Here is a 507,596-nt window from a genome sequence, read left to right as displayed (position 1 = left end):
AATCTTTTTTCCATAGGTCATGCATTTGGGGTGAATTTTCCCCCTAAGCCAACCAAGAAACCTACACAAATTACCCTAGCCTCCCTGCACCTTTTGTGGGTTAGATTGAAATTCTCTGACTCAGGTCATCTGTCTCCAGTGAGCTCTCTGCTGGTTCTAGTTAGTCCCTGTCTCTTCTTGGCTGGGACATGCTTAAGGTGCATCTCCTCCCCCAGTCATGTCAGTATTCAGTATTCAGTATTATACGAGTATAATTGCTCAAGTGAAGTAGCCAAGCCCCAAAGTTATCAGGTTGTATGCAGGGAAAGCAGACATTGTTGAAACAGCACTCTGTGCATTAGTTGTAACACTGTGTGTGATAAACTTCACCAGGTGTTCCTGATGTGAACACCACTACCCTAATTGAACCATCCCTTCTTGAGCCAGCCACCTTGTACAACCTGTGAGCTGTCTTCCAGATAATTTTTCAGCCTAAAGATGTAAAAATGTTTTGCAAATCACTTGCATGATGATGAGGTAGGTCGTGTGGAGTTGGGGAACTACTCCCTCAGCAAACCTATGAACAAAGGAAACTGTAGCAGCATCAGAGCAGTTGACAGGGACAGAGGACAGAAAGAATTGGCAGAGACCTAACACAGAAGGCTCTTCAAAGAAGGGATTTGAATATCAAATATGGACAAGAGACTCAGGAAACTGATGAAACTCTCAAGTGTTCTTATAAAAATATGTCTCTTTGTCTTCCTTTTTTTGAATGTAAAATGAAGACATGCTGTGTATCATCTAATATCATCAAACAGCAAATGCCAAAAAATTGACTTGTTCTTTTTTAGACCAAGAAGGAATGTACAATCACATCTCCACATCCACTTTATGAAATAGATAACATACATTTTGTGATTCTTGGCTTTCTTTGACAATGAAGCTTCAATCTGACCCCTTGTTTCCCCACAAAGGATATTGTAGATGAGTGCAGCTGGGAGTGGAACGGGAGGTCCAAGGCAGGTTCAGATACAAAATGCAGATACAAAATGCTCAGTCCCCTTAGGTGGCTGAAGCCTCAAAGATGAAGCAAATGAACAAATTGCACCCTACATTCTAACCGTGGTATTCAAAGAAGCCCTGTTATGCTACTAAAAAGAAAGAGGGGTTCATGAGAAAAGTCTGTGACTGGAATTTATAAGGGGAACAAGGTTTGCTTTGTTAAGGAGGGATCCCTTCACTCAAAGAAGCAAAGAAAGTTCTGAGAGAACCTCAGATGTGGGGGGGCCCTACAAGAAGGAGTAATACAGTAGCCACATACTTCAGAGATTCGATGCAAGACAAGAACATTTTGGTCTCCACCTGGTGCATCCATTGTGAATGCCGAGTGCCTCTGGATAGTTCACTATGGATCTCCAGGAGTCCAGGGACAAGGAATCCAGTCCTTGGCCCACAGGGAGCTCTTCAGACAGGAGGCTGGATGGAGCTGGCTGGCAAGATAAGAGGAAGAGCCTATCAGGATGTGTTTCTGCTATGTGAAAATGGGAAAAGTCAAAATCACAATAAATCCAGTTTAAAGAGCAGACTGATTTTTAATAGCACTTCCGGAATCAGGCACATTCTGTGAATGAGGAGCGGAGCAGAGGAAGTTGACTTTCTAGGTAGAAAAACCGCTGAAGAAAGCAGAAGTAGGGAACAAAATAGGTGAGTTAGCACCAGATTGCTCTAGGTGGTTTTCTCTGTACTGTTAAAGCAAAGGTATTTGCTAACAGGCCAGGTAAAACTGACTTGTTTGGAGAGTTAGCTAGCTCCTTTCCCCCTCTTTCTTCTCCTCCCTCTTCTCCTATCTCTCCACTTCGCTCTCTGCTCTCCCTCCTCCTCCCCTCTCTTCTGTCTCCTTCTCCCTTTCTCCCTCCCTGTTTCCTCCTTCACTTTCTCTCTCCTAGTTTCTGGGAAGTTCGGATACACAGCAAGATTTGGTGACATGGAACTTAAGCATAAGTGACTTCGTTTTTTATTTGGTCTGTTGCAGCAGCTTATTCCAAATCAGTGGCCTCCTGTAAGTTTTTTGTAACAAAACCAAAAGGGAATGAATTCCCATGGCCCAAGTGAGAGTCAGAGTTATCAGAGAGCTAGCAGCTGGGGGAGGAAGTTCCAGCAGAGAATGACCAAGTTTTGTAGAGAGTGTCATCAGGCGCTGTTTGGGAAACCTCTGTGGTGGGAAGAGGAGAGGGCATCTTCAAGTCCCATTCAGATGTCCTACAAAGAGATGACTTAGAATGCAGAGGTCACTCAGGCAGAAGCCATAAACTGCACATCAGAGTCCAGCTCTTTATTTCTCAGGGCATCCTGAAGGAAGCTGGTGGGGAGACACGGTGGGGAGAAGAGGCAGGCATGTGAGGTGAAATAAAGTGAAAGATACATGATGCTCCTTTTTCCAACAGAGGGCAGGGAGATGGACAGAAAGAAGAAATTGTGAGCCTGATGTGAGATTCAAGTTTGGATTTAGATTGGACATTACAATCATCTCCAGAGATAGCTATTCTGACATCTGAAAGTGATGGATGTCATGGCACCAGACTGTATAAGTCAACAAAGTACAGGAAAGGAGAACCAGGCAGAGCCCACTTGAAGACACAGTGGGAGAAAAATATATACTGAATCCCACTGAGATCAGATGGCTCCATCAAATGGAATCTTGAGTGTGAAGAGGAGTGATACTCCACTTCGCAATGGAGAGGTCCCATATCCCATACCTGAGAAGGAGCTCCTAGAGAAATTCACACTATTGAAAACAAGAGGGAGTGGGCATTTATAACACAGTGTCAAGTCAAGAAAGCCCAGATCCGTGAGTTCGATCCCCGGTACCGATGAAAAGGAAAAAGATAAAAAAAAAAAAAAAAAAAGAAAGCCCAGAGCAGCGCATGAACAGAGGAGACAGCTAATGGGATGCCAGGGCCAAGGAAAGCCTCCAAGAGGGGCACATCTTAAATACATTGTAAGGAGAAGCAAGAGGATGAGTACACATCACAACAGTGGCCAGAGGTGCACCTGTCAAGGCCAGGCCTTGAGATGAAGACAGAATGACCAGGCCTACATGCCTCCCCAGGGAATAAGCAACAGACTGGTGAGGCCAGGTGAGGGAGTAGAGTGGCATGGAGATCATTGCTGAGAGACAGAGAATGTGAAAGAAGGAGGAAGAGGAGCCTGGGAAGTATTAATGAGTGGATTTCAGTGGCACTGACCATACAAGTAGATTTGGCCTGGATGCCAGGAGCCCTGTGAGAGGACTAGAGTTTGTGCGGTGGAGCCATCACCCACACGGGATTATGAACCCTATGGGTATGTCGGATCACCCAGAACAAGTGCGTAGCAGGAAGGAAGAGTCTTTGGGTATGCACAGCTCAGATTGGAATGCATTTGAAGGCATCAGTACATGTTCTAGTGATACAGGGGAAATAATGTAACTCTTGATCAGTTAGGTGTTAGATAAGCCAAGTTTATGTTCTCCAAAATCGAAGAATGAATTTTAAGGAACAATGGAGGTTAAGAGTAGGAAATATTTATTGAGAGAGATAATCTGGAGAGACAAGAGGAGTCCCAAAAGTGGGCTTTCAAGGAACCCACTTCTTAAAGGAAGTTTTTAATAAGCTTCTCAAAGAAGTTTATTAAAGTTATTGGTACATTTGAGATATATATAATGACAGCAGTCATTATAGGGAATTTTTATCTTTACATATTATATCTTGATTTTTTTTCCTATTCCTCTATCTTTTCTTCAACCCTCTTTTCAAGGAAGTTTTGTAGAGCAAAATCACAAGGCAGGTACAATGTGGGTCAAGGCTAGGCTCAACCAACAAGATTATAAGTATTGCTATGTAGGTAATATTGATCCAACATGGAAGCAGGTCACCTAGCAGGTGTACTTGGAAAGAACATGGACCTTTTTAGGAAAGAATGTATTGGGAAGTCCTGGCCCCCACCTGGGCAACTGACATCTATCTAGACTTTACTGGACCTCATGAGTATAATCTTCAATTTGTTAGTTATCCATGGGGAGGCACGTAGGCCTGGTCATTCTGTCTTATCTTCAGGCCTAGCCTTTGACACATTGCCTCCAGCCACAGCTGTGATGTGTCCTTGTTCTCTGCACTGACTCTCTTGAGGGCCCAACCCTATCTGACTGCCTAGAATATTTCTATCTCACTTAGCTGTCTATTGTAGTAGGACCTTGGGCAGATAAGCTCACAAAGAATACAGCCAGGTAAAGGAGGCCCTTGAGATTAGATGTTTCAGGTCCTTTACCATTGACTGCAGTGCAGATTCCAATGGAGCCTCAGACTCTTTGGCCCATGGTTGATACATCCCCACTTGGATCCAACAGACATGACAGCCTGTCTTGTGTCTTCATAAGCCCAGAGCAGAGGGCAAGGAAACTAAGTGTGAATGCAGAAAGACGATTAGTGGAGGGCCAGAGAAGCTGAACTGTGTTGCCTTCCTGATGGGCAGAGTAGGTGATCATTAATAAAAGCAATTCATGGTTTCATGGTATTGTATCAATATTTCATTTAATTCTCACAAGCCAACTGGGTCTTGGTTCCATCTGGGTATACCTGCCAGGAGGATTCACATGTATTGCATTTATTGTGTACTTCATTTCTATTATCATTACATTGAAATGTGTGACGAAATAATTATATAACTCACCATAGTGCAGAGTTAGTGGGAGCAACTAGTCAGTCTCATCTGGATGTGATGGGAGACAGTGACACCCAAAATGTGTTGCTGCTGTCCAGTCTATTCCATAATCTCATTTTGGTTGCTGTCACTGCAGAAAACCCTGCTTCACAGAGCTAGGATGTTGGAAATGGAAGCAGGTTTTTCAGTGTTTTTGTGGCCCTCTCAGGCTATTCCACCTTCACTTTAGTCCAGAAAGTATGGAAATTTGAAGCTGGCTTTAATATGCTTTGAAGGCTGCCATCATTTGTGGTCTTAAGAAGTTGATCTTCTAGCCCAGCTTGTTCACAAATGAGTTGCAGATCCATTCCCTCCCAGCTTGGGGACTTTTCATGGTTGGGACATAGGTAGTCATGCACCAGCAGAGAGAAAGCCCTGGCTTCCTTTCTTTCAAATTCCCTGCTAATGTTCAAAACATTTAAAAAATCTCAGTGTTTCCTCATTGCCCTCGGAATCCCAGCAGGGCTTTCAATGTGGCTGCTATGCCAACTCGAACACAGTTGTCATTTTTCCCTTAAGTGACAGGTTGTGTTCATTGAGCAGGTTGAATATGTCACACAAGAAGGCAGTTTCATGACCCATTCTGTGCCACTGAAACGTGCTACTACTAGTGGTGACTTGTTTTTCTACAAGAAATGTCTGGAGCGCTCTGGCCAGTGATCCACCTTTAGAAAACCACCTCACTGGGGAAGATGTCTCCTCGGAGAGCTGCATGAACAGACCTGAATGAAGAGAGTACATGTGGTGATAATTTTAGTTGCACCCTGCAATTGTTGCTAAATTTAGGTGATGTTTTCTACTAGTCAGCATTTCTTATGGACGACACAGTGCACTGACTCACATCCAGAAGTGACCTCTTTGACCTGAGTAGGAAACCCAGAAAGTCTTCAAGCTATGGAGCAGCCCCATTCATTCATATACCAACACGAAATACCTGATTCAGTTTTCCTGATATGTAATCATTCAAAGACTCCAACAGTTTTCCAGCTATGGTATTTGTTGACCACAGAAGTACACATCACATGCCCTTAAGTGTGTTCTCATGAGGGACACGTATCTGCCTCACAGGATGGCACATGACACTGTGGTGGGACTGCACACCAGAGGGCAGACTATATGGTGACAGGAAGCTGGAGGGAGTCAGGGCTAGATTTGCTCTTTACAACAACTTGCTCTCACACACTAACAGGCGTCCTGCCAGGAAATGCATTAACTCCTCCCCAAGGTGATGTATGCATTGACCTAACCACCTTCCATGAGGCCCACCTTTTCAGTCCCAGCACCTCCACCTCATCACATTAGAGCACAATTCCAGTGGGTGGGCCACTGGGGACATGCTCAGACCACACCCACACAATAGCAAAGCCCTCTGCATGTTATGGTGCCCTGGAAATGTGCCTTTGGATCCTGACATATACAGTAAAAACAAGCATAGGTGCATTTTGCATTTCCTGAGCTCCTAGAGGACACGCGTCATTGTGAGTGTATCAGACTCCAAATCCCGTTAGCTGAAACCCCTACCCAGCCCTGGGCTGGAGTCAGTGCCTCCCAGGGTCTACCTGGATGGTGTCAATAGTTCTTCCTCTCACTAACGCCACACATGAACCTACGTAGATTTGGGTTTCTTTCATTTTAATTTTGGAAGAAAAGAAAAAATATGCAAGGAATGGGCCCAGTTGTATTATCAGACTGATTATTTGATTCCTGCCAAATTCTAAGTCTCATGAGAGGCAAAGAGGAGAAACTTGGTAAAAATGAGGCCAGAGATTTCCCTTTTTATAAACACAACTTGAAAAAATGCAAGCCAGCTGAGCTGGCAGAATCTTTGCCTGCCTCAAAAGCTAATTAAAGACATTACAACTTGAGTCTCCTGTGAATGGACTGGAAAGAAAGTGAATGGATAAAAGCTGAGTGGAACTGAACTTTCTTTGCTTACACAGTTCACTAGAAACCAAGTGCCTTTACAGAAAAGAGGCTTTGTTTGGAAGACAGGTCCAGGAGTAGCAAAAAACTTACACCACAAAGCTCCACAGGTATCCTGGATTGAAAGTTGGTTTCCCTGGCCTGCAATCCTGGGGCAGATGTTAAGGCTGGCCTGACATTTCCGAGAAGGTTCTTGAACAGCAAGATTTTGTTTTTTAAAATTGTGGCACTGGGGCATAAGCACCTGCCTTGTAAGCAGGTGGTCGTGAGTTCAATCCCCAGTACTGATAAAAAGTTAAAAAAAAAGTTGTGGCACTAATCATCCAAAGTACACTGCGATGGTTGTCCAGGAAGCCTCACGCCAACAATATGGAGTTAGCAGAGCTCTGTTTCATGATTTAAGTGCTGTTGTCAATCATTATGTTCTCTGGCAATTTCCTCTCAGCAATGTACACCACCTCACCCATGCTTTTAAAAGATTAAAACTCATCAAGCCTGGCCGCCATGATCTATATTTGATATCTAACCCATGCAATATTGTTATTTTCCCTCACCCATACATAAATCTTGAACAAGCAGCTTCAGGAAGGGCAGTACCTTTCCAATCAGCAGAAGGAAATTGTTGCCATGGTCCTCAGTTACAAGAAACTTAATTAAAGAGATACCAATTATCTGACCATGGTGGTACATTCCTGTAATGCCACCACTCAGGAAGCTGAGGCAGGAGGATCACATATTTGAGGCCAGCCCAAGCAACTCAGTCCCTATCTTGAAAAAAAAAAAAGATCAAGCTCTAGAAACATTAACAATTCAAGGCAGGATAGAAGTACCAAGAAAGGAAGGACAGAGGAGCTTGGGAAACTTAACAAAGGGCATGTGAGACAAGCTCTCCTACTTCTATAGGATATTGAATTCTTGTACAGAAGGGAGAATTTGGAGCTACAAGAAGAAAAATCTTAGCTCATCAACAAAAAGAATTTCAGACTGGTAAACCTACCTAGCAAGGCTGCCAAGGCCTGTAAACAGACCACATAATTTCTGCTTGGAAAGAGGGAGAGGATTTTTTACACTGAGAAAACTGAACACCTCTCAGACTGGTTTGGGCTCTGACATGGTGCCCAGGTATGACTCAATGTGGAACTCCTCTCCTGGAGCAGCTGTGCTGGGCTGAAAGGGACGGGCAGCCTCCCTCCCATACCGTCCCCGCACACTGCAGAGGTGTCTGTGGTGACACAGACTTAAAGACCCAGTATAGATGTGTCCACGCTATACTTCAAGTTTGTGTATTTCACTGACTATAAATCCTACCTTTAAAAACTCTAGATAGTGCTATGAAATACGAAAGGTATGGATATATTCAATTCACTTAAACTAAAACATAAGATGAATTGATGGTCAACAAGATGTGGTAAAATGTGGCAAAACGCTAATTCTAGAATCTAGGGGTAGATAGACAGGTATTCACTGTACAGGTTTTTGCGTTTCTATAGGCTGCAAAAAATTATAACAAGGCAGTAGGGAGGAAATGTATACAGCCCTGACTGCCAAGGTGAATAAATGGCTTTAAGCTTTTGCGGAGCTCCATCCATAAACTATAATCTAGGTTTACTGATTTCTCATATCCTCCTGAGCACTTCAGATGCACTGTCTCATAGGTTTGGCCCTCGTTGCCTCCAGCCACCAGAGTGTCTGGATTGGCTATTCCCAGCCAACTGAGCCCCAAAACAACAACCCTGCCTCCCGTTGCCACCCTGCCAACACTGCTAGATCATGCCATACCTGGCACAAAACATTTGCTGTTGCCATGGAGGTGGTTACTCCAGGATCCCTCACTACTACCCACTCACTCTCCAACCCTGAGAGGTCAATAAAAGCCTGTCAATAAAAACCCTACTTGAGAAACTTGAATCAGACACTCCTCAGAGTTATTCCAGGGGAGGCTTGCCTGAAACCCTAAAAGTGGCCTGGTTGTATTCTTGTACTGGGTAGTCACTGTTTTCCTAACTATTCATTTATTCTTGCAACCATCTGTGAAGCAAGTGCCATCATCTTCACTTTGTAGTGGGGACCCAGAGGCACAGGAAACATGAGACATTTGCTCAGAGTCAGGATATGAACCAGGTCCAACTGACTCCAAGACCCAAGGCCATGAACCCCACAGAACACTGGCTCACAGGCCAGTCTGACCCTGTCTCTGGCCCTGGAAGGAAAGTACTTCATATTTGGGGAGAATGGGGAAGGGAGAGGGGAACACCCACCAGCTAATTCTTCCCTCCAGCAAGACTCATGTGCTTTTGTTTCTTTAATTTCTACTGGTATAGTCACCTGAACTGTCACTTGGAAATTTTACTCTGGTTTCATCTTTTTTTTTCTATTTTAAACAAGTTTATTTAAAGAACAGGACACTTGAGTTGAAGGAAAAAACCTAGTATTCTTTTAAAGAACAATTTATCTTTACTTAAGATAGATTGTCCTACATGTAACAGCTACATATGTAAAAGTTATAAAACTGTCCTCGCTTTTACAAGGATAAATGGCAGACATTAAAACTCTCTAATTAAATGAGGTCTGCAAGGATTTTTCACATTGTTTCTTTGTTAAACACTAACAGCAAAATAACTTGCTGGAATATAAAGTGCCGAATAAGCATGCCCCATGCAGAGAAAGAGTAATATTTCTCATCCCATCTCCATCTGATGTTGATCAAAACATACCATTGTAATTTAGTATTTTTAAAACACAGCATTCTGCACACATATACCAATTAATTCAGATGCAGTAAAGGGATGGGCAAGGGAACAGCAAAAGAATAGCAAAACTGTGCTCTGGGTTAGTCGGATGTAGCAGAACCTCTGGCACTTTCCTAATTAAGACTGTTCTTGTCTGTAGGCATCGAGTTCTGGAGCAACACAGCAACTCGCTTTTAGATAGACACTTCCTGGCAGCTGCTAGAGCCCATTAGTCACATCTTTACCTGGGCAAGACCGACTGCATCTCACCAAATTGGTGAGACTGGTGTGTCTCTGTGAGCAGCCCTGTTCGCAACAGGCTTCCATGTGTTTGCCATGAAGTGCTCCAGTCACTTAGTGAGTATATGACTTATGAAAAGCACACGCCTAATTGAGTCTTCAAGATGGTTTTCCACTCCTCCAGAGTTTGTAAAAAGAAAAATAATCATTAAAAATAAACTATTATAACCTCTGCTTATGTCACTCCTAAGTCCCTAAAACTTCTGAGGTTTGAAGCCTTCGCAGTGCTCCTGAGGGCTGGACAGGTAGTCCTGGGTGTTATTTCTGAAGATGATCTAGGAATCACAGTTCAGGCCTAGATGCCTCACAGCTCTCCCTGAGGCCATGGAAGGACCTTTGCTTGTTGAGACTTCTATAGTCATTTCCCCTTTCCTCTGTCTTTCAAAAGGAAATGAGGAGGCTGCCTCCCAAATCTAGAGACAAGAAATCAAAGCCCAACTGGGTGCTTTCCGGCTCCTACCCCAACAGTTCTCTGTCCTAAAATAAAGAACAGGAAGAGAAACAATTTCAAAGGAGTTCAGGGTTTCCACCATGAGGAAACAATAAATATTTAAGGAGACAGAAATAATCATTACTGATTTGACCATTATACACTGTGTATTCATCAAATTGCCATACCATATGCTGCAAATATGCACAATTACATGTCAATTAATTTTCTTTTTAAGTTGTTATAAAAGAACTTTAGAAATCAGGAAGCAGAAGAGAATCCCTCAAGGCTGAACCCTGGGTCTTCCTTCGAGCTGGACTTCAAGATACTATAGAAGCAAGGCCGGATCCAAATGCCAGGCAGGGACCCTGAGCCCAGGAGTTCAAGCAGGGGCACTGTTCCAGGTTCACCACACTAAGGCCCTAGGACTTCAGTGGCCCCCATAACAGTTCTAGGATATGGGGGCCTAATGTGCCTTCCCTGGGAGGCCACACTGCGCCTGGCCCTGCACGTTCCAAGCCAAGGCAGTGTGGGATCAGGCAATAAAGGACTTCCACATGCAGGAAGGAATCTTAGGGATATTCAGTCCAGCACCCTTTCTCTTTGTAAAAATTATGGTAACTACATAACATAAAATGTACCATTTTAACTATTTTTACTTCAGCAGAGTTAAGTTCATTCATGGAGATACGCAACTATCCTTACCGATTTTTCAGAACTTTTTCAACAACCCACATTTTGTACCCATTAAACAATCTAATTGCTTTATGATAGTAAAGAAATCAAGAGAGGAAAGTGGCTGACTTTTTCTAGACCCACATTTCCAGAAGAATGCTGGTAAATGAGGGTGTGTCAAAAACAGCACGCAAAATGTGGGTGGCCCTTGATCTTCTCCCCTTACAAATGGAAGGATTTGGGGACAGGGGATTCAGGACAACATGGATGCTATTGTCTTCAAGGACTTTAAGCTGTCATGTGGGAAAGAGATTCACCCACCTGGCTTTCAAGGGCAAAACCAAGCTGGAGGACACAAAAGGCAGCCAGGTCCTTTTGCCTGGAAATAGAAAGCGTGTTAATGGCTCAGCTGCAGCAGCTGGTGGTGAGTCAGTGGCTGCCGGCCTTAAGGAGCAGAGCCACCAGCCACAGAGCCAGGTGCCCTTTTCAACTCTGAGGCTCTGCAGAAAGCATGGGGAGATGTTGACCGAGGCTCACAGGCCTCCTGACTTCCCCAGCTCCCCTCACACAGTCCTGGGTAATGCCGACAATGTGCAGAACAGATGCATACACACTCTCCAAATGCTGGGTACTGACTGCCAGGAGACCCCCCCTAGTGGGTGCACCAACAAGTTTTTAAAAATGAAACAAACTTGAACAAAAGACATCAGAGGATGTCATGCAGAATAAAAGTAAAAGTAAATATGTATTTTTAAGAAATATTTTGGTTTATTTTAAACACATACACAAGATCGATGCTGATGAGTATCTTATTGTGGGTTTTTTTTTTTTTTTTTTTTACTTTAGAAGTTTAAAGTCACTGCTTAATGTGAACCATGAAATAGACAGGTCTACATTTTTATTATTGGGTCACAAGTTGCTAGAGAGGCCAGGATGGGTCCAAGCTCCACCAGGCTGGATGCCCTGACCACTTGCCTTCCTGGTCTGCTCACATGTGCTGCATAGCAGCTGAGCCTGGCAGAGAGCACCCCCTGCACAGGCAGAAAAGTATGTCTGACTTTCTATAGTGTCCCCTTCTTATTAAAGAACTGTTGCAAAAATGCATTTTAGTCCCAAGAAAGAAAGCAGGAGCAGAAAGCGAGCATATATATAACCCCTCCATGCACCAGGCATGCACATAACCCACAGAACTGTGTGCAACGATCTCACTCTAATTCCTTAAATCGGGAGGACTTGCTGTCCCAGGGACATGACCTGGCACATGTGCAGGTCAGGTGGCCCTGGAGGCAGTAATGGTAAGAAAATTACTGAGTTCTTGAAAGGCTTTTGTGAGAACAGAAAATGATGGAATACAACCACACAAGGGCATGTCTTTAGTAAGACTGAGGTAATTACACATATAATAATATATATGTGGTATTTTCAAAACTAATGCATGGTCCTGCCATTTTTATGATGCTTCCCCCCTCAGTGTGGGTATTTTGTCTGTCCAACAGCCCTTCTAGAATCCCAGCATCTACCTTTCTTTTCTTCCCATGGACAGCCTCCCTGTCCTGCTGCCCATGCCCCATGGCTCTAGTGGAACTGTCAATCACATCACCTTGTTCTTTCCTTTGGCTTCAAAGATGCTCCATGGAGAAGGCACAGACTCAAGCTGGCCAATCAGGGGCTCCCTCTGGGACCCCTTCATTATCTATAAGATAATGAAGCAATAACTCAGTCTTTTCTATGGGATTGCTAAGCTTGAAGTCATAAGTTAGAGCTGTCTTTGGTTCCATTCCCCTCCAACAGCATGGAAGAAGATTACTGGCTAAGGGAGAGTGTTGGGAGCCGCGTCTGTGATAGCTCGCCTTGCGCGGCGGACGTGCGGCCTGTGGTAAAGAGCAAAGCCTGAGGTAGATTACCCCTCCCATCGAATATGTTAGTTTCCTGCTTACCGCGTAAACAACCCGCTCAACAATATAGTCTGCCTGGCAACTGATGATGTTAGCCAATCAGCTTGCCTTGCTTACTTTAACATGATTGGACACTGTACCCGTATATATACCGGCGCCACCCCTGGGCGGAAGTAGAAGCCAGGTAGAAGCCCAAAAGTAAAAGCCCAAAAGGAGCCGCGGAGAGCGGACCGGTAGAGGCTTTGGGGCAGACTGAAGCACAAAAGGAGCCGCGGGGAGCGGACCAGAGGAGGCTTCAGCTGGGAGAACCCAGGGCAGGCTGTACGGAGAAGGAAAATAAAAAGAAAAGGTTGTCCACTACCAGACTTTGTCGTGTGTCCTTCCTGCCGGCCGGGAGCGGACATCGACATTTGGAGGCCCGCCCGGGGACTGATCACCCCCGAGACGTGGAAGTGGACAACGCTCCAGTACAGAGCTGCGAGACAGGTGAGTTGGGGATAAGCCTGGGCTCTGGGTGGCGTGCACCTACAGGGCTTTTAGACTCCCCTCAGGCTCACGCGTAAGTGGCGGATTCCTTGGGCCTCACGCGGTGAGTAACATATTAAAAAATGGGAAACATGCTAGGTAGTAACATTAAGAGCGAGGGTGGTTGTGGAGAAAGCTCTCAAGAGCTTACAAAAGTACGCAGGGTATCTGAGCAGGCCCAGTCGGGGAGCTCCCGAGAGGGGTCCGTCAAGGAGAACAAAGATGCTAAGGAGAAGGACGGGGCTCTAGCCTCGGAGTCGTCTGACTCCGAGGACGAGGGAAAGTTGAATGGCAAGGAGGCCAAAGAGACCAGCTGTCAGGAGCCTAAGTCGCTCAATAAGGAGTCGCAGGGTTCTTTTCCAGCGTTGCCCCGCGAATTGCGCTCTGCTCAACCTGGTCTGCGGAGGAGTAGAGAGCTCCTGAGCGCTCCCCGGCGCGAGAGGGAGGCGAAGCCTTCCGCCCCACCTTGGGGGCCGTTTCCGGAGGCGATTCCTCGCCACGAGGCGGCCGCCTGGGAGCTCCCTCCCCTTTCGCCAGAACAGGAAGTGATGCACGGGCCCCCATTTTCCGCCCAATCACGGCCGCTGTCTTATGCTCCGCCGCCGGCGGGTCGGTATTTTTACAGGCGGCTTTGGCAGGGGGGACGCTTGTCTCATGAGGTACATCCACCTGGGATAGATAGTGGCCCCTACGGGATATTTCCTGTACAAGTAGCTATGGGCCAGGGACGCAATGCATGGGAGCCTTTTGAGATAAAGCAGATTAGAGAACTTAAAAATGCAGTTACAACCTTTGGGCCGACTACGCCTTACACCATTGCCATGCTGGAGAATCTGTCTTCTGGGCCCCTCACCCCCGCGGACTGGATTCAGCTGGCAAAGGCGTGTCAGCCCTCGGGTAGTTACCTGGATTGGCGAGCCTGGTACGCAGAGTTCTCTGCAGAGCAGGCTGAGAGAAACGCCAATCGGGGAAACCGGGGGTGGAACAAGGAAATGCTTATGGGAGAAGGTCGGCACGCTGATGACCAGACCCAGTTCCCCGGCGCTGTCTATGAACAAATCAATGCCATAGGGCTCCGCGCCTGGAAGCAGGTAAGCGGTGCCGGAACAGCCTCCTTGTGTCTTTCAAAAATAATTCAGGGTACCACAGAGCCATTTGTTGACTTTGTGGCCCGAATGCAAGATGCTGCCGATAAGATATTTTCTGATCCGGGAGTGGCTCAACCGCTGGTAAGACAGCTGATTTTTGAGCAATGTACAAAGGAGTGCAAGGCAGCGATAGCTCCTCATAAGAACAAGGACCTCAACGCCTGGATTAGGATATGCAGAGAGATAGGGGGGCCGCTCTCCAACTCGGGAGTGGCTGCTCTCCTGGCCGCGGCTGTACAGCAGAGGGGACCTCGCGGGTTAGAAGGGGAATGTAAGGCTAAAGGGTGTTTTGCCTGCGGGGAGCCAGGACACATTAAACGTCATTGCCCAAACAATGCAGATGCTAGGCCTCGTCCTAGGAATGAAGAACCATATGTTTGTGGGCGATGCAAGAGGGGATCACACAAAGCTGAGGAGTGTAGGTCGGTCTTTGATGCTCAGGGCAACCGTATTTGTGGACAAGATGCTAGAGAGCCAAAAAACGGCCAGAGGGGGCCCCCTTCACAGGCGGGCCCCCGCCCCAGAGACAGGACAGCTCAGGATGGCAGCCTTCAACAAGGGCCACCCCTGGGTCAGCAGGTGTGGACCTCAGTGTCGCCTCCAGACTTATACAGAAGGTCACCATTAGGACGGATGGCGTTAGGACCCTAAATGACATGCAAAAACTATTGGGAGACATTAATTGGATTAGGCCATATTTACATATACCAAATTCAGATCTCAAACCCCTGTTCGACCTTCTGAAGGGAGACCCAGATATAGCCTCCCACAGGAGGCTCACTCCTGAGGCAAGAGCTGCCTTACAGAGAGTGGAGGAAGCCTTAGGTGGGGCTACCTTACACAGAATTGAACCAGGGCGACCCTTTGATGTCTGTTTGCTACAGACTAGTCTACAGCCTACAGCGGTGATTTGGCAGAAAGGACCATTACTGTGGATACACCCTAAGGTCTCACCTGCAAAAGTCATAGAGCATTACCCGGAGGCAGTCGCTTCATTGGCCCTTGAAGCGCATGATAGAGCTGTCCAACATTTTGGCTCAGGACCACAAGCCATCCGAGTACCCTATACCGCCAGCCAGATCAAGACCCTGGCTGCCTGCATAGATACTTGGGCCATTCTGAGATGTGTTTTCCATGGGGATATAAACAATCAATACCCTAAAGACCCTATCTTGTCATTTGTCACTCAGCACCCTATAATTTTTCCAAAGGTTACTGCCTCTGAGCCATTAGTCCCAGCAACTACAATATACACAGATGGCTCCAAGACGGGGATAGGCGCCTATGTGATCCTAGGCAAGCCCCCGGTTACCATACAATTTAAACCAGATCAGCCTCAGGTGGTGGAACTGCAGATCGTTAAAATGATTCTTGAACGGTTCTCAGAAGCCATTAATATTGTCTCCGATTCTAGGTATGTGGTCAATGCTATGCAAGTGCTTGAGACTGCCGGTTTAATTAGATCCACTTCCACAGTGGCTGGACTGTTCCTGTCTATCCAGACATTGCTTCAGAACAGACACCATAAGGTCTTCACCACCCACATAAGAGCACATACATCCCTGCCAGGGCCTATGGCACAGGGGAATGCGGCTGCTGACACTGCCACTCGCCCGTTATGGATTTTTACCTTACTAACACCAATCGAGCGAGCCCGTGCCTTCCATGATAAGTTTCATGTTAATGCCAGGACACTAGCAAACCATTTCCATGTTTCTAGAGCAGATGCACGAGATATCGTGCGACTATGTGACTCCTGTGCCACATACAAACCTGCCATACCGATGGGAGTAAACCCTCGAGGTTTGATCCCTGGTGATGTTTGGCAGATGGACATCACACATATACAGGAGTTTGGGACTCTTAAATATGTTCATGTTTCCACAGACACCTGTTCTCACGTCATATTTGCAACAGCAGAAACAGGTGAAAAAGTGTCTAATGTGATCAATCATTGCCTGGCAGCTTGGGCCGCATGGGGCAAACCAAAAATATTAAAAACTGATAATGGACCAGCCTATATAGGCAAAGCCTTCAATGAGTTCTGCAAAATGATGGAGGTTCAATTAAAACATGGTATCCCATACAATCCCCAAGGTCAAGGAATCATTGAGAGGGCTCATAGAAGCCTCAAAGAAATTTTACAAAAACAAAAAGGGGGAGTAGGCCAAGGCCTGGCCCCAAAGGCACGATTATCCATGGCACTATTCACACACAATTTTTTAAATTTAAATAATGATAATCGCTCCCCAGCTGTGGAGCACTGCAACCCTTCCCCCAACCATAAAGGGTGGGTGAAGTGGAAAGATGTCCTGACAGGACAATGGATGGGCCCGGATCCAGTGGTCAGCTGGAACCGAGGCGCGGTTTGTGTTTTCCCACAGGAACCGGGACGAGAACCACTGTGGATACCGGAGAGACTGACACGGGCAACAAAGCCCTCGACTGAAGATCAGACCTGCCCTACTGGAGATCCATCACAGACCAACCAATAAGATGAATAGAAATAGCGGTAGCCCGAAATGGACAAGAAGATCCTCAGGCATATGCATGGCTTGCTCAATTGGCCCACGACCGAGTCTAGATATGGCGGGCATCCCTCATTCTCCTCCATAAGGTGACAATACACAGCAGGGTAGGTGAGTCAATGACGGGTAAGAGCGTGCCTCCCCAGCACGACTCGACCTAAGCCAGGCCCTACCCCATCCTGCACGTAAGCCGCTGGACTGTTAGATGCTGCCCAGGTCTAAATTTCTCTCCGAGGGGATTTCTTTACGGAGAGGAAATGAGTGCAAGCTTGTGTGCATCCAGGTTCCGTCCAGTTTGTGCCTGGCCCTAGAAAAAGGACGAGGGCCTCAGGGCCTTGGCAGACCATGGCATGGCCAACCAGGGTCTAAGCCAAGGACCTACGGTGGGCCTACACATAGGGCATAAGCCTCTGCACCCAGTCCAGGAAGGGCTACGATGCGCACATTCATAAAAAATAAAATAGGGGGAGATGTTGGGAGCCGCGTCTGTGATAGCTCGCCTTGCGCGGCGGACGTGCGGCCTGTGGTAAAGAGCAAAGCCTGAGGTAGATTACCCCTCCCATCGAATATGTTAGTTTCCTGCTTACCGCGTAAACAACCCGCTCAACAATATAGTCTGCCTGGCAACTGATGATGTTAGCCAATCAGCTTGCCTTGCTTACTTTAACATGATTGGACACTGTACCCGTATATATACCGGCGCCACCCCTGGGCGGAAGTAGAAGCCAGGTAGAAGCCCAAAAGTAAAAGCCCAAAAGGAGCCGCGGAGAGCGGACCGGTAGAGGCTTTGGGGCAGACTGAAGCACAAAAGGAGCCGCGGGGAGCGGACCAGAGGAGGCTTCAGATGGGAGAACCCAGGGCAGGCTGTACGGAGAAGGAAAATAAAAAGAAAAGGTTGTCCACTACCAGACTTTGTCGTGTGTCCTTCCTGCCGGCCGGGAGCGGACATCGACAGGAGAGAACAGGAAATTAAATATTAGAGCCACACTATTGGACCAGTTCTACTTTGTCCTCCCCAGTTATGTGAATAAGGAGGATGTGGCTTTGTATAGGGTTTTGTTTATTTTTTTGTCTTTTGCTTAAATAAAAAATCTGAGTTGAGTTTTGAAATTACCACTCAAGAGAGTTCCTTTAGTGTCTATATAATGGGATGGGTACAAAATGAAGAGTGAAAAAAAATCTATGTTTAAATCCTGGAGCCAGTCCTTATTAACTGTGATCAAGATATCTATGTTACTCACACCTTAATCTCTTTATCTGTACAATGGGAATAAGAATACGTATCTCTCAAGGTACTTATGAGATTGAAATGAACTAATTGTATGAAAATGTATAATGGTAAAATGTTGCCTAAATGTTAAAGACAGTTTCTAATCTAAGCATCTTTCTCTTTAAATAGAAGAAGAAGAAGAAGAAGAAGAAGAAGAAGAAGAAGAAGAAGAAGAAGAAGAAGAAGAAGAAGAGGAAGAAGTAAAGGTCTCTCCTATGCACTTTGCCAATCAATTTACTCCTCTCCCGCACCCCCTGAAACTACTGGTCTGACCTGTATGGCCACAGTGTTCAGGAAACCTTGATTTGAATCCCAGTGCATGACTGTAGACAAAATATCTAATTTTTTGAGCTACCGTGCTATCCTCAGTAAAATGGATTTTTAAAAAAATCCACCTTGGAAGGTTGTTGCTAAGTCTGCTACAGTCACACAAACTGAACAGTAAATATCTTTGACATGAGGTAGGCTAAGTAGCAAGCCATTTGTTTCTCTGTCATGAAATTATTAGCTAGGCAGTTAGCCTAAAGGAAAAAGAGACAAAGTGCATGCATGTTCGGGGCCCAAAATATTGTAATTCGCCAAGAACAATGAAGAAACAAAGACTTATTATCTAGTATATTTATAAGTTTTGTGATGTTCACATTCCTCTCCATCTCTGGCCATCAATCCTCTATGTCCCAACAAGGCACACAGCACCGTTGGTTGTTTGGGCTATCACTGGCGTATATCCCAGGGATAGCAGAAAGAAGAGTGTTCTGTATGGACCCCTCCTTGGTCTGAGACCTGATTTAGATTGAAATTTAGCTATCATAACTTTCTTTCCTAAGTTTCTTAAATGATCAGGGAACTCTGACCTCCTGAAAAAAGCATGGAAGGCACTTTGAGATAGAGAAATGTCAATAAGGACCATAATCACCATAGTTCTCTGAACCCCATGAGTAACGTGTGTGCATAAAAAATTGTCCCAACTCACACTTGGTATAGATGTGTTTGTGACACCATTCACTTTTTCCCTTGAAGGCATAACTCTTTCCAGGTCTGCTTCACAATAAAGTCTATCTATATGGCTCCCATCTGGACTGAATTCTTCCATTAAGGGCACAAAGAACTGAAGCCAAAGGCAGTGAGGAGCTAGTTCCTTGTTGCATCAGGACCCAGCTTCCTAGAGACAAATCCAGCCAGGATAGGTGCTGTGGGTTTGCATGTGCCTAACACTATTCTACTTTCTGTCAATCAGCCAACAGGGAAAAGGAAAGAACAAGGAAAGAGCCTGGCCTGGCCTCCCCAAGGGCTCTGGCTTGAGAATGGCAGCTTCCTGATTCACACTGCACTGGTGAAGGTATAGTCACGTGACTTACCTCAGCTTCAAAGCAGGCAGGAAAATGTAGTTCCCAGTCAGACAGCTATGTTCCAGCTACAACTCCAGAAAAAGGAAAACAGATTTTGGTGTACAGCCACTGTGTGAGAAGCAAATGAGATAATGCATGTTAAGGAATATTCTCTGAAACAAAGTAGTACTTATGTTTTAGTGGTTTTGATATTAATTCTCTCATACAATAGGAATAGGCCACAGAATGACTCTTTCTAGTCAAACAATGTTCAGATCTCATGGGCACAGTCTCCTAGCTTTCCTTGGCAGGTCTGGGCACATTTCTTAGCTCCGTATTCCTCACTGCCTGCTTCACCTGCCTAAAATTGGTGCTAGAAGGCTTCTTACAGTGACAGTCTTGAGAGACAGGCAATCAGTAAAGTCTACCTTTATCCCTTTACTTATAGAATGAGGTAAGGATAGAAAACAATTAAAAGGTGACCAATGAACATCAAATTGCTACATTTCCCAACTTAATTTTGGCCATACTACAAATTTACAAAGATGGGTGTGCAGACCCAAGGGGTTTTTTGTTTCTTGCTTTGTTTGAAACATTTTAACTCAGAAACTGACTCCCTGCAGCAGACTACTTGGAAGTCAGGCGTGTAGGCACATGGGTAAGAGAATAGCTGAGACTGATTGCTGGTAAGCTACCCAATGCCACTCACACTGCAGGCCTAACATTGCACTAACCATGGACTTTGCAACAAGAAACTAATGAAGTCTTTAATTACGACCTCCTAGTAATTTAGTCTCCTTAGGGAGCAGGACTCCTAATAAACATTCTGGCAGAGGCCATAAGCAAGGGGTGGGCTGTGCTGTGCCTGGGGGAGCTAGTGTCTGAGAGACCACCCACAGGGCTGAGCTGACAGAGCAGCCATTGCCCACAACCTCCCAAGATGGCTGCCACGGAGCCCACATCCTCCTGCCCTTTCTTGCCCCCTGTTGCAACCACCGGACCACCCAGACATACATGAAGCATTGGGGCTTGTTGAAGACAGCCTACCTGCACCTTGCTCATCCACAAGCTTCACCTGGTTTCCTATAGACCACTGATGCTGTACACAAGTAATTAACTCTTGAGTTCATTTACGACCTGCATTTGACATAATTTCTTCCATCCTACTTGTTACTTTCTGGCCATGACCAGTGCAAGCATTGCTTAGAAAAGAAAAAGAAATAGAAATGATTCTTTCTCCTACAGTGAATATGAAGAAAATGAGTGAGTTGAGAACACTTTTTTTAAGAGTGCATGCAAGGATTCAATGCAATCCCGACCAATATTCCAATAAAATCTCACAGAATTAGATAAAATAATCCTAAAATGCATCTGGAGCCAGAAGAGACCTAGAATAGCAAAGGCAATCCTGGGCAACAAAGGCAAGATAAGGGCATCAAAATCCCTGACTTGAAATTATATTATAATACTACCTTGATAAAAACAGCATGGTACTGACAAAAAAAAAAAAAAAAAAAAAAAAAAAAAGACCTGAAGACCAATGGAACAGAGTAGAAGATGCAGAAACAACTCCAGACACACACTAAGCTGCCACATCTTTGACAAAGGTACTAAATATATTCACTGGAAGAAAGATAGCCTCTTTAACAAACTGTGCTGGAAAAACTAGCTCTGCACATGCCAAAGATTAAAGTTGGACCCATATCTTTCACCATGAACTAAACTAAATTCAGAATGGATATAAGATCTGAATATTAAAACAATAAATCTACTGGAAGATAAAGTAGGTAAAACTCTTGAAGACATAACTGTAGGCAAAACTTTATGAACAAAGCCCAGTTGCACAGGAACTATCACAAAGAATCAACAACTGGGATCTTATCTTATTAAAAAGCTTTTGCACATCAAGAGAAACCACCAACAGAGTGAAGACACAACCCACAACGTGGGAGAAAATGTTTGCCAGTTGTAACTTAGATGAAGGATTACTATCGAGAACATATAAAGAACTAAAAAAAAAAAAAAAATCACTCCTCCCAGATTTAAAAACCAAATCTAAAAATGGGCATCTGAGATGAATACACACTTCTCAGATAAAAAATACATTGTTGTCATAAAATTATAAAAATATATAAATATAAAACTATATAAAATATATAAAAATTATAAAAATGTTCAACATCAATTGTCATTTAGGAAATGCAAATTAAAACAGCACTGAGATTCTACCTCACCCCAGAATGAATGGTTATTATCAAGAAATCAAACAATAACAATGCTGAGGGAAAATGGAACCCTCCTCCACTATTGGCAGGAATGCAGATGGGTGCAACCACTGTGGAAATCAGTGTGGAGATTCCTCAAAAAACTAGTACTAGAAGCTCCATTCAACCTAGCTATTCTTCTTCTGGGTATCTTCCTAAAAGAATTAAAAACATCATACCACAATGATATACCCAATTTCTAATAGCCAGATCTTGGAAACAACCTAAATGCCCATCAACTAAGGAATGGATAAAAAAGATGTGGTATTTTTATATCATGGAGTACTACTCATCCATAAGGAAGGATAAACTTGAGACTTTTATAGGTAAATGGATGCACCTGGAGACCACACTTATTAGTGAAATAAATCAGACACACATGCATAAACATGTGTCTCACTAGTGTGAAAAGCTGAAAGATGATTAAGATAGTTATATTACTGCTTTTTCTGAGTGCATTGAAAAGATTTGTGCTAGTATTGTTCAGATGATTAAATGCAGATATTTTGTACTCTGAGTAACTTATTTGAAGATAACAATATGTAATATATATACCATTGTTACTCTCAATTGTCATGTTTTGAAATTTTGAGTTTTTTTCTCTTTAAAATAAAATAAAAAGAAAAATTGAAAGAAAAGAAAACAGTGCATGTGAGACAGAGAAGTCTGTGTTTGGGGTAAAAGGGGACCAGCTAGGGCCATGTCCCCATTTTCAGTGTAAAGTACACACATTCTCCTGTCTGGGATAACATTCTTTTACTGAAAGGTTTAAAAAGTTGAAACTAGGTTGCTTTTATTTCTTTCTTTCTAGTGTGACTGCTCCAGAATATTTCTATCAATTTTTCACCTCATTTCACTTGCCCAGCCAACACTGAACTTACAAGGAACTCGATTAATTGTCATGTTCCTGACAAGGTTCAGATCTTCAGTTCAAGAAACCTGGATTCTAGTGCCAGCCACAGTATTTGGCCAACTCCATTGCCACCTTCTCAAGAATGGAGAGAATTGCTACCACATTCAAGGGGAGACAATCCAGAGAAAGCCATGTCATGTCATCTGAAAACCAAGACCCAGACAAAACTTGCTGTGGGTTTCCAAGGGAAAAATCCAAAGAAAGGAAGCCTGAGTTAGAAACTTAAACCCCTCTGGGTGGTGTCCATGGAAACTGGAAGAAACAAATGTAGCTGGCCAACCTTACCACAGGCCGCAGAGCTCGCCCAGCGCAAATCTGAGCTTGTAAAGTGCACTCAGAAACACCCTGCTAATCTGCGGGGGCACTTGCATACCTCTTAGCATTTTTACTTTGGTCTAGAGCTTCAGAATTCATCTAGTCTGTGATAAATGGCAGGAAAGATCCTGGGAAACAGATCAGTAGTAGAAAGTGGTTTGTATCAGTGTGATATTTACAGTCTGATCAAGGCTGGACTTGGCTAATCAACTTTTGAGAACATTTTTCTGAGCAAGTTCCTGTTTTACTGTTCATGAACTCACCTGCAATTGCCAGGTAGTATTCTGAGGCCACTCTACATCATGGGTAAAGGGAAGGAGATCAAAACCTCTGAGGACACAGCACATCAGTAGCAGAAAACGTTTCAGGTTTAAGGCAATCTGTAGAAGGCAATTTGTAGATTTTAGCAGCAATGAGCAGATTGTCTTCTCTTTCCCTGTTATAGGGAAACAGCACATAAGCTATCTTCAATCATGGTTTCTTGGGTCTTATAAATCAGTGAGTTCAAGTTAGAGGTTTATTTTAACATTTTCCCCTGGCTGCAGGGCTCCAAATCCTTATATTTTAGATATCATTTTAAAAGACAGCTTTTCTGGAAGTCTCTGGTCACCCACTCAGCCCTCCCTGAGGACCACCTCTCCCAGTGTCTTCCAGCACCCAAATCCATCAGCATAGCTTTATTACACTTTTCTTGTTGCCTTTTTATACTTGTGACACTTACAAGACTCGAAGTTCTTTCTGAGAGACCATTCTACCTTTAGCCCAGTGCTCCACACTCACTAGTGTCCTGTAGATGTGTCCTAAATGAATCAAGTGATGAGTGGTGATGAAGTTTCTAGGTCTTTCACAGAAACAGGAAAAAAAGAAAACTCTGACTCTTGTCTTCATAGATCATATCTACCCAAGTGCTCTACAACTGGGCTATATCCCCAGGCACTTAAAATTTTTGCTTTGAGACAAGGTCTCACTTACTGCCTAAGCAGCTTCCAAATTTGTGATCCTTGTGTCTTAGCCTCCCAAATAGCTGAGATTATAAGCATGCACCCCCACACTCTGCACTTATGGTTAAAAGGAAAACTATTTCCATGCACTTTAGAGCATCTACTCCTTGTTATTATTTTTGTTTTATTTTTATATCTTTAGGATTATTCTTACTATATGTACATCTCTTTCCATGTTGAATTGCATCAGCCTCAACAGTCTGATGACTGTGAACATTTTTAGTTAACTGTTAGCTGATGTTATTGGCAGCTGGGGTGAAGAGGTTTTGGGGTAGCAAAGGTGTAAGAAAAAAGCCTGAGGGTATAACAGGTAAAAGAATGGCCTGCAACATCTGTCGTATTTACATTTGTGAAACATATTTACATATCCAAAATGACAGATCCAGTGGATACTAATTTAACCAAAATGCTATCAATATTTGGAAGGGCGGGAAGTGGAGAGAAGGGATAGCTTTCTGGCACGCAGATAGAGCATGGGAGTTTTTAGTGAGTCAAAGGTAGCTCTTCCTTAGCAGAAAGTCAATAGATTAAATCTAACATTTTAAAGTTGGGACATTTCTCCATATTTTTTTTTTTTTTTGTCTTTTTCCTTTTTTTCAGTACCGGGGATCGAACTCATGACTGCCTGCTTGAAAGGCAGGCGCTTATGCCGCTGAGCTAAATCCCCAGCCCCCATTTCTCCATATTTTGACATGCATCATTTTCGTTCACTTCATAATGGTTAAAATAGTTTCTAACTTCCACTGTAATTTTTCTTTGATCCAGGTTTTTAAAAAAGCATAGTTCTTTCCATTCATATGGTTTCTCTAGAATGTTTTTGTCATTAATTGATTTTTATCTGCGGTGTGGTGAGGGCATATACTCTACAACTTCAGTCCCCAGAAATTTGTGGAGACTTGGTTTAAACACAGTGTATGATCATGTTTATATGTTCGCTTTAAAAACACATATACTCCGCAGTTATTGAATGCTGCCTCTTGTCTATCAAGTTATTTGCTAACTATGTTGCTGATATTATCTGATTTTGTCTGTTTATACTATCAATTGTTGAATGCGTAAAGGAAATGTGGTATTTATACATAATGAAGTACTATTCTCCATAAAGAAAGATAAACTTGAGCCATCTGTAGAAAAATAGATGCATCTTCAGACTATAATGTTAAGTGAAATAAGTGAGAAACAGAAGGTTAACTTCCTTCAATTTCTTTTATATTATAAAGTCAAAATATAAATAATTTTTAAAAATAAAAGTAAAAATAGGCAATAGAAACAAGGAGATCTTTTGTGAATGGAAAGTGGATCGAGAGACAGAGGAAGGAGAGAAGAGGGATGGGGAAGTGGAATGAGAAGAATTTAACTATGTTTAGGTATGTACCTGCTCCCTAAGATGAAAGAAAGCCTTATGGACTGCACATATGTACTCATTTTAAAAACGTATCACTGAAACACTATTGTCTGTTTTCTCATTTATTCTGTCAATTTTTGCTTTATTTTGAGTATATGTTTTGGGTGGATATGAATGTAGAATTGTCCTATCTTCTTAATAAAATGTATATCTTATCATTACTTCTGTAGGAAGATAGTAGGAAAATAGGAGATTTAGCTCAGCGGTATAAGCACCTGCCTTAGAAGCACGTGGTTGTGAGTTCAATTCCTGGTACCAAAAAAAAAAAAAAATTAGTAAAATAATACCCTTTTCTCTATATCGATATTCTAAAGTATTCCTTTAGCTATTTATTGACCTTTAACATTTCTGAATTCATATACAGATGGATAAAGTCATTTCTCTGATTTGATTTAAATTTTTTTTTACTTTGTTTTTATTTTAAAGAGAATGAGGGGTCTTGCACTTAAGACTTCACAGTAAGCTGCACCCCCAGATATTTTTTTATTTTGAGACAGGGTCTTGCTCAAACTTGAGATTCTCCTGCCTCAGTCTCCCAGAGTATATGAGTTATAGCATGCACCACCATACCCAGGTAGGAATTTTTAAGTTATTAATATTTCACTTTTGATATTCCTAATTTGAAAGTTATATAATTTTTTATAGGTAGTAAATGTATTCTTCATAAATCACATGATTGTTGTTTTACACCTCTTCCTGCACAATATAAGGGTCTCAGTATATTTTAATTCCATTTATTTCTTCTTAACTGTTAGCTGATGGTAATTATATATTTTAATTCTTGTCCTATTATAATTTGATGATATAAGCCAAAACAGTCCATTCTAAGTTGTTTCTGATGCATATGCCTTTTGAGAAATCTCTTTATCTCTGTCAAATTATAGTTAAACCTCATCTATTGAAGTTTTAATTTCTTGTTGTTTTCACGTCTAAACATTTCCCAGGCTAGGGGTGAGCCTCAGTGCAGAGTGCTTGCCTAATATGCATGAGGCCCTGGGTTCCATCCCAGTCCCTTTCTGTAAACTTAATTCATTATATTATTTTTTCTTCCTTTTTATATTTTCAGTTTTTGCCCAAGTTATAAACTCTTTTCATTATCCCCTTGAGCACAGAAGGCAGGAAGTCTCTACTAAGAGACTGATTATTTTTATTATGTGCCCATGTTGTATCTGCAACTTTGTTTGCAGAGTTAATTTTAGGTCCAGCATGGTCCAGAGAGGAGCATCTCCATCTGGATCAGCTTGGTCCAGTTTCAGAGAAGAATTTATTTGCATCTGAGCTTCAGTCTTCAATGCTTTTCTGATAGTTCACCTAATCCCTAGAGTATAAATTTGGGACCCTAATGGGGTTCACCAGACATCCCTGTGGTGTACTAGATTGAGTCCACAACTAAGTCTGCCCAGTAGCTCTCTTTAGCTTTAAGCTTCCCTTCCTTCAGAGACAGCATCCATTGGCCTGGGCTCCTTTACACATGGTTATGCAGGTACTTTTCATATCTATTCCTTTATTCTGATTTACCTCAGTGAGTTTAAATTGGACAGTCTATTGTTACTAAACTCTGCCTTTTTAAAAAGGAAGGAATGCAGAGTGTGGTGGTGCCCAAGTGTAATCCCAGCATTTGGGAGGCTGAGACAGGAGGACTGCTACAAGTTTGAGGACAGCTTGGTCTGCAAAGTAAGTCCAAAGCCAGCCTGAACTGCACAGCAAAACCCTGTTGCAACAACAAGATAAAACAGGAATCAACTTAACTATTTAACATCATTACATCAATAGGGTTAAAAATCCATATCCCAGTTCCAACGTGATTTATGTAGTTTTTATGCTAATATTAGACTATTACAACTCTTTCCTATATTAGAGTATGAGATGAAAACTGCCAAAATTACAGTCACAGTTTAGGAATTTGCAATTCTTTCCTGATGATACAGATGGATATAAAGAGTTCTTTATTTGCAGTCTTCACTTACAATTTTGTATTTAGTTTGAACATTTTTTACAGGATAAAATATGTTAGTGTAGAATTTCATATACTGTTTTAGTGGAAATCTAAAAATGGTTTTGGAATTGAAAAATCCAAACTTTGATCTTCTTTTCTATTCTTTGTTTCTAAGATTGTCCTTTATCATTCATTTTTAGCTTATTTCATTTTCACCAGAACCTCAGAAAATTCTCACTGCAAAGGGGCCAACATAATGGTCATAAAATAGAAGCAAAAGTAGATATTTAAAAAACAAAACCGACAACAGTATCTAAATTCCAAGTATCTAAATTCTGAGATGCCAAAGTTCAGTGAAATCATTCCAGGGTTAACATGTGTTGGAGCCTCAGGGATCTCTCGGGATTTAATAATTACTGAGTTCAGCATCTTGTGAAGTAAGATTTAAACCTGTTTTTATTGCTTGATATATTTTCCAATTAAACAATGCTACATGCTATGCTTCCTCATCACTGCTTCATTAAAATTGGATTAGAGTATGGGATTTCCATTTTTAAAAAAAATATTGAGCACTTTATATGTAGATTGGAGAATCTGGACCAGGCAAGTTAGCCTGATGCAAGCTTGGTGACTCTTTTGTGGAGGCAGACAATTTGGAAGACTCTGTCCTGTAGCTGATGTTCTTCTGCCACATAGGTTCGCCAGTAAGTGAGGGAGTGATGGACTATAGCTTCTAGAATGAACTCTGGCTGTAATTAGAGCACAGCGGCCCATAGAATTGCCAACTGGCCACAGACACAGGTCGTGCATTCATTGTCACATCTGCTTACTCATCCCATTCACAAAGTGGTATTTGTTGAGCACCTCCCGTGCTCCAGTCACTAGGACTAGAGCAATGAAAAGTTAGTCTTGGCCCTTGTCTTGTGGACCTATGCCCTAATGGAGGAGACATGATTGTATAGTGAAGAGTACATAAGTATATAAAATTATATATGTAAATGGAAAGTGCATTATAACTACAGGAGATGATTACAGGTTGTGCTGTTTTACCAAGAAAATAAAGAGGATGACGTGATAGAAAGTGACCAGGGAGGCCACTTTATACAAGGGAATAAGAAATGTCTAGGAAAATCAGTCTTAGCCTGAGGGATGAGCATCGGCTGGTGATGTAAAAAGATCTGACATGAGAGAAGTCCCAATGGAAGCAATGGCAGTGGATAGTGTCCCGGGCCACAGACGAGGCCATGTTAATGTGTAGAACAGATAAAAGTCAGAGAAAAGTTACACAGTGGGTGAGGAATCCACTCTTTAGTGGCTTACCTTGGTAAAGGTTATGAAAGAACATAGTTGTCAATAAATATTTTCTCAACAGGTGTGAGTGGAGTGATCCAATAATCCTCCCTGTAAGACCAATGAAAACTTGCTGTGACTGGTCTCTCATAACCTACAGAGGTTTGTGGCCTATGAGAAAGAAACCGAATCACTAAACTGACAGTCAGAACACCTAGAGTATGGGCCTCCTTTGTGTTTATGGTACAATGATGAAATTGACTCTGCCAACCTTTTCATAGGTTCTTACTGTCTGGATAAAAAAATGCACAATATAACATTTGTCAACAAGGAGAACTGCATGAACGTAAGAGTTTCTGGCACAATCCAGGCTTTATGCCTACTAAGCACAAGCTCTTCCACTGAGCTATAGCTCCAGCCCTGTAATCATCCTTTCAAACACAATTTGAGAGGCAATGAGCTGTCTGTGCATTCCACTGCAGGGAAAGTAGAAAAGATTCTGCCTGTCACCGGGTAGGGTTCTGGGAGGTTCCTGAGGCAGCGGTGGACAACCTAAACCTCCCTAGCCACATTATAGATTTGCAGGTTTGCTGACTCACATCATGGAGAAAGAATTTTTATGACCTGTCAATAAGAGGCATAAATGGGTTTAAAAGGCAAAATTTTAAAAGTTCCCGACAGAGAGGAGTTTTCTTTTGGAACTGGGAACATTTGTTTTTCTTAGAGGATGGAAACCTACGGAAAAGGTAACCCTCCAAAGGAGGTATGAGCCCAGTAGTAGTTTTTTTTTTTTTTTTAAGGATAGATAGTTTAAACAATCTTTGAATTTTCTGTCTATTCTACTATCTGAAGATCAAGTTCCTGTTCTTTATTTTTTAACTAAGTCAGTATATAGATTTACAATACCCTTAAAGAATTTGAGTATGATGGGTCTGAAAAAAAAAAAAGATGTCTAAATTAACCAAGGGAGTACAGATATGGATCGCCTAGGGTAACTTCAACTGTCTTAGAAATTGTAATCTTCTTTAAAATGTAATCTTTAGTTATGATCTTCTTTGTTTCTTTTCTACCTGACTTAATTTCTTCTGTCTTTCCCCATGCCCACCTACATGGCTATAGAAAGGGCAAAATGGGCTTGTAGATATGAACATGACATATGGAATGACGGCTCAGAAGCTGTGGTCCTACAGGGTCTCCTCCTCCCGGAAGCCTGGCTCAGTACCTTTCATTCAAAAATCGTTGCTTATGTCCTTCCTGGTCCCAGTTTGAAACTTACCCACCCAGTGACCCACATTCTCATGTTACTTCTCTACAAGGAAAAGAAGGATGGATCTATACCTTTCCCACCAGTTATATCACCCAGGTAAAATGCACCACTTTGCAGAAGGTCTAAGCAGTAACTTTAATGTGGGAAATATCATGGTAGAAGTTATCAGAAATACATACATTTTATACACACTCCTTTCTGGAATTTTAGTACTCCCATATCACATTAAGTAGATAGCTTCTGACTTCACACGTGACAGTGTTGTCAGTCCCAGCATTTTGGACAAAAGTCACCCAACATTCATTGCCAATGAACTTCCCTTCTCCTTTGGGTCTTACTGTAAAGTAGCCCTTTCCAGCCAGATCTCCCTGATTTATCTGCTGCCTTGATCCCCATCTAACCTAACACTTTGAGCAATTTTATCCTCCTTCCCTTTCTTACCAGCAGCCCCATAGCTAAGGAGATTCAAATCCCAGGACGGTTGTGGTTTCCACCTGTTTTCCTGGCATAATTCTTAGTAGCACTCTTTCATCTTTCTAATGCATGCTAATTTAGAAAATAAGATATATTCACTTACACTGAAGCTGAATGAGTTTGGGCAAGGCCAGAAAGCAGGTGTAAGGGGAGAATAGAGAAAGATGAAACATAAGCCGTTAAGGCAGAGTTAGGGAAGTACCAAGTGTTGATCTGTGCAGCTCTGCTCTCCTCAGACCTCAGAGATGGTGGGAATAAGGCAGCGCCAAAAGGGGCACCTGCTAGGCACAGGAAAGCAAGAGTTTCACAGGAGGGACGGGTGGAAAAAAGGGGAAGGAAATGAAGGGTGGTCTTAATCGGAGCCTAACACACTTTTTGTCATAAAGCAGTATGACTATGGGTGTGTCACACTCATATTTACTCTTTAGAATATTTCTATTGATGAATTATTAAATTTAATTTTATAAATTTTATTATACAATGATTGCTTGATAAGAAAATTCAAGTATTGCATTTTTAATATTTATTGTTTATAAAAAAGGATCAAAAATTTCAACATTGATTTTTGGTATACAAAGTCTGAAACACAACAACAGAAATAAGTCTCTCTATGAACTGCAATGAAAATATCAATAGCACTCTACAAAAATAGTCTTTGCTTCAATTATCACACCTAACAGTCTTCACACATGACAACAGCATGTTCCATACACACACATCACTTGTACTGGCAGCACATATGATTTGTTTCCTGGCATTTTTGTAGGACATACTTGATATGTGACTGGTCTTGCTGTTTTGGCAAGAGGTTCTATATTATGCAATGTGTGGTTAACAGGAATATAAAATACCCATAAGACAAAGCATTAAATTCTTCATATGTACTGTGCATTTAAAATAAAAATCAACATTTTCACATCAGTTGAGTACTTGCTTATAAAATTAAAAGATAACATCAGAAATAAATTCCTATATGAACTACAATGAAAATACCAGTAGCATTCTATAAAAAATCTTTATTTCAATTATTATACCTAAATAATGAGAAAATAAGATGTCAATAAAATATCAAATGTTTAATGAGTACTTAAAATTAACATTTTTGTGTCAGCTGTGTGCCTATTTACAAAACCTAAGAGATAATACCAGAAATAAAAACCTACATGAGCTACAATGTAAATGCCAGAAAAATCAAAAGAAAAACTTTTTAAAAAAACAAATCCTAGAGTGGTATATGATTATACCCTCTGTGATACTCCGGTAAACATCTGTTAGATGGAACCTCATGTGAGTGTAAATTCTGATTTGACACTTTTGCACACGTGCACTCACCTTGTTTTTCAATGTACCAAGTGGATAAAAGCAAAGACTGCTTCTTGTATCCCTCATGGAAAGGTATTGAGACCACAGCCAGCTACTATTCCACTAAAGTAAAAATTTACAGTAAAAAATAAGTGGTATGTTTGTGGGAGTCTCTACTATGCTTCAAGAGTTTTTAAGGGACCATCAAAAGTACACAGAAGCTCTGAATGTGGGGAAGAGCATTCTTGGTCTGAGATCCTCTTTTCTCGCTTTGTGACTCGGTTGTTTCTGCCAGTCCTTCAGGACTCACTCCATCCTGCATGCTTCCTGGATTGGATCTGCTACTTAGAGCAGGGTGCAGGAGCACAGGGTCTGGTTCCTTTGGTTACTCAGTGAGCTTGAAAAAGATGTCTAGATACTGATAGATAGGCTTTTCAGTTCCCAAAAAGAGCTCATCCAGATGGTCTGTAAGGCAAAATTACTTGTTCACTTATGCCTTAAAAGTTTTTGAAAAGCCACATTAATCCTTAGGAGTTTTGTATTGTTTAAAAGTTTTTCAGCTAAATGCAAAACATCATAAATATGGGTTAAAATGATTTTTTAAAAACATAGTTATATCATTTCTTAAAATGTATCCAAATAGCTATTTTGTATCTACCATCATCATTTTTAACACTGTATCAAGAAATTATTTTACACTGTTCCTTTTTTATTTTTAACTCATTTCATTGTATTTCTCCAAAAGAACTGTACTCCTGATTATATATCAGTGGAAAACAGCAAAAGCAACAAGAGCAAAAAGGGATGTGTGTGAAAGCATCCTCTTTCTCTCCCTTATTTGTATAACAGCTACCCAAGCCATGGTGGGTGTAGCACTCACACCCATAGTCCCAATATTGGGCCATGAATTAATCACAAACTCTAGACACCCGACTCTATGACTGAAGGAGGCTTTGGGGGGAAAATCTGGACACAAACCGTAGCATTCTGCCCCTGGCCATCCAAAGACTCCTGTACATCCTCTATGCAAAAGGCATTTTGTCCATCTCCAGGAGTTGCCAAAGTCCTAGCAGTGTCAGCATTGCTGAAAAGTCCTGGTCCCAAGTCTTCTCCAAGGTGGAAAGCAAACTGTTAACTGTGAGCTCCTGTACAAATGAAAAGAAAGTTAAACACTTCCAGCATTCAATGGCACAAGATAAACTTTACCATTCCAAAAGGTGCAAACAGAGGTATTCAAAGAATTGGGACTAAAACAAGTCCAAAATCCAGCAAGGCAGACATTACGTCCTATAGTTTCATGTGGAACAACTCAAACATCTGTGATACATCATGAGCTCCAAAAGGCTGTGTGACTCCACCCCTAATTGCTGTTTCTGCACAGGAGGACTAAGTCCTCTGCACTCCCTGCCAGCCACTGCAGTCCTCCACATCCACCACTCCCCTCTACTGCTGCATCTCTCCACAGAGGCCTCTGGGGTCGGATTCACCAGCCATCACTGTCACTGTAACCATGTATTCCCAGGTTTGAAGAGCTCCTTTCACACAGTGAGTCTGTCTCAGGGAGAAGATACCACCAGCTACCACCTTCTTTGTTGAAGTTTTTCTTTTTACTCTCTCTGTATGCTTCAGATTCTTCCTGGTCTCAGGGGACCCACTTTCTTCCTTCTTGTCTTCCTCACAATGCTGTATCCCAGCGTCTGTATGGTGGCTCTCAGAATAGCTGTTTTCTCTGTTGCTTACTGCTCTACTATCTTCCTGGAAGACTTTGAAAGGAATTTTCTTATCACAATATCATTCATTTCTCAAAAGTTCTCAGTTATACATAAAAAATAATCTTAGTAACCCATTATCAAAAATAATTTTTAATCTCCTTCCAGTTGACAACTCAATTGGTCTTGCTTGCAACTGCTTTTTGCAAGAATCAAACTTGCAAAATAATTTATTTCCCAGTCTTTAAAGTTGCTTTCTTTGTCAGGACCAATGCCAATATTTTGAATTGTTCTTTTGTTTGATCTTAAGGAAGTCTTTGCAACCTAGGGAAACACATCAGAATAAAATGCAAGACATGCAAATTTCTGACTTGTCTTTGGGGAGAAGAAGAAATGAGAAAGTAGGGGCTGGGGATTTAGCTTAGCAGCATAAGCATCTGCCTTGCAAGCAGGTGGTTTGTGAGTTCGATCCCTGGTACCGATTAAAAAAAAAGAAAAATAAATGAGAAAGTAGACCCAACTTGGCAGAGTGCTTTCCTAGACAAATTAGTTTTAGGCAAGAGCTCTTGCAGACATTTTATACCAGGAAACTGATGATTTCCTTAACCTCCTTGCCTAACCCATAAACATGGGCCCTGGAAGAAAATCTTCTTGAATTCTCAGGACTACTGTAGCTCAGACAGAAGATCCAGCTCTAATATTTGAAAGTTCAATATCTAAAAGTCTTGTTAAATAAAAATATCTGCTAGAAATTTCCTATAAGTAATTAAGTGTTACACTCACCTGGCAAGAAAGTGTGAGATGGCAGACATGTACATACATATACCTCTCAGCCAGTCCACTTTTACATATTTATTGATACTTGTATATCAACATATAGTATATTTATTGAATGTGAACTTCCACTCCCTTCTGACATACCCTTCTCTCTTGCCTTCCAATTTCCACACAGAGTGGAGATCAAAAATTCCTTGTATGATTGCAAAGATACTCATATATATTAGCACAATTATGAGTAGATACCTACTTCTGCCTCCTTTGGAAATTGCAATTGTGCACAAGCCCTACACTTTTTATTGTTGTTTTGTTTAAAATTTCCATTGTAGATTTTTTCTATGTCATTATACAAAGAATACCCTCATCCTTTCTTGGACAGCACAATATTCTGTTGAATATTATGCATAATTCACATGGACTTTTAAGTTGTTTGTAATCATTTCTATTTTTTAAATTTTATTTTAAAGAGGGTAAATTTAAACACAACCAAACAGAACATAAAAAAGCAATGTAAGAGACATAGATTTCAAAGCAAGACAACCAGACAGCTTCACTATCTATCATACTGTCTCTTGTTTTCTTCCAAATAGTTGTCCATATCTTCACATACAGTGAATTCATGTGAAACAACATAATATAAAACTGATCCAAACAGGATGATGAAGGCATTTTAGGTCTTCAAGATCAGACAATAAGGAAGTTAACAATGGCTGTCATAGTGTCTCCCATTCTTTTCAAAATAGTTGTCCACACCTTCATGTGTGTTGAAATTAAACATAACAAAACAGACTAAAATCACTCTGAACAAGAATAATAGTACTTCTGGATTTCACATCATGATGCTACAGAATCAGCACTAGGTACTGTAGTGTCTCTTTCTCTTCAAAGTAGTTGTTCATTTCATCATGCATCATATAATCAGCTCTCATAAACTGTTTATAAGTTCTACATATGCATGAGTCTCTATATGCATATCTATCCTTTCTGTATTAGAGGGAAAAACAAAACAAAGCAAGACAAAAAACCCACAAATTTCTACATAAATATGAAATGAAAAATTCATATAAAACCAAAATACAAGGTGATGTACAATGGTTACTATGATGTCTCTTGTTATCTTCAATAGAATTGTCTATATCATCAGGCATAGTATAATTGAACATAGCAGTACATAACAATATTAATAAAAACAAGACATTAGAGACATTAAAAGCATTCAAAAGCAGGTAATAGTCAAATCAGAGTAGGTATTGTAGTTAATCTTGTCATCTTCAATGTAATTGCCTATACTCTCAGACTTGATACTATCAATCATAACAGATTCAAATAAAATCAGTCAATACAAAACAGCAATCTAACAAACCAGATTCAAATAAGATCAGTCAAAATAAGACAGTGTAAGTTATACAGGGCTTCAGATTAAGTTATTAGGAAATTAAGGATGGTTACTGTAATATATCCTGCTATTTTTGGGATAGCTGTCTGTGCCCTCAAATCTAGTACAAGTAGACAAACTGGAACAGAATATAATCCATCTAAACAGAGTGGTGAGAATAATGTGGATTTTAAATCCTAATACTCTATTAACAATATCCTCGGCCTTCCTTTTCTAGATAATTCTTCCCCTTTCACTCCCACAGGGTGCACTGCACATTTTGGGTCCAATAACTCCCTAAGTTTTTAGATTGGAGGGGAAACCTGCTATTTATCTGGTTCTGAGCTTCTCACTCCTGGGCTTGATCTCAAGTTGTATTCCTTTACCTACAAAAGCCTCAAAGTTTTCCTTCATTAGAGCTGAATAGTTCTCTACTGCACAAAAATATCCTGTCTTTCCAACCTATCTGCAGCTGCTAGACGAGTTGCCCCTATTTCTTTCTGGTTTCCTGTCGCATAGAGCATTGCTTTCTCATATTTGACTTCTGGCCCATAAACCTTCTTTCAGGTTAATTGTATTTCCTGTACAGAACATCTCGATGGACCCTATCTCCTGTCTACTCTGCCTGTGTTTCTTTTTGTTAGTGTATCAAGGCCATCTAAGGTAGAGATTATAGCCAACCTTCTCTGCCTCATTTCTGTTATGGTATTTTTATGCCATTGGTTGTCTACTTTTCTCCTTCATCCCACCATCTGTCCCATTTATCGAAGCCTCTCTGACACTGTTCCTGAAATCTTGGTATTTTTTTCTCTCTCTCTCTCTCAAATGTCCTTCAGTATTTTTTGTAGGATTGGATTGGTGATTATGAACTCCTCCAGTTCCTCTTTGTTATGGAAGCATCTTGTTTCTCCATTAATTTTGAGAGACAATTTTTCAGGGTACATCAGTCTGGGTTGGAGGTTATTTTCTTTCAGGGCTTAGAATACTTTGTTCCAAGCTCTTCTTGTTTTGATAGTTTGTGTCAGGAAATCTGTCATGATTTTGATGGGTTTTCCTTTATAGGTGATCTGTTTCTTTTCTCTGGCCACTTTTAATATTATGTTCTTGTGATGAATTTCTGGGATCTTGATTATTATTTGTCTGGGTATAGCTCTGTTTTGGTTGTAGGTGGCTGGAGTTCTGTATGCCTCATACATCTCAATATCATTTCCTTTTCATATGCTTGGGAAGTTTTCCTTAGTTATTCCTGTGAATTGACTTTGTATTTCCTTTATGATTACCCCTGCTTCTTCATGCACGTTTTTTATTCTTAAATTATAGATCCTTATGTGACAGCTCAGACGTGGATTGCAGCAGGTGCACTAGCAGGCTGCATATGAGAGCCTCTTCATAACTAAGACTGCCAAAGTAGAAGCAATCATCCTGTAAAAAACAACTACCCTCTCTAGCAATGAGTTTTTCAGACTTTACAAAACTACAACTGAGATAATAAAACCATTCAGACTTCCGGGAGAACATGGTGGATAGATAACAGCAGCTATGGAGGCTCTCTCAGTTAGCCAGCTTAGAATCCAGGAATGGTGCAGTGTGAGGAGTCCTAAGCAAGAAGAGATATACCCTGCTGACCCAGGAATGAACTAAGCTGAGAGAAACCAACTTGAAATGCAATCCCAGTGCTATAACCAGAACAGATAAAATCTCAGCACTAAAGCTGGAACCTGTGCCTCTGGAAATGGCAATTTGAATTTCCTGCCACTGCTGCTGTGTATGAATCAGCACAGCAGGGACAGAGAGGCAAAATCTCTGAGAGCAGAAATGGGCAAACAGAGTTGAGCGTGGGACTAGCGGGGAGCCTTGCATCAACCTGCGGTGAGTGAGAGGAATGGGGGCCCCTCCAAAGATAAGGAGGCTCCAACAGAGGACATTCTGGGACTGGGCAGACTAGCCAGAACAGGACACTGCAGTGACTTCAGTCACATATTCCTCTATCAAGTGGGATTGGTGGGGAGCACTTGGCCTTGGTGATGCTGCGGGACTAAGACCCAATAGGCTAGCCCAAACGAGGTTCCAGCACCTGGAGGTGCACCCTAGCAGTGAAGCCTTCAGTAGGTTGACCTGGAGGAGCGGGCCCAGCAGAGGCTGCCCAGGTCTGTGTCTCCCTAGTACACTGCAGTGGGCGGGAACACCTCACCGGTGCAATTCAAACAAACTGTAACTGACAAAGAAAGAAACTGGGCCTCCTATATATGCTTGTATGGTAGGAACAAAAAGTATGGAAAGAGGGAGCAACAAGAAAGGGTCCTTGGCCCCCAATCCTTGAGAACACTGATCCAGGAAAGGTAAATGCAAAGGAGAATGAGGACAGAAAACATGCAATATCAGACACGGCACCAATAGACATAAAGTGATATTTGCGGAGCCTCATAGACAAGTTCAAAAGTGAAGTATTTAATGAAGTAAAGCAAGATATAAGTAAATAGTTAGAGAAATGCTAAGCACTGCCCAAGAAAAAACAGATGGTAGAATGGAAGAACAGAAAAAAGGGGGAGAATTGTTTGATGGAGAAAATAGAGAAAACATAGAATACGTGAAGCAGGTTCAAAGAGATTACCGGGAAACTAAAAACTCTATTGAAAGCTGGCATAACAGCTTGAAAGAAACTAAGGATAGATTATCTGAACTGAATGACAGATTTGTAATGTGGGAGCATGAAATGAAAAACTTCTTAAAAATAACAAGGAACCAAACAGCAATAATATAAAGGCTTGAAGATGATAAGAGGATCTATAACTTAAGAATTAAGAATGTAAAAGAAGTAGGGACACAAACAAATGAACTACAAAGGCTATTCACAGAAATAATCCAAGAGAATTTCCATAATTTAGCAAATGGTAAAGATACTCAGATATATGAGGCATACATGACCCAGCCACCTGCAACCCAAACAGAGCTACACCCAGGCATATAATAATCAAAATTCCAGAAATCCAGTATAAGAACAGAATATTAAAAGCTGTCAGAGACAAGAAACAGATCACTTACAAGGGAACACCCATCAGAATTACAGCAGACTTCTTGGCACAAACCATCAAATCATGAAGAGTGTGGGGGGGAATAATTCAAGCTTTGAAAGATAATAACCTCCAGCCAAGATTGATATATCCTGCACAGTTGCCCCTAGAAATTGATGGAAAAACAAGGTGCTTCCAGGATAAAGAGGAACTAGGGGAATATGCAACCACCAATTCAACTCTACAGAGAATACTGCAGGATAGTCTAAAAAAGGAAAAATACAAAGATTCCAGAAACAGTGGCAAAGAGGCCACAATGAATGAAGCAGAAAGCAAAATCAAGAAGACAAACTGACAACTAATGACAGAAAAAGAGCTCAACAGAAATGAGGCAGAAAAGGTTGGATGGTAGGAACAGCTATTTTGGAGAAAACAAGACATTGTAATAGCTAGTGGTGATTTAATATCATCTTGTTTTGAAGTCCTATCAAGCTTTGGTTCTTCTGTCTCCATTGGTCTTAACATGTTGTATTGTATTGTATTTTCTTATACTTGATAATATAAACAAAAACTTTTATAGACAAGGAGATTATACAGAAACCATTGTTCATTTTCTGTTAGTTGATTCTAAATACCCTGTAATACTGTCATTCCCTTGAATGGTCTTACATTGTCTTGATATGTTTGATGCTACAGTATACAAAGTTATACTCAAAGATTTCAAGGAAAGAGACACTATGGTAACTACTTTTATGTCGGGATATCTTATGGTGAAACACTATTTTGCTTAAATGGTTATGTTCTGACCTGTGCTGTTTTGTTGTTATGTCCTCTTTTATCTGAATCTCCTTTTTTATTTTTATCTTTTTAGTTAAGGGAAAAACTAAAAAATAGCAGGATATATTATAGAAACCCACTTTGGTTTCCTGTTAACTTGATTTGAAACCCTGTATTGCTTTCACCATCATGTTTTGACTGATTTTCCTCTATTCTGCTTTGCTTGATAGTACCAAGTTCTAAAGTATAGGCAACAACTATGAAGACAATAAGATTCATTATGACACCCATTCTGGTTTGACTATTGTCTTCTTTTGAAGTCCTGTAATGTCTCCAATGTTTTGGTTTTATTGGTTTTTTCTTTACTGTTTTGTTTAATTTTGTTATAACTGATGATATAGGCAATTCTTTTTGGGATAGCAGGAGGCATTGTGGTAACCATTGTTGATCACCTTGTATTCTGTTTTTAACTTATGTACTATGTCCATCCTTTTTATTTAACTGACACTGTTTTGTTATGTCACATTTGGTTTTATTCTCTTCAAAAACAGTGGTGGGAACTGTGGGAGTAATAGAACCCAGAATGTGTAGTTGTCATTGTACAGAAGAGAGGAAAGGAAAGTGCCATGGAGGATGTAACTGCATGTATTTTTGGGTGTGTAAGATAGATAATCATGTTTCTGAGTTTTGTTGAATCATTAAACAGAGCTGTTTGCAGTCTCACTGTTTGAATGTCCACTTTATATGCTTTAATTTTGTAACTTGAACAACTATTTCTAAGATGACAGTGTGTAATCTATTAACTAGTGATTTCCTACTGTTTATTTTTTCTGAAATTCTGTGTAACTTGTACCATTTTTGTTTTTTTTTTCTTTTTCTCCTTAAATAAAATTTTTAAAAACTTATAGATCCTCTTGTCATCTTCTAGCCTTTGTATTGTTACTCCCTGTTTCCTTGTTACTTTAAAGAGATCTTTCCTTTCATGATCACACATTGCAAACTTATCTTTAAGGTTTATTAATCTATCTCTAGTTTATTTCAGGCAATTTTCCCAGCTTTCAATGCAGTTTTTAATTTACTGGTAACCTCTCTGAATTCTCTTTCATGTATTCTTCATTGAACATTTTTCTCCTTTTTTTGTGTTCCTCCATTCTTCTGTCTGTGTCTTCTTGGGAGGTGCTTAGCAGTTCTTTTATTAATCATCTTATATCTTGCTTTACTTGTATTAATATTTCATTTATGAGTTCATCTTTAATGTCCTGAAGATATCTCTTTATGTCAGCTGATACCATGTCCAATATTGCATGTTTGGTGTCCTCAATCTCTTCTGTATTTATGTCTCCTGGACCAACATTTCCTGGATTGGGGGTTGAAGGCTTTTTCTTATTTCTTCTCTTGTCATGTTTCTGGTTTCTTCCATACAGGTGTATGGTGGAGGTCCCAGTCCCTTTCCTTATTGGTTATGGTTCTTCTGAAGCATGCTGGCTAGGGATTTCGGCCCTCTCCAGTTTGCTGTTGGTCTTTGAGGTGCAATCAGGGGTGGTATAGGCTGGCTCCTCCCCTCTGAGCCAGTCAACTACTGGGGGCTTTCACCATGTTAGTGTGTGCTGCCCAGATGAAACTGGTTTGGGACAACTTCAGGGACAATTTCACACCTGGCTACTGGGTCCTAGACAGGGGCATGACCCAGCCCAAGCAGATCCCACCAATCTGCTTTGAGCAGGGAGCAACCAACTGAAGTCACTGCCATTCCTTGTTCAGGTCTGTCCTGCCCAATTCCAATATGTCATCCATTTGGTCTACCTTTCCTTTTGGGAGGGTCAAATTCTGAGCACTCACTCCTGGGCTTAATCTCAAGTTGTATTCCTTTACCTACAAAAGCCTCAAGGTTTAGTGCAGGTCTCCAAACCAGCTCTGTTCTCTGTTGGGCTCGCCAACACCTGACTTCAGCACGGCAGGGCTCTGGCAGCAAAAGTGCCACAACCACGAGTCTGAGTGGCTCCAGTGAAAGTGCTGTGACTGTGAATTTCAGTGGCTCTGATCGTAGTACTGTGACTGTGAGTTTGACCAGTTCCTTTCCCTTTAGTTTGTTTCTGGGTCGAGAAGATCCATTTCCCTCCATCTGGTCTTCTTCAGGATGTTTTACTCTGGTATCTGAACTATTTCTCTCAAGGAGGCTCTGTATTTTGCTCCATCTTTACCTCTGCCCATCAATCATTTCTATTTTAAAAATACTGTGATAAATATATTGTACATCATCCAGTTTGAATTTATGTGAGTGTATTTGTTGGGAAGCTTATAAAAGTGGACTGAGGAAGGAGGAGCTCATGTATGTATTACTTTGATGATTTATTAATAAGTTTCTTATGCTCCTAGGAGGATGTGCCAGTTTGTTCTGCAAGCAGCAAGACAGGAGGGTACCTGTATTAGTTATCTATAGCTGCATGACAAGTCTCCCACAAACTTAGTGGCTAGCTTCAAATAATAGTTGCTTCTAGCCTTTTATAGATTCTGTGGATTCAGACACAGTGCAATTTAACTGGGATGTTTTGGTTTTCCATCTCTCAAAAGGTTGTTTTCAGCTACTTGCTCCAGTTGGATCATTTTGAAGAATCTTCATCCACACATCAGGGACAGGACTGAGAATGGCTGAATCACCAGGCAGTGGCCTAATTCAGATCACTGAGCTGCCCGTTAAAAGAATTACCAGATGAATCAGCTGCAAGGGATGAGGACCTAGAGAGAGGGAGCTTCGTTTTGGTGGGAATCATTACAGCTCTACTGTACAGACAGTGGGTAGGCTGTACATTCTAGCCTTCATGGCTCTCAGTTTCATGAATGATGGGTATGATTTGTTTGTATGTTTCAAAAAACTTTCCAAAGTGTAATTGAATTATTCTTTTGGAACTACATTTTTCTATAAGTGAGATGAGGATCTTTTGAATGTTTGCTTCCTGTTTGGCTATCTCCACAGCTTTTTCTTATTCTTCTATTGGTTTATAGGTTTTTTTTTCCTATAAGAAGTGTGTGTGTGTATATGGTGTGTAGAAAAAGAAAACTTAGCCTTTTCTGTGAAGTGAACTATAAATATTTTTTATAGTTTACTATTTACCTTTGACTTTGCTTATGGTAGTTATTCCATGTGAAAAATATTATTTCTGTGTAGTTAAATTTTATATTGCCATATTTCGTTCCACTCTGTGTGTGTGTGTGGTGTGCTTATATATTGCGTGTATTTGATTTAGTTGGATTTTCAAATTTTTACTGTAGATATGTTTAGTATTAATTTTACCTTATGGTGTGAGGTAGAGATTTAAATATTCTTTTTGCCAAGTGGCTATTCAGTTCACTTGAAATGTCACTTTTTCATCCTTATCACACCAAATTTCCAAATCTGTATTTAAATGTACTACTTCCACTGATTTATGTACATTGATAGTGCCACAATGGTGGTAAGTACTGCAGCTTGTGGTGTATCATCTGAAAAGATTATTTTCCTTTATTATTTTTATAATTTTGTTGGCTATTCTTTTTGGCATATTTCCCCACAAAAACAATGTGTTAAGTTGATTGTGTGGTATTATTACTGGTCATTATATATGATAAGGATGGATAAGTGAGCCTCAATGGGGTATTTGTGCTTTTCCTGAACATAAAAGAAGAAAATAGGTAACCTGTAATTCTAGAAAGAAGCCTTTCATTAGGAAGGAGAAACTTCATTCTTAAATATTCTGTGAACTTGATCCAAGCTGTAAAAATTCTTGAAGAGAAATGATTCAAATTGGTAAAGACTAATGAGAAAAAGTCTAACTTTATATAGGTCATTATCCTTTATTTTAATAATTTAGATTTGGGCTGGGAGTGTAGCCCGTAGTAGAATGCTTACCAATCTGTGTGAGATCCTGAGTTTGACACCAGTCCTTTCCCTTACCATGCAAAAAACAAAATTGAATTCCAAATCTCTCAAGGTAGTTTCTTTAATGTTTAAGAATCACTCAGATTGTTCATTTGTGGCACTACTTCCATATAATTTTCCATGTTTTCCTAAAGGAATGATAAAGGAGTAGTGAGTGGGTTTATTTATTAAAAGTTTTATTCTTCAATATTGTGTTAGGTTCTTCCAAATTTTCCAACAAAACATTAAATTTGATAAAAATCTTGAACAGTCACCTTTTTGTTACTTTTCCACTTTAGTTTCAGGGTGGTAAACATTAACATTTCTATGTTCTGACTAATGTGAAATAATATAGTCATCACAGGAGTTGGCTTTTATTGGAACTTTCCCCAGTGGAGGGATTAATGGCACTGACTATTGTCCATTTCCCATTTTCTTGGGAAATTCAGAGATCCTGCAGTCTCTTGTAGTATAGACCTATAAAATGCCTAGAATCTGTAGAAGTTTCACTATTATTCTTTAGTAATGGGTCTCAAAATCTGAGGTTTTTTTTTTTATCAAGGGGAAACCCAAAGTGCCAAAGATCAAGTAAAGCAGAAATAAAAAACAAACAAAAACTGAAAATATTAAGACTTGCAGCGAACTGAATTGTAGCTCCAAAAATAGATACCAGGTCTCACCCCCAGAACCTATGATCATGATCTTATTTGAAAATAGGGTCTTAGTGGTTGTCATTAAACTAAGGTTCTAGAAATGAGATTACCACATACTTAGAGCACAGAGGCACTGACCTATAATCCCATGAGACAGGAAGATCATGAGTTTGAGGCCAGCCTGCACAGTTTAAAAGACCCTGCCTCACAGAGAGAGAGAGAGTAGATTTCACACACCAAGACACCCACACCCATGAAAGGAGAGACTGGAGTGTTGTGTCCACAAGCCAAGGAGCAGTAAAGATTGCCAGACAAACATCAATAAAGAGGAAGGAAAGGAGAGAAGGAAGGAAGGAAGGAAGGAAGGAAGGAAGGAAGGAAGGAAGGAAAGAAGGAAGGAAAGAAGGAAGGAAGGAAAGAAAAAAGACAGAAACAAAAGATAGAGAAGAATCATGGAATGTGTTCTTCCTGAGAGCCTCCTAAAGAGACAACTCTGTGACACTATGTGTGTTTTAGACCTTCAGCCTGAAAATCTGTAAGAACAACTTTCCATTGTTTGAAGGCACTGGTTTGTGGTAAGCTGTTATAAAAGCCACAGACCCTTATCCATCAAGAGAAACTGAATGGCAAAGCTTTTGTTCTCAGAGTCCAGAAAAACTGTAAAGTAGAAAAAACCAAACCGAATCACACAAACAAAACTCCACCAACTTCCCCTTCCCTCAGTTCTCTGTTATTCTGACTCCCCACCCCTACATCCAGATTCAACAATAAACCAAGGGTGTATCCAGATTTATCCTTTGTGAAGCTATTCCCTCCAAGTTTCAAAGTCCCTTTCATTCCTTCAAATATTTCCCTGTTCAAGACCTCCTCCAGTGATCTGAATTATGCAGGAAAAAACAACTTGTCCACAGCATGATGGAAATCAATAATGTGAGGTGTTGACCCTTTAAGAATATTCATAGTTTTAAAGCAGTTGGAAAGAGGTTTGCCAAAAAGGAATTTTCTCTCTGATGGAATCTCTGGAATGAGCAAATGGATGGGATGAATAATTTCATATGGTCTCTTCTCCCACTCTCAAACCTCCCTGACATCCCTCCTTACCTCTTCCCCCCGAACCCTGGTTTCTGTGGTCCTACCCTCTGTACATGTCATTCTGAGCCACATACGATTGGCCTAGAGCTTAAGAACAGAGGGGAGCTATGCAGAAACTGCTTTGAAGGAAAGAAAATATTGCATGATGATCATATGTGAGCATTACTGAAACATAATTGCACAGCAAAATGCAAAATGAAAATTCAAGGTTCCTTATTCAAATTTACTGGAAATTTCAAGAAAGCAATGATAAAGCACTGAGCTAACCCCTAGAGGGCTATGTGCCACTATATACTAGGATGTATATCCATGGCGTTGTTCTGAGTGTGGCTACCAAATGCTGTTAATATGAACTGTGGAGAAGATTCATCTTCTTTGATTCCCAGGACTCTAAAGAGGAAGAGGGAAAGGAAGCAAGGAAAAGAGAGGAAGTGAAAGAGAGAAAGTGAAAGAGAGAGAGAGAGTGAAAGAAGAGAAGAAATATAGAAACAAAACCAAATTTTCTATCTTTGTCATTTTCTCATCACTGGGACAAAATACCCAACATCCAAAACTTAAAAGAAGAGATGTTCATTTTGGCTCATTGTCAGCTGATTCCAAGGCAATCAGGGTATGGAAGGATCTGGGCAGAGGAAAATTGGTCACATCACAATGGCCATGAAATAGAGAGTGAAGAGAAAAGCTGGGGAGGGAAATGCACCCTTCTCGATTATGATACCAATGACCTGCTTCTTTTGACTAGGACATTCTGGCATGAATTCAACAGCACACTCAGACATGAACTCAACTGTCAATTAATTCACTAATAAATATAGTGCCTTCATGATCCAATCAACTTCCAAACACATGAGGCTTTGGAGGGGACACCCTAGATCTAAACCATAACATTCCTCTCCTGCCCCTAGAGATTCATGTCTGTCTCTTTATACAGAAAGCACTTAAATTATCTTTGAGTCACCAAAGTATTATCAGTTCTAGCATTACTGAAAGTCTAAGTCCAATATCTCCTCTGAGACACAAATCAATCTCTTAGTCATAAGCCCTTGTAAGACTAAAGAGAGAAAGTTAAATACTTCTTCTTTTTTTATTTAAGGAGAAAAAGGAAAAAAAAAACAGAAAAAGGGTACAAGTAATACAAGATTTAAAAAATAAACAGTAAGAAATCTCTAGTTAATAGATTACATAGTCTCATCTTAGAAATAGTTGTTCAAGTTACAAATTTGAAGCATATAAAGTGGACTTTCAAACAGTGAGAGCGCAAATAGTTTTGTTCAATGATCCAAAAAACACTCAGTAATATGGTTATCTGTCTTATACACCCAAACATATATGCAGCTATAACCTTTAGAGCACTTTCTTTTCTTTTGTACAATGACAATTACACATTTTGGGTTTTATTACTCCCACAGTTCTTATTACTTTTTTTGAAGAGGGTAAAACCAAATGCAACATATCAGAATAGAGTCAGTCAAATCAAAAGGATGGACATAATAGATAATGTAAAAACAAAATATAAGGTGATCAACAATGGTTACCATACTGCCTCTTGCTATTTTAAGAAGAATTGGCAGTTATAATAAAATTGAACTAAATAGTAAAGAATAAAACCAAAGCATTGGAGACATTACAGGATTTTAAAAGAAAATAATAGTCAACCGGAATGGGTGTCATAATGATTCTTATTGTCTTCACAGTTATGCCTATACTTTCAAACTTGGTACTATCAAGCAAAGTAGAATAGAAGAAAATCAGTCAAAACAAGATGGTGAGGGCAATACAGGATTTTAAATCAAGTTAGTAGGAAATCAAAGTAGGTTACTATAATGTATCTTGCTATTTTTTATTTATTTTTCCCTTAATTAAACAATATAAAAAGAAAAAAGTAAATAATTCAAAAAAAGGGGATTGAGATAAAAGAGGGCATAACAACAGAACAGCTCAGGTCAAATCACAACCACCTGAGCAAAATAGTGTTTCACCACAAGATATCGTGACATAAAAATAGTTACCATAGTGTCTCTTTCCCTGAAATCCTTGAGTACAACTTCGTACACTGTAGCACCAAACACACCAAGACACTATAAAACCATTCAAGAGAATGACATCATTACAGGGTATTTAGGACCAATTAACAGAAAATGAACAATGGTCTCCATTGTCTATAAAAGTTTTTGCTTATATTATCATATATAATAAAATCCAATAAGATATAGCCTTTTAAGTCAGATGAAGACAGAAGAATACAAGTTTGATGGGACTTCAAAACAAGATGATACCAAATCAGCACTAGCTACTGTGATGTCCCATCCTCTCCAAAACAGCTGTTCCTACCTTCTGATTTTCTCTGCCTCATTTCTGTTGAGCTCTTTTTCTGTCATTTGTTGTCAGTTTGTCTTCTTCATTTCATTTTCTGCTCCATTCATTGTGGCCTCTCTGCCACTATTTCTGGAATCTTGGTATTTTCCTTTTTTAGACTATCCTGCAGTATTCTCTGTAGAGTTGAATTGGTGGTTGCAAATTCCCCTAGTTCTTCTTTATCTTGGAAGCACCTTGTTTTTCCATCAATTTCTAGGGACAGTTGTGCAGGATATATCAATCTTGGCTGGAGGTTGTTATCTTTCAAAGCTTGAATTATTTCCCCCCACACTCTTCATGATTTGATGGTTTGTGCCAAGAAGTCTGCTGTAATTCTGATGGGTGTTCCCTTGTAAGTGAACTGTTTCTTGTCTCTGACGGCTTTTAATATTCTGTTTTTATATTGGATTTCTGGAATTTTGATTACTATATGCCTGGGTGTAGCTCTGTTTGGGTTGTAGGTGGCTGGAGTCCTGTATGCCTCATATATCTGAGTATCTTTACCATTTGCCAAATTAGGAAAATTCTCTTGGATTATTTCTGTGAATAGCTTTTGTAGTCCATTTGTTTGTGTCCCTACTTCTCTTATGTTCTTAATTCTTAAATTATAGATCTTCTTATCATCTTCTAGCTTTTGTATTGTTGCTGTTTGTTTTTTTGCTATTTTTAAGAAGTTTTTCATTTCATGCTCCCATATTACAATTCTGCCCTCCAGTTCAGATAATCTATCCTTAGTTTCTTTCAAGCTGTTATGCCAGCTTTCCATAGAGTTTTTAGTTTCCCGGTAATCTCTTTGAACCTGCTTCATGTATTCTATGTTTTCTCTATTTTCCCCATCAAACAATTCTCCCCTTTTTTTTCTGTTCTTACATTCCACCATCTGTTTTTTCTTGGGCGGTGTTTAGCATTTCTCTAACTATTCTGCTTATGTCTTGCTTCAGGTCATTAATAACTTCATTCTTGAACTCGTCTATGAGGCTCTGGCAATAGCACTTTATGTCTATTGGTGCTGTGTCTGCTATTGCATGTTTCTCAGGATTGGGTTCAAGGACCCTTTCTTGTTGCTCCCTCTTCCCATATTCTTTGTTCCTTATATATAAGCATATATAGGAGATCCAGCTTCCTTCCCTGTCAGCCACAGTCTGTTTGAATTGCGCTGGTTAGGTGTTCCCGCCCACCGCTGCACCAGGGAGACACAGACCTGAGCAGTCTATGCCGGGCCCGCCCCTCCAGGTCAACCTACCGAAGGCTTCACCACTAGGGTGCACCTCCAGGCACTGGGACCTGGGTTGGGCTAGCCTACTGGATCTCAGCCAGCGATGTCTTACAGGCCAGGAACTCCCCACCAATTCCGCTTGGAAGGGGATATGTGACCGAAGTCACTACAGCATCTCATTCTGGGAAGTCTGCTCAGTCCCAATATGTTCTCCACTGAAGCCTTCTCTATGGAAGGGTCCCGATTCGCTCACTCACCACAGGATGATGCAGGGCACCCGGCCAGCCCCACTTCCAACTCCCTTCAATACTTCCCACTCTCCGAGCTTTTGTGCCTCTCTCCCCACTGTGCCAATCGGGATGCAACAATGGCTGCAGGAAATTCAGATCACAGTTTCCAGTGGCGCGAGGTCTGGCTTCCATGCTGAGACCTTATCTGTTCCTGCTGTATCACTGGGATTGTGTTTCTAGTTGGTTTCTCTTAATTTAGTTCATTCCTGGGTTGGCAAAGAATATCCCCCCTTGCCTAGGTCTTCCTGACTGGCACGATTCCTGGATTTCAAGTGCAGTTTCTCAGAGAGCCTCTGAGGCTGCTGCTGTTTATCCACCATGTTCTTCCAGACTCCAAGAAAGTTAAATACTTCTAACATAGAATGGTACAGGGTAAAAATCCCCAGTCAATCAAAGAGAAATAGGGAAATAAAAAGAAATGAGACCAAAGCAAGAGTGAGACTCAGTACTATAAACATTAAACCTTGTATCTCCATGTCTAGTGATCAGCACAAGTTTTGGCAAGATTTGAGCTCAAATTGGCTTGGGTATACATATCCTTATGGTGTTGCTGGTTGTAGCTCTTGCGATCTCTCTACCTTTGCTCATTACCTTTGCTCACTACCTTTGATTTTCCTAAGTAGATAATCCACATTCCTGGCATTTCTATCTTCCTAGAGCCTCCTCTTCACTCCTGTCAACTTTACTCTCACAGCTTCACACACTGCCCTCTCAGGACACACTACCTGACATTTTAGGTGTTCTGAAATCTGGGTGGAAGCCTCCTTGACTCCACAACTCTTACATTTAACATGCCCATAAGACCAGTATCATATATATAATGCCAAGGTCTGCCACCAGCTCATGTAGTAGACAGACTCCTTAGATCATGGCTGCAGAAACTTTGAAGTACCGGGATGATTAGGCACAATGAACTAAACCCTGGGTAATCAATTCTCAGGCAACCTTTCTTGAGTAGACCACAGTGAGTGCTCTTTCTTCAAAACAAAGCTATAAAGTTTTCTACCTTTGAGACTGCAATGTGTGGGGTCTTGCAGATTTCTGAGATGCTTCCATCTTTCCTATTGTCCTGATGGAAAGTACTTAGCTTTTTATTATGCTAATCTTTTCAGCAAGCAAAGTCTCCTGAGTTCCAACTTTATAGGCCTCAACTTTATAGGCACTTTCTTTCTGGTGACCAGCAAAATTTTTCAAATCATTCAGCCCTGCTGTTTGGACCCAATTCTCATGTTAGATATGGTTAAAAGTAGCCAGCAGTACCTTGTCCTAGCCTGAATGGTAGGCCGCCTTAGTATTACCTCTGCAAGATTAGTCAACAGCTCTTAATCTTAGTCTTCTACAAAGTCTCAAGATATGAGGCAGACCATCTTCTTTGATCCTCAGCATTGCAAAGAGGAAGTGGGAAAGGAAAATAGAGGGAGAGAGAGAGAGAGAGACTAGTGGAAATGTAGATAATGTTTCTACCAGACTATAACACAAATGGCCTCTGGTCCAATTGCCAATGAAATTTTTGTCCCCAACTGAAACCTCCTGAACCTGGTGTTTATAGTTTGCATTTCTAGCAGTATTTTGGTTTTCTAAGCTCTGATTAGAATCTCATCAAACTTGGTTTATAGCATTCTACATATTCTCTAGACAGCATCTTCAAACCTTTCCAAATTCCTTCCATGAACCATTTCCAAAGGCCTATAAGCAATCTCATTCTTGGTACTAAAATTTTCTTAGCCACTCTCTCATTATTGGGACAAAATGCTCAACATCCACAATTTAATGGAGGAAACATTTATTTTGGTTCATGTTTCAGTCTATGGTTGGCTGGCTCCAAGGCAGAAACAAGATGGGAGAATGGCATAGGCACAGGAAAACTGCTCACTTGATGGCAGCCAGGAAGCAGAGAAGAAAAAGAAGCACTGCAGAGGAGGTGTATCCTTCCCGGTCATGACCCTAGAGACCCATCTCTAATCAAGCCCTACCTCTCAACAGCAAGTCAGCTATGAATTCAGCTTTGAACTCTCCCATTGATGATTATAGCACCCTTATAATCCAATTACCTTCCAAATGCATGAGGCTTGATGAGGCAGACATCACAGATTTAAACCATAACATCTGAGGGTTGGAGTCTGCTGAAACAAACTAGAAATAGTTTAACGGGAAAAAATGCATATAAATTTATATTAATGTACACATTCAGAGAAGCCAGGCAAAATATGACTCTGAAAGAATTAAGTAATTCTTTTCATTAGGGAGAGGAAAATGGGGGCTACAGGTACTTTTAAAGAGATTATTTTGAACTATTAAAGTATAATTTGGTATAAGAGTTTTGGTATAATCTTTCACTTCACAGAAATACCACAATACTTGGTTTTAGATCTATATTACTTCAGTTAGGGTTATATGTGCCCTATGATCCCTGAAAAGGATATTTTCTAATTTAAGGTGATTTTATGTTTTTTATCCTTTTATATTTATCACCTCTTCGTTCCAGCCAAATATTCTTCTCATATCTCCACCAAAAGCAATCCTGCAGAAGGCCAGTTGTCTCATTTCACTGTTTAAATGGCTCAGTGAAATCTTCCATCAAGTCCAATGGTATGGGTTTGGTTCATTTGGTAAATTAAAAAACCCAAATTGGCCATTTTCCAATACATTCTACATGCCACACCATGAAAGTCAAGGCCAAGCCTTTCCCAGGAAACTCCAAAATGAACAGTGATTCTTAACCCTTCCCACCAAAGTTTAGAAAAAAAAATTCCAATCCAATTTGCTCATGCATGGTCTCCCGATAGGGAGAGCAAAGGGCAGTCATGGAAGCTAGTTTGGTTCATTTATTCATCTCAACAAATACTTACTGAGCTCCTTCTATGTGCCAGATAGATAGTGCTCTGGGCTCTGTGGCTATAGCCCTGATTGGACTGCTGGTATGGCAGTAAAAGGTTCAGGGCACCAGTAAATTATACCATAGAATATGGTGGAAAACCTACAGCCAGTGTATTGTTTTTCTTTGAAGACAAAAGATGTTAATGTATGAGTTATTTCTTTCTAAACTAAAAATTTCAGTATTCAGGTTTAATTGTAGTGTCAGCACTTTGCCATAAATAAATGGGTTTATGGTTATGGATTAGACGATTGTCTCTAAAAGTTTGCCATCACTGCTACAGATGGATAAAAATCAACCCAGAGAGAAATACAATCATAAACCCTTCTAGCAAGAATGTAGTCACTGATACTCCCTGTGCTCAGTGCACCCTACTGTAAGCACCCTGCTAAGTAAATATCACCAATGGCAGGCAACTGTTTCTCAAGAAAGACTATCCTACTTCCCCTTAGGCAGCAAATAGAAATGTGGCAAATGGAGAACCAGGACCCATGTGGCCAAACTCAGTAGAACTGTTTTCAGGGAATGCTGTTTCCAGTTTTTCTGGCACGAGGTCAATCAGGTTTTTGATAGGATGGCCTATAAAGGAAACCAAGTGGGGAGATATAAGAGACAGCAGCCACTGAGCCTGCTGCTGCTGAGAGCCTTTTCCCCAGCCCACTCTGCAGCTTCAGGGCATACTTTTCTTCTTACCTTAAACCGTCCTGTACTCATCTTCAGAGCATATTTCTTTTCATAACTTTAAAAGATGTAAAACCTTGCTCCCTTTTTTGCTTGTTTTGACCAAGTCTTTGTTAAGGACAACAAGAACCTAGGCTCTACAGAAGGAACCCACAGCACCCCAGACCCCCAGTAACACCCTTAGTCCCAATTTTCTCTCTGAGAGCTACACAGCACCATGATACTATAGGGACTGTTTTGTTTCAAGACCACATTAGAAGATGACCACCATGTTTGTTACTGTTCCCACTGGGCATGGGGACCAGTGTAAGTGGCCAGCCTAGTCTGAGCCCATCCATGCTGAGGTTAAGAAATGCCTGGACTTTTCTGGAAACTGCTGAGACATGTCTACCACAAACACCAGAAGAGCCTCTGAAGGCTGAACAAGAATCCATTCAGAGAACAGAGGAAGAGTGAGGTGATCAGCTTGGTAATTCCAATATCTGATCACTGGAAAAGGGACAGAATTGAGTGGAAGTCCAGATCACACATACAGAATTTAGAAATGTATGTGTGTTTGTGTGTGTGTGTGCGTGTGGAAAAAGATTTAGACAAAATGTTAATATTTTTCTGAGAGGTGAGATTATAGGAGCTGTAATGTGTTCTTTATATTTGTTGGTATTTTTTTAACATTTTCTGTAATGAATATATAGAACATAGAATGAAATTTTATTTGTAAAAGTTACTTAGAAACTGACTGGCTTTTTTCCACAGTGATTGACCTACCTACCTGCTTCTTCCTAAGAAGAAACTCTTACATAATAAACAATGTTCAAATTGCATTATAGAAACACTTTCTGCCTTTTTAAAAAAAATTTACTCCTCCCTCCACTTCAAGTGTATAAAGAAAACACCTGGCACCAGATCCATAAAGATACTTTAAAATGGCTTAACGGCTTTTTTTTTAAAGCAAGCAAACAACAGATCTTCATTAGTATCTCAATAGTTTTATAAAATAAAGTAAACCACCAATAGAAATTCATTTTCCTTAAAGGTTTATAAAAGGCCTCCCAGGGAGGGCTTGAGGTAAGGATATTAGGGCCAAATTTCTGGACAAGTTACTTACTGCTTCTTAACACAATCATATTCGATGAAAATTGCTTTTCAAATGTTTGAGAGGTTTTTAGAACTGATCAAAGACATCTACACATGTCAGAATTACCATCTAGAGAACTTAGATTATCATTACAGGATTTAAGGGTTTCCCTAAATGAGTCTGAATTATATTTTGTGACCAAAGGTTAAATAATGCACAGGATAAGATTTACAGTAAGAATCTTAATGTTTTCAAAACTATACTTTCTGTTTTAACTCTGTTGGAGAGGTGACCATCAGAATTTGCTTCTTTTTAACCTGATGGAAATTATATGAGCATATTGTTTTTGATCTCATTGCTGGGTTTACGGTGGTAGGGTGACAACATGCACACTAAATAGATTTTAAGAGCAGGTCTTTTTTTAAAAATTTTATTTAAAAGGAAAAAGAGAAAAACACAAAACAAAACAAAGCAGTGTAAGGGTACACGTAATACAGAACTACAAAAAAAAAAAAACAGTAAGAAATCACCTGTTAATAGATTACATATTATAATCTTAGAAATAGTTGCTCAAATCACAGTATCAAAGAATACAAAGTGGACATTCAAACAGAGAGACTGCAAACAGCTGTGTTCAATGATCCAAAAACATTAATATAATATAGTCAGGTATTTAACACCCCTAAACACACTTGCTGTTTTAAGAGCAGGTCTTAAGAGCCCTGATTCCAGATGAGTATGGGATGGATGGGTCTTCTTGGAGACAAAGCAAGAAAGGGTCAGAAGTGCACTTGACTCAGACTCAATGACTCTCCTTGCACTTTGAAGAAAGTGTGATTTGATGTAGTAGAAGTAAGTATTTCAAAACCAAAGTAGAGAGGAGAGAATTGGAAGGATGATTACTCAAGATTTGTGATTTTATGATCCAGGTTAGCTTTATATAATGAAGACTTCTTCACAGTTCCTATGGAAATAACTGATTTAAGCACAACACACGGAGAAGATGTTACTTCTAGAAGGAAGTACACGTTGAGACTCCCTCTCATCTTAGAAGAAAGATAACTTTAAAGAAGAAGAAATTTAAAAGTTGCTCCTTTAGGTTTTATGGTAAAATATTTAAGACTCTTTAAACCTAAATGAATCTTGTGTTGTAGCCCAGCTTGTGACCTAGTGTTCATTTTTCTACTATTACACAGAACTTTGTGTGATTTGGGCTATTCTTACCAGCCGCACGGTTCAGTGTTCAGGAGCTCAGACTTTAGGACCACATTACTTCAGTTCAAGCCCTATTCTCACCACTTCCCAGTCATTTAAACTTGAACAGGTCCCTTGGTCTCCCTGAATCTTGGTTTTCTACATCTACAAAGAAGAAATAATTGCTCTACCTATTCAATTGGTGTGTAGGTTAAAAAATATCCATACACATAAAGCATGAGGATAGTACTTAGCAGACTCTATAAATGACATGTAAGCAATTCAGCTTTTCTCTCAAAAATTTATAAAAAATAAGGGTAATTATCATTATTGTTGTGGCTGTCATAATTGCAGCTTAAAGAAGTGAATATTTTCTCTGAGTTTTCTTTTTTTAAATTTTATTTTAAGAGATTAAGACAAAAGAGGACAAAACAAAGCAGAACAGAACATTGTAAGCAACACAGCACTTCACCACAAGACAACCAGATATTAACAGTAGCTACCATAATGTCTCTTTCTTTGAAACAGTTGAGCATACCTTCACATACAATAGTATCAAACATAATAAAATAGTATAAAACCATTCAAAAGAATGAAAGCATAGAGGACTGCAAAACCAGATAACAGGAAATGAACATTGGCTACTGTAATATCTTATTTTCCTCAAAAAAGTTGTCCATACCAACACATATAATAAAATCAAATAAAACACAACAGGATAGAACCAATCAAAACAGAAGAACAAAAGCATTAAGGACTTCAAAACAAGATGATAGGAAATCAGCAATGGCTACCATAATGTCTCGTTTTCTTCAAAATAGTTGTTCATACCATCACACATAATAAAATTAAATAAAACAGAATAAAACCATTCTCACTAATGAATGAAAACATTCTAAGGCTTAAAAGCAACGTAATGGGGAATCATGATTAACATAAAATCTTATGTATTCTTACCATTTCTTACACTAGGGAAATTATACAGTATTTATACATGTGAGTTTGTTTTGCTTATGAGTATGGTTTTAAGTTGCATCCATTTATTTATAAATATATCAGTGTGATCATTCTTTATAGCTGAGTAGTACTCCATTGTATAAAATACCACATCTTTTTTATCCATTCCTCAGTTGATGGACACTTAGGTTGTTTCCAGGATCTGGCTATTACAAATTATGCTGCTATAAACATGGGTGTACATATATCCCTGTGGTATGATGTTTCCAGTTCTTCTAGGAATATGCCTAGAAGTGGAATAGCTGAGTCAAATGGGACTTCCAATCCCAGGTTTCTGAGGAATCTCCACACTGACATCCACAGTGGTTGCACCAGTCAACACTCCCACAAACAGTGCAGGAGAGTTCCTTTTTCCCCACAGCCTCTCCAGCATTTGTTCTTGGTAATTTTCTTGATTCTGGCCATTCTTTCAGGAGTGAGATGAAATCTCAGTGTTGTTTTAATTTGCATTTCTCGAATGACTAAAGATAATGAACATTTTTTCATGTATTTATTTGCATTTGTATTTCTTCATCTGAGAACTGTGTATTCATCTCAGATGCTCATTTTTGGATTGGGTCTTTGAATTTTGGGAGTCTGACCTTTTTTAATCCTTTATATGTTCTAGACAGAAGTCCTTTGTCTGAGGGACAGTTTACTAGGATTTTTTCCATTTGTGGGCTTTCTTTTCACTATGCTGGAGATTTCTTTCGACATGCAGAAACTCTTTAATAAGATGTGATCCCAGTTACTGATTCTGGGAAGTATTTCCATGTGGTTTGATTCCTGTTCTCTACCTACCCCTATGTCTTCAAGATTTTTACCCAATTTGTCTTCCAACAGATTTAGTGTTTCTGCTTTAATAGTTAGATCTTTGATCCATTTAGATTTTAGTTTAGCACATGGTGATAAGCATGGGTCTAGTTTTACTTTTTGGCATATGGAAAGCTAGTTTTTCCAGCACCATTTATTAAAGAAACTGTCATTCTTCCAGTGAACATTTTTCACCCCTTTATCAAAGATAAGGTGGTTGAGTGTGTTTGTAGTTGTGGTTGTATCTTCTCATCTGTTCTATTGATCTTCAGATCTGTTTTTATTCCAGTACTATGGTGATTTTACTACAGTAGCTTCGTAGTATAACTTCAAGTCAGAGATTGTGATGCCTCCTGCCTTGCCTTTGGTGCTTAGAATTGGTCTCTTCTGGTTCCAGATGAACTTTAGGAGTGATTTCTCTAGATCTATGAGGTATGTTAGTGGTATTTTCACTGGGATTGCATTGAATCTGTATAACAGTTTTGGAAAAATGGTCATTTTCACAATATTTATTCTTCCTATCTATGAACAGGGGATATCTTTCCATTTTCTGAGGTCTTCTTCGATTTCTTTTTCAGGGTATTATAATTTTCCCTGTATAGATCTTTTATTTCTTTTGTAAGATTAATTCCTAAGTATTTCATTGTTTTGGATGCATGTGAATCGTATGGTTTCTCTTATTTCTCTCTCAGTGACTTTGTTATTAGTGTATAGGAATGCTATTGATTTTTGAGTATTGACTTTGTATCCAGCTACATTACTGAATTTATTTATTATATCTAGGAGTCTTTCAATGGAGTTTTAGGGGTCTTCTATGTAGAGTATCATGTCATCTGCATGTAATGATTATTTAACTTCCTCTTTTCCTATCTTTACTCATTTTATTTTCTCTCTTGTCTAATTGCTCTGGCTAGTAACTATGTTGAATAGGAGTGGTGATAAGGGACCTCCTTATCTTGTGCCTGATTTTAAGGTAGAGGCTTTCAGTTTTTGGCCATTTAATGAGGCTGGCTGTTTGTTTGTTGTAGATGGCCTTTATCATATTGGAGTAAAGACCATTTATTTCAATTTTCTGTAAGGTTTTTATCATGAATGTGTGTTGGGCCTTATCAAAAGCTTTTTCTGTATCTATAGAAATGATCATGTGATTCTTACTCTTGGCTCTATTGATATGGTGGATTACATTTATTGATTTATGTATATTGAACCATCCCTGTATGCCTGGGATGAATCTCACTTGATCACGGTGTATAATCTTCTTGATGATTTGCTGCATCCTGTTTGCTGATATTTTATTGAGGATTTTTGCATCTATGTTCATTAGGGAGATTGGCCTGTAGTTCTCTTTTTTAGTTGGGTCTTTCTCAGGTTTTGATACTAGAGTAATATTTGCTTCCAGGAACGACTGAGGAAGAACTGCTTCCCTTTTGATTTCATTGAAGAGTTAGAGGAGTGTCAACATTAAGTTTTCTTCGTATTTCTTGTAGAATTCCACAGTGAATCCGTTTGGGCCTGGCCTCTTCTTTGTAGGTAAGGACTTAGCTACATTTTCAATTTCATGAATAGAAATTGAGTTATTCAGCAGTTCTTGATCCAGCTTTGGTACTTCATATGTTTCTAGGAATCTGTGCATTTCTTCTGTGTTATCAAATCTCTGAGAGTAGAGGTTTTCGAAATAGGTATTGATGATCTTCTGTATTTCCACAAAGTCTGTAGTGATTTCACATTTTTCATTCCTTATTGCATGAATTTGAGCTTTTTCTTTCCTTTTTTAAAATTTTTCCTTTTTCTTTCCCTTGGTTAGGGGCTTATCAATTTTATTTATTTTTTCAAAGAACCAACTCTCCGATTCATTGATTCTTTGTTTTCTTAGTCTCTATTGCATTAATTTCTGCTCTGATTTTTATAATTTCCTCCCTTCTTTGGCTTTGGGCTTGACTTGCTCTTCTTTTTCTAGATGTTTGAGATGTAGCTTCAGGTTATTTATTTGTATTCATTCTGTTTTCCTGATATGGGAACTCAGTGCAGTAAATTTTCCTCTGAGGACCGCTTTCATTGCATCCCACAGATTCTGTTAAGTTGTATTTGTATTTTTGTTTGCTTGCAGGTATTGTTAATTTCTTCTTTAATTTTCCCTGTCACCCACTGATTGCTCAAGAGTGTATTATTCAATTTCCTTGTGTTTGTTTGGTTTTTGCAATTTCTTTTATCATTAATTTCTAGTTTCATGGTGCTATGCTCTGATAATGTGCATGAAATAATTTCAACTCTTTGGCATTTACTTAAATATGTTGTGTGGGCTAGTATATGGTCTATTTTAGAGAAAATCCCATGTACTGCTGAGAAGAATGTATATTCTGATGTTGTTGGATGGAACACTCTGTGTACATCCATTTGTTCACAGGTGTGATTCAGTTCTGTTATTTTTTTGCTGGATTTTCTGTCTGGTTGATCTGTCCCATCATGTCAATGGTGTGTTTAGGTCTTCTGTTATAATTGTGTTATTGCTTATTTGATTTTTAATTTCTGTTAATACTTGTTTTGTAAAGCTGGGTGCTCTGGAATTTGGTTCATATATATTTAAGATTGTTATCTCTTCCTCTTGAAGTTTTACCACAACTAGTATGTAGCGACCTTCTTTATCTCTTTGGATCATTCACCTTGAAGTTCACATTGTCTTCAAACAGAATAGCTACCCCCACTTTTTTTGGATTCCTGTTGCATGAAGTATTGTTTTCCATACTTTGACTTTCAGTCTATGAGTTTCTTTTTGGGTTAGATGGGTTTCTTGTATACAGCATATGGCTGGATGCTGTTTCTTGATCCATTCTGCCAGTCTGTTTCTTTTAATTGGTGAATTGAGACCATTTTCATTAATGGTTATAATTATTATATATTGGTTTATTGTTGACATGTTATCTTTCTGCTGTTGTATCTTTACCTTTTCATTGTGTTTAATTGTCTGCCTTGCTTAGTGGTTTTTTCCTATGTGTTAGAATGTCTTTCAGTAGTTTTGCAGGGTTGGCTTGGTGATCATGAAGTTCTTCAGCTGTTCTTTGTCATAGAAGTATCTTGTTTCTCCATCCATTTTGAAGGACAGTTTTGCAGGGTACATTAGTCTGGGTTGGAAATCATTTTCCTTTACAATCTGAAATACTTCACTCCATGCTCTTCTTGATTTCATTATTTGTGCTGAGAAGTTTTCTGTGATTCTGATAGGTTTTCATTTATAGGGAATCTGTGTTTTCTCTCTAACAGCTTTTAATATTCTATTCTTTTGTTGGATTTTTGGGATGGTGATTATTATATGTCTGGGTGTAGTTTTATTTTGTTTATGGCTATTTGGAGTTCTATATGTTTCACTGATCCTAATACCAGTTTCCAATCTCATGTTTGGGATATTTTTAGCTATTACTTCTCTAAATATCCTCTTGACATCCTTTATATTGTCCCCTTCTTTTTCATTTATCCTTATCAACCTACTGTTGTTTTCCTTTGCATCATCTTGCAGCTGTTAAATTGTTATTTCCTGATTCCTTGTTATTTTTAAAAGACCTTTCCTTCCTGATTACTAGCTGCAATCTTGTCTTCAAGGTCTGAAATTCTATCTTCACTTTGTTGAGGTGGTTTTGACAACTTTCTGTATATCTCTTTGAATCTGCTTCATGTATTCTGTTTATTTCTTATATGGTGTATCCAGAGATTCTATCTTTTTGTTTTGTTACTCTAATTTTTTTTAACTGTATCTTCTTTAGATGTGTTCAGCATTTCTTTCATTACTTTTATCATTTCTTCTCTTACCTGGCAGAGTATTTCTAATTTGAGTTCCTTTATAGCCTCCCCAAGTTGCTTCTTTATTCAGTTGCTATCATTTCAGGCATTTAAGGTGTATGGCTTATATTTTCTTCTATGTACATGGCTCCCAGGCTTTCTTGGGATGAGCTGGAGATTTTATTTATTTATTTATTTATTTATTTATTTATTTATTTATTTTGGTACCAGGGATTGAACTCATGACTGTGCGCTTGCAAGGCAGGTGCTTATGCCGCTGAGCTAAATCCCCAGCCCCTGGGCTGAAGGTTTGACATTGCATTTTGATCTTTCATCTTGTTATTTTCCTATATTTCTGTGTGTTGAGCGATGTTTCATAACTTCCCCTGGGCATGTTGGAAATTGCCTCCTATGCCCTCAGCTCCTAGGACTGAATAGATGTGAGTGTAACCCAGTCATCCCCACAGGACCTCCTGTGCCACTTCTGGTGTTCAAGGAAGCTGGGCGGGCTCCTGAGCACTGTGGATGGTGGTCCAAAGGTCTCTCCTGGTTAGTGCCATTGCACTGGAACTCACCTCACAGTGTTCTCGGTTCCTGGAATTGAATGAAGGTTGCTGGGCGTGGTCTAGTCAGGCCATCGAAACCTCTGGAGCCTATTCCAGTGTTTCAGGAAGGAGACTTGACTCCTTCCCTTGACTCCTCCTGGGTGGACACTTAACCACTGGCAGTGATGGTCTAACTCTCCCCAGGCCAGCACCAGCCTGCTGGAACACACCTTGCATGGCCTCAGCTCCCCAGATTCTTCCCTGAGTTTTCTAATTTATTATCATACAGAAACCCTGATATAATAGAGAATGAAATTCCATCTTTAAAAGTCATACAAATATATTTTTCTACACAGATTTTTGGAGTTGATTTTTCAAATGTTACAGATATATTTTCTTTAAATGATTTTTTCTGGTGCTGGGAATTGAACCCAGGGCCTGATGCAAGCTAGACACTGAAACTTTGTGACTTTTGTACATGGAGAAAGAAAATGTAGATTCTTTTTTTTAAGATAATAAGGCAGTGAAGTTAAGTGAGATTTGATCTAAACCTGATATAGAAATAATAGCACTTCCTGTAATCTTGAGTCATCTTCCAGCTCACTCTGGTGTCCTGTTTACCTTTGTTTCCTGCAGCTGTCTATTGGTGTTGGGCTCTGGGAAATCACCTCCTAACAATAACAATTTGCTCTTCCTGATCTAGTGAAGATAACTTTCCCTGGTGAGATCTAAATGCCAGTTTCTTTCTTCTTCTCTCTCTCTTTTGTTTCATTCATTTTTGTATTTTTTTTCTTTAATTTTCTTTTTGACCTGCTTTTCTTTCCAAATCATAGTTTCACACTCAACTTGGTAGCACATATACCAAACTGTAGTTTCCCTTGACTCCTCCTGGAGTTTAATGTGGATTCTTTCTTTTCTCCTCCATTCTCTCCTCAATAATTGCTTAGGATGTCCCACTTCCCAAATCCTTGTGCTTTTCGGCTCTTTGGAAACTCTGCTTTTATCTGCCCTGTGCCTGCGATCAACACAAAGCACGCCAGCTGGAGTTGGTGCTGGTGACCAGGCAGCCCCAGTACTGCCATCTCCTCTCTATGAAAGTTTACTTTTCTGGTTGAGTGCCTTTTACTATAGAGCATGTTAAGGGCCTTTACTGATTGAAGAAGGTGCACCCTGGAACTCCAAGATTTCCTTTTCCTCTCCAGTTTTGGCCAAGGGCTCCGAATGGGACCCAAGAAGAACTGGCACAGAAATTTAAAACCAAGTGTCTGCTTACCTGTCCCAGATATGCTGGAAACTGTAAGACAGTGCCCACCCATAGCTGGGGACATATCTGACTCTGCCAATGGAGAAGACCACACCAAAGTCAAGGCCCTGGGAGGGCCTCTTCCAGGTCCCCAGTCTGAGTGCATAAAAATCTAGGACTGAGTCCCTCTAACAGCGACAACCAGACAGACTTGTCTTTAGTTCCTGTTCATGCAAAGGGTATTTACAGGCTGTCCCCAAATCTCTCTGTGTACACCAGGGGTTAGGGAGAAGTTGTAGTCTATTTCTGCTATAGCGTGACACCAGTCACAGATCAGAGCAGAGGCTCAAACTTTTCTAGCCTAGCTGGGCTTCTCGAAAGCTCCACCCTGTCAGCTACTCCTTCTATTAAGCCACCCCAGGGTCACTGTTGATCTCAGGGTGTCTCCTTTCATACTGGAAGCTGCTGATGAGTGTGAAATCCAGCAGCAGCCCTGAAAGGCCTAGGATAAAGATTAAGGCACACTGCTGTGGAGCCAGCCCTGCCTCAGGCTTTCTCAAGGGCAGGGTTTCTAGATCTAGAAGAACTCAAAAAGCACTGCCCACAGCCAAAAGTCCCCAAAGAGTGTGCATCTCCCATTCAGAGAATGGAATGGAGCCTTGGGTCTCAGACCCAGAGGGAGGCCTCACACAACCTTTTTTTCCCCCTTTGGTGCCATAAATCAAACTCAGGACCTTGTGCTTGTCAGGCAGAGGCTTGTTTCACTGAGCTATAGCCCTAGCCAGTCTCACCTAATCTTGCAGAGCTCTCGAATTTGTGTGCTCAGACCAAGTCTCCCTTCTGGAGCACACCTTGTGTGAAGCTTGCCCTACCCACAATCCCTGCTCCCTGTCAGGGCAAGCAGCCCTCTGGTGGCCCACTAGACTATGGCTGGGCTCTAGCCCAGTCACTGGTCAATTAGAGCCAAGGCCCTCCCATTTGGATTTAGGTACACAGAGAGACTGATCTAGCTACATGGGCTAGCTACTGTGGGGTCTGGGTTGTAGGAGGAAACTTAAAACCCAGGAAGCTCAGTTCCTACAGTCACAGTCAGTGAGGCACAGCCAGAGGAAGAAGCCAGTGTTTACATCTGCTGCATCCTCCCCAAGCTGAGTCTGGGAAGGCACTGCTGGCAGGTGGGGAGTGATGGGATGTGACCATGGAGACTTCCATAGAACAGCCAAGGAAGTAGTGCTCGGCAGGGCCAGCTCACCAGTCAGAGAGTCCAGTTCTGGCAGGAGCAGCCAGCCCTCTTCCCTGCCAGGCCCCCACCCCCCGCCCCGTTAAAGCCTGTGTGGCCGGCACTCTCTCCTACATTGCACAGCATTTCGGTGCTTGAGTTTGTTTCCCTAGCCCCCGCCATCGGGAGGCTGCCTCATCTTTGTGTTACAGAAGAGGAGACTGAGGCACAAGCAGGACACAGGATTTCTCTGTGAGCTCGTGACTGGTAAGCCACATTGCTGACGCCCAGACCTGGCTGTCTAGGCTCCCGGATCATGCTGTCTTGCACCTGTCTGAGGGTCCTCTAAAGTCCGTTCCCTGCCCAGCTGCCAGCGAGCAGCAGGGCAATCTGGTAAATATTTATTGGATTAAGACTCTAGCTCCTTCCTGTCATTCACGGCAGGAAGGAAGATGGAAAATGGGGAGCTGGCGAGGGCAGGGAGCTGAATGGCAAGAGGAGAGCCGCAGCAGACCAGCCCCCCTGCACTCCAGGCTGCCAGGCCCTAGCAATGTTCCCCGTGAGGCTCAGGATCTCCAGCGCACAAACCCATGGGCACTAAGCTTTTTTCATTCCTGCTGCTGCGTGGGGACAGCCCCATGCGATGAGGCCCCGCCTATAACCCCTTGAGGTGGTGGTTGGAAGGCAGAGTGGGTGCTGCCTCCACACTGGGAGACAATGGGCAGACTCCTCCTGGGTAAACAAGCATTGGTGTGTGAAAACCCTCTCAAGTTTGGGTCACAAATCGTCACCAGGTGGCAGTTCCCAGTGTTCTCCCCAGGTGGTTACAGCTGTGCCCCTGCTGAAAACAGTAGGCTGTAGGGTCTCGCACAGTGCACTAGCTGTGTGACTTGAGCAAGTTACTCACCCTTTCTGATCAGATTTCTCACCTATAGAATGAAATTAATGCAGTCATCTTCTATAGTGGTTGGAAGGACGAGGGTATTTTAGGTACAGTGGTTCACACGGGGCTTTACACATTTTCATTGATGATTGTTAAATTTCACTACTGGAATTCCTCCTCCTGCTCAAGTACTAACCAGCTATCACAGTGGGGAGCATACTTATTACGGTAATCAGGTCTTTCTGGGAAAAAGTCATTCCTACCTTGATATAGCTCCAAAGCGTTGCTTTTCTCTTGTCACAATAACAAAAGGCATAAGCACAAAGTGTTGGGGTTGTCTAGCGTGAGGTTTGTTCATGTGTGTGTGGTAGTCAGCTGACCGGCTCTGTGGGGCCACCACACACATGTCCCCATCTGCCATCTGCAGCCTGGATATCAGTGCTCAGCCCTGTGGGTCTCTCTTCTTCCTGGGGTGCCCTGGGTGGGTCCTGATGGCAGTGTGGAGGAGCCTGAGGTGCCCACAGGACCCTGCAAGCACTATTCCACCCTACTTGGGCACTGTGGCTAACATCCCTCTGGCCCAGCTATGCAGTCACATGACTGAGACCAGGTTTGAGGCCTGGGAAAGTGAACTCTTTGTGTGTGTTTTGAGACAAGCTCTTGCTGAGTCGCCCACACTAGTCCTAAACTCGCAATCCTCCTGCCTCAGTCTTCTGAGTAGCAGGGATTGTAGATGTGTATCCCTGTGGCTGACTTGGGTCACCTCTTTAGTGACAGAAACTGAAATGAGTGACATGGCAGAGGATGTTGGGTGAGAGAAACACTGTGAATGCTATGCTTGTCCTGGCCTTGCTGGTATTAGGCTCTCTTCACAGAGCAGATGACCCTTGAAAACAACCCCAGCAGCCTGATGACCTGCAAAGTCACAGCTGCTTCCCATACAAACACTACAAAGCTTAGTACCACCAAGTTTTGGTTTGTCTTGGCCTTTTAGGCCAGTGTTAAGGGAGACTTCTTCCAGAGGATTCTCTCCTTTCTGTCTTGTGAGTAGGAGTGTAACTGTTACTTCTTTCTGTCTGTATTTCCAAGTGTGTCTGCATCACTCCCACTCACAGTAGGGAACCTATTTCCACAGCAGCGTCTCCTGTCATCCACTTGGGTCCCTACCAGGGACAAAGCTGTGAAACTTTTCAGACTCTGGTGATTCTCTTCCCTGTGCCTCTTACTGTTCGCTTGAAGGGAATGCCCCTCTGCTATTCTTTGGAACTAAAATGTTCCCCCAAAGCCTCATGTGCTTTTAGGCAGGACTCTGGGAAGGTGATTGGAATGTGGGAGTGCTGTAACTGCCATCAAGGGGTAGGGTCTGAAGGGCAGCAGTGAGTCACTGGGAAAATGACCTGGAAGAGGATATCTATCTTTCTGGCCTGTCTTCACGCTCTGCTTTTCTGGCTGCCATGATGCGAGTAGCTTCCAACATTCTCCCACCATTCCTTTCCTGCCTCAGAGGCAGCCGACTACAGACTGAATGTATAAAACCCATGACCCAAAATAAACTGCTCTTCTTTTAAACTGTGGGTATCAGGTACTTTGCCCCAGCAGTCAGACAGCTTCTCATATGAATATAATGACCTAAAGGCTACAGTGGTCTTCCATAATAAATCGGCTCAAATATTCTCACATATTTGAACGTTCTAATCCCTCATCAACACTACACTAAGGCAATCTTAGTGTTTCTGCCTTATTCAGCTATATTATTTAGTGAAAAATAAACAGTCTCAGAAGGCTATATAATGTATGATTCTAATTACAAAATATTTTTGGAGTGGCAAACCTAGTGGTTGTCAGAGGATAGGAATGGTCTGTATTTGGGCAAGGGTAGAGAGGAGATGGTGGATGGGAGGGGATATGGTGACTATAAACTCAAAGGCATTCCCTGAGGCAGCTCCTTGATAGTGATGGAACAATTCCACACTGATTTTACGCATTGCTTAGTAATATAAAATGGCATAGGTTGAAATTTATGTCTGTACATGAATTTTTATAGTACGTCTATTCATAATTGCCAAAACTTGGATGTGACCAAGGTGCCCTTCAGTAGATGAATAAATAAGTAAATTGTGATACTACCAGACAATTAGTCTGGTAGTATCACAAGCTAGTCATAAAAGACATGGTGAAAACCTAAATGCATCTTACTAAGTAAAAGCAAATCTGAAAAGGTTACATACTGAAGGGTTTTGCTGAAGGGTTAACTATCCTTTACCCAAAATTCTTGAGACCAGTAAGAGTTTGGGATTTATTTTGGAATATTTGCATATACAAGAGACATTTTAGGGTGGGATCCCTGTCTTAACACTAGATTCTTTTGTTTTATATATGTCTTAGACACATAGCTTGAAAGTAACTTTACACTGTATATTAGTGAGTCTGCATTTTGACTGTGACCTTGTCACAAGAAATCAGGTGGAATTTTTACTTGTGATGTCATGTCTGTGCTCAGAGTTTTGGGAGAATTTTGGATTTTAGATTTTCAAATTAGGGATATTTTGGACATTCTGGAAAAGCAAAACTATACAGACAGTGAAAAGGCCATCTGTCAAGGGCTGGAGAAGGCAGATAAAGTGTGCCAGACCCTAACTCAGCAAAGGTGTCCTGTGTGGACCTGCTGTGGAGGACAGGATTCATTATGTTTATCCACGCTCATGGGATGCACAACTCCAGGGGCAAAGCCAGTGTTAAGTAAGCAAGCAAGTAAATAAGTAAATAAACACTCAAGTCTTTCTCAGTGTTGGAAATTGAACCCAGAGTCTTGTGCATGCTAGGTAAGTGTTCTACTACTGAGCTACATCCCAGCCCCGTGAAATTTATTTTTAAATTGCATAGACATTCTCTCTCTCTCTCTCTCTCTCTCTGCTCTCTGTCTCTGTCTCTGTCTCTCTCTCTCTCTCTCTCTCTCTCTCTCTCTCTCACACACACACACACACACACACACACACACACACACACACTAGTTTAAAAAAAAGATAGGACCTAAGTAAAATGTGTAGTTTAGTTAATAGTAATATTTCATTTCTTGGTCTTGATATTTGATACTATAACTTTAGGGTATGTTATGGCTGGGGGAAGCTAGAAGGAGGGTGCACAGAACTCTCAATACTATTTTTGTAGTTTCCTGTGGTTGTGTAATTATTTCAAAATACAAGGTTAAAATTTTTAACTCTTTAGAATTAATCTGAAATTAATTCTGTGTTTGGTATGAGGTGAGATTCTAAATTGATTTATATTCGCTTGGTTGACCAGTACTATATCTTGATTAATGCTTTTGTGCCTTTCTAATTTGTGGAGCTTCCTATGGGATTCGTTAAACTCTCCAACACTCTGCAGTCTCCTTCTAATTAACCTGACTGTGTTGTTCTGTGTATCCTTGGTCTTGTGCCAATAACACACTGATTTAATTATCATTCCTGGTAACACTAATGATTCATTATTTATCCTAACAATCATGAAGTGGTGGAGGACATAAAAGAAAATCTGTGTTTTCCAAGCACTTAGTATGACCAAGGCCCATTACTAAGATCTTCTCATAGCTTATGTCACTTAATGAAATGTGTGGAGAATTCAGGTAATCATTCTGTATCACAAACTAGCAAAGGAACTAGTTTGGGTCAAACCCAGTCCTATCAATTCCAAAGACTATTTTCAAGCTACTATCATATCCTATCTCTTCTTTAAAAAGTACTTCATCTCTTTATTCTTCCACTCCAACTTACAAAATCATTTAGTCTTGATATGAATAGAAAATACATACTTGATTTTGGTGGTTGGGTAGGATGAAATTTATAAATTAATTGTGAAAAGTTAACTATCTTTGCATTGTTTTTCATTGATTGGATATAAAAATTTTTATTACTCAGCTTTCTTTCCTCGCACTGACAAACAGGTATTTAGGCTTCTATTACAGACTGAGCCTGTCTAATTCAAAAATCCAGAATCTGAAATTTTTTGAGGATTGACATGATACTCAACAACTTTTGGATTTGTAATTTTTGGATTAGAGCTGCTCAGCCAATAAAGTTTATGGAAATCTGAAACACTGCTGACCCCAAGCATTTCAGATCAGAGATACTCAACCTGTATAAATAATGTGATAAATAACATCTTTATGCTTTTGGAGGGGTTCTGAGAATTGAATTCAGGACCTTGCATTTGCCAGGAAGGTGCTTATGACACTGAGATATATCTCCAGCCTTCTTACACATGTTGTATCTCACATGTATACAAGACTATACATTAAATTCCTTAGAGTGAAATTTCTGGACCTAAGTGTTGGTGCCATTATAATTTTGATAGATGTTTCCCAAATTGCCTTCCAGAAAGTAAAACAGATTTACACGAACACCATGCATAGGAAAATACCCATATTTCTCTCTGAGCCTCACAGGTGCCCACCTAACAAGTGGCAATAGTATTCTATTATACATACATTCTCTTCTAAAATGAACTGCAGATTTCCCCCTGGCCTGTCAACATTTCTTTTGACTTGTACAGAGGATTGATCTCCATTCTGACTTTTTCTTTTCTTCTAGTCAAGTTTGTCAGTTGTTTTTCATGGTTTCTGGCCCTTCCTTAAGTCTATACTAGATGACAAGAAGTGAAAATATTTATTTCTTCTAGTAATTGTATAGTTCTTTTAAATCTTTCAGTCGCTAGGGTTTTTATCTGAAGGTCTATCAACACTGTCTTTTAATTAAGCCATTTTTCTACTAACGTGAAGTGTCAACTGACTGTGCTAGAGTTCTGTTTGTATTTGAAATTATTTCTGGATCTTCAAGTCTGCTTCACTGAGCTCTATGACTATACATGTGTCAGCATCACACAATTTTCATATTATATTTTAATAATATACTTTATTATCTGAGAACAGTTTGTGCTCATTTTCTTTCCCAAAGTGATAACCTTTTTGGTTTTAACTGGGGTATACGACCCATGCTTGAGACCCGGACCTTCCTTTCTGTCCTCTCCAGCCAACATCCCAGCCCTCAGTCCTTAGTTCTCAGAGTCATTTCTCTCAGCCTCATCCTGCACTGCAGACGGTGAGCAGAACTGTAAGCCACTGGACAGTGTCCGTCCCTTCAGCAGGGCTTTCCTGAGAGCTCTGTCAATAATGTAATGCCTCTTCGGTCCAGTGGTATCCATCCTCCCATGGACCAGGCACAAGGCTTAAAGTATTTCTCTTGTTCCAGTTCTCAGAATAAGTTCTGAGGTTTGATGTTTTTCTCCAACTAATATCAAATAGCAGGCTTGTAATTTTCCCAAATTTAAAAGTATTTTCCCCTGGTTTCCTGGCTGGCTCAAACTTGTGAAAATATTCTCAATTTCAACTTTACTTCCTCTGACATTGTACAAGACAGTGTGTGGCAAAGTCTTAGAATATTAAATGTTTTTGACGTTTTCACTCTGACTTGCCAACTTCTCCTTCAATTCTTTTTCCTTCTTATAAAGACAAATTAGAAAACAGTCACTCTTTAACCTTTGGCTTTGCTATTTCTTTTCCCTTTGTGCTACCCAGTCCTATTTCCCTATCATTCTTCGCTATTGATTTTGGATGATTCAGTGTTTCCTTTTGTGCTTTGCAAAGCCACAATTTTGAGTAGATCTAGAAATGCTGGCAGCTTTTGGCAACATACTCAGTCTTGCTACTAAAGACATCAGAAATTGCCTTACAAATAGGTTTATTGTCTCTGCCTGTGTTTATGAAAATAAACACTGTTGACAGTCATTGGCAAAGATCTTCAAACTTGTCATCTGACAAGGCCTAAGTGACCTGTCAAATATCCTGCTGTGCCATTAACAGCAAATATGTATTCAACTTCACCTCCAAAACCTTGGCCATAGTGTGACAAAAGGACTTTGGATGGGGCATTGGGAGCCCTGAGTATCCAGTCAATGTCTGGCTGGACGGGGGTGGGGGGTCCTCCCTAGACTCTGGAGAGAAAAGCCGTTGAATAGTCCATAAGCATAGTTGTAGCATATAGATATTCTAGGTTTTCCTGAAATGGTAAGAGCCAGGGAGAATGAAGATTTTGAAGGTGACTTTATTATTTTACTTTTTTCTGCACAAATTTATTCCCCAGATTTTTACCCAATCTCTGGAGTATGTTTTATGAAAAGTTAGGTAGTCAAAGGGCAAATGGTAGGATAAAAATATTTAAGTCATCTCTAGGCTGGGTGAGCAGATGCTGAATAGTTGGATATGCAGGAAAGATAATGCTGAGGGATGAGATCAGGCAGCTTCATGGCCCCGGGGATGTCTCATGAAGAGGACCACAAGGAAGCCTGTGCCCAGGAGATGGCGAAGGTGCTCATTGCTGACCCAGTGGACCCTGCTGGCCACCTACCTAGTCAAGTGTTCTCTCAGTCTGAGGCCATGCCCATCAGGAAGGAGCCAGAACTATATGAAGTGCTCACTGACTCATGGAAAGTATGTGATACTCCAAGGTACAGGAAACTTATCATAGTAAGAAGTAAACCTTCTCATTGCTTTGTGGTCTTTTGGCTAAGATCAATTGGCAGCTTCCTTTGAGCTTGCCAATTGCTAATTGAAAACCAGAGATAGTGTTAACTTGAAAAAGGGTTTTCACTGTCTTGCACTGCAGACCTACTTTCCACATGCCTTTGAAATCATCAATAAATTCTGTGATTCTCATGAAAGGGGACTTTTAGTAGCAAGTATAAAATGGGCTCACCTGTGTGATGAGGCATGGGAAAAAAATAGATTGTTGACTTAGGGAGGACTGGATAGCTACAGATCTGGGAGCTGATTCACCTGCCAGTCAGGGAAACCCATCCAGAGCAAACCTTTCCTAGAGGGAAGAGAGAAACATCTTGTGGATACTCACCCATTTCATCCCAGGCTGAGAAACAGGGCTCACTCTGACTCATAAATGCCCAAATTTTCCTGGATTTTTAGTCTTTTGTTCAGCTATAATTACATATCTTTTGAAGTCATCTTAGTCTTGACTTTAATCTCACAGGTCACTGTCATGTGGGTGAGTCACCATGTATCAGGCCAGCCTTCTAGCCTCCAGCAGCTCTCCCTTGATCAAAGTGGCCCCATCTCATCCCTCTCTGGTTGAGGGCCTTCTGGGCTATGAGTGAGATCCAGGGGAGTGAAACAGGCCTCTGTGTCCTAAGGACAAGCACCTTTCCAGGCTGGGAGGACAACCCTTCCTCTATCACACGCCAATTCACTTTACTCAACTCTCTGCCTGCTGGAGAGATGACTCATGTTTACTCTTGGTGGAGTGTTTCAAATTCCATAATCTTATCACATTCATTTCAGCTTATCACCATGATTTTGATTTCACTTACTTTGAGTGCAAGAATATAGAAACATGACTTCTTGGATGTAATGTCTGTTCAGGGGGGAAAATCGTCTTCATTAATCTAATAATGGATATTTACTAGGGGTAAATAGGATTAAAGGATACTTACCAGGGGTGCATCCACACTAGCGGCACAGAGGATCTGAGCTCTGCCCAACTCAGTGTCCCAGCACAATCCATTAGGGGAACACCTGACCAGTCTCACAGGTCACAAAGGTAATGAGCCCAGCCCAACCCAGAACCCCAGAGCCACCCATCAGGGAGTGACCAGCCTAGCCAATGGGGCTTGGAGAATTTCAGCTCCATCCATCAGAGCACAAGACTCCAGCTCCATAGATCAGGGGTGTGGCCCAGCTAGCCACGTGGTGGGTCCTGAAGGTTCTGAACTCCTCCCAGCCAGGAGCAATGGAGTAGCTATTCTATTTGCAGACAATGTGAACTTCAAACCAAGAATGATCAAAAGAGATAAAGCAGGTCACTACACACTTGTTAGGGGAAAACATCAAGAGAAAATATATATGCACCAAATATGGGAGCACCCAACTATGTAAGACAAATCTTAATAGACAGGAAAATTCAAATAAACAATAATACAGTTATAACAGGGGACCTTAGCACCCCATTGTCACAGAGATAGGTCAACCAAATAAAAAATCAGCAAAGAAATAACAGAACCGAATTAAACTTGTGAACAAATGGACCTAGTAGATGTGTAACTAGTGTTCTACCCAATAACACCAGAATATACAGTCTTCTTAGCTACATAAAGGTCATTCTCTAAAATAGATCATATACTGGCCCACAGAACATGTTTAAGTAAATGCAAAGAAACTGAAATAATTCCATGCATATCATCTGACCATAATGCAATAAAATTGGAAATTAATGACAAGAACTCCATAAACATATAGAAATTAAATAACACTCTCCTAAACAACCAGTGGGTCACAGAGGAAATTAGAAAAGAAATTAAATAATATCTACAATTGAACAAAAATGCAAATACAAATTACCAGGACACAATGAAAGCAGTCCTCAGCGAAATTTATAGCACTAAACTCCCACATGAGGAAAAAGGAACAAACACAAATAAACAACCTAATGCTACACCTCAAACTTCTAGAAAAAGAAGAGCAAGTCAAGCCCAGAGCCAAAAGAAGGGAGGAAATTATAAAGATCAGAGCAGAAATTAATGCAATTGAAACTAATAAAACAGTATAAAGAATTAATAAATCAAAGAGTTGGTTCTTTGAAAGAATAAATAAAATTGATAAACCCCTAGCCAACCTGATCAAAAACAGGAAAGAAAAAACTCAAATCTGTGCAATAAGAAATAAAAAGGGTAAAATCACTACAGACTCTGTGGAAATACAGAATATCATCATACCTACTTTGAAAATCTTTACTCTTGGATATTCAATAACACAGAAGAAATGGACATATTCCTAGAAATGTATGAATTATCAAAACTGAATCAAGAAGATGTGAAACTGCTGAATAACCCAATTTCAGTTAATGAAGTTAAAAATGTAATTAGAATCTTACAAAAAAAAAAAAAAAAAGAAAAGAAAAGCCTAGGTCCTGATGGATTCACTGCTGAATTCTACAAGAAATTTAGGGAAGATTGAATGCCAACACTCCTCAGACTCTTCAATAAAATAGAAAAAGAAGCAAGTCCCCCTAACTCATTCCTAGAAGCAAGTATTACCCTACTACCAAAACCAGAGAAAGATCCAAGCAAAAAAGAAAATTATAGGCCAATCTCTCTAATGAACATAGATGCAGAAATCCTCAACAAAATATTGGCAAATAGAATGCAACAAGTCATTAAGAAGATTATGCACTATGATCAAATGGGATTCATCCCAGGAATGCAGGAGTGGTTCAACATATGCAAATCAATCAATGTAATACACCATATCAACAGAGCTAAAAGACAAGAATCTCATGATCATCTCAATAGATGCAGATAACATTTCCACGAAATCCAACACTCATTCATGATTTAAAAAACCCTACAGAAAATCAGAATAGATGATTTTTATCTCAGTCTGATAAAAGCCATATATGATAAAGCAACAGCCAACATCTTACTAAATGGATAAAAACTGAAAGTTTTTCGATCAAAAATCAGGAACAAGACAAGGATGTCCATTATCACCACTTCTATTCAATACAGTTCTGGAAACATTAGCCAGTAATTAGACAAGAGAGAGAAATAAAAGGAATAGGGGTAGGAAAGGAAGAAGTTAAATTATCATTATTTGCAGATATGATACTCTACACAGAAGACCCCTGAAAGTCCATTGAAAGACTTCTAGATGTAATAACCAAATTTGTAACGTAGCTGGATACAAGGTCAACATTCAAAAATCAATAGCACCCTAGCAGTGAAGCCTGCAGTAGGTTGACCTGGAGGGGCGGGCCCACCATAGCCTACCCAGGTCTGTGTCTCCCTGGTGCTGCTGCAGTGGGCAGGAACACCTAGCCGGCGCAATTCAAACAGGTTGGGGCCAACAGGGAAGGAAGCTGGGCCTCCTATACATGCTTAAATATAAGGAACAAAGAATATGGGAAGAGGGAGCAACAAGAAAGGGTCCTCGGCCCCCAATCCTGAGAAACATTCAATAGTAGACATGGCACCAATAAACATAAAGCGCTATCTCCAGAGCCTCATAGACGAGTTCAGGAATGAAGTTATTAATGTCCTGAAGCAAGACATAAGCAGAATAGCTAGAGAAATGCTAAGCACCGCCCAAGAAAAAACAGATGGTGAAATGGAAGAACAAAAAAAAAGGGGGGGGGGAATTGTTTCATGGAGAAGATAGATAAAACATAGAATACATAAAGCAGATTCAAAGAGATTACCAGGAAACTAAAAATTTTATCGAAAACTGGTATAACAGCTTGAAAGAAACTAAGGACAGATTATCTGAACTGGAGGGCAGAATTGTAATATGGGAGCATGAAATGAAAAACTTCTTAAAAATAACAAAAAGCAAACAGCAACAATACAAAAAGTAGAAGATGATAAGAGGATCTATAACTTAAGAATTAAGAACATAAGAGAAGAAGTGGGGACACAAACAAATGGACTACAAAAGCTATTCACAGAAATAATCCAAGAGAATTTCCCTAATTTGGCAAATGGTAAAGATACTCAGATATATGAGGCATATAGTACTCCAGCTACCTACAACCCAAACAGACCTACACCCAGGCATATAATAATCAAAATTCCAGAAATCCAACATAAAAACAGAATATTGAAAACCATCAGAGACAAGAAACAGACACTTACAAGGGAATACCCATCAAAATTACAGCAGACTTCTTGGCACAAACCATCAAATCACGAAGAGTGTGGGGGGAAATAATTCAAGCTTTGAAAGATAATAATCTCCAGCCAAGGTTGATATATCCTGCACAACTGTCCCTAGAAATTGATGGAAAAACAAGGTGCTTCCAGGATAAAGAGGAACTAGGGGAATTTGCAACCACTAATTCAACTCTACAGAGAATACTGCAGGATAGTCTAAAAAAGGAAAATACCAAGATGCCAGAAATAGTGGCAGAGAGGCCACAATGAATGGAGCAGAAAATGAAATGGAGAAGACAAACTGACAACAAACGACAGAAAAAGAGCTCAACAGAAATGAGGCAGAGAAGATTGGAAGGTGGGAACAGCAATTTTGGAGAGAACAAGACATCATAATAGCTAGTGCTGATTTAGTATCATCTTGTTTAGAAGTCCCATCAAACATGTATTTTTCTGTCTCCATTGGTCTTAAAAGGTTGTATCTTATTGGATTTTATTATATATGATAATATAAGCAAAAACTTTTATAGACAAGGAATTCATATAGAAACCATTGTTCATTTTCTGTCAATTAGTTCTAAATACCCTGTAATAATGTCATCCTCTTGAATGGTTTTATAGTGTCTTGATATGTTTGGTGCTACAGTATAAGTTATACTCAAAGATTTCAAGGAAAGAGACACTATCGTAACTACTGTTATGTTGTGATATCTTGTGAAACACTATTTTGCTTAAGTGGTTGTGATTTGACCTGTGCTGTTCTGTTGTTACGCCCTCTTTCATCTCAATCCCCCCCTTTTTAAAATTATTTACTTTTTTCTTTTTATTTTTTAATTAAGGTAGAAATAAATAAAAAATAGCAGGATACATTATAGTAACCTACTTTGATTTCCTACTAAGATTTATTTTAGATCCAGCAGTAAGATAGCTGAGTCAAATGGAATCTCTGATCCTAGCTTTCTAAAGAATCTCCACACTGATTTCCATAGTGGTTGCACCAGGCTACACTCCCACAAACAGTGGGTAACAGTTCCTTTTCCTCCACAACCCTTACACCCTTAATCACCTCTTCGTGATTTGATGGTTTGTGCCAAGAAGTCTGCTGTAATTTTGATGGGTATTCCCTTGTAAGTGTCTGTTTCTTGTCTCTGATGGTTTTCAATATTCTGTTTTTATGTTGGATTTCTGGAATTTTGATTATTATATGCCTGGGTGTAGGTCTGTTTGGGTTGTAGGTAGCTGGAGTACTAGGAAATTTTGAAATCCTGTATTGCCCTCACCGTCTTGTTTTGACTGTTTTTCCTCTATTCTGCTTTGCTTGATAGTACTAAGTTCGAAAGTATAGGCATAACTATGAAGACAATAAGAATCATTATGACACCCATTCCGGTTGACTATTAGTTTCTTTTAAAATCCTGTAATGTCTCCAATGCTTTGGTTTTATTCTTTACTGTTTAGTTCAATTTTATTATAACTGCCAATTCTTCTTAAAATAGCAAGAGGCAGTGTGGTAACCATTGTTGATCACCTTATATTTTGTTTTTACATTATCTATTATGTCCATCCTTTTGATTTGACTGACTCTGTTCTGATATGTTGCATTTGGTTTTACTCTCTTCAAAAAAAGTAATAAGGACTGTGGGAGTAATAAAACCCAAAATGTGTAATTGTCATTGTACAAAAGAAAAGAAAAGAAAGTGCTCTAAAGGTTATAACAGCATATATGTTTAAGTGTGTAAGATAGATAACCATATTACTGAATGTTTTTTGGATCATTGAACAAAACTGTTTGCACTCTCACTGTTTGAAAGTCCACTTTATATGCTTCAAATTTGTAATGTGAACAACTATTTTTAAGATGAGAATATGTAATCTATTAACTAGAGATTTCTTACTGTTTATTTTTTAAATTTTGTATTACTTGTACCCTTTTTCTGTTTTTTTCCTTATTCTCCTTAACTAAAAAAAAGTAACTTTGTAAATTCTATTTAAACTTATAAAGAATTTTTTAAAAATCAGGCCCTCAAAATTCAAGCATACAATCTAAAAATGGGCATCTGAGATGAATACATACTTCTCAGATGAAGAGATATAAATATATGAAAAAATGTTCAACATCAATGGTCATTCAGGAAATGCAAATTAAAACAACACTGAGATCGCATCTCACCCCAGAAAGAATGGCCAAGATTAAAAAATCAACCAATAGCAAATGCTGGATGGGTTGTGGAGGAAAAGGAACTGTTACCCACTGTTTGTGGGAGTGTAGCCTGGTGCAACCACTATGGAAATCAGTGTGGAGATTCTTTAGAAAGCTAGGATCAGAGATTCCATTTGACTCAGCTATCTTACTGCTGGACATTTTCCCAGAAGAATTAAAAACATCATACCACAATGATATATGGGCACCCATATTTATAGCAACACAATTTGTAATAGTCAAATTGTGGAAACAACCCAAGTGTCCAACAAACAAGGAATGGATAAAAAGATGTGATATTTTTATATAATAGAGTACTACTCAACTGTAAAGAAAGATTGCATTGAGACTTTTATAAGTAAATGGACATGGCTTGAAACCATACTCATAAGTGAAATAAATCAAACTCATGTGTTTAAATACTATATTGTCTCCCTAGTGCAAGAAACTGAAAAAGTACATATGATACAAAATCTATTATAAATACTGTGTAAGTGTAAGAAACTGCTCAAAAAGGAAAAGTAATTGGGATAGGGGAAAGGAGGAAAGAAGGAAGGGAAAAGGAAAAGACATAAATTTGTGTGTATATATACTTACATATGAGGCTAAAATGACTATACTATTAGCTACTGAAAAAGAAAAGTTAATACATGATTAGATCAATTTTACATGTTTATATCTGTTATTTTAAGCAACACTTTTGAAAGTAACAATGTGCAGTATTACAACCATTGTCAAATTCCTGTCATCTTGTTTTGTAAGTGTATACTGTTATTGTATTGGGTTTGCTGTTGTTGTTTATCTCTTTTCACTTTTCTATATCTTTTTTCTCTTAAATAGATAAAAAATTAATGGAAAAAAGGTATTGATCAAAATCCCACTGAGAATGAATAAATACAGTATGTGATAATGAATTTTTCAGTAATGAAAATGAATAAATCACAACTGCATGACATAAAATAAATAAATCTTAGAAACAATGCAGAGTGAAACAAATCAAGTGCTAAAATCTATCTAATAATTTTATAAAAAATAAGATGTAGTTAATGAACTAGATACGTAGATAGGTTAGTAACATTTGTGAACATGGAACGCTAATATGTATGTTAGTTTCTTGTGACTGCTGTACCAGATGACCACAGCCTTGGTGGCCTGAAACAAAAGATTAGCCAGGTGTGATGGCTCACACTTGTAAGCCCAGCGCTCAGAAGTTTGCAAGTTTAAGACCAGCTTGAAGCCAACTTGGGCTACACAGTGAGTTCAAGTCCAGTCTGGACTGCCTAGCGAGACCTTGTCCTAAAAAACCAAACCAAAAAACAAAAGAGTTATTATTTTCTCATAGTTCTGGAGGCCAGATATTTGAAACTGTTCCACTGTGTTAAAAATCGAAGTGTTGGCAGGGCTGTGGTTGCTCCCAAAGTCCTAGGAAAGAATGTGCTTCTTATTTCCTCCAGCTTCTTGTGGCCACCAGACCTTGGTCACTTCACTCTAACATCTGCCTCCACAGTCATGCTGCATTTTCTTCTGCAGTCAAATCTTCCCTGTCCCTTTTCATTGAGACACTGTCGAGTTTTGGATCCAGCTGGATAGCTCAGTAATTTCACTTACTTTACTGATGATACTGACTCGTGTGCTTTTGTTTTGGTAGATTCACACAGGTACATAGCTTATTTTGATAATTTTTACTGCCATTACCCTGCCTCTTCCCCTGGTTTCATATAGAAGTCAATTCGTATATTTTGTTCATATCCATTCTCTTGTTACTTATCCTTACTTCTTCTCTCTTTAACACCTATTCCCTTCCTCTTATCTAGTAATGGTCAAAATTTTTCATTCAGTCACATCTACAGTGTCTTCATCATGTACAGTAATATTCACAAGTCTAGGTATTAGAATGCATACATCTTGTGGGCTCATTATTTGGCCTGCTATTATGTATATAAATTGTGCACAGGCACACATGGTTTTCCTGGAATGGTAAATACTAATTTTGGGATCAGGGTGCAGGAACAGTCTTGGGCAGGTTTTCGAGAGTGATTAACATCTCTTCCTGCACCAAGCTTGGTCACTCCAAGTTGGTATCTTCAATCAGGGTGTATTTATACAATGCAAATGGACACGCACTGAAAAGCAGAGCTCTCCCCCGGAGAACTGGAATGTACTGTCAGAAGTGTGGCTGCTATGTTGGTAGGGAAGGCAGAGGGGGAATCACACTTTGTAATGCTCTAGTGTTAAAATTAGGTAGTATGTTAACAGTGTTTGTTTTAGTGTGCTTTGAATTTACATAGATTTTGTATACCCACATAATATTGATTTTTTTATTTAAAAGGGAAGTAAATTAGGCATGGTGGCATATACCTAATGTCCCACTACTCTGAGAGGCTAAGACAGAAGGCAGAATCACAAATTTGAGCATAGCTTGGGCAAGATCCTGGAAAAAAGAAAAAAAAAAATGAAAGGTTGTGGGGAGGAGGTGGTGCTGGGCCTATATTTAATCCCAGGAAGAAAAGAAAGAAAGAAAAAAAGATTACCAAGTGCAGTTGCTGGTGGAAAGTAGGATGATACTCTGGAAAGTAATATAGCAGTTTCTCAACTAAACACACTCTTGTTTTGTGATGTGTGATCACACTACATGATGAATATTTAAATTTTAAAAATTGATCACAATAAAGACACACTGCCATTCATGCCTTTCAACAAACTTTCTCCCTCTTTTGACACACTCATCCCATCGTTCTTGCCTCTTTCTGAAGCAGTTCTAAGAGTCCTCCTTTGTGTCTTCATGAGATCTGAACAAACATACACACAGAAAATACTGCTGCTGAATGTCATCCAATAGAAAGGGAGGTTTGTAGAAAGCTTACCTTGAGTTTTCATTCACCTTACCAGGCCTGGTAAAATGGAACTTCTGGCTCTTCTTCAAAGTCAAAATCACTACAAAAGGTAAATATTTTGAATTCATTGAGCACAAAGAGGCAGTATGACAGCACAACTAAAGACACTGTAGAGAGAGGATTTCTAGAGCCGCTTCAGAAATGGCAAGAATATGGGTAAGTGTGCTCAAAGAATGGGAGATTAATGTTGTGTCTTTTACTGTAATAAATCTTTTACAAATTTCAACTATCACCATGTTTTCCAATCACATTTCATATAAGCCAATACTTACATTATTGAAAATTTATCCTGAGTAAGTGAAAACTTGTATTTTCGTATAAAACCTGGACACAAAGCACACTACAGCTTTACTTAACAATAGCCCTAAAGTGAAAATAACCAAAATGGCCTTCCATGAGTGACTAATTAAAATGCTATTGTGCTTAGTTATTGATACAGGCAAAACATGAATGGACCTCAAAGATAGTATGTTGAGTGACAAGAGCCAATTTAAAAGGTCACATTATATGAATCTATATTGCCTTCATCAAATGACAAAATTATGGGGTGGGAGAGCAAATTAGTGGTTGACAGAGATTAGGGATAGTTGGGGAAGAAGAGCAGTAGGTATTACATTAAAGGAGCAGCCTGAGGAAGGTCTCAGTAGTGATGATTCTACCTCTTGGTTTGGCAGTATTTCAAAAATCAGGGGCTGGGGATTTAGCTCAGCGGCATAAGCGCCAGCCTTGAAAGCAGGCAGTCGTGAGTTCAATCCCTGGTACCGAAAAAAACAAAGCCAAAAAAAAACAAAACAAAACAAAAAAAAAATCATAAATCAGTACACATGTACAGTGTGTCAGTATCATTTTCGTGATCCTGATGTTACAGTCTAGTTTATAAGATGTCACCACTGGAGAAAAAACTGGAGGAAGGTGTGGAGGGCCTGTCTGTACCCTTTCTCCAGCTTCCTGGGAACCTTGAACGAAATGCACAAAAGTAAATTAAGTTAGAAACCTTAAACTTTTGAAAGAAAAAAAAGTGAAAAGCTATGATTGCTTTTATACCTTCCTTCAAACAATCTCATGTCTATGCTAACATACCTGATTTTCTCCAAATCATCCTTCAGAATAGGCTGTGTGACCAAACAGACCCCCGGTTGTTCCGCAGCAATCCCCGCCTCCTTGCTGGTGAGGCCTTTTCTCCTGAGAGCTGCACCCATCACATGAGTCTGTCCCCATCACACTGGCTGTGGGCTGTGTTCATGTAACTTTCATCTGGCTCCTGCTCGATGCCTTATCTGGAGCAGGCAAACATTCCCTCATCTTTTTGTCTCAATCATTTCATCAGGGTGGGGAACAGGCAAAAGGTTTCTTCTGAATTGTGACCTTCTAGATGTTTCTTCTCTGTGGGCTGCTTTCCTTCTCTGTCCCATTCTGTCGGGCTGACTCTGACCACCGGGCAGTAATTAAAAAATATTTTCCCACAAAAGCAGCCCACTGAAGTTCATAGACTTCTTTTCTCTTTCTGGTTGTTGTATTTCAGCTTTCCTTAGCCAGCTGATTAATAATAACTTTTGCTTCTATTCTCTCCCATTGAGTAAATTCCAGCAACAACCTGTGACAATCTCTGAACAGGCCAGAAAATTCCAACTTTGGTGAAATAATAGATAGAGTGGATGGGCAAGGGACTTGCTGGTCAAGGAATTCAGATCCTTTATCGCGAAGAATCACAGCACCTAGGCACAATACCTTGCAGCCTGGGCACTGCTCTGGAACCATACTTGGGACAAAGTGATTTTAGACTGTGACCTCTTCTCCCACTATTCTTCCCTTCCTTAAGATTCTTACTGGGAACTATGCTTGTTGGTGAGGTTTCTATTTCCTCTCTGTGTGTTTTCTTTCTTTTGGTAAAAGTAATTTATAAAAATGTTCATCTATATGCCAAAGTTGAAAGCAAGCTGCTGTATACTTCTGAAGGAGGACTGCACTCCTCCACATTACACTTCCGTCCTGAGCCCCAGAGTCTACAACCCGGCCTGAAGTCCTTTCACCATTTCTCCAATATTTGCCATATATACTTTTACTACAGACATCTTGATTTTAGAATATAAACATTTTCAGATGAAAAATAACTAAAACTGTCATTCTTTAAACCTTACACTTGACAGTTTGTCTGAGTGTAGTCTACATGACTTTGCCATGTTTAAGTTGGCTCTGCTCTACTGTTTCGTATTTCTGATTATTGCATTTGGGCTTTCCCTAACCAGCTGGTTGATAATAACTCTTGTTTCTATTCAAATAAGTCTGATGCCATCCTATTTTCTGCTCCTTGGATAGTGCTGCTTTGCTCTTTTTTCCCTACTTTTTTCTCTTTCTGGACACCTTTACAATCTTCCCTTAATTCACAGTGTAATCATAATATAAAGTGATGTGAATTGCTAAATCTTTTATATTTATTATTTGAGCACACAATGAGCATATTCAATCTGATAAATAATGTCATTATATGTTTTAAATTATTTTCTTTATTTAATAATTTCCTTCACTTAGGCTTTCCTTCACTTAGAGGCTGTTTTTCCCAGCCTCTCTTCCTTGAGCCACAGTACTCACCCACTTTTTTTTGGTAGTGCTTGGGGATCAAACCCAGGATCCCATACAGGATCCCAGTGCTCTACCACTGAATTATATTCCCTAGTTTGAATCAATATTATTCAGAGGTAGAACTTTCTGAACTGACCTCACTTTTTTTTATCTTTTGTATTCCTATTTTGTCTTTTTCATCAACTCTTTGAGATTTTTGTCTTCCAGTTTTCTATTGAATGTGTAATTTTGACTGTGATGGCTCAAATTTTCAAGGGTATTTTTGTGTCCTCTGATTATTCCTTCATAATATCTTATTCTTGTCTAATAGACACAGTATCTCTTTCCATTTCTTTAAGTATACTAGAGTTTAGTTTTTAATTTTACTCTACTACCTCTATTTCCTCTAAGTTCTTTTAAAATTTTTTCTTGTCTGCTTTGTTCAGTGTCTTATACATTGGCAAATTCCCTCAAATATCCTACTGATTTTCAGTTGACCATATTTAAGAGTGAGATATTAAACCATTCAATGAACAATATTCTTACAGGGCTTGTTAAGTAGTAGGGTCTGCTCTAGGTATGTTGCTTGCCATAATTTGTTTTATGTTGCTGTAAGAAAACACTTGAGATTGGAAACTTTACAAAGAAATACTTTCGGGACTTCCAGGAGAACATGGCGGACAGATAGCAGCAGCTACGGAGGCTCTCTGAAAGACCCAGCTTAGAATTCAGGAATGGTGCGGAGTAAGGAATCATAAGCAAGTGGAGATATGCCCTGCTGACCCAAGAACGAACTGGGCTGAGAGAAACCAACTGGGAATGCAATCCTGGTGCTATCACAGGAACAGAAAAGCCTCAGTGTGGAAGCTGAAGCCCACGCCATTGGAAGCTGCGATTTGGGTTTCCCGCCACCGCTGCTGCATCTATATCGGCTCAGCAGGGAGAGAGACACACAGAAGCTCTGAGAACGGGAATCGGTGAACGGAGTTGAAAGCAGGACGGGCGGGGAGCTGTGCATTGACTTGCGGTGAGTGAGAGAAACTGGGTCTCTTCGACGGTTTAGGAGACTCCAACAGAGGACATTCTGGGAATGGGCAGACTTGCGGGAACAGGGCGCTGCAGTGACTTCAGCCACATATCTCCCTCTCAAGCGGGATTGGTGAGAAGTGCCTAGCCTATGTGACACTGCTGGCTGAGACCCAGTAGGCTAGCACAACCCAGATCCCAGCGCCTGAAGGTGACCTGAGGGGTGGGCCCCACATAGGCTGCCTGGTCTGCAACTTCGTGGTGTGCTGCGGTGGGTGGGAACACCTAGCAGGCGCAATTCAATCAGACTGTGGCTGACAGGGAAGGAAGCTGGGCCTCCTATATACACTTGCATATATAAGGAACAAAGAATATGGGAAGAGGCAACAAGAAAGGGTCCTCGGCCCCCAATCCTGAGAAAGAGGCAATAGCAGACACAGCACCAATAGATATAAAGTGCTATCTCCAGAGCCTCATAGACAAGTTCAGGAATGAAGTTATTAATGACCTGAAGCTAGACATAAGCAGAATAGTTAGAGAAATGCTAAGCACCACCCAAGAAAAAACAGATGGTGGAATGGAAGAACAGAAAAAGAGGGGAGAATTGTTTGATGGAGAAAATAGAGAAAGGATAGAATATGTGAAGCAGGTTCAAAGAGATTACCAGGAAACTAAAAACTCTTTCGAAAACTGGCATAACAGCTTGAAAGAAACTAAGGACAGATTATATGAACTGGAGGGCAGATTTGTAATATGGGAGAATGAAATTAAAAATTTCTTTAAAATAACAAAGAAACAAACAGCAATAATACAAAGACTAGAAGATGATAAGAGGATCCATAACTTAAGAATTAAGAACATAAAAGAAGAAGTAGGGACACAAACAAATGAACTACAAAAGCTACTCACAGAAATAATCCAGGAGAATTTTCCTAATTTAGCAAAAGGTAAAGATACTCAGTTGTATGAAGCATACAGGACCCCAGCCACCTACAACCCAAACAGAGCAACACCCAGGCATATAATAATTAAAATTCCAGAAACCCAATATAAGAACAGAATATTAAAAGCCATCAGAGACAAGAAACAGATCACTTACAAGGGAACACCCATCAGAATTACAGCAGATTTCTCAGCACAAACCATCAAATCATGAAGAGCATGGGGGGAAATAATTCAAGCTTTGAAAGATAATAATCTCCAGCCAAGATTGATATATCCTGCACAACTATCCCTGGAAATTGATGGAAAAACAAGGTGCTTCCAGGATAAAGAGGAACTAGGGGAATATGCAACCACCAATTCAACTCTACAGAGAATACTGCAGGATATTCTAAAAAAGAAAAATACGAAGAATCCAGAAATAGTGGCAGAGAGGCCACAATGAATGGAGCAGAATACAAAATGAAGAAGACAAACTGACAACAAACAACAGAAAAAGAGATCAACAGAAATGAGGCAGAGAAGGTTGGATGGTAGGAACAGCTATTTTGGAGAAAACAAGACATCGTAATAGCTAGTGCTGATTTAATATCATCTTGTTTTGAAGTCTCATCAAGCTTTTGTTCTTCTGTCTCCATTGGTCTAAACAGGTTGTATCTTATTGGATTTTATTATGTATGATAGTATAAGCACTATAAAAGTATAAAACTTTTATAGACAAGGAGATTATACAGAAACCATTGTTCATTTTCTGTTAGTTGATTCTAAATACCCTGTAATAGTGTCATTCTCTTAAATGGTTTTACATTGTTTTGATATATTTGATGCTACAGTACATGAAGTTATACTCAAAGATTTCAAGGAAAGAGACAATATGGTAACCACTTTTATGTCGGGATTATCTTGTGGTGAAACACTATTTTGCTTAAATGGTTATGTTTTGATCTACACTGTTTTGCTGTTATGCCCTCTTTTATCTCAACCTCCACTTTATTATTTACTTTTTTATTTTTATCCTTTTAATTAAGGGAAAAATAAATAAAACATAGCAGGATATATTATAGTAACCCACTTTGACTTTCCATTATCTTGATTTAAAGCCCTGTATTGCTCTCACCATCTTGACTGATGTCCCTCTATTCTGTTTTGCTTGATAGTAGCAGGTTCGAAAGTTTAGGCAACAGCTGTGAAGATAGTGGGATTCATTATGACGCCCATTCTGGTTGACTATTATCTAGTTTTGAAGATCTATAATGTCTCCAATGTTTTGGTTTTGTCGGTTTTTTTCTTTACTGTTTTGTTCAATTTTATTATAACTGATGATATAGGCAATTCTATTAGAGATAGCAGGAGGCATTAGGGTAACCATTGTTGATCACCTTGTATTATGATTTTACATTATCTATTATGTCCACCCTTTTGATTTGACTGACTCTGTTCTGTTATGTCACATTTGGTTCTACTCTCTTCCAAAAAAGTAATAAGAACTGTGGGAGCAACAAAACCCAAAATGTGTAATTGTCATTGTACAAAAGAGAGAAAAAGAAAGTGCTCTAAACAATATAACTACATGTATATTTAAGTGTATAAGATAGATAATGATATCACTGAGTTTTGTTGGATCATTGAACAGAACTGTTTGCAGTCTCACTGTTGGAATGTCCAGTTTATAAGCTTTAATTTTGTAACTTGAACAATTATTTCTAAGATGACAATATGTAATCCATTAATTAGTGATTTCCTACTGTTTATTTTTTCTGTAAATCTGTATAACTTGTACCCTTTCTCTGCTTTTTTTCTTTTTCTCCTTAAATATAATTTAAAAAACAACAAAGAAATACTTTCTCAGGCCTAAGAGCTTGACACTGCTTTTGGCTTTGAGTTAGGGCCGCAGGATAGACAGCATTAGATGTCCGAAGTTCTTGCAAGAGACACACAAAAGGGAGGGGTCATGTGGTAAGAGATAAAGCAAGAGAGCAAGCTGAGAAAGTTGAGCTCACTTTATAACAATCTGTTCTCAAAGTAAATAAACCCAGTCCAGAGGGACCTAACCCTTTCCTGTGAGACTGTATTAATTCCTTTGAGGAGGTGGCCCCATGACCTAGTCATCTTCTACTAGATCCCACCTTTTACTAATTCAACCACTTCGCAGTACCATCACATTGAGGAAGACCCTCCCAGCATTTGAACCCTGGGGGAACAAACCTTCCAAACCAGCACTGTCCTTTTATCTATGGCAGTGTTAGGCTCTAAAGGTCTTTCTTTGGAATCTAAGTTTCTTTCACAGAAGATCCCACCTCTGTGTGTGCTATAATGCTGAAAGCCAGGTGAGGTGGAATGGAGGTACTCTCCATTTGTACTCAAAGTTTTACTTTCTCCCTATCTTTAATAGAGCCCCTCCCTTGCACCTCCCCTAAGACCTAAGATGTCCTCATATCCTGGAATAGACAGACTCTTATGTTTAAATTTCCCAGACAGTAACCATCTAATTTCTAGGAAGAGTTGGATAGAGTGTTGGAGTTTTAAGGGCAAAAGCTTGATGTCCATAATTTTCACTCAGTGCTTATTTTTACTTCTGTGATTGACCTTTATATTCCAAAATACCCAACATTCAAATTTGTAAGGTTTCTGGGTTTCTTTGGTGTGAACTGACTTTCTTCTCACAGATGCTTCCCTTTGTATATACTTGGATTTGTGCTTTCTCACCTCTGCTCACAACTCCTGCATACACTTCTAAAATATTTCTACCTCTGAGTGGCTGGTCTCCTTTTCTTTGGGGTGAGCATGCATATATTTGTTTTTACTAATGACTTTTCAGATAGGAGAGATAGAAATGCATGAATTTAGTGCACCATGTTTAGTTGAAAATCCTTAATATGAATTTCCCATGGGCTTAAAGAAAAATAGTGGCAATTTCCCACTGTCTTAATTCCAATTCTTGTGAACATTCTGGCAACCTTATAACACATTTAGGGGAAATTACTATTAGCATCCCATGGCTGTCTGATAATATCATTTCCTTAACTGTCCTACATGTTAAGGAAATGACAGAATTCTTTAAATAGTGAAATTTTGTTCAAAACCTTTTGGTTATTTTCCTCTTTTTATATGCATTTTGCCATAACTTTGTGTATGATTCATATTCCAAGCTTTCGTGTTAAAGGTGAGGTAAAAAAGTAAGCATTGTGTAATGTCATAACTTAGCAGTAGAAATCAAATCATATTTTGCATGCAAATTGGTTGTCTCATAAGAGTGAATGTTTCACTAAAAGCAAAAGAACAAGTTTCTTTACATGCACAAAAATGTACTCTCTGTCTCTTCAAAGAGCAATAAAATTTTCCAGCGTTAAAAGGACTTCAAATGTGCCATCCAACCACTCCTGCAGTAATTAGAGCACCTCCCACACACACCGTGGAAAACAGGAAACTGCTTGCACAACTCCAGGTATGGGGAACCTACTGCCCCTCTAGGCAACTATGTCACCTTTTGCTGTCTTGACTGTTCTTATTTTTTATCATCTATTATGTATTGAGTGCTGATTATATGCCTAGCTCTCTGCTAAGGGCTTTACAAACATCTCATTTAATCCTGACCACATAAGTGTTGTTAGTCTCACTTTGCAATTTGAAAAATTCAGAGAGCTCAGCCGCTCACTCATGATCCCCAGTGAAGTAGCAGGTGCACAGGTGAACAGTAGTTGGTCTGGATTCTCTGTTCCTTTTGTTTTTCTTTTTATCTAACTCATCATAAAGTTTCCACCTCTTTAGGAGTACAGGCAGAAAATCCAAACCTCTTTTCAACATGATCACCCTTCAGTTATTTCAAGATATATATCTGATGTCATTCTACTACAGGCTAAAGTTTTCTGAGGGAGGGGGTAGACAATGAATATCTGTTCTAAGGATATTTAATGTGCTTCTCTCTTTTCTTTCTTTCTTTCTTTCTTTCTTTCTTTCTTTCTCTCTTTCTTTCTTTTTTTCTTTTGAGACAGGATTTCACTATGCAGTTCAGGTTGGCCTTGAACTTACTTTGTAACCCAGGCTGGCCTCAAACTCATAGCGATCCTCCTGCTTCAGCCTCTTAAGTGCTCAGATTACAGGTGTGAACCACCACACCCAGCTTCCCTTCAGTTTCTAGGAAGCTTTTCCATCTGAGACCCTGGATCATCCTAGTGATTGGGCCTAAACTGGATCTTCTCAGTGTGTGATTGGAAGCAGCAGCCCAGGGACCTGGGCTTTGCCATGTGCTCTACTCTGAAAGGACATCCTTGGCCTACTTCTGGCACAGCTGTATATCAGCCACCCATGTCACCCCACTTCCAGTGGGGTTCCTTTGGGAGGAGGTTCAGCTGAGTCACTGGCCAGTTGTCATTATTCAATAAATGAGGTCTTAAATAGTCTTTCTTGTAGATGATTAAGGCAGTTTCAAATTATACCTTCACACTGAGCAAGTACCCAAATAAATCTCACTAGATAGCCTGGTTCTTGTGCTTAAGTAAGTTGATTTTACTGTGCCATTACCCAAATCTGCCTGATCATAATCCTAGGGGAGCTTATGTAAACTACAGAGTACTGAACTTCTAAAGCTTTAGTAAGTTTCCCTAAGGATCTCTCATCCATCACCCCAGTTGAAGCATTGTTTTGAGGCATTAATTGCCTGAAATTTCATTCCTCATATGTATTTAAAAATTGGAAGAGAAACAGAGCTCCATGAAGATCATAAGGGTTAATTTTATGCATCAACTTGACTGAGCCACAGTGCCTAAACATGTGGTGGTCAAATGTCATTCTGGATCTTTCTGTGGGGGTGTTTGGATGAGATTAACATTTAAACTTTGAATAAAGTAGAATGCAGTCCATAGTGTGGATGGGCCTGCTCCATTCAACTGAGGGCCTGTACAGAACAAAAGATTGACCTCCACTGAATAAGAATGAATCCTGCAGAACATGGCTTTGAACTTCAAGTGCAATGTCAGTTATCCCCTGCATCTCCAGCTTGAATGCCCACTTTACAGATTTTGACTTGCTAGTCCTCATAATTATTACTTTTTTTTCAAAGTGGCAAATCAAGCAAGAACTTTTCTGAACTCCTTTCTGTTTGGGTGGCTGACTGCTGTTTGGGAAATTGTTGAAATATTCAGTTATATCTCAGAGGAAAGCAGACAGTGTATTTGAGAAGAAAACTAGAAGAGTTGTACAAAGAAGGAACAAAGAAGTTAAAGGTCAACCAAAAGGATCCAACAACTTTGCCCTAATCTTGCTGTGATATCAGCTCGTGAGCAAATACTTCTGGAAAGCAGCAGTCGCAAAGACCAAGATCATTTTACCCTTTCCTTTTTACCTATACCTTTGGCAATGCTGAAGAGGACTGAACCCATGGTCTTGTGCATGCGAAGTGCACACTCTACCACAGAACTATACCTACAGCTCTAAGACTTATTTTTAATACTAGATTTGTTTGTAAGTCAAATTGAGATGTGATGGATAGTGAGAAAACTCCCTTTTAAAATGGAGTGTGTGAATATGAACTGTATATGTTTGCAAAATCCTTATGATAATTAAGATACAGAAGGCAAAATACCCTGAAGTCCCGTTAGTTGATTTTCTCCTCTGTTTCCAACTCCTAGCAACCACTGATTTATTTTTTGTCCGCACTATACAGTTTTAAATTTTCTCTAGAATTATACTAAATGGAATCACATTAAATGTAGCCTTTCATGTCTGCCTTCTTTTATTTAGTCTTGAGTTTCACCTAACACATGGTTGATGTGGATCAATAGTTTTTCCTTTGTATTGCTGAATAGCGTTCTACTGTTTGAATGTTTCAGTGTAGCCATGTAGATTGTTTCCATATTGGGGCTGTTCTGATTAGAGCTGATATGAACATTCCCATTCATGACACTGGCACAAATATACTTGCATTTGTCTTGGGTAAATACTCAGAAGTGAGATTGTTGTGTCATGTGCTAAATATGTACCTACTTTTGTAAGAAATTGACCAATTGTTTTTTAAGTGACTGGACCATTTTATATCAGCACTAACAAAGTAGTGTGGCTTTTTAAAAAAAAGAATTCAAGCTAGGTATGGTGGTACATGCCTACAATTCCAGCACTTGGGAGGCTGAGGCAGGAGGATCTGTGAGTTTGAGGTCAACTTTGGCCACAAAGAGTTGAAGACCAGCCTGAACTACATAGCAAGACCCTGTGTCAAAAAAACAAAACAAGACAAGACAAAATAAACAACAAACAAACAAAAAACCGAAACCAGAAAAAACAACAAAATAACATATAAAAAAGAATTCACTGCATACATATCTCTTTTTTTATAAAGGATTTTATTTAAAGACAAAAAAAAAGCAAAACAGAAAAAAGGGTAGAAGTAATACAGAATTTTAATAAAACAGTAAGAAATCACTAGTTGATAGATTACATATTGTCATCTTAGAAGTCGCTGTTCAAGTTACAAAATTAAAACATACAAAGTGAACATTTAAACAGTGAGAGTGCAAACAGTTCTGTTTAATGATCCAACAAAACTTCGTAATATGGTTATCTGTCTTACACACTTAAACATACATACAGTTGTATCCTTTGGAGCACTTTCTTTTCCTCTTTTTTTTATAATAACAATTACACATTTTAGGTTTTATTACTCCTATAGTTCTTATTACTTAGTTTGAAGAGAATAAAACCAAAAGTAACAAACCAAAATGGAACCAGTTAAAATAAGAATAGACATAGTATATGATGTAAAAACAAAATGCAAGGTGATCAACAATGGCTACTATAATGCCTCTTGCTATCTTCAAAAGAATCGCCCACATCTTAAAGAGGGTAAGATTAAACATACCAAAACAGAACAAAACAGATCATAAGGAAACAATGTTAAGAAACACTGATTTCAAAGCAAGTCCACTGGAGATCTTCACTGTCTTACTGTCTCTAGTTTTCTTCCAAATAGTTGTCCCCATCTTCACACACAGTGAATACATACTGAACATTATAGAACTAGTCTGATCATAACAGGGTGATGAAGGCTTTTTAGGTCTTCAAGACCTGACACTGGGGAAGTCAATAGTGACTGCCATAATGTCCCTCATTCTCTTCATAGTAGCTGTCCTTATCTTTACGTACGCTGAAATTGAACATGAGACTAGACTAATATCACTCTGAACAGTGAATAATAGTTTTGCTAGATTTTATATCATAATGTTACAGAATTAGCACTGGGTTTCTTAGTGTCTCTTCTTCTTCAGAGTATCTGTTTGTTACATTGTGCATTATATAATCTGTTCCTGTAAACTGTTTAGAAATTCTCCCCATGTGTGAATCTCTATATGTATATCTATCCTTTCTGTATTATAGGGAAAAACAGATCATAACAAGACAAAAAAATAAATTCTTAGAAAAACGTGGAATGAAAAAGACATATAAAACCACATTATTAGGTGATCTACAGTAGTTACTGTGCTTTCTCTTGTTATTTTCAGTAGAGTTGTCCACATCATCAGACATATAATAATTGAACATAGCATTACATAGCTATTTTAATAAAAACACAACTTTGAAGACATTGTAGGACTTCAAAAGCAGTTAATAATCAAACTGGAACGGGCATGTTATTACATCTTGTCATCTTCAGAGTGGTTGTTTCTACTCTTAGACTCAATATTATCAAGCATACCAAATTCAAATAAAATCAGTCAAGGCAAAATAGCAGTTTAACAAACCAGCTTCAAATAAGATCAGTCATAATAAGACAATGTAAGTAATACAGGGCTTCAGTTTAAGTTAATAGGAAATTAAGGATAGTTACCATGGTATAGCTTGCTATTTTGGGGATAGTTATTTGTGCCCTTCTCTAGTATGAGTGGACTGACCTGAACAAAATAAAATCAAACTAAGAAGAGTGATAAGATTACTGTGGCTTTTAAATCCTGATACACTATTAACAATGTCCTCTGCATTCCTTTTTTAGGTAATTTCTCACCTTTCCCTTTCTCAGGATGCTTTGTATATTTTGGGTCCCACTAACTCCTTTAGTTTTTAGATTTAGGGGGCAACCTGTTATCTCTCTGAGTGTTGCTGAACCTTTTTACCCCTGAGCTTGATCTTGAGCTATACTCTTTTACTTACTAAAGCCACAAGGTTTTCCTTCCTTCTAGCTTTGTAGTTCTATACTGTATAAAATTGTCATAACTTTCCAACCTGTCTGCAGCTGCTGGAGAGTTGTTCCTATTTCTCTCTGGTTCCCTGTCACTTAGAGCTTCATTTCTCATCTTTGACTTTCAGCTTATTAACCTTCTTTCAGGTTGAGTGTATTTCCTATTCAGAGCATCTCGATGGATCCTGCCTCCTAATCTACTCTGCCTGTGTTTCTTTTTGTTAGTTTATCTAGGCTATGTTAAAAATTATAGTCCACCTTCTCTGCCTCAACTCTACATTCTATTTTTCTTCTATTATTTGTCCATTTTCTCCTTCATTCCACTGTCCTCCTTGTTCATTGAGGCCTCTCTGCCACTGTTGCTGGAATCCTGGTATTTCTTTCTCTCTCTCTCTCTCTCTCTCTCCCCCCCCCTCTCAAATATCCTTCAGTATTTTCTGTAGAGCGGGGTTGGTGGCCATGAACTCCCACAGTTCCTCTTTGTCTTGGAAATATCTTGTTTCTCCATTAATTTTAAGAGAGAGATTTTCAGGGAACATTAATCTTGGTTGGCAGTTATTTTCTTTCAGGGCATGGACTATTTGCCCCCAGGCTCATCTCGATTTAATAGTTTGTGTTGATAAGTCTGTCGTTATTTTGATGATTTGCCCTTTGTACGTGATCTGCTTCTTTTCTCTGGCCACTTTTAATATTCTGTTCTTGTAGTAGATTTCTGGAATCTTGATTATTATATGTCTGGGTGTAGATCTGTTTTGGTTGTAGCTGGCTGGATTTCTGTATGCCTTATTTATCTGGATATCATTTCTTTTTCATATGCTTGGGAAGTTTTCCTTAATTATTTCTGTGAATAGTCTTTATAATTCGTTTGTGGTTACTCCTGCTTCTTCGCTTACATTTTTTATTCTTAAGTTATAGATCCTCTTGTCGTCTCCTAGCCTTAGAATTGTTATTTCTTGGTTCCTTGTTATTTTTAACAGGTCTTTTCTTTCATAATCACACATTGTAAATCTCTTCAAGTTTTGAAAGGCTAACTTTTGTTTCTGTCAAGGCATTTTGCCAGCTTTCAATGGAGTGTTTAGTTTCCTGGTAGTCTCTTGGATCTGTTTCATGTATTCTAGATTTTGTTTATATTCTTCACCAAAGGTTCCTCTTCCTTTTCTGGGTTCCTCCCTTCTTCCTTCTGTGCTTTCTTGAAAGGGGCTTAGCATTTCTTTAATTAACCTTTTTATTTCTTGTCTCACTTGGGTTAGAATTTCAGTTTTAAGTTCATCTGTGAAGTCACGAATGTATTTCTTTATGTCTGCTGATGTTGTGGCTAACATTGCATAAATGCTAGACTGGTTCTCTTCTGTATTTACCTCTCCTGGACTTGTTTTCCCAGGTCCAGTGACTGGAGGTTTTGTCTTATCTTTTGCTCTTGTGGTGTTTCTGGTTTCTTTCATATAGGTGTGTGGAGGAGGTCTCAGGCTTTCTCTGTATTGTTTACAGTTTTTCTAAAGCATGCTGCCTGGGGGCTTGTTGCTCTCTGCTCTCTCCAGTTTGCTGATATCTGAAGTGGCAGATAGGGATGGCGTGAGTTTGGCCCCTCCCCTCTGAGGCAGTCAACCTGCAAGTGCCTTCAGCACTTACACTGTGCTGTGGTGGATGTCACAGGGTCAGAACAATTTCATTCCTGGCTGTTGGTTCCCGACAAGCGGCATGGTTCAGCCCAAGCTGCTCCCACCAATCCTCTCTGGGCTAGGGGCAGTTGACTGACACCACTATGGTGCAGGGCTCTGCCCTACTCCAAGATGTCTTCCAGTCAGCCTCCCACGCTGCAGGACCCAATTTCCAATACTCATGGAGAGCCAATAAAATTCTCTACCTTGATTCCACTCCACACTGTGCCATGTCCTCCCACCAAGGGCCTGGGACTCACCAACTCCCATTATTGGCAGCCAAGGCTTCAGTGCACCCTTGAATCATCCAACTCAATGGCGTACCCAGCACAGTATGGAATGGGTCTCAGTGAGAGTGCACTTTTCCTCCTCCTGCACTTTTCCTTCCTCTTCTTAATTTTATTTTTCTTTTGGTTTCCTCCTGGAATAGTGAGTATCATTCTCCAATCATCTGGCCCTCTCCATGTTGTCAGATTCTAGCATCTGGGCTGTTTTCCCTGGAAAGGTTTTCTATCCAGCTTCCTAGCAAGCCACCAATTTTTTCACTGCATATATACCTACAACATTTTTATTTTATATTTTCAGGATGGTTATAGATAACCATTAAATAATTGAGATAAAATACATGAACCTCAATACAATACTGTATATAATTTGTGATCAACATGCTACTCTTGTATTTTTAATTACATTTTTGGAACAGTATTTGTGTCAGTAGGGTTTATCCAGATGAGAATATGAGTCAAGAATGTGACTAAGTTCTTCATGATTGCGTTTAGAATTCAGGAAACCCATAGAATGCTGAAAACGTTTTTTCTTTGACAGAAGATATTTAGAATTATTTGGAATGAACAATAAGCAAATCATTTATATCCTCCCTAAACTTTCTGACATAGTTTCTAATTTGTTAAACAACAGTAATTGTTAGCTTCTTCTTTCTCAGAGTTGATGTGAGATCAAAAGCAAGACTGAGCATTATAAACTATAAAGTATGGAGTACATATTTGCCATCCTTAAAAGTTTTAGAGGATGTACAACTTAGTAAGAAATTATAATGGTGCCCCTTTATAAACTTCACTTAATGTTTATTGGAAAAAATATGCTGGTAGTTGAGGAAAGTTGCAAAAGTATCTTTGATTAAAATATACGATGTAGCTTTTTCACCATAGAGTTGATGTGAGAACACAGGTGTCGTGAAAACCACCACCAAATTAAAGCCAAATGAGAAAGGAAAAGACTCCTATCAGCACTGTCATCATAGACAGTTGGATTTGGGCAGGTCCACCACTACTGCCATCTGACCTACAAATGCAGTGGCGCTGACAAAAGAGCCACTGAAAAATTTGAGAAGGAGGCTGCTGAGATAATGTAGGATTCCTTCAAGCACACTTAGGTCTTGCATACAACTAAAAGTTGAGTGTGAGTGTGGCATCACCAAAATCTGAGACCAGCATGTGCTATGTGACTAATTGGTGCCCCAGGACACGGAGACTATCGAAAACATGGGTATAGGCACATCTCAGGCTGACTGCTCTCCTGATTGTTACTTCTGGTGTAGGTGAATTCAAAGCTGGTGTCTCCAAGGATGGGTTGATGGGTAGATCCCTGAGCATGCCTCTCTGGCTTACACACTGGGTGTGAAACAATTCATTGTTGCTAATGAAATGGACTCCACTGAGCCATCCTACAGCCAAAAGAGATATGAGGAAGTGGCTAAGGAAGTCAGCAGCTACATTAAGGAAAGTGGCTACCACTCTGACACAGGGCTTTTGTGCTACTTTCTAGTTGGAACAGTGACAACATGCTGGAGCCAAATGCTAACATGCTTTGGTTCAAGGGATGGAAGTTCACTCATAAGGATGGCAGTGGGGCCACACTACTTCAAGCTTTGGATTGCATATCACCACTCACTCAACTGGCAAGCTATTGCAGCTGCCCCTCTAGGATGTGTATAAAATTGGTGGAATTAATACCATTCCTGTGAGCCAACTGAAGATGGTGTTCTCGAACCTGGCATGGTGGCCATCTTCACTCCAGTCACAACTGAAGCAAAGTATGTTGAAATGCACCATGAAGTTTTGAGTGAAGCTCTTCATGGGGTCAGTGTGGGCTTTGACATCAACAATGTGTCTATCAAAGATATTCCTTGTGGTGACACTGTGGTGACAGCAAAAATGATCTAGTGATGGAAGCAGCTGGTCTCACTGCTCAGGTGATTATCCTGAACCATCCAGGTCAGATTGAGCCTGGTTGTACCCTGTGCTGACTGTCACACAGTTCACATCACCTGTAGATTTGCTGATCTAAAAGAAAAGATTGATTGCCAGTCTGGTAAGAACCTGGAAGGAGGCCCCAAATTCTTGAAATCTGGCAGTGCTGTCTTTGTTGACAGGGTTCCAGGCAAGCCCATGTATACAGAGAGCTTCTCTGACTCTCCTCCTCTGGGTTGTCATGCTGTTCTCAATGTGAGACAGAGTTGCTGTGGTGTCATCAAAGCAGTGGACAAGGAGGCTGCTGGAACTGGCCAGGTCTCTAGGTCTTCCCAGAAGCTCAGAAACCTAAAAGAGTATTATTTGCAACACCTACCACCCCAGCCTGAATCAAAGGCAGAAGACAGTCTCAGAACTGTTTCTGCCAATTGTCCATTTAAGTTTAATAGTAAGAGACTGATTAATGATAACACTTAAAACCTTCAGAAGGATAGGATAATGCTTTGTGAACCATTGATTTGTGTGTGTGTGTGTGTGTGTGTGTGTGTGTGTGTGTGTCAGTTAGAAGTTATTAGTTTTTAAAAAATCAATACTTTTCAATGGAAACACCTGGACCTAATATCTGTCACAGGATTTTGAGATCTATTAAAATAAAATTTAATGAGAAAAAATAAAAGATGAAAAAGTAGATATTATTTGAATTCAGTTTGGTTTTTGTCAATTTTATATTAAATTTAATCCCCATTGTAAACTATTAAGGGGTAGAACCAGGTAGGACCTTTAAAAGGTGATTAGGTCTCTGTTCTCACAGATGAGCTAATCCTTTTTTGTGATTAGTGGGTTAATCTCCAGTGGGTCTTCTATGAAAGCCAGTTTGGCTAAGTTTCTCCAGCACTTCCTGTCATGTGATGCCCACACCAACCTACAACTCTGCCAGCAGAAAAGCCATCACCAAAGCCCACACCAACCATTCAACCTGGGACTAGAGCACAAACCAAAACAAAACACCAACTCTTTTCTTTAAAACATATCAGTCTGTTGCATTGTGTAACTAGTGAAAGAACAGACCAAGACAGACAGCAAACCAAACTACCGCAAAGATTCTAAAGCAGCACTAATGTATATCTAACATATAAAAGAATGCATGAGTTGACTTTCAGGAGAACATGGTGGATAGATAACAGCAGCTATGGAGGCTTTCTAAGATAATCAGCTTACATTCCAGGAATGGTGCACTGTGGGGAGTCCTAAGCAGGGGGAGATATACCCTGCTGACACAGGAACGAACTAAGCTGAGAGAAACTAACTGGAAATGCAATCCTGGTGCTACCACTGGAACAGCTAAAGTCTCAGTGCCGAAGTCAGAACCCATGCCTCTGGAAACGATGACTTGAATTTCCTGCCACTGCTGCTCATCTGAATCGGCACAGCAGGGATAGAGACGTGAAAGCACTGAGAGGGGGAATCGGTGAACCGAATTGAGAGCAGAGCCTGTGGGGAGCCCACAATTGACCTACAGTGAGTGAGAGGAATGGGGACCTTTCCATAGACTAGGAGACTCCAACAGAGGACATTCTGGGAACAGGCAGACAAGCCGGAACAGAATGCTGCAGTGACTTCAGTCACATATTCCCCTCTCAAGCGGCATTGTTAGGGAGAGCTTGACCTGGGTGATGCCGCAGACTAAGACCCAGTAGGGTAGCCCAAACCAGGTCCCTGCGCCTGGCACTGCACCCTAATGCAGTGAAGCCTTCAGCAGGTTGACTGACTTGGAGGGGCAGGTCCAGCATTGGCTGCCGAGGTCTGTGTCTCCCTAGTACACTGGCAGGAACACCTAGCCTGCACAATTCAAAAAAACTGTAACTGACAAAGAAAGAAACTGTGCCTCCTATATATGCTTGTATGGAAGGAACAAAAAGTATGGGAAGAGGGAGCAACAAGAAAGGTTCCTCAGTCTCCAATCCTGAGAACACTGATCCAGGAAAGGTAAACGCAAAGGAGAATGAGGACAGAAAACATGCAATATCAAGCATGCCACCAATACACATAAAGCAATATCTCCGGGACCTCATAGATGAGTTCAAAAGTGAAGTATTTAACCAAGTAAAACAAGATATAAGTAGAATAGTTAAAGAAATGCTAAGCACCTCCCAAGAAAAAACAGATGGTGGAATGGAAGAGCAGAAAAAAAGGGGAGAATTGTTTGATGGAGAAAATAGAGAAAACATAGAATACATGAAGCAGGTTCAAAGAGAATACCAGGAAACTAAAAACTCTATCGAAAGCTGGCATAACAGCTTGAAAGAAACCAAGGATAGATTATCTGAACTGGAGGACAGATTTGTGATGTGGGAGTATGAAAGGAAAAACTTCTTAAAAATAACAAGGAAACTAGCAGTAACAATACAAAGGCTGGAAGATGATAAGAGGTTCTATAACTTAAGAATTAAGAATGTAAAGGAAGAAGTAGAGACACAAACAAATGAACTACACAGGCTATTCACAGAAATAATCCAGGTGAATTTCCCTAATTTAGCAAAAGGTAAAGATACTCAGATGTATGAGGCATACAGGACCCTAGCCACCTATATCCCAAATGGAACTATACCCAGGCATATAATAATCAAAATTCCAGAAATCCAATATAAGAACAGAATATTAAAAGCCATCAGAGACAAGAAACAGATCATTTACAAGGGAACACCCATCAGAATTACAGCAGACTTCTTGGCACAAACCATCAAATCACGAAGAGTGTGGGGGGAAATAATTCAAGATTTGAAGGACAACCTCCAGCCAAGATTGATATATCCTGCACAACTGTCCCTAGAAATTGATGGAGAAACAAGGTGCTTCCAGGATAAAGAGGAACTAGGGGGATTTGCAACCACCACTTCAACTCTACAGAGAATACTGCAGGACATTCTAAAACAGAAAAATACCAAAATTCCATAAACAGTGGCAGAGAGGCCACAATGAATTGAGCAGAAAGTGAAATGAAGAAGACAAACTGACAACTAATGACAGAAAAAGAGCTCAACAGAAATGAGGCAGAGAAGGTTGGATGGTAGGAACAGCTATCTTGGAGAAAACAAGACATTTTAATAGCTAGTGCTGATTTAATATCATCTTGTTTTGAAGTCTCATCAAGCTTTTGTTCTTCTGTCTCCATTGGTCTTAACAGGTTGTATCTTGTTGGATTTTATTATATGTGATAATATAAACAAAAACTTTTATAGACAGGGAGACTATACAGAAACCATTGTTCATTTTCTGTTAGTTGGTTCTAAATACCCCGTAATACTGTCATTCTCTTGAATGATTTTACATTGTCTTGATATGTTTGATGCTACAGTGTATGAAGTTATACTCAAAGATTTCAAGGAAAGAGACACTATGCTAACTACTGTTATGTCAGGATATCTTATGGTGAAACACTATTTTGCTTAAATGGTTATGTTCTGACCTGTGCTGTTTTGTTGTTATGTCCTCTTTTATCTGAATCTCCTTTTTTATTATTTTTTTATTTTTATCTTTTTAATTAAGGGAAAAACTAAAAAATAGCAGGATATATTATAGAAACCCACTTTGGTTTCCTGTTAACTTGATTTGAAACCCTGTATTGCTTTCACCATCATGTTTTAACTGATTTTACTCTATTCTGTTTTGCTTGATAGTACTAAGTTTGACAGTACAGGCAACATCTGTGAAGACAATAACATTCACTATGATGCCCATTCTGGTTTGACTATTATCTTCTTTTTGAAGTCCTATAATGTCTCCAATGTTTGGTTTTATTGGTTTTGTTCTTTACAGTTTTGTTCAATTTTATTATAACTGATGATATAGGCAATTCTTTTTAAGATAGCAAGAGGCATTATGGTAACTACTATTGATCACTTTGTATTATGTTTTTACATTATGTACTATGTCCATCCTTTTGATTTGACTGACTCTGTTTTATTATGTCACATTTGGTTTTATTTTCTTCAAAAAAAAGTAATAAGAACTGTGGGAGTAATAAAACCCAAAATGTGTAATTGTCATTGTAAAAAAGAGAGGAAAAGAAAGTGCTCTAAAGGATATGACTGCTTGTATATTTAAGCATATAAGATAATCATATTACTGAGTTTTTGTTGAATCATTGAACAGAACTGTTTGCAGTCTCATTGTTTGAATGTCCACTTTATATGCTTTAATTTTGTAACTTGAACAACGATTTCTAAGATGACAATATGTAATCTATTAACTAGTGATTTCCTACTGTTTATTTTTTTTAAATTCTGTATAACTTGTACCCTCTTTCTGTTTTTTCTTTTTCTCCTTAAATAAAATAAAAAAAGAAAGTAAATACAGTGCTATATGGACAGTAATGAACTTATAAACATGTTCCTATTTGAGTTTAAAAAAAAAAGAATGTGCGGTGCTCTTCATGTGCTACAGAATGCCAACAAGCTGCACTGCCACAGTGATTTAGTAGCTATAGAAGAACAGCTTGCCTGCATATGCATTCAGACATCTGCTTTCAGTTGTGTACTTATATGCCACTTGAGTTTGAATAATCCCCCTCACATTCTTTTCTTTTCTTTTTTTTTTTTTTTTTTTTGGTACCAGGGATTGAACTCACAACCTTGCTTTTGCCAAGGAGGCACTTATGCCACTGAGCTAAACCCCCAGCCAGGCATTCTTTTTAAGACCTTAATAATTACATTTGAAAATCTTTTCTACAGAGCAGAATGCTTCACAGTACTACGAAAGTCTTAATAGAAATATAAATTATTTAACTCTCCACTGGAGCCATGTAGTAGAGCAAAATAAAAAGTGTAAAGAGTCATTTGGGAACAGAAGGCTTCTGTGTAATGAGAATGGAAAAGAATTACTTGTGCTTTCCATAGTTTGTGGGCAGTGTCAGTCAGCCTGTGCTGCTAAGCCACGTTCTCTGTCTCAGGACTTGGCACCTCAGGTCTTAGTCTTGCTTGTTTCTTGGAGGAAGTTTAAGTTCACCTCCACTTTGCAACAGAAAGTGGACAGATAAAAGGGCCTAGTCATGCTATCCCTCAGACTTATCGAGGTGATGCTGATTCCCAAGTATAGATCCTTATAGTTTTTGTATAAATTGATTTTCAAAAAAACAAAGGCTTACCATCTGTCATATATTGTTTTTAAACTCAGAAATAATGGAATCAAATTGTGCCTTTAATTTGCTGATGTGTAAGTACACTCATCTATTATTTTCCACATAGTTTTAGTGTCAAAATTCTGCCATTTACTGCATGCTCTGAAATTGTTATGTGTGACCACACACCTAGGACACACATTTCACCAGAACACAGCCCAAAATATCATAATTCACAAGCATTACTTAGCACCCTCTAAGGACAACCACTTTCACAAACACAATCGCATGCCACTTGCATGACAATTCTGTGAAATATCTACTTATATATATTTTTTATAGGTGTGAAAAGGTAATTAAATGACACATGGAAGTAACATGGTACCAAGAAGACCAAGCTGCTACACACAGATCCGAAACCCGCATTAATATAGAACATAGAAAGGTAGATACAAGAACTTCAAAATAGAAAAAAGTACCCAGAGGCTGAACTGTAGCTCAGTGGTAGAGCACTTGCCTAGTATGTGCCAGGTCTTGTGTTTCATCCCCAACACAAACAAACAACAGTTTTCACATATTAAAATCTAACAACAAGCTAAATTCATTGCAGTCATTTAGTAGCTGCGTAGTTACAACAGACTAGTTTGTCATTCTCCTGGTATGGTACATATATGTGAATATATGTTTATAGTAAAATAAATATATAATGGTTAAACACATACCTAAATAAAGATACATATGCACTGTATATTATATATAATGTATGCACATACCATATATATGATAAGTATATCTATTTATATATATGTATTTATTTTCATGGATGAGAAAACTAAAACAAAATGACAAAATAACTTACCCCAAATCTTTCAAAGTTATAAAGCAGGAAAAATAAGAGTTGAAATTCAAGTCCTGTTAGACTCTTGCTAGCCAGCAACAGATATATACTTCAAAGAACTAAGGAATGAAAACTCCAGAAATACCATATTTTGATGTTTGACTCCCGAGTCAATCTCAAAAGTGAGACATTCACTTCAAATGTCATTAATTTCCTTGATAACCTGTCATAGATGTGTAATCCTTAAATTTCTTAGTATATCTTGAATTTATTTCTAGTCCCCTGCTGGGATATTTCATGGGATAATAAGTTAAGTTTATGACTAGATGTGTAAACAGTATTGCTTTAATTTATTTACATAAAACATCTTTCAAACTCCTCCATGCTAGCTCTTGAATATAGTGGTACACATTCTTTCCCTAACCATACTCTTAGGATTTCACAAAATTTGCTCATATCATCTTAATTACCTAAGAGTATTTGATTTCTGAGTCTAAATCTGTCCTCATTAGCAAGCTTCTAGATTTCAGAAGTTAACCAAACACTGTGCAGATCAAAGAGAAGTCTAAGCCTGCTGTACCTGAGCTCTTCCATAGGCCTTCTTGTTGGACACTAGCTCTGTCTTCCTCCTACCTGTAGGTCTACCTCAGCATACCTGGTTCTTTCTGTCCACTCAAGAAACTGATAATCAAAAACAAAACAAAACAAAAAAATCCCCCCAAAACAAAAGCCTGACAATCCACCTAATTTAGGGTTATTTTTTTACCCCTTCTAACTTTATACTACTAATAAGTCATGATGTCCCCTACCATTCTACTGAGTGGTAGTGTATTCAGATCAGAAAGCCTTACATTAAGAAGAAAATTCTGAGAAGGATCAAGCAAAGAACTGGGGAGACTGGAAAAATGATCACTTAATTTGTCAGTCAAAACTGCTGTAGATAACACACATAGTAGGTGTTTTGATTGAGTTCTAAAATGCACCCCAAATTCTCACATATTCAGAGGTGATGATTGGATCATGGGGTCACTGTAGTCCTCAGTGGATTAACCCACAAATGAGTTCAGAGCTGATTGTTCTATCAGGAGATGGAGTCTTGTCAAATAAGATGGGTCATGGGGCATGACTTGGAAGGGTATATTCCTGTCCTCAACTCCTTTTGTCTCATTCTGCTTCCTGGCTGCCCGAGTCAAGCAGGTTTCTTCTGCCATGCATTTCCAAACATGTGATTTCTGCTGTGGAGCCCAATCAATTACGCAGAGACTAAGATACTCTGAATCATGAGTCAAAATAAACCTTTCCTCCTATATGTTGCAAATGTAGGTAGCTCCCAGTGACTGAAAAGCTGGCTCATACAGTAGGTATTAGAAGAATGTGCTGGACTCCAAACACAGGAATGAAGATCACTGAGGTGAAGTCCAGTGATCTATAATTAACTGCTTTCCCTTAGGACATTCTGATGCAAGTGATCAGAAACACTATGTGAAGCTGATGTGATCTGATGCGATCAAACCAGTTTCCTCGAGAAAGAGGCAGCTCAGTAATCTGAATCTTATGTCATTTCTGACCTCTTACTTAGAAGAAAGTCCTTAAACTTGTGAATAATCCGGGAGACTGTTATTGTTCTGAATAGTATAAAACAAAAAAGAAATCAAACTCAACCAACCAACTCCATATCTAGTCATATGAAGGCTGCCTGAGAGAATAGCAATGCTGTTCTACTTTCTTGCCAATGATTTGGAGAAAGCAATATAAATTGTTTTCCAAAAATCAGCAGAAAAAGATTATGATTAGTGATCTGTGGGTTTGCCTCTAGAAAATAAATAGAAAACTCTTGGTTTTTGACCTGACAGAGAAATGTACAACTGTCTCCATGCACAATCAGATAATCTCTAAAATGCCTTTTCCCAGTCTAACTCAATTCAGATAACTATGTTTGTCTGTGAGAAACCCTTAGAGAAAACATTCAAGCCCAGTGATCTCATGCTTGGATTTTGCAAAACAATATGTGCACAAGACCAGAATTTATATTATCATCCAATGTGTGCCATTCCCAAGTCCAGCCCCAGGAAGTTCTTCTTCAACAACATTTCTTTGCCATGTCTGAGTCACTGCCTAGGCCTGGATCCAGGGAAGCCTGCAGACCCTTGGCTGCCACACAGGCCACATAAGAAAGTAGTTCTACTCAATTTCTAGGAATGGGATTTTCTAAAATTATTTTACACTTATCTCACTCATTTTGCTATTCCAGATGTCTTTTAAAGAGGAGTTTAGAAGATGCAGTTTCATTTCCTCCCAAATAATTTAAATTTACTGTTGTGCCCAACTGAGAACATTAGCAATGGATTTAGCAGTGAAAATACCTGACAACCCCTGGAGACATAGACTAGCCTCAGGCCAATTTTTAGAGCTCTATTTGCTTCTAGGAGTGGGAATAGTCACTAACGTTTTGAGAGGAGGGGGACTTGGGAGGTGGCAAAAGTGGGGTAAATTGTTCTGGATTGTCTTTTTCCTTTGAACACATTTCACAGTGACCCTCCTTCCTGATTGAGTGCAACAGACAACATCTTTGTGATCAAAAAACGTTGACACCGTTTTTCTGATTGGTTTCCTCCATGGGGAGTTTGTGATGTCTTCCTGAGGAGAGTGGTGGGGAGTTTTACTCTGTGCTATGCGAGAAGGAGGAGGAAGAGGAAGAGGAGGGTGAGGAGGGGGAGGAGGGGGAGGAGGAAGAGGAGGAGACGTCAGCTGTCAGGCCTACTTAGAACAGTGTATTGGGGAAAATTTGCATCTACTGCAAGTGGGCACATCCAATCTGAGAGCTACAGAATGTCATTTCTAGGCCCAAGTGATCCATATACTGCCTGTTCCACATCCCTCTTTTAGTTTTGATATGAGATCTACAGTCCCACTGTTGGCAATTCATGTGAGTTGATATGGCTCCTCTTTGAGGGGTAAATAAGAGTAAATTGGGGCCTAGAATGCTCTTTCTATAGCTCCTATCGTCTTAATAATTGGTCCTGCAAAATTAAGTAATGCTTCTTGCAGGAAGCTTTTCAATTTTTGGATCATTGGCCTTCTGTACCCTCTCTGAGCTGAGTGCTTTGTTGTCAGCTCCTATTTATGGATTGTATTCACTGGTTTCCCTGAAGATGGGAATTGTGTAATCATTTGTTCATCTTTCATCTCCACTGGATCTGAAACCTGGTTTCAACTCCTTAAATACTGGTTGAATGAATCCCTGTGTCTTCTGACTATAAAATGATGAAGGTAATACTGTCCAGGTGTGTTTATGAACAGGAGATGAGCTAATGAAAATGCTGGTAAAATGTTAGTACCATGCAAATGGAAGTCATTATAACTTGCCATGAGGTGGGCGAGGGGCCCTGAAAAGGGGCATATCATCTTTGCTCACTTTGAATGTTTTCATGTGGCCAAATGTAAGCCACTCAGCTTAGCACTGCACACAGAGTTACAATCAAAGGGACTTTGTTCTGACATATCTAGATCTTTACCCTGCATAAGTATCAAAGAACATAACTCCAAAATTATGTTCCCAGAGCTTGTCATTTTATAGAATGAATAAGCACAAGTAGGAGAATTAGATACTAATGTTCACAGAATCTGTTTAGTAAGTAATTTGGTGGACAATTACACTAATTATTAAGGTTAAGAGTCTGAAGCAATAAAAAAAGTAAGAATTTGCTCACTACCTGTATAAACCATTAGCAGAGCTGAAGATTGTGGGGAATTGCAAAAGAGATGCCAATCATTTCCTCCCCACCCACATCCTTGCCTTACAGAACCTGCTTCTCTCAGTCTTGTCTTCCCACAGCTCTTTGAATATAGTTTGAAAGCTGCAGTTGGGACTCCTCACCTCAGAACAGCTATGCTGTTGAGATGGTCAGGGGTTTGTCAGAGACACTGAGAAGGAGTCTGCCTCTGTCAGTAATCTTTGACTGGGTCCTGGAAACATGAGCTGAGAGTTCAAATTGAGTCAGAGCTGTGGAACTCACGAAAACCAAAGCAAAAGACACAGAAGAGGCCACCATTTTACTAGGCCCCATCTGTGTGCAAAGGTCTACTTCAGAAAGAGTACTTCACACAAAATGTAGATGAAACATAATATAAATAGAAAGGATTGGAAAGTAATGCAGTTGTCTTTAATAAGTCAGGAAGAATAGAAAAGTAACCATGTTTACTTATGATGAGAGCTGGCATCTACAACAATGAATGAACAGCCAGGAAGAGGAATGATAGTCGCATCCTTGGGCTTCATGCTCCAAGGCTGCCTTCCCAGCTCCCAAAAGCAATTTGTGTGATAATATTGGTGGGACTCTTTGGGATGGTTCAAGTTGTTTGCCCTGGTGATGCTAGTGTCTTGCTATGTTAGATAAGTTCACATGAAAAACAGACTGCCCGAGGTACATTTCAATGTCTTGTGAATGGTGAAGAGGATTAGTGCACAGTGCTGTGGTGGAGGTGCTCACCCATTTGGTCGCAGCTGGAGCTACAAGGAAGAGGATTTCTGCAGAGTGAGGGTAACAGGAGTCTATAATTAATGGGTCATTTGTGCAGTGTTCACGGCAGAACCAACTGTTCCTCTTTGGAAACAGTATTTCTCCTTCACATAAAGAAGGTTTCATAGGGAAGTCAGGTCCCTGCCCCCATATAAACACAGACCCCAGGGGTGTCTTTGCAAGACCTAGATATGACACATCTTCATGCCAAAACCCAAAGACCTCCAATCTGAGGCTCTATCTTCATTATTTTCTTCAGGTTTCCTCTTTTATTTAAAAGCTGCTGGAACCTTTATTCTTATTTTTATCTTACTTTCCCTTCTTTATCTTTACTCTTTGTTCTTCATTTTCCAAATTTTCTTGTGTTTTACTTTTCTTTCAATGCCTCTTTCCCTTTTTTTAAAAAAAAAATGCTGTCTTTTTTATATCTTCCCATTTTCAAAATAGTCTGCTCTCCAAAATGTGCAGCCAGGAAGAAGGAAGAGAATCACTCATTTGCTGTGTATCTGCCTGGCTTGCTTTTTGACACAATTCTCAAGAGACACAGTATTTCAGGCCTCCCACAACTTAGAGTGATAAAGTCAAAATGCAAAAAGAGCTGTAATCCTAAGGCCAGATGCAGGGTGTTTGTTCTATAAGTACAAAGTTTAAGAGAGTTTGAATGTCAGCTTATCTCACATGCCCATTTGTGGTTCATTTAAATGATGTGTAAACTGAATTTATGGCTCTAATCTTGTACAGAGTGAACTCAGAATCTGCCTGAACATTTCTGGTTCATTTCCAAGTCTACACAGTTTCCAGTGATCACCTCCAGGCTCTTCACTGTGATCCAAGATTTTTTACTTGCCAAATTGAATATTATGTGGGGAGAATGGTGGTGCTGGTGGTTTTCTTTTTTGGCTACTTCTTTATTTGAATAAATCAAAAATAATCTCTCAAGTGTTCTTAGTCAGGAAGTAATCAAATCCATCTATCCTCTTTTATATCAAGTGCTCAATGGACATCTACCCCAAGCCAGGCACTATGCTTGATCCTGAGGACGCAGAAGTGGCAATCACGGAAACATCAACAGTGGCACTTGTGCCAAGGGTGCTCACAGTCTAACAAAATGTCTCATGAAGACAGTTGGCCATGGGAGAAGGGGTGACTCCTAGAAGTTCTATTGAAACTAATATCAAAGAAGAGGTTTGAATTATTCTGAATTTACACAGAAAACATTTTATTACATCCTCCCTGTGCCATTCTTGATTTTGTTAAATGTAAAACTATTTCCTCTTATTCTCAACAATGAAGAAGGACTTTTGCTCAGCATTCCCTTCATGAAAACTGCACATATTCTAGCCGACAGCTATGGAGCTAACCTATCCTATTCTCCCATCATACCATTTACCTCTTGAATGTCCTTTCCTTTAGGAGTTCTTACAGATCTTGTGCACATTTCTGAGCATCTAACTTTCTCCTTAGGAGGCTTCCTTGATTCTAGAGAGACTAAGCACACTCAGCTATGTCCTGAACAATAGTAGAAAGGGCTCAAAAAAGAGATTTTTTAATTTAGAGAGACAGGAGAAACATTACTATGTTCCATAAATTTAATATGCATCTTCTTTTGGAAAATGCAGTTGCTTGTTTGGATCACTAGGTTAAAGAAAGCAGAGATCACTAATAATACGTCTTTTATCAGCAGATCCTAGAGCCCAAATTATGCTGATTTTTACGCAGCATGAAAAGCAGGTTAGTAATTAGTCTCATGTAAATGAAAGGAGTCATCCTTAAGCAGTGCTGTTGTTACAGTTCTGTGTTAGGATGGCTTGGCCCAAGGAAGATGGCTGATTCCATGCACTGCAGCACTTACCAGGACCTGGAAACCTTCAGTGTCATAACTTAGCTTCCTTGATCTGGTTGAATACTCTTACCCATGACTTTTTGAGAAGCCCAATGATACAATAAGCCTAATGCTTTTATCTATTATAGCCTTTAGGTCTTGGAAGGCAGCTGATACACAAATCAAAACTTTCTATTTGCAAATCAAAAGTCAAAGCTTCTTATATAGTATCCTATAATATCCTGGCTTCCTGTATCCAATCCTAATGGAAAATAAGTTACATTTTTCCCTTTGTTGTATATTTCATACAGTGGTTCTTTTGTTCTTTCTGTTTCAACAACTTTACTGGCAATTCTCTGAAAACTTCTCATAAATGTGATCAGAACTCTTTAGAATGTATGGAATTCACTTTTGTGATTGCCTTTTGGAGGATGTAGGAAGAAATAGTGGATATAATCACTGCCAGTCACTCTAGGGCAGACTCAATAGTGACACTGACTTTGAGTACCACCTTTAGTTTGCCAAAAACTTGATAATGATACAACTTCCACTGTTGGACCACCACAGCATCTTTCCCAGAGTACTCTTCACTACTCTTAACCCATCCTGGGAAAGTGGTCTTAGTCCAGCCCTACTTGGTATGTTTGAAGTAGACTCAAGTTCATGTTGTATGCTCTCATACCTTCTACTTTCCACCCATATCTTATGCCTAGCACTGAGTCACGTTCTCAGCATATGGAAGGAAACTTAGTATTTGTGGACTACTATGTCTCTCCCCATCACAGCATTAACTGCATTTTAAAGTTGAATAACTTCATTGCTAGTCATTAGTTAATAACCTTGGACATTATATTTGTTCCTTTACCCTCTGTTCTTTATAGCACTGTAGTGTTACACGTGCACATTCTCACCCTTCCACTTTTCTACCTTTGCAAGATAAACCAGGGGATTCAACTGATTTGGCTTCAGCTTGCACATTACAGCTAACCTCTAAAAATCTATTGGTTGTTGAGTGTGGGTGCTGTACCAAAGAAGAATAACTGTAATGATTTGAAAAAGCAATTTAGGTCTACAATTTTATCCAACTGCAGAGTATAACAACATGAGGCTGCATTTTCTTGTGACTCAACACTGCAATGCTGCAGAAGTAAATATTAGCATCTAACTTTCTTCTGCTGAGTTTATGCACCAGGGAGATTTCTAAAAATACAGACTAATTCCACTTTTTCCACTATCTGTTTTGTGTGTGTGTGTGTTTGTCCTTTTTGAGGCAAGATTTCATTATGGTCTGGCTAGCCTTATACTACTTTATAGCCCAAGCCCAGGCTGGCCTTGAAAACTCAGTGATCCTCCTGGCTCAGCCTCTTAAGTGCTAGGATTATAGGTGTGTGCCACCACGCCTCATTTAAAATATATTTTTAAATTTGTGATAAAAATTCATGTAGCCAGGCACAGTAGCTCTTGCCTGTAATCCCAGCACTTACTAGGCTGAGGTAAGAAAATCCCGGCAAGTTTGAGGTCAGTTTAGGCTACAAAGTGAGTTCAAGGCCAACCTGAACTGCAGAGGGAGAAACAAAACAAAAACAGTCCATGAACGCATAGTTCACAATCTTAACTGTATTTTCATGTTTACAGTTCTGTGGCTCCCAGTACATCCACAAAGTTATTCAACCATTACCAGTATCTAAATTCAGAATATTTTTACCACACCAAATAAAAAGCAATTTTCCCCTTCCCCCAATCCCTGTTAACCACTAGTCTGTTTTCTGTCTTTACAGATTTGCTTATTCTGGATGTCTTACATAAAAGGATTCATACATTTGTGACCTTTTGTGGCTGGCTTCTTTCACTTAGCATCATATTTTCAGTGTCCATCTATATCATAGCATGTATCAGTACTTTATTCATATTTATGGCTTAGTGTTTCTTTGTAAAGAGAAATAACTTCTAAAATTCCATAGCACAGTAAGATAAATATGGTTGAGAATAACTATTTGACTATTTCAAAATAGCTAGGAGAGAGGCATTTGAATGGGCCTAACATAGGAAACTAATAATTATTTGAAATAATATGTTAATTATCCTGATTTAAATATTCTACATTGTATATATGTATTAAAATGTCACATAAAAGTGTTTTTAAAAACTTCCAGCTGATTCAAATATGCAGATAAGTTCAAGAGTCACTGGTACCAAGCGTCAAATACTTACTTTACTGAAATATTAAGCTTATAAGTTCTTACCTCTAACAAAATAATAACAATATTATTCTACTGTATGGATATACGACATTTGCCTTGAATACATGGCTTATTTCTACTTTTTGACTAACAACTAAAGCTGTCTTGAAAATTCATGTACAAGTTTTTGTTTAAGTACTTATTTTCAGTTCTCTTGGGTATGCAGTTAATGAGTGGAATCATCATATTTTAAGTGTTCTCCTACCATCTACTTTAACTTTTTGAGAAAAATATAACATTGTTTCTTAATCAACTATTGTATTTTAAATTTCCAAAGATAACATAGGAAGGCTCCAATTCTCTCCTTGTTATTTTTCTATTCATTATGTTTTTATTATAGCCACTGAGCTAGTGTGAAATGGTATCTTGTTAGATACCATTAGTGACTAATGATGTTGAGCATCTTGTCATGTACTTATTTGTATATTTGTATTTTTAGTTGAATATTTGTATATTTTAGTTGAAGGAATGTTTGTGTAGAGCCTTTGTTCATTTTAAAACTTTGAATTTTTGTCTTTTTTATTGAGTTATGCAAACTCTTGGGATGCTCTGAATACTAGACCTTTAGAAAATAAGTGAGTTGCAAGTATTTTCTTCCATTCTGGTGGGTCATCTTTTAAAACTTTATATTAGTATTTTAGGGGCACAAAAGTTTTTAATTCTGATTAAATCCAATTGATCTGTCTTTTGTTTCTTATGGTTTTGGTTCATATCTGAGAATCCATGGCCAAATCAAGATTATGGAGATCTACTTTCTTGTTTTATTTTGAGTTTTCTCTTTTATATTTGCATCTTTGTTCCCCTTTGAGTTCTTTGTTTTATATATTATGAGGTACAGAACCAGTTTACTCTTTTATTTGAGTTTCCTACAACTTGATCATGAGACATTGACTGAAGAGTGAGAGTTTGATCAGTGGATACTGGATCTATGCTGGATCTTTCTATGCAGAAAATTTATTTCATCACATGTTTCCTCAAGATTTAAATAAAATAAATGAAGCATTTAAAAACATTTCCTTATCATCCAATTGGCATACAGAATGTATGGTTACATTATTTTGTTAGAAAAATGGCCTATAATTAAGTCAAGGTTCTTCTTCAGGTTGGGCAATAAGCTGTGGAGTAAGAAATGGTGTGATTCTCCCTGTCACCACCTGAAATAGCACAAGATAATAACAGCACCAAAGCCACAATTTATATTTTGTAAAATCCTGTAAAACTATTGCTAATAATTTCTATGACGATTTGTGAGATTTTGGGTTTAGAAAATACAGTGAACTGAATTCATTAAAATTCATAAATACTACTAAGGGGTTTATTTTATTCTATTGGGAAACGAGGGAAATGAATATATTTTTCTCAAAGTGGTTTCATGAGCTCTTTCCTTGAAGAACAGTAATACACAAGCCATCCCTTCCATTAAAACATTAGCAGGATACTAGCACCACCAACCTTGGGCACTGGCCAGTTTCCTCTGCCTGCAATATCATTATGAGCTCTGGGAAGTGCTAGGGCTGGAGAAAGAGTAGCTATGCTTCTGGCCCATGGTCAGCATTAAAAAAAGCATCAGAATGATTTAACAATTTGTTTTCTAAGTTTGATATGTTTCTCCTGAATTAGTTTTGTGTTATCAATAAATATGGTCATTGCTTTTATCTTGTGAGGTCTCTGAGGTTAAAATGCATTTTCAACAGTTGTTTGTTTTTGAACAAGCATATCACATTTTTTTTCATACTATGCTGAAGTGGCTACTTTCTATCAGGTCAAAGAAAGTTCAGGTTTCTAAGGGAACTTTGTTCCATAGAATCCCATATTAGAAGACAGAGATGGTTTCTGATGTAACTTTATTTTTAGGATATGTTTATTGATTATTTTTTCATGTTCATTTTGATCCCATCAGCAATCAATAGATGCATTAAGGGGATTGTCTTAAAACATTGGGTAGATTCAAGAATCAATAATTCCATTAGGATTTGGGGGCCTTTTCTGGTTTGCAAAGGCACAAAGGTTTTTGAAGTAGTTTATAGAATTACAAAAGAATAATACTAAAAAAGTGACTTTATTTTCCATGTTATTTAATTCTGGGACTGACTGACTAATTGATACCTATCAACCATACCAGTTTAGAGCACTGATGCATTTCACACCTCTCTGTAATACATGAAAATAACACACTCAATTCTGGGGACCATGATATCCTCTGGAGAACTTTCCCCCCTGTTATTAGCAGACTTTTTCCATTGGACTGAAAATCAGCCAGTAAGATTTATTAGCACCAGTTAATGTTGGCACAGTTTTTAAGACAATACGTGGTATTTTCTAGTGACTGAAGTTCTGCCATTGGCATAGGTACCAAGCAGTTAGATTTAATTTTACATTCTGGTAGCAAAGGAAAGGATTTGATACTTACATTTCCAGGAGGGAAGCTCCAGCTTTAAGTAGCCCTTTCTATTCAGGAGAGAGAGTTATGTTACATTCACCTCACTCCCATAGGAATCAGGCTCGTTTCTATTTTCGGTGCTGGCACATTCTGCCACTCATCACCCAGCCTGAAACCCTGGACATAACATCTTTCTCCCTCACTGACCCCACTATTAGTGCCCCAAGCACACTGCCACCACTGCTTTTGCTCATCACCCTGGAAGAGAGGTCTTTCCATTCCTGGTCTTGATCCCACCCAATCTGTCTCCTCACACGCAGCCATAGCAGTCTTTCTAAAACAAGACCATGGCCTTTCTGAGACTCAAAACTCTTGATGATTCCTTGGGGTCCTCAGTTCAAACTTCTGGTGACTTGCAGATGTTTTTGTGGCCCCAATAACATCTACTTCCCCACAGTCTAAATTAATCTCTTCTCACCTCTCCTTTTGCCTCATCGTGTCCTCTGGCTTTAGTCTCTCTGATATCTCTGCACCTTGTTCATGAAGTTTACTTGGTACGAGAACCTTCTACCTCTTACCTTGTTAGCACATACCCCCCAAACAATGTCTTACTTCCCAGAAAACCTTCAGCACCATTCCTTTCCCAATACTTGTTTCCAGGGTTGATGGACACGTTGGCAGCTGTTCTTCAAACACAGCTGTTGTCTAGATTCTTCTTTCTCTCTTCAATAGTCCGGTTGCCTCTAGAGGATGCCCATTCTTTGCCCCGTGTGCAGCACAGTGCTCAATATTGAGTATGAAGTAAATATTATATATATACCAGTTATTTATATAAGTCTGGCCTTGTGTCAATCAAAATACATATTGAGCTGCATGGAGCCACAGCCACATCCTAGATTTTAAACTGCTTGAGAATGGAGGTTATGCTTAGTCACCCTCACACACAGTAAGTGACTAGCAAATATTTACCAAAGTTGTTCCTTTCTCCTTTTTTTCTTAAAACAACTTGAGATATATTTTATATGCCATAAAATTCACCCATTTGATGTGTATAGTTCAGGGCTTTTTAATACATTAAAAGAGACCATCATCATGCTCTAATTGTGGAGCATTTCCATCACCCTTCCCAAAGCAATCTGTACCATTAATAATCGTTTCCTATCCTCCATATCCTTGCAGTTCCATTCCAGCTCTAGGCAACTACTAGTGTATTTTTTACCTCTGTAGATTTGCCTATTCTGAACATTTATATAAATGAAATCATACAACATATATTCTTTTATGTCTGGCTTCTTTCCTTTGGGATAATGTTTTCAAAGTTCAGTCGTGTTGCAGTATGATTCAGAACACCATTCTTTTTTATGTGAATCATAGTCCATTATGGCATTTGATTTATTCATTTAACAGATGATGAACATTTGTGTTGTTTCTACTTTGGGCTACTATGAATGCTGCTGCTATGAATATTATGAATATGCTGTGAATATATGAATTTTTGTGTGTATGAGTTTTCTTTTTCTTAGATATATATGTTGGAGAAAAATTTCTGGGTAATATAGCATGAGTTATGATTTAAATATAGTGAATATTTACATTTTAAAAAATTATTATAGGGGCTGGGGATTTAGCTCAGCGGCATAAGCACCTGCCTTGTAAGCAGGCAGTCGTGAGTTCAATCCCCGGTACCGATAAAAAGGAAAAAGACAAAAAAAAAAATTATTATAGCAAAAGACACATTGTCTTTAGCTCTTCTCTCTCTCTCTCTCTCTCTCTCTCTCTCTCTCTCTCTCTCTCTCGTACTGGGGATCCTACCCACTGCTACGTCTTTGCAAGGCAGGTGCACGTGCTGCTGAACTAAATCCCCGGCCCCTAATTCTTCTTACTTCAAACATATTTATCCTCATGTTCTTGGCACTTTCTTAAGTAGTTCTGAAAGTCCTCTTTCAAGAGTGTCCTCCGTGTTCTGAGTGAATTAAAAACATTTACCTTTATAGTCATTCTGAGTTTAGGGAAGAGACAGACGTCACATGGTGCCAGATTCAATGAATAAAGTGGATGAGGACATGTCATAGTGTTTTTATTACCCAGCCTTTCCATTTAATGGCATTTGGCAGTAGAATTCAGGAAAGAAGAATTCCAGAACTGCTTCAGAAAATGGCAAATGCCAGATATAGTGACACATGCCTATAATTCCAGCACTTGGGAGGCTGAGGCAGGAGGATTGCTGAGAGTTTGGGGCAAGCCTGGGGTATATAAGTGAGTTCAAGGCCAGCCTACAACACATAGCAAGATACTATCTCAAAAAAAAAATGTGGCAATAATGATGGGATAATCGTGTTCAAAGCAAGTGGTGTATTTTTGAGAGAGATTAATGTGTCATTTGCTGTAATAAATTTTTTTTTTTTTTTTTTTTTTTGGTGCCGGAGATCGAACTCACGACCTTGCTTTTGCCAAGCAGGTGCTTACAATGCTGAGCTAAACCTCTTTCTTTTTGGATAAATTTCTTTTAAAATGTAAACATTTACTGTATATTTTGATCATGTCTCATTTCCATTTTGGCTTTTTGAGAAATTATCAGATTGTTACTCAAAGTAGCTACATCATTTGTATTTTAACCAACAAAGTATGAAGATGCCAATTTTTCTATATCTTCATCAACAGTTGGTATTATCTGTCTTCTTTTTTCTAACCATTCTAGTGTCTCTATTGTGCTATCTCTGTGATTTGGGTTTATGTTTTCCTGATGACTAATGATGCTGATTATCGTCTCAAGACAGAAAGCTAGACAATAGGGGAAAGATACTCTTGTGTCTTGTTATTTTATAACAGCTCTTTCTTGCTAACTAACCAGGTTCTTGGGAAAGCTACAAGAACTCTTTCTGAGGCCAGCCCCTCCAATGACATAATTACTTCATTCCAGGTCCCACCTCTTAAACCTTCCATCCCTTCCCATGACACCACAATGGGGACCATGCTTCTATCACATGAGCCTCTGGGAAACACACTTAAACCAAATCTAAACCATAAAGCAGATTTGAATTATTCTTGTTTCCAGAGAAAGCACTGGAAAAGAGAATATAAGAAAAAAGTTTTCTTCCTTGCAAGTGTGAGATCCTGAGTTGGATCCCTACTACCAAAAAGGGGAAAAATTCTTTGCAGGTAAGTTTGTCAGATTGGATATGAAGTGCTTATTTTGCTCTAGGTTAAGGTTAATCACCCTCTTTACAATGCAAGAAATAGCAGTAGTTTTCTCATTTAGCATCACAATTAAGACATGCTGAGTACTTCCCAAATTTCAGGTAGTTGCTGGAAAGAGTAAGAATGAAATCTTCTCTCTTAGAGGTTTCAAAAGCATCACTTGATTCATAATAGTAAGATAAAATTTTCAAAAGTGCAGTTACAGATCAGATGCACAACATTATTGTTATAAAGGGTCAAAGTGTGATTGGATGGTTATATAGCTGCCATGAAAACTACAAGACAGTGAATCTTTCCAGTTTTTTTGTGTTTTGTACCTCTTCTGAGAAAGGTTTGTAGACCAGGAAATGTCTGCAGGTAAAAGTTCAGGATAAAAATTTGGCTAATTGAATTTACCAATTATTGAGCGACTGAGGGTGTGATAGTTTACATATTTACTAAGAACTATTGCAACAAAAAATTCTCACCCCATGGAAATTTCCACCTCATGTCAAGGGTAAGGTCAATTAGATGGGGTCAGATGGATCTGTGTATGGCACTGGTGACATAATAGGAGGAAATAAACCGAGCCTCTTCTTAGGAGTCTCACATGAAGTCTAGTTTTGGAATTAGAGGCAGGAACCAGACTATTTTTATTTTAGGAAGAGTCAGTGGGTAAATTAAAACTACTACTTCAGGTGTAGAAGAAAGGAAGGCCAGGAGGTATACTATGGCAGAAACAGTATTCAGTTTTTATAGGAAGAGTACAAAAGCCCAAGTTCTGTGCATTTCTTATTTTATGACAGGCACAGTGAGTATTTTAAAGGCCATGTTTTCCCTTGGCTGAGCTGGAATGTGGACAGTGTCCTTAACATATCCATGAGGAATGGAGGAGTCTTCTACAGCTGACATTTTCCTTCTGAGGTGCTCATGCCCCTTCACATCTGACTTGCTGCTATTTTCCTCCCTGAGCTGTGGTACTGGAATACCCCACATGCCTGTTTATACTTCAGATACCTGTTCTCATTTGGAGATGTTTTTGCTAACCTCATTCAACAGACAGCCAAACACCATGGTGATGGGGTTTCAGAAAAAATAGGGAAATTTCTCTTTATTTACAGTTTTCACTTTTAATCCACAACTTAAAATCTATCCCTTTATAGCAGAAATTCAGAGATGATACTTTTAAATTCCTTGGTAACTGTTCACACTATTTTTGTGACCCCTCAAAAGTGAGATCTCACAGGGGTACTGATTTTATTCAGTAGAACATTTTAAGTCTTTGAGCTCAAAATTGCCTTTTCCACCCGTATGTGATAGTCCTAAAATTTTAGATGGCTTATTTGTATAATTACATGTATGGGACAAGACAATCAGAACAATAATTTTTAAGTCAATGACTTTTCACAGACTCTGTTGGTGAACTGCTATTCTGTAAGTTTCTTTGCAGAGGTGCTGGACTTTGATCATCCAATTTTTAAAATGTGGTCTTCAAAGGGCATTGATTTCCAGGTCTGTGTTTAGCACTGAAATTCTTTGAATCATGCACAGTTTTAGGAAATATAAATTATTCAAAGTGTATTGTGTTTGTGTGCACATAGGGGTGGGTTTTTATAAAGACAGGTAGGCAGTTTTAAATTAATCAGTATTCAGTATCTGATAATCATAAAATCATATCCTCTGCTTTTCTGTTGTAAATGCAAATTTTACATAAATGCCAGGCTGATTCATATTAGAAATACTAGAATACAAAGAGCTCATATGTGAAAATATCAGCCAGTGGACTGAGCTGCAGTGTCTAGATGTTCAGAGAACACAGCAACACAAACAGGCAAATCAGTTTGCAGGCACACATTTTAGCCTGGCACTGCTGTAATTTTATCTCATGACCTATGGCTCATAATAATTTTCTTCCATGGCCTCCTTGTCATTTGACCAAACTTTGCAAAAACCCTTTAATTTTCTCCTCACTTATCCTTCACAGTGTTTTTAAAAGCTAACTGAAGCACATGATAACAGCAGCAGTCACAATATTCCAAAATTATCTTTCCCCAGCACTACTAATCTACAGAACTTAGTAGGTACTATTTCCCTGAACTGTATGTTTTAACTTCTGTCCTTTTGTTGTCTTCTCTTTCTCATCTCTAATGTCTGTTCTGCTTCCTATTAAGTGTATTTTTCTGTCCTTCAGATCCAAATCTGGGGATATTTCCTTTGAATTTAGCTGTTAACCCAAATAGCTGCAAACATGGATCTGACAAATATACAGGTTTTTAAAAATTTTTTTTCTAGGTGACTCTCCTGTAATTTTGTATCACAAAGTATTAAATGGATGTAAAGATCTTAATCTACATGTACCAACAGATATTTAGTGGGCAAGACATTAGCAGAGCTACAAAGACATAAGGCTTAAATCCCAACCTTTAAAGAGATTACATTGATATCACTTCAAGCTATACACATATGAAACATACAGTACCCTAAATAATACACAGCATCTAGAGATGCCATGTTCAAAAACTCAAAGGCATGAGGTCACACACAGATGCATTTCTCTTTGCTTCTGAGGTACCCCTAGTGCACATATGGCCCTTGGCATCTACTAAGTGCTCAGCAGATGTGTGGAACGCAGTGCACTTCACAAGGGTGTTTCTGTAAGAGGAGCATGCATAACACAAAAGATCTCATTCATGACTGACGATAAAGAGGAAAAGAATACTAATAAAATGGAAGTAGTTGTGTCAGTTCATATGTGAGCATTCCCAGCACCACAATGTTTAGCATCAAGAAGTCACAGAAACTGCAAAACAAACAAACAAACAAACAAACAAAAAAACCACAGAATGAGTTGTGTCAAACATGTGGTGCTGAGCCTCTTGCCCAGTTCCCTACTTTCTCTGCTGAATCAGTTTGGGGATAAGCTCTAACTTGTGAGGGTTTATGTGGTGAGGGGGCAAAAAGAGGGTTCTCCTTTTATTTATTTTGAGTTCATCTTCTCAACTCAGCAGCCTCAAAAAGCGCTCCTTACAATCTTTTAAACAGTTAACCTTCAGTTTTTATAAAGGCAAAGCCCTATATTTATATTTACTGTAATATTTATGAGGAATTTAACATGGCTCATAAACTCTGCTAGTATGTTTTGGGGGGATGGTTGCTGCTTATGTTAGTGCTCTTGTTTCTGAGTCATTTATTCCTGTTTTCTCCACAAGTCCTGTTAATTCTGTAGTGTGATTTCTCAGCATGGGAAGAATACATACATCCTTTTACAGTAGAATGCAGCATTGCAAACTTCATTTTTCAATAAAGACAAGTAGGATTTGGCTGTGGGAGAGGATGTTCTGGAAAGAGCACCAGCTAGTTCCACACGAATACAGGCACAATCACCGGAACAGAGTGTCAGGCTCTGAGGTGAGGGTAAGGTAGGCTGCATCAATCATCCGATGGTACAACTCTGAAGGAATCTGGAATTTTTAGGGTAAATGCCTCAGACAGCTTCTGAAGCAGCCAGGGGTCTGCCACAGTGGTGTTTTAGAACCACGCACCTGTAGGCTTGTGCAGAGGGGTGCAAAGAAGCAAGACCAGAATAAATGAGGAGGGAAAAGGTCATAAAGTCAATGAGTTGAGAAAGCACGGGGCACCTAACACGACCGTGAAAACCAGGGACCCTACAGGCTGTGAAGAGGGGCCTCAAACTGACTTGCCGGTCTCCCTCCCTGAGACTAGTGCATAAAGGTGTGCCAGACAACAAATTGAGAAGCTGGAGGACAGAAAAGTTGGACAGGAAAAAGACAAAGTAGGCTTTGCTTGGCTGGCGTCCCCAGGTTTCCAACATAGAGCAACCGGCTGTGCCTCGCAGCCCTGGGACTGGTCCCTGGCCCGGGGAAGGAAAGGGGGAAGCGGAGGGGGCCTCTCTGGAGCTTTGCAGACTGGCTAGCGCCTGGCACAGACATCCGTGTCCTGAGCGGGGGAGACCTTCATGCTGTGGCATCTCAGTAAGGGACTCTCCGAGCAACCGAGGCGCCCAGTCCCTTTCTTCGTCGGGACAGTTCGGCGGGTGCGGCTCCGGCCGGGATCCGCTCTCCCGCTGCCAGTCGCAGGCCGGGAACCGAAGTCCTTCAGACGGGCGGGTCTGGGCTCGGACCCGGAAGCCCAGGCCCCGCTGTCCCTCCCAGCCGACCCCCGCGGGACCCCAGGGCGCGACCCCAGAGCCCGCCCTCCCTCAGGATCCCCGCCCAAGGGACGCCCCCCTTCCGAGGCCGGCCCTCGGCCGCCCCGCCCACCCAGGGCTCCGCCCCCTCCCGGCCCCGCCCCTTCCCCGGCTCCCCAGACCAGGACAGAGACGGCGACTGGGCGGCGGCGGCGCAGGGCGGGGCTGGCGGCTCAGCAGCCCCTGCCCCTCCTGCTAGTCCTGCCTGCTGCGGGTAGCCCGCCCTCTCCCCGGCTCCTCCTCCTGCTCCCGGGGCTGCGGGCGGCTGGAGAGCGGGAGCAGCGCGCGGTCTGCCGGAGCGCGGGGCGGACCGGGACGCGGCGGCGGTGAGGACGTAAGGGCTGCGGGGGGGAGCGGCGGGCTCTGAGGAGACTGCGGGGAGGGGGCGGCGGGCTCTGAGCAGAGGCTGAGGAGGGAGCGGGCGAGCCGGTTGGCGCGGGGGCGGCTCTGCCCGTTCCCAGCGGTGCCCCATCCCGGCGGCCGAGCGGTCCTGTCACCGCGTGTCCCCGCCGGCGCCGGCGCCGACGCGTCCCGAGCCGGCTGCGCTCCTGTGGCGGGAGGAGGCGGCCACGAGAGGCGACCCTGCCAGGGCGGGCTGGTTCCTGGGTGGGTTTTGCCTTTCTTTTCCCTTCTGTTTGGAGGCCCGGTATTCTTTGAACTGAGCAGAGCAAAAGCGTTTTTCTCAGTCTGTTCAGCTTCTTTGACTGTAGGAGGTCAGCAGTTTTGTGAAGTGCGCGAGCGAACTGCTTCGGGAGAGTCGCAGGAGCCTGAGGCAAACCCGTCCCCTATCCGCCCGCTTCCTGTGCCTGTGTGTCTGTGTAGGTGGCCGTTGGCGACCCTCGTGGAAAGTAGAACCAGTGTGTGGAGCCCACGATGCTAGAGAGGACGTCTGTGACCAGCACATTGCTTTGGCTTCACGCACGGGCAGAGGGGCTCCACCCTGCCTTTTTTGAGAAAAGATCAGATGCTCATTTCTTTGGTGGCTTTTCTAGGCACTCTTGATTCTCTTAAAAATTATTCCTTTTGAAATTTAAGAGATAGAGAACACCTGTTCGTGGGAAGACTAAAGATGAGGGAAGAGAAAATCCAAGATTACTTTTTTTTCCTTTATCAGACTGATAGGCTTTGTTATTAGTCTTGTTCAAAAATCTCATTCTGGTGAAATAGTATTTGAAGGATTTGAAGTAATACCAAATATAACACTATCTTATTATAGTATTTCCCGCTACATGGTCCCACAGAACAGACAGCCCCAACTGTGAATCTTTTATACTAGGGAGACGACATTGTGAGTTGGAGAGGAGGGTGAGCAGGGGACCTATTTGTCTTCAGATAGTCTAATTAGGAAGAATAATTACACTGCAAATGAACATCCATGATATAATTTGAGTCATGATATGTGAACCAGTAATTTGTTTATAGGAAGAAAGAAGGATATTTGTGGATTAGAGCAAAGTTTTGCCTTCTGGAAAAAGTAATGTACACTGTTTTATCCATGTATATGTGCTGAGATTCCATGAGGCCTGCTGAGAACCATGTGTGGATTTGAATTAAAGAGATTTTGCAATGTACAGGGCTTGGATAGTGTAGAGATGAAAAAGCCAAAGTAGTAGATGGTTGTGAAACAGTATACTAAAAACTACATAAATTACAGATATACTTTCGTGAACATCATATGCAGCTGGGGAGCTTCCTATACAAAATTGAAGAGATTCAAGTTCGGTGTGTTGAATTCCCAGATGTGCCATATATTACCTGAACCTTGGGCTAGTTACTGCTTTTAGCCTTAGTTTCTGTGTCTGTACAGATTAGGTCAAAGGATTGACTTCAGGATTAATTTATTGCTTTTGTAAAAGATTCAGGATGGTTCATCACACTGAGTAAGTCCTTAGAAAATGTTAATAACATTGTGAGTAGTTCAGATGCCAAGAGAAAATGGGGATACAAGGATACTTGATGACAGAGCGTGTGACTGAGTTGAATTGCACCCATGCCCATGCTAATCTACACCCAAGCATACATGGTCTTTCTAGAACTTGCAAACTGCATCCTTTTGGCTTTTCTTTTCTTTTGGCCTTTTCTGTGCCACCATTTCCAGGGAGGCTGTCATATAGGCTCTATGTGGGTCTGAGAGGATAGATGTGATTTACAATGCCAAGCCTGACTGCTCCTTCCGATGATAGATTCTTGTGTCCCAGCTCCCACCAAAGTAAATATCCAAGTTTTGTTTGAAAAAAAGAAAAACCAAAAACAACTGTAGTGCATTAGGGGACACATTAACATTTCTGTTAATTTTATTGGGAATCCTAAAATCACTATTTTACTCAATGCTTAGTATACTCAGAAAAATACAAATAGCATGTAGCTAATCTCCAAAAAACAACTTTAATGTAGGACTTGGGCTTAGTGAAAATCAGACATTTGTAGCAGAGCAATATTTCTTGAGCAGGGGAACTATGGTGCTATGGTTTGCTCCTTCTAATTTAGGCACATGTCTGTTCATTCATTCATTCATTCTTTCTGTCATCCAGCAGGGACCTAGCTCTGTTTTAGGCTGTAGTAGTACAGCAAAAGCCAAAAACAAGCCTCTGCTATTGCAGAGGAAAATTCTGGTGAGAGAAACAAGCTGTATGAGCGATAGGACCGCTATAAACCCTGGATACTCTCATTTTGACTGAAAAGAATCTGCATGGGGAGACCGGAATGCTGGTCTACTTTCAGTCTATGAGGCAGTTTCTTTTGAGGGAGATGATCTGGCTGGGAGGCATTACAGCAAGTCCAAAAGATCCTCCATAAAGATGAGAGGTTTATTTCTTTCTGTACACTTTATAAAAAGATATATCTATACATTGAATAATGCCTTAGTAGAACCACTAGCCAATGAGACAAATAACTACATGCAGTAAAAACAAATAGCAGTTTAAGACCTCTCAATTTTAGAAAGACAAGGAGTAAAAATAGGATCTGATTATCAAGTTCTAAAACCAGGGTATCGGTTCGCCTGGCTCTGAAACACTTGACTCTGTCATTGTAGGAAGTATGAGAAAACAGAGTAGATACTGCATTCCTCATGTGCCTTCAAGGTGGTGTTTTTTCCTTAAAAGTATGATAATACCTAATTCAATAATAATGCACAGATTTAGACTCTAGAAGACTTGAAAAGGTGCCAGTCAGGCACTGATGGTAGTTGCTTGGACTACAGTCTGGAGTGTATGCTGCAGTTCGAAGAGTATAGGGTGTTGGGTGCTAAGCTGAGCATCTGAAGCTCCCTTTGGGTGCTGTGAGGAAGGTGGATTTAGCAAGTGAATGTAGAGGTCACACTGCTTTAAAAGAACTCTGTGAACAAGGTGAGCTGGGCGATGGGATGCTGGGGGAGAAAATGAGCTGGGGAGCAGTGCCTTGATGTATATCTAGCGAGGTGACTGCACTGTCTGTTCATCTTCTTAGGGTGGGCCTTCCCAATAGGGAATCAGCTAGTATGTACGGGAGCTGATCGTACCTTTCCTGAGATAAACAGCTGTAGAAACTATAGTTGGGACAGATGATTAATGATTTCAGTTGAAATGAAAACTGACCTGTGAGCCTTCCAGTGAGCGAACTTCAGTTCAGCAGTGGATACAGAAGCAAGAAAAGAGGTTGGAGCTAGAGATGGAAGGAAGAAGTTTTTTTCAGAGCAATGGGAACTGGTTTCAGAAAAGCTTCCCTCTACTGCCTGGTTTGTGGAGATTTGCTGAATCATACTGGAGATAAGAGTCATTTGTGTGTTTGTGAATAAAAATTTTTCATTCTTCCTTTCAGTAGGCCTAACAGGATAATCAAGACCTTGACTTTGGCCTCAAAGGGCCAGGCGCCTATGGGTGTTTTTCTGCAGATATGGAAGAATCTGTCTCTGTTATTTTGGGCTGAAATAGTTAAAGGGATGAGTTTTAAAAGATAGTTAATCAAACTATCTTTTAAAACTCTTCACATGCTTTCCAAACTTTTGAGAGTTAATCATACTAACCATACTCCTTACATGGTTTCCTATACCTAGTTATGGTATTGGAATGAAAAACTTTGGGTATTTCAGTGGTTCATAAAGAATAATATTGAATATTATTGAAGTGACACTGGCAGTTGTAACAGTTCTTTCTTAATGCCATCTTTATAAGAAAAGGTTAAAGTAGATGTAGCCAGGTTGTCTGGCTTTTGGTTGCATAAGGATGACATGTTGAGGATTTATAGCCTAGGCTGATGTATGGAGCAAGAGTGTTATGTTAGAGCACTTTTAAGTCTCTCTCTGTTTGTAGGTTGAATCTCTGATTCTAAAAGGATTCGTCATGACCAGCAGCTTCATATTTCCAGTTCCTAAGTCTTCATTTCCACCTGCTCTGTACACTCTTTCTCCTCAACATGAACTTTCCTACTGCAGAGAGCACTGTGGACTCTTCTTGCCTCTGTACTAGGAGAACTTTTTATTTAAGTGATGGGATTTATTTACCACTTTGAGATTGTTAGGACTATTGTTTTTAATTTATGTTTCATTTATTTGTGGAATAATTCAAAGTGTGTTTAAGTAGACCTCAATGAATGCCTCTTGAATTGCATGCATACTATTTGAATTGTGCATAGCCATTGCTTTTGTTATTACTGTGAATTTATGGTAAGTCCAGTGGTAATGATTAATCCTTGTCGAGTCTGTGCCAGCATTGACATCTTATCTCACCCTTGCCTGCTTAGTGAGTTGGAGGGCATAGGCTAAAGTTTTAACTGGTTCTCTTAGATTTTGGGGTTATGGTAAATACATTTTTTCTTTATTTTCAATTTTTCAGGTTTTTTTTTTGTAAATAACATGTAATTTAAGATCAGAACAAAAGAGTTTGTGATTGATCTTTTTTTGCATAAAACAAAATTTTGATCACAACATTGCCTACTTACATCTGTGGAATATCCATTGTAAAACTGTCTATATCATTAGATAAAATTGAAGTTTTAACTCATAAACTTAGATGCAAATACTGAGAAAGCTACAGGTATGCAACAAGTAATTTGTATTGTGACCGAAAGCAAGTTTAGGACAACTTCCTCCAGAACAGGGAAAATTGCACTCCTTAGACAGGATATAAATATCATGTCATTTGAGAGTTGTTTCTGTTTAATTGAAAAGATGTTTTGAATTAAATAGTATACTGGCACATTTCCTTTTTAATTGTTTCAGGGTTCAACAGAATTTGACAAGCAGTGAGATCTTAAATATCTCTTCAGCAGAAACCTTACCACATACCCGGAAAATTTAGAGGGGCTCCTTTTCCTCTACTAATTCTATTGTTCAGGGTTTTCTTTCTTCCACACTGAGCTGTGTTCAGGGGCACCTGGAGTTCAAGCTTCCTTTCTCTTGGGCAGTCCGGGCTGAGTTTCACATGTTGTTTTCCAGTTTTGAGGCAGTTAGCCAATTGTTTAAGGGAGGCTTTAACTGCCATTGATAGTAGTGTCATTGGTAGTGCATGGCACACACTTATTAGGTACCAAATAACTTCTTAAAAATTAACTTTTTTCCTCTTACCCATAGAGATCAGATTTTCTGAAATGAAAAATAATAGGCTGGGTAGTTTGGGAATTAAAGCTTACTAGTAAGCAATATGTATAAATGACTACCATGTGTTTATTGAATGTACACTTAACAAACATGACTCACCACCTTAAAAATAATCTAAAATCACATCCTTTTTATTTAAATGGCCAGCAGTCTATTTCTAGAAGATGATTCTACATGGAGAAGTTATGTCTAAACAGATACTTACTCTTTCATTTGCTCATTCTTGTAGCAGTGTTTTCAGGGTTCTACTGTAGTGGAAGCTCATAATTTACAGACCTAATTACTGACTCTGCATGGATGCATGCTGTAGTAGGGAGTGTGGTATGCTCGCTTAAACATGGACTGTAAGTCATTTTTGATCTGAATCTGTTTGGTAAGTGGATGTGCTTAGATTGTCTTACCTGTTCATGTGTTTGCTCTCCCCTGCCCACCCCCAGCTTGTGCTTAGTTCTCTAGTTCCTTTGTTAATAAAGAAAGGGCAGCACCAGAAGACTCACAGATGAGGTGTAAAATGTATAAATTGTAATACAGTGTCAAAAAGAGCTGTGTAGAAGGGACAGTAATAGAGAAAAGGTCACACTGGGTAAGATCTCAAATGATGGTGGGGGTGGAAAGGGTGACAGGTTGTATATACACCCATGGGACCAGATGGCTGAGGCTGTTTTAGGATAGTCTGATTGGCCTGATGTGGGGGTACTGCTACTTTTCTTGATCTGCAAAGTAGAACCATCAACCTTAAGAGTATGCTAACTTTCTTGGTCAACAAAACATTCATGTTTTAAGATTCTTTTTTCAAACAAGAATTTTCATGAAGTTAGATTTGCTCTGGCTTAGATATGCATATTTGATTTTTAAAATCATTACCATAGGACTTCCTATTTCTTGTAAGTTTCAAGTTTCTCATGTATGGCATGTCTAGCTTGTCCAGATGATCTTGAATTCTGACTCTGTCCACCTCCATAACAGCCTTCCCTCTGGGCTGCATGGTATTCCTGGATACACTCTGCATTATCAGTCCTCTGAGTTGCTGCTCTGCTCAGCCTCCTATTGTCATTGCCACTAAGTCCTCTTAGTAACCGAGAGTGCATCAGCCTTTGCTGGCTGCCAGAGGTCAAATGGCTAGGGTCTGTGCCAAGATAGAGAGGAAGCTAATCATACTCGTGATCCCAACCTCATTAACATTGTGCTGGATCCAAAAGAGCCATCGTTCCCTGGCATTGTTTTAGACTTTGGATTTTCTCTACTGATTTATGGTCTCGGAGTTCATATTCCTGCCTTCTAAGGCAGGCACATGTAAGAACCTGATGAGAATGCAGGAGACATTCAGTACTTCCTCCTTTTAACTATAATTGAGCTTTAGATTGTCAGCTAGTACTCAGGCTTTGGGATGGTGATTTGGCTGAAGACAATCCCAGACTGACAAGGCTTGAGTGAAGAGGATAGGAAAAGGAGTTTGTGGGCTGACGTTCCATAGATGCAGTGAAAGCTTCACACTGCTATTCCCATTCCTTCAAGCAGTGCTTCTCCGACTTATGCACCATCATCACCTTGAACCTCATTAAAATGCAGCCTGTGGGGCCTGGAATTCTGCATTTTTTTTTTTAACTCTCCCGATGATGTTGATCCTGCTTATCATGTGGAGTACACTTTGAGGGGCAGGTCTTTCCAGTGAGTCTGACTGGGTATGCAATTAGGGAATAGCTGGATGGAAATCATAGTCTGTAAGGGCTAAACTTTGCCTTTGAGGTGCCTGTGGAGTCTGACTTGGAATTGGTTGCTACTTAAGCCCAGGTTCTGCTGGGATGAGACCCGGGGCCTCAGCTGTGGTATTACTTTAGGGCCCCTAAGGCCTGCTAAGTTGTACAGGAATATCTTGTGTTAAGCAGAATATGTGGTGCTTTTACTTGAAACGCAATAAAGTTATAGGGGAAAGGGTTTTAAATTTATTTTGTTTTTCTAAGTTTTAGTTAAATTGATTTTCTCCTGGCATGTTGGTTATATTGCCTAAGTTTAACTAGAAAAGACTAGACTAACTTCCTTCAATTTAATCCTGCATTTTCCCACATAGCTTATAACTTTGAAGTTATGTGATTATGAAGTTTTAAAAAAGTTGCCTATTGTTTCATTTGGAGCATTATTCTGAAACTTGCCTGATATTCTGCTATGTGTTGGCTGTACAGCTGCATTTCCCTGTTGCTCCCCTGTGATTCCAGCTTCTCATTTTGAAATGAGTCCTGGAAATGTTCATTTTAAAATGATCAGGCAGGTTCTAGAAAACCCATTTTGGAGAAATATCAGTCTATCTATCTGTCTGAGCCTGTTTTACTAGCCATGGCTGAGAAATACCTGTACCTGTTCACATCTTGGGTACATACGTATTAAGTTTGGAAGGACTGTTGTTGGATTTATTTCCTTTTTTATTTTTATTTTTTTTTGTCTCAACATGCTTTTGTCCTTACAGAGAAGCTCTTATTTTGGATGGAACCAAATCAGAGAGTCCTTTGTCAGCAGTATAAGAAGTTAGTTCCATGAAATCTTTATTTTTAGTTCTATAGACACTGTTTACTAAGTACTCTGGGGCATTCTCTGGGATATTGGGTTGTGAGTGGTGAGCCTCTCTAGAGAATCTTTAAGATCTTTTCCCTCCCTTCTCTCTACTTTGGCTGAGAATTTGGAGATAATGAGCAGATAATATATGACCAGAAAAAGGGCCCTATCTTTCAAAACTAGGCCAGGTTGGCCAAATGAATTGGGTAGTTAAAATATCAGCGTCCATATTATTGTAATGTCAGTATTGACTTGCACATCTACAGATTCAAGATCCATCTCAGCCACACCGTAAAGACAAAGTTTGGTTAAGAAACACACAAAGTGGGAATGGTCAGTATAGTTGGATTGGATTTGAGTGGCAGGAAGCTTAGGCAGGCAGGCCTAAGAGGGGCAGGCCAGAAGGTCTAGGAGCTACAGTGTATAAATGTAGGATGCAGCCCATAGAGAAACAGGTGGGGTTTCAGCAGCATTGCCTGCCGTGCACCGAAAGTCCTCACTGCCTCTGTATCATCGCTGCTGTGGCTGTCCTGAGGTCCTATAACTCAGCTGCCTGCATGGACTTGGGTTGAGGGCCAGCCCCTAGAGTGTATTGTCTTCATGATGTGTTGATCTAAATACTGTTTTGTGATTTGGATCCCATTTTACCTTTTTCTAAAGAAAAACGAGCTATAGAAATAAGCAAGGATGTGAGAATTTTCCTGTACATTACAGAAACATGTTTTTTTTTCAGAAGAGAGAAATGATAAAAATTCAAAGAGGGAGCTGAACTGGATTCATCTTAATTCTGAAATACTTTTTGGCTCCTGGGCCTCTGTGTCTTAGTAACCACAGAATTTGTTCCATACCCCAGAAGGAAACTTGACTCTGATAAAACCACATGGAGCCTCCCAGGATGGCCTCAATGTTTAATTTGTGGAGTGGTCAGGTTCTGTATCTAGGTAGGAGGGAAAACATCTAGAAGGAGAAGCATGTGTCCACTTTGCTTAGAGCTTGAATCCCCAAAACAACTATGGACAACATTGCTTGGGAAATACCCGCTTCTCCACATGCCATTCTATGAAAAGGGTAGGTTAGTCCTCTCTACCCCATTGGTCTGCAAGGCTACAAATTGTTCCAAGCCTCTACAAAACTACTTTTGTATATTTTCTTTACAACACATCTGTGCATGCGCACACATGCGCGCGTATACAATCACGGACTTCAAAGTCCTATACAGCACAGGGTTGGTGTTTTTTTGTAGGCTAGGCCAGCTCTGTAGTCTGGTTGTCCTTCATTTTGGCCTACTTCTGCTTACAGGCCTCAGCTTAGCTGTCACTTGCTAGGGAGTTTCCTTAATCTTTCTGGGATCAACTTGAGCACTGTCTCTTACTTTGCTTCATATCTTCATGGCTTGGCTGCCTATCAGCTGTATTGAGGTTATATCTGCGACCTGTGTACTCTATCCTTGTGGCCTGAGGACAGCGAACCCAATATGTGTCATTCATTTCTGGATCTCCAGATACACAGAAGGCTTTCAGTTATCTATGAGGTAGATGCTACAGTTAAGGAAAGTAGAGCATAGGTAAATTGACAAGTACTTGACTTATAGTTACCTTGCCACTGTGCTAAAACCAGGATCCTCACATCAGTCTGTTTAATCCAACTCCTTGGTTAGGTGGCACTGGCCAGGTTTTCTGCTCAAAGACCAGCGAGTCCCAGCCATGGTTTAAAGGTCTTTGCTGGTACCAGAAAAGGATGAGCCACTCAAAGTTAACTGACTTGCTTTTTTACTGGTTTTCAGGTACTTGGGAAACAGACTCTTGTGTACAATCAGCCTGTAGCCACTGCATTTCACTGGTAAGGGGTTGGTTCCTGGTTTGCTCATGCCTGGTGGGTTGTTCCAGAATGGTATGACAGTGCACCTTGATAAACAACCCAGGGTTGTCATTCATTAGAAAGAAAATCCTTACGCAGAGAATAACATCTCTGTTAGAAAAGGTAGAAAATGGTTCTCTGCCCTTGTTGTGTGTGACTTGGTGAAGATGTTTAGTTAGTTAGATTTCTCCTTCTGTTGGTCTCTTTATCATCCAACCCACTTTCCTCTAGCCCTGCATTTAGGCTAGTACTTTTCCTCATTTGAAATGCAGCCACAACTTTGCTTATTATTTAACAGATTGTCTGAATGAAAGGCTTTTTAGAGGATAGCGTTTCCAACCTATCTAGCAGAATAAATCACTGCTTTTCTGTGCTCATGTGGTCTGATGCCCTTGTCAAGGTAAGCTTTGCCTGCTTGTTTGTGTGCATCTTTCTCCTCTGGTTAGTGAGCACCTTATAATATCGTCTCTCATTCACTGTATTTCCCAACATGAAACAGATCTTCAATAAAGAAATGAATGTTCTGAGGGAAAAAATGCCCTAGTAAAATAAACTAAGGCACAGCTCCTCTCCCACCTCCCGCTGCCAATGATGATGTTACTAAACCAATTAAATGATTTGTAGGGTACCTTCTGCCTTCTGGATTAATTACTTGGCTCTTTACTCTCATTACCATATCTAATTGAAAATTTATCATAATATAGTTAATAGGAATTTGGATTTCAACCCATACTGAAAAGGATGAGAAGTCACAATTTTTTTTTATTTTATTGTGTTCTTCTAGAATAATGTCAGTGATACTAGAAGGCAACAGAGCGTGTACTAAATGGGAGCCCTCTTGGCTATTGTTGGAAAGATAAACATTGTCATCCAGACCTGGAAACCTCAGTCACCCCAGCCATTGGTGGGGAGACCATTGTAGCATTGAATATGTATGTAAATGTATAGGCAGTAAAGAAACAAACAATAAACTTTCCCCATGGGAAACCAAAAGGAAATTAAAAAAAAAGTTTCAGTGGCATGAGCATTTGTTTTAAAACATAGTTTAGACTTAGATGATTTTAGTAAAAAGCTTTGTATTAACACCTTTCAGTGTCCCCATACTTCTTAGTGTAGTGGGGCTTTGAGAGGTACAGTATCAGTTTAAACTGGTAACTACTTTGTCTGTGGATGGAAGAGACTCTCATAGAGCAATGGTTCAACTTAATGGAACATGACTTCTCTCACAGGTAATGTGTGGCTGAATTCACTAAAGCCCGAGGTAGTACTTAAGTTTAATCTGAATTCTTTCTTAGAGGAGAATGTAGCTGTATGTTTTTCTGCTGTCTTTACATTCTGTTTCTGCAACTGCATGTCCAGCCTTTCCAGTTGCTCTGGTGGGTGTGTGGAGCAGTGAATCAGGGAAAGAGATTTCTGTGTGTGCTTTCTACTAGTAGTGCCGGGTCAAAGAAAAAGTCACGTACCTGTAGATTCTTCTACTTGGTGCCAAGTCCTAACTGTAGGGCTTCCTAAAAGAAAACTTAGTGAACAGTAAGGCAGTAATAGAAATTTAACTCCCAGCTGACTGTCTTAATGGTTTTAAAATTTCCTGGGGCTTGGGTAAAATGAGAATTTCAGTTTTGCTGAGGAATTTCTATTCTGTTGAAGTAGTTTGTCTTTTGTACTTGAAAAATAAACTAAGAAAATAAACTGAAATGGGGGCTGGAGATTTAGTTCAGAGGCATAAGCACCTGCCTTGCGAGCGCGTGGTCGTGAGTTTGATCCCGGTACTGATCAAAAAAAACAAAACAAAACAAAAAAAGAAAATAAACTGAAATGAATACACTGGATGTTAAAATATGATTGGGTTTTGAGCATCTTTGGAATTTGAGATATTACTGATATTTGTGTCACACCTGCCCTGGAGAGGCTGCATGCAGGATATTTGTTGGGCCTAGTCTTCATCTTGCCCAGCACAGGAAATGATTAACTAATTCATTATGAGCAGTGAAGTCTAGGAGATGCTGGAGTCTTAGTGTGCTTCATGTTTTACAATACAGTTCTTACCAGCTTAGGGAAAAAAAAACAGGGAGGTAGGTCAAGACATCAAGTTTCGGGCTGGCCCTTTCCCTCTGGGGCTAACAAATAGGTGTACATAGGATACTTTACTGAGATCTCCCCAAGAAAAGTAGTATAGTTCCTGAGTTTCCTTAGAAATTTTTGATTTGTAATAACGTGTTTTGGACTTGTGGCATTGTGCCATTCTTTCATTATGTGAAATGTTTATTCTTTTTAAAGATGGGACTTGAGTGCTTTATCAGTTGAATTTGTGGATCAGTGTGTATGTTTTAGTATAGCTATTGTTTGTTTGTTTGGGACCTTGAATCGAACTCAGGACTTCATGGTTGCCAGGCAGGCACTGGGCCACTGAGCTATATCCCTAGCTCCAGTGCAGCTGTTTTATGCATTGTGATTGATCCAAAGACATTGTCCAATGTGGGTTCCTTATGTCCAGGGTAGACTCTTGGGAGCAAACAGAGTAATATCAAGTAATAGACGCAACAGCTGGTCAGTTGCTCTAAGTCTCTAGGGTTATTAGCATCTTGGGCTTTGATTGACAGTTCTTTTATTACTGAAATGCATGTACCAATACATGTACCAATAAATGGATAGATGGATAGATAAATGAATGGCATTCCTCTCAACCAAACTCCTTAGATGTTTGGATTTTCTGAGGTGAAGCTTGAACCTTCAGCTATAGTTCCTTAAAGAGGAAGCAAAGTCTCCAAGATACTCTTTCAAGTTCAATATGAAGCTGGTTTCTTTACTGATATCTCATTTGCTTTATTCCATTTCTAGATCACAATTCATGGATAATTTAGGAACCACTTTTTACTTGGATCAGGTAGCTTCTTATCAACTGTAATTTATTGACCAGTTTGTCTTATCTACTTTAGGGGTTGTGGAGTTGATTTGAAAGACTTACAGGTATTTGTTTCCAGAAAAAGTTGATTTTCATTGGGATGTTTTGAATTTTTTGCTTTGCAAAAGAAGTGGAGGTATTGTTTTAACTATCTCATGCCCTCTTTCAGTTAAGGACACTATTCTTTAGTGTTCTATTAGGATTATAGGTCCGAGTTGGATAGAGGTTCTTTGCTTAATAAAACTAGTTAATGAAAGTAACTTTTCAAAATAGGTAAAGGACAGTAAAAATTTTCTTCTCCCTTGTATTTTAATGGTGAAAAGTAGATTCTAAATTTTCCTTGATTCCTTTTCTCTGTGGATCATTTTCTTATGGAGCAGTTAACAAGTGCGCTTCTTAAAATACAAGGTCTTGATTGGCTACCTGTAGCCTTTGCTGAAGCTGACTTCCTAATGGGCGGCTGTGATGCCATCTCTCCTGCATCTCTTCTCTACTGGAGAACTCTTCTTCCCTTTATGGCTGCCATCTGAGTAAATAAATAAACAGTTGTAGTTCCCATTGCAACCTAGCAGGCTGGAGAAAACAGTTCTCATTTTCCTTATTCCTGGGTTCAAAGGACACTTAACATTTTATGGGAGTGATCAGCCCTCCCAGAGTGCAAGCCTGAGTGGGCCTGTGTGTTAGCCTGGTGGACAATTAACCACACATTCCTCCTCCTTTTGCCTTAGTCTTTCTGGCTGAGTTGACACTAATGCTCTGAGTGAGAAAGGGCTGTTTCTTCTTTGAGCAGAGCACCAGGCCTCAGTAGGGAAACATTTGATCTTGGTCAAAGGAGATGTCTCTGAAGCATGAAGATTGAACTGATTGTGACCCCACCCTAGGGGATGAAGGAGCTCCCTGTGGAGAGCAGACCAGGAGGAAGAAGCTGTCAATCACTAAACCCTTTGGTCTGTGGGCTCTCATATTCATTTAAAGGAGAAAGAATTGAGATTGAAAGCATTGAAGAATGCCTTAAATGAGAGGAACAGGGGGGTCATTTTATCTAATTTTGTGATTGTTACTGAAGAATAAAAGGGAAAGGAAATAGTTTCTTTAGCCTTTTTGAGATCTTTGTCATAGCACATGGCATTTGGGGAGGTGGCAGAGTCTCACAGGCTCTCTGTTTCCTTCCTGATAAACCTAGAGACCAAAGTTTCCATAGAGCCTGAGAGGGCTTGGGAGCCGCAGTATACTCTAGGGCACTATGGTCAGGAATGTATAGTTGCTCCTGTCGTGAGAGGCTAGTGGCCGAAAGTCCTTATGTATGACTGCCAGCTCCTCGAGATCATGATGTTAAATCTGAAAATAAAGAAATCCAGTAGGCAAGAGACCTCATTTAGATTTGGGATTCTTTCACCTCTGAGGAACACTTGCCAGTCATCTGTTGTTGATTTGATTTATTTGGAGCATGATGATCATCCGTTACATTCCTTTGAGCTGAGTGATGTGCAAAGCTTTAGAGCACATGGTGAATTAGCAGGAAAGTGAGACAGTGCCTTCTATTTGATGAGTGATGTTATATCTGTTCCTTTCTTGTTGAGTAGGCAGATTTCCTATACATATTCCTAGACAGAGAAGGGAGAGACAAAGAGAGATGATATGACTTACCAGGTCTCCCCGTAGTAAAGTAGTTCATCTAAATTTCACCTCTAGACTGCTGACTTTCAAATTAAGCTTTTTGGATCATCATTACGAAGAACAAAGTGAAAGGAGTGGAGGAAGCAGAGGGAGGAGAGCATAAAAAATTCTTCCAAGAAAGGAAAAAAGGTTAGATGCAGACAGTTTACTGCACCAACCACCAGCTGGCACCATTCCCCAAGGCAGCTTGGTTTCTTCCTGAAGAAGAGAGGAGTGACCAGAAGAAAGGGAGGGGAAACTCAAGAGATTGGGGATGAGTGGATGTGAAGGGCTGTTTGTGTGTCTGATCTGGGTTACCGGGGATAAGGACGAATGTGGCACCCACTGTTCATTGCCTTCATTTACACTCTTACTGTCCCAAACCCAGTTCCTTTGTCTCCTGAGTCTCTTCAGCTTTGTAAATTTCTGCTTAGTATTTGTGGATTTAGCTTAGAAAACAGGAGAACTTGTCTTGAGATGTGCTAATAAAAATCCTATTTACTATTAAGTGCACTTAATTATAGCTTAGATTTGTATAGCTCATATGCAAATTTGTGTTCTCCTTTGATTCAAGAACTATTTTCTCCCTTCAAGTTAACAATGGAGGCTATAGAGACCTCCCCTTCTGGTGGACCTGGTGTCCTTGGGAACTTCCAGAAGGTGAGATGACAGCCAAGTGTTTTCCTGAAATATTTGAGGGGAACTCCTGGGGGGAGGGGCAGTGAGGACAGGTCATCCTTTTTTTCAGTAATGCTTCTGCACATCCTGGAGAGTCATTGTTCTGCAGTCCGTAGGGGCAAGAGTCCTCTTGCTTTGGCTGTGTGTTGTCCCTTCATGACTGTGGCTAATCAGAAGTTGGCTGTATTTTAGTGTTTCTTAAAAGCTTTTCTTTTTGCTTTTTTCAGGAAGTTGAAGTGCAGTGTCAGAAATGCTGTGAGTTGATGAAGAAGAAATAAACAAACCTAGATGACATGTGAGGAAAGCTCCTTAACCTTGCCCTTGGCTTTCTATTGTTTGGATCTGAAGGGATCAGATTTCTTGTGTGTGGAGGGTCCTTATGCCAAAAAGCCTGAGATGTGCATGCCAGTGACTCTTCTAGATGAGGGTGCTACTTTGGCTAATAGACTTTGGAGTGGAAATATGTAGCTCAAGGTTAGCAGAATGGAGATAAATCACATGGTGACAGCCTGAACTATATGAATGTGGAATTAATATCTGTTCAGGAATGCAGAACATTCTAGAATGCTTCCATCCTCTCTTAATAGTGCAGAGACTAGAGAACAGGAAGGCTGGAAAGGACTCTGCAGAGCTTCTTGACCAAGTGTCTTATTTAAGACAGTGACTTGACTGAAGCCCCTTGAGGACTTTTGTACCTCTGGCCCCTAGTCTTAGGAAATTAATAAGCATTTTTTAGAATAAATGCTATAAAGGAAGATGTGACTTCTGACTGTAATCTTGTGTTCTGAGATATTTATAGGTTGCAAAATTGATAAGAAATGGTGCTAAGTAGCTTCTGTTTCTTCTACTTGGGGCTTTCTTATAGATTAGAAAATTGCAACCTAAGATGATCAAACTGGTTCCTTCCAAGTTGGTGAGGTTTTGGGGAAGACAGGTGTGCTCAGGCTTGAGGTGTGAGTGGGAGGCAGGGCTGCCACATTGATCTGCACAGTGGGTCCCTTTCCTGTTGGGTTCTGTGTAACTAGTGCCCTTGGAATGTAGGCAGTGGCCCAACAGCTCAGCCTTCTGGGAAGAATCAGGATGACTGTGGAATACGTAGATTTGAAGTTACCTTCTCCATAAGCTTACCCACCTTTTGTGCCATAGTTCGCTCCCTTTCAGAAGGATGTGCTATTTTGGAGCTCATCAGACTTTTTGTGGAAATCTGTGCCTGCACAAAATCTGCAGGTGTGACTGGCAGGGCCAGGTGTGTTGAACACTGCAGCAGCAGAAGATGGATGACATTCTCTGCAGGGTGTCCACCACAGTCCAAACCCACTTGGAGAATTGCAGCCCTGTTCTTGTGGCCTGCAGCCAAGGAAGCCAGGTCTTGCAGTGGGCTGTACTCAGTAACCCACAGTGGTAAACCCAGTGTGGTTAGAAGGCACACTGCTGATTTCAGTCTGGATGCTTACAACCTTGTTGTTTGTTTATTTCCTTTAATTTCCCAGTTAACTCACAGAATAAAGAGAGATGAGTAATGACAGTACAAAGGAGTTTTAAAATTTAGATTCATTTTAGGAGATTAATTCAAGATTAAATATTGCCAAATTGAACATGTAAAGTCAAGAAATTTTCTTTAAATTCACACATGTAAACTTCAGAAGACATTATTGATTGCTTCTTGGTAAGCTTCATACACTTCCTCCCATCCATTCTCCCATCCTGGCTTAGGAAGTGTCTCATCAAGTTGATCATCAGGCTTCACTCTGGGCTATGATGTTGAAGAGAGACAGTTCTTTCCCTTGGTACCTGCTGTAGTTTGGATCTGGAATGTTTCCAAAAGGCTTGTGTATTAGGACTTGGCCCCAACTTACGAACATTTAAGCAGTGGGACCTTATGGGAGCTCTTGCTTGGCTATGTGTTTCCTGTACAATCTACATCTGACATGGAGTGAAAACTCCAAAACTGAACCTAAAGAAACCTTTCCTCTTTTAAAGTTGCTTTATCTCAGATATTTGTTATAGCAACTGAAAGCAGCTCTGGAATTTCTTTATCATCTCTGCAGGGAGCACACAGTTCCTTCTGGAAATCCCTTTTGCCATTTGCCTTCTGCTGATGCACAGACTGTATGACCTGTCCTTCCTCCTTTTTCAGGAACTGGGTAGTGGACAGCTCTCCCTGTCAGTGAGAAGCCCAGCTGAAGCTGAGTCCTGATTGAGGACTACAGAAAGAGCCAATTGGGCTCTGATTCTGCTTTGCATCAGAGATCACAAGGCTTATTGATATAAAGCAGGCAGGCTTTATAGGAGGATGTTAGAGGTGGATCTGAGGATAAGATTTTATTTGATGAATATATAACCTCTTCAATTATTTTACTAAATGAAAAACATTTAAAAACTTATGTAATATTAGGCTTTTGGGAGGAGGATAATGTTTGGAAGACCATGCTTCTCTGCTCTATTTTGCCACAGCAAAGGTGGGCTGGACTTGACAGGATGTGTGGTAGGGAGACCCAGCCTTAAAACTCTGGTCCCTATTCCACACTTCAGGTTCCATGTAACCTCAGGCAAGAGGGCTTGATCTCTTTATCTGTCAAATGGGAGTAATCATGTCTACTCTGTAGAATTGATAGGAGGATGTGGTTAACTAGTGGGCAACTTACATACCCAGCTGAACTGAATCAGCATGGTGCCATGTGTGGATGGTCCACCTGAAGATTGTTGCCAGTATCATAAAGAGAGAACTGGAGGAGAAGATGATTTGCTGTTGGTTCTTCTGGAGAAGCTTGTCATGCTGGTTTTCCTGATATGAACTTAATTGCTCTCATTGTAGGAACCTGGGTCCTTGCTGTCATTGAGGATGGTTGTGGTTCTTTTCAGGAAAACTTTAGTCTTTACCTTGAGCATTGTTTCCTGGCTCCATTGCAGATCCCTCAGACTGCAGGCACAGTTCCTTCACCCTCTTGTGCAGACTTTTTAGCTTCCACCACTGATCTTTGGGCTTTCCCAATGAAGATCCTTGATATAGACTTGCATGAGACATAGTCATGGGCTCTAGGTCTCCAGTTGAACTCATGGAGGGCATTGCCATGGGCTCTAGGTCTTCAGCTGAACTCATACAGGACATTGATGTGGGATTTAGGCCCTCAGCTGGATTTTTTGAGTCTCTGGTATGTGAACACATCTGCATTATTTTGCATTTGATTATTTGGGTGAATATTATAAAATGATCCTGTAAATTGTGTGTCCTGTATTAAACCTTTTCTCTTATAAACCCTGACTACAATGAAGGATTTAATGAGGCAACATATATATATAAGCCATAACTGGAATGTAGGAAGTGGTAAGCCAGTCTACTTTGAGCAGCTCAGTACATCCCTAAAAGTTTCTCCCAAATTATCCTTCTTCCTGTCCGAGGTGATTAGAGTAATTTGATGGTTGATGTTTTTGGACATGTAGCATATAAAGCCTTGTATTTTCCAGTACTAACATTTGAACTAGGTGAATATTGTACTAGGCAAGTGTTCCCATGGAGAACTTTTAAATATTGTGTCACTCTGTCCACAGCAGAGCTTGCTGTTGGAAGCTCCCTGCTGCCTCTGAACCTCACGTTTATTCTTGTTCCAGACCAGACAGGTTTTGGAAAATAGCATTTACTCCAGGGGTTTCTTTGCCTTTGTGATTAAGAGACTTCTAGAGTGTATATTTTGATATGAATTAAAATTAATGATCATTTACAAATTAGACTTGTGCTCAGATTTGTTAAAATATGTGTTTCTTAGGAGGAACACCTTCCAGGTGAGGGACATTCTTAGCAGCAATCTGCTTTGTAGAACAGTTAAGAGTCAACTTCCTGAGCTAAGATCTTAGTAAGCAAAGGGTAAATCAAAGCCTAAAAATTGTGTGCAAAGTGTTTATGTTTGTCCTGAGAAAGTAGCAATGTATCACATACCATTAATGGGCCTAGTGTGCTAACAGTGTTCACCAACCTAGCAATGTAATTTATTTCCCTTGGGGAGATGTGGTTTTATGTGCTATGTGTTGGTATCACTGAAACCTTATTTTAAGAGGAAAATAGCAACTAATGTTTGGAAATAGGAAATAGATTTACAAATATGTGGTGAAAGAAACTCAGTAAAAATGACTGTCAGGAGTTCCCCGACAGTGAATGTAAGATTTTATAAATGTTGTTTTCTGTTTAGTAGCTTGACAGCTTTTGATTTGTAAGTAGTAACCAGAGTATAATTACTACAAACAGGGCAGTGTGTGAGGGAGTACTTCACACAGGTAGCATCTGTGTTGTTCTGGGGACAGGTGGCAGAGGTCGGGGCATCTGTGTCATTGCTGCTATTGTTCTCTTGCTGGGAGATGACAGATGGAGGAGTCTGCACTGGAAAGTGGCTGTTAATCTGTAACTCTTGGTTTGCTTGCATTCATACATAAACATTTCAACTCATTATATTAAGAAACAAAGGGCAAGGGGCTGGGGATTTAGCTCAGCAGCATAAGCACCTGCCTTGCAAGCAGGCAGTTGTGAGTTCGATCCTCGGTACCGGTAAAAAAAAAAAAAAAAAAAAAAAAGAAACAAAAGGCAATAGCATATGAAAGCCACTCAGTCCTGAGTCCTTTAAAGTTGATTTCTCTCTCTCTCTCTCTCTCTCTCTCTCTCTCTCTCTCTCTCTCTGTGTTTAGTTAATTTCTGATGAGACTGGGTCACCTAAATTAAAAGTGACTTGGAACTGTAATGTTAAGGAATGGTTTAATGATGAGAATTGCAGTTTAAAATGAGGTATATTCATGGACCTGCAACATATGTGTGTTTGACTGATAGAAATTAAACTTTATGTGCTTGTTTCTAGAACAGAGAGAGAGAAATAACAATGAATATAATGTGGAGCTGCTTAGCAGTGTGTGTGCTTTAGAGCAGGCATATGGTACTTCGTAATGGGTAATTTTGTTGTGGGTGCTGTCCTGTGCTTTAGAAGATGTTTAGTAGAATCACTGCCCTACACTAATGATACGCCAATAGAACTTCCCTCTCCCTGTCAGTCAGGACAATTAAAAGTGTCTTCAGATAAGTGTGCCCTACTGAGGGGAAGAGAGCACAACTGCCCAGATTGAGAACCACTGCCCTGATGTGATCGTGATATGAGGTCCTTTGCAATCAGTTGTTCCCTTTGATGGTCTTGGTTTAGGTCTTCTATGTAGACTTTAAAGGGCAACTCCGAGCCTGTTCGTCTAACTTTCTGTCTTCAAGGATAGTAGTCTCAGTGAGATCCTAGAAATTCCCAAAGGCCAATACCATATAAGGGAGGTGATTGGGTCATTGACACAAATTCTGTCTTTGTTGACTCAGAATTTTTTAATAATAGTAGAGTTCATAATAGTAGAGCTAATTTTTAAACCCAAAGTCTATTTAATACCATTGTGTTGTGTTTCTGTTGTTTCTGACCAGTTTTCTGAAAAGTATTTCTGAATCTTTTGGAGGCCATTCTGAATGTGGATATTCAGTGCAAGTCTCAGGCAAATTATCAGGTTTTTGAATTTTTATAAAACAGTTTAACTGGAGAGGTTCCGGATTTTAACGTAAAACCTCTCTCCTTGAATCTGGATAAGTTTATCAATAGTGTAGAGTATGATAGAAGTTGGCCCATGTGACTTCTGAGGCTTTGTCATAGAAGGCTGTTTTTCCTTTGTTGGATGGACTACCATTCTACAAGTCTAAAGCTGCCATTTAGGAAGTCTGGATACTGCGTAAAGGCTTTCATGGCAAGACAGAATAAGACAGTCTCAGATGAACCCAATCTCTTATCTACCCTGACATGCAAGGAAATATACCTTGGATTGTCCAGCCTAGTCCTCCTGCTGAACGCTGCCCATGACCTCTGCATTGCCATGTGGAACAGAAGCATCACCCTGCTGCTCCTTGCCCAAGTGTAACTGAAATTTTCACCAAATGTGAGATGCTGGGCATATCTGTTTTAGTGAGTCACAGTGACACATACCTGTAATCTCAGATACTCCAGAGGCTGAGACAGGACGATCTCAAGTTTGAGCTAGCCTGGGCAACTTAGCAAGACTGTTTCTAAATAAATAAATAAAAATAATAATACAAAGGGTTGGGGATCCAGCCCAATGTTAGAGTACCCCTGGATTTAGTCCTCAATACTGAAAAATAGTGAAAAATACTGAAAAAAAAATTTACCCTTGGGGAATCAGTTTCTTCATCCATAGTCTACTGAAAAACTTATTCTTAGAAGCTTGAGAGGAGGTTGTGGGTCTTTCTGAAAAAATTTTTAAAAATACTTTATAACCATATACAAACTTTGTCCTATCTTTCCAACTTTTATGCTTCTGTGACATAGTTATTAAAATTTTAATTTTAGTAGATATCACTTAATGGCAACTAGTATGCACAACAAATAGTGTTGCTCTGCTTTAATCCAGAATTTAAGGTCAGACTGCTGCCTTAATCTTGTGCCTTATTCCAAATTATTGCTCCTGTGTCCCAAAGCAACTTTGGATCTCCCTGAAGTTCATGGTGTGAATGAGCTTTGCAATTGTTTTTCCAAGGTTATCATTCTTTTCTAAATTCAGAGCTCTAAATTGTAAGAGCTCTAAAAGATGTGCTTCTCAGAGATGAGTAATATCAAAGTGTAGATCATAAAGATTTCCCCCTGTGGAGGTGGAGGTGTATGTCTATATGCCTATTAGTCTACAGGATAAACTGTCCCTTCAGCTGTCAGTTAGAAGAGGAAAATTAGACGATTATTCAAATGCATCTCTTTCTTACAAGAGTATTGATAGTGCTATGTGTGGTGGGGCATACCTGTAATCCCAGCAATTGGGGGACTGAGGTAGAAAGATCATTGCAAGTTTGAGACCAGGTGGGCCACAAATAGCTCAATGCCAGCCTGAACTGCATAGGAAGATGCTGTCTAAAAAAAGAAAAGAGAGAGAGAAAAAGAAAAGAAAAGAAAAGAAAATAGTGCTGATAGCGTGTGTGTAAATGTGAAGTTAACTTTTAGGAAGTCCAAGAAATGGGGTAATTTGTCTTTGTAAGAATAATGCTGATAGATTAGCTCATGTCTCTTAATTTTAGGTTCTGAGACCTGCATAATAAGTTCTCCCAGAGGCCAGAATTTGCTTCAGAAAAGTCAGAATTAACAAAAACCATGGAAGGTTCTGCTTAATTAGGACAGCAGAATGGTAAGCTGCCTTGTATCAGGTTGATGCCAAAATGCTAAGAAGTCCAGTTTTTCAGGGGTGTGGACATTAGGTATGTTGCTGTTAATGTGGATGTCAATGAGAAGAGTCAGACTAATATCAGAAATGGTAGGCTATAATATTGCAAGCACATCCTCTTTCAAAAGTTATGGAGGACCAGCAATGAAAAACAGACATCTTGAGGGTGACTATTGGCATCACTCCTAGACTGACCCTCTTTTCCCATTTTTTTCTTTCTTTTCTGTATTACTGCACAGAGAGGGATTAAGGGAGATGAGCTAATCTATCAGTATGGTATTCTGAAATTTAGATGTGACTGCCTTGGAATTCTTACTATGCTTTTGCAGTTTTGGTAAAATGTCTTCAGAAGCAGTCCATAGTCAAGGTAGTTAGTTACAAAGGAAATCTGGGAAAGAGATTTAGATTTGTCACAGCACTGAGAGAATGGAGAGTAGAAGAATAGAGTGCAGCATGAAAGAAGAGTGAGAAAGATGAAGGGGGCAAGTGGAGAAGAGACAGAGCGACTATCTTGCATTCCTGGTCTTCAGAGCATGGATGTCATGGGCATGTTAAATCCTCAATGCTGGCACCATTTTTGCCAAGGTAAGCTCTGCTGTGTGGTCATCAAGGTGAATCATTTGTGGTACTAGATGGGGAAGAAGATAAAGGAATGTGGATGTTTTGTTGTTTGTTTGTTTGTTTGTGTTTTGGGGTTTTTTTTGTGTGTGTGCTCGTATATTTATTAACTTGATCTTCTTGGTTATTTCTTTTTAGGAGTGAAATAAGTGGTGTCAAAATAAAGGTTCTTTTTAGTCCTAGGACAGAGTTTTGAATCCATATTTGATTTTTAAAAATTTAGGCAATCTGAATTATTCTTAATTAGGCCAAATAAGCATTCTGGTCATGTTCCTCTCAAAAGGATAGGTTTGTCGATGGTAGATTGTCCCATAGGTCTTAACCTGTAATCTTGAGCTTAGGTATGAAAGTTAACAGATAAAGAATGTCTAGCATATATGGATTTGTTTAGAAAACAGGTTTCTACTAGTTGTTGAGTCCTGTGACTTTCTAAAAAGAATTGTATTATTTTAAAATCTCATTACCCATTTTGCAATGCAGGAAAAGGGAAGCAATCTTTTGTATGACTTTGCTTTGTCTCTCTCTTTTTTTCATCTTCCTGTGCTTGCAGTCAGATATCTCCTGTTTTATATTTTTGATGTCCTTTTGATTTGTTTTTCTCTTTGCTCTTGTGATTCTCTAGTGGGGAAAGCCTTGCTCCCTCCCTTTTCTTTCCTTCGCACTCCCTACTGATTCGAAATGAAGGTTGTCCTGCCCAGAGACCTTCAGGGGCTAGGGATCTTGAGTGTCTGCATTGGCATCACTCCTCAAATGTTAATTCTACCTCATAGTAGAGGGCAGTCCAATATGCTTCAGCAGAGTGAGGTGGAAAGACCATTGGGCTTCAGTTTATAAACTGTGACTAAGAGAGACTCAGCTAGTAGAGTCAAGTGGTTAAAAACTTGGTTTTGAGGGGCTGGGGATTTAGCTCAGCGGCATAAGTGCCTGCCTTGCAAGCAGGCAGTCGTGAGTTCGATCCCTGGTACCATAAAAATGAAAAAGACACAAAAAAAAAAAAAAAAAAAAAACCAACAAAAAACAAACAAACAAAAAACTTGGTTTTGGAATCAGAATGCTACTTTTAAAACAACTCCCATTATTTCATTTTAATAAAGTATTATCTGGAAGGATGCCAATGCCTTTTCTTCTCCCTGCTCTTAAATCTTTTGGTCTTTTTTCAATAAAGGAACTGTATTGATGCTTATCTTTTTAAATTTGTAGAGTCAACAAGGGCCACATTAGTATTTTAGATACAAATGTAACAAAATAATATGTAGAATATTTCTTAAAGACAAGATATGTTCAAAAGTTACAGTGTAGGGCCAAGGATTTAGCTCAGCAGCCTAAGTGCCTGCCTGGCAAGTATAAGGTTGTGAGTTCGATCCCCGGTACTACCAAAAAAAAAAAAAATTACAGTGTATGTTTAAAAAAATTATTACAGTAAAAGACACATTGATCCCCTCAAAATACTCTCTCTCACTTCAAACACAACGTATCCCATTCTTTTAAAGCAGTTCTACACATCTTTTCTCCTGAGTATCTTTACAGGGTATAAAAAAATACAGAGAATGCTGCTGCTGAGTGCCATCCAACAATGTGTCCTTATCTACCTTATTCACTTAGAACCTTGTAATTTCTGCTTCTTCCCCAAAGTACAAATGACCATGAAGGATAAATGTTTTGAATTAATTCAGGACATCAAGGTAGCCACAATGGCACAACTAAAGACTTACAAAAAAGGACTTCCAGAACTGTACCAGGAAGCAGAATGGATGATGGGATTAAGTGTGTGCCAAATGAAGGGGATTATTTAGAGAGTGACTAATGGCAATGTGTCTTTTACTATAATCCAAAAAATTTTTAAACATTCACCATATTTTTTGATCACATCATGATAGAAAATGAAATTGGTAAATATTACATGTGGTAATAGAGATAATAGTTCATATGCCTGATACTATGAGAAGCACTGAATCAGTGATTTAGAATTGCTTTTCTAATTCCAGGGGTGGAATTTAGAAATAAAAAAATTTTTTTTTGAAAGGAATATCTGCAGTAACCTTTATTTTATTTTATTTTTTGGTACTGGGAATCAAACTCACAACTAGCGTTTACCAGGCAGGCAATAAGTATGCTGCTGAGCTAAACCTTAGCCCCCTAGAAGTAGATTTAAAAAATTTTTTTTTCTATTTTAAAGAGAATAAAGTGAAACAAAGCAAAGCAAATCAAAACAGAACAATACAAGCTACACAGGACTTCACAACCAGACAACAGGACATCATCAGTGGCTACCATAATGTTCCTTGTTTTCTTTGAAATAGTTGACCATACCTTCACACACAATAATATCAAACATAATAAAATAGCATAAAACCATTCAAAAGAATGAAAGCATACAGGACTACAAAACCAGATAACAGGAAATGAACATTGGCTACTATAATATCTTATTTTCCTCAAAAAAGTTGTCCATACCCACACACATAATAAAATCAAATAAAATACAACAGGATAGATCCAGTCAAAACAGAAGAACAAAAGCATTATAGGACTTCAAAACAAGAAGATAGGAAATCAGCAATGGCTACCATAATGTCTCGTTTTCTTCAAAGTAGCTGTTCATACTATCACACATAAAAAATCAAATAAAACAGAATAAAACCAATTAAACAAATGAACGAAAGCATTATAAGACGTCAAAATAATAAGAAACCATGATTACCATAATATATCATACCATTATATTCAAAATAGCTGCCCCTACCATCTGACAGAGTAAAATCTAATAGAACAAGACAGAACGAAGGCAAATCTAATTGTGAAAATTATGAAAATAATACAAGAGCTCAAAACAAGGCAATAAGAAATTATCAGTAGTTTCCACCTTTCCCTCCCAAGTGTTTCCTCCCCTATCACTCTTATAATAACTATTTTTGCTTTTGGATTCCATTAACTCTTTCTGTTTCTTATGCTAGGGTTCATGTGTATGAGTTTAAACTGTTTCGCTCATGAACATGATCTCCAATTGTGTCCATTTACCTACCCTACAAGAGCCTCGAGATTATTCTACTTTATAGCTGGGTAGCTTTCTACTGCATGGAAATACCATATCTTTCTTATCCATTCTGCGGTTGATGGGCAGGTTACTCTTCCTTTTTTTCTGGTCTCCTGTCACATTGAGCAACTGTTTTCTCTCCTTTGATTTTCAGTCTATGAATTTCCTTTCCAGTTAAGTATGTTCCTTGTACACAGACTATCAATGGATCTTGAGTCTTGATCCACTCTCCCTGTGTTTCTTTTTATTGCTGAACTGAGGCCATTAATAGTTACATTGGTTTGTCTCTGCCTTGCTATCCTCCTGCTGTTGGCCCTCTACTTTTCCCCTTCATTTAGTTGCCTGTCTTGTTTGGTGATCCTCCTCTGCTGCTGTTCCTGGAAGCATAGTCATCTTTATCTCTCTCTAGAATATCCTTTAGTACTGCCTGTAGGGTTGGTTTGGTAGTCATGACTTCCTTCAATCTTTATCATGGAAGTATCTTGCTTTTCCATCAATTTTGAAAGATAGTTTTAGCAGGTTATATAACTGGTTTGGAAGTTGTTTTCTTTCAGAGTTTGAAACACTTCACTCCAAACTCTTCTTGACTTAATGGTTTGTGTTGATAAGTCTGCTGTGATTCTGATTGGTTTTCTTTTATAGATGATCTGTTTCTTTTTTCTAACAGTTTTTAATGTTCTGTTCTTGAATATTGAATTTCTGGGATCTTGATTATTATATATCTTGTTGTAGATTTACTTTGGTTATGGCTAGTTGAATTCTATATGCCTGTCAGTTCTATCTGCATGCCAGATCCATTTCCCACATTTGGGAAGTTTTCTGCTATTACTTTTGTAAATAGCCTTTTAATTTCATTTGTGTTGACCCCTACTTCACCAGTATGTATCATTCTTAAATTATGCTTCTTTGCATCATCTTGAAGCCACTGAATTGTTTCCTGATTCCTTTTTTTTTTTTTTTTAGCAGTACTGGGGATCAAACTCACGACCACATGCTTGCAAGGCAGGCACTTGAGCCGCTGAGCTAAATCGCCAGCCTCATTTTTTTTTTTTTTTTGATTCCTTGTTATTTTTAAAAGATCTTTCCTTGCACAATCAGTAGCTGCAATCCTATCTTCAAGATGTGAAAGTCTATCTTTGGTCTCTTTCAAGCGGTTTTGCCAGCTTTCGATTGACTTTTTAATTTCCTGGATGTCTCTTTGAATCTGTTTCATGCATTGTAATTTCTTTCTATATTTATTCAAGGTTTCCATCATTTTCCTATGCTCCTCTTTTTTTAAAATCTATATCTGCTTTAGATGTTTGTGCTTTCTTCTTTTACTTGAGACATTATTTCTGATTTGACTGCCTTTACAATCTCATGAAGTTGCTTCTTTTTTTTTTTTTTTTTTTTTTTTTTTTTTTTTTTTTTATCGGTACCAGGGATTAAACTCACAACCGCCTGCTTGCAAGGCAGGTGCTTATGCAGCTGAGCTAAATCCCCAGCCCCTATGAAGTTGCTTCTTTACTTCTGTTGCTATCCTTTCAGAGATTTCAGGTGTGTGACTTCCATTTTCTTCCATGACTGTATCTCCTAGACTTGTTCTATGTGGGCTGGAGGTCTGAGATTGCCTTTCGCTCCTTCATCTTGACGTTCTTCTGGATTCCTCCCAACAAGCTGGCTGTGGGGCCCCAGGTACTTCCCACATTGGCTGCCCCTCTGTGGTGTAGGGGAATGGGACAGGTACCTGAGTTCCTCTAACCCCAGGTTATAGGGAGGTAGCAGGGTGTGGAGCAGGTTTCTTCAGACCCATCTAGCTACACTGGGGCTTCCCTGATGATCAGGAGTACGTGGAGGTGGGGATGCTTCTCTCAGCCTGTATGTATACACTGGGACTCCTGCGGTGATAACAGGCACACAGGGGTGTGTTGTCTGATTCCACTAGTGGTCATGGCTGCCTGAAGGAATCAAGGGCCTCCATTGGTAGCCTCTAGGTACATGGACCTTACTTTGCTGTGTGTCTCTGCTTCTGCTGGCCGCCCTTAGGAAAGGGCCTTCCGGTGGCAGTGCCCAGCAGGCAGAGTCAGATCTGCTGGCTCTCTCTGCCCGCGCTGGCTAGAAGTAAATTTTTATCTTTAAAATGAGGGAACTTTGCCTAGAGACTCAGATATTCACCATATGGGTAAAAAATGCCCTTTCTTGCCATCTCTTGCACTATAGCATCCAGATGATAAGAGTTCTTTTGAGAGCTCTAGCCGGAGGAGGTAGGTAGAGTTTTTAGTAAGTTTGCTAAGGGTCCAGGTAAAAATGGTTTTGATTCTTCTGCAAGTGCTGAGACAAACCAGGCCAGGGTTTATTAGGACATTGAAAGTGACCAGACCAGATTGAGGGCCAAGACTCTCCTGGCATATTTCACTTACAGAACCTTTTAAAACACACAATAGACTCTAATATCTACTAACATTTCTAACAGCACTGACATTTCTAACAGCAGTGAGCAAGCATTATTTCTAAGGCAATAAGCCTTAGAAATATTGGGGATACTGTTGTGACCCAATGTTGTGTCAACTATTAGGGATACTGTTGTGACCAAGGAAAGAAAGAGTTATGCAGTGGCATTTGCTTAAGGTATCCAGGGAGGATGCTGATCAGGGCTTTTTACCACACAGTTATTTATTTCTTCCTGTTATTCTTCTGATAATCTTTGATGTGGATATTAATACCCACACCCTTCCCTGCATTTGTTACCTGATAAAACTGAGTCATAGGTTGGACAACTTCCCCAATATCCTACAACTACTAAGTAGTGAAATTGGATTTCCATTAATCTCAGTCAGCTCTGTTTGGTTTAAAGTCTGTTTTAAAACACCACTTTGACTAGACTTGCTCACAGCTAGCAGGTTGCAGAGTAGAAATACGAATTTTTTTCTTACCATGTCATGCTGTGAAAAGGCTGGAAAAATTTCCTTCTTGGTCTCTTTCACCCTCTTCTCAAGGGTGAAAGGGTTTGCCCTTGGATTTATGAAGTAGAAAAATGAGTACATGTTTCAGATCTGTCATGATCTTATAAAACTGGTTACATTCATTTCTCATGTGAGAAACTTACCCATGGTATGAGAGAGAAGTAAGCCCACTATAGAGGCAGAAGGCTGGTAAAGAAGGCATGACCTATGCCCATCAGGGGGAACCCAGGAATTTTCATTTTTTGCACAAGTAAATGCATCAGCTTCTGTGCACAACTGCCATTCCACAGGATCGCCCATCCTTTTGTGGTTTGTTTGCCAGGTGTGTACTTGATGGAGCCCACTAGGCACAGAGGCTGGTAAATCTTGCTGTCTTTTGGCTACTCATGGTTCCTTCAGTGTACATTATGAAGAATGACCCTTGGCTCAACCCTATGTAATTAAGGGATCATAGTTACCCACCCCAAAGGCTTTCTTGGTATGAGACCAGTGCTGCTGTAAAGCCAAGTCCCACTTTCAAGACAGCTTCTGCCACCAGGCCCTTTGGCCATTGCTTCTTCTCAGAGAGATAACTCTGGGTATTGGGGAAGCAGAGGCAGCATTTGTATAAAGTAAATGTTCCACAGGTTGGCGTTTGAATGATTATTAGCTTACTTTTCTAGCCAAATTATTTTTGTTGCTGTTAAAAATTAATTTTAATAATTGCTTTGGATCAAGCTGTTAAACAGTTGAGCAAGTTTTCATGCCCAATGAACTTTTATAGTAAACTCTTCTCTCTTTATAGGGTTATTATGAGGATTATATTTGTAAAGCAGTCTAACTGCTTATAGGAAGGCTCTGGATAAATAGTAGTCATATTTTCAGTGTTTTGGAGGACAGATTGTACAATGACATTCCAGTCCTGAAAGATAGAAATCATACTGTACTGTTACTAATTTGTTTTAGTTGCTATTTTCCTATTTTTAATTTCTGAATGGAAATTTATGCAAAAGACTGGTGTGATTCTTATATTTCCTTAAAATTATTCAACTTGTTAAAAGAAATATCTTTAATTTGTGGAGAAATGTTTTCCATAGTATTGGAGTTTGAATAGGAAGTGGCATGTAGATAGAAGAAAATGCTCCACTGTCAGTCAATAGCTAACTTTACATTAACTGGTAACATAATGTGGTTCTCTCTTATAAAATCACCTTTTTCTATGTTTTGTTTTGTTTTTTGGAATACAAAAAGCATCAAAAATAATCATAGGTGTTTTGTTGTTTTAGAAGAAAATTCATTCCCTAGAAAGGACCACTTTATCCTGCAAAGGACTATGGCATTTTAGTGAGTGAGGCACACAAGCTTGTGTGCAACTTCAGAGAGCTGACTTGTACCCCTGCAAGGAAATGGAATTTGACTCCTCTTTGTGGCCTCAGGGTGCTCTGAGTTTTAACAACAGATTTTCAGTGAAATTTATAGTTTGAGCTCCCATAGGATTCATTATATGTACATACAGCAGCTGTCAAGATTATTAAAAATGTAAATTAGACTGCAAATGAGCCTGTATTCAATCTCATAATATTTTGTAGCCTTTTCTTATCACATGTAGGATAAAAGACAAATTTTTTGTTTACAGTCACTTGACTCAGTGTAATCTATCTGGTCCTGACTGCTTCAGGCTCCTATTTTCAACATAAATATTCAGGGCTTACTCTTCTCCTCCCTTGCTCTTTTTTCTGGTCCTCACCTACCATGCTCTTGGCCCCTCAGGGCCAGCACCTGTGGCTGTTTTCTCTGCCTGGAAAGTTTTTGCTCCAGGCCTGTCTCAGGGAGTGGAAGAACCAACTTAATGTTACTTCCTAGGCTCCTCTTAGGCTCCAGCAGCTCAATTGCTGAGAAGGGAGGGCAGAAGGCTCAGGAGCCTGATTAGTGCTTTTTACCGTCTGCCAGAATGAGAGACTACGGATGGGCAGAGTTTGAGACCCAGACCTCGGTTTATGTTGAAAGCCTTCTCCTGTCCATCAGCCCACAGGGATAGTGTAGTGCTCTGCACTGTCAGGCTGCACAGGCACAGCTTCCTAATGCTTGCCAGTCTATGTGTGCAACTTTGGGCAGGGCGCCTGAGAGCTCTCAGGTACCACCGTCCTGTGCTTAACTAGCCAGCTTGTTCTGTTAGTTTTAGACTAGTGTCTTAGAAGAATTTATATTTTCTCCATTTTGTTTGGTCATAGCAATTAATGAACTTTTTTTTTTATTGATACAGCAGTGAAGTCCTAACTGAATTGGAGCTCTGCTACTCTCTCTGCTCTTGGTTTTTGAAGGAGAAACACTCATGCTCTAATGTCCAGGCAGTGTGACTTTTGTTCCTTGTTGGGCTAGTCATGTCTTCTCTTTACAGTTCCTCTGTGTGGCCAAAACCACATTTTCAGCATGGATTAAGAATTATTCAAGATAGGAGAGACAGGTGAGGGCTGGGAAAAGGGAACAGGAAGAGGGAGGAATTCAGTAACCAGGCAGCTCTTTCCTTACTGCTTGAATTGTTTTAATAGATTTAAAGTGATAGGTCTGTGGAGGGGGAAGAGGAGGAAGGACTGGCGGCGATATCCGAGTCACGGCACCATCTGACAGGTCTGTGGAGGGGGAAGAGGAGGAAGGACTGGCGGCGGTGGCTGAAAAGATAAGAAGTATAAAATATAAGTAACCTTTATTTCGGGAATGCGGGGAGAGACACCCCCGGGGCGCAGCATTTCCCCCCCCCCCCCCCCCCCCGGCCGATGAGCTCTCCCTGGAACACGTGGAGTGAGGCACATATGTAGCCTGGGCCTGGGGTGGAACCTAGGGGGTATTAGGGATGCACAGGTAGCCCATTGGTCTTAGTTTGGCGCCAGAGATAGGTTTCTAAGAGTGGGGGTATAGGGTTACAGGTAAATCTCTAGGGGCAGGGGAGGCAGGAGCTCCCTAATTCCAGCTGAGGCTTTTTCTGACTATAGTGTCCTGTCTGGGCCAGCAACCCTTTCATAAAGGATCTTCTATACCAGAACCATTATTGATAGTGGGCTTTTCCCTGCACTGTGTATGTGTATTTAGCTTAATGGTCATTTTACTTATTGTCTTATTTGCTGGTGTACTTAGTTTTGGAATATATGAGCATGTGCAAGAGGCCTTCTCTCCCTTTCCTCCAGATCCTATCCTCAGTGTAGAACACAGTTCTGGATCTGCATGGGACCCTTTGCCCCCGAATGGAATCTTGCCGGTGTTTGGTGGGCATACTCTGTAGTCTCCAAACTCAGTCTTTCCTACTGGCTTGCTGGCTGCTTCTATGGAAAATGGAATAGGTTCAAGGCATCTTGGCTTTTCTGTCCTCTCATTTCCCTCTGTGATGTTTCATTCAACAGCTATTTCTTCCTCAGACTGGGCCCTATGTCAAATATCAAGGTGCCAACTGGCATTTTTGTCGAAGCCTGTTAATGTCCCTAATGGAATCCCAGTGTCTCCCCAGTGGCTCTTCCTGTGGTGAGACACAGAAGCTGAGCATCAGGCTATATATGATACATGGTGGTAGATTGTCATTTTCTGAATAAAGAATGACTGTCAATTCTCTTTATAAAAATTGTTTTTTTAAAAAGTATATCAATTACTTTTTTCTGCAAAATGAAGGGAACTTAATTTTGTGGATTCTTTCTGTTAAAAAAAACAAGTACTTTGTAGAAAGTTCATACCTAAATGTACAAGTAAATTACAAACCATGCCTTTCTAGATGTAATTGTTGCCCATATTTTGAGGGTTTTTGTGCACATTTATGTATATTTACAGTCTTAGATTTGAGATGTTATAAAATTGTTTCTTTACGATAGATTGTGGCAGTCTTATGTCATAAATTTGGAAACAGCGCCCTGATATCCGAAGAATATTTCATTATATGGATGTGCTATAATTTGTTTAGCTGGTCTCTTATAGGTGGGATTTTTTCCCAGTTACGAAAATAGACCATTAACTGTCTTTGCATTGTATTTGTCTAATTATTGCATGAAATAAAAGGGTTAAAACTACAGTCAGAGCATGACCATTTTAAATATTTGTGCAGACTGACAAACTACTTGCAGAAATGAATACTATTTTTTAAAAAATAAAAATTTCCTGGTTTATTGTTTGTGTCTATATAGATCATTTCATGGGTTTCATTAAAATTAAAATTCTAGTTCTTTCTTTCAAAATATCCTTTAAATTTCCTGTTTAAAGAACATAATAGTTGCCAGTATGAAGCTTCATAAATTCTATCACTGCATAAATAAGAAGCAGGTTGAACAATATACAAAATATTTGTACTTATGGTTTCTTTCATAAACAGAATGTCCAACACCTAAGTTTATGTTATTGACCCTTACAAATGAGAGAAGTGACTAAATTTGTCAACAAATATAGAGAAATTACAGAATACAAATGCGTGATACCTTCAGAAGGACGAATACAAAAGAAAGGAACTGCTTTCATTGTACATGTGGTGATGCCACTTATCCTCCAAATAAATACTTGTCAGTTACTCTAAGGTGGCAAGAATTACTAAAATTCTTCACGTGACTTCAAATGATTTCCATGATGAACAAAGTCTACTGATTTTCCTTGATGTTGTTTTTTCTGATACATTTTAAGTGATTAAATATTTCAAACTTCTTAGGTACTCCTTTCTTTTTTCAAATAAGAGTGCAGGTAACTAATTGGAGGGGAAATTTAATGGTTAATTTTATTGCTTCAGTATCTAAAAACCAAAATTTTGTGTCCTGTTACATTTTTCCCTTATATGATCCTAGTATGCATCTTTTCTTGACTTTGATTTTTAAGTAATTGTCCTGTGGAGTTGTGTAATTAAAACTGCACTTTATCAATCTGTTTTGGACAGTCTTGTCATGTTCCATATTTTCATGTTTATTTCTAAAATTTTACTAAAGAAACCTTTTTGGCAGTAAATGTGTAGCAAATACTCTTTTGTAACTTGATAGGAATTTTAAAAAATAATGCTAAGTTCTTACTTGAAGTTGTGATCTTCAAGCGTTGTTGTTAAGGAAGCAATGCTTTCATGACCATCTCTGATTTTTCTAGAATGTTTTCTTGGGGCATTTCAATCTGCAAGATTCTGCCTCATCAATGTGATTAATGACCTGTTGTCTCACTTCTTTGAACTTTATCTCGTTGATCTTATTCCTCTATCCTCTGGTGTCATCTGACACTTTTCACCCATTCACTGGTTCATTGCTTATCTTTCTTTTACATTTTGCATTCATCTAATGATAAGGCTATCATGTATCTTCTTTAAAAGCTTTTTTAGTGTTTGTTCTGCTGCCCAGTGCTATCTTTGTCTGGACATTATACAGATCAACCACAGATAGATTGCAATAGCAATCAAGATCTAGATAACTATATGGGAGAAAACCCACCAGTAATCATTGTATAGAATGGGAGAGTTTTTTGGTATTTTATCTCCTCATCAGGTAACATCTTCTTAAGGAGACAGACTTTTCATATTAGACTTTGATTGAAAAGATAGGTCAGCAACTAGAAGGAAATGATAGGATAACTAATAGAGAGGTCAGTGTAGGATAAAATGAGAGTACAAGGTGGGAATCAGCTGCATGCAAGAAGTTAAGATAGACCATAGAAATATTTGGAAGGTTTTCAGGGTAGATATGGAAACTTTTAATGTAATTTGACTGAGACTTATTTTTATGTCCTTTGTTCATATGTCAGAATGACAAAATATATATTTATGGGAGAAAGTACACCAGAACTTTGGGTGTGACTACAAGGAAAGACAGGCCTGTTGTGGGGCTGTATCTTTGTATACCCAGTCTGCTGGCTACAGGGATTTCTAAGGGAGGATGTTGCATAAAGGACTTGCCCACCTGGTCAGCCAAACACCAGGGTTCCTGTAGTTAGGTACTGAGTGATAACTTATCTGTTTTGTTTTTGTTTCTCAGAAAATTGCTGGATTTCCCAGGGTTTGTGTTTGCTCATGGTGAGTTGTATGGAAATGCTCCTTTCAGAACATGGAGGTACCTCTAATGAACTGGTCAGTAGTACTATTTAATAACTCTCAATCATAGTGCAGTAAGTGGTATATAATTCGTGACTTTTTTAGCCACTGGGGAATCATTTAGTAATTATTATTTCATTGCCATTTAATAAATTTCTGTCTTGTACATTAAATAGCACTGAGCAAGTCATTCACTGCCTGGTCCCCAGTGTCATAAATAAGTTAATATTGCTTCTAGGGATGGAAGCAAATGGTCACTTAGGCATTAGGAAAGTAAAGGCGCAATGAAGTCTTTCAAAGAGGTCCCAGATTTTTTAATTTAATGGATAAGTTTTGATTTGTTTCAGTAATCTTTAGCAACTGGCATGGGGTTGTTAACTTTTTAATTTTATCAAGTTTTGTTTCCCTAGGAAACCTGACTCAGAAGTACTTTGCCTAGGACAGAATGGTTGTTTGATAAATAGCAGTTGAGTTGTGTGGAGCTATGCATTTTAGGACAGAAGTTTTGCTGGTGATATCTGTTTAATTTTATTATTTCATTAGACTTTGTACTGGAATGTTACTTTCATCAAATGTGTTTTTGAATGTAGCTGGCTGAAGAAATATCACTTTATATACAAGGATAAAATGTAATACTTGAAAACTTTGGAAGGATCCCAGACAAGATTGTGACTGTCAGGGTATTAAGGGGGTGGGGATTGGGGTATTTTTTTTTTTTTTAGAAAAAGGAATAAAAAGGAACAATAAAATGAAACAAAGCAAAGCCACTGTGAGAACCTGAAACTGGATTTAAAAAAAAAAAAAAAAGACAGTAGGGAATCTGTCATAATTACTATATTGCATATTGTTATCCTCTAAATAGTTGCTTAGGCTACTGGCTTTAGGCTTGCAAATCAATCAAAGCACAGTCAATACAAGCTTTAGGTTGTTTCTTTACTTCAGTTGCTATCATCTCAGCTCGTATTCCTTTAAATCAGCCAGTTGCTGGGATAGGGAGTTGTTCTTCTCTCCCTGCCCATGTACTGGCTAGCTTATAATGGGGGGCAGCAGGGTGTGGCTTCCATCTTGGCTTTCCAGGGTATTAGTTTTATCTGTTGACAGTACCATGGAGAGATGATTAATTTTTGGATTACATTAAATTCTGAGGAATTTTAGGATTATGGATGATTAATACAAATATAATTAATCTGCAGGTTCTTGTGTCTTGATTCCTGAGTTAAATTTTTTGACAGATCAGAGAGAAAGTGGATCAGTATAATGATTTAATTAAAATTGATACTTTCAAGTAGAAACATAAAGACACTGCCTTTTGTGCGATTTCTGTGATTTAGGCCATCTAAGAAGCCAGCTCTGTGTATTCTAAGGTGACCAATTGGAATTTTCCTGTTCAGGTGGTGACATGGTCATGGAAGCGATAATGATGAAATAAAGGTCCTAGAAATCCTAGTACATATTTTGAAGGATGATGAAAGAAATTACAGACAGTTTGTGGTCCATAAGACAGATTCCTGGGATAACAGATGCTCCTTTCATACTATCCATTTCTCAGAATTGGGTCATCTTGGTCTGAGATTGAGCAATTTGTCAGTGCTTATTTTGCTTCTAATGCCTGCTAGCATTTGATTGTCAGGATAACTTATAGAATGTTTGATTTTAGACATTCAAAGAAAGTAGAACAATTAATTGTAACATTTTCAGTAAACTGCTCGTCCTAATAATGTTGGAAATATAATTTATACCCTAGCTATGCCATGGCTTCTGTACCTAGTTTTAGAAGCTCAGTACAGTGGGTTATATACAAAGTGTATAGTGCAGCTGGACAGTTTTTCCTTATGTAAATGAATGGAAATTTCTTATTGTATTTTTTAATAGAACAAAATTTAAAACATGGATTTTCAGGTACACTATTTTATACAATAAATTGTCAAAGTACAAGTACATATCACATTGGGGTCACCAAAAAAAATAAATAAATAAAAATCTTTAAAAAAGTACAAGTACATATTTCTCAGACATGAAGTAGAGTACATTTTGTTGGAAAACTCACCATGTCTGTAATCCTGGTAGCTTAGTGCTATGGTTTAATAGAAAGGATTTTAAAAGCCCATAAATACGGAGAAATGAGCAGACTGATATAGAATTCTGTACCTTTTTATTCTTCCCAGGATATTGTTGTTTTTATTGTAAGACCAATTTTCATGAAATCTTAGAGCAGGTATTTTAATAACACAAATTGGAGAAATTAATTTCAGTTATCAGGACTTGCATGTGATGCCATCAGTACAACACCTAATAACATGTCTATTTTTATTCTCTGTTTTGATTTTTTTATAGTTTTGTTTTCCAGGTGCTTTACAACAGTACAATAGTGGACTATAGCAGAGATTCAATTTCCATTTCTGTTTTGCTCTTGATTTTGACATGTACCCGTGGAATTGTTTTATGTTTTATTTTCTTCAATCTGATTTTATTGGTACATTTTAGGTCTACATAATGATCACATTCATCATAGGAAATTTGTATCTGTACATGTTATAACTAAGGGGGGCAGAAGAATGTTTTATGGTTTTAAGTAGGGAGTACATATGATGGAATTTACTTAGGTTTTTTTTTTTCTTTTTCCTTTTTGAGACAAGGTTTATACTAGTTTACATTTCTACCAACAATGTAGGAATGTTACTTTTTCACTGCAGTCTTGCCAGCATTTGTTATTTTTTAACTTCTTGATGATTGCCATTTTTCTTGGTATAGTATGAGATGGCATCTTAGCATTGTTTTAATTTGCATATCTCTAATGGCCAGAGATATTGAATATTTTTTTCATATAATTGCAGGTCATTTGTATTTCCTTCTTTGAGAAGTGTTTGTTCATTTCATTCACACATTTCTTAACTGGGTCTTTTATTTTAGAAGGTCTAATTTTTTTGAGAAGGGAGGTGGGAAGGAAAGGGAAAGAGATTAAAAATGAATCACACTGTATTATGTACATGTATCTGTTTCCCAAAATGATTGTAAGCTGCATGTCCTGCAAATATGGTACTAATAAAATAAATTATTCTTAAAGAATATACTTCTTTCTTTGAGTGAGTCAACCTAACTCCCAGGGGTCTTTCATCATCAATATTAATTATGTACAAACCTAAGAATAACTCCCATTGTCAGTGAGAACTTACCCTGGGCAGAGGAATTCAATGACTGATCCATGAGTGATTCCTGGTGCTCTCTGCCCCAGGACCTGCCACAACTGTGGCTTTGTGGATATATGGGAAGAATCATCTCAGCTTAGTAAATCTCAAGGCAAAACAAATCACCATTGAAGAAAAGACATTTGTTCTGTTACCTTACCCTGGCAGAGAAGTCAAGGGTCCAAATATTTATCATTCTCACTGACACCTCATTTCTCCTTTCATCAGCAGACCCAATTTGGGCTGGCATTGTTCTACTTAATTGTATTTTCAAGTGTTTCCTTTGGGGCTTCCCTTCCTCTTGTTCCTTGATCTTCTAGACTTGAATGCCCTTCTGGCCTGCAGGGTCATCGCCTGGGGATAAGTGGCAAACTGGCTGATCAACTGTTGGGCAGTTTTAAATGTGATTTCCTTTTACTTTCTAGTTTTTTTTTTTTTTGAAGTTTCAGTTAACTTTTTCTTTAATGGCTAATTTGAGTTTTGACACAGGGCAAAATTAAATGTTGACCTGGTCATCTGCTATTTCTGTTCCATTATGGAAATTATTTTGTCAGCCAGAACATGTAATTTAGTTAGTAACATCCTTTACAGGATTTGGTTAGTAGTGTTTCTCTGAGAGTGTAAGTGAATTGTCTACTTGCATTTATTAGTCATTTGTCTCTGTCTGAGAGCTTAATGATTTGGATTTTGAAAATTAGAAAGTAGAGAAATTGGGCTGGGGATGTAGCTCAGCGTCACAGCACTTGCCTGGCAAATGTAAGACCCTGAGTTCAATTCCTGTTACCAAAAGAAAAAAGAAAAGAAAAAAAAGTAGAGAAATTATTTTTTGACCGTGGTTGTTATCTTACCCTATCTTGTTATTACCCAGCCTCAGATTGATGGCTTATGGACCCAGTCTCCCTCTGAAGCTTTGGTGTGGCTATGTATTGGGAGAATAATATGACATAACAGAGCTTTTGTTAGAACTGGTATTTAGTTTACCCATTTAATAAGAATATGCCTGTAATTTTTTTACTTAAGACTCAAACTGGAAAACCTTATTTTGAAAATTTTCAAACTGTTTAAGAACTCAGTAAGTACTTTAGTCTTTCAAAGTAATTTTTTTACACAAACAAGTTTCTCCTGTTTCCCTGAGGAACAGTTCTTTCTGATGAGTATGTTGCTTGTTCATTGTTAATCTACATGAGACATTAACTGCTATAAAAATAATTAAAATTTGGTAACATTTTCAGGCAAGGCAGGAAGTTTGATGTTTGTTATTCATTTAATTATTGACATAGCAAGCAGGGCATACATGCAGACATAATAGGCTGTCATGGTTTATGTCTGTGGCCTCCTGGACTTATGTATTTGCATTGTGCATTTGTGATTGGTTCATTGTCTAGCGCTTGGATTGGAGGTGTGAGTGCTACACTGGCCTAGGGGTGGAGCCAGGATGCAATGTAATGGCAGGAAGAAGGTGTGTCTCACTCTCAGCTGGTTTCAGCCTTGCTGTTTGCAGCTGCCATGAACTGCGGGCCCACCATGCCAGCCTGCCTTGGAGCCAACTGAGTATGGACTTGAAACCTCCAAAAACTGTAAGAAATAAACCTTTCGTTTCCCAACTTGATGCATCAGGTATTTTGTCTCAGCAATGAGTAAAGAGTAACTAAGACATAGGCTCTCTGTTAATAAGGTTCTATGTGGTAGAAGTAAAGTTTATCCTACCTTTTAATTTTGTTTTTCTTTTTCCATTTTTCTGTGTTACTCAAGTGGGCCTCAAACTTCTGGGCCTGAGTGATCTTTTTGCCTGTAGATGTAGCCTCCTGTACCCCATTTACTTTTAGCTTTTTAATCTTGTTTAACTTGCTATCTCTAGGGATCATGGAAGTCTCAAACAAAATCCAAGTTACCTTATTTGAGAAAATAAAACTGTATTCATAACACTAGAGAGATGCTGTATAACAGATAAGAGTGGTATGGTGCCAAGAAGGGGGTACTCTTGTATTTGAAAGATTTGCATGAATGTAATAATGTTGGCTGTGAAAATAAGATAATACATCTCTATATTTTGTGGTTGAATGTTATTTGAAATATAATATGGAAGAAAATAATTAATGAAGCTACTGATTAGACATGCATGGATTATCCATGCTTCTCATTTGAGAACACTTGAAAAGCAATATCCTGGAAATTCTCTCAAATGCCTTCTCTGCCAGAAGCAATGTTAGGCCTGTTTGGTTGAATAAGTTCAGTCATTTTACTGTAAACAGACTCTCATTGTAAGGTTGCCTTAACCTAGAAGGTTCCAGATTGTGTCTTCTTGTTATACTCAACCTGTCTAGGTCATTTTTTTTTTTTTCAAAACAGAAACTTGTTTTGTTTAACAAGTAGCTACATACAAGCAATGTAGTAAGTAGTTATGCCCTAATAACTTAATTTCCATTTGAAAAAATAATCCATATAAATTTGAAACAAACATAATTTCAAGTATAGATATAAGTTGGAAATAATAATTTAAATTTTTCATTGTAAAATGTTAAAGCTGACTTCATTCTTGAATGGTCATTATCATTTACCAGTGGTATATATGTGTGTAGACACCAAGTAAGTCCTTAAACCTTGGAGTCGGGTTGGACTTTTCACTCTTGTTTCCTACTCCATGATGGTTTCCAAATGGTAGTTGGTTTTTATCATAGCAATCACAAAAAAAAACCCTACTTTCATAAAGAGATGTCATCAAATAGCAATGCAATTTTTCTGTGAATTAACTTGGAATACAAGTTTGTATATTATCCAGCACTTCACTTGTTTTCCTTAAAAAAAAAAAATAGTATTTCTCCAAGTTCCTATGAGTTTGTTGTGACTCTCTAGGGCATGTGGCACATGTGGAAACTCTGGTCTTAAACAGTAGGTGCTCTCTTTGACTAAGTCAAGGTTGCCTTGAGGGACCTATGTATTTGAGCGTATGTGTGTGTGTGTATGTGTACACGCACGCTTATTTTTAAAAATTTATTGGTATATTTTAGGTGTATGTAATAATTACATTCATTGTAGGGAATCTGTACCTATACATGATACAACTTGATTCTTTTTTTTTCCCATTCCCCTACCCTCCCTTCAACCCCTCTTCCTTTCCCTATTAGTAAAAGCTTTGTTTTCATTTTTCCTTTTTCTCATAACTTTTTATCTTTTCCCTTCCTTTCTTTCTCCCTCTATTTTCCTTTAGTTTATGCATGATGAAACATATGAGTGTAGTATTAATCTTTGGTATGTGGAAAGCCAGCTTTTCCAGCACCATTTATTAAAGAGGCTATCTTTCACCTAGTGATAGCACCTTTGTCAAAGATAAGGTAGCTAGGTATGTCTGGGGTTGTTTTTACCTTCTGTTCCATTGGTCCTTGGCTTTTTTTTTTTTTTTTTTAATCATAGTAGCTTTGTAATATACTTTCAAGGCATGGATTCTGATGCCCTCTGTCTTGTCTTGATTGCCTAGTATAACAATTTTGGAAATATGTCCATTTTTACTGTATTGGTTTTCCCTACCCATAAGCAAGGGATGTCTTTCATTTTCTGATACCCATTTCAATCTCTTTTTTCAGAGTACTGTAGTTTTTAATGTAGAGTTCTTTTTACTTATTTTTGTAGATTGATTTCTAGATATTTCATTTCTTTGGATCCTATTATGAAAGTATTATTTCCCTAATTTTCTCTCAGTTAATCATGTATAGGAAGGCTGTTTTTTTTTTTTTTTTTTTTTTTTTTGTACCAGAGATTGAATTCATGACCTTGTGCTTGCCAGGCAGGTGCTTATGCTGCTGAGCTATTTCCCCAGCCGAAGTTATTGATTTTTGAGTGTTGACTTTGTATCTAGATGTGCTACTGAATTTGGTTATTCAATCTAGAAGTCTTTTGATGGAGTTTTTTGGGGTCTTCTATGTAGAGTGTCATGTCATCTGCAAATAATGATAATTTGACTTTTTTCTTTGTTACCCTTATTCCTTTCTCTTGTCTAATTGCTCTGGCTAAAGTTGAACTATGTTGAGTAAAGAGTGGAGACAGTGGATATCCTTGTCTGATTCCTGATTTTAGAGTGAAAAAGTTTTCAGCTTTTGTCCATTCAGTGTGATGTTGGCTGTTGGTTTGTCATAGATGACTTTTATCAGATTGACATAATGACCATCTGTCTTAGTTACTTTTTACTCATTGCTGAGACAAAATACCTGATGCACCAAATTGGGAAAGGAAAATTTTCTTACAGTTTTTGGAGGTTTCAGTCCATGCTCAGTTGGCTCCAAGGCAGGCTGGCATGGCGGGGCCTGCAGTTCATGGCAGCTGCAAACAGCAAGGCCAAAACTGGCAAAAGAGCAAGACACACCTTCTTCCTGTCATTACATCACATCCTGGCTCCACCCCTATGTGGGTGTAGCACTGACACCATCAATCCAAGCACTAGACAATGAACCAATCACAAATGCACAGTGCAAACTCATGAGGCCTGGGGACCACAGACATAAACCATGACACTATCTATTCCAATTTTTGTAGGTTTTTTTTAAAATCATGAATGAGAGCTGGACTTTGTCAGAAGCTTTTTCTGCATCTATTGAGATGATCTTACGATTTTTGTCCTTGGTTTTGGTGATATAGTATATTACATTTATTGATTTGCACATGTTAAACCATCCCTGCATCCCTGATCATGGTATATAATCTTCTTGATTATTTGTTACTCTGTTTGTCATGTCTTATTGAGGAGTTTTGCACTTATGTTCTTTAGAGAGATTGGCCTATAGTCCTATTTCTTAGTTGGGTTATTTTGTGGTTTTGGTATCAGAGTAATGCTTGCTTCCAAGAATGACTTTGGGAGTATTGTACTTCCCTTTCAGTTTCATTAAAGAGTTTGAGAACTAGTGGCATTAGTTTCCTTAGTGAATCCGTCAGAGCGTGGGCTTTTCTTTTTTGGTAACTTTTTAATACATCTTCAATTTCATCAAATGACATTGCTTTACTTAGAAATTTTGTATCTTCTTGACTTAGCTTTGATAATTCATACATATTTAGGAATGTGTATTTTTTCTCTATATTCCATCTTATTAGAATATGAATTCTCAAAATAGGTATAGATGATCTTCTGAATTTCTGCAAGATTTGTTGTGACTTTACCCTTTACATTCCTACTTGCATGAATTTGAGCCTTTTGTTTCCTGTTTTTGATAAAGTTGGTTAAAGTTTTATTGATTTTATTTAATCTTTCAAAGAACCAATTCTTTGATTCACGATTCTTTGTATTGTTTTCTTAGAGACTATTTCATTGATTTTTGCTCTGATCTTAATAATTTCCTCCCTTTTATGAACTTTGGGCTTAACTTACTCTTCTTTTTCTAGAAGCTTGAGGTTTAACCTTAAATTGTTTATTTGTGCTTACTCTGTTTCCCTGATTTGCTGCTGTAAGTTTCACTGCTAAAAGCAGTTCCTGTAGGACTGCTTTCATTATGTCACATACATTCTGGTATATTGTATTAACATTATCATTTGTAGAAACTAATTTATTCTTTAATTTTATCAGTGACTCATTGGTTGTTCAGGAGGGCGTTAATTTCCACATATTTATGAAGTTCTTGTGGTTTATTTTGCCATTGATTTCCAATTTCATTGTGCTATGGTTTGATAATATGCCTGGGATAATTTCAGTTTCTTTGCATTTACTTTAAGCATGTTCTATGAGCTGGAATGTGGTCTGCTTTGGAGAATGTCCCATGTGCAACTGACAAGAATGTATGTTCTGATGTTGTGGGGTCAAACAATCTGTAGACATCTACTATGTCATTTGCTCAAAACTTTGGTTCAGTTCTAGTATTTCACTGTTTTTTTTTTTTTTTTGGTCTAGTTGATCTATTTGTTATAGTGGGGTATTAACATTCCCCAATATAATTTTATTAGTGCTTATGTAATTTTTCTTGTCTGTTAATATTTGTTTTATGTAGTTGGGTACACTGGTATTTGCTGCATATATATTTATGACTTACTGCTTCCTTCTGGATTGCTCCCTTTACAAGGATGTAATGACCTTCTTGGTCTCTCTTATTCAGTCTTGATTTGAAATCCACTTTGTCTACAAACAGATAGCTACCCCTGCTTTTTTCCAGGTTCCTGTTGCATGGAGTATTGTTTTCCATCTTTTGAATTTCAATCTATGAATTTCTTTTTGAGTTAAATGTATTTCTTGTGTGCAGCATATTGTTGGATCTTGTTTCTTGATTCATTCTGCCAGTCTGTTTCTTTTAACTAATGAATTGAGGCCTTGTTATTTTCCTGTTGTTGACTCCCCCTTTTATCTCCCCCTGTTTAATTTTTTGCCTTGCCTGGTGGATTTCTTCTGTTGGGGTTGATGGAGTTGTAGTCCTTGTTATCTCTTTCTAGAATATCCTTCAGAACATTTTGGAGTGCTATTTGTTATTCATGAATTTCCTCATGTGCTCTTTGTCATGGAAATAACTTATTCCTCCATCAATTTTAATAGATAATTTTACAGAGTACATTAATCTGAGTTGAAGGTTATTTTCCTTTAGAGCTTGAAATACTTCTTTCCTGTCTTTTCTTGACTTTCCTATGTTGGGCAGTCATGGCTTCTATCATTTTCCTGAGCTCCTCTTTTTTTTTTTTTTTTCTTTTTGTAAGTTGTATCTGCTCTTGGGTCAGTAAGCATGCCTTTCACTAAAGTTACCATTTCAGTAGTTGCCTGAGAAATTATTTTTGGTTTGATTTTTTTTTTCCCCCCCCTAAGGCCTCTTTCATTTGCTTTGTTGTTACCACTCCAGAGTGTCCAGGTGGGTAGCTTTCAGATGGTTCCTACTCATTGCTCCCTGGGTTTGCTTTTGTTGAACTGGAAGTCTGGGGTTGCATCTTGTTTAAATGTCTTCTCATTTTCTGGTTTTGTTTTTAGCTTAATTTCTGGGTTGATGCTTGTAAACTGCCTGTAGTGAGTAGCTTTATTGCCAGTATTTAGAACCTTTAGGCCATTACTACTTGTCAGAGGTATCTTCCAGGTACAGCTGGCTTTTCCATTTTGAATTTATTACAAGGTGTTACCTCTTCAATCTGTTAGGGGAGGAGAAGTTGCTGCCAAGTTGGCCCTGACCCTGTTTCTTTGGCACTGGTCTATAGTACTTTTTATGACTCTTTGGTAATCTCAGCCTTGACAGACCAGGAAGAACTACTGGTTAGAACAATTGTGTCCTTTTAGCTAAAGTGGTACAATATAATAATAGCCATAAAAATAGCATTAAACACTATCTAGAAAATGACTAACAGGTTAATTTGCCACCTTTAACCATATGAACTAGATTTGTGGTTATATAACAAAATCTAGAAAATTGTGTGCAGTAAATTAAGCCCTCAGTATAGCTGTTGTACCCTCAGGGGAGAAAATTTAGAAGGCATTGGGGGAAAAATAGAAAAAAGGAAAGAGATTAGAAGTAAGGCTAGAAGATAAAGGCAGATCTCACAGACTTTGGGAAACTGGTGCAGAAGATGGTGAAAAGGAAGAGGAGGAAATTAGAACAAAAACAGAACAACATAAACCAACTAGAAGCTATGTTCACACTCATAAAAACAAGAAAAAACAATGAGCAAAAAACAGAAAAACAAAAAGAAACCAGAAAAAAAAAAAAAAAACCTAAAGAGAAAGAAAATACAGAAGACAAAAAAAAAATTTTTTTTTTAAATGTCCGCTTCAAGGTTTTTCTCTGCTGCCACTGGTTCACAATGTGGGCAGAATCCAGATCCATGTCAGTCAACCTCAACAAGCCTGCAGCAGCTCCACTGGGCTGAGAAGAGATAATCCCAGGAGGTTTGCACCTCTCTTTACACTGAAGGTCAGGCTGGTCCCTGGCTGTGAGGCTGAAACCAGACCCCTTCAACCTGCAACAGAATCTGTTTCTCCTATGTACTCAGTTGAGAGCCACTAAGTGGAGCCAGCAGCTGCTCAGGGCCCTGAGCTCACTTGGCTCCCCTCCAGCATGGCTCCCTACCAGTTGTGCACACACTCTCTCATTCTGTCACCAGGGAGTGAACTCAGGACCTCACCTTGCCAGGCAGCTATGCCACTGAGCTATATCCCTTTCCCTATTTGCCTTTTCTTGTGGTACGTCCCACCAGGACAACTCACTGGTATTGCACTTAGCTGCCATCTGTATCACTCGTGTGCTTCTGTGTTTGCCAGCAGTCACAGAGCAACTGCACCCCTGCTCTCCCCACAGTGAGTCCTCAGGGAGAAAGACAACCTACTTCCCCCTTCTTTCTTCCTCTCATGACTGCCTGTGAGCTTTAGTTCTCCTTCAGATTCTTCCTGAGTCTCTGGGACCCATTTCCCTCCTTGTTTTCTTCATGTTGTTACATTTCAGTGTTTGACTCCCAATTCTTAGAGAGGTTTTTTCCTCAACTGCTTACCACTCTGCCATTTTCCTCTCAGTGCCTTCAATGTGTTATTAAAAAGATGATTTTTGTTACTGTTTACTGCTTTGTGTTCATTAAGTTTTAAGGTATACAAAAAAAAAAAAATCTTTCTTGGCTGTGTACCCTGGAAACACATGCATTATGTCAGGGATGAGTGTGTGGGTCTGTTTTGTAACAAGCTTGTGTAGTGTTGCTAATGCATATGAAGACTGAATCCACTGAATTCAGTTACAGATCTTTTGAGTTGAGGGAACTAAATCTCTTCCTATTTCTAGAATGTACGATAATGCCCTTTTTTGATGTATTCACTGAATGCTGTTGAACCTGCTTATTGTCTCTTACTTCATTTATCTCTCCTTCCCAGCTCTTCTTGTCTTTTGTATCTTACATAGAAGAGCAAATAGGAAGAACTAGGGCTTAGAGATTTCTGCATTCCCAGGCCTCTTGCCCAGAGCCTGCCTTGGTCTACCATACTAATTCCCTGTTTTGTGGCACAGACCTTTACATAGTATGAAATCAGTCTACTGTGTGAGACTCTTGGCTGCATTTGTCTCCATATTTTCTTGCTTCTGCCCCACACAAAGTGATGTTAAAAAACTGTAGGACTGGGAGAAACTGGGAGACTTAGATTATTATCTACTGCAGTGCCCATTGTAGAGCTTCCTGTGGAAACGCAAGGGAAGAAAGGTGACATGGCTGAGGCCACTACCTGGTAGTGCAAGGCCAGTGCAAGGCTGCAATGGGGTTGTTTTCTCTTGGCCCCTGATCCCAGTGTTGCCCCTTCACTCTCTTTGATCTCTGGGGTTGCTCCAGATCATCTGTGGTTTTCTTCCAAGCCCCACAGGTGATTAAGCTATGGGAACAATGGCTGAGAACCCCACTTGACAATTTGCTTTGTCCACAGAGTTATCATTTGTGTGTTTAATACGCACATTGGTTTAGTCAATGATTACAAATTGAATTCTTTTCTAAATATTTAATTTAGTTTCATGTTAATTTATATGCTGTGGAACGTCAGCAATTTAAGAGTCACTTAGGTTTTTGGCTTAATGGAAAGAAAGAATAAACAGGAGGTGAAACCATCAACATTATCCTAAAAGGAAAAAATAGTATTTTCTGTTTTATTTATAACATCAGATTGTGGTGTGTTCAGCTTTGGAAGAATAGCTTTGCTCAGATTCTCTCTAGGGTTTCTACCTTGAGTCTGGGATGATTGGGCTTTACCTTTGGGCAGAGTTAGAGAGGCACATACCACCTTTATACAAAGATGTTTTGGAATAATTAAATGAGAGTCACAAGGGCTGCCCATAAATGGTCAATCATTTTTATCATATATCTCTGTAATATTTCAGGTGTATTTTAGAAGAGTTAAGATAGATTTAGGTTGAAGAAAACTGGGCACTGTGACACTTAGGACAAATATTGCTGTAATTTTTTGATGCAAGGGCATCGCTTACTCAGATGTTTACTCATTCATTCATCTGTCACTGTAAGCTGACACTGTTTGTTCAACAGAGAGGTGACATGTCCAAGAGGTAACTTGCATCCATATCTTACACTTCTGAGGGGCATGGCACTGTGTTGTTTTGAACAGGCTTGTGTTTCCTAGAAATTCAGCCCTTTGAAATAAGAACCTTTCCCCTTCTGTCTTTCTTCCAAAGTAACCTTGTAGCTGTATATCTTTTCATTGTTATAGACAACAATATTGGGAAGGATTAAATGTATAGTTGGGATATCATAGGAAGGTATTTAATAATTCATTGTAACTTTTACAATTATAATCTGTCTCTTCAGTTCAGAACAGTGGGGGTAGAGAGCTTCATTTTTTTTAACTAGTGAAAGAGTGTTTCAACTTTTGTATCAACAAATTAGTCTTGAATCCACATTAAAACGAATATTACTTAACGTCATTATTGTTTCATTTATATTTCCTTTTTCTCAGAATCTCCTACCAGAAGTGCTGTCTAAAAAAGAAAAACCCTCATAGTTTCTCCTGGTGTGTCCTAAACACTCAGGAATGCTTGTTATGCCTCCTGTCACTGAGCCATTGTCTACCACCATGGAAAGGGCAGTGTATCCCCTCTTCGAATGAGGGTTGTCTGTAAGCACTGATGTGGCGTAAACTGTGTTTGACCTGGTGCTTCGGATTCAAGCCAGTAGGTGACTCATTATTTCAGATGTTTGGTTTGTGCTATTAGAGTTGAAGCATTCTGTAAGAAAAATAGAAAAGCCTGTTGTAAAAATATAATCTGTCTCCAGGAAGAAGAATCCTAAGTCCTGAGTGGAGGCAGGATGTCTGCTTATAGCTAGTCTAACTTGATGATTTACCTTAGATCATGGAAAATATCCATCAGTACTTGTTTATATGGTATTTCTAATTATTTTTAAAATTTCAAATGTAAGTTCAAACAATACCAGGTAGAAAATTTGCTCTCTGGTCCCTGAGATATGGCAGGTTACCCTAGGGCTAAGCTGTGTTCATAGGAGAGGGGGAGGGAGTAACACAGGGCTGGCACCACCTGCAGGGCTGGCATCATTAGCTCACTTCTCTCGGAAGCTGGAATATGACAAGCAATTTATATTCTTTCATTGGAGGCTGTCCATTCTGTATGTGATTTAGTCATTATGGAATGTTTAGCTTTCTAGAACCAAACAAAGACTATTATAAAAATGTCAATTTTTAAATTATCTTTAACTTTTAGGTTATGTTTTTAAATAAATCATTCTGCTAACCTATAAAGATGTCCCTTTTTTCTTTCTTGCATGTTGGTTCTTATGTATCCCAGGGGAACACCTAGGGAATGCATACCCAAACTGTGCAAAAACTGCTCAAGATTTGTAGGGATCTGGATCAACCCACTATAGCACTGTACTTGAATCTTATAACTATGATAACTTATTATAGAATTATGATTAATTTGTTAGATGGTGAGTATATGTCAGATGGTTATTTGAGAGCTTTCACCTGGGTGAATAATAGGTTTTTTCTAGTATGTGAACTAGGAGGTTATTTAATCTTCATAAATACAGCAGACAGTGCATATAATAGATACAGTGGATAGCTAGTGCTCAGAGAGTGTATTGAACATGCCCAAGGCCACACAATCACTAAGTAGAAGAGTTAATATCTTACCTAAGTGGACCTAATTGAAGAATGGCTTTACAAAGCTTTGTTGTCTCTTCTCTTAAAAGCAAAGGGGAAGAGTGGTCCTCAAGTTTTTTGTATCTCTCTCCTCATCCAGTGATCTATAAAAAGCCATTCTTGCAGAGAAGCAAGGTTACATTATGTTTTTTTTTTAATTTTATTTTTTGTCTTTTTCTTTTAATCGGTACTGAGGATCGAACTCGCGACTGCCTGCTTGCAAGGCAGGCGCTTATGCCATTGAGCTAAATCCCCAGCCCCCAAGGTTACATTATGTTTAAGGCCAGGATGAAGGCATTGCTGTCACACTTACTAACTCAGAAATTGTTGGCAAATTCCTTAACCTTTTTATGTCTTTTTGTTCTTTCAAACCCGGTGACATGAGGTCTCCACCAACCTCTGTCTTCTTTCACTTACTTTGCAGAACACTTGATTAACAAAGCTGTTATCACAAAGGGATGTCTTATTTAATAATTGCCAGAAAGAAAGTATAAAAGCAGCAGGGGAGAGATGGTGACATTAGGGACCTCAGGGCAGAAAGGACTATGCATTCCCAGTGCTTTGGTCTAGAAATTTACTTTGACTTTGCCTTTGCAATCCTCTGTTCCTGCCTCAGCTGATCTGTTTTGCCTTTCCAAGATGATTTCATTGAAAAGCAGTGACAAATTATGACTTGTCTTTTCTAATAGAACCTTAACAGATAGTTTATTCCCAAATGTAAATATTTTAGTAAGCCTTTTGTTTAATGACTCATTAATTTGACGAGGAAAATGTCCTAATAAAGATAAAGAAAATATAAACTGTTTCAAAAACTGTAGAGGGAAAAATGTTGGGGCACTTAAGGTCAACTACTTCCTCTCTTCTTTGAATTTCATTTGTTGTTTGGTCATGGGAACAGACAAATTGGTCAGTTGGGGGTTAGGTCTTTATCTCTCTTCTGCATACTTCGGCACACATACCACATCATTGGGGATTTTTTTCCCTGAGTTTCTTTTGTATAGACAGGGACTGTGTATGGGGAGATTTCATAAAAATAGTATATAAGATTTCCTTTTGCTACCACAAACTAGTACATAAAATGTGTCAGTAGTTTGGTACTGACATATAGTTGGTTAGCTTTTAACCAACTAAGAAATGTTACAAACCTCTAGGTATAAAGTATCAGAGACTGCTGAACAGAAGCAGAGTTTGAGAGAGTAGGAAACATATATGGCCAAAAATCTATGATTATATAAAACAATCTGTATTATCCATTTATATAAAAATCATGTAGAGATATATAACTATTATTGTACATAATTTTGGTAAGGCTAGATGTTTTAGCACAAATGATATAACTTTCTAGGATTTTCTTTAGTGTTTAATGAAGTATAAATTTATATAAAATGCTTTTTGTAACAAGAGGGTAACAGTGTATTCAGTTTTTTTTTTTTTTTTTTTTTTTGAGATAGGCTTTCATTGTATAGTTCAGGCTGGCCTCAAACTTGCAGCTGTCCTCCTGCCTCAGCCTCCCAAGCTCTGGGATTATAGGCATGTGCTACCACGCCCATAGTGTATTGACTTTTATTAAATACAGTTATAACATTATAGATATTTTGGAAAACAATAATCCTACAATTTTGAGCTTAAATTTTAAGAGGCAGTGGTGGACCTAGGAAGACCCAATTCTATTTCTATTACAAACTTAATTTTTAGCATTCCTTAGTTGTAAACAATATATAAAATCAAAGGGAAAATTGATTTCAATGTAGTTAATAAAATAGGAAGAGGCATGGTAAATTGATGTGAGGTGGTAGATACAGTATCAAGAATAGAATTTCATTTTGTTTATGTCATCAGTCAGTTAAGGTTTTTGTCTAAGTATGTATCTGATCTTTTGTCAAGTAGGAAATAAGTGATCAAAGGTAACTTTACGGGGCTGGGGATTTAGCTCAGTAGCATAAGTGCCTGCCTTGCATGCAGGTAGTCGTGAGTTTGATCCCCGGTACCGGTAAAAAGGAAAGACCAAAAAAAAAAAAAAAAAAAAAAAAGCAAACAAAGGTAACTTTACTGCAACGTTTCTCTAAACCATTGCTCATCACTTTTTTACTTACTTGACTGGATCTTCCTGGACCAGAAAAGAAAAGAAAAAACCAAGAGGAAAAAAGAGCTGTAACAAGGCACAAGCTCTGGGAAAGCCACGTGTGTGAGAATGTTGCATTTGTACAGTGATGCCTGGATGTCATAGCAGACAAGATAAGATGTTTGATAATGTTCTAAATATATGTTAGTTCAACATTCTTAAAATGACGTCAGCTAGCAAAATGTCTTCTATAGATATGGTCTTGCCTGTGACCCAGATCATATTCTGAAATGTCTTCCTGCAGAGGCCAGGTGACTTCTACGCCCCATAACTACTACTAGTAATTGCCAAAAAAGCCAGCCCCTAGAGCAGTGAGAGCTGCATGGGGGCCATGTTTGCAGATAATGAACCATTTTTGTCCTGTTTTCAGTAGATGAGGTAAACCAGAACTAGTGTGAGATCTCAAGGAGCATGGTATGTTCAAGGAGGCAGGTGTGAGCTGTCATTTGTGGTGCTCAGGCTGCGTGCATGCCAGATGTGCCATTGATCCTCTACTTACTTGTTAGTGCCGGGACAGATTGAGAAGGGACAAGAGAAAGGAGAAAGGATGCTAAAGGCAGGTGCCATTTGAGCTGAACCTTAATATAACCTTCTAAGTTTTTATGAAAATCCTTGTTATCCCTCCACTTATATCCAGTTGGAAACAGGGTACAATGGAAAGCAGTGCCTGAACCACTCCAGCCTGACGTTGAACCCTGGCTACCATCTGATGGCCGTTTGGCTTTTCTGAATTTCATGTGAAAAGAGAATACTACAGTCCACCACATGTGTTGGTTGTCAAGATTCAATGAGTACTTATTAGTCCCTGCTCTTCCTTAGCACACTAAGGTTGAATGGATTGAAAACCAAGGGTAGTTTATTTTAAAAAGTACCTGATGAAACCAGGGCTAACTATGGATAATGAGGGTAATATTAGGTGCCATTTATTGCACCAGGCCTCATTGTAAGTAGTTTCCATTCCTTCCCTCAAGCCTGACGGTAATTATATTGGATACTATCATTTCATCTTCATTTTACAGATGAGAGTCACAAGGCCACAATGGTTAAAGTTTTCAGTATCCCTGCTTTGCTGACTCCAGAATTCTTTAACTGTCAGCATGGAGCTGTTGAAAAGGATAACAAGGGTGACAACAATAATAGTACTTTAAGTTTATGTAGAGCTTCATCCTTGGAAGAGCTCTTCTGTATATATTGTTACATGCATCACAAGGAAAAGCACATGGTGACTAGAAACTGGATTAAAAACTGAAGTTTCCAGAGGGGAAGTTACATTACTTGCCCAGGGTTACTAACTCATTTGCCAGTGGCTAAGTTGGAACAAGAACTTTCCCCACTTCCCAAAATCTTCAAGAAGTGGTTACAATTACATTTTTTTCTTTCTTTTCTTTCTTTCTTTCTTTATTTTTTTTTTTAATGGAACAGACTCAAGTTACTTGTGTGGCTCACAGTCAATGTCATGCTAGTGACTCCTGATTAGAAAGGGCAGATCCAGCCTGGAAACCACACAGCTTCTAGGTGACCCAAGTGAAAGCTCTGGACTACTAGAGTTGAGATATGTCCTCTTGTCTCCTTCTGTGATTCTGGAATCACCATGGGTAAGAGAAATGTAGGGACCCTCACTTGCCCATGAAGTGTCTCTCCACAGGTGGCTTAAGGTGGTCACACTAGAAAGAAAGCTGCTTAGGTTTTGCCAGGCCTTATGTGGTAGGAATGATACAGAGGACCGAGGCTGCCTTCTTCCAATGCTAGTTAGCTCCCTGGAAATTGAAGCACAATGTTTAAGAAAGCATGAGAGATGAGAAACCAAGTAGGATTTGACTAACAGCCTCTGGCGATTCTGTGGTGTTTTACCTTTTTGGCCAGCGATCCAGTTACAGATGCCTGTGATTATGGCCTTTGCAAACAATTGTCAGAGAAATTCATAAGGTTTCCAAAGGCTGCAGAAGAGCAGATGTGGATTAAATTTCAGGCACAGTTACTCATAATGGCTTTCATGTGGGCAGGGAGCATTTGGGATTCAGGCCTGACTCTCTCTATTCATCCAGGAGGTGTGGGATACAGAGATTGCAAAGATTAGTCTTTTCTGTGGATCTTTTCCTGCTCTTTCATTTATTCTTGGCCTACAGACATTTTAAAATGGCAAAATTCTTCCAGACTGGTTCACTTGCAATGTTTGCTTTGGTCATTGTCTGCACTATTTAGTAAAAAGCATCTAATTGGCTTTTTTGCTAAAACCATCCATCCACATATGAGCAAATAGACTGTGAAAAAGGTGAGTCTTAATGACCAACTTTAATTGACTGAGAGACTTTTAATTTAATTTTGGCATTACTAGAAAAGTTCAAGGTATTTGGGCTCTCCTTGTTCAGTACCTGCTTCTTACAATTAATATGATGAGAATTTTAGATTATATAAGAAATACCTTTATTATATTGCTAATAATGAAGGACCAAATTGAAAGGAGTACTTGTGATAATCCAACAATTGCTTGTTATTTCAGCAACAGCGGCTGGATTTTTCCCCACTACAAATAAAGAAATAAACCTACTGAATTTAAAAATCCATTAGAATTTGGGCAGCAAAAAGGATTTAAAAGAATATTCCATGATACAGTAAAGAGGATATTCATGATACAGTAAAGAGTATTCTACCCTTCTCTAGAGATTTTCAAGTAATAGTTGCTAGAAAACATAACTTATGTAAATAAGCAAAAGACCCTAAGTTGAAAATGGGGCAGAATTTAAGGATGGCCTTTTTTTCCCCTAATAAAATTTGAAAATTTCTTCTGCGGTTTACTTTAATGTGTGTGCCTGCTCTATGAGTGAATAAAATGGCTCTCTGTGTATGTTTACATGCATATACCAGCTTTGTATGGGACCACTGTTGGGATACCCAAACCACTCTGTGTGGTAATACTGGTGAAAAACTCCATTGCTTGAGAGTGTGTAGGTTTCTGTGATGACCGTAACAAAGGGGAGAGAAAGGAGCAGAGGATGGGATGTCTGTGGTTGTACAGCACCTGTGTGATGACCCAGTATGCCTGGGCTCCTGCTATTATGTCTGTGAAATAAATTGTTCCTGTTTTCCACACAGTGCTTTTGAGAAGCCAGAGGGAATAGCATTGCTTTGACAGTGAGATAACATGGAATTAAAGGGTGATGTGAAAATGTGTATGGATGGCCTTATCATGATAAAAGTATCTCTGTGTTGGAGATGAGAAAGGTGCTCCTGGAGGTTAGAGTAACTTGCACAGGGGACCAAAAATGAAATGCTGGGTTCTGCGCTAGGCAGTATATTATGATTATGTTCCCAAATTGCAAAGGGTGGAAGTGATACTTAAGAATTTGAATTTGGTGATGCCCCTCACCCTCAAGTCCTCTAGAAAAAGTGACACACTATGCATCAAAAAATAGCCTTGTCACACTTCCTACATTAAATTGGCCTTTTAGACTACAAGGAGAAAATTTGAGAAGAACCTTAGCCACTTATTAGCTCTGACTTTGGTCATGCTTTTGCGTCAATCCTGCCCTCAGGCTCTGGTTTCCATTTTTAAAATGGAATTAATAGTCTATCTCATAAAATTGTGTGACTGTTCCATGAGGTATGTATCAATTTCTTAGTACCCAGCAAGGGGCCAGTCAATGATTGAGATGAGTTGGAGGACACTGGTGATGATGATGATTCTCTGTTACTCCTAAGGTTTTCAGTGCTCTTGAGGTTTTAGTTACAGAAGATTCTGTTGTCTGTGACTCATGTCTGGCTGGTTGACTTCCAGGCTAAACACTCTCTCTTGACCCTCCCAAGCTTACAACACCATAATAGCTTCCTGGGGTATAGTCTCCATGACTAACAGCTTTCGAACATCTCTCTCATCGTGTGTTTTCTATTTATGCCACAGTTCAGACTTTCATTATTCTTCTACCCCCTCAAATAGTGGAGGCAGCTGGACCTAGGGTTTGTGGTGACTAGCTGCCTTCTGAAGGCCATTGGTACTTAAGAGTCGGTCGGTTAAGAGCTAATCCTTTAAATAATCCTTTAAAGATTTATGAGCCCTTTTATCCCTAGCAGAACCAAGTGCATCACTTAACTAGGGTCCCAGAAACAGGTAGAGGATAAGAGCACCTGCTGTGCTGAAGTCAGATTCATCTCTTGTTTTCATAGTACATCGGGGTACTTTGCAGCTGTGTTGTTGCTCTGTTCCTTTTGGTCTTTTTTGAGAAGTTGTGTATGTTAGTTGGCTTTTCTTCCTCATGTACCTCATGTAGAGGAACTGAAAAATTCATAGGAGGCTTCTATTATAACTTTATTTTAGCTGAAATTTTATGAAAATACTAAACTGGCCAGCTCACCCTTTTCCTAATGAAGTCCTTAAAATGTCATCCTCATGTTTAATGTCCTTCTAATCAGCTGCTTTCCAAGAGTTCAGAGTCATCATTGAGGCCAGATGGTTTCAACCTGGACTAAGATTAAAGATCCCTTAGTCTTAAGTAAAATCACTTAAAAAATCATTACTTCTTGGCTAGTGAAACTTTGGGATAGAAACAAAACAATTCCCTTATTTAAATTCTAGAGCTCCAGTTCATGCAAAATAGTCCAGGAGAAAGAACGTAGCCAGTTTTGTTTTGTCTTTTTGGCTTTTTGACAACAGGGCCTCACCATGCAGTTCAGGGTAGCTTTGAGTTCTCTTTGTAGCCCAGGATGGTCTTGAACTTACAGCATTCCTTCTTCCTCAGCCTTCTGAGTGCTTGGATTAGAGACGTGCACCACCACACTTAGTGAACATAGCCAGTCTTAATTGAGCTAGATGAAGATATAAACAATAAGTTGCATTTATTTATTTATTTGTTTGTTTACTGAAGCATTTTGATTGTCATTCATGTATGTGAGGCATCTCCAGAGGCTTGCTTGAGTTTTCTTCACCTAATGATCTCATTAAAGCCCTTAATTAGATATAGTAAACTACAATATAAGTGAAAACAATACATATAATATTAAGGAACACTTTTTCTGGACTTCTACCAGTCTACTCCATCCACAGTACAATATAAATTGAGCACTTACAATGGGCATTGCAATAGATGTATCTTTCTACCTGATTTATTCATGAATCTGAGAAGATTCCAGCTATGGCCCAGGTTTTGCTGTTTTGGCTGCAAGGAAATGGGTATATCAGTGGTGGTGAACCTCTGGCATGCATGCCGCAGCAGGCACACAGAGGTTGGTACGTGAGCCAAGTCATCCCCCAGATGAGCTGTGGATATTCAGGTTTAGTCAGAATGTGGTACTTGGTGATAAATAAGTGGCTTTTAGGTTGTAATTTGGGCATTTGGCCTCTAAAAGCTTCATCATCACTGAGCTAGATTGTAATAAACAGCAACAGTACCAAACCTGAGTCATTATGTAGGCCATAGGAATGTCTTTTACTTTGGTTATAGCAATTTTCATTTTCTTTCTTTTGCAAAATCAGATTTCTGAATGTAGAGGAGTTAAGTTACCTTTTTGTACTGAGTTGAGCTTAATCTTCACTGTTATACTGAATGTGTTTCCCTAAGGGACCTGCTGGAACCACAGCTTTTGGTGAGAAGGAACTTCCTCCCTTGCCATTGGGCTGTAATTTCTATACTACTTATATGTATTGTTGAGGGATTACATGATCCCTTTGGCTTATTATAGGACAGGAGACTAGAACCAAGCTTCCTGTCAGGAATCCAGACTTACAGATGGAGTGAAGTGGGATAGTTGCAGAAACCTTGTACAAATGACTTCTGGAAGACATCCCCCAGGAAAATCATCTTGCCCCTTGATCTCTTGTTAGAGGAAAGCAAGTGTGTCCAAGCAGGGGCCCTCTTGAGATGAGAAGTCTATGGAACACATATGACTGAAGTGTGTACATGCCTAAATCCTTCCTAAAGATGGGTATATGTGACTGTTTGAATTGCAGTTGCCAAAACCTCTATATCAGAATCTCCCTTCTTACAAAAAAAGAAAACTATCAAGTGAACCCTGATTGTAGGTGTCCAGATCCAAATCTCCTCAAATGGCCTCTTCCAGACAGAGCTTGGACCCTATCTCATGTAGAATTAATTGGCAAAAGTGGTTCTCACTCTTTTTTCTCCTTGTCCATGAAGTTGCAGTTCTTTGTTTTTTCTCTCTCCGCCTCCCCTACCCCCCAAAAATCTATAATACTAATTTTATTATTCTCATGATTAACATCTTATTTTTGTCAGAGTGACAGTTTGCTGGCATAGCCCATCTTTACATTGACCCTCTAAGCAGGTGAAGTGCAAATGACTGCCAGAAAATGGAGCATTAGTCAGTACTTCTGCATCTGTCCAAGTTCTTGAGAAACTATCTGAATGCAATTATCTTGGTGTTTTCTAGTTGAGGTCCAGCCAGCATCTATACTTGTCTTTTTTTCCCAAAGGGCAAGACAAGGAAAGAGAAAAAGAAGAATTCAGAGAATTAAAAGCAGAGTTTTCATTAGGATAACATTTGACATTGGGTAAACATCTCTTATGAATTTCATTGAAAAATTCCAGGAGGGATAAGGGCATAATCTTCAGAAGACTTGTTCAAGGAGTATTGTGTGTAAAGTTCACCTTTAAAAGAGATGAAGGCTCAATATGATATTGCTTGTGGAACTCTTTAAAATCAGAAAGGAAGTGGATACCCAAACCCTCAAATTTCTTTTTTTTACTTGGACTGTGTGGAAAACTTTAAAAAGATTTTTCCCAATGACTAGGAAATATTTCCACATAAGTGTCTTTCCTAGATGTGGTAGAGTTGTTTCTTGAACTTGAACCCTTGAACTGTGAATGTGGACTTCTGCAAGCTTGGCTTAGAACCACAGGCCTGTCTCAAGGAAGGACAGCACATTTCCCATGGATCTATGGTTTAGTGCATCTGCAGCCTATTTCTTGGTTGTTCATTTTGTATTATTCCAGTTGCTAGTTTCAGGAAACTTTCTCTTCCCTCTACCAGGAGGTCAAGTGGTAAATGAATGCCTGTTTCTCTGGGAAATGTCTTCCAGAAATCATTTAGGTACAAGGTTTTGACACTATTCCAGGCCACTCCATCTGGAAGTCTAGGTTCCTTTTTATAAGAGTTGAGCTCTTGTTTAACATTAAAAAAATCGAGAGAAATAGTTCCCTTTGACCCTGAGGAAAATTAAACCACAAGTCAAGCTACCAATGGAAATTGTAGAATTTCTGTCCTGGAGATCTTCAAAAGTAGAACATAAAAATTAGGTCATTTAAGTAAGTCAGCTTGGAGGCTGACCAAAATGTCCTTTTACAGCGTTCCAAGTTTCTAAAACAGCTCATGTTAATGTTCATATATCATTAGGGCATAAGGAAAATCAGTCCTTTGTACATTATCCTTTGACTCCTAAAATATTTTCCATTTCCCATGTGTGGAAACAGCTGTGTCTTTCATTTGCATTGTGTAGTAATGTTTGTGGAAATTAGGAGAGAGTAGGAAGGAGGAGGTGAGAGGAGCTGTCATCTTCAAAAGTGACATTTAATCTTTTTAGAGGACGACACTGAGAGAACACGTGCCTTGGACAGAGCTGACTTGACTTCCCTCCCAAATTGTACCTCAGGCAACATAATGCCTGTATAAGCAGATGCGTGTAACCCCAGTACTCCTGGAGGCTGAGGCAGGAGCATCCTAAGTCTTAGCTGAGACTAGGAAACTTGGCAAGACTTTCTCAAAATGAAACATCAAAAGGTCTGGGGTGTAGCTTAGTGGAAAAAGCCCTGGGTTTGATCCCCAGCACCACAAACCAAACCAAAGCAAAACAAAACAAAATGTACTTTGGCTTAGGGAAACGTTTTCTATAAAGAACTATTGCATTTTGAGTAGTCAAATTTGCAGACTTTGAATGGTCTAAAAGTTGCAAAATGTTGTTTAGTTCGATTATTGGAAATCAATAACTTTAACAAGTTAAGACTATCTGGAGCAAGTTTTAAAAATTATTTTGTTTCAGTATCACCCTAGAATGATATAAATCAAAATGTAGAAGGAAAGGTTCTAGTGAAATGCCAAACCACAGTGAACATAGTTCTTGATGACTTGCTGAACTGCCAGTGTCCCAAGGGCCATCCCTTTCCTTCTGAAAATTGCATCCAGCTCTTACGCCTATCACAAGTGCCCAGCAGGCTTGCGTCTCCAATACTGGGAGAGGAACCCAGTCAAGGACTGCAAGCACTTATGAAAAGGACTAGACTTTATTACAAGTGGGAGAAATTGAAAGTTGTGAAAGGTGTTTGATAAACAGGAGAGCAAGAGGCGGAACTAGATTTTTACTGTCTGTTTTTGCAGATAGTTTGTGAGAACTCTAATTTCTTCCATCCATGTTTGAGCAAAAACTTAGGATTTAAGTTAGAAGGTTAAATATTCACTGTGACGCTGTTTCTGGAAATTGTTCAGTCAATACAATATGCATGGCAAGCTATCACCACAACCTAGAAACTGAAATGTGTTACTGTCCCTTCATTTTTATTCTTATTTTATTTATTTGTTTTATTTTCCTGGACAGGAAGAATACAGGAGAGAATTTTAAGCTATATACTATGTGTTTTAGTGTTGTTTCCCCCACCCTTGTTTCATTTTAAAAAGACATTCATTAAAATAAGACCTTGTGTTTTTAGTTCCTTTTCTCTTTTAACTTTCTTTTTATTTGAAGTTCATTCTGCCATGTGGTAGTTTTCAAGAGATTTACTTATTTACAGTGAGCCCTCTCTCAAATGAAATCATGTGATTAACCCCAATGCTGTATATGAAACAACAGCCACTGCCCCAAGGGTCCCCTTTCTCTTTTGGCCTGTGGTCCCCAAGGCACATCTGAACACCCTGTAAGGAACCTGATTTGTAGGACTAAAAGGACTGCTTTCTTTTTTCTGTCCTGCCACCAAGATTTTTTCTCACCTCATTTCTATTTTCTCTGTCTTTTTTTTTCTCCCTTTTTTATGAGATGATGAGTGTACCAGGGGTTCTGAGTTAGAGTGGGGTGTGTGGGGACCTAGGAGCACACATTGAGAGCAGAGTGCTGGTGACTGAAAGAAACCTCTATTTTAGCCCATATGGCCTCTAGTGCCTGCAGGGAAAGCTCAGGAACCAAAACCAATGCATCAGCCAAATTGTCTCTGAAGCAAATGTTTTCCAAAGGTTTCAGTGAGGTATCTTAACCCTCTAGCGTGGAATCCTGTGGAGAAAGGGATTTAAAACAATTGTAGGTTGTTTATCATTGATTGTAACTGAATTTCCTGGTAAGTGGTTAGCTATTAATAAGTAAAGTAGTATTTCTTTTCTTTTTTTTTTTTTTTTTTGTCTTTTTCCTTTTTATCGGTACCAGGGATCGAACTCACAACTGCCTGCTTGCAAGGCAGGCACTTATGCCACTGAGCTAAATCTCCAGCCCCCAGTAAAGTAGTATTTCTTTACTACAGAGAATTATACCCCATCATTCTTTTGTCATTGTTGTTTGTAGGGAAATATATTGAGTGCTAGTTCAAGTGTTTACAATAAGTTAATGCATTTTGTCAAAGGACAGATGGTGAAGCTAAGGTCAGGGTTCAGCTGCCATGTGGACAGGTTAGCTGAGTGGAGCTCTGGAGCCAGACTGAACTTTTTACCCTGACTCACATGTGTCCTGTAGGTCACAGGGAGGGGTTAGGAGAGCATGGAAGGACATCTGAACTCAGCTTTTCCTCCTGGGACCACTCAGAGCCTTTGCCATGGTACAGGAGGGCTTGATCACTTCATCTTAGTATATTGGTGGTAGTGGTGACAGTAGGCTGTCTACATCCTTAGTAGCTGAAAGAAAAACCTGAAATACTTCCTCTGAATCACGATCCATTGTCAGTGGGTCTTCTCAGTCCAGAGGCAAACTTCCTCTCCAAGGTTAGAACAGAGATGATTGCAATAATGCTTCACAGTTCTTGATGTGAACACTGTCTTCTTTTCTGGGAGAATGACTGACATTAAAAGAGAAATTTGTTTCTGTTTTAACTTTACTGTTCTTTGCTGGTCATTCTAGTTTCTTCTTCTCTTTTTTTTTTGGTTTCAGGAATTGAACTCAGGACCTCACACTTGCCAGATAGGCGCTACACCACTGAGTTAAATCCCTGGCCCCTGGTTTCTTCCTTTAAAACTATCCTATTGCAATTAAAATTTGAAACACTTCATTTTCCTCTGTGAAAGACTAGCACACAGGAATATTGGGCAAAAAAAATAATGATTCCACCACACAGAATTACCTTAGAGAACGATTCTGTATGAATAGATTTTTACTATTAAACCTGAGAGTTTCCCTTGTTTGTTTTTATAAACAACAATTAATGTATGAGGCCTCAGCAAGATTTCATCTTTGCCAGGGAGCAAATGGGTTTGTTTGTTTGTTTGTTTGTTTATTTTTTCTGGGAGTAGGAAAGACAAGCAGTCTGAGGAAAAGTATATCCAGTTTTTTTTTTAATGAGAAAAGTATTTTGTTTCTCTTACACACAATTCAAACATTGCAGAATTCTAAGGCTTACCTATCTTAGAATCTCTTAACCAACCTACTTCCACTGGAACCATCTTTCAAATATTTTTGAGCCAAATGTGAAAATGGACACAAAAATTAGAATTTTTAAATTGAGATTTTTAAAAAGTAGAATTAATTTGTTCTAAATCAGTGGCTACCAAAGTGTATGTTTTGTTGGTGAATTTTTTTCTTCAAAATTTTAAGTGGAATTGTAATAGAAAAAACAAAGGTAAATGAAGAGACATGCTGGTAGTGCTGGTGAAGTGCTGTGCTCACTTTTTCCTTGGCTTTACCCAGTGTACTTCCCTTTCCAGGAAGAGATGTTTTGGAGAGGTTCTGCCATAGGACCCCCACTGCTGTGCCATGGTGCAGTGGTTTCAGTGTTGGACCTTAGCCTTCTCAATTGACTCTTCTCGGCAGGGTATATATCATGACCTGTATTTCCCAAAGTTGATTAAGTTTGGTTATTTTTAGTTAACTTATAATTGGTTGCAAACTTAAAAGCTAACCACCTCAGCCAAACTAGTATTTTGTTTTCTGTCTTGAAATTGGACCTTTACATTTAACTTGTTCTCTGAGTTTAGCACCAGTGCAACATTTGCTGCAGCTTTTTAGTCTGTCCCAGGAAGTTCTCATGGGCTTGAGTTTGAATCTGTAACAGCAAACAGCATTTGTGTCTACCATAACAGGAAGTCTTGTCATGGACCTTGTAGGAATGAAGTTTTCCTTTTTTATCTCATTCTGGAAAATTGAATTCTGCCTGTTTTCTTTTTCCCTCTATGTGACAAAAAGTAATAGTGTTACTTCACACTGTTAATAATGTTGAAGTATCTGTTAATTTCAGAGCCTACCCAAGAAAAATGTAGCCTCCTGTAAACATATGTGCCCAAATGATTATCATTTAGCAATAAAAATGGTCTTTCTTTGTATTTACTAAACACAATGTGTAGCTGTGTGGATAAGCCTCGAAGATTTAGAGATCAGGTATTTCACATACCTGACTTCTTTTAATACATACATCCTTACATGATAAATGCTGCTATTTTTCACTGTTCAGTAGCCAGCTCTTCTGTTACTTGAAATAATTTTCTGGAATAATCTCACCATTACCTGTGGTTTCTGTCAACTCCCACGTGTTGATAATTGCCCCTCTAAACTCCTACGTTGCAGACCAATTTTTTCTGGAATTCTCTCTGGGTGTTGGCCCAACCAGGTACCTTAAATTTTTTTTTTTTTTTAGTACTGAGGATCGAACTCCCAACCACCTTGCTTGCAAGGCAGGTGCTTATGCCGCTGAGCTAAATCCCCAGCCCAGGTACCTTAAATTTATAAAGCTTTCTTCTTTGGTCAAGACATTATCATCTACTTACATGTATTCATCAACTGGTACTTACTGAGACTTGATTTTTTTCTTAGATGTTATTCCACATAGGAAGAATCTATACAGCACAGGCCAAAACACATGAAACTTGCTGTTCTGATAGGCAAGCTACTAACTTGTAAAATAATATCAGTATAGATATCTGTCTATCTAGGTGTTAGCTAATCTCTCTGTGTGAAAGGCATCAGGCCCTGGTCAGAGCCCAAGAGGAAGATAAAGTGGTTGAGTGCACAGTTAGTGGCTCCTCTGGCAGTTAGGGTGGTCAGGGAAGGAAGTGACACTTTACTGAAGGAATGAGACAAGCCATGTGAGTATTTATGATTTTCAGAGTCCTGCCTTTCCCAGCCAAGGACTGAGTTAGGCTCATTTTTATAATGACTGTAGTCACAGTTTATTAATGTTGACAATCACATGGCTTGATAGATTTGACACAGGAAGTCAAATAAGCACATAGTTATTACTCATTTATATATGGTGTGATCAAAAAGTACAGTGAACATTAAAATTATTACAGTAAAAGACACAGTACCGTGAATTCCCTTCAAAATACTCTCCCTCACTTCAAACACACTTATTCCATATTTTCACCACTTTTTGGAGCAGTTCCGGAAATCCTCTCTCATGAGTGTGTTTAGTTGTGCTATCATGACTAGTTCGATGTCCTGAATCAAATTAAAACAGTTTCCTTTCACAGTCATTTTGACTTTGGGGAAAGAACCAGAAGTTATATAGTGCCAGACTTGTTGAATAAGTGAATGAGGACACACCATAGTGTTTCCTTCGGATGGCAGCATTCCTTGTGATTTTGATCAGACTTCATAAAGACAGTGATGAAAGAGAACTTCCATAGCTGCTAGAGAGTAATAGGAATGATGGTAGAGTGTATTTGAACCAAGAGGGGAAATATTCCGAGGAGGATAGTGGTAGTGTGTCCTTTTCACTTACTAATATAAGCATTCACCGTATATTTGGATCATGTATGATAGTGCTGTGCCCAGAATGTGCACAAGCTTCTGATTATCATATGGTAGGAGGAAGGAGGACAGAGCTGTACCCAGAGAGTTCACCACCAGGATAAACCTCTGCAGTAAGAATCCAACAAAGCTGCCTAAGCTCTAAGGAGGCTCAATGAAAGCTGGTTTTCAAGTAAGTCTTGAGGAAAGTCTATCCTCTGGAGTAGGAAGGGAACAGGCAAAACAGTTACAGGGGCAGTTGCCCTGGCTCTTAAAACTGGTATGTGGAGAACACAGCATCAGATTTGGGGTCAAAGCAGCCCCAAATGAAGGGGAGCACAATGCAAATATTATGATGGGAGCAATCAAGAAAGGGTGCATATGGGCTGGGACAGATGTGTTCCAGGACAATTCCATCCCCCTCAAATTGGATGTTGAGCTTGGGAAGGGAAAGATGGGAGAAATAACTACAGAGTTTTTCACCTTCCTTGCTCCCTGAGGCCTTCTTCAGTGCCTTTCTTCCCCCATGTTTCCCTTGTTCCTTGTCCTTTTCTAATCATAAAGACAGTCACAGCAGGATTCATGGTCTGAGAGCTGCTATTGAAGCCTCTGCCATTTTGTCTGGGAAATCAGGCATCTACACATTATGGAAAACAACTCTGCTCGGTTGTGCTGCTTACAAAGGATCTGGCCAGGAGGCCTGCATATTTGAAAGAAAGGGTAATTCTTGGCCTTTGCTTCTGACCCTGGGCAGAAATGTGGCTATCTTGAGGGAAGGGTGGGAGGATATGCTGTGGTTTTACCAGATAAAGGGGTAACCATAGCCTGGGTTGTAAAAGGGATGAGATAAATGTGCCATCTCTAGGAAGCTCTGCTGTTTCACATGTGCAGCCTTGGCATTACACTTCTTGATTTTAGCATATGCCTTCATTTTCTTTGAGAGAACCCTCCCTTCTACATTTGATCTGAAAGTCTATAAATACAGCATTCAGTGGTACAGGCTCTGTCAAATGTATTCATTTGTATTCCTTAATGCTAAATCTGTTTTCTCTGTAATGTGCATGTTCCCATTGAAGTGAGCAGAGTTGTTGTAGGACGTTTCAGGAGTGAGTAGCAACCTACCACGTTGTCTTCCTTCTTAAGGGGTAACAGGTCTTCTTTCATTTTCCTTGTAGTATACAACTGTGTTACATGGATCTCATTACTGTACTCCAATGCCAAGGGTGTTTTGAGGGTTTATTCCTATTAACAAACTATGCTGAACATTATTGATTGAAAGCAGTGTCATAAGCTTTACAAAAATATTTTGTGAAGTCTTGGCTAGTCCCACAGGTCCTGGAGGTTTGGAACTCTGCCCAGCCAGGCGCAAGGCCCCAGAGCTATACTCCAGGGTTGTATACTGGCTAACTGTATGGGTCCTAGTGGATCCAAACTCCACTTAGCCAGGTACAGGGCCCCAGTGCCATACTGTAGAGGTATGTTCCGGCTAGCCACATGGGCCATGGAGAATCCTAGCTCTGCCTAGCTTATTGTCCCAGCATAATCCATTGGGAGAACACCAAGCCAGCTGCACTGGTCTCAGAGGTACTGAGCCCTGCCCAGCCCAGACATCCAGAACCTCCATCTGGGAGTGACCAGCCTAGCAGATGAATCCTGGAGTTTCAGGCTCCACCCATCCCAGCACAAGGCCCCAGAACATAGTTCAGGGGTGCATCCTGGCAAGCCATGCAGGTATCACAGGATCTGAGCTATGTCCAGCCTAGCATCCCAGTGCAATCCATCAGGAGGGTGCCTGGCCAGCTGCACAGGTCCAGAGGAAAATGATAAAACAAAAGAGCAAGATGCAGTCTCAAACCCCCAGCCCACTGAGAACAAACCTAGAAGGCACTGAAATGGAAGACATTGGAAACTGCACAACTGAACTTTCTGAAATGATAGGAACTAAAGTAAAGAAACAACTCCATGAAGCTATTGAGGAAATCAAATCAGAAATAATCTCCCAGGTAAAAAAAGAAATAATAAACATTATAAAAGAAATGTTAGGTGAGGAACATAAGAAGATGATGGAAATCTTGAATAACAATATGACATAATTAGAATGCATGAAACAGATTCAAAGAGTTATTAAGGAAATTAAAAAGTCCATTGAAAGCTTGCAAAAATGCTTGAATGAAGCTGAAGATAGACTCGCAGACCTTGAAGACAGGATGGAAATTAATGATCATGAGGGGAAAGACCTTTGAAAAATAACAAGGAATCAGGAAACAATTCAACAGCTGCAAAAGATGCAATGACAAACAATATAAGATTGGTAGGTGTCAATGAAAAAATTAGAAGTCAACACAAATGACATAAAAAGACTGTATACAGAACTAATAGAAAAATTTTGAAGCATGGGAAAAGAATCTGATATGCAGATAAATGAGGCATATAGAACCTCAATTAATCATAACCAAAATAGATCTTCACCCAGACATATAATAATTAAGATTCTAGAAATTCATCACAAGAACAGAATAATAAATGCTGTCACCGAAAAAAAATGGATCACCTATGAAGGAAAAACAATCAGAATCATGGCAAATTTTTCAATACAAATCATTAAGTCAAAAAGAGCTCAAAGTATTTCAAGTCCTGAAAGAAAAAAACTTCCAACTCAGATTGATATGTCCTGCAAAAATATCTTTCAAAACCGATGGAGAAATAAGGTATTTCCATGACAAAGAACAAAAGTTCATGATCACCAAACTAACACAACAAAGACTACTGAAAAATACTCTAGAAAGAGATGGAGACAACTTTAATTCTAAGAACAACAGCAGAAAGAAACCATCAAGCAGGGAAAACTATTAAACAGAAAAAGTAGGGAATTAACAACAGAAAAATAACATGACTAAGATAAGTCAGTATGTATCAGTTATAACCATCAATGTAAATGGACTGAACTCACCAATCAAAAGAAACAGACTCACAGAATGGATTAAAAAACAAAATCCAACAATATGCTGTATGTAAGAAACACATTTAACTTAAAAGGAAATTCATAGACTAAAAGTCAAAGGATGGAAAATAATACTCCATGTGACAGGAACACAGAAAGGAGTGGGTGTAGCTGTTCTGTTTGCAGACAATGTGAACTTCAAGAATGATGAAAAGAGATAAAGCAGGTCACTACATACCTTGTTAGGGGAAAACTTCAAAAGGAAAAGATTACAGTTATAATATATATGTGCCAAATATGGGAGCACCAAACTATGTAAGACAAATATTAATAGACATGAAAAACCAAATAAGCAATAATACAATTATAACAGGAGACTTTAACACCTTATTGTAAAAAAAGACAGATCAACCAGACAAAAAAGCAGCAAAGAAATACAGAAAGGAATCAAACTTGTGAACAACAGGACCTAGTAGATATGTAGAGTGTTCTATCCAATAACGTCAGAATACACATTCTGCTCAGTTGCATATCAGTCAGTCTCTGAAATAGACCATATACTTGCCCAAAGAACATGCTTAAGTAAATGTAAAGGAATTGAAATAATTCCATGCATATTATCTGACAATAGCACATTAAAATTGAAAGTTAATACAAAAGAAGCCACAAGAACCCCATAAACACATAGAAGTTAAATAACACTCTCCTAAACAACCAATGGGTCACAGAAGAAATTAAACAGCATCTAAAATCGAGTGAAAATATAATTACAACTTACTAGACCTGTGAGATACAATGAAAACAGTCCTCAGGGAAATTTATAAAAGTAAATTCCTACATCAGGAAAATGGAACAAACACAAATAAATAACTTAATGTTACACCTCAAACCTCTAGAAAAAGAAGAGCAAGTCAAGCTCAATGCCCAAAGAAAAGAGGAAATTATAAAGGTCAGAGCAGAAATTAAAGCAATTGAGACTAAGAAAGCAATACAAAAAATAAATAAATCAAACGGTTCTTTGGGAGAATAAATAAAATTGATAAACCCCAGCCAACCTGATCAAAAAAAGGAAAGAAAAAAAAAATCAAATCCATGCAATAAGAAATGAAAAGGGTAAAATCCCTATAAACCCTGTGGAGATACAGAAGATCATCAGTACTTAACTTTGAACTAATCGGTTCGATAACACAGAAGAAATAGATACCTAAAAACATATGAATTAAAGAAGATGTAAAACTACTGAATAACCCAATTTCAGTTAATGAAATTGAAATGTAATTAGAACTTTACCAACAAAGAAAAGCCTAGGTCCTGATGGATTCTCTGCTAAAATCTACAAGAAATTTAGGGAAGACTTAATTCCAACACTCCTCAAACTCTTCAATAAAATAGAAAAGGAAGCAAGTCTCCCTAACTCATTCCTGGAAGTAAATATTGCCCTAATACTAAAACCAGAAAAAGATCCAACCAGAAAATAAGAACTAGTTCTGGGAAAACATGGCAGATAGATAACAGCAGCTACGGAGGCTCTCTGAGATACCCAGCTTAGAATCCAAGACTGGTGTGGTATGAGGAGTCCTAAGCAAAGGGAGATATACCCTGCCAACCTAGTACTGAAATAAGCTGAGAAAAACGAACTGGAAATGCAATCCCGGTGCTATAACTGGAACAGATAAAATCTCAGCATGGAAGCTGGAACCTGCGCCTCTGGAAATCACGATTTGAATTTCCTGCCGCCGCTGCTGCTGCGTCTGAATCAGCACAGCAGGGACAGAGAGGTGAAACCTCTGAGAGCAGAAATTGGCGAACAGAGTTGAGAGTGGGACTGGTGGGGAACCATGCATCGACCTGCGGTGAGTGAGAGGAATGGGGACCCCTGCATAGATAAGGAGGCTCCAACAGAGGACATTCTGGGACTGGGCAGACTAGCCAGAACAGGACACTGCAATGACTTCAGTCACATATTCCCCTCTCAAGTGGGATTGGTGGGGAGCGCTTGGCCTGGGTGATGCCGCTGACTAAGACCCAGTAGGCTAGCCCAAACGAGGTTCCAGCACCTGGTGGTGCACCCTAGCAGTGAAGCCTTCAGTAGGTTGACCTGGAGGGGTGGGCCCAGCAGAAGCTGCCCAGGTCTGTGTCTCCCTAGTACACTGCAGTGGGCGGGAACACCTAGCCGGTGCAATTCAAACTGTAACAGACAAAGAAACTGGGTCTCCTATATACGCTTGTATGGAAGGAACAAAAAGTATGGGAAGAGGGAGCAACAAGAAAGGGTCCTCAGCCCCCAATCCTGAGAACACTGATCCAGGAAAGGTAAATGCAAAGGAGAATGAGGACAGAAAACATCAGACACGGCACCAATAGACATAAAACGATATCTCCAGAGCCTCATAGATGAGTTCAAAAGTGAAGTATTTAACGAAATAAAGCAAGATATAAGTAGAATAGTTAGAGAAATGCTAAGCACCACCCAAGAAAAAACAGATGGTGGAATGGAAGAACAGGAAAAGGGAGAATTGTTTGATGGAGAAAATAGAGAAAACATAGAATACGTGAACCAGGTTCAAAGAGATTACCAGGAAACTAAAAACTCTATCGAAAGCTGGCATAACAACTTGAAAGAAACTAAGGATAGAGTATCTGAACTGGAGGGCAGATTTGTAATGTGGGAACATGAAATCAAAAACTTAAAAATAACAAGGAAACTAGCAGTAACAATACAAAGGTTAGAAGATGATAAGAGGTTCTATAACTTAAGAATTAAGAATGTAAAAGAAGTAGAGACACAAACAAATGAACTACACAGGATATTCACAGAAATAATCCAGGAGAATTTCCCTAATTTAGCAAAAGGTAAAGATACTCGGATGTATGAGGCATACAGGACCCAGCCACCTACAATCCAAACGGAACTATACCCAGGCATATAATAATCAAAATTCCAGAAATCCAATATAAGAGCAGAATATTAAAAGCTGTCAGAGACAAGAAACAGATCATTTACAAGGGAACACCCATCAGAATTACAGCAGACTTCTTGGCACAAACCATCAAATCACGAAGAGTGTGGGGAGAAATAATTCAAGCTTTGAAAGACAATAACCTCCAGCCAAGATTGATATATCCTGCACAACTGTCTCTAGAAATTGATGGAGAAACAAGGTGCTTCCAGGATAAAGAGGAACTAGGGGAATTTGCCACCACCAGTTCTACTCTATGGAGAATACTGCAGGATATTCTAAAAAAAAGAAAAATACCAAGATTCCAGAAACAGTGGCAGAGAGGCCATAATGAATGAAGCAGAAAGTGAAATGAAGAAGACAAACTGACAACTAATGACAGAAGAAGAGCTCAACAACAACATCCTTTTGATTTGACTGACTCTGTTTTGTTATGTCACGTTTAGTTTTATTGTCTCAAAAAAAGTAATAAGAACTGTGGGAGTAATAAATACAGATTTAATGCAGTTTCAACCAGCATGCCATTAGTGTACCTCACAGATCTAGAGAAATCATTCCTAAAATTTATCTGAAACCAGAGGAGGTCTATTATTGCAAAGGCAATTCAGGGCAATAAAGGCAAGGCAGGAGGCAATCACAGTCCCTGACTTGAAATTGTATTACAAAGTTACTGTCTAAAATCATCATGGTACTGGAATAAAAACAGACCTGAAAATCAGTGGAATAGATTAGAAGATACATCCACAACTATAAACACTCAACCATGTTATTTTTGATGTAGGAAAGAAACTTAATCACTGGAAGAAAGATAGTCTGTTTAAAAATGGTACTGGAAAAACTGGCTTTCTGTATGCCAAAAACTAAAACTAGACTCGTTTCTATCATCGTGCACTAAACGAAAGTCAAAATCAAACAAAGATTTAAATATTAAAACAAATACTACATCTGCTGGACATCAAGTCGGTACAAATTTTGAAGACGTAAGGATAGGCAGAGAGTTCATGAACAAAAATGAAACTGCATTGGAAATAATTCCCAGAATCAACAAGTGAGATCTTGTCTTATTACAAAGTTTTTACAGGCAAAAGAAATCTCCAAGAGAGTGAAAAGAAAACCACGAATTGGGAAAAAATATTAGCCAACTGTCCTTCAGACAAAGGACTTCTATCTAGAACATATAAAGAATAAAAAAAAATAGGCCCCCAAAATTCAAAGACCCAATCCAAATCTGGGCATCTGAGATTAATATATAACTCTCAGATGAAGAAAAACAAATGGAAAATATATTTAAAAACTTTCAACATCAATGGTCATTTGAAAAATGCAAATAAAAACAATGCTGAGATTCCATTTTACTCCAGTAAAAATGGCCAAGATAAAAAATCACTCATAACAAATGCTGGATGGCTTTGGGGAAAAAGGAACCCTGCTCCTCTATTGGTGGGAGTGTAGACTGTAGACGGGATGCAACCACTGTGGAAATCAGTGTGGAGTTTCCTGAAAAAGCTAGGATTAGTGGTCTCATTTGATCCAGTTCTGGGCATTTTCCCAGAAGAATTGAAAACGTCATACCACAGTGATATATGTATACCCATGTTTATAGCAGCACAATTTGAAATAGCCAAATATTGGAAACAATGCAAATGCCCATCAACTGAGAAATGGATAAAAAAGATGTAATATTCTTATACAATGGAGTACTACTCAACTATAAAGAAGGATTGCATTGACGCTTTTATAGGTAAATGGCCGTGATTTGAGACCATACTAAGTGAAATAAATCGAACTCACATGTGTGAATATCATATATCTCTCTATTGTAAGCAAGTGAAATGTAAATAAGATCCAAAATCTATAATAAATATTTTGAAAGCGTAAAAATGCTACTCAAAGGGGAAAAATAAGTAGAATAAGGGAAAAATAGATGGGGTAGGGGAAAAACAGAAAATGGAAAAGGAAAAAGAAATTTGTATTTATGTGTGTGTGTGTGTGTGTGTGTGTGTGTGTGTGTGTATTCTATACGTAGCTAAGATGACTATAGTACTAATTCTATACTACTAATTCTGTTAGTTCTTGGAAAAGAACAGTTAAAACACTCTTAGAATTAAATCAGTTTTCTGTGTCTATATCTGGTAATTTAAGCAACTCTTGAATAACAGTATGCAATATAACAACCATTGTTAAATTCCTATCATCTTGTTTTGAAAGCTTATAGTGTGATTGTCTTAGGGTTTTTGGTTGTTGTTTGTGTCTTTTGCTTTTTGTTTTCTTTTATGTGTTCTATTTTATATTTTGTTTTTTAAAAAATTATAATTATTTTGTGAAAGGTTCTTTTTGCTTTGTTATCATATAGACTTAAAAAAATACATTTCTTAAAATATTTTTCCTGAAAGATATTAAAGCTGATTCACAGTCTTGATGCAGTTAGTGTTGGAAATGACTTTATTCCTCCTGATTCATTCAAAGGCTGCCCTGACAGAAAAGAACACAGGGTTTCTGCACTTTGGACTATGCAACTGCAGATCTTCTCCTTTGGCTCTTCCTTACCTGCTTATCTGATGTCAGAATTTTAGAAAGGCTTAAAGATTTTGATCATAACTAAAACTTCAGATACAAATACTCTTGAAAGAGAGAACAGTGACCCCTGTGCATTGTGTTGTATGATGGCCACCATAAGAGGGAAGTAAAGGAGGTCAAGGGAGGGAGAGGGTTACTGAGCCCTACTGCCTTGAAGGATAATTCATTTCATGGGAGGAATACACAATGCCTTGTTTGTCTTGGTTTCTCTTATCCTTGGCAGGGAGTAGGTGCCCCATGGATATTTTTTGACTGAAGGTGAACAGAGTAATGGACAAGTGATTCGTTTGTGCATACTTAAGACAATGAAAAAGGTAAATCTGCATGTCAGTAGTTGAAACTGCCCATTTCACCACGAGCATTCCCAGTTTCTTTGTTTCTTTCCCTTGTTTTCAAAAGAGTCTTAAAGGACAGGCATTTCACAAATGATGAATTAACTTGTCTTTGATGGTGCAACCCCCCTTCAGTAAGCTTCTCCTGTGAGAAGGTGACAGACTTCTACAGGCAAACATGCTGGTAACATAAGCAGCTGGATGGTCAGAAACTCTTGAAGATACATTACTGTTCTTGAAAAGCACTGTTTGGTTGAATAGTCTCATCTCTGGAATTTAAGGAGTTTATAATCAACTCCCAGCCTGGAAGCAAGGTCTTTATTTGCTGAATTAGATGGTTTGATTTGTTTGTGTCCTTAAACACCCTATTTAGAAAATGTTTTAATGAGCAAATATTCATTTCTAGTTTTAATCTTGGCATATTTTTCAGAAACATTAGTCTGTTCTTACTTAAAGTTTACATCTAAATTTGAAATGCGTACTGCTAAGAAATACGAGAGGGAGGGGGGCCTTGCCAGCACTTACAGTCCAGGGTCCTCACTGTGCTCACCTGCTTGCATGGCCTGCTTCCCAGGGGTGCCATGAATACCCATCTACCTGTAGCAGTCTATGTCTGCCCATCTTAAGTCACCTGGTCCTCACTGTGCTCACCTGCTTGCATGGCCTGCTTCCCAGGGGTGCCATGAATACCCATCTACCTGTAGCAGTCTATGTCTGTCCATCTTAAGTCACCTGCTCTTGAACAAGTAGTTGATGTCTTTGACAAGGTTTACGTATTGTTTGTGTTCAGCAGTATTCACAGTAATTTTCATCTTGCAAAATGACCACATATCTATATTCAGAGTTAGAAGAAAAGACAAGAATGTTAAGACATTGTCACCTGGAGGTTTGTCAGGTTTTTTAAGGAACTCTTAATTATATACATTTTCCCATCACCCTATCCAGCATCTGTATGTCTGTTGTAGGCAGGAGTTCATGGAGCCTGATTGAACAGACGCTGGTGTTCTGTAAACACACCCCTTGAGTTCCCCTGCATTGTGCAACATGTTACCCTTATGCTCCTTGGCTGCTGATTCATGTCTGCCTCCTCTTGTCTGTCTTCTCATCTTTTCATCCTGGAATTCCTGCTGTCGTCATTGCTTCATGATTTTTTCCACTCCTATTAATCTAGTATTTCTGTCTTTGCCACGGCCTGCTTTTTCTGATAGGAAATGTTTTTAATGCAATTATCCATTGTTTATTCAGTAAACATTTGTGAGCTGTCCTTTGCCATGTTATATACAAGGGACACAGAGAGGAGTAAGCTAGAATTATTTTTGTTCCTAAAGAACTTGTAGTTTTATGGATTAATAACTAAATAATGGATAACCTTTTTTTTTTTTTTGTCTTTTTCTTTTTTATTGGTACCAGGGATCGAACTCACGACCACACACTTGTAAGACAGGCGCATATGCCACTGAGCTAAATCCCCAGCCTTAATAACTACATAATGGGAAAGGAGTCACAATTATGTGAGTGAACATGATCTCAGCTCTGTGTAAATAATACCAGTAATGTCTTGATGTGCAAACATTGCATGTTAAAGTGCAGTATAATTCAGTCTGACTTGGTGGCAGACACACTGGTAAGCTATTCTGTTGTACCCAAATACCATATTTAAAGCTTACTTTGTACATAGGTCCAATGTTGATGTGGTAATGTTTGAATCAAGGAGTTTTTTCATCCTTAAGTGTAAAAGGAAGTTTTCATGATTACCAGCATATGACTTACAGTTCATGAGGTCTTTGGAAAGTTGAAATTGAGTCATTCACCATTGTGGCTGAGCAGCAGGGCAGGCAATTATAGAGGTTCAAATTCCCAGCATGTCACATGAGGGAACAGTCCAGCCCTTGGCAGCCTGCCACTTTCTGTACGTGGTAGACAGGTTCTTGAAATTTGACGCTCTCATGTCTTTGTTGAAAAAGTTTACAGGTTTCAGTAATCCTTCAATGATTGGACCCATTTCTCTTGTGAGACACAAGTGCAAGATTTTATTGACTAATTGTGAGAAAATATATTTCAGTGACTTTTTAAAAATAACTACCTGCTTGATCTTGAATCATAATTCATACTTTGGCTGTAGAAATAGGGCACTGCTCATTGTATTTATTATATTGCTGCTGACTGCCCTTAAAATATGGGTACACTACCTTAAGCATTTGAGCTATCAACGAAGCACACAGTAAAGTAGAATTTGGATAATTATTTCTTCAGTTGACTCATAAATAGAGCCTTAAAGAATATTCCTACTGAAATCATAATGAACCCTTCCATGAGGTAGAAAGGGTAACTTGTGAGAATAGTAGAACTCTTAAGAGGTTTTGTCATTCGCTAACCTCTTTTGGTATTCATCTCCATGCTTTAGGGCCCATCCCCTCCCTTACCCTTGATAATGGGTACAATGGTCAAAAGCATCATGTTTTGGATGTTGAAGAATTATCTAGCTGAAATGCTTTGGAAGTTAGAGTCTTAGAATGAGGTCCAACTTCTTGTATTTACTAATCATGTGATTCAGTTTAAGTTCTCAAATTCCTAGTCTGAAAGTTGGAAATAATAAATGATGTTTGTCTCTACTTTACCCTAGCTACTTTCTACTCACAGTGTAGACCAAATGAGAAAAATGAACTGGAAAGTGCCCTGAATGTGTGTAATGAATTGTCTCAGGTTTCAGGAAAGGGCTGTCTGTACTTGAAGATAGCTACTGAGATTTGTCCTTGTCTGGTTCTATGATCAAGAGCAGCTAACCCCCTAACTCTAACCCTAACCTTTTAGCCGCCTTGCCTTAGAGGAGTCTGGACTATGGTGGGGCAACTCAGTTTATTACAAAGCTTTTTTTTTTTTTTTTAATTAAACTGAATTGTATCCTTGTAACTTACACTCCTTGGTTCTAGTTTTACAGAGAAACTTAAAATGATCCCAACTGGGCTTTTCTGGTCTGAGAAATTTGTAACTGAGAAAGGGGTGTTACAACTCTTTTTCCTGTTTTCTGTAGCTCCATTCAGTGAGTGAGTGCTGGTACTTGTCATGTGGGTGCCACACTTAGGCACAAAAGGCAGCTATTGTTTCTCTTTTTGCCCTGTGGAAGTAGAAGCAGGGAGGCATATGTAGCTCAAATGGAGATGAATGGATAGTAGAAACTTTGTAACTCCATAATGTGCAAGAACACCATACTTTCAGTTGTATTTAGAATCCTTGGTGGAACAGAAAATGCTTGCATTTATTGGTCTGTAAAAATTTAAATGACCAAGCAAACTAGTAATATACAAAAGTAAAGGTGAAAAAAATGACAGATAATGAAGACAAGTATTTGTAGTTTTTATATGAACCTGTTTGTGTAGCAACCACGAAGTAAAAAGATAGAAAAATGACACCACCAAAGTATGTTAATGCCTTGGTTTGGGCTACACTTGGTGTACTTGCAGTTGCTGCATCCAAGTAGGATCCTGAAGTGTTATCTCAATGATGAAACACACTACACAAAACTCTACATAGATTCGTAGGCTCTAACCCCAAACCAAGCAAATGTAAAGGCAGCCATTTTCCTCAAAGTTGGATACCCTGGGTTCTGTTCTTGACCATCGGTACTGATTAGCAGTGTGACTTTGAGACAATGTCTGTACTTCTTAGAATGGCACTTTTCCTCACATTTAAAATGAGATTGAAATTCTCCCTCCTGCCTGCATTTATAGGTGTTAGGATCAACTATAAAGATATATATGAATTTGAATATTAACACTATTGTTGTGAGTCATGTAACTCTTGAAAAGTTCTTTAAACATCTCCGTACCTACTTCCTCATCTTTAAAATAGCAGTAGTATCTTCTTAGGGTTCTTGTGAGAAGTAAATGAGCTAATTTCTACAAAATATTTAAAACAGTACCTGACAGTTAATTCTAATAATTAACTATCTCTTTTGTGAGCTTTTGAAGGCTCTGTGTCTGACTATATCTTAAGTATTTTTTTGGAAGTAACATTTTTAAAGAATGAAACTAACACACTATTTACCAACGAAATCCAGTAACAGAATTAGCTTATTTATTCTTTCTGATCATTTTGATGGTTGCTATGCTAGAAAAAAGCTCCTCAGTTTTGTGTTATATTGATTTATTCTAGGAAATTCTTTTTACCCATCCATGTGAGCTCGGAAAGCTGTAGGTAGGAGTCAGTATACTATAGTGCCTTCTCTATTCTTTTGAGAGTCTTGGGATCTGACTTTGTCCAAAATTTTGTTTTTACTTTGTAAAAAGGAAAAAAAAATTAAACATTACCTTTGATTTTGAACAGTGCTAAGATTCAAGTATTTCTGTGACTCATTTAGCTTTTAGGAGTAATAGAATTTTGATCAGAAACTTCATTTATATCAGATTCATTTGTAATAACCTTAGTGGTTAAATTCATAGAAGGGATATCCAGGTAAAAATCCTGATCATGATTTCCCATCACTTCTCTAAAGAGGTAAATTTGTAGGAAATCCTTAGAAGTTAGGTAGCTAAATTAATTTCCAAATTAGCTTCCAAAGAAACATTTAAGGAAAAAAATCATAGCTTCCCTAGGCTATTGTAATAAAGGACTTTATGACTGTGGCATTCTTTAAGGTGTTTGTTTTTATAAGTGAAAGCCAATTACTATTATCTTCATATTTATCTCTAATCTAGAATGATTTCTTTAGACAGAGGGGTTTTTGGGGCCACCTACTGGGTTTTCAGAACTATTTGGATGTTAAAGTACTTCACTAACTCTAAATGTGGTTACTTGTAACTCATTTTTACAAATTTGTCAGTCACAGCTTGAAACTTTGACATGGAAAAAGGACATGTAGTCCTTTTCTATTTTCCTACTTATAGTAATTGAGATTGTTAATGTTTTCTGTTTGATCCACCTTATGTGTAATTAAACTTATATCTTGACTTATAATATTTTTAAGCTTTTTAGTTCTGTATATTTGCCCCTATACAATATTATAATCCTAAGTACCACTACCCTAATTATTTTGAAATGAAATTATTTTGATGTATGCAAAAGAAATAGCTAAGGATACCTGCTAGATGATTTTTTTTTTTTTGTAGAGAAAGTGCCAGGAGTGTCAGGTTTCTATTCCAGGAGATGAGTGGCATCTCCTGGAAGCTGGGGAGTGAAAGGCATGCTTTATCCGTAGCAGGGTGAAAATGATAGTATATGCAATAATCCTGAATCTGTATAGTGTGGGGAATACTCTTTTTTTTGTGTGTGCCAAGGATTGAACTCCCGACCATACACCTACAAGGCAGGCACTTATGCCGCTGAGCTAAATCCCCAGCCCTTTTTTTGACTTTTTTTAACATCAATTTTCTCATCTGTTAATGGAGATACTACTTGTCTGAAAAGATTGTAACACTTCAAACAGTCCAAAATGCATACTATATTTTCAGTAAATGGTAACTGTGATATTTTATACTAGAAATTTATTCCACTTAGATGTAATATTTCAAAGGTATTTCAGGCTTCTCTGTTTTATGAATGTACTAGTAGGTTTGTCATTTCTGAAGGTTACCTAAAAGACTTTGAAACAACCAAAACATATACTTAATTTTTGAATAAACAAATCATTAAATTAATTCTTTTCAATTTTTTTTTACTACTGTAGTCTTAGTGGTCATTTTTCCATTTCTTCAGATTTTGATATTTTTGTCAGCTTTAAATAAGTTAACAGAGTAACTGAAAAAGATACAAAGTGCCTCTAGGATAGTCTCCCTATTCATCAGTTCATACTTAATTCATTAATTTATTCCTGGATCAAGTCTTTTATGGTTGCTCATAACATAGTGTCATGGACACATATTTTCAAGTTAATCCCTTTGTGAGGGAAAAGGAAAAGATATATTTATGGTGCATCATGGGCTCCACATTCCTTGGCGTGTATGTGTGTGTGTGTGTGTGTGTGTGTGTGTGTGTGTGTGTGTGTGTCTGTCTGTCTGTCTGTCTCTGTCTCTGTTTTTCTGTCTCTCTTTCAGCTTATCAGCAATTTGGACCTTGTATCAGTATTTCCAGGAAGGAATATTCTTACTGTGTTCTAATGCAAATTGAACTGTTGGTCTGGGGTCCAATATTTAAAGAAACATTACATATTTTAATGAAACATAAAATTGGATGGTAAGTTGTCTTTTTTTTTTTTTTTAAACTAAACTTTTGTTCAATTTGCTTCTTCAGGTAGCATTTCTGAAGTTGTTCAGTGAGATTTCCCAGGATTCCTGCAGATAGAAATAGGTAAGTAAGTGAAATTAGATGCCCTCATTTTTGGATTGTTTGGGGACATCTGTGTGGGGGCCAACTTCTTGAGAAAGGCATAGTATTTCAGACTTTTGGACCTGCATGGTAGGCACTTGTCTTTCGGGTAGCAAACACTTTTTGGATGAATATGCATCACTGTTTTAAAAGATTTGCTGAAGCTTTGTACATAGTGTTGGAGTTAATGCTGTTATTTCTGTGCTTCGGTGCTGACATGCTTTTTTCTGTTCATATTTACGAACAAGTTTCAGAGATCTGTATAATGGACGCAGCAGACTTGAAGTTGTCTTTCATTTAGAGCTTGTTTGTGAACCATTGTTGTCATTCCTTTCAGAAAGAGAAAGTAGAAATGGCCAATTCAAATTACCCAGTTTTATTACTTGATGATAGCTCATGCAAAAGGATGAATAAAATAAGAGTTGGAAAAAGTTAACTACTAAGTGATTTATGATGAACTGATTAGATTTTAATTAATAAAGCTCACTTTTGGAAATTATTAGTAATAGGGGCTGAGTAATCACCTATAGTATACATTTAAGCCAATAAAGGCAGTGGCCAGTTAAATATTGCAATTGTCTCCAAAGTCTGATCTCCTCTGCTTCTCAAAAGGAGAGGTCTCTTTGGCCAAGTTCTCCATGCCCTTGTTGTAAACTCTGGGATGAGCTCAGACCAAGGAGCCAGGGTATGGTGTGGATTGTGGACCAACTTACTACCTTTTGGGGAATATCTGCCATACATCAGGGATGTATACAGAGTATTACACAGACACTGTCTAATCTGTAGAAAGGTTATCTTTTGGGGTTACAGGTTTAGGGAGAAAGAAAATATGTTTTCATGTTACATTTTGAGTTACTGACTTCTCAAGTGTTATTAAGTTATTCTCTCAATGAGTGCTGTTGAAGACCAGTCTTGTTCTTTAATGGGGACTGTAAACACTTATGAAGTTGAGCAGTGTTCTGTCTCATGGGAAAGCTAGGCCTGACCTGAGGTAGGTGCTGTCCTAAGCAGACCAATCAATGGCAGTTTATCAAACTGAAATAGTATTGAAATATCTGCTCCATATTTATTTAGTTGAGGTGGGAGAAGATGATTTTATAGTAATAAAGGTTTCTAAGAAAAAATACATACCTTTTCCATATTTTGAAAATAAGGGGTTTATTATAGTGATATTTCTGAAAAAAGTATTCTGAGATCTGCTAGAAGATGGCGAGGGTTCTTGATGCCCTGAAGTTTTACTTAATTAAGAATGTAAAACTGACAGTTCACTTATTGGATAACTTATAAGTATATCTGGAACAATGTGAGCATTCATGTATACTTTTTCTTTTTTCTTTTTCCTTTTTTTGACATAGCGTCTCACTGTGCAGTTTAGGCTAGCCTTGGACTCACTCACTGGCTGGTCTTGAACTTGCAATGATCCTCCTGCCTCAGCCTCCTAAGTGCTAGGTTTATAGGTGTGAGCCACCATGCCCAGTTACATATGTACTTTTTTAACAGTAAATTTTACAGTGGTTAAGCCAGATAAATTATTTCCAGTGAGAATTGGCATTATGATATACTTCACATGCCAAGTACATAGCCAGTCTTAAAGTGCTAGAATAGAAAAAAAAATATAAATTATGTAATAATTTATGTGGATTTCATGTCGAAGTTATTATATTTTCAGTATTTTGAGTTAGATAAGTTATATTAAAATTACTTTGTTTTTGCCCTCTTTATGGTTTTCGGGGTTGAACCTAAACCTTCATCATCCTAGGCAAGTGCTCTATCATTAAGCTCTATCCTCGGGCCTTTTAAAATTCTATTTCGTAAGAATTTGGCTACATTGCCAGGCTGAGTTCAGACTTTGATCTTCCTTCCTGAGCCTTCTGAGTGGCTAAAATTATATGCATGCACTACCATACCTAGCTCTTTTTTACTTTTTAAGGGTTGCTACTAAAAATTTTAAATAATACATGGGACTCACAGTGATACTTTCATCAGATAAGGAGGTCCTTCAAAAGAAGTAAGTAGTTTCCAATTTATTATGTAAAATGTTGTTTTCTACAGTAGTTTGTAAAGATTACAAAGGTTTTTTTTCTTTTAGGAAATTTGATCAAGGTCTACCAATTAACAAGTTTGAGGAATTTTAAAGAAATGTTCAGAACTGGAGCTGGAGTTGGGCATGGTGGTGTAGTCCTATAATCTCAGTGCTCTGGGAGGCTGCGGCAGCATGATCTCAAGTTCAAGCCCAGTCTGGATACCTTGGTGAAATCCTGTCTCTGCATAAATAAACAACAAATAAATAAAGGACCAGAGACATAGCTCAATGTGAAAAACCTTGAGTTCAATCCCCACTTTAAAAAAAAAAAGTCAAAATTGGAAAGCAAAAGCTTCTAACAGATATGTTCCCTAAGCCTGAAGTGAAAGAGTCTGGCTCAATTTTCCTGTGGTCCTTTGCCTCAGTAACCTATAAAAGTATAGAGCATAGAGTACTCTTAGCCTTCCACCTTACAGTTATCCTATAGGACATACTCTGAACACTTGTCATCTGCTTCTCTGATGATGGTTGCCTTTGGCATTTGATACAAAATCATGCCCTGGGTCACATTTTGCCATACTTTGCCACGTCAGTTTAGGAGCTGTTATCTAGGAGAGAATGACTTATTATGCCCAAAGGGAATCAGTGCTCTAATACAGCAGTACAGGTGATATGAAGACATACTCCCAATGAGATGATTGCTGACTAGATGCTTGTTACAAGTGCAGGAATGAAACATGCGAAATAATGCAGGTGAGGTCCACTTGGCAGTGGGTGTTTAATTCAGCATCTTACTAATCTGGGTTTGTATCCTGGTTGTATCCTTCCAAGGTAATGGTGCTGAGGTTACCTAGCCTCTCTGGTTCTGTCCTGTGTTGTGCCAATGAACAGCAGGCACTTTCCTTACTCAGCTCTTCTGTTATAAATAGTACTTGATCTACAGTGTGTACCTGCACTCCTTCAGGCCATGTTGTGGGGAAAATAGTGACATCTTCTCACTCCGGATTGAGCAGATGTATAAGTCTACCTGCCAGAGTTGCCAGGTATGTTCAGGAATTAATATGTGCAAATTAAATAAGAATCACTCTCAAATTTTATGGAGAATCATTAGCTAAAGAAATGCAGCTTTTACTTTTAATAGTTACATCAATGTTTTTAACTTGCAGTATCAAAAAACAGAATTCATTTAATACCATCAACTTGGAAGCACTTATTAGAAGTGAAGAAGTAATTAATCAGAGAGCTTACTAGAATTAATCAGAAGCACTTTTTAGAATTGAAGAAGTAATTAATCAGAGTAATTAATCTCTTGCTTTACTAAAGGTAAGTTGGATCAGATAAATGGTCTCTTGATAGGAAAATGATAGAGATAGTGATTTTCAAGATGTGATGAAAGCAAGCCAAAGTTGTTAAAGATATTAAAGAATTAAATTACATGCAGTTATTTCTTTTATTTTTGTTACCTCATATTGGCAACCTGTCTTTCTTCTGATAAGAAATCATAGTTATTGTAGAGACCTGGGGCTTTAGCCTATAGAGACATTTGCTTTCTATGGCAAGTTGCTTCCTTTGAGAGTCTGTAGACTTCATGTGTTCAGATCTGAACTTGCTGGTGTATCCATAGGGCCCAGTATAGTGTCTGACTCAGATGTTCAATGGGTATCCGTTGAATGGATGGTGAATAAGTGATGGTTAGATTGCAGACCAGGTCCTGCAACTTTTTGAAGAGACCCCTATATCAGTACATTGCAAGGCACCCAGCAAAATACCTGATATATTTTCATTTACAGTTGGGCAAGTGGAGGAGTAAATATGGACTTAAATATAACTTTCAATTTATATTGAAGTTTTGAGAGTATGATAATTTGGAAAGCTATGAAGGTTCTTTGAGGCAGAGAAATGAAATTGAGGTAAGGATCATGGGCATGTCTTTGTGTAGCTGGATTAACAATAGGAATATCAATTTGCACCAAATCCGGATTGATCAAAGGCCAAGAGACAAGGGTGGAACATGCCTGTGGCAAGAAACAGTGAGGCTAAGCGGGAGGCATGGGAGAGTAGGATGGGCAGGGCTGCAGTTGACTGAGGAAGTACAGTCCCAGGGAGGCAGGGCCTCTGTGGTTAGCTTTGGACAGGCACAGGAGCAGGGCTGCAGCATGTGGTAAGTGGGTTACCATAGGGAGCTTCAAGTGCAAGGAATAGATGTTAAAAGAATTCTCATGTCATGGCTCCAGTTCTTTTGAGAAAAGGAGTAGTTACCTATTCTAGGGAGAGGAGGAGAAGCTGGTTAAGAATATATTCACCCTTCATTGAAAGTAGCTATTCTTGGTGCAGTGTTGTGGCTTTTGTCTTTCCTCTGATGGATTGTTGCACAGAGAATTCTAGCCTTCCACTTGATGAGATGTGTTCACAGGGCCATTCTCAATCTGTTAGTGAAGGTGTAGTGGTTATTGTGTTCAGATGCTAAAGTCTGAAGAAGGCTCTCTAAAACCTCCAGATTTGGTTCCAGTGGCTATTACTGTTGTCATTCTGTCTATGAGAAATGTCATTCTGTCATGAGAAATGCTCATGATCCTCACATAGAATTACATTAATATTCTGCTTTTTAAATTGCTCCTTGAAAGGAAGATTAACAACTCAGCCAAATGAATATACATTAGCTGGTATGAACCTATCCTTTCATCATTATTGTAAAATGTACATATGCTTTTATATGAAACTTGTTACCATTGTAAGAGCTATAAACATTTTATTTAGTATTCTTTACGTTTTTTTAATGCCAAACTGCAGCAATCCCTTCTTGTCACTAAAGAAGGCAATAATATAACCTCAAAGTTCCTAGATCCTACTTCATAAATATGTACTTCATCTGCTCTTTGAAACTTCGGCATGACATCCTAATTGTCTTCTCCTGAAACTGCCTTCTCCTGAATTAAATATTGATTTAATTTGTTTTCCCTTTTGGATTAGTGAAGTCACCACAATAATACTTTATAATCTTTCCAGAACTCCCTGTGTTCTCATGGTGGGCAGAGCCAGTAGTTATACAGTGGTCCTGCCCTTTCAGTTACTCCCAGCCCCAGCATCCTGCAGCCTGGCCATTCACCGTGCATCCCAGGGCAAGGGTGCCAGGCAACCTGTATGTAAGGTCCGCTCAAGTCTCTCTCCTCTTTCTAGTACCATATGAGAATAGTCTGTGCAGAACTCTCAAGGCTGCTTCCCTAAGCTACGATGCACTTGGGAATTGATTTGATTTGATACATATTGTTCTCTGCACATAGCCAAATCATCATGGCTCAGGTCATCTCCTTCATCCTTGTGAAAAGCCCAGTGTGACTCTGTGAATGAGCTTCTTTCCTCTTGTTGCTTTACCACATTTCTCATTCCTTGCTTATTTTCAGACTGCACCCTGATGGCAGTTAAAATCCAGTCCATTTTCCTCTTGACATTTAGGGAGTGACTGTGGGTTGGAAAGACGCAGATACAATAGTGGTTAAGTGCTTTCATTTACTCCTAATCCTTATTCAAGATCAAGGACATCAGTTTAGCCACTTATCCTTATATCAGGTACATTTAAATTTATCCATATAGACACTGGCAAGTGTTTTGGTGAGAGGGGATTTATGGAGAACGTCACTGTGCCAAACCCCTTTCCTTAGGCATTGTGATATTCTGTGTTACATGTTTGTGTATTTACCTCATCTACACAACTTCAAGAGAGGATGGTTTTTCACCTGCCCAAGAGTCACACTTTAATCTTTCTTAGTGCTGCTCAACGTTGGTACCCTCCGGAAGCCATGTAGCTGCCCTCACATACTATTGTGACTGGATTAGAATCGCCTCAGATGTGTAAAGTATATGTGTCCCCTCAGTCAAAAAAACCTACATTCATATAGAAAAGTATAAACATGCAGGGAAGAAAATCTGTCATTTTAGGAGTTACCACTGTTTATCTGATGGCTAAATTTCTAGGAGTATTTCTTTTTGTACATTATTTTGACTTTATATTGTTACTTTTTTCTATTCTGAATCCTTCAGTCAATCAGTCAATCAGCCAATCTTTATTTACAGAAATAGTCAGTGGCTATGTTTGGCCCACAACCTATCATTTGCAGACCTGTGAGGTTACAGTTCATAAGGAGTTAGTTAGTGGAGAATGCAGAAGACAACTGCCATTAACTTCACCCTTTTCTTTGTGTTCCTTCTGGGTTGCAGCCTCCTTCCTTTTATCCTCTGGGGAATTTTTGGATTTTTATTATTAATAAAATCAAATGTTTTTCATAAACTAAGTAGCTCTTTGTAGTTTCCCTTTAGTGAATGTTTGTTTATTATCTCCCATTCAGGCATAATTGTCATTTTTTATAGTGATAATTGTGACATTTACAAGCTTGTTTCATTTTTCTAGATTTATTGGAATATATAACTTCACATGTAGTATCTGCTCAGTAACTGTAAATTTTATACAAAATTATACTACATTTGGGAGAAGGTCATTGCGGACATGTCAGAGACCACAGCTGGATGTTCTCATGTGCCTTCTTGGTTGTGTCTGCCACAAATGAAGCACACTGGCCCCACCTCACTCAGCCCTTGTGGGCACCTCGTGCTCACTTTCATCTGTGCTGATACTTTTAACTCCCTTGGCCTGTCCTGAAAAGACCAGTTAGAGCTCTTATTGTCAGAAGAAAGAATAAACATAAGCACTGGCTCAGAATAAAGTGTTCATTGTTCTCATGAAGGACTCTTTACCAATTTCTCCTCCCCAATAGGACTTTCAATCTGTCTTTGTCTGCCCCTTAACTATCATTACAGGTAGCCCTTGACCCATTCTTTCGCTTGTCTCTTTGCATGCTCTGACTTGCCCACTCCAGTGGCCACGGCTCTCTTCTAGGCTCCAGACCCATAAAGTAGCTGTTCCTTGGGTGTCTTTCCTTAATATCCCTTGGCACTTACAATACAACATGGCCTAAAATGAACCTTTTCCTCTTCTCTTCACCTGCATCCCTTTCCTTCTGCCTCATGTGTCCAGGTTTTACTTCCTAGATCAGTGAATGTATGATTGCCTAATTAGATATTCCTTACCAAGTGATAAATCAGTTTTCTGTAATATAAACCAAAATTATTTTATAAGGTATGCTATTTTAATGAAATTTATGAGTCATTTATAAATTTAACACTTATAGATTTAAAACCAAGTACAACTTGAATAATGTCAAGTGTGTGAGAGCCCCTGCACAATACTTCTTAGAGAGCTTTTGCTCCAAGGACTTGACGTTTTTCCTATGGGCCTTAATTATTTCCATATTCCAATATGTGTTATTTAGGATAATACTGGAATTATCTTTTATTAGCTAGTTTTTCACTTAGCTCCTCAGGAACTCAGGCAGGAAATAAAAATATTTTCGTAAGATTCTTTGAGGGAATAAAATTAACATTTTTGAGAATTAAAATGTGATGACATATCTCTTAAGGATTGGAAGACTTTATTAAGATAGCAAAGTGTACTTTCCTGGGGATAATTTTTTTGAAGTTACTGGATATATGATACTAGAAAGAATAAAAGGAAATTTAATATTATGGAAGCTAGAAATAGCTCTTGAAATCTAATCTGTTTTAAAACACATAAAACATACTAATTCCCAGAGATTTCATACAACTTGCTTTACTTCCCAAGGCTATGAAGCCTGCTATGATGCTGACACAGAAAGGCTTTTCATCACAGATGTACCATGACAGGGTTTGTTGGGGCATCCCTCTGGCCTGCCTTCCCTAACCTGTATCAAGTTAGTTTAGTTTTACACTTTTCTTAGGTTGGGTTCCTGGGAGCACATGCTACAGATTCTAAAGCAAGTAAGGAAACTGTAAGGAACATTTCCGAGACCTGTCTAAAACTTTCTAAAATGACACATGCCTTGATAACAAATGCTATGAGTATCAAACAGAACAACTGGATTGGCTAGGCTCGTTTTAGGGCTAATATTTCCTCAGTACTAATCATCTTGAAGTATAATGAGGCCCATAAGGAAATTATGGTATTTTTTCCAAGCACTCAGATCTAGAAGAAAACAAAACTGTTGGAAATGTGTGGCCAGCCAAGTCTGAACAGAGCTGCTTTTATTACATGGGGAAATTCCTGGGAAGGGAAGAAAGTAGAACCAAGCGCTGTTAGTAGATCTTAAAAAAAGGATCCTTCTGTGCTGTGTTCTTCCTGCTTCTCTCTGTTGTGGTAATACTAAAGCCTTGTTGACACATGGCACACATCCATTTTTGTCATTTGAGGGATGAGGGCATAAGATCTGTTGGGCGATTGGCATCTAGTCTCTTAGAGCTGTTGGTGTGATGTGTGATGCTCAGCCTGCAAAGAGAACAATGACCTGTCCGTTAACGTCTCCCAGTCTAGTCAAGAGTGGACAGAGAAATATTTGCTACGTAGTAAACTAATCATATTGAGAACAAAGAAAGGAGCAATAATTCTGCCATTTGGTTTGCTTTTTTTTTTTTTTTCCTTTTTATCGGTACCGGGGATCGAACTCATGACTGCCTGCTTGCAAGGCAGGTGCTTATGCCACTGAGCTAAACCTCCAGTCCCAATTCTGCCATTTGGGGCAGATGTCATTCCAGAACTGTGACATTTGAATTGGACTTGAAGATGACCAGCTTGGACTTGAAGGATGACAGGCAGAAATATATGTGAGTAGAGGTGATGAGGCACGAAAGTGTGATCAAGAGGAAGCAGTGAATGGTTTGGGGTGACTGGGAAGGCAGGAGAGATCAACTTGTAATGTTTGGAGGGCCTTTTCTGTATGCTTTCACTGTCTCTCTCATATAAATGTTAAAAAAATATGTACCATTTTTGACCAAACCACTTCTTTTGGCTCATATCCAAGTCCCAACCAGACATCTTGCTATTGTAGAGATAATTTAGGTGAATATTGATAAGTAGAATCAGAGAACCTGAATTTTTTTTTTCAGAGTCCTAAAAGTTTACATTGTGGAAATCAGTGTGGAGATTCCTAAAAAAACTAAGATTAGAGGTCTCATTCAATCCAGCTATGCCCCTTCCAGGTATTTTCCCAGAAGAATTGATAACATCATGCTATAGTGATATATGTGCACCCACGTTTATAGCAGCACAACTTATAATAGCTAAATGTTAGAAACCACCAAAATGCCATTAACTGCAGAATGAGTAAAAAAGATGTGGTCTTTTTATACAATGAAGTATTAGTTCATTGTATAAAAACAAAGAATAAACTTGAGGCTTTTATAGGTAAATGGACACAACTTGAGACCATACTCACTTACAAATACTGTATTGTCTCCCTAGTATTAAAAAAATCTGGAAGAGTAATCAAATCCCAAATGCACAATACATATTGTGAAAATGAAAAGGAAAGAAAGTGCTTAAAGGGAAAGAACAACTGGGATAGGAGACTAGAGAAAAGGGAGAAGGGAAAATTTGTATGTGTATGGATATACATATGTATATACACACAAGATAGGTAACTGTACTACTAATCTCTGTAAGTTCATCAAAAAGAAGATTTTGTGCTTTCATTGTTTGTTTGATCATTTTTATGCCTAAATCTTATAATCTGAACAACTACTTCTAAGATAGTGATATGTAATATATTAACTAGTTTTAATTTCCTATTGTTTAAAAATTCTGTATAATTTCTATCTTTTGTTTTGTGTTGGTTTAAAAAAAAAAAACAGGTCCTAACGGTTTAGCCTGTTGGTAATGACAACAACATTTTGTACCAAATAGTTGATTAGTGATGCAGTATGGCCTGCGAATGCATTGCCAAAGGGGAAACTGATATGCTTTTTGCAGATGGTCAATATTATACATAAAATGTATTACTTATCATCCACGTATCATGTATTTCCTGTTCTTCCAGCAAGCACCAAGTGTTCTCTATGTCTGGAAGTATTTAGCTATATTTAATAGTATAAAAATTGATTGTTCTTATATATTTTTTTCTAATTCTTTCTCCTCTCTGCAGTAATTGTCCCACAGCATTAGTGCTGGTGCCTTTTAGCCATCCTTGAGGGGCACACCTGCTCTTAGAATCTTTTGTACATTGGGAAAGGGAACAAAGTAATGTTAGTGTCAGGTTTCCCCCTAATTACATTATACAGCTAAAACCCTTCATTGTCTTTGCCTTTGTTTCTAATGGAATAGCTACTTTGGCATAGGGGAGAAAGCTCAACATGGTGTCCAAGTCCTGGGGCCATTGCTCAGAAACAGCTGAATATGACCCCCAAATCCTTCTCTAGGAACCCTGATGTAGGCAGTTCACTTAGAGTCTCACCAAATCTGGGTTTACTGAGCTCTTGCTACTTAAATTCAAGACTGCACATAAGAACTGGAGATGACACTAGGTAGTGCTGACATGAGACCCAGGCTTCCATTCCCTGTACTGCAAAAAGATAAAATAAAACAATAAACTGCACACAAGATTTTTTTGTTCCTGAGTTTTCATAGAGATTCTCCAAATGGTTTTTCTAAAAAAAACTCTTCAAAGCAGTCCTCTTATTTCTTAGGCTGACCAGTATACTCAGTTTCTTCTCCCTTAGGAATCTCTACTTCCTCTTTCGTCATTGTAGACTATTTTCTTTTCCCGTGGAATTCCCCATTCCTTTGTAGACTCACTTTTGTTCTGTCTTTTGAAATTACAACCAGGCTTCCAGGATGTGCTTCTCTAACGAATTCATGGCATAAGATAGACTTAAAAATACTTGACACCAGGGCTGGAAGGTAGGTCAGTGGTAGAATGCTTGGCTAATGTTGAAGACTCTGAGTTTGATCCCTAGCACTGCAAAAAGTCAGAAATTCTGACACCAAAAAAAGAAACGCGAGCTATTTGGAGTCTAGTTTAGCAAACTGGTCACTGACTGTTATGTATCTTTGGGTGAATCACTATCCCATAGCAAATGATATAAGAATGAGCAATTCTAATAAAGCTGTTCCAGCAGCCAGATGAAAATAGTTCCTTTTCTATATCCTTTGCCAATCATTCTCCCTAGTACAAGAGTGATTCCCAAGTAAATAGGGTATTATTTAGTCTTTCATTTACTATCAATATTCAGCATGCCTTCACTGTATACTGGCATGCTTCTCCATGTACCAGGTCATGGCCTCTGAATTTGAGGAGACTTCCCTTACTTGTTTTTGTCTTGTAACTACTCTCATCATCAGCCTAAATCTTGACTTGACTTGACCCTTCCCATGTGGTTTCATCCATTATCAGTACCATCATGGTCTCATGACCACAGTATTATCATTTTTCCCATATCATGCCTGTAGAAAGCTGCCAGTGAAGATTGAAGGATGTAGAAAGCCAGTTTGGAGAATGAAGGAACATATTCTGTTCAGTTGAGCAAAAAAATTAAATGAGAACATATTGGTGTTCAACAGAAAGCAAGAAGTATAGTGGTTGTTTTTAACACATATGGACCACTTGTGGAAAAAAAAGTTGGCTTCTGTTGATTTTTATGCCTGTCACTGAATTTTAAACTTGTGAAGTGTAATCAGCATGAGTATCTTAAGGTTCATTATGTAGGAATCAAGATTTCTGTTAGTACTCAAATTATTTTACCAAAACAAACAAACAAACAAAACTTTGTGCACACAACTTTTCTCCAAGGCCAATCAAGATGATTTTCATTGAAACATATTTTCATATGTAGTTACCCAAGAGGTAAGTAGTCTATAGTTTGATTACCCCATCCCAGGACTTGCCACACTGTATATAACTTCTATCTTTTAGAAGATATTTCAGAATCATGGAACCTTTCATCGGACGACAAAGTATGCTGAACTTTGCTAAGCCATTCTTTCCAAAAGGTGTTACTGTAAGTGGTCTTCTTCTGCTTTTATGAACTTAACTTATTTTTGATCAAACATCATTAAACAAGATTAATTTTCATTGCAGGACTATTCTGAGGCTTCAGTGTTAATAGTGTGCCAGGGCCCTTCAAGGGTTGGGTTCAGAATTTACTATTTGTTTTAGGATTCTTTTGGTCTCAGAGGGTCTGTGACTGTGTCCTAAAACTCATGTACTTTTGACACAGATAAGGGGCTTCTTTACAGTCAATGGTTACAAATTCTTTTTAGCTCTTCCCATCAAGGATTGGGGTCTTATTTACCCATCACCTGAGTCTGAGTTGGCCTTGTGACTTAGTTTTACCAATAGGTGTGACTGAAGTGTGGTGTAAGTTACAGAACATCAGACTCAAGGAGATCAGGCAGCTTCCGTTTTGATTCTCTTGAATCATGGCTGAAGACCTCCAAGGAAGGAAATCAGTCTGATGTGCAGGAGGCCAGCAGAACCTGTCCACCAGCAGCAGTCACTGCCAAACGTGCATATGGAACCCTCATGAGCTGGTGAACACAGGCATGTGCAAGCCCAGGTGACACCAACCAAGGAGCTGCCCAGCCAACCCAGGGATTGTTGCTGTCTGAAGCACTTCATTGCACCTCAGAGATTAATAGCTGCACCAGCTAAAGCACTAGCACCCAACAACTCTGAAGCTACACAGAAAAACGTATTCTCTAAAATCTAATTTGATAATTTTTAGGAGGGTTTTCTTGTTTAATTCTTAGACAGGAGTTTTCTGGAAAGTAGAAAGGGAATAGTTAAGATCATAATGTGTTGGTATGTGCTGAGCAACACCAGAAGATACCAGTTTACCTTAGTGTGAATGACCTGCAGGGTGGAACTTGTGCTGTCTCAGAAGGTTAGAGGGAATGATGGAGAAGGCCTGACTTTTCTACCTAGTCTCAGAGATGTCTTCCCAAAGACTGACAGCTACCTGTGAGGTCACTTAGGGCTTATTCTTACAGCTTAACTAGTAGGTTTAAGCAGACATACCTTCAGATATAGCCCATCTGCTCTGCTTACTGACCAGCCATGAATGTGAGACATTTCCAGTGTTCCAGGTTTAATTATTTGGGTTCTCAGGAGCAAACCTGATTAGCAGATGTTATAGGGGTCCTGTTCTCAGCAGGTGAGATATAGAGGTGTGAGAGGGCATAGGCAGGTACCTGACTAGTGAATACCTGCAGTGGAGCTGTAGATCCATACACAAGACCCCTGCTGTTCTTGTAACATCCCAAGGCCACATGGAGCCTTTGACATGAAGTTCAGGCTGCAGTTGGGAGGCCTTTGCTATAATTACATCCAGGCCTTTCTTTCGGACTGGAGGGTCATGGTAGCCAGTCTCCTCACTGCTGGCCATAGTGAGTTGGAAGAAGCAGGAGATCCAGGAATCATAGGAGCTGGATCTGGGAAAGACTCACTTGGTGCTGAAGCGTCTTCTTCCATCAGGAATACACTGTTCCCCCCAGGATACTCTGCAGCACTTTGTTATCTGTTTCGGAATGACTCAAGCTGGGAGTCTTCCAGCCCTTCCCTAGGGACTTTGCGTGGCCTTTTCTGAGGAGGAAATACTTTCCTCTCATTGGTTGGAATTTTTGTTATTTGGCTGTAGCCCCATCACTCCTGGCTGGTCTCCCTCAGACCACCCTGAACAAGTCCCCCCTCTATTTCTTGGATTCCCACACTTAAATCTATGTCATGCTTCTGCTGAGCAGCAATTAAACTGAGTAGGTGGAGCCTTCTTCCTAGTGTCTGCTTTCTAAAGCAATGACTTTTCCCAGCTGCTTCATTATTCTGATTCTCTGCTTGGAATTTTTCTCTAGTTCTCTTCTCCCTGTTACATTTCATTGTGTGGAAACTTCTGGTATATTGCAAACATCATATTGAATATTTATCCCATCATGATGTGGATGACATTTTTATTGAAAACTCTTTGGAATATTTATGTTTTGGACCAGCCTTTGCTTACATGTCGTTGCTTGGTAGGCACAAAGAGCTTTCAATAGATGATGACTCCTCCATAAGTTGATAATAATGACATCATGCATCAGTTCTACTCATTGACACAGCTGTATAAACACTGCAGTTCTATGACATTTGGGCGGGAGCAGTTGATGTCACTCAGTGAATAATTAATAAAAGGTAGAAAGTAAGGGTCTGTGCATCTGCATAGTTTGTAGCCTTTTACAACAGTCTAGGGTGTTTATGAAGCAGGAGGCTGTGATTTGTGGGTCTGCAACTTTGTCACTGATGAAGTAAGGAGATGATAAGCTTGAAGTTGCCATTAAGCCTCTTCCAGTGTATGCCACAAGACTGAAGTTGGAAGCAGGGTTTAAATTCCTGTTTTTCTAAGCATGTCCTGTAGCATTCGGTTCCTAGGTGTAAAAGGGGCTACATGTGAGTCACAGTTGAAAGAGGGGAGCTTCTTACCCTGTCTTTTTAAGTCATGTTGCTCTGCTTTTATCTGTTTCATATACAGAACTGGGTTGCTTGTCAGATTCTGTTTGATAAAAGGTATTCAGTGTTCAGAGTTTGCAAACTGCAGGTTCTGAGGACTGACTTCTAGTAAAAAGAAACAGAGAAAAACCTCTTCATCCCAGCAACTAATGATTGTTTCTGGGATCCACATAGATCAATCCATAGATGTCTGAAAACAGCAAAAAGCAAAGAACTAAACGAATAGATATTTCTGTGTGTAATTACAGTGTTAGGAAAGTCTTAGTCAATATAAACAGGACATGCAAATTGAGACAGTTAAGTGACAAGGGAAACAAGACGCCAGTTCTGGTCATAGTACAGGTGAGTCTGCCAAATGTTGTCCTCTTAAGTAAGTACTAGCATGCACTCCAGTTGAGATTAGTGTGAATTGTGTGATAAAAACTACAATTTATGGAAAGCTTTCCATGTGCTGGGCACCATATGTAGGGTACAGCATCATTCTAGGAAACAGAGGTATCCCCACGTCACACATGGGGAAACAGTGATTTGTCCAGTTCACATAGTTTATAAGGTTATGCAGTAGAGCATGTATTCCTTTGGCTAAATTTGATGTCCATAAATGCTCTGCTGCTATCACTCATTGCTGTTAATCCCTTTATATTCTCTCTCTCTCCTTCCCTCTCCCTCTCTCTCCTTCTGTCTCCCTCCTTCTTTCTCCCTCCCTCTCTTTCTCTCTCCCTTTCCCCCTTGCTGCCTTCTCTCTCTCTCTCTCTCTCTCTCTCTCTCTCTCTCTCTCTCTCTCTTCCCTCCCTCCCTCTCTCCCTTCCCTCCCTCTCTCTCTCTCCTCTAATGGTTTCACTAAGTGTAGCCCCTGAGGGTCACAGGTTTGAAAAACTATCTTGCCACAGTTAGAGATTAATGATCAGTTCATTGAAAGACAATGCTGTTGCTTTTCATTTGAAAAACTGAAACATAGTATTGCATATAAATGGTACTCATTGGTACAAAAAAGAATACAAGAAAGGGAGCCAGTGGTGTAACTTTGGCAATGTGTTCTAATGCCAAATTGACATATGCTGCTTTGAAATCATGAATGACTCAAGATGTATAGATGTTAGAACTCACTAGAACAGGTGACGTTGCCTAGATAGATGAGAGTTATGTTTTGTGTCCGAATGTGCTCCCAAAGCCTCATGCATACCTCCATGACTGCATGAGGCTTTGGGAGCACATTCGGACACAAAACATAACCCTCATTTGTGACTGATTCATGGTCCAATGCTGGGATTATGGGTGTGAGTGCTGCATCCACCCTAGAGAGAGTGGCCTACACACAATATAAGGACCAAAAGTCTTCTGTGTTGCTCCTCCCTTTTTGCTCTTGCTGCTTTGCCTGTTTCCCAGTACCGTGAATTGTTCCTCTGCCCCCTGCTACACTGCCTTGGAGCCAGCTGAGTATGGGCTGAAACCTCCACAAACCATGAGCTAAATCTTTCCTTCTTTAATTTTAGGCATTGAGTATTTTGTCTCAGCAATGAGAGAAAAATAACTAACATTAGTGAGAGTAGTCCATGTGTGGGTTTTAAGTTTTTAAATCTTGGGTATCTTTCTCAGATCTTAGCTTCTCCAATTATCTTCTGCATTGTTGCTTCATTAAAGGCCTGTAAGAAAGGATGGGTCTATTTGAGAGTCTACCTTGACTGATTTCTTGCCCTTCCAAATGTGCATGTATCTATTCTTGCCAGTAACTAGATGGTTCAAATGAGTATGCTGAAATTCTTGGTCAGTTGCCTCTGTTGGATCAAAGGACATCTGCTAAGGAGTGAATTGAGGTGTCCAGGTTTGTTTTTGTAGGTGCATTTGGAATAGCCGTGGCTATTTGAGAAACTTCACAGCACTTCCAGGGTGCCCACACGATCTGCCTCCACACATTGTGCCAAGTCTTTCAATGAAAAGAAAGCTTGCAGTGAGTTCCTCTCAGGAGCAAGTGAGGCTTTCTCGGGGAAATGTAAGGTGGGGTGGATGGTTGAGAAGTGTTCAGTAATCTCTTTTAAGCCACAGGGGGCCCATTTGCCTTGTACAAATTCATAAACAGTACCCTGGTAGCTGAAAAATGCTCATGTTCTTTCCCAAGTGCCTATCTCACCTTCTGAAAGTGACATTTTGTTGAAGGGTTGACCATACCAGATCTTTATGGAGAAACACATGCACAGGAAGTCACACTCTGTATCCTGCAGCAAATGCTGAGAACGTTGCTGAGCCAAGGGCCTTAGGTGTTCCTCCTGAAGGGGAGTGTGTTGGCTAAGGAATCGGGTGGGAAAGTTGCTAACACCTATGTAAGTTCTCATGGATGAGTCTGAGCTGGAGAATGGCTGTGTGTATGACGTGCCTTGAAACAAGTAACTTATTAGTGCTTTCCAAAACATCTGTCTCCAAGAGGCAGTTGAAATTCATGCAAGGTAGTGTTTCCATTCATTGTTCATGAGAAAGGAGAGTGAGTGGGAATGAGTGTTACACAGAACTGGAGGAAATGAGTCCACTCCCGCTTGGGATTATAATGCAGATGAATTCCATATTTTGGTTAGGGAATGTTTTCTTTGAAAAGGCAAGAAAGAAAATCTTAGCTGCTGACCTAGTTACTGGAAAGCAGAGTGAAATATGTTACGTGTCTACTGAAATGGCCACTTCAGTTAGTTGTTTTTGTTTGTGTATGTGTGTGTGTGCGTGTGCGCGTGCACACACACAGGCATATGTGTATGCACATGTAACAAGATGGGCTAGAATTTGCTGGCACTTTTCTGCCTTTGGCTTGATTTGCCTGCCAAGATGTCCAGACCATGCTGAAAGGCTGCTTTAGAACTGCTGTGGTCAGCAGAGCTGTGAATTCTTCACTGAATCAGCTCAGATCTATCACTTGAGAATTCAAATAAATACTATGTTTATCCTATTAACAAAAAACTTCAGTAGAGGTTTGTCTGAGTAAATTTTCACTATACAGTGGGTAGTTCTATAAGAAGCAGATGTCAGTTTAGGTTAGAGATTTTTATATGTCCACTACTGTCTCCTACTGTGTAAATCCAGAAGTAGTAAGGCTTATTTGTTTTTGTGCATTGTATTCAATATATGGAACCTGTGATGATTCAGAACTAAGGATCTGAGCTCTTTTACTTTCTGAAGTGTCATTTGGCTACAAACCAGCTATGTGTGGCAGATGCTATGCAAGGATCTAGTGTTGGGTAGGGAGACATACTCCACCTTATCTTCACAGAGTTTGCTGTCCACAATAGCCACATGTTGAAGCTCCTATAGCTTTGGGCTTAAAGTAAATTCATGATGCCTGGGAGCTGCTAAAGTAGGAAGCTCCCTTCTCACAGGTCAGGCCTTCTCATTTCTGTGACTGTGCCAGTTGTAGTTGGTGATTGTGCTTGGTGCCTCTCACACAAGCCAGGGAGGAGAGTGCTTGCTCTTCTGCCTTCCCACCTGGCACATGTGCCCCTGGAAGAGGATCAACCTCCAGCTTTTTAGACCCCTAAGTCCTTGCCTGGAATTGTGGGATTCAATCAAAGGTTCACACAGACTCCATAGCCCCTTTCCAAGCCACTTACCCTACCTTAGTTCATATGCAGCAATGATACTATGTCTTCCCTGATATTTTGTCCTGACTGTCGTGGTGTACAAGTCTCCCATCACCCTGAGTCCTCTAGGTGTGTGTACTGAAGATGACCTGACTAGGGAAGGAAAGCATTTATCAGCCTGTGGGCCTTCCTGTTCTAAGATTACTGGAACCATGCCCCAAGGACAGTCTTATCCACACTCTACCTCTGTGCTCTGCCCTCTAAGAGAGACAGCCTAGGAAGGGTGAGCAGACAGAGAGCACCCATGCAGGGTGACATGCATACCCTCTGTGGGCATGGCAGGCCTAGGGAGGTGCCCTACGGAGTGTTATCCAGGTGGGAGCCCCTATGGTGGTACAGTGCAGAGTGCTCATGGCAGTGCAGTGGCACAGATAAAAGACTACGGCAGGGGAGCAGTAGTTCAAAAGGAAAGCTTCCATGGGAGAAGCCTAGAGCTTGAAAGGCAAGTATAAGGCAGATCTGTGGAGATGAAGAGTGAAGAAGAGCATGCTGCAGTGTGGGATGAGCTCAACAGGAGCTGCATTCGGCTTGCAGGAGCTGCCCTGAGGCCAGCACCTCCTACAATACAAACAGCAACCATGGCTGAGAGGAGCCTACCAGGGGATCCCTGGAAGCCCTGAGAAGTGAATCCCAAGCATCTTTTGCTAGGATACTAGGCAGAGGGACAAGGACATGGATGTGGCAGCCCTCTGAGTGGAGTGTATGACTGTGCTCCTGACAAGGCGTGGCCTATTTCCCACTCAGAAGGCCCTAGAGCAAACAGCAGACCCTGAGGTAGTATGGTGCATGGTACAGGGTGCTGCCTTTCCTTCCTCAGGCAAATCAGAACCATCCTATAATGCTGGAGAATTTATTTTTGAAAGATGTGGAAGTAGTTGGACAAAAACTTAACAGTAGTGTTTTAAAATGAACTTAAAGGTCATAGATATTAAATTTCTGACTTCCTTCTGCTTTAAAGCAGACCCTTGTAGTAATTCAAATTCAAAGGATTGAAATGTTTTTTATACTTGAGAGGATTTTTTTTTTTTTTTTATGCCTAACCATTCTGGTCTACTCTCTGCCATTTGTGGGCCCGGTGAGTGCAGGGTATTGACTATCTTCCTTTAAGTAGGCACATAGGTGCTTATGGCCACCATAGTTTTGCCATGCAAGTCTGAACTGAGAGTCGTTTTGTGTGGGTTTGCAGCACAGTCTTTTATGGTTTTATTTTTTATGTTTTCCTTCTTTAGCATTACTGGATCTGCTGTCACAGGAAGGTTTGAGACCTGTTTTAGTAACTGGTTATTGGTTGTCAGGCTGGTTACATATCTCACTTGCTACAAGAGTGAGTAAGAGGGACCTTACTTCTTTGACTGGCGTAGCCAAGAGCCTTGGACAGAAGTGATGGGCCAAGTTATCCACACTATTGTTAGCCACACTATTGTTTACTATGATGTGGCTCTACACTGGAAACAGGGCCTTGGTAGCTTCCTTCACTGACTCCCATGTCCCAAGGCCACTCAGGAGTGGATGAGAAATTTCAGAAGTGCTTTGTAAGCCTTGGGGCCTTGGGGTGTGTTCATATTTTATTACCAGTGAACACTTGAGAGATGTTCTCTTTGTTCATTCCCTGAATCCCAGGTGCCTGAGACCCTCTCTACTCAGAGGCCTTGCTGGTTGAGAATCTGCCCTGGCAGTATGTTTACCTACAGGTAGGGCCAAAGGAATCTGACAGATATTTGGGGTGTTGGAGCTAACCACTCCTGGGCAGTATGTTAAACAGTTAATTAAGGGATGCACTTCCTGTAAGTGGGAAGTAAGGAGTTTTCTGTCCCTTTGTTTTTAAGTGCTATACTGATGTCATTTTCTACAGTGGAGACCACAGTCTCTGCCCAAACCCCCAGTTCTCTTGACAATGCTAGATGTCACGTTGAACCATCATGGGCACAGAAGCATCACTGATACTGGGGTTTCCTTGTTGCTAAAGGTCAAGTATGTTAGATGAAATCCTTCATGTCCCCTTAGCAAGGGAAGGGCTGCCAAACAGGTTGGTGTGGTTTGCATAGATGGACACATGACTCCCAGTCAGCCCTCAAGAGCTTCTTTAGTAAGGCTGTGTCTGCCTCTGTGGAAATGGAGCTGTTGACCAGGATCACAGTTGATACCATGAATTGTATAGCTAGCTGTGTTTTATTTTTAAAATTTACTTAATTGTACCTGTACATGGAGTGTCATAATTTATATATTTCAATGAAGAATGATCAAACCATGGTGCTTAGCATATCTCCTTAAATATGTATCATTTATTTACGTTGGAAACCTTGAACTCCTCTCTTTACACATAATATATATATATAATTACATAATAAATTGTAAGATGTCATTACCCTACTGTGCTGTGGGACGACAAGGCTTATTTCTCCTGTTTTTGCTTTAACTTCCCATTTGTGGGCAAAGCTGGTAACAGAAAGGCAGCACTAGCAGGATGATTGAATAGATGCCACAGACCACAGGTGAACAGAACTGTCCCAAACACCTCTACTACCACTCAGCTCAGAGACACTAAAGATGACCTTTGCAGTTCATCTTCCAAACAGTTCCTGCTGGTGGCCACTGGGCCCTCTGCATTCTAAAGATTGCAAACGTAAGCCTGTTGATGGTTCCTGAAAAGGACAGCTGAGGCCAGATCTGTGGCCTGTTGAGATCAGTGACACATTTCAGATCTTCAAGGAGGAACTTGCTTGGAAACCATTGTTTTGGAAAGACATGTCCTGTTTCTTCTGTCAGTTTTGCAGCATTGGCAGATAAAATGCTGCTGCCTAAAGATCATCTCTAGTCTCTTTTTAAGGAAACAAACAGTGACCCAATTCAGTCCCTTTTCATTTGTTACACAGTGCATGGCTCAAATGTACCCAAGATGATTAGAAGAGTTCCATTGCATAGTTTAGTCAACATAGAACATGTCTCTTAGCATGCAGGGAATGGAGAACAATAGGCATGGTATAGCCATGGTTTTGTGTTTGTTATATTGCTCAGCACTTCGGTGGTATAAAATAAATTCAATCAAGTAGGGTTTGTTTTATCTGAAAGAAGGAAATTGCTTTAGAGAGTGTTTTATACACATTATGCATTTTAAAAACCATTTATAACATACTGTGCTATGTAACCCACTTAGAGTTTTTCTGCAAAGTCACACAGCCTTTGTGAAATACTGAGAGAATATTAAATGCTAAATTGTGTAGTCCTGACCAAGTATACTTTGCAATCAGAGAAGGAAGAAATTTGTGTGGGCTGAAATTGAATTAAAAAGTGTATCTTAACTATCTTTGAAACAAGACAACTGAAAGTGCTAACTTCTTAATAATACACAGAGTGTGACTGGTTCTCGTACAAGTTGTATGTGGCTGTAAGGAAAATGCCAAGCATGGCTGTAGCAGCTGTGTGGGGCTTTAGGATTTATTCCACCAGCCCACAGCCTCAGATGTTATGTGGGGAGCCTGGCCAGAGACCCAGGCTGACTACAGGACCTCATTCCCTGCCCTAGGTGATGGCCTGGAATGTTGGATGGTTCTCAGTTTCAGTGGAGATGAGAGTATAGTGAAAGGTGATAGAAAAGATTATCTGTTGACAAATACCTTTTGAGCACCAACTGTGTATAATAGCAAAACCACCTTTACTGAGCACCTCCTATGTGCTAGACACTGTGCTAAGCACTGTACTTTTATTTCTCATAATAACTCAGTGAAGTAGTAACTTAAGTGCTATTCCTGATTTCACAGATAAGGGAAAAGATGGGCATGAAGGGATACCTTACTTCATTTGTGCTGCTGTAAACACTGGGTAATTTATAAAGAACATGAATGGGTTTCCTACAGTTCTGGGGGCTGGGATATACAAAATCTAGATGCTAGCATTGGTGCTAGCAGGAGCTGCTGTCTATTCCCAGCTAGTGCCTTGATGGTGCATCCTTACTTGGAGGAAGGGGGAAGGGTAAAGCCCTTTATAAGAGTACTAATCTATCAATGAGGGGAGAGCCCAAGTGCTGTAGTCAGTGCCCAAAGGCCACACTACTTGATACTGCTGCACTGGGACTCAGTGTTAACATTAGTTTTGGCAAGGATACCATCATTTAAATTATAGCAAGAGTCTAAGCATGTGCCCTGGGTTCTCAGTCTGTCATGAATGGCAGAACTGGGAAATGCACATGGCTGGCTCATACTCAGAAGAACTTTGATATAGGACCACTGAGTGATAGAAAGAGTGCGTGGTGTGTGGCTGCATACCTTAGGGTGGGGCTGTGTGAAGAGGTGATGGCAGCTCCTCCTGTGGAGGGGTCCTGTGGGGAAGGAGAGCTATGCTAGGACAGGTATGGTTGCTGACCTCAGAGTTGTGAAAGCAACTTAGTAAGTGGAAGTAATATTGCACAGGCAATTGTTGATATGGGGGACAACTATACTGTAGTATAGTTACAAATTTAGATTGACAGTAAGAATGAGTAGAACTGGCTGTGTGAGGTAGTAGGGAGTAGTAGAAATGGAGGATAAATGAATGTGCCTGTGCCTCGTCTAAAATCAGTAACCACTGCTTAACTGTAGCATGTGGAAATGTAGGCCCAAGATTGTCAAGTGTGCTGGTATTTTTGCACCAGAAACTTGGGTTTTTACTTGGTTTCCAGTCTTTAAATCTTTGATACTAAATTTTTAAAAAATTAATGGGCCAATTATTGTATGTGAGCTTCCAGTTTGTAACCTCTAGAGAAGTTTAAATAGAAATGAACCTGTAGACATTGGAAACCCCCAAGAACTGACCAAGATAGCAGGTACATTTCACTCTGTGGATCCACATGAGGTGACAGTCACCTGGAGAGCTTGCGAAATGTGAATCCAATTGAGGAGTTCCAGGGTGGGCCTGATGATGATTGAGAAAGAGTCTAAGGCAGCACCTAGGCACAGCTGGGAAAGTTTTATGATGAATAAGTGCCAGCTGCTGTGGACAGAAGACTGGGAAATGGGCTCACATGTTACCATTGCTGTGGTAAATGCTGTGTTTTGGTCATTTTCAGGGTTCCCATACAGGGCAAAATTGGTGAGAAGCTTTTAAACTTTACATTATTTTTATACACACTCCTTCATGTTAACAACAACAAAAAATAGGCCTCGTCTCATCTCTCTGTCATCTAGGAAAGGGGGGATTAGACTATTATTAAGCATTCGACTTGGGTGGGATTCAAAGAGTTAACTGATTAGCTCTTGCTTCTCTCTGTTTCAGGGTGAAAAATATGTCTTGCATATGTTGGTGTTCTGTTAACTTCCATGTGGCCTTGGCATCCCTTCACCATGGGATATGTGAGGGAGGGAAGGGTGAGTGCTAAGGAAATTGCTTTGAGCAGAAATCATCTTGTTTCCATTCACTAAGAGCTGTTCTTGGAGCCCTTCTCTGAGTCCTCTGCCTATGTTCAATGCCCTTGGAATTGTATGCTAGGAAACAATATGATCTTTCTAACTGAGCAAGTGGGAGGAGAGGGCCTGTGAACTGGGATGGTTGGCAGTTGACACCTAAAAGTAGATCTTCTTTCCTTATGAATAAATATTTTGGAGAGCAAAAAGCTTTGCATATTTTTAACCATTCTGGACTAATTTTGCCTTGGAAAGTTAAAGGGTATGGGGCTCAGTGGGTCCAGGCACAGGTTGGAATGCCAGCTGGACTGAAGTTGCCATGGTGAATGCACTCCTTGGAGAATACTTCATTAATCTCCAGGAGCAGAGGCAATCTCAGATCCAGGGCCAAAGTGTATGGGTAAGTGACCTGTGGGAGGAGAACAGTTCTGAGCAGTGCTTCTTAATCTTGAGTGTGCCTATGATACGAAAAGCAGCTACTGAGTCCAGGGCTCTAGCCTGAGATCTGAGTTTCTGGAATTCCCAAAAAGTTTATGTGTGACATGAATGCTGCTGGCTTAGAGAGTGCATTTCAAGTTGCAAGGGCAAGAACATATCCATGATCATCGGGGCTGTGATGAAGGGCAAAGGCAAGTAGGTGAGGAAGCTAGCCCACTTCGTTCATATTAAATTTGGCCTAGCTGAAAGAAGACAAGTGTTTATTAGTTGTGTCTTGTTGTATTGCTATTCTGATGGTGTTTTCCCTGCATAACCATAGTGACATTTTCATATAATATCAAGATTACGGGCGTTGTATATTATTTTTTTGGTAAACTAACTATGGTTGGACAGAATCTGAACAATTTAGATATAATGACTAACTCAGGAAGACATAAGATAGTCCTGGGCTAGTTCTTGTACAACCAAGTTTCTCGCAACAATGAAGACTTTACCAGAATCATAAGGGTGAAATCATAGTTTAGATATTGAAGATGTGAAGCAAAAAAGTACTTTCATGAGGAGTAGGTAGTTGGCCCTTTGTAGAAGAAAACATATCCTGAGAAGCCAGGGCTCGCAGGTGTCTTGAGAAAAGTAGATTTAGGAAAGTAAAGGCCAGCACTAGTGCTGGTTCCATAAGCTCTTGAATTTTATTCAGAGGTAGGGAGCAGACTCCATTTTGCTGCCTCTTGCTGATGGGTTGTGTCCGCACAGCAGAGATGGAGGGTGTTTACAGTGCTATCTGCAGTGTGGCCTCCTCCACATGACCACATTGACTGCTGTGCTGTTTTCAGAGCTTCACATGGTCTCCTTGACTAAATGTGGATAGATGCTGTGACTCAGTGATCTTCATAGAGGAAGAAGGGGCCTACATTTCCACAGGCCTCCTGCATTCCTTTTGATTCCTGCATCTCTGGGAGAATGCCTAAGTCTCCCCAAGGGAAGACTCATTGGTTTGTTTATACAGCTCTGAGACTTGAAGGCGCTAGCTTGTGATTTTGTGTCTTGTGGGTTCATGTCTAGTTTATTGTCACGTGGAGCATGTGGTCAAGTCTGTGAAGGAGCCTGAAGGAGCCTGTAGCTTGCCTGCCCCAGGTGTGAGGTGCTGTCATAGTGGAGTCCAGTGGTCAGTAGTAACAACTTGTCAGCACTGGTGCTGTGGCGTTCCATAGTTTCGCCAGCCACAGCCTTGCAGGGAGAAAGGACATAGCCTCCCCCACTTACCACATAGGGGCCAAAGCCTAGAAAGTCAGTGAAGGGGCAGGGCTGGGAGGGAACTGTTTGCAGGATGGGTCTCCTTTCCCCTGGCTCCACCTGCTTTGTGTGGCTGTGGTGGGGAAGGGGATCCTAGGTCCTCCTTGCTCCTCTTTATCCCTCCTCCTTACAGTGGGCACTGAAGTTTGCTTTTCCTTTTTTTTTTTTTTTTTTTTTCTTTTTTACCGTTACCGTGGATCGAACTCATGACCGCCTGCTTGCAAGGCAGGTGCTTATGCCGCTGAGCTAAATCCCCAGCCCCTGCAGTTTGCTTTTCCTTTGCAGAGCACTGGCAGAGGATCAGCAGCTGCAGGGAGTGGGGAAAGAAGGGGCTCACATCAGAGCAGGTTTCTAGGGTTTCCTTTGTGTTCCCCCTGTAGCTAGTTGCTCAAGTGAGCTGGGTGGGAGTCCAGGTCCTCACCCGCCTTGCCTACAGGCTCAGGACTATCTTTGTGCCCTTCTTGCTAACCTTTCTCTCTTCCAGGAATCCCTCCATTGGGTCTGGCCTCTGGTGTGTACCAGGGTGTAGATGAAGCCTCATTTCTTTTATGTAAGATCTGGAGAATGTAAGTGGAGTAGGAGCAGTTCTGGGACACTATAAAATGTGCTTTTCCTATGACATTGATAGCTTTTCTTCCTACATTCCACAAACTTGTTCAACTTGTAACAAAATGCCATGAAACCTTTAAAGTTCTGCCATGGTCTTCAGCAGAGAGTGAAACACAGTGCTCTAAAGGGCTGCAAAGCATAGGTTAAAGCACTGTGGAATTTGGGCAGTGTTCTTCTCTAAGCCCTGCCTGTCCTCACCTCTGCTCCTGAGTACAGCTTGACAGGAATCGGGAGTGTGGATAGAGCAGATTGAGGTTCAGTGAGAGGTAGTTTGTAGCATCATTTGCTTCTAATGACGAAGCACAGCCTGTTTGGGTGGAGGAGGCCCTGGCCTTTAAAAGGCAGCCTGGAATCCAAAGCCATTGCTTCCCCCTGAGCATTGAGAGCCATGCCAGTAATGTGGGACGTAGGGACAACGGACCCAACATCTGGAGCTCTGCATTTCTCTTCTGGTTCTGTCTTGAATCAGAGAATGGTCAGAAGAAGCAAACAGCACTAAGCAATGATGGGGTGAGTCAGTACCAGAAAAGGGTGAGAAGCTAGGATTTGGAATCACAGACTCATTAGTTGCATCTGTTAGGGCCCTCAACAGCTCATTTTCTGATGTATATCCTCATTGTGGAGGATTCAGCTGAGGTCCTGAAGGAACAAAGCAGTCTACCCAGGGACACAGAGCTAAAAGAGAAGCAGCTTCCTGGGCCTCAAATCAGGTTCTTTCTCCTCCCCGCCATGGTGACTGCTAAGACCTCTACCTCTATCTGGGGAGTTCCTGGTGGGTCCTAGCCCAGGGAGGCCACCTCTTCTGTCCTCTCAGCCTTTGGCCCCTGAGAGCGCCCTCCACTTTCCTCCTGGGTAAGTCTCCAGGGTATTGTGAAGCCAGGTCTCTGGTCCACAGAGAGCCCCAGCTCATACAATTCTGAGGCAAGGATCTGCTGCAGTGTTTCTATCTACCAGCATCCCTCATCCTATCATTGGCCTGGCTGTGCTGTTCATCTTCTTCCTGCTGGGGCTCCAGTGGAGCCTGTTCATCCAAGTGATCCAGGAAGGCCATGGGGGCCCATAGCCAGAGCTACAGGTATCTCTGTATCTGTCAGGTACAGGGTCTCTGCTCATTTGCTGTACTAATAGCCTCTCTTGCATCTTCTTTCTTTCTTAAAATATTGGCTTAAAATCTTGGCTAGGGCCTACAGGACTGAAGGAAAGGTTTAAAGATCTTTTAATAAAACAGCTTTGGTTCTGGAATGAAAAGAACCAATTTCAGGTGTTGATAAATGCTTGACAGACAGAGTTCTTTTGTTATCTTGAGGGCTGACCTGAAGATCAGGATTTTGCCAGATGGTTTATAACTTAACCCACGCAAGCAGGGAAAGATATAAATGATGCTTACTTTACTTTTCTCCTGCTATTAAAAAAAGGGCTTTGCCCTTGAAACAGGAACCTGTAGTTTAATCTCTGAAGTCTTTCCAGTCACTGAGGGCTTTCCCCCACTGCCTTTGTTCGGAGAGAATGGGAGGCTCTGTTTTTACTTACCTGTTCCCAGACACCCTATGCCTCCTTCCCTTATTTTGTATCCCCTAATATCAACAGGATACCTATAAGCTAATGCTTGCTGTCATTCCTTATAATTTCTTTTTATATATATTTGTCACAAGTCTTGCAAAGAATTGTACCAGGCAACATTTTGTTCATATGGTTTGAATTACTCTCCTGCCAAACAGAACAAAGCTTCATTTGTTTAAAAGTATCTGCAGTTAATGCCTCATTTTCAGTACTCCCCAGTATGTCTTAATGCAGAGGTGTTCCTCTTTTGTGTGGGAGCAGTATCAGGAATGAGAGAATCTTGGTTTTTGAAAAAACAACACTGACCTACATTAAGTTAGTTTTTGCTCCAAATAACAGCTCCATTTCATTGAAGATGATGGTTGTATCATTATGGTTAGCATTTTTGTATGTATAGTATTTCAGCTAAGAACTATATTTATCAGTTATTTAGAGAAATAGATGTTTTACAAATGGGAAGGGGAGCAAGAGTTGGGGGGGAGTAAAAAAGAATTGCAGTGTGTTGTGTACATATACCAGCTCCCAACGATGGATATAATTATTATGTACTGAAAACATGTACTAGTAAAAATTTTAAAAATTCAAAAAAGAACTGCATTCATCAGTTATTCACTGAACCCAGTTGTAATGCTTTAAGTAGATTAAGAATCTTACTGTTTCGGGCTATAGGAAATTGCAATAGATGGACCAAGGTGTCAGCTTCACAGTGTTATCGGAGACCCCCACTCCTTCTCTCTTTCCTCCGTAGTTTCATTGTGGATTTTTAAATTAATTGCCAATTTTAAAGAATATTGCATTTTGAAATATGTACTAGATTAATGCATTTTTTTGTACCTCCTTAAATTTTGTGCCCCAGCCAAAGGCCAAGTGTTAGCCACAGGTTCTCTTGACAAGGAAGAATGGCTGGGTGAGTACCTAGCTGTCTGCCAACGGCATGTCACCCACTCCTTACCCAAGTCTTTATGCTTTGTCAGTTGTGGAATGAATAAACTTATAATTGAGGGGATACCATTCATAAGCCAGGAACTTAATGGCTTTAAAGCCAGGGCTTTATTCTCAGCACTTGATAACTGAGCAGAAACAACGTTGGTTCTTCCAGTGTACACGTGCAGTCCTGTGTTCACGTAGTAATCCCCCAGTCTAAAGAACCACAGGCTCAGCAGACCTTAGCAGATGCTGTTGATCTGTGAGTAAATAGTCTCACTGCATAATGGAACCTTACTGGGAAGGAAATAAACAAATACATCATGTTGTGTGGGTCTGAGGGCAGGGATGGAGTTCTTCTATACATGTCTTCCATTTATAGACAACCCTCTCAAAGTGAATGTTTGAGTTAACTCAACTTCTTGTGAACTTTTTTAGGGGCTTCTTAGTGGCTACGCCCTCCTAAAAATAAGCATTGAAGAAACCATGGTAAGCCCACATATGTAGGTGAAATCAAAGAGTTAATAGTATGACTTGATTAGTAGAGGCATGTGTAGTTTTTTTTCCCCACAACTTTGAACAGTCACCTAACATCTTACAGAAATTTACACTTTAAATGTCAAATTTTTCTAAGTGGTTTTTTCTAAAACTATGATTTTGGCAAAGCTTTCCTAATAGTATTTGGCTATAAATTGGAGTGCCCACGAGTAATTATATTAAAAAAAAACATTCCTAGTTTCTCTCATGTCTTAACCTCATGCGTCAAAATGGTATTCCCATAATCTGTTGTGCTGAGAGCTACTTGAAAAATCTTTTTCTGGTTTCCAGATATTTTATCTTTGGGTAGATCGTACAATTTTTAAAAAACAAATTGCTAATTGTTAATATCCAAATAAAAACAAAAATTCTTCTGGAAGAGCTGTTACATTCAAGGGCCTCATTTTTGAAAGGATTTTCAAAAAACATTTTGTGGCTGTGATTCATACCCTGATGCTTTTGTAGATTCTTGCATTGCATAAACCTTGATTCAGTCTGTCAGATGATCTCCTTCGTAGCACTCCATGGTGTTACAGAAATTCACTGATTTAGTTCCCAAATCCTTTCATCTTTTTCCTTGCATAGTGCTCTCAGTGTTTAAAGCAGTGAGCATGTTTTCACCCAGCAATCTGCCAGTCTCATTGCACACAGCTTGGCTCCATCCCACACTAATTGTAGTCACCTGCTAGCTGTAGCACACCTGCAGGAAGCAGTCTGTAGCTTCCTGCTTCAGGGACAAGTACTGACATGGTGACACAGGTCCCCAGCAAGAGCCCTATTTGGTTCTTATGAAGACACCTGCTATAGAATTCCAGGGGTTGAGAAAGGCAGACTTAATTTTAAAGAATGAGGGTGCCTTTGAGAGGGCTCTGCAATGAATGTCTGGTTAATTGTTTCAATTGGAGGGTGGTTTTAGAGACATTGTCATTGTTGGCATTAAACTGGTTAAAACAGAAGTATCTTTGTTGCAGTACTGATCAGCATGTTTTAAATGAGGACACTCTGGCATCTTGGATGTTAGAGGAAATGTTTTGTATTTCTTGTTATAGTTAAATTTTGGTCAGTGGAGCAGTCTCTCCATTTGTGAATCTTGATAGCAGATAAATGGCAATATACTTGTTAGGTGCAGTTGTTACGGTGCCTGGCATTGCAGCAGGCATTGTAAATGTTTTTCTGCAACAACATATAGACATGGCAATAGGTTAGTGTGAGTGAGGTTAAAGGACAGCTGTAGAATGTGAAGTAGGCAATGCATAAGCATGGCTGAGCTTGGCCATTGGGATTTTTAACTAGAAGGTGCTTTAAGCAACAAGTCCACAAGCAGGTAAAGTTCGGTGATTAAAAACCCATGAGAAATGTGTTGCTTTGAACATTTCAGTATCATTTGCTCTTATTGAGAACAGTTACCCTAAGGAGAAACTCTAAATTTTAGGCAGGTGGAGAGTGGTTTAGGGATTGAAACTTCTTGGCAACTGTCAGGTTCAAAAAAATGAAGAAAGGGGGATTGTTGGAACTGAGAAATAAGAGAAATGAAGAGCAGAAGCTAATGACCCTTGGATATTTTTCTCCATTGACCAGGGCTCATGTATCTTGTGTTCCCTATAATTCACAGAGGAAGTTCTCATCCTGCAGTTTAGTGAGCATGATCTGCATAGACAAGGGTCAGGGAGGAGTACAGGAGGTGTGACCAGTTTTGCCAGTTGAATCCTGTTGTTCAGTTTCCCTTTCAATGAAACTAGAAGCTGTTGTGATATTAACATTTGACAACTTTGAAATGTTTTTCTTCTTTTCCATGTGAATAAAGTAAAGGCTAAAACCCATCTTTTCTTGACTCCTCTAGAAGTGCAGTGAAACAAGTATTCTAAACTTGTTTTCAAGCAGAAGACTTTGCCTGCAAAACATGCAGACACTAGGTGATCAGGTAAAATGACAGGACCAGATTTCTGATTCTTTTGAGTTAAAAAATCATCACAAGTGGTGGGGTAGATTGTGTCACCCCAAGAGTCATGCTACTGTTCACCAGCCTTCTGCATGTCTAGTGCTTACTCATGTGACTCCTCGTTTAAACCTTTAAAAAAAGTGATGTCAGCAGCATAAACAGCTTCCTGGGAGCTCAATCTTCAGTTTCCCTTCCTAATTTCCAGTCTTAAGTGAGTTAAAAACACAGTAACCAAGTGCATTTGTTTTTATGTCTCCAAGGTGTCTGGCTCCATCCAAGGCAAGAGCAGAGCTGCTGTTCCTTAGACTCAGCCTTGCCATGAGCACACTGTGGAAATGGTGATTTAACTGTGATGCCAGGGGAGCTGGGGATTTAGCTCAGCCGCATAAGCACCTGCCTTGTAAAGCAGGCAGTCATGAGTTCCCAATAAAAAGGAAAAAGAAAAAAAAAAAAAAAAAAAAAAAAAACCTGTGGTGGCAGGGAGGTAACAGCCATTGTCAGCAGGGCCACGTTTTTCCAGATTAATTTGAACATAAATTTAATGTTCATACTTCTACAATTTATCAGAATGGTTTAAGGTACTTTAAATAAACTATATGCCTGTTTGTCAAATTTCTAACCTCCTCTACCATTGTATAGTTCATTTACATAAAGGCTTTACTTTGTTGTGCTGCACTTATGGGTGTTTTCTATTTTGTGAAAATTACCCTGGAAAGTAACTGCCATTATAATGTCTTTGATTCCATGTTGGGGTCACATGGAGGGCACTGTGTGACCTTCCTTGAGGAAAGAATGGAAGGCTGTCTTGTTTTCCTCATTTGATTCTTAGAACGCATTCAGCTGACAGCAACAGAATAGTGTATCAGTGTAAAAAAAAAACCACTCTCTGCCAGCGGGTTTTGTGTGGGCACCACTTGGCTCAGAGGATTATAGTTGAGTGGGTGCATTGTTGTATGTTAATGGGTGTTCTCTCCAACAGCAAGCACAAGCCCACTGTCTTTCTGGGTTATTATTTTACTTTAGTGTGGAAAGAGAAATATGGTGCATTTGAAGGATATAATGGACAACCACATGTCAAGGTATAAGACAAGTCAGAAAAACGATAGTAAACAGGGTGTTTCACCAAATATTTCCAGGTTTTGTCTCAAAAAGATCTTTTACTGTATTTTGAGTGATAGACTTATTTGGTGTTGCATTCTGTGTGCATTAGATAGAAGTTCAAGATAATTGTTTCTAATTGTTTATTTCAGATTTGGCTTCTGGGTAAAGTCACTGAGTACTCTAAGCTCTTGAAGGTATAGGTGCTGATGAATGTATCGTGTTCGTGGTTGGATGGCCCTGTGGGCCAGGACAATGGCTCGGGGACCTTTCTCAGTTCCCACCGAGATGTGAGGGGCAGCCAGTGAGGGGGACCTGTGTTTGGTGCCAGTCAGCAGACACTAAGGAGGCCCTGCCACTTCCTCAGCAGGCCCAGCTGTATATGCAGTAAGAAACCAGGACAACTCTGGCCAGAGAGATGTGCAGTGTTCCCTGTTACTTCTTGACATTTGGTTATGTTGCTTTTCCTTGTGGCACATTATGAGTGCCCTCCTTATCTTTCAGTGACCGTCTTTAACTATTTAGATTTCCAAGATCCAGCCTAGTTATTTTAACTTGCAGCATTGAGTACCTTTATTTTGCCCTGGACTTCACTCTGAGTTACATCTGCAACCCTTAGTTTTTTTGCAAGTTGCCTAGGTTTGCCTTAAACTTGTGATCCCCTGTCTCAGTCTCCCAGAGTGCTGGGATTATAGGCATGCACCACTGTATCTGGCTGTGAGTAGTTATTTTTTTCACTGTGTGGTTCAGGCTGACCTTGAGCTCATTTTGTGTAGCCCAGGTTGGCCTCAAACTTGCAGCAGTCCTTCTGCCTCAGCCTACCCAGTACTGGGATTACAGATATGTACCACCATGCCCAGTCCTCTGAGTACTTCTTATAAGGTAGGAATTTTGATCTTTTCCTCTTTGTGTTAAGATATTCTCCTTGGTCTATACCTATTTTCCCATTTCATTTTTCCCCTTTATTCCTATTTCTTTTGTCCTCAAAAGAGTAAAACAACTTGATTTCCATTAAGGTTAATATTAACACGTGTTTGTGTTTTTAACATACTCGCTAGGAATGTACTGTGTAGACAGGAGCTTCATAGACATTTCTCTGTCAGTGACCAGATGATGCCTACCCATTTGTGACCTCCAGAGTCATGGGTCTTAACTTTGCTCTTAACCATTTTCATTGCTGCTGCTTATTAAACGCTTACTATGAGCCAGCTCTGCGTAAAGCATTCATCTGTATCTTGTATCTTACCAACCTTATGAAGTCAGTGTAGTACCTCCATTTCCAACTGGGGAAATTGAGGCGCAGAGAGGTTGGTTATTTGCCCCACTTTATTTTGCTAGTGTGCAGCATGGCCAGATCTTGACACTTATCCCACTCCAGAGACTGTGTCTTAGCCATAAGCGCATAGTTTCTACAGTAAAATTTTCCCCTAGGGGCATTTGTTAATGTCTGAAGACTGACTTTTTAGGTATAGCTGGGAGCATGGCTCCAACATGGAATTGTAAGAAGTTAGGAGTACTGCTAAGCATCCTGAGCTCACAGGACAAGTCCCCACAGCAAGGAGTTACCCAGCACTGAGTGATAAAAGTGCCATGGATAAGAAACACTGTTAGTAGATATGTAGCAGAGCATCTGTATTTAGTAGTTGAGTATCATCCAAGTGATGTTCTGAAACTGTAACTATTTCCAGAAATGTTCCTTATTTGCAGAGTTGTAAAAATTATTTTAAAATTAGTAGGGAGAAAAGACAATGTTACTGTGTACAAGGAGAGACTATCTCATAAAATTTCTAACTTTTGAGATTCAGAGGAATCCCAATAACTCTCTGTTGTGATATTGGAACAGCATGTCATTTGGATAATTATGCTAGACATTTTCCCTCTGTTTCCCATTGAGAAGCTGCATATACATAAATTCTTTGTTAGATGTCAGCAGGAAATCCTAGAATTGTGAAATGTGGTGTCTTGGCCGTGCTTGGGTCCCATGAGTAGGCTCAACTCATAGGGCCCCAGAGGATGTGTGCCTGAAACCCCTGTGAGCAGCCCAAGGGAGGCTGCAAGGCCAGGGGCAGAACCAGGGTGACTGAGCCACAACTGCACTTTCCTGAGAATGAGGCTGGATGCAGATTTTGTGTAAAGGGTTTCTTGTAGTCTTAATTACAACCTTCTGTTTTTGTGTTCTAGTCATGTGCTTGGCTCTTCTGCTTTCCCAGTTGGAGAACTTTAAGTCTTCTTGTTTGTCTGAACTCTGGAAGAGAAAATGTAGACATCTGTGCTTTGTCCTATGTGTTTCCTTCCCTGCAGCCCCGATCAGCCCTGCAGCACCCACACCATGGTGGGCTTCCCACTCTTCCTTATCTCAGCCTTGTCCTAACTGCCTGTTCATTGTGCCAGCTACTTAAGTAAAGTGCTCCCTGGCACTTTTTGGTCTTTTATTTGGACACTTGGCATCATTCTTGACTCCTTACCCTGTCAACATTAGAACTTTAGTGGGCAGTTAGTCTGTGAACCTTATTGTCCCTCCTAAACAGTTCTTAAAGCCCACCACTCCACTGCAGTAACTCAAACTCTTAGCCTTCCTTATCTGAACCATGGCAGGCATATTCTGGCCCTCCTGGATGCCCCAAGGCTTGCCTCTCCATACTGGCCTGCACAGCCTCTTGGCAGTCTTGCTGGCTTAGTGGCTCAAGAGCCCCTGGGATCAGATGTGATCCCTAGATCCCCATGGTATCTGTGTATACCTGGATGTGCACACATGGGTATACACTTGTGAACACATGGATACACTTGCAACATGTTTTCTTCTTCCCTTTTCTGGAATAACATTTGCAGGCATTTTAGAAGGGACAGATATGCTTGGATTAAGTATCATTCAACTGCTATATGTGGTATGTGGTTGTGCACTCCTGTGAGCGCAGCTGGGAAGCTGAGGGAGCAGTATTGCTGCAAATTTGAGGCTAGCCTGGCTTACATAATGAATTCAAGGCCAGCCTGAGCTTCATAGTGAGACCTCATCTCAAAAATAAATAAATACCACGCACCCTTTCATCTTCCTTTTCTATACACACACATTAATCAGTGTTGTGCTCAGAACCTAAGCAGTTAGTATGGCTCAGTCTTTTTGACGTCTTAACCACCCATTAACTTGCCAGATTTTGTGTTTCAATAAAGCATGACCATGGTTTGCTCAGAATTCTCATCTCTCACCACTGCCCCTGCATTAGCTCCCCAAGTTCTCAGGGACCTAGTAGGGGCCCTCATTGGCCTCAGTCTTGTAATTATACCTACAGCCATAGTTGCAACTTCCATGACAGTTTCTCACAGGCAGAGGAGCCTGTATATCCCCCACCTCTTTCCCTGCCACATTATTCTGCATCCCTTGCACATTTGCAGCCTTACTGAGAAGTTGGGTTCTAGCAGCACCTGTCTTGCCGTGGTTCAGTCAGAGTGGGCTGCAGATGCTCAGATGACACCAAGATCCAACAGGACAAATGAATATGGTATGAGAAGCTGTACTATGAGAGGCTGCTTTTTAAGTGCTTTAGTTTTAATAGAAACTTAATGAGCATATTTCTTAAGAAGGGTGAGATTTAATGAGATAAGAGGAAAATTCAAATAGGGGATCTAGGAAAAAAAACTAAATCTACATTTGCAAAATTGATACTGTTTCATTCTTTGCTTCAGAAATCCATGGCCTCTGTCCTATGTTGGAGTCACGGCCCTTCATTCTCAAGGTGTGCACAGCAAACCAGTGAGTGCTCACCATTCATTTATCAAGTATTGTCCTCCATGCATAGCTAGCCTCTATGCATAGGCTGTCTGAGTTTTTAATCCCTGTCCATATCACAAAGGCCTAACATGGCCTAACACAGGCTTTTTATGAGTAGCCACCACTGTTAAAGGATAGATCAAAGCAAAAGTTGGGAAGGTGAGAGGAATAAAACTGGAATATTTGTGAGTGTCCCTGTTGTTGACATAGCTTTCTTCTCACAGCCTATGTTTTCAGTCCACTTCTTGATTTAGGATGTCTATGACTGACTTCCAAATAATTTGTCTCACAAGAATCTTTTACCCCTGCCCTTTACTATCTGTGATTACCATTGTAATCAGATCAATTTCACTGAACCTTATAAAATATTGCCTTCAACAGAATGCATCCAGTAGTATGTATACAAAATTTAACATATCCATGATCTCACTGGTAAAGCTGAATAAAATTGAAAATCAGTTTAAATTAATGTCGTCAGCAGCCTCATCAACAAAATGTTGGGTTGAGGGGTTGAAGTTTTAAACATCATTTGAATAATTTGGTTGATTATAACAAAAGAAGACATTTTTATTACAATCATTAATAAAAATATCAGAAATGTGTGCCTCTAGATCAGAGAGAACTGTACTGCTTAACTTTAATTTAACCTAAAAGAGCATATTACTGGTTCCACAAACACATCCCTTACTTTTTTACTGTAAAATATTACTTTAGCAAAATAGTAGCTGGCTGCACATCTCTGTAGCTGTGCCTGAGGAATACAAGAAGTAATCATTGTGTGTGTTCATTCATTTGGTACAACAAAAGGCAAGATGTGTGCACTTGTGTAAAAGTACCAAACCAGGATTTACACCTATGTGATGCTTCATCTAACAGGTTTACATACGTTTACCTGAGCATCATGAGGGTATAATATACCCATGCCAACCTAGAATTTGTTTTTTAAAAAGGATTCTTTTGGTTTTTCTGGTAGAAGTAATCCAGTTCAGTAGAATGGCATATGAAAAACCAGATTTGCAAGTTTTGTAGAAGGTCAAAAGTGAATCATCAGATTACTCATGATGGATGATGAGGATGAACCATTATGGTAAAATACATGATTTCATAACAGAAGAGTAGTGTGGGTGGATGAGGAGGAAGAGAAGGATGATAATGATGATCATGATCATGACAACTTTGATGTCGGCCATGTGAGCCAAAGAACCGTTAGACCTTCCAAGTCCTGTGGCCAAAGATGCTTTGTGTTTATAAGTCCCTGAAGCTGCTGCAGCTGTCTGTGGTACATGCCTTCCCTTGAACAGTGCTTATCTCTCTAAAGCTTCAGTTAAATGTTATTTGAATCCTAAATATCTAGGGAGTTCCTCCAACTAATAAATGAAAATTTAAAGTTGTTTATTGCTTTGGATTTGGCATTCTCACTAGGGAAAGTCAAAGGTGCTGGGTAGCCTGAGCTCTAGCTGTGAGATCATTGAGTTGTGCAATTTTAATAAACAGGTGTGGATGCATCTTATGAATCAATTTTGCTGGTTTTTTCAGATGTTTAAAAATAAGAACTTAAAAGTGTGTTTATGTGTATTCCTAATCACCCAAGGATGTGACATTTTTCAATATGTAATGAAATTACACAGGGCCTGTCTGTGATTATCTACCTTGCATATTTTGTTCTTTATTGCACATGTACTCAGTACGCACAAACTTAGGCCATTTCCACACATCTCTTAGAGCTTGATGATTCTCCAGAAGCAGGGACACACAAGACAGAGCAGACACAGGCTGCGGGTTGTGTCTCTGGCTGTGAAAAGCCAGCATCTACATACATGAGATCATTCAAAACTGTGACCTTTCCATGGTGCTTCTAGAAGTGGGAATGTAGTTGATGGTAGACTTCGGCCCTTTGGTTTAAATCATTCCAGAAACCTTTACATTCCACTACTGCTTAGAAACAGAAGTGACCTCAGTGAGATTATCAAAAGTTTAGATTTTCTTGAGTAAATACTACTATTGTCTTGGCTTTTAGGTAAATTCTGACTCAGGGTGTTGGTGTTGATGTGTCTTACATCACTAAGACCAGTTCTCTGATACCAGTCTTAGGTGAGTAATTAGAAACTCACTGAGGCTGAAAGATCCCTCTGCTGATAGTGTTATATGTAAACTCACCTAAGGCAGGTGGCTTTCGATGTGCTTAGAATGGGATCCTGGGTGAAGCTCGCAACTGGTACTATGAGGTGCTTTCTCTCTTCTTTTCTTTTGTTTTCCTTTTTTTGAGCTGCTCTTGCCTCTGTATCCTCAAAGTTGTGGAGCTGGTATTTAGATGCAAGGTCCCTCCCTTGGCCACTCTAGAAGAAGCTTCTGTTGTGCTTCCCTTTGTATCTGTCACTTCCTTCCCTGTGCTGGGACCTGGCCACTGAGACCAGCGTACACATGAGCTACAGGTGTTTTGTCACCAGCACTTCTGGAGCAGGGATCAGGGCCGGGTGGGTGGCAAGGGCAGAAAATCTTCTTTGCCATTTTTAAACTACCTGCATATGTTTCCAGATTAACATTGTCTAATGCAATTTTGAGTTCATAAAATGCCACAGCAATGTTTTGTAAGAACTCAGTTCAAATTAAAAATATATTTACAGAGCTGGGGAGCCTTGTGAATGGGTGTGAGATTCTCACAGAGGACTGGTCCCTCCGCCCGACTCCCTGCCCCATTTTCTCCTCGATCCCTAAACAGCTGTTTTTCCAGAAGCATTCTGAGTGCATGATGGAAGTGACCGGGAAATGTACTGTGTTCTTATGCTCTTATGCTCACTAGACGTAGACTCCCTAGTGGCAGCCCAACTGCAGTTGCAGGAGGTGACTGGGGCCCAAGGCAGTGCTAAGGAGAACCACAGTGGGAGATGGGGAAAATAGAGGCCAGCCTTAGCTGCTCCTGGTGAGTGTGACTCAGGGAAGAGCCCCAGGTGTGCCTGATGTGTGAAAGAGTTCCTCAGGCTGGGCGCTGTGAGGCACTTCTGATGCCCTTAGTTATTCAAAACACAATTCCTTTCTTTCCTAATACATCATTTATTAACCTTAAACACATTAAGAGCAAAACCAAACATGTATTTCATTTATTTTTTGGAGTATTGAAAACTGAGCCCAGCATCTTCTTACTAACCATCTCCTTTTCTTGAAACATCGTCTTGTTAAGTTGCCCAGGCTGAGTTTGAACTTGTACTCTTTTTACCTCAGCCTCCCAGTACTGGGATTATACCACAATGCCTGATTTAAAAGTAAACTTTTATTGTAGTACTCTATACAATTGAATTGTATAGTGTACATTCTGAGATAGTTGGCCAAGCTTTAGTGAGTCACACTAGATCATCTTCATTAGTGTTTAAATTAAAAAATTCCTTACCATGTGTGCAAGAGAGGGTAGGGGCATAGAATTTAATGTGATAGTACAGAGAGGCAGTACCCAGGTATGATGGTCCACACTTGTAATTCCAGATACTTAGGAGACTGAGGCTGAAAGATTGCAAGTTCTTGGTCAGCCTGCGAAACTTAACAAAACTTTGTCTCAAAATAAAATTTTAAAAGGCTGTGGATGTAACTGAGTGGTAGAGCATTTACCTAGCATATGGGGGGCCCTGGGTTGAGTCTCCAGTAGAGAGAGAGACAGGAGAACACAGGCACTCCTGGCCCAGCCAGGGGTCAGCCTCCAGTCCTTGGAGGAGGTAACTTGTGCTATGATCCTAGCACACAGTACTGAAAAATAGCAGAGACTGCTTTGCATTTCTGTGGAGGCATGGCTGTGTCTCTGCCTTCTGCTGTCAAGGACAGCTGCTGGAGGGCTCCGTCTGGGATCGTTCAGAAGTCATAGGAGAGAGGAAGGGGCGTTCATGTGCTGCTGCTGAGAAGTGGCATGTACTTCTCTACCAAACTAGAAGGGCTGAAACAAGTCCTAGGGTTGGGCTTGATGTCTGGGGGGCAGAAAAATACAGTCATCCAGCCAAGGATGGGAGCTCTCCCAGCCACTTCCTTCCTTCCACTTTCTGGAGCTCTGTGGGGTTGTGTGAGAGACTCAGATGTAACAGATGACCTAATTCTCTCCATTTACCTGCTATGGGATTTGGAAAGCTTCTGGCAGGGAACCTGGCTGGTGGCAGTGTAATTTGGGAACAAGCAGTGGTTTTTTTCTGTCTCTGGAGAGAGGAAAGAGGAAGCCGGTAGTTGCTATGAGAATAAGTGTTGGTGTCCCTGAATACTGAGAGGTGCCCAGCTATTCATGGCTTATAAGGGTCATGGATCTTCACAGCTAAGTCACTGGAACCGGGGACACTTGGAACTTTCCCTCTGCTGTACCAGGGAATTCATGAAGAGGGAGGTTATGTGTCTTGATTTTTATTTGTAATTTCTTTGATTTCCACCCTTCTGACTTTTTGCCATTATAAATACTCTGCTTTCTTATTGATCCCAAAAAAACTCACTCCCTCACTTTGAAGCCTTGTATTTTGGCTGATATCACAGGATTCATTATAAACTTGAAAGCTGCCTTTGTTAAAAATTATGTAAAGCAGCAACATCAAAAAGTAACTTGTGAGATTCAGGTTTTCATTTCATTTGAACAAACCACAAAAGCTGTTGACTCACAGTGTGCATAGGCTCCTCAAGCATGGTGCCCTGGCTAAACTGGCTCTGGTGTCCGCTTGGAAGATAGTTTGTTCAGTCCTGTGTGATGGTCACAGAGGGACAGACACATAATGAAAGAGTTCTAGGGGCCAGGGATATAGCTCAGTGGCATAGCACCTGCCTGGCAGGCGCGAGGTCCTGAATTTGAGTGCCAGTACCAAAAGAGAAAACAAACAAACAAACAAACAAACAAAAAAACCAGTTCTAGTTCTAGATGAGGATATTGGTAGAAGAGGGATAAATAGAAAATGTATAAGTGGGATTCAGAAATCTGAACACATGAGCCATTTAGAAAACAGGGTTAGACAAGTGGTCCTTTCTCTGGTAGTGGTTATTCCAGAGCCAGAGTGGGAAATGGCCCCTCTGCCCAACTGACCTGCCCAACTTTCTGGCATCTTTCTTCTTGTTGTCCTTCTGTGGTGGCACAAACTTAGGGACACTGCAGCCTCACTAGGATGTCCAACAGAAAGGAAGTGTTTAGAACAACTCCAGAAGCAGGGTTTCTCAGGAGACTTTAGTCACCTGAGTGGATAATTCTGAGCATCACTATAGTTAGCAGTGTCCTTGATCATGAGTTATAAGTGGTACACATAGCCTCGTGCAAATGCCTCCTGACACTGCCAGGCATCTACCCCTGTGCAATGCAGAATGGGGACAAAATCAACCTAGTTGAGAACCACAGCATCAGCATCTTCCCAGCAGATGCAGAGATGGGCAGAAGAGAGGGGCTTGTTACAGATGCTAAGGCAAGACTATAAGAAAAATGGAAGTGTTAAGTTTGCTGAGGCTGTAACTCAGAGAATAATGTACACACTATTGCACCTGTCCCTTTCTCTTCCACACATCAGATATCTGCTTCTGTGGTCAGTGTGTTTTATGACATCGGTTGATCCTGTTCATGCATCTTCATGAGCAATGGGGGCATCTCCACCCTTAGTCTTTCCAGTAAACATTGCTTACACTATGCACTATGACTCTAGTTTTGAGAAATCCTTCACTAAGAAGCTTCTGAAGGACTGCCCAGAAGTATGAGTCTTCAGTCTCTCACCTACCATGGCTGGGCGTGTACATGAGGCTGTTATTAAATTGTGACCTTTCTGGTTACATCAGCTTTTTTCTCTATAACCTAGTTCTAAGCAAATTTTGAGGGGAGAAACTACAGTTTTTGAGGTTGTAGCTGCCTCTCAGGTTAGCAGATTCTCCTATGTTATATATAAAACATGGCTCCATTCAAAGAAATGCAGCACACATATCTGAGAAAATTCCACTCTAGCTTCTAGGATGGCACCTTAGAACAGAGCTTCTCATCTCTGTGTCAGAATCCACAGGGGTTGTCAGTATAGAAGCTGACCCAACCAGCCTTCTACCCACTCCCACAGATGACAATTCTGGTCTGGGGAGAATCTTGGCCATGGGATTATTTCTATATGTATGCATACATGCATGCACACACACATACACACACGTGCATATATCAAATTATTCAGAATCTCAGGTGTAGTCCTGGTAATACCACTCCAAGGATGCAGCATCACCTGTGGCAGCTTTCACTGGAAATGTTTAAGCCAAATCTGAGCCTGCCTTTTGTGTTAACTCATTTCTGTGAAGCAGACCAGAGAGAAACATATGACCTCATGAGGAAATAGACAGGTCCAGTTGCTGGATATTCTGTAAAATAAGTAATCTAGTATCTTCCCATCTAACAAAATGGGAAAGGGAGGGCAGGGGTTTAGCTCAGTGGCATAAGTACCTGTCTCACAAGATTGAGGTCCTTTGATCCCTGATACCAAACAGAAAAGGACGGGGGAGGGCAGGAATAGTTTAGAAGGGGAAGATTGCTATTGTACTGAAACTAGCCAGATGGAATGTCTGAGTCTTGATTGAGTCACGGTTTTAAGAAAACAATTACTATAAAAATGGGTGGGGTGGAAACATCTGAGTATGTTAGAAATAAAGGGATTGGGCTGGGAATTTAGCGCAGTGGCATAAGCACCTGCCTGGCAAGCACGAGGTTGAGAGTTCAATCCCCAATACCACCAAAAAAGAAATAAAGGCATTATTGTATTAATTTTATTGTATGTAGGAAAATATCCTTAATTTTAGAACATGTATGCTAAAGCATTTAGAGAAGAAGTATTAAGGCATGTGTGACTCATTTTCAAATTGTTCAAAAAAATGCATGCTGTGGGCAAGTCAGGTTTGGGGAGATGTTGATGGATGTTGAGCCTTGGTGCTGGATATATGGATGCTCACTGTCTATTTTCAGCAACTAATATCTGTGTTTGAAATTTTCACAGTGGGGTTGAAAACCAGAAAGCACTGCCCTGGCCCCTTCGGTTTCCCTCATCCTTCTGGGCAGAGGTGTCCCCTGCCTCTGAGTCTTTCTCGGTAATCTTGTCAGCAGTCCTAGCTAGTTCTGACTTCTATATGTTCCTCCCTCCAACAGCAGGAGCTGCCAAAGAGGGAACCCTTTGACCAGAGCAACAGACCTTGACTCAGCTCTGCTTAGCACCTTACTGCATATGCTTTTGAGGCTTTGTGAAGAACTTAGCCAGTGTACAGACTGCTGTAGATCAGCCTCTTACAGATGGCAGCTTCCTCTCTGTTCTCACTATGGTATTATAGTAGTTTTTAGCATGACTCTCACTTGTCTTTTTTAAAAAATTACTTGCTAAAAGGCTTTATTTTGTGGACCTCTGTGGCAGTCGTAGCATTACTTGCAGAACATCAGAGGGCCAGACGGTTTACCCACAGTCATCAGGGGTATAATGGCAAGGTAAGATATCTCAGAGGGATGTATATTTAGTGGCCATTATGTGAAATGGCAGTGATGGCCTGGCTTATGGTGAGCCACAGAATTAAAGTGACTAGCAGGGGTACCCTACTGAGGAACATTGGGCCTAGTGTCTTATAGTTACCAGGGATTGAGAATCAAGATCTGTTTTCTCTTTGATGGGGATGCTGTCTTAGCAGGTGCCTGCCTGATATGTCATAGAGCACAGACTGCTCTTGAAGCCCCTGATGCATTTCCAGACTTTTCCTTATCCTACTACCCCGAGTACTTTGCTATGGAAAGGTGCCCTAGCCCTGAGAAGCTTCAGTGTTAGTCATTCACACTTGTGTGTCATGACTAACTGACTGCAGCAGTTAGCTGGTGTGCTAGAGAGACCAAAGCACTTTATCTCTCAGTTTAAAATAGGAGTGGAGAGAGGCCTCATCCCACCCATTCTGGAGTGGGCATGACAATTTGGAAAGGGGAGTTTTTTGGATGGAGAAGGAACTCTACTTTCTGAGCTTATGCATGTGGGCTCTTAAATAATGCTACCCTGACTTTGTCATGGACTCACTGAGCCCAGGTGCCCCATTTTCCCTGCTTTTGAACATTCACAGGTTTTCTCTTCAGAAATTGCAGCCTGATTCCACCCCTGACTCTGAGTAGAGCTTGCTGGCCAGGCCAGTGGATACTGAAACAAACACATAAAATAGAAGTCACTGAGAGGTTATGACAGAGTCCTGCAGTTGAGCAAGGGATGAATATGCATGCATCTTCAGTGTCAAATTGCTGTTAAACAGAAGAGGGGTAGAGGTGGACCTGGAGACGTAATAGCAAATTCACTTGCTAATCATGGGGAGGCTTTGTAAAAGCCCCAGCTTCTCCTGAAAGTCTGAGTTTTCACCTATTGGTTGATGCGTTCATGAACCTGTGGGCAAATAAGCCTTTCAGGCCTGTGGGGAGCTTCCATATTCTTATTTCCCTGGTACCGATAAAAATGAAAAAAAAGAATGATGATTTTTCAATACAAATTATCTGCTCTGAAGCTCTTTGGTATTGGTAACATTTTTAAAAAAGGCTTTTCTTTTTGGTAATATTTGGGAAAGGCGTAGACGGAGGAAGGGCCAATAGGATATGTGTTCTGGTTAGTGCTAATCTATTTTGTTTAATCAGTTGGGCTTGACAAGTGAATTACTGAGGAAACAGAAAGACCATGGCTTGCCAGCGAAGCCCACTAGGGAAGCTTAGACACAGGGACTAACATTAGCCATCTCTGTGTGCAGTGGCCAAGTCTCTGACCTGCACTGTTCCCGTTCTCACCTGACCACTGTCACTAATATCAGGGAAAGCTGTTGAAGGAAGGGGTCTTTTTGAGTCATTACTATGCCAGTTTATTCCTTACACCTCTCTTTTGTGATAAGGGCATACTGGCCCCGTGTTCACGGCAGCTAAGGGAGCTCTGAGAAGTTACACATGCAACTGGCCAGGTGGTGGAATGATGGCCCCAGCGTTCTCAGTGGAACACCCACCTCACCCAAGTGGGGCACCTCACCCGGTTCTCAGCTTTTAACATATTGTGTGACAACTAAGTGCCATGTTTCCAGAATTATGCTCCCATAGCAACTTGTGTAATGACAGGTTACGAGGAGTTTTAAACACATCACCTTTTATGAAACAGCAGAGTCACTGCTCCGTGGACACTAGCCAGAGGCAGAGCACTGCTGTGTGTAGACAAACAGGACCTGAAGATTGGGTTCTGTGCTTCTGCTCTCACCCTGCCACAGCATGCCAAGGACTCTTCCTAGTCCTCTGGCAGCTGACCTGACCTTGGTTAGGAAGAGCAAATTGCTGCAGGCAGAGCCGCATGTCCAGCGGCCACCTGGGAGCTACTCACTTCTGTCTGACCTTGGGAGGGGTCAGAAGGGGCTACAGAGCTGCACTGCTAGTCCCACCCCCAGGGCTCAGTCTGCTGAAGGGGCAGTCTCCTCCTAATGAAGGCATTTGTCTAGGAATAGAATGCCCCCTCTGTGAAAGCAGAAACAATGGGCATGTTGAGCTGCAGACCTGGAGGAACTGAAGCTAGGTCAAAGGCACAAGTGATGAACTGGGACAATTCAAGGGATACATTCACCGTGGCCAGTCTGTGTCACTCAGCTGTAGTGATACTTGTATAGTTAATGGTCGTTAAGACCTGCTTTGAATAATTTTTCCAAATCAGAAGCTCACATTTTGGAGACAGGGTCTCACTGTGTAGCTCAGGCCGACTTTGAACTCACCACCCTCCCTCAGCCTCAGGAGCACCACCACGCCTGGCTGGGGACTCTTCGAAGTGTTTGCCCTTTTTTGAGTTTTAATTAGTATAAGTTATTTTGTCTAAAGTAACGTGAGAAATGGATGAAAACAAGTGTAGGAAGCAACGTTTTCTTTTCATGGGAGCGTCTCCTGTTACCTATCTCACCAATCTGCTAGCAATCCATTTTCAGCAGTAAAAGCTAGGTATTGTTACTCTCCATGTTGAGCAAAAGGTTTTGGAGTCAGTTTTCCAGAACATCAGCCAAAGCCTGCAGACTGTGGCGGGCGTCACCGAGGTCCACCCGACCCTGCCCCACCGCCTTTTCTAATCAGGTCCTGTGGTAGAGGCACCGCCCTTTGTTGTGGGCTCACGCTGCTCGGGTCGGCCACACTTGGGTTCCGAGTGTAGTCTGGGAGAAAGGGAAAGTTACCCCAGCCGGCGCCCACCGACTGCTACGGGTGCTGGCCAGGACCTGGAGCACTGGACAAATGGCCTAGAGACCAGGGGGCGTCGCGCAGGGTGGGGGTGGCATGGCGGGCTGTGGGCGGGGCCTGCCTGTGGGCGGGGCCGCGAGCGCTCAAGGACCTGCTTTCTCCTTTGCCCTAGGTGAGGCTGCTGCAGCCGGACGACCAGACCACAACCCATGTCACAGCATTGATGCTGCCCGCCTGGGACCGCGCTGCTGCCACCGGCCACTGGAGTGAATGACCGTGCCACAACTTTCTTCCTAGGCCGCCAGCGCCGCCTCTCGCTCCACCGGCCGGCTGTTTCAATTAACCCCTGGATTCCTGCCTTAAACTTCAATATGTGTCATGTCATTGTCACCTGCCGTTCAATGCTCTGGACCCTCTTGAGTATTGTGGTAGCCTTTGCGGAGCTAATCGCCTTCATGAGCGCAGACTGGCTGATAGGGAAGGCCAAGAGCCGTGGTGGCAGCGGGGCTGAGCCAACTGCCGGAGGCGCCCCTGAGCCCCCGCACCCTACGCTGGGCATCTATGCACGCTGCATCCGCAATCCCGGCTTGCAGCACGTCCCTCGTGAGACGCTCTGTGGGCCCTATGCTGAGAGCTTTGGCGAGATCGCCAGCGGCTTCTGGCAGGCCACCGCGATCTTCCTGGCCATGGGGATCTTCATCCTCTGCGTGGTGGCCCTGGTGTCAGTCTTCACCATGTGCGTGCAGAGCATCATGAAGAAGAGCATCTTCAATGTTTGCGGGCTCCTTCAGGGAATCGCGGGTAAGTGGGAGCAGGGAGGATGCAGGGCTTTTCTCCCAGCCTTCTACTCCAGGCAGCAAGTGTCTGTGGTCGGCCACATGGGTCCCTTTTCTGTGTAGCGCACTCCTGCTCAGTGCGAAGATCTCGCTTTTCTCCACTCTTTCTTGCCTTTTTCTGTCTCCTGCCCTTGCCTTTTGCTTCCCCCTAAATTAAAGCACACTTCCAAGTGGGCACATCCCCTACAGAACCTTAGCCTGCAGGGTGCTGAGAAGGAATGTGAGTGGGGCTCAGCCCAGCAGGGCATCAAGCCCCACCCCTGCCCCCTTGAGTTCAGTTTGGCCCCTGACCCCTGAAGAGAGACTGAAGGAATTTGTATTGGCTGCTCTGTTAATGATGCTCTGTTTAAATTGTGTCTTCTGGAGGCTGACAGTGTTCTGTGCACGCATAGAAAATGCAAGCTACTCTTACACTTTCTGGGAACTTCTTACTCCTGAACTTGTTAGACAGGAGTAGAGAGAAAGTGCGACCTGTTTGTGGTGATTCCAGAGAGCAGGCTGTGACCTGTAGGAAGAGACCAAGTCCCCACTATTCTTCCTGGAATTCTCCCAAAGGTTGAGAGATGGATAGCAGAGGATAGCAGTCTGCTCTCCACTGAGTTGGAGGACCTCCTAAAAGTAGAATAGGTTTCATTTCTTCAAGGAGAAAAAAGTATTCACTTTTCCCTAAATCAAGGTGTTTAGTAATCTCAAACCTAACGAGAGGGACAGTAATCCACCTATAGCCCTAAATGAAGAACACAGGTGGCTCCTCCTCAGGGAACGGGAGCACAGAGAGAGCCTCAGGCTCCCACCAGTGAAGATATGGATTCATCTGGGCTTGGAAGAAACAGAGCCCAGATGAATGAGCTCTCCTCTGCCTTGCATCATTAAACGCTTGTGCTCAGCAGGGTTGCCTTCTACATAAACAGATCAAATAGCAAATCCCCATCCCCCCACCCCTGCTCCCAACAGCTGATAAGATAAAGTTTTCTGCTCCTCAACTCTTAGGGGCCCCTGTGTGGCTGTTATGCATTTGAAAGGATTGGGGTGGCCTGAGGACAAGGTGCCAAGATAGATGACCGAGGACCTGCTCTATTTGCTTTTATGGGCCATGTACCCCTTCCGGACACCAGAACCCCTCTTAAACTCTCCATTCCAAAGCAAGTCGTGGGCCCTCTTTATCTGCTTGAATTAGCCATGCCCTGAATGATCAAGGCAGTCAGTCATAAGCATTCAGGGAATCTGGGAGACCAGGATTCCCTTTTCAGTTTTGTCACCAACTAGCAGTTCCACTTGAGATAAATGTAACCCCTCTCTGGACTTCAGGCATTCCATCTTCTGAACAGTTGGGAGATTGAAAACTAAGACCTTAACTTAGTTTTTTTGTCTTAGATTTCTGATTCTGTGAAGCTTATTGATTCGCTTCTAAAATCTGAGGTATATGCCCTTAAGTTTGGCATTTCACTTTCCCGAAATGTTAAATAAGGATTTTAGTACTGGTTCATCTTTTTCTTTTTAAAGAAATATTCCTACTTTTTTTCCTCAGACATAGTGTCTCTCACTTAAGATAGACACTTTTAAGATAGCATCTGTCTTAAAACTTTTGTGATGTGTTACAAGAGGCTTTTGAAAAGCAAAAAAATAAATGTTGCTAAGTGAAGGCAGCACACGGTTTATTTGTCCCCTTGCAGACCCCAGGTTGACTAGCCAGGAGGGGTTTATTTTCCCTGGCTGGGTTGAACTTGCACCTCCTCTGCAACTCCTTTCTGGGTTCCTCGGTTATGTCTGGCTTACTCGCCTGGAAGGCCTGTGGTGAGGATCTACCCTCTAGCTGCCTTATGGCTGTTTACAACAGGGCATAGGATAGGTTAGGCCCCAACACCAAATTTGTCTTGCAGTTGATGAGAGACACAAGGCATCCTTTAGTTCTTTTAGTTCTAAAGACTGTTCACACAGTTTTTAATAAGGTTTGGACCAGTGAATCGCGTCTCCAAGAATGTGGGTCTGACATCTTTTTGTGCTGTTTCCTGTTCACATAAGTGACAAGCCCATTCATTTCTGTGCAGACACTTGATGCATGTGTCTTAGCTACTCACACATTCTGGTGAGTTTTCCTGGGTTTCTTCTCTGCATAATGCCCCTGGGAAAAACAGTTAAGGGGAAAGAAGTAAGCGCACATCCCCCGGGACTACTCTGCCAGTCCTCTTTCTCTTCCGGAAGTCTGAGTTTTGTGAAGAAACTGTTGACTTTTTCCCTCCCCTGTTACTTAGGCAGCCTCTCAAAAATTCTGAAATTACTCACAATTTTAAAGTGGCAGGAGCCAAAGGTTCCTGTCTAGTCACCCTGTTTTATAGGGGTGATCGGCCCCCAATGCTGAGTACTGAAACCCAGGAAAGCAGTTCCTTCTCCTCACCTGGCCCAGCCACCAGCACAAGAAGAGAGGAAACCATGAGAAAGAGGGACCTGCATCGGTCACATGCTCTGGGGACACATCTGCCACAGGGTTCTTTTCCCCTGCAGTTTTACAGCAGGCAGTTGAAGCAATGTGAACAGCAGCCCTCCTCCTAGATGGGCAGCTGAGGAAGTGACTGGGCCAGTGGCACATAGCTGACCCGCTTTCTCTCTGGGGCTGCAGCAGCACCTTGTCGGCCTGGCCTCAGTTAAGGACTTGCATCTGTAGCACCGCTGTGCGCTCCCACTTTCCCCCATCTATTCAGTGTTGAGACAAAAATGGTTAGAAGGCTGTTGCCAGAACAGCATAGGATTCTTCAGAAGTACTGCTGGACTGACTTTATTCTTAGAACTTGCATCTTGGCAAAAGGAATGTTTTATAAAATATAACTGAATGCAAAATGATGCTGTATGTATTCCTTTGCCACATCTATAATTTTGAAGAATATATAGGTCACAACTTATGCAGCCTTCATTTTCTGTAAAAAATGTAAGTCACTAAAATCTTGATGTTTTCATTTTAGAAGCTGGGTGTGAAAGAATCTGCCATTTCAATGGAAACCTTTACCTGTTCACTTTAAACACACCTCCACTAACTGTAAGTTAACTTAGGTGGCAGATGTGCCTGTAGTTAAGGCCTTGCCTGATGACGAGCACCAAGATGCACTTTCTGAGTACTGTTGCATGGCCTGTGGCATTCAACACACTCTCAACAGGAATTCAGTTGAACCCTCACCTTAAAATGGCTGTGAAGCATGGCCTCACTTTTCCCACTTACAAAATGGGCATACTACTACTACAAACCTCAGAATTATTTTGAAGATTAGATAATGTGTTGGTCTGCTTTTCTGGTCCTGGAACAAAATATCCAACACCCACATCTTAAAGGAGGACAGCTTTATTTTGTTTCACAAATGAGTGGGTTTAGTTTAGCCCATGGTCTGCTAGCTCCAAGGTAGAACCCACAGGGCATAATGGCATGGCAAGGAAGGGTGTTCGCTGCATGGCAGCCAGGAAGCAAAGAAGGCCAGAGCTGAGGAAGAGAATACACCCTTGCAGGTTACACCTCAGTGACTACTCTGCCAACCAACACCCCCCCAATCTGAGACTTGTGGGGACATGTTAGATCTAAACCATAACAGATAAGGCTTAAGCATACTGCTTGGTATGCAGTAACAACAGCTATAAGATAGCTACTAACATATTTCTGTGTTGGAAGGTTTTAGTGTATTTTTTTTATGTTTCCCAGAGTTGCTAATCGGTGGAGCAGGAATATTGTTTGTACCCTTTAGATTGGTCCATGTCCTGTTCACATCGTGAACTCACTGTACAGGGCCAGGGTTGAGGGTACAGATCAGTCCTGGGCTTTGGCATGACCAGCTGTGTCCTTGTATTTTTTATTTGTTTGTCTTGTGTTTTTAATACAAAGCAGAAGATGGCAGCCGCATCAGTAGGAAAACAAACTTTATCCTTCCTTCCCTTTCCTTGGCATGTATTTCTCCATATCTGTTCTTTCTGTAGCAGCTTCTGCAGTGGAGTCTTTTTTTTTTTTTTTTTTTAATCGGTACCGGGGATCGAACTCATGACTGCCTGCTTGCAAGGCAGGTGCTTATGCCACTGAGATAAATCCCCAGCCCCAAGTGGAGTCTTGATTGCAGGTGGCTTTTCAGACTTCCCTAGGAACATAAATCACCAGCCTTCCCTTGGTGAGAGCTGGTTCAAGACTTGGCAGAGCCAGAACTGCACATGGGTTTGTATCCCTTTGGGATTCATTACAAAAGCTGGATAATCAGCCAGCAAGGCTGTTTTTTGCCAACTGTCTTCCTTAGGTTGTGACCTGGATGTCATCCACAGTGAAACTGTAGAATGCAAAGATCCAGGTTTTCCATGATAACAAGTGGTTTGTTTCTGGAAATGCATGTAGGGCTGTCTGTCTGTGGACTCCCCAGGGACTCAGGCTTGGGACAGAGCCATTAGAATGAGGTTAGATTTGCTCACTCTGGCTGGCTGGGACTGTCCCACTGGATTTGCCATAAGACCTGGCCGGCTGCCTGCTGTCCTGCAGTCCTCCCTCATGTGCTCCTTTCCATCTTGTTGGCGCTCATACTGGCTGCTCCCTGTGGTCCTCTGTCTGCATGGGTCTCAGTCCAAGAGGATCACCTTGCCTCAGCCAGCTGCCCCAGCAGTCTGAGCAGATGGATTGCTGTGGGCTGAACTCTGCCTTTGCAGAGCTGGAATGATGCTGTGGGCATGGGAATGGCACTTCTTGGAGTAGCCAAGGACCTGGTGTGTGCACAGCTTTCTTGGAAGTGAGCAAAATGGCTGGGGTGAAGGAAGACAGGATGAAAAAGAAGCAAAAGAGGAGGCAAGGCAAGTGGAGGGTTTTGCCTTTGCTGCTTATAGAATTGCTTTTGTCATAAATCGGTGTGCTGAAATATGAGTGGGCCTGCACAGCACTGACCAGGGTCACTCTCCAGGGCTAGTGTTTCCAGTGCTTTTATTCACAGGTGAAAAATCTGAGCATCAAGATAATGACCACAGCCCAACCTAGTGCCAGCTCTGTCTGCACTAATCTTCTCCCCATCCATTTACTCCCAGCCCAGAGAGACTAGAACAACCATTGAAGAGGAGAAAAATGAAGAAGGGAACTTGGGAACAAAGGAGATCCCACCCATAGTTTTACACCTGGAAAATTCAAGTTTTCTCTGAGAAGGTAGTGTGTGATGCCAGTAGCCCAGCTTCAGAAAGGCCTCAGGGTAGAGAGGGTGCCTGCTTTTCCATCTTGAAGAACAGGGGATGTCTACACAGACAGAGCCTCCACCTGAAGTCAAGCCAGCAACCCTGTGTCTGAATCTACTTAATTCCCTGGGTGTGACACACTAATTCATCGGCTTTTCGTAACCCCTTGTAAAAAGTAAAGAATGTACAAATGCCACAATAAGGCAAGCCAGATTTAAATGCCAATTCAAGGAGCTATTATGGGATGCTTACCTTGGGCAAATATTTGTAGCCTGGCCTAAATTACCTGAGTTTCTGCTCCCTAGCTGTATTAGAGTTATCATTTCACGATACCCTGAGAGGTTTAAAAAAGCATGTTGATGGAACGAAGAACGCAGTCTTATTACTAGATTAAAAACTACATTGTAAAGGAAAGTAAATCCAGCAGGCATTAATTTGATTAAATCTGAAACATAAGATCAGTTTTTAAAGAATCAGTTGTAAGGTCTAGAAGGAAATTGCAAATGTTCTAAAAAGTCAGATACAGTAATTGATAATAAAATGTGGGAAGTAGCTTGCTACGGTAACCACTTAATTGGTGACATAAAGTATCAGGAAGCCAGGGGTGATCTATGTTTAAATTATTTTAACAAGTAACCACATAAGCACAGCTCTGAATATTTACATGAGTATTTCAGGACTCTGAAGAGCTTTAAGGCATGGATGATACGCTTCTAACCTGTGAAGCCACTGTGGAGAGAACTGCACCTCCTGTGAAACACTGTGCACTATAGCATGGTCATTGAACTTCATTTATTATATATGGCTTCCCAAGAGGTTTATGAGTAGAACAGCAATAATTCTAATCTAAAAATAAAAACACATGTATTGAGAAAATGAGGCCAGTATTATTATACTATTACAGTATTATGTGTCTCCAACTCTAATTTCAAATAATAATGCAGAGTGACTGTGTATTCAAAGTGGAAGAACCAACCTAGGGACTCATTGTTTAAATGATGGTACCTACTTTGTTGTAGGATTTAACATAATAATGCTAAATCATTACATATCCAGAGACCTCAGAAGGCAAGACGTTTACTTACTGTCTGCAAATTCATAGCACACTAACCAATTAAAATATCTTTTAGTGTACTACATGCTACACTAAATTTATTTTGACAGTTTATTCTGAATTATCAAAAAGAACTGTCTTTCATAATACTGCATGTCAGTTGAATAATTTATGAAGAAAATATCTCCCAAGTTTCCCTAGCTGCTCATTAGCATTTTAACAACCACTTCTCTGAATGTATACTGCCATTGCATCTTGAGGCTGCACTAGGGCAATTTTTGAGTGAAGTGCAAAGTGCCGGTGAGGTGTGGCTGGGAAGGATCCATGGGGGATCAGCGAAGTGAAACTGCTCATCTTGCAAACTATATCTCAATCAAAGGCATCAGATCACTTCCGATAGCTGTTAATGTGGAGTAATTATTACAAACTTCCTCTGGAGGCCTTGTATCTGAGGCATTTTATGATAATCATGCTCCAACTATCCCCAGAGCATTCTGCTTATGCTGCTCTGTCCTGTCCATCCCCCACCCGAGACCGTATTTTTCTTGCTAGTTACAAGGCTACAGGACAGGTTTTAGTAGAAATTGGACATCCTACTACATCCTCCGGGGAGATGGCAGCAGCACTGATAATAATTTAAAAAAATTATTAATACTTGCTGATATCCACCAGCTCCTTTTCCTTCTTTCCCCTCAGAAAGTCTTGCTGGTTATAAAGCTGTGCCCTTACTGTTAATCACACATTAAGTCGATGTGGTACCATCTGCCCTGCAGAGAATCCAGTCATCAGTGTGATAGTGGCGAACTCCTCTGACTTATGCCTCCTCATCTGGTCCTAGAACGGTTACCACATGTCAGGTTGGGCACTGGTCCAGCATGTCTGTAAACTTACAGCTTTAACAGAAGTCTGCAACTTGATTCCAAGGAGACAAAGTCAGAAGGAACCCCTAGCCCTTGACCTTGGTGCTTATACAGTAACTCACAGGCTCCTCAGAAACGTTCCCCATCTGTCACAGCACGGCTCCTCCACCAGAAGTTGCTGCGTTTGAACAGGTGTATATGGTGCATTTACTTCTTTTGCCAGTTTTGTTTGAATTATTGGTCATTACTGCTAGTAACACTTCTACCAGTCCACAGCAAAAAAATAAAATTAAATTAAAAAGCAAGATTTCATACAACTAAATATATGTAATTTAAAGAACTGTTGCATTCTTTACTTTGTGTTAAAATATTCTTGGCAGGGTGACATCTGCCTGTAATCCAGCACTCTGGGAGACTGAGACAGGAGGATCACAGATTTAAACTCCATCTGGGCAGCTTAGGAAGACTGTCTCAAAATAAAAAGGCCTGGAAATGAAGCTCAGTGTGACGGCCCTGGATTCAATCCCTACCACTACAAAACTTTCTGAAATGATGAAAAAAAAAAAATGGTTATTTTGCGTGTCCTCAATGTTAGCAATATAAAAAGATTGACCTCCCATAGATGGCTGATCAGTTAATAATTTGATTTAAAATTTTCAGCCACAAAATTTCTTATAAATTATATGACAGACCTCTCTTCTGTGTCACTGTGAGACAGTGGAGGAAGGGACCCTCCTTGAGCCCTATCTTGGTGATGGAGTGTTGTTCTGCAGTGTCTCTGGAGTCCCTAAACATGAGGCACACACAGTCTATGCCATGTGCTTTGGGCTGAGAACCTCAGTGGCCCCTTAGTGGCGGGGAGCAGAGGTGGCTCATGCAGTGTGCCCTCTTCATGGTCTGTGTAGGTCCTGGCTGGCAGCCTTGGGACACTAAGAGAAAACCCCACAGGTAGCTAATAGAAATGCTCACAGAAAACTTCAGCCATCATTTATTATTAAGAAGGGTCAGCATGCAGGTCATTGCTGACTAGCAGGCATCTGCGACGCCTACCACTCTGCGCCTGCGGGATGAGACCTGGAGGTGTGTCCCTAACATGCCATGCCTCTACTAGAAGCAGAAAGCCTGAGGCCCTCTGTTCAGGTAACTCTTAGGAGTCGAGAAAGGAGGGGGCTTTTTCCTGTGTTCACAGTGCTGGCACCTGCTGGTGGTGGGCCCATTCTCCAGCTCGCCCCTGGAGCCCACTCTTCTCCTGAAAATGGCTGTGGCCTCAGCCTGCCTGCCTCTGCTTTCCTCACATTCCTCTGCTTTTCCTGCACTCCTGCAGCTTTCTCCCTGTCCAGCCTGGTCAGAAACTGTTTCAGAGCTGTGCTGCTAAGGGAAGGTAGGTGTCCAGATACCTGAAAGGCAGCTGACTGTCACCATCTTTCCTGAGTGCCTGCCAACAAAGAACCACTTCTGGGTGAGGAAAGTTTATGGTGCAAGCAGTAAAGGAAAAAGCCAGGTCATGGTTTGGTCTTGTCTTGAATTTCAGTTCAGTGACACTATGACTGCTGTTCTGATGGCCAAAGCTATCAACTAGGATTCTTTTTATTGACTGAAGCCTTTCCTCCAACTGTTTCAAACACTTGACAAAAACCTCCCACAATGGGTTCACTTAAACATGTAATTATACTACTCTAGTTTTTCATTCATGCATTCAGTCAATAAATACTACACATAGACATTGTTCAGACAGCTGGGACACCAAAGGCTGATAAAGTCCTCAAGGTCATATTTCAGCTAGTGAGGATAGTAAGTTACACAGCACGCTCACAGTAACAGCTGTGATCAGTGCTGGGTCTCACAGTAGTTTAACTATCTTTTGTTCCTGTCTTTTAAAGCTTTCCTTTGCAAAAAAGCCTCATCAATGTGTACTCTTTAATCAGGACTTTTCCAAAGAGGAAGCAGAGATACAATGCCCAGACCTCACCCACTCAACTACTGCCACAACAGGAGTGGCCTGGTGACCTCACTGGCAAGCAGGGCACATGGCCTCATCTGTATATGTCATGGTGATCAGCAGAGACACTTGGCAGCAAGCAGTGAGACCATAACAGTTATGTCATGGGAGTAGGGTACAGAATACTGGAGGCAGCCCAGGTACTCTGCCCTTCCTCAGACCACAGAGCCATGGCTCGGACTCAGTTGTGTTCCTGACACCCATAGCCCTGCAGCCCAAGTTGCTCACTGTTATCTCTTAGACCTGAGTATCACCTGAGACCATGCTGGCATTTTGCTTTGAACCTGAAGGTTTGATGAGAAGTCCTGGGTGAGAGCCTGCTATCTGGGTTGAGGGCAGTAAGAAGGAAGTAGCTCCAACATGATTTGTACCTGGTCTTTTCCCGTCTGTAACAAATGTTGTGAAGAACCAGAAGGGTTCTGTGACACCTTTTCCTAGAGTGCCATGGTTTTCCCACAGGCACTGGGAACACAGTGATAAGGCACAGCTCCCGCCTGTTTGAGTCACACCCAAACCACACGAGCAGGTTCCCCAGAGAGACACAGACCATTCCGGCGCTGGCTGAGGAAACGCTGGGAGATGAACATGACTGAGGTAGCAGAGCAGGGGGTGGCATGGAAAGCCAGTGCCTGGTGCCAGTCAGTGTCAGTAGGGCTGTCTGTGAGGCATCGAACTGCCTGCAGCCTGAGGTAGTCTCTGAAGGGTAGTCCTGGTGTCTTTCACCAGTAAGGCTGGATATGCCCTAAGCTGATCCACTGGTTAGCAGACACTGGTGTCTGACTTTCTGGGTGCAATGTTGCGGAAGGCTGTTAGCGAGAGGGAAAGAAATGTCCTGTGAGGTCATGAAAATGTTACCTTTTCACAGGGACACAACGCTTCCCCTCTAGGCTCTTTCAGAAATTCAGTAGTAGGAAAAGGTACAATTAGGAGAGTCACTGACAAGTGTTTCTGACCAGGATTCATTCTGACATCCAGTAAATACTGTTTGTCTCTAGCAGTGGGAGCTGGACATGGAGAGCGTCCTGTAACCTGTCCACAGGTGCCCACTACCTGCTCCCTGAGAAACATGGGAGTCCATCCATTTTGGTGAAAGGAAAGATTTAGTCAAAGCTAAATTCAAAAGATTCCAAATCTCAACCATATGTTGATTAGGTGTTTAGGGGCGATGAGAACACCTAGAGACAGTAGACAAGATCTGCAGGCTATTCTGGGGTGCTCTCTTCCCCATGGACACAAACCCTAACCAAGTCTCTTGGGGCCAGCATGTGTGAGTTCCTGTTCTACCCATTCCTCTGGTCCATCCCAGCTGAGGAGGTGTGGCAGTTTACTCTCAGCCTGAGAAGCTAGAGAGGTAGCCTATCTAATAAAAGAGAAATAGCCCAGTGTTTAAAGGTCTCTTTTATTCTTTTGGTTACACTATAGCCCTCTTTACCAATATCTGTGCCACCGTGTAACAGGAGAGAGTTCAGCAAACTGCATCATTGGCTTCCACTTATTTTCTAGCTTTCATCTTAGGAAATGTGACAACAATCATACCAACTTTCTGTAAGGTGTCAGCTACATAATACCAACAAAAAGTAATTGTAGTCCGCCCTTACACCCCGCAAGAGTAAGCATTCCCCTCTAGGACACCATTCTGTCAGCATAGCATGCACAGTCTCTGGGCACTGAGGGCTTTTTCCCACAGAGGTTCCATTGTCCTGGGCCACTGGACACTGATGTCATTCTTTCTACAGTTCTTCCCCCTCCTAACTAAGCAGGTCGAGAAGCAAGCAGATGTGCATGGCCTGTGCTTTACCAGTCTGGTGGCTCAGATGAATGGCTGTGTCTCCCTGCTCTGGGACTCTGGAGGGGAGGAGAGTGTTGCCTGCGAGGGTACATGAATCACCAGACCTTCTGGAATTCCCTGCTATAAGAGCTGTGTCTAAATGCTTGAGGAAATGTTTTTAATAATTAAAAAAATTTTACTATCAATTTCTAGGGACTAGGGATTGAACAAGGCCTCAAACATGCTACCACATGGTCTACCACTTTGCTGCATCACCCACTGGTCCTTTTCTGTTATTTTTGAATGCAGTCTCACTAAGCTGCCTGTGCTGCCCTTGAACTTCGATCATCCTGCTTCAGCCTCCTATGTAGCTACAATTACAAGTGTATGCCACATCTGGCTATTTTTCCCACTTACTGAAGAGCTGCTGTTGTATCTGTCAGACCTACTTCCTGTGTTTTCATAGCACAGTCTGGTACAGAGCACTCTGGTGAGTGCTGGGAGCAGAGGCCACCATCAGGGCAGTGTGCTGCACAGCAAGTGCCACTTCCTGCACTGGCAGTCAAGGAGTGGGTAAGGCTCCTCCAGTCTGTCCAACCAGCTGGCCTGGGGCAGCATGTGGGCGCTCCGCCCTGAGCCTGGCTGCCCCACAGCCTGGCTTTTCTCACCCTGTGTGACTCTGCAGTGGGCTCTCACTGCCACTGAGGCTTGGACAGACTCAAGCACGGCTCCCTGCTGTCCGCATTCACAGGCCAGTAGCAGTCCATGGGTTTACAGTGGCCTGTGGTACCTGAAGAATCATGCCTGTACCAGGAGGGAAGGGAATGCCTAAGGGAAAGATGTGCTCCTGCCCGGACTCCACCCTGCAGCTGGGGTCTGAGGCTACTGAAGTAGGGAGCCACCTGCTTCCTCCAGGATCCAGCACAACCATATTCAGGTGATTTCCTGTGTCCTGCAACCTGCCAGCATTTAGCATGGTGGCAGGGCCAGTATGTGACAGCAAACTTGTGCTTCGCCTTCTGTTCCTGGTATACTAAACTGCATTTTTTACACTGAAGCCTCGTAAAAATTTTTTATGCAAGTGAAACATGCAGTCAATATTTAATCAAAACTACTACATGTGAACATTTTGGTCATTTTTGGCACTGGGGATTGAGCTCTTGATCTTGTGCTTGCCAGGCAGGCGCTGGGCCGCTGACAATAACCCAGGTCCACTTTGGTCTTTTGAAGGGAAGCACAGTGCCCTTGCTCCAGGTCTGCATGGTGAGCGTCTTCTCCCACAGAGGGGCAGAGTCCTGTGCAGGGACATGTGCTGAGAGGCCTGGCACTGTCCCTGGGGACCAGAGAGCTGCCACTCAGACCTTGAGGGAGGACAGATCTTACTCTGTGCACCCTAAGGCCCTGTGGAGAACAGGGCAGCATGCCAGCAAGACCACAATTAAGTCATTCTAGAACTCTGCTGCACAAACCTCTGTTCAAAGTTCTTCTATGGTGGCCAATATGCCTGCTGCTCCACTCTGCCCCACCCCCTGAGCAGGTCTGCTGGACATAGTGGTAACTCCTGTAATCCTAGCCACTCAGGCTGAGGCACAGAGATTGCAAGGGAGGAAAGGGCTGGGCTGGGGCTCAGTGGCAGGGGTCTTTTCATCTCCCTTGGGTTCAGTTGCACTGCTTATTAGTGGGGAGAGGACACTGATGGTTGTGCTCACACATCAGAGCAGTCTGTGAAATGCTTTATTGTGACTAGGTTGTTGATCTCCTTTCCAGTTTTGTTACAAGTGCAGCAAATACTTTGGGCTTTAAAATCCATCATGGGACTTAAAGATTAGTCTATTCTTACAGGTGAGGAATCAGACAGGCAAGCTTTTCTGAGGTTACCCAGCTCAGGGAAAGATACTGGATGCCAGCCTGACTACTCCAAGGGCAGAGGTACTGACTGACCGAAGCACCTCATAACTTAGTCTGTTGCTGGCTATGTCCTTGCCTCATGTGAGCTTTCCTGCTGCTCAGGTCTAGCTTCTGACTTGAATCCAGACCCCAAGACTGCTGGTTGGTGGGGGGCCCCCTTCCACCCAACCCCTGCAACTCCCTTGTCACCTCCCTATGCTGTCCAGAAAGCAGTCTGGGGCTGTGGGTGGCAACAAGACTGCCTCTGTGGTTGCCCATCTGCAGACAGCACAGTCCCTTGAGGGTTCCTAAGTGGGACAGCAGATAAAGTGGCAACCGTCAGGCCCAAAGACTGCTTAGGCAGAATTGCCCAGCCAGGCAAGAGGAGTATCCTAGACAAAGATGATCATGAAAGCTGTGATCTGTGTCATGCAGTGCTGTCCCCAGTCTTCCTTCAGACCTGTGTCACATCTGTGTTTGTGCTTGCAGGACAGGGAAGTTGCTAAGTGGCTTGGAAGTTATGGGGTAGTAAACTCAGACAATTTCTGTCAAGGAAAGAAACAGACTGCAAGCCAAGATTTGCAAGAATGAATTTCTATTCCAACGTATCAGAAAAATAGGAGTTTTGAGTTATGATTTAGCAAGCTTGTCATTTTTCAAAGTTTTTTCTTGCTACACAGGAAAAATAGCATCTTTCTTTGATGCATCATGCAGATGAACTAAAGGCCTTTAATAAATTCTACTGGTGATTGGTTGGATGAGATTTGGGATTGAGGACTGGCTTTCGCACTTTAACATTCAGGTCTGCTAGGGATTGGACTGGGGTTGGGGCTGAGGCAGGTGAGCGTTCGCTGCCAGGTTGGACACACACTGGCGACACCTATGCATGCAAATCTTACACTGTAATTTTGGTTGCCTCTCCTCAGACCTGGCAGAGGAAAGAGCTAATTGCTGTGTTCCTAGTTATTCAAGAGCTGTCAGACTCTGAAGAGAAGGAAGGATTGTCTCTTATCTGCAAATGCACAGATCTCTGCATAAAATTTGTTGTCAGAAATTTTAGCAGACACTTCTCATGGCTGTATTTGAAGCACTGGCAGGTTAAGTCTGGCCCCCTGCCAGGCACATGTCTCATATTAACCAGGTTGCATTCTGTGAGGGTTCCCTTGGGCCAGTGCACAAAAAGCCAGATAGTAAATATTTTGAGTTTTGCAGGCCACATGTCTGTAGCAGCTACTCAGCTCTGCTAGTCTAGCATAAAAGTAGTCTGTAAAGAATGGGCACTATGTTTCAATAAATCAAACCACATTTGGCCTGAGGGTCTTGGTTTGCCAGCCTCTTTGCCTTAGACCCAGGTGGCAGTGCTCACAGCACTATGGCCCTGTGCAGATCGTCTGCTTTCTTACAAGAGGAATCATTCATGCAGTCACACTGCAACACATAGCCAGGTGGCTGAAAATATTTCTAAATGGCACTTCTTGCTCAGGTCAGATGAGCTGCAAAAAATGGTGCCTAGCACTTTCTACCGTGGAACAGATGCAGCAGTCACAGCACATCAGAGCGAGTGAGTGCTATGGGCTGTAGAGCTGTAGGCCTTCATTGTTTGCTCTTCTGTCCCACAGGCCTATTCCTTATCCTTGGTCTCATCCTCTACCCTGCCGGCTGGGGCTGCCAGAAAGCTGTAGACTACTGTGGACACTATGCATCTGCCTACAAGCCCGGAGACTGCTCTTTAGGCTGGGCCTTTTACACTGCCATTGGGGGCACGGTGCTTACCTTCATCTGTGCTGTGTTCTCCGCACAAGCAGAAATTGCAACATCCAGTGACAAAGTACAAGAAGAAATCGAGGAAGGGAAAAACCTTATCTGCCTCCTTTAGTATGGAAAGAGACATTGATGCCATTTTTTCTTTTGTAATCTTGTGAAACAGCCCACACCATATGAATCAAGTGGAAAAATAGCCTTCACCTACCAAAGCCACATTCCACAGCCCAGGCCTTTACAGGACCAGTGAGAGGCAACAGCTAAGCAGTTACTGGACACAGGTCACAGTGCAAGTGATAAGGGTGGAACGCAATCATCATGTGACAACCCTGACTGCCGTTGTGGGTCCAATCAGACCCCATCTTCCCAGGGCTCCATGAAGGATAAAGATCGGAATCATGAAGGCACTCTCTGGCAGCAGACGACATGCAGTTGGCCGCTAGCCTGACAAGCTGTTTTAGGGCTGAAGAGGAAGTTTCTGGCCCACAGCTGCACGTCAGAGTGCATCTCTGCCTTGGGATGAGGTCTCAAGTTGGCATTTTGATTTTTTTCCCTAGTTCTTTCATGTTGTTGCAGTTGGAAACTGAAAGGAAGATCACAAACTTAGAGGGGATAGGATATATGCTGCAGACCAAAGGGGTCCTCTAAAACAGTGTGGGGCATACTCTAGGCTGAATTTCAGAGCACAGTGAATCACTGAACTGTTGCTGCAAACCATTAGAAATGTGTAAGGGGAGACTAAGTGCCTGTACAATCACACTCAAATGACAGCTCGGACCCTGGCCAGGGGGAGATTGTTTTCCTCTTCCAATGGGTGGGCTAGTGCTCATGCAGGCCTGGTCACCTCTTCTCCTGGGACTAAGGCTGTGCCCTGACTGCCAGAGAAAACCTGTTTCCTTCTTCCAGGGACTTGGGTTCCACACCAGCTGTGGCACAGGCAGGTGCTTATAAGGAGGAACTGCCAAATCTGCGCCCTGGGAGACCTTTACACACACACACACACACACACACACACACACACACACACACACACACACACCAGCAGCAGCAGCAGCAGCAGCAGCAGCAGAAGATTCTTTGCAAGAAAAAGGAGCTAGTGATGGCAGTTAAGCTTCTCTAGTCACTGGCTGATCCTGAGCGAATCCTGAGCGAAGATTGAAATAACATTAAGCTGCTGCCACTGAACAGCAGCACCTGCCTATACCTGTTTACAGAAACAATGAAACACCACTATTACAAAGGCTTGAGAAAAAAAGAAAAGGTTTTAGGACTTTTAATGTAGTTTCCATCAGTTACCAATACAGTTCATCTGGGCAGGTGGTAAGGAGGATGAGCAGAGCAGCAGAACCACAGCCTGCCTTAACGTGTGTCAGGTACAGCAGAGGGAGGAGCACCCTCACATCTGAATCCTGGCCAGTGTCTGGAAGGATTAAGATTGGAGTCTCTTTGGGTTTATGAATCTGCTCACAGAGGGCTTTATTTTGAAAGTATAACAGGTCCTAAGCACCTTGTACTGGCAAGGTATTGTGTGCTAAGTACCACCAGGTATTCAAACCAAAGTTATGACTTTGTACCAGTGAAGAATGTCAAAGTTGTGTGAGTCTAGAATCGTGCTTTGCAGGAATGGAATGGGCAGACTGATGTTTTCATTTCATTCTGTTTGGCTGTTGGTCTATACTAGAAACCATCTTATCTCACAGATGAAAGGCCAAGCACAAAACAGGAGCACATCTTTTGAAACAAGAGTCAAATCTTCTGACTTTTTTTCAGAGCAAGAAGGGTTAACAGGTACCCTTCTACGACATGTAGGTAAAGATGTGGGAAGTGCGAACAACCATCTCTAACCTCCTGAAATAGGCCACGGGAGCCTGTGGTAAGAGTCCTGGGCCAGAAAGTGCTTTATAACATCTAATCAAGCCCTTCTGCCAGCCAGGTAACTACTTTCAAACCTGAGCAGTATTTTTCATTCAAAGCAATTTCCTATATCAGACAAATCTTGATAAAATTTTTTCTTAAATTTCTTATCAAAAGATTAACCTCTATAAGATAGAGAACCCATTTTACAATCTCAGCCTCCTTGCAGGGACAAGTTGTGAGCCCAGAGGACCTTATGTATCTATCACCAGCTACTCAGCTAAAGTGACAGAACTCTCTGAGGTCACCCTGTCACAGTGAACCCATCAACAGCAATCCCAAGTGAAAATGGGACTTCTCAGCCAGAGCAAGTCACGTGACAATGTTCTTTTCATTAATTTGAATGATATAGAAGACTAAAAAAAAAGGCACATAGCCAAACCACTAAAAACTACCTGAAAACTAAGAGGGAGAGCAAGTCTGCTGCTTCTAGGAAGGGCAGCATTGCCTCCCTGGGATAAACGATCGATTGCAATGCTAATTGGGACCAAAGCTCTTCTGCATGCCTCTTTAAAAACCACTCACCGACCCACACTTGCTTTCTGGTAAGCAGGCCTCTTGCTGCTCCCAGGAAAAGCTTATTTATTTTGGCTACATTTGTGCTTTAAAGTTTCATGATGGCCTGGGCATCTCAAAGCACTCTAAAGCAGAAATGTTTGCCTCAGAACCTGGATTCTTTAAACCTGTGTGCTAATTCAACAGAGTAACAATTACGTGAGGGTTTCTGTGTAGTTTTCAAACATCTGTGGTGTAATGATCCTTGTTAAACATGTATTCCATAAAGTGCCATAGTCTTTTGTTTAATGTGTAGCTTATTTAAATATGTATATAATACATACACAAGTTTTGTGAAAGATGTGCAATAACAAAGGTGTATGTATGTTTTCTTTCTTTTGGAAACTGGACAGGAGTCAAAATAGGGATGTTTTCTGTTTTGGCAAAGGAAAGTTACACATTTTTGCCTTCGCGGCTTAGTCATTAGCTCACAACAATTTTAATGCTACATGAAACTTATGTGAAGGAAGGACTAGTATGAAATTGTTTTTTGCTAGGTCTAAATTATAATACTATTTATGTGAAGTTAAGCCAGCAAGCCAGGTCCAGTTAATGAGTCCTCCGTGTGAAATGTGAAGCTACGTGTTGCCTTTTCTGTTAGTGTGACAATCAGTTGCTAGAACCTAGTCACCAGGTGCTGCTCCTTAGTGTGCTTTCCTGGACCCTGTCAATGCTAGACCACTGAAGAAGGGCTGACCACATGCCTTCTTAGCCTAAGTCTGGCTTTGGACAGACCTCTGTGCAATAACGCCTGGCCCCAGGAATCCTTGCCTGCCTGTCTGGGGGTAGCAGTGATGTCCCATGGGCCAAGAGTCAGAGACGGCTGGGTTTCTTCTATGACTGTGGTGAAACTCTTAAGGACGAGGGAGTCATCAGGTGCTCTGGAGGAAATCAGCACCACTTGACATTCACTTGAGCCAAACAAAAACTGTATTACAGTGATAGACTCAATTTGAGCCCTCAAATGTGTAATTAACCCATTATACAGTAAACTAATATGTTGTCTAGCTTTGATGAAGTTCCTGTGCCTATGTATTTTTAACAGTGTGCTCCCTTCCTCTCAGATTTGAATTAAACCAGATTTTATAAACTCAAGTCTGAGAATACTGGCTTCAATCTGATGTGTACTGTGTGATGCAGGAAACACCTACCAATCAAAACCAAAACACTTACTGAGACAGTAATAACAAGAAAGATACTCAGGCATTTTCAACTATTCTATTACTAATAACGTACATGTCATATCCCTACTACAGGTTTTTTTTTTCTAAATTTTGAAGAGAACACCACCAAATGAGACAAAACAAAATAGTCAATCAAAACAAAAGGATCAACATGTTATGTGACTCAAAAACAAAATATAAGGAGATCAATAATGGTTACTGTAATGCTTCTTGTTATCTTCAAAAGAGTTGCCCATATCATCAGGCATAATAAAATTGAGCAAAACAGTACAAAATAAAATCAATAAAGACAAAACATTGGCAACATAGGGCTTCAAAAAAAGATAACAATCAAACCAGAATGGGTATCATAGTGTATCTTACTGTTTTTAAAGTAGTTACCTGTACCATCAGACTTGATACTATCAAACAAAACAGAATCTAATAAAATCAGTCAAAACAAAAGTGAAAGCAATACAAGGCTTCACATCAAGCTAATAAGAAATCAAAAATGGTTACCATAATATATCCTGCTATTTGTGTAATACCTATCCATGCCATCAAATCTAATATAAGCAGACAAACTGAAACAGAATGAAACCAAACTAAACAGAACAGTGAAAACAATATGGGTTCAAATCATAATAGATTAACAATGGCCACTGCCTTCTCTTTTTAGACAATTCCTCCCCTTTCACTTTCACAGTTTGTATTGTACATTTTGGATTCCACTAACTCCTTTAGTTTTTATATTAGGGAGGCAACCTACTATTTCACCTACGTGATTATGAACCTTTCTACCCTGAGCAAGATCTCAACTTACTACAGGTTTTTAACTTCTAAATAACAGTTCTTCCTTGAGAAAGCATTAACATTATAAATAAGGGGGAAAACTTATTACACAAACATCTTAAATATGAAAAAGCTCTATACAAATATGAAAAAGCTCTAAAATATTTTACATTTGTGACTGGGAAAAATTTACCTAATAGACATTCACTTCTAACCAAGTAGCCAGGCGTGGTGGCCTGTAATTCCAAGAGTTAGGAGGCTAAGGCAGGAACATTGTACAAGTTCAAGGCCAGCCTGAACTACCAAGCAAGATCCTGTCTCAGGAGAAATAAAAGCCAATCACGTGGAGCTATTCACATTTACCCTTCCTACAAAGTAATCCTGCCTATAGGAAGCCCCACCTATAGTAGTAAGATTACTCATCTGTAAACTCAAAGATGACACCAAATACTCTCTTCATAATCTCAGCCAATTCTACATCTCATGAGCACTTACTTCTTGGTAGAATAAACAAAAATGGCTATTTGTTCACTGGTCCAGGGCTTATGGCAGCTCAAAGTACATTTACACTTTGATTTCTAAATGTACAGGACTTCTGACATGTTTCTAATAGAAATCAAAGTTTTAAAGGCTGGCAAACTAGAATCTCAACAGCCCAAGCAGAATTGGAAATTTTCCATAGCTTCTTCAGGTATTATTTGATGTTTTGCAAAGGTATCCCCAAAGGAATGGGCCTTAGAGCTCAGCAGGACTAAGAGCTTCCCAGGGCCTCCAAACTGTAGCTTTTCACTGGCAGCCGAGCTGTGGGCAGCTTCCCATGACTGTTCTTCCTGGAACAGGCACTCAACTTAGGCCTGGATTCCCTTGATCAGCAAAACTCACTGAAGGGGATGATCTCTTTTCTCCTTGGCATTTCTCTTACATGACCATTAGCTGAGTATTGCAGGAGGAGAAAGGCATCAGCACAAACACTCCAGAGCAGCAAGATCACTAACCAGCTTCACAGCAGAGGCCTCACAAGCAGCTCAGTCATCTGATGCTGATTCCGCTGCTGCCACTACCACCTTGTTTCCTGCAACTTCCTCTGCTTACCCTGGAGTTCTGTGAAATAATCCTTCAACAAGTGCACTACTAATTTTGCTTAGGTATACGGCATACAGATGTAAAGCACAAAGCCACACGGGAAAGCAAAGTCAATCAAATAATATATAGCTATTAGCAGCTCTGGCTTTTTACAGCTAAATATCCTGAAGAACCCAACAGCTCCACCTAATCCATCCCACAAGGTCCTTGGCTGGGGAAACCATGTAATTTATTCACAGGAGACACAAGCCCAAGTTTAGATGTGGTGGTAAAGACAATGTGGGCTGAACTAGGAGTGTTACAGCGAATGGATGAACAGCAGTGGGGAAAGAGAAGAGAGTCTAGGGTGACTGCCAAGTGTTACAATCACCTGGTAAGGAGTCCAAAAGGAGCAGGGACAGTGGTGAGTGGGAAGGTGCAGTTCCGGCTGCTGCCAGACACATCCCGCATACAGACTAGAGAAGACCAGGCTGACACTGGTACCACGGGGCACACATCTGTGTTGATTCGGGTGTGAGTAGACAAAGAGAAGCTGCATGTCTGGTTACTGTGCACTGCACAATCACTGCAGTGAGCGCTTTGTATACCTAGCTTATTCACCAAGACCCTATAGGGTAGGAGCTACTATCTTCATTTACAGACAAGCAACTGTCACTTAAGGAACAGCTACGGTTAAGTCATTTAAGTCTGGGATAGAAAGCTAGCAAGTTGCAGAGTACATATACAGGCTGCATAGCAAACACCCATACTGTTCCCTTCTACCTAGAATGACGAGCAAGGGGCGAAACAGCTAATGCAGCCAATGCCTCAGTGTCAAACAGTGCCTTCCAGTGTGACTCCAGGAAAACATCGTAAGAGTACAACTAATGAAAACATAGCTCAGGGCCTGGGGATTTAGCTCAGCGGCATAAGCGCCTGCCTTGCAGGCAGTCATGAGTTCGATCCCCGGTACCAATAAAAAGGAAAAAGATAAAAACAAACAAACAAAAAATACAGCTCTCCTTTTCCAGATAAAAACACAGCACTATTTTTCATATTTTTGTTTGTGTCACACAGGGGATTGAACCTAGGGCCTTCACACTGATCTACACCCTAGCCTTTTTTTTTTTTCACAAAGTTGTTAACTTACCCAAACTGGGCCCCAACTTGTGATCCTCCTGCCTCAGCCCCACAAAGTGCTGGGATTACAGGATATGCCACCACACTTCATTTTTCAAATTTCTTAAGATGATAACATTATTTTCAATTCATAAATCATGATTCAGTTCAATCCTGACAACATACTAAAAACTCAACAGGTCCATGACAGCAAAAAGAGATGATGGGCTCTGATAATTTTTATTATTTTCTTAGTATAAATAATCTCATCTAGAGTAAGCAGCTAGTTTGTCACATGAGAAGCACATTTAACTTAATTAAGGATTTGTCCTCCACAAAAGTTTCTCCAAATACCCAAATGCCCAAGATTACTCAGCATACAGCCTTTGAGCTGAAGATTTCAAATACACATGCAGCCATTTTTTCGTGGTTACCGGTTCTTTTTCCTTGTGTTTATAATCCCCGCAGAATGAAAAGGTAGAAGCGGAAGAATGAAGAGATGTGGCAGAAGCAGCCCTTCAGTTTGGGGTCTGGTTTTCTTGCTGCCTTTGCCCCGCTCTTTACCACCCTTGCTCACATAGTGGGGCTGACTTCCCAGTCAGCTATGAAAGCAAGGCTACTCACAGAAACTGTTTCCTAGACCCGGTAACTCATTTAGTGTAGTATACAGTAAATCCTCAATACCAGAAGAAAACTAAGACAGTTCTCTCTCTTCCTAGGTTATTACTTAGGACTGCTTTGAGAAATTACATTTTGTGAAGGGTAATATAACCTGTCATCAAAACCAATCCAGTCTTACCTGGAGTGACTTAGTAGACTGGCTACCTGAGGCCACCATTTCTTTTTCCATATAAACTACTCAGTTAATCACTTTACCTTAGAACTGTCAGGAAGTAGACTTCTCTACAGATACTGGATAATACTATTTAGCAAAACTATACAGGCAGACAAACAGAGACATACCAACACTGAATGAACTCACAAGAATGGGAAACCAGACCTCATTGTCCAAAATACTGGTATAAAATACTACCCAAAAGGATCATCCAGTATTGGTGAGGGTGTGAACAGACTTGTACATAGCAGATGGAGGCCAAAATTGGAAGTAATTTGGCAATCTACACTAAAGGTCTTGTTAAAAACATGGTACCAGTGATCCAGCAATTTATCCTGAGGAAAGGACTAGAAGCTTGGGCCCAAAATTCAGTGACTATGTATTCCTTGATAATCATTTATAATAATCTAAATGTAAGGGAGTAAGATCATTTTATGATAGCTGTATAGCTACTAAGTATTACAGAAATACATTCAGAAATATAGGAACTGAAAAAGATAAACCACTGTATTAAAATGCTCCAATGAAAGTAGCAAGAAAAAATTCAGGACAGGTCACAAAGAAAAGATGGTAAGAATGTTATAAGGATAACAATCAGGAATAAGATGGGCAAGAGGGCCTCAAACTGTTAAGATCTTTTTCGTGTCCCTCTGCACGTCTGCTTCATTCTTCATTCTTGATGCAGACCAGCTTTCTTCATAATTCCTTTTCCATGGCAGAATACGGCCACTCCGTGGGTTCCAAGTCTGAAAGAGGACAGTTCTAGACCCCACTATTCCACATGGAAAGCCAACAAAGGCCGGGCTGAATGCACACACTCTCTGGCCTGATGACATCTAGACCAGTGTGGTCTTCAGGGGCGCAAGGAAATAGGGCCTGAAAGAGGTGAGCCAACATCACCAAAGGACCTACTATGAGGAGATAGAGAGCAGTGTCATTTCTTAGTTTTAGGATGAAAGTTGTCTTCCTACAGAAAACAAAAATATGAACCAGACTTCAACAGAAGTTTCACATACAATTATGTGCAATTTTATCTGTCTTTTACACACAAAATGGCACACTCACTGCACTGCCACCTGCGTTTCCTTGCCAGCTGAAAACATGAACAGTGCTAATAAAAATTCTACAGGTTGAAGGTTTGTCTACCCCATACCATAAAGTAAAAATATAATGTGAAATCCACAGGAAGGGTGAGAAAACAGCAGATCTTTTTCTATTTCTTTAGGACAGTGGTGGCCAACCTATAGAACACATATTATTTGTTTCACTTTTAAGATAAAAGATGTTGATGTATGACTAGTTTTTCCTAAACTAAAACCTCAGTATTTGGGTTTAGTTGCAGTGTTAGCACTCTGCAATAAATGGGTTGGGGGTTGGAGTTTAGGAAGATATTTCTCAAAGGTTTACCATCACTGCCTTAGGGTCTTTCAATCAGAGCTATCTACTTAAAGATCAGTGACACTGTGAATACAACCTATATGCTTTGTAAAATGTTCCCTAAAATTCTAGTAGAAATCCTTCATTTCTCATAATGAGATTTAACTGTTAGTTTAAGAAAAATTCTAATGTTTTAAAACATGATTCTACTATAATTAAATTACTACAGTATTGGAAAATTTATCAAAGTGAGGTCTTTACGATTTTTAACCATCCAGTTTTTACATTAACCATTCTTATATTTCCTCTAAAGGTTTAATCACATGGAATCAACAAATTCCTCTAAATGTTCTCCTTAAGGAAAAAAATGGAGAGATATGTAGTAAAATGGTCATACTAATTCTAAATGACATATAGCAGGGAAACATATTCAAAATGTACTAAATTCTATAAATAGTCATGCTAAACACAAATTTAACCAATACAGAAGACTCTGATGTCAGCATTTCAGCAGTGAGTACAGAAACACTATGCCATTACAAATCATTTAGAGAAACCGCCAATAAACCTAACCACATAAATCTCCATGAAATGCAAATATACTTTACCTCAATATGAATTACAGTAAATGAATGGTAAAAAATTCAAACTCACCTTTTTTAGTTAACACTCAGAAAATAAATGAAAAATCCTACTTTATTCCAATATACATTTCTCAAAATAAGATACACTGTGAACATGATTTTAGATTATGCTTTTATATCTTCTTAGTGGGCAAAATATTTAGTGTGGGTGAAGCTCATGTTGTACTACCTATAACACTCTAATTGCAACAGATAAAAATTTTCATTTTATGTTGATTTTTAACTCAATCTTTTATATTCTATTTAGCAATGACAAAATTATTTTTTAAACTTCTAGATACATGAAACCAACAGCATAATTTTTGCATCTGAACTGCTAATATAGTGTTAAAAAATTATGCTGACAAACATCCAATAAACAGTATTTTATTTATGACACTCTGCATTAATACAATAAATATACAAAACTTCCAAATCACTGAAAACATGCAACATCAGAGGACAGATGGAAGGCATTGGAACAGAACCATGACAGTCACTATGACAACAGTGCAGTATACTCACCTACAAAATATACAAACATCCCCAGGTCAAGAACCAAGACCCAGTTTTACAAACTACTGAGCAAGGATTTTTCCAGTATTCAAACCTTAGCTTGAAATAGAACAGCCATGATTTAATAATGCAAACTGAAAGGTGTCACGTATGCCTATGATATGAAGACTATTTTGTGATTGTGGTAAAACATAATTTTAGTATTAAGTATGAAACACTGACAAATGCCAATCTTTTGCTGTGTAAAAATGTAACTGTTTACTGATTATTGTTAAGAAAATAGTGAATACGAGAATTTAAAGCTGCTTTCATACCTATCAATCTTTAGGCATTGTCATCATTTTAATGCAACTTACGTTTTTAAAAAACAATTTTTCCTCTCAGACTTGTTTTAACCTAGGTAAATCTAAAGGTTTTTTTTTTTCTCTATTCACACAGAAAAAGATACTGTGGGTTGTAATAATTCTTCACTTTTGATAATGTTTGGAGATTTCTACATAACAGAAACACTGCAATTTTAAAGTAAAGAATATCAGTATTTTTCAAAAGTCTTCAATAAATCTTTTGCTATTTATTATGTTTTTCTTTTAGCAGAGGAAAACAAAACATAGACCTGGAATATAGTGATGGGTATGATGCTCTTGTTACATTTTGAGGTTAATGTTTTGAATATTTATAAAACCCACATTCAATAAAAAAAAGTTTTCACTTACACTACAGGATCCAAAGAACCAGAGCTGGTGAGGTGGGTGAGAATGCAGGTAAAGATTATCACTGATCAGAAATATTTATAAAACACCTTACTTCATACTCTGAATCCTATTTTCTTCAGCATAAAAGAAATACCTTCCAACTATATTATTCAATAAAGTCCCAAATAATCCAAACATAAACACGGTCTGTATGATCCGTGTCTCTGGGCAGCACACAGAGCTTCCTCATAAACAGTAAGAACGTGGCATCTCATCAAGCATGAAACTTACTTTAACTCCAGATTGGGGAAGGAGAATAAAAAGTGATGTATTCTCATTTATGCCCACTTGGTTTTTTTTTAAAAAACATTTTCGGTCACAAATAATATAACCCAATATATATATCATCCTTGCTTAAAATCAAGCTGAGTAAAGCACTACCTATGCGTCTACAATCAAAAGTTATCTAAAGGATTTCAAAACACAGGAGCATGATTTAGAAATGCTTTTGAGTCATTTAATGAATATTAAAAATGACTCAAAGTTTAAATCCATGTATACCCTAAGAATAAAGTTCTGTGCTCTATAGTAATGATTTCAATGTGTTTATGTTCATAGTTAATGCTTTTAATTCTATATGTACTTTCTTTTTGGTGCAATGTTTTGATTTTTTCTATTGGTAAACAATTTAAATGTGTTTAGTCTATCCCAAAAAGTAAAACATGTAGGTGCATCAGGGATTCTAGTATATTAGAAGTTTTAAAGGTCTTTTTATTTTTAATGCCACTAAAATGAGAAGCTAAAATAAAAATTCCTTAAATACTGTATATTCTTTTTAGACAAGGATTAAGTTAGCCTTTAATACTTCTGTCAAAAATTACACGCACACACACACATCCCAAAAATAAGTTGCCAAACACAATCTCAGTTCAATTAAAAAGAGTACTCACAAGAATATACCAGAGTTTCCATACAGTAAAATTTTACTGTATGAACACTGAATATTAGAAATAAAATAAAAGGAATTATTATTACTACATTCTATTGCATTGACGAACTACCTTCTCTTTTGGATAATGCACTGCATAATATATTAAAGTCTCATACTGTACTGCAATAAATTTTTATTTAAAAGAAACTATTACAGAAAATCACTTCTATGATCCATAAACAACTCTGAATCCTACAACTATACGCAGTACAGAACCCAAAACTAATTCTTTTAAGTTAAGCAACATGTTGCCATGCAAGACCAGAGACTGTTATCAAAATATCAGCTACCATTAAAAAGGAATAAAAGATGACAAAATATACATCATCTACCACAAAGCACACAGGCTCTCACTGGTGATGAAACTGCTAGAAAAGCAAGTCAATTTAAACTTTGTGTCTCTCCTGGCCTATTTCTTTCAAAATAAATAAGGAAAAAGAGAATGTTTTCTCGTGTCACCCTTACCTTTAAAGAATCTTGAGAGAACTACCCAGTTAGTGCTAAGAGCTCTTCAGATTTTAAGTACATTTCAGCAAGTCACCATAAAACAATTTGTTAAACACCATTCTCCAAAAATATGGAGAATATATTTATTTAGCATGTAATATTTTTTCTGCCGGGGCACTGAAATATGAAAAAACTATTTGGTAAAATAAGATCAAGTTTTTCTGCTTTTAGCCCATGCACATGTGAACAGGAAATACCCATGCTGTGTGTACTGTGTTTCCAACATAAAAACAGCTGCAGAATACAGTAACTGGAGAGAATGGTACCGTCAGAAGGGAACGACATGCTGTGGAGGCCTCTAGAGCTGGTTACCCTTGAAGGCACTTGTTGCTGCACTCGTTGCCGCTGTGGAAGCTGCATTTGCAGCTGCAGTCTGGACAGTCTTGTTGGACATCACACCTGTCGCAAACTCCTGTTGGGCCTTCTCAAAACTAGCACCCGTTGTACGATACAGTCCATGTACCTGCAGAGGCACAAAAATGGTTCAAGCAGTGGGTGGTGATCAGCACAACAGTTTCAGCATCCTTCATCTTAACACTACTCAGAGAAAGAAAGACTGAATTCTAGTTATGATTCCTAGAATTAAAAACATTAGGCAGCATATGCATGCATTTGTATTTAAATACTCTCCTAATACTGGTTTTTCATTTTCTTCCCCAAGCTGAAAAGATAATTATGTCAATTCAAGTCAAAAATACAGAACAACCCTTAACCAGCTGCAAAAAGCTGTTTCCCTCTGTGCTTCACTAAGACATTACAGCATTATAACAGCATAATTTAAATGTATCAAGGGGAAATCTCATTTTAATTTACTATCCCAGACAACTCGACACCTTATTCATTTCCATGCTGGCTGCATTCACAGCACTAACCCTATCCAAATGTAATGGTATCACTTATCATTTCCTTAGCCAAGTACTGTTTATATTCTTAGAACATACTGCTGGTATCCACTCTGTATGTTATTTACCCTTTTTCTGATCAAGTTCTGAAGGATTTATGAAGAAATGCTATGGGGAACTGTCTATACAGATTTATTACTCAAATCTTGGAGAATATTTTCACGAGTAAGTTTCAAATATTTTCTACCACCATAAGCTACATAATCAATTATGAAGCCTATCAATACATAATATGACTCACCCAATTTAACACAAATTTAAAAAAGGAAAAAAGTACATTATAACATTTATTAATTACACACCCACAAACTATACAGTATGCACCTGGGGACAAGTGAATCAGTAATTGTGCTGTGATTGGCCCTAAATTAGAAGCCACACTGGAATGTAACGAAAGCAGGTTTGGAGAAGGGCTGAGTGTACCCAGTCAGTGTTTTTCCTCACCCTTTACTCTCCAATTCAGACAGAAACTGCTGCCAGACTGTGGGATGAATGCGGAGTAAGGAAAGGTAGAACAGGCTGAAGGCTCTCATGTCACTCTGGAATACTGTGGAGTAGTTTCAGGCAAGCAGAAAGTAGACAGGAGAATTTAGGGTAAATATTCATTCTACCAATGTCTAAACACCTGCACACCTACTTCAGGTTTGCCACAGCAAGCAGGGAAAACATTTGGTATGGAGCTCAGAAGAAACACAGACCACAGGCACAAACATGGAAATCACTGGTATACATTAGGGGCTAAATGTCTATGTCCTCCCTCCCCAAATTCTCATGTCAAAATGCTAATAATCCCCGATATGATGATGGTAAGAGGTGGGTCTTTGGGAGGCAATCAAGTCATAAAATGAAACCTTATGCATAGAATTATAACAGACCCCAGAGAGTTCTTCTGGCTCTTCCACCATGTAAGGATACAGAAAATGGCAATGTCCCAACCAAATGCCCAATCTGCCAATACTTCAATTGTGGATTTCCCATCCCCAGAATAGTAAGAAATAAAATATTTGCTCCTTAAGCAACTCAAACCATTGTGTATTTGTTCCCAAACCCATAGGGACACTAACACATTGTCTAAATGGTAGCTGAAATCTTGATATACATTAAACCATCTTCAGAGAATACACAGTAGAAAGTGACTAAAGTCAAATACAAAAAACCTCTTAAAACCCCAATTCTGTGTGTGTGTGTGTGTGTGTGTGTGTGTGTGTGTGTGTGTACCAGGGATTGAATTCAGGATCCTGCACTTGCCAGAAAGGCACTTATGCCTCTGAGCTATATCCCCGGGTAAACCAGTATTTTGTAAAATACCCCAAATAAGCAGCAACTCTTACAAAAAGAATGAGAATTGACCAGTTTTTCCCATGTGCATTCTTCCAAGTCAACATGGTGCTGGACAGTGCCTCCCTTCAGCACTAACTTCCATGTTCTTCTCACAAATCTGAAACTTGAACCTCTCGCTTTTTGCACATGTGCCAATGCTCCCCCAGTCAGCTGCCAATATGTCATTCTGTCCACCACTTCAACTCTACCACGTCAAAACCAAATAAAAGCACATGGTTTTGTCTTCCTCAGAAGGTGCTTGCGGTCTCTTCGGCAGCCCTCCTGTGCCCACAATAAAGGCGTCTTCTCTTTCTCTGTTTTCTCTCATGTCAGAGGACCAAACAGATGATGGTATGACTCAAGTGGAGAAGACTGTGTGACTTCCAAGGTTGCCCCTGGTTTGAGTCCCCTTCCCCTATGGACCTTTCCTCCTCCTTTTCCTCTTCTCTCCACCTCTGCCATTGCTGTTACTGGTCTCCATCCACCACTGGCCACTTCAATCCTCACAGTTCCACACAGGTGAGCCAACTCTTGCTTTGTGGTTCCTTCTTTGTAAACCACAGTGGCATGTCAGGACAGCCCCCACTTTTTTTCTCTTGTCCTACTGGACCTCGCCCTCTGGAGCTACCCCCAACCCACCAGTAATAACTGCCAGGCCTGGTGTGGGACTCTCATTCTCTCTTGCATGTGCTTTTCACTGGGGTGATGACTCCTTCAGGGAGTGTGATTCAGCACGTTTGCCTGTTGGCTCACTTTCAATTCAGTCACCATGGGCAATGTTCTTCTCATCCTGCAAAACACATTCCTCTCAGCTGCTTGTTGTGCCACTTAGATGCACTCAACCTATAAGGGGTATCCCTGCCATCTTGTCTTTTATTGTCAAACCACATGGCCAGCCTACTCTTTAGACAATAACCATCAATGGCCACCAGAGAGCACTCTTGACTTGGATATCCTCTAGGACCTCAAAAATTTTAACTACTGTAATAGCAAATGGTTTGAGATCCCATACACTCAGGCCTTTTTTGCACTCCAGGCATGTCCTAACCAACTTTGGGCCTGTATGACTCACTCTATGGCACTCAACCTCCTCCTCCTGAAGCCCCCATGCCGATCCTGTAGATGCCCTAGATGATGTCCCATTAGCACTTGCCCTCCGCCCTATCGCCAAGACCCATCCTCTCCTCCTCTTCGTTCACTGCCTCTCACCTCTGCTTCCATCTCCTCTTCATCTTTGCCTTTCTTATCTCTTCCTGCCACTTCCTTCTTTGTTCTGGAGTACCTCTCACCCAATCCCCCTTCTCTTACCCCACCTATTATGCTTGGTCTCACTCTGCGCAAGCACCGCCCCTGGCCTCCTCTTCTGCCCATCCTCTATCCATACTTTCTCCCTTGCCCTTCATTGGCCCTGTTCTGCCTGCATCTGTCCTTTCTCTTGGCAAGGGGGCAGGTGCTGAAGGGCTGGTATATGTCCCTTTTTCCATTTCTAATCTCACTCATATTTCCACCCATGTAGGTTGCTCTGACACTGACCCTTTTACCTTTATCAAACAGCTTAAATGTGTCTGTCAATCATGTGATTTGACCTATAAAGCTATCCGTCTTATTTTTATCATCCATTCTCTCTCTGGCATAAAAGGTGAACCTCTGGCAGCCTGCACAGGCACCAGCTTGACAAAAGGCACAAATTAGACTGTGATCATCCCATTGGGGTCACTGCCGTTCCCAACTCGGATCCTCCATGGGATGATCAATGTAATGTGGATAGCCCTACCATACAGCTTAAATGTTGGAATGTATCCTGATATGCCTCCGCAAAAGTGCCTGAAATCAACTTAATGACCACAGATTCATGAATTAACTCAAAGACAGGACACAAACCCCACAGAATTTATGTCTAATCTGATGGATGCTTTTATCAAATTTACAGATGTCAGGCCTGACTCACATGAGGGGGTCATTCTCCTTAATTCATACTTTTATCTGTCAGGTAGCCCCACATATCAGACTAAAATTTCAACAGTCTGCCCTTGGCCCTCATGCCTCTCATAGTGAACTGTTAGATGTGGCATTAAGTATCTTTAATATAAAAAGACTCAACAGAAACAGGAGAATCTTACACAACTTAAACTCCAAGCTAAACTCCAGGGCTAATATTTGCTTGTGGCACTCGGGGCTTAATGCAAGTCACAACCTGTGAGCCCAAGACCCAAACCCCTCCGGAACCACGCTTCAAGTGCAACAAGGAAGGACAGAGGGCACAAGCATGCCCAGATCCGAGGCTACCACTGGTGCCCTGCCCTATCTGCAAGCTGGAGGGGTCACTGGAAGACTGACTGTCCTCTCTGCCAGAGAGTGGGTAAACCATCAACTTCCACCCTCACAGGATTCTATGCCACTGTTTCCTTCAGATTCATTGCTGACTAACTTGCTCAGATTTGCTGCTGACAACTAAAGGAACTCAGGGTCTATTGCCCCCACCAAGGTGACTCTCTTAAACCCCTGAGTCTCACTGGACTGACATAAGGCCACATTTAGTGTTTTACCTGAATACTTGGGCCGATGCTGGTGGTCCACTGTCTCTGTAGTGGGGGTTGACAGCCAACTATTGCAACCTCTTCAGAAGGAACTTGTGTCTTGAAGGTTTCAGACTCTCTTTTCACACATAACTTTCTTGTTTATCCCAACCTGCCCTACTCCTCTGCTAGGTAGAGACCTTCTCCTAAAACTCAATTGGCTTTTACCTTCTCCCTACCTATAACCTTCATTCTCCACACTCATTCAACTTGTGTCAAGGTTTCAGAGTCCCCTCTGCTCCACTCCCTTGTTGATCCTGCTGTTTGGGACACTTGCAATCCCACTCATCCAACTCATGCCTCTCTGATACTTATTCGTCTCAAGGATTCCTCTATTTTTCCTTTGGTCCCACAATATCCCATTGCCCCAAACACCAATAGGGTCTTAAGCAATACTCTTCTGCTTATTAATGAATGAGTTTCTCAGAATCACACACTTTCCATACAACACGCCAATTCTTCCTGTCCGCAAACCCAGTGGGACCCACTGTTTAGTTCAAGACCTTACAGCCATAAATAATGCTGTCATGCCTATACACCACCAGTTCCAAACCACTACACTATGCTTCCCCATATTCCCTTTTCTACTACTCATTTCACGATCCTGGACCTCCAAGATTCCTTCTTCACTATTCCCTTATACTCAAGATTGTCAAGACCTCTTTGCATTTACATGGACAGACCCGGACATCCTCAGATCCCAGCAGCTCACCAGGATAGTGCTACCTTGGGGATTCAGGAACAGTTTTACTTCTTCAGTCAGGCATTAGCTACTGACCTCATAGCTATTAACCTCAAACCCAGTACTCTCCTCCTTCAGCATGTTGATGACCTCTTACACTCTCCCAATCATGCTATGGCTATTCAACATACAGCTATTCTTCTCAACCTTCTCTCTAATTGTAGCTCAGGCTAAGTGGACCTCAGGTAACCTCACATTCCACATTCCCTGATGCTCACTGGCCTGTGTTAAAGATCTACATGGTGATACAATACTTACGACCAATAATCCTAGATTCTATTTCTGTCCAGAAAACCCACATGATTCATCCTGTTATGATGCCTATTACTACCACTGCCCTTACTGGGGATATGACTCCATAGGCTCAACTGAACATGGAGTTTGGACTAATAATGATAAACATATATTAACACTACCTGGATGGAAAATACACCTGGACTCAGATGTTAACATGTCACTCAGGGACCCACAAACCTTCCCAGTATTCACAAAAGGCCAAATATGGTAGTTTCAGCTACACCACATACCCACCTCTTACAAAAACTACATGTTCTTAAACTCAGCTGGTGGCTGGGGTGAGTTCATGCACCATCCCAAACCCCGGAAGACTTTAAGATCATCACTCCCAGAGCTCAAGGACCCACCCAGATCACAGCCACACTAGGCTGCACTCCACAGGTTTCTAGCCTGCCCAGGCCACACCCAGAGACCTTCTTTCAACTGGGATACTCAGCTGGTGGCTGGGGTGAGTCCGCGTGCCATCCTGAACCCTGGGAGACTTTAAGATCATCGCTCCCAGTGCTCCAGGACTTGCTCAGCTACCAGCCACACTAGACTAGCGTTGGGAGGTTTTGTGGACCAACTATATTGTGCCCAGTGACCTTCTTCAATTATGGGACTTAAGTGCAGGTGGACTGAGCTCCAGGGCATTGGTCTTTGCCCGGGGAGAGCTTTCGCCCATCATCCACAGTGGTTAGGTGCCTGCCCAGCTACCTGGAACACTGAAGGTGGCACAGGAAGGCCTGAGGGTCAGCAACCTCCATTCAGGGCATAGGAGACGATTTCCAACACATCCAGGGGAAGCCTTGGAATAACACTTGAAACACAGAGATATAGGAAAATCACAAAACAAAAGACCAAAATGCAATCTCAAACCTCCAGCCCATCCCAAGAAACTTTAGGAGCCATGTACATAGAAGAAAATATATGCCATATACCTAAAATACCTGAAATAATTGCAACTGAAATAAAGAAGCAACTCCAGGAAGCTTTAAAGGAATTCAAACTAGAAATAATCTCTCAGGTAAAAGAAGAAATGATAAAGTAATGAAAGAGATGCTGAACACATCTAAAGAAGACACAGTTAAAAAGTTAGAGGAACAAAAGAAAAAGGTAGAATCCCTGGATGAACAATTTAAGAAACAAACAGAATACATGAAGCAGATTCAAAGAGATACACAGGAAATCAAAAATCAACTCAGCAAAGAATACTGAAAGATATTCTAGATACATATAAGGAAAAAACACTACGCAAGGTAGAAAACTAAACAGAATGGAAAGATAAAGATGGAACAGCAGAAAAATAACATGTCAACAATAAGCCAAAGTTGTAAAAACCAACTCAATGAAAGTGAAGATAGAATTTCAGACCTTGAAGGCAAGACTGCAGCTAGTTAACAGGAAAGGAAAGCTCTTTTAAAAATAACAAGGAACCAGGAACTAACAATTCAACAGCTGCACGATGATTGAAAGAAAAACAATGTAAGATCAATAGGGATAAATGAAAAAGGGAACAACACAAATATCGAGAGGCTATTCACAGAAGTAATAGCTGAAAATTTCCCAAACATGAGAACAGAAACTGACATTAGGATTAGTGAACCATATAGAACTCCAAATACCCATAACCAAAATAAAACTACACCTAAACATGTAATAATCACCATCCAAAAAATTAAACATAAAGAATAGAATATCAAAAGCTGTCAGAGAGAAAAGACAGATCATCTATAAAGGAAAGCCTATCAGAATCATAGCAGACTTCTCAACACAATGAAGTCAAGAAGAGCATGAAGTATTTCAGATCCTAAAGGAAAATGATTTTCAGCCTAGACTGATGTACCCTGAAAAACTGTCCTTCAAAATGGATACAGAAATAATATACTTGCATGACAAAGAACAGCTGAAGAACTTCATGAACATCAAGCCAACTCAGCAAAGAATACTGAAAGACATTCTAGATACACATAAGGAAAAAAACACCACGCAAGGTAGAAAACTAAACAGAATGGAAAGATAAAGATGGAACAGCAGAAAAATAACATGTCAACAATAAGCCAATATATGACAGTTATAACCATTAATGTAAATGGTCTCAATTCACCAACTAAACAAAACAGACTGACAGAATGGATCAAGAAACAACATCCAAACATATGCTGTCTGCAAGAAACCCATCTAACCCAAAAGGAAACTCACAGACTGAAAGGCAAAGGATGGAAAACAATACTTCATGCAACAGGAACCAAAAAAAAAAAAAAAAAAAAAAAAAGCAGGGGTAGCTATTCTGTTTGCAGATAATGTGAACTTCAAACCAAGATTGATCCTAAGAGAAAAACAAGGTCATTACATACTGGTTAGGAAAAAACTTAAAGATATATATACATAACTATCGTAAATATATATGTACCAAATTCCAGAGCACCCAGTTATATAAAGCAAGTATTTATAGAAATGAAAAATCAAATTAGCAATAACACAATTTAACAGGAGACTTTAACACACCATTGACACCAAGGGACAGATCAACCAGACAGAAAATCAGCAAAGAAATAACAGAACCGAATCACAGCTGTGAACAAATGGACTTGAAAGACATACACAGAGTGTTCCATCCAACAACATCAGATTATATATTCTTCTCAGCAGCACATAGGATATTCTCTAAAACAGACCATATACTAGTTCACAGAAACATATTTAAATAAATGCAAAAGAACTGAAATTATCCCATGCATGACATCAGATCATAGTGCCATAAAACTAGAAATTAAAGATAAAAGAATCTGCAAAAAACCCACAAACACATGGAAATTGAATAATACACTCTTGAGCAATCAGTGCATCACAGAGGAAATTAAAGGAGAAATTAAACAATACCTACAAGCAAATGAAAATACAAATACAACTTACCGGAATCTGTGGGATGCAATGAAAGCAGTCCTCAGAGGAAAATTTATTGCACTGAGTTCCCACATCAGGAAAACAAAATGAACACAAATAAACAACCTGATGCTAGACCTCAAACATCTAGAAAAACAAGAGCAAGTCAAGCCCAAAGCCAAAAGAAGGGAGGAAATGATAAAAATCAGAGCAGAAAGTAATACAATAGAGACAAAGAAAACAATCCAAAAAAATGGATGAATCAAAGAGTTGGTTCTTTGAAAGAATAAATAAAATTGTTAAGCCCCTAGCCAACCTTATTAAATAAAGGGAAGAAAAAGCTCAAATTCATGCAATAAGGAATGAAAAAGGCAAAATCACTACAGACCGTGGAAATACAAAAGATCATCAACACCTATTTTAAAAACCTTTACTCTCAGAGGTTTGATAATGCAGAAGAAATGGGACAGATTCCTAGAAACACGTGAAGTATCAAAGCTGGGTCAAGAAGATGTAAAACTGCTGTATAACCCAATTTCTATTAATGAAATTGAAAATGTAATTAAGTCCCTACCTACAAAGAGCCCAGGCCCAGACAGATTCACTGCAGAATTCTACAAGAAATATGAAGAAGACTTAATGCCTATAGTCCTCAAATTCTTTAATGAAATCGAAGGGGAGCAGTTCTTCCTAAGTCATTTCTGGAAGCAAGTATTACTCTAGTACCAAAACCTGAGAAAGACCCAACTAAAAAAGAGAACTACAGACCAGTCTCCCTAATGAACACAGATACAAAAATCCTCAATAAAATATTGGCAAACAGGATGCAGCAAATCATCAAGATCATACACCACAACCAAGTGAGATTCATCCCAGGCATGCAGGGATGGTTCAACATACGCTTAAGTCAATAAAGGTAATCAATCCATCATATCAATAAAGCCAAAAATAAGAATTACATGATCATCTCTATATATACAGAAAAAACTTTTGGTAAGGCCCAACACTCATTCATGCTAAGAACCTTACAGAAAATTGGAATAGATGGTCTTTACCTCAATATGATAAAGGCCATCTATGACAAGCCAACAGCCATCATCATATTAAATGGCCAAAAACTGAAGGCCTTTACTTTAAAATCAGGCACAGGACAAGAATGTCCCTTAACACTGCTCCTATTTAACATCATACTGGAAATACTAGCCAGAGCAATTAGACAAGAGAGAGAAATATAAGGGGTAAAGATAGGAAAAGAAGAAGTTAAATTGTCATTATTTGTGGATGACATGATACTCTACATAGCAGACCCCCAAAACTCCATTGAAAGACTCCTAGATATAATAAATAAAATCAGCAATGTAGCTGGATACAAAATCAATACTCAAAAATCAATAGCATTTCTATACACTAATAACAAAAATCACCAAAAGAGAAATAACAGAAGCCACATCTTTCACACTAACATTCAAAAAATGAAATACTTAGGAATTAATCTCACAAAAGAATTAAAAGATCTATACAGGGAAAATTATAATGCCCTGAAAAAGAAATTGAAGAGGATCTCAGAAAATGGAAAGACATCCCTTGCTCATGGATAGGAAGAATGAATATTGTGAAAATGACCATTCTTCCAAAACTCTTGTACAGATTCAATGCAATCCAAATGAAACTATCATTTACAGATCTAGAGAAATCACTCCAAAAATTCATCTGGAACCAGAAGAGATCTAGAATAGCAAAGGCAATTCTAGACAGCAAAGGCAAGGCAGGAGGCATCACAATCCCTGACTTGAAGTTATACTACAAAGCAACTGTAGTAAAATCAACATGATATTGGAATAAAATCAGAGCCAAAGATCAATGAAATAGATTAGAAGATACAACCACAACTACCAATACACTCAACCACCTTATTTTTGATAAAGGGGCCATACATGTTCACTGGAAGAACGACAGTCTGTTTAATAAATGGTGCTGGAAAAACTGGCTCTCCACATGCCAAAACTAAAACTAGACCCATGCCTATTACCATATACTAAACTAAAATCTAAATGGATCAAAGATCTGAATATTAAAATAGAAACACTAAATCTGTTGGAAGACAAATTGGGTAAAAATCTTGAAGACATAGGGGTAGGTAGAGAATTCATGAACAGGATTCAAACTGCACGGGAAATATTTTCAGAATCAATAGCTGGGATCACGTCTTATTAAAAAGTTTCCGCATGTCAAAAGAAATCTCCAGCATAGTGAAAAGAAAACCCACAAACTGGGAAAAATATTTATAAATAAATGGATGCAACTTGAGACCATACTCATGAACAAAATAAATCAAACTCACATGTATAAATACCATATATTCTCCCTAATTTAAGAAATGGTGAGAGTACATAAGAGTTTATAGGAATCATGATTCCCCATTACATTGCTCTGAACCCTTATAATGTCTGTATTCATTAGTTGGAATGGTTTTATCCTAGTATGTTTGATTTTATTATCTGTGATAGTATACACAGCTATTTTAAAAGAAAACAAGACATTAGAATAGCCAGTGCTGATTTACTATCATCTTACTCTGAAGTCCTACTATGCTTTTGTTTTTCTGTTTCTTTTGGTTCTGTCCTGTTATATCTTATTGGATATTATGTATGACAGTATAAACAAACTTACTATGGAAAATGAGGTAATATAGTAGTCATTGTTCATTCTCTGCTATTTGGTTCTGAAAGCCCTGCAACGCTTTCATTCTCTTGAATGGTTCTACACTGTTTTGTTATGTCTGATACTATCGTATATGAAACTATGCTAAACTATTTCAAAGAAAGAGACATTATGGTAGTTACTGTTAATTACAGGTTGTCTTGTGGTAAAATGCTGTGTTACTTGCCTTGTTCTGATCTTATCTGCTTTGTTATGTCCTCTTTAAAATAAAAAAAAACATAAAAACACATGTTCTTAATTCTACACAAAGTTACTTCCCAACATGCAGTCTGTACCACTGAAGTTCTTTCCTTTATCCTTGCTTTCTCATCATGCTCCAATTCCCCTACCTACACCACAACTCTTCAACAATACACACCATTTCTTCACTACTCCCTTACACTCAGATTGTCAAAACAACTGACATTTCCAATTGCTGGCTTTGCCTGCCCCTACAAAAGGATTTATATATGGCATATTCAGTTACTTGGGAGATACTGGTCCTTCAAACATACGCACAAGCACAGATTACTGGGTCTCTAACTTTAGCACTAGGACAATTATGCCAAAAAATCTTTTCTATATCCTCCACTCGGGCCAATACGACACCTATGGTGGGGTTCTTGAGCCATGCACCCATGCACAAGAGATAATAAATATCACCAGCACTATGTGCCTGCCCTACAGACAATTCTTTGTCTATGGGCTTGGAGTATTCATCTGTCTCTCTTCTGCATGACAGGGGTCCTGCACACTGGCAGTGGCTCCACAAGTGACACTACAAACAAAATCCAAAGTCATACAAAGTCTACAGATTAACTCTCACAGTATACCCCAGGTCATCCAGGGAATAGCCCCAATAGTCACAGGGATTGGTATCTTCTCAGCTATCAGTGTAGTAGCTGGGGGATTGGAATGGGTGCTTACTTCTGTATTTAGTTGTCTGATGCTTTAAAAGCCTCTATTTACAAAGTATCAAGAACTATGTATGGACTCACTTCAAGACCAAATTACCACTCTAGCAGTAGCTGTCCTAAAAATCCATCATGCCCTTAATATACTGACTGTGCAGGTACCAGTGCTATTTTGGGGAAAGAATGTTGCTTCTTTGTAAACAAGTTAGGTATAGTCAAGGGCCAAATTCACAAGCTCTAAGAGTTGGCAGCAAACAGAAAAAAGACTCAAGGGGTATAATACACTCCAATGGTTTCTGGTGGCCCTCCCTAGACTCATGGGTATCTATAGTAGTAGGACCTCAAATCACAATTGGTTCTTTCCTGCTTGTAGCACCCCGTGTTTTTAAACTCCTCTCTAGGTTTACCTATTCCAGAATACAAGTTTTCACCACTACAGAACTTCTAGTCATGACAGAACCCCTCCAGGACCAGCCTCTATGTGGGAGCTACTTGTCATTCTGCTTCACATCATCAGCCCTGCCTCAATGCCCCTGTTCAGCTAAAGTAGCTGGAGAGAGACATGCCATCCCTTAACAAACAAACGATGGGAATGATGGGGGTTTTTTGTTCTTCCCAGTCAACATGGATAGCATCTCCGTTCAGCACTAACTTCCACATTCTTCTCATAAACTTGAACACTGAACCTCCCTCTTCTCATGTGTGTGCCAATGCTCTCCCCATCAGCTGTCAATGTATTATTTTGCCCACTCCTTCAATTCCCCATCAAAACTAAATAAAAGCACATGGTTTTGTGTCCCTCGGAGGATGCTTGCATCTGTTCAGCAGCCTTCTCATGCCCACAATAAAGGCCTCTTTTCTTTCTTTCTCTGTTTTCTCTTCTTTTGTCTTTCTCTCATGTCAGAGGACCGAACACGAATAACCAGGCTTTTTTTTTTTTTTTTTTTTTTTTTTTTCTGACACCAAGGGGAAAAACCATGTCAAGAAATAACATGCTATTTGCTATCTGGGTAAAAGAAATACTCCGTCACCCCAAGTGTTTCTGATACAGGGGTGAAGGCAAACATCCCACTGTAGATCAGTGTGTATACAACAGTCTGGGAAAATAAGAAAGCACTGGCACACACACAGAAAAAACTACAATTTCTCCCCCCTATTTCAACACCATCAGTTCAGGATACAATTATTTTTATTGCTTTTGAAAACAAGTTTTCTACAGAAAATTAAAGATACAGATAAATAACCACTTTTATGTTCAGGAAATTTATCTTACAGTGAATACAAATGATTGGAGCCTAGAAAATAAGGCACATTACAGAACTCTAACACATCTTACCTTACTAGATGCAATCCCAACGCAAACAATTCCGTTTGTCTGTCTTCTGCTTTGCCCCCAAGTGTGCGCGCAAGTAGCAAGTAAATGTTAGTTCTAATTTGCTTGGTTATTTTACTTTTCATTTTGCGTAGTTGTTCACAGGCCTCAGAGTTTAACTATTTAAAATGTCACCACAGTCCCACACAGCAAAAGAAAGGTAGAACAATCTGCATTTTTCAATAGTCAATATCTATACAGACCCAAAGAGGCACCTAGAGGGAGAAGACCATGTATTTTGTATTTAATGTATAATGCTCAAATGCTGTATTCCACTCACATGAAAAGAACAAATTCTTTATTTTAAGGGCCTTATGAAAGATGATAGGCTAATCATAAGATTAACATCTCAGAAAGCTCATTTCCCTCCTATCTTTAAGAATAATTCCTAAGGATATTTTGTATTCCTTAGAAAATCAGGGTCAAAGTATTAATACAATGACTAACTTTTTAAAAAAATGACTAACTTTTTAAATAAATACTTGCTATTTGTACTTGGTATCTTTTCTATTTGTGAGAAAAATGTATTAACTTAAATATTTAGTTCTAGGAATATCACAGAAAGGGCATTTGAGTTCCTATCTCCTAATTCCACTATTTTCTAGCTGGTTGGCCATCACTCAAAACCTCCAGTTTATTTCCTATAAACCAGAATACTTGTTCCATCTGCTTCAGAGAGATTCCTAAAGATCAAATCAGGATCCTAAGGATTGATGGATTAACTAGTATAAATTAAAATTAATATTTATTTTTATTTATTTTTTAGACAAAGTTTCATTATGTGTTTCAGGCTGGCCTTGAACTCACTATGTAGCACTTGGGCTAGCCTTGAACTTGCAGCAATCCTCCTGTCTTAGTCTCCCAAGCATCAAGGTTACAGGCATGTACCAGTTATGCCTGGACAAAATTAAGTTTTAACTGTCTGCAAAAATGTCACAGCCAAAATGTAGATGCACTTCCAGAAGGAAATCCAATTCTTTACTGTGTCTTCAGAAGTAATATATCCCTTGCTGGTATGTATCACCCGAAAACTATATACTATGAAAAGTATATTTAAAGTAATGCAAGCAGGGGCCAGAGATTTAGCTCTATGGCATAGCACCTGCCTGGCAGGTGTAAGGTTATGAATTCAATCTCTAGTACTAAAAATAAAAAAAAAAAATGAATAATGCTAACGTGTTTCCATTAAAACTTCAAGAAATCATGCTTTTATTAATATAAGATTCCATGACATGTCAAAATTATGTTAACTTTTATAAAGACTTGAAAAATAAAAATGAGAGTTTTTAAATTAAATTTTTTTTTTTTTTGGTTCTTCAGGAACGTATGTGGATCTTTTGGCCTGATTTTTTCTGAACATTTTCTAAAAACCCTCTGTGAAGTCTTCTGCCCAGAGACCCAGCTCAGACACCCTTCTTATGAATGGTGGGCTCCTACTTCAGCACTAGCCTGCTGAAAACTATGCTATGGAGTGGTGCTGCTTTGTCCTGCCCCTCCAGAGCCCTGAGACACTGCACCTCTCACCGCCGTGGGTGCAGATATCTGCCCCCACCCATGTGCTTCCCATCCTGAGGGCAAGACCTATTTTCCACTCACTGTTTCACCGCCTAAAAAGACACAGTAGAGTAACCAACAGTAGAAGCTGCTGAATTATTGTCTATCTACTAGGGTTAAATGGCCAAAATTGCCCTTAATCTTTAAAAAAAAAAAAAAAGTTACCAAATAAGTGCAATCCAGCTCCAGCACACTGTGCCTGTAAAAGGCTTATTTGCTGTTACCTCTGAGGTAAATGTTCTAAAAGTGAATGTACTGGTTCATACCTACACGGATGGCACTACCAAGAAAAATGAAAATAACTGTCAGTCAGGACACAGGAAAACTGCTAGTGGGAATGTAACACGGCAAAGCTCCTGGAGAAATCTGCAAGTTTCTCAACATAGTAACAGAGAATTACAGTGTGACCACACGGTAACCCCACTTCCAGCTCTATTCAACAGAAATGAGAGCAAGACTATACCAGCATTTCTTCCAGCACTATGTTGCTAAAAGGTAAAAGAACCAAGGGTCCTGGTCTGCGGATATGGCTGGTAGCAGGATACTTGTCAATGCCCTGGGTCAAGGTCCTGGGCTCAACCCCTAAAACCACACAAACAGCAAAGATGAGTGCCCATCAACCCATGAATGAACATTCTGTGGACTCTACATAATACTAATACATGATGAGTACTATCCAGCCAATGCAGCTACAATGGGGATGAAGCTTGAAGACAGTGTGTCAAGTGAAGAAGCCAAACAGAGAAGGAGCATACTGCATGAGTCCAACTTACACGAACTATCCAATGAGGCAATTCAGAGAGGCAGCAAGTACTTTAAAAGTTTCAGAAGCAGGGAAGAACAGAGATACTGCTTAAAAATCACTTAGTTTGCTGTAATGGAAAAGTTTCTGAAATGGACAGTGTTGGTGGCTGCACAATGTAATTGTAATTAATGTAATCAATGTAATTATAAATAATGTCACTGAACTGTACTCTTAAAATTATTAAAATGGAAAATTTAATGTTATACATGTATTGCATTTATTTATTTAAAAGTTTTTTGAATTAGGGTCTCACATTGGGTACAGGCTAACTTTGAATTCACCATAGAGCCCAGGTTGACCTCAAACTCACAGAAATACTCCTAGCTCAGCCTCACGGATGCTGGGACTTACAAGTATGTGACACCATTCCTGCCTTGTATTTTGCCACTTTTAAAACAGTGTAATATACCAAAACCATTCAGTTGTATACTTTAAATGAGTGAACTGCACATGTGAATTTCAAAAGAGCTGTTTATGCATATAAACATAACTTAAGACAAAAATATCATATGTGTAGCATTTAAATATTTAGGGACCTTTTTGAAGATGTCTAATAAATAATTCACAACAATTTAGTTATATTTACTTGGACTTGATGTCTAAAGTAATTAGTTTAGTATTTCTTGGACAAGAAAATGAAACGAACAGGACCTGGGAGTGTAACTCAGTGCAGAGTGTTTGCCTAATACCATGTGAGGCCCTAGGTTCAATCCCTAGCAACACATGCACACGCATACAAATTATGGGGAAAATGTCTTAAAACAGAACCTACTAAGGACACCAACAAAGAACAGTATAAACAATCTGCTAAAGATTGGTTCCTTAGGAACCAACTACTGCTCTCCATACTCCATTCTCTAGATGAAGATGGAGTTCTGGATTGGCACGGTAATAGGCAATGTAAATCGTCCAGAATTGGTTCCCAGTCAAGAAAGACTAGCATTTGATAGTTCTGACAAGGAGAAAAGCCCATCTATGACTGCAAAAAAATAGTAAAATTACCAGCCTTCTACCTTATGTTCAAAATAAAGTGAAAAAAAGTCTAAGCAACAGCACGCTTTCAAAGAAAGGAATAGTCACTTCTAACCTAGGAAGACTACAATTTTACATAGAATAGAACATCACAAATGATTTACTGCAAAACACTAATTCATTAGAGAGATCTCATTGACATTATTGTAAATCACATGCCCAATTCTGCATGTGATTCACTCTGTACTCTCACACATATTAGGAGACTCTCCGCAGAATAGACATTTCAGTAAATAAAAAATGTAAAGTACTCACACAAACTTGCTTTTTAAACAAATTAACTTTTGCCTAAATTTCTTTTGAAATAGAAAAAAACGACTATTTTAATTAATATGTACATAAAAGTTTATAAACAAGTTTTCAAATTTCATGAAGACAAGAAGACTTGTCATCAAAAGAATACAAATGACAGCGTATATATTCAGTATTTTCATAAAGCTTTTTCTTCACAAATTAAAAAGGAACCTTTCTGGATTCATCTGTCATGGTTCATTCATCATCAATTGACCTATTTACAGTATCTTCTTCCATGGCCCCACTTCATTATCTAATTCTAATAGTCTACTATACAAATAATGGTTTTAAAAAGTACAATTAGAAATAAGCTAAGGGAAAAAAACCAAAGCTATTTGTTTTTGGGTTTTTTTTTTTTTTTTTTTTTGTCTTTTTGCTTTTTATCGGTACCGGGGATCTAACTCATGACTGCCTGCTTATAAGGCAGACGCTTATGCCGCTGAGCTAAATCCCCAGCCCCCAACCAAAGCTATTTGTGAAAGGATTCAACTGTTCCTCATCTTAAAGATGAGGAAGAGGTCTCTGAGGATCCTTTCGGTACTAAAATTTGGATTATAAAATGACAACAAGGAAGAACCCAAGACAATCTACAGCAATGGCAAGACCCCAGCATGACATCAAAATTCGTAGTATTTTATTCATTTTAACTAAAATACATGTATTCTACAAAGTAGATTCTGCTGGGGCTGAAGAGAATAACTTAATAAAACCCAAGAATTCTATCAGCAAATAGTGTGCAAAGGTGACTTTTACAGGGTGTTAACTGTTCATGAAGAGCCTGACCCCTAGTGGTTATAAACCACAGCAACAGAGCCTAAAAGTTAAGTAGCCAGTTTTGAACAAGTGTGCAAAAGAAAAAGAAAAATCCATTGTTTCCTTGGATGTCACGGTAAGAGAACTGCCTCTCCTAATTACAAAAGCAGAGTCAGAGGAGCCTGGAAAGCACATGGCTGTCACAGTGGAGCAGGTCAAGGGAGAACACTCCAACCAACAGTCTGCATACCTTATGTCACCCTTATTATGGCATGTGTCTAGATGAATTCCCAAAGTCTCCCACTGTCATGTATAAGGCTTTTTCAGAGGTGGCTGGATCTAGAGTATGTGACTGATTCATGGTACAATGCTAGGACCAAGGGTGTGTTGGTTTGGCATCACCCTAAGATGGTGGCGTGGGCACAAATTCTCCTCTGTGATGCCATGCCACCCTGTCTGGAGCAGCCAACTATGGACTTAAACCTCTACAAACTGTAAGCTAAATAAACCTTTCCTCCTTTAGGTGTTGGGTACTTTGTCTCAGCAATGAGAAAAGTACCAGATGACCCCATTTATCGGACTTCACAGTGTCTTACAGAAAAATCACCTAAACTCCTAATTTCACAGTGAAAGAATATGAAATCAGGGAAATTTAGTGACTTGCACAGTACCAACAGTGAATACATGCAAAGAACTAACTGGTGACTCCTTTAACTCTTAATTGAAGCATCAGAGGATGCGCCACAATAGAGTATCAAAAAAGAAAGCTTATCTTATTTCGAAGATGGTTGTATTTCTTGCAATTTCTTGTCACATGAACATGAACACAGCTCTAAAACTGTTCCTCTCATGGGACAGAACCTGGAAAACTGTATACCTGGGACACAGAAAGGGAAAAGAATTCCAGTTCTAGGAAGCTGTCCACAGCAGTTCCCAGGGGCCACAGTGAAGCTGTCTCCTCCTTGTATCAGCTGGTCCACAGATTCCTAGGCCATTGCTGCAGGTTACCCTTCAGCCCATCTCTTTCTTGAGGAGATGCCTGTGTTGGGGTATTCTACCCTCTATGCCTTTATACTCACACACATTTTCTAGGCTTCAGGAAGTCCATTCTTTCCAGTCTGAAAAGCCAGCCTAAGGTTCTTTCCTCTTCTGTAATGCCAAAGACTGCCAAAAACTACATTAACAACCTTCCTGCTAGTATTTTAAGAAGGCTGAAACTGCAACTGCTTTGATCTCCAAAGCCGATCTTCTTGTGTACTCTATTCCTGAATGAATGGGCTATCATCTAAAATTCTGGGTGTCATTCTTCAGACTTCTTGTTCCCTCTTTGTAAGCACAAGTCAAATTAATCATTAACTATTCATTTTCCCTGGACCACACATTATTTAAGACATTGTCATCACTAATTAGCTTCCTAGCTGCCTCCCAGCTGTAACTTTCCAAGTATACAACCCTGCCTACATGCCATATTTACTTCAGATCATGAGTTACTCTCCTCCTTAAACCTTCAATGGCTCATCACCACTTTACGGAGTAGATGCAAACTTCTTAACAGGATCTCCTAGCTTACAAGACAGGATATAACTACCTGCACTACCTCAGATCTCATGCTTGTACCCTGCAGCAATTTTCTCTGCCATCTATTCCAAACTATTTTTAATTCCTTGAACTTGCCAAGTTATATCATACAACTAGATATGAACTGGTATCTCCATTACCTGGTAGCTTCTTACCCTTCCCCTCAACCTCATTCCTTTACAATAATCCCTGGATTATGAACGAATTCCATTTTGGAAGAAAGTTAAGTTGAATAAATTCATAGGTCCAAATAAATTCATGAGTCCTAGGTGAAAATGTGCCACGTTCATCACTTTTCTTCAACTCTTCAATAGGCTTTTAGCTTTTTCTTCAATAAGCATTGAGCTGAGCAGGACTCAGTGCTAACACTGGCTCTGCATCCATACACTGAGAAGTTTCTCCATCTCCTCTATTGCGATACCAAGCTTTGTGGATACTATAGTTGACTTCCTTAGCATAACAGACTTCACATGTCCCATGATCTTGCTAGAATTGTGCCAATGGCTGAAAAAGTCATGTTATAGGAATGAGTGATGTCTTATCATCTTTTTGCTCTATACAGTCTCTCAATTATTTTCACTTTTGTTTCCATAGCTACTATTTTGTGTATCCTAGCAGTCCCCTCCACATCACCACTGCTCATCCTCTTGCTTCTGGGCATCCCGGTATCTGACTGAGCACTGTACTATTGTACACCATCACACTACACAATAAGCACACAGCAGCACAACTAAAACACTGTCCAGCAGACACAGAGCTACTTCTGCAATTTGTTTGCATCCATGAATGTCCATAATGTGAGCCTAGTTCATATCTGTGAAACCTCACAACTCACATGTTTATAAATTGGGATTATAATGATTGATCGTTATTGTTACAGTCATCCAAAGAAATACTTTAACAGGTTCCCGCCAGTGTGAACCACCAGTAGTATGTACATGACTATCCCACCCAGTAGCTTATATCACTGGTGTTACAAGAGATACAGTCATGCATGAACGACAAGAGTTCAAGCCACCTGGCAGTAAGGCACACGAATTATGGCCGAGTCATAAATGTGTTAAAAATTGTTTAAAAAATTTAAAAATACTTTATAGTCGGGTACACCCATAGCCCAAGGTACTCTGGAGGCTGAAGCAGAATTGCAAATTGAGGCAAGCCTGGAAAGTCTAGCAAGATTTCATTTCAGAAAGGGAGGGAGAAGGAGAGGGAGACAAACAGGCATTTAAGGGTGAAGGGGTCAAGATCGAAACTAACTTTAATTGTGAAGGCCTTGTGCAATTCACACCATTACACTTCATCCTCACACTGGTCCTGGGAAAGGACTCATTCCTGTTCCTTCGCTGCCCTGCTGAAGATGCCAGGTACGCATTCTGAAAGCACCCAGTCAGGTTCTAGCTCTCAAGCAACTTGGGAGGAAAGAGGAATCTGAGCCCAAGTGGGAATAGAAACTAGTTTCAGACCGCACAGCTGTTAAATGAAGACATCAGAATTTCAATCTAAGTTGCACATTTCCAATGCAAAGTATTTGCTTTTCTCATTTAATTTCTATGCTAAAAGACAGGTCCACCTGGAGTACTTACTAAACTGGGTACCCAGAATATAAGCACTACAAAGAATATAAATGAAGGGGGTTATGCCCAGGCCCCAAAGTGAGCAATAGAACTAGAAAATTTCCCACAAAATGGTTAGCCAGGTGGCACACAGCTTAATATTCTGGGAGGCTTAGGCAGAAAGATCTCAAGTTTAACACATTTCCTGCAGGCTTGAAGCACTGGTAGTAAGTGCATGACTATCCCACCAGCCAGATTGTACCATCTAGACTATAAATGGGTCTAATGACTTTCATTAGTCTTTTTATTAATGAAAAGTCACCCAATTAGACAGTTGTATGTGTACCACCTGGTGGTTCAAGATGCTCAGCATTATGACACATAATTTATGGCCCCACTGAATCCATATTAAACCCAGTATGGGCAAATGAACAACTGAGTGAAACTCTGTCTCAAAACAAAAGAAAACAATTTTTAAATTTTCAAAAGGGCGCTGGAGATGTAGCTCAGTGGAAAGGCCCTGTGTTCCATCCCCAGTATCAAAGAAACAAAACCAAAATAGAGGATTGCATCATCCTAAAGACACAAGGTGATTAGAAAGTTTGTGGACGAGACAGCAGAACCTATGCTAGATCTGGAAAAACACTCTTGAGTCTGCCTGTGGCAGAGAGGATGGTGTGTCCATGACTTAGCAGCATAGCACCAACAGGGACAAGGACACAGCAATGATTGGGACATATGTGAGGGGAGGGAGCAGTACAGTGTCACCAATCCTAGTGTGGATCCCACCACGACCATAATCCAATTCCCCAACCCCATCTAAAGCCACTTAACAAATCTGTAGTGCTGGTTTGCTGTTACTGTTGTTTTTAGATGTATATAATTGCTACATATAAAATGGATTGAAAGAAGTAGGGGAGGTGCTATGGTTTACGTTTGGATGGCCCCCCAAGCCTCATGCAGTCATGGAGGTGGCTGAATCTAGCATCTGTATTGGTTTGTTACCTAGTGCAGAGATCTGACTAGTGCGAATACTGCACTCACCCAGAGGTGGGTAGCTGGCATACAATATAAGGGAGGGAAGAAGGTGTGCTTTTCTCTTTTGCCCTTTACATTCTTGCTGTTGCAGCCACCATGAATGGCTTCCTCTTAGCCATGCCACCATGCCTTGGGGCAGCTGAGTATGGACTGAAACCTCCAAAAACTGTAAGGTAAATAAACCTTTCCTTTCTTCATTTTGGGTGTCAGGTATTTTGCCTCAACAAAAGAGAGAAAAGTAACCATGACTAGGAGGTATGAGTGACTTATATTTTATATCCACATGTCCTCCTAAAGCCTTATGTGCTCACAGGTGGGGCTTTGAGAAGGTGAGTGGATTACAGATTAGTCACTGATGAGCTTATAGTTAAATGTGATGTTAGGAGGTGAAGCCTCATTGAAGTCTCCGGGGCACAGCCTGGAAGAGTCTACCTCTCTCCCTTGATCTCTCTCTGCCTCTTGCTTACCCTGCCATGGACCGTCTCTCCCCTGTAATGTCCTCTGTCTTGGACCCAGTCAACTATGGACAAACAAAGCTAAACAAACTTTTCCTCCTCACAAGTTTTGAGTGTTGGGTACTGTATTACAGTGACAACAAAGCAGCTAAAATGGTGACCTATAAAAAACTTCTGCATTATGTAAGGTTAGAAATAGGAAGGAAGAGAAAGAAAAGATACTAAACAGGTATTTAAGAAACATGATGAAAAAAATGTTTTAAACTCAAAACACTGATAGGAGCACAGATAGGAGCACCCACAGTACTGACATAAATGTAAAATGGAATCACAAAAAGTGCTTCACAATACCTCATTCATGGGAGGTACTCCCTAAATGTTTCCTTCTTAAAAAACAGCTTCTTTGAGGGAAGGCTTATACTGCACAATTTACCCTTCGAAAATGTGCAATTCAACATTCACAGAGTTGTAAATATGACATCTACACATCCTAATTTCAGAACATTTTTGTCACCCCCTAAAGAAATTTCATATGACTGGCAGTTAGATCCCAACCCTCAGCAACTACTGCTCTATAGATTTGCCTATTTTGAACTTTTATGGAACCACATCAAATGTGGTCTAACATATTTCCTGACTTAAATCAGAACATCTGGATGGAGTGCCAGTGCTGAGGAGAAAGTGAGGCCTTTATGATGCCTCCTTGTGACAGTGACACCACCAAAAGAGGCGGGATAGCTCAGCTCAAGATGCAACTACAAGTCCAGGAAGCCACACTCCATTTCCAGCTTCCTGAGAAAAGGGAACAAAGGTTGAACAGTGCTAATCCAAAAATCCAAACTCTGAAACTTCCAACTCTCCCATCTTTTCCAATTATCTCTTTCAATTCCAAGATTTAGGTCTTCCAGGTAGACATTAAAACAACGACAGGATGGAATTCCCAAAGAAAAAGAGCATACAGCACAGAGAATAGATGACTGCATTTAAGACTTTTTATAAGCGGATAAAGAAAGCAGGACAAATTCAAATACATATGCCTAGGAAGAGGGGCTACCTGTGATACAGAAGACTGCAGTTATCAAGGAGGGGAAAGTGAAAAAAGTGCTAGGGCAGTGATGGTCAACCTACAGCACGCATATTTCAGCAGGCTGTTTATATCACTGAGAGCTCTAAAGGTTTGCTCACTGCTTCAGGACTTAATAAATTAAGTTCTGTTTCAATGGCAAACACATTCACTATAGCAAAGTAAAAGCTTCTAAGGGAAAGTAAGTAGCAAAATGTGGACAGGAAAAACAGTCTAGCCTTCACAGGGCTTTGAGAAGGATAAAAGGACAAATGTACCAGTTAAGTATTTCAAGTGTACAAAGTGATCTTAAGTACAATTATTTCTATATGCATTGTTTGCATATATTCTCAAGACAGTAAAAAATTCAAAGAAATGAAAGAACTTCTTCTTTAAAGTAGTATCTATCAAAAAAGCTCAATCATTTTAAAACTAGGTGTTATTCCCAGGATGTCTAGATCATGTTTGAACACAAGTAGAATTTCAAATATATATCCAAGACGTAAGAAAAAATCTTAATAAACAATAGATTGATGTATCCTCTACCTATGTAATGATTCTTATTTAAGGCTTTAAAAATAAGACATGAGAATTCTACAAGAAAAAAGGCAGCAAATAGGCAGTTACTAAAAACAAAATTTATGTCATAACCCAGTTTTATACTTCTCACCAGCTCATTTTAGACTCAAACAATGTAGTGTCTTGACATTTTAAATACAGATTAAATACACACTAATTTCCACTTATTAATCAGGTCAGTATGCTTTATATTTAAAAATATAGTATATAGGGGCTGGGGATTTAGCTCAGCAGCGTAAGCGCCTGCCTTGCAAGCAAGCAGTTGTGAGTTCGATCCCTGGTACCGATAAAAACGAAAAAGACCAAAAAAAAAAAAAAATACAGTATATAAAAGATCCAAAATTTTAAAATGACGCTGAATCTTTGATTCATTTAAAGAAGTCTTTAAGATTTAAAAATACAAGTTCCTTATCCTAAATGCTTGGGACCAAGCACGTTTCAGATTTTAAAATGTTTGTGTATACATAATGACATATCTAGAGGATGGAGCCAAACCTAAACATGACATTCATTTATTTCTCATACACAGCATATACCATATACCATATTTCTAATTTGTCTGTATTTACAATCTGTCATGTGAGGTTAGATCCAGCACCTTCTATTTTGGTATCACGTCAGGGCTCAAAATTTCAGATTTTGGATTTTCAGATGAGAGATAGTCAACCTGTATTCCCCTTTTTTGGGAAATACTTTCCAAATGTGATACAATTTCCTGAAGTACAGCAATGCATAACTTTTAACTAAAAAACAATCACAAGAAGCAAGTTTGCATGAGAACAAAAAAATGGCTTGAGGTTATTCTGAGTTAACAACAAAATGGGAAAATGAAAACTGTATCAGGTTCCTTTACAGTTATAAAATTTCACTTACTTTTTTAAACATAACTAGTGAGATGACTGCTGATGCTGTGAAAAGTGCTGCTATGATTATCATCATGATTCCAACAGGAATATTTTGGTTAAGGCCAGTAAGGGATGAAATCCAGCCACTACAAAATAAAAAAAAAAGTATAACTAAGCAAGCAAGTCAATGTATACTTTAAAAAACAACATAATGCCTAAGCCATACTCAGTGCTTCTGAATCAGGCAATGTCTAAGGTCTTTCTATGCACTAACTTATTTACTTCTCACAACCACCCCATGAGACTGACGCTATTTTTAATTCCTATTTTACAGATGAGGAACTGGGTCACAGACACATTCAGGTCCAAAGTCACGGAGTTGATAAATGGCAGCATGATTTCAAACAAAACTCCTAAACCTTGAGTATTTATCATCAGATTCTTATATTATTTAAGCCTGTGAATTTATTATTACATTTTTAAATGTTCATTTTAAAGTTTGCTGAATTATGGGAGAAAATATGCAATGAAGGATTAGTCTCTAGAATATAAAAACTGTTGCAGCTCAATCTTACAAAAATGCATTTACACAACTCATTTGGGAACACTCCTGTCCTTAGGAGCTATTCCTATTCCTGATAAATGTTCCTACTCTTTAAAAAATCCATTTAGGAAATAGACAAAAGACATGATGAGATATTTCACTGAAAAGACAAAGACAGCAAATAAGCACATAAAAAAATGTTCAACCTCATGAGACATTAGGTAAATGCAACACAATGAGATATCACTGCATATTTTTCAGAATGGCTAAAATTAAAAAATTGATAATACCAACACTAGTAATGATGTGAAAGGTGAATCACTTGTAACTATTGGTAAGTTTATAAAACAGTATAATCATGCTGGAAAACAGTTTGTCAGTTTCTTTCAAAAATATAAAAATAAAAACTCAGCTAGGCATACAACTTCCACATGACCCAACTAATTATATTCTTATCCCAAAGAAACAAAAAGTATGTTCTGAAGAGCTGCTCGCAAGCACTCAGCAGTTTTTGTCATAACAGCTTCAAACTGCAAACAATCCAAATGTCCAGCTGAAGAATAAGAAAAGGACCTGTGGTACATTCGAGCCACAAATTACTCCTCAAGAATGAAAAGAAATAATCTACATATACCAACCCAGATGACTCTTGAGAGAATGAAGCTGAGTGACAAAACTCAAGAGTTGCACACTGTCTGATTACATATACACAACTCTCTCACAATACCAGGAGACCAAATGACAAGCAAATTAGGCCTGTGGGGTAAGAAGGGAGGAGGGACCAGTGAGCTGTGAGGGTGACTATGAAAAAGTAACAGAAGGAATTTTCTAGTAACTGCAATGTTGGTATCCTCACCACCAATCTGAAAGTCCTTGTTTCTATATTTTATGAAATTTCACACTAGGGAAATGTGCAAAGAGTATCTGGAAATGCTTGGCATATATTTCTTACAACTGTATGTCAATTTGCCTCAAAATAAATTATACAATTTAAAATATCTGAATAACGCAAGGTCTATCTTAAACAGGTCAGCATACATAACCCCATTAGTACACTCTTCAGTACTAGTCACATGCTATTCTGCTCAATTTTGACATTTTCCACCTAAGTTCAAACTAAAAAAAAGCAAAAGAAATTACTTCAACTTCACAATTTTAAAAACTATGCTGTTAAAGCAAACATAAATAAAATATTTAAAACATCAAGAGTGATTTAAACTATCTCTGTAAGCCCTATGTGTGTATATATGTCTATGAGGAGCTTGCAAACTTCCCAGAGGTGTCTGACAACCAACATCACTTGATTCAAAGGCAGCACACTACACAGAAGTCCTGCAAACACTTGTCTTGTGCACACTTCCGTTTCCTCTTCGAAAATACGGCACACCTCACTGGAGAGGCACTCTGCCACCACCTTCTGCACCAGGCTCCTGAGGACCCCTCTCAGTGAGCCTACTGTTTAATAATGTTTGTGAGTGTACACAATGACTCAACCTCCCCAAGACAATAGCTCAATATCCATGCAAATGTGTGTGAGTACACGTGTGTGAGTTGGGCATGGAGTTTCACACCTGCAATCCTAGCATTCTAGGAGGCTGACGCAGGAGACCCTATTTGGCCCAACCTGGGCAACTCAGTGAGACCCTATTTCAGAATTTTAAAAAGGGCTAAATGTAACTGAGTGCAAAGGTCCTGGGTTTAATATCCAGTATCACCAGAACAATAAAAACAGGACAACAAAATTGTATGTACACCTAAAATAGTGCTTTACACACAGAAGGTGTTCTTTTCCTTCAAATTCTTGATATTTTCCCTCCCTTCTGAAATTTTTTGGTCCTCCTATCTCTGATCACCCTTCAGTCTATTTTTTCTATTCTTCCTCTTAATGGCCCTTACATGCACTCCATTTAAACTAAATGCCCTTAAAAAACATATGTATTTATGCATTTTATTTAAACTAAACGTGCTGTTTTAAAAACAGGAATGCAATCTTTAAAGAGCATAGTTTCTCCAAATATTGTGTCTTAGGAAAAAATTTAAAAAAATTTTTTTTTATTTCCTTGCTCCTGCTAAACTGGCTTTTCTATGTTAACTATATGGATCAGGACAACAAAAATTATATGTAAATATTAAAAATAACTTCAAGTTGGTTTATACAAATAGACTTACCAATTGCCCCAGTTATGAAACCCAGCAGCCTGGAGCACATGGACAGCAAACTGACAGATATAGACGAAGAAGAACACAAAGAATCTGAAGGAACTGTCGCTCCTTAAGGTGGAGGGAAAAGGGGAAGATGTCATTTTTCTTATCTTTACATTCACTGACATTTCAAAACTTTAAAAGCAAAAGTGGCAACTACATAAGAACTAAAATCAAGAAAAACTTTTGTGACATGTAAATATTCAATATTATTACAGTCTCACTTTGTCTTTCAATTTCCAACTGCATTACTAACCATCTTAAAAGTTTTCCTTTTATTAAACAATCTCACAGAATTATAATCAACATAAAAGAAATAACAAATATTTAAAATATATACTTTGAAAAGCACTGACCTATGTATGCACCTGAAATTTCCCCAGTCCATACTGTGAGCCTGTTCAAGAGTTTCCCTCAGGCTCTAGGCAATCTCATTCTCCCTTCCTGCCTTACTTTTTATCTTATACTTTGTCTGTCTTGGATTTTTGCATAAATACAATCATACATTAGTTACTCATGTTGACACAAAGTAGGGGTGGTTTGGCTTCCTTCATTAAGCACAATTATTTCAGATTCACAATGTGCATGTATCACCATGTCATATATCAGAAATTCATTCCTTTTCATTGCTGAGTAGCATTCCACCATACAGCTATCTCACAGTTTATCTGCCCACTGTTGATGGAAATTTAGGTCCTTGGCAGACTTCCAGGAGAACATGGCGGATAGATAGCAGCAGCTACCGAGGCTCTCTGAGATACGCCACTTAAAATCCAGGAATGGTGCGGTACAAGGAGTCCTGAGCAAGGGGAGATACACCCTGCCAACTGAGGAATGAACTAAGCTAAGAGAAACCAACTGGAAATCCAATCCTGGTGCTATAATAGGAACAGATAAAACCTCAGCATGGGAAGCTAGAACCCGCACCACAGAAAGCCGTGATTTCAATTTCCTGCTGCCACTGCTATGTCCAAATCTGCAGGGCAGGGAAAGAGACTCGCGAAAGCTCTGAGAGCGGGAATCTGCGAACGGAGTTGAGAGCAGGACTAGCAGCGAGCCCTACATCAACTTGCGGTGAATGAGTGGAACGAGGACCCTTTTATAGAGTAGGAGGCTCCAGCAAAGGACATACTGGGACTGGGCAGACTTGCCAGAGCAGGGCGCTGCAGTGACATTAGCTGCATATTCCCCTCTCAAGCAGGACTGGTGGGGAGTGCCTGGCCTGTGTGACACTGCTGACTAAGACCCAATAGGCTAGCCCAAACCAGGTCCCAGCGCCTGGAGGTGCACCCTAGCAGTAAAGCCTTCAGTAGGTTGACCTGGAGGGGCGGGCCCAGCAGAGGCTGCCCAGGTCTGTGTCTCCCTAGTACACTGCAGTGGGTGGTGCAATTCAAACAACTGTAACCGACAAAGAGAAAAAAATTGGGCCTCCTACATTTGCTTGTATGGAAAGAACAAAAAGTATGGGAAGAGGAAGCAACAAGAAAGGGTCCTTAGTCCCCAATCCTGAGAACACTGATCCAGGAAAGGGAAACGCAAAAGAAGACAGAAAACATGCAATATCAGACATGGCACAGACGTAAAGCAGTATCTCCAGAGCCTCGTAGATGAGTTTAAAAATGAAGTATTTAATGAAATAAAGCAAGATATAAGTACAATAGTTAGAGAAATACTACGCACCGCCCAAGAAAAAACAGATGGTGGAATGGAAGAACAGAAAAAAAGGGGAAAATTGTTTGATGGAGAAAACAGAGAAAACATAGAATACGTGAAGCAAGTTCAAAGAGATTACCAGGAAACTAAAAACTCTATTGAAAGCTGGCATAACAGCTTGAAAGAAACTAAGGATAGATTATCTGAATTGGAGGGCAGATTTGTAATATGGGAGCAGGAAATGAAAAATTTTTTAAAAATAACAAGAAAACAAACATCAATAATACAAAGGCTAGAAGATGGTAAGAGGATCTATAACTTAAGAATTAAGAACATAAAAGAAGAAGTAGGGACACAAACAAATGGACTACAAAAACTCTTCACAGAAATAATCCAAGAGAATTTCCCTAATTTAGCAAAAGGTAAAAATACTCATATGTATGAGGCATAAAGGACCCCAGCCACCTACAACCCAAACAGTGCTACACCCAGGCATATAATAATCAAAATTCCAGAAATCCAATGCAAGAACAGAATACTAAAAGCCGTCAGAGTCAAGAAACAGATCACTTACAAGGGAACACCCATCAGAATCACAGCAGACTTCTTGGCACAAACCATCAAATCACGAAGAACGTGGGGGGAAATAATTCAAGCTTTGAAAGATAACAACCTCCAGCCAAGATTGATATATCCTGCACAACTGTCCCTAGAAATTGATGGAAAAACAAGGTGCTTCCAGGATAAAGAGGAACTAGGGGAATTTGCAACCACCAATTCAACTCTACAGAGACTACTACAGGATATTCTAAAAAAGGAAAATACCAAGACTTCAGAAACAGTGGCAGAGAGGCCACTATGAATGGAGCAGAAAGCGAAATGTAGAAGAAAAACTGACAACAAATGACAGAAAAAGAGCTCAACAGAAATGAGGCAGAGAAGATTGGATGGTAGGAACAGCTATTTTGGAGAAACAAGACATCATAATAGCTAGTGCTGATTTAGTATCATCTTGCTTTAAAGTCCCATCAAGCTTTTATTCTTCTGTCTTCATCCATCTTAACAGGTTGTATCTCATTGGATTTTATTATATGTGTGTGATAATATAAGCAGAAACTTTTTTTTTTGGTCTTTTTCGTTTTTATCCGTGCCAGGGATCAATCTCATGACTGCCTGCTTGCAAGGCAGGCGCTTATGCAGCTGAGCTAAATCCCCAGCCCCAGCAAAATCTTTTATAGACAAGGAGATTATACAGAAACCATTGTTCATTTTCTGATAGTTGGTTCTAAATACCCTGTAATACTGTCATTCTCTTGAATGGTTTTACATTGTCTTGCTATGTTTGGTGCTACAGTATACGAAATTATACTCAAAGATTTCAAGGAAAGAGACACTATGGTAACTACTTTTATGTCAGGATATCCTGTGGTGAAACACTATTTTGCTTAAATGGTTATGATTTGACCTGTGCTGGTTTGTTGTTATGCCCTCTTTTATCTCAATCTCCTTTTTTTAAAATTATTTACTTTTTTATTTTTATCTTTTTAATTAAGGGAAAAGCAGGATACATTATAGTAACCCACTTTGATTTCCTATTAACTTCATTTGAACCCCTGTATAGCCCTCACCATCTTGCTTTGACTGATTTTCCTCTATTCTGTTTTGCTTGATAGTACCAAGTTCGAAAGTACAGGCAAAACTGTAAAGACAGTAAGATTCATTATGACGCCCATCCTGGTTGACTATTATGTTCTTTTAAAGTCCTGTAATGTCTCCAATGTTTTGGTTTTATTCTTTACTGTTTTGTTCAATTTTATTATAACTGATGATATAGGCAATTCTTTTTAAGATAGCAAGAGGCAGTATGGTAACCATTGTTGATCACTTTGTTTTTACATTATCTATTATGCCCATCCTTTTAATTTGACTGACTACTTTGTTATGTCACATTTGGTTTTACTGTCTTCAAAAAAAGTAATAAGAACTGTGGGAGTAATAAAACCCAAAATGTGTAATTGTCATTGTACAAAAGAAAGGAAAAGAAAGTGCTCTAAAGAATATAACTGCATATATATTTAAGTGTATAAGATAGATAACCATATTACTGAGTTTTGTTGGATCATTGAATATAACTGTTTCCAGTCTCAGTGTTTTAAAGTCCAGTTTATATGCTTTAATTTTGTAACTTGAACAACTATTTCTAAGATAACAATATTTAATCTATTAACCAGTGATTTCCTACTGTTTATGTTTTCTGAAATTCTATATAACTTGTATCCTTTTTCTATTTTTTTCTTTTTCTCCTTAAATTAAAAAAAAAGAAATTTAGGTCCTTTTCTAGTATTTTACTATTACGTAAGTCTCCAAAAAGTATATAGTTCCTTTTTCTTGGGTAAATACGTGCAAGTAGAATGGCTCGAACACATTTAAGCATATATAAAGCTTTTAAAGAAACTGCCAAGCTATTTTATAAAAGGATCATTCTGTGTTACATTCCTACTAGCACTGTGGGGGTATTCCAGTTCCCCTATAACTCACCAGCACTTGGCATGGCCCATTTTTTTTAAGTTCTAGTCATTCTAATATTTGGTTTTCATTTTCATTTTCCTAGTAAGTAGTGATGTTAAGCTTCTTTGTATGTCATCCAGACTTCTTTGGTGAATTACTAAAATCTTTTTCTGATGTTTTAACTAATTTATTTTCTTTACTCTTAACTTTTGAGGTTTTTAAAAAATATATAAATATTCTGATAATACAATCCTTTATTAGATAATTTCCTAGTTAGAACAGTTGGAGCATATGTCAAACGGAAGCATCTCCAAAAAAAGCAAACAACAACAACAAAATAAAACCCAGAAAACAAATCTGTTTCATTTTGTGCCCCCCCCCAACTTTGGCAAAGATTTCCTAGCTACAACAATAGAGTTAAGATTTAAGGAAATCTTTGCCAAAGTTGAGGGGGGGCACAAAATGAAACAGATTTGTTTTCTGGGTTTTATTTTGTTGTTGTTGTTGTCTGCTTTTTTGGAGATGCTTCCGTTTGACATATGCTCCAACTGTTCTAACATCATTTCTTAAAAAGACTTTTCTGCACTGCCTTACAGATACAAAGGTCTTGGTGGGTTTATTTTTATTTCTGAACTCTCTATTCTGTCTCAGTGTTATGTGTCTAACTTTCTGATACTCAGTATCAGAGTACGAAGGTTACTAGAGCTTTCTACTAATTCTTTAAATTAGCTAACATCAGTGTATCAATTTATTATTCTTTTCCAAATTTGTTTGACTAATCTGAGATTCTTTCATACTCATGCTTTTTAGAATCACTTTGTCATATACCTAGAAAAACACAATACTGGAATTCAGATTGAGACTGCATTGCAAATCTACAGATTCATTTTAAGAATCATTATAATAGAGACTTCTGATCCATTAATAAATATGTATCTCAGATGGGCACAGTGGCTGCATGCCTATAATCCCAGCACATGACAAGCTGTGGCAGGATGACTACAAATTTAAATTCAGTCTAGGCAATTTACTGACTTAGCAAGACCCTATCTCAAAATGAAAAATTTAAAAGAGCTAAGAATGTAGCTGATTGAGAAGGCCCTAGGTTCAATTCCTAGTAACACCAAAAAACAAATAAAAGCATATCCTCACTTAAAATTTGTTCATGGAGGACCATGGATCTGTGAATAAAAATTTCTTCCTTTCTAATCCGGATGGCTTCTATTCTTTTTTTTGGGGGGGGGTGAGGGGGGGGGAACAGATCCTGGTTATACTGGCCAGAATTTCCAATGCATTATCAAATGTAAGTGTTAATAGTGATTGTTCTTATTTTACTCCAGATTTGAAGCAGAAAGCTCTCTGTCTTCTACTGCTGAGTAAGATTTTAGGGATAAAATTTTAGGGATAAAATGACATTATATTTACAGATGTTCTTTATCAGGTAAAGTTCCCCCGTTTCAACTTTATTCAGTATTAACACGAAAGAATGCTGGATTGTGTCAAATGCATCAATTAATATGAACATATTCTTTTAACATTAGGCAGTAACATAGTGAGTTATCATTAATTAATTTTTAATGTCCAATCCACCTTGAATTTCCAGAAGAAGCTCCACTCAGTTAATCATAACCTTTTATATACTGTTGCTTTAAGTTTGGCAACATTTTTATTGTACTAAATTCATCCCATTTTCTGTTCAACACAGTGATTACCGAGGCCCTGAACACCTCACTTACTCAATCTTAGCGTGGATCTCTGTTCATCAGAGAGGAACACACACACCACAGGAATATTTTCCTGCACCTACTACTTCCTACAATGCCTTTCCTGCTTCTCACACCAACCTTCCCTCCTGAGAAGCAGAAACTCTCAGCCTCCCTTCTAACTTCTCTGGATTCCCTAAGAGTGGGTACTTGCTCTCCACCCTGACTAGTCACTCTTTCTGCCCCTGAGTTCTACCCTTCGGTGCCTTCGAGGCTTTCTTATCTGCCAACAGCTCTCTTTTGACCCTTTCTTCTGCTGAAACTTCCACCTTTTCTATCTCTTTCCTCTCCTTCATTGATCAGTGTCTTGAAGGAACAGTCTACCAGTGATTTCCTTCACCTCCCTGTCTGTCTTCTGTGGGTGCTCAAAATCAAGGGAGATCTATGCATTTCTAACCTTATTCCTCAAGCCTCTTTTTTATAGCTTTCAACACTGAAGATCCTTTTACAAATACTTTTTGTCTTGCCTTCAGTAATTTTACTTCTATTTATGTTGCTTCTCTGATCTACAGTGTTTCTTGTTGTTTTATTTATGGACACACAATCTTGGGTTTAATTGTAAAAACTGTTTTGTAGGAAAGCACTCAACATGATTCTATGTCTTGCCATGTTTGAAACCATATGCCACAGACAGAGCCCAAGTAACATGACACAGCACACACACCTCCTTAGAAAAGGCAGCATCTCTGCAGCAGCTCCTCTACATGAGAGCAGCAGTGAGTCTCACTTGATGAATGCCTGTATTGACACTGCCTAGGATGCCTGACGCGACTTTCCTTCTAGCAAACACATACTCATCCTCAAGCTCAGTCACTAAGTCCAGCCAACACTCAGACAGAGGACTATTAAACTCTACCTCTGGAAGGAGTAAAGTCTACATGTAGTATATGGAATTCTGTGTTGTCCCTTCTCCCCCACTTTTTTTTTGGGGGGGGGTTTCCTTTTTATCGGTACTGGGGATCGAACTCACGACTGCCTGCTTGCAAGGCAGGCGCTTATGCCGCTGAGCTAAATCCCCCACTTATTAATCAATGACTTACACAGTATGGACTCATAGCATCTATTTTATTCTTTAAATTAAAACTAAATTTTATCATTATTTTGTTGCTTGTTTCGGCTTAAGTCATTCATAAGATGTTTGTTTAGCACTTGGTTACCTATACTATTTTCCCTGTCCCACCTCTAAAATTAGCCAGAATTCTAAGGTATGAGAAAATATTTATAGTGGATTGTGAAAGTTTTCTACATTAGTCATATCAAATGGTCCCACATTTATAGTAGTTTTATGAGTAATGTATTACTGATGTTGATATTAGTGATGAGACATACAGCTTAGGAAATTGCAAAGTAATTAATCAATATGCCTCATCTCTGAGTTCACTACGTAAAAGGAACATCACTTTCAATTTCATTGTCAATTTCTTTGAAACATACTTCTGAAATATATTCCTATTTCCCTATGCCTTTAGCAGAGAAGAATATAACTTAGTACATTCGTAGTTCTCAAAGTTTTTACTTTTATTGTTTTTGTACCAAGAAGCCAGAATACCAAAGTTTTAAAATATTTCAGTCACCAAAAAGGGATGACTTTTTTTTTTTTTTTTTTTTGTACCAGGGATCAAACACAGGGCCTCATGCTTGCCAGGCAGGTGCTTATGCTGCTGAGCCAAACCCCCGGCCCAGGATTTTTTTTTTTTACTAACTTTCAAATTCACAGGTATTTTGTAGAAGCTGAAATTGCTTAACTATAACTTTTAGTTAATCTTTTAGAAGGGTACTAAACATGTTTAAGAAGTTATATAACCCTACTCAAAAAACTATTTCTAAAATATTGTTTTCAAATACAGAGTTATGTTAAAACTGGTTCATCCTCTTTTTCACCTACAGTTAGTACATAGTTAGTATAGGAAACTGATAAAACAAAAACCTCAAATTCTTTGAAACCCATTTGGTCTACTGTTATTGTTTAACCAGCGGTAGGCTCCAACCTAAGGCCTTGCAATTCTGAGCAAGTGTTCTACCACTGAGCTACACCAAAATGAGCTTAGAAGTTTTAAACAAAAGAAAAAAAAGAAGACAAATATAACAAATACAGTTAGAAAACCCATTTACACTGATTTAAGCTAAATGGTTTAAGGTGTTACCTACTTTTGTTTATAATGAAGTATTGAGGAATATGACTATTCACAATAAATATACTTATATAACTTATTTGCTGGTCATAAATGAATGAATAAATGTTTTCTACTAGGTACCATTTTGGCCCCTTTTAGATGAAAGCCTATTAGGAAACTCAGCTTCAAACAAGCTAAAGGTTTTTGGTTCAATGTCTTCTACCAAGCTTGAGCACAACTCTTTTGCTTTTTGGTTTGTTTTTGTTTTGGGGGGTTCTGTGTGTGGCACTGGGGACTGAGCCAAGGAATGCTTTACCACTTAGCTACAGCACCAATTGTTTTGTTTTGTTTTGTGACAAGGCCTCACTAAGCTGTCCAGGTTTGCCTCAAACTTGTTATCTTTTTACATTCTCCAGTAGCAGGGAACACAGGCCTGCATCACTATGCCCAATCCAGCAGCATGGCTTTAATAAAAAAGTTCTTCCCTGAATTATCATAAGAAGTCTCAGGAAACAGGTTTATATGATTTTATGGAGTTTATTTCACATGGCCTATCAACCACAGAAATATTAATTCTAACTGTATTTTGGGGGAGCAGAAAGAGACAAAGTATAAGTTTAAAAGAACTGAAATTTTACATTTAACCATCATAAGGGAGAACAAATTAAGTGTTAAAGCTTTTATCTTTGGCAACTCAACATGTGGCTTTAATAGGCAAAATACTAAGCTTGTGATTTTCCATTTCCAAGTGGGCAAGAGTAGAGCCTACTTTTTGAAGAGATAAATTAACCCATATTAAAGATGCACAAGCACTGTAAATAAAATATTATTTGTTGGCACCTCTATTACACAAACATAAAAATGTACCAGTACCATAAAGGTGACATCAGGATGCTGAGAAGACCTTAAAAATTTCTGGAACATGGCTAAAAACTGCCTCTACTAGAATCAGAGAAAATGATTAAGAGTCATGAGAAGAAAAAGAAACCTAAATTCCCTGGAGATCCAAGACTCTAAATGATTACTTTGTACTGAAATCACTTTTTTCCTTCAGAATAAGGGTTCCACAAATAGACTTGAAAAGGTAGACCCATGAAACACATCACCCACCCTGCTGCCATTATTGTGCAAAATGGGCATGTGTACATTTAAAAGGACTCAAAGGTTCTAAGATAGATAATGGAACATGTGCCTTAAAAATGGTTAAGAACCACTCACCGCAGCAGATCCAGATGAAACCTTATGAAAAGGGAAAAGAGCCCAAGCTCTGCCTTCTTTCTGTCTACACTCTGCCGAAGGCAAAGACAAGTAATACAAAGTCCATGAGATGAAACTTTATACCTGAACAACATTGAAACTACAAACTGGGATGATCTATGACTAATCACTTAATAAAAACAGCTATTATTTGTGGAGCATTAGGTGCCAGGAATCACGCTACACACAAACATTTCCCCTTCAGTCCTGATCATAGCACAATGAGGTATGTTCCTATAATGACTCCATTTTACCAGTTAACAAATAGATTTAGAGAGACTTAAGAATCCAAACACAGCTGGTAAAAGAAAGGCTGACACTGTTCTATGTGATAAATCTATCTCTAAGATATTACTTTAATCTCATCTTTTTCAAGAAATTGAATTATGAAGCTATGGAATACTACTATAACCCCTAATTCTGAATTTTGTTTCTCATTAAGAAGTTGTGGTAATTCAGGTTATTTAAAATACTGTCAGGGAATACACAAAATATTTTGCAACTAATATGAAAATAAGGACCGAAATGTCCTAAAACTATCACTGACCAGTCCAACTAAAATTTCACAATTGAATTCAATGTTGGAAGCATAAATATAAATAGCCAGTACACAACCATGTTTTCAAATTACCTTTGAACAACAAGACTAAGGGAAAACAGAAGTCAACACTGGCTTGAGACAAGGTCAAAATTAGGTTGTTTGCTGGATAATACATGGGTATGTTTTTATAAAAAACATTTTTCTGTAAGTATACATCTGAGGCACTTATTTCAAAAGAGAACACTGAACAAATAAACACTGTAGATTTAACATAGAAATTTACTTCTACTTCCTCTCCAAGTATAACAAAAATGACAGTGAGTAATTTTGTCTCTCTTCTTGAAGTATAAAACCACAGGGGACAAAAGGCTCTGGGTTTCCTCCCCAGGAAACTGAAAAACAAAACATCAAGACTCACCAACCACAGGGTGGAAAAAAAAGGGAAGATGATGGTAATAAAATTTTGTAAAAAGCAAAGGAGCTGAATAAGTACATTAGTAACTGATTCAACACAGAAAACTGAAACCCAAGTAAGCAATGAAGAAAATGAAGAATTCAAAACATAGACACATATGCTGCCTCTCTAACACCATGACAAGTGGGGTAAGAACTACAAGTCTAAAGCCTAGAAAGAGCAATTTGACCCCCATATTCTGCCCTCAGCCTTCCAACCCACAAAGTACTCTACAACCTTAATGGACACTGACCACTGAAAGCAGGACACAAGAACCAGATGAACACAATCAGACTGCAGACGGGGAAATTAAACAAGCACCCATGCTGTGAATGGTTCAACAAGAAAAGATGAGGCCAAAACTCCAGCCCTGACATTCAACAACTAAGTGACTCTCATGTGAGAGTAGAAAACATCAATCTGAAACATTTTGTTTTGAGAAAAATTAAGCACTCCAAGACTGATTCACTTAGGGAACACACAATGAGGCATATGCCTTACCACTAGCAACAAACAATCCAAAGGAAGCCAAGAAAATAATTCCACTTAAAATAACATCAAAAAGGTAAAATACTTAGTAATAAACTTAGAAAAGTAAACATAAAACTTATACAACTGAAACTGAAGAACATTGCTGAGAGAAACTGGTATCTATTCTCCCCAAACAGAACTACAAATTTTACTCAATCAAAATCACAGTAGGATATTTGAGTTGTTTTTCCAGTAACAAACAGATTGATTCTAACATCTAAATAAAATGAAAAGGTCCTTGAGTCACCAAAACAAGTAATGAAAGCAAAAAAAAAGTTGTAAACTAACTTACCATGAAGCAAGATTAATCAAAAAGAAGACACTGTTGTGAGGAGAGGCACACAGTTGTAAGAAGTGAATATGAAATTAAATCCCTACATTTATGACTAATGGGTTTTTCAACAAACATGTCCAACTGATCCAAAGAAAGTCCAGAAATAGGCCCATACATATATGAGCAAGTGATTTTCAACAAAAGTTCAAAAGTAACTTTTTAAATATAGGCTTTTTATAATGGCGGAATTCCAATATCCACAGCAAAAAGATGACTCTCACACAAAATATATACAAATTAACTCTTCTAGCCAGGCATAGAGGCAAATGCCTATAATCTTAGCACTTGGGAGGCTGAAGCAGGAGGATCACTCTGAGTTCAAGTATAAACTTGGAAAGAAAATCTTAGCAGAGTGCTGGCAGTGCATGCCTTAGTCCCAGCCATTCTGGAAGCTGAGGCAAGAAGTTTACTTAAGAGACTATCTCAAAAAAGAAAAATCTTATTGACCTTAGGTTATGCAAACTGTTCACGACATGACACCAATAGACAAAATATTAAAAAGAAAAGTTAGACAGAGCCGGGGATATGACTCAGCAGTACAGTGCCTATCTGCCAAGCATGAGGTCATGAGTTCAATTCTCAGTACAAGAAGACGACAATGATGACAATGAGGAGGAGGAGGAAAAGGAAGACAAAGTTAGATTACATTAAAATCAAAAGCTTTAGTATTTTCTAGGACATCCCTCAGTCATAGACTGGGAAACAATGTAGTAAAGCATAAAAATGATTTGCATCACAAATATGTAACTATTATACCAAAATAACAGAATATAAACTTAATAGTAAGAAGTTAATAACTTAATTTAAAAATTGACTATAAATCAATCCCAACTGACATTTCACCATATTCACAGATATGGCTAATAAGCAAAAAGGTGCTCAACAACATCAATATAACTGAAAAAATATAAACTGAAAACACAAACACAATGAGACACAACCGTATGCCTACTAGAATGGCCACAGCAAAAAGTCAATAAATAAAAAGTAAAGATGCAGAGAAAGTGGGACCCATTGATATTGCTGGTGGAAATGTAAAATGGTATAGAGACAGAAATTAAACAAAACTGCGGCTTGGTCTTGACTCAGTCTCGTCTCAATTTTTACCTGCTAGTAGACAGCAAGGAAATAGGTCATCTTTCAAGAGCTCATCATACTCATTTTCTCTCTCCCTCCCCCACTCCTTCTCCCTGAAACATCAGAAGCCTCTTATATTTTTCACTCAGTTTTCAAGTCTAATTAAGATGGGTTAAGTATGCTAAAAGACAGCAATGGATGACTGAAAACCAAGAAACATCAACAAAACAAAGAAAAGACAGTATAGACAGACTCACAGAGTAAAGACAATTTACTCTAGAAGAGGCTAAGAAAATCATATGCACACTAGTAAACAGAAAGAAACAACTGAAATTAAGAATTCAGTGCATGAATTTAATTGTAGACCATACAACATAGAAGACAGAATTAATGAAATGGGAGAAAGGTACCAAGATGACAAAGTGGTGAGCAGCGATGAGCGAGCCTTGTAGAGACTCCCAGCCCAGAAGCTTGGAACACAGCAATGTGAAGAAGTCAATAAAGTGAGAAGTGGGTGCCCTGAACCCAGGAAGTATCTGAGCATGAACTGAAACCCATGGAGACAGTGAAGAAAGCGTGAAGAAGAAAGAAGTAAGCAGCGGCACTTTCTCCCTGAGACATGACTTACTACACAAGAGGGGCGATTCAAACCTGCGGACACATGGAGATGGCTGGAAATCCCAGAGGTCTGCACAGACAGATGCAGCAGTGGAGGGGAATAGCAGACATAAAGGACTGCACTTGCTGGTGGTGAGTGCTGAGTGCTCAGTTGTCCCACTAGGGAGAGAGTGATTGGCCAAGAGCCACCTAGCTCAGAACTCAGAGGAGCTATGAGCTCCATCTAGTGGCTCCCAGCTGGGCTCAGGCCCACAGCAGGTACACTGATGGCTGCAGGCTAAATGAGTCTGATCTCAGCCAGAAGGTGCAGGCTTGCTAAGATGAGTCACTATTTCACCAAAAGTCTACTGCTGGCTTGCTGGGATATATTGGTACAGAGTAGGACTTGCAGTCTCCAGACACTATCAGTGACACTAGAGACAATGGGAAGACAAGATCTCACATACAGAACAAAGGCTGGTGATTAGTGAGCATGAAGAGAAAAATTCCTTAAAAATACCAGGAATCATGAAAAAAATCAATGCAGCAGCTGTTAGATAAGATAAAGAAGCATAACTCTGATTGGAGTCAATGAAAGAGCAAGAGATAGCACAAATGATATTTTTAAAAAATTGTTCACAGATGTCTTAACAGAAAACCTGCTGACAGGAAAAAAGAATTCGACATACACATTGGGGAGGCATATACAACTCCAATTAGCCATGAAAAAAAAATCTATAGCTAGGTATATCATAATCAAGATTCTAGAAATTCAACACAAGAACAGAATCTAAAAGCTATTAGGGGAAAGGAACAAGTTATCTATATAAGGGAAAAGCAATCAAACACAGCTGATTTCTCAGCACAACCCACCAAGTCAAGGAGAGCTTAGAGTGAAGAATTTCAAGCCCTAAAAGAAAGCAACCTTGAACCCAAATTGATGTATCCCACAAAACTATCTTTCAGAAATGATAGAGAAATAAGATACTTCCATGACAAAGAACACCTAAGGAAATTTATGACCACCAACTTAGCACTCCAAAACATTTTAAAAGATATTCTAGAAAGACAAGGACTAAAACTCATGAACAATAAAAGAAGGAATCCACCAGGCAAGACAAACAAACAGCTGGGGACAGCTGGCCAAACAATAGGAAAATACCAAGACAAGGATAAGTAAGTATGTATCAGTTATAACAATCAATGTCTACGTCTCAATTCACCAATCAAAAGACACAAACTGGCAGAATGGATCAAGAAGCAGGATCCAACAATATGCTGCACACAAGAGCACATTTAATTCAAAAAGAAATTCACAGACTAAAAATGAAAGGATGGAAAACAATACTCCTCACAACAGCAACCCAGAAAAAATCAGGGGTAGCTAGCTATTCTAGTTGCAGACAAAGTGAATTTCAAACCAAGACTGATTAAGAAAGAAAAAGAAGGTCACTATATCCTCGTAAAGTGAACAATCCAAGAGGAAGAGATAATAATCATAAATATACATGCAACAAGTACCAGCGCACCCAACTATATAAAACAAATACTAATGGACATGAAAAATCAAATAAGCCCTAATACAATTGTATTGGAAGATCTCAATACAATTGAGATTTGTCACAAAAAGACAGATTAACTAAACAGACAAAAAATTAATAAGGAAATATTAGAACTTAACCAAACTATTGAAAAAATGGACTTAGTAGATGTCTATAGAATGTTACAGCCCACAACATCAGAATACACATTCTTCCCAGCTGCACATGGACATTCTACAAAATAGACTACTTACTGGTCAATAGAACAAGTTTAAGTAAATGCACAGAAGTTGAATGTATCCCATGCATATTATCAGACCATGGTACAATGAAATTGGAAGTCAATGGCAAAACAAACCACAAGAATTTCATAAACACATGGAAATTAAATAGCACCCTTCTGATCAACCAATGGACCACAGATGAAATTAAAGAAGAAATTACACAGTTTCTGCAATTAAATGATAATGACAATACAACTAACAGAACTTACAGCAGTCCCAAGAGGAAAATTTATATCAGTGAATACCCATATCACGAAAAGTTAGCACAAATTAACTTAATGTAAACCTCAAACATTTAAAACAACAGGCTAGGCCAAAAGCTAGGGACAAGGGCCAAGGATTTAGCTCAGCAGCATAAGCATCTGCCTAGCAACCTCTAGGTTGAGTTAAAAAAAAAAGCTAGAGACAAGGGACAAGATTGTAAAGATCAGAGCAGAAATTAAAACACGGGAGATTGTCATGGTTTATGTCTGTGTCTCCCAGGCCTCATGAGTTTGCACTTTGCATTTGTGCATTTGCACTGTCTAGTGCTTGGATTGATGGTGTTAGTTCTACACCCACCTAGGGGTGGAGCCAGGATGTGATGTAATGGCAGGAAAAAGGTGTGTCTTGCTCTTTGCCAGTTCCACTAGCTGTTTGCAGCCACCATGAACTGTGGCCCAGCCATGCTCGCCTGCCTTGGAGCCAACTGAGTGTGGACTGAAACCTCCAAAAAACTGTAAGAAATAAACCTTTCCTTTCCCAACTTTGGGCTTCAGGTATTTTGTCTCAGCGACGAGTAAAAAGTAACTAAGACAGAGATTATGAAAACTATACCCAAAAAAATCAGTGAGTCAAAGAATTGGTTCCTTAACAGATTAAATAAAATAGACAACCTCTTAGCCAATCTTACTGAAAAAGACTCAAATCCATGCAATTAGGAATGAAAAGGGTGAAATCACAACAGATCCTGCAGAAATCCCAAAGATCATTTATTCCTACATTGGGAACTTGTATGCAGTAAAACAGTAAATGCAGAAGACATGGACAGATTCCTAGATATATATGAATTAGCAAGGCTAAAGCAAAAAGATGTAAAAATCCTAAATAAACCAATATCAATCAATGAAAATCAAGATGTAAAACTCTCCAACAAAGAAAAAAACTCTCCAACAAAGAAAAGCGTAGACCCTGACAAATTCACTGCTGAGTTCTACAAGAAATTTAGAGAAGACTTACTACCACTGCTTTGCAAACTTCTTAATGAAACTGCAATGAAATAATACTGCCAAGTTCATTCCTCGAAGCAATACCCTGATAGCAAAACCAGAGAAGGACCCAAATAAGAAAGAGAATTACAGGTCAATCTCTCTAATGAACATAAATGCAAACATCTTCACTAAGATACTAGAAAACATGATACAGCAAATCATCAAGATTATACACTATGACAAATTAGAGTCATGCCTAGGATGCAGGGATGGTTCAACATACATAAATCCATAAATGTAATACACCATATTAACAAAGCCAAGGACAAAACTCAAATTATCATCTCAAGAGATGTAGAAAAAGCTTTTGACAAACTCCAAAGTCAACTCATGATAAAAAAAAAAAACCTCTAGAAAACTGGAATAGATGGTCTTAATCTGATAAAAACCCATCTATAACAAACCAACAGCCAATACCACCCTACATGGATGAAAAGTTTCACTCTAAAATCAGGAACAAGACAAGGATATCCTTTGTCTCTACTCTTATTCAGCATAGTCCTGGAAACATTAGACAAAAGCAATTAGACAAGAGAAAGAAATAACAAAGATTAACAACAGGAGAGGAAGCAGTTAAACTATCATTATCTGCAGATGAAATGATACTCTACTTAGAAACCCCAAAAACTGCTAGATTAATAAACAAATTCAGTCACATAGTTAAATACTAAGTCAATACTCAAAAATCAATAGCCTTTCTGTACATAAATAACAAACTCAGAGAGAGAAATCAGGGAAACACCACCTTTCACAAGAGCATCCAAAAAAATGAAATACCTAGGAATTAATCTAATGAAGGATATAAAAGACATCCATATTGAAACTAAAGTACTCTGTAAAAGGACTTTGAAGAGGATATCAGAAAATGTAGTTATCCGGTCTTGGGTAAGAAAAACCAATAGAGTGAGAATGGCCATACTTCCAAAGCTGTTATACAGATTTAATGCAATTCCAATCAAAATTCGAACAGTGTATCTCACAGAATTAGAGAAAACAATCCTAAAATAGTTTGGAACTAGAAGAAACCTAGAAATGGCAACGGTAATTTTGGGCAATAAAGGCAAAAAGCAGGCATCATAATTGCTGACTTGAAATTATATTATTAAGCTACTGTCATAAAAACAGCATGATACTGGCAAAAACAAAAACAACCAGACCTGATGATCAATAGAACTGATTAGAAGATACAGAAACAACTGCAGACACACTAAGCCACCTTATCTTTAACAAAGGTGACAAACACATTCACTGGAAGAAAGATACCTCTTTAATAAATGGTGCTGGAAAAACTGGTTCTGCACATGCCACAGATTAAAACTGGACATACATCTTTCACCATACACTATACTAAATTCAAAATGGATCAAAGATCTAAATATTAAAATGGAAACACTACATCTATGAGAAGGTAAGAGTAGGTAAAACTCTTTAAGACATTGGTGCAGGCAAAGACTTTATAAATAAAACCCTGATTACACAGGACCTATCACAAAGACCAGGATCTCACCCCTCCTGAAAAGCTTTTGCACAACAAAAGAAACCACCAATAGAGTGAAGAGACAACCCACAACATGGGAGAAAATGTTTGCCAGCTGTACCTCCAACAAAGGATTACTATCAAGAACATATAAAGAACTAAAAAAAAAAAAAAAAAAAAAATCCGTTCTCCCAGATTTAAAGACCCAATCCAGAAATGGGCATCTGAAATGACTCCATACTTCTCAGATGAAGAAATACAAACAGCAAATAAATATATTTAAAAATGTTCAATATCACTGGTCATTCAAGAGATACCAATTTAAAAACACTGAGATTCCACCTCACCCTAGTAAGAATAACTATCACTCAAAAATTAGGCAATAACAAATGCTGGAGGGGTTGTGGGGAAAAAGGAACCCTTCTCGACTGTTGGCAGGAGTGTAGACTAGTACAATCACTGTGGAAATCAGTGTAGAGATTTCCTTAAAAACTAGGATTGGAAGTCCCACTTAACCGAGCTGCTCAACTTTTGAGTATCTTCCCAGAAGAATTAAAAACATCATCCCATGGCAATATATGCACACCCATGTTTATAGCAGCACAATTTGTAACAGCTAGATCTTGGAAACAACCCAAGGAATGGATAAAAAAGATGTGGTCTTTTTATACAACTTGAGACCACACGCATAAGTAAAATAAATACTCACATGTGTAAATACTGTGTTGCCTTCCTAGAGTAAAAAAAGTAACTAAGATCCAAAATGCATAACAGATAGCATAAAACTGGAAGAAACTGTTCAAAAGAAAAAAGGAACTGAGATGGGGAGGGAGCAAATATATACATACAAGTTCATTACAATAGTTATGCTATTAATTTCTCATTGAAAAAAAAGGTTTGTGCTACTATTGTTTGGACACTTAAATGTCTGTATCTTGCACTCTGAGTAACTAATTTAAAGACAACAATACACAACAAATTAAACATTGTTGCTCTCCTCTTATCTTGTTTTGAAACTGTATTTTTTCTCTTTAAAATTTAAAACAATTAAATTTAAAAAAAGAATTCATGAAAGACAGTTTAAAGAAAACAATTCAACCTGAAACTTAGAGAGAAAAAGAATGAAAAATATATAAAAGGCATTTAGGAGAGCAAATATGTCTAACTTACATGAACTGAAGGCCACAAGAAAAGAAAATGCTACGGGTACAAAAGCAATATAAAACAAATAAGCCAGGTGTGGGGGGACAAAGGCCTGTAATCCCAGCATTATTCAGAGTGAGGCAGGAGGATCACTGCAAATTTGAGACCAGACTGGAAGCTCAAGGTAGCCTGAACTGCACAGGGGATCCTGCCTCAAAATGATTATATATATATATATATATATATATATATATATATATATATATATGAAATATTAAGTGCTTTTTAAATTGTTCAAAAATCATCAATCTATAAATTAAAGTAGCTCTACAAACTCCAAACAGAACAAATACAAAGAAAATCATTTAAAGTTGTTAAAATAGCCTAAGCTAAAGACATTTTTGAAGAGCATTATGAGGCTTAATAGATGACTTTGCAACAGAAATGATGAAAGCTGAAAGGCAATGAACTCTTCTAAGTGCTATTAGAAATTAACTGGCAACAGAGAGCTTGCAGCTTTGAAACCAACTTCAAAAATGAACACAAAATGACAATGCTTCTAGGCAAATAAAACCTAAAGAATTCATTGCCAACAAATCTGTACCGAAACAAAAGAGAAAATGGTAAAATATATAAAAATAGATTAGTACTGTATTAACCTAAAGGACACAAGAAAATGAACATAAACACATATTACACAGTGAGTAGATATAAACAGTAAGATGGCAAATTTAAATGCATATATACCAGTAATTACATTAAACAAAGACTAAAAAACTCCAACTCAACTGTTTTTTTTTTCAGACTAGATTTTTTAACATTCACTTTCACCTAAGACTCAATAAATACCTCAGTCTATGATTTCCTATTAGGTGAACCTAAGGAAGTGAAATAAAAGTTATGGAAAATCACAATCCATTTACCACAAGCAGATGATAATAATTAACAGAGACAAAAAATCTAAAAAATGAATTCCAGCTATGATTTGTGTACCATCTAGAATGGCAGCTTTTTGGTATATTATACCTAAACCTGGTGGCAACTCCACAAATGTTATCTCCAGTTTACACTTAAGAAACTAAGGTTCTAAGAAGTTTTATTACATTTGACAAGAACCGCATGGTTTTTGAGGAAAGAGAAGCCACGTTAGTCAGTTTCCAATATTTATACTTTTCAATACGTTATTGAAGATCCCTCATTAATAATTACCAACTATGTGGAAGTATTTATATACCACTGGATGATTTGTGGAATGGGGGCAGCAATATAGCTCAGTGGTACATTGCCTGCCGGGCAAGCACAAATTCGTGAGTTCCATTTCCAGTACCCACCCCCACCACCAAAAAAAAAAAACAAAAAAAAAAACTTTTCAGGTGAAAAATATAAAGAACAGCTAGTGCAAAGGATATGTCACTGGGCTGGGGATACAGTTTAGCAGCACAGTGCCTGCCTGGCAAGTGTGAGGTCATGAGTTCAATTCCCAATTAGAAAAAAAAAGAGAGAGAGACAAAAAAAGAAAAGATTTGTAGAGAAACAAAAATGAAAGAGAAAGTTATAATCTTTTCAAAATATGTAAGTGATAAAAATGGGAGCCTCATGTTTACTTCTTTACATAATGCCCAAATTTATCCCCTTGAGATTACCATAAGGAGTACAAATCTTGTAAACAGATCAGTAAAAGGAAAGACCAAAGGTACAATCTGTTGAAGTATATTAATGACAAGAAGTATTTTCAATTCAACTTTTCCCATTAAAATTCAAAGTCTCTAGTCTCAAATCATTTTAAAAGACAAGCTTTCTAAAGATATCTCCACTCCACCATTATTAGATGACATACTGGTAACATGACAAAAATAAGCAGGCAGAGCCTACAGGTTAAAATAAAACACTGCAAGCACCCTTAACTAAAAAAAAGGAAGGGTACCACCGACCTTCTTCCTGGGTCACACAAGGAATAAACAGGTCCTCATTGTTCCTCTCCAACTTACACCGTCAGGGAAACTCCTCTCCAGCTCCTGGACAGTCAGTTTCCATACTCCAATATATTCAAAGAAAATGTCCAACAGCCCCTTTATTTCTCCAGTAATTTATTTTTCTGTTGTTCGAAGATTTTTCCCTCCAAATTCCCTCCTGTCTCTCTCTTCTATCCCCTACACCCCATCCATCTGCATATCTAGGACAGGCTTTCCTTTGTTATTAATTGTTGTGATGCTGGTTAGAAAGAGTCATTCTAGGTTGCCCAATATGGTCTTGAACACAAAGGGTTTTCAAGCAATCCACCTGCCTCCATCACCTCAGCAGTTTGGACTCAAATACATGCTACCATGCCCAGTTCAAACATTTTTCGTAAAGTAAATGTATTTTTCAAAGCAATAATCCAAAAAGATGCTCCACAAGAAAATAATGATTTCTGATAAAGTCACAAAGCACACAAGAGTCTAAGAAATTCTCAAGTAAAGAATCTAACTTTATTAACCAGCTCAAACTCAAATTTATTTAGCTAATGAACCCTTTTCTACGGTAACTATTAATATCCTACAGAACATACATTTAGGAAGACTAATCTTTAATCACTGATTAAAACATACAAGCAAAATACCATACTTGACCCTGTATTCTAAATGGTTTAGAAAATGATACTGCCTTTGGAAAAAACAAAAATGAATTTATACAGAAAATAATTAGCAAATTGCTCAGTGAAAACACTGTATATATATATTACTTTACCTAAATTCATTTGAAAATTTAAACTGTAAACACCAATTGTAATTTTCTGATTCTAGAGTCACATGGCAGGGAGCAGTAAAAAGCAAGAATTTTTTAATATAAGTATATAGAATATAACAGGGTATTTTACAAGTATTAAAATTTAATTTTGTTTTCATGTTTGATCTTTTTTCCAAGTGAAAGAATGGGATTTTATGAATTTTCTGAACCAACAAATACACAGACATGCTGTATTATACTTTTTAAAACACATTTTATACAATTACCAAACAACAGTAATGAAAATGTCAGTTTTCTCTGTAAGGTAAACTACAAATCACTAACACCGGGGTTTTAGAGAGAAATGCTACAATTCACACATTGTACCTGAAGGCTCCGTAAAGTGGTCTATACCAGCAGACAAATGAGCAAGGTGTGAACAGCACAAACCACAGGATGCTCAGTCCAAAATCAACCCCTCTGGAGGAGTCCACAAAAAACCAAGCCAGACATCCAAAGATATTCAGAAACAGTGTTACAGCGTGGACTGTGGGGTCAGAAAACAAAAATAGAAAAGAAACATTTATATTCACTTAACAAAATTATAAATTAAAAAAAGTAAAAACCTTCTAGGAGCAAACATATTCTACCTCATCTTTCCTTTCTATTTAGCATTATTAAAAACATGCTATTTCTTTTATATTTAATATGTAAACCAAGTATACACAGGAAAGTGAGTCCTGAAACACGCAGAGCTGCCCAAGACTTCATCGGTCCTTTCTTCCTAGTAGGCAATTACACAGCCAAACCAAAAAAGCACTGCATTTAGGCCATCTCTGAGAAGGAAATTGTGTGATGTGCACCTTGATCCAAGGCCCAAGATGAAAAACAGTGCACACTAAAAAATAACCAGAACCTGGGAGAAGACCCTATACTCAAAAGCTATTTTTAGAGACTAAAACTGGAGTCAAAGTACAAAGGGAGTAGCAATTTCCAGTGACTACACAGTCAATCGAAAAAGATTAGTAATTCATCTTCATAGAAGTTGTCCAATTTTAAAGTCCTAGGGGGAAAAAAAACTGTAGTTTGGTAGAGGATTAAAGTCATTAACACACCCTTACCCACGCACATACACAATAGGATGCACTTCAATAGCTATTCCCCTTGGGTAACAGAAATAGGTCTTAGCAAACTCTTCTCAGCTGTTAATAATGACTTTCCCTAATAGATAAAGACAAAACATTTGACTGATGCGCTATGACCCACATGTATCCATTATAATTAATAACTTTAAATGATTCTTTAAACCTTATTCTTCAGTTGAATTTATTATAGAAAATAAATACTCATGAAAATGCATGCCTGTCCTATCAGGTGGCTTGTACCACTATTGGTAGTACAAACAGATCTAATCACTTTTATTGGTCTTTTTACTAACAAAATCAATAGAAAGCTGCCCTATGGGACAGACATGCATGTACCACTGGGCTCAAGATACCTGGCAGCGAGACACATGAATTGTAACCCAGAGTGAATGTGTTAGGCCCAGCACTCAAGTTCTGTGAGCTTGTTTTTCAGCTATAGAAACCCAGAAACTCTTCAAGTTTCAAAATTTCATTTCCTTTTATCACATATGTAAAACCCTGTTCCTATTAAGAATATTTAAGTCTCATGAAAGCTAGCTTGCTAACAAATTTACTCAAAATCGTCTTCCTCAAAATAAAGGCAGTTGTGGTAAGGAAGTAACAACAGAATTCAAAATTTAAGTTCTGTATAATTAAATGAAGTCAGTTTAGGAAAATTTTGTAATGTTAAGAAAATTCCACTTCACAGGAATAATTTTAAAAGTTTATCTACTAATCCATTTAAAGAAAAAGAGACAACATACATGCATACGTATGCTTTGAAATACCAACAAGTTCTTCCAAGTAGAGTTAAAATTATCAATTTAATGTTATGCAAATCTTTTCACACTAACCAATATCCCTTATCAATAAGTCATTGGCTTATATACTGGTAAACGCTAACATGTTTAGGACTATTTACTAAGCAATCTATCTGCTTAGAGTTCATAAAAACATTTACGAAGGCCAGGCAATATGCAATTCAGATCTAGGTTGATAATTTCAATCCCACTGAAAGAAGCAATGAATTCATGCTGGAGGACTCCAAAAACAGACACAACACTAAAGAAATCTTAGGGCAGTTTCATTATTTGTAGCTGGAACAACTCTCTTTGATATAAAATTTCAATCTACTTTATTAGGCAATGTGATCCTAATGGGCCTACATTTGAAACCATCACTATAATATTCTTATTAAGTTATGGGTTATAATAAAGACATCTAACAAAGTATGTTATTTTTTCTGGAAACATGGTCTGTTTTTCCTTTTTTAATTCAAAAATAAATTACAAACAGATTGAGATTCATTTCACAAGGCTATTTCACAAGGCTATTTCTAATTGCTTCAGTTCATCACAGGGTAAATTACTTGCTTTATACAGATAAGTATGTCTCACTGTTTGCTTGCCTGTTTGTTTTAGGCTGTACAGAGTAAGATTTACTGAAGACCACGCTGACAAGGGCATGGGCCAGGATGGCAGGAAGAGCAGTTCAGTCCCCACAATTAAGTTCAGGAGATGCACATATGGGTTAGCACAAAAGGGACTTCATTCTTGGGGAATGTAGCTGGGTTAGCACAAAAGGGACTTCATTCTTGGGGAATGTAGCTGGCCTTTGTTGAAAAATAAAAATTACTTCCTTTTTTTGTTTTCTACTTTGTAGGTGGTACAACATGGAACTCCAGACCCTGGGCTCTAGAGTCATCCTATCCAACTCTAACATTAATTGTATAATGTTGGACAAGTGACTCAATTTCTCTGAGCTTTTGTTTACCTATTTTAAAAAAAACAAATAATAAAATGCTTACTTCTTAGTGTGGTTAAGATTTGATAAGATAAAATATATAAAGTGATTAGAACTGTGCCTGGCACAAAGTAAATCTTCAACAAATATTGAGTTTTCTCATTATAATCATTATTACACTATAAAAACAGTAACTTGAAATTTCTTCAAAATAGCATACTAGGCTCGGTATGCTGGTACACACCTGTAATCCCAGCACTCAGGAGGCTGAGGCAGGAAGACTGCTGTGACTGCTGTGAGTTTGGGGCCAGCCTGAACTACAGTGAGACCCTGTCTCAAAAAAAAAAAATCAAAAAAACAAAAAACAAAGCATACCAAAACAACTTATGAAAGCATATTCTATATAATTTAGGCACATTATTGCAGTGGTAGTAAATCATGTTTTATTCCAATTAATGCTTCTTTAAAATACAATATAACTGGGATAAGGAGCCCTCTTTAATACCAATTAACATAGCCATCACCTAAATAGGTTTTGAATAGAAAACTATTCTTAACTATGTTATTCTGAGAAACTCAGAAAGTTACTTATTTCTAAGACAAAAGAGCTCTATTTTGAAACCAATGTTAAAGCAGTTTACCATTTGGTTAAAATTAACTATAGACTTCTACTCAATCAATATTCACTAAATTCACTAATTTTCTTCCAGTCCTATGTCCTTCCACCAAGAAAAGCAACTTTTAAATTCAAATAATGTGACTAAAATACTAGGTAAGTTTCTGCCCATTTTTAAAATGTACATAAAATAGATATTATGTAAAACATGAGTCTATTAATATATACTACTAAATATATATACATATACATTGGTGCATGAGAGATTCAGCAAAAGATATTAAACCAAGAATAAATTCTCAACAAGAAACTAAGTTACAGACGTACTAACCAAAAAGAACCAATTCAAATTCCAAAACTACTTTATTGATGGGAAGAGTGCTCCTAAAAGATTTAAGAAAATTATTTCATCTCGTTAGGGGGAACAAGAGCCCCTCATTAAAATCACACAAAAATCTCCTTCATTCAGAATGCACCCTATAAATTCTCCATTTCCCAAATATTGTGGACGTAAGACGCCACTACTGCTGTTATCCATGACATAATGACATCAAAACAGAATAAAACAAAACAGATAGTAGAAGGCTAGGTACATTCAGCAAAACTGCTAACAGTTTGACATTTTAATTTAGTGTTCCATATGCTATCATTATATACAGAGCAATGTAAGCATCACAGCCTAAGATATATGCTCTAATGTTCTTTTCAATAAAACGTCCTACATTACTCAAGTACTTTTTTTTAATTTTTTTTTAGTACTTTCAAAAATAAAAATATTCACAACTACTTGAAAACAAAAAGTGATGAGCTATTTTTAAAATTACACTTCATAGTATTACAGTAGTTTATGTCTCACTTTAAAAACAGCCATAATATCTATACTTAACAGAACTTAAATTGTCTTTCTCTGCATAAAAATAGTACACATAAGTTTTTAAAGCAAATTATTCATATCTATATAACATTCTTTAAGGAAAAAGGACCATTATGAAATCACTTATGTGACAGAGAAATTGCCCTTTCTTCAACAAAGTGCTAGTTCTCAAAAATACAGGTTTTCTTCAGGCACTGACTGACATCATCACATACATTATGGTTGTGAAGTACATAAATAATGGTGTCTCACTCTGAAAAAGATGTTTACTATACTAGCCTTAATAGATTAGTTGAAAACAAAGATAAATTTTAATAACAAAAGTATGAACTATAAATAATGTAATTTATTCTATACTCACACATCCACAAGTAGTACATGAGCTTTACTGTCTTCTGGAACTCTACGGGAATGTCTACAGAAAAGTCCTGATAGAAACAAGGTCCCACAGGAAAATTCTCAGGAAGAGGTGGCCAATTATTTTTTCTACCTGTAAATTTAAAGAATACAATCAGTATATTCTATTCTCATTACATAATGACCCCTATTGTTCTAATAAATGCTATTTTAAATTGCAGCACTGTATCTCTATACTCCTACCCCTTTGAAAACCAAGCTTCATATTTTTAAAAATTTTTTCAGAATATAACTTCATAAAACAACAGATGGTGAAATAATTTTCCAATGTCATATTGCATCATATTTAGCAAGTATGAGAAAAAAGGGAGAAGGGCTGGATATTTAGTTCAGTAGCATAAATGCCTCCTTGGCAAGCGCAAGATCATGAGTTTTATCCCTAGTACTGAGGGGTTGGGGGAGTGAGAAATCAGAAAGAAAAAAGAAACAAGAATTTCAAAGTTACAAGTAACTGATTGTCATGAGGAAGCAATTCAGTTTTTCAACTACAATATCTTCCTCAGTACTTTATATTTTTCAGTAAAATTCTGCTATGTGGAGAGGGATGACAAGCATCAGAGTCTCAAGTTTTCTACTGTTAAATTCCACAAAAGCCACAAGATTAAGCTGGCATCCAAGAGTTAAATGTGGAAATCTCAAAGTCTGGGAAAAAATAATACCTAATAGACACATGTAAGAAATCAAAAAAACTGAAAAAAAAAAAAAACATGAAATAGTCATGAGAAATAAAGGAATTAGTGCACCTTCAAAACTCTAAAGAAAAATAAATTCAGGCTGTGAGGAAAGAAAACATGTATAAAGAAATTAGACTGAAAATAAATAAAACAGAGGCCGGGTATGATGGTGTACACTTGTAATTCCAGCACTTGAGAGGCTGAGGCAGGAGGATGGCTATGATTTTTCGAAGGCCAGCCTGGACTACAAAGTGAGTTCCATGCCAGCCTGAACCAGACAGGGTAACCCTGTCTCATAAAGATCAAAAAAAAAAAAGGAAGTTGGAAGGAAGTTGGGGGGAATAAGAAGTGAAATGTTGAGGAACATTAAAAGGCAAAAACCAGAACATTAGAGGGTAAAAATACAAACTGAAGACTATTTTCTAATTTTAAATACTCTATCTCACAACTTACGGTTCTAGTCACAGAATCCAATTTTACATAATTTTTCTAAACCAATTTTGTGTGTGTATGTGGTGGGTTTGGTTGGTTGGTTTTTATTTGTATATTTGTTTGTTTTTGAGACTATAGTCCTGGGTGACCTCAAACTTTGAAACACCCCTACTCTGCCTACTGAGTTTTATGATTACAGGTGTGTGCCATCACAACTTAGCGGAGGTCATTTTTCAGAGTGGAAAAAAGCACAACTTCATTCTGACTCTTCCCGACATGTCTTTTCTGTTGCATTGATTATACATCCAAATTTTATGTAGTTCAGACACTTTTATACCAGTCCCAGGGTATTTGAGCAACAGCAAAGAACAGTAATAAGAATTCAGGTTCTGAAACCAGAGGGCCAAGCCACTAAGGGGCAACTGATCAAAGGTAACCTTTCAGAGTGTAAATTCTACATCTGTAAAATGCGAATGACAACTGGACCATCCTTCACAGGATAGTTTTGAGGATTAAATATGAGTTTGTGAGAAGTACTGAAATGTACTCACAGACAACTCAATTAACTCTGTTAATTTCTCACTCTTCATTACTTTCTTTATTAAAACCTCTCTCATAGAAATAACTTGAACTCATCAATGCTAAGAAAATAAGACAGATTTCAGCTATGGATATTTCAGAAACAAAGCCCTTAAATTAAATATTTAGTTTTTCCTTTATAGATGCTATCTCTGTACTGCAAATAAGAAAAGGACCCAGAGTAAACTATCCAGGTAGAGGCCCTAGACCTGTATACTCTAAGGCAAGGAAGAAGCCATTCTTCATTGTGTACTGCATTACTGTTCTTAGTCCATCACTATCCCAGGTATCCTAATGATGACTTACTTACCTCCAGCTGTTGTCCCTTCTTATCCAGACACTGCTAACTTTTCCTAAGATACTCCCTTGAAGTGATCTTGGTGGTCATAGCCTGAATAGGTTCCATAGCAAATAATTCAGCACTGATTTTTCTTTGGCAGCATATAAATACACTAATCTTCCAAGGGTCACCACAAACATACTTTAACACATTTCTGAGGACCAGGGCAGATAACTGAACCTGGTCTGAGTAAATCAGGTTAAGGGTCAAACATGGGGCAACACACATTCAAATGTTCTCAAATTCTGCAGATCCAGAGAGAGCCCAAGTACGGAATCAAAGGCTCCTAGGTTTAGGATGAACGAAAGTTATCACATCTGCATTTGCTTTCTCTGTGGTGGGCCAACACTGTTCTTAGCTATCAAAAAAAGACTATGCAAATCAACCAAGATCACAGAATACACAGCATCAAGTAGGCAATTTGCCTTGTCTGATCTCCTTGTTAGAACAGGAAAACAAGCCAGGGTTTTATCCATACACAAAATGACCTATAGCTAGAATAAATACTTCTATTTTAAACTCTTTTGGATACTACCATGTTGACTGAGGTTTTGCATTTCTCGTTCTCGACGATCTAATTCTGCAGCTTTTCTTTCTAGTTCTTCTTGCCGCTTAAGAAGTTCAGCTTGAGCGAGGGCATGTTCCTTAAACAAAAGTTATCAATACATGAACAGCTTGCAGAAGTATAAAACACTCTTAACACTTATATGCTACCCCTACTTCTTTCTCTATCATAGAAATCTAATTCAAATTGATTCCAAAATGCAGAATTAAAGATTATAGTTTCATAAAACATCACATGGATTTGGCTCTGTGTAAACAGAATCCACAGGACAGGAAAAAAAATCCTCTCAGTGTGAGCAATCAGAGTCAGAAGTCACCTGGAAAATGAAATTAACATGACCTCTGTGCCTTGTGGTGTTAAGGAGAGAAGCAAAGGGAACAAGTGAGGAAAAGGATAGAAAAAGAGCAACTGAGTCAGCTTTGACAAACTGGGTTAAATGACACATAAGCTCCCAGCAATGCAAGATTATTTTATAATGGCTTAAATGTGGTAAGAGATTGTGGCAGAAGAAGCATATGGTTAAGAAATTTTGGTCCCTAAGCCCATCTGCCCATATATGACACCAGACAACTTCTTCTCCTCTTAGATTTTTGTTATCTACTTCCTCCTCCTATCACTGCCTACTCATTACAACCCTTTCTCTAGAATATCTTACCATTCTGTCATTTAGTATTGTACATTGACTTAAGACCAAATTCAAGAAAAAATTTCACTATACAAATTGTAACCAAGATGATAAATGAATTCAATAATTCCTAATAATGGAATAAGGCAAATGTAGAAACTGACAGAGATGTGAACACTTGTAGCTAATCCAAACTCAAAAGTAAGTTAAAATTTTAAAATAAGGAATGTGATGATACAATTACAGTATCTCTAATACAATATTAATGTTAGTAATATAATTTCTGATATAAATTTAGACAGTAAACGTTAACTAACCTTTGCAATCTGTGTATAAGCTGGATGTTCCTCTGTTGGTTTCATTATTGCTGGCTGTGTATTAGGTACATTAGGCATTTTCACACTGCCTGGTGGAGGCTAGAGAGATTAAGAAAAGGATAAATTATACAACACAGAGTCCAATTTTAACTTCTCTCAAAAGTTACAATACTAATAAAAAGCAAAATCCAGATCAGCCTTTCTCTCCTGTCTTCTCTTAGTCACACATATGGCAAAGAACCGTTGAAGCTTTCATCTCTGTATTTTCTAACTCATTCATTGTTGAACTGTACAAACACCCATGCTACACGACAAACTCTTCTCCAGGACACTATGCTTTAAACATGTTTTAAAACATGTTCTACTATGCCCCTACAGTATGTTCTACTATGCCCCTACAGTAAAATGCATAGCAAACCAAGGGACCAACCAAACAAGCAGCAAGACACAGTGGCATGGACCTACAGTCTAGCTACTCAGGAGGTGGAGAAAAACTGCTAGAGCCCAGAGTCCAAAGCCAGCCTGCTCCACATAACAAGATCTCATCTCTGAGCCAGTACTCTGAAAAGCATAGAGCCAATCTCTTGGTAGAATCTCACTAAGAATGCTTTAAAAGAGAAAGAGAGAAAGCATAAGGAAATGGAAAATAAACTAAATAAAACTACAAAACCTCCACTTTGCCAAAGAAGCTCAGCATTACTCAAAAGGAGCTAGCTGTAAGTCATGTAACGGGAAACTGGTTAAACCACCATACATGCAGCACAGACATCACGAAGATATGTTGCAACGAACAAAAAATGATATCTAAATGCTAAGGGAAGCAAAGCAAACTACAGAAAAGCATGCAGATGATCTTTTTAAATAAACATCTATACATGCTCAGAAAAACATCTAGAAGGTCACAACAAACAATTATCTGGACTTTAGCCTAGTACCACATATTTACACCACTTTTTAAAGTGGCTTTTAATCAAATTTTTCAAGTGCTATTTAGAAAGGTTGTAAAGAAGACAAGAAACAAGGATGGGAAAATGAAAAGGCAGGGCAATGAGAGGAAAGAGGAGAGGGGAGGGGAGGGATAGGGAGAGAGCAAATAAGGAAGGCTACAGCAAGCTAAGAAGGCAAGAACTGCGTGTAACACCAAACTCAATAGTCAGAACTATTAAAAAACACCACAAACACAGCAAGATTTTAGCCCGCCACAGCTGACAGAAGCCTTGAAAAGGAAACCAAACTCAATCAAAGATATAACTGGAATATATCTGATTCTAAAATTCATAAGGAAAAATAAAAACCAATGAATACTTGGTTTCTGAAGAGAAATAAGAGAAATAAGACAGGGGACCCATGATATTAATACTTACTGTAAGACCATCTATTTAGGAGCATGGTACATATAAGAACAGAAAAATATACCAACAAACAAAACAATCAGATACAAACCCACATAAATGCAAGAAACCAAATCCTAAAGGCAGTACTACAAAATACTAAACAAATACTCTTTTTAGTCATTAAATGGTACTGGGATAACCACATAATCACCTAAAAAAAAAACTAAGTTTCTTACTTCATACCATCTGTGAAAATAAATTCAAGGCAGACGAATGACCAAACAGTAAAGCTTAAATTTTTTAGTGTAAAATGAGGTGATTATTTTTATAAACTCAAGGTTTAAAAACTTCTTGAATGTGACATCTGGATATTTTCTGTTTTTTGTTTATGATATATCCCAAGGGCCTAAAACACTACCTAGAACACAGTGTATATTCAGTAATTCTTCATCACATTAAGTAAGACCAGGAAACATACAAATCATAAAAGAAAAGATTGACAAATTTATTTATTTTGAAATTTAATAAAATGTAACAAAAAAGTCAAATCATAAACTAGAGAAAATTACTGCCTACACCCAGAAAATATAAATGTTACAAATTCATACAAATAAAAACTACTTGAAAATCTGAATTGGCAATACAGAGAAGTGAAAACAGCAATAAGCAATCAACATGTGAAAATACATGCTACTTCACTTCACTGATAACCAGAAAGCATAAAAAGATAACATATCATTTTTTTAAACTGTAAGACACAAAACTAAACTGACAATACTATGATTTGGAATTACAATATTACTACAGTGATGGTATACATGAAAATTAAAACACTGGTTAGAAACAGAACAGAGGGACTATTAACAAATGGTGCTGGGTCAATTATTTAAATTTGAGAGAGAGAAAGATTCCTGAATATCAGCAGAATAATTCCAAATAGCAAAAAGCCAAATGTAAAAAGAAAAAAACCTACAAAGTCTCCAGAACACAGTAAAAATATACAGACTAGATGACTATCTAATCTTGGGTAAAACTATACTAAACTACTTAAAGAGATAAGGGGAAAGAAATCATGATGAAAAAGTAAAATTTAAAACTATGAAGATATAAAGTATTAAGCAAGAATAGCAGTCAAAATCAAAATAATAATATACACCAGATATAAAAATAAAATACATCTGGGCATGGTGGCAAACACCTATATTCCCAGCACTCAGGAGGCTGAGGCAGGAGGATTGCTGTGAGGTCAAGACTAGCCTAGACTACATAGTGAGTTCAGGACAGCTTAAATTACATAGTGAAACTCTTGTCTCAAAAAAACAGAAAGAAAGAAAGAAAGAAAGAAAGAAAGAAAGAAAGAAAGAAAGAAAGGGCGAGCTATGTAACTTAAAAATTACATGTTTTAAATGCCTGAACAGATAAACTAGACACAAAGGAAAAAGAAGCATACAATAACTCAACCTCGAAAAATTGCAAGTCTAACCTAATTCATTTAAAATTAGTATTACCATAGTACTACTGCCATGTTTTGGAAAAACTTTCATAAAATAGTATTCTCACATATTGATAGCACCTATGCCAATTCTAAAGCACAATTTGGCAATACGTAACAAGAGTCACTGAAGATTTGTATCCCATAAATAGCTTATTTTTAAAAATATCAAGATAATAATCAAAAATATTCACAAATATGTGTGTCCCCAAAATGCTAACTAAAGCTTCATTTACAAAAGGAGACTTAGAAATAATCCGAAGTCCAACAACATGGAAATAGTCAAATTATGATCCAACCATACAGGAATGTACTATATAGCTATCTAAAAGTTGGGGGTGGGTTTCCTCCATTGTCCCAGGATGGTGGGACTCCCTAGAGGAGACATCCTGAGGAACAGAGACCTCCTACAAAAGGAGTGATAAAGGATATCAGTGATAAGGCAATCTAAAATCAGAAATCCACAAGCATCAACACAGAAAATAAAATAAAATAAAATAGAAAATGACAAGACAAAGAAGCAAAATGCAATCCCAAATACCCAGCCCACGCAGGACAAGTCTAGAACACAAAGAAATATCGGACATTGGAAATCAACAAATGGAACTCTCTGAAATAACACCAGCACAAGTGAAACAACAAATGCAAGAGACACAGAAAAAATAATCTCTAAGGTACAAAAATAAAAAGTGAATATCAAAAAATAAAAGACATTAAAGCAGACACATAAACAAATAGAGGAGCTCAGAAAATGATGGAAACCATGAATGCCAAAAATAGATAGAAATGAAATCAATAAAACAAAAGCCAAACAGAAATACAGACTAGAAACTCTACTGAAAGTACATGTGCAGCAGACTGAATAAAGGCAAAGACAAAATAGCAGATTTAAAGACAGGAATGCAACTAGCAACCAGAAAAAGAAATACATATCTTAAAAATTGCAAGAGACCACACACACACAAAAAAATCAATCCAACAGCTACAGGATGAACCAAAAAAGAACATAAGATTGACTGGAATTAATGAGAAAGCTGGAGACAACTCAAAAACCATTAAAAAAAATCTCTTCACAGAAATGACTGCACAAAACTTCACAAACATGTACAAATAACCTGACATACAAATAAATGAAACATATAAAACTCCAAACACCATGACCAAAATAAACCTATACCAAGGCATATAATAACTGAACTTCCAGAAATTCTGCACAAGAACAAAATATTAAAAGCAGCTAGAGAAAAGAAATACATGACCTATAAAGGAAAACCTGTAAGAATCACAGCAGACTTCAAACCACAAACCTTTAAATCAAGAGGCTGGAGTGAAGTGCTTTAAGACCTAAAGGAAAACAATCTTCAATCCAGATTGATGTACCCCACAAAACTATCTTTCAAAATTGTTTAAGAAATAAGGTAATGCCATAACAAAGAAAAACTGAAGAAATTATGACCATGAAACCAGCTCTAAAGAATGCTCTAAAAAATATATTAGAGAAAATGAAGACCACAAACACAAGAACACCAACAGAAAGAAGCCACCAGGTAGGGCAAGCAATTAAACAGCAGAAAGAAAGGGAATGAACAGTCTATGGCCATACCACCCTGAACACGCCCAATTTCATCTGATCTCAGAAGTTAAACAGGGTCAGGCTTGGTTAGTACTTGGATGGGAGGAAGGGAACAAAAACATATTCAAGCAATTAGGAATGAGAAGGAGAAAATTACAATGGATCTTACAGAAATCCAAGAGATCATCAATACCTACTATGAGAACCTATACTTTAATAAGATTGAAAACCCACAAGAAATGGACACATTCCTAGACACAATCAAAAAGCAAAAACTAAATCAAGAAGATATAAAAATTCTAAATAAACCAGTATCAGCCAATGAAACTGAAAATATAATTAAGAAAAGCTCAGGACTTGACAGATTCACTGTTGAATTTTACAAGAAATTAAGAGTAGAACTAATCATTAGTGCTAAACTTCTTTAAAGAAACTGAAAGGGAAGTAGTACTGTAAGCCAGTCTGAAAGCAATTATTACCCTGATTCCAAAACCAGAGAAGAACTCAACCAAGAAAGGAAACTACAGATTAATCTCCCTAATGATCATAGACGTAAAAATCCTTAATAAGATACTGGCAAACAGAATGCAGCAAATCATCAAGAACATTATACATCATGACCAAGTACAATTCATCCCAGGGATGCAGGGATGGTTCAACATATGTAAATCAATAAATATAATACACATTAACAAAACCAAAGACAAAAATCACATGGTCAACTCAACAGATGCAGAAAAAGCATTTGACAAAGTTCAGTATCCATTAATGATAAAACCCCTACAAAACATAGGAATATATGGTCTTTACCTCCATCTTATAAAAGCCATCTATGACAAACCAACAGTGAATATTATATTAAATGGTCAAAAACTGAAAATTTCCACTCTAAAACTAGGAACAAGACAAGGATGGCATCTGAGATAAACATGCAATTTTCAAATGAAGAAACACAAATGACAAATAAATGCATGAAAAAATGTTCAAATCACTGGTCATATGAGAGATGCAACACTGAAATCCCTTCTCACTCCAGAAACAATGTCTATCATAAAAAAAAAAAAACAAACAATAACAAATGCTAGCTGGTCTTGAGGGGAAAAAGGAACTCTTCTCTTTTTTCCTCCTCCCACTGTTGGTGAGAGTGCAGACCCGTGCAAACACTGTGGAAATCAGTGTGGAGATTCCTTAAAATACTAGGATTAGAGGTCCCATTCAAACCAGGTATTCCACTCCTGGGTATCTTCCCAGAAGGATTCAAAACATCATACAATCGTGATATATATGCACCCATGTTTATAGCAGTACAATTTGTAATAGCCAGATCTTAGAAATAACCCAGATGCCTATCAATCAATGAATGGGTAAAAAAGATGTGGTTTTTTCTATAATGGAGTACTACTCAGCCACAAAGAAGAATAAATCAGAGACTTTTAAAGATAAATAGATGCAACTGGAGACCATACTCCTAAGTGACAAATTTGTTTCCCTAGTGTAAGAAACTAACAAGTAAAGAGGATCTGAAATGTATGATAGATACTGTGAAGTAGGAAGAAACTGCTCAAAAAAAAAAAAAAAGACAAACTGTGATGGGAGAAAGGGGAAACAAAGAAAGGGAAAAGGAAAAAATATATGCATACACAAGATAGTTACGGTAGTTACATAGCTAACCTCTTTTAGTTCCTTGAAAATAAAGTTCTGCGTTGATACTATTTGGACAAGACATCATGCCTATATCTTGCACGCTGAAGAACTACTAGGAAGACAACAATATGTAATGTATCAACTACTGTAATGTCCTGCTAACCTATCTTGAAAGTCGATTTCCTTGTTATGTTTATCTTTTTTTGGTCTTTAAAAACTAAAAAAATAGTTGGAGGTGGGGATGTAGCTCAGGTGTTGGTAGGTCCTGAAAGAGCAAGTCCTGGATTTAATCCTCAGGGGAGAAAGGAGAAGGAGAGGTAACAGGAGGGAAGAAGGGAAGGCAGGCAGGGAAGACGTAAGGCCTTTGTGACCCTCTCCTATCCTCCTGTCTCTAACTCTCTCCCCTCCCCAATCAAGCCATAAACACACAGAAGTGACTCTTTCCCTTCTCTACACTCTTTCAGCAGGGCACTGTCTCAGAGTCAGGAGGACAGAAAGCTCACAAAGACACAAAAGAGAACGTGAGTGGACAGCCTTTCTGGCCCTCCTACTAGACCACGCCCTGGGTGCAAGCACAGCTACAAGGCAGGCCAGCGTGCTTTACCAAACCTAAGTAGAAAGGCGTTTTTTCCCTGGTCGTGGGTCTTTATCTTTGTAAGCTCCTGTATCACATAAAATCTTGATTAAAACGAGATCATACTTTTCTCTTGCTAACTTACTTTGTTTCAACCATGTCAATTATAACAATAATGCATGAGGAAAAGAATAAACCTTCCCACCCCTACAGAAAAAAAGTGAAAGAAAACAAGTATTGAAAGAATTACTACCAATGAACCTTTGCTAAAGGAATTCTTACCTTAGAAATGAGGAGTGGGGGGGGGGTGGTTGCTATAGGGAAAATGTGAGATACATTAAGGAAGACTTCTCTGTCTCCCTGGATACCTTACAGTTTACCATCTTCATTTTGAATTCATTAAAATTCGAGATATCAAAGGGAAATTAAGGTACCTGGGAGGGGAACACTGGCAGAACTGGATGTACTTGTGTGAGCCAAGCTCTCTGACATACCTCAAACTGTGTTAGTGACACTGGAAGGTAGGATATGCTAAAAGTGGCTGGGAACAGAGGTGTGACAAGATCACAGAACAGTAGCCAAAGCCCTGCATGTAGGGTTCCCTCAAAAACTGCAGGTTTTCCACAGATGGCCTAGCCCAAGGCCTGCGTGATAGGAGAAAGACAAGGTGACTGACCTCAAACGCTGTGGGCTGCGTTTCTTTCCCTACTTTTACTTGGCTGAATTCATCCTGCAGAGCCCATTTCTTTTCCTATCTTTAATAAAACTTTGTTACTGGTTTGCTTGCTTTGACCAATTCTTTGCTCAGGACAGAAAGAAATTAGAAGCCACCCCCAGAAGTCTGTATCCCAAAACCCTACTACTCTGTAAATATTTGGGAAACTCTTTTAAGTATGTACTGACAAAAGCAGATGGGGCAGAGATGTAAATGAAAAGCAAGCTTAGGACAAGCCAAAATCAGTAAGAAAGCTGATTCTAGACACAGATCAAAAATAAAAATGTGAAAGAGCAAGACTGTATACCCTTTTCCCATGGTGGATGAAATCTCAAATTAGGAAAATACTATATTTTAAAACATCTCACGGGAAGTAAAGAGGCTTTAACGGTTTCCTTTTTTCATATAAATTACCTTACTATAGTGTGGTTTATAAAATTTGGTTTGAGTATACAGAAAGCGAGAGCCACCTCTGCTTGCCAGCCGCCACCATCGGAAGGCTCCTTCCTGTGGGCAGCCAGCACAGGCAGGGACACAGCCAGGTAAGCCCTATGCACCCACAGGCCTCCATTGGGAACACCAGCCTTGTGTCCTTCAGGCAGCCACTGTCCACCGGGAGAATCAGAAAAATATATCCCTTTGTACCTAACAGCATCAAAGGAGACCCAATATAGGCACACATGCTGAAAGAAACAGCCCCACCACTACAAACCCCTGGCCATCAGGGAAGCCCCAGTGGAGCTGCATGGATCTTTAGAAGCCCGCCCCATGCCATGCTACATCGCTGGGAACCTGGGATCAGAGAAACCCAGGTGCCTGTCCCATTCCCCTACACCATAGAGGGACGGCCAACATGGGAAGTGCCTGGGGCCCCACAACGAGGTTGTAGTGAAGACCCAGGACAATGACAAGACAAAGGAGCAAAAGGCAATCTCAGACCTCTAAACCACACAGAATAAGTCTAGGAGACACAGTCATGGAAGAAAATGGAAGTCACATACCTGAAATCTTCAAGAGGATAGCAAGTGAAGTAAAGAAACAACTTTATGAGACAATAAAAGTAATCAGATGAGAAATAATGTCTCAGGTAAAAGAAAAACATCACAAAAATAATGAAAGAACTGCTCAGCATATCTAAAGAAGACATAAGTTAAAACAAGGAGCATAGGAAAAGGATGGAAACCTTGAATGGACAATATAGAAAGGAATTACAATCCATGAAACAGATTCAAAGAGAGATCCAGGAAATTAAAGTCAATTGAAAGCTGGAAAAACTGCTTGAAAGAGACTGACTAGACTTTCAAACCTTGAAGATAGGATTGCAGCTAGTGATCATGAAAGGAGAGATGTCTTAAAAGTAACAAGGAACCAGGGAATAATTCAATGGCTGCAAAATGACACAAAGAAAAATAATTTAAGAGTGATAGGTATCAGTGAATAAGCAGTGGTCTACACAAATGAAATAAAAAGGCTATTTACAGAAGTAATAGCAGAAAACTTCCCAAACATGGGAAAAGGATCTGCCATACAGATAAGTAAGGCATACAAAACTCCAACTACCCATAACCAAAGTAAAATGACACTCATATATAACAGTCACTAGAAATTCAGCCCAAGAACAGAATATTAAAAACTGCCAGAAAAAAGAAATAGATCACCTATAAAGGAAAATGAATCAGAGTCATGACAGACTTGTCAATACAAACAATCAAGTCAAGAAGAGTTTGGAGACAGTACTCCTGCCTGTCTCCCAAGTGCTGGAACTACACGTGCATACATCTGCACCTGGCTAAATTTTCCAAATACTTACATCAGGGAAGATGATGGAGCAGTAAGCATCAGAGAAAACAGCCTCTCTGTGAGTCACTGTCCAGATGCTGGACACACACACACACACACACACACACACACACACACACACATATATATATATATATATATATAGAATATATGCTATAAAATATAGCATTGTGAGGAAGACAAAAAGGAAGGAGTCCCCTGGACCCAGGAAGAATCTGAAGTGTGAACTGAAGCCAACAAAGAGGTTAAAAAGAAAAACTTCAACAAACAAGGTGGTAGCTGGCAGCACCTTCAATTGAAGCAAGACTCACTGCACAAGAAGAGCTGTTAGAACCTGGGGACACACAGTCACAGTGACAGTGGCAGCTGGCGACCCCAGAGGCCTCTGCAGAGAGATGTGGCTGTGGAGGGCAGCAGTGGACATGGAGGACTGGTGAGTACAGAAGATTCAGTCCTCCCACAGGAGACAGCAATGGCCCAGAGTCATTTGGAGTTAGGCTGGAACTGCTGCCAGCTTCCTTCAGCAGCTACTAGCAAGGTGCAGACCCATATAAATTGCTTGGACAGCAGCAAGCCCAATGAGTCTGTTCTTGGGTCAGGCCGACTAAAGTTATCTATTACTCTGCCATAAAGGCTTGCTCGGATACAGTGGCACAATTCAGGATTCTATCTATCTCCACAGGTTGTCCATTGCCGAACCCAGAGGAAATCCTGGAACTGGACTATTCGTTTTTGGTTTTCTTCTTTCTTTGTTTTGTTTTCTTTGTTTTTTATTTCTCTTACCCTTTCGTTGTCTTTTTTTTTTTTTTTAGTGTGACTGGTTCCTAACCTCTTTATGGGCATGGTTCTGTTCTGTTCTTCCTTTTATCCCTTCCACCTCTCTTTTCGTCTTGCTTCTTTTCCTTCAGTGTCCCCAAGTTGGCAGGATCCATCTTTGTCCTGGAACCTTACTTGTAAACTCTCTTTTTCCACTTCTCAATTTTCTCCTTAATCCATTTTAAATTTTAACCCCGAGGGCAAAAATTGACTTATTACAGACTGGAATATTGCACATAATTACCTGGTTTGTTTTACATTTTGTCATATAATCACAGATCTAGTTCACATGGTTAAAATTTGCAAATTAAGAGTTAGCTCAGTTTCTTGTTTTCTAGGCTGTGTTTGATCTTACTGGTACCACTACAGCCAAAATTGACATAATTGTTCTAAACAGCTGTTGGTAACCCATGACTAAGATTAACTAAGGGTCAGAAAAAATACTGTGGCACAGTGCAAAAGAACCAAGGACTAGGCCAAATGAACAATGACTTCTTATCTCCAACAAACTGAAAAGGTAAGATCTTCCAACAGACTCAAAACCGAAAAGCCAGCTACACTTGGAAGATACCTCAGTCCTCCCACAGGAGACAGCGAATGGCCTGGAAGCATTTTGGAGTTAGGCTGGAACTGCTGCCAGCTTCCTTCAGCAGCTAAGTGTCCTAAATACCACCAGTAAAGCAACGCACCGTAGGCAACTTGCAAGCATCAGCCCAGGAAATAAACTAAAAAAAGAAAAGAAATGAGAAAACACTTCAACAAGATTCACCACCAGACATCCAGTTCACCAAAGGCAAACCCAGGGGACAATGACATTGGACAATTTGAAAGTCCCCCACCACGTCTCTCTTAAGTAGTAACAACAAAGCAATTGAATCAGGCTTTGAAAAAAATCAGAAATAACCTCTCAAATAAATACAGAGACTACAAAAATTCACACCATGCTTAGTGATGTCAGAGCAGACACAGACAAAAAAAAATAGATGAGCATAAGCAAATTATGGAAGTGCAACATAGGAAAGAAACGGAATCCATAAAGCAGATTCAAGAAGATATCCAGAAGAATAAAAACTCCACTTAAAGTATTTGAAGCAGAATAGGAAAATGAGAAGACAGGATCTCAGATACGGAAGACAGGCTTGCAGGTAGGGACCAGGAAAAGAAAGATTTCTCAAACCTAGCAAGGGACCATGAGATATCAATCAGGCAGCTGTTAGATGAGACAAAGAATAATAACAAGATAAACTGGAGTCAATGAATATACAGCAGATATCACAAATGACATTTTAAAAAGTTCACAGATATCATGACAGAAACTTTCCTGGTAGAGAAAAAGAATTTGACATACAAATAAGTGAGGCAAATACAAATCCAACCAGCAATGATTAAAAAAAAAAACCTACATTCAGGCATATCATAGTCAAGATTGCAGAAATTCAACATAAGAATAGAATCTTAAAAGCAGTTAGGGAAAAGAAACAAATCACCTATAAAGGGAAACCCATCAGAAGCACAGCTGATTTCTCAGCATGAACTCTCAAGTCAAGGAGAGCTTGGGGTGAAGTACTCCAAGTTCTAAAGGAAAACAACTTTCAACCCAGATTGATGTACCCCACAAAACTATCTTTCAAATTTGATGCACATATAAGATACATCCATGACATGTCTGAGGAAATTTATGACCACCAAACCAGCACTCAAAAATGTTTTGAAGGACATTCTAGAAAGAGATAATAAAAGACTACAGCTCATAAACCCCAACAGAAGGAATCCACGAGGGACGCAAACAATTAGAGGGAAGGAAAAAAGCTGGGGAACCAATAAAAGGAGAATAAAATAACAAAGATAAATAAATACATACCAGTTTTCACCATCAATGTTAATGTTCTCAAATAACCAGTCAAAACACACAGACTGGTGAATGGATCAAGAAGCAACACTTAGGGGCTGGGGATTTAGCTCAGCGGCATACGTGCCTGCCTTGCAAGCAGGCAGTCGTGAGTTCAATCCCTGGTACCGGTAAAAATGAAAAAGACAAAAAAAAAAAAAAAAAAAAAGAAGCAACACTCAACAATATGCTGTACACAAGAAACACATTTCACTGAAAAAGAAATTCATAGACTGAAAGTCAAAGGATGGAAAACAATTCGCCATGCAACAGGAATCAAAATTTTAAAAAGCAGGAATAGGGACGCTTCCTGATGGGATCAGGGGCACAGAGCATTTGGCGGGCTCTGCAGACATGGGGTGTGTGAGCCCAGCAAGGCTGTGGGACCAACCCACAGGGATACGTTGTACCAGTGGCTGGAAAGTAATCTTAGAAGTCGAGACCGGCGCCTGGCCATAGGTCTGCAGAGGAGGAGCTGGGCAGATCTGGGGTGCCCTCACTGGCCTCTCTGCGTGTCTGGAGGACTCTGGATATCTGCGCCCAGACTGCTGGAGTTCCCTCAGGCTTCCAGGTGCAGTGAAGGAGAGAGGTGGGTTTGAGGCTTCCACATCAGCCTCCCCATTCCTGGCTTCATTTGGAGACCTGCTGAGCTCCCCATAAGTGGGCTGGCCCACACTACCAGCCTAGCCCAGCCTGTTTAGCTGCCGCGCCTGGCCATAGGTCTGCAGAGGAGGAGCTGGGCAGATCTGGGGTGCCCTCACTGGCCTCTCTGCGTGTCTGGAGGACTCTGGATATCTGCGCCCAGACTGCTGGAGTTCCCTCAGGCTTCCAGGTGCAGTGAAGGGGAGAGGTGGGTTTGAGGCTTCCACATCAGCCTCCCCATTCCCAGCTTCATTTGGAGACCTGCTGAGCTCCCGATAGGTGGGCTGGCCCACACTACCAGCCTAGCCCAGCCTGTTTAGCTGCCGCGCCTGGCCATTGGTCTGCAGAGGAGGAGCTGGGCAGATTTGGGGTGCCTGCATCGGCCTCTCCATGTGTCTGGAGGACTGTGGATATCTCTGCAACCAGGGAGGGTCCACAGGTTCCTGAAGCACTGCGGCCTGTGGTGAGTACCCTAACCCGGCTGCGATTGAAGAACTGTGGAGCTTCCAAGGGGCAGGTGGGCGCACAGTGTCCCTGAGGCCCAGCTTGTCTGGAACTGCGGAGTTCTGAGCAGGCAGAGGAGGGCCACTGGTTCTGTAGGCCTAATGGCTTGGGGTAGCGCGGCGCCAGAGTTTCAGTAGCTCCAAACATAGAAGGGGATTTTCAACAGATCCTGAGGAAGCTTTCAAATAACACTTGAAACACAGAAATATAGGAAAATGACAAAACGAAAGACCAAATTACAACCTCAAACCTCCAGCCCATCTCAAGAAACCCTAGGAGCGATGTATATAGAAGAAAATATATCCCATCCACTTCATATATCGGACACAATAGTCACTGAAATTGACAAGCAACTCCAGGAAGCTTTAAAGAAATTCAAACTCGAAATAATCTCCCAGATAAAAGAAGAAATGATAAAAGAAATGAAAGAGACTCTGAATATATCTAAAGAAAACACAGATAAAAAATTGGAGGAACTAAACAAAAAGACAGAATCCCTAGAAGAGCAATATAAGAAACAAACAGAATACATAATGCAGATGCACAGAGATATACAGGAAATAAAAAACTCCACTGAAAGTTGTAAAAACCGCCTTAATGAAAGTGAAGATAGAATTTCAGACCTTGAAGACAGGATTGCAGCTAGTGAACAGGAAAGGAAAGATCTTTTGAAAATAACAAGGAACCAGGAAACAACAATTCAACAACTGCAAGACGATGCAAAGAAGAATAACATAAGAATGATAGGGATTAATGAAAGAGAGGGAGACAACATGAAGGATGTCAGGAGGATATTTAGAGAAGTAATAGGTGAAAATTTCCCAAGCATGAGATCAGAAACTGACATCAGGATCAGTGAAGCATATAGAACTCCAAACAGTCATAACCAAAATAAAACTACACCCAGACATATAACAATCACCATCCAGGAAATCCAACACAAGAATAGATTATTAAAAGCTGTCAGAGAGAAAAGACAAATCACTTATAAAGGAAAACCTATCAGAATCACAGCAGACTTCTCAGCACAAACGATAAAGTCAAGAAGAGCATGGAGTGAAGTATTCCAGATCCTAAAGCAAAATGATTTCCAACCAAGACTGATATATCCTGCAAAACTATCATTCAAAATAGATGGTGCAATACGATACTTCCATGACAAAGAACAGCTGAAGAACTTCATGAACACCAAACCAAACCTGCAAAAAATATTGAAAGACAGTTTAGATACACAAAGGAAAAAAGCACTAAGCAAAGCAAATAATTAAACAGAACAGAAAGATAAAGATGCAACAGCAGAGAGATAACATTCCTACAATTAACCAGCATTTAACAGTAATAACCATTAATGTAAATGGTCTCAATGCACCAATCAAAAGAAACAGACTAGCAGAATGGATCAAGAAACAAAATCCAACCATATGCTGTTTACAGGAAACCCATCTGACCCAGAAAGATACTCACAGACTGAAAGTCAAAGGATGGAAAACAATTCTTCATGCAGCAGGCATCCAAAAAAAGGCAGGAGTAGCCATTCTGTTTGCAGACAACGTGAACTTTAAACCAACAATGACCACAAAGGACAAAGAAGGTCACTACATACTCGTAAGGGGAAAACTCCAAGAGGAAGAGATAACTATCTTAAATATATACGCACCAAACTCCAGAGCACCCAGTTATATAAAACAATTATTAACAGAAATGAAAACTCAAATTATCAGTAACACAATTGTAACAGGAGACCTTAATACACCACTGACACCAAGGGACAGATCAACCAGACAGAAAATGAGCAAAGAAATAACAGAACTGAATCACACCTGTGAACAAATGGGTTTGATAGACATATACAGAATGTTCCACCCAACAACATCAGAATACACATTCTTCTCTGCAGTACATGGATCATTTTCTAAAATAGACCATATATTAGCTCACAGAACATATTTAAGCAAATGCAAAAGAGTTGAAATCATCCCTTGCATATTATCGGATCATAGCGCTCTGAAATTAGAAATTAATGACAAAGGATACTGCAAAAATTCCGCAAACACATGGAAACTAAATAACACACTCTTGAGTAATCAGTGGGTCACAGAAGAAATTAAAGAAGAAATTAAACAATACCTAAAAGAAAATGAAAATGCAGATACAACTTACCGGAATCTGTGGGATGCAATGAAAGCCGTTCTGAGAGGAAAATTTATTGCACTGAGTTCCCACATCAGGAAAACAGAACGAATACAAATAAATAACTTGATGCTACACCTCAAACAGCTAGAAAAAGAAAAGCAAGTCAAGCCCAAAGCCAAAAGAAGAGAGGAAATTATAAAAATCAGAGCAGAAATCAATGCAATAGAGACTAAGAAAACAATCCAAAGGATCAACAAATCAAAGAGTTGGTTCTTTGAAAGAATAAATAAAATCGATAAGCCCCTAGCCAACCTTATTAAAAAAAGGAAAGAAAAAGCTCAAATTCATGCAATAAGAAATGAAAAAGGAGAAATCACTACAGACCCAATAGAAATACAGAGGATCATCAACACCTATTTCAAAAACCTCTACTCTCAAAAGTTTGATAACAAAGAAGAAATAGACAGATTCTTAGAAGCATATGAAGTACCAAAGCTAGATCAAGAGGATATAAAACTGTTGAATAACCCAATCTCTGCTAATGAAATTGAGAATGTAATGGGGTCCTTGCCCACCAAGAAGAGCCCAGGCCCAGAGGGATTCACTGCAGAATTCTACAAGAAATATAAAGAAGACCTAATGCCGACACTCCTCAAACTATTCAATGAAATTGAAAGGGAAGCAATCCTTCCTAAGTCATTCCTGGAAGCAAATATTACTCTAGTACCAAAACCTGAGAAAGACCCAACTATAAAAGAGAACTATAGACCGATCTCCCTAATGAACACAGATGCAAAAATCCTCAATAAAATATTGGCAAATAGGATCCAGCAAATCATCAAGAAGATTATACACCATGACCAAGTGGGATTCATCCCAGGAATGCAAGGATGGTTCAACATACGCAAATCAATAAATGTAATCCACCATATCAATAAAGCCAAAAATAAGAATCACATGATCATCTCTATAGATGCAGAAAAAGCCTTCGATAAGCTCCAACACTTATTCATGATAAGAACTTTACAGAAAATTGGAATAAATGGTCTTTACCTCAATATAATAAAGGCCATTTATGACAAACCAACAGCCAGCATCATACTAAATGGCCAAAAATTGAAAGCCTTTACTTTAAAATCGGGTACAAGACAAGGATGTCCTTTATCACCACTCCTATTTAATATAGTACTGGAAGTATTAGCCAGAGCAATTAGGCAAGAAAGAGAAATAAAAGGGGTAAAGATAGGAAAAGAAGAAGTTAAATTATCATTGTTTGCAGATGACATGATACTCTACATAGAAGACCCCCTAAACTCCATTGAAATACTCTTAGATACAATAAATAAATTCAGTAATGTGGCTGGATACAAAATCAATACTCAGAAATCAATAGCATTCCTATACACGAACAACAAAATTACAGAGAGGGAAATAAGAGAAACTGGACTATTCACATTAGCAAGCAAAAAAATGAAATATTTAGGAATTACTCTTACGAAAGAAGTGAAAGACTTATACAGTGAAAATTATAATACACTGAAAAAGGAAATTGAAGATGATCTCAGAAAATGGAAAGACATCCCTTGCTCATGGATAGGAAGAACAAACATTGTGAAAATGGCCATTCTCCCAAAACTGTTATACAGATTCAATGCAATCCCAATAGAAATACCATCAACATACCTTGTAGATCTAGAGAAATCACTCCTAAATTTCATCTGGAACCAGAAGAGACCTAGAATCGCAAAGGCAATTCTAAGCAGCAAAGACAAAGCAGGAGGCATCACAATCCCTGACTTGAAGTTATACTACAAAGCAACAGTAGTAAAATCAGCATGGTATTGGAATCAAAACAGAGCTGAAGATCAGTGGAATAGATTAGAAGAAACAACCACAACTACGAACACACTCAACCACCTTATTTTTGATAAAGGAGCCAAGCAGGTTCACTGGAAGAACGACAGTCTCTTTAATAAATGGTGCTGGAAAAACTGGCTCTCCATTTGCCGAAAACTAAAGCTAGACCCATGTCTATCACCATGTACTAAATTAAAATCTAAGTGGGTCAAAGATCTGAATATTAAAACAGAAACACTAAATCTATTGGAAGACAAAATAGGTAGAAACCTTGGAGACATAGGAGTAGGAAAAGAATTCATGAACAGGACTCAAACCGCACGGGAAATACTTCCCAGAATCAATAACTGGGACCACTTCTTATTAAAAAGTTTCTGCATGTCAAAAGAAATCTCCAGCATAGTGAAAAGAAAACCCACAAACTGGGAAAAGATTTTAGTGAACTCTCTCTCAGACAAGGGCCTCTTGTCTAAAACATATAAAGAATTAAAGAAACTCAGACCTCCGAAATTCAAAGATCCAATCCAAAAATGGGCATCTGAGATGAATATGCAATTCTCAGATGAAGAAATGCAAATGGCAAATAAATACATGAAAAAATGCTCATCATCATTGGTCATTAGAGAAATGCAAATTAAAACCACACTGAGATACCATCTCACTCCTGAAAGAATGGCCAGGATCAAGAAAACCGACAACAAATGCTGGAGAGGCTGTGGGGAAAAAGGAACTCTCCTGCACTGCTGGTGGGAGTGTAGACTGGTACAGCTTTTGTGGAGATCTGTCTGGAGATTTCTCAAAAAGTTGGGACTGGAAATCCCATTTATTCCAGCTATTCCACTTCTAGGCATATTCCCAGAAGAACTGAAAGCATCATACCACAGTGATTTATGTGCACCTATGTTTATAGCAGCACAATTTGTAATCGCCAGATCTTGGAAACAACCCAAGTGCCCATCAACTGAGGAATGGATAAAAAAGTTGTGGTATTTCTATACAATGGAGTATTATTCAGCTATAAATATGGATCACATTGAGATATTTATCAATAAATGGGCGCAGCTTGAGACCATACTCATTAGTGAAATAAATCAATCTCGCATGTGTGAATACCGAATAGTTTCCCTAATGTAAATAATGATTCAAATATATAAAAATATGTGGTAATCATGATTCCCCATTAGGTGGCCTTGAAGCCTTATAAAGTTTTCACTCATTAATTAGAAAGGCTTTATTCTGGGCTTCTTGATATGAAAATATTTGAAGCTAGAGTATATGAAGTTTTATCCAAATATTTCAAGGAAAAAGACACTATGGTAACTACTATTAAGTCAGGTTATAAGGTGGTGAAGTACTAGGTTGTTGAAACAGTCATGCTGTGACCTCTATTGTTATATTGTTATGTCCTGTTTTATCTCAATCTCCCCCTTATTGTTTCAAAAAAAATTATTTAGTCATTTCTTATGTTTGTCTTAATTAAAGAAAAAATTCAAAAAAAATTAGGATATATAAATAGTAACTCTTTTCGATTTCCTATTAACTTGTTTTGAAGTCCTGTAGTACTCCCACGATCTTGTTTTGACTGATTAGACTCTGTTCCATTCTATATGATAGTATCAAGTTTGAAGAAATAGGCAACTACTTTGAAGACAATAAGATTCACTAAGATACCCATTCTGGTTTGACTATTGTCTTCTTTGGAAGTCCTGTAATGTTTACAATGCCTAAGTTTTATTGGTCTTGTTCTCTACTGTTTTGTTCAACTTTATAATATCTAATAAGATAGACAATTCTTTTTAAGGAAACAAGGGACAACGCTGATAACCATTGTTGATAAACTTGTACTCTGTTCTACACCATGTGCTATGTCTATCCTTGGTATTGACTGACAGCTTTGTTTTGCCATATTTGACTGTATTCTTCCCCCCCGCCAAAGAAAGTAATAAGCACTAAGGAGTAATAAAATCCAAGATGTGTAAATTTTGTTGTAAAAAAGAGAGGGAAAAAAAAAAAAGAAAAAGAGCTCTAACGGATATAACAGCAAGTGTGTTTGGGGGTGTTAAATAGCTGACTTTATCAATGTTTTTGGAACATTGAACACAGCTGTTTGCAGTCTCCCTGTTTGAATGTCCACCTTGTGTTCTTTGATACTGTGATTTGAGGAACTATTTTCAAGAAGATAGTGTGTAATCTACTAGCAGGTGATTTCTTACTGTTATGTTTTTTTGTTTTGTTTTGTTTTGTAGTTCTCTATTGCGTGTACCCTTATGCCGCTTTGGTTTGTTTTGTGTTTTTCTCTTTTTCCTCTTAAATTAAAAAAAAAAAAAAAAAGCAGAAATAGGTATTCTATTTGCAGACAAAGTGAATTTTAAACCAAAACTGATTAAGACAGATAAAGAAAGTCACTACATCCTTGTAAAGGGAAAAAATCCAAGAGGAAGAGATAATAATCATTAATATATATGCAACAGCCAGGCATTTAGATAAGCGGCACGAGCACCCACCTGGCTAGTGCTAGGTCAGAAGTTCAATGCCTGGTACCCTCCCCAAATATATGCAATAAATACCAATGCACATAACCATATAAAACAATGACTGAAAGACATGAAAAATCAAATAAGCCCTAATACAATTCTATTGGAAGACCTCAATACCCCACTGTCACAAAAAGACAGATCAACTAGACCAAAAAATCAGCAACAAAATACTAGAACTAAATCAAACTTTTGAGCAAATGGACCTAGTAGATGTCTATTACTCAATAGTCCACCCTACAAGAAGAAAATGCGTATCTTCTCAGCTGCACAAGGGACATTATCCAAAATAGACCATAGAACATGCTTAACTAAATGCAAAGGAATTGAAATTATCTCATATATAGTATCACACCACAGTGCAATGAAATTGGATATCCTTGCCAAAAGAAATTACAAGAACTTCATAAACACATGGAAATTAAGTAGCACCTCAACAACCAATGAGTCTCAGATGAATTTAAAGAAGAAAGTACATTGTTTTTACAGTTGAATGATAATAAGATACAACATACTGGAACTTGTGGGATACAATGAAAGCAGTTTTAGAGGGAAATTTATAGTACTAAATACTCATAATCAGCCAAACACAGCAAGCACATATAAACAACTTCACGTTGATCCCCAACTTACAGAAAAAGAGCAAACTAAACCAAAAGCTTGTATGATGGAGGAAATTACAAAGATCAGAGCAGAAATTAACACACTGGAGACTAAAAAAAAATACAAAGAATCAGTGAATTGAAGAGTTGGTTCACTGAAACATTAAAATTGAGAAACTCTTAGTCAACTTTATCAAAAAACAATAAAAAAGACTCAAATCTATGCAATTAGGAATAAAAAGGGAGAACTCACAAAAGAACCTGCAGAAATCCAGAAAATCACCTATACCTACTTTGAAAACTTGTATTCTAATATGACAGAAAATACAAAAGAAATGGACAGTTCTGAGACACATATGAATTACCAAAGCTGAATCAAGATATAAAAATCCTAAGTAACCAAATATCAATCAATGAAATTGAAGATAAAATTAAAAACCTATCAACAAAGAAAATCCCAGGCCTTAATGGATTCACTGCTGATTTTTACAAGAAATTTAGTGACGACCTACCACCACTACTTCTCAAACTCTTTAATGAAATTGAAGGGAAGCAACACTCTCAAATTCATTCTTGGAAATAAGCATTACTCTGATTCTAAAACCAGAGAAGGACCCAACTAAGAAAAAGAATTTAAGGCCAATTTCCCTAATGAACATCGATGCAAAAATCCTCAATAAAATACTGGCAAATAGAATGCAGCAATCATCAAAAAACTGAACACCATATTCAAGTGGGATTTATCCCAAGGATGCAGAAATAATTCAACATACATAAATCCATAAATGTAACATAACTTTTTTTTTTTTTGGTATGGGGGATCGAACTCACGACCTCGCACTTGCAAGGCAGACGCTTATACCACTGAGTTAAATCCTCAGCAACACACCATATTAACAGAGCCACGGACAAAAATCATATTATCATCTCAACAGATGCAGCAAAAGCTGTTGACAAAGTCCAGTACCCATTCATGACAAAACCTTACACAAAATTGGAATAGATGGTCTTTATCTCTATCTGATAAATGCCATCTATGATAAACCAACAGCTAACATCATACTAAATAGACAAAAACTGAAAGCTTTCACTCTAAAATCTGGAACAAGATAAGGATATACACTGTCTCCACTCTTATTCAATATAGTTTTGGAAACTTTAGCTGGAGCAATTAGACAAGAGAAAGAAATAAAAGGAATAAAAGATAGGAAATTGGTTATTCTATTTAGAAGACCCCAAAAACTCCACCAAAAGACTTCTACATTTAATAAGCAAATTCAGTAGCATAGCTGATTACAAAGTGAACACTCAAAAATCAATAGCCTTCCTGTATACAAACTCACTGAGAGAGAAATCAGGGAAGCAATACTTTTTACAATAGCATCCAAAAAAATCAAATACTCAGGAATCCATCTAACAAAGAATGTAAAAGATCTTTACATTGAAAACTACAGTATCTGAAAAAGGAGACTGGAGAAGATATTAGAAAATAGAGATATAGCCCATGCTTTTGGTTACGAAAAGCCAATATAGTGAAAATGGCCATACTTCCAAAACTGTTACATAGATTCAATGCAATCCCAATAAAAATTCCAATAGCATATCTCATAGAATTAGAGAAAACAATCCTAAAATTCATCTGGAACCAGAAGAGACCTAGAATAGTAAAGGCAATCCTGGGCAACAAAGACAAAGCAGGGGTCATCACAACTCCTGACTTGAAGTTGTACCATGAAGCTACTGTGATATAGACAGTGTGGTACTGGCAAAAAAAAAAAAAAAAAAAAAAAAAACCCTCAAATATCAATAGAACAGATTACAAGATGCAGAACCAGCTGCAGACACACTAAGCTATCTTATCTTTGACAAAGGTGATAAACACATACACTGGAAGAAAGACAGCCTCTTTAATAAATGGTATGGGGAAAAACTGGCTCTACACAAGCCAAAGATTACAACTGGACCCATATCTTTCACCATGTACTAAGCTAAAATCTGAATGGATCAAAGACCTTAGAATTAAAACAGAAACACTAAATCTCCTGGAAAATAGTAGGTAAAACTCTTCAAGACATTGGTGAAGGCAAAGACTTTATGAGCAAAATCCAAATTACACAGGAACTATCACAAAGAGTCAACAACTGGGATCTCACCCTCCTGAAAAGCTTTTACACAGCAAGAGAAACCACCAACAGTGTGAAGAGACAATGCACAACATGGGAGAAAATGTCAGCCAGCTGTTCCTCAGACAAAGGATTACTATCCAGAATGTATAAAGAACTTGAAAAAATTCAATCCTCCCAGATTTAAAGATCCAATACAAAAATAGGCATCTGAGATGAATATACACTTCTCAGATGAAGAAATACAAACAGCAAATAAATGCATGAAAAATTGTTCAACCTCACTGGTCATTCGAGAAATACAAATTAAAACAACACTGAGATTCCACCTCACCCCAGAAAGAATGGCTGCTCTTAAAAAAATCAAGCAATAACAAATGCTGGAGGAAGAGTAGTGGGTGAAAAGGAACCCTCCTTCACGGTGGGCAATCTGTGCGGAGATTCCTCAAAAAACTCAGATTGGAGATCCCATTCAACCCAGCTATCCCCCTTCTGGGTATCTTCCCAAAAGAATTAAAAATATCATCCCACAATGATATATGTGCACCCATGCTTATAGCAGCACAGTTTATTATACCTAGATTATGGAAACAATCTAAATGTCCATCAACTAAGGTGTGGACAAAAAAGATGTGGTATTTTTTCTATGGAGGCGTACTACTCAGACATAAAGAAGAGTAAACTGGAGGGTTTTATAAGTAATGGATGCAATTTGAGACAATACTCATTAGTGAAATAAGTAAGACACATATAAGCAAACATCATATTGTTTCATTAGTGTGACAAGGTGAAAGAGAAAATATGTGTATGTATATAAAAATAGATAAGATAGTTAGACTACTTATTTCTCTGAGTTCACTGAAAAGAAAGATTTATACTGGTAGTTTGGACAATTCAATGCAGATGTCTTGTGCTCTTGATGAATGATTTGGGAATGACAAGAGCAGTGTATGTACCATTGTTAACCCCTGATTAATGTACTTTAAATTTTTGTTGTAGTTTTTTTCTTTTATTCGTTCTATCTTTGAATAAATGGGATTTTAAAAAAAGATGAGTTTTCAGTGAAATACTTCAAATCCTGAAAAAAATAACTTCCAACCCAGACTGATGTATCCTGCAAAACTATCTTTCAAAATTGATGGAAAAATAAGATACTTCATAATAAACAAAGACAGAAGGAATTCATGACCACCAAAGCAACACTATAAAGAGTGCTTAAGGATATTCTAGAGAAATATAAACATGACCATGGTTCCAGCAACCATGAAGCAGAGGAGGACTGCCAAACAAGACAGGCAACTGAATGAAAGGGAAAAAGTAGATAGAGGGCCAACAGCAGGAGGATAGCATGGCAGATACAAATGTATGCTGGTTGTAACTATTAATGGCCTCAGGTCAGCAATAAAAAGAAACACAGGACAGTAGATTAAGATGCAAGATCTATCAATATACTATATGTAAGAAACACATTTAATTTAAAAGGAAATTTATAGATTGAGAATCAAGGAGGGAAAACAATTGTTCCACACAACAGAAGACCAAAAAAAAAAAAAAAAAAAAAAAAAAGCAAGGGTACTTGCCCATCAACTGCAGGATGAGTAAGAGAAAGATATGGTATTTTCATACAATGGAAAGCTACCCACCTATAAAGTAGGATAATTTTGAGGTTCTTGTAGGTAAATGGATACAACTGGAGATAATTTGAAACAATTTGAACTCATACAGGTGAACCCTAGCATAAAAAACAGGAGTTACTGGGATCCAGAAAGCACAACAGATATTATGAAAGTGGTAAGGGAGGAAATACCTTGGAGGGGAAGTTGGTAACCAATGCTAATTTCTTGGTGTCTTGTCTTGAACTCTTGTATCACATTTTCACAATTTTGTTAGGTTTGGTTTTGTTCTGTCTCTTTTGTTACATTTTACTGTGTCTGATGGTATGGGCAGCTATTTTGAAGATAATGGGATATATTATGGTAACCATTGTTGGTTTCCTATTACCTTGTTTTGAAGTCCTATAATGCTTTCATTCTTTTGATTAACTGGTTTTACACTGTTTTATTGTCTGATTTTATTTTATGTGATGATATGAACAGCTATTTAGAAGAAAACAAGACATTATGATAGCCGTTGCTGATTTCTATCATCTTGTTTTTAAGTCCTATAATGTTATTCTTTTGTTTTTATTCTTTTGTGTTTTGATTTTATTATGTATGATAGTATCAATGGCTACTTTGAAGAAAATGAGACATTACAGTAACCATTGTTCATTTCCTGTTGTCTTGTTTTGAAGTCACATAATGCTTTCATTATTTTGTTTTGATTGGTTTTAGTTTATTACTTGATTTCATTATGTTGAAGGTATGGGCAGCTATTTTGAAGAAAACAAGAGACACTATAATAGCCACTGTTGATTTTTTTCTTATCTTATTTTGAAGTCCTGTGTTGCTTGTATTGCTCTGTTCTGATTTGCTTTGTTCTGTTTTAATTCTCTTTTTAAAAAAGTAAAATAAAGTAAAATAGAGTATATAGGAAACAAATTGGGCATGATGGCACACACCTGTAATTCCAGCAGAACAGCCAGCCAGTTTGAAGCCAGGAGAATACCTAGCTCACAGTGTGAAGAAGACCAGTGTGCTGGGCAACAATCTGCCAAGGACAGAGTGTAAGGAGATGAAAATAGAGAGAAAGCAGGGGCTGCATTGCAGGTTATTTTAAGATTTGTGATTTTATTCTGTAAAAATTAAAAGCTAGTAAAGAGAACTTTCAATTTTCCAGTTCTACATACATGTCCATTCTAACAATGAGTAAAAAGATGAACAAACTGACAAATCAGCAGCTCTTCTTGGGTATTTTAAGAGAGGTGAAAACCAAGGACAAACTGCTGTCCCAATATTGGCAAAACAGTCAAGGATTACCAAAGTAAAATTGCAGACTGCGTAAGAATTGAAAGAGAGGTAGGAAAATCTGGACTGGAATTTACGAACTGCTAGAGGCTCAGTGTAGACAATTCTGACAGTTAAAAATTCCAAAGAGACTCATCCCAAAGGACCTGCACACATACTTTTGGGCTGCTTTCAGGAACTTGATCATATCCTCCCAGTAAATATATCAGCGAAAAACCTCCTTGGACTTACAGCACAGGAAAAGGCAGGAAACCATTCTGAAGCACAGTAGAGCACTCTAGTCGTCTTAATAAAGATTATGCTCACAGAAAATACTTATTGAACACCTAGTCTGCTGAAGTTTTATCAGAACCTATTGGAACTGAGGGAGGAGAAATATACTCAAACCCATCCTACTCTAGAGTCCTGTCCCACATAAGGGAGAGGAAAAGAACAACTTACAAATACTCACAGCACCGGGCTCAATGGACTGATACCTAATTACAAGACGATGGGACACTTTCTAATACCTTATCACCACATAACTAAAGGTCTCCTTATGATAAATCCCTTTCACTTGGTTCATCATGTCTCGCTACGAGAAAAAATTTACAAGGCAAAGACATTTTGAAGAAACATAAATATGCTCTGAAGAAACACCAGACCTGACAAAGGAGAGATGTTAGAATTATCAGATCAGGGACTTCCAGGAGAACATGGCGGACAGATAACAGCAGATACATAGGCTCTCTGAGAAACCCCGCTTAGAATCCAGAAATGGTGCAGAGTGAGGAGTTCTAAGCAAGGGGAGATATACCCTGCTGACCCAAGAACGTACTGGGCTGAGAGAAACCAACTGGGAATGCAATACCAGTGCTATAATAGGAACAGAAAAAGTCTCAGCGCAGAAGCTGGAACCCACACCACTGGAAGCCACGATTTGGGTTTCCTGCTGCTGCTGCTGTTGAATCTGAATCGGGATAGCAGGGAGAGAGACGCACAAGAGCTCTGAGAGCGGGAATCAGCAAACTGAGTTGAGAGCGGGAATCAGCAAACTGAGTTGAGAGCGGGATGGGCGGGGAACCCTGCATCCACCTACGGTGAGTGAGGGAAATGGGGACTTTTCCATGGACTAGGAGGCTCCAACAGAGGACATTCTGGGACCAGGCAGACTAGCTGGAACAGGATGCTGCAGTGACTTTAGTCGCATATTTCTCTCTTAAGTGGGATTGTTAGGGAGTGCCTGGCCTGGGTGATGCCACAGACTAAGACCCAGTAGGCTAGCCCAAACAAGGTTGCAGCACCGGGCAGTGCACCCCAGCAGTGAAGCCTTCAGTAGGTTGACTGACCTGGAGGGCTGGGCCCAGCAGAGACTGCCCAGGTCTGTGTCTCCCTAGTACATTGCAGTGGGTGGGAACACCTAGGTGGCGGATTCAAACAAATTGTAACCCATAAAGAAAAAAAAAAAACTAGGGCTCCTATTTACACTTGTATGGAAGAAACAAAAAAAATATGGAAAGAGGGAGCAATAAGAAAGGGTCCTTGGCCCCCAATCCTGAGAGCACTGATCCAGGAAAGGTAAATACAAAGGAGAATGAGGACAGAAAACATGCAGTATCAGGCATGGCACCAATAGACATAAAGCGATATCTCCGGAGCCTCATAGATGAGTTCAAAAGTGAAGTATTTAATGAAATAAAGCAAGATATAAGTAGAATAGTTACAGAAATGCTAAGCACTGCCTAAGAAAAAACAGATATTGGAATGGAAGAACAGAAAAAAAGGGGAGAATTGTTTGATGGAGAAAATAGAGAAAACATAGAATACATGAAGCAGATTCAAAGAGATTACCAGGAAAATAGAAACTCTACTGAAAGCTGGCATAACAGCTTAAAAGAAACTAAGGATAGATTATCTGAACTTGAGGACAGATTTGTAAAGTGGGAGCATGAAATGAAAAATCTATTAAAAATAACAAAGAAACAAACAGCAATAATACAAAGGCTAGAAGATGATAAGAGGATCTATAATTTAAGAATTAAGAACATAAAAGAAGAGGTAGGGACACAAACAAATGAACTACAAAAGCTATTCGCAGAAATAATCCTGGAGAATTTCCCTAATTTAGCAAAAGGTAAAGATACTCAGATTTATGAGGCAAAAAGAACCCCAGCCACCTACAACCCAAACGGAGCTACACCCAGGCATATAATAATCAAAATTCCAGAAATCCAATATAAGAACAGAATATTAAAAGCCATCAGAGACAAGAAACAGATCACTTACAATGGAACACCCATCAGAATCACAGCAGACTTCTTGGTACAAACCATCAAATCGGGGCTGGGGATTTAGCTCAGCGGCATAAGCGCCTGCCTTGCAAGCAGGCAGTCGTGAGTTCAATCCCTGGTACCGATAAAAAGGAAAAAGACAAAAAAAAAAAAAAAAAAAAAAAAAAAAACCATCAAATCACGAAGAACGTGAGGGGAAATAATTCAAGCTTTGAAAGATAATAACCTCCAGCCAAGATTGATATATCCTGCACAACTATCCCTAGAAATTAATGGAGAAACAAGGTGCTTCCAGGATAAAGAAGTACTAGGGGAATTTGCAACCACCAGTCAACTTTATAGAGAATATTACAGGATATTCTAAAAAAGGAAAATACCAAGATTCCAGAAATAGTAGCAGAGAGGCCACAATGAAGTAGAAAGTGAAAGGAAGAAGACAAACTGACAACTAATGACAGAAAAAGAGCTCACCAGAAATGAGGCAGAGAAGGTTAGATGGTAGGAATAGCTATTTTGGAGAAAACAAAACATCATAATAGCTAGTGCTGATTTAGTATCATCTTGTTTTGAAGTCCCATCAAGCTTTTGTTCTTCTGTCTCCATAGGTCTTCACATGTTGTATCTTATTGGATTTTATTATATGTGATAATATAAAAAAACTCTTATAGACAAGGAGATTATACAGAAACCATTGTTCATTTTCTGTTAGTTGTTTCTAAATACCCTGTAATAATGTCATTCCCTTGAACGTTTTTACATTGTTTTGATATATTTGATGCTACAGTATACGAAGTTATACTCAAACGTTTCAAGGAAAGAGACAATATGGTAACTACTTTTATGTCAGAATTATCTTGTGGTGAAACACTATTTTGCTTAAATGGTTATGTTTTGACCTGCGCTGTTTTGTTGTTATGCCCTCTTTTATCTGAATCTCCATTTTATTATTTACTTTTTTATTTTTACCCTTTTAATTAAGGGAAAAATAAAAAATAGCAGGATATATTATAGTAACCCACTTTGATTTCCTATTAACTTGATTTGAAACCCTGTATTGCTCTCACCATCTTGTTTTGACTGATTTTCCTCTATTCTGTTTTGCTTGATAGTACCAAGTTCAAAAGTATAGGCAACAGCTGTGAAGATAATCAGATTCATTATGACGCCCATTCTGGTTGACTATTATCTTCTTTTGAAGACCTGTAATGTCTCCAATGTTTTGGTTTTATTGGTTTTGTTCTTTACTGTTTTGTTCAATTTTATTATAACTGATGATATAGGCAATTCTTTATAAGATAGCAAGAGGCATTATGGTAACCATTGTTGATCACCTTGTATTATGTTTTTATATTATATATTATGTCCATCCTTTTGATTTGAATGACTCTATTGTGTTATGTCACATTTGGTTTTACTCTCTTCAAAAAAAAAGTAATAAGAACTGTGAGAGTAATAAAACCCAAAATGTGTAATTGTCATTGTACAAAAGAGAGGAAAAGAAAGTGATCTAAATGATATAACTGCATGTATATTTAAGTGTGTAAGGTAGATAACCATATTACTGAGTTTTGTTGGATCATTGAACAGAACTGTTTGCATTCTCACTGTTTGAAAGTCCACTTTATATGCTTTAATTTTGTAACCTGAACAAATATTTCTAAGATGACAATATGTAATCTATTAACTAGTGATTTCCTACTGTTTATTTTTTTCTGAAATTCTGTATAACTTGTACCCTTTTTCTGCTTTTTTCTTTTTCTCCTTAAATAAAATTAAAAATTATTTAAAAAAAAAGAATTATCAGATCAGGATTGTTGGAATTAGAACAAGAACTTAAAACAACTACATATGGGGCTGAGAATACGGCTCTGTGGTGTATTAAAAAAAAAAAAAAGCTTGCCTAACTAACAGATGCAAGACCCAAACATGAAATAAGAATTTTTTTATAAATAAATAAAATAACTATGATTAATATGCTAAGGGATTCAAGGGATAAACAGATGGTAAATGCAAGCAAAGAGATGGAATTCATTTTAAAAAATGCAAAAGAAATGGTAGGCTCAAAACCCTGTAGCACAAATAAAGAATTCCTTTAATGGACTTATCAATAAACTGGATACACATGAGGAAAAGAATTTCTCAGGTTGCGTATATAACAGAAAGCTCTACAAATGAAAAGCAAAGAAGGAGAGAAAAAAGAATAAGGACTATGAGATACACACACACACAAATAAAAGCAATGAGAATACCAAAAGGAGTGAAAATTAAGCAAAACAGTAGAAAAGCTTAAAAAAAATGACTTGGGAAATATCTCCAAATTAATGTCAAACATCTCTTCCAGGCTACTCATGGTGGGCCACTGATGTCCAGGGTGCGTCTTCATATTTTTACATCCTATTATTACTCCAGAACTATGCTCAACCAGTAGGCAGACTGACTGAGCAATCACACACACTTAATTCCAGCAGCACACACCCTAGATTCAGTCACTTCCCAAACTCCCGCCTAAGAATGCATGAAGTTTTAGGGGGACATTTACAGAAAAGCCTTAACAGGGAACAAAGATAAGAATTCTAACCAACTTCCGAGTAACCATACAAGCAAGAAGAGAGTGGAGTGACATGTTTAGTAATGCAAAACAGAAATTTAAAAAAAAAACCTGTGAAATTATGCTTCAAAATGAAGTATATACTTTTCTACATGTATAAAAAGTTAGGTAATTAGTTGCTAGCAAATCTGTATTGTAAGAACTATTAAAAGAAGTTCTTTAGAGAAAAAAAATGGTAGTAAGTCAGAATCTTGGATCCTCATAAAGAAAAAAGGGCTGTAATCCCAGCACTTACAAAGAAAGAAAACAACAGAAAAAGAACACTTAAGAAGAATGAGTTAAAAGCAAAATAAATCTTTTTTTTTTCCCTGAGGTAGGGTCTCACTAAGTAGCCCAGGCTGGCCTTGAATTTACAGTGATCTTCCTGCCTCAACCTCCAGAGTTTTGTGATTACAGGCATGCACCACCTCACCCAGCTACTATTCTTAATGGACTGAACTGAAAAAAACTAGTTCGAAATAATAGCAACAATGTATATATGTATACATTTTTATATATTGCATACTATAAGTATATATATTACATATAAGTGAAATGAAAGATAGCAAAACACAAGAACCGAAGAAAGAACTAGAATATTTTGTTATAAGTTATTCTTACCCTAGAAGTGGTACAGAGTTAGTTGTACATAGGTTTGATTCTTTTGTAAATGTATACTGTAAACTCTAGAATAAGCACTAAAAAAGTAAAAATCAAGAAGTACCACTGATATATTAAGACCAGGAAACAGAATTAAAAAGGGTAATTAAAACACCAGTAATGGAATCAAAAATAGGAATGGTAATAATCCAGTCATACAAATAATTACTTTGAACATCAATGATCTAAATGTACCTACCAAACTACAGAGATCTTCAGAATGAATCAAAATGACAACACTTTTTTCCCTCCTGAAAAGATGGAAAGTGAGAAAGCTCAAGAGAATCCTCCTGTAGACAAGAAGGCGGAGGCTGGTGACAAGGGTAAGCTCCAGGCTAAAAGACCTAAGAAGGGAGAGCCCTCTGTAGGTGAAACCCTGTACTCATCAGAGGAACTATCAGGTACCAGTCTCACCATAAGGCTGCAGAAAGGTATAAGAGGAAACAGTCAGCCACTAAATCCAGATAGAAAAGAACAAGTTCTCATTATTGTCACAAAACCAATTGGTGGTGATAAGAACAGTGATAATGAGGTATGAAAGCGTTGCAAAATGTCTAGATGTCAGCCTAATAGATGTGCCTCAAAAGCTACTGAGCTACAGCAAAATACCCTCCAGTCATTATGTGAAAAAAAAACTAGGGTTAGGCCACTCTGGAGGCCATCCCGATCCTACCCTACACACAAGGCCACAGCAGCAGGAGAGTGGTTTCCTAAGGCACGGCTTGCCACCTGTGGCTGCACTTCTTTCCCTTATCTGAATCTCTCTACACAGAACATACCAGAAATTTGTCATTGCTATCTTCACAAAAGCTGACATTACAAAATGAAAATACCCAAACATCTCACTGATGCTAACTTCAAGCAGCAGCAGCTGCAGAAGGCCAGATACCAAGAATGTAAGGTCTTCGATTCACAGAAAGGGAAATGCAAGATTACAAATTGGTGTTCTAAATTTTCTACCAAGAACCAGATTAAATAACTGACACATCGAAGAAAAAAACAAAACCTAACCATATGCTGTCTGTAAGAAATCTGCTTCACATTCCAACAAATACATAGATTAAAGGCAGATGGCACAAAATATAGTAATGAGAACAGTAACCAAAAGGAAGCAAAAGTAGCTACCCATTCAGAAACAGCAAACCTCAAAGCAAGGAAAATTATTAGCAATAAAGAAGAGCATTACACAGTGATTCTTCAAAGAGACATAATAATCCTTATATACATGAACCTAAAAACAAAAAGCATCAAGCTACATGAAGTAAAACTAATAGAATTGCAAGGAAAAAGAGATGAGTCCACAAATGCTGGAGACTTCAACTCCTATTCAGAAAGAGATTCCAAGGCAACAACCATTAGTTGAATGTAACACATCAATTGACAGGCTGTAACTGCTATGTACCAAATACTTTATCAAATAGTAAGGTCCACACAGAATGTTGACCATGACTAAAATTTTGTTACATAAAACCATCTTTATGGGAGCTGGAGATTTAGCTCAGAGGCATAAGCGCCTGTCTTGCAAGTGTGTGGTTGTGAGTTCGATCCCCGGTACCAATAAAAAAGAAAAAGACAAAAAAAAAAAAAAAACATCTTTACAATTTAAAAGAAAATCATGCAATGCCTGTTCTCAGACAAGTGAATTTACACTAGAAATCAATAACAAATGATAATTGGAAAACCTCACAATATGTATATAAAGATTAAACAACATACTTCTAAAGAACTTCTAAAAAACAAAAAACATTAGAAATTTTAAAATATTTGAACTAAATGAAAATATAACTTATCAAAATGTGTCAAACAGTAAAAACAATGCTTAAAGAGAAATGCATAATGTTGAATGCATGTATTAGAAAAGCGGATCTAAAATCAACAATACAAGTTTCCATCTTTACGAAGCTAGCCAAAGAACAAGTTACACCTCAGTAAGCAAAAAAAAAAAAAAAAAAAAAAAAAAAAAGACTAATTAGAGCAGAGAACAGTAAAACTGAAAACAAGACAGCAATGGAGAAAATCAAGAGCTGTTTCTTTAAAAAGATCAATAAAATTAATAAAACTATAAGCAAGCTAAGAAACAAAACGAAGACACAAACTATGATTATCAGAAATAGATGGGTTATCATTAAGTCCTGTAGACACTAGAAGAGTAGTCAAGGACTGCTATAGCAACAAACCTGATAACCTATAAGAAACAAATCAATTTCTTGAAAAACAGAACCTTCCAAAACTCATACAAGAATTGGCAAAGTGAACATATTTTTAAAACTGAATCAATAAACTAATTAATCTCCAAAACAGAAAGTAATAGCTCAGACAGGCTCACTGGTAAATTCTCCCAAACATTTAAGTAAGAAACATGGTGAAATGTCCTCTTCAGAATACATGCTACAATCTGGATCCTGAGTACTGACCCCCAAGGCCCTCAGCTATGGCTGGCCACCTGCCCATGGTGCTCCTGGGAGATGGTGGGAATGCTGGGAGAGGCCCAGTGTAAGGAAGCTGGGCTGGATGTAAGGCAACTTGGCTGTGACGCCTGTCACCCAATGACTCTACTCATCACCAGGATGGATTCGCTGACCGGCTGGCTGGCTGGCTGGGGGTCTTGTTCCTCCCTCACCACTCCACGTGTCCCTGCCAAAGCTGCAAGCTCCGGAGGAGGATGACCACCCCAATAGAGGACCGTTCCCCTGTCAGTGGTACAGTAGCAGGTGCACTCCCTGCTAAAGTTCTCACAGAAGCTGAGTTCTTGATAGTGTGCCCTGTAAAGAGACACAAGGCCTGGCCCTCACTTCCTCCTCTTCTCCATGGTATCGTGAGGTCAGGCAATACCCTCCCCTTGCTGCACAACCTGGAGGAACGTCCACCAGCAAGAGAGCCCAGCAACCAGAGAATAAAACCTTCAAAACTCCGAGCTAGTATAAACTTTTCCTCCCCAAAGTTGTTTATCTTAGTATTGTTTCACAGTGATAGAAATCTAACATATAGGCCAGAAGTAGAAAAAATACATCCTAACTCATTTTGAGGCTGGCACTGTCCAAATACTGTATCAAATAAGAGAAAACTATGAGAAAACTATAAAGTCTATAAACACAGATGCAAAAATCCTCAGCAAAGCATTAAAAATTTAACCCATCAATATATAAAAAGAATAATACAGAAACTCAAGTGAGATTTTCCCCAGGTATGCAAGGTTACTTTAGCACTTAATCAATCAATATAGTTTATTTTATTAAATAAACAAGCTGAAAAAGAGAAATCATAAATTATGTCAAAAGACAGAGAAAAGTAACTTTTAAAAATCCAAGACTCATTTTACAAAAAAATCAGAAAACTAGAACTACAGAGGGACTTACTCAATTTCATATAGAACATCTACCAAAAAAACCCACTGCTAATCTCACACTTAATAATGAGAAACTAGAAGCTGCGCTGTTTTATGATCAGGAACAAGGCAAGAATGTCTCCTGTCACCATTCTTTGCAACACTGTCCTGGAAGTCCTACCTACTGTAACAAGGAAAAAGAATAGAAAGTTATAAGATGGAGAAGAAGGAAAACTGCCTTTGCTTGTTGATAACAAGACCATCTATATATAAAATCCAACAATATCAACAAAAAAAAAAAAACTTCTGGGGCTAGTAGGTGATTATACCAAGGTTATAGGATAACGAAATCAATATAAGTATAAATCTATTTAGGTATCTAATACAGATATAATACAGATATAAATCTATAACAAAGTTAACAGGTATAAATCTAACAGGATATGTGCAAGTTCTGCAAGGAGGAAAATACAATACTATCAAAATGTCACTTTTGCCCAACATATCTATAGATTCAATGTAATCCCAATTAAAATCTCGACAAGTTAATTTGTGGATATCAACAAAGTAGTGCTAAGGTTTAAACAGAGTACCACAAGACTCAGAACAGCCAACACACTACTGAAAGCAAAGAACACAGCTGGAGGATTAATGCTACTCAAGTTTAGGATTTATTATAAAGTTCCATTAATCAAGAATGAATGGTAATAACAACACAATACATACAAAGATAGTGGAATTACATCCATAAACCAACTTACATAAATATAGTTGTGATCTTCAACAAAAAAAAAACAAAGGCTATACAATGAAACAAAGATTAATCTTTTCAACAAATGGTGCTGAAACAACTGAATAGCCACATGACCCCCCCCCCAAAATCTAGCCACAGATCTAAAATTAACTCAAGGTGAGTCACAGAATTAATCATAAAATATATAGGCATAAAATGCAAGAAAGCATAAAATAAAACAACAATTACAACTAGAAGTCAACACAGGCAAAACCGAAACAGAGCTGGAGTTCAGGAATGACTTTTTAGGTATACCACCACCAGCATGACACATTAAAGAATTAACTGGCAAGTGCGACTTCATTTAAATTTAAAACTTCTGCTCTATAAATGAAAGCGTCAAACAAAAGAGAATACAAGCCACAGACAGGAAACAAAAGTTTCAAAAGACCCTTCTGATAAAGGACTGTTATCCAAAATACGTAACTCTTAAAACCCATCTGTGCAGCACAGGGGAATCCCTGCATTCAAATCCTCAGCAGGGGATGAGTGGGGAGGGAATCTGCCAAGAAATGACCTGAACAGGCTCCTCATCAAAGACACACGGATGACACACAAGCAAAACTCCACACCACATGTCTTCAGAGAAATGTAAATTAAAACAATAACATACACCTATTAGAATGGCCAAAATACAAAACACAAGCAAGATCACGTTTTGAAAAGAATGTACAGCAATGGTAGCTCTAATTCATTATGACTGAGATATGCAACATGGTACCCAGTATGGAAGATAGGCACTTCCTTACTAAACTGTGACATTAACGAGGTGGCCAACTAGAAGCTCTTTGGAGTCTTCTATCACACACACACACACACACACACACACACACTCTCTCTATACAACCACACAACAGATAAATATGTTTCAACTCTAACAATGTAAAATACAAATCTAAAGAATAGCAAAGAAGCACAGAAATCCAAAAGAGAAAGGAAGAAAACAGCTTGTCTCCATTATCCCAGTACCTAGAAAACAAAACAAAGCAAGGCTCACTCAGTGAGGCAGTAACTTAAGCTCTGTGAGGGCAGGTATAGTAGCAGACATAACTGACTCAATACAGCGGGACACAGCTTAGCATAATAAAATATTACCAAGTCACAAAGGTGGGCAAGAGAAGAAGAAACAAAGACACTATAAGACAACCATAATGCAAATAACAAAAAATGACAACAGTAAATCATTACCCATTTGGCCTAAGTGCCTGCTTTGCAAGCACACTGTCATGAGTTCAATCCCTGGTACCAAAAAAAAAAAAAAAAAGAGAGAGACAGCATGGCTAAACAGATTTCTTTTTAGACATAAAAATCCAATTATAACCTGGTACCCAAAAAAATCCAATTATAAGATGTCTACAGTATATTCACTGAAGTTTTCAATACAGACACAGGCTGAAAGTGAAAGGACTAAAGATATTCAATGAAAATGGTAAACAAAAAACAACAAGAGTTGCTATACTTATATCTGATGAACACAGATGTCAACTAACCCTGTCACAAGAGATAAAGCGTCATTATTTAATGACATCAAGAAACATAAACAGCCAGGGATTTAGCTCAGCAGCACAAGCACCTGCCTGGCAAAACGCCCGCGAGGTCATGAGTTCAATCCCCAGTACACAAAAAAAGAAACATCAACATTGTTAATACATATGCACCCAACATTGCAGCATCTAAAACATAAAGCAAATATAAAGGAGCACGAAAAAGAAAATACCAGTAGAATTAAAAAGAGGGGTCTATGCTAGATCACTTACAACAATAAACAGATAAAAAAAAGAAAATTAATAAGGAAACACTGTGTTTAACTTATACTTTTGAATACATACACTTAATAAACAGGACTTTCTATTCAATAGCAGCAGGATACATGTTTTTGTGTAGTATACATGGAATATTCTCCAGGTACAAAACAAAATAAATCTTACTGAATTTAAAACACTAAAATCTTATCTAGCATCATTTCAGACCACAATGGTAAGGAATTGGAAATCAACGCAAGAGAACTCTTGGACAGTTCGCAAATGTGTGGAAATTAAATGATATGTTCCTGAACAACTACTAGGTCACAGATGAACTCAAAATGAAAACTTAAGTATATGTGGAGAAAAAGGACAACACCACATAGCAAAAAATATGAATGAAACAAAGAAATTCTGAGAGGTCAGTTTATAAATATCTGTATTTTTAAAAAGACCCCAAATAAATAGTCTAACAGCATGCTTGAAGGAACAAGAAAAAGAACTAAATCTAAAATTAACAGAATAAGGAAATATTAAAAATCAGAACTAAATCAAACCCCAACAGAAAAACTATAGAAATCATCAATTAAACTAAGAAAATAAGCAAAGTTAACAAATCATTACCTAGTCTAAGAAAAAGGAAGAGACAATTCACAAAAATAAAATAAAAATTAAAGTCAGAAACAGAAGCCTCACTAAGGGACTTTTATGAACAATTATGTTCCAATAAATTAGGAAGCCTAGAGGATATTGATCTTGGTAAGCTGACTGAGTCAGGAAGAAACAGAATCTGACAGACAATTAACAGAGAGACTGAAGAAATAAGCAAAAGCCTTCCCCAACAAAGCCGGACCAGATGGCTTCAGAGCTGAATTCTACCAAACATTCACAGAAGAATTAAAACTCAAGTTGTTGAACTCTTCCAGAAAAGAGAAGGACTGCTAAACACATTTTATGACGCTGGTGTTGCTTAAAGCCTAAGGCAGACAAAAACATCAAAAGGAAAAAAAAACTATAGGGCAATTTCTGCAATTAAGAATGATGCAAAACTCAAAGTATGAGCAAACCAAATCCAATAGTGTACATAAGATTATACACTATAACCAAGTGGAATTTGTCCCTGGTCCAAAAGATTGATTTTATGCACACAAACAATCAATGCGATACATCACACCAACAAAATAACAAAATCTTAAAATGATCTCGATTGAAAGACAAACATTTGACAAAGTCTAACATATTTTATTCACAAAAACTCTCAACAGTTTAGGTATAAAAGGAAAGTTCCTCAACCTAACTAACGTTTTGTTTAGAAAATCCACAGCTAATATTGAAATTAACAGGGAAAACCATTTCCACAAAAACGCATTAAGACAAAGACACTGCTGTTCACCATTTCTATTTAATATAGTACTAAAAGAACTCTTACTACCAGAACAATCAGACAAGGAAAAAAAATTTATTCAAATTGTAAAGAAAAAAGTAAAACCATCTCTATTTGCAGGTGACATGACCCCACAAGTAAAAATCCCCAAATATCTTATAAAAATTTTATTAGAACTAGTAAAGGAAATCTATAGTATTCAAAAACCAACATACAAAGTCAGTAGCATTTTCATGTACAAGTAACAACCTAACAGCAAAAGAATCAAGGAAACAATCCCATTTATGATAGCATTAAAAAATGAAATGCCCAGCTGGACATAGTGCTGCATACATGTAACCCTAGCACTTTAGGAGGCTAAGGCAGGAGGACTCCAAACTCAAGACCAGTGAGACCAAATTAATGACTTATCTAGATCCTATCTCAAAAAATAAAAAAATAAAAAACGTCTGTGAATGTAGCTCAGTATAAAGACTCTGGGTATTACTATAAATAATATAAAATCAACCAACCTAGGAATAAATGTAATCAAAAAGTGAAAAATCTGTATTATACAGCAGTTTAGATCTGAAGTACCTCTCAAAGTTCCACGCACTAAAGGTTTGGTCCCCAGAAAAGCACTACTTGTACTAGAAGATGGTGGACTCTTTGAAGAAGTGGAGGTTGGAGATGGTCTGTCACTGGATGGGTTTTCTGTTTTTCTTTTCCATTTATTTATTTATTTATTTATTGATTGATTGATTGTCTTTTTAAGACAGGTTCTCACTATGCAATTCAAGCTGGCCTTGGGTTCACTTTGGGACCTAGGCTGATCTCAAACTTGCCAGGATCCTCCTGCCTCAGCCTGTCGAGTGCTGTGGGAGGGTTTTCTTAAAGGAGATGGCAGAACCATGGCCCCCTTTACCCTCTCTAATTTCCAGGCCACAAGGTAAGCTCCAACAAGTGCCACCCTGCGCAGTGAGGGCCAAGTGATCAATCAACATGCCCTGGAACCTCCACAGCCTCAAGCTAACACAGACCTTTTCTCTATGTGAATTGATCATCTCAGATATTTGTTACTGTGACAGACAACTGGCCAGTACAATCTGTACACTAAAAACTATAAAACACTGATGAAAGACACTGAAGAGGACATAATCAACTGGAAAGATTCTCATGCTCATAGGTCAGGAAAATTAACATTGCTAAAATGCCTGCACTGCCCAAGCAATATGTAGATTCAATGCAATCCTATAAAATCCTAATGGCAATCGTCGCAGAAATCAGGAAAAAGGGAGGTGGGGATGTAACTCAGTGGTATAAGCACCTGCTTGGCAAGCACAAGGTCCTGAGTTTGATTCCTTGTACAAAAAAAGAAAAAAAAAAAAAAAAAACAAGGAAAGGAAAAAAAGAAATAGGGACAAAGTCCTTAAAATTCAGATGAAATATAAAAATTTTCCCAAATAGCCAAAACAAATATGAGAAAAAAATTTTGGAGGCACTAGACTCTTTTATTTAAAATATTAAAAAATGACAATATTCAAAATAGTATAGTACTGTTACAAGATAAAATCAATAAAAAAATTAAAGTAACAAAAATACATCAATAAATCCAAACATACATAGTCAATGAGCACCAAGAGGTCACAATGAAAATAGAAAGTCTCTTCAATAAATGGTCTTGAGAAAACTCATTTCTACATGCAAAAGAATAAAATATACCCTTATCATACATAAAATTCACCCTTATCATATACAAGAATCAACCCAGAAATTCTAAAACCCCTAAAAGAGACCATGGAGGAAAGCCCCTAGACACTGGCCTTGCCTTTTTTTTTAATATCACACCAAAAAGCTCAAGTCAAAAGGAAAATTAAATACATGATCTTACATCTAACTAAAAAGCCTCGATCACAAAGAAAATAATCAAAACAGGAGATTATAGACTTAGTGAAAATATTTGCAAATCATATTCCAGGGTAAGGGGTTAATACCAAAATGTATGAGTAAGTATACAAATCAATACTAGTGGGAAAACAACCCAGCTTTAAAATGGACAAAAATTCTGAATCAACATTGCTCCTGAGAAGACATGTAAATGCCTAACACATATTAGAAAAAGAAATGTTCAACATCATCAGTCATCAGAGAAATACAAATTAAAACCACCATTAGGTAAATATCCCTTCATGCTTCTCAGGATGGCTAGTATCGAAATTCAAAAGACAAGAAATGCTTGTGAGGGTATGAGGGGAAAAAAGAACTCTTGCACATTGCTGATGGGGATGTAACTTAGTACAGACATTACAAAAACAGTATGGAGTCAGGCGAGGTGGCACTTGCCTACAATTCCAGCACCGTGGGAGGCTGAGGCTCAAGGATCACAAATTCAAGCCCAGCCAAGAAGACATTGCAACTTATAAAGACCCTGCCTCAAAAGGTAAAGGGGTGGGTGTAGCACTCACAAAATCTCCCTGCCTTCCTCTTGCACAGGATGAGGGTATTTACAAAGTAAGAACTGGCTCCCAGCTGAGTCCATTCCTTAAATTTCTAAACTTCATAAGTTGACCCAGTGTATCAACCATAGTATACAGGTATAAATTCTCTATGATGAATGTGATCATTATGTATATCTAAAACATACCAATAAAATTTAATTGACAAAATAAAAAAACATTGTAAAACTAAAAAAAAAGTTGATTTTTTAGTTAACTGCTCAGAATTTTCATTAACTCGGTATATTTTTTAAAAAGGTTTTATTTTTGTAGAGCTACACCCACCATGGAGGCGAGGCAGCCTGTGTACAATATAAGGGAGGAAAACTGACTTGCTCTTCTACCTACAGTTTTGCTCTGGCTACTGCCTTGAAGTGTTGCCCCAGTGCCAAGCCACCCTGCCTTGGAGCCAGCTGAGCACATACTGAAACCTCCAAATATTGTAGGCTAAATCAACCTTTCCTTCCTTCACTTTGAGCACTAAGTATTTTGTCTCAGCAATGAGAGAAAAGTAACCAAGACATGTACATGATATAACCTGGTTTTGTCCCTATCTCCCTAACCTCCCTCCAACCCGTCCACCCCTCCTTTTTCATTTACAAAAGCTTGATTTCCTTGTTTTCCTTCTTTTCTCACCTTTTTATTTTCCCTGCTTTCATTTCCTCTTCCTGTCTCCCTTGGTCCCCTCCCCATCTTAACATTTTCTTCCGATTTCACAATACCTATTATACATTTTGGCCATTATGTACATTTTTGGTTTCTCACACCAGAGAAACAATGTGGTATTTATACATGTCCAATTTATTTTACTTACGAATATGGTGTCAAGATGCTTCCATTTTCCTAGAAATGTCTTATGCATATCCTTCTTTATGGCAGAGTAGTGCTCCACTGTACAAAAAAAGGATCTTCTTTATCCATTCACCAGTTGATGGGTACCTGGGTTATTTCCCAGATTTGCCTATCAAAATCTGTGTCGCTATAACTGTAGGTGTGCATATATCACTGTGGTATGGTATTTTAATTCTTTTGGGAAGGTACTAAGAAGGGAAATAATTGGGTCAAATGGAACTTCTACTCCTACTTTTTCAAGGAACCTCCAAACTGATTTCCACAGTGGTTGCACCAGTCTACACTCCTCCCAGCAGTGGAAAAACATTCCTTTTTCTCTACAGCTCCACCAGCATTTGTTATGGCCAACTGTTTTTTTTAAAGGTATCATTTTACTTACTAAGTTGAAAAGTGATCAATAAAAGGCAAAGTCAAAAGAAAATAATTAAGTGGAAATTCACTACTCTCCAATCCTGGCAAAAAATGCAGCAGCTGAGACAAAGTGGGGGCTATGGAAACAAGCCACTGGATGTGGGAATATTTTTTAAGGCCGATCCAAGCGGATCTTCTGACAGGACAGGAGTTACAAGGAAACCAAAACAGACAAACACCAGCAAAGTTTTGGCCTAAGTAACTAGTAGAACAGAAATGGGACAGACTGAGATGAGATGAACAGGTTTAAGAGGAGGGGACCAGTTCTGTTTCTGACTTGTTAAAATGTGCAGTTTCTAAGATAACCAGGCAGACATGTCTAGCCAGCAGATAAATGTTTGATTCAAGTGTTCAGCAGAGGGTGGAGCTGAATTTGCAAATATGAGAGTCATCAGACAATATTCAAGTTGTAACACTGAGGATAAACACCTACTGAGCAGGTACATAGAGAACAGAGAAGCAAGGCCTCACCCCTGGCATATTTTAATTTGGGCAGAGAGATAGCAGTGGGGAGAAATCTGCAAAGCAAACTGAGATGAAAAAGCTCAGTGCGCTGAAAACTGAAACAAGGAATGACCTAGTAATTGTCACTGATACTGACAGATGAATAAGGTTAATACAGGAAACTTACCCCTGAATTTACCAATTTGGGTGTCATTAACTACACTGACAAAATGATTTTGGTGGAAGGTTGGAGCAAAAGCCTAAAGTTCCTACTAAAGTACCTTGTAGGAAAAAGAAAACAAACACTCCTTAGAGCAATGGGGAGCAGAGAAAGTTTTTCAGAGATGAGAGAAATTGGCTGGAAAGAAAAGTCAAGATAAAGTTTTGTTAAAATTTATAGCAATAAGCACCTGCTTGGCAAGCTTGAGGTCATAAGTTCAATCCTCAGTACAAAAAAAAGTTCTAGCAATCAAGAAAATAAAGCAGTCAGATGAATGGAACAGAACTGAGAGTCCAGAAATAAACGCTTATCCTTATGACCAACTGATTTTCAAAAAGTGTCCTGAAAACCCAAGGGGAACACTAACTTTTTGAACAAATAGTGCCAGAACAACTGGATGCCCATATTTAAAAAAAAAAAATTAACCTGGTCCTTTACCTCACACCATACACAAAAATTAACTCAAAATGAGCCACAGACCTAATTATAAGTACTAAATGACTGCGATTCAAAACACAGAAATAGGGGCTGGGGATTTAGTTCAGTGGCATAGGAGCCTGCCTTTAAAGCAGGCAGTTGTGAGTTCGATCCTGGTACCGATAAAAAGGAAAAAGACAAACAAACACACACACACACACACACACACACACACACACACACACAGAGAAGTAAATCAATCATCATGACCTTGGGTTAAGCAATGATTTCTTTGTTATAATACCAAAAATACAAGTACTTAGCAGAGTGCAGCTCAGTGGTTCTGCAGCACTGGCTAGCATGCATTAAAACCCTAATTATTTAACCCCAGCGCCACCACCAAAACCAAAACAAAAAAATTTTAATCGCATTTTTAAAAAATTTTGTGTATCCAAAAACACTAAAGAGAGAAACAAAATTCCACAGTGGAAGATAATATAATATATACAAATCACACATTTGATAAGAGACATGTCCAGAACATGTAACAAACTATTACAATTCAGTATGAAAAAAGGACAAACCAATTTAAAATGGGCACAGTATTGGAATAAACATTTCTACAAAGTAGAAATGGCTGATAAACACAAGCAAGAATGTTTAACACCACTTAGTCATTAAAGGAATGCAAGTCAAAGCACAAGGAAGCTTGGAGTGGTGGCCCACACTCTGACCAGCTAGGGCAAAAGGATCACAAGTTCAAGCCCAACCTAGACAACTTAACAACTAGTTCCTGTCTCAAAATAAAAATAAATAAGGGATGGGTGCAGCGATGCATGAAGGGCACAGGAAACAGAGGGGGTTGGAGATGTAGCTCAGTGCAAAAGCACTCCCAGGATCCAGTCTTCAGTATAGATAAAAAGCACAATGAGATACTCCACTAGGATGTCTATAATCTAAAATTTAGATGATAAGAAGTGTTGATAGGCATGTGGAAAAACTGGAGCTCTCATGTACTGATGAGGGGAATATAAAATGATGCAGGTGCACTGGAAGACTATCTGGCAGCTTGTCAAAATGTAAAGCACAGTTACCACATGATCCTGCAATTCCACTTCTAGTTATATATCCAAAAGAAGCAAAAACATATATCTATGCAAAAACCAGTCCACAAATGCTCACACAACCAAAAACTGGAAACAACCCAAATCCCTGTCATCAGGTGAATGTGTAAATAAAATGTAGTATTCAAAGAAACAAAAGTACTAATCCAGACCACAACATGGCTGAATTCTGAAAATGTGATGCTAAGTGAAATAACCAGTCACAAAGAACCACATTACATTGATTCCATTTACATGAAATGCCCAGCACAGGCAAATGTATGCAGACAGAAAGTACACAGTAACTGCCTAAAGCTGGAGAGGAAGGATTATGGGAAGTGACTGCTAACGGGTATGCAGTTTTTTGTGGGCATGAGAAGAACAAAAAATATCCTACAAATCAAATGCAGTAATGATTGCACAGTCCTATAGCCAAGCACATCAGTATACAATAAATTACACCTTAATAATGCTACTAAAATAAATAATGTGGCTGGAAGTGGTAGCACACTTCTGTAATCCCAGCACTCAGGAGGCTACGACAGGAAGATCGTCGCAAGTTCAAGACAAACCTGGGCTACAACGTGAGCTCAGAGCCAGCCTAAACTGTGTAGTGAGACCCTGTCTCAAAAAATAAATTAAATAAATAAATAAATAAATAAATAAATAATGTGTTTTCTTCTAACTTCAAGAAATAATCTGTTTTAGGCTATGATGATTCAGCAAAAAGTAAAAATTAAAGATACAGGGAAAAAAATTTAGCACCATTGTTGGGAGTGGGCTGGATCTAGTATAAACTGAAGAAGCAAGGCAGATCTACAAGTAAGAGGTAGCAAACCAGAGCAGGGGCTGCAAATGCTCATATAAATGTGGTAGCAAGGTTTTCGGATTGTGTCTACTGACTGCCCTCATTTTCTCACTGAAATGAGAACTAAAATAATCAGCTGGGAAGGAGAATAGGGAAGACAGCCTGAAGAGGAAGAAAAGAATGAATAATAAGGACTTCCGGGAGAACATGGCAGACAGATAACAGCAGCTACGGAGGCTCTCTGAAAGACTCGGCTCAGAAGTCAGGAATGGTGCGGAGTAAGGAGACATAAGCCAGTAGAGATATGCTCTGCTGACCCAGGAACGAACTGGGCTGAGAGAAACCAACTTGGAATGCAGTCCTGGTGCTAGAACAGGAATAGAAAAGCCTCAGTGTGGAGGCTGGAGCCCGCACCATTGGAAGCCGCGATTTGGGTTTCCCACTCACATCTGCTCGGCAGGGAGAGAGACGCACGAAAGCTCTGAGAACGGGAATCTGCGAACGGAGTCGAAAACAGGACAGGCAGGGAGGCGTGCACTGACTTGTGGAGAGGTGAGTGAGAGAAACTGACACTCTACCACAGTTTGACTCCAGCGGAGGACACTCTGGGACTGGGCAGACTTGCGGGAGCAGGGCGCGGTGGCGACTTCAGCCACATATCCCCCTCTCAGGCGGGATTGGTGAGAAGTGCCTAGCCTACGTGACGCTGCTGGCGGACCCAGTACGCTAGCCCAACCCAGATCCCAGAGCCTGAGGGTGGCCTGGAGGGCCCATGTAGGCTGTCTGGTCTGGAACTTCCTGGTGTGCTGCGGTGGGCGGGAACACCTAACTGGCGCAATTCCATCAGGCTGTGGCTGACAGGAAGGGAAGCTGGGCCTCCTATATAAGCTTGCATAAATAAGGAACAAAGAATATGGGAAGAGGCAGAAACAAGAAAGGCTCCTCGGCCCCCAATCCTGAGAAACAGGTAATAGTGGACACCGCACCAATAGACATAAAGTGCCATCTAGAGAGCCTCATAGATCAGTTCAGGAATGAAGTTGTCAATGACCTGAAGCTAGAAGTAAGCAGAATAGTTAGAAAAATGCTAAGCACCACCCAAGAAAAAACAGATGGTGGAAAGGAAGAACAGAAAAAGAGGGGAGAATTGTTTGATGGAGAAAATAGAGAAAACATAGAATACGTGAAGCAGGTTCAAAGGGACTACCAGGAAACGAAAAAGTCTATCGAAAACTGGCATAACAGCTTGAAAGAAACTAAGGACAGACTATCTGAACTGGAGGGCAGATTTGTAATATGGGAGAATGAAATGAAAAACTTCTTAAAAATAACAAAGAAACAAACAGCAATAATACAAAGACAAGAAGATGGTAAGAGGATCCATAACTTAAGAATTAAGAACATAAAAGAAGAAGTAGGGACACAAACAAATGAACTACAAAAACTACTCACAGAAATAATCCAGGAGAATTTTCCTAATTTAGCAAAAGGTAAAGATACTCAGATGTATGAAGCATACAGGACCCCAGCCACTTACAACCCAAACAGAGCAACACCCAGGCATATAATAATAAAAATTCCAGAAATTCAATACAAGAACAGAATATTAAAAGCTGTCAGAGACAAGAAACAGACCACTTACAAGGGAGCACCCATCAGAATTACAGCAGATTTCTCTGCACAAACCATCAAATCACGAAGAGCGTGGGGGGAAATAATTCAAGCTTTGAAAGATAATAATCTCCAGCCAAGATTGAGATATCCTGCACAACTGTCCCTGGAAATTGATGGAAAAACAAGGTGCTTCCAGGATAAAGAGGAACTGGGGGAATTTGCAACCACCAATTCAACTCTACAGAGAGTATTGCAGGATATTCTAAAAAAAGAAAAATACAAAGAATCCAGAAATAGTGGCGGGGAGGCCACAACGAATGGGGCAGAGAACAAAATGAAGAAGACAAACTGACAGCTAACGACAGAAAAAGAGCTCAACAGAAATGAGGCAGAGAAGATTGGATGATAGGAACAGCTATTTTGGAGAAAATGACATCTTAATAGGTAATACTGATTTAGTAACATCTTGTTTTGAAGTCTCATCAAGCTTTTGTTCTTCTGTCTCCATTGGTCTAAACAGGTTGTACCTTATTGGATTTTATTATGTACGATAGTATAAGCAAAACCTTTTAAAGACAAGGAGATTATACAGAAACCATTGTTCATTTTCTGTTAGTTGATTCTAAATACCCTGTAATGCTGTCATTCTCTTAAATGGTTTTACATTGTTTTGATATATTTAATGCTACAGTATACGAAGTTGTACTCAAGGATTCAAGGAAAGAGACAATATGGTAACTACTTTTATGTCAGGATTATCTTGTGGTGAAACACTATTCTGCTTAAATGGTTATGTTTTGATCTGCGCTGTTTTGCTGTTATGCCCTCTTTTATCTCAATCTCCACTCCATTATTTACTTTTTTATTTTTATCCTTTTAATTAAGGGAAAAATAAATAAAAATAGCAGGATATATTATAGTAACCCACTTTGACTTTCCATTATCTTGATTTGAAGCCCTGTATTACTCTCACCATCTTGTTTTTGACTGATGTCCCCCTATTCTGTTTTGCTGAATAGTACCAGGTTCGAAAGTTTAGGCATCAGCTGTGAAGATAGTGAGATTCATTATAACACCCACTCTCGATGACTTTTATCTACTTTTGAAGACCTATAATGTCTCCAATGTTTTGGTTTTGTCGGTTTTGTTCTTTTCTGTTTTGTTCAATTTTATTATAACTGATGATATAGGCAATTCTATTAGAGATAGCGGGAGGCATTATGGTAACCATTGTTGATCACCTTGTATTATATTTTTACATTATCTATTATGTCCACCCTTTTGATTTGACCGACTCTGTTCTGTTATGTCACATTTGGTTTTACTCTCTTCCAAAAAAGTAATTAAGAACCGTGGGAGCAATAAAACCCAAAATGTGTAATAGTCATTGTACAAAAGAGAGGAAAAGAAAGTGCTCTAAATGATATAACTGCATGTATATTTAAGTGTATAAGATAGAAAATGATTTCACTGAGCTTTATTGGATCATTGAACAGAATTGTTTGCAGTATCATTGTTGGAATGTCCACTTTACAAGCTTTAATTTTGTGACTTGAACAATTATTTCTAAGATGACAATATGTAATCCATTAACTAGTGATTTCCTATTGTTTATTTTTTTCTGTAAATCTGTATAACTTGTACCCTTTCTCTGCTTTTTTTTCTCCTTAAATAAAATTTTAAAAAAATGAATAATAAGATGGACTAGGACACTCAGTACAACTCAGAGCTGCTCATGAACTGAAAGGGTTACCACCAGCACAACTGGGTGTGCTGAGACGGCTACTGCAAATGGAGCCAGCATGGACTGGACAGTTGAATTAATAAGGCTTTGGGATTATATCACCCAAGCGATTATATCACAATTAGGGGAAATGCAGAAAAGTTGAGGGTGCATGCAAGGCACTGATCAGAATGACAATGTAGATTTAGGTGAGGACGAGATTAAAAAAGGCAGATAAAAGGTAGTGAACACACAGTAGGATCAACAAAGTCCTGAAGGACTTGAGAAACAGCAGTGACTACACAGACAGAAGGCTGTAGTCACCAATACATGACATTAAGATTATGGAGAATAGTAACTAGAATAACATAGTCCAGGACACAACCATGAGAACAAGCGGTTTGAGACAATGTGGAAGGCAAAAATCAATGGAAGAATCAAGGAAATGAGAAGGAGGTTGAAAAGATTATCACTGAGAACTCAAAATTGGAAAAGTGTTAAGAGTTACAGCAAAGAACTAAACCTCAACAAATAAAAAAATACAAAGAAGTAAGGGCTACTAAATTCAGGAATCATTACAACAGCACAATGACCAATGGTACCCAAATTAAAATCTCGCTGTGGTGGTCAGCTTGGAGTTTCAACTGGACTGGCTTTGGGAGCTGCCCTAGATGACTGGCAGAGGCTGGGTGGGTCACAGAGGTACGGGGGTCTTCAGTAATGTACACTGTCTACGGTCCACACCTCCCTGGGGTCACTCCCCTGCTCTGCTACTCAGTTGCCATGAACTGAGCACCCTGGCTCCACCCTGCCCTTCTACCATGATGGTTCTGTCCTAGAGCCAGACAACCAGGACTGAAACCCCTGAAACCAAGAGCTAAAGAAACCTTTAAACTGCAAGTGTTGGTTACTGTTCCCCAGCAATGTGAAAGGTGACTAATACACAATGATAATGAGATTTAAAGGCTGGGATTGTTCAGATGGAAAAAAGGGTGTCTGGAAACTGTAACGAGAACCAGTATCTGCCTTACTTTTATGCTCAACTGTCTTGAGAACTCTAAGATAAAAAGCAGCTAATTTTTGAAAAGGTCACAGTAGAAACAATATGCTATATTCTGAATGTTTTTGTCACCCGAATTCTCACATACTGAAACTTAATCCTGAATATAATGGTTTTAGTAGGTAACACATTTAGCAGGTGATTTGGTCATAAGGAAAAGTCTTTATGACTAAGGTCAGCACTCTACCAAAAAAAGCTCAAAGATGCTTGTTTGTTTCTTCTACTATAAGGATATAGCAAAAAGTTGCCATGTATGAATCAGGAAATGCACCCTCATCTGATACACATCAAATATGCCAGTACCTTAATCTCAGACTTCCCAGCTTCCAGAGAAATGTGAGCAATAAATTCCTGTGCAATAAATTACTCAGTGCAAAGTGTTTTTTAACAGTGGTGCAAATGGACCAAGACACAGTATCCTCATTGTAGTACTACTTTCCAACATAGCAAACACAAAACATTCAGAGACATTAGTCTATAGGGGATTTAACACACACTGTGACTTCCAGTGGACAAAATGAAAAGTTTCAGAAATTAAGAAAAAACAGACAAGGACAGAATAAGAAATATGAACACATTATAAGGATTAAAACTTAAGAGAATGAGAAGTATCTTAGGTATGTGAACTTCTTATTCAACTGCATTAATGAGATTTCTCCTGACAAATACAGGACGGATGAGTGTTGAGAGCAGCGGAGATTATGTATTTCTAGAGTTCCATTTAGACCCCACTGTGTGCATGGTTGTGCATATGTGTTACTCGGGATTGAACCCAGGGCCTTTCCACAGAGCTACTTTTTTAAAATTGTACTGTATTTTAAGATAGGTCTCACTGATTCTCAAGTTGCCCACATTGAGCTCAAACTTGCAAACCTCCTGCCTTAGTGTCCCAGCGTTGGCCACTTTGACCATTTTATAAGTAGAAGTGGAGGGATGGAGAAACACAACCTTTGTCTTAATGATTTTATTTCCAGCATGGAACCCTAATGATTTTCCCTCCTTAGTATTCACATCTTTGTAATAACATCCTTTGCTTGAGTACACACAGGACTTGTAGCTTGCCTTTTTTCCAACAGAATACAGTGTATGATGGAATGGCACAACCTTATTAGGTCCTATTCTACTAATTTTTATATTAATAGATTAGAGTAAGAGACTCCCCAGCCTTGACAAAAAGGTGGTAATATTGGAAATGCCTATGTGACAAGAACTATGCAGTGTGCATAGAACTACAGATAGCATCCATAGCCTGAGGGAGTTTCTAGTTTATAGTCAGCATAACCCTGGGGCTTTGGGTTAACAGCCAACAGCCTAAGGATCTTGGAAAGCAGATTCTCTCCCATTCAGAGCTCTCATGAGTTATGTTGCACCCAGACTCAACTGAGAATTCATGAAAATGGACTTGTGCTATTTCAAGTCACTCTTCATGATTTTTTATACGGCAAAAGATGAATACATCCATTGTTCAGGGTTTATGACCCACTAAATGGGATAAGGATAATCTAGAGAAACCAGGCATTGTGACCTCACACAGTGTCTCCTGATTCCATCTGATGAGCAATAGGAAGCCTAGGGGAGGTGGTTCTCAATTAAACTGTGAGTTTGTAAGTACATGACTTTAGGTAGAGCAAATGCCACATTAGAACACAAAACTAACAAGACAGCAAATGGAGGGAGCAAATGAAGCCTTCTGTACTTTCTATTCTACTTTTCTGTAAACCTTAAACTGTTCTTTAAAAAATTCCACAATAATTTTTTAAAATAAAAAAGGCCTGCACAGCCTCATATGGAAAACTACTAAGGCAGGTAATACATAATAATTTCTAAAATGACCTAATCTGATCTGTTTTCAGAAAATAATTCTAAACTAGACACAGTGTGGCATGACTGTAATCTCAGCACTGTGGAAGGCTGGCACAAGAGAAAGACTGCAAATTTAAGCCCAGTCTTAATTTAGTAAGACCCTGTCTTAAAATTAACACAAACAAATGTAAATAAATAAATAAAGGCTGAGGACACAGATCAGTAAGACCCTGGACTGAATCGCTACTACAGAAAAAAAAATCTTTTAATTTAAAAAAGAAAGCAGATAATTCTAGTTGCAATGCAATAAAGTGGCTTGAAGAAGAGAGAGACTGGAGTACGCTGCCAAGTAGAAAGGCCATAATATTCTTTCACAGGTGCCTGAAATACGAAAGCTCTGAATGAAAAGAAGAGGCAGCCTGTGTCTCTGTAAGTGACAGGATGTGGCAACTTATTAGATATAGGAAAAGAAGCTATTTGAGGCTAAAAGGGCTCAGGTATTTCTAGTCAACAAGGACACTCTAGGACAGAAGGAAACAGTATCCTTAAATGAGACTGAAATAAAGATTGGTTCCAGAAAGGCCAGGTGAGGAAAACTTCAAAAGTAACAAGAATAAAAAACGGGAAAAAAAATGCACAAGACAAAATAAAACCAGGAATTAAAAGTGTATAAAAAGTTCCTGCAGGACCTAAAAAGACTCCATCATCCTGTAATGATTTGATTAGTTCTATAATATGCAATAAGTATAGAAAGTGGGTGAAATTAGGGACAACTATTTGTAAGAAGCTAGAGACAGTTAGATAAGGTAGATCTCCAGTGGACTTGCTTTGAAATCTGTATTTCTTTAAATTGTTCTTTATTTTTTTTTAAATGTTCTGTTCTGTTTTGATATGGTTAACCTTATCCTCTTAGAGATGTAAAACAAATAGGTGGGACTGATAATCATATTACGGAGCTTTTGTTCGGCCATAGAGCAGAATGGTTTGTAGGGTCACTTTTTTGAATGTCATTCTAAATACTTTAATTCTATAACCTGAACAGCCATTTCGAAGATGACAATTTGTAACTTATCAACTGGCAATTTCTTACCTTTTGTTTGTCTGTAATTTAGTATTATTTCTACCCTTTTTTTTAATCTCCATGTATTTTTTTTTTCGTTTCCTCTTCTTTAAAAAAAAAAAAAAAAAAGTTCCTGCAGTATAAAAATAGGTAAACTACTATATACAGTTATGCTGTTAGACCATAGAGCTAAAAGCTCTTGGTATTCAAAAGAGAGTTATCAGAAATCATTTCAGTCATCATTTTCCTACCTGTCTCCACTGTGTAGGGAGCCGAGTGACAGCCCATAGCTGCCTCCCTGTCTCTCTCTCTCCTATGGGCACTGCGTCTGCCTACATTAACCATAATCCTCTCCTGCTTACGTCACATATCCGGATGTGACGTGACCCTGTTGTATTCATCCCTTTAACCTCTTCCTGTCCCAGCTCCCGCCCTTAGCCTATAAACGGTGTGATCACTTCCTGAATAAACTTGATCAGATTATTTCGTCTTGCTTTCGTCTCTCTTTGTCTCCCCCATGTCTTTTATTTAATCCCCGTTCCTCCTTCAGGAGTTCTCGATAAGTTGATCTGCAGGCCGGATCACCACTGTATCACGTTTTTCAAAAATTTAAAGATGATGGTTAGATGCTTTGTCTAAAAGTTACCAACTAGAAAGTGTTAGGGTCTAGCTTAAAATTTAGGCTTGCCACCCTGTCTCTGTCACATCCTGAGTTATGTTAGGAGCAGTTCTTTCCTACGTGCAACAATGACTCATGTCTCTTATGGCCAGTGATGACCCCTGAGCGTGTCTCCTCACATACCAGTACCCAGACTTTTCTCCTCACAGTACAGAGGTATAGATCTTGCTGCTATAAGTGAGAGAACTCACATATGGCACCTGCTAGCAAAAGACCTAAAGAACGTCCCAAAGGATTCACTACACAGTGCGGCACTTCTTCCATACAGTGTCCTTACCCTTCAATACCCAGCATGGAAACCCTGTTAGTATGACCACCAGCAGTGAAAACTAGTGAAAATGCAGCAATAGGCACTAAGCTATCACCTAGTGAGAGCTGGAGTATTGCTCAAGGGTGAAACACTCACCTAGGGGCTTCAGTCTTTAGCAATACAAAGAAAATTTTAAATCTATTACCTAGCTAGGCATGAAGATGCCTTCCTGTAATCCCAGCACTATGGGAGCTGATGCAGGAAGATTCCAAATCCAAGCTTATCCTGGGCAATTCAGTGACTCAGCAAGTTCCTGTCTCAAAATACATAAAGGAGCCAGAGTTGAGGAGGTAGTCCAGTGAAAAGGCCCTGGGTTCAGTCCCAAGTATCTCTAAAACCAAATGAATTTGTTACCTAATTAGAAAGAAACATTTCCCATGAATACATATCAATTCTCAAGGATCAGATAATTCCTCTAGTAATTTATCCATTAGATTTTAAAGGAGAGTACCTACCTACCAAGCACAACATAATCACAGTAAGGAAATGCTTTTAAAATCAAACAAAAAGTACTATTTCCTAACTCAAAACTACAGTCCATTTTTATGGCACATCTCAATTTAGACTGGCCACATTTCTAGTGCTGAACAGCTCACCATGATACTGCCAACAGGCTTATCCTACATGACAGTGTCCTGTGACAGCAACTTTCTCTGACCTTACAATAGTGAGTTCATACGTAAATTATAAATTATTCAAATTTCACTCATCATTAAATACTACGCAGATTTCTTTTAAACAAAAATTAAGTATCAAAGAAAACCTAACTTTAAAAAAAGAAAAGACTTAGGGGCCAGGGGTTTGGCTCAGCATAGTAAGTGCCTGCTTGGCAAATATGAGGTTATGTGCTCAATCCCCGGCACCAAAAAAAAAAAAAAAAAAAAAAAAAGCAAAGAAAAGACTCAGCCAGGAACCACCTAACACTTAGCAAAGTCACATTCTCAGACACAGCTGCAGGACCTTCTGCTCCATGGCAAGCAGCAACAACCAGGCAGCTCAGTTTCACGTATTTTTCTAAGCAAATATGCACCCATCAATCAATCAGTACTTGAGTCAATTACAGATCCAAGTACAACTCATCTGTTTTTGGAAACTATCAGAGACACAAAAATGAACAAATTTCTGAAATCATATCACACAGAAACAGAGGAATGTTTAAAAGTGTATCACTGTGTTCTACTATCATGTAAAAACTGTAGCAGAATATAAATTCTCACATGACAGTTTTTCTAATGCTGAGACAGTACCACTGCTCATCCAGTCTAAAAGTGTTTCCACTATATGTCAACATCCCATCATTGCAGAGCTCCGTACTCAAAAGCACCCTCTTTAGCCATGCATGGTGACACACTCCTGTAATCCCAGCACTCAAAAGGCTGAGGAAGGAGGATCATCACGAGTTGGAGACCAGCCTGGCATACAAAGTGAGCCCAAGACCAGCCTGAAATATAGCAAGACCCTGTCCTGAAAAAAAAAAAAAAAAAAAAAGAGTAGCCTCTTCTTGGATTGTGTTCAGTCTGAGGCCAGCCTGAACTACATAATGAATTCAAGGCTAGTCTGAACTACATAGCAAGACTCATAGCAACTGTCCTACCTCAACCTCTAGAGTGCTGGGATTACAGGTGTGCTTCACCACACCCAGCCACAAAACCTACCTATGAATGCAATGTCTCAAAATTTGGGACTATAACTTATATCTTTGTTTTACTTGCCCTATATATATCTTCTTTGTATCCCCTTGTATAATTTTTAAAATCTCAATTTAGAAGAGAAATTTCTCAAAGACCAGGACCACAGATCTTCTATTTCTTAGGCATCGATTTGTAAAAGATAGCTCTAAGCAAAATGGCAAAGACAAAAGGTTCACAGAATGCAAAGATAAGTTCATAAATCAGCTGTGTCACTTACTAAACATATTGTGTTCTGGACACTTTATCATAAAATGGAAATTTAAAATAATCATTTTGAATGTAGTTGCAAGAATTTAGTAAGGTGGTATAGGTAAAGCACATGGCAAAGTAATGTAAAGAATGCTACTGTAGACAAGAATAAAACTGTTACTTCAGAAAAATCAAACATCTTACTAGGGAAGTTTTTCAACAATTATATGAAAATCTCTTTCCATTCTTTATTGGCAAATTTTTCAAATTTTTATCAGTATATGTTTATATTACATAATGATTACATTCACTGTGGGGGGCTGGTACATGTATATGATGTATCTTAATTCTTTTTACATTCCCTTCCCCAGCCCTCCATCTCTTAATTAGCAAATTTTAGACAGCCTTGGTATCTGTCTCCACTCCCCAGATATGTTAGCACTATATACACTGGAATGCAATATGCTCTTTTTTTCTTCTTTTCAGCAACTACCATCAAACAGTACTCTCATATAATCACGACACTTAATTTACTGTAAAGGAAAGGTCTACTTATTGGCTGATTAGGGCATGGCAAAACTGGCTGAGTAAGTAGGTGTGACCTGTTAACTACAAACTCCCAGGACTCATGCAAATGTCGCTGTGTGGGACCTGGGCCGGTGGGAAGTGGCATGGAGTCACGGCGGGAACAAATCACACCGGAGACCAGGTTGATGGCACCGATCCAACTTTCAATATGTCTCTAGCCCTCTTATATAGGCAGGGCTGAGACCCAGATGGGGGAGAGCCTCGATGGGGTCTCCAAGGGTTGAGGGAGGCTCCTGGGGGCGGGGCCAAAGCGGGGCGGTATCTGGCAGGGCGACTCACTCAGTCTGCCGAGGACATCCCAGGGTCGGAGTCTGCTCAGACCCTCTCCTCTGCCAGAGCCATCAACCAGACCTCCAGACCTTTACTCTCCACATGCAAAGCTCTGTACTTGGACTTCTCCCTAGAACTTGTGCCCACTTTTAATGGGCCCAAACTTGCTCTGCAGAGCCTGTTCCTTCCCCTGTGTCTAATAAAACTTTGCTACTCTTTGCACTTATCTTAACCAATTCTTTGCTCAGGTTGGACAGAACCTAGAAACCACCTCCAGGAGACTCCAGTATCCCAGAACCCAGTAAGAATTTCATATGGTTCAGCCTGCTCAATAAGCATTTCAGTGATCCTGAATACAGATGCTGCATATAAGCAACAGAAAGAGCTTTGAAATAAAATGCAACGTAAAAGTTCACTTTAATTTTAATGCTTTTCCTTTGGATGTTTGTTTACCCATAACATACACACCCCAATACTCCAACTCTGGACATCCACTGAATGTCCTACAGTTCAGTTTAATTCTAACACTATCTCCTAGGTCTATCACAGATCCTACAAGTCACAGGCTCAGTGCAAGACCACCCCAGTTTAGATACCAGCCACAACTTTCAGGTTACCACCTATACTTCTAACCAACTAGCCATAAACTGCCAGTTTCCATGAAGCCTTCCTCAGGTTTGATAATTTTTTAGAACTCACAGAACTCAGGAAAAGTTAACTTACTATAAGCAATTTATTATAAAGGACACAAGTCAGGATCAGCCAAATGAAAGAGATACAAAGGCAAAAAGCAGCTCCAGAGCTATCATTCATTCTAGCCCACAACCTCCCCCCTTGGTATTTTATTACGCAGGTATGAATAATTAAATTACTGGCCACTGATGACTAACTCAATCACTAATCCTTCTCTGTCCTTCTCTTAGTGGGCAGGTTTAAAGTTCCAACCTCTTCATAAGCTTGGATTTTCTAATGACCAGTACCCACGCAGAAGCTGTCTAGAACCCCCAAGGCACCAACTCATTTGATCATCATATACACAGAGATTCTAAGAGTTTCAGAAGCTCTGTGACAGGAAGTAGGGAGGAAGACCAACACAGTATATAGTTCTTATCATAACTTTGTACAAAGCTCTTCCTAAAACTAAGAGAGTTAATAGCATAAGTCTTAAAGGGCATTTCCAAGAAAAAAATCTGCATAATCCTTTGGAATTATTTTTCTATACCACAAAATAAATTTATGAGGAAGAAACGATTGACAATTAAGAATCATTATAATGATACATAAATCCAAGCACACAATTAAAAAGCTTCAGTAGAGGATGACTAACATTTTAGTACATGCTGCTAAGGTGAGCACTGATTAACATTTTCAGAGGCAAGAAGGTTTAAAACTGGGGACCTTATGAGGATGATGTCTAAGGTAAAGACACAAATAATGAAAACAAAATTATTTGCCAAAGAAACTTTGGAAATAATTCTCAACAGACTCTACCTAATTCTTAAATCTGGTTCACAACAGAAACATTTTTCAAAAGTTTAAAAATAAGCTTTATCTTTAACAGACTAGGACCAGAATGATAGCATGAGAAAGTTCGTTATATGATCTCATTAATATGCATCCAGAACAGCAAGCTGTTACTCTAAATTTTTTTCATACTCCTATATTTTACAAGTCAAGGCTACATTTAAAAGATGCCTCAAAAATTTTAAATAGAAATTTCACTTGATCCAGTTACGCCTCTTTCAGGAATCTGCCCCAAAGAGTTAAAGACATCATATTACAGTGATACATGCATATTCATGTTTATAGAAGCACATTAATAACAGATAAATGCGGCAGCAGCCTATGTGCCCATCAATTGATGAATGGATAAAGACAATCTGTATGGCTAAACACACACAAACATACATGTATATATGTATTAGTCATAAAGAAAAATAAATTTCAATCATTTGTAGGAAAATGGATGCATCTTGAGACCATAATGCTAAGTTAAATAAATTAGACACAGAAGGTTAAATATCATATGGCTTCTCATACAAGAAACCCAAAATGTAAGTAAAAAGCAAAATAAAAAAGATGGTAAGAAACAAAAAGGAAGACTTTGTAGAGATGGAAAGGGGACCTGGGGATAAGGAAGAAGTAGGAGAGTGGAAGGGGAAATTAAAATGATTATGATATTTAAGATGTATCTTTGAAAAAGAATCAAGAAAAAAAATTTAATCAAATTAAAAAGATATATTAGTGTATAAAATCATTATATATTAATGTCACAAGATCATTATATGACAAATACTAATTTTTAAAAATTTTTAAATGATTAGGATACATATATGTATCATTACCATGGTGAACATAATTATGTATTGCAACATATACTAGTAAATTTGTTTTAAAAGACTACATTTCAAGGGGAAGAATATGTTTCCCTAGACCAGATAAAGCTCCAGAGGCTCCAGTCCACTATGGCAGAAGACAGATCCTAAAAGAACAGACTGATTCAAATGGCCACCACACAAACAACAGGACACAGTTCCAGGGTCCTACTGTGAGAATGCACTGCCCATTTTACCGTGAAGACAACATGTATGTAAGGAACACAGCCTACTTCCTAGTACATCACTATAGATAGTGTCTCATTAGGACCACCATGGAAATTTTCAATTATTATTGAATGCTCTACATTAAAAACAAAAGTCTTAAATTCTAAAAACATTAACAACTTGAACACAAATGTAACCAATAAAAAAGAAGCTTAATTAAGCTATAATTTCTATTTAACTTTCACTTGTACATTTTAAAGTCCAATTAAGAATAATCTTACTGTTCTAGAATCTGAGAATGGATTATATTCATCAAGTCCTGGTGGAACATTTCTTGTCACCTGTGTAACTGATGGATCCTGTAATAAAATTTGAAAGAAAAAAAGATTACTTACCCTTTAAGATACATATTTTATATTTACATAACATTTTCTTTATCTATTCTTTTGGTCACCCAGCAAAGCTAACAGAGGAAAACAATAGGAGATTACCAGATGTACTCAGTCCCATTTCAGAAAAGGTGAAATTTAAACCTACGATTCTCATACCCTCAAAAATATTAGGTTAAATGCAAATCAGCCACTAGTTATTCTACAGAGATTGAAAGAAGGCAGCCTTCTAATAAGCTGCACAGAGCAACTGCACAAGAGCATCTAAATAACTGTTGAGTGAACCCATTTTCTTTCCTATGGGCTCTACAAAAGAGGTCATGCACTTTCTATAACTTCTCCAGTTTTCTCAATTCAGACTGAAGTATCATGTTTCAAAGTCATATACAGCCAGCATCTAGAGCATTCAAGATTAAGTGCCCCTCACTTGTTTTATTCTGCTCCAATTTCTCTGCTTGACTTTTCCCACATGATCCTAGAGTGTCTCTTTATTTTCCCAAGTATAATACATCAGCACACCATGCTAGCTTTTCAAATCTTGTAATATTGAACTTTCATAAAATAAGTCATAAAATCCTAGACCTTTATCTCTTTTGATTATGAATGTACAACACAAATATAATGAATATCTAAGCAAAATCAACTATGTAATTCATGTGAAAAGTGTTTTACCAACTGTGATGTGCTCTTACAGATCTTCCAAGTAAGAATCAAATAAAACACAGATTGCTGCAACACACCCCTGAGTTTCTGATTCAGTAGACCTGGTGTAGAGCCTGAAAAAAACCTGTATTTCCATCAACTGCCCAGGTAATACTGCTTCTGCTAATCTGGAAATCGCTGTTCTGTACTTACACTGTACTTTCTTCAATCCACTTCCTCAACTTAATCATCAGTTAACTTTCAAAATTTCAAACCTAATGTTGTCATTCTCCTCCTCCAATCCCTTTCCTCTGTCCACCTATGTCACATTTTTAGAGACTCTCCACTAACTCTAAAATAAAGTACATATTTCTCAACATGAAACACAAAGCTAGTCCACGCCACACCTAGTCTGCCAATCTCGTTAACTCCCTCACATCACCCCCAGTATGGCATACTTTTCCCCTGCCAAGTGAAACAAATTACTACAGAAGGAGCCTTGAACTTGGCTAAAAGCAAGTGGTAAGGATGAATGGGAAAGTACTAAATAAAAACTCTATGCCTATTCCACAATAAAATGAGAAGAAAGGAATGAAATCATTCTGTCACTCCCTGGATTTCCCCTCTCATTTCCCTAAACCTGTAAGATGCAAGGAGATTATAAAGAGGGGATGCATGCCTCAGAAAGAAAATTAACAACACTCTTTTAATCAAATTTTTTAACGTGCATTGCTAAAGTTAAGCTGATATATTAAAAGGGGGGGGGTTTCAGAGAGAAGCAGAGACCTATATCAAATCCTAATTGTCAGATGGTCCAGCTGCAGTTTTGATACCAGCCCTCACCATTACCCATGAAACTAGAAACCCAACAGCCCTCAGACACCACTATCTGCTTGCTTCTTCGAGCTGATCCTCATACTCTTACGTGAAGGTTTAATCTAGCAATCTTTCCTCTTCCTTAAACATTGACTCTAAGTATTACTTTATCCACTAAGCAATGATTTTCTCATAACCTCCCTCTTACCCAGTCACTCTACCCCAACCCCCTGGTATTTATCTCCATTAGCATTTATTTCATTGAACCATGATTTTCATGAAAGTCTGCTTTACCCAAATTAGATTCTGACTTCTCTGAATCAAGAAACAGGTCTTCTGTTTTTCTGTTCTTTAAATCATACATGCCTGGTGACACCATTTCATCACTCTTCAAGATAGTACCAGCAATAATAACCACAAAATATTTTCCAAAAAAAGGCATAAATAATGAAGACCATTCAAAACATATAAATGAAAACACATCTAATCTCATTCATTAGAAGAGAAATAGTAATTAAAACTATACTGATATAGGGCTGGAGATTTAGCTCAGTGCATAAGTGCCTGCTTGGCAAGCATAAGATCATGAATCTGATGCCCAGTACCAAAAAAAACAACTATACTGATATAATCACATCTCTTATCTATCAGATTAGTAAAACATTCACAAGTCTTACATACTCTTGAGAAAGCTAAAAGGAAACAAATTCTAATGCACTGTTAAGAGAAATGAATACTATTATGATGTGAATTTATTAATTTGCATTTATCCTTTGAAATCACAATCACACTACTCGGAATCTATTCCACAGGTATATTTCATAGATATACTGTGAAAATACACCCTGTAAAGCAAAAAACTAAAAACAACCTAAATATCAAGATGAGAAGCAACATCTACCTGACAAAGTATTGCAATCTGTTATGCAGCTGGTAAAATGGTATAAAGAAATATATACAAGGTGTAATTAAAAATAGTGAATGTACCAAAAAATCTTTAGCACAGTAAGAGATACACTGCCACTAATCCCCCTCAAAAATTTTCCCTCTTCCTTTGAATACATTTATCCCATTGTTCTTGCCACTTTCTGAAGCAGTTCTGTAAGTCCTCTTTCACGTCTTTAGTTGTGTTACAATGACTCATATCCATGTCCTGGGTTGACTGAAAAGATTTACCGTTCATGATCACTTTGACTTTAAGGAAGCGCCAAGTCACAGCTGATGGATCCAGTCGATGAGGACACACCATAAAGTTTTTAGGTGCCTGCTATTACGGCTTATGTCCTGATGTTCTTGCAAAGCCTCATGGGGTCATAGGTGGAGCTTTTCACAGGTAACTGGATATGATGTTGGGATTAAGGGTGCCCTACCATGGGTGTGGGTGGCATCAATCAATAGGCGTCAGCCTGTGCAGAATATAAAGGCAGCTTCTGCCACTTCATTGCTGATACTCACTGCTTCTCTGCTTGCTGGCTTCTGCCTGACCTGCTGGCCATGGACCATTTCTCCTCTACAATGTTCCCTGGCATGTCGCCCTGCCTTGGAGCCAGCAGACTATGAGCTAAAACCTCTACAAATGGTGAGCTGAAATAAACTAATTTAATTTTAGGTGCTCAGTATTTTGTTGATAATTAAAAAGAGAAAATCAACTAACACAACCTGCCATTCTGTTGGATATCACTGTAGTAGCATTCAGTAATTTTTTTATCACATCTATCTTGTAAAAACTCAAAGAGGAACTTTCAGAACTGCTTCAGAAAGTGGCAAGAACAATGGGACACACGTGCTTGAAGCAAGGGAGATTACTCTTAAGGAGATTAATGGTAATGTGTCTTACTGTAATAATTTTTTATTCAGACATTCACTATACTATATTTCTATCATACTTCATACACTGCTACAGAATGAAGAGATCCAGAATATTGTAAATAAGAGGTTACTTTCTAAGAGGGAAGATAATAAATCTGTATATACTTACTTATATTTTTAGAAAAAAAGAATAAGCCAAACACTAATAACAATGATTACTTGCAGGAAAGAAGAAAACAGTGAAGAGAAAGAGGATGAGCTTGAAAGTTAGACTTCTTTCAATCTCCCTGTTTGAGTGCTTTTACTCTGGAACCTCAAAATGTTTTTCAGTAATACAGAATAAAATTAATTCAAAAAGAAAAAAAAAGTAAAACATAAGGTCAGCAAGATGCAGATGCTTTAACTAACACTCATGTCTTCACACCCATCCTCTCAATGTTAGAGAAATACAATGGGCCCCTGCTCTCATTTTTCAAATTTACACAGCCATTATCTCACATAAAATTCACTTCAAATTCTTAAGAAACAAGTAAGTAATAAGGTGTGGCTTAGTATGAAAGAGATCTTAGAATGAAATCACTCTTTAAATTTTCTATTTTCATCTACTATATTCAATATGTACTTGGTTCCATCTATATAATCCAGGCTGCAGTTAACTGGTAACCTGACAAAATCATTTTTCAAGCAAACCAAACTTACTTTGAGTCCATCTGAAATCTCTTCTAGTGTAGTATGTATTAGATGACAAAGCAGTAGACTATGTATAAAATATGCCAAGAACCAGACCACATTTAGGAAGAAGAGCTAATCTCTCTGAATTGTTACCTAATTAAAATAGTTTTAAATTCATTTAATGATTTTAAATTAGTTTAACATTATAAAGAGTGCTAAAGAAGCCCTAAATCCTCTAAACTGGGAGAAACCAATAAAGTTGAAGGTTTAAAAGGAATGTTCTTTTAATATCCAAATAAATAGCTGATATTTCTTATATTATTTTCAATCTTTGCTGATATCCTTCCTAGGAGACTGCACAGTTCTATTATTCAGAGAAAAAAGTTGTAGTCTTAAGGGCAGGAAGCTTTCTCAAGGTCAGTCAGTAAATCTGAAATGAAGCATGCAATGAAGGCCATCCAAAGTCACAAGGAAATGCCACAGTATGAGATGGTGGTGCTTTGGTTCAGGCTATGAAGAGAGGGTGTCTGGGAGGCAGTGGATTCTATGTCAACAGACCTCCTGCGCAGGTACAATGTACATAACTTCTATAGCCAAGGCCCACACCAGCTGGTGTAAATAACTTACATAACCAAGGCTGTTACTGACACATGGCCACCTTGGTGTATTTTGGTATAAATACAGACTAAGTAACCAAGAATTGGTATAAGAAGAGGGACTGTAAGTGGCCAAGGACTGCTGCGAAGACTGGTCTTGTTACGGTGCCGAGGACTGCTTTGAACACACAATATAGCCCCAAGAGCACACAGTATAGCCCCAAGAGCAGCTGAATACAAGTGGACTCTGACTAAGCAGCTGAATAAAAGATGTTTAACCCAGTCCACAGCTCTGCATCTCTTCTTTGGATCTCATCACTTGGATCTCAAGTGATCCTCCCAGTATGAACTGGTGTATGAACAAATGTTGGTACACATTTTTCTACCGTATACACTAAAAAAACTTGTAGTTGGGCAGACTCACATATGCTGAGGCAAGACAATCAGGGGCTTAAACCCCATCAGGGCAATTTAGTAATTTAGTGCAACGCTGTCTCATAAAAATTTAAAAGAGGGGGCTGGATGTTTAGCTCAGCGGTGTAAGTGCCTGCTTGGCAAATGTGAATTCGTGAATTTGATCCCGGCCACCAAAAAAAAAAAAAAAAAAAAAAAAGATTAAAAGAGTTGGAGATGTAGTCCAGTGTGAAGGTCCTGGATTCCATCAGCAGCATCACAAAGAAGATTTTTTTAAAATTTGCCACAATAAAAATTCTAACAAGAGAAGACACTGCCTGACTTGATTACTATATAAATTCCAATACTCTGGAGGAAATGTTTTTCTTGCTCTTCAACACAGCAAAATGAAAATCGTTTCAACTGATAACTAGGTTTATTCTAGGGTAGGAATATTCTAGGGTATTCACACATCAGTGTACACTGGAGGGACCTGGAGGGCTTGCTAAACTCCAGATGGTAAGCCCCATTCTGTGTACTTTGTTTTTAATTCAGCAGGTCTGAGGAAGCTGGCTGAGAATATGTATTTCTAATATGGAATGCTTCTGAGATCATCTTATTTTATCAATTTAAAGCAAAGTATTAGTGTCTTGTATTTTATTAACTTTTAAATAGCAAGTAAAGACATTCTTTAGAGTTTAGGTACTAACTACGCATAGGTATCAATACTATACCTTTACTTTATTAATTAAGCAATGGATATTTTTCCAACACTTTAGTAATGCCACTTAACTTCATAGCTATATTTCATTAAAACACAAGATCATGACAAAAAAAGTATTTTTTAAATAAAAATAAGTGAAATTTCATAGCTAGCATAATTAATTTCTGTTGCATTTTTAATCTTAGTTTCTTTACCAAACTCTCCAGGTTAGAGCACCCTCACTGCATTTTAAGTGATCTCCTATACTGCCAGTGTGGAGAACCTATGGCAGTTGTACTACAGTGGGCATGAAGAACCCTCTCTGTTTCCATGCAAGCCAAGTTACCCCAGCATCACCCCAGCAGTCAAGCATTGGATTACAGTACACAAAAGCATGCCAAATACAAACTTTTAACTTTCAGTAAAAAGCTATTTGTAGGGGCTGGGGATTTAGCTCAGTGGCATAAGCGCCTGCCTTGCAAGAGTGTAATCGTGAGTTCGATCCCTGGTACCGATAAAAATGAAAAAAGACAAATAAATAAATAAAGCTATTTGTTTCAGTGAAAGCTGTTACGATGTTTTTAAGACAAAAGATGTTAATGTATGAGTTGTTTCTTCTATGCTAAAACTTTAGTATTCAGGTTTAATTGTAGTGTTGGCACTTTGCAATGCAAACAAGTGGGTCTTGTGTTCTGGTTTGGGTATGTGGGTCTTGATACATCTCGCATCAAATCTGACAATGAGTGTCCCACATAACTTCAAAGATCCTAACCCAGCAGAATACTGTCACCTTCTGGCAGAAGCAGAGAAACTGACTTACTCCATGGGACTAAACAAGCTCAAATGTCTGCTTATTTCTTAAACCACGCTCAAGCTAAACAACAGTCTAGTCACATAAAAGCCTGCATTAATGATCATGTACAGTCATATATTATATTTTCACTTACTAGCACATCTGCTAACACATCACACATTTAAGTCTCAAGATTAGCACGCAAAACGGTGTGTCTTGGGTACTGTGCTGTTGGAAAAGGCACCCAGAGGAACCAGAAACTCCAGGCAGAAAATCTTAACCAAGTCACCTAAACTCTCTGTCTCCTCTTTAAAAGAGAAGAAATTTGATACTCACCCTGGTCAACTGCAGCTCTAATACTTATGCTGGTTGTATGTCTTGACTGTTTGGCAAACTGACTACCTGTATTCAAATATCAGTTCTACTACTAAGAAAATACAAACTCTGAACAAGGCATTTAATACTTTGGAGTTTTTGAAAATCAGTAAGTGTCATTTGGTTCTGAGCTTCCACATGTGAAATGCCTGGCACAGTTCCTGCCCACCGAAAATGTTCCATGAATGATAATAAGGCTGTTCTCATAATTAACACCAAGAAGTTAGGGGTCAAGCAAAAAAGCTCTCTACTTATGATTAACTGAGAATTTTACAAAGTGTAACCTACCAAGTAAATAGGCCAAAAAGGCCACCATAGCTGACTTCTACAGAAAACTGGATGGATGCAATTCTTCATACAAGTTTGTATCATGTGACCCCATAACCTTAATTACAAGTGAAATCTGTGCCAAAGGAAAATATTTTGGGATCTGAATGTGAGGATGCCTGGCAGATTCCAACAGAAGAGACAGTACTAACCAATCCAATTAGAGCTTACTGTTTGAGGAAACTCAGTATGAGACACACAAATTGGTCATTAGTAGCAACAGTGGAAGCAGATACCAACCATGGTAAAAAGACAAGAAGAAGCTAAGTCATAATAAGGTGACCAGAAAAGGAAGTTGCAGGTACAGCATATGAAAGGAAAGGCAGGAATTCACAGAATTGCCAGAGAGCTGACCGGCAGGCCCAGGAAACACTGCCACAGCTCTGGTGTTTTAGTGTGTAAGAGCACAGGAGTTGTTCTCACCGTCCTGCAGCTCCTCAGAAGGGCCTTCCTGGCCTAGAAAAGGAGGAAATACAGGAAAAGCAGAGGAAAAGGAGGATAGCAGAGGTCAATCTTCACTTCAATTACACAGCTCAATGTTTATAAATACTGATTGCATCTGAAAATAACTTCCAATGCCGGGGGTAGGGGGCTGTACAAATCCCTGTAAACTCCCAGGAACTGACTGTGGTGGACTATCTCCCCTCCCCCAAGAATCCTTACAATACACTTTCTCACCTGAGGTGTGTCACCCTGCTGTAACATCAGGACAGGTGGGAGCAATTCTCTTTGCAATTTTGTATTCCATTAGAACTATCTAAAAGTTCAGTGCCATGAATACATTTGAGTGAAATCTGTTCTAAGAGATTCTAATAAGCACAAATACTTATTCAAGCTTAGAATACATCGTGATCCCTAAAATACCTCCTGGTTTACAACTGCTGTTAATTGCAGTTTATTTTAATTCTAGTTTGCTTTTTCTATTTTCCTTCCTCTTCCAACTTAAAAAATAAAAGGAGAATACAAAGAGAATTTTCATTTTTATCCTTTTTCTTTTTCAATATTAGATATTCCCTGTAGTTTAAAACTGTAGCTCAATGGCAGTGAGCTTGCCTAAATATCCCTGTAGTTCCAAAGTTTGTATCAACCTGACAAAGGCCATCTGGAAAAAAACAAAATGCCTTCTTCGGAGCTACGGAGCTAAGGCTCATCTTTCTCCCACCTTTCCTTAGGACTACCCTATATCCTTTTATTTGATATTTGGACGGCCTCTTTTCACCAGGATACAACACATCTCTCAAGTCTTCATTATCTTTTTTAAGGAGGACATAACAAAACAGGTCAGAACAGAACAATTTAAGCAACATAGTGTTTCACCACAAGAGGACCCAACATAACAGTAGCTACCACAGTGTCTCTTTCCTTGAAATATTTGAGTATACTTTCATACACTATAGTATCAAACATAACAAGACAGTATAAAATCATTCAAGAGAATTAAAGTGTTACAGGGTATTCAGAACCAACTAACAGAAAACAAACAATAGTTACTATATTATCTCCTTGTCCATAAAAAATTTTGTTTATACTATCACACATAATAGAATCCAATAAGATACAACATGATAAAACCGATGGAGTCAGAAGAACAAAAGCTTGGTAGGACTTCAAAACAAGATTATATTAAATCAGCACTAGCTATTATAATGTCTTGTTTTCTTCAAAATAGCTGTTCATACCATCACAGATAATAAAATCAAACAACCCAGAATTTAACTTTTCCAACTAATGAATGAGAACATTATAAGACTTCAAAGCAATATAATAGGGAATCATGATTTACTTTTATGTATTCTTACCATTTCTTACACTAGGGAGACTATTCGGTATTTATACATGTGAGTTTGATTTATTTCACTTATTTATCTTTAAAATGCACTCAAAGAGAAACAAAACCATTGATTCTACCATGCTTCACCCTCAGGCTACTCTCAGGTTCCTTCCTCCCTTCCAATTCACTTCTCTCTTTCCCTATCCCTCATTCCAGACTTAACTGCCAGTATTGACCACTTGCAAACTGCTACAGTCTCCCACTGTCCTGTCCTCCATCCCTGGACAATGTACTCTTTATAATGAGTCCAAATGAGCTCTTCAAAATGCAAGCCTATTTATGTCACACCTGCAGATATGACTACTGTGAAGTGGACATATTTGAGACCTTCAAAAATTTAAAACAAACTGCGAATAGACAACGAGCAACTGGTAAAATCATTTATGGGGTAGAAAATGCAAAGATGGGTAAATTCTCAGTGTTTACATGCTGGGGAGTGGAGACAAATGCTAGATTGGCAAGAACTGTTAGCATTCTTATATCTTACATACCTTACATTATGGTATCCAACTCCCATCTACTGTTAAAATAAGAGAAAAATTCTAAGATGTCTCAAATTTAATTATAAAGACTTGAGGTGGAAGGGAGGAAAAATAAAATGAATCAGTTAACAGCTCTGGGCCAAACCAATAGAAACTACTTCACATCCCTGAGTGCTGCTGCAATTTGCTCAAACCTCAGACAGCCACCTTGGCATCCTGCATGCAACCCTACCAATCCAAAAGCAACAGGTACTTCTTATAGGATGCCCTCCTAACCCAAAACGTTCCCCACCTTCACATCATCCTGCCCTTCTTCTCTACAGACAATAAAGGCTGACCACAAACAATTTACGTGTTCCTTCTCTAATACTATAAAAACACTGTTGGCTTATAGGACTAATGGACATACTTCCAAATACTATACAGCCCAGTGGCAGCAAACCCACAGCATGCAGGCGACAGTAGGCATGCAAAGCCCTTTCTGCTGGCACATAAGTCAAGTCACCACAGCATCATCCCAGCAACCAAGCATCAATAACAGCACATACAAGGGCAACGCTGGCACTTAGCGATAAATAAATGGCTTTTGGGAACTCAGTCTCTAAAAGATTTGCCATAACTGATACAGCTTTATCTCTTGTTGCTGACAGCTGCAAAAATTTTGCCCTGGGTATGGACCCCCCGGGACTTCAGGGGTCACTAAACCTAAGCCAGGTGTGGTGGCACAGAACTTAATCCCAGTACTTGAGGAGGCTGAGGCAGGAGGACTGCCATAAGTTCAAAACCAGCCTGAGCCATATAGTAAGATACTGTGGGGGGAGGGGAGGAAGACACAAAAAAGCCTACAAAGGTCCCTCAGTTTTAAGAGTTTTGATTTAACGGGGCTGGGGATTTAGCTCTGCGGCATAAGCGCCTGCTTTGCAAGCAGGCAGTCGTGAGTTTGATCCCCAGTACCGATACAACGGAAAAAGACAAAAAAGAGTTTTGATTTAACATAATACATTTTGTTCATGTAGACCTGTGCTGCACAATTTCATTGTCATTAGTCACATGTAGCTCTTGAAATCCAACTGATCCAGTTAAGATGTGCTGAAAGTATAAAATACACCAGATTTTCCATTTCAAAGATTTAAAACATACTAAAGCAATGAATGTCCTTCTAGTCCAAGTTCTGCCATTACTGAGCAAACTTAGAAAAGTTAACCTATGTTAACTTCCCTGTCTAGAAATGAGGGGTAAGATAATAACAACACACACGCCTTCTGCCTCAGATGCTGCATTTCAGAGATCACAGGCTGCAATGTGAGAAATTTTTGTCTTTCCAGACAGTGTAGGCAGCATCAGCTCGAAAAGTTTTGTTCTGCAACATGAGAAATGAGCTATTTCTTTTTCTTGACCAAAAAAGCAGTCATCACACATTATGTTTCCCAGTTGACGGGTGGTTACTTTGATACCAGTAGCTCATTTTCGTAGCTCCAATGACTATTACAGTGTCTGGATGACTTTAGTAGCTCCATCTATGTTTGCTAAATAAATAACCTAATCCTGCTCCACTGAAAAAGTATAATCTTTGGGAAAAACTGAATTGAGACTTTCTTAATCTCTACTGCACTCACAATAGTTAGTCAAAATTTTAAATAACTCTAAGGACTTCTTAAACTGGCAAATTCTCTGCTTTATGTATAATGGCTGATAAAAATGAGGAACATGCTTTATTTGCCATTGTTCTAATAAGCCACTGAGTCCACTCCATGTACAATGATCATGTAACTATGACATACATACGATGGTCTATTGCCAGAAAAATTAGATGATCCACTGGCAAGTGATAGGAGACACTACTGAAGTAAAGGGATTCTGTTACCCCAAATTTCATATTCTATGTTACAGCCCCAATAGCATCTTAGCTATTACATGGAGACTCATCAGGAAGATAATGTTTAAAGCCAGGCACAGTGCCATGCATTTGCTGAGGCAGAAGGATCACTTGAAGCCAGCCTGAACAACAAAACAAGACCAAGACTCAAAAAGAGGAGGAGGGAAAAGGACCAGGGATATAGCTCAGTGGCACAGTGCTTGCCTGGCAAGTGTGAGGTCATGAGTTTGATTCCCAGTACCTGTCCGCCAAAAAAGAGAGAGAACAAGAGAGAAAAAAATAAGCAGCAGCCTAAATAAGAAAGTCACAAGCAACCAAACAAAATTAGTAGGGCAAAGAACTGGAAATATAGATACCAAAATTTTTACTTGTCATAAATCCTTAACAAATATTTTAAAATTTAGACAAGCAGCACTTCTCACTATAGGCAAAAATTAGCTCAGAATTAATCAAAGCCCTAGTACACACATTAAAACTATACAGCATTTAGAAAAAAACCACCGATGTGAATCTTTGTCACCCACGGTTAGGCAAGTTTCTTGTATATAACACCAGGAGCATAAGCAACAAAAGAAAAAACAGATCACTGGACTTAATCAAAATTAAAAATTTTCACACTGTGAATAATACACCAAGAAAGTAAAACTACAACCCACAGAACTGTAAAACATTTTTTCAAATCATGTATCTAAGTGAATTGTGTTTAGAATATATAAACAATTCTTACAACTCCACAATAAGACAAATAAAAGTTTAAAAATAGGCAATGAATATAAAGAAGTATTTCTTTAAAAGGATAAACAGATGGCCAATAAGCACATAGAAAGATGCTCAACACTGTCAGCAACCACAGAAGTATAAATCAAAACTGTAATGGATGCCACTTCAGACCCACTAGGATGGCTAGAATAAAAAGGCAAGCATCAGATATGAAGAAAACTAGAATCCTCTCATACTCTGAGGTAATGTAAAGTGGTGCAACCATTCTGGAAAATAGTTTGGCAATTACCACACAACCTACCAAATCCACTCCCAGACACATGCTGAAAAGAATCGAGGCCCATGTTCATCAAAAAACTTGTACAGTGGGGCTGGCGATTTAGCTCAGTGGCATAAGTGCCTTCCTTTCAAACAGGCAGTCATGAGTTTGATCCCTGGTACTGATAAAAAAAAAAAAAAAAAACTTACACAGAAACACAGAAGCATTATTCTTAGCCAAAAAAGGGGGGTGTACACAAGTATACCTTCCCCATGAACAAAGAATATGCAGTACAATACACCCATATCACCCATATGATGGGCTTTGTCAATATTGATGACCGAACACAGGACCTTCACATTGAGCTCCATCCCAAGTATTCCTTTTATTCCTTTCTCTTCCTTCCTTTTTCTTTCTTTCTCCTTGCCTTCTTTCCTTTCATTTTTCTTCCATCCTCCCTTCCTTGCTTTGTATTTTGAGACAGTTTCACTAAATTGCTAAATTCCCCAGGCTGACCTCACACTTATGATCCTCCTGCCTCAGTTTCCTGGAGTGCTGGGATTACAGACATTCATCACAACACCAATAAAAAGAAATGAAATCCTGACACATGCTACAATGTAGGGAGCAGCGCAACAGCCCCACTGCTGCCTCCCCACCTCTCCCTCCTATGGGCACATAATGTGCCTGCCTACATTAACCATAGTCCTCTCCTGCTTACGTCACATACCTGGAGGTGACGATGACCCATCAGTACCCACCCCGTAACCTCTTCCTGTCCCACCAGCCCACCCTTGGCCCATAAAGGATGCGACCACTTCCTCAATAAACAAGACTTGATTGGACTCCTCATCTTTTCTTTTTAAATATTTTATTTAAAAGGAAAAAGAGAAAAAAAAGCAAAACAAAACAAAACAGTGTAAGGGTCCAAGTCAAACATATCAAGACTGTGTAACACCATTCAAGTGGATGAAAGCATTGTAGAGTATTTAGAACCAGCTAACAGAAAAAATGATCAATGGTTTCTATATTATCTCTTTGCCTATAACAATTTTTGTTTATACCACCACATACTATAAAACGCAGCAAGTTACATGATAAAATCAATGGAGACAGAAGAGCCATAGTTTGGTGCAGGTTTAAGACAAGATGGTATTAAATCAGCACTAGCTATTACTATGTCTTATTTTCTTCAATGTAGCTGTTCACTGCATCACAGGACATAATATGAAACAGCCCAGAAAAAAGCAATTCCAATTAATGAGTGAAAATTTTATAAGGCTTCAAGGCCACATAATGGGGAATCATGGTTATCACATACTTTTATACATTTGAAGCATTTCCTACACTAGGGAAACTATTCGGTGTTCACAGATGTGAGTTTGATTTAGTTCACTTATGAGTATGGTTTCAAGCTGCGCCCATTTATTGATAAATACCTCAGTGTGATCCTTCTTTATAGCTGAGTAGTACTCCATTGTATAGAAATACCACAACTTTTTAATCCATTCCTCAGTTGATGGACATTTGGGTTGTTTCCAAGATCTGGCAATTACAAATTGTGCTGCTATAAACATAGGTGCGCATATATCACTGTGGTGTGATGCTTTCAGTTATTCTGGGAAGATGCCTAGAAGTGGAATAGCTGGAATAAATGGGACTTCCAATCCCAGCTTTTTGAGAAATCGCCAGACTGACCTCCACAAAGGTTGTACTAGTCTATACTCCCACCAACAGTGTAGGAGAGTTCCTTTTTCCCCACAGCCTCTCCAGCACTTGTTGTTGTTGGTTTTCTTGATCCTGGCCATCCTTTCAGGAGTGAGATGGAAGCTCAATGTGGTTTTAATTTGCATTTCCCTAATAACCAATGATGATGAACATTTTTTCATGTATTTATTTGCCATGTGAATTTCTTCCTCTGAGAAGTGTGTATTCATCTCAGATGCCCATTTTTGGATTGGGTCTTTGAATTTTGGGGGTCTGATTTTTTTTAATTCTTTATATATTTTAGACAAAATTCCTTTGTCTGAGGGGGAGCTCACTAAGATCTTTTCCCAATTTGTGAGTTTTCTTTTCACTATGCTGGAGATTTTTTTTTACTTACAGAAACTTTTTAATAAGAGGTGGTCCCAGTTATCGATTCTGGGAAGTATTTCCCGTGTGGTTTGTCCCAGTTATTGATTCTGGGAAGTATTTCCCGTCCTGTTCATGAATTCGCTACCTACCCCTATGTCTTCAAGGTTTCTACCCAATTTATCTTCCAATAGATTTAGTGTTTCTGATTTACTATACAGATCTTTGATCCATTTAGATTTTAATTTAGTACATGGTGATAGGCTTGGGCCGAGTTTTAGTTTTTGGCAAGTGGAGAGCCAGTTTTTCCAACACCATTTATTAAAAAGACTGTCATTTTTCCAGTGAACCTGCTTGGCTCCTTTATCAAAGATAAGGTGGTTGAGTGTGTTTGTAGTTGTGGTTGTGTCTTCTAATCTATTCCATTGATCTTCGGCTCTGTTTTGATTCCAATACCATGTTGATTTTACCACTGTTGCTTTGCACTATAACTTCAAGTCAGGGATTGTGATGCCTCCTGCCTTGCCTTTGTTGCTTAGAATTGCCTTTGATATTCTAGGTCTCTTCTGGTTCCAGATGAACCTTAGGAGTGATTTCTCTAGATCTATAAGGTATGTTGATGGTATTTTTATTGGGATTGCATTGAATCTGTATAACAGTTTTGGGAGAATAGCCATTTTCACAATTTTTATTCTTCCTATCCATGAACATGGGATGTCTTTCCATTTTCTGAGATCATTTTCAATTTCTTCCTTCAGTGTATAATTTTCCGTGTATAGGTCTTTCACTTCTTACGTAAGAGTAATTCCTAAATATTTCATTTTTTTTGCTTGCTAGTGTGAAGAGTGTGGCTTCTCTTATTTCTCTCTCTGTGATTTTGTTGTTAGTGTATAAGAATGCTATTGATTTCTGAGTATTGATTTTTGTATCCAGCTATATTACTGAATTTATTTATTATATCTAAGAGTCTTTCAATGGAGTTTAAGGGTCTTCTATGTAGAGTATCATGTCATCTGCAAATAATGACAATTTAACATCTTCTTTTCCTAACTTTACCCCTTTTATTTTTCTCTCTTGTCTAACTGCTCTGGCTAGTACTTCCAGTACTATATTAAATAGGAGAGGTGATAAAGGACATCCTTGTCTTGTGCCTGATTTTAAAGTAAAGGCTTTCAATTTTTGGCCATTTAGCATGATACTGGCTGTTGGTTTGTTGTAGACAGCTTTTATTATATTGAGGTAAAGACCATCAATTCCAATTTTCTGTAAAGTTCTTATCATGAATGAATGTTGGACCTTATCGAAGGCTTTTTTCTGTATCTATGGAAATGATCATGTGATTCTTACTTTTAGCTTTATTGATATGGTGGATTACATTTATTGATTTACGTATGTTGAACCATCCCTGCATGCCTGCGATGAATCCCACTTGGTCATGGTGTATAATCTTCTTGATGATTTGCTGCATCCCATTTGCCAATATTTTATTGAGGATGTTTGCATCTGTGTTCATTAGGGAGATTGGTCTGTAGTTCTCTATTTCGGTTGGGTCTTTCCCAGGTTTTGGTACTAGAGTAATATTTGCTTCCAGGAATGACTTGGGAAGGATTGCTTCCCTTTCAATTTCATTGAAGACTTTGAGGAGTGTCGGTATTAGGTCTTGTTTGTATTTCTTGTAGAATTCTGGAGTGAATCCGTCTGGGCCTGGGCTCTTCTTTGTAGGCAAGGAATTAATTACATGTTCAATTTCACTGATAGAGATTGGGTTATTCAACAGTTTTACATCCTCTTGATGTACTTCATATGCTTCTAAGAATCTTTCTATTTCTTCTGTGTTATCAAACTTTTGAGAGTAGAGGTTTTTGAAATAGGTGTTGATGGTCTTCTGTATTTCTATTGCGTCTGTAGTGATTTCACCTTTTTCATTTCTTATTGCATGAATTTGAGCTTTTTCTTCCCTTTTTTAAATAAGGTTGGCTAGGGGCTTATCGATTTTATTTATTCTTTCAAAGAACCAACTCTTTGATTCGTTGATTCTTTGGATTGTTTTCTTAGTCTCTATTGCATTGACTTCTGCTCTGATTTTTATAATTTCCTCTCTTCTTTTGGCTTTGGGCTTGACTTGCTCTTCTTTTTGTAGCTGTTTGAAGTGTAGCATCAGGTTATTTATTAGTATTTGTTCTGTTTTCCTGATGTGGGAACTCAGTGCAATAAATTTTCCTCTGAGGACAGCTTTCATTACATCCCATAGATTCCAGTAAGTTATATCTGTATTTTCATTTGTTTGTAGATATTGCTTAATTTCTTTTTTAATTTCCTCTGTGACCCACTGATTACTCAGGAGTGTGTTATTCAGTTTCCATGTGTTTGTGGGATTTTTGCAGTATCTTTTATCGTTAATTACTAATTTCATGGCGCTATGGTCCGATAGCATGCAAGGGATAATTTCAACTCTTTTGCATTTATTTAAATATGTTCTGTGAGTTAATATATGGTCTATTTTAGAGAATGACCCATGTACTGCTGAGAAGAATGTGTATTCTGTTGTTGTTGGGCGAAATACTCTGTATATGTCTATTAAGTCCATTTGCTCACAGGTGCAATTCAGTTCTTTTATTTCTTTGTTGATTTCCTGTTTGGTTGATCTGTCCATTGGTGTCAATGGTGTGTTAAGATCTCCTGTCAGAATTGTGTTACTGCTGACCTGGTTTTTCATTTCTGTTAGTACTTGTTTTATATAACTGGGTGCTCTGGAGTTTGGTGCATATATATTTAAGATAGTTATCTCTTCCTCTTGGAGTTTTCCCGTAACCAGTATGTAGTGACCTTCTTTATTCTTTCTAATCATTATTGGCTTGAAGTTGACTTTGTCTGCAAACAGAATAGCTACCCCCGCTTTTTGGGGGGGGGGGTTACTGTTGCATGGAGTGTTGTTTTCCATCCTTTGACTTTGAGTCTGTGAGTATCCTTTTGAGTTAGCTGGGTTTCTTGTAGACAGCATATGGTTGGATTTTGTTTCTTGATGATTCTGCCAGTCTGTTTCTTTTAATTGGTGTATTGAGACCATTTACATTAATAATAAGAACTGTTATAAACTGGTTTATTGTTGACATATTATCTTTCTGCTGTTGCATGTTTAGCTTTCTGCTCTGTTCAACTGTCTGCTTTGTTTAGTGGTTTTTTCCTAAATGTACCTAGGCTGTCTTTCAGTATTCTTTGCAGGGTTGGCTTGGTGATCATGAAGTTTTTCAGCTGATGTTTGTCATGGAAGTATCTTATTTCTCCATCAAATTTGAAGGACAGTTTTGCAGGGTACATCAGCCTAGGTTGGAAATCATTTTCCTTTAGGATCTGAAATACATCACTCCATGCTCTTCTTGACTTTATTGTTTGTGCTGAGAAGTCTGCTGTAATTTTGATAGGTTTTCCTTTATAGGTGATCTGTCTTTTCTCCCTGACAGCCTTTAATATTCTATTCTTTTGTTCAATTTCTGAGATGGTCTTTATTTTATGTCTGGGTGTAGATTTATTTTGGTTGTGACTATTTGGAGATCTATATGCTTCACTGATCTTGATATCAGTTTCCAATGTCATGTTTGGGAAATTTTCAGCTATTACTTCTCTAAATACCCTCTTGACATCCTTTATGTTGTCCTCTTCCTTTTCATTTATCCCTATCAACCTTATGTGGTTTCTCTTTGCGTCATCCTGTAGGTGTTGAATTGTTATTTCCTGATTTCTTGTTATTTTTAAAAGATCTTTTCTTTCCTGTTCACTTGTTGCAATCTTGTCTTCGAGGTCTGAGATTCTATCTTCACATTCATTGAGGCGGTTTTTACAACTTTCAATGGAGTTTTTGATTTCCTGTATATCTCTTTGCATCTGTTTTATGTATTCTGTTTGTTTCTTATATTGTTCATCCAGGGATTCTTTTTGTTTAGTTCCTCTAATTTTTTAACTGCCTCTTCTTTAGCTATATTTAGCATCTGCTTCATTTCTTTTATCAATTCTTCTTTCATCTGAGAGAATATTTCTAGTTTGAATTACTTTAAGGCTTCCCATACTTGCTTCTTTATTTCAGTTACCATTATTTCAGGTATTTCAGTCATGTGGCATGTGTTTTCTTCTATGCACATGGCTCCTGGGCTTTCTTGGGATGGGCTGGATATTTGAGATTGCATTTTGGACTTTCGTTTTGTCATTTTCCTGTATTTGTGAGCTTCAAGTGTTGTTCCAGGTGTGGGAGAGAGATCCACCAGCCTGGGATGGGGTACCCTGCGATGGCCCCACTCACTGGAACCAGCAGGGAACTATGGCCTGCTCCTCAGGCCAGGAAGAGTGTCTCCTCAGGCTGCACGGAGCTCCCAGCCACCGCTGCTACAGTCTCTGAACTGGCCTGGTCCCTGGGTCCGGTGGGGAACCGGCCTGGGTCCCCAGGTCAGGGAGAAAGTTCCCGCAGGCTGGGCGGAGCTCCCGGCCGCAGCTGCTACAGTCTCTGAACTGGCCTGGTCCCCGGGTCCGGTGGGGAACTGGCCTGGGTCCCCAGGTCAGGGCAAAAGTTCCCACAGGCTGGGTGGAGCTCCCAGCCACCGCTGTTACTCTCACCCTTCCAGCTTGGTCTCTGGTCCGGTGGGGAGCCAGTCTGGTCCCCCAAGTCAGGGAGAAAGTTCCCACAGGCTGGGCGGAGCTCCCAGTCGCAGCTGCTACAGTCTCTGAACTTGGACTCCTCATCTTGTCTCCATCTCTCTTTGTCTTCCACCCTGTTGTATTCATCCCCATTCCCCCTCCAGGTATATACCCCACGGATTGATCTGCGGGCCGGATCAAGTGGCGCCCAACGTGGGGGCTCCTGGCATGGGGCAGCTAACGAGGGAGCCGTTCAAGAATGCTGGCTAAAAGTGACAGCAAACTGAATCAAGGACTGAGGCCTGTGCAGACGACTGCCCGATGTGCTGCCCGAGTCACAGTGAGTGAACAACAACCCCATTCCCTTTCCCCGACATGGGTCAAGCATTGAGCGAACATGAAATATTCATGGGAGGTCTTAGCAAGGCATTGAAGACAAGAGGGGTAAGGGTTAGAACAAAAGAATTGTTGCAGTATTTTCAGTTTATCCATAAAGTTTGCCCTTGGTTCCCCCTAGAGGGCTCTATAGATACCAAAAAGTGGGAAAGAGTAGGAGATGCATTAAAGGATTACTATTGGGTCTTTGGCCCTGAAAAGGTCCCAGTTATAGCCTTCGCATACTGGAACCTAATCTCAGAGCTACTTACACAGCGCTGCCGAGACCCTCAAATTGATAAAACAATCACCCAAGGTGAAGTAGCTTTACGCTCTTCCACTTTGTCAACATCACTCCCTTCAGGAGACAAGTCTAAATCTTCTTGTCCCTCCAGTGAGTCAAATGATATGTTAAAAAATCCCCAAGAAGGCGGCCTGCCACCATCTGAGCCCCTACCACCCGAAGCCCACCACAACTCTCTATCTAAAATGGCGCTTGCCTCACTTCCGCCACAACAGGGTGGGCCCCTCCCCAAAATGGCGCTTCCGGTGACAGAAACAAACATACCTCCCAAAGATGGTGCCGCACAGCCGCAAGACGGCATGGGTGCCACGCCGCTAGCTCCACAAGTCATTAGGACTCATACACCATTCACAGTGGCAGCTTTAAAAAAATTAAAGACAGTGGTTGCCCAATATGGCCTTACAGCTGCTTTAGTCTTGCTGTTTTAAATTCTCTGGCTGACGGCTGGCTCACACCTACAGATTGACAAAGATTGGCCCAAGTGATTTTATCGGGTGGGGATAATCTTTTGTAAAAATCAGAATATACAAAAAATTGCAAAGAGACTACCAGGCGCAATACACAAGCCGGAAATGGGTGGGACCTTAATATGTTAATAGTGGAAGATGCCTATGCATACAGAGAAGCTCAAAAGGAGTTTAATCCAGCACCTTTCGCTCAAATTCAAACAGCAGCTACTCAAGCATGGAAAAAGCTGCCTACAAAAGATAATATGAGCTCCTCTCTCACTAGCATTAAGCAAGGCCCAGATAAACCCTTTTCAGAATTTGTCAATTGTTTGATTACTGCTGCTAACAGAACCTTGGGCCACGCTGATGCAGGCACTGATTTTATTAAACAGCTAGCTTTTAAAAACGCCAACACCGCCTGCCAGGCCGCTATCAGACCTCATAAAAATAAAACAGACCTAACAGGATATATACACCTTTGCTGTCACATTGGAACTGCTTGTCAGCAAGGCCTTTCTATGGCTGCTGCCTTACAAGGGTTTACAGTTAAACAGTTCTTATCTCAAAAACATAAACGAAACTGTTTTATCTGTAGAGAGACTGGTCATTTTACAAAAAAGACTCCAGAGATAGAGATTCCAATGTCAATTACTTTGATTCATTTAACTGATCAGAGTGATATTAGTCTGGTCTCTTGAGTTTAATTTCAGCATATATAAGGATGGGGACAGCTGCTGAGAAAAAAAATGAGAGATACCACATTGGTTGTTATTGTCTTCCCCAATGTCAGATCTTAAAAACCTGAGGAGCCTTCATCATCCTGTGGTGGTTTGATTAGTTCTATAATATGCAGTGTGTATTTAATGTACATAAAGAGGAGGCCATCCAAAAATATTCTATCTCACGCCTTATTCATCCTTAATTTTTTAAATTTGGATGCTTCTGGACAGTCAACAGACATGCGTTTTTGGCATAATGAAACACAAAAGCAATTGCTTCTGTACTATGGAGAGATCCCTCTCGTGATCCACATAATTTTACCTGTAGACCTTCCCAATCATTTCTAGTCCAGCCATTAATAACACCCAACATATCCATGACCTGCCTACAGGGCTCTCTCCAAAATGATTCTACCCTTATAGATATGGGCCATCTCCTGTCCACCACCTGTGTTCAATCTGCCAATCATACAGGCCCCCTGTGCCCCCTGACAGGACACATTTTTGTCTGGGGTAATAATAGGGCCTATACCTATATTCCAGCCAACTGGACAGGTGCATAACTGCTTCCCTCCTGCTCAACATAGATATTGTCTCAGGTGACCAACCTGTCCCGGTGCCAACACTTGATTACACTGCTGGCCGCCAAAAACGAGTGGTAACACTGATCCCGCTTTTGGTGGGAATGGGCGTCAATGGCGCTGTAGCCACGGGTACTGCTGGCCTCGCCATTGCCTTAGATAAATATGCTGATCTGTCCAACCAGTTGTCTGAAGATTTTCAAGCCTTATCCGTTACGATAAAAACTCTCCAAAACCAATTAGACTCACTGGCAGAGGTCGTCTTACAAAACAGATGAGGGCTAGACCTGCTCATGGCAGAGCAGGGGGGAAATCTGTCTTGCCTTCCAGGAAAAATGTTGCTTCTATGTCAATCAGTCCGGTGTTATGTGAGGCAAGCTCCAAGAAATAGAAGAACTTCAATAGTGATGACAACAAATGGCTGCTAATTCCTTCTCCTCGATGTGGGGGGGACTTTTCCCTTACCTAGTGCCCCTTTTGGGTCCCCTAGCTGCCCTGTTGCTTCTCCTCTTTGTGGGTCCTTGTATTTTTCAGGGTATTATGATGCTCATTAATAACCGGATAGACGCATTTATGGCAAAGCCCATTCAGGTACACTATCACCAGCTGGAGATGGCAGATCAACAAACCTACTGGGAAGGAATTCTCACTAGTAGCCCATATGACAACCTAGCCTAACCGCACTGGGGCAAAGGACAGGCAGCCAGAGATGGGCAACTAGGACATACATGTTACACCACTGGCCGCCTAAGACAGGCACAGGACCAACTGCTGTCCTGCAAGCCCATGATGGGTAAGGCCCGGTTGGGTTCATGTAATGAAGTCCTTAACTAAGACAGACGCTGTCCTCACAGGGCCTGCCATACTCCTGATTAAATAATATAGAAAGGGAGGAGATGTAGGGAGTGGCGCGACAGCCCCATTGCTGCCTCCCCACCTCTCCCTCCTATGGGCACATAATGCGCCTGCCTACATTAACCATAATCCTCTCCGGCTTACGTCACATACCCGGAGGTGACGATGACCCAACAGAAACCATCCCGTAGCCTCTTCCTGTCCCACCAGCCGGCCCTTGGCCCATAAAGGATGCAACCACTTCCTCAATAAACAAGACTTGATTGGACTCCTCATCTTGTCTCCATCTCTCTTTGTCTCCCACCCTGTTGTATTCATCCCCGTTCCCCCTCCAGGAATATACCCCACAGATTGATCCACGGGCCGGATCACCACAACATAAAAGAACCTCAAACATATGTGAAACAAGTCAGTCACAGATGCAACTGAGTCCACTGATATGAAATGTGCAGAAAGTGTATCATTTGTCACGTATGCCTGGTAAAGTCCAGGAAAACATGGAATAACTGCTAATAGATATGGGGTTTCTCTGTGGGGTGATGGAAATGCTCTTATTTGTATGGTGGAACTGCATAGCTATGTATGTATTAAAAACTACTGGAGGGTAGGGAATTTTGCAGCTTCCTGTTGCACTGGACTAGCTCGGTGGGTCTTGAACCGGCCTGCACTGGTCTCACCACTCCCTGCCATCCTTGGCAGACTCTGGAGTCCTGGCTCTGCCAGTGCCATTGGTTCCAGAGGCTGGGAGGCCTGGAGTGAGTGTCCCCGCACCATCTCCCAAAACCAGCTAGTTTGGGATCCTCACTCGGCCCCAGACAGGGAACTTTGTGGCTTCCTATTGCACTGGACCAGCTCAGCAGGTCTTGAGCCAGCCTGCACCACCCCCGGTGACCCTCTCTCAATCCGGGGAACTGGGCAGCCAGAGTCCCAAGAGCTGAGGGTATAGAAGAGAATTTTCAACAGGACCTCGAGAAGCCTTGGAATAACACTTGAAACACAGAAATTTAGGAAAATGACAAAACGAAAGACCAAATTAGAATCTCAAAACTCCAGCCCATCTCAAGAAACCTTAGGAGCTATGTACATAGAAGAAAATATATGCCATACATCTGAAATATCAGACATAATAGCAACTGAAATAAACAAGCAACTACGGGAAGCTTTAAAGGAATTCAAACTAGAAAGAATCTCCCAGGTAAAAGAAAAAATGATAAAAGAAATGAAAGAGATGCTGAACATATATAAAGAAGACAGTTAAAAAATTGGTGGATCTAAACAACAAGATAGAATCCCTGGATGAACAATATACTAAACAAATAGAATACATAAAGCATATGCAAAGAGATATACAGGAAATCAAAATTTCCATTGAAAGTTGTAAAAACTGCCTCAATAAAAGTAAAGATAGAATTTCAAACCTCGAAAACAAGATTGCAGCTAGTGAACAGGAAAGGAAAGATCTTTTAAAAATAACAAGGAATAAAAAAATAACAACTCAACAGCTGCAAGACGATGCAAAGAAAAACAACATACAATTAATAGGGTAAATGAAAAAGAAAGTGACAATATAAAGGATGTCAAGAGGATATTCAGAGAAGTAATAGCTAAAAATTCCCAAACGTGAGATTGGAAACTGGCAGGATCAGTGAAACATATAAAACTCCAAATAGGGGGCTGGTGCGCTGAGGGCATAGAAGTGCCTGCCTTGCAAGCAGGCAGTCGTGAGTTCGATCCCCGGTACTGGCAAAAACGAAAAAGACAACAAAAAAAATAAATAAATAAATAAAACTCCAAATACCCATAAATAAAATAAAACTACACCCAGACATATAATAATCACCATCCCAGAAATCAAACAAAAGAGCAGAATATTAAAACCTGTTAAGGAGAAAAGACAGATCACCTATAAATCAAAACCTATTAGAATCACCGCAGACTTCTCAGCACAAACAATAAAGTCTAGAAGAGCATGGAGTTAAGTATTTCAGAAAGGAAAATGATTTCCAACCTAGACAGATGTACCCTGCAAAACTGTCTTTCACAATGGATGGAGAAATAAGATATTTCCATGACAAAGAACAGCTGAAGAACTTCATGATCACCAAGCTAACCCTATAAAGAATACTGAAAGACAGTTTAGATACACTTAGGAAAAAAACCACTAAGCAAAGCAGAAAATTAAACAGAACAGAAAGATAAAGATGCAACAGCAGAAAGATAACATATCAACAATAAACAAATATGTAACAGTTATAACCATTAATGTAAATGGTCTCAACGCACCAATTAAAAGAAACAGACTGGCAGAAGGGATCAAGAAACAACTTCCAACCATATGCTGTCTGCAAGAAACGCATCTAACTCAAAAGGTTACTCAAAGACTGAAAGTCAAAGTATGGAAAACAAAATTTCATGTGACAGGAATGGAAAAAAAAAGCGGGGGTAACTACTGTTTGCAGACAATGTGAACCTCAAACCAATAACGATGAGAAGAGATAAGAAGGTCATTACATACTGGTTAGGGGAAAACTTCAAGAGGAAGAGATATCTACCTTAAATATATATGCACCAAATTCCAGCGCACCCAGTTATATAAAACAAGTATTAACAGAAATGAAAAACCAAATTAGCAGTAACACAATTATAACAGGAGACCTGAACCCACCATTGACACCATTGGAAAGATCAACTAAACAGAAAATCAGCAAAGAAATAACAGAAATGAATCACACCTGTGAACAAATGGACTTGATAGACATCTACAGAGTGTTCCATCCAACAACATCAGAATACACATTCTTCTCAGCAGTACATAGGTCATTTTCTAAAATAGACCATATATTAGCTCACAGAACATATTTAAATAAATGCAAAAGAGGTGAAATTATCCCTTGCATGTTATCGGATCACAGCGCCATGAAATTAGAAATGAATGATAAAAGACACTGCAAAAATCCCACAAACACATGGAAACTGAATAACACATTCTTTATTAATCAGCGGGCCATACGGGAAATTAAAGAAGAAATTAAACAATACCTACAAGAAAACGAAAATACAAATACAACTTACCAGAATCTATGGGAGGCAATGAAAGCCGTCCTCAGAGGAAAATTTATTGCACTGAGTTCCACATCAGGAAAACACAACAAATACAAATAAATAACCTGATGTCACACCTCAAACATCTAGAAAAAGAAGGGCAAATCAAGCCCAAAGCCAAAAGAAGAGAGGAAATTACAAAAATCAGAGCAGAAATGAATGCAATAGAGACTAAGGAAATAATCCAAAGAATCAATGAATCAAAGAGTTGGTTCTTTGAAAGAATAAATAAAATTGATAGCCCCTAGCCAATTTTATTTTAAAAAGGAAAGAAAAAGCTCAAATTCATGCAACAAGGAATGAAAAAGGCGAAATCACTACAGACTCTACAGAAATACAGAAGATCATCAACACCTATTTCGAAAACCTCTATTCTCATAGGTTTGATAAACACCAAAGAAATAGACAGATTCCTAGAAACATATGATGTACCAAAGTTAGGTCAAGAAGATGTAAAACTGCTGAATAACCCAATTTCTATTAATGACATTGAAAATGTAATTAAGTCCTTACCTACAAAGAACAGGCCAGGCCCAGACAGATTCACTGTGAAATTCTACAAGAAGTACAAACAAGACTTAATGCCAATACTCCTCAAACTCTTCAATGAAACTGAAAAGGAAGCAATCCTTCCTAAGTCATTCCTGGAAGCAAATATTACTCTAGTACCAAAATCTGAGAAAGACCCAATTAAAAAAGAGAACTACAGGCCAATCTTCCTAATGAACATAGATGCAAAAATCCTCAATGAAATATTGGCAAATACAATGCAGAAAATCATCAAGATTATACACCATGACCAAGGGGGATTCATCTCAAGCATGCAGGGTTGGTTCAACATACATAAATCAATAAATGTAATCCACCATATCAATAAAACCAAAAGTAAGAATCACATGATCATTTCTATAGACGCAGAAAAAACTTTTGATAAGATCCAACATTCATTTATGATAAGAACCTTACAGAAAATTGAAATAGATGGTCTTTACCTCAATATAATAAAGGCCATCTACAACAAACCAACAGCCAGTATCATACTAACTGGCCAAAAATTGAAGGCCTTTATTTTAAAATCAGACACAAGACAAGGATGTCCCTTATCACTGCTCCTATTTAATATAGTACTGGAAATACTAGACAGAGCAATTACACAAGAGAGAGAACTATAAGGGGTAAAGATAGGAAAATAAGTTAAATTACCAGTTTTTGCAGATGACATGATACTCTACATAGAAGACCCACAAAACTCCATTGAAAGACTCTTAAATATAATAAATAAATTCAGTAATGTAGCTGGGTACAAAATCAATACTCAAAACTCAATAGCATTCCTATACACTAACAACAAAATCACTGACAGAGAAATAAAGAAACCACACCCTTCACACTAGCAACCAAAAAAATGAAATATTTAGGAATTACTCTTACAAAAGAAGTGAAAGACCTATACAGGGAAAATTATAATATACTCAAAAAAGAAATTGAAGAGGATCTCAGAAAGTGGCAAGACATCACTTGCTCATGGATAGGAAGAATAAATATTGTGAAAATGGCCATTCTCCCAAAACTCTTAAACAGATTCAGTGCAATCCCAATAAAAATACCATCAACATACCTCATAGATCTAGAGAAATCACTCCTAAAATTCATCTGGCACAAGAAGAGACCTAGAATAGCAAGGACAGTTCTAAGCAGCAAAGGCAAGGTAGGAGGCATCACAATCCCTGAAGTTATAATACAAAGCAAATGTAGTAAAATCAACATGGTACTGGAATCAAAACAGAGCTAAAGATCAATGAAATAGATTAGAAGATACAACCACAACTACAAACACACTCAACCACCTTATCTTTAATAAAGGGATCAAACATGTTCACTGGAAAAAGGACAGTCTCTTTAATAAATGCTATTGGAAAAACTGGCTGTCCATGTGCAGAAAACTAACACTATACCCATGCCTATCACCACGTAGTAAATTAAAATCTAAATCGATCAAAGATCTGAATATTACAACAGAAATAAAATCTCAATGGATCAAAGATCTGAATAGTAAATCAGAAACACTAAATCTATTGGAAGACAAATTGGGTAAAATTCTTGAAGACAAAGGGGTAGGTACAGAATTCATGAGCAGGACTCAAACCACACAGGAAATACTTCCCAGAATCAATAACCAGGATCACCTCATATTAAAAAGTTCTGCATGTCAAAAGAAATCTCCAGAATAGTGAAAAGAAAACTCACAAACTGGGAAAAAATCTTAGTGAACTCTCCCTCAGACAAAAGACTTCTGTCTAAAAACATATAAAGAATTAAAAAAAATCAGACCCCAAAATTCAAAGATCCAATCCAAAAATGGGCATCTGAGATGAATACACAATTCTCAGATGAAGAAATACAAATGGCAAATACATGAAAAAATGTTCATCGTCATTACTCATTAGAGAAATGCAAATTAAAACCACACTGAGATTCCATCTCACTCCTGAAAGAATGTTGCACTGTTGGTTGGAGTGTAGACTGGTGCAACCATTGTGGAAGTCAGTCTGGAGATTTCTCAGAAAGCTGGGATTGGAAGTCCCATTTGTTCCAGCTATTCCACTTCTAGGCACATTCCCAGAAGAACTGAAAGCATCATACCACAGTGATATATGTGCACCCATGTTTATAGCAGCACAATTTGTAATAGCCAGATCTTGGAAACAACCTAAGTGTCCATCAACTGTGGAATGGATAAAAAGTTGTGGTATTTTTATACAGTGGAGTATTACTCAGCTATAAAGAATGATCACATTGAGATATTTATAAATAAATGGGTACAGCTTGAGACCATACTCATAAGTGAAATAAATCAAACTCACATGTATAAATACCAAATAGTTTCCCTAGTGTAAGAAATGATAAGATTACATAAAAGTATGTGGTAATCATGATTCCCCATGATATGGCTTTGAAGCTTTATAATGTTTTCATTCATTAATTGGAATGGTTTTATTCTGGGTTGTTTGATTTTATTGTCTGTGATGGAATGAACAGCTATTTTGAAGAAGACAAAATATCATAATAGCTAGTGCTTATTTAATACCATCTTGTTTTGAAATTCCATCAAGCTTTTGTTCTTCTGTCTCCATCGGTTTCATCATGTTGTATCTTATTGGATTTTATTATATGTGACAGTACAAAAATTTTTATAGACAAGGAGATAATATAGAAACCATTGTTCGTTTTCTGTTAGTTGATTCTAAATATTCTGTAATACTTTTATTCTCTTGAATGGTTTTACACTGTCTTGATATATTTGATGCTATAGTATATGAAGTTATACTCAAATATTTCAAGGAAAAAGACACTATGGTAACTACTGTTATGTCAAGTTATCTTGTGATCAAACAATATGATGCTTAAATTGTTCTGTTCTGCTTTGTGCTGTTGTGTTGTTATGTCCTCTTTTATCTCAATCTCCTTTTTATTTTTTTTTATTTTTTAATTAGGGGAAAAATAAATTTTAAAAGCAGGATATATTATAGTAACCATTTTGACTTCCTATTAACTTGATTTGAAGTCCTGTATTGCTCTCACAATCTTGTTTTGACTATTTTACTCTATCCTGTTTTGTTTGATAGTACCAAGTTTGAGGGTATAGGCAACTACTTTCAAGACAATAAGATTCACTATGATGCCCATTCTGGTTTGACTATTATCTTCTTTTGAAGTCCTGTAATGCCTCCATTGTTTTGGTTTTATTCTGTATTTTGTTCAATTTTATTATAATTGATGATATAGGCAATTCTTTTTAAGATAGCAAGAGGCATTATGGTGACCACTGTTGACACCTTGCATTCTGTTTTTACATCATGTACTAAGTCCATCCTTTTGATTTGACTGACTCTGTTTTGTTTTCTCACATTTGGTTTCATTCTTTTCAAAAAAAAAAAGTAGTAAGAACTGTGGGAGTAATAAAACCCAAAATGTGTAATTGCTATTGTAAAAAAGAAAGGAAAAGAAAGTGCTCTAAAGGATATAACTGCATGTATATTTAAGTGTGTAAGATAGATAACCATATTACTAAGTTTTTGTTGGATCACTGAACAGAACCGTTTGCAGTCTCACTGTTTGAATGTTCACTTTGTATGCTTTAATTTTGTAACTTGAACAACCATTTCTAAGATGACAACATGTAATCTATTAACTAGTGATTTGTTACTGTTTATTTTTTTTAAATTCTGTATTACTTGTACTCTTTTTCTGTTTTGTTTTTTTTCTCTTTAAATAATTTTTTTTTAAAAGAAAAAGAGAAACTACTGAAAGGTACTCTTTAGATAAGTGAACTTTATGGCTTGTGAATTCAAGTTTAAGAATTATTCCAAAGTAAAATAATCAAATGTAGTATTTTTTGAAGAAATGTTGCCAGTCAACTATAAATTCATAAATCTTCAAAATCTAAGTACTAAATTATTCATTGTCCTAATTAAATAAATAGATATGCTCACTAGGAAAGAATTAAGAGAAGAGAGGATTGGGAGATCAGTAATCAGGGCTTACACTAACAACCAATGTGAACACTTACATATCAGAGCTTTTAGACAAAATCATCAAAATTTCTTTGGAAATTTCAGAAACTGACCAGTTAATAGAGCTGGAGTCTACCTACATAAAAAAAGAAGAAAAAAAGAAAAATGGTGGCCACGCAAAACAAGAAAATAGTGAGTTATGTGTCTTTTCAACTAACCCATGAGCTAAATCACCTCTAACCATAGAAAGAGACAGTGAACTGATATTCTGTGGGTGAGAGAATAGCAAAGCCCTCTCACATAAACATCCTTTATATTTAATAAATTGTCAGAGATGTTTTGCACACAGAAGTTTGTCTTATTCTACAGTATTCTCTACCATGATTAATGATTTTGTCATACTTTTAATACATAGTAATACAATGAAATATTTAAATGCCACATTTCCCCTCAACCCATTCAAGACTAAAGGACCACTGGCACACTTCCTGAACATTTCCTATCAGTGCAAACACGCAATGCATAGTTTTTTGTGACTGTTTCTTTCACTCAGCACAATCTAATCAAGATACATACTACTAAATGTGGCAAACGAAGTCACAGAAACAAATTTAAAATAATTTAATACTTTGCTCATAGCCAGTATGTACAATTTTCCCACCTGAGAGTATTCATGTAGTTCACAGAACAATTTCTCATAAACTAATACTAAGTAATGATTAAGCTACCAAGGCCAGTACCTAGGAGTCACAGTACCAGCTATCTCAAGCACTCTCTACAGCGCATCTATAGGCACAGTAGCGGGGCCTAACACTCACTATAGTCTAGCCATTACCTTCTGTCAGCCCCATGACTTCAGACACCATAACCTTAAAAACTATTAATTAAAATTTTTAAAACCCTAGATGTCCTTTACAAAAATCTCTAACGTTAAGTAGAGTATGAAACTCTCCAACATTTCAATGAAACCTAAGTCACAGGGTGATCTGTCATATACATACAATGAGTCTCCTTATTTATCTTTAGTTCAAATTGTGATGTATAATAGCTTCTAAAGCTAGTAATTTGTGTGCCTTGTTTTTGCTACTATTTCCATTAATACCAAAATGTTTTAAATTTAATAAAAATTTTAATATTCCAGAGAAAATGCTGGCAATTTAAGGATGAAACAAAGAATAATCATATATTGCAAACAAAGATAATTTTGCACTTTTATTTTCTTTTCAGTTAAAGATACTCTTACCTTTTTTTGACACTGCTTACAGTTACTTTTATATCAAGACAAATACCAAATCTGGGAGTGGTGGCACACACCTGTAATCCCAGCACTCATGAGGCTGAGGCAGGCGGATCATTGTAACCAGCCAGGGCTACAAAGTGAGTTCAAGGTCACCCTGAACTACATAGGGAGACCCTGTCTCAAAAAAAAAAAGACAAATACCAAGTTCTGAGAGTACTGAGGGCAGAAAAATTAACTAAATTTGCTTAAGCTCACCTAAGCAGCCTGGTTCGAGAGGCCTCATAAACAAACTTTTGCAAGTTCCCTTACCCCTTCATCTGAATTCCCCCCAACACCAGGGTAAGGGCACAGAAATGTCTGCCTGCAGTATGAAGAATTCCCAGAATGTCTTCTTATGACCTCAACTGTAAATAGTAGTTAACAACACCTGAAATTCAAACCTAATGCTAACTGGCATTTTTTATAATATGCTACTTACTTGTAATTCACTAAAACTTACAACTATTTAAAATGCCAAAAATTAGACATATACTACATAAAATCAAGGACTAAACCAACCTAAAACAAGCAAGCTCTAGGGGGGAAAAAATTGTCAAACAATGGTAAAATTACACTTCCTGTATATACAGTCCTCTGACTATACTCTTGAGGCTTTTCCCCATTCCTAAATCCCTTTCATTTGTCACTGTTTTCCACACATTCCAAATTACTGCATAAAAATCCTACCCACCAGTAAGACTCCAGAGGTAAAATGGTTGCTATTGACAATACATAACAACTCTATCACTGCTTATTTCTCGTTAATCAAGTGGAAACTTCCAGTATCTGCTGTGCATATAATGTTTCCACACTTAGTACTTGGAATTTGTCTTGATATAAAAGGAACTGTAAGCTGTGTCAAAAAAAAATCTTTAACCAATAAAGAAAATAAATAAAAGTGCAAAATTATCTTTGGTGGCAATATGTGATTATTCTTTATTTAATTTACTCAACAAGCCACATACACCAGGAGGGGTACAGCACTTGCCCAGCACATATGTGACACAGGGTTCAACCCTCCAACGCTGCAAAACAAGTGAATCTTGACACATTTACTAAAACACTTGCAGTCAAGTATCCAATCTGAGGCATTCAAAACAATTTGTGTTTTCTTCTATATCAATCAAGCTAAAATTATGAATACATAACTATTACAAATCCCTTCTTTCTAGTTTGATCTCACCAATGATGCTTGGTCTCACCAACAAAAAAATGCACACTTTATAATATACACTTGTGACTCACTTTATGAGTTTCAGTGATTCCAATGGTGTTAGCTTATATGTAAAAATGTATTCTATAAAATAAATTTCAGTGTTTAAGGAAGTGTTTAAAGAACAGGTTAAGTAGCAAGTTGGAAATATTGATAAGGTGTTTGTAATTACATTCCAAAAAGGTGTAAAACCTATTACATTTTTTAAAGATGTTAATGTATGCAAGGATTTTGTAGTTTCAATACTAGATCTGGCAATTTCAGAAACTAAGTAAGTTAATAAGCCCTCTGAATACTGGGGAGCCTTTTTTTGGCATAAAATACAGAAGGTTTTTCTAGAGAAAACACATCATATCTATTGCAATAATAGTGATAAAGAGAGAAACTGAGATTTTTGACAACAGAGCAAAGATTAACAGGACAAGAATGGTTTTTTCAACAAACAGCACTAGAACAACTGTATATGTACTCACTAAAGAACGAAACTGGACCTTACCTGAGATCATATACAAAAATTAACTAAAAATTAATCTCAAACCTAAATGCAAGAGTTAAAACTACAAAACTCTCAGAAGAAAACAGGGACACACTCACATTGCCTTGGATCTGCAAAATGTTAGACATTAAAACACAAATAAAAATCAACAACTTGAAAATTTAAGACCCATATATTTTCAAAAGACAAGAAGTCAAAAGATAACCTATAACAATGGAAGGTGCACCTATGTGAAAATGTTTGTAAGGATGAAATAAAGAATAATCACATTTTATTTCATTCTGGCCCATATATGTAAAAATGTTTTTAAGTCTTAAACCTACTGTCTTAGTTACTTGTTACTCATAGCTGAGACAAAATACCTGAAGCCCAAAGTTGGGAAAAGAAAGGTTTATTTTTTACAATTTTTGGAGGTTTTAGTTTATATTTAGTTGGCTCTAAGGCAGGGTGGCATGGCTGGGCCGCAGTTTATGGTGGCTGCAAACAGCAAGGAGGAAACAGGCAAAAAGAGCATGACACACCTTTTTTTTTTGCCATTACATTATATCTTGGCTCTACCCCTAGGGCAGTATAGCACTCACACCCCCAATCCAAGCACTAGACAATGAACCAATCACAAATGCACAGTGCAAACTCATGAGGCCTGGGGGCCACAGACATAAACCATAACATTCCACCCCTGGCCCCCAGGACTCATGTACATCTTTTATACAAAAGACATTTAGTCTATCTCTAAGAGTTGCCAAAGTCAACAGTTTTAGCATTGCTGAAAAGTCTAAGTCCCAAGTCTCTTTTAAGATCGATGTAAACTCTTAACTGTAACCCCCTGTACAAATGAAACAAGCTTAAACATTTTTGAAATGTAAAGGCACAATATAAATCTTACCATTTTAAAACTTACAAACAAGGGAATGTAAAGCACTGGAAACAAAGCAAGTCCAGCATCTAGCAGGATGAACTTAAGTCCTAGAGTTTTATGCTCAGCATCTGAACCATTCTGGTTGTAAGCTCTAAAAGACATGGGTGATTTTACCTCCATGGCACTTTTAAGGATTTTAGTTCTCACAGCTTTTTTTAAAATTTTTCTCTGCTCGCTTTTTGTAGCCTTTTTTGGATGATTTTTGGCTTTTTAAACTTTTGGGGGTCATTATTGTACCTTTGGCTTTACCTTTATATCTTTATAAATTGTCCATTTAGGGGCACACTGCTTAGCCTTTCAGGCCCTTTGCAATCGAGGTGGAAGCCATTTTACCTCAGAATTTGTGCATTTTTCTTGCACCTAAAATCAGCACCATGTGGATGTTGCCAAGGTTTGCTAACAGCTGGAGCACTAGCCAGGCTTTCTTTTTCTTGGCTATAGGGGTCAATTGACTAGATCATTGGGCTCTGTGAACCTGACAGTGAAGAAAAGCTTTTCTATGTTGCTACCACTCTGGAACCTCATGTGGCCTCCATCACCATTTTGGAGCATGGTGCTTTGCAGCTTTTTTCTCTGAGCAAATTTTTTCACTTTTGCAGTTTTGAGGCTGCAAAGGTTTGGGATCCCATTGCTCAGGATGCCCCGGGGCCATCTTTTTTATCTTTCTGTTTTTCCTTAGCAGTCAAAGCCTCACCCTGTCTTTACAATCCACAGCATTCCTGGAATTTTTCTTCTGGCCAAACTCACAGTATGGCAAATTATCCTGCTGGGCTCTTTGCTCTTGATTTGCAATGCAAAGCTGGCTAAAAGCCACCAACAATAGTCATGCCACAACCTCAACATCTGACTGCTTTGAAATTTTCTTTTCTAGATTAATCAATCCATTGTCCTTTGTTTTAGTCTCAAGCAAAGTCTCTGGACATGAGCAAAACGCAAACTTTTTGCCAAGCCATAACATACATCATGGGGAGTCCAACAACCAATGCAGTCCTTCTTCCCAGCAGAAACCTCCCAATCCTGGTCTTTACCATGAGGCTTTCTATCAGCATTTTGATCTCCTGAGCTTTGACCAGAATCTCCTCTATACAGAACAGCCTAAGCTGCTCCAGCTCTACATATCCAGGCAAAATGTCCAAACCTTTCCAAATTCTGCTCACAAGCCACTTTTAAAGCTTCTCGAAAAACATGGCCCGGTATAATCACAGTAAACAACCCCACTCCTGGTACCAAATTTTGTCTTGATTACTTTTTATCCATAGCTGAGGCAAAATACATGAAGCCCAAAGTTGGGAAAGGAAATGTTTATTTTTTACAGTTTTTGGAAGTTTTAGTTTATACTTAGTTGGCTCTAAGGCAGAGTGGCATGGCTGGGCCACAGTTTATGGCAGCTGCAAACAGCAAGGAAGAAATAGGCAAAAAGAGCGAGACACTTTTTTTTTTTTTTTTTTTTTTTTTGCCATTACATTACATCTTGGCTCTACCCCTGGGCCAGTGTAGCACTCACACCCCCAATCCAAGAACTAGACAATGAACCAATCACAAATGCACAATGCAAATACATGAGGCCTGGGGCCACCAACATAAACCATGACACTTACTAAGATTTGTACCTAGACTATGTACAAAACCTCTTACAACTCTATTTTTAAAAGCCCAAAATATAAATAATTTTAAAACCAAAATAAAAGAGAGATGACAGGAAACAAGGAGATTGACTCAATGAAGATGGGAAGGAGGTCTGGGATAGAAGGGACAGGAGAAGGAGGTTGGGAAGGGAAAGGGGAACTAACAGTGATTAACACGTAATGTGATACGTATCAATTCTCCCAAGGTGATTGGAATCATTTTATATCACAGACATATGCTACAACAACAACAACAAACATACTAAAAAATCAAATAGTCTAATCTAAAAATAGACACAGGATCTCAGCAGACATTGTCAGCAAAGATATAGAAAAATATGTACCCTGTTACACTGCTAATGGGAATATATAACAGTGCAGTCACTTGGGGAAAGGGTCTGACAGTTACTCAAATAATTATGCATACATTAACCATGTGATCCTGCAATACTATGGCTAGGTACATGCCAATGGCTAAGTACAGGTAAACAGATTTTAATGGCTACGATTATGTAAATACAGTTTAAAACAGATGTGTAGATAAAACTTATACAAAAATATTTCTAGCAAAAAACAAAATATTTGTAACAGCTTTATAGGAGCCAAAAAACAGCAACAATAAAAAAAAAAATCACCAAGTGTCTAGCAATGGATAAACTAATTTTTTTTCCTTAGTGTTGGAAACTGAATCTAGAGTCTCATATACAGTAAGCATGAGCTCCATTACTGACCTACACTCTCAGCCAACACTACTAATTCTTAAAAGGACCCAATGCCAAATATCAAGGGAGAGGGGATTACAGGGTTGCTCATTGGATACAGGGCTATAGGGAATCCTTGCGGCCATTCTCCATGGGAAAAGGAAACAGGGAGTCCAACACTGGCCCATATATGTTAAGTCAGAAGACATAGGACAGTACATCCTGCCTCCCAGAGACAAGTGAGGTCAAAGTGGTAAGCTGTCACACAAGTGAGGTCAAAGTGGTAAGCTGTCACAAGGTCAAATCAACCAACCTCCAATTTACTTTTTTAATCCCACAGATACTGAAAGTTGGGGAATTTTCTCTTTTGATTTAATAACAGAATGTTTCAATTTGCATTATTCCAGTATAACACCAAAAACTGTAGGTCCAAAATACAAGTTTAAGAACCCAAATGGCACAAGAAATAATAATGCAAAACAAATGGAATCATATCAAATGAAAAAGCTTCAGCATATCAAAGCAAATAGCCAATAGAACGAAAAGACAACTTAAGGGAGAAAATTTTTGCCAGCTACTCCTCAGACAAAAGCACTAATACCTAAAATATACAAAGAACACAAACAAACCCCCCAAAATAAAAGACCCAGTCAAAAATGGACATCTGAAATACAGTTCTCAGAAGAAATATGAATTATTGATAAACACATGAAGAAATGCTCAGCTTCACTGGCCATTACAGAAATGCAAAATAAAACAATACTGAGATCCCATCTTAATCCAAAAAGAATGGCTATCACCGAGAATTCAACCAATGACAAATGCTATAGAGCTCAGGGTGAAGGGGAACCCTTCTACATTGTTAGTAGGAATGTAAACTAATACAGCTACTGTGGAAATCAGTATGGAGATTAAAACAAGAATTTAAAGATTAAAACTAGAAATTTCATACCAGCTATACCCCTTCTAGAAATCTTCCCAAAAGGTTTAAAGATATCATATTACAGTGATCCACGTATAAACACGTTTATAACAGCACAAATTATAACAGCTAAATCTTGGAAACAGCCTAGATGTCCATCAACAGATGAATGAATAAAGAATATGTGGCAGACATAATGAAGTACAACTCTACCATAAGAAAAGATAAATTTAAGTCATTTGTAGGTATGTACCTCAACACCACAATTTGAACAGGTAGGCACTTCAAGACCACAATTTGGACAGCTATGCACCTCAAGACCACAATGCTAAGTTAAATAAATCAGACACACATATTAAACATCACATGGGTTTTCTTGTATGAGAAACTCAAAATATAAATGAAAAGCAAAATATAGGATAAATAATAGGAAGCAGATCTTTTTCAAACAGGAAGGAAATAAGAGATGGGACAGGCAGGGGCAAATGGGAACAAAAGGGGACAAAAATGAATCATGATGTGTCATGTATGTGCACAAACTCCTCATGAAAAATATAATCATTACATACTACAAACATGTACTAATAAAAATAATAATAAGTAAATAAATGTAGGTTTAACTGTCATGGTTTTGACAAGAAAATATTACTCTGCATTTACTATTTGACAATTTTAATAAAAAAAAATAGACGCTAGGGAAAGAAGAGTATTTAAAGATATTTACAGAAAGAAGCTGTCAGGTTTCAAAGACAATGAAATTCTTTAAGATATGGAAGTATCCTTAGTAGTTCAAGAGTGACTCCAATAAAGGACAAAAATTCTACAAAATGGTCCTTAGAAAACCCTGAAAAAAATGATGCGTATTTCAGTGTTTCCCATGCACCAGGGACCTTTGATGAGTTCAGTTATCTGAGGCCAGGTGCCAAAGGTCATACAATAGAGGACATAAGCAGCTATGTGGAAGCAGCTGCTAAGGCCTGCTCCCTCAGCAGAATCAGAAGCTCAGAGCACTGTAGGCCTCTAGGATGTAAAGCCTCTTTACTAAGATAATTTGACTCAACTCCAATAGCAATACAGCAGAACATCAGGCAACACAGCACTCACAAGCCCATACAGGTATAGAAATGCAACAATTACAGAGAGCTGCAAGGAAGGAAAAAACAAAATTTTTGACACAAAAAACTCTAATTTAGCATCTCCATAGATCATCCAACTTCAGCTTGAATTCCTTCAAGTGCTAAAGAAAACCCAAAAGCCATTGTCAGGCAGGCTATCCTAAGATTAAAATTCTCTGTTCAGTTAAAATCCATTATTATGGCTTGTGTAGAGATGCCTCCCCAAAGCCTCATGCAGTCATAGGTGGGGCTTTTTCAAGGTGGCTGGATCTGGAGGGAGTGTGTGACACTGCAATTGATTTATGGGGCAATGCTAGGGTCAATTGATTTATGGGGCAATGCTAGGCACTAAGATGAAGGGTGTGAGTGCTCCCTAACCAAAGTAGCCTGGATAAGATATAAGGTAGAAAGAGCTGTGATTGTCCCTGTCTCTCCTCTACAATGACCTCCTGCATTGGAGCCAACTGACTGCACTGAAACTTCTACAAACTGTGAGCCAAACAAACCCTTTCTCTCTTAACTTGTGTATATTGGGTATTTTGCCTCAGCAACAAGTAACTAAGACATCTATCTTCACATAACTTTTCCAATAAGCCTAAGATTCTTTTTCTAAAGCAACAACCAACATGTTTATTCCTTTAACCAATTAGGAATCCACTGAGTACCTGGTGATTACGGTACTTCTGTCTTTCTGTAGGTTAGATCCAATGAATAATCTAGCTAAATTATTCAAGGACTCCTTCCAGAACTATGACCATTCCTTCTGCCACTTCTGGAAACATTTTACTATGTTGAAACCACTCTTCAAATATACATTTGCAATTGAGAACAGTAAGTAAGTGATTAGATCATAATGCTGTAGAGTCATTAACTTTTGGCTATCGATCTCATTAATCCAATAAATATTTTTTTTTTGTCCTTTTCATTTTTATCGGTACCGGGGATCGAACTCACGACTGCCTGCTTACAAGGCAGGCGCTTATGCCGCTGAGCTAAATCTCCAGCCCCCAATAAATATTTTTAAGCAACTATGTCACACTGGTGGAACCTTTGGGTTTTCATTCAGTATCACTAAACATCAATAGTACCTTATTGGTAATATCAGTACAAGAACGATTTACTTTTAATTTTTTTTTTCATAATTGCCATCATCTCAAGCATGACTATTGTTAAGGCTATGAAACTTAAATAAAGGTGCATTCAAATACTGAACCTAAATAAAGGTATGTTCAAATACTCACTTCGTTAGTGGAACAGCTGCAGCCCCTTACACCTCCTTCAGTCTCCACTGACCACAGAGAATGTCCAATCTAGACCAAACACAAGGTTCTTAGGGGTGTTCACCAATTGCATCTGACACTAAGCATTCAGTACCTTAAGAAGACTGTCTCAAAAAGAATCACAGCTAGGGATTTTAAGGCACAGTTTGACCCTGAGGAGATTAACAAGAACTGTTAAGAGACTTGCACTAACTTCAACTGAAAAAAACTGATATTTCAAAGTGAAGAGAGGCTTCTGAGCAGAACTTAAGCAGAAGAAAACAACACATGAGGAAATTACTTCCAGGTATCAGAGGCAGGTTCTAACCAAAGAGCCTCACTACCCACAAAGCAAAGGAGCTAACAATTTGTGCCTGGCTAGACTTTAGAACTGCCCAGGACCAGCAACTGCAAAATGCTACCCATCCTGCCCCTCTTTAATAGGATTGTCTACTGCAGTACCCGTCTCACCACTTTATGCTGGCATGTCTTCTCAGCTCACAGGTTTTTTTCAGGAGGGGCACATTCAATTCGGGTAAGATGTGGAGTCTAACCCTGTCCATCCTTTTTCGAATCTGAGGTGACCTTGGGACTAGTCGTGACCAACAGAATGCAGCCAAGGTGATGTGTAACTCAAGAAACCTTGTACTTTCAGCTTTGCCCTCTGATGCCACTCTGTACAAACCCCAGGCTGTTCCTGGTAGAGAGCAGTAAAAGAGGACCCACTGCTACCCTACTGACTGCTCTGGGTAACCAGTAGGCACCTGAGGCACCACACTTGAGGAAAGAAAACATCCAGTTAAATTGCCTAATGACTGGCTTTGAAGCAAGAGCACTGGAAAGAGAAGAGAGGAGAAGAGGAGTGGGGAAAGGAGGGGAAAGGAGGGGAGAGATGGGGAGTGAAGGGGAGTGGAAGAGAGAGGACGGGAGTAGAGAGGAGTGGAAGGGAGAGGGGAGAAGAGGCTGCCAGCTAACTCTAGTACAAGTAATAAACTCACAAACAAATAACTGTTTTAAGTTACTACCTTTTGAAATTGTTCCACGTCAACAGACAACTGAGACAGTGATAAATAATGGTACATTTAAAATGGGCAGGATTGTAATTTGATTAAATATAATCAGAAACTCATTGTTTTTTTAAAAATATTAACCTGAAGACAAGAATTCATGTAGCTGACATGAATGTAAAATAGCCAGACTATCTACTACAATTACTATGTCTCACATTACTACTGAAGAATAAAGTGACTATTATTAGAGGAAATCATCAGAATCCTTTCTAGGGCTATCCAAGCTGCAGACTGAAAACAGAGGAGCAAAATCAAATTATAAATGTAATGACATCTTTTTTTTTTTTTTTTTTTTTGGCATTGGGAGCCCAATTCAGGACCTTGCACTTGCCAGGCAAGTGCTGCACTGCTAAGCTATATTTCTGGCCCCATAAATGATACCTTTGATGGTATAACAGGGAAACAAAACAGTGCTATGGTCTGCATGTTTGTGTCTCCCCAAAAGTTAAACTCTATCACCAAAGTGATGTTAGACTGTGGCCCTTTGGAAAGCAACTGAGCCCACCCAGAATGGCATGAATGCCCTTAAAAAAGGGTGCCAGAGAGCTGCCTTTCCTTTGCGCTGGAAAGGCACCATCCATAAGGCTCTTATAGTACAAAACCTGCTGGCACTGTAACCCTGGACTTGCAGCCTCTACTCACTTCTGCCAGTCATAAATTACCCAGTTCAATGTGTTTTATTAAAGCAGCCTGAATAGATTAAGACACATGATTAGCAACCTTGATTCAAGGACAAGGTTTTTAAATTTAAGTTCAATTAAATTCAGGATGCCATAGAAATTCCTCCAACTTAAAACTAAGTGAGAATATTAAATTGTAGACTTCTTTTAAAAGATTACGGTAGTCACTCCCTCCATCCTCAGAGTGTAAGTCCCAAAGACACTCTATGGATACCTGAAATCAAAAATTACATATACTATGATTTTCCTATATATAAATACCTATAACAAAGTTTACTTTATAAATTAGGCACTGTAAGGGGTTGGGGGTTTAGCTCAGCGGCATAAGCACCTGCCTTGAAAGCAGGCAGTCGTGAGTTCGATCCCCGGTACCGGTAAAAAGGAAAAAGACAAAAAAAAAAAAAAAAAATTAGGCACTGTAAAATTAGCAACTAAAAATAAACACACCATAAGCATACACTGTGATAACAATTATAACTTATTGTTTACTTGTGGAATTTTCTATTTGATATTTTTCATAATCAATTTGACTGTGAGTAACTAGCAAGAAGAGAAACCCAGAATAAAGGAGACCTATAATATTTAAAAAGTAAAATTAGGGCTAGGGATATAGCTCAGCAATACAAGTGCCTGCCTGGCAAGCACAAGGTCCTGAGTTCAATTCCTGGAAAAATTAAATTAAATTAATTTTGAGGCCCAAACAAAAAGGGACATGGTATTGAACCTTAATGTTAAATTGTTCTGTGGGAGGGGGGATTCATATGCAGTGACAACGCAGTACACAACCTTGCCCAGTGATCTACAGAAAGCACTTAATTATTTTTAACCTCAATTTCTTCACTCTGATCTGCCCAACAGTTACTAATGGCATTCCAGAAGATCCAAAAGGAACATGGAAACATCACCAAATTAATATTAATACCAAAATCAACATCTAATAAAAGCCATCACACAATGAACACTTTCCACATGATAAATGTATATTAACTGAATATTATTAACAAGTCAATGGAAAGTAGTTTATTCTATTAGAACTAAAAGTTAAATAACTTTCCAAGAACTCATAGCTATTTAGTGATAAAACCAGGGCCAAGATTAGATCTTTTTGAAGTCTTGAACCAAAACTTTTAAATCCTACCCTGATTACCTTTTCCTAAGAGTCCCAAATCTAAACCCACATAAAAAAACAAAGTGTACATTTTGGCCCACCAGGGACACTGAGGTCTAACACCAATTCTGCATCACCCAGTCTTAGAAGGCAAGAGTCTTAGAAGGCAAGAAAATATTTCAACCACTTATTAATCTCTTCCTAAGACTGAACTTCATTTATCTGTCTCTTTTCATGCTCATTCGCAGAAGCCTGTATTACTGACTGATCCTGGTTACCGAACTCTGCTTTTATTCACTGAAAAAGCATGGCTGCCTCCAAATTAAGAGTACTATTCAGAGATGCGCCAACATCTGTTCAGTGAATGAACAACTAAATAGAAGAATGAAGAACACAGAACTTTTTGATAAATACATATTTGCTATGTAAAAAAAAATATTTTTCTTCTAGCTAAACATCACATTTTAACAACTTAGAAGTAGATCACCAATTTCCATAATATCAGTAATCTATTTTCTGCTAGATTACTGCAGAGTCTCAGGCTGCCCTCAAACTTGAGATCCTGTCACCTCAGCTTCCCAGAGTGCTGGGATGATAGGAGTCTTAGTTACTTTTCTTGTTTTTAAGACAAAATACCCAACACCCAAAGTTAAAGGAGGGAAGGTTTATTTAGCTCACATTCTATAAAGGTTTCAGTCCATGGTCAGATGGCTCCAAGGCAAGGTGGCATGGCAGAAGGACATGCATAATAAAACCAACTCAAAATACTTAAAAGCAATTCACTGTGTATAACACAATCTCTGGAATAAAGTATGTGCTTAAAAAACTGAACTGATTCCAGCAAACAATTTTACAACAGCCAAAAGATTCAAGTAAACACTGTGGTTACATCACTTAAGGAGACTATATTCAGAAATTATTTCCATGACATCGTTAAAGTGAAGATGCTTGCAAAAGTGTTTCTAACATGACCAGTGAAGCAAATGAAACATTAAACAATGAGGAAAATAATGAAAGTTACCTTAAGAAGTTAGGATGGAAAACAAATGTGAAATAGTAAAGAAGATTTGAAGAAAGATGATCATAAGGTAAACAAAAATGAGCCCAGGAACCTTTTGAGTATCAAAGCTATAACCTTAAAACAAAAATCACTTTTACATAAAATAAACCAAAAAAAGACACTAAAGCATTAGTGGTGTGTGCCTGTTGTTATGGCTTGTGTCTAAGTGTTCCCTCAAAGCTTCATGCAGTCAAAAGTGGGGCTTTTTGGAGATGGTTGGATCTAGAGTATGAAGCTGGGATTAAGGATGTGAGGCTGGGACTGATTTATGGTATGATACTACAATTAAGGCTGTTCCACCCCAGGTAGCAAGTACTACCTGCCTTAAGGGTTTGTAGCCTGAACAGAATACAAGGGGCAGAATGTGAGCTGTTTTTCTGCCTTGTCCCTTGCTGCTTTTGCTGCCTTCTCCCCCTATGAGCATCTCTCCTTTGAGACGCCTCTTTTCCACACCACCTTGCTTTGGAGTCATCTAATTACGGACTGAAACCTGTGGAAAATGTGAAGTAGATAAACCTTTCCTCCTCTAACCTTGAACATTGGTATTTTGTCTCAATAACAAAAGTAACTAAACCACCTATAATCCCAGCACTCTGGGAAGCTGAGGCAGGAGGACCTCAGGTTTGAGACCAGCCTGGCTAATAAATCAGCCAGTTGCTAAAGCAATTTAGCAAGACCTTGTCTCAAAATTTAAAAACAAAATTTTAAAAGGGCTGCAGATGCATCATGATCTCGGTTCCATCCCTAATAACACCAAAAAAAGGCAGAAAACAAAAAGGCTACTACAATGTAAACTTCACTTTGAGAAGAGAGAAGAAAGATGGATACAAATGCCAAGAATCTGGGACAAGGACAGTGCCCTAACCAAAAAAATTAAATTAAATTAAAAAAATCATACCGAATATGTGGACAACCGAATCTTCGCGGACACTTAAAGAATCTTTAGACTTGAATAATTGTTTCCTGAGTGAAACAACTTACAAAAAATAAAATATATTTACATTTTTATACTACAATGAATGAATACTTAAAAACTTCTGGGTTCAGAATTACTTCAGCAATTAGTATGAATGTTAGAACAGAAAAATTCATAGCAACAACAGATGTCACAAAAAAGCAATCTGCGCTAACAAGACAATATCCTGCCCTACCAAGACAAAGAATCTAGTATGAAACAGGCCAGTGAAACGGATGATCAAATAGAAAAGTAAACAGCCATACTGTCAGATGCTAAATAAACAGCATCAACAACTATCTGAATTAAGAAAAGCTAATGGTTTCTTAATGTTGTACCTTAAAAATATTTTACAATTACACTCATTTGGCAAACTATGAGATATCCTTTTAGAATTTCCCACAAGATATAAGTGAATTCAACACTAAGAACTTCTGGGAGGGATAAAAAATCTTCTTTAAAAAGGCAATCAAATCATTCTGTAAACGTATCAATGGCACAGGCCAATTGTACCACATTTTTCTAAGTGACACTGGAGACAACAGAATAGTGATCGAGTCTATTCTGTATTTCTACAAAGTGAGTTGTCAATCACAACCAGGTTCATTGCATTAAGACAACCCTTCATGAAGTTATCAGACCTCTTCCAGGATTCTCAATAAGGGAGAAAACCAAGTATTAAAAAAAAAAACTATGCAAACCTAATATACCAGAAGTGACACTAATGTCACCACAAACTGGAGCTACCATTTCATTTTGTTCACAAATTAAAGGCACTATTGCACAGGGTCAGGGGAGATTAAGAAACGCCTCGCTTAACCAACAGCTGGAAGCAAATTACACTTGTTAAGCAGTTACACTCTTTAAGAAACCCAGAGTACCTTTTAAAAGACAATTTGGAGGGTGCATTAATTTAAGGGCAATAAGGAACCTCCGGCCGCCTTCCTCCTCCTGCGCCAACCACTTGGAAGCTGGGGATGCTAAGATCGATCCCAGCGGCAGGCAGCTCCTGCGGGAAATAGTATCCTCAAGCCTCCCGAAGCCAGGTGACGTACTAGGAGCTCGGAAAACCTCCCCTCTGCTCCCTCGCGAGGGGAGCTCGGTAAGAAGTCGCCATCCACGTGCACTATTGTTTTCCACGGAGGTTTGTAATTTTTATCTCGAGCTTTGATTTCAGTTCCCTCAACCTTGGCCTTTCGGGGAGGGGCTACTGTTGCTGCCGGCCTCCGGGCGCAACGAGAATTTAAATACGGAGAGCACCCCGTTTCCTCCTCACCACGGCCGCGCCGTGCCGCACGCGCGCCTCATCTCCCCGCCGCCGCGGGTCCCGTGACGACCCCACCAACCCAGCAGTCCGCCAGCCCGCGTCGGCCGGCCTCCCCTCCGCGGCTGCGACTCCACCACCCCCTCAGCAGGTGAGGCGGGCGACATTCTGACGCGAGCCTGGGGCCACCTCGCGGGGCCCAGGCTCCTCCGTGGGCGCCGAGACGCCGCGACCCTTGCTCACCTTGAACGGGTTATTGAGATCCGGGTCCGCAAACGGGTTACTGTCAAAATCCGACATCTTCTTGCGCTCAGCTTCTCCCGGCCTAGGCGGAGAGAGCCAGACTAGGCGAGGCCGCCGCCCCCCTGCGCGCTCACGTCGCCACCGCTGCCGCACAGCTCCCCGCGCCGTTGGGGCCACCCCGCCGGCCGTGCACTGCGCATGCCCAGCCCGCAGCCTCTCGCGTTGTTCTGTCCTGATCTGGCTCTCCGGGCTTTGGCTGCGACCGCGTTGGGCGCGGGCGGAAGGAGTTGAGGACGCGCACGGTGGCGCGCGGGGCTGAGCGTCGGGCTGGTGGGCCAGGGTCGGAATCCAGGCTCAGGCGAAACCCGCTTTTGAGCCGGGTTTCAGGAAAGGGGGCGCCGCTGAGGTCAGCAGAGAAAGAATCCAGGACGCTCCTCGCTGTCTTGCAGGGTACCAGGCTTTGGCGCCTCCCACGGTCTCCGGACACACCAGGATCCAGCTATCCAGCCCCTGCTCTCATCCTCTGCCCACCCGCGTGGAAGAGGTGCACGGAGAGGATAGGGCGGCAGAGCCCCGCAGTCAGGAACCTCGGGTTAACACGACCCCAAAAGATACCTGCTTTACTTCAGATGTTTGGATGCAGTACACACACACACACACACCCTCACCTGTTTTTGTTTTGTTTTGTTTTTTGGTTTTTTGCCTATTCTTTGCCTGACACCAGGAATGAGATAGGCAAATGTGTATGTGTAAGGAAGCTGAATGCATACTTAGTTGAGCGACCCCTGAACTTTTGACAGCATCCTCTTCCACTTTTGACAGCATCCTCTTCCACTTTAAGGCGAAAGCACCTAACATTAGACCAAGCTGTGAAGAATCATAGTTATTTTGTCTTGGTGGGTGCCTAAGAATTGGAGGAATCTAACCGGATAAGATAGTCCACACCTGTAAGCCCAGCAGCCCTGGGAAGGCCGAGGCAGGAGACTCAGGTCGACTTTGAGGTGGACCTGGATTACATGGTGAGTTCAATCTAGCCTGAATCACATACTGAGACCCTGTCAAAGAAAAAAAAAAAAAAACAGGGAAGAATCAAATTTAAACTTACTTGACCTTCTGAAGGTAGGCTTGCACTATTCAGAGTCACTTAGGAAATACTTTCTTGGGAGTGTGAAAATAAACTAGAGATGATGGAGTAAAATAAACCACATGTGCTGTCTTTGGTGGGATCCAGGTTAGCAGGACAAACCAGCTGCTTTCTGGACAACTGACTAAATGTTTCAACTTGCTAACAAGTGACAACAATCTGATCCTGGTAGAACTATAACATTCTAAAATTTTTTTTGAGGGAGTCTTTTTGAGACACGGTCTCACTATGCAGTTCAGGCTGGCCTCAACTCGAAACAATCCTCCTGCCCCAGCCTCCCAGTGCTGTGATTACAGGCAGGAGCCACCAAACTCGGCTTTTCTTTTTCTTTTTTTCTAAATATTTATTAAAAAGAAAAAACCCGCAATCCATTGTACTTACCATCAGCAAGTGCCCAGCGCCTGATTCCTTACTGCGTTCTCAAAACGTTGGTTCCAGTCCTGATTCTGATAGTTACTACTTTGTGCTACTCATGTCACCTCTCAATCTGTAAACAGTTGAGAATAAAATGAGATAATACGTAGAAACATGCCCTGAATGTATTTAGAGCCTATCAGACATTAGCTCGCTGTCTTTTACCTCTTCCCTTCTGAGTTTGAGCTTACCCAGCTGGCCTTCTTGTCTCACCAACTGTGGCCTTCATTCCTTCTGTAGGGGCAGATCAGAGGGACATAAACAAAAACCCAGGGCAAACACAGATGACTAACTTTGTAGAATCATCACATGCTTATCTATGGCTGATGATGGTAAGCTCATTGCAAATTCTTACCGTGTAGCATGTACTTATATCGTTTATGACAGTGTTTTTCAGATTTGCTGATGCTGACCTTGTCCCCTTCCCAGAAACAAAGACAGAGCCCACACTGATCTTTTGTCCCTGGAAGTCTGGACACTTCTCACACTCACTGGCATGCCAAGCAAGAGGCCCTTTGTCTTGCAGCACTGCTCTGCTGCTAAGCCAGCTTCTCTTCTGCCTTCTCTGCATTTGACACATGTTAAACAAACTTTTGCTTTGCTCTGCACCAGTCTTGACCTGCATCTCTTACTACAAATCCCATTTTCTCCATTCTTTACCAGAGTAAGGGGAAGGACCAGGAGAGAGGCAGAGGGTCACTCAGAGACCCACACACACACACCAGCATCTCTTTCTAACAGATCCAAATAATCAGTAGCTATTTATTATGTATCTACTATGTTCCAAGACAGTAAGAAACTGCTGAGTCAGCATTGCAGGATGGAAATTTCCAGTTGTGCTCTATATGGCTAGTGGTCTTAGCACTTAATTCAAATGTTTTATAAAATGTCATTGTTACAGAATCATTTGAAACTTGTTAATGATGCAGGCATCATTAATGATGCAGACCCACCTCTACATACCTCTATCTTCAAACTTCTACTTCAAGGAATCTAAGATAAGAGCCCTGGGTCCTCATTTTTTAAATGTCTATAGAAATATATTTCAGATAAATGCATAATATGAATACATAGCATAAATACTTGATTGTATCACTTTTCTTTTTCAGCAGTGGGGATTGAAACCCAGGGCCTTTGCAAATCTGCAGCATTTTTTATTTTTTATTTTGAGACAGAGTCTCACTAAATTACTAAATTGCCCAGGCTGGGTTTGAACTTGTGGTCTTCCTGCCTCAGTCTCCCAAATTGTTCACTTCTTTTCTTTTTTTTTTTTTGAGATTGTTTTCTTTCTTAGTACATGTTTGCAGCACACAGTGTTCACATTCCTTGTGTGGAACCTATATGTGTACATAACACATTTTGATTCTTCTTTCCCTCTCCTTCTTTCCACCTCTTCTCTCCTTCCACCTCTTGATCCTCTTCCTCTTTGAGAAAGATCTATCTTCCTACTATCTATCTTTTAGTTTGCTCTTTATACTTTTTTTCTAAGATAATAAAAAATGTGACATTTAGGCTTATGTATCTGATTTATGGTTTCAAGCTGCATCCATTTTTCTTACAATTACTCAAGTTTATCTTTATCCATTCACGTATTGATGGACATATGAAAAAACTTCCTTTCTTTCCCTGTGTTAGCAACCTTGTATGTTTTCTTCAGTATTCTTACAATATTCATGCATGCATATATTCTCATATTGAGTGGCTTGATCATATTCCCTTTGCTGGGGCAGAATACCCAACACCTGAAATTCAGAAAAGGAGAGATTTATTTTGGCTCACAATTTCAGTGGGTTTAGTCCATGATCAGCTGGCCGCCAGGCAGAAATGGTATGCCATAGGGGACAACTGCTTATCCATGGAAGCCAGGAAGCAGAGCACAAAGGAAGGAGACAGGGACAAGAATATACCCTTCCACGTCAGGCACCTGGTGACTTGCTCTTTCTGACCTGGTCCAATGTTCCTGACAGTGGTAATGTGCTGACCATGCCTCAAAAACATTTAGAATGATGCTCAGACATAGCATCCCTAGGTGAATGTGTTCCTTCATTTACTTTCATGAAACTGGAATTACAGGATGTGAGAGGTAAGACCTAACTTTTCTCACAACTTGAAGAAAGCTGACTTTGGGCAAGCTCAGCAGTGTGTCTTAGAGATGGAGGAAGTGAACAGTAGGACCAGCAACAGAATTCACATCTTTGACTCAGATTTAAGTGATGAGTTTGGTTCATAACGACTTCGAGGGATCTAAATGAGCATGGAAATGGATTCTCCTCCAGAGCCTTCAGGAAGGAAAGCCACCTTCCTGAGACTAAAGGAATATTTGATAGCAATGTGTGTTCTTTTAAACTTCTAAATATGTACTAATTTGTTAAGATAGCAAGAAAACACTAAGGCAGAGCCTTTGTGGTGTGGAAAATAGAGGAAGAAACAGAGCAGTGAGTCACTCAGCTATCTGACCTCTAAGGTGATTTCTAAGCAACAAATCTTTCAACTCAAAGGAAAATGCAAACAGAGTAGAGGAAGAGGAAATGAAAGCCATTGAGCTTGCCCTGCATGAGAACTCTCAGTGATGCTCAGCTTTTTAACTAGTTCTGTAAATAATATGGAGATGGCTTTTTGGAAAAAAAAAGAAATACACAAACCATCTCTATTTGACTTCAGAGTTGAGTTGAATTTTTTTTATTATAAAAGGGAAACCTGTCTTCTACTGTTCCCCATAGAAAGCCAGCCAATGGTGGACAAGTGCTGTATTTGTCTTTCTCAAGCTTGGCTCCGCTTCCGACCTTCCTCTGTTTACCTCCCCACTTTACCACCAAATTCCATATTCTCTCTTATTCCAACCTATAATTGATATCTTCATTTAATTTCTCTCTCTCTCTCTCTCTCTCTCTCTCTCTCTCTCTCTCTCTCTCTCTTGTTAACAGGAGTCAAACTCAGGGTCTTGTGCTTGCCAGGCTGAGTTACATCCCTGGCCCCTAATATTACTCTTATTTGAACATAGAACCTGGAAGGCAGAGATTGCATATTTTTTAGCATCATGACCCCAGTTATACCAAGGGTGGGTGGCTGGGTGGATGCTGCTGATTCGTCTGTCATCATCTTTGTCTGTATTTCTAAAACATCTTTTGACTAGTTCTCCCATTGTTGAAAATATTATCTTAATTTGGATTGCTTCCTTGCCTAGAAAACCATTATAAGCTTGACCTTTGTTGGAGAAACACTAAATTCACCAACAAAGACAAGATGGGGGCATCACAATTCCTGACTTGAAATTATACTATAAAGCTATGGTGACAAAAACAGTGTGGTACTGACAAAAACAAACAAACAAAAAAAACCAGACCCCAAGATCAGTGGATCAGATTAGAAGATGCAGAAACAGCTGCAAACACACTAAGCCACCTTATCTTTGACAAAGGTGCCAAATGCATTTACTGGAAGAAAGATAGCTTCTTTAATAAATGGTGTGGGAAAAGCTGACTTTACACATGCCAAAGATTAAAACTGGATCCATCTCTTTCAACCTGTACTAAGCTAAAATCTGAATGGATCAAAGATCTTAATATTAAAGCAAACATTAAATCTGCTGGAAGATAGAGTAGGTAAAACTCTTGAAGACATTGGGGTAGGCAGAGTCTTTATGAGCAAAATCCGGATTACACAGGAACTATCTCAAAGAGTCAACAACTAGGATCTCACCCTCCTGAAAAGCTTTTACACAGCAAGAGAAACCACCAACAGTGTGAAGAGACGATGCACAACATGGGAGAAAATGTCAGCTAGCTGTTCCTCAGATTAGATCAGTGGATCTAATCTGATCCACTGATCCTCAGACAGCTGTTCCTCCAGAATGTATAAAGAACTTGAAAAAATTCAATCCTCCCAGATTTAAAAACCAATCCAATAATGTGCATCTGAGATGATACACACTTCTCAGATGAAGAAATACAAACAACAAATAAATACATGAAAAATGTTCAACATCACTCACTGGTCATTCAAGAGACGCAAATTAAAGCAACACTGAGATTGCGCCTCACCCCAGAAAGAATGGCTACTATCAAGAAATCAACCAGTAACAAATGATGGAGGAGCAATGGGGAATAAGGAGACCCCCCCCCAATGTTGGTCGGAGTGCAGCCACTGTGGAAATCTGTGTGGAGAGTTCTCAAAAAACTCAGATTGGAGATCCCCTTCAGCTATTCACCTTCTGGATATCTTCTCAAAAGAATTAAAAACATCATCCCACAGTGAAAACTCTTAAAAGAGAGAAAAATTACAGTTATCTCACTCATTTTTCTGATTTCCCAAAAGAAATACCCTAAACATGATTAGTTCTTTAAAGGAAGAAAGCTTAGACTCTCTATTTTTAACTTAACAATGAGAATTTAAACAAAGAAAAAATCAAATTCTCTTAGAATAGCTATTGTCTTTATTCTCTCTTATGAAGAAGGAGCAGATATACCTGAAATTTCTCAGATATCTGGAAAATGGCAGCTCTGAAATGCTGGAGTCTTAAGAGACGTTGTCCTATGTAACACTTGCTTTTGAGAGGTGAGCAGTACTGTCTTAATTTTACAAATGAGAAAATGGAATGCAGAGAAGTGAAGTCAATCTGAGAGCTCTTTGGAGAATGATGAGAAAGGGAGACTGCTATTACTGGTCACTGTATTCTGGTGTGACACACCCCTGGTGTTGACCCCACTCCTACTTTTCACCTTCCTGGTGCTGACCACTCTCTGGTTTTAAAACACACACACACACACACACACACACACACACACACACACACACACACACACCGTGCTGACACCCCCTGGTGCTGACCTCCCCGCCCCCCCCCCCGTGTTGATCCTGCTCCTACTTTTCACCTCCTTTGTGCTGACACCCCTCCCCGCCCCCCACCCCCCCCCCGTTGTGACCCCCTCCATGGTGCTGACCCGCCCCTGGTGCTGACCCCACTCCTACATTTCACCTTTCTGGTGCTAATCCCCCCTGGTGTTGACGCCACCACAGGTGCTGACTCCCCAGGGGTTGTCCCCACTCCTAATTTTGAACTTCCTGGTCTGACCCCCCTGGTGCTGACACCTCCTGCTGTTGACCCCACTCTTACTTTTCACTTTCCTGGTGCTGACCCCAACCAGTGCTGACCACCCCTGGGGCTGACCCCACCCTGGTGTTGACTCCACTCCTACTTTTCAACTTCCTGGTGCTGAACCCCCAGGCGCTGAAACCCCTGGTGTTGACACCTGCCTGGAGCTGCCCCCACCCTGGTGTGACCCCCCCTGGTGGGGACCCCCCCTTGTGTTGACCCCCTCGATGTGGAATTCACTCCTACTTTTCACCTTCCTGGTGCTGATCTACCCCTGGTACTGACCCCCGTGGTGCTGCCCCTCCCCTGGTGCTCACTCCCCCTTGTTTACACCAATCATATTTTTCACCTTCCTGGTGCTGATTCCTCTACTGTGTTGACCCTTCCCCGGTGCTGATCCCCCCCCCCCGCCGTGCTGACTCTCCCCAGATGTTGACCCCACTCCTACTTTTCATCTTCCTGGTGCTGACCCCCCCCCCCCCGTGCTCACCACCCCCTGTTGCTTACACCCCCAGTGTTGACCCCACTCCTACTTTTCACCTTCCTGGTGCTGACCACTCTCTGGTTTTAAAACACACACACACACACACACACACACACACACACACACACACACACACCGTGCTGACACCCCCTGGTGCTGACCTCCCCGCCCCCCCCCCCCGTGTTGATCCTGCTCCTACTTTTCACCTCCTTTGTGCTGACACCCCTCCCCGCCCCCCACCCCCCCCCCGTTGTGACCCCCTCCATGGTGCTGACCCGCCCCTGGTGCTGACCCCACTCCTACATTTCACCTTTCTGGTGCTAATCCCCCCTGGTGTTGACGCCACCACAGGTGCTGACTCCCCAGGGGGTGTCCCCACTCCTAATTTTGAACTTCCTGGTCTGACCCCCCTGGTGCTGACACCTCCTGCTGTTGACCCCACTCTTACTTTTCACTTTCCTGGTGCTGACCCCAACCAGTGCTGACCACCCCTGGGGCTGACCCCACCCTGGTGTTGACTCCACTCCTACTTTTCAACTTCCTGGTGCTGAACCCCCAGGCGCTGAAACCCCTGGTGTTGACTCCTGCCTGGAGCTGCCCCCACCCTGGTGTGACCCCCCCTGGTGGGGACCCCCCCTTGTGTTGACCCCCTCGATGTGGAATTCATTCCTACTTTTCACCTTCCTGGTGCTGATCTACCCCTGGTACTGACCCCCGTGGTGCTGCCCCTCCCCTGGTGCTCACTCCCCCTTGTTTACACCAATCATATTTTTCACCTTCCTGGTGCTGATTCCTCTACTATGTTGACCCTTCCCCGGTGCTGATCCCCCCCCCCGTGCTGACTCTCCCCAGATGTTGACCCCACTCCTACTTTTCATCTTCCTGGTGCTGACCCCCCCCCCCCCGTGCTCACCACCCCCTGTTGCTTACACCCCCAGTGTTGACCCCACTCCTACTTTTCACCTTCCTGGTGCTGACCCACTCTAGTGCTAACCCCCCCCCCCCAGTGCTGACCCTCCCCTGGTGCTTACCTCCCCCTGGTGCTGACTCCCCCCCTGGTGCTGACTCCCCCGTGTCGACCCCACTCCTACTTTTCACATTGTTGGTGCTGACCCCTCCCTGGTGTTGACCCCACTGGTGCTAACCCTCCCGTGGTGCTGACGCCCCCCTGGTGCTGACCCCACTCTACATTTCACCTTTCTGGTGCTAATCCCCCCTGGTGTTGACCCCACTCCTACTTTTCACCTTCCTGGTGCAGACCCTCCCCTGGTGTTGACCACTCACCTGGTGCTGACCACCCCTGGTGTTGACACGCCCACTGGTGTTGACCCCCCTTTGGTGCTGACACCCCCTGGTCCTGAACCTCCCTGGTACTGACCACCCCCTGCTGCTGACCCTCCCCTGGTGCTGACTCCCCCTGGTGCTGACATCCCCTTGTGTTGACCCCAATCCTACTTTTCACCTTCCTGGTGCTGAACAACCCTGCTGCTGACCACCCCCTAGTGCTTACCCCCACCCCGTGCTGACCCCCCCCCCATGGTGAGGACTCACCCTGGTGTTGACCCCCTTCTGGTGTTGAGCCCACTCCTAATTTTCACCTTCCTGGTGCTGACCCCTCCTTGGTGTTGACCCCCCTGGTGCTGACCCCCCTGTTGCTGACACCCTTGATGCTGAACCCAGTCCTAATTTTCACCTTCCTGGTGCCGCCCCCCCTCCCCCCCCATGCTGACCCCACCCTGGTGTTGACATATTCCTACTTTTCAGCTACTTGGTGCTGACCCCCCCTGGTGCTGACCACACCCTGGTCTTGACCTCACTCCTACTTTTCACCTTCCTGGTGCTGACCCGTCCCTGGTGCTGGAACCCCCCCTTGTGTTGAGCCCCCCTGGTGATTACCCCACCACCACCTCAGCCCACCCCCCAGCCCCCATCCCCCGTGTTCACCTCTTGCCTTCATTTCAACTTCCTGGTGTGGACCCCCCCTGGTGTTGACCCCCTCCTGGTGCTGATTCTCCCTGGTGCTGACCCCTGGTATTGACTCCACCCCTACTTTTCACCTTCCTGGTGCCTACCCCCCTGTTGCTGACCCGCCTCTGGTGCTGACCAGGCCCTCCTGGTGCTGAACCCGCACTTGGTCCTTACCTCCCTCCCTCTTTTCACCTTCCTGCTGCTGTCCCCGCCCTGTTGCTGACCTCTCCCCTGGTGTTGAGTCCCCCTGGTGCTGACCCCCCCAACCCGGTTCTGAAGCCTCCCCTGGTGCTGACCCTCCTGTGGTGCTGACCCACCCCCTGGTGATAACCCCACTCTGGTGTTGACCCCAGTCCTACTTTTCACCTTCCAGGTGCTGACCCCCGTTTTGTGCTGAGCACCCTCTGGTGATGACCCCCCCGGGTTGACCCCACTCCTACTTTTCACCTTCCCTGTGCTGACACCACCCCAGTGTTGACCCTCCACTGGTGCTGAACCCTCCTGATTCTGACCCCTCAATGGTGTGGACCCTGTCATGGTTTATGTTTGTGTCCCCCAGGACTCATGAGTTTGCATTGTTCATTTGTGATGGTTCATTGTATAGTGCTTGGATTGATTGTGTCAGTGCTCCACCCACATAAGGGTGGAGCCAGGATGTGATGTAATGGCAGGAAGAAGGTGTGTCTTTCTCTTTGCTGGTTTGAGTTTGCTGCTGGAGGCCGCCATGAACTGCAGCCCAGCCATGCCTGCCTGTCTTGGAGACAACTGAGTGTGGACTGAAACCTCCAAAAATTGTAAGAAATAAACCTTTCCTTTCCCAACTTTGGGCTTCAGGTATTTTGTCTCAGCAACAAGTAAAAAGTAACTAAGACAGGTGCTGACCGCCCTGTGGTGCTGACCCCCACCTGGTTTTGACCCCACTCCTACATTTCATCTTTATGGTGCTAACCCCCCTGGTGCTCAACAACCTTCTTGTTGCTGACCATGCGCTGGTGCTCACGCCCCCGCTGCTGTTGACACCACCCTGGTGCTGAACCCCCCACTGGTGCTGACCACCCCTGGTGCTGATCCCCCGCTGGTGTTGATCACACTCCTACGTTTCACCTTCTCGTTGCTGACATCCAACTGCTGCTGACCCCCCCCCCATGCTGACCCTCCGTGGTGTTGACACCTGCCCGGTGCTGACCCCCACCCCCCCCCCCCGTGTTGATCCCACTCCTACTTTTCACCTTCCTTGTGCTGTCCACTGCCTGGTGTTGAACCCACTTGGTGCTGACTTACCCTGGTGCTGACCCACCCCCTGGTGATAACCCCACTCTGGTATTGACCCCAGTCCTACTTTTCACCTTCCGGGTGCTCAACCCCTTGTTGTGCTGAGCACCCCCTGGTGATGGACCGCCCCCCCCCCGGTTGATCCCACTCCTACTTTTCACCTTCCCTGTGCTGACCCCCCTCCTGGTGTTGACCCTCCACTGGTGCTGACGCCCCTGGTTCTGACCGCCCCATGGTGTTGACCCCAGCCCTGGTGCTGACCACCCTGTGATGCTTACCACCCCCTTGTTACTCCATTCTACTCTTCCCCTTCATGTTGCTCTCCCGCCCCTGGTGCTGATGACCCCCTTGTGCTGACACCCCCTGGTGTTGACCCCACTTCTACTTTTCACCTTCCTAGTGCTGACAACCCCTGTGCTGACCCTACCCTTGTGTTGAGCCCCCTGTGGTTGCTGACCCACCTCATGGTGTTGATGGCACTTCTACTTTTTTTTTTTTTTGTCTTTTTCCTTTTTATTGGTACCGGGGATCAGACTCACGACTGCCTGCTTGCAAGGCAGGCGCTTATGCCACTGAGCTAAATCCCCAGCCCCAGCACTTCTACTTTTGACCTTCCTTGTGCTGACACCCCAGGGTGCTGACCCTGCCCCCGCCCCCCCGTGTTGACCCGACTCTTACTTTTCTCCTTCTTGGTGCTGACCCCCCCTGGTGTTGATGCCACTCCTACTTTTCACCCTCCTGTTGCTGACCCCCCCCCCCCGGTGCTGAACCCCTTGAGGTGTTGACCCCACTCCTACTATTCACCTTTCTGGTGCTGGCCCCCCCTTTGTGCTGACCCCTTTCTGACTTTTCAGCTTCCTTTTGCTGACTCCCCTCCACCCCCAGGAATTGACCCCACTCATAATTTTCACCTTCCTGGTGCTGAGACCCCCTTGGTGTTGACACCACTCCTGCTTTTCATCTTCCTGGTGCTGACCCCCTCTGGTGTTGACCTCCCCCTAACCCTAACTCTAACCTTAAGTTGTCTAAGCGGGCCTCAATTTTATGACTCTCCTGCTACATCTTGCTAAGTAAATGTTACAAGCAACTCTGTACCTGATCTCTTTGATTTTTTTGCTCAGTCCTGTGAAACAGTTATATTTTTAAGGAAACCTCTTTATTCTACCCTACAGTTTCTAATTTCTTCACCATCATGAAATGTAACCAAGAATAATTAGCTTCCAACACACTATATTTTGATAGCATAGAAGAAAAACATCGGGCATCTCCTTATTTACCAACTATGTAGACCTGCCTGACACAGAACTTGGGCACTGAGAGGGTGTCTTTGCCTTGAAAAGTAGATGTCTTTGGAGTACAGGTGCTAAAGCTCAGTACAAGCTCAGTTACTAGGTCTCTTTCTCTGCACTCCTTGATTTCCTACAGGATTATTCATTAAGTCATGTAACATATGTACTATTGCTGGAAAACTAAAACAAGTACATGGATATTGATCTGAAGATCCCATAAAGACATCACCTATTCTTAGGGAGAATGCTATAGCTCCTTCACAGAAGCAGTACCATCAGTACTGTATCAGAGGAGTGAGATTGGGTTAAATCTCTAATACAGTTAGCAAAGTTAGCCAAACAAGGCATTCTCACATTTTGAAAATGAGGTTCAATGTTCTTCAAAGATATACAGAGATTATGACAATGAGGCTTGTAAAATAATACAAAGCCAGTAAAGGAAAACAATATCAAATATTTCTAAATACCATAATTGTGATATTGAAAATATCTGAATTCATGATAATAAACAATGACACAGTAGAAGCACCTTTCTGTTGAATATTTTCTTCTTTGTTTGTGAGACTCATATTTGTTTTGATTTTGTACCATAATTAGAATGATTATAAAAACTTATTTTGCCATATACTGATACTGGCTATGTAGCCTAAAATGTAATTAATTTGGATATATGTTCTTTTCCTCATGGGACATGTAAGTATTCTATGTTCAGCAAAAGAGAACACAGTACCAACAACATCAGTTCGCTCTTGCTTTTGACTTGAGAAATCTGCTCCTCAGAAAAATGCATTTGATAGAGGAGAGTAAAATGGAAGGCATAAAATATTGATAATTAAGTCTATTACTTATCAAATCTTGCTTGCTGAAGTTAAAACTACATTTAAAGACAACTATGTACATTGTACTTATTTGTTAGTATATATTTCTATGAAAAAAGTCCTAAAATTTTATTTTGAAAGTATTACTGACTACAAAAAGATGATATTGAAGACATAGTAAATGTAAGTTAAGAAGTAACATAAAATCAATTCTCAAGAAAATAATTATTTTCAAATGACAAAACTACAACCTTTCAGTTTTAAAATTGTATTTTAGAGACAATAAAACCAAGCAAAGTGAAACAGAATAAAGCTAATCAAAACAAGATAATGTAAATGACACAGAATTTCAAAGCAAGGCAATAGGAAACCAACAACTGTTACCAAATTCCTCTTGTTGTCTGAAAAATAGCTGCCCATATCCTCAGATATAGTAAAGTCCCTCAAAACAGAAACACAATAGCACCAATAAAAACAAAACAATGAATGCAATACAGGACTTCAAAAAAAAATAATAATAAAACCAAAATGGCTACCATAATACATCTAGTTATCCTCAGAATAGCTGCCCATGACATCAGATAAAAAAAAATCAAGTAAGATAAAACAGAATAAAACCCAACCAAAAGAAACAAGGAAAGTGATACAAGATTTTGAAACAAGATAATAGAAAATTAACAATGGTCACTACCTACAGAAGCATATCCTCATATATGGTACATTCTGTGGCATCCTCTGTATAGACAATTGGATTATCAGCTTCTGACCAGCAAAATCGGTGAAACACTAGTTACTACAAGCATTAAGTTGTATTTTATCACATTAGCTAATGTCACAGCCTATATTTCTCCAGATCAGCTGGTCATTTATGGGGAAGGGGAGAATATTGACTCTTCAGGTCTCCTGCCCATGCCCTGCAAGGGACTGGCATCTGGCTATTCCCCAGTCAACCTGTGGATGGCACCAACTCACAGAAGGTTTTAGCTTCCTGTGGACTTCCTGCTCCCCTCCCCCACAATAAAACTACAGCTTTCTTTACAAAGGGAGGGCTTACAAAGGGAGGTTTTTCAGTTAGTCAATGATGCATAAATGCCCAAGCCACAATTTACAGAGGTTGTGTTTCGATGGCAAAGTTTTTAAAAAGTATTTTGTGAAAACAAAATGCATTATTTTGAATAGGAACAATTAGTGTGTGAGTACCATAAACATATTTTCATTACAGCATAATGGAGATGGGCAGTATTACTTGAGAATGATTCCCCATGAAACTTTGTTTTACTTGTGCCTTTAAATATTTTTTAAATTGGCTTTACAAATCCTGTGAATTTCTTCACATGATGGCTACAAACAACAAAGGAATACTTAACACAGATATGATAATTTGCGTTTCTACTAGATATGGAGCATTGTATGAAGTGTCCAGAACATCAGTATGCCAACATTCAGAGAAATCACTGCCTTCCAAAAGCTGTCACATTTCTTCCTTATGAAGACTCCATGGATATGACTCTGGCTGGAGAATATCTCAAGAATCTTGAGAATATCTCAATGTCTTGAGAATATCTCAAGTGTCCTTGAGTCTCACTAGCCTCACAGCAACTATTCTTGTACTCTTTGTGAAGCACCAAGACACTCCCATTGTCAAGGCCAACAACTGAGCTCTCAGCTACAACCTGCTCATCTCTCTCATCTTCTATTTCCTCTGTTTCTTACTCTTCAGTGGCTGTCCCAACACAGTCACCTGCATCCTACAGCAGACCACATTTGGAATTGTGTTTACTGTGGCTGTTCCACTGTCTTGGTCAAAACCATTACTGGGGTGCTGGCCTTTAAATTCACTGCTCCAGATAGAAGAATGAGGCAGTTACTGATATCAGGGGCACCGAACTACATCATCCCCACTTTCAGCCTTATTCAACTCACTACTTCTGGAGTCTGGATGGGGACAAGTCCATCCTATGTTGACACAGATGCACACTATGAACATGGCCATATCATCATCATGTGCAACAAAGGCTCCCTCACTGCCTTCTACTATGTCCTGGGGTACCTGGGCTCCTTGACATTGATCAGCTTCACTGTGGCTTTTCTGGCCAGGAACCTGCCTGACACTTTCAATGAAAGCCAAGTTCCTGACATTCAGTATGCTGGTGTTTGCAGTGTGGATCACCTTCCTCCCTGTGTACCACAGCAGCAAGGGAAAGATAATGGTGACTATGGAGATATTCTCCAGCATGGCCTCCAGTTCAGGGCTTCTGGGCTGCGTTTTTTTTCCCAAAATGCTACATTATTTTGTTAAAATCAGAGAGAAATTCTCTGCATTAGTTTAGAAATCAAAGATATTCTGGAAGAAAGAAGCCATTTTAAGCTATAAAAATGTATTTTTCTCAAGTAGTGACAGCTTCTGAAGAAATTCCACAGCATTTAGCAGTCAGATATCACAATGTGGTGTTTATTTCAATGACAAGAGATTCTTCTTTCTCTAGTAGTCTAAGTACACTTCTATTTGCCATAATAACATTTTTAATTTAATTTCAATTTTATTCTAAATTATTTACTTGTTTAAATCACCAGTCTATTTTTATTTGTGCTCAAATTTGATATTGTTAAATTCTTCCTTATCATTGTCTTCAATTTATCAATTATTTTTATGAACATTTAACACAATTTGATCTATAAATAAATAATGCTGGAGCTCCTAAGGAAGTTAAATACAGTTTTTTCTCTCTTTAGAATGTTTCATGGTTTTAATATGCTTATGACAGAATTCTTTAAATAGCTGAGTGAAATACTGTGTTTCCCATTTGCTTTTTGCTATATTCCTGAAGCTACCTTTGCAAATTTGCTCCACTATATGGCTTCTAGAAGTCTAGATTTGAGTAAACATATGCTATAACAAGTTCTATAAATGTAGGCAGTCTATTATCAAAATCACATATTAATTTTGGGGTGAACATTTTAGCTTGCAGTGAGATTTTCCCTTCCATGAATGTATGTATCTTGTCAATCATCCTTGATTAGTCATCCTTTATTTGTGTCAGACTTGTGTCTACATATTCAATTACTATTTGCTAATTATTTACTTAGATAATATATAGCAGTGACTTATTCTTTCATGCTATGTTTTTTTCTAAATGGTTTTAAGATTTGTGAACAATATTTAAAGGAAAAACAGTTCCCTAACTACTTGCCACAATAGCATTTTTTGGACCATGTTTGTGGTCTGTTCTGACTGTATGTGTCCAACTTTGGAACAAGGTCACCCATCACCATTGCAGTCATCCAGCATTAAAGTACTTGCCAGGACTATTTCAGAAAAAACAATATCAAGTTGAATGAAAGAGTTTTTGCATCAAGGAATCTAGAAGGCAGCTTTAGTGTTTTTAATGCCAGCTGGCTGGGGGAAATTAACAGTTTCCAAATCACCAGGCTAGAGCCAGCTTCAGGTCAAGTTTAAATACAGTTTGAAAGCATATAGGGCAAGGTATATAGCAGTTATTATGTGATTGATTACATGAATTGCATTAAATCATGTATATTCAGGCAAATTAATTCTAAACAGATTCTATAAAATAAATTGTTTACCAAAATTTAAGAATATCCTGGGGACTAGGGGAAAGATTTTGAGTGAAACAGGCAAAGTTATATGTGTCAATGCCTAGGTACCATAGCTTGGGGGTGCTCCCAGCTAACCACATGGTTCCAGAGGTTCTGAACACCATCCAGCCAGACACAAGGCCCCAACAACACACTATAGGGGTTCACTCTGGCTATGTGCATAGAGGATCAAAGCTCTGCCCAGCCCAGTGATCTAGCACAATCCATCAGCAGACTGCCATAATAGCCACACAGGTCCCAGCAGTGTGAAAGACTGTCCAACCCAGAGCCCCAGACCTGTCCATCAGGGAGATACCAGCCTAGCTGGTAAGTCATGTAGATTTTGAGCTCTGCTCATCACAGAACAAGGCCCTGGCACTGTAATTGGGGGTGCGCCCCAGCTAGCTACTTGGGTATCAGAGTATCAAAGCTCTGCCCAGCCAAGCATCCTGGTACAATCCATCAGGAGGGTGCTTGATCACCCACACAAGTCCCAGAAAGATTCCAAAATGAAAGAGCAAGATGAAGTGTCAGTCTTCCAGGACAAGAACAATCCCAGGAGACACTGAAATGGAAGATGCTGGAAATCACACAACTAAACTTTCTGAAATGATAGCAACTATAGTAAAAATAAAACATCTCTATGAAGTTATAGGGGAAATCAGAACAGAAATAATCTTTCAGTTAAGAAAATAAATGACAAACATTATGAAAGAAATGTTGAGTGTATTTAAAGAAGTTAAAGGTTTAAAAATATAAGAACATAAATGTAAGGAGTCATTGAAGATGAAGATTAATAACATGTGTGGGTCTAAATCAAGACCAGCCCTGAAAACACAGAAAGCTCAAAACAAGCTGTGTAACCAAACTATTCTAGCTCGAAGAAGGTAAGGGGCTAAGACCAGCGAGGCAAGCAAGTTGCTAGGCAATGAGAATGAAATTGATATTATTCTTCGGTAGTGTATGGAATATATAAATAAACTTGCTCAAAATTTAAAAACAAACAGAAAAGGAGCATTGATTATATTAGCTGTTTAACTATTTGACAAATACATTCAAAAGAATCACAAATATGTGAGAAACTGTTTGTTGCATGCTTGATTCTAATATTAACATTTCATTTGTGGATTTGAACTGGACATGATCCTAATAATCATAAGCTTCTGGAGATGAACATAATAGGATTGGCTCCAGACACTATTTTAAAATTAAGTCCTGAGGGAAAAAATGGTGGACAGACACCCCAATAAAATTAATTGAACCACAAACAGCCATCTCCACATTTTTATCTCAGAGAGGTTTTGCAGCATCATAGATTAAAACTCTGCCTCAAAGGGAATAGACCTATCTTCTCTTCCTTGAAACTGACACTAAAAGAAGCAAGATGGGTGGGGTATTACATGGAGGGTTTTCAGCATGTATACCCAGTTACTAAACTTCAAATCTCCAATAGTCTGAGTCAAATTAAGACCACTCAAGTCATCAGTTCAAAGCCTAGAGGAAAGAGAAAAAATGAAGCTACTTGTTTTTGTTGTGAGGAGAGGTAATATTTTTCTAAAAGTTTTACTGCTACACCTGTGGGGGCAACACAGTCACCATCTGTTCCTTCAACAAAACCTTCTATCTGTTGAAAGTGTAGATGATAATATCTTTGGAACAATCGATGTAAATTCAAAATTGATGCTGAAGGCCAACCTGTTCTGGGAAAAAAATTCCAGGAGGGTCTGCCATAGCTCTGCCAAAGAATAGGGGTGCTGCATCTCGGACAGTTTCCCTGAGATGGTATACCCCCATTTAAATGGCCAAGCTTCTTTTTTTAAAAAATTTTTTATTTAAGGAGAAAAGAAAAAAAAAACAGTGAAAGGGTACAAGTTATACAGATTTACAGAAGAAAAAAATGAACAGTAGGAAATCATTAGTTAATGGATTACATATTGCCATCTTAGAAATAATTGTTCAAGTCACAAAATTAAAGCTTGTAGAGTGGACATTCCAACAATGATACTGCAAACAGTTCTGTTCAATGATCCAATAAAACTCTGTGATATCATTTTCTATCTTATACACTTAAATATACATGCAGTTATATAGTTTAGAGCACTTTCTTTTCCTCTCTTTTGTACAATGACTATTACACGTTTTGGGTTTCATTGCTCCCACGGTTCTTATTGCTTTTTTGGAAGAGAGTAAAACCAAATGAGACATAACAGAACAGAATCGGTCAAGTCAAAAGGGTGGACATAATAGATAATATGAAAACATAATACAAGGTGATCAACAATGGTTACCATAATGCCTCCCGCTATCTCTAATAGAATTGCCTATATCATTAGTTATAATACAATTGAACAAAACAGTAAAGAACAAAACTGACAAAACCAAAACATTGGAGACATTGTAGGTCTTCAAAAGTAGATAAAAGTCAATGAGAATGGGCGTTATAATGAATCTCATTATCTTCACAGCTGATGCCTAAACTTTCGAACCTGATACTATCCAGCAAAACAGAATAGGGGAACATCAGTCAAAATCAAGATGGTGAGAGTGATACAGGGCTTCAAATCGAGATAATAGAAAGTCAAAGTGGGTTACTATATTATATCCTGCTATTTTTTCCCTTTAATTAAACGGATAAAAATAAAAAAGTAAATAATGGAGTGGAGATTGAGAAAAAAGAGGGCATAACAGCGAAACAGGGCAGATCAAAACATAACCATTTAAGCAGAATAGTGTTTCACCACCAGATAATTCCGACCCAAAAGTAGTTACCAAATGGCTAAGCTTCTAACGGTTAGATGGGTAGTGTGGTCCTGATTTGTGGTGTGCTGATTTCTGTTTACAAAATACTCTCAAAAAAAGACAATTTCAAATAACCAATGCAATGATAACCTGTAAAACTTCTAAAACTTCAACAATTGGCTTTCATTAGCTGGTAATAGGCTGGCTCCAGCATATCACTGCCTCATTAAGTCTTTGTAGTGAGTGTTGTTTATCTGGTAGTGTAAATTCTCAAACTCATTGTTTTTCAAAATTTTTTGCTTCAGGGATACTTGACTCAAGTTCATGGTTAGTGTAACACTACATTTATTTGGGTCTTTTGTTTTGCTTTTATATAAATATTTAGCTTTCATTATACTGACAGTACACAGCTTGCTAAATTACTTGAATTTGTTTATTTCCTAAAGAAGAAACTATAAATTTACATACTTGGGAGGAAATAGTAAAACAGCTTAGAGCAAGGGTCGGAACCAACAAACCTATCTGAACCTCTACAGAATTTAAAAGGATATTTAGGGGAACTCCGGGAGAACATGGCGGACAGACAATAGCAACTACCGGAGGCTCTCTGAAAGGCTCGGCTCAGAGGCCAGGAATGATGCGGACTAAGGAGACACGAACCGGTAGAGATATGCTCTGCTGACTCAGGAACGAACTGGGCTGAGAGAAACTAACTTAGAATACAGTCCTGGCGCTAAAATAGGAACAGAAAAGACTCGGTGTGGAGGCTCGACCCCGCACCATTGGAAACCGCGATTTGGGTTTCCCGCTGCCCGGCGGCTGGCTACCTCCACAAGCGGCTCGGCAAGGGGAGACGCGCAGAAGCTCTGGGAACAGGAGTCTGCGAACAGAGTCGAAAACAGGATGGACAAGGAGGCGTACACGAAAACTGACTGGTGGCGAGGTGAGTGAGAAACTGACCCCCTACCACAGTTTGACTCCAGTGGAGGACTTTTTGGGCTCGGGCAGTCCTGTAAGAGCAGGGCGCGGTGGCAACTCCAGCCACACATTCCCCTCTCGGACGGGATTGGTGAAAAGTGCCTGGCCTGTGTGACGCTGCTGGCGGACTCCCTAGGCTGGCCTAACCCAGATCCCAGAGCCTGACGGTGGCCCGGAGGAGCGACTGACTCCCGCATAGGCTGCCTCCTCCGCAACTCCCTGGTGCGCAGCGGTGGGCGGGAACAACTAGCCAGTGCAATTTGATCAGGCTGTGGCTGACAGGCAGGGAAGCCGGGCCTCCTATGTAAGCTTGCATTTTATAAGGAACAGAAAATATGGGGAAGGGAAGCAACAAAAAAGGCTCCTCGGCCCCCAATCCTGAGAAACAGGCAATAGTGGACACCGCACCAATATACATTAAGCGCCATATACAGAGCCTCATAGACCAATTCAGGAATGAAGTTATCAACGACCTGAAGCTAGAAGTATGCAGAATAGTTAGAGAAATGCTAAGCACCACCCAGGAAAAAACAGATGGTGGAATGGAAGAACAGAAAAAGAGGGGAGAACTGCTTGATGGAGAAAACAGAGAAAGCATTGAGTATGTGAAGCAGGTTCAAAGGGACTATCAAGAAATTAAGAAGTCTATCCAAGACTGGCATAACAGCTTGAAAGAAACTAATGACAGACTATCTGAACTGGAGGGCAGACTTGTAATATGGGAGAATGAAATGAAAAACTTGTTAAAAATAACAAAGAAACAAACAGCAATAATACAAAGACAAGAAGATGATAAGAGGAGCCATAACTTAAGGATTAAGAACATAAAAGAAGAAGTAGGGACACAAACAAGTGAACTACAAAAGCTACTCACAGAAATAATCCAGGAGAATTTTCCTAATTTAGCAAAAGGTAAAGATACTCAGATGTATGAGGCATACAGGACCCCAGCTACCTACAACCCTAACAGAGAAACACCCAGGCATATAATAATAAAAATTCCAGAAATTCAATACAAGAACAGAATATTAAAAGCTGTAAGAGACAAGAAACAGACTACTTACAAGAGAACACCCATCAGAATTACAGCAGATTTCTCTTCACAAACCATCAAATCACGAAGAGCATGGGGGGAAATAATTCAAGCTTTGAAAGATAATAATCTCCAGCCAAGATTGAGATATCCTGCACAACTGTCCCTGGAAATTGATGGAAAAACGAGGTGCTTCCAGGATAAAGAGGAACTGGGGGAATTTGCAACCACCAATTCAACCCTACAGAAAGTATTGCAGGATATTCTAAAAAAAGAAAAATACAAAGAACCCAGAAATAGTGGCGGGGAGGCCACAACGAATGGAGCAGAGAACAAAATGAAGAAGACAAACTGACAGCTACTGACAGAAAAAGAGCTCAACAGAAATGAGACAGAGAAGATTGGATGATAGGAACAGCTATTTTGGAGAAAATGACATCTTAATAGGTAATACTGATTTAGTACCATCTTGTTTTGAAGTCTCATCTAGCTTATGTTCTTCTGTCTCCAATGGTCTAAACAGGTTGTATCTTATTGGATTTTATTATGTATGATAGTATAAGCAAAAACCTTTTAAAGACAAGGAGATTATACAGAAACCATTGTTCATTTTCTGTTAGTCGATTCTAAATACTCTATAATGCTGTCATTCTCTTAAATGGTTTTACATTGTTTTGATATACTTAATGCTACAGTATACGAAGTTGTACTCAAGGACTTCAAGGAAAGAGTCAATATGGTAACTACTTTTGGGTCGGAAATATCTGGTGGTGAAACACTATTCTGCTTAAATGGTTATGTTTTGATCTGCCCTGTTTCGCTGTTATGCCCTCTTTTTTCTCAATCTCCACTCCATTATTTACTTTTTTATTTTTATCCATTTAATTAAAGGAAAAAAATAGCAGGATATAATATAGTAACCCACTTTGACTTTCTATTATCTCGATTTGAAGCCCTGTATTACTCTCACCATCTTGTTTTTGACTGAGGTTCCTGTATTCTGTTTTGCTGGATAGTATCAGGTTCGAAAGTTTAGGCATCAGCTGTGAAGATAATGAGATTCATTATAACGCCCATTCTCATTGACTTTTATCTACTTTTGAAGACCTACAATATCTACAATGTTTTGGTTTTGTCAGTTTTATTCTTTACTGTTTTGTTCAATTGTATTACAACTAATGATATAGGCAATTCTATTAGAAATAGCGGGAGGCATTATGGTAACCATTGTTGATCACCTTGTATTATGTTTTTATATTATCTATTATATCCACCCTTTTGACTTGACCGATTCTGTTCTGTTATGTCACATTTGGTTTTACTCTCTTCCAAAAAAGCAATAAGAACCGTGGGAGCAATGAAACCCAAAATGTGTAATAGTCACTGTACAAAAGAGAGGAAAAGAAAGTGCTCTAAACTATATAACTGCATGTATATTTATGTGTATAAGATAGAAAATGATATCACAGAGTTTTATTGGATCATTGAACAGAACTGTTTGCAGTATCATTGTTGGAATGTCCACTCTACAAGCTTTAATTTTGTGACTTGAACAATTATTTCTAAGATGGCAATATGTAATCCATTAACTAGTGATTTCCTACTGCGCATTTTTTTCTTCTGTAAATCTGTATAACTTGTACCCCTTCACTGTTTTTTTCTTTTCTTTTCTCCTTAAATAAAAAAAAATAAAAGGATATTTAACAGGAAGAAACTGTTTTCTGCTCCTCTCATCACTTATCTACAATGAGTGCCACTGAGACTGCACCTTGGCAGTCTCAGTGATGATGGAGGTTAAGAAATAATGTTGTCTGTTTCAGCTACAAGTGTGAAATATTGTGGTTCTAATGTACTGAAATGTTGATAGACAATACTGGTTCTGAAGGATTAATTTTTTAAATTTCCAAGAGTTTTGGGTCACTTAATCACAAGTTTAATTTGAGTCATAGGTTTAAAAAATGCTCCCACCTGGGTTCCCGGTTAGTCCAAATGTCACTAAAATTGTTTGTGTAAATGTAATATATAGTTGCTTATCATAACTTGAGAGTCTCTCATTGTTGAGAAGTAATGTGTTAAATGTTGTGATTGGGTTCCCAAAAGTCATCAAAAAATTGGTAAGCTATTAAACAAAAATCCCTTAAGGGAGATTGTTAGACAGTACTCCAATTGATGAATAAGAATGCAGCTGCCTGGAATAATTTTAATCAGTTTTTGTTTGTTGATCTGAGGTCCCAATGATTTCCATAACCTTATAAGAGATATTCCAATTAAATTTATAAAAATGTATTATTGTAGTATGTTCATACTGGTTATCATAAAAAGAAATAATACTTTAAGGCTTTTGATTTAAAGATGTTCTGATACAAAGGCTGTTATTTGGCTATGTCGACTGTAATTAATGTTATGGTATATTTATGTATTCATGCCTCAGATCTGCAGGTCTAGCAAAATGTAAAACAGGGATTATTTATGGTGACAAAATTTTGCTTCGAGCTCAGACCCTTGCCTATTGCAACAAAACCTTAAGAGATGAACATCCCACTAATGGTAATCAAGTGAGGTAATCATTTCTTATGGTTTAGGTAAGGATGATTGACCAAAAAGGGGGTATCATGTCAAACATGAAAACTCAAGTATGTTACAAAATGACATAATAGTTGTCATGCTATAATGTTGTATAAGGTTTTGATTTCTAATTTTCTGTGTAAAATATGTAACTATTAACATTCTATAGGTTTCCGAATGTTAAAATATCCATGGATAATAGAAAGTAAAAGTTTCATTTTATGTTCTAAGGTGTTTCATATTTACAGAAGATAATAATAGTAAGCTTAATGTTAAGTCTCTGCTACATTGTACTGTTACCAATCTCTTCTTTTTTTAAAAATTTTATTTAAAAGGAAAAAGAGAAAAAACAAAACAAAACAAAACAAAGCGGTGTAAGGGTACAAGTAATATAGAACTACAAAAAAAAGAGTAACAAATCACCAATTAATAGATTACATATTATCATCTTAGAGATAGTTGCTCAAATCACAGTATTAAAGCATACTAAGTGGACATTCAAACAGTGAGACTGCAAACAGTTGTGTTCAATGATCCAACCAAAAACATTAATATGGTCAGCTATTTAACACCCCTAAACACACTTGCTGTTGTATCCTTTAGAGCACTTTTTTCCCCTCTCTTTTTTACAACAAAATTTACACATTTTGGGTTTTATTACTCCTTAGTTCTTATTACTTTTTTGGGGGGAGAGAATAAAGTCAAATATGGCAAAACAAAGCTGTCAGTCAAAACCAAGGATAGACATAGCACATGATGTAAAACAGAGTACAAGGTTATCAACAATGGTTATCAACAATGTCTCTTGTTTCCTTAAAAAGAATTGTCTATCTCATTAGATATTATAAAGTTGAACAAAACAGTAGAGCACAAGACCAATAAAACTTAAGCACTGTAAACATTACAGGACTTCCAAAGGAGACAATAGTCAAACCAGAATGGGCATCTTAGTGAATCTTATTGCCTTCAAAGTAGTTGCCTATACCCTCAAACTTGATACTATCATACAGAATGGAACAGAGTCTCATCAGTCAACACAAGATAGTGGGAGTATTACAGGACTTCAAAATAAGTTAATAGGAAATCAAAAAAAGTTACTATTATATATCCTGCTAATTTTTAAAATTTTTCCCCTTAATTAAAAAAACCATAAAAAATAACTAAATAATTTTTTAATGAAAGGGAGAGATTGAGATAAAACAGGACATAACAATCTAACAATACAGGTCAAAGCCTGACTGTTTCAGCAACCTAGTGCTTCACCACCAAATAACCCGACTTAATAGTAGTTACCATAGTGTCTGTCTTTTTCCTTGAAATATTTGAATAAAACTTCATACCAATCTCTTCTTGTGGATGTTCAACAACTGAGGTTTGGAGACCAAAAATTAGATATATGGGCTAAGTCTATAGCCAATATTTTGGCTCCAGCCCTGCAAGGTCATTGAGGACCAAGGACATTAGCAAACCTCTGGATGTGTCATATTACACTCAGTGAGTCCTTGACATTATGATCAGCAAGATTGTGAGATCATGGAGGAAAATATCATTGATGTGTGGTATGCCTAAGGAAAATCACCAGGAGAAAAGGTCTCCCTAGCTGTCATAGAAAGCAGTGTGGTCAATCAATGGACATCCAGAAATTTAAAACTGACAGAAGACCTAAGAAGTGCTATGCATGGTTCCAAAGCAATTCCTGATAGACTGTAACTGACCTTGGTAGATAACAAATAACTGATTTTATTTAATACAGGTCTCACCTTATCTTGGTCCAACAGAAAAGTACAACCACGAGATGTGTAAAACACAGCTAAAGTAATATGTTATTTATAAAATTCAAATCAGTAACACCTTCTGATAGCTGTCTACTGTTATGGATTAATGGATTGCACAGGGTTTCCACTGTGGAATGAAGGTACTAAAATCCTTGGATTGCACTTAAAATGAAAACTTTGAATAAGGAAAAGGCATTCCACAGAGTTCTTCAACTACAGTTCCTTCAGGTCAACCAATCACCCATCCTTTGTTACAACAAAACATAAAACAGGGATTTGTTGGAAGTCATTGAAGTTGAACATTGATAACACATGTAGGGCTAAGGCAAGGGCAGCCCTGTAAACATAAAACTGCTTCATAACCCAATTCCAGTTAATGAAATTTAAAATGTAATTAGAAACTTACAACAAAGAAAAGCCCACACCCTGATGGATTTACAGGTAAACTCTACAAGAAAATCAAGGAAGACTTAATATCAACACTCCTCAAACTCTTCAATGAAATTGAAAATAAAGTAATTCTCCTAAACTCATTCCTGGAACAAGTATTATACTAGTACCAAAACCAGAGAAAGACTCAAGCAAAAAAGACAACTACAGGATGATATCCCTAATGAACATGGATACAAAAATTCTCAATAAAATACTGGCAAATAGAATACAATAAGTCATCATTAAAATTATAAACCGCAGTCAATGGAATTCATCCCAGGAATGCAGGGATTGTTCAACATATTCAAATCAATAAATGCAATACACTATATCAATAGAGACATAGATAAGAATCACATGATCAACTCTCTACATTCAAGAACTGCTTTTGACAAAATTCAACACAGATTAATGATAAAACTCTATAGAAAATTGGAATATATTGTCTCTAACTCAATCTGATAAAAACCATATATGATAATTAACAATCAACACCATACTAAATGGACAAACACTTAAAACTCTCAACCTAAAATCAGGAACAAGATAAGGATGGCACTATCACCACTTCTATGGAATAGAGTTCTGGAAATGTTCGTCAGAGCAATTAGACAAGACAGAGTGTGTGGCACAGAGAAATGAAAAGGTTTATACACAGATTCATTCCCAGTCCTTTTGTTTTAGTTTTTATTTTGAGAAGGGGTCTCATGAAGTTGCTAGTTTGTGCAGAATGAGCTAAAACTTGCAGTTCTCCTGACTCAGCCTCACAGAGGTGGTGATGACAAGCATGCACCATCATGCTAGCACCATAGAGCATACTTTCACTTGCTGTCCACAGGAACAATGAAGGACAAGTTGGCTAAGCAACTAAAAGAAGACATATTTTCTAAGGAGCAAGTGAGTAAAGTAGAATTACTGAATCGGGTCTGATAACACTTCACATTGCTCACCAGATACGCACCAATGCTTGAGGTGTGGAGATCATCAGTGTCCCAACAAACAGTGGAAACTCTGCCTCCAAAAAGCTGTCACTTTTCTGGATTTTGAAGACTCCTAGAGGGTGGCACTGTCTGTATGGCTCTGTACATCTCCATTCTCACTGATGTTATCCTTGGGCTTTGTGTGAAGCATCAAGACACTCCCATCAAAGACAACAAAGAGGCCCTCAGTTATACCATGTTCATCTCCCTTGCCTGTTTCCTCTGATCTTTGCTCTTCACTGACCATCCCAATAGAGCCACCTGCATCCTCCAGAAGACTACAATTGCAATATTGCAGTTGTCTTCAATGTGGCTGTTTCCATTGTGTTAACCAAAACGTTTTCTGTGATTCTGTCCTTTAAGGTCACTGCTCCAGGCAGAAGGATGAGGCATTTGCTGGTATGGGGGTCAGCAAACTACACCATCCCATTCTGGTCCCGAATTCAACTCACTCTCTGTGATGTCTGGATGGAGACAAATCCATCCTACATTGACACAGACGCACTCTTTGAGTACAGCCATATTATCATCATGTGCAACAAGGGCTCCCTCATTACCTTCTACTGTGTCCTGTTGTATCTGTGCTCTCTGGCACTGGTGAGCATCACTATGGCTTTCCTGGCCAGGAACCTGTCTGAAACATACAATAAATATAAGATGTGAGGCACCTTATAACTCAGATAGTAGATGTCAGCGTGGAAATTATTTCAACAATCTTATAGTTATTCTTGTAGGCACTACCACCTGTAACAATTGCCTTTCCAATTTGAATTTTATTTTGAAGATTTTTTCCTGTATGTCTCACTAAATTTGCCATCAATTCTATTATTGTTGCATAATTTTGATGACCTATTTTATCTTGTTTCTTACCCTGTTTTTTCAATTATTTTTACTAATTTTTGATGAGTCTTTTTCTCCATTATATGTCATAAACCCTGATAAGTATTTTTTCTCTTTTAGAATTGTTACAATTTCATATTCTGATTGTTTTACATTTAAATAGTTGGCTTTTTACTTCTCTTCTTGCCCTTACATTTTTTAGCATTTTGGAGGCTGTATTTTCAGATTAACCTTCGATGGCCTTGAGAATTCTAAAATTGCCTGGCCATAAACTACTATAAACACTCTGAACTTAATATCGAGATGTATTAATTTTTAAAATTAGGGTTGAGCTATACAAGTTACAAAGGCATGCTTTCCTGTCTCCAACTGAATAAATCTTTCCATTTATTTCATTTATTTATCTTTTGTTATTGGGATGTAATTGTATAGACACTGTATCTTTCTTCATAAATATTAAATATACATGCAAATTTTATGTATGCAAAAATGAATTATGTCCTAGTTCCTGGCTATTTTTAGAGTTTTGTTGCATATGAGAAATAAAACCATTTATACTCACATTTTTATGTTTTATTTATGGCTTATAAGAAAAGAATAAATTTCATGTATCAAGTTTAACCTAATTTCTTGGTTCCCATGTTAGCATTTGCCAAATCTTTTGGGATTTTAAATCATTTTATCTTATGGTGGCATTTTATCTTCTCTTTCCAACTCCTCATGGATTATATCTCTGTCCTTCTTTACTGCTAATACAACACAGTGATGCAAAGTGACCCTGAGCTTCTTTGAATTCCTTCGCTTTTAGTGGGGGAAGTTTCATGTTTTTATCATCAAATATTATATCTCCATTAGTTTGGGGGACCACATCTCATAAGAAATGAGTGAATATTTTTTCATTTTTAAGTTTCTTAGTATGTTTTTCTCAAGATATGGAAAAATATTTGCTAGTTCCTATTTAACATTCTATTTTCTGTCGCTTATTGTTAGCATTTTGTTAGCAATGTGGAATATTTATTACAGAGTAAAATTTTAATCTCTCATTGTTTGTTGTTCTAAGAACAAAGTATTTATTAATTATGTATTTTTCATTTATCTTTAAAAGATTAATAATTTTTCTTTGTAGTCCTATTCTTGTTTTACATTTACATATGCAGTGCAATATGTTCATCAAATGAAGGGATAGAAAATTGTATGCAAGGATGGATGAATTGATGGAAGGAAGGAAGGAAGGGAAAGTGGTAACATCAAAAGAAAGAGAATGGTTCACAATAAATTGATAAAAGTATAAAGAAAACCAATAAACAGAAAATGAAACAGAATGAGGGAAAATTTTATCACTCCTTTCAAAAGTTGTAGTTGTATCTTTCCAAGATGTAGTAAAATTTTAAATTGGAAACATAAGAATTTATCTTTTTGTTTTAAGGTGCAAAATTGTAGCATGACAACTTTCTTCCTTGTGATCTCCTCAAACAAAGTTCTCTCCACAACACTTGGTTTTCCAGACGCATCTACTGAAATACTTTTCTCCTTTTATAGACTAGTTAGCTACCAAATAGGTTGACTCTCAGTTGGTTTCTGAAAAAAAGATAATGGTTCTTGAAAGAGTTTTGCCCTAGAATAAATTACAGGACATCATAGGAGTGGAAGGCCCAATCAGGGATGTTTACCTGATGGTCACTTCCTCCTTACCCTATTACAAATCCCTTTTTCCCTCCCCAGTGCATGTGAAGAAAATTCCAATCAGCTTCTCATGTGTCGTCCATGCCTGCCCTAAGCACTACATCCGGTCAAAGTTTACATATATCTCATACTCATATTCTGGTCAAAGGAGACAGCCCTCCACTATGGGTTGTGTGCTTCCCACGTCCTCAATTCAATAAACTTGTTCATTTTGCACTTTTCCTTCTCTATTGCACCAGAATACTCTAACATAATGGTGCCTTGAGACTCAGGTGGCAGAGTGCATTAGCTCCTGGGAGCCACTCCAAGTTTGAGCTACCCTGCCTATGAACCACCTATTTTTTCCTCCAGGACTGTTTACTTGCCACTAACCTGCATGCAACAGTGACTTTCCTCATTCATCACAGGTGAGCTGCCATTCAGGGTTTTCTGTTTCAGTTCTTAATATTTGCAAGCTTGTGTCAAAAAACCTATCCTTGCAGTTCCTGGACAGAGATACCAGTTTTCACTCTCCTTATGCCATACAGCCTGGGGCAAAACTGTTATTTTTGTTCCTTGGAATCCCACCCCACACTCTTCAGTGATGTCAGAGGAGAATGGGTGTTGGGACTTTCTGTGTCACACTTTCAAAACAGGTGACAACCTCTTTTGATAGGTGTGACCCAGGACAGCTTCCAGTTTCCTTGGGATTCAAATCTTATGTCCTGAGGCAAAGTTGTTCTTCCAGCTCACTTATAATTCGGTCATGGGGTCCATTTCCTGTCCCCTGAAAATCACATCTCTGAGATGCCTGGTTCATAAGCTTGGTGCTCTTGTCCTCAAGAAGGCCATAAAAACCAAAAAGCTGATCTTTTACTTATACTTTTGTCACAATGGTGGCAAGTTGACAGAAACCCTTCATTTTTAGGCCTTTTTCACTTTGAGGACATGTCCTTCTCTCACTCTGTCTTATTTGATGGCCCAAATACTTATGGCTCACTCTGCTCCACCAGGAACCTTCCCTCCTTCCCCACCCAACCCCTTAGATGATGTGTCTCTTGTCTTTATGGCTCCTTCCCTGTATCTCACAGACCAAATTCCACAGCTTTCTCAGCCAGAAGTTTCTGTGCCCCTTGTGTCATCCTCTCCCCCTTCCTCACCCCCAGAGGCCTGTAATCCTTCCCTTAGTTTCTCTCCCCAGTCTCCCCTCCACCATGCACCATATATTCCATCAGATGGCTCTTTTTGTCCCCTTCTTCTGTGTCATCATACCATACTTGGTCTTGTGCATTTTAATCACATAGTAAGCCACATGGTTCTCAGCAGCCATCTTTCTGCAACTCACATAGAGGACAGCCACCGTCTTGTGTCCCACCACCACGTGACAGTGCATCACTATTTTGCAGTCCCTCATCATGCAACCAGCAGCAGCCATCTAGTTGTGGGTCTCACAGTAATCAGTCATCATCTTGTATTTCCCTGTCACATGGTAATGAGCGGCCATTTTGTAGTGCGTTAGCCAGTAATTGCCCACAGATGCCCACTGGACAGTTGGCTTCTCAGTGACCATCTACACCTCCTACTCCATAGCCTTCTCAGCCTCAGTCCTTATTCCTGTTTCAGGAACAGGCTGGTCCTGCGGGACCAGTTCATATACATGTTCCTTTTTCCCCTCGCCAACCTATCTCAGAGTAAACATAAATTAGGTTCCTTTTCTGCCATTCTTATCTCAAGAGATGTTTTTTAATTAATCTACAAAAAGGTTCACTTGTCTGTTGTCTAGTCTTTTATACTGTACAGATTGCCTATGTTTGCCCATTTGTCTGTTCTGTAAACACCTGTTCCTTTTTATTTGAACTCAACAATATTTTTTTCCTTTTTCTTTTGCATTTTCAGATCATTTAATCAAGGTTTATTTGGGTTATAGATTTAAAAAACATGCTTCCACCTAGGTTGCCAGCTGGTTGAAATGATACTAAAACTAGTTAAACAAAATCCCTTCGGTTAAGGAGATATTGGACAGGTCTTCAACTGATGAATAAGAAAGTGACCACCTGGTAAATTTAACCAGCTTTGGTTCATTAATCTGAGGCCCAAATAATCTCCGTAACCTTATGAGTGACACCCCAACTAAAGTTCATATGACTAAGACAATTCATTGTTGCTGATCTGATGGTATATTCATGCTTTTAAATATAAAATTGAGATTGTTTGTGATGATAAATATTTTCTTTCAGATCCAGATATCTGCCTTTTCTTGTGCTCCAGACAAGAGATTCAAATCAAATCAACATGAAGTCGTCAGTTAAATGATAATTTTTAAACAAAAATTTCTATAATGTCCATCAACCAAGAACCTAAGAACCAATGAGTTACAATTGATATAACCTAAAAGCAGTCTCTAAACTTAACTGTCAGCCCTACTGATCATGCTTTGATTATATATGCTTTATACTTTGATTATGCATACTTTGATTAAATTGTATTCTTGCATAAAAGGTGCCAAACACCAAGGCATCATAACTAATATACTAAATTCTTTTTAGATTCCTTTTACTGGGATCCACCAGATATTTTCCAGAAAAAGTTTACATGACTTATATTGGGACCATAATTAACTATACTCAGCTGGCCTTAAATGACATTGTAGCTGATATGTCTCCTAAATAAAAAGATAAAATTAATAAAACAGGCCATCTTCCAAAAATCAGATAGCATTAGACATTTTAACAGCACAAGAGGTACTTATAAAATTGTAAAACCTAAATGTGTGTGTGTGTGTGTGTGTGTGTGACAAATAATGACATATCAGTTTCCAAAATTCCCTGGACCTTATCCTTATAAGGATAAACCTTCTGCAATCTCAAGGGCCACTGGAAGAGCCACTGTCCTAGCCACCAGAGAATGGGTAAGCCATTCTCTAACTCCTTGCCATCAGAAGAGACCTCATCACCACTGAATTCTTCACTGGCTGATCTGCTGGGACTTGCTGCTGAAGACTTATGGGGCTCAGGGTCCACAGCCCCCCATTAAGGTGTCCTTCTTAGAGCCCTAAGTCCAACTAGAGGTCTCAGGTAAGACAGTCTTTGTACTTGTGGAGATAGATACCATATATAGTGTCCTTCCTCAGTTTTCAGGCCCTTGTATTAAGTCCTCAGTCTATATTGTGGCTGTTGATGGCCAACCTACAGAGCCCCTGCAGACAGGGCCTATTCCATGCAGATTCTAGACTTTTCTTTACCCATAGATTTCTAATAATTCCAGTATGTCCCACATCCCTTTTAGGTAGAAATCTTCTTCAAAAGCTTAACTTCTTCTTTACCTTCTCCCTCCCCAAAGCTCTCATCTTGCAGAAATCCTCATAGTGTGCTACAGAGCCATCCTCTCCACTTCCTTGTTCTCCAGTCAATCCCATAGTTTGGGATACCTTCTATCCACCCATGCTACCCATGCCATGCCTATTTTAATTCATCTCAGGGATCCTTCAATTTTTCTTTGCATTCCTCAATATTCTATAGCTCCCAAATATTTATGGGGACTTAAAATTATAATCAAGCATCTTTTAGACAAAGGCTTCCTAAAACTTACCCATTTACCCTAAAATCCTCCCATTCTCCTGTTACTCAAGCCTAATGGGTCCTATAATATGACACAAGACCTTAGGGTAATCAATAATGCTGTTACCCCAATTTACCCAGTGGTGCCAAACCCTTGTACTATGATCTCTCATATCCCTCCCTCCACCACTCATTTCATAGTCCTAAACCTTTAAAATGCCTCTTTTTTTTTTTACCATCCCACCTACACCCTGATGGTCAAAATTCCTTTGTGTTTGTGTAGACTGACCTAGACACTCTGAGGTCTCACAACTTACACCTGTCATCTCTATAGTAGGACCTCTCCTCAGGGACACATACCACCCCATTTCTTTCTGTTCATTAATTTTGCAGCCACACCCCTGGTCAGGACCTACAGATTTTACACACATGCCCTTCCATAAAACTCTCAGATATCTTCTCACCTTTGTTTATAGTTTTTCATGATAGATAAAAGCCTTTCCCCACAACCAGGGAGACTGCTGATATAGTTACTAAACTTCTGTTACAGGAAATCATCCCAAAGTTTGGTTTACTTCAGACTATCCAGTCAGATAATGATTCAGCCTTTATTCCTCAGATCTCTCAAAAGGACTACAACTAAAATGGAGTGGTCCCTACGTGGTCTTCCTCATTACTTCAATGGTGGTCAAGGCTGCTTGACCACCTCATTCAAGATAAGAAGAGCCCTCTTAACCTTAACTCCCATGACTCTGAATATTCTGAGTGATCATCTTATCTCCTATCTCCTGTGTCCATCTCGCCAAGGCCCCACAGCCACAATTTTCAGGCTATGTCATGTTTTGTGATTCTATTTTGTTCCTAATTCCTTATATTCTATTAGTTAATTTTTTTCACTATAACTATCTTAGTTTTCTCTGCCCTCAGCTGTTTAGTTAAATATGAGACTCCTGTAGGTCTAAGATCTCATGTCACTTATAGTGACACAGCTGTAGCCCTCTGCACCCCCTACTCTATAATTTCCCATGTTTGAGAAAAATGGGAAAATTTTCTCATGCTTCTTATCCTTTCCTGCCCAACTCCTAAAATAAGGACAATCCTTAAGTACCTACACTTTTAACTTTTACCCTTTCAGATGGAAGAATAATTAACTCTCATAACTTCACTCCTCCTAACCCAATACTTATTTTTCAGATTCTACCTCACCATGGCCTTGATGGAATGGCACATTTACATCAAAGATACCTTTCCTTGTACCTCTCCTGTGATTTTAAATATGACAGCGTCCTGCTTCCTTGTAGCACCTTGTTTCTTTGTTTTCCCAATCTAGGATGTGAGCATTCTTCAATGATAAAATTATCCTGGCTGAAACATCTGGTACCAGCTTCTACACTGGCATCAACCATCATCACATCAACCTTCCTGAATCCCAATATGGCACCCCTTTCAGTAGGAATCAGTAAGAGAGAGAGATTTTGCCCTTTTCCTAACAATAAAAGATGGGAATGAAAGAGTTTTGCCCTAGAATAAAGTACAGGACATTATGATAGTGCAAGGCCAAATCGGGGATGTTTACCTTGAGGGCAAATTACAATTCCCTTTCTCCTTTCCCAGTGCACATGAGGAAAATTCCAATCAGCTCCTTTCCCAGTGCACATGAGGAAAATTCCAATAATGTATCATCTATGCCTACCCTAAGCACTACCCCCAGTCAAAGGTTACATATATCTCAATACCCTGTATTTCGGTGGAAGGAGACAACCCAGACACCATGGGTTGTGTGCTTCCCACGTCCTCAACTCAATAAACCTGTTCATTTTGTATTTTTACTTCTCCAATGTTCCAGAGTACTCTATCACCTAGCTTCTGCTGGAGGCAAAGGCAAATCAGGGGTGGGGGGATAGGGGGTGGGCTCGGGGCAGAACCTCCCTTCTCCCTGTTCTTTTTGCAGTTTGCATACTGCAAAGGAGAATCTGGCATCAGAGCAGGGGCCCACCCAGGCCTCCTGTCCCATCCTGTCCCAAGCTCCACCAGGCCTGACCCCTCAGCATCCTGGAAAGACCCCGTGGATGGGACCCACTCCCTTGGCAGAGGTCCCCCGTGGGCTTCCACTGCCTGAGGACTTGGGTTACTGCCCAAAGTCGCCTGTGGGGCCTGGCGCCTGGGCTCCTGTGAACCAGTGCCATGACCTGCACCTTGGAGGTAGTGATGCAGGTTTGAGCCTAGGTTGCTACTGATACCTAAGGATCCACAGGCCACTGTGCTAGGTCACACCTGTCCTTTAACTCACCCCACCCTGCCGCCTGTCCTCCCCAGAGCAGCCACCAGAGGGCACTGTGACCACTGAGTCCAGTCCTCCCTCCTCTGCTCTGTGTGCACTCCACAGTTCCCACCCCTTAGGCCACTGCCCCAGTCCTCCTGCAGCCAACAGGGGCCTGCCATGGTCTGCTTGTCCCTTCCCAACCCCATCCCTGCTTCCTTGCTGCCCATCCTCCCTGTGCTTCAACCACGAAGCTTCACTGCGGATCCTGTTCTGTGCTGTCCCAGGGCCTTTGCAAGGCCCTGTACTCTGCCTTGGACATCTGCCCCCTAGATTCTCATGGGGAGCCATTCCCATGGCTCAGTCCTTCCAGTCACTCTTAGGCATTGCCTGTGCTAACACCTCTCTGTCTGCCCCTTTCCAATACATCCCCTGAAGTTCTACAGCAGCCTCTCCTTCCCAACGCCCTTTGCTCCCCTGGAATGGCCATGGTGCCTCTTCCTGCATGAGCATCCTGCTTGTGTTCTAGGTGCCTCTGCCTGGGAGTCAGATCCTGGGGAGGACAGAGACCCAGCCCATCTGTGCCAGGCCTCTGTGCTGAGGTGGCATGGAGCTTGGGAATCTGGGCTCAGGCTCCCAGAGACCCATGTTCAAATACCAGCTTTACAACTTCCTGGCTGTAATTGTACCTCATCATTCACAGGTTACAGCCACAAACACAGCATTTTTCACCTCTAAAATACACCAACCTCTTAAATCACCACTTTTTCCATGCACTATCACCTTTTCCAGGAAAGTCACTGCCATCATCAAACTTCTACAGCCTCACAAAACCCTAGCCACAATGCCTCTCTCCTAAGAAGCCTCCATGGCTCTGCTGGGAATTGTCTGCCTGCATGTTTCTGTCCTTTGCAAGGGAAGGTGAAATCTGGCTTGTTCACACAAGGGTGATCTCATATCCACTGCTTCCTGCATCAAGGAAGACACAGTGCCACTTTCCCTCATGCACAAGTAGACATGCAGAACTGTGCGCCCCCCACTGCACCCTTTTCCTTTGGCAATGCAGCCTCCAAACCAGCAGGACTAGGATGAGGCCCACAGGACCTACCACAATAGAGGAGGCTGCTCAAAATGATTGCATTTGTGGCAATGAAATGAGCAGGTTCCGGCAACCAGGCCCAGGGTTGGCAGCATCCTAAGTGGAAGCTGGCAGTTGGTGACTTGGTGGAACATGGCCAGTTAAAAACAGGGAAGTGCAAAAAGTAAATCAAGTGAAGTAAATAATTTCATTGAGCCTCCGAACCTCAGCCCACATGCTGCATGCTAGATGCTGCATGCTGCATTCTGGAAAGTTGACAGAAACCAACTAAAGAAGATATGTCTCCAAACTGGCAGGGTCCAGGGGCACTCTCTCTTAAAGTGAAGCAGAAAACCATGTGGAGTACAACAAGCCCAAGCCCAAGGTCAGGGGACAATGGCGTGCTGGGGTAGAATGGGGGAAGCTTGTGGAAAAGAGAACATTTTCATTTCTAGCAATCAGGAGAGAGGGTTTAAGCAACCTGGTGTGGGTTTTGCAGCATCCACAGTGAGGTAGGAAGTGGAAGTGGGCAACTTGGTGGGACCTGTCCAGCTGCCAGAAAAGAAGCACAGAAATTAAATCAAGTGAAGGAAAGCCTTGCACTGGTTCCCTAAACCTCAACCTATTTGTTGGGTTTTCGATGATGGGTACTGGATACTGGGTGCTGGCAGGTTAGCGGAAACCAACCCAGGCAGTTATTGTGACCTTGAAGCAGCTCCTTGTGTAGGAGAAATTGAGCTCTTCATGCCCCCATGTTGGCCCTTAGGTGGCTGAGAAAGAAAGCAACTAACTTCCCTTCCTGGTGTGAGACAGGAAAAAAACCATTCAGCTTCTCCCGAGATCCAGCCATGATGGAACGAGCAAGAAATCAACTCACCTTCCTTTCAGGTAAGGGGCCTTGGTGTGACCAAGGAAGAGAACCAGGAAGGGTCTCAAGATCCAGCCATGGTGAACTTACGCGGCTGAGCAGAAAAGCACCTCACCTCACATCCTGGTAATTGGCCTGGCATGATCCAGGAAGAGAAGTAGTCAGTGTCTCACTAGATCCAGCCATTGTGAAACTTAGGCAGTTGAGGAAGAAAGCAACTTCCCGTAGTTCCTGTTAAATGGCCCTGTTGTCAGTCAGGAAGAGAAACAGTCAGTGTTTCCCAAAATCCAGCAATGGTGGTACTTAAGTGGCTGGGCAAGAAAATAATTCACCTCCCTTCTTGGTAGTGGCCCTGGTGGGAGCCTGGAAGATAACCAGTCAGCATTTCCCGAGATCCAGCCAAGGTGGAACTTAGGAGGATGAGAAAGAAAGAAACACTCCTCCCTTTCTGGTAAGATCCCTTGGTGTGAACCAGAAAGAGAACCAATCAGGTTCTCTTAAGATCCATCCATGGTGGAATGTAGGCAGCTGAGCAAGAAAGCAGCTTGCCACCCTTCCTAAGCAGGCTTAGGAAGCCCTAGCATGAGCCAGAAAGAGAATGAGCCCATTTCTTCCAAGATCCAACCATGGCAGAAATTATGTGGGTGAGCAAGAAAGGAACACACCTCCCTTCCTGGTCAGTGGCCCTGGCATGAGCAAGCAAGAGGACCTGTCAGCTTCTGTTGAGATCCAGACATGGTGAAATTGAGACAGTTGAGCCAGAAAGCAACTTGCCTCCCTTTGTGGTAAGCATCTCTGACCCAAATTAGGAAGAAAGTAAGTCAAGTTCTCCTGATATCCAGCCATGGTTTATCTTACGCAACTGAGCTTGAAAGCAACCTGGCTCCTTAATTAGTAAGCATCTCTGGCGTTAGCCACAAGAGATCTCTGTCAGTGACTCCCAAAATCCAGTGATGGTGGAGCTCAGGGGACTGAGCAAGAAAACAGTTCACCTCCCTTCCTGTTAAGGATCCCTGGCTGAGCCAGGAAGAAAACCAGTCAGCGTCTCCCAAGATCCAGCAGTGGTTGAACTTAGGTGGCTGAGCAAGAAACAAGTCACCTCCCTTTCTTCTAAGCAACACTGGAGCAAGCAAGGAAGAATGCCAGTCTGCATCTCTGGAGATTCAGCTGTGGTGTAGCTTTGGAACCTTATCAAGAAAGCAATATGCCTCCCTTCCTTGTAATCATCTCTGGCACTAGCCAGGAAGAGAGCAAGCAGCATCTCCAACATCCAGACATGGTAGAACTTAGATCACTGGGCAATACAGCAACATGCCTCCCTTCCTGGTAAGTGGCCTTGGCATAAGCCAGGAAAATAACCATCCTGCATCTCCTAAGACACAGTCATGATGTAACTTAAGCAGTGAGCAAGAAAGCCATTTTCCTCCCTTCCTTGTAAGTGTCCCTGGTATGAGCCAAAAGAGAGCCAGTAGCATCTCTCAAGATCGAGTAATGGTGGAGCTTATGTGCCAGAGCAAGAAAGCAATTCACTCCCCTTACTGATAAGCAGCTCTGGGTTGAACCAGGAAGAGGACCAATCAATGTCTCTTGATATCCAGCTGTGGTCGAACTTGGGCAGGTGAGCAAGAAAGCAATTTTCTGCCATTCCTGGTAAGCTGCCTGTTGCTACTCAGGAAAAGAACCAGTCAGCAACTACCGAGATCCTGCCATGGTGGCCAAGCAAAAGCCCTACTCACCTCCATTCCTGGTAAGCGGCTCTAGAGTGAGCCCAGAAGAGAAACAGTCAGGGTCTCTAAAGACCCAGGCATGGTAGAGCTTATGTGGCTGTGCCAGAAAGCATCTCATCTGCCTTCTTTGCAAGTAGCCCTGCAACAAGCCAGTAAGAGAATCAGTCAGCTATTCCCAAGATCTAGCCAAGGTGGAACTAGGCAGTTGTGTAACAAAGCAATTCACCTCCTTGCCTTGTAAGCTGCCATGAATTGAGCCAGGTAGAGAACCAGTCAGCATTTCCTGAGATCCTATGCTGGAACTTAGGCAGCTGAGCGTGAAAGAAACTCACCCCCCCTTCCTGATAAGCACCCCTGGTGAAAGCTAAGAAGAGAAATAATCAGTGTCTCCTGGGATACACCCATGGTGGAACTTAGTTGGCTAAGCAAAAAGCCAACTCACCTCTCTTCCTGGTAAGTCACCCTGGCAAGAGCCAAAAAAGAGAAAAAAATCAGCGTCTCCTGAGAACCAGGAACAGTGGAACATAAGCAGCTGAGCAAAAAAGCAACTCTCCTCCCTTTCATGTAAGTGGCCTTGGTGCTAACCAGAAAGAGAACCAGTCAGCCTAGATTCTGCCATGGTGGAAGTTAGGTGGCTGAGCAAGAAAGAAACTCACCTCCCTTCCTTGAAAGTAGTCCTGGCATGTCCCAGGAAGAGGAACAGTCAGTGTCTCTTGTATCCAGCCATGATGGTATTCCATTGCCTGGGTAAAAATGCAATTCACCTCTCTTGCTGGTAAGAGGCTCTGGTGGGAATCAGTCAGCATCTTCCGAGGCCTAGCCATGGTGGAACTTTGGTGTCTGAGCAAGAACACAGCTTAACTGGCTTCATGGCCACTTTCACGAGCTAAAAAGAGAAACAGGTCCTGCCAAGATCCAGCTATGGTGGATCCTCAGAAGATGAGCAACAAAGTAACCTGCCTCCCTTCCTGGTAAGCAGCCCTGGCATGATCCAGGAGGACAATTAGGGTTTCCTTAGAGCCCGGCACAGTGGAAGTTAGGAGGTGGAGCAAGACAGAAATTCCCTTTTCACACTGCTGTGGATGCTGACGTGGGCCTGGAAGAGAACCAGTTAGCATCTCCCGAGACCCAGCCATGGTGAAAGTTAGGTGGCTGAGCAACAAAGCAATTCACCCCAATCCTGGTAAATGGCCCTGGTATGAGACAGGAAGGGAATCATTCAGCATCTGCAAAGATCAAGCCAGGATGTAACAGGCAGGTAAGCAAGAAAGCCATTCATCTCCCTTCCTTGTAAGTGTCCTTGGAACAAGTCAGAAGAAAACCAGTCAGCACCTCCTGAGATCCAACCATGGTGGATCTTATGAAGCTCAGCCAGAAAGCAACTCACCTCCCTTCCTGGTAAACTGCTATGGTGCAAGCCAGAAAGATAGGCAGCAACTCTCAAGATCCAGCCATGGTGGAGGGTAGGCAGCTGAGCAAGAAAGCAGGTCACCTCCCTTCATGGAAAGCAGCCCTGGCACAAGCCAGGAGTACCACATAGCCTTTCCTGAGTTCCAGCCGTGATGGAACGTAGGCAGATGATCTAGAAAGCAATTTGATTCCCTTCCTGGTAAATAGCCCTGGCATGAGCCAGGAAGAAAACTAGTCAGCATCTTCAGAGATTCAGGCAAGGTGCACCATAGGTGACTGAACAAGAAAGTAGGTCACCCAGCTTTCTGTTAAGTAGTCCTGGCATGAACCAAAAAGAGGATCAGTCAGTGTCTCCCAAGATCCAGCCATGGTGGAACTTAGGCAGTTGAACCAGACAGTAACTGGACTCCCTTACTGGTAAGTGGCCCTTGTTCAAGACAAGAAGAGGACTATTTGGCATCTCCTGAGATGCAGCCATGGTGGAGCTTGGCTCAGCAAGAAAGTGATTTACCTGTCTTCCTAGTAAGCAGCCCTGGAGTACCAGAAAGAGAACCAGTCAGCTTATCCTGAGAACTAGTGAGGGTAAATATTATGTCACAGAGCAAGAAAGCAAGAAAGCTCCCTTCCTGGTAAGCAGCCCTGGCACGAGTCAGAAAGAGAACCAGCCTGTGTCTCCTGGGATCCAGCCATGGGGGAACTTAGGTGGCTGAGCATAAAAGCAACTTGCTTCCTTTCCTGGTAAGGAGACCTCTCAAGAGGCAGATAGAGAACCAGGCATTGTCTCCTGAGATTCATGGTAGAACATAGGTGGCTAAGCAAGTAACTAGTCACTTATTTTGTTAGGTGGCCCTGGCGTGAGACCAGAAGAAAATCAGTCAGCATCTCCCAAGATCCAGCCATGGTGGAGCTTACACAGCTGAGCAAGAAAGGAATTTGCCTACCTTCATTGTAAGCAGCCCTTGCTCTAGTCAGGAAGAGATCCTGTCACTGTCTACCAAGATCCAACCAAGATGGAACTTAGGTGGCTGAGCCACAAAGCAATTCATCTCCCTTCCTGGTAAGTGGGCTTGGCATGAGTCAGGACTCTCCAGAGATCCAGTCATGGTGGAACTTATTCAGGTTAGCAAGCAATTAGCATGCCTTTCTGGTGAGATGCTCTGGTGCTAGCCAGGAAGAGAACCATCAGGGTCTCCCAAGATCTAGCCATGGTGGAACTTAGGTGGCTGATTAGGAAAACAACTCTCCTCACATCCTTGTAAGTGGCCCTAGCACAAGCCTGCAAGATGCCAGTCAGTAGCTCCCAATATCTAGCTGTGGTGCAGTTTAGGCAACTGAGCTACAAAGCAATTCACCACCCTTGCTGGCAAGCTACTCTGGCATGAGCTAGGAAGACAAAGGAGTCAGCATCTCTGGAGACCAGCCATGGTGGAACTTAGGTGGCTGAGCAAGAAACATACTCAAGTCCTTCTTTGTAATTGATCCTGGTGTGAGCCAAAGGGAGAATGTGTCCCTGTCTATCAATAGCCAGGCATGGTGGAGCCTAGGTAGCTTATCAAGAAAGAAATTCTACTCCCTTCATGGAAAGTAGCCATGGATCAAGCCAGGAAGATAAATAATCAAGGTTTCTTGAGATCCAACCATGGTGGAACTTAGGTTAATGAGAAAGACAACAATTCCATTAAATTCCTAGTAAGTGGCCCTGGTGCAAGCCAGGAAGAGAACAAGTCAGCATTTCCCATGATGCAGCCACCATAGAACATAAGCAGCTGAACAAGAAAGCAACCCTCCTCCCTTTCTGGTAAGCAGCCTTGGTGTAAGCAAGGAAGAAAACAAGTCATAGTCCTGAGATTCAGCCGTGGTGGAACTTAGGCACCTGAGCAAGAAAGAAACTCACCTCCCTTCCTTGAAAATGGTCATGGCATTACCCAGGAAGAGTACCAGTCAGTGTCTTCTGAATCCAGCCATGGTGGAGCTTAGTTGCTTGAGTAAGAATGCAATTGTCTCCCTTACAGGTAAGAGGCCCTTGTGGGAATGGAAGAGAACCAGGCAGTGGTAAAACTTTGGCGTCTGAGCAAGAAAGCAACTTAGCTGACTTCCTGGTAATTGGCCCTGATGCTAGCAAGAAAGAGAAACATTCAGTGTCTGCCAAGATCCAGCTATTGTGGAGCTTATGAAATGGAGAAAAAAAGGAACCCACTCCCTTCCTCCTAAGTAGCCCTGGGATGAGCCAGGAAGACAATTAGTAAGCATTTCTCTAGAGCCAGCCATGGTGTAATTTAGGCAGCTGAGAAAGACAGCAACTCTCCTCCCTTACTGGTATGGATTCTGGCATAAGCCTGGAAGAGAACCAGTTAGCATCCCTTGAGATCCAGCCATGGTGAAAGTTAGGTGGCTGAGCAACTCTCCCATTTCACTGAAAAAGATCCTGGCAGTGGCCAAGAGGAGAACCAATCAGCATCTGCTAACTTCCAAATGTGGTAGAACTTAGAAGTCTGAGCAAGAAAGCAACTCGCCTCCCTTCTTGGTAAGTGGCTGTGGCATGACCAGGGAGGAAACCAGTCAGCATCCCCTGAGACCCAGCCATGGTGAAATTTAGTCAGTTGAAAAACAAACAATTCACCTTCCTTCCTGGTAAGCAGCCCTGATGTGAGCCAGGATGGGAGCCATTCAGCATCTCCCCAGTTCTAGCCAGGATGTAATTTAAGCAAGTGAGCAAGAAAGCCATTCACCTTCCTTCCTTGTAAGCATCCCTGGCACCAGCCAGAAGAGAAGCATCTCTCAAGATCCAGTAATGGTGGAGCTTAGGCATTGGAGCAAGAACGCAATTCTCCCCCTTACTGGTAAGTGGTCCTGGGTGGAGCCAGGAATAGTATCAATCAGTGTTCCCCATTATCTAGCCATGGTTGAACTTAGGTGGGTGAGCGAGAAAGCAATTCAACTCTGTTCCTGTAAGCTGCCTTACTGCTAGTCAGGAAGAGAACCAGTCAGCACCTACCAAGATCCTGCCATGGTAGAACATAGGCAGCTGAGCAAAACAGCAAGTCCCCTCCATTCCTGGTATGTGGCCCTGCCACAGGATAGAAAGAGAAACAGTCAGGGTCTCCAAAGATTGAGGCATGGTGTAGCTTTGGCAGCTGAGCCAGAAAGCAACTCACCTGCCTCCTTTGCAAGCGGCCCTGTCACAAGCCAGTAAGAGAACCATTCCACTACTCCTGAGATTCAGCCATGATCAAAGTAGCTGGTTGTGTAACAAAGCAATTCACCTCCATTCCTTGTTAGCTTCCATGGGTTGAGCCATGTAGAGAACCAGTCAGTGTCTCCCAAGCTCCAGCCATGGTAGAACTTAGGTGGCTGAGCAAGAAAGCAACTCACTTCCTTTCCTGGTAAGTGCCCCTGGTGAGAGCCAAGTAGAGAAGCAATCAGCATCTCCCAAGATCCAGGCATGGTAGAACTTAGCTGAGCAAAACTCATCTCCCTTCCTAGTAAGCCAGCCTGGAAAAAGCCAGGAAGAGATCCTCTTAGCATCTCCAGAGAGCCAGAGATGGTGGAGCTTAGGGGGCTGAGAAAGAAAGAAACTCACCTCTCTTAATGATAATCAGCCCTGACACGAGGCAGGAAAAGAAACGATCAATGTCTCCTGACATCTAGCCACTATGGAACTTAAGCCACTGAAAAAGGTAATAACCCACCTCCCTTCCTTGTAAGCAGCCCTGGGGGGAACCAGGAAGAGGATCGTTAAGCGTCTCTCATGATCCAGTCATGATGGAGCTTAGGCAGCTTGGCAAGAAATCAGTTGGCCACCCTGCCTGGTAAGCAACCCTGGAACAAGCCAGGAATAGTACCAGTCAGTATCTTCAGGGTTAAGACATGGTGGAACTTATACAGTTGAGCAAGAAAGCAACTCTCCTCCCTTCCTGGTCAGTAGGCCTGGAGTGAGCCAGGAGAAGAACCAGTCTGAATTTCTCAATATCCAGCAATGGTGGAGCATAGGCAGTTTTGCAAAAAGCTATTTATGTCCCTTCCTGGTTAGAGTCCCTGGTGTGAGCCAGCAAGTGAACTAGTGAGCATCTCCTGAGATCAAGCTATGGTGGAATTTAGGCAGATGTGCAAGGAAGCAACTCAACTCTCTTAGTGGTAAGTACACCTAGCATGAGCCAGGAAGAGAACCAGACTGGTTCCCTGAAATCCAGCCACAGTGGAATATAAGCAGCTAGATAAAAAGCCACTTGCCTCCTTTCCTGGTAAGTGGGCCTGGACAAGCCAGGAATTGAACCAGTCAGCATCTCTTGAAATACAGTCATGGTGGAGCTTAGGTGGCTGAGGAACAAGCAATTAGCCTGCCTTCCTGGTAATAAGCCTTTGCTCTAGCCAGGAAGAGAACAAGTCAGCATGTCCTGAGATCCAGCCATGGTGGAGCTTAGCCAGCTGAGCAATAAAGCAATTCTTCTGCATTCCTGATAAGTCACCCTGGTGCTAGATAGCATGTGAACCAGTCATTGTTTCCTGAGAGTCAGCCATGATGGAACTTTGGTTGCTGAGCAAAAAAGCAATTCACCTCCCTTCCTGGTAAATAGCCATGATGTGAGGCATCAAGAGAACCAGTCAGTGTCTTCCAAGATATAATCATGGTGGAACTTAGTAGGCTGAGCAAGAAAACATCTCACCTAGATTCCTGGTAAACATCCCTGGTGTAGGCTAGTAAGAAAACCAGTCAGTGTCTCCTGAAATCCAGCCATGGTGGAACTTAGACAGCTGAGCAAAAAAGTAAATTGTGTCCCTTCCTAGTAAGCAGCTATGGCATGAACTAGGAAGATAACCAGTTAGCATCTTCTGACATCCAGCCATGGTAGAAATTAGGCAGATGAGCAACAAAGCCATTCGCCTCCTTTCCAGTAAATGGTCCTGGTGCTAGCCAAGAAGAGAAACTGTCAGCACCTCCTGAGATCCAGCCACGGTGGAACTTAGGCAGATGAGCAAAAAAGCAACTCACCTCCCTTCCTAGTAAGCAGCCCTGCTGTGAACCAGCAAGAGGAGCAGCCAACATATCCCGAGATCCAGCCATGGTGGAAGCTGTATGACTGAGCAAGAAAACCACTGACCTCCATTCCTGGAAAGCAGCCCTGATGTGAACCAGCAAGAAAACCGGTCAGTGTCTCCTGAGATCAAGCCATGGTGGAACTTACACAGCTGAGAAACATAACAGGCCTGGTAAGCAGTTCTTGCATGAGCCAAGAAGAGAACCAATCAGCATCTCCTGAGATCCAGGCATGGTGGAACTTAAATGGCGTAGCCAGAAAGCAACACACCACGCTTTTTGGTAAGCAGCTTTGGTTTGGACTGGAATTGAACATTTCAGTGTCTCCTGAGATCCAGGCATGGTGGAGCCTAGCCACCTGAGCAAGAAAGCAATTCTCCTGCCTTAAGTGGTCCTGGCGCTAGCCAGGAAGACAAACAATGAGCACCTTCTGGGACCCGGCCATGGTGAAACTGAAGTGGTTGGTCAAGAAACCAACTCACCTGCCTTCCTGGTAAGCAGAAGCTGGTGTGAGCAGAAGCAGAACTAGTTAGCATCTTCTGAGATCCAGTCATGATGAAACTCAGGTGGCTGAGCAAGAAACCTACTTGCCTCCCTTCCTTGAATGCAGCCCTGGAGAAAGTCAGAAAGAGGAGAAGTCAGCATCTCCCAAGGTCCAGGCATGGCTCTACTAAGCTCTACTTAGGAAGCCGAGCAAAAAAGCTACTTGCCTCCCTTGTTGGTAAGCGGCCCTGGCAGGATTGAGGAAGAGAGCTAGTCAGTGTCTCCTGACATCCAGGCCTAGTGAATATTAGATGCCTGAGCAAAAATGCACTTTGCCTCCTTTTCTGGTAAGTGACCCTGGCAGAAAGCAGGAAGAAAACCAGTGAGCATCTCCTCAGATCCAACCATGTTGGAGCTTAGCTGACTGAGCAAGAAAGCAATTCCCCTGCCTTCCTCTTAAGCAGTCCTGGCTTAAGAGAAAGTCTCTAATTTACCTGCAATGAGCTTGACCATTGAATTCTTCTACCTCAATGTCATTTACATAATAGTAAATATAATTATACTGTGATCAACAAAATAATCAAGTGCTCTGATAGATATACCATCGGAAAGACAGACAGGTGGAGTTTCTAAGTAGGGAATGTGGAGAAAAAAATTGATGGACATGAAAACACAGTTTCAGAAACATACTATAAAATGAGATGGGGATGGTTGTGCACTTCTGTAATTTCAAGTTTTGCTGAGTCTAAGATGTCAAAATCACTCAAGCCCATAGATTAGAGACCTACCTGGGAACTATAATGATAACCCATTTGTATTAATGGAAATAAAATATAGGCACACACCATCAATGTTTTATGTATATATATATATATATATATATAACACATATATATGTGTGTGTGTGTTAGATACATTATGTGAATACATGTATGTCATATATGTGTATATATGCATATGTATGTGTGTGTGTGTGTGTGTGTGTGTGTGTGTGTGTGTGTGGTGTGATACAAAACTGCCGTGAATTATTAAAATTTTCCCACAAGGAGTCTATCACATTTAAAGCACACTTATAATATTATTCTTGCCACCATCTGAAAGTAGTCTTGGAATGCTTTTTTTTAAGAACAGAAATATTTTTTAGAGAAAGAAAGCTTCTGGCTGAGAGACAGAGGGATCCTAAGTGGTTTGCCCAGAATGCCTTTTATATGAGTATCTGTATTTGTACTTTTTTGGTTGCTGCAAAATCTTTAATTTATGAAACATCTTTACCTTTCATGTTATTTTTACTCTGGATAAGGGAGAGAATTGAAATGGTGCCATATACAGTGAAGACACTTTGTATGCTGAGGACACAGTAAATTTTTTGAGGTTGCATTTTCATGTTACTAAGCAGTAGCATTCACTTTATTTTATCACAACTTATAAAGGAACTCAAAGTAGAGGGCATTTGATGCTATGCAGAAGGTGGAAATTAGGTTAGCATAAGACCATTTAAAGGAGGATCCAGTATTTTAGGTGGAACAGTGGCAATGCATCTAGCATGCTAATAAATTGTTTTAATATAAACATTCCTATGTATTTTAGTCACATCTCACAAACCTAATGAATCACTGGAGTGAGCAGGAGAGTAAAAATGAGGGGAGTGTGGGACTGAGGACAAAAGTTTCCTTGTGCTGACCAAAATTAGTCATATGCAGTAACTGTGGGAACTATACAGAATATGAGCAGTCAACATTGTCTGCATGTTTTACCTGAAAATTAAAATGACAAAGCAAATTGTTCTCAGAAAATACTCAAATGTGGAGAGTGTGCAAAGCTCTAAGCTTCTTGAATGAATGCTTCTTGAATGAATGCTTCTTGAATGAATGAATTAGGTCTCTAATCTATGGGCTTGAGTGATTTTGACATCTTAGACTCAGCAAAACTTGAAATTACAGAAGTACACAACCATCCCCATCTCATTTTATAGTATGTTTCTGAAACTGTGTGTTTCAGAAAACTGCTTTTGTTTCCAGACAATTAGAAGAGGAAAAAATTGAAAGTTCCTTCTTTCATTTGGAGAACAAATTCCAAATGCCACATATGTCAGCGTATCCCAGGATTTAGTTGTAAAGAGGAACAGTTGAAAAATAAAAGTAATTAGTGCATAAATGTATACATGCACATTTCTTTATATGGACAATGGTGAGACAAACATATTCTGTTTCTAGGTACTAAACATAATACTCACGGGCATTCTACAATAGATCTAGATCAGCCCTAATTTTCTTTGAATTTGGGACAGGGACTCAGTTGCCCACGCTGGTCCCCAGCATGTGCCCTCCCTGCCTCAGCATGGCAGCCATCATACCCAGTCATATTTTATTCATGAATTTCAGTCTGTGCTAAAATTAGGAAATGGTCAGAATTCTCATTTTAGTTAAGTCACTAATACCTACAACAGACTTTGTGCTGAATTTTAAATATTCCCTCTGTGTAAAATATGAATATATTATTAATTACTGCAATAATATATATTATTCTTTCCTATAGTTTAGTGTTAAAGACTTGAGTTACTTCTTATTAGGATACATTATCATCATTTATCCATGTTGTATATTTAATTGTTAACCCTGTTGAAACCATAGCTTAGAAGTGTCTCACACACATAGCAGTGTGCCATGAGAGATATTGATGCTCCCATGGATTATTAATTAAGGGCAGATTAAAGGGCTATTTTACTAGTAAATCACATGGATTCATGGGAATTTCTCTGGACTCCTTTTCTCTGTACTCTATAATCTTTTTGCTATTCAGGATCATGGCATATATGGGTCAGCACTGGTTTTGTGACCTGGCTACAGCCGTGACTTTCCCAGATGACATCTTCTGGATTGAGAATAGCCCTATAAGAATGTCAATGTCTCCAACACATTCCACCTAATGTTACACAGGCTCTCTATGGCCTGTGTGGATTGCATTAAAATACAAAGGATTCAAAAACAGAAGTACAGAACCAAAATTTTGTTTATTTGATTCAATAAATAACTGCTCCATTATAAAAAATTGAGTACATTCAAATATAGTAGATAAAATTATTTATTTTTGCATTAATGATAAGTTCTAAAAACTCAGAAATAAATGAGTCCAAAAATATTGTGTAAAATAATTTGTGTGTATTAAATACAAACCAATGGAAAGATATATTGACACAAGTCTCACGTTAGAAAATGAAATTTGGTTATTTTTTAATATTTTTAAAATTTTATTTAAAGATAAAAAACATAAAAGGGTAGAAGTAACAAAACTTTCAAAAAAATAAACAGTAAGTAATCACCAGTTATTAATTACATATTTTCCTCTTAGAAATAGTTGTTCAAGTCACAAAATCAAAGTATACAAAGTGGACATTCAAATAGTGAAACTGCAAACAGTTCTGTTCAATGATCCAGGAAAAATTTAGTACTACAGTTATCAATCCTACACACTTAAATGTACATGCAGTTATAACCTTTAGGGCACTTTCTTTTCATCTCATTTTTATAATAGCAATTACACATTTTGGGTTTTATTACTCCTACAGTGCATATTACTTTTTATACTAGAGATACAATGTGATATTTATAAATATGATTCTTATGAGGATAGTCTCAAGTTGTATCCATTTACCTATAAAGGCCTCAAGATCATCCTTTTTATAGCCAAGTAATATTCAATTGTATAAAAATACCACTTCTTTTACATCCACTATGTGTTTGATGGGCATCTTGGTTGTTTCCAAGATTTTTTTTTGTCTTTTTCCTTTTTATTGGTACTGGGGATCGAACTCATGACTGCCTGCTTGCAAGGCAGGTGCTTATGCCGCTGAGCTAAATCCCAAGCCCCTGTTTCCAAGATTTAAATATTACACATTGTATTGCTATGAACATCGGTGCACATCTATCACTGTGATATGACCTTTTTGGGTTTTCTGGGAAAATACTCAGGAGGTGGATAGCTGGATTAAATGGAAGTTCTAATCCTAGTCTTCTGAGAAATCTCCATATTGGTTTCCATAGTAGCTGCACCAGTCTACACTCCCATCAAGAGTGGAGCAGTGTTCTTTTTTCCCTGCAGCCTTGACAACATTTGTTGTCAGTTGAAGAAAATGAAATTTAAACAAGATAAATAAATGTCAGCAAGGACTGTTTTAAAAATTCAGTACTCATCAGCTCAGCAGGTCTTGAACCAGTCTGCACAGGTTTCAAAGCTCCCTGCCAGGCTTGGTGGACTCTGGAGTTCGGCGCCTGCCAGTGCCATCCATTCTAGAGGTTGGGTGGCCTGGGGTGAATGTCCCCACACCATCCCCAAGCCCAGCTAGTGTGGGATTCTCACTCTGCTCTAGACAGGAAACTTCATGGATTCCTGTTGCACTGGGCCAGCTCTGTGGGTCTTGAGCTGGCCCGCTCCACCCCCAATGACCCTGTTTCAATCCGGGGAACTGAGTGGCCAGAGTCCCAGGAGCTGAGGGCATAGAAGAGGATTTCCAAAATGCCATGGGGAAGCCTTGGAATAACACTTGAAACACAGAAATATTGGAAAATGACAAAATGAAAGACCAAACTACAATCTCAAACCTCCTGCCCATCCCAAGAAACCTTAGCAGCTATGTACATAGAAGAAAATATATGTCATACACCTGAAATATTGGACATAATAGCAACTGAAATAAAGAAGCAATTCTGGGGAAGCTTTAAAGGAATTCAAACTAGAAATAATCTCTGAAGTAAAATGATAAAAGAAGAGACAAAGATGCTGAACATATTTAAAGAAGACAGTTAAAAAATTGAGGAACTAAACAAAAAGGTATAATTCCTGGATGAACAATGTAAGAAACAAACAGAATATGTAAGGCAAATGCAAAGAGATACATAGTAAACCAAAAATTCCATTGAAAGTTGTAAAAATTGCCTCAATGAAAGTCAAGATAGAATTTCAGACCTCAAAGACAAGATTGCAGCTAGTGAACAGGAAAGGAAAGATTTTAAAAATAAAAGGAAATAATTCAACAGCTGCAAGATGATGCAAAGAAAAACAACATAACATTGATAGGGATAAATGAAAAAGAAGGAGACAACATAAAGGATGTCAAGAGGATATTTTGAGAAGTAATAGCTGAAAATTTCCCAAACATGAGATTGGAAACAGACATCAGGATCAGTGATGAATATAGAACTTGAAATAGCCAAAATAAAACTACACCCAGACATATAATAATCACCATCCCAGAAATCCAACATAAGAATAGAATATTAAAAGCTGTCAGAGAGAAAAGACAAACCACCTATGAAAGAAACCTATCAGAATCACAGCAGACTTCTCCGCAGAAAAAATAAAGTCAAGAAGAGCATGGAGTGAAGTATTTCAGATCCTAAAAGAAAATGACTTCCAACCTAGACTGATGTACCCTACAAAACTGTCCTTCAAAATGGAAGGAGAAATAAGATACTTCCATGACAAAGAACAGCTGAAGAACTACATGATCACCAAGCCATAATTGCAAAGATACTGAAAGACAGTTTAGATACTCGTAGGAAAAAACCACTAAGCAAAGGAGTCAGTAAAACAGAACAGAAAGATAAAAATGCAACAGCAGAAAGATAACATGTTAACAATAAACCAACATATAACACTTATAACCAGTAATGTAAAGGGTCTCAATGTACCAATTAAAAGAAACAGACTGGCAGAATGGATCAAGAAACAAAATCCATCCATATGCTGTCTACAAGAAAACCATCTAACCCAAAAGGATACTCACAGACTGAAAATCAAAAGATGAAAAACAATATTTCATGCAAAAGGAATCCCAAAAAAGCAGGAGTAACTATTCTGTTTGCAGACAATGTGAACTTCAAACCAATAACAATCAAAAGAGATAAAGAAGGACATTACATACTGGTTAGGGGAAAACTTCAAAAGGAAGAGATAACAATCTTGAATATAAATGCACCAAATTCCAGAGCACCCAGTTATATAAAACAAGTATTAACAGATATGAAAAGCTAAATTAGCAGTAACACTAACACACCATTAACACCATGGAACAGATAAACCAAAAGGAAATCAGCAAAGAAATAACAGAACTGAATCACACCTGTGAAAAAATGGACTTGATAGACATATACAGAGTGTTCCATCCAACAACACCAGAATACACATTCTTCTCAGCACTACATAGGTCATTCTCAAAAACTGACCATATATTAGCTCACAGAACATATTTAAATAAATGCAAAAGAGTTGAAGTTATCCCTTGCATGTTACCAGACCTTTGTGCTATGAAATTAGAAATTAATGATAAAAGATACGGCAAAAATCCCACAAACACATGGAAACTGAATAACACACTCTTGAGTAATCAGTGGGTCAAAGGGGAAATTAAAGAAGAAATTAAACAATGCCTACAAGCAAATGAAAATACAAATAAAACTTTCCGGAATCTGTGGGATGTAATTAAAGCTGTCCTTAGAGGAAAATTTATGGCACTGATTTCCCACATCAGGAAGACAGAATGAACACAAATAAATAACCTGATACTACACCTCAAATATCCAGAAAAAGAAGAATAAGTCAAGTCCAAAGCCAAAAGAAGTGAGGATATTATAAAAATCAGAGCAGAAATTAATGGAATAGAGACAGAAAATAATCCAAAGAATGAATGAATCAAAGAGTTGGTTCTTTGAAAGAATAAATAAAATTTATAAGCTCCCAGCCAACCTTATTAAAAAAAGGAAGAAAAAGCTAAAATTCATGCAATAAGGAATGAAAAAGACAAAATCACTACAGACTCTACAGAAATACAGAAAATCATCAACACTTATTTCAAAAACCTCAACTGCTATAGGTTTGATAACACAGAAAAAATAGACAGATTCCTAGAAAAATATAAAGTACCAAAGCTAATTCAAGATGTTAAACTGCTGAATAACCCAATTTCTATTAATGAAATTAAAAATGTAATTAAGTCCTTACCTACAAAGAAGAGCCCAGGCCCAGACGGATTCACCGCAGAATTCCACAAAAGATAAAATGAAGACTTAATGCCAACACTCCTCAAATTCTTCAGTGAAATTGAAAGGGAAGCAATCCTTCCTAAGTCATTCCTGTAAGCAAGTATTACTATAGTAACAAAATCTGAGAAAGACCCAACTAAAAAGGAGAGCTACAGACCAATCTCCCTAATGAACATAGATGCAAAAATCCTCAATAAAATATTGGCAAACAGGATGCAGCAAATCATCAAGAAGATTATGCACCATGATCAACTGGGATTCATCCCAGGCATGCAGGGATGGTTCAACATATGTAAATCAATAAATGTAATCCACTATGTCAATAAAACCAAAAGTAAGAATCACATGATAATTTCTACACATGCGGAAAAAGCTTTTGGTAAGGTCCAGCATTCATTTATGATAAGAACCTTACAGAAAATTGGAATAGTTTATTTTAATCTCAATATAATAAAGGCCATCTATGACAAACCTACAGAGAGTATCATTACTAAATGGCCAAAAATTGCAGGCCTTTACTTTAAAACCAGGCATGAGACAAGGATGTCCCTTATCACTGCTCCTATTTAATATAGTATTGGAAATACTAGCCAGAGCAATTAGACCAGAGAGAGAAATAAAAGGGATAAAGATGTGAAAACAACCCTCTAAATTCCATTGAAAGACTCATAGATATAATAAACAAATTAAGTAATGTAACTGGCTACAAAATCAATATTCAAAAATCAATAGTATTCCTATCCACTAACAACAGAGAAATAACAGAAACCACACACATCACACTAACAACCAAAAAAATGAAATATTTTGGAATTACCCTCATGAAAGAAGTGAAAGACCTATACAGGGAATATTATAATACACTGGAAAAAGAAATCAAAGCGGATTTCAAAAAATGTAAAGACATCCCTTGATCATGGATAGGAAAAATAAATATGTTGAAAATGGCCATTCTCCCAAAACTCTTATACAGACTCAATGCAATCCCAATAAAAATACCATCAACATACCTCATAGATATCGAGAAACCATTCCTAATATTCATCTGGAGTGAGAAGAGACCTAGAATAGCAAAGATAGTTCTAAGCAACAAAGGCAAGGCAGAAGGCATAACCAACCCTGACTTGAGGTTGTACTAAAAAGCAACTGTAGTAAAAACAATATGGTACTGGAATCAAAACAGAGCTGACAATCAATGGAATAGATTAGAAGATACAACCACAACTACAAATACACTTAACCACCTTATCTTTTATAAAGGGACCAAACATGTTCACAAGAAGAACGAAAATCTCTTTAATAAGTGGTGTTGGAAAAACTGGCTCTCCATATGCCAAAAACTAAAACTAGATCCATGCCTATCACCATGTACTAAATTAAAATCTAAATGGATCGAAGATCTGAATAGTAAAACAGAAACATTAAATCTATTGAAAGACGAATTGAGTAAAAACATTGAAGACATAGGGGTAGGTAGAGAATTGAACACAAATCAAACCACATGGGAACTTCTTCCCAAAATCAATAACTAGGACCACGTCTTATTAAAAAGTTTCTACATGTCAAAAAAAATCTCTAGTATAGTGAAAAAAAACCCACAAACTGGGTAAAACTCTTAGTGAACTGTCCCTCAGACAAAAAAAAGACAAAGGCCTTCTGTCTAAAACATATAAAGAATTAAAAAAATCAAACCCACAAAATTCAAAGATGCAATCCCAAAATGCACTTCTGAGATGAATACACAATTCTCAGATGAAGAAATAAAAATGGCAAATAAGTACATGAAAAAATGTTCATCATCATTCCTCATTAGAGAAATGCAAATTAAAACCATGCTGAGATTCCATCTCACTCCTGAAAGAATGGCCAGGATCAAGAAAACCACCAACAACAAATGTTGGAGAGACTGTGGGGAAAAAGGAACTCTCCTGCACTGTTGGTGGGAGTGTAGACTGGCACAACTACTGTAGAGATCAGTCTGGAGACTCCTCAAAAACCTGGTATTGGAAGTCCTATTTGTTCCAGCTATTCCACTCCTAGGCACATTCCCAGAAGAACTGAAAGCATCATACCACAGTGATATATGTGCACCCATGTTTATAGCAGCACAATTTGTAATAGCCAGAGCTTTGAAACAACCTAAGTGTCCATCAACTGAAGAATGGATAAAAAAGATGTATTTTGATACAATGGAGTACTACTCAGCTATAAAGAAGGATCACATTGAGATATTTATAAATAAATGGGCTCAGTGTGAGACCATACTCATAAGTGAAATAAATAAAACTCACATGTATAAATACTGAATAGTTTCCAGTGAAAGAAATGATAAGGGGCTGGGGATTTAGCTCAGTGGCATAAGCACCTGCCTTGCAAGCAGGCAGTCGTGAGTTTGATCCCTGGTACTGGTAAAAAGGAAAAAGACAAAAAAAAAAAAAGAAATGATAAGAATACATAAAAGTATATGGTAATCATGACTCCTCATTGTATTACTTTGAAGACTTATGATGCTTTAATTCACTAATTGGAATGGTGACATGACCATTCGTTTTTAGTATAATAATGAATGAGTCAATTTTTTGCCTCTGTTATGAAACACCCAACATCAGATCTTAGAGCAAGAGAACTGCATTGTGCCCCAGATTTTCAGCCCATAGTCAGTAGGCTAAAGGCAGAAATGGCATGGAAGAAAGATTAAGACAAAGACAGTGGTTCATCCTATTGAAGCAAATAGTGCGGAGAGAGAGAGACAGAGAGACAGAGAGACAGAGACAGAAGAGAGAGAGTGAAGTCATTACTGGAGTAACTTACTGATTATAGTACCCAAATAAGCCAATGATATTTTGTGCATGAGCATTTTGGGGATAAATTTAGTGAAAAGCTAGAACAAGTTCTAATGCTACTCCCTCTGTGAAAATGCCTTTGACATTTTCCTAGGACTATACATCCCATCACTCATTAAATATCATAAAATGAATGCATACCATCCTGCAGCTCTGTGGCACAAACTATTATTCAGGATGTATGTTATTTACCATACTTCTGGTACAACAGGATAACATCCTAGTAACAGATGTTATACTATAATCCAGCCATGCACCATACTAAGGATATATCTGTATATCAAGTTAAGCCCAATCTCTCTGGGCATCCACTTTATATCAAGATCAGTGCTGGGTTTTGAAAAATAAGGATATTCTAAATCTTCATCTTCAGTGCAATCAAAATGAGGTGTAAAATCATGTGCATAGCTGTTGTTTAACAATGCTATATGTTAAACTGTAAAATAAAGATGGATTCAGAGTCTGTGGGTGGGAGAAAATAGTTCTCATGAGAAAATAATATTTTCAGGAAGCCTAGAAAAACAACTCAGAATAGCTTTGGGGAGCCTTGTGCACATGTAATCCTATATTCAGAGTAATCTGAGACAGACTGGTGAAAATTTGCAAGACTTTTTTCAAAATAACAAGAAGAATAAAGGAGAAAGACACAGACATATGGCTAAGGGTGAATGAGCCACTTGGTCTAATCCTCACCAGTGTCAGAAAGAAAAAAAATATTAAAAAATGGATCTATAAGTACATATATAGAGAGGGAAAGAGAATGTACTAAATTAAAAAAATAAATTTCTATCTGACAGAAGAAAGAATTTAGCCATTGCTGTCCTTTGGATGTCTTTATTCCATTTCCTGGATAAATGTGGGTGAATATAGAGTGAACATGGATTATGTGTCTCTAAGACACATCAGTGTCACTGGTGATCTCGTTCTCTGGGAAAGGAATGCAATCAAAACAACAGGCAGGTTTTCCCTCGTGAGAGGTTTTCCTGAATCCATCATGACAACTCTCACTGCATACCGAGTGGGGCATCTGGTTAAAAATGTATATATTGCTGAGTTCTTAGAATTGCATCAATCCTTTAGAGCTGGAGATAAAGGCAATTTGTATACATACATAAATAATATTACATATCTGCATGTGTGAGTACCATATTGAAAAATACAAATTTTATAAGTATTTACAAAACATAGTAAAATGAATATGTTCCATTCCAATTCAATGGAAAACTAGTAATAAATGAGAAAATGTAACAACTGAAATTGAATTTTTGATGCCATTGTCTCCCATTACAAGAATAAAATTTGGTGTAAAAAATCTAAAATAATATTTTGGTTATTTATTGTTAATGAAATGCTTTATGATTATATCTAATGTACCCCTGTAATTCCTGTGGCCCACTCGATCATGTCATCAGATAAAAACAATTGTTGATCATGTGGAACATGTGGGGTAATGTTCCCATTTTAACTTTAAGTCTAAGGCATTCTGGAAAATTCCAAAGGTTGAGAATGTCATATTCTACTTCCAGTTAGCTTCTGTCATTCAAATTCAATTGGTCTCCAGCAGGATTGTTAAATTGAATGTTCTTCAGAATTGGGTGAAGCTAAAAAATACATCATCCTCTGATAAACAGCACTTCATGATTAAGACATAAATGAACTAGTGGAAGTTCTTAATTATCTTTACTTTTTATTTCATAATGCAACATTGACAATGACATTTAATAAAGAAGAATAAATGAACCCCATAGAAGACAATATATCATTTTTTTCCTAAAAAGGCAATAGATCTCTGGAGATAAACTTTTATCCAATATAACATAAATAATTTTTCATAAATAATGGAAAAATAGTATAAGTCATTTCACTAATTTTATCTCTCATGTTTCCACAACATTTAGCTGCAAAATGAAGTTGTCACTGAAAGGGTTTTGGCCCAGACAGGACACTGTAGCCTGTGAAGCCTTAGAGGCAGAACCAAGGAGCTCCTATCTCCCCCAGGAATTTACCTGTGACTCCATCTTCCCTGCCCCCTAGGAATTTACCTATGGTGCCAAACTAGGACCAATGGGCTACCCGTGCAACCTTGATGCCCCTTTAGGTTCCACCCCAAACCGAGGCTACTTACGTACTCCCCATGCCATGTGTCCGCCAGAGAGAAGCCAGACTCCAGCGGTCGGGGGTTTTGGTTTTCTCTCTCTGTGTTCTCAGAATAAAGGCCTATTTTGTTGTATACTTCTCATCTTTTGGATATAATCTTATCAGTCACAAGCAAAAAAGAGTTCAGCATGAGGTGAAAAATTAAGACAATATATTTAATGTAGGGTTTAGCACCATTTAAATTCAAGAAATACAGACTTCTTTTATCCTCCAAGTAGCTTATTAAAATATTTAGATTTTATAACAAATACAATATCTAGATTGATAATTTCATGTTTTAGAGAAAAGCAATGATCTTGTTTCATATTGACATTTTGGATGGCAGGGCCTTCTTAATAAGTGGTCATTCCTACTAAGATCAAGATTTAACTCTATAACAATGATCTTCTGTGATCATTGTTATGATCAAGATTTAACTCTATAACAATGATCTCTATAACAATGATCTTTTGTACTTTTGGATAATGTGCAATAAAATTTTCAAAAGGTTACCTTGATTACATTGCATGCCATTATAAAAACAGGTTGGTTTACCTGCCAGGGATAAAACACAATCACTTCTTTGTTTCTCATCAATGGCATCTGTACTTGAAAAAGCATCTCATGGAGGGCATGGGCCACAGCATACATGGCATTGTGTTTGTTGTGACTCCAATCACTCATGGTTGTGTCAAAATGATTCACAGGCAGCCAAGCCAGAGAGGCATTAGGTGTGCAGTCCTTCAGCAAACAGTCAACATCAGAAAATGCATAGTGGAAATTATTCAACAGAAGCAAAGTGAGGTAAATGTCTTCTGCATATTTGGAAGGGTTGGCCTCTTTGACAAATGTTTTGAAACCAGAAATTTCTTCATGGTGGTTAGAGAAAATGAGAGTACCATGGAATGAATTAAGGATGAAACTTTTCTGTCATGTCAGTTTGCCATTGTGAGTTTGTGACAAAGACTTTCCCTGTTAGTGCTAGGATTATTTCCAAAAGATGAAAAATATTTCCAAAAGATGAGAAGTATAAAATAAAAAGCGGCCTTTATTCTGAGAACACAGAGAGAGATGACCGGCACCTCCACTGCTGGCGTCCGGTGATCTCTCCAGTGGACACGTGGTGTGGGGGCATGTAAATAGCCTCGGTTTGGGGTGGAACCTAAGGCGGGCATTAGGGATACACAGGTAGCCCATTGGTCCTGGGTTTGGCACCATATGTAAATTTCCAGGGGCGGGAAGATGGCATCACAGGTAACTTCCTAGGGGCAGGGGAGATAGGGGCTTCCTGCTTCCGGTTGAGGCTTTCCTGGCTACAGTGTCCTGTCTGGGCCAAAACCCTTTCAGTTAGTAACTATTGCTTTATGTTATGGTTCACATCATTTAGGAAATGAGTGTCATAGTAAATGATTACCACATTTACTTGTGATGGTTCCTGATAATGTATTCCTTTGCAAATGCTGTATATGATACAAGATGAGTTGAGACCATTTTCGCAAATGCTACACACTTTGTTTCTGTCCATCTCTCATGTCATATCTGAGAGAAAGTGAAGACCTTTCTGATTTTCCATAATGACCAGTCCCACCCATGTCCAGTTGAAGTAAAGCAGCAAAGAAAGCATAGCAATGGCCAGATGTGTCTTTGTTGGCTACCTGATAGAAGGAAACTGTCCATTGTCTCTTGGATCAAAAGAACCAAAAGTAACCTCAACAGAAAGAAAATTGGAAGGAATTTAAGGAATGTGTTGACATAAAGCACAGAGAATACAATTAGTAGGAAGAATACAATTAGCAGGAAGGTTTAGAAGGATATACCACTCATCCAGTCTTTTTAAATATCTCATTCTAAAAAAGCTTTTTAGAAAACAACTATGAGGCAGTTTTTTAGGAAACATTTTTGTTTCATTATCCACCTATTTTTATGTAGACAAAAAAAAAAGTCCTTCTGAGCAAACCACCAAGTCCTGATGTGTTTTAACCATGGTCTTTCTTCCATCCTGTTTAAATCACCTCACAATGTTCCCAACACAGACCTATTTTATCTTTCCCAATCTCACTCATCCTCACCTGCAGAAACTTGTAGAGTTCCATGAAGGTTCCAATTTGTGCAGAAGATGCCCACAATGTTATCACTGCTACAGACATGCTGTCTCTTCTGAAGGAGTAATTAGGAATCTCATTCTGCCCTGTGAGCAAAATGATGGAACGCTCCAGCATCCTCCAGTGACTGTAAAGGAAATTATGGAACTCATATCCCAGAGATATATTTGGTAAAAGATGTGGATTGTTGTTGACCTCTTCTATGACAAATAGAAAGGCTAGAACATTCTGGTAGTTGTTAGGCATTTGCCTACATAGAGAGCATAGAGTTTTCTGTGTGAAAGACTTAATTTATGTTTATATTTCAATGCAGTACAATAGCCTTTATGAACTGAATGCTCATGTTTCTCCCCAAAATTTATGTTATAGGAACTGAAACATAAATGTGTCATTATTAGCAGTTTGTTGTGGAGATACAATTAGGGTTAGATGAAAACTAGAGTGAGGATTTCTAATGAGTGAGGTAACTGCCTTGTAATTTTTCAGGCTAATTGCTTCATTTTTCTACTATATGTATATACGTTAGCCAGACAGCCAGTGATAAGCTAAAAAAAATTATTTTGCATTTTCTAAGCCATAACTTAAATATCAATAATTATTATTTTAATCACTCAGTTGGTTCTGTATTTTTACACAGCAGGAAAAATTCAGGTGATAGCCTAACTAAGGTTACACAAAAAGAAGCCTAATTCAATCTTGGGAAGAAATGGTTCCCATGTATTCTTATATTTAATAGTTAAAAAACACATACTTGAATACTTCCTATTATAATCATGATACACATGGAAGTAGAAGCAGCAACAAAGAAGAAAAATAATGTTAAAGGAAACATCTGTTACACTTCAAGAAACTTGATGGTGTCATGTATATGGTGTTGTATAAAGCTGAAATTGAGTTGTCTAAACCTCTGCCTCATTAGAACTATGCATCTGTAATTCTGAGCAACAAGTTCAAGGCAGAAATAATCACAGTCCTAAGCTTACCTTATACTACAAAGCTATGGTGTTAAAAACAGAATAGTACAGGAAAAACCTGACTTGTAAATCAAGGAAACAGAAGAGAAGATTCAAAAACAATCCCAGGCACACTGACCTATGTGATCATTGACATGAATTAAATCTTTTCACTGTATGATAGGTAGCATTTTTAATAAATGATGCTGGGGAAACTGACTATATACATGGCAATTATGAATTCTAGCCTACACTGTAATAAAATGGATCAAAGATTTTATCATAGATGATAAAAAAACTACTGGAATAAAAAGTATGAACAACACTTGAAATCACATGGATGGGCAGGTTTTCTGAGCAAAATCCAAGTTACTCAAGAAATACTACCAAAAAGCAACAAACAGAATTATATCAAATTGAAAAGCTCTACACAGCAAAATAAACTACTAACAGATTGAATTAACAGTATACACAAGGGGAAAATTTTGTTAAATTAATCTTCAAAGGACTAATAGATAAAATATGAAAAGAACTCTAAAAATTAACCCCAAATTTTAAAAAAACCCAATGAAAAATGAATAATTGAAGTGATTAGACATTTGTCAGAGGAAGAAATACAAATAGCCAATAAACAAATGAAAACCAAGTTCACCCTCACTGGCCAACTAAGAAATGCCAATTAAACAACACTGAGATTACATCATGCTCCAGGAAAAAAGGTTACCATCAAGAAAGCAAATGACAACATATTCTCACAAGCCTTGGGGAGAAGAAGACGTCTTATTGTGGTGAGAGTGTGAGCTGGTACAACCATTATGGAAAAGGGCATGGAGATTCCTCAAATGTCTGACAGTAAAAATTTCATTTTCCTATGCCACACCCTTTCTGAGTACCTTCCCAACAGAGTTCCAGAAAACTTTTACTCAGGTTGATAGTCACAAAATTCAAAATTTCTAAGTCTTTCTAAAAGTATATATGTCCATCAACAGTTGAATGAAAAGAAAAACGTAATATTACTCTGCTGTACAGTAAGATAAATTTGGGAAATGCCTGTGCTGAGTGGCCCTAGCCAAACTCCTGAACATTGTACTCCACCTAAATATGTAAGCTCAGCACCTCACTCAGAAGCCCGTAGAGCCCCACCCACTGCCTCCAAAGAGCCAGGGGCCTGCAGTGGGCCACCCAGGTTCCGGGTGTGCCCCACCTAGCAACCGCAAATGTCAGGGGAACTGATTGTGTTAAGTGACAAGAGTCAAAGGCCTGCACAGCAAACTCCACCTAGATATGCAAGCTCAGCATCTCACTCAGAATCTGGTAGGGTCTCACCCAGTACTGCCAAACACCCAGAGGTCTCCAGTACATCACTTAGATCCTGGCTTGGCCCCACTCGGTGACCTCAAGTGGCAAAGGAACTCCTGTGCTGAATGGTGTAAGCCAAAGGCTTTCACAGCAAAACCCACCTAGCTATATAAGCTCAGCACTTTGCTCAGAACATGGTAGGGCCCTGTCCAGTGCCCCCAAAGACCCAAGGAACTTCTTGAGTTCGGTGGTGCAAGGAAAAGACCTTAACAGTGAACTCTACCTAGCCATAAAATCTTGGCACCTCTCTCAGATCCCAAAAGGGCCCCAAACAGTGTCCCAAAATAGCTAGGGAGCTTTGGTGTGCTGTGTAGTGTCATCTAGACACCAGCACAGCATAGTCCATCTAACTGTTCATCCTTGGCACACCACTCACAATGTGATACAGTCTCACTCAGTAACCTCGAGAAGCCGAAGAACTTCAGAGGGCCATGTGAGGTGTGCAGAGTGTTCATTCACTCAATGTACTTCTAAGATTTCAGGAGCATTCAAGTACCACTAGGGGCCTGATAAGGTCTGCCTAAGGACCACAATCAACTGAGGAAACTCCTTACAGTATGGACAGACATCCTTAACTCACAAAGCAATTGAGACCTTGCATTCAGCTGCTCAGGAAGATACAGTAAAATGATGAAATAAAAGATAAAAATGCAATCTCACACCTCCAGCCCATCCATCCCAACCAAGCCTAGGAGACACTGATATTGAAGAAAGTATAAGCCACACATCTGAAACTTCTGAAATGAAAGTGATTGAGGTAAAGAAACAATTCCATGAAGATGTAAAAATCTCAGATCACAAGTAATCTACCAGATAAGAGAAGAAATGACAAACATAAAAAAAAGATGCTGAGCACATCTAGAGATATAATTAAAAAACTTGAGTACTGCAAAAAAGATGGAAACCTTGAGTGAACAATATAAGAATGCAATCGAATTCATGAAACAGATTCAAAGAGATAGCCAGGAAATAAAAAATTCCATCAAATTCTGACAAAACAACCTGAGTAAATGTAAAGATAGAATTTCAGACTTGGAAGACAAGATTGCAGCTAATGAACAAGAAAGATCTTTTAAAAATAACAAGGAATCAGGAAATAGCAATTCAACAGTTGCAAGATGATACAAAGAACAACAATATAAGGTAGATGGGTGTAAACATAAAGGTGACAACACAAATGATATACAAAGACTATTTACAAAAACTTCCCAAGCATAAGAAAGGAAATTGACATTCAAATAAGTGATGCCTATGGAATTCCAAGTAGCCACACAACTTAAACAAATACATGCACAGACACATAATAATCAACATACTAGAAATTCAACATAAAAACAGAATATTATAAGCTGTTAGAGAAAAGACAGATTACCCACAAGGAGAGCCCATCAGAATCACAGCAGACATCTCAACATAAACAATGAAGTCAAGAAGAGCATGGAGTGAAGTATTTCAATTACTAAAGGAAAACGATTTCTAACCTAGAGTGATGTAACCTGTAAAATTGTCCTTGAAAATCAATAGAGAGATCAGATACTTCCATAACAAAGAACTGGAGAAGAACTTCATAACTGTTAAACCATCCCTGCAAAAATACTGAAAGAGGGGCTGGCGATTTAGCTCAGCGGCATAAGCACCTGCCTTGCAAGCAGGTGGTCGTGTGTTCGATCCCCAGTACCGATAAAAAAAAATACTGAAAGATATTCTAAATATACATAAAAATAACTATGACTCCAAGAATACCACCAACAAAGAAAAAAACCATGAAGCAAGACAATTAAATGAAGGAGAAAGGTAAGGACCACAAGCAGAAAGATAACATGAGAAAATTGAGCCAATATATAACAGTTATAAACATTAATGTAAATGGCCTCAATTTACCAATTAAAAGAAACAGACTAATAAAATGGTTCAAGACAGAACATCCAGCCATATGCTGTATAAAAGGAACTCATCTAACCCAAAAGGAAATTCATAGATTGAAAGTCAAAGGATGGAAAACAATATTGCATGCAATAGGAACCCCCAAAAGTCAGCAGTAGCTATTCTGCTTACTATATAATGTGAACCTCAAACTAAGAATGATCAGAAGAGATAGAGAAGTCACCACATACTAATTAGGGGAAAACTTCAAGAAGAAAAGTTAAAAATCCTAAATATATACACACTAAATTGGGTGCACCCAGCTATAAAAAACAAATATTAATGGAGATGAAAAATCAAACAAGCAATAACAATTAAAACGAGAGACCTTAACAACCCACTGACAAGAAAGAGACCGATCAACTAGACAGAAATTTAGCAAAGAAATAACAGAAATGGATCAAACTTTTGAATAAGTGGACTTAGTAGATGTGTACAGAGTGTTGCATCCAACAACATCAGATTATACATTCTTCTCACCTGCACATGAGAAATTCTCTAAAACACATCAGATAATAGCACACAGAATATGCTTAACTTAAGCATATGAAAATGAAAATGATTCTTTATTATCTCATGTATATTATCTGATCATAGTGCTATGAAACTAGAATTTAGGGGCTAGGGGTTTAGCTCAGCGGCATAAGCACCTGCCTTGCAAGCAGGCGGTCGTGAGTTCGATCCCCGGTACCGATAAAAATGAAAAAGACAAAAAAAAAAAAAAAAAAAAAACTAGAATTTAATGACAAAAGAAACTGCAAAAACACCATATATACATAAAAAATATATAATAAAGTCTTGAACAATCAGTTGGTCACAGAGGAAATTAAAGTAGAAAATAAACAATGTCTACAAGTAAAAAAACTTGCTGAAATCTGTCAGCTGCAATAAAAGAAGTCCTCATAGGGAAATTAATTATGGTGAATTCCCACATCAGAAAAACAAAATGAACACAAATAAACAACCTGATGCTACACCTCAAATGTCTAGAAAAACAAGAGCAAGTCAAGCTGAAAACCAAAAGAATGGAGGAAATTATAAAGAGCAGAGCAGAAATTAATACAATTAGAATCTAGAAAATAATACAATTAATGAATCAAAAAGTTCTTTGAAAGAATAAATAAATTTGATAAGATCCTAGCCAAACTTATTTTAAAAGGAAAGAAAAAACTCAAATTCATGCAATAAGAGATAAGAAAGGCAAAATCACTACAGACACTTTGGAAATACAGAAGATCATCATTATCTACTTCAAAAACCTTTACTATCATACGTTCAAAAACATAGAAGAAATAGATTCTAGAAACATATGAATTACCAGAGCTGGATTATGAAGATGTAAAATTGCTGAATAACAAATTTCAGATAATGATATTGAAAATGTAACTAAAGCCTTCCCAACAAAGAAAAGCCCAAGTCCTGATGAACTGATGGCTGAATTCTAGAAAAAAATTCAAGGAAGACTTAATGCCTAAACTCCTCACACTTCAATGAAATTCAAAGAAAAACAGTTCTCTATAATTCATTCCTGGGAGAAAGTATAACTCTAATACCAAAACCAGAGAAACAGCAATGAAAAAAGAGAACTACAGGACAATCTCCCTAATGAACATAGATTCAAAATTCCTCAATACAATATGACAAACAGAATGCAGCAAGTCATCAAAAAGATTACATACCATGACCAAGAGTGATTTATCCCATGAATGCAGGAATGGTGCATGCAACACATGAAAATCAATAACTGATCACTTCAATTGGTGCAGAAAAAGCCCTTGATAAAGTCCAATACTCATTTATGATAAGAAGCCTACAAAAAATTGGAATAGATGGTCTCTCCCTCAATCTGATAGAATCCATCTATGACAATCCAACAGCCAACTTTATATTTTAATAGTCAAAAACTGAAATATTTCTCTCTCAACTCAGGAACAGCACTAGGATATCCATCATCATCATTTCCATTCAATATACTACTGGATATATTAGCCAGGGCAATTAGACGAGAGAGAGAGAAATAAGAGGAGTAAGGATAGCAGAAGATAATTTAAAGAATCATAATTTGCTGATGACATGGTACTCTACATAGAAAACCAATAAAACTTCATTGAATGACTTCTAGATGTAATAACTAAATTCAGTAATGTGGGTTGATATACCAAACATTCAAAAATCAATAGCATTCCTGTACACAGACAACAAACTCACTGAGGGAGATATTAGATAAAATAAACCCTTCACAATAGCATCCAAAAAAATCAGAAATATTTAGCAATCAACCTAAAAAAGAAAGTAAAAGATCTATTCAGTGACAATTACAATACTCTGAAAACATAATCAAAGAAAATCTCAGAAAATGAAAATACATTGTTTTTCCATGGACAGGAAGAACAAATATTGTGAAAATGGCCATTATTCCAAAATTACTTTACAGTTTTAATGAAATTCTAATAAAAATCCCATTAGCATACCTCACAGATCTAGAAAAGTTATTTCTAAAGTTCATCTGGAACCAAGTAAGGCCTAAAATAGCAAAAGCAACTAGCAAGAGAAAAGTGGCATCAAAATGCCTGACTTGAAGTTATACTACAAAGCTACTGAGTGAAAATCAGAATGGTACAGGAAAAAAAGCAGACCTGAGGAGCAATATAGCAGATTAGCTGAGATGACTACAACTTCAAGCACACTCAGCCACCTTATCTTTAACAAAGGAGCCAAACACGTTCAGTGGAAGAATGATTGCATTTTTAATAAATGGTGCTGGAAATCCTGGCTTCCCATATACTAAAAACTAAATTTAGACCCATGCCTATCACTGTGTAGTAAAATAAGTCAAAATGGATCAAAGATTTAATATTAAAACAGAAGCACTAAATGTGCTGGAAGGAAAATAGGTAGAAATCTTGAAGCTATATGAGTAGGCAGAGAATTCATGAACAAAATCAAACAAGTTGGTCTTATTCAAAAGTTTTTCATGTCAAAAGAAATTACCAAGAGTGAAAAGAAAATCCACAAATTAGAAAAAATTCTTAGTCAATTGTCCCTCAGTCAGAGGACTTCTATCTAGAACATATAAGGAATAAAAAAGTCAGGCACAGAATATTCAAAGATCATATGCACAAATGGACATCTGAGATGAATGTACACTTCCCTGATGAAATACAGATGACAAATAAATACATGAAACAATGTTTAGCATCATTGGTTATTAGAGAAATGAAAATTCTAAAACAACAATGAGATTAATCTCATTTCAGAAAGAATAGCCAGAATCAAGAAAATCACCAATAACAAATGCTGAAGAGGCTGTTGGAAAAAAAGAGGAACTCTTCTGCATTGTTGATGGAAGTGTAGACTGGTGCAAACACCGCAGTCTGCAGGTTCCTCAAACAGCTGGGATTGGAGGTCCCATTTGACCCCACTGTTTCACTTCTGGCTATATTCAAAGAAGAACTGAAATCATCACACTGCAGTGATATACATGCACCCATTTTTATAGCAGCACAATTTGTAAAAGCCAAATCTTGGAAACAACCTAAATGCCCATAAATTGAGGAATGGGTAAAAAACGATATTTTTTTTTACACAATGGAGTACTACTCAGCTATAAAGAAGGATCATACTGAAGTTTTTATAGGTAAATGGATGTGACTTGAGACCATATTCATAAGTGAAATAAATCAAACTCACATATGTAAATACCATATTGTCTCCCTAGTGTAAGAAACTGAAAGCATAAATAAGATACAAAATGTTCAATAACGGTAAAAGGGTACGAATCTGCTCAAAAGGGAAAAAATAACTCAGATAGGAAAAGGAGAAAAGAAGGAAAGGGAAAGAAAAAAGATATAGATTTGTATATATGCATTTAAGATAATTAAGATGATTGTGCTACTAATTCTATTAGTTCTTTGAATAAAACAGTCATAGGATTAGATCAATTTTGCATGTCTATATCTGGTAATATGAGGAACTCTTTCTGCTTAGAAACATTTTTATGTTTTCCTTGTATAATTTTGAGGTATTGAACAAACATTCACAGTCCAACACATACAAAGATATACCATGACCTATTCATTAAATTGTTGATGAATAATCTTGACATGCCTACCAGAGAACTAAGAATCTCTTGGTCACTAATCTATTTGAGACTGAATAAAACATTTTTTGCTATTCTTGATTCTTGGTGTAATCATTGTCATAAAGGCTAATCAAATATCATCAACAATTCACAGTTGAATTTGTTTAGTTCTCCTAATGCTCATGTGTTTCGGGATATAGCTACAGCAGTCATGCTATATTTTATAGGGATAAAGTACTGTAAATATCATCTACTTTTACCTGTCTAATGCATGATAAAATTATTGGATATACTAATAATGTATAAAGTATATTTAATAAGACTTATGAAGAGGAATGTGAAGAACCAGGAAAACTTGTACCTTACAAAGTTGAATTAGCTAATGCCGACTGCCGCTAAGGTAAGATGTTTCTAATTCACTTGGAATGTTTATTAAAACCCAGATATACAAAAATTATCAATCTATTTAAATACAAACTTCATGTTTAAAAACATGACTATAAAACTAATTTATATAAAAACATGACTATAATATTAACTTATGTAAGCTGTATTTAAATTTTTGTTTAATACTGCTAATATTTAACAATAGTTATAAATTATAAAATCACATACAGAGTTAAACTTGTAGTTTTGACTAATATATAATTTAATATTCTTTTGAATTAAGAAATCATTTAAGTTGTTGACAAAGTCTAATATTTTATGTGAGTTGTTTACTCTATAGTCTTTTGAGTTTATGTTAGTTTGCTCTGAATCCTAAATAAATAGCTATATAAATGATTATGTAGGCTCTGAAAGTGCTCCCATATTGATCACTTCCCACATAGAATTTAATATATGATAAACTGATGAAGTATGACTGTTTACTCTGTAATTGTTTGGTAGAATTTTATCATTTCCAGAATAAGAGTATGTTTAGTTCTGTCAATTTGTAATGCTACTTATCATGCAACACTTTTGATTTTGAAACTTTAAGATTTCATGTGTTCTGGCTACCTGGTATTAAATGTGAGTCTACAATGAAATGAAGTTACTATTTTGTAGCTTCGGTATCAATTCTTTGTCCCAGTCAAGTTAGGCCTGTTTTAATATTTTACAACATACACTCTGGGCACATTCACTCAGTTACGCAGAAGCAAATATACTTTTGCCAGTAGTACTGGCAAGAGATAAAAGGAGATAAATTTCTAGTCAACATACGAGAGATTCATATTTACTTTATGCCTAAAGAAATAAAAGACATTTTTTGCCCTTTAATTTAATTATTTAATATATCATATCACATGTCTTTACTTTGTTATACATGGTATTAGGGAAGTCAGAGAAAGTTTGTGGTTATGATTGATCTGTAGTTTTGTCATTTTGGTTTGAAGGTACCTATATAAATCCCTCAACTTTAACTATCTTCTAAAAATCATAAATGATAAAAGAGAACTATTTTCATTAAATGTAATCTATGAATGTTATGAATGTACCATATATTGCTTGAACAAATGTCAGGTATATATTGTTTAATTTATAATTAATTCATTCTTTCTGGCTATAATTATATAGTCATATTATGCTTATGGAACAGTATTATTTATAATTGAAATTCAAATACCATATACTACTTTCTGCATAATACTATTTATAATTATTTATATATAAAATATATTAAATATTAAATTAACATAAACTATCATATATTATGAAATATATACTGTATTTGTTTTTAATAAAATGGGACTTTTTAAGTATCAGGTATTTCAAATCAACTTTTATTCTTGTCCTTAATAATGAAAGGCATGTTTCATGATTATCAGAAGTACAATTTTCCATGTGAAAATGACAACTATCAACACCATATTTTGCTAAATGTGAAAACGGATCTCTCAAATTTTGCTTTGCTTCACAACTCTACATATTATAAAGATTATATGAAAGGTAACTTTTCTCTTATTGCTTAATATTATTAACAATAGATGTTAGCAGTGCATTAAAACCAACAGATTTTAGAGTTTATAAACTTTGTTTATTATTTTCATTTTAAAAATAAAATTGAGTAGTTGAAAGAAAATTTGTTGCAAAAGTTTAACTTACTAGTCTTATTAGTCAGTGAACAAATTTTTGTACACATTAGAAAAGAAAACCAAGACTGGGGATGCAGCTTCAGTGTAGGCCCCCCCCACCACTGCTAAAACAAAAAGTTATTTGGGACCAAATTAGCAGTTTAAAATTGCATAGAAGACCATATGATGATAAAAGGCTTACTGGAACCTGCTGTCCTCATTTTGATTAAATATCTCCCAATATTCATATTTTATGCAAACTTTCATCTGAGATATAACCTAAATAAAACAAATCATCTTGTTTATATTTTTGTGTTGTCATTAGTACAAGTTCCCATGGATGCTGTAGATTAGAATGCTGAGTGTAAATGTCTGGTTTTACTTTCCAGAGTGGGATGTCGTTATCTGGAATTATAGCAAAATATATTGGTCTAGAAGTCAAATTCTGTTTTCCTAGCTGGACTTAAGTTATTAGGTAATGTTCAATGCATTGTTTACTTCCTTAGACCTCAATTTACTAAATTCCAATGTAAGAAATAGATAACACCCCAGCTTTCTTTAAAATATTATGTTTGATCCAGGATTTTCATAAAAGGCAATAAATATACCTTATGTAAACTTTCAAAGATACCAAAGGACATTATTTAACATAGTTTTAACACTGATGATTACCTTTACATCGAGCACCACCATGTACAAAAGACATGTAGCTTCTGTGTCAGTCCTGCTGGTTTTAGTATTTTTGAGTGACACTAAATCTCTGAAAAATTATGACCCACTGTGAACACTATACATACATTTGAATTTAGAACTTTATAGCATTCTTGATCAGGTCTGGAAGTAAATTTTCTTTTTGGTACTGGGGATCAAACTCACAGCCATGCGCCTGCAAGGTAGGTGCTCATGCTGCTGAGCTAAATCCCCACCCCCAATGGAAGTAAATATTTGAGTAAATTGGAGCATTATTTTTCTGTTGAATTTGAAAAATTATGAACATAAATGCCTATATGAACATTACTTTAAGACATTTAAAAATAATTTTTCTTTAGTGACATTGATAGTTTGCAGCAAGACTGAGCAGGCACTGCAGAGTCCCATTTTCCAACTGGAAGACAAGTCAGTTGCTTCCAAACTGTGGTAGTATTACCACTAATTGCATATGAACACTTGTTGGATTTAGTTTTCAACTCACTTGGGAGAACACCACAAATAAAATTTTCTGAATTTTATGTAAGAGAAAGTTTAGTTTGGTATAAAATGGCCAATGTTTCTATCAAGTTTGCTATACCATTTTATATTTCCACCAACAGTGAATGAGACTTTCTATTGTACCACATCCTCCCAGAATTTATTTTTTGGTGTTTTTTATTTTTGCTATTTTAATTACTGTATAGTAGTGTCTCAATGTTTTAGTTTACTAATCCTTAATTACATATAATGTTGAACTTTTTGACATGTTTATTTTCTATAAGATATCTGTTCAGATTTTCTGAGCATTTTAAAATTTTCTCAGTCTATAGATTGTCTTTTTCATTCTCTTGAGTATTTTTGTCATAGATAAAAAGTTTTTAAATTAAATGAAATTTATATTTCTGTTATTTGTACAGCTTTGAAGCTCAAAGATTTATTCCATACCCAAGATCTCCTAGGGCTTTTATTTATGTTTCAAATTTTTCACGTAGCTCTGTGGTACCATTGGGTTAAATTTGTGAAAAGTGTAAGGACTATCTAGATTCATTTTTTTAAATGTGAGTAACCAGTTCTATCATCATTTGTTGAAATTTTTTTTCTCCATTGTGTTGCATTTGCTTCTTTTTCAAGTATATGGGTCTACTCTTGGATTTCTATTTTGCTTCACTGATCTGTTCATGTTTTTTTTTAAACCAACATTATGTTGTCTGATTTTTGTACATATATAGTACATCTTTAAGGATGGTATTGTCAGTC

General features: G+C 39.2%; 2 protein-coding genes and 3 long non-coding RNA genes across 16 annotated transcripts; 2 read left to right on the top strand and 3 right to left on the bottom strand.

The window, feature by feature from the left end:
- Positions 1-19,497: 19,497 nt before the first annotated feature.
- LOC134478022 (uncharacterized) lies at positions 19,498-23,331 on the bottom strand. The gene is made up of 2 exons (XR_010050364.1): positions 23,223-23,331; positions 19,498-19,596 (listed from the first exon to the last, which is right to left on the bottom strand). It is a non-coding gene; the product is annotated as an uncharacterized LOC134478022 (long non-coding RNA).
- Positions 23,332-30,852: 7,521 nt separating this feature from the next.
- On the bottom strand, positions 30,853-113,461 carry LOC134478142 (uncharacterized). Its single transcript, XR_010050586.1, has 3 exons — positions 113,383-113,461; positions 79,848-79,917; positions 30,853-32,779 (listed from the first exon to the last, which is right to left on the bottom strand). It is a non-coding gene; the product is annotated as an uncharacterized LOC134478142 (long non-coding RNA).
- A 7,421-nt stretch (positions 113,462-120,882) lies between these two features.
- Lhfpl2 (LHFPL tetraspan subfamily member 2) lies at positions 120,883-265,213 on the top strand. Of its 10 annotated transcripts, XM_063258397.1 has the most exons (5): positions 120,883-121,062; positions 155,724-155,761; positions 200,559-200,615; positions 246,485-247,113; positions 261,508-265,213. In XM_063258397.1, the coding sequence occupies exons 4-5, from the start codon at positions 246,684-246,686 to the stop codon at positions 261,762-261,764; spliced, it is 687 nt and encodes a 228-aa protein (XP_063114467.1). In that variant the 5' UTR covers positions 120,883-121,062; positions 155,724-155,761; positions 200,559-200,615; positions 246,485-246,683; the 3' UTR covers positions 261,765-265,213. The 10 variants fall into 10 exon arrangements, with proteins under 10 accessions (XP_063114467.1, XP_063114465.1, XP_063114464.1 ...); XM_063258395.1 differs by lacking the exon at positions 155,724-155,761; XM_063258394.1 differs by lacking the exon at positions 155,724-155,761 and having other exon boundaries at positions 120,883-121,070.
- A 6,247-nt stretch (positions 265,214-271,460) lies between these two features.
- Positions 271,461-435,864, bottom strand: Scamp1 (secretory carrier membrane protein 1). 3 transcript variants are annotated; one of them, XM_005001208.4, is made up of 10 exons: positions 435,662-435,864; positions 429,264-429,332; positions 389,753-389,830; positions 331,315-331,413; positions 330,343-330,451; positions 327,727-327,855; positions 323,396-323,555; positions 301,746-301,847; positions 299,061-299,178; positions 271,461-274,258 (listed from the first exon to the last, which is right to left on the bottom strand). In XM_005001208.4, the coding sequence occupies exons 1-10, from the start codon at positions 435,716-435,718 to the stop codon at positions 274,094-274,096; spliced, it is 1,086 nt and encodes a 361-aa protein (XP_005001265.1). In that variant the 5' UTR covers positions 435,719-435,864; the 3' UTR covers positions 271,461-274,093. The 3 variants fall into 3 exon arrangements, with proteins under 3 accessions (XP_005001265.1, XP_003464435.1, XP_013002066.1); XM_003464387.5 differs by lacking the exon at positions 429,264-429,332 and having other exon boundaries at positions 435,662-435,862; XM_013146612.3 differs by lacking the exons at positions 389,753-389,830; positions 429,264-429,332.
- On the top strand, positions 435,103-439,635 carry LOC134478141 (uncharacterized). The gene is made up of 2 exons (XR_010050585.1): positions 435,103-435,569; positions 436,111-439,635. It is a non-coding gene; the product is annotated as an uncharacterized LOC134478141 (long non-coding RNA).
- Positions 439,636-507,596: the final 67,961 nt, after the last annotated feature.

This window comes from Cavia porcellus, unplaced genomic scaffold (genome assembly GCF_034190915.1).
Source record: "Cavia porcellus strain 051 isolate PalLab524CR breed Dunkin Hartley unplaced genomic scaffold, mCavPor4.1 scaffold_11, whole genome shotgun sequence".
NCBI lineage: Eukaryota > Metazoa > Chordata > Mammalia > Rodentia > Caviidae > Cavia > Cavia porcellus.
This window is presented reverse-complemented; position numbering and strand designations above follow the sequence as displayed.

Excerpts from the sequence above, each read along its gene's own strand:
- Lhfpl2 (XM_063258395.1), top strand. The coding sequence starts at position 246,684 with ATGTGTCATGTCATTGTCACCTGCCGTTCAATGCTCTGGACCCTCTTG. Across the intron at positions 247,114-261,507 it reads GCTCCTTCAGGGAATCGCGG|GCCTATTCCTTATCCTTGGT; the intron begins GTAAGTGGGAGC and ends TCTGTCCCACAG.
- Scamp1 (XM_005001208.4), bottom strand. The coding sequence starts at position 435,718 with ATGTCGGATTTTGACAGTAACCCGTTTGCGGACCCGGATCTCAATAAC. Across the intron at positions 389,831-429,263 it reads GCAGCTGTTCCACTAACGAA|GATCCATCAGTTACACAGGT; the intron begins GTGAGTATTTGA and ends ATTTTATTACAG. Across the intron at positions 323,556-327,726 it reads CATGTACTACTTGTGGATGT|TCCACGCTGTAACACTGTTT; the intron begins GTGAGTATAGAA and ends CTGACCCCACAG.